Source organism: Schistocerca cancellata, chromosome 2, assembly GCF_023864275.1.
Source record: "Schistocerca cancellata isolate TAMUIC-IGC-003103 chromosome 2, iqSchCanc2.1, whole genome shotgun sequence".
In the NCBI taxonomy this organism is placed as follows: domain Eukaryota; kingdom Metazoa; phylum Arthropoda; class Insecta; order Orthoptera; family Acrididae; genus Schistocerca; species Schistocerca cancellata.
The window spans coordinates 963,324,309-963,845,166 of NC_064627.1; the positions used below are offsets into that span (position 1 = coordinate 963,324,309).

Genomic DNA, 520,858 nt, shown 5'->3' on the forward strand with positions numbered 1-520,858 from the left:
AGTAGTCCTTTAGAAATTTCTTGAATGTACTTGCAGTCACACTGTCCCGTACACTCTTTGGAAGATGTTTTATCACCTGTACATTTGAGTACTGAGGGACATTATCAGCAGTTCTTAGTCTGTGAGTTGTACTTCTCATCTTGCTTTATTACTTGTACCATATGACTGAACATCTGCATTTTTTCTAGTAATGTATTGTTATTCATTGATGAAATTATTGTTTTATGTATGTAAATTGTTAAGAAAGTCAATATTTTTAGATTGTGGAAGGAAGGACTCCACGAGACAGTTTTTTTAAATCAGAATGGTTCCAACGGCAATTTTTTGCAATACAAAATTTCTTTTTGTGTTATTGCTGTTGGTGTTTCACCAGTGAGTAATTCCATACAGTAAGTATGTATCACATGGAGCACGAAACACTGTACACAGTTTTAGTTTAGTTTAGTTTAGTTTTAGTTATGTCATGTTCCATAGTTGATTTTTCCAATTATTTTATCGATATGATGTGGAACAGGTCAGATTACAAGATATATATACACACATGAATAATGCTAATATTAATATTACTGAAATTTTTAGTTCTACACATGCAACTACATCTTTTTTTTACAATTTCTGAAACAGAAACTCGTCCATGGAGTAGAAGGAGTTGTCCAAACGAAATTATTTTAAGCTAGATTTAAAACTTGATCTGCTACCTGCCAGACACCAGGTTGTTGGGCAAATGATCAAAGATTTTTGTCGATGAATAATGTACTCCTTTTTGAGCAACTGAGACCTTCAATAACGGAATGGAAAGGTCATTTTTCCTTCTAGTGTTGTACGTATTAACATCACTGTTCTTTGCAAACTGGGATGGATTATTAGTAATGAACTTCATTAGAGAATATATGTACTCTGATGGTGCAGTTAAAATTCCTAACTCCTTGAAAAGGTGCCTACATGACGTTCTTGGGTGAACACCACTAATGATTCTCACTGCTCTCTTTTGTGCAATCAATACTTTATGTCTCAGTGGTGAGTTACCCCAGGAAACTATTCCATAAGACATTATTGAGTGAAAGATGCAAAGTACGTTAGGAGGCTGATCTATTTATTACCAAGACTAGCGATTGTACGAAGAGTGAAAGAAGCTGAACTTAGTTGTTTGAGAAGCTCAGTAATATCCTTCTTCCAGTTCAAGTTGTCATCAAAGTGAACACCCAAAAATTTGGAGAAATCTAACCTGTTAACTGAGCCCTGATCATATGCTACATCAATTTTCAGTATGACTCTATTCAGTGTACAGAACTGGATATAGTGAGTTTTTTGCAAAATTAAGGGTGAGTCCATTTTCTGGGAACCACTTAATATTTCATTGAAAGACATCCTTAACAACATCTTCAGCTGCTTCTTCTGGAATGGGATTTATTATAACACTTGTGTCATCTGCAAAAAGTACTAGTTCTGCTTGTTGAACGTTAAGTGGGAGGTCATTCACATGAATAAGGAACAGCAGAGGATCTAAAATTGAACCCTGTGGGACTTACTTTGTGATAACTCCCCATTCACTAGAATTTTCCACCCTCCAAACGTTATTTGTGCTATTCAGCACAACTTTTTTGCTTTCTGTTCATTCAGTATGATTCAAACCAGCTGTGTGTATAGCCTTAAATTCCATAAAAACTGAGTTTTCTAAGAGTGTGACATGATCCACACAGTCAAATGCCTTGGAGAGAACACAAAAAATACCAACTGGCGATAATTTGTTATTTAGGGCTTGTACTATTTGACGGCTAAATGTATAGATAGCATTCTCAGTCGAGTAACCCTTCCAGAATCCGAACTGTGATATGCTGAGTAAATTATTTTCACTTAAACGTGAGACTACTCTTGAATACATAACTTTTTCGAATATTTAGAAAATGAAGTCAGCAATGAGATTGGTCCATAATTATTTAAGTCACCCTTGTTCTCTTTCTTATGAAGAGGTTTTACAGTTGTGTATTTCAATCTGTCTGGAAAAATTCCCTGTGCCAGCGAAGCATTACATATATCGCCAAGGACTCCACTTATTAAATTAGAACAACACTTCAAAATTCTGTTAGAGACTCCATCAACACCACATGAGCTCTTGTTTTTCAGTATATTTATAATTCCCTTAATTTGAGTGGAGGATGTTGGTACTATTTCTAAAGGCCTAAAGTCCTGGGAAATGACATTTTTAACATTTTTTTTTTGTTTCTTCAAGTGAATTCTTTAACCCTATTTTTGCTGTTACATTCAGAAACTGATTGTTAAAAATACTTGCAACTTTTGAATTATCCCTCACAACATCATCATTAGCTTTATTGCTATGGTATGCTGTGCACTGTCAGGTTGCCCCATCTCCTGTTTGACAATATTCCATATAGTTTTAATCTTATTATCCGCATTATTAATTTCTGTCAGAACACATAAGCTTCTCGACTTCTGAATGACTTTCCTTAAAATATTACAGTATCACTTGTAGTAAGCAAGTAACGTCAGATCCTGACTTATTCTGACCTGTCCATATATTTCCCTCTTCCTCTTACATGATATCTTAATTACCTTAGTAGTCCATGACTTACTTGACTTTGTCATGGCGTTTTTGGATAACGTTTCCGGAAAGCAACTCTCAAATATTGAGAAAAATTTACGGTGGAATAGATTAAATTTGGCATCAGCATCATTTTTTGTGTGTACCTCATCCCATTCTTCCTCGTCTAGGCTGCACTTAAAGCTCTGTATCCTGTTCGCATTAATAAGCCTTCCTGCCTTGTATGAACCCACCTGAATCCTGTAAGGTACTATATGTGTTATTTCCATTAACTGTGAATCATCATTAGATAGCCCATTAACAACTGGGTACACATTAATTGTTTCTGTCTGAGCACTGTCTATGAAAATGTTATTGGTAAGTGACCTATTATCCTACTGCACACAAGTTGGAAAATTTACAACAGATACTAGATTGTAATCACCAAACAAAGATTCTAGCTGATTTTTCCTATCTGTATCGTTTAAGAAATCTACACTAAAATCACCACAAACCACTAACTGCTTCTTTTTGCCTGACAGGTAGCCCAATAATGCATCAAGGTTTTTCATGAATAGCTGAAAGTTACCTTGAGGGGACCTGTAGATTGTTACAATTACTATAGAAGTATATTGCAGTAGCAACTCACAAGCACATGCTTCAAGGATCTGATCTACACAAAAACTATTTGTTTCAATATTTTTGACTTTGTGTCCAGTTTTTATGTAAGTAGCAACTCCTCCTTTTTCCATGTTGACTCTACTGAATAAGATGCTAATCTGTAATCCCTTAAATTTAACTTCTCTATCCCTGCAGTTACATGGTTTTCAGAGAGACACAAAACATCTATACCTTCCGAATTTACCCCCATTTTCTAGGCATACAAGGAGCTCATCTATCTTACATTTCAGTCCACTAATGTTCTGATGAAACACACAAAGTTTATTTCTTTGGATACTGCTACAGACATTATGGCACTGTTCTGTTTTAATCTCTTTCAGCACTCTCTGTCTGTACATTCAGAAAGTGATTGTTAAAAATACTTGCAACTTGTGAATTATCACTCACAACATCATCATTTAGCTAACAACATCATCATTTAGCTAACCTAAAAAATGTTTCCCTCTGACTCCAGTAATCACATTTATTTTGTCTTGAGTGCATGTGGCTCCCCCTTACATTTTCTGCCAGAAGATCAACTAATCTATCCTTCCCCCTCCTATTCAGGTGCAGGCTATGACTAGCGTAACCCCACCTCCCAATTGCATCAACAGGCACAGCACAGATATGAGATTTAGTTTCTGCCAACAGTAACCCCCCTTCCCCCCCCCCCCTCAGCTCCCTGTTAACACGGTTGACAGCCGTATTACCCCAGGGCTTGTCATGGTGCTGCAAAACATCCACATACCCCACACGAGTGTGAGCTATTGCTGCACCTATTACATTCAGGTCACACCTAATACTATACTCCGAATTGCTAGCCAGGCTGTTTCCTGCTCCTTCTACTATAAGAACGTGGTCCTCGCCATCAAAATCTTTGCACAAGACCCCTAGCTTTTGTGTACACTGGCTAAGCTTAGAACTAGGTTTCACAATGCTTGTGACATGGTACTCCACTCCTAGCCTATCCCGTAGCAACTGACCTACATCTCTCCCGTGACTGCTACCTAACAGCAGGACTCTTTTCTTTCTGCTTGACTTTACTCCCGACCTAACATTACAGTTTTTACTACGAGTCTGCTGCACCCTGATTTGCTCAAAAACTGTTTGAGGCTCTTCTACTTCAGGTAATATATCAAACTGATTTCTCACTGGAATCTGAATAGTGATTTCTGAGGTTTTCTCGTTGTGACTACGACTCGTTACCTGTTCCCAGCTCCCATTGTCTCTTTCCCACTTCAAACTGTCTAATTCAAAGTACACCATTTCTAGTTCAGCCCGAAGGGCACAAATCTTTTTTCCCTGTTCCACGATTTTCTTGTCATGGCTACGTAATCTACAACTCCATTTGCGAGCCTCATCTGGAACTATAACAGCTTCCCCACTACAATCTCCCCAGTAAAACACCAACCCATAATCCTGCAAATTTACTCCCATGCTCACGAATCTACGAAAACATCCACATTTGTCACACATGAGGGCAGATTAAATAATGCTAATTACAATACAAACAAACAACACAAATACAAACAATACAAATTACACTACAAACAATTCCCCTACACCAATTAATAATTAGCAGAAAGTAACTTAGCCTGTGGTGAGATGAGCAAAGAACTTCTGGACGTCAGGCGAATGTAGCAGCTGGCGTAGGTTATAGTGGCGGAAATCACAAAACGAGTAAGAAACTGAAGAGGCTTGATATTTTATAACGACCAATTTGAACAGGCGCTATCACTGAATTATGTATAATACTGCAATGGAAACAGAACAACCGCTTAACGACTTTATTGCACAATATGGAAAAGTAACTGTACAGAAGTAAAGAAACACAGAAAGCACGAACTGAATGCAAACTATACACGTACGTTACTCTTCACAATAAAGCTACACAGACACTACTCGGAAATTATTGAATAGTCACATAACTTACTGCGGTCAACAACGAAAACAAGACCACGCCAAAGGCTTGCACTTTAGAACAGTTATCTTTTCACGAAAACCACACAAGTAAAAGCGAAACCTTCAATATATAGATCACAATACATACTAATTTACTAATTTAAGCTAAAATATTGCTTTAATAATTTGTTTTTCCACGAGTAAACACCTATATTTACGAGCGCACTGAGTAAACACACACGCCAACGGCTTGCACTTTAGAAAAGTTAACCTTTTACGAAAACTTCGCAAGTAAAAGCGACACCTTCACTGTATAGATCACAATAAATACTAATTACTTATTTAAGCTATAATATTGCTTTAATAAATTGTTATTAGCATAGCATGCAAGCTGTTTCATAATAAATATTACAGTGCTTAATTTGCAACAGACATTGCCAACATGTTTTCTCCATTGGAGCTTACTGTCAACAGCAAAAAATTTATGGAGGTAACTTCTCCAATCTTGTTTCATCTATGTGTATATCTATCTATATACATCAAAAACAGTTTTGCATCACCTCGATTCTGAGAGCTCCGGAACCTGTACAGAAAATTGGAATAGATATCAACATAAACATAATTTCCGCCCTTTTTATTGCTCATGAAAACCACACATTGCATGTTGTACCACCATACAGCGAGACCTCCAGAGGTGGTGGTCCAGATTGCTGTACACACCGGTACCTCTGATACCTAGTAACACTTCCTCTTGCATTGATGTATGCCTGTATTCGTCGTGGCATACTATCCACAAGTTCATCAAGGCACTGTTGGTCCAGATTGTCCCACTCCTCAATGGCGATTCGGCGTAGATCCCTCAGAGGGGGTTGGTGGGTCCCGTCGTCCATAAACAGCCCTTTTCAATCTACCAAGGCATGTTCGATAGGGTTCATGTTTGGAGAACATGCTGGCCACTTTAGTCGAGCGATGTCATTATCATGAAGGAAGTCATTCAGAAGATGTGCCCGATGGGAGAGCGTATGGTTGTCCATGAAGACGAACGCCTCGCCAATATGCTGCCGATATGGTTGCACTATCAGTCGGAGGATGGCATTCATGTACCGTACAGCCTTCCATGACCACCAGCGGCGTGCGTCGGCCTCACATAATGCCACCCCAAAATAGAAGCGAACCTCCACCTTCCTACACTCGCTGGACAGTGTGTCTAAGGAATTCAGCCTGACCGGGTTGCCTCCAAACACGTCTCCAACGATTATCTGATTGAAGGCATATGTGAGACTCATCAGTGAAGAGAACGTGATGCCAGTCCTGAGCATTCTATTCGGCATGTTGTTGGGCCCATCTGTACCATGCTGTATGGTATTGTGGTTGCAAAGATGGACCTCGCCATGGCGGTCGGAAGAGAAAATGAACATCAAGCAGCCTATTGTGCACAGTTTGAGCCATAACACGACATCCTGTGGCTGCACGAAAAGCATTATTGAACATGGTGGCGTTGCTGTCAGGTTCTCCCAAGCCATATTCCGTAGGTAGTGGTCATCCACTGCAGTAGTAGCCATTGGGCGGCCTGAGCGAGGCACGTCATTGGCAGCTCTTGTCTCTCTGTTTCTCCTTCATGTCCCATCAACATCGCTTTGGTTCACTCTGAGATGCCTGGACACTTCCCTTTGTGAGAGCCTTTCCTGGCACAAAGTTATAATACAGACGCGATCGAACAGCGGTACTGACTGTCTAGGCATGGTTGAACTACAGACAACATGAACCATGTACCTCCTTACTGGTGGAATGACTGGAACTGATCGGCTGTTGGACCCCCTGCCCCAATAGGCGCTGCTCATGCATGGTTGTTTACATCTTTGTGTGGGTTTAGTGACATCTCTGAACAGTCAAAGGGACCTTGCCTGTAATACAGTATCCACAGTCAATGTCAGGAGTTCTGGGAACTGGGCTGATGCAAAACTTTTTTTGGTGTGTATACATGATCTCCCTTTTCTCTGTTCATAAATACCATGAAAATGGTCTTTTTTAGATTTACAGTTATGTCGTTCTGTATGTGTTATTTGTGGACATAAATGCACTTCTCTGAAGTGTTTCCGGATTTTTGTCTGTATATATTACATCATCAGCAATACAGTAGGGGAGATTTAGTTTAACTGGGCCAATTTTTCTTTAAGAAAAAGGTCTGAATCATTATCTATGGTACTTACAACTAAATTTTATAGAAAGTCTGAGTAACATTTTCTTTCCAATGAGGTGTTCACAGACTTTGTATTACTTTCAGTTTTCGTGAAATATGAACTAATTAACTCATTTGCAAGTGGTCACTTAACCTAACCAATTAGGTTAACTGGTCTGTACTAGTAAAGCTAACTGATCCACCTATTAAATTAAGTGGAAATGCACGTAAATTAAATTGTAACTTCAAAACATTGTAAAGGTGAAATGTAAAAAGATTTAGTTGTTAGTTGTTGATGCAACAAATGTAACTGACTGGAATTTGAAATAAGAGCAGTATTGGCGATGGCTATATTCATACAAATCAACACTGCAATAAATCATATCTTCTTATCTTTGATGTGAGCCGTTAAGTGAATGAGGAAGTTTTGTAATAATATCAGCAGTAGTAACAAATGCATTTTCATCCATTGTGGAAAATCTACTGCAAAGATGTGCTGTTTATAGAAATTCACTTAAATACCAAAATGAAGAAACTTCTCCACAGAAGCTATAAAATTGCAACCCAAGTCTTTTTTTGCTCTATTTTCTTTAACAATTATGAAGTCACCAGCTTTTGTTTCTGGAAAATCCCAATCTTCTCCCTTGTCTTTGTTCCAAGAACAGTCTGATTCTTCTAATACCAAGTGAGCAGTTTCATCTAATGATGAATCTGATTCTTGTAGGATAAGCAACTTATTTTTATTTTTCTCTGATTCTCTGACACAGGCTTTTTCTTTCAGGCAGGTTTTCACATGTGAACTTGTAAGAATAAGAGATTCTCCTTTCCTTCAGGCATGGCTATCTCTGTTTCTGGGACTAAATCTACATCTACATCTACATCCATACTCCGTAAGCCACCTGACGGTGTGTGGCGGAGGGTACCTTCACTACCTCTATCGGTTCTCCCTTCTATTCCAGTCTCGTATTGTTCGTGGAAAGAAGGATTGTCGGTATGCCTCTGTGTGGGCTCTAATCTCTCTGATTTTATCCTCATGGTCTCTTCGCGAGATATACGTAGGAGGGAGCAATATACTGCTTGACTCTTCGGTGAAGGTATGTTCTCGAAACTTTGACAAAAGCCCGTACCGAGCTACTGAGCGTCTCTCCTGCAGAGTCTTCCACTGGAGTTTATCTATCATCTCCGTAACGCTTTCGCGATTACTAAATAATCCTGTAACGAAGCGTGCTGCTCTCCGTTGGATCTTCTCTATGTCTTGTATCAACCCAATCTGGTACGGATCCCACACTGCTGAGCAGTATTCAAGCAGTGGGCGAACAAGCGTACTGTAACCTACTTCCTTTGTTTTCGGATTGCATTTCCTTAGGATTCTTCCTTAGGATTCACTACATGTGGGGATGCAAGCAAGGGTTCAGGAGGCACAAATAATTCTATTTGGAGTTCATCAGGATAAGAAGGAATGAGATTACCAGCAGAGGTACCAGAAGTCGAAAGAACTGGATCAGTAGCAGACTCCAGAGACAGTGGAGGAGTGTGATCTGAACATGTAGTAGGGACATTAGTACTTCCTGACAGCTCTTGCAGGCTCAGATGGCTCACAAAGCCGGTCTATCACAGACGAACTTAGAAAATCTGCTTCCCCAAAAGCTTCGTGAATGGAAGCCATTATTCCCGTAGCTTCGAAACATTTGCTGTTATCAGAAAGAGTGAAAGCAGTTGGAAATACTTCACCCACTAAGCCAGCAGTATCACAGATACGAAGTGTCTGGCCTTGATGATTTAATAGCCACCTATCACAAGCTTTGTTGTGATAGGACTTGTAAAGCCCATAAACGATAACATCCAAAGGCTATAGTTTATGACTGCAGTGTGGCGATATCCTTAATAGAATTATACCATTTTCTTTAGCAAACGTTATTGGCCTTATTGACATGTGGTTTCCAAGACTGTCAATGATAAGCAGTTTAGGATTTTCTTTGCTTGGTCATTCATGTTTGACCTATGGCATTTGAACACAAAAACTTATACTCCAACTAAAATAGGTCTAACGTACACTTTATCAGCATTTGTGCAATTTATATGATGTAAAATGCTTCTGAAATTAAAAAGATCTATTAATTACAAAATTGAATAATTATATTGGGATTAACTGGACTGGCCCACATAACCTAGCTGGTTTGGTGCCCTGTTAACCTAACCAAACTTCTTTTCTAAGACACTAAAACAATTGTTTAACTAGGGTTAATCGAAAACAAAGTAATCTGCTATAAAGAGTAAAAACTAAAATTTGTTGTGATGTATATGGCTTCTTCGATGCTCCTCTTGAGATAACAAATACGCAAACAATAAAAAATGGGTGGGATAAAAACTGCTGACCACTGGAAACAAACAAAGCCACTCAAAACTAATGCTTGCTGCTTTTCAAATGGTTCTAGTAGCTGAAGTTGTTTGATCTGAGGGATTTATTGAACCATCTGGTGGAAGACACAGGAAACAACTTTCACTATAATTTTCAAGCAAGGATTAGTTAATCTGACCTGTCCAGCTAACTTAACCCTACCCTACTTTTTGATCTTTCTCACTGACTTCAATATTGCTTACAAACAGATTGAACAGAAGTGGACCATCTGTATCCACATTCTATTGTCACATACTGCTTTCTGTTACTGATGTATGATTTTATCTGTTCTGCTTACTTCTGCCATATCTGTCTGGGACTTCGTCAGGAGATGGTTAGTTGGGGCCTTAGAAATGAAGGAAAAAAATTATTTAACTTAATTACTTTTATTTAGAACACAATTACGTGGGACTTGTTGCAGCTGAAGTAGCTGGTGCACCATATTTTTAGGAAGATTTCGCCTTCTTCAGTGAGTCTTTTTTCCATTTCATGTATTTCAGCTTGTAGTTAAAGTGGCACTGTAAAACTGATTCCACAGCCTCTGGCAATAGTCGATGTCTTTCATCAGTCCACTGAGCTGACACTAGCGAAAATACTCTTTCCACAGTGGCATTGTGTGCAGGATAGAAAACAAATACTCACATAATTTTAGCAGTTGACATCTCCGGTCTGAGTTTTCGGTTTCTTAATCAAAGTAAATCCACCTTTCTTCCAAGAAGCGTTTAGACATGCTTCAAAGTCATACTCAGTTTCTAAAAATCTTCTCAGATACATATATTCCTGTTAAAATTATCACCTGAAATCTTCACACCATTTTTAGTCAGGTATATATTGGTGTTTTCAAGCATCACCCAAACTGGGGTTTCAGATAGCGTTATCCCATCAAATACTTCATGTCTATTAAAAGAAATAACCTATTTCTCCAAGTAATCAAATACTATGATATAGAAAACCATTGAGTCTTCCTCATATTTCGAAATCAAATTAATTATTTCTTGGTTAGGGTTCTCAATCTTTAATTTGTTGAAATTCATCTTGGATTGTATGCCAATAAAATTGACAGTCTTCCTTTCATACAGACATATTTGAGTGTTGATCAATATATTTTTTATTCCAATTATCGACACTTTGTTCTTCTTCACGCTTTTTATGTTTTTTCAAACAGCACCAAGTTTGACTGCAGAAATTTCACTGATTGGACTACTGAAAAAATCTGAAATTAATTTACTTGGCCAGTCTATGGCGTTAAAAAATTATTTTAATGGAATCCAAAACTTAATGATTCTCTCAACTGCAGGCATTAACGAGAGCCACGTTGCTTTTGACAAGAGCCTGATGATTGACATCAACACGTAACCAGAATAATTTCAGTTGCTCTCTCCTTCTTGTGTATACTGAAAAATAATTAAATATTTTCATGGCGATTATTCAAAGTCGACAGTTAAGTCTCCAGTAGAGCTTGATATCCTACTGTGGAGAATATGGGTAGGGCATCCAATTCGTTCTACATTTTATCCTAGTTATTCTTTAATTTGGTGAAACACATTTCATTGGCGGCGTCGATGAAGCCCTCTGAAGTTGGTATTGTCTCCATCAAAAAGGGAATTATTTATCTATTGGAATTTGCAGCTGTCTTAAAGTATCTCGACAAAACTCTGCAATCGTCTCCAATGTTTCGTTATTCAGCAAATCAAACTTCAACAGCTTCTGTTGGATTCTGTTAGTTTCATTAAAGTATTGAACAACTAAAGGAAACACCTTACCATTCTTGTGGTTCGATGTGTTGGTGCTTATGCAGTAAAATGAAACTTCTTGCAATTATCTTAATGCTTTTTGACATGGACTGTGAGCGAGAATGTTTTTAACGATCGATGAAGCTGTGGTCCTGGCAGTAGATTGCTTTTTGGTGACTTTGGAGTCAGCAAACACTGCAGCATTCAATTTTACGACACAGTCAAGAGAAATGAAGGACTGAAGAATCTTGATAACTTTATGACCTGTTGTTAGTTCTGCAGCAGCAACCAGCAATTCTTCCTGGGTATCTTATTTAATCAAAAATGTAGAAATAGACGTTGATGTCGATGCTACTGCGGATTTCTTTGTATGATTGTTTGTAGAAATGTGATGCCTCACATCTGCCTTGCCTCCGTGAGTTACTGAGATGAAACAGCTGCAAATTTCACGCAACGCTTCCTGAACCGTAAGTCTTTTCTTGGCAAAATACCACTCTTTTGTGTAATCATCCGAAAAGAGACACTTTTTATTTCTATCCTTGGGCATTTTCATCAACTATGATAAATTAGTTTGTTGAACGGTAGATAGTCGACAACAACACTTAGTCATCGAAGTGCACGTCACTATATATTTCACGCCCTTTATACCCATTGTAAACATTTCCAACATTACTAATCTGCACTCGTTGTTCGTTTTACGTTTAGAAAGAATCTTCCAATTAGATCGTTATCCATATGGATTACTAATCTGCACTCGTTGTTCGTTTTACGTTTAGAAATAATCTTCTAATTAGATCGTTATCCATATGGATACTGTCCGATTCTTCCGCATTAAGTTCGTTAAATATTTTCTCGATGATTACGCTAAATCTAGAAGGTGCTTGCATCGTCGATACAGGACACGCAACATGCAATCCCAACTGTGAGGCGACTTTATCAACATAAACTTGTCGACATAAATAAAAGTAATTGAGGATGCACTTATATGTTGTGCTAATAGATGGCGTTACTTCAGTACTTCAGCCAAGTTCGCGACAGTATTTTGTAAAATCGGAACAAAATTCCGTCTTGTTGGGATGTCAGGACAAGATGGTCCTTAACGGTGACGCCCCAACATATCGGGACGGATGACAACCCTAGATCCTCTGCATGGCCACAACTGATATCAGCTGGATGAAAGTCTGTTTTCTTTGAACTTTGTTTGAAGGTTGTACTTAGGATACCCATTAGAGCGGCAGGGTATTTTATTTTACAATTTAATGACTGTGTTTCTTACTACTGTAACAACTACTAGATACAGAAATGTGGTAGCTTGCTTTTGGAAAACTTTCACATTTTGTTTTATTGTTCTGAATTTTTATTAACCTTTGTGCGTCGTGATTTTGTTGTGGCTTCCGTAGTTTTTATTATATTTGGTTAAAAGTGTACACACATTCATAATAACCGATTTGTATTTGAGATGAGGACAGAAGCTTTTAACTGTTTAAAAGTACCAACTAGATATTAGATTTTTTTTTTTAATGGAGTGAAATTGAATCGATATAGTTAACGCCTACCAGTGCAAGTAGGGGTAAAGTGATGGCATTGCGTCTTTTATTTACGAAGTTCCAAGTGTTTATAAACGTTGTTGTCATGTTTTAGTTTCGGCAAAGATCATAGTTAGGTGACCGTGTGACTGCAACAGAACAGCTGAGCGTAGTTACAAAAGTAGAGAGCAGTGGAGCATTATGTCAAAACATAAAATCATTGTAAGCCTCTTCGAATTCTGAAGGAATAAAACACATAGGAATTAACGTATTTTTCAATCCGATATTACAAAACTGTGTATAAATCTGTCTTATTCTCCCATATTCACTAAAAGCATTGTTGCTTCGTCACTGTTAGGTTATTTTAGCATTGCTCAGTACCCTGCAGGGTCCCTATAAGGTTTCTAATTCTGGAATTATTTTATGATTTCATTGTATTTCCAAATGCAAGCATACCACTGCTGCGTAATGTTATAGCATTAGTCGCGAGAAATATGATGAAATGATTTCGTAGTTGAAATGTTTTTGTTTACATGTTTAACCTCAGTTAATTTTCATATGCGTATAATTGTTAAAAAAATAAAAATAAAACTGTTTTGTTTCCATCTCGTCAGACCCTTCGTGTTCAGTCGTCGGAAGGAACAAAACGCGTGGAAGTTGAACCAAGTGACTCTATATTACACTTATTTGAGAAGGTACGTACCGTTCTTTTATTTTTTTGTTATTACTTTTATCCATTTTAGAGTTATAGTGTCGAGAGTAATGACCTGCAAGACTAGCACAGGACTAGAAAATAAAATGAAATGCGAAGTAGCCTGTTTTTGTGGTACGTAAAATTCTGCAGTGTGTTAACGTTCCAAGTGACTTTAGCATGTTTCGATGAATGTTTTCATGTATCCGAGAAGACAATAACTCTCATATTTCGCAGCACTTTTTGGTTCAAATACTTCCACGTAATCAGCTTAGGTGCCATACATACTACATGTGACGCTGTCGGTGAGGTGTTCGAAAAATGAACGAACAGTGCCGTATGTGCTGTTTACTGGCTTTTCTGTTTGTTTGTTTCGAACATTAAAAAATATGTTTGCCAACAGTAATGTGTTCGACGGAGCTGATACGTAGCTTTTTCTATTTTAATTTGTTCTTCACCGCGTATCTTTCTTTAAATCGCCTTTAACAGCACCAAGTTATTTTTATTACAACCGTGACTGATAATCTAGGTGCTAGTTCCTTAGATCAGAAACCAGCCCAACGTGAATAATACGTCTTCTAATGTGATATCAGTCTTGTGATCTTTTGGAGAGTCATCTAGTTGAGACAAAAGATTTTTATGTTGCATTTTAGTTGCAACTACAATTACTTCCTTTATGATGTGGAAACCAAGTCATCATTAATGTAGTGTGAAAGTGGTAATTTGTACTGCTGCATGAGTGATTGCAAATTGGTGTTAGATTGGTTTACTTAGTATCATTATTATATTGATCTAGTTCGTCAGTCATTGGGTATGCAATATGTAATCAATTTTTAACACATTCTCAACATTATATTGTATGTTTTCATTGCAGTGCATATATGTCACTCTCCCCAAGAGCTTATTGATAAATTCCATATACAGTCATTAGGGTTTTTTTGTCCACTGAATTCTGTAAATTACCACTGTTAATGATTTAAAATTACAGTGGAACAGAGTAAAAGGAAAGAGAAAAGTTCTTCATAGTGGATGTTTCCCATGAATTAATATGTTTTTTTACGGGTGACTTACATCTGCAAAATTAAACAGACTAACTAACTTGAGGATGGGAACGTTAAATTCCTACCTTCTACATGTGACACAAGAGTCATTCTTACGGATGTTGGCTCCATTTCAGTAGAAACAGAAGTATTGTCGATAATTTTTTTTTCTCTAGGCAGATATAAAAACAAATTATGAGTAATGCACACATGATCATTCTATTATAATACGATTTCTCCTGTTGTATCAGTTTTGAAACAATTTTCATATACACATCAGTTAAATGTATCAGTTCCTAGTGACTCATGGGTTATACGACATTTCATTTAGGTATAAAAAATTACCACTACTGCACCAAGTCAGATACTTTAGTCCCAGCCAAATTCATTGACACAGTTGCCACAAGTTCTGGAAATCAGGCAATTTCAACCATGTCAGGGAAATATCAAGGAAATTTGAAAAAAAAAAAAAAACACTGGAAAAATCTTATTATTGTCTCAGCAGATGACCGAGCGAGGTGGCGCAGTGGTTAGCACACTGGACTCGCATTCGGGAGGACGACGGTTCAATCCCGTCTCCGGCCATCCTGATTTAGGTTTTCCGTGATTTCCCTAAATCGCTTCAGGCAAATGCCGGGATGGTTCCTTTGAAAGGGCACGGCCGATTTCCTTCCCCATCCTTCCCTCACCCGAGCTTGCGCTCCGTCTCTAATGACCTCGTTGTCAACGGGACGTTAAACACTAATATCCTCCTCCTCCTCTCAGCAGATGGCATTGTTTGTTTACTGAGATGTCATACATCATTGCTGGCTGGGTGCAGCTGAGATCATGTGCCACTTCCGTATTCACTCATTCGTACTGCTTCTCCCCTTCCTACCACTCCATTCAGCTTACAGTCAATGCTGCCACCACTTCTCGCTGCTAGCCTAGCAGCTGCTGGCAAGAGACAGGGAATTGTGGGGAGTAGTTTGTTTTGATGTGAGATGGCAGTCGAGTGATTGTGTGAATGTGTGGATGCTCTCATTTTCTGACAAAGGCTATGGCTGAAAATTTAGTTGTGAGAGTGTGATTGTCTTTTCCATGTGTCTGTCTGTGGCTCAGTGATCATCTTTACAGTGAGCTGCTACCTGTCGTCATTAGTATCGATTCTCAGAGAAATGCGCAAGTTATCTGTGGCATTGATTGATCACCACAGTCTCATTTTATCAACATGCTGTCTGTGACACTTTAATAGCTGCCCACACAAGTGGATTCCCACGATCGGCCAGAACTGCAGGCCATTTCTGCGGGTATCTGTAATGGATCGGGCCTACCCATCTGAAGCCCATCGTTTCCCACTAATCTGTAGGATCTAGACTCACCAATCTATGGAGTTGGTTTACGCAACTCTTCCCTGCCTTATACACTTTTTTCAAGAAACCTACTTTTTTCTGAGGTTATTTCTGAAATTAGTGAACATATATTTTAAACCTGTCTTGCAACTCCAAGGAAATGCATATTTACCAAATATGTTTTGCTTTATTAAATTAAAATAACAACAGTGGTCTTAATGTAACATATATACCATTCAACTTATCTCTTTACTTACCCTTGAGCTCTCAAAATTTGTTGGGGAAAAATGCTAAAACTTGTCTAGAAATCAGGGAATTTCACTTGGGGAAACTTGTGGCAACCCTGATTGAACTCCCAACTGGTTTGAGTCACTTCATATAGTCTGGTTGTATGGATTTAGAGTTTCAGTTGTTTTTCTTAATCACAGAAGATTAGTACTGGGATAGTACCATTAGGAAGATCATATATGACATGCTCATATCACAATTGACTTACGGTACATCTAACCAAACAGATACAGAAGGATGTAGGTTGCAGTAGGTGCTGGGAGATGAAGAAGCTTGCACAGGATAGAGTAGCATGGAGAGCTGTATCAAACCAGTCTCAGGACTGAAGACCACAACAACAACAACATCTACATCTAGTCATATGTTTACAGTAACAGATCACAGTGGGAATTAACACCACCTTAAATCATCCATGCTAATTTTGTTTCCTAAATGAAATAAAAGCAAGTGTGAGTTTGTTGCTGCATTGTATTGTAAAATGTAGTCGGTAGTAAAAGATTTGCCGAGTATTGTCCTCTTGCTTAGCTGGGTGGTAACATGCTCACCTCCCATGTAAATGGGCCTGGGTTCGATTCCCGGCTGGGTTGGAGATTTTCTCCACTTGGGGACTGGGTGTTGTGTAGTCCTCATCATCATTTCAACCTCATTACCGGCGCACAAGTTGCCCAATGTGGCATCAACTGAAATAAGACTTGCACTTGGCGGCCAAACTTCTCTAGATGGGGCCTCCCGGCCAACGATGCCATACACTCATTTCATTTTATTTATTTATTTATTTTTTCTGAGTATTGCAGACTTGTGAATGAATATTGTAATGCTTTTCTTGTTAACCATCATAGTGAGCTCTTCCGCAAAAGTACTGCTGTCAACTCCAGTGCTTGGTGTGATGAGTGGGAGATGGACCTTTATGTAACTGAGTTTCTCACTACATTGGCTTGTGTGTGTGTGTGTGTGTGTGTGTGTGTGTGTGTGTGTGGTTATTGTTGTTGTTGTTCTTCTTCTTCTTCTCAGGCTTTCCATGAAATAGGCCAATATTGATAAGATGGCAATACGGAAGTGACAGATTCCACCCGTCTGCTTTGAGCTGTGATGTCATCAAGATGGCGGACACTCCAATTCCTAGTGTATACAATATGGCAACCCTAAAAGTCACTAAATACATCCATGAACTAAGATATTTAACCATGTGAAATATTTCACTTCAGCAGTAAAATGAAACTAATGGTGTGGAAAGGAGAGTGGGAGAGTGTCTTGGGCAAGGACAAGCTAAATATACAATAAGAATGTCTCCGTTCCAAAACAGACATTAACAAAAAATAACATACACAAAATCCTTGAGAGAAAAAAAAAATAGCGAAAAATCTGGACCCAGATATTTAGTTTCACCTATGTAACTCGAAGGAAAACAACGATAACAGGCACCTCCCCCTCACACACACACACACACACACACACACACACACACACACACACACACTCCAAAAAAGCCAAAATAACCATTACTGAAAACCACAGAAAAGAATGCTACATACACTTGTACCTGGTTTCAGAAGCACAGACTTTTCTCAGTTTCATAATTTCTGCACACTGCTGACATTTCACTCATTCCACCAAGCAGCCTTATAACTGGAGAACTTGGTTGTATGACCATATCATCGCCCATAGCAGCAACCAGCTGATGACTAGTAAAGTTTGTTGAACATCCATAGGTAGTAATTTAAAAAGAAAAAAAAAAGGAAAAAAAAAACAGAGAGAGAGAGGCGCTTTCAAACCATTAACAATTAAAAAACTGAAAATAAATCGGTAGCCAATAACCAATGACACTGAAATAACATATTGCTAATGCATGAGTAATGTGCAGCACTAAGGTCAGTACTACACTAACATCACTCCCAAACAGTGTAGAAACAAACACCACACACTACAGTATGTTGCTGTTTACTCCAACACGCCCTTTGCAACCACAATCAATTTCTAACATACTGCTCCTCAGTGACGTCACACAACAGTTACATCATGGGTCAAAGCAGGTAGATGCAATCGGATCCTTCCATTGACCCGATAACATTTCAAAGTGGTGCAAAGGTTGGCAACTTGCTTTAAATGTTCAGAATTGTATAACTCTGCACTTCAAAAACGTTGTACCCTATTATAGTACCAGTGAGTCACTGTTGGAATCGGCCAACTCATATAAATCACTCGTGCAACTGGTTCTAATTGCTTCAAGTGTGTGGGACCCTTACCAAATAGCACTATTAGGAGATATTGAACATATACAGAGAAGGACAGCATGAATGGTCACAGGTTTGCACTCACTGTTAGCACACCACATCTTGTACTTGTCCACCGCAGTTCTCGTGGTCATAGCACCAAGTTACAACAGCTGAAGATGGGCATATAAGAGCCTGAAGCTGGTCATGCTCTAAATAAAAGAACCTTACAATTGTAGCAGTATTTTCAACCTCTGATTGGTTGTGGCAGTTGAAATGCTTAAAGAAATGATTCACAGTGAAAGTGATACATTTCTCTTGAAATTACATTAATTGATGTGTAATCATTGCATCAGTTGTCACATAGTCTTCTGCCATCTCCATTTTGCACATACATTTATACTCTGCAAGCCACCTTATGGTGTTTTTCAGGTATCTGATTCATTTCTTCGCTTGTGTATTTCATTTGTGAATGGTGCGTGGGAAGTACAACTATCGATAAGCCTGTGTAAGCACTTGAATTTCTCAGATTTTTCCACCAAAGCCAGTTCATGAGCTGTATGTAGAAGAAAATAATATGTTTACTGAGTCTTATGGAAACATACATTCTTGAACAGTAAACACCTCCACAATGTACAATTCCTGTCTTGTTGCATCTGCCTCTGGAGTTTGATGAGCATTTTTGTGATGTTCTTGCACTTTTGTAATAGAACCCAGGCTGAAACGTGCTGTTTTTCTTATGACCTTCTCAATCAGGCTTAGTTGTTGATGGTCACAAACAGACAGACAAGCTCAGGAATGGATCAAATAAGGGTTGTGAAGGGTACATCTTCAGTTGATCTATACTTTCAGCAGGATTTGATTGATGGTGCCTTTGGTGGTAAGTATTACGAATTGGGACCCTGTTGAAACATAAGGATTTAACAAAGCAGTGGTGGCAACTGTTGCTGTGAAATGTGATGAAGATGCAAGAAGTGTCAACAACTGGTTTTAGGTAGCAAATTAAGAAGTAGCAAGCAGGTGACTTGTTTTCTGAAGATGAATTGAAGCCAGTCTGTAACATCGTGATTTCAGTACAAACATGGAACATATTCAACTCTGTAACTGTTCACAATTTAAACCAAGCCCTTGTGTCCTAACCTAGTCATAATTTGGAGAGGGGGGGGGGGGGGGGGGCAGCCAAGGAGCAAACCCAGAACGAGTTCAAAAACTGTAAATTCCATTGCTTGAAACATGTCAGCTGTTTCCTCTCTTCCACATAACACTGTCCTCCAATTGGCTACACAAAACTGAATGTTGGCAATCTATATGCAGTTGTTTGATTTTACCCACCTGTGTTTTTTAATAGGTTCTTGGATTAGGTATTGCAACCTACATAATTCTGACATTGAGTGGGTGGCGTACCAATCTTGAGACAGCAGGAATAATAGTAGCAGTAATAAGGTTGTACCATAGAAATGTACATCTGTGCTCTTCACGCTACCTTATGGTGTCCAGATTCAGCAGATAGTACTTCTGGTACCACTGTTGTTGTTGTCCCCCTCCCTGCCCTTGCCTTCTCCTCTTATATTTATCTGTGAAGAGTGGGAAGAGTGATTATCAGTAAACTTCTGTACATATGATCTCTAATGTCTCTGGTTTTCCCACCATGCTCATTTTATAACATGTATATGGGAGGAAACTATATGTTCCCTGACTCATCTTGGAATGTATACATTCAAAATTTTAATAGTAAACTTCTCTGTGCTGGCAGCAGTTATCTTATAGCATCTCCCACTGGAGTTTGATGAGCACCTCCGTAATGCCCTTACATTCACTAAGGTAAGCAGTCCTTTTGTAAATGTGCTGGATCTTTGGATCTTCTCCATTTCTCCATCAATTCTACTAATTGTAGCTTGCAATGGTCCCAGGCAAACAGGAGTGCGCTAGAATTGATTTTTGTATTGCTAGTTTTATGTTGTTGTTCCACTTAAGGTCACCCTGGGTGGTTGCTCTTAGATATGTTAAGGTTGTTGTTGCTTTCAGTGGCTTGTCACTACTGGTGTAATCAAACAGAATGTTAACGAACCTTTCAATTTATTTATGTACAATGGATCACATGTATTTATGTTGAGGGTGTCCCACCACCAAGCATCAGTCCTCTGGCGATCTTACTGCACTTCACTAAATTTTTCTGGCTTTTCAAATTTCCTATAGAGAACAGCATGTCTACAAACATTCTCACAGTTTCCAACACTACCCACTAAGTCGTTTATTGATATTGTAAATAGTAAGGGCACTATACCACTCTCTTGGGATATTCTGAGAATTACTCTCATATCTGTCAGGCCTACAATTATATGTGTATGTCCAAGAACCTTTTTTGAAAGTGAGAATGATTCATGCTTTTTTTCTAATCATTTGGTACCGTTCCATGCTCCAGTGATCGACACTAAATTGCTTCTAGAAAAGGAACTACTTCTTTTACTTAATCATAGAGGTATCTTTCCTCAGTCAGATGATTTTAGTTGATGTTCTGTTCTGTGATCACATATTTCAATATCTGCCATTTTGGTATTTCTGCAGTGATTGAAAGTAGGAACCTTGCTGTGATGTTCCTTAGTGAAATAATCTTTAAAGTATTTCATCATCTGTCTGCCATCTTCTGTTACAGTGCTGATGTGGCCACTAAGTTACTGAATAGATTCGCTGACCAAAGTTTCTTAAGATTTTTCATAAGATCAATCAACAAAATTTTACTTTTGAAATCGGAGAATACTGTTCACATTCTTGTTCTACAAGCTGATTAATTTTGGCTTTAGTTGTCTTTTGTTTATCAATGAACATGAACTTCATTGAAACCCATAATGAAGCTCTCTTTATTGTCATAGCAGTTTTCCATTGTGGTCATTGAATTGCAGTGGGTCTTTCCCATCCCTCACAATCTTACACAGCACCTAGGCGTCCAAGGTATTCTGTACAGTTCATTTAGACTTGAGCCATTTGTGCTCTAATATCTGTCTGCATGAGTGAATTCTTTATACTACACAGACTCTCTGTAATTTGTTTCCTGTCACATTCCATAAGTAAAATTATTTTTGAACCTTTATTAACTTCCCCTTTAACACTTGCAGTCATTGAGTCTATAGTAGCCTTGTCGTCACTGACTCCCTCCTCAGCGTTATTTGATTCCATGTTTCATTTTATCAATTTATATTGACCTTACTAATTTGTTCTCTACCTATCTGCTCAAAGTGATTTACAAAAAGATGTCCAGAATCCCTGTCACTGGCACCAGATTCTACTAGACTTTCCCTTTCCATTATCGCAAAATGAAGTCTCCCTCGATTGCAGTAGTGTGATTAGCAGACACATCTACAACATTCTCCAGTTCTGTCTGAAGTTTTGTGCCATGCAGCTCATAAAATATGGTTTATAAAGGCATCTGATAATTATGTTTGAACCACATTTGATTCTTATCTTCACCCAGCTAATTTCTCATATGGTGTCTGTAATAATGTAACTACGTTTTAACAGATTTTTAAAGGCAATACATATATAACCATCATTGGCACCCAGCCTGTCTTTGAGTTATACATTGCAGTCGGAATTTAAGATTTCATTGTTTTTCAGTTCCAGTGTCAGCCCATTCTTTTGTTCCCAGAATTATGTGGTCATTATTACTTTTGGTAGGCATGACTATTTCTGACACCTTACTGCGGATTCTACAGCAGTTAATTAATAACAGATTGACATTTACTTCTTCTGAACTGCAAAGAAGAATGTTTCCTCTGTGATTTAACATGCCTTATCTGCAGAGTAGGTGAAGTCTGTCGAATAAATGTTTTCTTGGATGAAACACATTTTCCTAAGGATTCTTCCAATCAGTGTCACCTATGCTTCCAATTTTCCTTCAACTGGTTTTATGTTGTTCCATTTCATCTATTATACTACTATATAAAGACAAGTAATTGTTTAACGTTGTTATCAAAAATCTTGACAAGTTCTTGTCCATTTTATTTAAGATTTTTAAACAATGCTCTAACAAATGTGCAGAAAGATATAGGCTTCACAGTTTTAATATACATGGTGTATAAATATCTATGTACTATATACAAGGAAAAATGTTAGCGAAAGTCTCGGAAAGTTCTTCACCGATTTAACTCACATTTTTACATGATACTGTAATAAATATTTGGATGGACATAGGCTACACATTTTATTAATGTACATGATATATACTGGGTTTTCATTTTAACTGAAGACATTGAAATATCTTGAAAACTACACAGTGGATAAAAAAAAGTTATAATTCTAAATTGTTTCCCTCAGAGAGGGACATCCAATGATACTGCACTCAACCCACCACCCCACCCCGTACATGGGTGGTAGGAGGCAACTTTGGGAAATATTCAGTAGTAACCCTGTTTTTTTTAATTGCAGATTACAATTCTACAGCAAAATCTATATATGTTTCATGTAAAGCATTTTCTTAGTTTAGACACAGATGGTGCTGTAATCAGAGGGATAGAGATGGGTACCCAATTGTAAAAATGAATGGGTAAATCAGTTAGGATCACTGGTATGTGGGGTATGAGGTCCTCTCTCCTGTTGCTGGATCTATGAGAACAGTAGCTTCATTGTCAGTGTTTTGCATAGTTTTAACCTGCAAACGGATAAGATACAAATTTTCTGATGATTCATATGCTGCAGCAGTATTCTAATCACAAGCTGATAAGCCTTAAATACAACTCTCCTGTTAAAACTGACTGTGGTGGAGAAAACAAAACAGCACATTGTTGGTTTAAATCCCACGGTATTGTAGCTAAACTTGACTGCCAGAAAGAAAATGATACTGCATATTTTCACAGCATAGCAACTTCTTTCTCGCAGTCAGTTTTAACAGAAAACCTGTTAATGCCACTCAATTGCCCCTGAATATCCAGTGGCACATGGGAACCCACCTCCATATTGCAAGCGTAGGACAGACCTTTCAATTGGAAACACCAATTAACAACATTGTGATTCTCCGATATATCAATCTGGGGCCTACTCGGCAGGCTACCATGGCTGGTTGGCTAGTTTGTGGGATTGAAGGGACCAGACTACAAGGGCCATCGGTCCTGCTACCGTGGCCATGTAGCGAACTACGACATATCGTAACAGGCAGTACACTGCTACTAGAGCTCATATATCATGCAGACATAGAACAGATAGCGGCTCTAAACATTATAGTGCTTGTGCAATATTTATTGCCTGCACACATAACTATCATTTGAAGAACAGATGTGCAAGTTGATAATAAATATTGCAACCACAGAAGAAAAAACTGTAATGAACCTGGTTTATGAAGAATGTAGGAGAAATGACGACGCGGCTGTTGCCTTGGAAAAGCACTCTCTCTCTCATTCATTCTTTTACAAAGTTGCGAATATCTGTGTCTTATGGGAGCGTACAGACTGGCAAAAGGAAATGAAACAAACATGTTACAGGAAAAACTAATGAAATAGCAGCAGTGCATCTCAACCCACGGATAAGCGTGTGACAATTAATTAGTGATTCTGGTATTTTCATAGGTAGATGCATCGTCATTTGTATCATCCACACCGTGTGTCACTGCATCAAGAACTTCATGCTGCTGATTTCCATAACCAGATAGTGTTTTGTGAATTGGCATGGCAGCGAATGCAAATGACCCCTCATTCTTTGCTGAGGTACTATTTTCTGATGAGTCCGCATTCGTGCACTATGGCAGTGTTAACCGGCGTAACATGCGTTACTGGAGTGTAGACTATCCCCACTGGTTATGGCATGTTGACCATCACCGTCCTTGGGTGGTTAATGGAACAAACTCATTGGTCCATATTTTATCAATAGCACATTGAATGGACATAAACATAAAATGTTATCGGAACAGAAACTAATGCCACTACTGCATGGCACATTGAATGGACATAAATATAAAATGTTTTCGGAACAGGAACTAATGCCACTATTGCAGAATGTTGCCCTGGACTTTCTACAGCAAATGTGGTTTCAGCATGGTTTGCCAGCGCATTATGCAATCGAAGCACAGGAAGTACTAAACCATGGTTAGATTGGACTGTGGATTTGAAGAGGTGGCTGTATTAATTGGCCCACTAGGTTGTTGAATTTGATGTTGCTGGATTTCTTTCTGTGCAGATATTTAAAAGATAACAGTGCCAGCAAGTGCCAATAGGCCATGAAGACATGGTTGACTGCATCACGAACACCTGTGCTGACATTCCTACAGATATGCTTGTGCCCTGTGAACAGTCCTTTGAAAAGCAGATCACTAAGTGCATTGAAGTTGGCGGTACTATTTTGAACACTTACACTCCTGGAAATGGAAAAAATAACACATTGACACCGGTGTGTCAGACCCACCATACTTGCTCCGGACACTGCGAGAGGGCTGTACAAGCAATGATCACACGCACGGCACAGCGGACACACCAGGAACCGCGGTGTTGGCCGTCGAATGGCGCTAGCTGCGCAGCATTTGTGCACCGCCGCCGTCAGTGTCAGCCAGTTTGCCGTGGCATACGGAGCTCCATCACAGTCTTTAACACTGGTAGCATGCCGCGACAGTGTGGACGTGAACCGTATGTGCAGTTGACGGACTTTGAGCGAGGGCGTATAGTGGGCATGCGGGAGGCCGGGTGGACGTACCGCCGAATTGCTCAACACGTGGGGCGTGAGGTCTCCACAGTACATCGATGTTGTCGCCAGTGGTCGGCGGAAGGTGCACGTGCCCGTCGACCTGGGACCGGACCGCAGCGACGCACGGATGCACGCCAAGACCGTAGGATCCTACGCAGTGCCGTAGGGGACCGCACCGCCACTTCCCAGCAAATTAGGGAACTGTTGCTCCTGGGGTATCGGCGAGGACCATTCGCAACCGTCTCCATGAAGCTGGGCTACGGCCTTGCACACCGTTAGGCCGTCTTCCGCTCACGCCCCAACATCGTGCAGCCCGCCTCCAGTGGTGTCGCGACAGGCGTGAATGGAGGGACGAATGGAGACGTGTCGTCTTCAGCGATGAGAGTCGCTTCTGCCTTGGTGCCAATGATGGTCGTATGCGTGTTTGGCGCCGTGCAGGTGAGCGCCACAATCAGGACTGCATACGACCGAGGCACACAGGGCCAACACCCGGCATCATGGTGTGGGGAGCGATCTCCTACACTGGCCGTACACCACTGGTGATCGTCGAGGGGACACTGAATAGTGCACGGTACATCCAAACCGTCATCGAACCCATCGTTCTACCATTCCTAGACCGGCAAGGGAACTTGCTGTTCCAACAGGACAATGCACGTCCGCATGTATCCCGTGCCACCCAACGTGCTCTAGAAGGTGTAAGTCAACTACCCTGGCCAGCAAGATCTCCAGATCTGTCCCCCATTGAGCATGTTTGGGACTGGATGAAGCGTCGTCTCACGCGGTCTGCACGTCCAGCACGAACGCTGGTCCAACTGAGGCACCAGGTGGAAATGGCATGGTAAGCCGTTCCACAGGACTACATCCAGCATCTCTACGATCGTCTCCATGGGAGAATAGCAGCCTGCATTGCTGGGAAAGGTGGATATACACTGTACTAGTGCCGACATTGTGCATGCTCTGTTGCCTGTGTCTATGTGCCTGTGGTTCTGTCAGTGTGATCATGTGATGTATCTGACCCCAGGAATGTGTCAATAAAGTTTCCCCTTCCTGGGACAATGAATTCACGGTGTTCTTATTTCAATTTCCAGGAGTGTATTCTAATTTGAAAAGTAGAGTAGCTTTTGCCTTGAGACTCAATCATGGCCACAGTGGTGCATCACGTAGTCCCCTGTTCAGTATGTTGGAGGAATACAATGTTGTGAATGGGTGAATAGGGTTTCCAATTAGAAGTTATGAAACACTGTTACATTCAAGGGGCGTTGAGTAGCATGTCATAAATTATGGATTGTGTACCCATTTCTGTTCATCCAATTACAGTGCCATCAGTGCCGAACTGAAGAAAATGCTTCAGACAAGAGTATGCAGTTTTTGTCATAGAATCGTAATCTGCAATGAAAAACAGGGATTCCCACTGAAGGTTTCAGTTTGCCCCTTGCAACCATACACGGGGCGGGGTGGCAGGTTGAGTGAGGTATCATTAGACGTTCAGTTTTCGAGATATTTCTATATCTCAAGTTAAAATGAACACTTTGTATAATACATGAAGGGGAAATATTGTTACCAAATGCATCGAAAAGTTCTTGATTGCTTTACTACAGACTCTTACGTGATACTCTATTAAACATTTGGATGGACATAGGCTATATGTTTTTTTAAATATATGTTTAGCATGGTTCTCTAAAACTTCTTGACCAGTTTCATTCAAATTTTTGCATAATACTCTAATGTTGTCACCAGAAATCTTGAAACAACAATGAACAGGTTTTCTGTTAAAACTGACTGCGAGAAAGAAGTTTCTATGCTGTGAAAATATGCAGTATCATTTTCTTTCTGGCAGTCAGGTTCAGCTACAATACCGTGGGATTTAAACCAACAATGTGCTGTTTTGTTTTCTCCACCACAGTCAGTTTTAACAGGAGAGTTGTATTTAAGGCTTATCAGCTTGTGATTAGAATACTGCTGCAGCATATGAATCATCAGAAAATTTGTATCTTATCCGTTTGCAGGTTAAAACTATGCAAAACACTGACAATGAAGCTACTGTTCTCCTAGATCCAGCAGCAGGAGATAGGACACTCATACCCCACATACCAGTGATCCTAACTGATTTACCCATTCATTTTAAGTGACTTCAGTGCCCAGTCAGGGATTCGTTGTCAATAACAATAAAGAAGGCGCAAGATGGGGGGGGGGGGGATGACATAGAGAGTGGGGAAGGAGGAGATGAACAGAGAGAGTTAATAGGAGATGGTGAAGAGAGATATGGGAAGGAGGAGATGAACAGGGAGTCAGTTGGAGGCAGTGGAGAGAGAGATGGGAAGGAGAAGATGGACAGAGAGAGGAGAGAGGATGTATGGACAAGAGAGGGGGGGGAGAGGATATGGACAAAGAGATGGGGTCAGGGGAGATGGAGAGAAGGAGAGGGGAGAAAAGGAGATGTGTGTGTGTGTGTGTGTGTGTGTGTGTGTGTGTGTGTGTGTGTGTGTGTGTACCAATAGAATAAATAGGAAGTGCAGAATTCCATAGTCTTTTGATGCATAGGTCATTGTTTTTCGCAATTCAAGAAATGAAAGTTGCTCATGTGAGTACCGTAGAAGAAAAACGTCACTAACTTCAGATCTATTATACCAGAAAGTTGAAATTGATCTCATTGTAAGGATCTTGGTTTAACTTTAATATGAGAACTAACACAACAATGTTGGATTATACGATTGATTTTAGGGAAAAAATGTGTTTTTGAATAGCTCAAAAACACATTTTCTTTCTAAAAAATGTGGTGGTTTTTATTTATGTGTGTGTGAGCAATAGTTTAAACTCCAAGATGGAGAAATAACGAGTTATTGAAATTTAAAATTAAGAACATAATATTACATAAAAGAAGTAACATGCTTGAATAACAAACTGTGAAATCAGTACTTTCCTCCAAAAATCTGTTATTAAGAAATCAGTTACTAAGAATTGAATTAAATAAAAATAAATAAAAAAGTTGCACAATACAAACTTTTGAACTATGATACTTGGTATCTTACTTGTATTACATCTTTCAGTAGATTTTTTAAAGTGATGATTATAATATTTTACCCAAGTACTCTTCCAGTAGGCATCCTGAACTCAATCTTTTGTAGGATATACTCAGTTAGCACATCTAAGATTTCAGGTTTTAAATAAGGACAAAAAATGAAGCAATGAGTCTCTTTGGAAGAAAAATATTAAATTTGAGTTTCTTAAATTGAAGATTAAAAATGGAAAGTCCAGGTTGTAATATCAACAGTGTTATAAAAATGATAGATGGCTACTCACCATAAAGATGACTCTTTGATTTGCAGACGGGCACAATGAAAAGTGTGTTATGCATTGCGCTTTCAGCCAAAGCCTTCTTCAGAAAAGAAAACTCTCACAAACATTCATACAAGGAAGCACACTTTATGCACACATGATTGCTGTTGCTGGCTGCCCTGACCACAAAGCAACTGTCATGTTGAACAAAGCAGCAATCCGAAATGAAAGGGGGAGGTATAGCAGTGTACTGGTGGGGTGAGTGCCATCTGGTGGAGCATTTGCAGGGTACCCAAAGACAATACAGTTGCTACCAGTGCCTTCATCTTGACCTTTGAGTGTGAGTCATTACCTGAAAAGGTTAAGGTGATGGTGTACCAATTTGATGTCAAACTCTTACTCAAATAATGGAGTACAAGACCCTGGACAGGCTGTCTTGGCTAAACTCAAATATGAAAGACTAGACCCTGTTCCCATGCTATCTTCCTACGCTACCAACACAACGGCGTTGCCATCGATGACGCCATTACACCCATCATCTAAGGATACTCCAGTGTGCCCTCAGGGCTGCCCATCTTCCTCCTCCCTTCAGTTGCCTGGGGGCACGTCTTCTTCTCCCTTTAGGAGCATTGCCCACTAAAATGCCAGAGAAGCAAAGGCCTCCTCTGGCTTCCCTTGAGTGGAAGGGGTCCCTCGGGACTCTTACCTTTCACAGTGCTCCCAGTAAGCCCCTAAGGAGCGGCGAGAGGGCAAAACTTCAAAGAAGAAGTCCGCTAAGAAACTGGAGCCTCCAGTGCCCTCCACAACAGCACTCCCCGACAGCTCTGCATCTGAGGATGAGGTAGAGATTCTGGCATCCCCTGAGGAACTAGATCTCGCTAAATTTGCCTCCTTGGTCACTCCATACCACCCCAGACGACAGAAAGTGTCATTCTCCATTGGGGCTGCAGTGGTTTTTTCTCCCATCTGGGTGAGTTACATCAACTTCTAAGCAGTACGTGTGCTTTTTGCATTGTCCTTCAGGAGACCTGGTTTCCCGCAATGCGGACCCCACCCTTCATGGCTGTCAGGGGTACTACAAAAGCTGTCCTGCCTGTGACAGACTGTCAGGTGGAGTATGCATCTTTGTCCTTACCTCTGTCTGTAGTGAACCTGTGCCCCTTCAAACACCTTTAGAAGCTGTGGCAGTCAGGGTGAGGACAAAGCAGGAAATTACCACCTGTAACATCTACTTCCCTCCAGATGGTGAAGCACCACCCCATGTTTCGGCTGCTCTCATTTCGCAACTCCCCCCCACCTTTTCTCCTTCTGGGTGATTTTAATGCCCATAACACTTTGTGGGGTGGAGCCAAGGTTACTGGCCATGGCAAAGATGTTAAAGACCAACTAACGCAACTCGACCTTTGCCTCCAAAATACAGGTGTGCCCACACATTTCTGTGTGGCACATGGCACATATTTGGCCATTGATCTCTTGTTTTGTAGTCCTGGCCTTCTCCCGTCTGCCCACTGGAGAGCACATGACGACTTGTGTGGTAGTGACCACTTTCCACTCTTCCTGTCCTTAGCCCAGTGTGCCTCCTCTCGACACTTCCTTAGGTGGGTTCTCCCCAAGGCTGACTGGGACACTTTCACATCCGCTACCAACATTGAGTATCCTTTGCATGCCACCATCGATGAAGTGATCCATGTCGTCACTAATACCATTGTTGCTGCAGCTGAATCGTAAATCCCTTGTTCTTCCAGTTGCCCCCGGCAGAAGTCAGTGCTTTGGTGGTCGCCGTACATTGCTGCAGCCATTGGAGACCATAGGCTGGCCCTCCAACATCATAAGTGCCACCCTCCCTGGAGAGCCTTATTGCCTTCAAACAGCTCCGTGCCCAGGTTCGCCTCCTCATCAAATGAAGGAAGCAGGAATGTTGGGAATGCTATGTCTCCACCATTGGAAGATGAACCCCCCCCCCCACACCAGGTTTGGACCAAGCTCTGCCAACTTTACGGCTATCAGAACCCTGCAGGTGTACCTGGAATTTCCACAAATGGAGCTATATCGGCCGATCCGGATGTAATCGCAGAGCATCTTGCTGAGCATTATGCTCGCATCTCTGGGTCTCAGAATTACCACCTCACCTTTTGTCTCCTCAAAAAGAGTGTGGAATGACAACACCTATTGTTTGCTCCACACCACCCTGAACCTTATAATGCTCCCCTCAGTCAGTGAGAATTTCTCAGTGCCCTTGCCGACTGTCCTGGCACATCCCTGGCCCAGACTGCATCCGTTTGCAAATGCTGAAACATCTGTCAGCGGATTCCCAACGCTGCCTCCTTGCCATCTTAAACCGCACCTGGAGCGATGGCAATTTCCCATCGCAATGGTGGGAAAGTATCATCATTCCTGTCCTAAAGCCCAGGAAGAACCCACTAGATGTTGACAGCTATTGTTCCATCAGCCTCACCAAAGTTCTGTGCAAGCTGCTTCAACGTATGGTGAGCCGACGGTTTTGTTGGTTCCTTCTAGCACCATCCAAGGGCGGTTTTCCCCAAGAATGTTCCACCATCGACAACTTGGTGTACCTGGAGTCTGCCATTTGATCGGCCTTTTCTCATGACATCATCTTATTGCCATCTTTTCCAACCTCGTGAAGGCCTACGATATCTCTTGGCGACAGCACATCCTTGCTCCTCTGCATGAGTGGGGTCTACGGGACCCGCTCCCAATTTTTATACAGAACTTTTTGCCGCACTACACTTTCAGAGTTTGCACCAGTGCTTCCCACAGTACACCCCATATACAAGAGAATGGGTCCCGCAGGGCTCTGTCCTGAGTGTCCCATTTTTTTTAAATTGCTGACAATGGTCTTGCGTTAACAGTAGGATCATCAGTATCTTCCCTTCTATACGCTGATGATTTTTGTATTTCCTTCTGTTCCTCTTCTACTGTTCTGGCTGAACACCACCTGCAGGGGGCTATATGGAAGGCGCAGTCATGGGGCCCCCAGTCACAGCTTTCAGTTTTCGGCTGCCAAAACTTGTGTCATGTCGTCATCATACCACCCATCCCCATCCAGAACTTTACCTTGATGACCAGCTACTAGATGTAGTGGAGCCTTACCGCTGTTAGGGACTGGTCTTTGACACCCACTTAAGTTGACTTCCCCATCTTTGTCAGCTTAAGGACAAGTGCCAGCAGCACCTTAAACTTATTCAATGCCTGAGCCACATAAACTGGGGTACTGATCGTCCTACACTGCTGCAGCTGTCCCAAGCCTCGTACAGTTCCATATTGATTATGGGAGTGCGGTGTATGGTTCAGCAGCACCCTCTACACTGAGCATGCTGGACCCTATCCACCACTGTGGAGTTCAGCTTTCAGTGGGAGCCTTCCGATTGAGCCCCGTGAACAGCCTCCTTTTGGAAGCTGGCTTTCCTCCATTGCAGCTCCGGCGGCAACTATTGCTCGCAAATTATACCGCCACATACACAGTTTGCCTCGCCATCCAAATTATTGTCTCCTTTTCCCCAACGTGGCAATACATCTCCCGCAGTGGTGGCCTGGAACTGGGAATCTCTTCGCTGTCCGTGTCCGGTCTCTTCTTCATGAAATCAACTCTTTCCCCTTACCACCTTTCCTGTAGGCCCACTTCTGTCCACCTCCATGATCCATACCTCGGCCATACCTCAGCCATAGCTTCAGCTGGATCTATTGCAAGGCCCCAAAGGCTCAATCCCCCCTGAGGCCCTCCGCAGCATTTTTTCTCTTTTCTCAGCGAGTTTGAGGGCTCAGAAATAATCTACACAGATAGATCACTGGTCAGTGGTCTTGTTGGCTTCGCTTACACTCACGTTGGCCATACTGAACAATGCTCCTTGTTGGATGGCTGCAGAGTTGGTTGCCATCTATCATGCTCTTGATCATATCCGCTCCTGTTCTGGTGAGTCCTTCATCATTTGTAGTGACTCCTTAAGTAGCCTTCAAGCTCCTTGACCAGTGCTTCCCTAGACATCCTTTGGTACTGTTAATCCAGGAGTCTCTTTATGCCCTCTGCAACAGTGGATGCTGTTTGACCTTTATTTGGACCCCAGGACATGTCAGGATACCGAGCAATGAACTTGCTCACCACCTGGCCAAACAGGCCACCAGTAAACCATCTCTGGAGATTGGCCTGCCATCTCTGGAGATTGGCCTGCCGGAGACTGATTTGTGATCGGTCTTCTGCCGCAAAGTTTTCATGATCTGGGATATCGAATGGCACAGCCTGAGTACACCAAATAAACTCTGTGCAATGAAGGAGACGACAAATGTGTGGTGGATATCCATGCAGGCCACTTACAGGGAATCTGTTGTCCTTTGCCGGCTCCACATTGGCCATACTTGGCTAACACATGGTTACCTCCTCCGTTGCGAGAACCTACCTTGGTGTCGCTGTGGCTCCCATATGACTGTCGTCAACATCTTGCTGGACTGCCCAACTGTAGCTGCTTGCGGCGGACTTTTGAACTTCCCAGCACCCTACCTTCGATGTTGGGCAACAATGCCTCAACAGATTATTTAGATTTACGTTTTATTCTTTGGGGGGGGGGGGGGGGTTTATCGTACTATCTAAGGGTGGGCATTTGGCCTTCTCTCCGAGGCCTCCACCCACCCTCCATTTTAACTCTCTGTCACCCTTTCTTTGCATTTGTCTTGGTGTTCATCTTTTCTTTACATGTGTTCATCTCACCATGTTGTCTTTTTGGGGTGGACATTTTAGTGTGTTACAGAGTGGTTGGCTCATCCTCTTTTTATTCTTGTGATCAGCCAGCCCAGACCATCTGCTCTATGCTTTTAATACCTTCTTCTACTTTTCCTTGTGGTGTATGTTTATCCTGTTTTTTGTTCGTTCCATTCATTTTCTTTTTATGTGTGGTTCCCCATTCCTTTTCCCCTTTTGTTTTCCCAAATGTACTTTGGGTGTTGTTTTACCTTGAGCCTTGTTTGCATCAGAAAAAAGGGACCGATGACCCTGTAGTTTGGTCGCTTTATACTCCAAACCAGCCAACATCCACACCTCTGTCGGCTCCATCCACACCTCTGTCCACATTAAACCCACTGACCACCAACAGTACCTGCGTTTTGACAGCTTTTCTCTTTTCGACACCAAAAAACTGCTCCATACAACCTGGCCAATTAGGCACGGTGTATCTGCAGTGACAAGAACTCCCTTGCCAGTATGCTGAAGATCTCACAAAGAGCTTCACAGGCAGGCACTCTGCCCCAGATCTAGTGTGCAAACAGATTTCCTGTGCAATATCCCCACACACTCTCAATCCTCCCACCACCTCCAAGAACCAGCTACAAAGGAGTGCTCCCTTCATCACCCAATGCCTCCTTGGACTGTGTCCTGAAATGAGAGACATCCTAACCTAAGATCTTTCCTGCCCCACCTAAAGTGGTGTCCTGTCATCAACCCAACCTCCACAGCATCCTAGTCCATCCCTGTGCCATTCCCCATCTCAGTCCCAGGTGCAAGAAGTGCCTAATCTAATCACCCAGCACTTCCTTTTCCAATCCTGTCAGAGAGCTGTTGTACCCCATTAGAGGCCGGACCCCAGTGAAAGCAGCCATGTCATACATCATCTCTGCTGCAATCAGTGCACAGGTTGTTATATTAGTATGAATACCAACCAGCTGTCCACCAAGATGAATAGCCACCATTAAACTATGACCAAGGGCCAACAGGACCACCTTGTGGCACAACATGCAGCTCAACATAACATGCTTGATTTCAATGGCTGCTTCAAAACCCAAACCATCTGGATCCTCCATCCACTACCAGCTTTTCTGAACTGCACAGATGGGAGCTATTCTTACAAAACATTATCAACTCCCAAAATTATCCTGTCCTCAAGATATGGTAACCTACTGTTCTCACACCCTCCACGCAATATTTCTGGTCCATTTTTTCTGTCAACTCGTCGCAATTTGTTTTCCTTCTCCCTCATTGTGCGGCGCTTTCTGCCAGTGCACCCACCAGTCTTTTCCATACTCTGGTGCTCACCTTTTCCGTCTTATCCCCCCCCCCCCCTCCTTCCTTCCCCACAGCACTCATCTCTCCCATCTTCTCCATCCCACTCCAGATTGCTGCTTTCAGTCAATGCAACAGTTGCATTCTGGCCAGAGATAGTGATCACGTATGTGTGAGGTGTGGTTGCGTGAGTGAATATGGGTATGTTTTCTTCTCTTTCCTGGCTAAAAGCTCAGTATGTAAGTTTTGCCACACCTGCAACTCACTGTGTCATTTTCACAGAGAGTAGCAATCTATCTTTTTCATACTACTGTTAAATTGATTATTCTTTTCACTACCATTGACTTTATAAACTGGCACTGTTGGTTAAGGCAACAGTAACCAATCTAGCTCCAGTGGCACTCAACTCTGTCAAGAAACGGGTTGTTCAGAAATGGTTTGCATGCTTGATTTGCCATTCAGGGAGTATGGCTTAATCCAAGGCTGGAAGTTGGACATTGGTATGTGAGAGAGTAATTTGAGTCACTTAGGTGACTGGATTTCTGAATCTGTATAGTAACTGCACTTCATATCTCTGTTGTACATAATTTGAAGTAGACACCAGGAATGGCTCCTTGACAGTATCATTCAGCTGCTTGAGTTTCCTGATTTCATTTTCAGGTTGCCTCCTTAAACTTGCTTTAGTAGGACATCTTTAGACAGTACCCACCAAGTCCACTGAAAGCACTCGTAATGAGGCAAAATAGTGACGTTGTGTATCAGTATTGTAGTCAGCCTTGTAATGGCATCTCTCAAGAATTTTTCAATCTTTTTATATTGTATACCTCTGCCTTCATAAAAGTAGATCATCTTTTTTATCTTGGACTATTTTTTGTTTGATTCTGACTGTATCTGTGACTGGAAAACATTAAATTCCATTACCTTGTTTTCTTAGCAGTCAAAAACAAAGGCATAATGTAGACAATTGGGTCCCGTAGTTTCCTCATTGCAATACACAATAAAAGGATGCAGCATTGCTTTTTTTCCTGGTGGTCTATTGGTAGGACTGAATTTAATCTTGAGTTCAATACTCATTTTTTCTGAAAAAAGTGAGAGAGATGTTTTTCATATTTTGAAAAAACAAACTTTTTTTTTTTTGCAAGATTATGTTAGTTTCACAGTAGTATTGTGATGCTTATCAAGAGCTTTAAAATGACTAGTTATTTCTATAGCTACAATAGTTTTGGTGGGTGTTATATTCAATTGTATTTCCCAAAATGTTTGGAAACTTTGACAGTTTTTTATATTTTTAAACTCAAAAACAAAAGAATGGCATTCCCAAAAACTGTTATAATTTGCAGTGTTTGTTAACTGTGTGGTTATTGTCAAATATTAAAAAGTTAGAGAAAGCTTGAACACAAAGATCCAAAATTGACGAAAGTAGCTGATTTGATATGGACTTAATCTCCTCAGTATTGTATAGATGTTCCTGTGTTTTAATTTTTGAATCTTATTTCACTATTTCTATTAGGTCCAAGGAGCCATGCTGTTTTTTTTTCTCATATAGGCTAGTATTTTCACTGTCTGTAGCTCATCATTCTGCATTTTTCATTTTTTCTGCATATTATACGAAAAGTATTACATTTGTTATGTCAGTTCCAAGGCATATTTGTGAAGATTTGTGATGTGCAAGTTGTCTGCAGAGATCTCAATAAGCCAATTACTGTGCTGAGGCACAAGCTTATTGAAATTTCCTCACGTAATTGGCATTTCAGTAATTGTAATTTTTGTTGATTGTAGTTATACTGTGCTCCTCAATTAATTTGAGGCTGGCTGCTAGTAGCAAGTTTGTTCTTTGGTGGATTCTGTGTGGTCTCAAAAGCCCGTTGTATTGTTCCTTTCTTATAATCAAGAGCAAATGCAAGAAGTCATATCAGCATTTTTATGTTTTTCTAATATAATGCACTGAAAGTTCTGGTTGAAAATTAAGAATTATTTAGGAATAAAGGAGATGACTCTCCAAAAGGCAGAAGCACTGTGTCATCGATAGGCACACAAACAGAAGTTATGGATCTTAGCTAGTTTTCGGAATGCACTTCCTTTCTCTAGCTGAAGGAAAAAACATGCACATGAACACACACACACACGCTCACTCACATCCACACACCTGGCCCATGGCGAGTGTGCTGGGCTGAGTTGGGACTGTGGAGTGGGGTGGGGTGAGGGATGGATGCAGAAGTACGGGAAACAGGGAGGAGGCATGCAAATAGAGGGGGTGGGTGGCAGAGGCTGGGCACACGATGTCATGTGTTTTAATGATTATAAAGAATCCGCCTCAGTTGCAAATAGAAACCGGATGTTGACCTAGGTTTTGGTGCGGATAACCACGCCTTCTTTGGAACACACTAAAACTACAAACTGCCTAAAGAGGCATGGTTCAACATTAATACAGAACACCCAAAAGGGCAAAAGACTCACATAAAGTGGAAAATAAATGGTTCGTGTGTACCATGTCAATAGCTGTACTTAGCTCAAATGTCAGAAGCGTGCTTCCTCACCCCAGCCAATGTTCGGTGGGCCGCGGGCTCTCAGGTAAACTGAGGTGGCTCTGCCAGCTAGGCTGTGAGAATGTCAGAAAGGAACATGTATGTGCAAATTGAGAAATCGTCTTCTTCCATGTGATTGGCTTAAAATGTGTTACGAAAGTGATCCGATGACCGGGTCAAAGGTGCAGGAAGTTAATGCGTGTTTATGTATAATGTCCTAGTGCTAGGACAATTTATAGAACTATAGAATGTGGATAGGCTGAAACTATATATATGGGAGATAGCAAATTCCACGGACGGTCAAAACGCATGCACACAGGGCAGACAAAATACCATCAGCTAGAAGCAGGCTAAAAATATGGGGGATGAATAAGCCATTTTTGAATTACTTGGGGTCGGTGATAATATTTTATGACTACGCATGGATAAGCGTGTAAAGTTACTGTATTAAATTCTAAGCACTATTGACCAGTAAAGGGTCAAATTAGTCTGACAGACTTAATGTAATTGCGTGAAAGGACGTACAATCCAGTCCCAAAATTGAACCCTCCATAACCCAGTTCAGATCACCATTCAACTGAGACCTTCGTATACTCCCACCTAACTACCCCCTAGTTACCTTCCAGGCATTGATAACTTCCAACCCTGCCTCACCATCCTTCCCCAGCTCCCTTTGTAAGAACAACCACCTTTCAGCAGAAGATAGGACTGCCCTACAAACCTAAAAATGAATACTGACCTTGTCATCCTCCCAGCAGACGAGGTATTACCACTGATTTGATGAACTTTAGTGACTACCTGGGAGAAGGCCTCCGCCAATTGTCCAACACCTCCACCTACAAGCTCTGGCAGAGTGACCCCATCCCAAAGTCCAACATAACTTCCAATCCCTGCTAAAATCTTTAGGCCCTTCCCAGAACCTCTCCCCTCAATCCATCTCCCTACTAACTCCAACATCAGATTGCACACCAACCTTCTGTGCACTCCCCAAAATCCACAAACCTAACAATCTTGGGTGCCCCATTTGTAGCTGGTTACAGTGCCCCCACCAAAAGAATCTCAGCTATTGTTAATCAACATCCCCAACCAATTGTCCAAAACCTAGCCTCCCATATCAAACATACCGACCACTTTTTGCATCAGCTCTCCACAATCCCCACACCCTCACTTCCCGGATCCCTACTCGTCACTGTTGATGCAACCTTCCTATACACCAACATTCCTCATGCCCTAGAGCGTGACTGAACGAATTGACCATCCCTGACACCAAGCGACCGCATGAATGCATCAGCTATCTTCTATGTCAAATGGTAGAATGTGAAGCAATGAGCAAGGGAACAAAATCTTTGAAAAATTTTTGTTTTTTAACTGTAGTTGGTCATTAAGGATGCAGTCTTTGTCGTACCATAGATGTTTAAAAATCTCCATTTCTTATAATATGTCTAATTTCATACACTTAACTTCAGAATGAAGCAGCTCGGTACTGGCCAGGGGATTAGGCGTGTGAGCTATTTGTACAAGATGTTTAACAAAGGTGGAACCTCGTGTACTGTCACCACTTCTGGTGGGAATATGTTCCTTATATCTAGATCTATGATCACCACCCCCAACCAATTGTCCAAAACCTAGCCTCCCACATTAAACATACCAACCGCTTTCTGCACCAACTCTCCACTGTCCCCACACCCTTACCTCCCAGGATCCCTACCTGTCACTGTTGATGCAACCTACCTATACACCAACATCCCTTATGCTCATGGCCTTGCTGCAATTGAACACTACTTCTCCCAATGCTCTGCAGACTCCAAACTCACCACATCATTCCTTGTACACCTAAACAACTACATCCTAACCCATAACCACTTCCCATTTGAAGGGAAGGTATACAAACAAATTCATGGCCCAGCCGTGGCCACCTGCATGGCACCCTCCAAAGCCAACCTCTTGATGGAGGGAGATTCCAAGTGTCCCAAAACCCCTAACCCCCGATCTGGTTCAGTTTACTCTTAGTATCTTTATACTCTCAACCCATGGCCCAGACACCTTATCCTCAGTCCTCTGCAGTCTCAACACATTCTCTTCCATCCACTTCACCTGCTCTCCTACATCCATTGTGCCACCTTCACTTTGATGTCGATTTCCTCCTGTCAGATGGCTTCATCCATGCCTTCGTCCACATCAGACCCACCAATGAGCAACAGTGCCTGCACTTTGACAGCTGCCAACCATCCCACACCAAAAAATCGCTCCCATGTAGCCTGACCACCCACGGTAGGTGCATTTGCAGTGATGTGAACTCCCTCGTCCAGTATGCTGAAGGCCTCCCAAAGGCCTTCGCAGACATACAATACCCTCCAGACCCATGCCATATCCTCACACACACCTGATCCTCACATCCATCCCAAGAGCCAACCACAAAGAAGCAACCTCCCCCTTGTCACCCAATATCATCGCGACTGGAACAACTGAACCACGTCCATTGTCAGGGCTTTGATTATCTATCATCATGCCTTGAAATGAGGCAATTTTACTCATGATACCTCCAATCCCTCCGAAAGTGTTGTTCCGCTGCCTACCCAACCTCCACAACATCCTAGTCGATCCCTAGGCCACTCCCACCTTCATTCCCCTTCCACAGGGATCATTCCCTTGTGAAATACCCAGAAGCAAGACCTGTTCAATCCACGTGCCCAGCAGTGCCTACTCCAGTCCCATCACAGTTTCCTGTGAAAGCAGCAATGTTATATTACAGCTTTGCTGCAACCACTGCACAGAGTTTTACATTGGTATGTCAACCAACCAGTTGTCAACTAGAATGAATGGCCACCGCTAAAATGTTGCCTAAAACAAAATAGACCACCCAGTGGCACAACATGCAGCAGATTACAAAATTGCGGTATTCAGGTGGGAGCTATCCCATAACCATATCCCACACCATCCCTTGCCCCAGCATCCCCACCCAATTTGTGTCCCCAAGACAGCTAGTTGTGTGCTTTTATCTCATGCCCTATTCTATGAAATTGCGTGCCCAGCAGTATGCCATCTGCCCCCTCTAGCAACTAGTGCACAGACAGCTCCCCACTCTCCCACAACCCCCTCCCTGCCTCCCACCTCTCTCCATCCCTCAACCCACTCCATCCCACACACCTACCCTATAACAGTACACTCATCGTGGGCCAGTAAAGAGCTGGCAGTCGACTGATCACAATGTAAGGAGACATGCGTGTGCATGTGAGTGAGTGTGTATGTGTTTCTGTGTGTATGTGTTTGTGTTTATCGGTGTTTGTGTACATTTTTCTCCTATAGCTAGAAAAGGGAAGAAAGCTAACCAAGCTCCATACATTTTGTTTGTGCGCCTCTTGATGATGCAGGGTGTCTGCTTTTATGTTAGGAAAGTATATATACAGCCATCCTGGTCTGATTAAAATACTTGTTAGTTGAAATTTCACAATCTGTAATTAAGTTTTTCCTATCAGAGCTCTCAATGCTATGCACAAAATGTTTGCCAGAATAAAACATCATTACACTGTTCGAGCAATGTACATCACCTGACACACAAAGTAGTATTAGTCCTGTTTAATTGTCACTAGCCATAGAGGCAATTACATGTTATGTTTTGTGGAAGCTGTAGTGTGGTGGTTGAATCTGAAGTACTTGATACATTGCAGATTTAATATTATTCTGCTTTTCTATTATTTTCTGTTATTTGAACATTACCTTGGCTGCAATGATAAAATATTTCTCCTTCTCCTTGTTGATCAGTTTTTGCTGGAAGGAAATGTGATGTAGCAACTTCTCCTTTCCTTAAATAATAATGCGGACAGCTTTTGTATATACAGTGTGTCGCTCCTCAGGGTCTCAGCATTCGTTTGTTGAGTATGGGCTTGGCGACCCTGGGGATCCTGAGCTGGGGACTGGTAAGCGCCACCAGTCCTCTGTCACTGTAAGCTCTGATCATACTTCAGCGACCACCATGCGGCGCAGTGGTGGAATGTTGTGTGTTTCAGAGAACGGGGTCTTGGCTTCACCACCTTGACCGCGAGAATTGTACGCACCTCTATAAAAAAAAGCTCAACCTCAAGGTGTGCTATGTGCTGAGGAGGTGAATGGCTATTGAGGTAAAAGAGTCTTTAGCGGACAACCTCTGGGGCACCTGCCCCCCCCCCCCCCCCCCCCCCCCCCTCCGTTGTATAATGCTTGCTCAAGCATGCATGGCTCCGCCTGGGTCGACGGTTGTTTCCCTAGCATCTCGTGGGATCCCTATGGAACTGACTCATGAAACTACTAATCCTGACGGGATGGGAGTACCATCAGGCAGCACCTACACCCACTCTTCAAAGAGAGCTCAGTTGGCGAGTCCTCCCAAAAAGAAGCCTCAGAGTAAGAGTAACGGGGCATTATTGTGCCATAACACTTTCATTGTAGTCAAGCAAAACAGGGGAAACTTACTACATTCACAAGGCATTCGAAGGTATTTCTGGGTCTCTGAAAAGTTTCAAACGACTTCGTAATGAAACAGTTTTAGTTGAAACTGCTAATTCCAACCAAATATCTAATCTTCTGGGATGTAAGACCTTAGATGACTACCCAGTCGAGGCTGAGTTACATAACACACTTAACTTTAGTAAGGGCATGGTTACCTGCTCCAATATAATGGAAGTGGACCCCAAGGAGTTAGGTGAAGAGTGGAAGAATGTGGGCATCACGGAGATGCAGAATTATATGAGGAGAGTCAATGGCAAACTGGAAAAATCAGCAACGTTTATTCTAACGTTTAGTACTCCAGTGTTACTGGAACATATCCTTGCAAGCTATATCTGCCATAAGGTTCACCCTTTTGTTCCTAACCCCATGCGATGCTATAAATGTCAAAGATTTGGCCATACCACTGTGGGATGTAACGGGAAGGCTACGTGTGGCAATTGTGGAGGCTCCGCTCATGAGTCGGGGACTTCTTGTACACTTTCTCTGAAATGTGTAAACTGCTCTGGGGATCGCCCAGTGTGGATTAGAAAGTGTGGGATTTACAATAAGGAAAGGAAAATTCAAGAGTTGAAAGTAAAGAGATGCATACCCTGTGGTGAAGCTAAAAAGGCTTTGAAAGCCATTCAACGATCGGTTTTTGATACTTTTTTTGCATCAGCTCTTAAGACACCGATCATCAAGTGTTATTCTTCCACACAAACTCAGACTGCGGATTCAAGTACGAGCACATGCACTTGTTGATGTACCTGTGGGAGGAAACACTCCACTTGCAACTGATGTTGTTCGGAAGCTGTCAGCAGTAGGCTCACCACCTAAACCACATCCCACTCCCCAACATCAGAAGCCAACTAAGTCATCCTTGCAACCCAGGCAACTGCCTCCTCCTGTCAGTAAAGAAAAACATCCTTCGAAAAGTAGTTCTAAGTCCAAGCAAGTGGTAGGTAAACCTTCGGACCAACGAGCTCTCTCACTTTCTGGTGGAGACTATGCTCTTCAGGATATGAACTTCCAAATGAAGGGACTAGAGAGCACAGAACAGGCTAACATTCCCCCTGACTTCCCTGGTAAATCACTGCCTCCGAGGGAGAAAGAAAAGAACCACCATCACTAACCAATGGCTTCCACAGGGAATTCTGTGTTGCAGTGGAATTTGAATGGATATTGCTTACATTTGGAAGAATTGCAGCCGCTGGTCCAGGATAAACCTTTCTGCATCTGCATACAAGAAACACATCTTGAAGTCACCAACACACCTGCATTATGAGGCTGCCACATATACAGGAAGGATGACACTACTGGAGACAGGGCTAAAGGTGGAGTGGCTAGTTTCCTTGATGACAGATGCCACTGCTCTCCTGTCCCTCTTATCACGACCCTGCAAGCAATTGCTGTGAAAGTTCTCGCACCCTTTTCTATCACAGTGTGTTCTTTGTACCTGCCCCTAATGACACTTTGGATGCAGACGCACTGGCAGATGTCTTCCAGGCACTCCCACATCTATTCCTCCTTGTGGGGGACTTCAATGCCCACAATGTGCTGTGGGTCTCAACTACTACTTGCGCCAGGGGTCGGATGATCGAGTGACTCATCCATTCTGAGAATATCTGCTTTCTGAATGGGAGTCAGATGACTCACTTTTCCACAGCCACAGGGTCTTCTTCAGTTATTGACCTTTGTTTTTGTTCCCCAGCTATTGCAGACTCGGTTCAGTGGGAAGTGCCTCCAGATTACAATCTAGTGACCACTTCCCAGTGTAGATCCTTCTGCTGACTAGGACGGTGGCCAACAGGAGACCACACAGGTGGATGATACAAAGGGCAAATTGGTTACAATACAGTCGACAGGCTATTTTTGAACAAAAGAATTGTGCACAGGAGGCGGTGACCCATATCACTCATGAGATCCAAAGGGCTGCCGCATAGTCCATCCTCAGGTCTAGTAACCACCTCAACAATGGCCTGTACCTTGGTGGAATGATGGCTGTCGATTGGCCGTCAGGGCCAGACAGGCAGCTCTGTGGAACTTCAAACAGTGTCCAACTACAGACAATCTTCAAGCTTTCATGTCTGTGAGAGCATATGCAAGGCGAGTGAGCAAAGAACGGAAGAGGGTTTCCTGGAGGGAATTCACGACTTCCATTAATCGGTCCACTTCCACTGCGCACATTTGGGAATCACTAAGATGGATTTCAGGCAAGGGTAATCGTCATCCCCCTATGGTCTTGTCAAATAGTGGGGTCTTGGTGGACATGCCAGAAGACATGACTCATGTTTTAGCTGAACACTTCTTTACTGTTGCTAAGTCATCCAGACAAGCTCCTGCTGTTCAGGTATTCCATCGGACTGCAGAGATGAGGAAGCTCAATTTCTTCTCATGTAATGAGGAAGTCTACAACCTTCCATTCTCCATGTGGGAACTGGAATCGGCTTTATCTGCAGCCAGAGACACTGCTCCCGGACCTGATGAGATCCATTATACCATGCTTCGTCATCTGTGCCGTGAAGCGAAAGGTCAGCTGCTCTCGTGTTTTAATCAGATCTGGTCTGATTGACAGTACCCCACAACTAGGAAGGAGGCAATATTAATTCCATTCTGGAAACCAGACAAGGACCGTCGCGCCCCTAACAGTTATCGGAGTGTCGCCCTTACCAGTTGTATGGATATGACTCTTGAACGCATGGCCAACCGCTGCCTCATCTGGCTGCTTGAGTCCCGAGGGCACCAGAGCCGCTACCAGTGCAGTTTCAGGCGCTACCATTCCACTCTTGGCAACTTAATTGTACTGGACATGGCGATACAGGAGTCCTTCTTATGCTGAAACCATTTAGTTTGTGTGTTTTTTGACCTCAAAAAAGCATATGATACTACTTGGAGGTACAACACCCTTCGCAAACTTCATGAATGGGAACTACATGGGCACCTGCCGCTTCTGATCCAATCCTTTCTCTAGGACCAGCATTTTCGTTATCGCATTGGTCATGCCATGTCTGATTGCTATGTTCTGGAGAATGGTGTGCCCCAGGGCAGTGTCCTCAGTGTCACATTGTTTGCCATCACTATCAATGGTATTTTCTCTGCAGTCAGGAGCCCTGTCAAATGCTCTTTATTTGTTGATGACTTTACAATCTTCTACTCTTCCTCTGATCTCAATCGACGACGAGGCAGCTACAGCTGAACATTAGGAGGCTGGAAACCTGGGCCCAGACAACTGGTTTTCAGTTCTCACCTGAGAAGACTATGCGCGTCAATTTTAATTGTGCTCATCAGAGTTTTAACCAACCAGAGCTTAGAACGGGGGACCATATTTTACGTTTTCAAGACACTGTGCACTTTTTGGGTTTATTATTTGACTCAAAATTAACATGGCTTCCACACCTGAAAGACCTACGAACAAAGGGCTTCTGGTTGTTGAACATTTTGAAATGCCTTGGCAGAAAAACATGGGGAGCTGACAGGTCTTGCCTCCTGGAGTTTTATAGGGCATTTGTTCTATCATACTTGACTATGGCTGCGTGATTTACGGATCGGCCCATCCTTCCTACTTCCGGATGTTATATGCTGTCCACCATGAGGGCATTCGTATATCGACTGGAGCCTTTCGGACCAGCCCAGTTCAGAGTCTGTGTGCAAAGGCTGGTGAACCACCACTCTGGATTTGGCAACATATCCTTTTGGCTTGACAGGCGCTGAAAATCTCAGCGTCACCTCAGTCATTGGCATTTAATTCAGTGATGCAACCCACCTTCGAACAACTGTTCAGGAATTGGCCCCAAGTGACTCAGACATTTGGTGTACGTGCCACAGACTGTCTCAAAGATCTGGATCTCTTGGGTGTGAAAATACACACCCAGGGATGGAACACACTGCCACCTTGGTGTCTTCAAAGGCCCAAACTGATTTTAAGTTTGACACAGTACACTAAAAGTTGTACTCAAGGTTGTTTCAACTTTGTTTACGTCTGTTTTTAGTATGGTCCATACTTTTATCATTATTTATATAGATGGATCCCAGCAGTGGAATGCTCTCAGTTGTTCTGTGGTTTTCCCTGATTGAGTTTTTAAAGTGTGTCTTCCAGAACAATTTACAATTTATGATGCAGAGTTATATAGCATTCTGATGGTACCGGAGAGGATTCACAGACATCACCGTACAAGTTTTCTTGTCTGTTCCAACCCTCTTAGTGTGTTGCAGGCACTTCACCAAATGTATCCGGTAGACCTGCTGATTCAGCTCATCCATGACTCCTTACTGTGGCTCCAACTCCGCGGCAAGGTGGTGATCTTTTGCTGGAAGGAGGTTTTGCTTACCAGACTGCACATCAGACATGGCCCTTTCACAGAATGCACATTAAATGTATTCTATCTCGGTAACTATTCAGAATAGGGCGTATGTCCATATGAAATATTTGCTTTAAATGAGTGCTCCTCTCACACCCTTGAATACTGGCCATTCCTCCTGTGACACCCTGTATAACAATCACTTTATAGTTTTTCGTTCGTGAGTATCTTTTGTCAGTAAAAATACATATACACATTGCTCTTCTGGAGTGATATGTAACAACACATATCCTCCAACTTATAAGAATGATCTTGTGATAAATACAACTACTTTGATTAATTAATATGTGAAGCTACTGCAAGTTAACAATGCTTTATACATTATCAATAAATTCCTTATATAAATCTCTGATTACTGTTGCTTTATAAAATTAATAACTTCTACATAGTGAAAATAATACTAATTGTACAAGGCTCCTCAGTTTTCCTTAAAGGATGTCTGGTTATGGTTTCTAATACAGCACCCCCCTGTGGATCCAGGGGTTAGAATAGGCCCGCGGTATTCCTGCCTCTCATAAGAGGTGACTAAAAGGAGTCTCCAACGTTTCGGCTTTTTTGTGATGGTCCCCTTTTGGGTTTGACCTCCACCTTTTCCAAATTTCTGTTGATAGTGTGTGCCAATTGGGGAGGATGCCTTATGTGGTGTTTTTTGTTTGTCCATCGAGCCCCAAGACCTTGCATGCTACTTATTGTCATGTAGCGGGCTTTGCACCCAACGTCTTACGGGGTGCCTACTTCTTATCTCCTGCACTGCACCATCCTTCATGCCCACGGCAATTCTGGACCATTTCGGCACCCAAAATCCAGCGCGGTAGCCAGTCCGTCATGGTGGGGCTGCCAAGTACCCTCTTGGTGATAGCCCCCTGACAACGCAGGGATCGCACTGCCTTGGTGCCATCCTTTCTGGGGCACCATGATTCCCAGCAATGGCCATCCCTCCAGGTGGCCCTTGCTGAGGCTGGGTGGCGTCCATGGGGAGAGCCGCTGGTCGAAGTGGGTGGCATCAAGGTGGATGACCCGCAATGAAACGGGTTAAATTGAATCCAGCTGGTGGGACTGAGACTGCTGTGTTCGGATCCGGGCTGAGTCGGCATCCCTTTGCTCCCAGCTTTAGGCAGTGTTGGCTTTGGTCACACAGCTTGTGGCTGTTGCCAATGGGCATCACTGTGGGGGTACTTGGCCAGCTCGTCCCACGCATCCCCCGATCGGGCTACACCTGTGGCTGCCCAGGATACTGCCCACATTGAGGCTGACCCCTCCCCCATGATAGAGTGGGAGGTGTGGCAGGGGGCGAAAGACGTTCTGGAGGGCTGAACAGAAGGCCTCTCCAGTTTGTCTAACGAACCGGTTTCAGGCTCTGTCTCCGGCTGATACTGATCTTCAGCGGGACATGGTGGCTTGTCCTGTTCCAGAGGTTGCCCCTCAATCTGCAAGATCCGGGCGGTCGCAGAGGATGTTGGGAGCTCCAACATCAGGTGTATAATGGGGCCTTTAGGGATATGGCTGCAAGGGAGGGGAAGAAAAACAATGTGTACTCCATGTGCATACTGGGGAGAGTCATTCCAGATGTGGAAAGGGTCCTTCCGAATGCCATGAAGGGTACAGGGTGCACCCATCTGCAGGTGGTCGCTCATGTCGGCACCAATGATGTGTGTCGCTATGGATCAGAGGAAATCCTCTCTGGCTTCCGGCGGCTATCTGATTTGGTGAAGACTGCCAGTCTCGCTAGCGGGATGATAGCAGAGCTCACCATCTGCAGCATCGTCGACAGGACTGACTGCGGACCTTTGGTACAGAGCCGAGTGGAGGGTCTGAATCAGAGGCTGAGACGGTTCTGCGACCGTGTGGGCTGCAGATTCCTCAATTTGCGCCATAGGGTGGTGGGGTTTTGGGTTCTGCTGGATAGGTCAGGAGTCCACTACACCCAGCTGGCGGCTACACGGGTAGCAGGGGTTGTGTGGTGTGGACTGGGCAGTTTTTTAGGTTAGATGGCCTCGGGCAAATACAGAAAGGGCGACAGCCTCAAAGGGTGCGGGGCAAAGTCAGGACATGTGGGGACCAAGCAGCAATCGGTATTGTAATTGTAAACTGTTGACACTGCGTTGGTAAAGTACCGGAACTTCAAGGCGCTGACAGAAAGCACCGAAGCTGAAATCGTTATAGGTATGGAAAGCTGGCTGAAGCCAGAGATAAATTCTGCCGAAATTTTTACAAAGGCACAGACGGTGTTTAGAAAGGGTAGATTGCATGCAACCAGTGGTGGCGTGTTTGTCACTGTTAGTAGTAGTTTATCCTGTAGTGAAATAGAAGTGGATAGTTCCTGTGAATTATTATGGGTGGAGGTTATACTCAACAACCAAGCTAGGTTAATAATTGGCTCCTTTTACTGACCTCCCGACTCAGCAGCATTAGTGGCAGAACAACTGAGAGAAAATCTGGAATACATTTCACATAAATTTCCTCAGCATGTTATAGTCTTAGGTGGGGATTTCAATTTACCAGATATAGACTGGGACACTCAGATGTTTAGGACGGGTGGTAGGGACAGAACATCAAGTGACATTATACTGAGTGCACTATCCAAAAATTACCTCGAGCAATTAAACAGAGAGCCGACTCGTGGAGATAACATCTTGGACCTACTGATAACAAACAGACCCGAACTTTTCCACTCTGTAAGGGCAGAACAGGGAATCAGTGATCATAAGGCCGTTGCAGTATCCCTGAATATGGAAGCAAATAGGAATATAAAAAAGGGAGGAAGGTTCATCTGTTTAGCAAGAGGCAGATTTCAGACTACCTAACAGATCAAAACGAAAATTTCTGTTCCGACACTGACAATGTTGAGTGTTTATGGAAAAAGTTCATGGCAATCGTAAACTATGAGGGATGGGAAAAACCCACCGTGGTTCAACAACAAAGTTAGGAAACTACTGCGAAAGCAAAGAGAGCTTCACTGCAAGTTCAAACACAGCCAAAACCTCTCAGACAAACAGAAGCTAAATGATGTCAAAGTAGCATAAGGAGAGCTATGCGTGAAGCGTTCAGTGAATTTGAAAGTAAAATTCTATGTACCGACTTGACAGAAAATCCTAGGAAGTTCTGGTCTTACGTTAAATCAGTACGTGGATCGAAACAGCATATCCAGACACCCTGGGATGATGATGGCATTGAAACAAAGGATGACACGTGTAAAGCTGGAATACTAAACACCTTTTTCCAAAGCTGTTTCACAGAGGAAGACCGCACTGCAGTTCCTTATCTAAATCCTTGCACAAACGAAAAAATGGCTGACATTGAAATAAGTGTCCAAGGAATAGAAAAGCAACTGAAATCACTCAACAGAGGAAAGTCCACTGGACCTGACGGGATACCAGTTTGATTCTTCACAGAGTACGCGAAAGAACTTGCCCCTCTTCTAACAGCCATGTACCGCAAGTCTCTAGAGGAACGGAAGGTTCCAAATGATTGGAAAAGAGCACAGGTAGTCTCAGTTTTCAAAAAGGGTCATCGAGCAGATGCACAAAACTATAGGCCTATATCTCTGACATCAATCTGTTGTAGAATTTTAGAACATGTTTTTTGCTCATGTGTCATGTCATTATGGAAACCCAGAATCTACCCTGTAGGAATCAACATGGATTCTGGAAACAGCGATCGTGTGGGACCCAACTCACTTAATTTGTTCATGAGACCCAGAAAATATTAGATACATGCTCCCAGGTAGATGCCATTTTCCTTCCGGAAGGCGTTCGATACAGTTCCACACTGTTGCCTGATAAACAAAGTAAGAGCCTACGGAATATCAGACCAGCTGCGTGGCTGGATTGAAGAGTTTTTAGCAAACAGAACACAGCATGTTGTTTTCAGTGGAGAGACGTCTACAGACAATAAAGTAACCTCTGGGGTGCCACAAGGGAGTGTTATGGGACCATTGCTTTTCACAATATATATAAATGACCTAGTAGATAGTGTCGGAAGTTCCATGTGGCTTTTTGCAGATGATGCTGTAGTATACAGAGAAGTTGCAGAATTAGAAAATTGCAGCAAAATGCAGGAAGATCTGCAGCAGATAGACACTTGGTGCAGGGAGTGGCAACTGACCCTTAACATAGACAAATGTAATGTATTGCGAATACATAGAAAGAAGGATCCTTTATTGTATGATTATATGATAGCAGAACAAACACTGGTAACAGTTACTTCTGTAAAATATCTGGGAGTATGCGTGCGGAACGATTTGAAGTGGAATGATCATTTAAAATTAATTGTTGGTAAGGCGAGTGCCAGGTTGAGATTCATTGGGAGAGTCCTTAGAAAATGTAGTCCATCAACAAAGGAGGTGGCTTACAAAACACTCGTTCGACCTATACTTGAGTATTGCTCATCATTGTGGGATCCGTACCAGGTCGGGTTGACAGAGGAGATAGAGAAGCTCCAAAGAAGAGCAGCACGTTTCATCACAGGGTTATTTGGTAAGCGTGATAGCGTTACGGAGATGTTTAGCAAACTCAAGTGGCAGACTCTGCAAGAGAGGTGCTCTGCATCGTGGTGTAGGTTGCTGTCCAGGTTTCGAGAGGGTGCATTTCTGAATGAGCTATCGAATATTTTGCTTCCCCCTACTTATATGTCCCGAGGAGATCACGAATGTAAAATTAGAGAGATTCGAGCAAGCACAGAGGCTTTCCGGCAGTCGTTCTTCCCGCGAACCATAGGCGAGTGGAACAGGAAAGGGAGGTAATGACAGTGGCATGTAAAGTGCCCTCCGCCACACACCGTTGGGTGCCTTGCGGAGTATAAATGTAGTTGTAGGTGTAGATTGTCGCTCGCCAGCAGTCTCAAAGCGTGTACGGAATGATTTTGATGCTGCGATCTATGACTCCTGATCATTCCCCTCCCTGACCACACCTTGGGAGGACTGTAGGGCAACCCAGTCTCGAGAGCCGTATTCACCTCAATACCTAGTTTGCAGCAGGACTGATGAAGGGACCTTTCAGGCAACGAAGCCCCAGCTTTTTGTCGACGATCTTGAAGATAGGTTTAGGGAAGTGGCGGTGTTGTCCAAAATGCGCAGTGGGTCGATTTTGATCCAAACGGTCTCCCCAGCCCAGTTGCAGATGTTGCTCACCTGTGAAAAGTTGGGTGACATCCCTGTCTCGATTACACCCCATAAAAGCCTTAACATGGTCCAGGGTATTATTTTCCATCACGACCTCCTTTTGCGATCGGATGAGGAGCTATGCACCAGCTTAGAGCGACTGGGTGTCCACTTCATCCTGCATGTGCATAGGGGACCCAAAGACAACAGGATTGCTACTGGTGCCTTCATCTTGGCTTTTGAGGGTGACTCGTTACCTGAAAAGATCAAGGTGATGGTTTACCGTTGTGACAGGAAACCATACGTCCCCCCTCCTTTGCGGTGCTTCAAGTGTTGGAAGTCATCTCGCTGTAACTCCAGCACCATATGCAGGGATTCCGGTAGTCCTCTGCAACCGCCCCCCCCCCCCCTTGCTCACCTGACTGCCCTGTTCTCCATTAAGAGCAGTGAATAATGGAAATCAAAACCCTGGACAGGATCACCTACCAAGATGCAAAGAGGAAATACAAACGACTTCATCCTGTTCAAATGATTACATCATATGCTGCAACTGCGACTTTGTTGCCCCTGTTGGCGATGGCTGTCCCTGCATTTGTTTAACCTCCAGTGGGCCCTCAGGGCTGCCCCAACTCTTCCCCTGTGTCCGTGATGGGGGACACTGCTTCTTCTGGTGCTCCCAAGGTACCTTCTTTGGGAGCCCAAACCCCCAAATTGACGGGTATATCAGAACCCCGCCCCTCCCCGCCGGATTTGATTCCGCCTCTCCTTAGGTGGCGGTTGATGACCCAGTGGCTAATCTGCCTCCTCAGTCCCTCCACACCTTTTTCGGCCACGGACAACATCATTCTCCAGTGGAATTGCAGCGTTTTTTTTTTTTTTTTTTTTCACCACCTTGCTGAGCTCCGACAACTTACCAGCCTTCACCCTTTCTTGTGCGTTTCTCTCCAGCAAACTTGCTTTCCGGTGATGCAAACCCCTGCCCTCCATGGCTATCTTGGTTATCATAAGAATTGGACAGCTTATGAGAGGATATCTGGTGGAGTCTGTGCCTATGTCCTTAACTCTCTTTACAGCGAGTGTGTACCTTGTCAAACACCTTTAGAGGCTATTGCTGTTGGGGTGAGGATGCCACAGGCTGTTACTGTTTGCAGTATCTATTTTCCACCGGATCGTGATATACCACAGCATGGATTGGCTGCACTGATAGCCCAACTGCCGCCACCTTTTCTGTTACTGGGCGACGCCCATAACCCATTGTGGAGTAGATTGGTGGCTACAGGCCGAGGCACTGTCATTGAGCAAGTGTTGGCTCAGCTCGACCTTTCTCTCTTAAATACTGGTGCCTCCATACATTTCAGTGTGGCACATGGCACGTACTCAGCCATTGACATTTTGGTCTGTAGCCCTGGCCTTCTACCATCTGTCCAATGGAGTGTGCATGACGACTTGTGTGATAGTGACCACTTTCCGATCTTTCTGTTACTGCCACAGCGTCGCTCTTCGGGGCGCCTCCCCCGATGGGCTTTGACTAAGGCTGACTGAGCCTCATTTGCCTCCATTGCCACTATTGAGCCTCTTGCTCATGGTGCCATTGATGTGGTGGTTCACAGGATCACCACCGGCATTGTTTCTGCAGCAGAATCTGCAACTCCCTGTTCTTCCGGGTCCCCTTGGCAGAGGACTGTGCCTTAGTGGTCTTCAGAGTTCGCTGAGGCGATTAGAGATCGCAAGTGGGCCCTCCAGTGTCATAAGCGGCACCCATCACTGTAACACCTCATTGCCTTTAAGCGGCTCTGTGCCCGAACCCGCCGCCTTATTCGCCGACGGAAGCAGGAGTTCTGAGGAAGGTATGTCTCCACCATTGGCATTTGTACCTCTCCATCACAGGTTTGGACCAAGATTAGGTGACTCTATGGATATCAGACTCCCGTCAGCGTACCTGGGCCTTCTCTGAATGGAGCAGTTTTACTGAATCAGACATGATTGCAGAGCATTATGCTCAGAGTTCTGCTTCTATGAATTACCCGCTGGCCTTCCGCTGCCTGAAAGAGCGGCTGGAATGTTGGAGCCTTTCATTCCATACGCACCACCCCGGATCGTACAGTGCTCCATTCAGTGAGTGGGAATTTCAAAGTGCCCTAGCCGCTTGCCCTGATATGGCTCCCGGGCCAGATCGAATCCACTATCAGATGATCAAACACCTCTCGGTGGACTGCCAGTGACACCTCCTAAACATTTTCAACCGTATCTGGGCTGAGGGTGAATTCCCTTCACAGTGGCGGGGAAGCATTGTCATACCAGTGTTGAAATCTGTCAAGAACCCACTGGAGGTAGACAGCTACTGCCCCATTAGCCTCACCAGTATTCTGTGCAAGTTTCTTGAATGCATGGTGAGCCGGAGGTTGAATTGGCTACTTTAGTCTCGGGGCCTTCTGGCTCCATCTCAGGGTGGATTCCGTAAGGGCTGCTCTGCCACCGATAATCTGGTCTGCCTGGAGTCTGCCATCCATACGCCGTTTGCCCGCCGTCAGCATCTGGTTGCCGTGTTTTTTGACTTGCGGAAGGCATACAATACAACATGGCCTTCATTCCTTCCATGTGCAAGTTGGTCCCTCCCATAGTTCCTCCTGAGTCCAGGAGAATGGGGTCCCACAAGGCTCTGTCTTGAGTGTGTGCCTCTTTTTAGTTGCTAACAGTGGGCTAGCTGCAGCTGTGGGAATGTCCGTGTCAGCTTCTTTGTATGCTGATGACTTTTGCCTGTACTACATCTCCACTGGAATTGCAGTTGCTGAACAGCAGCTGCAGGGCGCTATCCGCAAAGCGCAGTCTTGAGCCGTAATGCGTGGCTTCCAGTTTTTGGCCGCCAAGACTTGCGTCATGCATTTCTGCCGGCATCGCACTGTTCATCCCGAGCCACGGCTTTATCTTGACGGCGAACCTCTTGTTGTGGTGGAGACTTTTTGATACCTGGTGGACTTGGCTCTCTCATATTCGGCTGCTTAAACAAACATGCTGGCAGCATCTTAACGCTCTTCGTTGTTTGAGTCACACCAGGAGGGGGAACCGCTCGGTGTACGCTTCTACGACTGTATCAGGTGCTGATTCAGTCCCATCTCAATTATGGGAGCCAGACTTACAGTTTGGCATCGCCTTCTGCATTGTGATTGCTTGACCCCATACTGCACTGCGGGATCAGACTCACAGCTGGAGCTTTCCACACAAGCCCTGTAAGCAGCCTACTTGTGGAGGCTGGTGACCCTCCATTGCGGATCCAGCACCAACAACTACTGGCCGCTTATGCTGCACAAATTTTTTGTGGCTTGCCCGGGCATCCAAATTACCATCTCCCGTTCCCCAACTCGGCCATCCAGCTTCTAGAATGACGTCCCCAGTCAGGGTGTACGATTGCTGTTCATATCCAGTCTCTTCTCTCTGGGCTTGAGGTTTTCCCTCTCCCACCTCTTTCCCGGGCCCAGATACGTATACCCCCGTGGTGTGTGCCTCGCCCATGCCTTCAGCTGGATTTGGCACTAGGCCCGAAAGACTCATTCCCTCCTGAAGCCCTCCGCGGATGCCTTCTTTCCATCCTTGCCGCATTTCACAGTTCTGACGTAGTCTGTACTGACAGTTTGATGGTTGCTGGTCGAGTTGGTTATGCTTTTACTGTTGGGGATCGATCTGATCAACACTCATTGCTGGATGGCTGCAGTGTTTTCACTGCAGAGCTGGTAGCCATCTCTTGCGCCCTAGAGCATATCCGCTCCTGCTCAGGTGAGTCCTTAATCATCTGTAGTGACTCCCTGAGCAGCTTACGAGCTATTGACCAGTGTTTTCCTCACTCTCGTCTGGTGATGGATATCCAGGAGTCCATCCACACTCTTGCCTGTTGTGGTCGCTCTATGGTTTTTCTGTGGACCCTGGGTCATGTCGGCATCCCGGGTAATGAACTTATTGACAGGCTGACCAAACAGGCTATCAGTAAACTGGCCCTGGAGATTGGCCTTTCAGAATGTGATCTCCAGTCAATATTGCAGCAGAAAGTCCTTAGTACCTGGGATGATGAGTAGCGCTCCCTACCTTCACCCAACAAACTTCGTGTCATCAGGGAGACTACAGGTGTGTGACGCTCCTCCATGCGAGCCTCTTGCAAGGACTCTGTTGTTCTCTGTTGTGTTGGCCACACCTGGCTGACGCACGGTCATTTATTGCACTGCGAGAACCCACCTCTATGTCACTGTGGATCAGAATTGACAGTGATCCACATCTTGTTGGACTGTTCTCTTTTAACTGCACTCAGACAGACGTTTGCGCAGCCTGATACGCTCCCTGCACCTTTTTAACAGATGGTGCTGCAGTGGCAGGCCTAGTTTTGAGTTGTATTCGAGCAGAGGGCTTTTATCACTCAATCTGAGGGTTTGTCTCTTTTGTGTGTTGAGTCTGGTGTTTGGCCTATGGTTTTAGATTGGGGTTTCTAGTGTGTTTCTTGGTGGTTGGCGTTTCCTTTTTTTTTTTTTTTTTCCATGGTCGACCAACCAATGTAACACTATGTGAGCTTTTATTTCCTTTTTTCTGGTCTTTGTCTGTGTCTTTCTTGTTCTGTGTCGTCCCTTATACTCTCTGTTTCTTGTTTTTATTCCTTGTGAATGTTTCATGGTCGTGGCAAAAGGGATCGATGACCTTTGCAGTCTGGTCCCTTCAACCCCACAAACCAACCAACCAACTGTTTATAATACAGCAGTATAACAGTAGTCATGTCTCACTTCAAATTAAAGGAATATGCCTTTATTTTTGCACACAATATTTTCTTAACATGACAGATATTTGACCTTTATGTCAGCTATAGCATACGTGTTTTAATGTGCCTCTTAATACCGCAGCAGTAAAGTTGTAATGGTGTTGTTTCAGGACAAAATTTCAACACATTTTTTTTAAAGAACATTGAGTTTTCATGAAAGCATAGAGATTCTGGCTGCCTTAACTTTCTATAATAATTTTACAGTTTCATCTTGAAAACCATGTACAAGGTGTATTGTAATGTGTGATAGTTTACCTTCTTTATATATTCGTTTGTTGTCCTTGGTGTTGACGTACTGCATTGCTACACTGAATGAAAAATGGGTTGTGGAAGTACAACACTGATGACTTTAAAAGATGTAGCCGACAGGTGCACGTTTGCGTTTCACACTACTTTACTTTCATTGCTCATAACCCCCCAATAATACACAGTTATATGGCCAGTGCTCTGTTGTTTAACTCTTGATAAGCCTCATCAATAGGTTGCAGGCGAACTCCACATATTGCTTCAATAGTTTACTGTCGTACATCTGTGAGCAGTAAAAACCTAACTACAAAGTTCACAGTTCTTGGAGAATAGAAAGGTACATATGGAGCAGACATTGTCATTCCTTTAACACATGGCCTAATTGTGTAACACTTATTTCACAGTTAATTTGATGCTTTGTTATTGTTCTAACCAACACACTTTTCTCATCTGAAACTCGGCCATGGACTGACTGTCTCTGGACCAAAAATTGGGCCCTTGTATATATTCACAATAATAAGTATTCAAACTTCACATTGTTCGATGTTTAACTTGCAGAAATTGCAATTAAAACTTGTTGTTGGTGTTGTGGTCTTCAGTCCTGAGACTGGTTTGATGCAGCTCTCCATGCTACTCTATCCTGTGCAAGCTTCTTCATCTCCCTGTACTTACTGCAACCTACATCCTTCCGAATCTGCTTAGTGTATTCATCTCTTGGTCTCCCACTACGATTTTTACCCTCCACGCTGCCCTCTAATGCTAAATTTGTGACCCCTTGATGCCTCAGAACATGTCCTACCAATCGATCCTTCTTCTTGTCAAGTTGTGCCACAAACTCCTCTTCTCCCCAATTCTATTCAATACCTTCTCATTAGTTATGTGATCTACCCATCTAATCTTCAGCATTCTTCTGTAGCACCACATTTCGAAAGCTTCTATTCTCTTCTTGTCCAAACTAATTATCGTCCATGTTTCACTTTCATACATGGCTACACTCCATACAAATACTTTCAGAAACGACTTCCTGACACTTAAATCTACACTCGATCTTAACAAATTTCTCTTCTTCAGAAACGCTTTCCTTGCCATTGCCAGTCTACATTTTATATCCTCTCTACTTCAACCATCATCAGTTATTTTGCTCCCCAAATAGCAAAACTCCTTTACTACTTTAAGTGTCTCATTTCCTAATCTAATTCCCTCAGCATCACCGACTTAATTCGACTACATTCCATTATCCTCGTTTTGCTTTTGTTGATGTTCATCTTATATATTCCTTTCAAGACATTGTCCATTCTGTTCAACAGCTCTTCCAAGTCCTTTGCTGTCTCTGACAGAATTACAATGTCATCGGCGAACCTCAACGTTTTTATTTCTTCTCCATGGACTTCAATGCCTACTCCGAATTTTTCTTTTGTTTCCTTTACTGCTTGCTCAATATACAGATTGAATAACATCAGGGGCAGGCTACAACCCTGTCTCACTCCCTTCCCAACCGCTGCTTCCCTTTCGTGCCCCTCGACTCTTATAACTGCCATCTGGTTTCTGTACAAATTGTAAATAGCCTTTCACTCCCTGTATTTTACCCCTGCCACCTTTAGAATTTGAAAGAGAGTATTCTAGTCAACATTGTCAAAAGCTTTCTCTAAGTCTACAAATGCTAGAAACATAGGTTTGCCTTTCCTTAATCTATTTTCTAAGATAAGTCGTAGGGTCAGTATTGCCTCACGTGTTCCAACATTTCTACGGAATCCAAACTGATCTTCCCCGAGGTCGGCTTCTACCAGTTTTTCCATTCACCTGTAAAGAATTCGTGTTAGTATTTTGCAGCTGTGACTTATTAAACTGATAGTTCAGTAATTTTCACACCTGTCAACACCTGCTTTCTTTGGGATTGGAATTATTATATTCTTCTTGAAGTCTGAGGGAATTTCGCCTGTCTCATACATCTTGCTGACCAGATGGTAGAGTTTTGTCAGGACTGGCTCTCCCAAGGCCGTCAGTAGTTCCAATGGAATGCTGTCTACTCCCGGGGCCTTGTTTCGACTCAGGTCTTTCAGAGCTCTGTCAAACTCTTCACGCAGTATTGTATCTCCCATTTCATCTTCATCTACATCCTCTTCCATTTCCATAATATTGTCCTCAAGTACATCACCCTTGTATAGACCCTCTATATACTCCTTCCACCTTTCTGCTTTCCCTTCTTTGCTTAGAACTGGGTTTCCATCTGAGCTCTTGATATTCATACAAGTGGTTCTCTTTTCTCCAAAGGTCTCTTTAATTTTACTGTAGGCAGTGTCTATCTTACCCCTAGTGAGGTATGCCTATACATCCTTACATTTGTCCTCTAGCCGTCCCTGCTTAGCCTTTTGCACTTCCTGTCAATCTCATTTTTGAGACGTTGGTATTCCTTTTTGCCTGCTTCATTTACTGGGTTTTTATATTTTCTCGTTTCATCAGTTAAATTCAATATTTCTTCTGTTATCCAAGGATTTCTACTAGCCCTCGTCTTTTTACCTACTTGATCCTCTGCTGCCTTCACTATTTCATCCATCAAAGCTACCCATTCTTCTTCTACTGTATTTCTTTCCCCCATTCCTGTCAATGGTTCCCTTATGCTCTCCCTGAAACTCTGTACAACCTCTGGTTTAGTCAGTTTATCCAGGTCCCATCTCCTTAATTTCCTACCTTTTTGCAGTTTCTTCAGTTTTCATCTACAATTAAAACTTAACTCATTAAATTAACTGAGTACATTAAAAAAATTGGTCCTTTTTAACAGTTTCTTCTACTACAAGAGTTAAGACGAATTATTTATTAAATCATGACATTAACAAATATCATTACTCAAACAATAATTTTGACTAAACTGTTAATTACTATGTAATTAATTAAGATCTGGCTTTGCCAGCATGTTTTCAAATAAATCAAAACAGATCCCTTAATAATACTATTAGTTGTTCCTCCAAATGTTTATCATTAGTACAGAATTTATATTTGTTTATAAGTCAATAGTAGCATTTAAGTTTCAAAACAATTATTGATTTTGCCCTATAATGAAAGATACTAACTAGGAATAGTCAAAATAAATTAGAAAATCAATTATATACATAAAACTAAGTACAAAATTAGCTCTGGTGTTATATTCTTTAGAGCTGAGGGTCAATCTTTCCGTTTTATGAAAATGCAGATTATACTCTCTTATGTTAATAGTAATTAGTCAAAAATGAAAGAACAAATTTAAGGAGACAGATAGCAAAACAAGAGGAGAAGTAAAAATATCCCAGCTTGCTTCGTCACATCACCACCTTCACTGGATTGACCAGATAGATATTGCAAATAGCTAATTGGGCAATTCAACGATCACAAATGACCCCAGACAGTGGGTTAAAAATCTACACACAAAAAAGTATTACGTACAAAATCTTATCTAAACTACAGTATACATTGGCCTTTACAAATGTCTGCTTGTGTCTGTGTATGTGAGGATGGATATGCGTGTGTGTGCGAGTGTATACCTGTCCTTTTTTCCCCCTAAGGTAAGTCTTTCCGTTCCCAGGATTGGAATTACTCCTTACCCTCTCCCTTAAAACCACCCATCCTTTCGTCTTTCCCTCTCCTTCCCTCTTTTCCTCTCCTTCCCTCTTTCCTGATGAAGCAACCGTTGGTTGCGAAAGATTGAATTTTGTGTGTATGTTTGTGTTTGTTTGTGTATCTATCAACCTGCCAGCGCTTTCGTTTGGTAAGTCACATCATCTTTGTTTTTAGATATATTTTTCCCACGTGGAATGTTTCCCTCCATTATATTCTACAGTATATAAGTTTTTTTCAAATTATATTGTTTAAAATTGAGGGCCAACCTTTCTCTTTTAGAGAAATGCAGATTTATATTCACGTGTTAATAGTAATTAGTCAAAATGGAAAAATGAATTTAAGGAGGCAGATGGCAAAATAATAGGGGAAGTAAAAATATCCTAGCTTGCTTCATCACAAATGGTTCAGTTATCACACTTTAAAAAATGTGATAGAGTATGTTTGTGTTTAATTGTTGTTGTTATTTCTCACCGTAGTCACCATCCAGATTTATCCATTTTCCCCAGCATTTTTTGACATCCCGAATGCCTGGATTGTAGAAGTCTGCAGACTTTGCTTCAAATCACTCTTTCACTTTGTTAATGTTGCCATCTGCATTGTCAAATTGGCAACCATATGAAGAATTCTTCTTTTCTGGGAACAAGAAAAGTCATTGGGTGCAAGTTTGGGAGAATAAGGTGGAAGCTAAAAGATCTCCATCATTTTGTCATCTGCAATTTGTGATGAATAAGCTGGTGGATTATCAGCTGGAAGATGAATGACTCTGGAGAGCATCTGCGGTGTTTCTTATTCAGAGCTTCTTGTAACTTGTCTAGAAGATTCCTGTAGTGTAGTGTCTTCCACTGATGGTTTGGCTCTTGGCAAGGTAAGCTCAAAACATGACCTTCCCTGCTGGCTTAACTGCACTTGGCTTATCAGTCAGGGACATGTGACCAACTTGGAAATTCTTTTTTCACCTCAATGGGCAGTCATTTTCATAAACAGCTGACATTTCATCATGGATTTCTTGGACACTGTTACCCCTCAAAAGCAAGAGTTTTATCACACTACGAGCTTAATTTTCTCTGTCTTATGCCTAAGGACACAATGAACTTGAACATTGGATTTACACTGTCACAGAATAATCTCTAAACACCAAGAGTTGCTGACCTTCGCACAGCCATCATCGGCATCTCACTCACATGTTCCATATTAGGAGTCTTTTTTTTTTCCCCTTAAGTTTCTAAAAAGCAGTCCATGTTCTTCCTCAGGGTTCATGTTGAATGTTTCATAAGCATTGCATTCATTATGTTGAATCATATTATGTGGAACATATCAACCATTAAAAGCATATTCTTGCATGTGATGAAGTTGAAAAGTCAAAGAATAGATAACTTTCTCAAAGAGTAATGATGTTTTCCCTGATGTGTTTAATATTTTTTAAACAATGAATATTTTGTGCTACACACTTTCTAAAGTAATAATATTACTGTGGATTCTTGCCTCTCCTCTATGCAAGTATAGTTCCCTCTTCCTTGGTTTGCCTACCCTGTTTCCCCTTGTATTACGTGTAGTAGGGAACAGCATCGTATTTACAAATCGTACCTCTCTCTTCTGTGATTATTATTATTATTATTTGTGTTATTCCCTTGAAGAGCACATTTTGACTAAACTTCATGTCCATTTCCCTGTTGTTTTCTCTTTATGTTCTGTCCAAACTTCCCTCATTCGTGTGCTGTGTTTCTGCTTCCATTCTTCAGTTCACGTTAGAGCCTATGTTCTCTTTGGCTTCTGTTTATTCCTGTTTGCCCAGTGTTCCTTCATCCTCTTGATGTGTTCTTGTCGTATCTGTTTGGTCCATTGTGTTCGTTTGTTGTATGGTGTGTCTTGTATTTTGTTTCTTCTGATCAGGTTCCTAAGGAGTGTTTTGTTTTGTATTGTTTCATGTATGATGCTGAGTTGTTCCATGTCATTTCTTACTTCATTCAATTCATCCATTTGTTGTTTTTCCTGTGTGATGGTTCGCCTTCTTTATTTCTTTGTTTGTTGACCTCAGTGTCGACATACTGCATTGCTACACAGGATGAAAAATGGGTTGTGGAAGTACAACACTGACTACTTTTAGATGATGTAGCCGACAGGTGCACATTTGTGTTTCACAGTACTTTACTTTCACTGTTCACAACCGCCCCTCCCCAATAATACACAGTTATATGGCCAGTGCTCTATTGGTTAAATTTAGATAAGCCTCATTAATAGGTTGCAGGTGAACATCCACATACTGCTACAGTAGTTTCCTGATAACATCTACCAGCAGTAAAAGTCTAACTGTATAGTTCACATTTCTTGAAGAATAAAAAAGTATGTATGGAAATAGACACTGTAATTCAGAATGAGATTTTCACTCTGCAGCGGAGTGTGCGCTGATATGAAACTTCCTGACAGATTAAAACTATGTGCCCGACCGAGACTCGAACTCGGGACCTTTGCCTTTCGCGGGCAAGTGCTCTACCATCTGAGCTACCGAAGCACAACTCCCATCCGGTACTCACAGCTTTATTTCTGCCAGTATCTCATCTCCTACCTTCCAAACTTTACAGAAGCTCTCCTGCGAACCTTGCAGAACTAGCACTCCTGAAAGAAAGGATATAGCGGAGACATGGCTTAGCCACAGCCTGGGGGATGTTCCCAGAATGAGATTTTCACTCTGCAGCGGAGTGTGCGCTGATATGAAACTTCCTGGCAGACTAAAACTGTGTGCCTGACCGAGACTCGAATTCGGGACCTTTGCCTTTCGCGGGCAAGTGCTCTACCATCTGAGCTACCGAAGCACGACTCACATCCGGTACTCACAGCTTTACTTCTGCCAGGCTGTGGCTAAGCCATGTCTCCGCTATATCCTTTCTTTCAGGAGTGCTAGTTCTGCAAGGTTCGCAGGAGAGCTTCTGTAAAGTTTGGAAGGTAGGAGACGAGATACTGGCAGAAGTAAAGCTGTGAGTACCGGACGTGAGTCGTGCTTCGGTAGCTGAGATGGTAGAGCACTTGCCCGCAAAGGCAAAGATCCCGAGTTTGAGTCTCGGTCGGGCACACAGTTTTAATCTGCCAGGAAGTTTCGTTTTAGACACTGTCATTGTTTTAACACACAGCCTAATTGTGTTAAACTTATTTCACAGTTAAGTTGATGCATTGTTGTTTGTCTAACCAACACAGGTTTCTCGTCTGAAACTTGGCCGTGGACTGACTGTCTCGGTACCAAAAATTGGGCCCTTATATATCATCACAATAATAGATACTGAAATTACACATTGTTCGAAGTTAAATTTACAGAAATTACTGTTAAAACTTAAATTATTAAATTAACTGATTGTTGTTGTTGTCTTCAGTCCTGAGACTGGTTTGATGCAGCTCTCCATGCTACTCTATCCTGTGCAAGCTTCTTCATCTCCCAGTACTTACTGCAACCTACATCCTTCTGAATCTGCTTGGTGTATTCATCTCTTGGTCTCCCTCTGCGATTTTTACCCTCCACGCTGCCCTCCTATGCTAAATTTGTGATCCCTTGATGCCTCAGAACATGTCCTACCAACCGGTCCCTTCTTGTTGTCAAGTTGTGCCACAAACTACTCTTCTCCCCAATTCTATTCAATACCTCCTCATTAGTTATGTGATCTACCCATCTAATTTTCAGCATTCTTCTATAGCACCACATTTCGAAAGCTTCTATTCTCTTCTTGTCCAAACTATTTATCGTCCATGTTTCACTTCCATACATGGCTACACTCCATACAAATACTTTCAGAAACGACTTCCTCACACGTAAATCTATACTTGATGTTAACAAATTTCTCTTCTTCAGAAACCCTTTCCTTGCCATTGCCAGTCTACATTTTATATCCTCTCTACTTCGACCATCATCAGTTATTTTGCTCCCCAAATAGCAAAACTCCTTTACTACTTTAAGTGTCTCATTTCCTAATCTAATACCCTCAACATCACCCGACTTAATTCGACTACATTCCATTATCCTCGTTTTGCTTTTGTTGATGTTCATCTTATATCGTCCCTTCAAGACACCATCCATTCCATTCAACTGCTGTTCCAAGTCCTTTGCTGTCTCTGACAGAATTACAATGTCATCAGGGAACCTTAAAGTTTTTATTTCTTCTCCATGGATTTTATACCTACTTCGAATTTTTCTTTTGTTTCCTTTACTACTTGCTCAATATACAGACTGAATAACATCGGAGAGAGGCTACAACTCTGTTTCACTCCCTTCCCAACCACTGCTTCCCTTTCATGCCTCTCGACTCTTATAACTGCCATCTGGTTTCTGTACAAATTGTAAATAGCTTTTCGCTCCCTGTATTTTACCCCTGCCACCTTTAGAATTTGAAAGAGAGTATTCCAGTCAACATTGTCAAAAGCTTTCTCTAAGTCTACAAATGCCAGAAATGTAGGTTTGCCTTTACTTAATCTATTTTCTAAGATAAGTCGTAGGGTCAGCATTGCCTCACGTGTTCAAACATTTCTGTGGAATCCAAACTGATCTTCCCCGAGGTCAGCTTCTACCATTTTTTCCATTCGTCTGTAAAGAATTTGCGTTAGTATTTTGCAGCTGTGACTTATTAAACTGATAGTTCAGTAATTTTCACATCTGTCAACACCTGCTTTCTTTGGAATTGGAATTATTATATTCTTCTTGAAGTCTGAGGGTATTTCGCCTGTCTCATACATCTTGCTGACCAGATGGTAGAGTTTTGTCAGGACTGGCTCTCCCAAGGCCGGCAGTAGTTCTAATGGAATGTTGTCTACTCCTGGGGCCTTGTTTCGACTGATTACATAAAAATTTTTTTTTTTTTTTTCTTTTTTTTTTTTTTTTTTAGCAGTTTGTTCTACTATAAGGGTTCAGCCAAATTATTTGTTTAAATGATGATATTAACTTATATCATTATGCTAACAATACTTTTGACAAAACTGTTAATTACTTTGGAATTAATTTAGGGCTGGCTTTGCTAACATGTTTTCGGATAGAGCCAAATAGATCCTTTAAGAATACTATTAGTTGTTCCTCCAAATGTTTATAATTAGTACAGAATTCATATTTGTTTATACGTCAACAATAGAATTTAAGTTATGAAACCATCACTGATTTCACCCTATAACAAAAGATACTAACTAGGAATAGTGAAAATCAATTATATACATAAAATTAAACACAAAATTAGATCTGGTGTTGTTCTTTAAAACTGAGGGCCAAATTTTCTCTTTTATGGAAATGCAGATTATACTCATGTATGTTAATGGTAGTTAATTCAAAAATGGAAAAAATGGATTTTAAGGAGGCAGATGGTAAAACAAGAGGGGAAGTAAAAATATCCCAGCTTGCTTTGTCACACCTTGTACTAACCCAGTCCAAGATCTGTCTTGGTATCCTATGTGGTTCCATGCTGATGAGGTGTCCATAAAACTGTAGTCTTCGTTTCCTGATTTGGTCTGGTATTTGCTCTCCCTCTCCCCCCCCCTCTCTCTCTCTCTCTCTCTCTCTCTCTCTCTCTGTGTGTGTGTGTGTGTGTGTGTGTGTGTGTGTGTGTGTGTGTGTGTGTAGTTCTTCAGCGTGTCTCTTTATCCATACCCCAGCTTTTTGCGTCACCTTGAATGTTTTCCTGAGTACTTTTCGTTCCGTCTTGTAATGAGTGCTGTCGACAAGGCATCTCAGATCGATTCCATATTCCTATATTTCCAGAAGGCTTTTGAAACCATTCCTCACAAGCGACTATTAATCAAATTGCATGCAGATGGAGTATCGTTTCAGTTGTGTGACTGGATTCATGATTTCCTCTCAGAGAGGTCACAGGTCATAGTGATAGACAGTAAATCATCGAGTAGAACAGAAGTGATATCTAGCATTCCACAAAGTAGTGTCATAGGCCCTCCGCTCTTCCTGATTTATATAAATGATCTAGGTGATGATCTGAGCAGCCCCCTTAGACTGTTTGTAGATGATGCTGTAATTTAGCATCTAGTAAAATCATCAGACAATCAATTCCAATTACAAGTGATCTAGAGAGAATTTCTGTATGGTGCAAAAAGTGACAATTAGCACTAAACAAAGAAAAGTGCGAGGTCGTCCACATGGATACTAAAAGAAATCCGATAAATTTTGGTTATACGATAAATCGCACAAATCTAAGGGCTGTCAGTTCGACTAAATACCTAGGAATTACAATTACGAGCAACTTAAATTGGAAAGACCACATAGATAATATTGTGGGGAAGGCAAAATAAAGACTGCACTTTGCTGGCAGAACACTTAGAAGATGCAACAAACCCACTAAAGAGACAGCCTCCATTGCACTTGTCCGTCCTCTTCTGGAATATTGCTGCGCGGTATGGGATCCTTACCAGGTAGGATTGATGGAGGACATCAAAAAAGTGCAAAGAAGGGCAGGTCGTTTCGTGTTATCGCGCAATAGGGGTGAGAGTGTCACTGATATGATACGCGAGTTGGGGTGGCAGTCACTGAAACAAAGGTGGTTTTGTTTGTGGTGAGATCTATTTACGAAATTTCAATCACCAACTTTCTCTTCCGAATGCATAATTATTTTGTTGACGCCCATCTACATAGGGAGGAATGATCATCATAATAAAATAAGAGAAATCAGAGCTCGATCGGAAAGATTTAGGTGTTCCTTTTTCCCATGCGCCATTAGAGAGTGGAATGGTAGAGAAGTAGTACGAAAATGGTTCGCTGAACCCTCTGCCAGGCAGAGTAACCATGTAGATGTATATGTCTTCTCTATCTGTTAGATTCGTGTCTGTCCTTGTACTACTGTGGTATCAGTTGCGTATAGTGCTTCTGGTAGCACCACTGCCTCGTAGTGTTGTAGCTTGGCCTTTCGTGAGATAGCTTTCTTATTGTTGTGATTCCAAGTCAGTTTGTAGGCCTTCTCTAGTTTCTCTCCTCTCTTTTCGTTAGATATCTTATTTCTTCCTGTAATGTGCACTGTTTCTTGTAGGTACTTAAAATTTTCTGCTCTGTGTATTTTCCCATATTTTGTGTGTTGTGATGGGTGTTTTTGGGTGCTCATGAAGTGTGTTTTCTCGTATGATATCTGTAGTCCGGTCTGGGCTGCAATTTCGTGTAAATCCTCTATGGCTCTTATTGTTTCTGTTTCTCGTACCATTATGATGGCTAAATCGTGTGCAAATGCTAGGCACTTGAATCTTACTTTTCCTCACAGGACTCCTTTCTGTGTCTTTTTTCCCATTCCTTCACTAGTTTGTCCAGTACTGTGTTGAACAGCAATGGCGAGATGCTGTCACCCTGCCTGACTCCTCTTCTGATTTTGAATTGTTCTGAGAGCTCTCCACAGAACTTCACTAAGAGATGTCGTGTTTGTCAGTGTTTGCTGAATTATCGTTAGTGTCTTCCTATCTACTTTATATTCTTTCAGGGTTTTAAAGAGGGTTTCTCTGTCTATTGTGTTGTATGTCCTCTCTCTTCTGTACGTATATTTATTACATTGAGACATCCTTACTCCTGCTTTAGAAGCAAACACACCTGGTTGCATGGTTTTATTGTATCTCCATCTCCTAAGTACCCATTTATAACACCTCAGCGAGCAATCCTTATCCTATAATTAATTGCCTTACATGTATATTATTTTAGTTAGCACTCACTGTCATTATGTTACCTGTTTGTTCTCTGTCAAGCACCTTGACTCTTCTTTTATTTTTATTTATTTATTGTTCCGTGGGACCAAATTAAGGAGAAGTCTCCATGGTCATGGAACGAGTCAATACATGAAATTATAAAACGATAGTAGAAACAGATAAAATGAAATATAAGAAACGTATTCAGGCGACAATTCGTAAGTTTAAATAAAGAAAATCAACAAGGTAACATTGGAATTTGCTTAATTTTTCAGCTCTTCCAGGAGCTCCTCGACAGAATAGAAGGAGTGAGCCGTGAGGAAACTCTTCAGTTTAGACTTAAAAGTATTTGGGCTTCTGCTAAGATTTTTGAGTTCTTGTGGTAGCTTATTGAAAATGGTGCAGGAGAATAGTGCACTCCTCTCTGCACAAGAGTCAAGGAAGTGCATTCCACATGCAGATTTGATTTCTGCCTAGTATTAACTGAGTGAAAGCTGCTAACTTTTGGGAATAAGCTAATATTGCTAACAACAAACGACATTAAAGAAAATATATACTGTGAGGGCAATGTCAGAATTCCCAGACTATTGAACAGGGGTCAACAAGAGGTTCTCGAACTTACACCACATATAGCTCGAACAGTCCGTTTTTGAGCCAAAAATACCCTTTTTGAATCAGAAGAATTACCCAAAAAAATAATACCATGTGACATAAGCGTATGAAAATATGTGAAGTAGACTACTTTTCGTGTTGAATTGTCACTTATTTCAGATACTGTTCTAATGGTAAATAAAGCAGCATTTAGTTTCTGAACAAGATCCTGGACATGGGCTTTCTACAACAGCTTACTATCTATCCGAACGCCTAGGAACTTGAACTGTCCCGTCTCACTTATAATATGCCCATTCTGTCTTATCAAAATATCGGTTCTTGTTGAATTGTGAGTTAGAAACTGTAAAAACTGAGTCTTACTGTGATTTAGCATCAAATTATTTTCCACAAGCCATGAACTTATTTCATGAACTACGTTATTGGATAATCTTTCAGTATTACACTCAAGATCCTTCACTACCAAGCTGGTGTCATCAGCAAACAGAAATATTTTTGAATCACCTGTAATATTAGAAGGCATACCATTTATATAAATAAGAAACGGCAGTGGCCCCAGCACCGACCCTTGGGGAACGCCCCACTTAACAGTGCCCCATTGGGACTGAACATCACTACCACTCTCAGTATTGCGGAGAATTACCTTCTGCTTTCTGTTCTTAAAGTAAGAGATGAACCAATTGTAAGCTACTCCCCTTACTCCATAATGGTCCAATTTCTGGAGTAATATTTTGTGGTCAACACAGTCAAAAGCCTTTGTTAAATCAAAGAAAACACCTAGCCTTCGCAACCTTTTATTTAATCTGTCCAAAACCTCACAGAGAAAAGAGAATATAGCATTTTCAGTTCTTAAACCATTTCTAAAACCAAATTTGACAGCAAATTATGTGAATTTAAATGCTCCACTAACCTTGTATATACAACCTTCTTGATAACTTTAGCAAACACCGATGGCATAGAAATAGGTCTATAATTGTCAACATTATCCCTGTCTCCCTTTTTATAAAGTGACTTCACTACCGAGTACTTCAATAGGTCAGGAAACTGACCACTCCTAAAGGAAAAGTTATAGATATGGCTAAGTACTGGGCTAAGATACATAGAACAAGACTTCATTATTCTGCTAGATACCCCGTCGTATCCATGAGAGTTCTTGGTCTTTAGTGATTTAATTATTAACTCAATCTCCCTCTTGTCTGTATCATGGAGGAGAATTTCAGGTAACAATCTCGGAACACTTTTTTCTACAAGTGCTATATGATTCCCTGTTGGGACTAGGTTTCTATTTAGTTCACCTGCTATATTCAGAAAGTGATTATTAATACTGTACATATATGCGACTTATCAGTAACATGGACATTCCCACTACGCACTAATTGTATATCCTCGACCTGTCTCTGCAGACTAGCCACTTCCTTTGTGACTGACCATATGGTTTTAATTTTATCCTGAGACTTAGCTATTCAATCTGCATACCACATACTTTTTGCCTTCCTAATAACTTTTTTAAGGACCTTACAATACTGTTTGTAATGGGCTGCTGCATTTAGATTTTGACTGTTTCTAACATTTTGATATAACTGCCACTTTGTTCTACAGGATATTCTTATCCCTCTAGTCAGCCACCCAGGCTGCCTGTTTGTGCTAGTACGCTGTTTTGAACGTTCTAGCGGAAAGCAACTTTCAAAGAGCACGAGAAAAGTCTTGAGGAAAGCATTATATTTATTGTCTACTGTATCAGCACTATAAACATCTTGCCACTCTTGTTCCTTGATAAGGTTTACATAGGTCTCTACAGCAACTGGATCAGCTTTCCTAAAAAGTTGATAACTATATTTAACATGTGTTGCAGCACAAAAATCTTTTAGAGTTAAAATTTGTGCATCATGATCTGAAAAGCCATTCACCTTTTTGCTAACAGAATGCCCTTCTAGTAATGAGGAATGACCAAAAATGTTGTCTATTGTTGTTCTACTGTTTCCTTGCACTCTCGTTGGAAAGAATACGGTTTGCGTAAGATTATATGAATTAAGGAGGTGTACCAGCATCCTTTTCCTTGCACAATCACTTATACAATTAATATTGAAGTCACCACATATAACTAACTTTTTGTATTTCCTCTAGCTTTAGCAAAGATGTTGTGAAATCGGAGTCTGGGGATCTATAAATAACAATAGTTAGAAGGTTAACTCCACTGAATTTAACTACACATGCACAACATTCAAACACCTTTTCAGTGCAGTACTTCAAAACATCAATTGACTCAAATGGGATATCGTTTTTCACATACATGGCTACTCCCCCACACCGCAAAGAGCTCCTAGGAAAGCTGCCAGCCAACCTGTATCCTGGTAAAGGAAGCCTCTGAATTATCTCCTTATTTAAGAAGTGTTCAGATATGCCAATAATTTCAGAGTCAACATCTATAAGCAGTTCATTAACTTTATCTCTAATACCTTGTATATTTTGATGAAATATACTAATTCCCTCATTACTCAGATACTTAAGCTTTGTTGAAAGCGGTTTCTTTGTTAGAGAGACTTCCCTTAAGCAGGAATACCTATCAGCTGACTTCAATTTAAAAAAGGTGCAGCTCTAACACCCACTAGTACAAGAATTTTCCCATGAGTGATCCCACCACCCCCACCTATGCTGTCACGTATAAGCTTTGCCAACCTCCCCTTTCCATACCTGTTGAGGTGCAGGCCATGTCTAGTGAAACCCGTCCTGCTGATAGACTCCACCGACACCACTAAAATGTGACTCATGCCTTCTGTCATCAGCGCACCCCCAAGTCCCATGTTATTACGCTTGACAGCTGTATTAAGATGAGGCTGATCGTGACGCTGAAACAGTTCCACGAAATGCACGTTCGTGTTGCCAGTCTGAGTGGCTATCTTTTCCAGGTCACCATCTATGTCATACTCCCCATCCCTATCAATACTATTACCAGCCCCACCCACAATCACTACCTGATCCTCTTTAGTAAAATCCATACATAACCCCCCTATGTTAACAGTCACCTGAGCCAATCCTGCATTAGGCTTCACAATGCTGGTGACCTGTGACAAGTGGCATGGCTAACATTCTCAAAAATAACTTCTACTGTAGTGTTCAACAAAAGATACTAATTATTTCCACAATATTAAAATGTAATTTAGTGGTACAGTGCTGATATAAACCTGTGAATAATAATGGAATGAGTGATGAAGGAAATGTTCCTTCTAACGAATATGTAATCCTGGCTAATTCCAAAAAACTAGAAAATAAAATTGTAATGGAAATAAGAAGAGTCGTTGTGCGTGTGTGTGAACATTGAAAGAGATGATGATGGAACCAGTACCAAAATGAGGGAAGTAAGTAAGAAATGAAGAAAAAAATAAAGAATGTTGAAAGAGAATAAGTAAAGATAGCCCCCAAGATACCTCCCCCATTCACTCCAGGACCCTTGGTGTACGTCACTGGTGTTTTGGAGGACAGAGAGTATTGTCAATCCTGCAGAATGGATACCACGAGCTTCATCCCCGCAGGCTCCAAAAAGCAATCTCAATACCCTGCTGTAACGGGCCAGTGTGGATTACTCATTGTCTAAGGGAGATATTCCTAAAATAACCAAAAAACTACAGTACCACGCTTGAAATACAATAATTACAGGTACTTCAATACTGAGTTTATGTAAATCCTTGTATACCCTGTCAGACATTTTTATAGCTAAAGTGTTCATCATATTTGAAGGAATATCGGCTGACAAATTCCCATAAAAATCCTCTAGATACAAGGCATGTTCATAAAGTAAGTGTACTAGATTTTTTTATATTTTTTTAGTAAAATGTATTTTAAAAATTTAAAGGCTATTGTAGGTACACTTGTGGACTATTTTTCCACATAATCACCATACTATTCAGTGCATGTGATGAGCCATGGCTCAAGTTTCTTTATGCGCTACTTGAAGAACTTGCCCACCAGGTCCTTGCACCACCTGACAATCTCTTTCTGCAACTGCTCATTGGTTGAAAATTTTGATTCCATTCACGTGTGACTTTTAACAAGTGGAAAGATGATGATCTGGAGATGGCAAGTCAGGGAAATATTGAGGGAGGGATGTGGGTGTTCAAAACATCCCAAGCAAATGAGTCCAAGACTTGCTTTGGTGCCTAAGGCTGTTTGAGGACAAACTTTGTCATGCATAAGCACACTCATCAGCATTCTCCTTCTTTTCTTTTGAAAGCTCATTTTTTGCATTTTTTTATGGTCTCACAATATTGTTGTGTGCCTGAGGCAGACATTTTAGCAGAATGTTGCCTTTTGGTCCCAAAACATTGAGGCCGTGATTTTTTATCTGAAATTGTGGTTTTGAACTTGTTGGGAGATCGAGAATTGGTGTGACACCACAGTGACAACTGTCTTTGCGTCTCAGGCATATAATGAACCACCCACATTTTATCTTCAGACACAATAGATCTCAGAAAATCCTCACCTTCCAATTCAAGTCACTTAAGAAACTTTTGGGCACCATTTATGCATTTTTTCATGGACTGCTCTGTCAACTTTTTTGGGACACATCTTGTGCACAGTATCAGATATCCCAGCATTTTTGTGGGTGTCTCATATAAGAGTTCTGGAGAGTTGTGGAAACATTGCAGAAATTTCATCCACTGCCAATTGGCGGTCTCATGATCAGTTTCCTTGATTTTTTCCACAAACTCATCAATCAAAATGGAAAGTCTTCATCTCCTCTGTTCACCATGAGCATATGTCCTGTCTCCATTAAACTGCCTACACCACTTAAACACACTCATTCTGTTCATGACACCTTCGCTGTAAGCCATTTCGATATGGAAAAAATTTGGTAAATGTTTATTCCTTCCACAAACAGGAAACGGATCACAGCACACAACTTGCACTTAGTGGAATTTCTTACTGAAATCATTCATGCACCTGGACACAACAACATGAATTTACATACTACCATGTTCCTGCAATGCTCATTCTGGTCAGGGGATCGATCTCTACCGCCCAGTGTGGCCAGCCCTCAAAACTAAAAAACCACACTACGTTATGGTCACAGTACACTTACTTTATGAACATGCCTCGTACTTAATAAATAAAAGCACACACTGAGATGATGAAAGTCATGGTAAACCTCCAGGAATCATGTTGAACCTCCTTTGCCTGGCATAGTGCAGAAACTCAATGTGACATGGACTCAATAAGTCGTTGGAAGCCGCCTGCAGAAACATTGAGCAATATTGCCTCTGTAGCCGTCCATAGTTGTGAAAGTGTTGCTGATGCAGGATGTTGTGCACAAACAGACCTCTCGACTATGTCCCCTTAATGTTCATGTTTGACAGGATTCATGTTGGGCAATCTGGGTGGCCAACTCACTTTCTTAAATTGTCCAGAATGTTCAAACCAGTTGTGAACAGTTGTATCATCCGTAAAACTCCATCATCGTTTGGTAACATGAAGTCCATCAATGGCTGCAAATGGTCTCCAGGTAGCCAAAAATAACCATTTCTAATCAGTGATCGATTCAGTTGCACCAGAGGTCACAGTCCATTCCATGTAAGCACAGCCCACACCATTATGGAGCCTCCACCAGCTTGCAAGTGCCTTGTTGACAAATTAGGTCTATGACTTTGTGGCATCTGCATTGCACTCAAACCCTACCATCAGCTCTTACCAATTGAAATTGGGACCCATCTGCCCGGGTCACGGTTTTCCAGTCGTCTAGGGCCCAACCAGTATGGTCACGAGCCCATGAGAGGCGCTGCAGGCAATGTCGTGCTGTTAGCAAAGACATTTGTGTCAGTCATCTGCTACCATAACCTGTTAATGCCAAATTTTACTGGAGCGTGTGAATGGAAACTTTTGTTGATGGCCCATGTTGATTTATGTGGTTATTTCACACAGTTTTGCTTGTCTGTTAACATTGACAACTCAATATAAATGCTGCTGCTCTCAGTCATTAAGTGAAGGCCATCGGCCACTGTGTTATCCATGGTGAGAAGTAATGCCTGAAATTTGATGACAGTTGACACTGTGCATGGAATGTTGGATTCCGTAATGATTCCCAAACTGGAATGTCCAACACGTCTAGCTCCAACTAGCATTCTGCATTCAGACTCTGTTATATCCCGCGTTGTGGCAATAATCACATTGGAAAGCTTTTCACGTGAATCACCCGAGTACAAATGACAGCTCCACCAATGCATTGCCTTTTATACAGGGTGTTTCAAAAATGACCGGTATATTTGAAACGGCAATAAAAACTAAACGAGCAGCGATAGAAATACACCGTTTGTTGCAATATGCTTGGGACAACAGTACATTTTCAGGCAGACAAACTTTCGAAATTACAGTAGTTACAATTTTCAACAACAGATGGCGCTGCGGTCTGGAAAACTCTATAGTACGATATTTTCCACATATCCACCATGCGTAGCAATAATATGGCGTAGTCTCTGAATGAAATTACCCGAAACCTTTGACGTGTCTGGCGGAATGGCTTCACATGCAGATGAGATGTACTGCTTCAGCTTTTCAATTGTTTCTGGATTCTGGCGGTACACCTGGTCTTTCAAGTGTCCCCACAGAAAGAAGTCACAGGGGTTCATGTCTGGCGAATAGGGAGGCCAATCCACGCCGCCTCCTGTATGTTTCGGATAGCCCAAAGCAATCACACGATCATCGAAATATTCATTCAGGAAATTAAAGACGTCGGCCGTGCGATGTGGCCGGGCACCATCTTGCATAAACCACGAGGTGTTCGCAGTGTCGTCTAAGGCAGTTTGTACCGCCACAAATTCACGAAGAATGTCCAGATAGCGTGATGCAGTAATCGTTTCGGATCTGAAAAATGGGCCAATGATTCCTTTGGAACAAATGGCGGCCCAGACCAGTACTTTTTGAGGATGCAGGGACGATGGGACTGCAACATGGGGCTTTTCAGTTCCCCATATGCGCCAGTTCTGTTTATTGACGAAGCCGTCCAGGTAAAAATAAGCTTCGTCAGTAAACCAAATGCTGCCCACATGCATATCGCCGTCATCAATCCTGTGCACTATATCGTTAGCAAATGTCTCTCGTGCAGCAATGGTAGCGGTGCTGAGGGGTTGCCGCGTTTGAATTTTGTATGGATAGAGGTGTAAACTCTGGCGCATGAGACGATACGTGGACGTTGGCGTCATTTGGACCGCAGCTGCAACACGGCGAACGGAAACCCGAGGCCGCTGTTGGATCACCTGCTGCACTAGCTGCGTGTTGCCCTCTGTGGTTGCCGTACACGGTCGCCCTACCTTTCCAGCACGTTCATCCGTCACGTTCCCAGTCCGTTGACTTTTTCAAACAGATCCTTTATTGTATCGCTTTTCGGTCCTTTGGTCACATTAAACCTCCGTTGAAAACTTCGTCTTGTTGCAACAACACTGTGTTCTAGGTGGTGGAATACCAACACCAGAAAAATCCTGTGTTCTAAAGAATAAACCATGTTGTCTACAGCACACTTGCACGTTGTGAACAGCACACGCTTACAGCAGAAAGACGACGTACAGAATGGCGCACCCACAGACTGCGTTGTCTTCTATATCTTTCACATCACTTGCGGCGCCATCTGTTGTTGAAAATTGTAACTACTGTAATTTCGAAAGTTTGTCCGCCTGAAAATGTACTGTTGTCCCAAGCATATTGCAACAAACGGTGTATTTCTATCGCTGCTCGTTTAGTTTTTATTGCCGTTTCAAATATACCGGTCATTTTTGAAACACCCTGTACCTCGTGTAAGTGATACTGCCACCATCTGTATATATGCGTACTGCTATTCAATGACTTTTGTCAACTCAGTGTATGTTAGTTGTTATTTCATGCAAGAATAATTAACATTTTCATTTCAGTTGTGAGGGTTCCCATAATGTCCCCAAATAAGAACCATAACTGACAGTTTAAATGCGCTCAGATTGGACCCCCCCCCCTCCCCGCTGTAAAGTACAAGATGATAAGTATGAAAGTTAGTGTTGTAGTGTTTCTGTTGTTGCCCCTCTGGGTGTTTAAAGAACAAAACCTTCAATCACTGAAATTTAAACTGCAACTGAAGTTGACCCTTTTTTAGAGAAAGGCAGTGTCTACAAAGTGAGTGCAGATAACTCCTATATAAAGAGGTAATAGGGAAGCTTCCTTAAATTGAATAACAGTTAATAAGCAAACTTCCTTAAAGTGTGTAATACGGAACAAGAATAATTGTGAGATGTGACTAATGGAGTTTGAATCAACAGTTATTAGGCATGAAGATAAATTTTATATTAAGTAACCAAAAAGGTGATCATCCACACATATGTAATAGATTTATTCCTCTACTGTATAATGAAGTACAGAAATCTTATTTCTTTGCTCTTCATAAGAACATCAGGCTTAATATAGTGACTCTTCCCATATTGTCATGTAGAAGCATGTGTAATTAGATGAATGACGAACACTAACTTCACTTAATGAAGGTTTATTTAGCACTTTTACATACAAGAGCGTGGAGCGAACTGCCTCCAGACAAAACATATACAGTATGTATACAGGGCTTCATTCAAAGGACGTGGACTGTATCTCTGATCTTTCGTTGTCGTGTGTCGGGGTTGAAATCTTCAACTTCATAAGTAACGTCAGACAGCTATCTTAACCTTATAAGGTCCAAAGTAGCACCTGAGGAGCTTCTCAGAGAGACCACCCTTCCGAACAGGAGTGAAGATCCAGACGATGTCACTAGGCTGGTAGACAACAGAGCAGTGGCTCGCGTCGTACCTTCAGCGATCGTTTTCTTGAACCTGCAACGTGCGGGGTCGAGCTAACTGCCGAGCTTCCTCAGCTCTGGTTAACACCTGGCCGATGTAGTCATCGTCCACATCATCAGGATGCAACGGAAACACAGTGTTCATCATTGTAGTCGCCTCACGCCCATGATGCACCAGGAAAAATGGCATATACCCATGGTGTCTTGTTTGATGGTATCGTAGGCAAACGTCACGAAAGGTATCATCTCATCCCGGTTGCTCTGCTCAACATTGTTGAACATTGATAGCATGTCGGCCGAAGTATTATTCAGGTGTTCAGTAAGCCCATTAGTTTGCGGGTGGTAGGCAGTTGTCAAATGATTGAAAAACTTTACCTTGATCCGTAATTAATTACCTTGGGGCACCGTGTTTCAATACAATGTCTTCCACAATAAATTTTAGCTGCCTTGAATGCTTTGGCTGTTTTCATGACTTTTGTAATGGTATAGCATGTCAGATAATCAGTGCAAACAATAATCCATCTATTGGCACTAGCAGACGTTGGAAATCATCCAAGGAGGTCAATCCCAACACACTGGAAAGGCGTTTCGGCTGCTGGAATTGGTATGAGTCGGCCAGGTGGTTTCTGAGGAACTCCCTTTCTCCTCTGGCACTCTCGACAGTGTGACACATAGTGACAGACACTCCTAAATAAACCTGGCCAGAAAAATCTCTTGCGGATTCTATCATGTCTTAATAAATCCTAAATGTATTTCTGTAGAACATCTAAGCACATGTGTTTAGGAATCACGGGTAGCCACCTCTTTCCAAACAGATCAGAGTTTTTCTTGCAAAGTAATCCATTAACTACCTTAAATTGTCCTTTCACATCCTCTGACCGATTTAAGGCAAGCATAATTTGAGATATCTCGGCGTCCTTCTTCTGCTCACCAGAGAGATCCTGGAGTACAGTGAGACAGTCACTATCTTCATCAAAGTCTTGATGGTCTTGCACAGGGTGTCTTGAGAGACAGTCGGCATTTTGGTGTTTTCTTCCACTTTTGTACACTATGGTAATGTCGTACTCTTTAAGATGTAGTGCCCACCTGGCGAGTCGTCCTGTTGGATCCTTAAGACCTGTCAGCCAACAAAGTGAATGATGGTCTGTAACAACTGTGAATGGCCTTCCATAGAGATACTGTCGAAATTTGCACATGGCCCAGATCACAGCAAGAAATTCTCTTTCAGTAGTTGAGTAGTTTCTGTTGGATTTTGTAAGTGTTCTTGAAGCATAAGCTATAACTTTTACATCCAGAATTTGCATCAGAACAGCACCGATCCCGTACCCGCTGGCATATGTGTGTAGTTCTGTAGGTGCTCTCTCATCATACAGGCCAAGTATGGGGTCAGTCGTCAGAGCTTTTCGCGGCACATCGAAAGAATCTTGTTGAGCACCATCCCAGATAAATTTATAGCATCAGCTTTTAACAACTCTTGGAGTGGCCTGGCTTTGATACAAAAGTCTTTGATAAAACTACGGTAATGAAAACATAATCCTAGGAAGCTTCTCACATCTCTAATACTTTTAGGAATAGGAAATTCTGTTATAGATCTCACATTTTCTGGGTCTCTTGTTGCCTGGCCACCAAGAGCTGTTGCATAGTGATTTGATTCATGGATCCAGTTATATGGCTCCTTCCGTGTATAGTGATTTTAGGACTATGACGTGTGGGGCCTGAAGATGGCATCAGTGTAATGCCAAAACTGGTAGCACATAAGAAGTTCATAAAATAAATTTATACAATACATACGGCTGTTGGTAAATCATTGCATCAAGAAACACATGCCAGCCGTTGTCCCACAGTCCATAATGGATCAACAAAGATTTTCTGGGTCTGGCTGCACACCTTTGTTTGACACAAGGTGTCCAAGTATTTTGATTTCTTTTGCTCCAAAGAGACACTTTTTTGGATTAAGTTTCAGTCTGCCTTGTTGGTGACACTTAGGAAAAACCCTCAGTCGTTTTAGATGTTCATCAAATGTCTCTGAGAACACTATTATGTCTTCTAAATAACAAAGACACATTGTCCACTTCACATGCCTTAGATGATTATCTATCATCCGTTCAAAAGTTGCTGGTGCATTACACAAACCAAATGACATTACCTTAAACTCATACAGGCCCTCAGGGGTGATGAATGCACAATCAGCCTCACCTACTTCGATTTGCTAGTATCCTCAGTAGATGTCCATGGTTGACAAAAACTTAGCCCCCTTCAGACAATCTAGTGTATCGTCAGTTCTTGGTAGAGGATAAATGTCTTTTTTAGTTATTAAGCTTCCTGTAACCAGCACAAAAACAGCAACTGCCATCCTTCTTCCTGACAAGGACCACTGATGACGACCATGGGCTCTGCGAAGGCTGAATGATGTCATTCTTCATCATTTTCTCTACCTCTTCGTGACTTATTTGACATTCTCTTGCTGACACATGGTATGCTATCTGGCTTATTGGTTGATGGTCTCCAGTGCTAATCCAGTGCTTCACTGTCGATTTGTCTGATTTGCTCTTCACCTGTGGATTGAAGCATTCAGAGAACTCTTGAAGAATGGCAAGTAGCTTCTTCTGTTGTTCCTTAGTGAGATCTGGTGATAATCGAGCTAGAAGATCTTGTCTCTTAGTGGTAGCGCTAATTTCGCCCACAGACTTGGCATGGGGAGGTTTCTATGACACTCAGCTGTTCTTCAATTAACGGCTCAGCGTTTGCTACGTACGTTCATCTTGGAAGGATCTGCGGTTCTTGGTGACAGTTAACTATACACAATTCACCGAATCCGTTCTTAAACGAGACAACAGAGGCTGGGATGACCAAGTTATTCTTCAGTGGTATGCTTCTCTTACATTACACTTCAAGATCCATGGGTTTATGCAGGGCTGACATGTGACAGTTACCTTTCTAGCGCTGACTGCAGGAATGATCATTTCGTCCAGCACACATAGTCTCCACACACTCGGATGCGCATCTTCCTGTCCACAGTAGCTCACCTCATCTTGCATAATCTTCGAGCGACCACAATCAATAATTGCCTGAGAAGCTTTTAAAAAGTCCCATCCGAGAATGACATCATGACTACACTCTTGTAAGACAATGAATTCTAAGGGCTGTGTATGGCCACTTATACCCACACGAATGGTACATCTTCCTGTAGGTTTTACATATTTCCCATTAGCCACCTTCAGCAGAGATGTTTTGATGTCAACGAATATGGTTTTCTCCAACTGGCAATGGTACTTCTCCCAAATGTCTGAATATGATGCTCCAGAGTCCACAAGAGCTTGGGCTGGTCGGCCATCCATGAGGATATTGATGTAGTTTCCTATCATTTTTGTAGTGATCGACAGCGGAGGATTTTTTTCTTCAGCGGCCTAACCTCCAAGGAAAGTCACACCCTTTAGTTTTCCAGGTTGCGGTGGCTGGAGCTTCTAAATGGCAATGGAGACCTTGATTGGCATGTTGGGGAGTGTCCTGTCCAGTGGCTAGCTTGTGGTGAGGGTGACCTACGTCATCCTGCACCTACATCTTTTTGTCCATCTTTGTCATCCCGAAGTTGGCGTCAGCTAAGATCGGTCTGCTGTCTTCTGCCGTGGGCGTTATCAAATATCTGCTGCCTTTCTCGACAGTAGTGTACCACATGTCCCCGTTGTCCGCAGTGGAAACATACTGGTTGGTTATCCTGGGTCCTCCAGACATCAGTCTTCCTTAGTGCCCAAACAGGTTCCTCATACGGCATTGTAGGGTCTTGACTTTTTCGCCATTTTAAAGGGAAATAAAGGATGAGAGATTGGGTTCAATGTCTGTTTCACTTTCTCCCTTATGACCTTTTGAAGTGCCTCAGTTTTTTGCTTGCCGTGCAATCCAAGTGCCTTTTGAAATTCCTCTCTCACTATCTGACGAAGAACACCTGTGAAATCAGTTGCTTCCTCCATCACAGACATCGATACGATGTTTGGAAGCCGCTCAAACTTCTTGCATATAATTATTTTTTGATGCATTGTCTCGATACACTGACACCGTTTTATGAAGTCGTCTGCTGTCGAAACCTCCTTCAGGAGTAGGGCTTGATACATGTCCTCAGCAACACCCTTCACAAGATGTGCACCCTTATCTTCCTCCTTCATTCTAGGATCAACTATTTTACACAGCTCCAAGACATCTTGAATGTAGGATGCTGTAGTATCTCCCAGACGTAGTGCCCTCCACTTTAATTTATCTTCAGCCTTGCACTTCTGTCGTCGTGTGTTGCCAAAATACTTGCGCAGTTCCACCTGGAATACTTCCCAGCTTGTGAACTTCTCCTCGTTGTTCTCATACCATTGCTTGGCAGTGCCCTCCAAGTAGAAAAATACGTTAGCCAAACACACGGTGTCATCCCGTTTGTTAAATTTGGCTGTACGCTCATATACCTTCAATCACTTGTTTGGATCTTGGCCACTGTCACCAGGGAACCCAGAAGGATGTCTCATGTGGCGGCACACGATTGCTGTCATCGTAATGTCCTCTTCTTCTTGTGTCGCCAATAGATTGCGATCTGTTGAATATGGCTCGAACTCGGGTTTCTCGCCACGTAAATTGCGGCTCTGTCGTGGCCTGATGGGAGCCACTGTGTTGTCGATAATGTGTGCTCTCACAAGTTCCAATACCCAGCATCTCCACCAGAATAATGTCACGTAGAAGAAGATGTAATTAGATGAATGACAAACAGTAACTTCACTTAACGAAGGTTTATTCAGCACTTGCACATACAAGAGCGCGGAGCGAACTGCCTTCGGCCAGAACACGTATAGTATATATACAGCTACAGAACATTCCAGTACAATGATTCTTGACATTTGTGGATACTTCTAGAATACACTTGAACCGAATGTAGAAATTAAAATTGTACAGTCCAGGTGAGTTTTGAACTCGTGACCCTCCATGCAACAGTTTAGTATCATAACCACTACACCACAGTGCTACTCAGCTTCTTCTGTGACAATATATCATCTTGGCCCATTGTTGCAATATTTAAAGAAACAGTTGTACTCTTATTTGTGATACAGTAAAATTGCGGAAAGTAATAGTACTGTGAGTTTTCCAAATCCCACTTGGATAATTTTTTGCTTACTGGAATCAGTTCATATCAGAATGTATGTTGAAAGTATATATATTCAAGAAATATGGTGTAACAACTGATTACATTACATTTGGCAGGTCGCCATATGATTATTCCCTCCGATCAAGATATTTATAGAAAACATAATTAAGGTGTACAGGACAGCAGGAGAGGAGGCTCATTGTGCAGAAAGTGAAAAAAAAAAAAACTCATGACCTTTTAGGTGTCAATCCACATGTTCACAAAGAGTGTGCACCGCCAGAGGACTTGTAGCACATTACTATAACCACGTCGTGCCGTTGTTGTCAAATGTATATCCCAGTGTTCATCTCTGGATACACATATCAACCCATCTATTATCAAATCATATTTCCTCACTCTTTGTAGGAACATTAAGCTTAATATATAACTGGAAATTGCAAATGCAAGAAAAACCTCCTTATGCTCAATACAGGTCCGAGATATCCTACCTGTTCCTTTTCTTTTTATTTGTCTTCAAAAGGTATCTGCTCTTCTCTTTGTTCATACCATAGCACCTGGAATTAAATAGATAAGTGAGCCTTACTCTTCTGCTCTCATCAGCAGTTCTGCCACTCATTGCTATGTTAATTTCTTACTACGTAAATTCTAAAATAAAACATTACTTATAAGTCAGTGTCAAACACTGTTAGACTGTCAAAAAAGTATTCCATTTAGTTCTGAACTATCCACAAAAATCATTTAGATATTTTTCCTACCAGTTCAGCTGTAGAGTGTACTAAATTTAAATATTTTTTCCCCAAATAGACGGTACACAGATAATACCTGACAAAATATTTTGCTGAAATTTGTGTGTAGTTAAACCACTATCACATTTCCCCATTGTTGCTCTAAGTCCAACATGAAGTTTCTGCTTCGTCTGAATCTTTACTTTTACTTTAACATTAAGCCTGACAGTTGTTTATGAATCTCTATAAATTCTTGTTTAGTAAGTTCTTTAATGTGCCTTATATCTGTATTTATTCTCTACGTTGTAGTTGTTCAGTTACTTCAGTTTCAATAAATCACACTGTTTATCTATATCTGATTGTAATTCCCCTCTTAAATTTAGTATAATGGATTGAAATTTTGATATTTTCTTATTTATTTCAATTTTTCCCTGTGGTAATCCCTGACATGTTGTCCTAGTTTACTAACTTGTTGGTATATTTTAGCATTTGTTTTATGTGGCTTGTCATTTGCTGTAGCAGTTGTTTGAGAATTTTTCTCAGCAAGAGGCTTTTCAAACCTAACCTCTTGAGCATCCATCTGTACATTTAATTCAGCGTTTTTGTACTAACTGTTCAATCTTAGTCTTTAGCTCCAATGTAGTTTTTATAATTTTGTTGATCTTTCTAGTTAGTACTGGCATACACTCAAATAATGTAAGAGGAAAGCCAAAAGGTTCCATTCAAAGGCCATATAGTCCAGAATCAGTATTCCCATCAGGCAAAATCACTGTGGGCATTGAGGCAATCATCCCGCTGACGCACCAGCTTGAAGATACCTCTTTGCTAAAAAACCATGACCTGCTGCATGAAAAAGTCTGTACCTGCCTGCTGCACATCCTTGTCCAACTGGGATCAACCCTCTAAGACTTTCTTTAAGGGACTGAAGGTGTGATAACTGCATGTGGAGAGAACAGGACTATAGAGTGAGTGCTCGAGTGTCTCCCACTAGAGTTGGCCTAACTTCTGGCCTTCCAGATCGACCACCATCTTTTGTTGAACTGCGACCAGCGAGAACTTGGTGTACCATTCTACAATGGTGGTTTTTGACGTACATGCTGCCCCATACACATTCTTCATTCTCCAGTGGATATCTACCAGTGTTTGTCCTTTAGCAGCCAAGAAAAGAATAGCACCACATTGATCATGTTTGGATGCATTTGGTGATCACATCGCCTTAGTTCACAACTCCAAATTTACCGCATGCAGATTGGAAAGACATGAATGCCATATTAATCCCTTGTCTACATGATAGAGCTTATATATCTGCATTGGAGTCGCACTACATTGCATATATACTGCAACAATGCCCTCAATCTAAAACCTTTGATTGCCCCTTATAATATTGCTTGAACAACACTTCCTTATTGACAACAGCCAGCAACAGTTTCCTATAAAATTCTATAAAAACCCATCTTGCTCTTCACTGAACACATAATGTAAAAAAAAAAAAAAAAAAAGGTACCATAAATGCAGTTCACCAGACTCTCTCGTGCAGCACATACCTTCATAATGCAGAATACAGTGCACCACCAGTACTCTGCAAAGTTGTGAAGCTATAGAATGTAGAGCAAGTGCCACACACACTGCTAGCTGCTGCAGAGCCATTGATCGCCTGTCAAAAACAGTCATCATCAGTAAAACCAATCTTTTGATAAGACATCTTAATGATCTTCTTTCTCATATATAATGCTGCAATTTTAACTGCCATTCATCGGCATGAAATATATTGGGGCTGCTTCTGGGTGTAACATTTAATAGAAAATACTCAACTTCAGTTTTCAGCGATCTCCAATGCTGCAGTGGCTATAAAAGAATTAGAGTACCAATTCTACACTGAAATGCCAAAGAAACTGGTACAGGCCTGTGTATTCAAATACTGTGATATATATAAACAGGCAGAATATGGCACTGCGGTCGGCAACACCTATGTAAGACAACAAGTGTCTGGCGCAGTTGTTAGTTTGGTTACTGCTGCTACAAGAGCAGGTTATCAAGGTGTGAGTGAGTTTGAATGTGGTGTTATAGTAGGTGCATGAGCGATGGGACACAGCATCTCCGAGGTAGCGATGAAGTGGGAATTTTGCTGTATGGCCATTTCACGAGTGTTCTGTGAGTGTTAGGAATCTGGTAAAACATCAGATCTCCGACATTGCTGCGGCCAGAAAAAGATTCTGCAAGAAGGGGACCAATTATGACTGAAGAGAATTGTTCAGTGTGATAGAAGTGCAACACTTCTGCAAATTGCTGCATATTTCAATGTTGGGCCATCAACAAGTGCCAGTGTTGAACTGTTGGTTGAAACATCATCATGTGGGGCATTTGCAGAGAGGTGTGGAACCCCAAATACATCTAGATATGACTCCGAAAGGTGACTTGTACGTAAGCATCCTGTGTGACCACCTGCATGCATTCATGTCCATTGTGCTCGACACCCCACGTGTCCAGAATTGCTGTAGAGTGGCTCCAGGAACACTCGTCTGAGTTTAAACACTTCCACTGGCCACCAAACTCCCCAGACATGAACATTATTGAGCATATCTGGGATGCCTTGTAACATGCTGTTTAGAAGACATCTCCTCACCATCGTACTCTTTCAGATTTATGGACAGCCCTTTAGGACTCATGGTGTCAGTTCTCTCAAGTGACTGGAAGTTTCACTTTCACAATTACATTTTTACTATGCATAATTAATACAAAACTGTAATAGAACTGAGTACCAGAAACTGTCACAAAACTGGCACACTTAAGACTGATTCACCACTGCTTATATATCATTCCCATTGTGCCATCCATTATCACAGAAAGAAAATCGAAGGATTACAATCAAAAGCTTTACAGACTGCCATTACAGAATTAAATATTAACTTGTTCCTCCCATGCTGTGGTAGTAAGTTTTACTTGGGTCGTAGTTTTTAGCATTGAAATTCGTAAAATATGTTCAGTGACAATGCTTTTTACAGAGATGCTTATATCATGAAAATTATTGTTAGGAACATCTTCCTAATACATGCTAAAATTGAAATGAAATTAATGACCGCATAATAATTGAGTTTTAAAATGACCAGATAAATTAAATATGTGTGCCTGTAAATGTGGCAGCCTGACACCTGAGGTCAAAACTTCATGTTGTACTTATCCTAATGATCATCAACCTGCCCTCCCCCCACCTCCAGAGTATCTTAGATGAGAATCAGATACAGTACTCTGCCAAAATTTTAACTTCAGTCGATTGCTAGGAATAGTTTAAAAGTCCCCAAACGTTACATTTCACCACAACTTAAAGTAGACTTCAGAGATCAGTGAACATAAAATGTAACATTGAGTGTAGCAGATCAAATATGCAATAAATGTGAGTACATGCTCAAAGCATAGCTTAGCAAAAAGATTAAAATTTGAGCATAGTCTATTTAAAAATAATAAGAAATAAAAGAATCAACTACACAAAATTATAAAAAATGTTTGGTGTTACATGCTTTTTTTCACTGCTTGAGAAGATTCCAGTCCATTTGTAGTAACACCTTCTTCCAGTCTCTTTATATTCCTCTGGTGCTCCCAGGCACACAGTCTCTGTGTTCAGTGATATCTGCAAGTACATACAATTGAGTTTTAGTCACATTTTTAGTCACTCCACCATACACAACATAGTGTACAAAGAAACAGAACAGGGAGCAGTTATATAAGGTTCATGCTCAAGTACCCAGGTGTAGTGTTTAATATAAACAGTCTCAAATTACATTATCATTACACCAATATCATATCACAAACAGTAGCTTTCTAGTTACATAAGGTTTTTCAGTTTTACCAGTATGGCTGCATAACTTCTAAAAATGGCATTTGTGGGTAATATGTACATTCTCAATCATCACCTCCAGAACAGAAAAAGTTTAAGTAGCACGTAGGCAGCATGGTAATTAGTTGGTGTTTTCATTGACATAAGTTATTTTCAGTTTCTTTACACGATTGTATATTCAAACAATGGAAAAACTGGGCAGGAATATCAGTGATGTAGGAAAAGATAGATTGCTATTTACCATAGAGAAGACAGTTTAAGTTGCAGACAGACACAGTTAAAAGACACTTACACAAAGCTCTAGACCACAGACTTCTTCAGCAAAAGAGAAACATACACCATTCATACACACAAGGAAGCACACCTCACGCACTCATGACCACTAACTCTAGCAGCTAGGGTGAGAATGCAACTATCACATGGGATGGAAGCAGCAATCTGGAGGGGGGAGGTAAAGGAAAGGGATAATAGTGTAAGGGGGGGGGACACAAAGAGACTCAGAGTCAGGAGGCTGTGTGGCACGTAGGTGGGGAAAAAAGAGTGGGGAAATATGGGCAGGTGTGTTCGCAGAGAGCAGAATTGCCCTCATTGCCTACTCGTCACATTGATGCCACCTCCCCATGTGCCAACATCCCTTATGCCCATTGTCTTATCACTATTGAACACTATCAACACTATCTTTCCCAATGTCATTCAGACTCCAAACCCACTACCTCATTCCTGACACACCTTACTTACTTTATCCTGACCTACAACTACTTCTCCTTTGAAGGGGAGATATACATACAGCCATGGGCACCCGCATGGCAACCTCCTATGCCAACCTGTTTATGAGCTATCTACACGAGACCTTCCTAGCCTCCCACAACGCCAAGGCCTACTCTGGTTCAGGTTCATTGACAATATCATCATGATCTGGGCTCAGGGCAAAGACACCCTACCTTCATTCCTTCAAAACCTCGACACCTTCTTCCTGTCTGCTTCACCTGGTCCTCCTTAAACAGGCATGTCACATTCCTAGACGTTGACACGTCCTCTCTGATGACTCCATGTGCACCTCTGTCCACATTAAACTCACCACCCACCCGCATTTTGACAGCCGTCATCCTTTTCACAACAAAAAATCCCTCCCATACATCCTGGCCACTGGGGGATTGCTTGTTTACACTGACAAGAACTCTTTTACTCAGTATGCTGAGGGTCTTACCAAAACCTTCACAGACAGGCACAATCCCCCAGACCTAGTCCTCAAACAGATCTTCCCAGTCATTTCCCACACACCCCCAAGAAACAGCTGCAAAGAAGTGTGCCCCCTTCATCATCCACTACCACCCTAGACTGGATCAGCTAAACCACATTCTTCTCCAGAGCTTTGATTAAATATCATCATGCCCTGAAATGAGGGACATCCTACCTGAGATCCTTTCCACTCCTCCTAAGGCAGTGCTCTATAATCCACCCAACCTCCATAACAACCTAGTCCATCCCTGTGCCACCCACAATTCCAAACCCTTGCCACAAGAATGATATCACTGTGGAAGACCCAAGTGTTAGACCTGCCCAGTCCGCTCACCCAGCACTTCCTGTTCCAGTCCTATCACAGGTTTATCCTACCCATTAGGGGCTTGGCCACCTGTGAAAGCAGCCATGTCATTTACCACCTCTGCTGCAATCATTTCTCATTATTTTATATTGTCTTGACTACCAACAATCTGTCCACTGTGATGAATAGCCACTGCCAAACTGTGGCTAAGAGCAATGTAGACCATCCTATGGCACAACATGCTTGATTTCAATGACCCCTTTACTTCTCAATCTTTCCAACCACCACCAGCTTTTCTAAACTGCACAGATGGCAGTGTTTCTTACAACACATTCTCCACTCCTGTAATTGTTCCATCCTCAACCTACGGTAACATACTATTCCTGCAGCCTCCACTCAACAGTTTCCTCCCTCTCTGTCTTGTCATCTCCTCCCCATCCTTGTCTCGCACCGTCTTTATTAGCCACCCTCTGCCAATGCACCTGTCCATATTTCCCACTCCTCTCTCTTTTTGCCCCCTTTTTCCCCACCTACCCGCCACACAACCTCAGCCTCTTGGCATTCTAGTCCCTGCGTGCTCCACCAGACAGCATTCCTGTCTTCCTCTAGCCGTACACTATTATCCCTTCCCCTTCTCTGCCCCCTCCAGATTGCTGTTTCCATCTCACATGATCGTCGCATTCTGGTATGAGCTGTTGGAGTTGGCGGTCCCTCTTCATTTGCCACCCTCTGCCAATACACCTGCGCATTTCCCCACTCCTCTCCTTTGTCCCCCACCTCCTTGCCACGCAACTCCTGACATTGTGCCTCTTGGCATTCTAGTCCTTGCTCACTCTTAATAGGCAGTGTTCCTCTTTCCCTTCACCTGTATACTACTATCCATTTCCCTTCCCTCCCACCTCCCGGTTGCTGCTTCCATCCCTTGCAATAGTTGCATTCTCGCATGAGCTGCCGGAGTTGGTGGTCATGTGTGCATGAGGTGTGTTTGCGTGTGTGTATGAATGGTGTGTATTTATCTTTTGCTGATGAAGGCTGTGGCCTGAACCTTTGTGTAAGTGTCTTTTAATTGGGTCTGTCTGCAACTTAATGTGTTTTCTTTACGGTAAGTAGCAATCTTTCTTTTCGTACGTTGTTGATTGGAAATTCCTTTTGACATTACACATACTCTTTCTGCAAGGTAATGCAGAACTGGTACATCAAAATATTGATTAATAATTGTTTTTGCTCAGTAGAAGGAAACACTGTGCAAGCATATGCTTGTGTGCAAATATTCCTCGCATTGATATGACCAAAACATAACATAAAGACAAATTAATATGTTCAATGTAGAAATTATATGATTAACAATTGAAGACCTTGGTGCAAGTAGGGAATAGCTCCATTCTTATCAGTAAACCAATTTTTTAATGCTATGTAAAAGGAAAAAGTTATGCTTCTTGCTTTGGTGCCTGTAAAGTAACCTTCAGACATTTACTCACCCTGTATAAATGATAGCATGAAATACTATGTCTAGAATTTTTAAAATTAATTGTTTGTGCCTCCTGAAAAATGAGAGTTATCCCCTTCTTGCACCAAGGTCTTCAATTATTAAACCAGTTAGAAGTGTCTCTACAAGTGATAGCTTATATGCAAATTCTGTTCAGCAATTTACAGTAAGCAAACAACTATCCTTTACCACAGCTCATCCAGAGTGACCCCCTTTCAAATTATTTTAAATGTTCTGTGCAAGCAGCTGTCATTGTGTGTGTAATACAAATATTCTTTTGACATAAAATGCTGAAAGTGTAAACATCATGACTCAGTAGTAAATTTTCATTTCAACAGCTCTGTGATCTCCTATAAATCATTCACACAAGTTTTGCAATTACACATCTTGCAGAATGCAATGAAAATGAAATTCGTGTATACAAATGTGTCTCTCAACAAACCTATGAACTCAAGTGTAAGTTTACAAGTACGAGGTGCTATCCAAAATTTTCAGCACTGGTGCTGCCATGTGCTGAAAACCTTACCTTTGGACTAATGGTCACCATCACCCTCAAAGTAGTTCCCATCTGCACGTACACACCGGTCCCAGTGCTTCTGCCACTGGTCAAACGTTTTCTGGAAGTCCTGTTCTTTGAGGGTGTTTATCACTGCCAGTGATGCTTCTTGAATCCTCTCTAGAGTGTCGAACCAAAGGCCTTTCAACTTGAGTTTCTGTTTTGGGAATAGCACAAAGTCACAAGGTGCCAAATCTGGCAAGTATGGTGGGTTGTTTTTTGCCAAAAAGATCCTGGTGAGCAAGTACGTGTGACAGGGCAAGTTGTCGTGATGCAGCAGCCAGTTCCCTTGATGCCAAAGTTCGGGCCGTCGTCGCCGCACATTTTCATGGAGCCGTTGCAAAACGTCACAGTAGTACGCAGAATTCACTGTTTGGTTGGGTGGGACGAATTCTTTGTGCACAATTCCGTTTGTAGCAAAGAAAAGTTTGATCGTGCTCTTCACTTTGCTCTTCACCTGTCTCACTTTTTTGGGTCGTGGAGAGCCCGGGCTCTTCCACTGGAACGATTGTTACCTTGTCTCTGGGTCATAACCGTAAATCCAGCTCTTGTCGCCGGTGATAACCCGTGACAAGAAGGTTGGAGATTCGCGCAGAATTTGATACACAGGCGCTGTTCTGTTTGCGGAGCCATCATAAAATCGCCACACACCAAACACAGAGTATTATGGAAGTCACTGTGGACATGCAACACGTCCTCCCAACTGAATGCCACTCCGCACACTGACTCATCAGATATGCAGCTCTCGCCACCTAGCTGTGCAAAGATCTACTACTCCTACTTTCCAGGTGGCAGCACCAGTCCCGAAAATTTTGGATTCCACCTCGTATACCACTGAGGCCTTATGGCTATTCCATAATAAAATGTAAAATGCAAATGTAACAAAATACTGTAATACACAACAAAACTCTCTAATCATCTTGCTCTTTGATCATTGATCTTACAATACCTGAACAGCAACAATTCATAAATACAAGAAAGTAAAAATGTGTGTGTGTGTGTGTGACAAGAGTATTGGCTAAATGGCTGCACAAACTCCTGTGACTCACATTACTCAGACAACCTTTTCTGTGTATTACTCAATATGTCATTGAATAGATTGTGTGTGTGCACCATAAAACATAGATAATTCATTTTTTATCAGTGAGATATTTTCAGTAACATAATAGGGTATATATATGTTCAGTATACATGTTCACTTTTAGTAGGGTGTGTAGCAGAAACAATGTAGAACTCATTCATGTGAGCATGTTTGAGACTCTGTTGACAAACCCTAATGACTTCTTCCTAATGGTATGTCAAGACACTCAGTAGCTTGATGGCAAGAACAGTAGTGTAAAGTAATATTCATCACAATCATAGTTTGTATCATTAACTCCATTTTCCCTTTACTAGTAGCATAGAATCAATAGTAATTCATGTGTGTGGCTTCTTTCTTAAGATTGCTAGTGCAACTGACTGATTTCAAATATGAAATTCTGTGTGCGTAGTTAAGTGTTCATTCCAAAATAACTCATCACAGTTTAGTTTTAAACCGTGTGTAAATATAGGTTATTGTGTACAGTCCACTCCTTCAACAAACTCTTCCAGTGCCAAACAAAATGCATCGCATACATGTAACGTAACCTGTGACATAACTTCCAGTATCTGGTTGTGTAGGTGATGAACTCACAGAACACAAATATCGTGAAATTAATTAATACAGAAAGAAAGTAGTGTTTCAGTACACAGATTGAGACCTTCTGTAAGGTTAACATTTCATCATTTGTCACTGAAAGACTTTTCTATGTGACGTCAACTTTTTCCTTCCAAATACGCAAAATGCCCGTAATTCCACAGTATTAGTAAAAAGATAATTGATGCTCGCTAGTCAGACATCAGCATAAGGATAAAGTAAAAGAATAGTTTGAGAATAGCTGTACCATCAGAAGGCTAAATTAAAAAGCAAATGGTACAGGGCTGGGCCTGTAGAGATTTCCATACTCTTAATGTGCAAAGAAAACATATTTCCTTAAGGGTACAATGACGTTGTTATAAAATAAAAATCATTTATCACACTTTATGTATTCAGGAAATAGTATGTCAAAGACTTGTAACTTTTCTTTTTCACATCATATTACAACTTACTTTCTGTTTCCGTATCTGTAAGCTTTTGGGCTTGTAACCTGATATACGATCGGGAGAGCGGTGTACTGACCACATGCCCCTCCATATCCACATCCAGTGATGCTTGTGGGCTGAGGATGACACGGCGGCCAGTTGGTACTGTTGGGCCTTCATAGCCTGTTTGGTTGGAGTTTAGTTTAGTTTAGTTTTATCCCTAAGCTTTAAGTTGTACTACATTCCTTAACCCAAATATTTTTCTTGTTTTAGAATAAACTAATTAGTAAGCTTTTGGATGAGGATTCGAATTCACTACAAATGGCCCAATGTAAATGTCAAATAACTTATTGATTTCTTTACTAATTGCTCTAGATCTTTCATTAATCTTTACAAGAACTAGGTCCCCAATTCTGAATTGTGTCACTTTTACTTTTGTTTCAAGTCTCTGTTTTCTTAAATTGCACTCTTGTTCGACGGTCATCCTAACAATTTCTTCCCTTTGTTTAGTACAACCCCTTTCTGTGACCCCACCTCCCCCCAACTGTTTATTTTTTGTAATCTCCTCTGAACAACTTCTCTTGTGATCAATGGATTGTTGTACACAGCAGTCCCTTTCTGTGATCCTGCAACAAATTTCCATTCGATCAGTTTTTTGTTCTCCTGAAACAAACGTGGGACCCATCTTGCACAGACTTGGCAATAACCAAGATATTTCAACATTGTTTCCAAGGCATTACAGCCAACATTCAACTTTGCACACAATTCTCTATCGTTATCCACCAATCAGCGTGGATGAGTTGATCAAGACACTCTTCATTGTGAGGGATGACAGCTGTGCAGGGTCGACTGGGCCACTCGTGCACAGCTGTTTCATCACCTTGAAAAGGCCGTACCCACCACCTCATATTGCTTATGTCTGTTGTGTCATTTCCATACACCTTTAGCAACCATCAGTGGATTTTAATTGGCACAATATCTTAAGCAGTGGTGAATTCAATCACACATCGTGTCCATATCAAACTCCATTTTGGGACACTCCTCCGCTGGTGCCAACTATCGCAGAACAACAGAACCACCTGCAAATGAAAGAGGAAGGTTCAAGCATTAGCACTACACCAATGATATCTGGCTCGGACATCCGGAGTCCCCACAAAAAAATAGGAGGCATTACTTTTGGAATGACCCACATATTTATATGCCCACTTCTTGTCGTTCAATTATTTATTGGGGTTTCAAGGGTCACCTTATTATGTCACAATACATGTTTACTCAAAACAATTTATTTCTCTCAAATAATTCCACTTACTAATTGTTCTTACCACTGTTTTTAAGTTCTGACTTCCCTCCAGTAATACTTCTGCATCCTGCACTAGATCGCCATAATGTTGGGGTTTCAAGGGTCACCTTATTATGTCACAATACATGTTTACTCAAAACAATTTATTTCTCTCAAATAATTCCACTTACTAATTGTTCTTACCACTGTTTTTAAGTTCTGACTTCCCTCCAGTAATACTTCTGCATCCTGCACTAGATCGCCATAATGTAGTGTTCTGGCTTTGTTTTGATGTACCTGATTTAGTGGAGATTTAATATTATCCTGCTTTTATTGTTGTTTTGCTTTATGTGGCCGTTACCTTGCATGTGGCAATAAAAGACTTCGTCTCCTCATTAACCAGCTCTTGCTAGAAGGAAATGTAATACAATAACTATTACCTTCTGTGAGTAATCATGTGGCTGTCTTTCCTATATATACCTCATCAGTCACAAAACTTTTGTAACTGATTTAATAAAAAGAGAGAGAAATGTTAACATGGTGGTTTTAATGCCTCGGGTGTTTGACAAAGTCTTCCCCAACCAGAGTGCAATGTGCAAAACATTCATGCAACCATATGAAAGTGTCAAAAAGTCTGTCTTTGGGACATTATTAAACTCACGTGTCACATTCTCATCTTCTTCAGTCTTGCTGACTCATGAGAGACCCATTCTGTATTTCATCATTTTGTGCTACATTTGTATTGATAGCACCAAGTCACATCGTCTTTGATGCTTTTTACCAGAGAAGAGTTGTCCATGTTTTTCATTTCATTCAAGTTGTGGCAGCCATCCATACAGTGTTTTTTGTTTGAGAGTCAAGGTATGTGGGCAAACTTCACACACACGTTTCTCTTCTTCAAAATGTTTGGGAGAATGTCTTGGACGCTTGGTTTCGAGATGCTTGGTTCGTTACTGCACTGTGATTTGTGACACACTATGGCCACACCTCCACTACTCAACACTACTGCTCACAGTTGGCTAGTCAAATGCACATATTTTGTTTGCAGTTGTTATTTCAAGCTACCACCATAGTTAGTGCACTAGTGCATAGTGCATAGTTAGTGCACCCTCCGCCACACACCGTCAGGTGGCTTTCGGAGTATGGATGTAGATGTAGAGCATTGCTTATAATGCAGAAATACAATCAGCCTCAGAACTTTTTGAACAGACTGTGTATTCCGTATATATTGTCCACAATAAAGTACAATAATCTTCAAATAACAGCATACTTCCACTCAGAACATCCAACTCGAAACCAGTACATACAAGTTTTTACAAAGATCAAAAAATTTAGAATAACTGTCCGATCAAAAGTTCATTTGTTTGAGTCACATTACATCCTCTGTCATTGTTCCATGTATTTATTCCAAGAACAACATGCTTCTCCAATACAGGCTGGTGATTCAGACTCCTCCTCTTGCAAAGTTACTGCAATCGCCATGCCATCTTGTAGACATGCATTGTCCCTTGGTATGTTTCCCCACGTGTAGGTGCAGTCTCCCTTAGTACGGTTCTCCATATGCGGATAAAAAAATAAATGCGAAATAGTTATGCTGTCCTGTATAACTCATATGTAGTTTTTTGTTTGCAAAGTATCATTTGTCGTTAAGGAGACATAGTGATATACATCCTCTTCCAGAGTGATATGTAACACAACAAAGCCTTCTCACCGTAACCAAAGGGGCAGCTGACAGATGATGTAGCAATGCTGCAGTGTGTGACAGGTGCTACATTTTTGTTAAGATAATACGTGGTAGAGGAAACAGGAGCTTTCAGCTCAAATGCCACACTTAGAGGAACTATGGTCTGAATTAGAACATACCTCGGATGACTGTGTACCAAATAATGTAGTAATAACTTCTAAAAGTAGCGTTAATAAAAATGTTCAGGAAACTGAGATTGTTTCACCATTATTTTAAAAGAGAAATTAGAGAAGATTATAGACAAAAAGTAATTGCAATTCTTGCATCTACAAAGAGTGCTATGGCTTGTTACAAAGTTCGTAACACTATTAAAGAAAAATGATTGTTGTATGGCATATTTTCATATCTGCAGTGAAAAAGCTATGGCGCATTTCAGGGTTGTATTGTGGCAGATTTCTTGTTGTCTCAAGTTCTGATATTAAATGCTGTTCTTCATTCATGTGGACTATAGGACAATATTGTTATTGCTGCAGTTGGCATAAGTTCTCCCTTTGCCTTGTATTAGAACTTTACATTAGCACAAAAGCTCCATCAGCAGTAGTAAATCTTTAAAACTCTTTTTTGGAATTTTTTTCAGATGTGTTCACAGGAAATTTACTTTTTCCTGAAAATTCTTGCACGAAAACATCATGAATGTCTCACCATTCTGTTACTGATGAAATAATTTGTATTAAAAAAATACACATTAGTCTTTCTAGCCCCAAAAGAGTTCCAACTTGTATGTGTGGTTGGACAGGAATGTTACATATTTATAGTTCTTAACTGAATGCCATGTGCTGATGTAAATGAACCTTCTGTAATGTCACACAGACCTTTACAAGTTGTGTGTGTATCAACTTTTCAGTTCAATGCACCAGAGGGCTGGTATGTAGGATGAAAGCCACATATGGTTCTAGGATAAATCAAACTCAGATCTCTTACTGTTGGCAGGTTATATGCTATGTTGAACATTTGTGATCAGTTGTCCTTTGCTCTTCTATCATTCCACATGTGAAATCACTAACATATCCATTCTCTAGAGATCTCGCAGTGTCTTGTGAGTGTCCCTGTTGACCTTTTTTTGTAGATTAAAGCTTAGGCAGTTGCAGGTTGAAACTTGTAGTCAGTCAATGAGTAGTACATGGGTGGCTGAATAGGAAGAGAACTTCGTGCAGAGGAATCGGGGTTTGGGGTTTCACTCTTGCACACAGATTTAACTCGTCACAATGATCTGTGCTAGGGGAACTCCCTGTATTCCCCTTTGTCCACTGCTCTTCTGTCACTCCACACGGCCGGCCGGAGTGGCCGTGCAGTTCTGGGCACTACAGTCTGGAGCCGAGCAACCGCTATGGTCGCAGGTTCGAATCCTGCCTCAGGCATGGATGTGTGTGATGTCCTTAGGTTAGTTAGGTTTAATTAGTTCTAAGTTCTAGGCGACTAATGACCTCAGAAGTTGACTCGCATAGTGCTCAGAGCCAGTCACTCCACACGAGAAATCACTGTTGCCCATGAGCACTGTTTGTTTATCTGTGTTTAACAGGTACACCATTAATTGTAAGATCCTTTTTTAATGTGATGCATGTCTATTGTCATAGCTTGGTATTCACCATTCCAGTAGTGTACAAAATGCCATGAAAGCCTTTAAATACGTAAAGCAGTCATCAATCCAAAGATTATTTTGAACACCACAGTGATTTACTAGGTATGGTCCTGTTGGAGGTGGCATGATGTCTTTTTCCAACCCTTGAACTGACTAACCCAGCCAGGTATATGGAGAACAACAATTTAATGTGGATTCCAAACCATGATGCAGCACACCATTTTTCAGACCAACGAACATTGCCAGAGGTGAAAGAAGTGATAAGTGACAGATAAAAATCCTAGGATTGAGCAGTGCAGTCTAGCACTTTACCTCCAAACTACTTAAGTGGTTTTATGTTGTACTAAATGCACAGAACTACTGCTTGGCTACTATGGGACAGTTCTCTCTCTCTCTCTGTGTGTGTGTGTGTGTGTGTGTGTGTGTGTGTGTGTGTGTGTGTGTGTGGGCGCGCGCACATGTTTGCAGTATTGTTCAGGGCATTCACATAAAACATTTGTGTTTGTGTATCAAATAAATGTAATTATCATGATGTGATCCTGCAGTTTAACATTAATTTTATAATTGACAAAGTGTTTTGAATGTTTAAGCACTTTTATGCCTTCATGCATAATTTCATGCTTCTCTCTGAACAGAGTGCAAGTTGTTACAAACATAATATTCTTTTCTTTTAGGTGCATGATGCTTTTGGTTTGAGTGGATACACATTTGCTCTTTATCGTGAACGTGGGAGGAAGGATGAACTTATTTCTTCCCGTTCAAGAACCATTCGCTCAAGTGGATTGCGCCATGGTGATATGGTTTATATGTGTCCTCTTAATGGAGCACTGCTTTGGTCAGAGCCGTCACCTGGCAGCAGCAACAGTATGGCCCACGATGAACCGATTGATGACTATCCCGAGAAATCTTCATCCGCTCCCAGTCAAAATATTGCACTCTTGACAACACCAGTGGTGCCACTGCAAGAAGATGAAGTTGATCAGCAGCTGTGGAAACTAGATGGGAAGGTGCAACGTAAACGGGATGATAAACTGTGAGTAGTGTGTAATGTTGACAGGTGCTTGAAAATTTTGATACTTAGTTCAGTGATTAAATACATTTCTTATGTAAGGCTGTGATATGATAGAGGATTCTAAAAGTGTGTTCATGGCAAATCACACATTATTCACAACTTAGTTTACAGTTACTTCCAGGCTATAAATTTTTTCTCACAGAATCTTCTATCCTTGTTTATGATAGTACAGATTGAAAGAAACTGTTGTTCGTAGCCAGTTACTGTGGGCTCACAAATAGTTAGCAGAATTCTTACAAATCATTTTGCTGGCATTACAAGGGTTGTATTTTTAAGTTCTTTTAAGATGGCACTGCTGAGATGTGATGTTATTGTTGTTTTAAAATTTATCATTTTTTTAAAACAATGGTAGCTCAGAAATTCGCCACATAGTTTGTTTACAATGAGGGGGGAGAAAACAGAGCTGTGAGAAAACGAAAATCTTACATGAAGCCCTTCATTGAATAATTTTTATGATTTTCGTAAAGGCCAACTGACTAGTGTAATCTCACATTGCTTTGTTCAATTTTTAGGAACCAATTGCCTTTAGAGAAGACTTTCTACATTTGGTTTTTCAGAATTTTGTTGTGGTGCTTAAGTAGGTGATGAACTGTGTGCAGGTCGACCAAAATCAGTTGTTACAAAAAACATTGTTGCATTCTGTAAGATAGAAGTGCGTTAAGCACATCAAAGACTGCATTGCATTTAATTTTGCATAAAAATTTAGCTGTGAAAAATCTGTTCCAGATGCATTCTGCATAATGTGACTGGCGTCTGAGACAGGTTTGTTAACCAGTGTAAGGAGATGCTCAAAAAACTTGACATAAGAAATGCAAAAACCTTATAAAACTTTGTAACAAGGGTTGAATTGTGGATATATTTGTTTTAGCTGGAAACAAAGTATCAATCAACTGTTCTGCATGTTTTCACCCACTGATGACAGTGTATATCGCTTTGCTTGTTTTACTGTTGAGCTTTATTAATACAGCACCAAATGTCACTAAATGATTCTCATCACTGAAGACAACATATCAGACGATGTGAATACACAGTGAGATATGTTTGCCACCGTTGTGAATGGAGAGGCTGTTAGTGAACAATCACAAACATGTTGTAAACACAAAGAATATTTTGGGACTCAGAGCATATGAGACCTATTTATAGAATTAGTTTTTCTAATTACAGATTTCTCTAGTAATGCAAAGTAATGTTTTCAAGTAACTTGCATTACGTAAACTGTCTCCTAAAGTTTAGTGTACTAATAAGAAGTTTAAATGTATTATTTTATGAGGATTATTTTCATAAATTAGTGACAACACATGCACCAGTATGCCAGTATATTTATGATCTCTTAATGGCAAATGTACTGACTTTTAGATTATGCAACATGTGAGAAGAAAATAGTAAAATGTTTTACAGGTGTCCTTTCGTATCATTGTTCTGACCCCTCAGAATTTGTCAACACTCTTACCTTTAAATAGAGAATCACTCACCATGCTTCTTCTTCTGTTCACTGTTTTATGCTGTTTTAAATTAGTATAATTTCTTAAATGTATCTTTTCTGTAATTGCAACTGATGTTGAGTGAAAATTTGTCCACCATCAAGTCATCAGTTATTTATTCCTATTCTTAGGGAATTTTTCATTGGATGTATTTTGCGCTATGAAATTTTGTAGGTTTTAATTTGTGCTGATCTTGTGCCATTCATGACCAGTGGGTTATTAATGCCTTTGCACAGTTATAGTGTGCTTTTCATTTCACTGCAATCTGTTCTAAAATCACAATAACAACATTGAAAGTTGTAAACTTTTCATTATTGTGTAGCCACAAATGATGTTTCCAGTATTTTTGTATCAGCCGCTATGAATTTTATTAAGTACTTTTCTTATTCTTTCAATCTGCACCTATTCCTGCCCAAATCACAACGGGGAATTAGTTTAGCATACTTTTTTGACTGTTACTGTTTGTATTATTTGCTGTTTTTGGTACCTGAGTGTTGTACATCACATTTAAATGAACAATGTAGTAACGATTCATTTTTCATGGCTCCCGATCCTGTCTCTCCGTCCTTTTTGTGCACCTGGTCTTGCATGTATGTGTGTTTGGGGAGGAGGATAATATGACTCTCTGTTGTCATTACTGGGTGTGCGGTCTGCCATTCGCATTAGAATTTGATGGCATTTTTATATTAGCTATATTTTCTTACATCATCTGATGCCTATGTTTTACAAAAAGTACTGTTCTAGACTCTTGCCATCTCTTAAGACAAGAACATCTTTCACTTGGAGATTACTTTTGTTCATTATTTATTTCCATTTTAGTTGCATATCTTGAACCCTTCATTTATTGTGTTCCATTAATTTTTTTTAGTTTCATTAAATTCTTAAGATTCATGAGTTCACTCATGAGCATAACATTCCACAATGGTAAATCATCGTGAAATTTACTACTGAAGATGCTTGCTAACTAATAAAGTATTAGATATGCTCTGATATTAAATTTATACATTTTTACAGTTGTCGCCATGGTCCAAAAGCTTGCTGTGTGCATTGCTCACCACTGGAACCATTTGATGAGGCTTATCTTAAAGAGCAGAATGTTAAACACATGTCATTTCATTCATATCTCAGAAAACTTACAGCAGGTGTTGACAGGTTAGTATTTAGAAATATAGTAAGTGCTATGTAATATCCTTTTTGTGAATGAACACCTAGTCATTTATATCTGATGATACTGTTTAGTTTCATTTGTAATTTATTTGTAGGAGAAGAGAAGAATGTTAAAGAAAGAATACCAATAATTTCCTTAATGTTACTTACTGTTAATATTGTCTTTTTAGGTGTAATGTCTCTCTCTGACACATGAAAGAGGGGCTGGAGATATCGAACCTTTTCCTTGTTGTTAATATTATATTGTGGTTTAGGACTGTGTGAGGTGACCCGGTCACATGCGTCATTTCCACAATGCCTCATGCCCATTGGATAGGTTAAGTTGAAACACTGGATCTGGTCCTATAAGGGAGACGATATTTACTGTATTTTATGCAGAATGGATAACTAGGTGGGCACCTTTTGAATACTTGATAGGCCTGTTGAGGGAAGAAGCTGATGTCATGACCAGCGCCACATTTTCTGTTTCATCATCAAATTTTACACACAACCACAGTTTCCGTAATGAAGGCAAACTTTTACTTTGGAGTACTATTCTAATCTGATTCTTTAATGAATGATTGTTTATGAAATACTAAGAATACAGTGAAATTAAGAATAATAAGAATCATGAAACATTTCTATGTCTTCTGGAAAAAACAACAACAACAACAAACACAATTTAAACTAAATTAATCAAATACTTGTTGGTACCAGCATGGGCTTGACAAAACTGTGGAGAGTTGCTGTTGACATACTATACTAGCCAACGGTGGGCCGCCTACATGCTGAACAACTCCATAGAGATAAAAGTATGGAGGAAAACACAACACGCAACCAATGCGAGCAACTGACAATTGAGCACACAGAACTGAAGCACTGCAAGAGGTGAAGGTTGAGTCTGCAGGGCATTGAAATCAGCACTGGAACTCTCAGGCCAGGTATATTGCTGCTGACACGTAAAGACCTAAAAGGTGGCTCTGCCCATGCCAAGCTTCGCAAGCCCTCTTTACTATTGTGCTGCAATAAGAATGCCAGCTCCTCTGTATCCATCTCTATGTCCATTGGTAGGAATACTAAATCATTCCTCCTTGAAAAGGCCACATAGGGCTGAAAATGGCCCAGTTTGTACCTTTACATCTGTTGCTAGGCCAAAGAGGGCATGAGATTCCTGACCAGGGGATTGAACACTGAAGCATTGGCAAGCAAGGGAAAGAGGGTACCAGTTCAAACTCCTTGGGCTCCACTGCAGCAGACTTAGGACCTAGCTCCGGTGTCAGCCTATTCTGCGGCCGAAGGTAGGACACAGTCTTGAAATGTGCGATGGAGGTTGCAGTGGGTGAGCATGCTGCTGTTGGGAGCCCCGTACCAGAGCAGCGCCACAACCAAACCCATTGTCTGACTATCTTGGAGATGACTGTGTTGAAGGCCAACAGGTTGCAGCCACTGCTGGTTTGAATGATGGATCAGCTGCTACCATCCAATATCCACAAGTGCTACTGCCGACCCAGCACTACACCTAGCCCCATGCGGAAAACACGGTGGGCCGCAATGCTCCAGACATGTGACTTACAGTGCACAAATTCAAAGAACCCTGCACCTGGGACCCATGCAAAGTTCGGCCCGACTACATGTATTAACTGGTGTTGTCCAGTACGTAGTCAGAAAACATGACTTGCACCATCTTGGGATGAGGCAGACATAGATTTGTTTCATTAGAGTCTTGAACATACACAAGAAGCATTCCACCTTTGAGTTAGATGCCGGGTGAAATGGAACAATAGTAAGATGCCATAACAATAGTAAGATGCCATATACCAGTGCGAATGCAAAAGTCTTCAGACTAGTGCAACACAAATTGCTGGTCGTTATCGAATACCAGAGTTCGATGGGGTGGGAGGGGGGGGGGGGGTTGCAGCAGCCCTTGTTAGCAAAAATGACTGACAATGTGCGAGCAATCACCATCAGTATCATGAAAAACAGCTTGACAACATATGGGGAAATTTGAAAATTTGAAAATTTGACGATGCTTTGATCACCAACCACCGTGTGCTTCCCAAAAAAGGGGTTGCAAAGTCAACGTGCACCATGCCCCAGGGATGCTTCGAAACTGGCCAAGAAGAACAAATGACATGGCAGCACAACTTGGTTTTGTGTACAGGCGGTGCAAGCCCCCACAAGGTGTTCAGAATCACGATCAGTCATGACCAGTCGATGTGACGATGTGGCAAAGCCTTCGTATGAGTCAGGTGCACAGTGCTATTTGGCTTCTGAGTCACCACTAAAGGGGTGGCCTACCAACTCGACAAAATACAAAATAAGAGAAACCATGGTGAGTTCCTGCCTACACTGCATCTTGGCCTTGACCTCTTTGTGCATGGCTAAGGGGATGGTTGGGAGTAGCAAAATTTTAGTATTACTGACAGCTCGAGAGTTATGTGTACCTTGAAATTTTCTGCCTGACCCAACATATTCTCAAACAGCTGGTTGTATGACCATAGTGAGGAGCCCAAATCTTGAAAGGTGACTGATTGACATACTACATGTACTGTCTGGAAGCCAAAGGTAGAAAAGGCATCTAACCAAAAATATATTGTACCAGTGGTGAATTTACCACTAACAACAAAGTTCTCTGTATGCATTCTTGTAATTTGCAGAGACGTTGAATTGCCCCCTCAGAGGAATACACTGTTTACTATAAGATACAACTTGATGTAGTGCCCATTGCAACGCAGTCCAGCCAAAGAGTCTGTCCAGTGGCAGCAAAAGAGCGTGTATGCATCTAAGTCAGTTAGGCTGACCTTGACTCTTATCAAGTCACCCATCCACCATCGACAGTTGAATATGCTGGGGCAGTGCTTGCAGGCTATCCGAGACAGCCTCTTAATAAGGAACCCCTTGATTGCAAGTTCGCAAAGGGTCAGTGATGTTTACAACATTCGTCATACCACATATTGTCCACCAAGCAACCACATTATTGGCTGCTAATGGCAACAGGGAGTGGGACTGGAGATATCCAATGGTGAGCACAGCATGATACTGTGCAGCATAGTTGAACAGCTTAGTCCATGAGTAAATCACAACAGTGATACAATATTAATGATGTTTATACCAAGCAGAGCAATGGTAACAATAAGCAATGCAAACATTCCATTATATTGACGACAACAGTTGTCGAAGTTAACATTTCATCAAAAAGGAAGGGTGAGAAAGAAGTGGCAGATGAAATATTAGCATTTCTACTAGATGAGTCAATGGAAAGTGTGGTGTTGTGTTGTGTATGTTTGACTGTTTGGCAATGTACATGAAGAGTATAGTGATGATGATAAATGATTAACAAGTGAAAGTGATATTGAAACAGGTGTTGAGCCATGTTATTCATCATCATTGTCAGACAGGAAGCCACAAATCCCATCTCCAGTGAAACATAGTAAAGGAAAATCATTGTCCGAGGTGTGGATACTAAACATAATTACTTACCTACGTGGAATACCATCCACTACATAGTAAAGAGAGAGAGAGAGAGAGAGAGAGAGAGAGAGAGACCTCATGTAAGTAGTCTGCTGCAATATGACCAGGTAGTGCATAGGAAAAACTATGGATTTTCCAAGGAGGACAGGGCACACTTGTTACAAAAACTGATGTTTGTGCATTTCAAGGATGTTCGATACAATTTATAGGATATGCGTGATAGTGATCTACTGCATTATGCACATCAAATTCCTCATGGCAGAGATTAGTAATTTGTAGGGAAGCATTGGATGGTTGCATAACTTCAAATAGTACTACAGAATTGGAAGATACAACAAAATGAAATTTCAAATAAAGCATCAACTTGACGAAGCACTGTAAACTGTAGAATTGGTCTGAAAAGTGGTAGGTGAGATAGGCGACCTTATCCCATCATTCACTAAGGAATTTGTTTTCAGCAATTTGGGCATGCCTCACTTGGATGTAAGGGAGAACCCACTTGTGGCAAATGCGGTAAGGCTGCCCACGGAGGAGTCAGATGTCCGTCTCCTCCAGAGTGTGTGAATTGCTCTGGGGCTCACCCTATGTGTAGTAGGGACTGTGTCTTCCTTAAAGAACGAAAGATACAGGTGATTAAAACATGACAGGTCCTCTATGGTCAGGCCAAGAAGACTTAACAGCCTACACTTCCTCCCAAAACATTGGAAAAGTGTGTTGTTGCTAACATTGTGGAGATTCCTCCTCCCCCCCCCCCCCCCCCCTCCCCTGCCTCAATCCAAGGTTTAAGGTTTACTCTGGTCCACCATCTAGTGCTGCTGCGTTGTGGCTCTGAAGCCTACCCAGGACAAAAAATCAAAGCCCAAGCATCCCCCACTGATGGAGTCAGGAAGTAAACAGTCCGATGGTGTCGAAGTCATACTATCTGGTGTCTCTGTCAACTCTTCGGTAGAGCTAATGGAGCTTGATGTCAGACTGGGGCAATCATCTCGTCCCAAGACTGAGCACCCACCCATTACAGGCTCCCCTCTCCAGCGGAAAGACAGACTGAAAGTGCAACCCTAATCATAGTTGGCTCCCATACTACAGTGAACATTAATGGGTTCAGGACACATGTGGAGGAACTGAAACTGCTGGTGCAAGAATGCCCCATGTGCCCAAGTTTACAAGAAACACATTGTAAAGCCACTGACAGTCCTGTGCTACAGAGCTACACTCTTCACCGAAAGGATGATCTGACTGGGGACAGAGCCAAGGGAAAGGTTGCTGTGTTTGTCAGTAACATGCATCTCTCCTCTGCTCTCCCCCTGGCTACTGGCCTGCAGGCAGTTGCTGTCAGTATTCATGGGTGATGGAGGATCACTGTTTCTACATCGACATCTATACTCTGCAAACCACTGTGAGATGCATGACAGAGGGTACATCCCGTTGTACCAGTTATTAGGGTTTCTTTGTGTTCCATCCATGTATGGTGTGTGGGAAGAATGATCCTTTGAATGCTCCTCTGCCCGCAGTAATTATTGTAATCTTATTCTCACAATCCTTGCATGAGTGACACTTAGTGGGTTGTACTATATCCCACTCACTGTATCTACCTCTGCCAGATACAATAGACTCTGAGGCTCTCATAGATAATGTAGAACGAATTCCGCAATCATTTCTAACACTGGAAGACTTCAGTGCCCATCATGTCTTGTGGGGATCGACCTCTGCTGGCCCTCAGGGTTGGGTTTTGGAGAGCCTCGTGACATCTCACGAGCTGTGCATCCTCATTACAGGTACCCATACCGTATTTACTCGAATCTAAGCCGCACCTGAAAAATGAGACTTGAAATAAAGGGGGAAAAAAATCCCAAATCTAAGCTGCACCTGAAATTTGAGACTCAAAATTCAAGGGGAGAGAAAAGTTTTAGGCCACACCTCCAAATCGAAACAAAGTTGATCCATTGTAATATGAGACACAATTTAGGTCGAACGAGTGACGATACAGCTACAGTAGTTTGGTTCGAGTCGTAAGCTTAGCAGTTAAGCTTTACCAGGTAGCCATTGCTATGCGTCAGGCGCTCCGTCCGTATTTATACGGATACCCTTCCTTATTCACGTGCTTCGTCTCGTTTGAATCGATTGCTTATTTTGCTTTGATCTGATAAGTGCCATTTTCTATGTTATAGGTGTTTACGTCAGTCACTCTAAGCTGAAAATGCATTACTATACTGTGTCATGCATTGTTTGTCACATTCTGATAGTGCGTGTTTACGGCCTGTTGCTGCTCACGGCATGGCTTGCCTTTGTGCGCGCTACCGCCGCCTACAATTAAAAAAAGAGAGGAATCGTCTCATTAGCGAAACAATGGCAAGAGACTGCTATTTGTTGTTACTTACACTGCTGCTTTATTTGATAATGATCAACAAGAACCAAATAATAGACTGCATATGATAGAACATGTTCTGAACGAGAGTTTGGCGAAAATTTTTCTCCGTTTGAAAATCTTTGCGGCCGCTTCTTTAGTACATCAAATTCTGCACAGAAATTAGTCATCTTAGATTTAAAAATCTAGTCAGTTGCCGTGCTTCATTTCTGACTGTATCACTATTAGGCATAAGAGTAATACAAATATAAACATGACACGATACGTATATTCTTCCGCGGTTGCTGTTGTCTCACTCTAGTTTCGTAGTTTATTAGGCAGACAGGATTTAAATGAGATAGAAGCAAACACGAAAGAATACATGGCAAAATGTTTATATTCGTATTATTCTTATGGTGAAAAGAATACTGCATGTGATTCACATTTCATCAGGTTCCTATTAGCAACCATCTCTTCTCATAGGTAGGAAAAAATTCAGAACGTAGAGTTGGCCATATTGACAAAAATCCCAGTCTTGCCAGTCGGATTTTCGTAGTAAATTGAAATTCTGCTACATTCGAAGATGAACAATACGGAATTTGTATTTACTTCGTTGGATAATGTATGAAATGCAGTGGTCGAAACTCGGGTGGAGAAAAAAAGCTTGTCTTTCAATTTTTTAATTTTTTTTTTTAATTTTATTTACTGACACAGAGGTTTTGGCGCCAGTATTTATCTTTGTGCCTACAAAGGATGCCTGTGTAGCGCTACATATATTCGACGGCAGAAGTTAGTTGTGGCGGCACCTACCAACATTTTTCAGAACTTCCGCTTGCTTTGCACTCGATTCTAAGCCGCAGGCGGTTTTTTGGATTACAAAAACCGGAAAAAAAGTGCGGCTTAGATTCGAGTAAATATGGTACTCATTTCTGCACTGCTATTGGGTCATTCTCACCCATCAACCTCTCTTGTGCTCTTCAGTCCTTGCAGACTCTGTTCAGTGGGAGGTCATTGACAACCTTCATTCCAGTGATCACTGCCCACTCCATTTTCACTTACTGGATGGAGCACTACTTGAAGAGAAGCCACTAACATGAATGGCCATCAGAGCTAGCTGGAAGTTGTTCAGCCAGATGGCTGTGTTTGAACACCACAACAGCATCCAGGAATGGATGAACCACATAATGGGAGTGATCCATCGTGCTGCTGACTTATCCATCCCAAAATCCTCAGGTCATCTGTACGTTGATGAACCGATCAGTGCCGTTCAGCCATCTGGGACAGGCGTATAGCTCTTCGATGATTTAAATGTCACCCTACAGCAGACAACCTCACAGCCTTTCAAGTTACAAGAGCCAAGGCTTGACACGTAATTAAGGAGAGCAAGAAAATTTTATGGCAAGCATTCGTGGACTCTATCAATTGTTCCACTTGTTCCACGAAAGTACAGGAAGCCATCAGGAGGATTTCTGGTAAATGCGGTCATTTACCCATGGGAGCAGTATGGAAACAGGGATGTCTCCTAAACAGTGCCCGAAGACATCACTCAGATGCTGGCGGAGAATTATGCACAAACTACTGCCAATGGCAGTCAGGATCTGATGTTTCGCCGCTGCTGTGTGACTGTAGAGAGGGGAAAATTGGACTTCAGATCCAACAATTTTGAGACTTACAACTATCCTTTCTCCATGTGGGAGCTGCAATCAGCCCGGTTTGAGACTCACCCAGTATTGACCAAATCTGGTACTGCATACTTTGACATTTGACAGCAGCATCAAAGGAAATCCTCCTGGAATGTTTTAATCTTATATGACAGACAGGTAACTTCCCCAGCCCATGGAGAGAGGCACTTTTGATACCTCTTCTCAAACCAGGAAAGGGCCACATACAGGGTGTCCAGAAAAGGACTCCCTGATTTCAAAATTAAAGATCTCAAAAACAAAGATCGATAGAGGAATGCAGTAAACGGTATGTTTATTGTGAAAGCTGTAAGAAGTTTATACAGCAGTTTGAAATAATAGTTACAAAAGCTGCTAACAGATGGCACTGTAATCGCCATACATAATGCCCTAGTATAAATAGTGATCCGAAGCCCAGAGCGATCAGTTCCACTATCGAAACGTGAAAGGAGGTTAGCATACCGAAGGAAGAGATTAAAATCATGTACTCCATTGAACAACGTATTTTTTTCTTTTTCTAGAGTAGGTTAGAAGAGAGTCCTACGGCAACAAGGCGAAGTTTTCAAGCACGATTTAATGTTCCAAAAGGACCCAATGCGAAAACCATTCGTACGCTCTTCGCAAAATTTCAACGAACAAGCAGCGTAACTGATGATCTAATGGGGCATGTTGGCCGCAAGCAAACCACAGTTACGCCTGAAAATATCGCCACAGTTTCTGGCATTATTCAGCAAAATCCAATGTCATCCGTTCATAGAATTGCATCTGAGACTGGTTTGAAGTGTTCCAGCATGCAGAAAATACTGAGAAAGAGCCTACACATGTTTCCATTCAAAATTCAAACTCACCAGACCATACCCGTACGAGCTGTGCAACAAAGGGTTGCCCTTGCTAATCAGATGTTCACAATGATTGATAGTGAAGGATTTGATGTTGGCTGCATCTGGTTTACAGATGAAGCACACTTCCATGTGAATGGATACGTGAATAAGCAGAACTGGCGATTTTGGGGTTCCGAAAAGCCATATTGGTGTGAAGCGAAACCCCTGTATTCTCCTAAAGTTACTGGGTGGGCTGCAGTATGCAGCAGAGGCATTATTGGCCCTTTTTTTCATTCGAGAAACGGTCACTGGTGCACGTTATGTTGCAATTTTGGAACAATTTGTGGTCACGCAGCAAGCATTAGAGGATCGACCAGGTACTGAATGGTTTATGCAAGATGGAGCCCGACCACATCGGACCGAACAAGTGTTTTGCTTTCTTGAGGAATACTTTGGGAATCGAGTCATTGCTTTGGAATATCCCAAATTTACTGGTGCAGGCATGGATTGTCCTCCATATTCGCCAGATTTGACTCCCTATGACTTTTTTTTGTGGGGCACAGTGAAAGACATGGTCTACCCGAAGCATCCCGTCATGCTGGACGAGCTTGAATCGGCGATCTCTGTGGCATGTGAATCCATTTTGGTTGAGACACTACGAAATGTGATGGCGAATTTCATTCTTCGTTTGCACCACCTCTGTAGTGCCGTGCCAATGGTGAATATTTTGAAAACATTGTGATGTGATTGTTTGCAAAGATTGTTTTCATATGATTATTTCACTTATGTATGCTGATATGAGCTGTACAGCGCCATCTGTTAGCAGCTTTTGTAACTATTATTTCAAACTGCTGTATAAACTTCTTACAGCTTTCACAATAAACATACCGTTTACTGCATTCCTCTATCGATCTTGGTTTTCGAGATATGTAATTTTGAAATCAGGGAGCACTTTTCTGGACACCCTGTATGTACCAGTAGCTGTTGCAGTATTGCCTTAACAAGTTATGTAGGAAAGATCCTGGAGTGAATGATTAACTGTTGTGTGATCTGGTTGTTAGAGGCCAGGCAAATCCTTAGCCACTCTTAGTGTGGATTCTGGAGATTTCGGTCCACGGTTGACAACCTGACCCTGCTAGAGGCAGCTGTTCAGCAGGCTTTGCTAAGTAAGCATCACTGTACTGGTATATGCTTTGATATCAGTAAGGCATACAATACTACTTGCAGACACTGTATTCTCTCTCAACTCCATCAGTGGGGATTTTGTGGCCACCTTCCCATCTTCGTATGGTCTTTCTTGTCTCAGTGGCATTTTAGAATCCAAGTTGGTGACTCGCTGTCAGATCGTTTTGAGCAGGAGAATGATGTCCTTCAGGGTAGTATTTTTAGGGTTACCCTTTTTTCCACTGCCATAAACAGTATCACATCGACTATAAAGAGTCCTTTACAGTACTCCTTATTTGTGGATCTGTTTTCTGTTCCTCCTCCAGTGTTGCAACAGTGAGCCATTAGTTACATCTTATATTGTGGAGGCTAGAGCAGTGGGCTCCCAAGATGGGTTTTCAGTTTTATGCAGGTAAGTGTGTGGTGTGTGTGTGTGTGTGTGTGTGTGTGTGTGTGTGTGTTCATTGGAATTGTTCTCGCTGTATTGTTAATTTACCTGACTTGCATATAATGGACACCATTCTACATTTTAGAGACTCAGTGAAGTTTCTGAGCATCATTTTTTACTCCAAATTATCATGGTTGCCACACCTGAGAGACGTGAAAGCCAGAATTCTCAAGGCACTGAACATCATAAAGTGTCTTAGCCATTGGTCTTGGGAAGCAGACAGGGAACGTCTTCTCCTGTTTTATCAGGCTTTTATGCATTCTTGGCTGGGCTGTGAGTGCACAGTGTATGGATGGGCGAGGCCTTCTTATTTGAAGATCATTGACACTGTTAACTATGAGGATATTCGGCTGGCCGAGGGTGTATATAGGACCAGTCCCATACCCAGCCTCTGTGCTGAGGCTGGGGAACCTCCACTCACCATCCAACGGCAGTTCCTCGAGGTGCATCAGGCGTGAAGTTCTTTGCAGCTCCGACTTCACCCGCATACGATACATACCGTTGCTCATCTGCGTCTGAGATGCCTTTTCTCCAACTGTCCATGAGCGAAAAATTCCATTTGGGACCCACATGCAGCATGTAATGGAGTCACTCAGTGTGGAGCAAGTACAACCCCAAATCCTGGGCTTTAACTGTCTGCCACCCTGTTTATTACAGAGGTCCAGCGTAATTTTAGATTTAGTGCAGTACAGGAGAGATTGCACTTGTACTTTTGTTTTTAATGTAATATTTTCTGACATTTTATAGGACCACCACAACTAGGTAGCTGTCTTTCCAAATGGGTCTAAGCAGGGAGACTCCATTGGTTGTTCCGTTGCTTTCCCGAATCGTATCTTTGAAGTCCAACTGCATCAAGAATTTACTGTCTTCATCGCAGAATCATATGCAATCTTGTGGCACTGGAGCAGATGAGACATTCTTCCAGCACTAAATTTCTTGTGTGTTCCAATTCTGTGAGTGGCCTTCACCCTCTCCAACGTTTCTACACAGCAGATAAAGTAATTCAGAATATCCAGGATGCCCTCCTCCAACCACAAAGACTGGGGAAGGAGATGTCTTTCTGCTAGGTAGCAGGGCACATGGGTACTGCGGGGAAAAAATGGGCGGATCTAGCAGCCAAAGAGGCATGTTGTGACACTCAGTTTGTGTCAGTGTGCCATCCCCATCCCCCTACTTGCCCTCACTATTTGAGGTACAAATTCATGCATCGATGGGAAGATGAGTGGCCCGAATTGACTGACAATAAGCTCCATGTAGTGAAGTGCACAACTTAGCTGTGGCATACATCCTCCCAGCTACACCAATGGGACAAGGTCTTTCATACTCATCTTCACATTGGCCACAGCTCTATAATGCATGGCTTCGTGCTCCGGCTAGAGAACCCTCCAATGTGTGGTGCTTGTGGCATACAGATCACAGTGTGCCACATGTTTTGGACTATGTTTTATTTTCCAATCAGCGGGCAGCGGCAGATTTGCCACCGGATGTGCCCCCTGTTTTAAGTAATGTTCAAATGAATGTGGTTCGAGTTTTAAAGTTTTGTGAATTGTCCAGTATTTTTCCCAAGATTTTAGGGGAATAGTTTTAATGTGTTCACAGAATGACTGGCTCACCTGTGTATTTTTTAAGTGGTCAGCCAGTCGCATTTCTCCAATGCGTATAAGCTGATAACCTTACCATTGATTGCCTGTAAACACCAAAAAAACTCACACACACACACACACACACACACACATACACTGCTGGAGACTGGGAATATTTGAGTGATAAGCTCAAGGGAGCCATTCGGGACACTTGGCGGCAAGTTCTGGAAGAAGGCAGACCTGCATAGAGTAATGTGCATCGTTCAGTATTATAGTTCATTGTTTCTGGAAGGGGACGGCTGCTATAATATTCTGATTTTTGAAGGGACTTTTATATTTCGAGGGGTCTGAATGTGCTCCACAGTAGGACTTGAACTTTTACCACTTGATTTACAGAAATGATAATGGACAGAATATGAGTAACTATTCTGTGTATCACATGTGTTAATTTGTGAATCATCATTTTGAGCTGGACAATCTTTCGTGTATTGTGATCATGAAATGGACTTAGATTTCATGAGTCTTTGATGCCTATTTAGTTTGGAGACTTTCCTATCATTCCCATAATGCTCTCAATGTAACTTTACTGCATTTGATAAGATTATTTTCTGACTATTTTCATTGAATATCGTAGGACCACTTCCCATTTATTTGAGGTGTTTTTTCTTGAATTAACATTATTAAGCTTAGTTCTCTGTCATCTACATCATTTACAGACATTAGAGTAGAACCCTTTTTATTAAATTATTCATTTGTCTTTTGTTTTATATTTCTGTGTATTTTATTAACTTGCAGTTCTAGCCAATGCATAGACTATTTGACTGCAGGGTCACAGCTACAGGTTACTATGTGCAGTGAATTAGTTGTGAAGAATGAGAGCAGACGTGTGGCTCTACCCTTTGACTACATCGAGCTATTCTTTTTTATATAAAGCTGTGCATAGCCCAAGAACCTAAGGTATGAGCAACCACATGTAGACATGCAACTGGTTTGCTTGTGTTGGGTGCTGTTTCGAAGAGGAACCACTCAGTAGTAACTGTTGGGTACCATTGCAACCAGTTACTGTACCTGCTCCTGCTGCAGTTTTTGTTGCTGCTTCTGGAGCTACCTGCTCTTCCAGCATTGAAAAAAATGCTAGATCCATGGTGGCTACAATTTTTAAAAAGAATGTTGCACATGTAAGAACATCTGTAATTGCCACTTTAGTATCAGAGTGGCTGTGACAAAGTCGCAGTGTGGTCAGTGTCAGCATGAATGATGTAACTATACTAGCTGATGGTGGGCGACTACATGCCAGGGAGCTGAACCACAGAATAGGGAACGAATCTTGATGTGTGAATCAATCTACAATGGAGCAAAGAGTCTGAACACAGTGTAGAGATCAAGCGTGAAGAAAAAAAACAACACGCGACCAGTGTGAGCGACTGATAGCTGAGCACGTGGAAATAAAGAGAGCACTGTGCGAGGCAAAGTCTTCGTCTGCGGGCATTGAAATCAGTGTTAGAATTGCTAAGCCATCCCTATTACTGCCAGCAGGTAAACACCTGGGTCTGTGGTTCTGCCCATGCCATGGTTCAGGCGCAGCGTTTTGTCCTGTTCTGCTGCAATAACCATTTCATATCCTTTGCACCCATCTCAGTGTCTGTGATGGGGATACTAAAACCTTGGTCCATGGTTTCAGAGGAGCACCTTAAAAATGCATCGACAACTTACCAGGTGCAATGGAAGAGTAACCTGTAGTTCTCTTGTCCAAGAGTGTCCACTCCACACACAGGCTAGGGGGAGATACCCATTACTATTACCAACTGTCCACCTGTGCTGTGCAGAAGCAGACTGCCACCCCTTGGCTGCTGACAAAGCTCTCTGGTTTCAGCAGTGCCCATCTATAAGTTAAGTTGGCACTGAGACATCAGTGGTCTGTGAAAACTCTGGACATACCAAAGGGACCTCCAAAATACATTCGCCCATATACTCATTCACACAGTGTAAGTTGGGAAACAAAACAGACTGTGCAGGGGAAAATAAACAAACACAGATGCTCTTCTCCAAAGGCTACTTGTTGCTGTGGTACATCTACATCTACATCTACATAGGTACTCCGCAAGCCACCGTATGGTGCATGGCAGAGGGTACCCTGTACCACTACTTGTCATTTCCTTTCCTGCTCCATTTGTAAATAGAGTGAGGGAAAAAATGACTGTCTTTATGCCTCAGTATGAGCCCTAATTTCTCATGTCTTATCTTTGTGGTTCTTGCGTGCAATATATGTTGGTGGCAGTAGAATCATTTGGCAGTCAGCTTCAAATGCCGGTTTTCTAAATTTTCTCAATAGTGTTTCTCGAAAAGAATGTCGCCTTTCCTCCATGGATTCCCATTTGAGTTCCTGAAGCATCTCCATATCACTTACGTGTTGTTTAAACCTACCAGTAACAAATCTAGCAGCCTGCCTCTTGAGTTGCCTTGATGTCCTCCTGCAGAAATAGCTGAAAGACTAGACACTGCGAGTATGCTATGGTGCCAGACACAGTTTCCGTTTATGAAATTGATTCTATTGATCCATTAACTTGCTTTTCCCAAAAACTTTTCCACAACCAGAAATATTTTTGGAAATCTCCTGTTGGTGTGTTACTGATGATCAGCCCCCCCCCCCCCCCCCCCTTTCATTGTGATCAGCAAAACTACAACTTTTCAATTGCTTATTCAAATGTAGTTGTAACAAAAAGTATGTTTAAGTCGTTAGGGAGAGTGAGGAACAACTGCCCCGTTGTTTTCTGCCAAGAACTATTGAACTTGCAGAGTGGTGTGGACAGTGGCTTTATCGTGATGCTTCAGCCATTTCTGCCCGCCGTTGTATATGCATTTGCATAACAGTTTCCATGTAGCCTCTTCAGAACATTCTGGTGAAAATTTGATCAACAATTTGTGCTGATGGAACAAATTCATTGTGTACAATCCATTTACCAAAGAAGCTAGTGAATATCTTCACTAATGTTCTTACATGACATGTATTTTTTGGCCCCATTGACATTGTTTTCCACATGAGTGACAGTTGTTTGATTGCTTGGTTATAAGTGAAGCACCATGTCTCATTATTAACCACAAATTTTTGGAGGGGGGGGGGGGGGCAGATCACCATCACGTACCACGTTTTTTAATTGATCCTCCAATTCACAGGACAGAATCATGTAGGTTTTTTTCCTTAGGTCTGCAGCACAAATTTCACAAGAAAGTATTTCATACTCATTCATTCTGATAAAATGGACCGACATGTGCTCTGCAACAAAGAAATTATCTCTCATCTCTCAAAATTCAACAGTTAGCTGATGAATGCCTTTGTAGACAGGACTTTTGACTTGTATCCTTGCATTTGATTTTGATGGTCTCCTTCAAATACCTCTTTCACCATTGTTAATTTCAATTATGGATTCTCTTTAAAAGAAAAAAATACCTCTTCTTACATATTGCCTGTTCTTTATGATCTGCTGTAGCAAAAGTACGTGAACATTTTAATCAATACAAAGGAAGAACATTAAGCCCCTTTGCAAATTGAAGCATGAACTTGTAGACTAACTTCCCTTAGTGATGGAACTTGCAGCTACATTTTTTTTACCGGTTGAATATGTTCCCCCCCCCCCTTCCAGGCCACCTCATATTTCAGTATGATAAATTAACTTGAAGTAGATGCTAAATAGAACTAGGTCTGTTGTTCTTGGATATTGCTAAGTGGCTGTAACAACTTGTCTGTATCAAACAACTGAGAACTCAGAATGAATTTTCACTCTGCAGCAGTGTGTGCACTGATATAAAACTTCCTGGCAGATTAAAACTATGTGCCAGACCGGGACTCAGACCATAGAGCTTTGCCTTTCATGGGCAAGTTTTTTACCAAATTCTTAGGTTTCAGTCCCAGTCTGGCACACAGTTTTAATCTCCAGGAAATTTAATGCCTGCGCACTCCATTGCAGTTCGAAAATTCATTGTAGGAACAATCCTTCATGTTATGGCTACACCTAGCTATACACATGAGTTTTTCACTCTCAGCTTTTGGGAGCAATTAGTATTGTGTAAACAGCGCAGAGTCAGTTTGCCAGCAGTGTCGGAGAGTGGGGCAAGATCTCCCATAGTCACTCCTGCGAGTGTAGACCTCTCATGTAGACAGCAACCTTCATCTCTCAAGAGCTGCTCACCATAGCTCTCGGACAAGGAAAACTACATGGACATTGTGAGGAGAACAGAGAGTACTCAGTGGGTACTGAGCGGCCATATTGTGTCCCAGATTAGTGCTGTATTTCGCATTTTGTCCACTGTCACATCTGGGTAATATATTTGGCCACACTCAAATATGCATTAAATAAAAGTACCCATGAAGCAGCATGTTTTGAGCCATTAGAAAAAATATATATATATTGGTCAAGGCATGTTTCTCAGCAAAGAAATCGGCCATTTTACCTCTTAAATGAACAGCATGAGCAGTTAACCTGTTTCAAAAGTTCTAGACTTAAACAGTACTACTCAGCAAATAACATATAAAAATATCATACACATATTATATAAAATTAACAAATGAAAATAAAATTGTAACCAAAGAGACTAAACCCCATGTTAATGTGAAAATATGAATGAAAGACTAGCACACTACCTGCTGTGTGTATCGACACTGGAACGAGTTGCTCTATAAATGTGTACTGGCATTGTTGACACAGTTGACACTTCTGTCACTATTGATACACATTGTGTGTGAATGTCAGTGATGTGAGGCAAAAAAAGTAATGAAGAAAGCTGCCAGGAAGTGGACTTAGGACGAAGCTGGGCATTTGATTAGTTTGTACGAGGAAAGGTCAGCATTATAGAATGTATAGTTACTGGACTACAGGAACTGACATAAGAAGTAAGTATATGTACACTGAAGAAGCTTGCCAGAATAAGCACACTCCAAGGAATCAGGAAAAGTAGTTTTATAGCATAGATTTATTAAGGTAGAGGAACAAGTGAAGTTGTGTTTGAAAGTAGTTGTTTTGAAACTTGAAAAATTGCCATTTAATTTCAAAAAATACTGCTGTACCATTTCTGTAAATTTTTATCATGTATTATTTTTTATTATATTATTATATTGGGTGTTGAGGGAACAGACCTTCAGGAATTTACAAGTGGCTCCTTATAATGGTACAATTAAAAATATTGAAGTAAATATATGTCCAGAAATGCCTCATATATCAGGCATCTGCCCTATTCGGCTTTTGAGCATCTATGGATATCAAGATGAAATTGGTGTAAGGTTATTTAATTGTAACTGTTATTTTACCAAATATTAAAGAGAATAAACATAGTTGATGCTAGAAATATCAGTGTCACAAGCAACCTGTCCTTAACACTAACGGATTTATGCTTAATAGTATGTAGATTGGCAATTTTGTGTCCAATAGTAATGAGTATTTCTTCCATCTCGTTCGCTGTCATTCTTGTAAAATTTTTGTATTGTCGATTTTACATCACAAGCTCTACAACGAGGTTCTTGCATGCTCCAAAATCACCCTGCACCTAATCTACTATCATATCCAACATGAAGGTGATCATATACATTTTTTCTTTGCCACTAAAAGTATTAAAACTGCAGGTGCACCGTGATGCTCCTCCATCACAACCTCTTCCTTCACACCGAAAACTACGACAGAAAAATCTCACAGGGTGTGATCTCTCTGCTCTCACAGACACTCTCAACCTGCTGTGTGTAAACACTTCTGGCATCTGTCCTCACAAGACTCTTAGACGCTTACAGAAAGTACTCGTAAGGAACATTTAGACAGTAACTATCAACTGATGACCATAGATGTTAAGTCCCATAGTGCTCAGAGCCAGTAACTATCAACAAAAATTCACCCCTCATATAATCAATTCTGAGAATACAAAACTGCCTGAGAGCAGAAAACAATCCATGTCTCCGCAGTATCATTTCTTCGAGGAGTGCTTGTCCTGCAAGTTACACAGGTGAACTTGTTTGAAGTTTGGTAGGTAGGAGATGAGGTGCAGGCAGAAGTGAAACTTTAGGGATGGGTTGTGAGATGTGCTTAGGTAACTCATTTGGTAGAGCACTCGCCTGCCAAAGTTAGATGCCTGGGGTTTGAGTCCCGCTCCAGCACACAGTTTTAATCTGCCAGGAAGTTTCAGTGAAGAACCTATCAGAAAAAACATGATCATTCACCTTCTTTAAAATTCAAAGTATGGGTAAGCATAGAAATGGTAACAAATGATAACATACAACTAAGTCTTTCTTTTTTCCTAAAAAAAAAAAAAAAAAATAGGAGCAAATAATCGCTTAAAATTCAGAGCTATTCACAGGGTTCAATATTATTGATTGTTGTAAAGGGAACATCCAAGATGCTGATGTTACTGTTGAATTAGTTCATTGAAGAGTACAAAAATGTACTGCAGTAATTTGTCGCATTGTGCTGTATGTTTATGCACAGCAACATTGTATTTAAATTTAATATTAAAATATGTTAATATTCCGGCTGCTCACTATAAAACTTTTCTGTCACACCATCATAACTTAATACATGTGTATTCTACACCTACCCCCTACCCCCCTGTGCCCCATCCCCTTCCCCCACTTCACATGAATTATTGTGGAAGTTTATTTATTTATTTTTTCATAAATCTGGGTAAACATTAATTGAAACATTAAAACAATCTTGAAAAATTATTTTGAGACTTAGAAGATTATTTAAGATTGCTCTACATTGTGGAAAGAAGATATTTTCCTTCTCAGAACTGACAGAACAGACTTATAAAGACAGGCTTTACCATAGCTTCATAATGCATGCCATTTGAATATTCCCCCAAAATAGAACTTCCCTAAATTTTAGGGGTGATAAGTTTTGATTTAACACATCTTTTAATCCTATAACCTGCTTGACCTCTATCTTTAATACACCTCCTACCTGTGCCCTCCTCTTCTGTCTTTTGCCTCTCCACCCCTCTTTCCCACTCCTCTTTCTATTAACGTAATACTTTTCATTTTTAATTTAATTATATTTTTAGTCTCTGTATCATTACTCTGTTGGACCTCCACCTCAATTGTGAACCTGTATCCTTCGTCGGACTGTTTTCATTGCGCCCCTCAACTCCACACAGTCTCATCCCTGCCTCTCCCAGCACTTTCCTTTTCTCTTGCTATCACCTCTTTGACATTCACTCAGCCATGTCATTTAAGACTACTACTCTCCCTACTGGGCACACTGTGTAACTGACCCATTATCAACAACTGATTTATGTATCTGTGCACCTCAGTGATTCCTCTGTATGGTGATTGTTTGTCTTTCCTCATACCATTGTTTTAGGTTCACCTATGATTTTCAGTTACTGTGTTAACATAAAGCAGTTTGACTTTAAAGTACATTGACATGCATTAGCCTTCCTCATATTTCCCATTAATGTTTGTACCTCTGCTGACAAATGGATTCAGTTTACTGTGGTATAACAGAATGAAATATATCATTAGTTAAATTTTCACAATTATCTTCATTCTATAAGTGGATCTACATTTTGAAAACAAATTAAAGATGCTGTTCCTTGAGGTACATCTTAATCTTTACAAACTTAAAATAGACTGGATTGGTTAAATCTAAAGAATAAGAAATGAAAGATAAATCAATAAAGCATTTTGTGAAGACTTTGCTTTGTAACAGTTGTGTTAAGCTAGGTGCATTACACGTGGAACAACTGTAAGACAGTTTCTTTCCACACACTCATATCTTTAGATTAGATTAGATTCAGTTTTTGTTCCATAAACCCAAAAATGAGATGGTTCTTGTGGGTGTGGAACATGTCAGAAAGTATAACATAAAAACGTAAAACATTTGAATATAATACTTACTACCCTGATCATTTGTCTGGAGATTGTCGAAAGGTGAATACAATGCAGTAAACTGGAACAGCTAATATTTACAGAATTAACACACTGTCAGAATGAAACATTGTTATGCACTATTAATAAATCTATCATACACAAAACACCTAATCTTGACTTGTGACCAAGTGTTATCTCATCCCCTAAAATAAAAAGTAAATATAAACCAGTCAGAGATATCATATTATATCTTTTGATAATATAATAGAGGGAAACATTCCACGTGGGAAAAATATATCTACAAACAAAGATGATGTGACTTACCAAACGAAAGCGCTGGCAGGTTGATAGACACACAAACAAACACACACACACACACACACCAAATTCAAGCTTTTGCAACCAACGGTTGCTTCATCAGGAAAGAGGGAAGGAGAGGGAAAGACGAAAGGATCTGGGTTTTAAGGGAGAGGGTAAGGAGTCATTCCAATCCGGGGAATGGAAAGACTTACCTTAGGGGGAAAAAAGGATAGGTATACACTCCCGCGCGCGCGCACACACACACACATATCCATCCGCACATACACAGACACAAGCAGACATTTGTAAAGGCAAAGAGTTTGGCCATTACAAATGTCTGCTTGTGTGTGCGTGCGTGCGTGCGTGCGTGCGTGCGCGCGCGCGCGAGTGTATACCTGTCCTTTTTTCCCCCTAAGGTAAGTCTTTCCGCTCCCGGGATTGGAATGACTCCTTACCCTCTCCCTTAAAACCCAGATCCATTCGTCTTTCCCTCTCCTTCCTTCTTTCCTGATGAAGCAACCGTTGGTTGCGAAAGCTTGAATTTGGTGTGTATGTTTGTGTTTGTTTGTGTGTCTATCAACCTGCCAGCGCTTTCGTTTGGTAAGTCACATCATCTTTGTTTTTAGATATATTATATCTTTCCATTCTTTTGTTATTTGTACCTGTAATTGTTGATAAATAAAGGGGAGATCATACTGCCTCTTTTTATTTTATAAATCTGTTGCCTTAACCTAAATAGAGATTAACAGTTTGAAACATGTGAAAATAATTTTGTGTTACAGAGACACTTGTAGGCGGTGACCACCCAAGATGTTGCTAACTTTCATGTTCCTGTGGCTAATAACTTTCACTGTCTCCTTCAAGCATGTCTAATCACATCCAACAATTTTTTACCTCTTGTATTAAAAACCCAGCTTTGCAGAGCACATAATGTGGTTTAATTGGAAGACGTCAGATATATGCATGTCAGTAGTACAATTTGCTTTGCCAGGAACTTCTTACATCATGTCTTGTTAAGGTCTCATGAAACACAAGGTCAGCTCACAGTACAATCTATTTTGTATCACACTTAGTGTGCAATAGTTAGAAATACCATAGCAGAAACACAGTGAGTTTGTGTCATTAATGTCCATAATAATTATTTATTACTTCAAGATCAATTTGTAATTACAACATTCACATTACCGGTTTCAGCAGTTTATTGCCATTTACAGATGTGGTTAAACCACTAACAATTTTGTCATGCTGTGTACATTCCAGAACATCTTAAAAGTGGTATAAAATGTGTCCATTCATTAAACACTGTGCCATTGTGTAGTAAAGAGTCTTTCGACACTATGTCAATTCTTAAAAAACTCGAAGTCCAGCTTACAAGACACATAGTATCAACATCACTGCACATTACACACTGCAAAAGAGAGGATGTATGTTTTCTCACATGGTTGTTTTGTGGAGTTCGTTCTGATCACTATCTCCCACTGCCCACAATATTGCCTAAATACAGTTATGTCTACCACTGAAACTTGTGCCAGTACTTTGTAAAGTCTTTAACTGGTGACCTAAAGTTGTATTTATGTTGTGCTGTAATAATAACAGCCAACTGATGTGCTTGTACTGTTGTTGTCACACAACCATGTTTAAAATTGTATTATTATTATTATTATTAATCACATGATATTATTTCTTAGAGACATATTAAGTCTCAACTTTGTATTCATTATTATTAATATTATTGTTGTTTTTGTTTTAAGATCATTCACACCATCTAAATGGTTGTCCTTTGTTTTTGTAGGGGTAAATTTGTAAACCTGGAGGATATTAGCTGTCGAATCAGGGCTGGTTGCAAAGATCATCCACCTTGGCCTAAGGGTATTTGCTCAAAATGTCAGCCAAATGCCATTACCTTGAATCGACAGGTTAGTATCATTGAAAGTTTATAATTATATATCAGATGTTTATCATATATTTTTTTATTCTTACATTGTTTTAATGTGTTAGCTGGGTTGTGTTTCATTTCATTCCAGTTTTATTCTTATAAACAAGAAGAAAGTGAATTTTACGTTTTTTGTTTTCTCTGTTTTTATTGTTTTCTTGTATAATTTGTTTGTAATAACTGTGGAAACCATTATATGAGGTAACAGTCTTGCTTTCTTGCCTAAGCAGAGAACAGTAAAGAGGCAAGAAAGCAAGATGGTCACCTCATGTGAGGCAGCGGCTTCCCTATCCTACATATTTTTCTGTATGGCTGCTCGTGGGTTGTTGTCCAAACTTGAATTGCTGAGTGAATTATTACATTTGCCTTTGTCCATCATTAAGACTTGTGAATTAAAGTCAATTCTTCTGCTGTTTGCTTATTCTTTTTATTGTCTACTCATGAGGCCTGATTCAGATCACATAAAGTCATGTTGCATTTGCCAGTGAGCTTTGTTTGATTCTGCATTCAAACTTACTTCATTCTTTGGGCATGTTTATGCTCTTCTGTTCAGTTGTATTTGGTTGCTAATCTTGATTTATACCTACTGTCTGTAAACGAATTTGATCAACTTTTGGTATTATTTTTGTGTAGCTGTATGACCCATCCATCTTCACTTCATTTTCATTGTAGTAATGGCATTGCATTTTGAAGGATGGAGGTTCAAATCCCTGTATGACCGACCATATACAGGTGTTCTTTAGTTTCTCTGTGTCACTAAAGGCAAATGCTGAGATAGTTCCTTTCTAAGTTCATGAATGATTTCTTTCTTCATCCTTCCCTAATCTGAGCTTGTGCTCCATATCTCTTGATACCATCATCATTGGACTTTCTAACATAAATATTCCTTCCCTCATGAGAGCCATAGTTGAGAAGTCCACTCCAGTCTGTTCCTCAGTTTATTTCTTTGTTTTCCTTTTTCTCGTAGCTATTTCCAACAAGCATCATGCTCTTTGCTTGCTGAGCAGCCGTTAGCATTTCAGTAGTTTCTCGTTAAGTCTCACTGCAGTAAGTCAAAACTGATAATATACATGTAATGACCTCTCCATTTCAGGCACATCAGAAGCTTAGTTTGGAAAACTATTTAACTTCACAAAGACAAAACATGTCGTTTTTTACTCTTCTGTTAATTTTCCTGTTCATCCATTAATTGTTGCCAATTACACTAAACACAAAAATTTGTCAACTGGTTGAATGACTTCAGTGTTGATTTGTGCTATCTTCTTTTCAATATATAACTTACTAGCTGAGTATCCTGCATTGCTGAGGTATGTATCTATTCCAAATTTTTATTAGTCCATCTCTTAACCCTCCCCCCACTCCCCCTCTGTAAATCTGCTACTCTGCCCCCTACGTCCATCTGCTCCTCCCCCCTTTGTCCAATTCCTCTCTCCCAGTTCCATCTCCTCCTCCTCCCCCTTCTCCCTGTTCATCTCCTCCTCCTTCCTTTCTCTGTCCATGTCCTCCTCTTCCTTTTTCTGTCTATTTCCTCGTCCCCCTCTGTCTGTTCATCTCCTCTTCCTCCCCTCTCTCTGTTTCTTTCTTCCTTCCCCCTGTCTCTGCTGTGTCCATCTCTGTATTTGATCTCGTTTCTCCTGATCTGTATGTTGTACAATGCTATAATTTTTCTGGTACATTAAGTGATGTATGTGAATACAGTCTGCAAAATGTGTCATGAATACAATTAGTAATGAAAAAGTAATAAATTAAAACTTCATGCCCCATGCGGCAGTTTTACTACATGAACAATGTAAGTGTAGTAAACGATAAACAATTTTCCTTTCATTATTTTGTGGGGGTAATCAGCAAGAAAATGTTTCGTTAGTGTTTTAAACCATATATAAAGTTTGTTATAAGTCTCTAAGTGCCCTCATTCTCAAATACTTGATGACTAAAGTGTAAGGTATTCATGCATGTTGGGATAGACTCCTTTTTCCCTCCCACCCCCATCCCTTTATAGGTAGGTGGTTCTTGCCCATACAATAGTTTAGGAAGAGATGTGGAAAAAATTATGTATATTCTATCATGAAATATGTTGAAAGTGCTAAACAACAAACTTAGTTGTTGGTTGTTACCATGAAAGACAAAAAGTATGTCACTGACGTAGTGAGTGTACAATTATTTCATTTAGGATTCTGAATTGGCACCATGCCACCAGCCACATAATTCCATGTACATTTTAATATGAAGACTTTTATGCTTAGTCCATCTCCAGTGTGAATATTTTTTAATTGATTTTATTTGGTTTTACTGATGGCCACACATACCATGTTGCTTGACATGAACTTATTTGCTCTGAAATTCGTTGTCACCAATATGTGATTTTATGTGCAAGTAATTTCTGTTTATTATATCTTTACTCAGTGGTTTTGTACATCCTTTACACCTTATAATTCATTTTAATTATGATGTAAAGATTTCCTCAATAGATTCATGTACTTCTGCAGAAGAAAATTTTACAAGTGTTGAAACCATGCTCAAGGTTTGTTAATAAACCATGATACCTGCAACTGTTTGACTGATTTGATACTGGTTTTCAGGTCTACTCTGAAACTTAGTCTATTGAGTTCTTCCATTAGTTGTTGAAGTCTTATCTGTACCAGATACAAATGATACAATTTTATCATCAGAATTAAGACGATTCAGATATGTTTCGTTAACACATACTGAGTTTAAGAATCTACAAGATGCTGAAATAGTTTTGGCGATATGGATTCTTTTCTACTGTCTCCTCTTTCTATTTTGAATTTTGCACTGCCATAAGGAAGTGTAATGGAAATAATAGCATTGACCTATAAATTGTGCAAAAACGTTTTGGACATCCTGCATATCTACTAATGTCTGGGGTTTGGGTTCAGAACTTGGAGATAATGATGTAATAAGCAGAAAAGAAACTTATAGTTGGAAATAAACACAGAACAGTAACCAAATTACAGGCAATCTTTTGAAAAGAGCACAGACATACACACCTGTGAAAGCAAAGTCAGCTACTTGATGACATTTTGTGCCATATTGCTCCAGTCAGTGCATTGTAACGTGCTTGTATCCTCCTTGACATGCTGTCCACAAGATGGTCAAGACATTGTAGCTCAGGCATGTCCCACTCTTCTCTTCTGGAAATCTACTGATAAGTAACCCGTGCCTGAAAGAGCCCAGTGTGCAGGCCTCAGGGCCGTTCACTCCTCAGTTCCTGCCCTTACAGCAAATAAGCCTCTTGACATAGTAAAGAAGAAAAAGAAGAAATCTCAGCGGAAGGCCTGGTGATCTTCGAGGTGCCAGATCCCTTCACACCATCAGACTCAGAACCTAATTTTGTCAACATTGTTTTACCCCTCGGTGGTCCTGGAGTGTGACTTGTTCTCTTGGCCCCTTCATGCCTAATCAGGACATGCCTAATTTGATAATTCAGCAGAACTACAATGGATATTACTGTCATCAGCCAGAACTGCAGTAACTAATGTCCTGTGTTGCTGCCTGTGTTATTCTCCAAGAACCACATTCACTGAAGACCATTCTCCAACCCTACGCTGTTACTTTGCCTTCTTTTGGAACCATACACCATGAGAAAGCATCTGGAGGGGTCTGTACATTGTTCCCACATATGTCTGTGAGTGGATCCCCCCATTTGCGACAATGGTTTTGATGGCATTGCAAATATGAATGACCCAAGAGATTACCATTTGCAATGTCTGTTTACTCCCAAGTGGGGCACACATGTATCTTGAAATGACCACCTTAATCTGTCAGCCCACCTCCCCCTCCACCCCATATTTCCCCGACCCCCAGATCCCAGGGACTTCAACGCACATCACCATGTTGTCTGATAGAGGCCTTCTAATTTACCAACTTCTTTCTGATTTTGATCTGTGTCTTCCCATTGACAGTTCTTTTACCCACTATTGTACTGCCCACAGTGTCCTGCAGCACTTGGTACAAGACATCTAACCATGTTCAATAACTTAATGACCAATTTCATTCTACCATTTGAAACAGCTTATTTTCTGAAATGTGTAAGAATAATATTACCTAGTTTGAAATATTTGTAGCTGCTATGGTGATTTTTGTCACTTGGAGTTCTCCATTTGTTGCAATAAATGAGGAAGCAAATATATTTTAAACCAGTTATTTAAATTACGTTGGGGTTGGGTTTTGGGTTCTGCTGAAAAGGTAAGGTGTCCACTATATGCAGGAGGCAGCTACACAGGTAGCAGGGGCTGTGTGGCATGGACTGGGCAGCTTTTTTTTAGGTTAGAGGCTCCCAAGAAAACACAAGAAGGACTTCAGTCACAAAGGGTGCAGGCCGAACACAGGAAGAACGTAGATTCAGGAACCATCAGTATAACAATTGTAAATTGTTGTACCTGTGTTGGGAAATTGCTAGAGCTCCAAATGCTAACAGAAATCACTGATGCTCAAATTGTAATAGGCACTGAAAGCTGGCTAAAGCCAGAGGTAAGCTCAGCCAAACTTTTTGAGAACAACCTAATGGTGTTCCGAAAGGTAGGCTAAACACGATTGGCGGTGGCGTGTCTGTTACTGTTAGAAGTAGTTTATATTGTCACAAAAGTTAAGTAGATAGTTCCTGTGAGTTAGTATGGGCAGAGGTCATTGTTGGCAACTGGAATAAAATAATAATTGGATCCTTTTACTGACCTCCCAATTCAGGTGATACAGTTGCTGAAAGGTTCAAAGAAAACTTGAGTTTGATTTCAAACACGTACCCGACTCGTACAAATATAGTAGGTGGTGACTTATATTTAACCTCGAGATGTTGGCAAAAATACATGTTTAATTCCGGAGATACACACCATCCGAAATTGTGCTAAACACATTCTCTGAAAATTATTTCGAGCAGTTAGTTCATGAGCCCACACGAATAGTAAACAGTTGTGAAAACACACTTGACCTCTTACCAACAAATAATCCTGAGTTGATAACGAGCATCAAAATGGATACAGGCATTAGTGAACACAGGGTTGTCGTAGCGAGATTGAATATTGTAACCCCCAAATCCTCCAAAAATAAACAAAAAATATACCTATTCAAAAAAGCAGATAAAAATTCACTTGACGCCTTCCTGAGAGACAGTCTCCACTCCTTCCAGGTATAAGTGTAGACCAGATATGGCTTCAATTCAAAGAAATAGTATCAGCAGCAATTGAGAGATTTATACCAAATAAATTAACAAACGATGGAGCTGACCCTCCTTGGTACACAAAACGGGTCAGAACACTGTTACAGAAACAACGAAACAAACATGCCAAATGTAAACAGACACAAAATCCCCAAGATTGGCAATCTTTTAGAGAAGCTTGAAATTTAGTGCGGACTTCAATGCGAGGTGCTTATAATACTTTCCACAATGAAACTTTGTCTCGAAACCTGGCAGAAAATCCAAAGAGATTCTGGTTGTATGTTAGCGGCAGAAACAATCAATGCCTTCTCTGCATGATAGCAGTGGAGATACTATCGAAGACAGTGCTGCCAAAGTAGAGTTACTAAACACAGCCTTCCAAAATCCCTTCACAAAAGAAGATGAAGTAAATATTCCGGAATTTGAATCAAGAACAGCCTGGTCCAGACTATATACCAATTAGGTTCCTTTCAGAGTATGCTGATGCATTAGGTACATACTTAACAATCATATACAACCGTTTGCTCGACGAAAGATCCGTACCCAAAGATAGATCACACCAATATTCAAGAAAGGCAATACGAGTAATCTACTAAATTACAGACCCACATCATTAATGTCGATATGCAGCAGGATTTTGGAACATATATTGTGTTCGAGCGTTATGAATTACCTCAAAGAAAATGGTCTATTGACACACAGTCAACAAGGATTTAGAAAACATGGTTCTTGTGAAACACAACTAGCTCTTTATTCACATGAAGTGGTGAGTGCTATTGAAAAGGGATTTCATATTGATTCCATATTTCTGGATTTCCGGAAGGCTTTTGATACTGTACCACACAAGCAGCTTGTGTGCCTATGGAATATCATCTCACTTATGTGACTGGATTTGTAATGTCCTGTCAGGGAGGTCACAGTTCATAGTAATTGATGGAAAGTCATTATGTAAAACAGAAGTGATTTCTGGCATTCACCAGGGGAGTGTTGTAGGCCCTTTGCTGTTTCTTATCTATATAAACAATTTGAGAGACAATCTGAGCAGCAGTCTTAGGTTGTTTCCAGATGACACTGTCATTTATTAACTAATAAAGTCATCAGAAGACCAAAACAAATTGCAAACAGATTTAGAAAAGATATCTGAATGGTGCGAAAATTGTCAGTTGACCCTAAATAACAAAAAGTGTGAGGTCATCCATATGAGTGCTAAAAGGAATCTTTGGTTACACAATAAATCAGTCAAATCCAAAGGCTGTAATTAAACTAAATATCTAGGAATTACAATTATGGATAACTTAAGTTGGAAGGAACACATAGAAAATATTGTGGGGAAGGCTAACCAAAGACTGCGTTTCATTGGCAGGACACTTAAAAAATGTAACAGATCTACTAAGGAGACTGTCTACACTACGCTTGTCTGTCCTCTTTTGGAATTCTGCTTCGCAGTGTGGGATCCTTACCAGATAGGATTGATGGAGTACATCAAAAAAATTCAAAGAAGGGCAGCATGTTTTGTTTTATTGTGAAATGTGGGAGAGAGTGTCATTGAAATGATACAGGACTCCTTCGAATGCAAAAATATTTTGTTGACACCGACCTACACAGGGAGAAACAATCACCACGATAAAACAAGGGAAATCAGAGCTCATACAGAAAGAATCGGTATTTGTTCTTTCCATGCACTATACGAGATTGGAATAATAGAGAATTGTGAAGGTGGTTCGATGAACCCTCTGCCAGGCATTTAAATGTGATTTGCGGAGTATCCATGTAGATGTAGCTGTACATGTAGGTGTAGAATTAATGAATGATAGTATTTTGAGTGCACTAGATGTAATTTACTTTAAAGTAGATGTATGTGTCTTGAGCGCACTATTACACGGACAAATGCATTGTTACCATACACAAACCTAAACCACTGAATATTAACTTTATGGCTAAGTGTTAAAAATAGTGTCCTAAGTTCATACAAACAAGAATACATTACATCTTACAAAAGATGCTATTCACTTTTCAGTCATCCTATCTCCTTCTGTGATAGTCCACGGCTTTGGCTGATTATAAAAGGCTAGATACTGTTTGAACTGTAATATACTCAGTAGTTTCTCAATATCCTATTTCCTGTTGTGTTTACGGGAACTTTCTCATCGTATGCCTCTGTTTGAGGAAGCCCAGTGCTTTTACTACGAAAATATGTCATGGCTTTCATTAATGTAAATGTAAGATCTTTGAGTTTTCCAATAAACTACCTGCCCTTTATTTTCTGAACAGTGCTCATAGTGCAGGAACTGCTGGGCAGAAAATGATACTTTGTTCTCTTTTCTATGCCTCTTCCCATTCTTTCAACTGAGATAACAACCTTTTGTATAAAGAGACCTACCATGTTTTAAAGTCCACTATTTCACTTGTTTTTGCTGCGTTAACCACGACCAGTGGACCATGCTGTTGGTTGGGAGGCTTGCTTGCCTCACCGATACAGGTAGCCATACTGTAGAGAGCAACCCCAACGGAGGGGTATCTGTTGAGAGGCCAGACAAACATGTATGAAGATAGTAACTGTTCTCGAAAGAAAAGATACCATTGATGACCGTGCAACTTCTCCAGAGTAAATGATAATTAATTGAAACCCTCAGCTGCCGACAGGTGTTGTTGATATACCTCGATGGGGACAGCGGAAAATGTGTGCCCCGACCGGGACTCGAACTTGGGATCTCCTGCTTACATGGCAGACGTTCTGTCCATCTGAGCCACAGAGGACACAGATGAATAACGTGACTGTTTGGACTTACCCTTGCACACTTCCCATGAGACCCACATTCCCAATTGTCCACAATCTACATACATAATGTACCTAATAGGTATTTGTCCATCCACTCATTACTCACGCACACTAAGGTGATGAATCCCATAAGAGTATAGTTTAACTATATATAGTTAAAGGTTACCCAGCCATTGACCTTCACCTGTGCGAATACGCACAGGTTGCCCGAACTTTTGCGGGAATAGTCACCTTAGTGGGCAGATACCTATTAGGTACATTACGTATGTAGATTGTGGACAGTTGGGAATGTTGTCTCATGGGAAGCATGCAAGGGATAAGTCCCTGCAGTCGCGCTATTCGTCTGTGTCCTCGGTGGCTCAGATGGTCGGGGCACACATTTCAGCTGTCCCCCTCGAGGTATACCAACAACACCTCTTTGCAACTGAGGATTTCAATTAATTATCATTTAGACAAACATGTGGTTCCTGAAGAGGGGTAGCAGCCATTTCAGTAGTTGTAGGGGCAACGGTCTGGATGATTGACTGATCTGGCCTTGTAACATTAACCACTATAGCCTGGCTGTGCTGGTACCTTGAACGGCTGAAATCAAGGAGAAACTAAAGCCGTAATTTTTCCCAAGGGTAAGCAGCTTTACTTATGGTTAAATGATGATGGCGTCTCTTGGGTAAAACATTCTAGAGGTAAAATAGTTCCCCATTCAGATCTGTGGGCAAGGGCTACTGTGGAGGATGTCATTATCAGGAGAAAGAAAACTGGCATTCTGTGGATCAGAGAGAATGTCAGATTCCTTAATCAGGAAGGTATGCTAGAAAATTTAAAAAGGGGAAATGGGTAGGTTAAATTTAGATATAGTGGGAATTAGTGAAGTTTAGTGGCAGAAGGAACAGGACTTCTGGTCACGTGAATACAGGGTTGTAAATACGAAATCAAATAAGGGTAATGCTGGAGTAGGTTTAATGATGAATAAATAAGTAGGAGCGCCGATAAGCTACTATGAACAGCATAGTGAACACATTATTGTAGCCAAGATAGGCACGAAGCCCATGCCTACCACAGTAGTACAGGTTTATGTGCCAACTATATCCGCAGATGATGAAGAGATTGAAGAAATGTATGATGTGATAAAAGAAATTATTCGGATGGTTAAGGGAGACAAAAATTTAATAGTCATGGGGGACTGGAATTCGAGTGTAGGAAAAGGAAAAGAAGGAAAAGTAGTAGGTGAATATGGATTGGGGCTAAGGAATTAAAGAGGAAGCCACCTGGTAGAATTTTTTCACAAAGCAAAACTTAATCATAGGTGACACTTGGTTTAAGAATCATGAAAGGAGGTTATATACATGGAAGAAGCCTGGAGATACTGAAAGGTTTCAGATAGATTATATAATGGTAAGGCAGAGATTTAGAAACCAGGTTTTAAATTGTAAGATATGTACTCTGACCACAATTTATTGGTTATGAACTGCAGATTAAAACTGAAGAATCTGCAGAAAGGTAGGAATTTAAGGAGACTGACTCTAGATAAACTGAAAGAACCAGAGGTTCTAGAGAGTTTCAGAGAAAGCATTAGGGAATGATTGACAAGAACAGGGAAACAAATACAATAGAAGAAGAATGGCTAGCTTTGAGAGATGAAATAGTGAAGACAGCAGAGGATCAAGTAGGTAAAAAGACAAGGGCTAGTAGAAATCCTTGGGTAACAGAAGAGATATTGAATTTAATTGATAAAATAAGAAGATATAAAAATGCAATAACTGAAGCAGGCAAAAAGGAACACGAGCGTCTCAAAAATGAAATTGACTGGAAGTGCAAAATGGCTAAGCAGAAACAGCTAGAGGACAAATTTAAGGATGTGGAAGCATATAACACTAGGAGTAAGATAGATGCTGTTGACTGGAAAATTAAGTAAACTTTTGGAGAAAAGAGAACCACTTGTATGAATATCAAGAGGTCAGATGGAAAACCACTTCTAAGCAAAGAAGGGAAAGCAGAAAGGTGAAGGAGTATATAGAGGATCTATACAAGGGCAATGTACTTGAGGGCAGTGTTATGAAATGGAAGAGGGCATAGATGAAGATGAAATGGGAGATGTGATACTGCATGAAGAACTTGACAGAGCATTGAGACAACATTCCAGTAGAACTATGATAGTCTTGGGAGAGCCAGCCATGACAAAACTCTACCATCTGGTGAGCAAGATGTATCAGACTGGCAAAATACCCTCAGACTTCAAGAATAACAACTTAATTCCAATCCCAAAGAAAGCAAGTGTTGACAAGTGTGAAAATTACTGAACTATCAGTTTAATAAGTCACGGCCACAAAATACTAACAAGAATTCTTTACAGACAAGTCGAAAAACTGGTAGATGCCAACCTCGGGGAAGGTCACTTTGGATTCTGTAGAAATGTTGGAACACGTGAGGCAATATTGACCCTATGACTTATCTTAGAAGATAAATTAAGGAAAAGCCAACCTATGTTTTTATCATTTGTAGACTTGGAGAAAGCTGTGACATGAAGATGGCAGGGGTTAAATACAGGGAGCAAAAGGTAGTTATAAGAATCAAGGGGCATGAAAGGGAAACAGTGTTGTGAAGGGAGTGAGACAGGGTTGTAGTCTATACCTGGTGTTACTCAATCTGTATATTGAGCAAGCAGTAAAGGAAACAAACGAAAAATTTGAAGTAGAAATTAAAATCCATGGAGAAGAAATAAAAACTGTTTGAAACTTCCTGGCTGATTAAAACTGTGTGCCGGACTGAGACTCGAACTCGAGACCTTTGCCTTTCGTGGGCAAGTGCAAGTGGAAGGTAGGAGATGAGATACTGGCAGAAGTAAAGCTGTGAGGACGAGGCGTGAGTCGTGCTTGGGTAGCTCAGATGGTAGAGCACTTGCCCGCGAAAGGCAAAGGTCCCGAGTTCGAGTCTTGGTCCGGCACACAGATTTAATCTGCCAGGAAGTTTCATATCAGCGCACACTCCGCTGCAGAGTGAAAATCTCATTCTAAAAACTGTTTGGTTTGCCAGTGACATTGTAATTCTGTCGGACACAGCAAAGGACCTGGAAGAGCAGTTGAACAGAATGTATTGAAAGGAGGATATATGATGAACATCAACAGAAGCAAAATGAGAATAATGGAATGTAGTCGAATTAAATCAGGTGATACTGAGGGAATTAGGTTAGGAAAGCAGACACTTAAAGTAGTAGATGACTTACACTCTTTGGGGAGCAAAATAACTGATGATTGTCGAAGTAGAGGGGATATAAAATTGTAGACTAGCTATGGCAAGGAAAGCATTTTTGAAGAAGAGAAATTTGTAAACATGGAGTGTAGATTGAAGTGTCAGGAAGCCTCTTCTGAAAGTAAGAGGGTTGACTGAAAAATAATGCCTCCACCTTCGTAACTCTTCAACAGTTTGCAGCATTGGTATGCGGCAGGTACTGGCTTGTTCTGTAGCCTCTTCTCTACAGCTCCAGTTGGCGGGAAGCTTTAGCATTGAATGGTTGTGTTGTTACAGTGTGAAGTATGTAACCCTGCGCAGACGATCAGTCAATGCAATTTAAGCAACGTGCAGTCATTGAATTCTTGACAGCAGAAGGTGTCACCCCAAAGAAGATTAATCAGAGAATGAAAGCAGTTTATGGTGATTGTGTTGATGTGAGTACTGCGCATTATTGGACGAGTAAGTTTAAAGACATTGAGGCGGGAACATCTGACCTGTGTGACAAACGAAAAGTTGGACGGCCTGTGACAGCAACCACCGAGTTCCACAAGCAAAATGTTGACAGATTGATTCAGGACAATCGTCTTATCACTCAGAGAGAAATTGCAAGCACAATCGGCATTTCACAAGAACGTGTGGGTCACATTATTGCTTTGCTTGACTATCGGAAGATCTGTGCACAATGGGTACCCTGGATTGCACAGACTTGAAATTTGCCAGGAACTCCTCTTGTTTTATGAGAATGAAGGTGACGCCTTTTCCCATTCAATTATGACAGAAGGCGAAATGTGGGTACACCATTATGACCCAGAGCCGAAATGTCAGTCTATGGAATATAGACACAAAGACTCAACCCAGAAAAAGAAATTCAAGACGCAGATCTGGAAAAATCATGGCCACAGTGTTCTGAGACACAGATGGTGTTATCCATGTTGATTTCCCTGATTGTGGAACAACAATAAATTCAGAGCATTACATCATAACGCTGCAAACTCTGAAATGATGGCTAAGAAGGGTCCGAAATGAAAAGGGAAATGTTTTCCTGCAGCATGACAATTCCAAACCACACACTTCAGAGACTGAATCTCACCACCGTACAGCATCCTCCATACAGTCCAGATTTAGCACTCTCTGACTTCCATCTGTTCCCGGTAATGAAAGACGATCTGCGGGGACATAATTATGCTTCTAATGAAGACATTGAGAGAACTGTGGAGAACTGTGAGACTGTGGTTGCAGAAACAGGGTGTCGACTTCTTCCGTGACGGCTTCAAAAAACTTGTTCATCGTTGGCAGAAATGTATCCAATTGGCTGGTGATTATGTGGAAAACTGAATATTGACAATTAAAGATCACATTCTAAGGATTGTTTCTGTGTTTGATTTATTAAAATATTCCCATCCAAACCCAATTAACAAAGGTGGAGACATTACTTTTCATTCAACCTCACAATTTGTCTGGAGTTTAGCCACATGAGGAAGTGACACATGGATGATAAATAGTTTAGACGAGACGAGAAAAGAAGCTTTCGAAATGTGGAGCTACAGAAGAATGCTGAACATTAGATGGATAGATCACGTAATTAATGAGGAGGTACTGAATAGAATTGGGGAGAAGAGGAATTTGTGGCACAACCTGACTAGAAGAAGGGTTCGGTTGGTAGGACACGTTCTGAGGCAGCAAGGGATCATCAATTTAGTATTGGAGGGCAGTGCAGAGGGTAAAAATCATAGAGGGAGACTAAGAGATGAATACACTTGGCAGATTCAGAAAGATGTAGGTTGCAGTACTTAGTCGGAGATGAAGAAGTTTGCACAGGGTAGAGTAGCATAGAGAGCTGCATAAAACCAGTCTTTGAACTGAAGACTAGAATAATTACAACAACAACAACAACAACTTTAAAGCAATCCTGATGGTTGGATTCAGTGGTATGTGGCATACCCTGATCTGAAATAAGCACTCAGCTGCACATTTGTAATTTTTATTTTCACAACACCTAAGCCATGCTCAGATGGTAGATAATAGTGCCCTCTGATGGGGAAATAGTGGTAGATTTTGTCAAATTTGCTACAGTCTGTGTTAAGACCAATAACATTCTTATAGCCACATGATAGCAATTTTGGCCTCTGCGTGCATCGCTGAACGAGTAGTTACGTTTTAGGGTACAAGGAATAGGTATAGAATGTGGCACACTTCATTAGTACCTTTCGTATCTTAGCCCTCATGATAACAATGAAATATACTTTCATCAGTTTTCACATGATTCCAGGCCTACCACACATTGCAGCTCCTGGAGTTGTCTCCTGTTAGAAACAATTGAACAATTAAATCTGCTCTCTATAAGTGCAAGACAAAGGCAGCACCCAGTTGTAGCTCTAATAGATGCATCTATTTTTCAGGAAACTCAAAACAACAAATTCTGCACTACCAATTTTTGAGGTGTTATCTCCTTTTAGTAATAAGCAATTCAGTTGTCACTTTGAGCCCTTCAAAGTATCAACTGTCAGTGACCTCTCCACTTTGATCACCTGTATTTCGGGTAGTGCTATACCACTTTACATGGACCCCTTTCATTAGTGGCTGGTACTATGGCTGGATCAAAGATATTACAACAGCTATTCAGAACCGATGAAGGGTCCTGCAATGTTTCAAGTAACATCCTTCACAAACTCATCTTATCATTTTTAAGTGGTTATGAGCAAAGGCTCACTACCCAATTAAATTCAGGAAGAATGAATTCTGAGAGTGCTACATCTCCCACTTTTGGAACATAAGTTTCTTCATCACAAGCCAAGGTCTGTAGTCTACTGGGTAGCCAAAGATCAACAATTCTTCTAGGTCTCTCCTCTTTCATGGGGTATTTCTAATGATGCATCAGTTCTTACTGAACACGTCACTACTCACTTTGTGATATCAGCTTCCTCTCCTTACTTGCATTCGGAAGGACGACGGTTCAATCCCGCGTCCGGCCATCCTGATTTAGGTTTTCCGTGATTTCCCTAAATCACTCCAGGCAAATGCCGGGATGGTTCCTATGAAAGGGCACGGCCGACTTCCTTCCCCATCCTTCCCTAATCCGATGAGACCGATGACCACGCTGTCTGGTCTCCTTCCCCAAACCAACCAACCAACCAATCTCCTTACGTGGCTACCTTCTAAACCTGCAAAAGACTGGTTGAAGACATCCCTCTGTCCTTTCCTCCCCATAACCTTGAATAATATAACTTCCTCCTCCCCTCCCCATTTCTCCTCCTCCTCCTCCTCCTACACAATTTGACCCTAGGCCTCAATTTGATTCATAATCAGATGATACAGCATCAGAATGTGACTTAGTCTCCATGTACTTAGGGTCTTCAGCCATATTTGGCCAGAAGGTGTCTTACCTTCATAAAGTAGGGTTAGTGCCTCATCCCAATTCTTATGCCAGGCAAAAGCCCAATTTCATTGACAGCTACTGTTTGATTAGCCTTGCCAATGAGCTCTGAAAACTGCTTCATCAGATGGTAGCCCGATCATTATAGTGGATTCTCAACTCACAGGGCCTTTTGTATCACAATCACTTTGGTTTCCAGGAGAGACAATCCACAGTTGACCATCTTATTAGGTTGAAATCATCAATCTGACTGGAATTTCTGTAAATGACATCATCTTATTGCAGTGTGTGTATTTCTGACATACCAGGGTTCATCCCAACCCAGAACTCTTTTGGTTACCAAATACTGGTATGTTGTGCAGTCCTGATTTTTGGGACTGACTCCTCTTTGATAAAAAGTTTACATGTATGCTTCCAATTCATCAATGTAAGACTAGTTGCATGTGAAATGCTCTCTGCTTCCTCACCCACACCTCTTGGAGAGAACATATTGCTACTTTACTTTGTATTTACGGGGTCCTGTCTTGTCCTTACTTGACTAAATTGCTAGATTTATTGCTTGTACTATATGGGACAATGTCAAACAGGAAACAGGACAGTTTCGGTATACAAGATTATACAACAATTAAACTAAATGACAATGTTGTGACTGATGATTCAAAAGTTCCAAGTACTTTTAACAATCATGTTCTAAATGTAGCAGCAAATACAAGATTAAATGGTTCAGTTGAAGAAGAAAGAGAATATATTAAAAGTGTCATTCCACAAAACTGTAAACAACTGTAAGCAGTAAACAATTTTAAGCAGCTAGAATGGCTCCAACATCAGTCACTGAAATTAATACAGTTATAAAAATTCTAAAAAATGGAAGCTCTTGTGGGGTTGATGGTATTTAAAACAGAATTCATAAATGTTGTTCTAATTTAATAAGGAATATCCTTAATGATATATGCAGTGCATCACTGGCACAGGGAATTTTTTCAGGCAGGCAAAAATATGCAGTTATTAAACCATTTCATGAGAAAGGCGACAACACAGATTTATCTTCTAGTTTCTTTACTTCCAAAATACTCAAAGTACTGAAGAATACTTGCACATAGTGGAAACAATTAACTTAATATATCATAGTTCGAATACCAGAAAGGCTGCTCGACTCAGAGTGCTATTTGCTATTTATACATTCACTTATTAAATAGTACAAGCCTTAAATAATAATATAATGCCTGTTGGTATTTTTGGTGATGTCTCCAAGGCCTCCAATTGTGTAGATCATGACACGCTCTTAAAAAAAACTCACATTCTGTGGAACTGAAGGCTTTACACACACATTGTTTGAATCATAATTGACGGACAGAATGCAAAAGGTTATGCTAAATAATTCAGACAATGTTGGGAAGGTAGAATCCTAGTTTATGTAATCCCTTTTTACAAACACTTTTAAAAGTCCTAAGTCCACCCATACAGTAAACCTCATTGTGGCTGGTTGCTGCATCCCCACTGAAAAAACCTTTCTGCACTTTGGGCACTTCTTGACCAACAACTGCAATCCATTGCCCACAGTCTACCCTCTTACATCAAACACATGAATCATTGCTTGCATTGTCTCTTCACAGTGCGTGTTCCATTGCCACAAGGCATCTGCTTGTCATTGTTAATGCCTCTATGAACCTGTTGGCCACAGTCTTCTTACTAATAAATCGTACTGGCTCAAACCTTAACTGATTCCACACCCCCACCTCCTTCCTGATAAGTCTTTGCATGCAGAATCGACAAACAAATCCATGGCATCGGTTAGGACACTTAACTAGTGCAGTCCAATATGTCTTTCCTCCTAGTAGGTCATTTAGATGTCTCCTTTCTAGCCAATCAGAATTCTAAAACCCTCACTTGGATCAGATTAATTGATGACATACACTCCTGGAAATTGAAATAAGAACACCGTGAATTCATTGTCCCAGGAAGGGGAAACTTTATTGACACATTCCTGGGGTCAGATACATCACATGATCACACTGACAGAACCACAGGCACATAGACACAGTCAACAGAGCATGCACAATGTCGGCACTAGTACAGTGTATATCCACCTTTCGCAGCAATGCAGGCTGCTAGTCTCCCATGGAGACGATCATAGAGATGCTGGATGTAGTCCTGTGGAACGGCTTGCCATGCCATTTCCACCTGGCGCCTCAGTTGGACCAGCGTTCGTGCTGGACGTGCAGACCGCGTGAGACGACGCTTCATCCAGTCCCAAACATGCTCAGTGGGGGATAGATCCGGAGATCTTGCTGGCCAGGGTAGTTGACTTACACCTTCTAGAGCACGTTGGGTGGCACGGGATACATACGGACGTGCATTGTCCTGTTGGAACAGCATGTTCCCTTGCCGGTCTAGGAATGGTAGAACGATGGGTTCGATGACGGTTTGGATGTACCGTGCACTATTCAGTGTCCCCTCGACGATCACCAGTGGTGTACGGCCAGTGTAGGAGATCGCTCCCCACACCATGATGCCGGGTGTTGGCCCTGTGTGCCTCGGTCGTATGCAGTCCTGATTGTGGCGCTCTCCTGCACGGCGCCAAACACGCATACGACCATCATTGGCACCAAGGCAGAAGCGACTCTCATCGCTGAAGACGACACGTCTCCATTCGTCCCTCCATTCACGCCAGTCGCGACACCACTGGAGGCGGGCTGCACGATGTTGGGGCGTGAGCGGAAGACGGCCTAACGGTGTGCGGGACCGTAGCCCAGCTTCATGGAGACGGTTGCGAATGGTCCTCGCCGATACCCCAGGAGCAACAGTGTCCCTAATTTGCTGGGAAGTGGCGGTGCGGTCCCCTACGGCACTGCGTAGGATCCTACGGTCTTGGCGTGCATCCGTGCGTCGCTGCGTTCCGGTCCCAGGTCGACGGGCACGTGCACCTTCCGCCGACCACTGGCGACAACATCGATGTACTGTGGAGACCTCATGCCCGACGTGTTGAGCAATTCGGCGGTACGTCCACCCGGCCTCCCGCATGCCCACTATACGCCCTCGCTCAAAGTCCGTCAACTGCACATACGGTTCACGTCCACACTGTCGCGGTATGCTACCAGTGTTAAAGACTGCGATGGAGCTCCGTATGCCACGGCAAACTGGCTGACACTGACGGCGGCGGTGCACAAATGCTGCGCAGCTAGCGCCATTCGACGGCCAACACCGCGGTTCCTGGTGTGTCCGCTGTGCCGTGCGTGTGATCATTGCTTGTACAGCCCTCTCGCAGTGTCCGGAGTAAGTATGGTGGGTCTGACACACCGGTGTCAATGTGTTCTTTTTTCCATTTCCAGGAGTGTATTTATGATCTTGATCCAGAGCAAGAACATCCTATCTGTATTCCACCAAAATCTCAACAGTTTCTCTACCATTCAGTTCACCAGGTCCTCCTTGGCTCAGTGGTCTTACCCACGTTGTGTGAGACAGGTATTCTGCCACTAGCTGAAGCTATGTAATTATACTTGTCGATCCAAATGCAACTTCAGCTTAAGGGAAAAAATTTGATAACGAACTTTCTCATAGAAAATAATACTGCTAATAATAATAATAATAATAATAATAATAATAATAATAACAACAATGCACCATTAGAATTCACTTTGTTTACATAAATTAATACAGGGTGTTTATAAATTAATTACACATAAGTAATCTTTAATTGTGAAAAAGGTAAATAACTTACAGAAATGTTTGATACAGCACTGAGTGCTTTACATCTTAAAAGTTCTAATTACAGATAATCGTGTGAGTACCTTTTGTAAAATGGCAATTGCCCCCTCTATAATCAGTTTCGTGACAAATCTTATGAAGCAAGTCTTGATATACAGTGGCAACTGCTTGTGTTATCCATTTAAACAGTTGTACCAATTTATAACAGTTTGTCTTTGAGGTGGTAGCTTGCAATATTTAATCCTGAATTGTCTGTGAGCTGTAGTAATGGATTCGGTTTCATGAAACCATGAACAACACTTTGTGTGCTCTGCACCATTACAAGACTCCACGATGACTATTCGCACATGCCACATTGAGGGAACGTTGGAAACCAACAGTGTTAGGTGTGAATAAAAATTGACATTACTGCATTCATTGCTGTATCAAACATTTCTGTAAGTTATTTACCCTTTTCACAATTAATGGTTACTTTTGCATAACTAATTTATAAACACCCCATAATGATTGCTGTTACTAGTGAAATATTTTTCTAGCTGCAGTAAAATATACTTATAACATTTGACTTGTCAATGTATTATCAATGCTGAAGACTGAACAAATTGTGCCACATAAGTTTCTCTCTCTCTCTCTCTCTCTCTCTCTCTCTCTCTCTCTTTTTGTGATTAATCATGACAGTAGAAACAGCATCAAATTACTGAACTACAGTAACTTTTTTAAATTGTTGGTTTCAGGTGTATCGCCATGTGGACAACGTCATGTTTGAGAATGCCCATCTTGTTGAACGTTTCATTAATTACTGGCGCAGTACAGGTCATCAACGCCTTGGATTTCTTTATGGGCGTTATGAAATTCATGGAGATGTTCCTTTAGGTATACGTGGTACAGTGGCTGCTATATATGAACCACCACAAACAAGTACACGAGATAGCATTACATTACTTGAATCAGACAAGGACAGAAAGCATGTGGATGATCTGGCTGGGCAGCTTGGCTTAAGGCGTATTGGTTGGATATTCACCGATCTTGTTACAGATGATGTGAAGAAAGGCACAGTAAGTGAAGCAGTATGTTATTATTATTATTATTATTATTATTATTATTATTATTATTTCAGCATGTCTAAGGTACTTTTAAATTAACTGTCTCGGGAATTATTTTTGGATCTTTATCTAATGTTGTATTCAACTGGTAGTACTTTGCTCCTTGTACCAGACAGGAAGTGCAGGCAGCAGCCCTGCCAGGAGGACATGGGTAAACAGCTCTCATCAAAATAGAGATATTTTCCTTGTATAATCTGGGCTGTTCACCACAGAGTTACACATCGTCTCCACAGTGTTTGGGAACACAAACTTCGCTGACAGGCAGTGTGCCCATCACAGGAGAAAATGCTATCGGCAGGGCACTATTTTGCTATGCAAGTTCACGTTCCCTTGCAGCGCCATGTGGGTATCCACCCACTTTCGACTATTTAGGCCACGGGCTGACTGTAATAAGTTAGTTATGCCCTATGCCTCAAGTTGGCTGTACAAGCAGTTCCATCTGGCCATATCAGCAGTTCAGTTCCAGCACTACCAGTTGGCAGTACCAGCCATTTTATCTTAGGGCCTCATGCCAGGAGACCCGGCCCAGTTCATCCTAGTCTGCACGAGCAGCACATCAGCCATCACTCACTGTCAGTACCGGCCCAGTAATAGTGTAGGTCTTCACTCTGCCACCTGCCATGACTGTGGGGCTTATTGTGTAGGCACATCACAGACAGCATCGCAGGAGAGATATGCCTATTGTATGTAGTTGTGTGGACATTCATCTAAGGACATTGTAATTTAGTTTCATTTCATTAATTAAGTTATTATTTTACAATTGTCTTCGATCACTCATCAGGACGAGGCTACTTCAGTGGTTAAAAGTCTGTTTCCATGAGTAAATGTAAATTGCTGTTGTTGTTGTTCACTTCTCTCCTCTAGTCTGCCATAACTGGCAACAAGGTACAAGTGCATTTTGATGTTGTTGTCTCTCACAGGTTTCATGATTCATTGTTCTATGAGATTAGTTTTAGAGTTTTCCTGTTTATTAGTTTGCTTGCTGGAGCAAGTTTTGTTTTCACATTGCTCATCATGTGATAATTGGGTTTGCCGTGGCAGCGTTGTTTCGCTTGTTCTGTTCCCTCAGCCAGAGGGCAGTGTTCTTTGCATTCATGATTCTTACTCCTTGGTATGATTTTCAGCCTATTTCAAAAGTTTCTTAGTAGTTGTCTTTTCTGCTTAGTTCAGGCTGTTCGTTAAAATGCATACCACTGTGCAGTTTCATTCATGCTGCTGGTCTAAGTTGTTTTCAGTGTTGCAAGATTTGAGTTGCTCATTCGCTATTCTGATGCACAGTTTGCCTGTTCAAGCGTATCATAATGTCTGTCTTGTCATAAGAGCGCTATTGTCTCGAATCATTCACTTGCAGGAGCAGCAACTTCAGAAGTTGTTACAGGGAGTAACTCAGCTCACTCAGGTTTTGGCTACTACAGCCACGTCTCGGCATTCTTCTCCCTCATCTGCACCTCTTTTTTTGTGTGTTCGATGGTTGGAAAGACATCTGGGTCTTGTACCATCAACAATTGGAGTTGCATTTCATGACCTATAGCATCAAAGATAGCAACATCATGCTCATTTTCTTGCCAGTAGAGGAGCAGATTTTTTGTTGGTGTTATCAGTTTTTCCCTGAGTCATGCCCAGAGAACTTAGACTATGATTTGTTAGGGAACAGTTATATGTACATTTTAATTCTGTCAGTCACCTCTGGCACAATTAATAAAATGTGCTGGGCTATTATGCCGTGTTCGAATGGATTTCCCTTTAAAACCGGATGTTTTGTCTCCATCTGTGTAGGACATTTTCAAGGGGGATCGTAGCTTTGTTGAATGTCCGATTCACACCCTGGCTCTCTATTGACTACAGAAAAATTCCCCTTCCGCGAGCTTATGCGCAGTGTTGTGTCACATGTTTTGAATACGCGAGCGCAATTGGCCATTGTCTGCCTCGTCTGCTGTTGCTATCATCCCATGGTGAAAGACTGGTACACATCTTCTTTGGTACCAGAATCCAAATGTCGTTCAGTTTCACACCCTCCTCCCTTCTGTTGAAATTCCTGGGGTGTTTTGCATTCTCTTTGGCCTCTCTGTATAGCCTTTCATGGTATCTGCTTGTTACTGTCAGTACTTGTATTCTATCGAAATAAATGTGGTGGTCTCTTGGCTGTAATGTATGTTCCCCAACAGCTGATGTGCCAGTCTCCCTCTTCTGCAATTGCCCCGTGTGCTCTTCCAGTTGTTTTTTGACAGTTCTTTTTGTAGTACCCACTTACACCTCCCCACAACTACAGGGAAGCCTATAAGTTCTAGCTTTTTCCAGCAGTTAGTGAGCAGCCTTGGTCAGTTTTGGATCACCTAAAATCGCCCAAGGATGCTTGCACACCAATGGTAAAAGCTGGAATGTATAGGATTCCATGTAGTTGTTGGAGGTGTATGTGGGTACTACAAGAACAGCTGTCAAAAAACAACTTGAAGAGCACACGAGCAATAGCAGAAGAGGGGAAATTGACAGATCAGCTGTTGCAGAACATGCTTTACAGCCAGGAGACCACCACATTCATTTTGACAGGACTCAAGTACTGGCAGCTACAAGTGAAGACCATCAAAGGCTATACGGAGAGACCATAGAGATTGCAAAACACCCCAGGAATTTCAGTAGGAAGGAGGAGGGTGTGAAATTGAATGACATTTGGATTCCGGTGCTGAAGAAGATGTGTGGGAGCAGGTTGCTCTTCCATATGGTGTTTTGGGGTGTTAGTGAGTGTTTTGACATCAATAAGGTTGGATTCAGAGATACATGTTCTGTGATGTCACTTATTGTTGCCTAAGTAACACACCGACTCATGTCTTATAAAATTATATAATAAAGAAGTTATAAGTTCTTATTTGTGTGTGTTTGCCTTAGTTAGACACCACCAATAAGTTGTGACCCTGATGTGATTTAAAAAAAAAAAAAAAAAAAAAAAAAACCTGCAGTGTAATTATTGGCTATCTGTCCAATGTGGAATCTGCTGGAATTCATCGCAGACAGTGTTTAATAAAATTACTCAAAATGCCCAACAGGAAGAGGACTTGATGGGGGCAATCTTGTGAATACTCCGGAAATCAATAAGGTAAGCGTAAAGCTTCCTCCCTTTTGGGTAGAAAAGCCTGATATTTGGTTTTGCCAAAACGAAGCTCAGTTTATAATCACTGTTGTAGCAACGGAAGCAACTAATTTCAATTACTTGCTGGCCCAGCTTGAACCGAAAATGTCGAAAATATCTGGGATCTGGTAACCAGTGATGAAAATAATAAATATTCACTGGCAAAAGAACGACTCGTAACAATTTTCAATTGTGAGGAACGTAAAATAAAAAAAAAACTTGAGTGGGTTGGGTGATATGAAACCTAGCCTGTTATTTCAAAAAATCCGAAACTATGCTGGGACCAACTTGTCGTAAAATGCTTTAAAAACATTGTGGCTCGATAAACTTCCTAGTAATAGTTGGAAGTATATTAGTGCTATTGGAACAAATGACGGACAAAATCGCGCAGATGGCCAATTGTATAGTGGTGATGCAATATGCTGAGGAGCTTCAAATTACCTTGGCCCAATCACTTCCTTCCACATCCTTATCAGTCCAAGATCTTCTTGTAAAAATTAAAGACTTAGAAAATGAAGTTAAGACGCTCCGAGAATCAAAGAGATCCTGATCGCACAGCAGAAGTAGAAACAGAACACAGTTCAAAACAAATGGTAAATATTGTTATTATCAATTCATGGTGTAAACCTGAAAAGTGTGTACCATCTTGCCCACGGAAAAATAAGTAAAACAAGGAAGGGTAGGGTCAAAAGCGGCTGAATGTTCTACCCTAGTTCCTACAATAAATTGCCAATATGGATTATTTGTTAAAGATAGAACTTGTGGACGATCTTATCTGGTAGATAGCAGTGCAGATTTGTCTGTTATACCAGTGTCAAAAACTAAGAAACTTGAACTCTCTGACTTTAGTCTCTATGCCGCAAACGGTTCTGAAATAAAAACTTATGGGTCAAAGCTGTTAACCATTGATTTAGTTCTTAAACATAAGTTTGAATGGCCATTTATAGTAGTAGATGTATCAAAAGGAATATTGGGAGCCGATTTTCTTCCATTTTGGTTTATTCGTAGATCTGAAAAATAAAAAGCTGATGGATAACATTACTTAAGTTAAAAATTTCCGCTAACGATTCAGGAAGCTCACGCTATGCAAAATGTCAGTATTCAAAGCTGTTGGAGAAGTTTTCTCCACTGTGAATCCTAACGATCCAGGAAGCTCACGCTATGCAAAATGTCAGTATTCAAAGCTGTTGGAGAAGTTTCCTCCACTGTGAATGCTAACGATTCAGGAAGCTCACGCTATGCAAAATGTCAGTATTCAAAGCTGTTGGAGAAGTTTCCTCCACTGTGAATGCCAACGATCCAGGAAGCTCACGCTATGCAAAATGACAGTATTCAAAGCTGTTGGAGAAGTTTCCTGAGCTAACAAAAACCATCTATAATACCAAAGGTGTTAAAGCATAAAGTACAGCATTATATCACTACATCTAGTGGGCCACTGGTGTATAGTAAAGCTCGTAGGTTGGACGCACATAAATTGCAAGTAGCTAAGAAAGAATTTCAGTTTCTGTTGAATAGTGGTATTATATGTCCATCACAATCACAATGGGCCAGTCCACTGTACCTTGTTGTTATGAAGTCGAATGGTGAGTGGCGAGTTTGTTGGGATTATCGCCGTCTTAATGACAGGACTCTCCCAGATCGGTATCCAGTCCCTCGAGTAGATGACGTAAATTTTATGCTGCAGAATAAGAAGATATTCTCCAAGATTGACCTACTAAAAGCGTAGTATCAAATTCCGTTAGTCGAAGAAGACAAACCAAAGTCAGCGGTTATTACTCCTTTTGGTCTGTATGAATTTAATTATATGCCCTTCGGACTTCAAAATGCACCTAGCACATTTCAGAGGTTTACACACGAAGTTGTGAGAGAGCTGGATTTCTGCTTTCCATATCTGGATGATATTTTAATTGCATCAGAATCTCCAGAACAACATATTGAGCACTCGAAAGTCTCTTCGGGTTTGCTGCCGGACCCTAAAATCAACTTGACTCGATATTTTGGCGATCCAACTGGTCGCCATCTTCAGGAGAATGCTGCTGCTGATGATGGGTCCTGCTGAGAACTGACGCCAGGTTGCAAATCGATGTCCTATATAGGCCACTGTTCAGTGCACGGCGCATGCGCCGCCCATCACGGTTGCTGCCCTCCAAGACAGGGAGGTGGCGCCACCCTTAGTAGAACACTGCTGGCTACGATATATCGCACTCAGGACCGCACCAAAAAACATTCAGTTTTGATGTGAGATAATACAGGATTCCACATCTTGCTAAGACGAAACCCATTGTCTCTGTTGATTAAATTATCCACCAACCTAATTTCAATTGCCTCTTTATAGACACTGTTCCAAAAACCGGAAATGTTGGCAACTACCACAGTTTCATAAAATTTCATACTGTGTCCCCCATTTAAGCAGTGTTCTGCTACTGCCGATTTTTCTGGCTGTTGTAGCCTCGTGTGATGGCAATGTTCCACACACCTATCATGAACTGTGAGAATCAAACAGCCAATGTAAGCCTTCCCACATTGACACTGAATTTTGTATACACTGGGTTTCCTAAGCCCCAAATCATCTTTCACTGAGCCAAATAGTGCCCTAATCTTAGAAGGTGGACGGAACACACTCCTAATGTTAAAATTCCTTAAAATTCATCCAGTCTTAAACTATATGCCTCCAGCATACGTAGTCACAACATATTGAGCATCTAAATTTATTCTTTAAACAATTGAATCAATAGGGTCTGGTAATAAATGTTGGAAAATCATATTTGGAATACAAGAACTGATATTCTTAGGACAATTAATCACACCTGCAGGAACGAAGCCTGATCCAGAAAAAGTGTCTGTGCTGATGAAGTACAAGTGAGCTGAAACTGTTCGTGAACTTCGAAATTTTTTAGGAATAATCAATTTTTATCGTAGGCATTTAGAACATGCTGCAGAAATACAAGCCTTGTTGAATGCTTACCTAAAAGGAACAACTAAAAATGACAGAAGACATATTGACTGGACAGAAGCAATTGCTCAGTTCCAAAAATGTTAAGGACATCTCGCAAATTCAATGCTTGTAACATTTCTGGGTTTGCACAGCCAACTCGCATTATTTGTGGATGCATCAGATTTTGGAGCTGGTGCTGTGTTGCAACAGTGGCAAGATGAACAATAGAAACTTATTGGATTCTTTTCAAAAAAGTTCACGATGGCACAGAAGAAGTGTTCCACATATGACAGAGAACTACATAGTATATATATGGCTGTCAAGTATTTCAAATATCTGGTAGAAGGTAGAGACTTTGTTATTTATACTGATAATGCCCCTCTAACATATGCATTCAAGCAGAAGAATGAGAAAGCAACGTCAATCCAATTACGTTATCTCTAATATATTTCACTGTTTACAACAGATTTGTGACGTACTTGTGGTAAAGCAAATGTTGCTGATAGCTTTTCAAGGCTTGAAGAATTGGTTCCCACTAACTATGAAGACATAGACCAAGCACAAGAAAAGGATGAAGAGCCTTATCAACTGCAATCTGGCAATAATACTTCACTTGAACTAAAATACTATTTGACTCAGATGGGAAAGCAATTGTGGTGTGATGTCTTGACACAAAGTATTCGAACTTATATTCCTGAACAATTCCGTTATGCTATTTTTCAATATTATCATAATTTGGCTCATCCAGGTGTCAAGACAACTGTAAAAATGGTTACATCAAGATGTGTTTGGATGAATATGAAAAAGTACTTTGCAAATTGGTCACGAGCATGTAATGCTTTACAAAAAAACAAGGTATTATGACGTGCATTCACCAATACGACACTTTCCCGACACTGATGAATGTTTTAAAGTAATTCATCTCGATTTGATAGGGCCAATGCCTCCTTCTGATGAATATACGTATTGCTTAACATGCATCGATAGAGTTATGAATTGGACACAAGGTAATACGACTTCGAGATAAACAAGCAGAAGCTGTAGCTAAAGATTTATCCAATTGTTGGATTATTAGATTTAGCACACCTCATCAAATAGTAACCGATCGTGGAAGACAATTTAATACAGAGCTATTTCAAGCACTATCAAAAATATGTGGCTGTAATCAAACTCAAACTACCACATATCATCCTCAATTCAATGGAACAATAGAAAGATTTCATCTCACACTTAAAGCAGCAATCTATTCACATTAAACTACGAAATGCACTCAAACAATACCTGTAATCCTTCTTGGTCTTTGTTGCTCAGTCAGAAAAACACGAATGCTACGACAGCAGAAATGGTTTATGGTTCATTCATCGGGATACCTGGTAATTTTTTTCAAGAAGATGGAACAAAATGGGATTCAGACTTACCCCAAGTTAATTTTGATTTTAAAAACAAACATCCTCAGTTGCAAAGTTTACCTAGATTTAGCTAGGTTTCAGTCGGGATAACCCAACCTTCTTCAGAATAAAAGTAACTACCATTTGTCCATAGTGGACATCGTCAAGCTAAAACTACAAATCAATAAATTATCGTCAGACTGTAAAAAATTATCTGAAACTGCTTCGGCCCCACTTCGCGATCACGATGTGGCAGCCACGAGTGCTGTACTGGAACAAACCGTAGCGTCATGAGGCCCGCCTAGGCGGACACAATACCTTGCGCCTGCGCATAAACTGTGATGGGTACTGATTTTGTAGACTTTCCCAGCGTAATAACTGCTGATATTCTTCACGGGTTTGCAGCCGGATCGTGTCGTCATCCAGACACAATATTTCAGTGGACCAGCTGGCCGCCATCTTCAGGTGAGTTAATGCTCGTGCACTGCCTCGCCGGAACTGAATTCCAGCCACAACAACAGAAACCTTTATACACCAACGGACAGAGCACCGTGCATGCACGAGATGATGGGCAGCGCCTCCTGGCGGCAAGTAGACACGCAGCGTGCAGGTGGGAGAAGATGGCAGAAATGATAAATCGCAACAGCACTAGTTAGAAGAATCGAATGATCGAAAAGAAAACTGTTGTTGTTTAATGTCCGACAAAAGCAGATTCCATATATTACTTAGAGGAAAACCTTTATCCCTGTTAATAATATTACTTGATAATATAATTTCAATGGATTCTTTAAGAACACATTCCCAATAGCAAGAAGCAGAAGAGAGAAATTGTGTCTTGTCATACATCATCCTGTGTCCTTCGTCAAGGCAATGTTCTGCCACTGCCGACTTCTCAGGCTGGAACAACCGAGTGTGTCGATGATGTTCAATACACGGGCCCTGAATAGCTTGAAAGGTTTGACCAATATACTCCTTTCCACAGTGACACAGAATTTCATAAACCCCAGGCTTCCTCAAGCCCAAATTATCTTTGACTGAACCAAGAAGGGCTCTAGTCTTGGTCACCAGCATAAAAACACTTTTAATATCATATTTTCTTAAAATTCTTGAAATTTTGGGTGATATTCTTCTCACAAAGGGTAAATAAGCAACAGCTTCAAAAGTATCCTCTATTGGCTCGCGTGATGGACCAAACTGGAAAGCACAGCATATTTGTTGTTCCATATATCCATTCTGTTTAAAAACAATCTTCAAATGATCAAGTTCTTTTTTCAAATGTTCCTCGTCAGAAGAAGCATAAGCTCTTTTCACCAGAGTCCGCAAAACTCCACTACGTTGGTGTAGTGGATGACAGCTGGTCGCATGAAGATAGCGGTCAGTATGTGCAGGCTTCCGATACACACTGGGTCCAAAAGTCCCATAGTCCTTTCTTTTAACTAAAACATCAAGAAATGGAAGTTTACCATCATTTTCAATTTCCATAGTAAATTGAATACTTAGATGTAGACAATTAAAATGATCTAAAAAGTTATTCAAAGCATCAATTCCATGTGGCCAAACCATAAAAATGTCATCAACGTATCTCAAAAAACACTTTGGTTTAAGAAACAAAGTTTTGAGTGCCATGTCCTCAAAGTCTTCCATAGAAAGGTTGGCAACTATGGGGGAGAGTGGACTCCCCATAGCCACTCCGTCAGTTTGCTCAAAATATACATCATTCAAAAGAAAATACGTTGAATTGAACACATGACAAAACAAGTTGGTGGTTTCTTCATCTAATTTCTCACCGCTTAGTAACAGGGACTCTTCAAGAGGAACTCGAGTAAAGAGAGAAATAACATCAAAGCTGACGAGCAAGCCAGAAGGACCACAGTACAAAGATTTTAATCATTGAATAAAGTCGAACGAATTTGATATGTGATGTTCACATTTTCCCCACATATGGCCTGAGGACTGAAGGTAAATATTTGGCCAAATTATAGGTAGGGGCACTCAAATTGCTGACAATAGGATGCAGAGGAATACCGCTCTTGTGAATCTTGGGTAAACCATACAATCTTGGAGGAACCACCGTACTAGGATGGAGTTTCTTGATGACATCACTAGTTAAGGAGCTCTTCTTTAAAAGTGAGAGAGTCTTCCATTTTATACAATCCGCGGGATCATTTTTGATTTTCCGATAGGCCGATTCCTCTAACAAAAGATCCATTTTGGCAACTTAATCCTCATGTGAGAGAATAACTGTGGCATTACCTTTATCAGCTGGAAGAATTATTAGATTCCAATTTTCTCTGAGACCGAATAGCAGCCCTTTCACAAGATGGAATATTATTCCATGGAGCGGGATCTCGACGAAGTTTATAGGCAGCCTCCTGCCTGATCTCTTTTGCCCTGTTCTCAGGAAGGTGGGCCACAGCTTGTTCTACATCATCATCATCATCATCATCATCATCATTTAAGACTGATTATGCCTTTCAGCGTTCAGTCTGGAGCATAGCCCCCCTTATACAGTTCCTCCATGATCCCCTATTCAGTGCTAACATTGGTGCCTCTTCTGATGTTAAACCTATTACTTCCAGCCCCATCTTACTTGCAGCCTCTGCCAGCTCTACCTTCTTCCCAGAGTAGCCCCCATTGATATTAATAGCTCCCCATCTCATTACCATTTGTTTGCCAAGTCGTATCTTAGGAGTCCCTGGTTTGTCAGTTAGAGGTGGGACTCCGTCACCTCCAAAGGTCCGAGGCATTTTGCTCTGATTGTTGCCAGCATCATTCTACAGCACAAATAAAATCCGTAATAGGAGTCCTCTTAGGAATACGTGAAAATTTAAACCTTTTTCCTAAACAGATAATGTAGCATCATCAAATTTCTGATTCGTAAGATTAATAACCACCCGTTGGCGGGTGTCGTCACCAGACATAACAGGAGAAACACAGAGACATTGGAACTTAGATGACTGTTTACTAGTAGCAATTTTCTGCACTGAGTCCGAAAAAGCCCATGAAGCGCTATCCACCCATTCCCACGATGTGGCAGATAGTCTGGAAAAAATTACCAAATGCAAATAATATAAATCTTTGAATACAAAATCCAATTGTCGCCGCGTAAAACAAATATGTTCCTGTACCAATGCAAGACTGGACCGCTTCTTGATTTTATTGGCCGATTTTGTGTCAACATAATGATTAATTCTGGCAAATTTAGGGATAATACCCTCATCCTGACATCTCAATAAAAACACAAGTGCACTCAGTAACTTCCCTTTCTTCTTGCAAAAATTATCCAACTTTCTAACAAGACTCACCATCTCCTCCCTGTAGAGGCTTTGGATGTGATTTCGTAGACTTTCCCGGCGTAATAACTGCTGGTATTCTTCCCGGGTTTGCAGCCGGATCATGTTGTCGTCTAGACACAAGAAAGGGAAGTTTCAGAGTGCACTTGTGTTTTTATTGAGATGTCGGGATGAGGGTACTATCCCTAAATTTGCCAGAATTAATCATTATATTGACACAAAAGCGCCCAATAAAATCAAGAAGCGGGCCAGTCTTGCATTGGTACGGGAATGTATTCGTTTTACGCGGTGACGCGACAATTGGATTTTGTATTCAAAGATTTATATTATTTGCATTTGGAAATTTTTTCAAGACTGTCTGTCACATCAGTTCTGGCGAGGCAATGCACGGGCATTAACTCACCTGAAGATGGCGGCCAGCTGGTCCGCCAAAATATTTTGTCTGGACAACGACGTGAGCTGGCTGCAAACCCGTGCAGAATATCATCTGTGATGGGTACTTGTTGGGACAAGACGCGAACCTAACTCCTGACCTTGAATTTACTAGTAATGTGAAATAAAAGAAAGGTACAGGTGAGGAAAAGGGCATATATGTTATCCTGTGCAGAACATACTTAGATTGACTGTCAACATTTATGAAGTATTTGTTGGTCATGATATGAGGAAGACATCATGTGGTTACAACGTATGGCCTGTCTAGGAAAATTTTGTGCTTAAGCACAAAGTTTAATCACCTAAAAAGAATTTAGGTGTGGGAATGATAATATATAGCCAACATTGTCATTATTATGATTAGGTCTAAAAAAATTTTTTTTGAGAAGTAAATGTTAAGCATTTGCTTAGCTATGGTTACAACATATGATCATCCTGTTGACTTAGCACACAATTGGTCATGAATGAACTTGTGAACAAGTCTACAAATAAAATAGATGTTCATTATTCAAGATTAGTATATTTGACCAGAAATGGTTTGGAATCAAGTCAAAATAAACTAATGCACGTGCCTGATTGATCTTCATGACGAAGTTATGGTTATGAGTTACAGAAAACACTAAATTAGGAGATAATGTGGCAGCAATGGGGTACTCAGTTTGACTTAATGGAGGCAATTCACACTCATAGTGTAAAAACAGTGTGTGGAACACTGCCATTGAATTTAGGGAATGACAGTGGAATTATATTTAAAGCTAAAGTGTGACTTGGCGCATATCGCTCCAGTCAACACACTTAAAACTATTGATTGACAGAGGTCAATATGTACTTAAAGAACTAGTCTAAACTATGGGAGGATGACGGGAAAATGGTTAAATTATGATGTGGTTTGGCAAACAACGCTTCAAAGGACATCTTTAAACGTCATTGAGTAAGATAAATTCAAACTGATCTGGTTAGTCTGAACCAAAACTTCGTATCCAGTAGATCATGGCTAGGTGACGTTACCCTCCCGTGATACTTATATGGATATGACTGCCACTAATTATGTTAATAAAAAGTTGTGTATGACTAGGTGATGGCATCACTGCTATCATATACACATAATATTGGCCATAGTCGGTCATATTGAAGGATTATGTGGTAGCATCTATATTCTATAATGAGGTAGTGAATTGGTGATCGTCATTCTGGTTACTCCATGTACATGCTATTGACTGATGAAGTTATTATCCACTAATTAAATCAAGTATTGAAACCATTCTTAACTCTAGAACATGCATACCGAATATCGGTTGACCATCAGTGTGCTTGTTCAACGTGTTCAATACGCCAAATATTAACTGTTTATGCTGATACCCTATAAAATAATGAAATATTAATTAGGTAACTGAATATTCCTATATAACAATAGACACCGAGGCAGTTTCCGATAACTTTTTACAGTCTGACGATAATTTATGGATTTGTAGTTTTAGCAAAACGATGTCCACTATGGACAAATAGTAGTTACTTTTATTCTGAAGAAGGTTGGGCTATCCTTACAGAAACCTAGGTAAATCTAGGTAAACTTTGCAACTGAGGCTGTTGGTTTTTAAAATATTTATACAGTCGCTGACAGGGCCGCGAAATGTTGAAAATATTTTTACCCCAATTTGTTTCACAACTAAAACAATATATGAACCTGCTGAAACTGGTTTTTCCATTGTTAAGAAGTTATAAGTTCTTATTTGTGCGTGTTACCTTACTTAGACACCACCAATAGATGTGTACCAGTTTTCCACCATGGGACTATACCAATAGATGACGAAGGCAGTCGACAATGGCCAATTGCACTCACATATTCGAAACATGTGATGTCAAGCCACTGCACAGAAGTGAAATTTTGCTGTAGTCAGTAATGAGCCAGGGTGTGAATTGGGCATTCAACAAAACTACAATCCCCCCTTGAAAATGTCCTCTGCAGATGGGGATGAAACATTGGGTTTTAAAGTGAAATCTATTTGACCGTGGCATAATAGCCTGGAACATTTTATTAATCATGACAATTTCATCCATGAAAGTTTACATTTTACAGTTACCTCTGGCTGAACATTGCACCTCCCATGCCATTGGTTAAGGTTAGACAGTCTTTTCACAGTGTTTGAATGAGCTTGTTTATGAACTGAGGCCAGACAGGACATCCATCTATTCACAGTGTTCGAGTGAGCTTTTTCATGAACAGAGACCAGACAGGACATCCAAGTTTGTGTGACTGGCAAGCTTAGCCCCCTTCAGTCAGATAGTTTACAGTGTTGTTGTCATGCCATGTGACACTCCACACCTTGCTGTCAGAGTTCTACAGCAGCGGTACCATCACTCTTAACCCATCCCTTTCCTGCAACGCCATTGTATGCTGCCTCTCTCGTCATTGGTGTTGGTCCTATGGGCACTGGCCCTGTTATGGCCAGCCTTCCTCCCAGCATCAGTCCTGTCAGCGTCATCCCTGTCATGAGAAGCCCTCCCATCATTGCCAAGTCTGTCTGTGATTATTTTGGTCTTATTGTCAGTTTGTCTGTCATTGTTCCTGTCCCAGCCTGCATATGTATCGTCAACTATCCTGTCGACACCACTGCCAGCCATGTCATCTGTCCTGCCACCAGTGGCCCTGTCTAGGGCGGCTTCCCATCACAACCACATCTATCTGTGATGACTTCAATTCAGTTTTAAGTCTGCTTTTGCCTGTCTGGTTCTGTTTGGCCCTCCAGTTGTTGCAAGGCATGGCAGTATCCATCCATTCATCAATATTCTTGGCATTGCCCCTGTTCCAGCTGGCCTTCTTGACAACACCAGCTGTATCAATGCTGACACCAGCTGTCTTGTCATTACGTTCACTCTGATCCTGCTGCAGCTGGTCCTCTTGCCGCCATCGTCATCCTTGCGGCCAGACCAGTCACTCTTGCTAATGTTGCTGCAGCCACTCCTATTATTTTTGTTACAAGCGCAGTTGACAGTTTCATCATTTGCACTAGAGCCGCTGATCCCGTCGTGTGTTTTTCTGGGCAACGGGTTGCGCCTTCATGGAAATTTCACCACAAGCCCCACAGATGCCTGGTCATGCCCCTTCACTTCCTGCGATGGATGCGTCGTAGTTCCCCTGCGCAGGTGTGGCAGGCTTGTTTTGTTGGGATTGTTTTCCTGTGTTAATAAGTGGTTGATTTCTGTGTTTCCATGTGTCTGGTGCTGAGCTTAGCAACATTTCTGTACTTTTCTCCTGTATCAAAAGTCCTACAGCCAGTTGCTCAGCAGTTTCACTACTTGTTTTACGGTGTCCCATATGTGCATCATGTTTTTATTCATTTCAAATACATGGAATGCAAGGTTTCGTTATTTTATTTTTCATGCTAATTCCCAGGCATATTTCCCGTTTGATGACTGTATTGTATATCATTCCAGTTCCCTGGACATTCAGTGGTAGCAGTGGGTGGCCTCCCCCTGTGAAGCATCTTTGAGATGGCAATACAATCTCTTTTGAAGAGGGAAGGGATTTTGTATCTTCCTGGTAGTAGTTTCCTTTGCACACCAGCAGGCCATGCAGGCAGGAGGTTGTGGATAAACGGCTCTTATCAAAACAGAGATAGATATTTTCCTTGTATGGTCTGGGCTGCTTACCGTGGAGTTACACATCGATTCCACAGCATCTAGCAGTGTCAGCCTCACCTACAGGCAGTGTGCTTGTTGCAGCAGAGTGTTGTCGGCATGGCACTATTTTGCTACGCCAGCTCACGTGCCCTCACAGCGCCACGTGGACACATGGGTATCAATCCATTCCTGACTGTGTAATGAGGTGTGGCCGCCCAGCACCACGACATCTGGATGTGGTTTCACCACATGCTGAAGACACTCACCACAGCTCTCCTCAGATACTCGACAAGTCGTACAGTTTCCAAAATGCTGATGTTGAGCCTCCAAGCCATTGCAATCTGCCCTTGGTCAAACTCTGAAAGTTCAGGTCCCTTTCCCATTCTACATACTGACAGCATGCTCACTGATACTACATGCACTGAGCGGGTGTCTGACTAGCAGTCATTCCTCACCAGGTGATACTGCTATTGCCTGGACAGGTTTATATCTGTAGTAGGTCACTGGTCATAATGTTCTGGCTAATCAGTGTATATTTCCCCATCTCCAATGAGATTGCAGATTGAGGCTCTCATATATCGATTGTATTGGTTTCTTCATTGTAACCAAACCTATTGTATCTTTGACAGACATCACAAAAACAGATTAGTGTTACAGTCAGGTGGCTGGAGTGGCACCCTAGGGTGAATGCTTCACATAGGAATTTAGAGATACCATTCCTTGAAGCTAAATGCAGGGCAGTCTGTCACTTGTTTGATTTAATTGCCAAGATAACACTTCCTATGGCATGGAATCCTGTTTGGTCTGGGTATACTTATGTTTAATATCACTTTACCGGACTTTTACTTGACTTCACAAAGTATCATCTGTATAAATGTGTCAAACATCATTTTCTGGTCTTATTAAGGGGGCAATATGTCAAGCAAATGCACATTGTAGGGAAGCAATGGTATCTGTCTTTCTTCTAATCGGCTTGTAATTTCCTCACAGCATGTTGCTGAATGTTGTCCTGCAGCTAAATGTGACACATGGAGTTGCCTAAATGAGGGGCAATATTTAAGCCTCTAAGATTGGCAGGATGTAATTGTTGATTTTCAAACTGCTCTTGATAATTATGAGTTGAGATCAGATATTTCATTTGATGGTCTCTTCAAGCCATCAGACTTAGCATTTGTTCAATATACTACTCAATAATAGAAGCTCCCAGATTGCCTTACCACAGTAGTGTGTAACATGTTTGTGGATATCGCTTTTGGACAAACTGAAGCAGGACTCACATAGAAACACTACATTGTACTACTTATTACACCAACAAAGGTGTTCCTGTGCTTACTGCTGTCTGAGGTATCATTGTGCCAGCAGCCATGCCATAGTGGTAACATTTTTTCCTGTCAGATCACCGAAGTTAAGCACGGGCTTGTATAGTACTTGGACAGGTCATCCACCATCTGGGTCTGCCGAGTGCTGTTGGCAAGCAGGGTGCACTGAATCCATGTGAAGCCAATTGAGGAGCTACTTGATTCTGAAGGAGCAGCACCGGTCACGAAAACTGACAATGGCTGGGAGAGCAGTATGCTGTCCATATGCCTGTTCGTACCCACATCCAGTGACGCATAAAGGCTGAGGATGAAGCAGCAGCTGATCGGCATCGTTGGGCCTTCATGGCCTGTTCAGGTGGTATTTGTAATTTTTTGAGTTGCCGTTGTAGATATATTCACATCTGTGGCAGTTCTCCAGCACTGAGCCAATGCTAGAAGTAGCAGTGCAACCCACCATGGCCATGCAAACAAGGTAGCATTCATCCAGTACCATAATGACATTAATTGCTTGTCACTGTATTCCATGGAGTTTTGTATACTGGTTCTCTACTTAAATTATTATCTTAAGAGCAAGCCATTTATGAGCCAAAATGAAAACGTATAGAAAACATAACTAATCCAAACTGATATCACAGAAACAAATATCCAAATATCCCTGACTCACTTCTGTTACCTATTGCAGCAATGTCTTATCCATGGTTTGAAAATAAATAGTTTGCTTTCCATGACACATCAAACAATGTAAAATCCAGGGTGGAATGTAACACCACCAAACCCAGTCTTTTTATTTCTCTCCTTTTCCACTACTCCCCCTCCCCCCCCCCCTCCCCACCTCTCCCCTACCCTCAGTCTAACCTGCAGCACTTTACTGTCCGCCACTCCCATCATGCACTGATGCTGATGCTCACTGTGTGGTTTCAGTTGCCTGAGACTGCAGTCATGTGTGTGTGTGTGTGTGTGTGTGTGTGTGTGTGTGTGTGTGTGTGAGAGAGAGAGAGAGAGAGAGAGAGAGAGAGAGAGAGAGAGAGAGTGAGAGTGAGTGAGTGAGTGAGTGCACGTGTGCACACATATGTCTGTCTGTTGTTAACTATAGACTTATAATATCCAAAGAAATGTGGAGAAAAACATAAAAACTGCCAGGGTAGCTGAGAGCGCTAAGGCGCTGCTTCCTGGACTCGGGTAGGCGCACCGGCCCCGGATCGAATCCGTCCGGCAGATTAACGACGAGGGACGGTGTGCTGGCCAGTCTGGATGTGGTTTTTAGGCGGTTTTCCACATCCCACTAGGTGAATACCTGTCTGGTCCCCACGTTCTGCCTCAGTTACACGCGTTGCAGACATTTGAAACACATTCGCACTATTTCACGATTTACACTAGATGCAGACAGCTAGGGTACACTGATTCCATCCCTGGGGGTACGGGGTGGCGGCAGGAAGGGCATCTGGCCACCCCTAAAACTTACCTTGCCAAATCCGTTCTAACCACACCGACCCTGCGATCGCTGCGAGAATATGGCATAAGTGAAAGAAAGAAAGTGGAGAAAAACATAAAAAGAAAATTTGTTTTGAGCATGATTTGAAAGTTGAAGCTAATGTGGAATCACAATGAAGTTATTTGCCAAAACTACAGCAAAATTGATGATTCGTAATTTTTGTACAATAAGATTTTGATCTCAGTTTTTGAATAAGAAGATTTTTATTTGAAAGTTTTAAATTGTTATCCTGAAATAAAGATGATTCTATGAAATATAACACACCGATATTCTCTTTGAATATGTGAAATGTATTTTCTGTAGTGTGTCACAATGGCAAATCTTCAAAATGAAATAAACTTTCTAATGAAATGTTTGAAAAAAGAGTTGTTACAAAAACTAATTTAAAATCACCAAAATGAGCGTTTATGTAATAAAGATGAAGAACAAGAGCAATGAATGTCATTGGAATTCAGATTTATCTATCATTCATAATGTTTTATATTCACAGATGACAGATAAATTTTTTTGTTCATGTAAATGAACAATGTTCTGAATAAATATTGTTAATTGTTATTCACAAATAATATGTATTAATTTTTACTTGTCTTCCTTATTCATCATTCAAATAAATATTGCCTAACTTTGGTGGTGAGGGAAGCACATTGTGCATGTACACAATACAAATTCGCAGCCTTTGTCCGAGTGAAGGTGAGCGCTTGATATCCGTGTGGCTGTGGACAAGCATGTAACCCCTGCATGGTCGCTGACAGGCACTCGCCCGCTTCTGTGATTAGGCGAGACAGCATTGGTCATCTTCAGCAACTTCCACTGTGTGCAGAGTATATTCTTACTCTCTCTTGCACACCGCAAGGGTGTACAGACCACATTGGTGGGTCATGTGCTTTCAGGGCTTTACTCGAGACACCACCTACGAAAAATAGCAATTATTGGCATCCTATTCCCTCCTCAGACACCACTACCCTTCAACACTTATCCTACCCTCATAGCTCCCAGACACAGCCTTTCCAGCTTCTTCCGTCTAATTCACCTCCCCAAAACTCCCTCTCAGTTTCCCACACAGCCCAGAACCTAAACAAACTGACAACATTGCTGTCTTCCTATACACTGAAACCCTTGCAGCCTGGCCACCTGTGGATAGCGTATCTGCAATGACAAGAATTCCCTCGCTCAATATGCTGAAGATCTCATGAGGTTCTTCATAGACAGGGGCTACCTCCCAAAACTAGTCTGCCAAGTTTTCTCAGGCCATATCTTCCAGCATGCTCAGTCCTCCCACCAGTCTCAAGACTCTACTACAACAGAGCAACTTCCTCATCACCCAGTATCGCACTGGACTGGAACAGTTGAACCACGTCGTTTACCATGGCTTTTATTATGTATCCTCATGTCCGGAAATCAGTGGTGCCCTACCAAAATCCATTGCCCACTTAAGCTGTACAACATTCTGGTCCATCTGTTGCCATAGGGGTCATATACCTATGGATGACCTAGGTGCAAGACCTGTCAGACACACCCGTCCAGTACATTCTGTTCCAGACTTGTCTCAGGCTTATCCTATTCCATCATAGGCAAGACCATCTGTGAAAGTAGCCATGTCAAATATCATCTCTGCTGCAATTTTTGCATAGCATTTATTGTGGGTAGGAACTCCAACCATCTGTCCACCTGAATGAATGGCCATGTCAAACGTGGCCAAAAGTAGAGTTGGTCACTCAGTGGTGGAACATACTGCTCAAATTCAATAGCTGCTTCACAGTCCATGCCATCTGGACCCTTCCCCTCAATACAAGGCTGTTTTGAACAACATGTGTGATAATTTTCCTTACAACACGTTTCATTCTCATAATCCTTCTGGCCACAGTCTCTGCTAAGTCCCAGCTTCACCTGCTCTGCCTTTACCCTGACTTCACTGATCTTACCCCTGCAACCTCTTCCCTACTGTCTTCCCTTCCTCTTTTCTGTTCATCCTCTTCCATTCCAATCCTCCATGCCATCATCATTGTGTACATACTGGTATTGATGTCCATGTTATGCTCCTAACCCTCCACCTTCAGACTCAGCTGTTTAACCTGGGTTTACAATGAATTCAACTTAGTTCTGTGTTCATCATTGATGAAGGTGTGCATGCACACATATGTACATAAGTGTGTGTGTGTGTGTGTGTGTGTGTGTGTAGATTGGTTTTATTATTTAATTTTTGAAATTATTGTTAAGCTACCAACAGGAAGCTATTACCAAAATTTATTCTATCTGTATTTTCTGTGTGTTTGTAATTGTCATTCAATTAATCTACTTTGTTGTGCTCCCTTGATGGGAGTTTACATTCTTGAACACTTTTTTGTTGGGGTGAATCTTTTCCATGTACAGTATAGTAATCAGTGCTGATATGTTGTTACAGGTGAAACATGTTCGTAACATAGAGAGCCATTTCTTGTCTGCAGAGGAGTGTATAATGGCAGGATACTTTCAAAATCAGCATCCAAATCCCTGTCGTTTCTCACCTGTTGGGTACTTTGGCTCAAAGTTTGTGACTGTGTGTGTCACAGGTAAATACATTTCATTTTTTTTTTTTAAATAAGTATCTCTGTGAATTTCATTTCTGTTCCTAGCAGGTAAGTAAAAGACCAGTTGAATACGGATAATCAGAACTCAATGAAACTTTATTTAATAGTTGTCTTTCTTTCTTTATTTTTGTAACTAACCCATTGTAGATAGATTTTGAAGTGAACACAGTATCATTGAGATTGGACCATGGATCTGTGGGAATACGTCGTTTGATTGAGTGAATCGCATTTCTTGTTGCAGTATATTAAGTATATTGATGTTTTTGTCTGGACACCCCCTCATTTAGGTGAACACCTGCTTGAAACGTGCACTGCATCATGGGTGCAAGTTGTTTGGGGGGGGGGGGGGCAGTATTATGCTGTGAGGGTATTCACTTGGGCTTCCATAGGACCTGTGATAGTAACCAAAGGTACCATGAAATACGTGAACATTAATGAGGATCCTCTGCATTCCTTCATGCTGTAGTCTTCCCCAACGGCAATAACATCTTCCAGCAGAATATCTGTCTGTGTCACAAGGCCAGATTCATGCTACAGTATAGAATGGAATAGAAGTTTATTGTTTCTTGACATACAATTTCAAGCCATTGACTTAAAGTACTGGAGACTCTTCAAAACACAAAAACTGGTTAACAGTTTTCCTTTTAATACCAGGAATATAATGCACAGTACTGAATAATTGCTTAATTAAGCAATTAATAATTCTTCTTCAAAAGTAACAACCTTTCAAAGATTAATAGTCAAAGTACTTGCTCTCTCCTGCTCAAATTTTCAGGTTGTCATTTATGAATTCTTCTACTGAATAGTAGCATTTTTGCACTAGTTTCTCATATAAGAATTTTTTCAGTGGTTCTAAATTTATGCCAATGAATTCTCTTCCTTTCACTTTGTTGTAAATTTTCATACACATATAATGTGTGAGCATAAAGTTTTAAACAGTGGGTGGGCAGCATAAAACTATTTTGATTCCTGGTGTAGGAAGCATGTTTGAAACGATTTGCTACAAATAAATCAGGGCTACTGTGTACAAAGATAATCAGGTCATATATGTATTGTGAAGGAATACTTAATATACTTAGATTTTGTAGGAGTGGGCGACATGATTTTCTTCGCCCTACATTGTGCACATTTCTAATGGTGGTTTCTGAAGTTTTAGTATTCGACATATACGGTTTGAGTTACCCCAATATACAATTCCATACCTTATTACTGACTCAAAGTAGCTGTGATATACTACTTTTCTTATGCCATACTGGTAGCATTGTACAATATTCTCATTGCAAATGCTAGGCGGTTTAATTTATTAGCATGGTACTAGGTTTTTATGTAGTTGCATTTCTAGGAATTTCACACAGCTAGCTTCCTTGCAAATCCTGGTTTCTGTGACTGACCTGAATATCATTTAATTTTGCTTGTTTTGTTTTAAACTGCGTTAACTGAGTCTTTTCCAGGTTTAATTTTAACCCATTAAAATCAAACCAGGTATCTAATTTTTCTAAAGTATTTAATACAGTTTGTGGAATTTGATCGGTACTGTTACTTTCAGTGATTAAAGATGTTTCATCTGCAAATAAAACTGAGTGACACTCAAAAAATATAGAACCTTGGGGTACTCCATGTGAAATGGTTTTCCATTTTGAAATGTAAGTTCCTCTCTCTGATGTTAATACCACTCTTTGTCTTTGGTTGGTTGGATAGGACTTAAACCATTCTAATACCGTGCCCCTAATTCCATATTTTTCCAGTTTACAGAGTATGAAGGGGTGATTCACACTATCAGAGGCCTTTGATAGGTCACAAAAAATTCCTGTGGCATGCAGTGAGTTGTCTAGAGATGAGCTAATTTTGTCAACAAAATTATTTGTAGTAGATACTGTAGTTTTGCCTTTTTGAAATCCATATTGATTTTTTGTGATTATTGCGTCTGGAAAATAACCTTGTCGAAGGGACTATTGTAGTTAGTGGCTGCGCAATTATTTTAGAGACTCTATTTAACACTTTTGTTGGTATCCCATCCCATCCTGCTGATGTTTTACTTTTTAGTGATAATATCACATTTTCTGTATCTTTTGCAGTAATTTTGGTAAATGTAATGAAAAATTTGCCATCAAATAAAAAATTCACCCTCAAATTGCTCACTGTTGCAGAAATTTACCTTGTCTCGGTAATCGGCTACATTGACATTAGATTTGTTTATTTTATAAAGAATTCATTAAATAATTCAAAAATTTGAGCAGAATTTACAATAGTTTTATCCTCTTATCTTGAGTTCAGAAATATCATAGCCTTTAGCTGTTGCACCTGTTTCAACTTTGATCACTTACCATAATGCCTTTGATTTATTTTCACTATTTTCACTATATGTGTATTATTTGCCAGTTCTTTGGCTGCCTTTACAACTTTTCTGAAAATATTTTTGTAATCTTTTACACAGGCAACAAAATCAGAACTATTGTTACGCTTTAGTTCCCTATGTAGCCGTCGTCTTCTTGCACTAGAGATTTTTATTCCTTCAGTAATCCACTTTAATTAATTTCCTACTTTTTTTATTATGTACAGTAAGGGGAGAAGTTTCATTAAAAATGTGTAGGAAGTTTTCCAAGAAAGCAGCAAAATTTTCAGAGCATGAAATACTGTGATCTATAGCTAACTCCACCTTATTTAATCTATGATAGAATAAGTTCGTTCGATTGTTTTTGGTAACTCCATGAACACAATGATCAGAAAGTCCTAAATCTAAACAAAACTTATTTGCCTCATTTAAATGTAATTGGATAAATAGTATCTATACCTGTTGCAGATATTTCATTTACTTGAGTAAAACCAGTGAAATTTGAGCTGAAACCCAATGTTTGAATCATATCAATGAATTTTGTTGAGTTATTGGCTTCATTGGCTAGATGTATGTTGAAATCAGCAGTTGTTATGACTCTCGTACCCCTCCCCCCTACCCCCCCCCCCTCTTCCCACAATTGGCATGATATTTTATATACACCTGAATTTAAATACCTATTATTGCTTTTGCCAGTTATGTGCCTCGGTTTAGTTTGTAATAGACTGTTAGTAGCGAAAGCAGTGGTCACTTCAGGGCTTTCAGATAACCTACTGTTCTGCCTGAAATAGTTTCCATATAAGATATTTTAGAAAATTTTCTATCGGAAGCTACAGGAGTACTATTGGGCTGCTGTGTTCTGATCACACATGATGGTCACAGGAGCAGCAATATGTTGCTTATACAGGGTGATTCATGAGGTTTTCCCCTGGTTTCTGGTGGATATTACTATTTGGAACAAAAAATGTAAATAAAGTAATTGGTTCAGATCCATAATTAAGGAGCTACATTAATTTGAAAAACTCTGGAAAATGGCAGAAAAAACTGTTATTGTAGAATTCCACTACCAAAAATGCACGTAATAATTATTTTAAACAATTTTGTAGCAGTCTCTTGCATTCAGAGTGGATTTAGAGTAAGTGTTCAAAATTTCCTCCCTGCATTTGAAGGCAAAGGCTCACACAGGAGTGAACCGCGTGAGCAGCATTTCGTATTTTCACATGCTCGTTTGTTATTGACATTGCGGCATCGAAAATGTGTTGTATTAATTCTTCTCGTGTTTCCACCTTAACTTTGTACACAATGTCTTTCATCCACCCCCAGATGTAGTAATCTAGGGGTGTTAAATCTGGGGATCTGGCAGGCCAGTTGATAGGGCCCCCCACGACCTGTTCATCAGTGTGGGAATTGCTGATTAAGATAAGCTGTTACCACATGGTGGAAGTGTGCAGGTGCCTCGTCATGTTGGGCGTACATGTGGCATCTCGTTTCCAGAGGAACATCTTCAGGAAGCTGCAGTAAGTCTTCTCGTAAAAAGTTACTGTACATCTGACCATTTAAATTCCCCAGGAGAATAAATGGCCCCAGTACCTGGTCACACACAACACCACAGCAGACATTGACACTGAATCTGCATTGAAATTGAGATACTACCATGGCATGGGGATTTTCGTCTGCCCAGACATGCATGTTATGCATGTTGTTGATAGAGATGGGGGATCCGCTCTTGAACTGATTCATAGAGTTGAATCTTTCAAAGGAGTGAACAATCAGTGATTCAGAAAAAAAGAACGGTAGCTCCAAACGTTTCCCACGGCAGAGAGAGAGAGAGAGAGAGAGAGAGAGAGAGAGAGAGAGAGAGACGGAGCATATCAGCAGCGCCTCTGCTGGTCACAGCAGAGTGCACGCCACACAACACAGCCAGAGCCGGCCTCTGCCCTGCTTCTTCCTTGGCTGCCTGCATTGTGCAGTGCCCCATTGGATTTTGTGTTTCACATATGCTGTGCCGTCTCTGTGCGTCGTCTGCCGCGTGCAGTGTCTGGCGCAGCTTAACTTCACATCGCACTCTGTCGGCGATCGTTTCAGTCGCACGTCCTGCCCTCTGGGCAGTTGATGCGAGCAACAGGACAGAGAGCCACCTAGCGGATAACATACGAACTACTTGCAACAAAAAAAAATTGCTCTGAGCACTATGGGACTTAACATCTGAGGTCATCAGTCCCCTAGAACTTAGAACTACTTAAACCTAACTAACCTAAGGACATCACACACATCCATGCCCGAGGCAGGATTCGAACCTGCGACCGTAGCGGCCGCGCGGTTCCAGACTGAAGCGCCTTTAACCGCGTGGCCACACTGGCCGGCTACTTGCAACAACCTGCTCGCAAGGGAACGGACGATTTGTCTCGGAGCAGGTGAGTTCACCGCTCCCCCCACCCTCGGAACTCGCCCGCTCAACGCTCACCCCACCGTTCTCGACTCTAGCCAGAGCGTTGAGCAAAGCAACTCAGGTGTCACTCTGGTCTCTGCGGTCTTAGCTCACGCAGTAATACAGCTGGCGGCTCGACCTGCTCGACTCAGTGCTTCTGCATCGGAGTTCGTCTCTACTCGATATTGTTCTTCGTAGTAATACCGCTATGTATATTACATTATTATGTTATGTATACATCATTTGTTTTTATTTTATTTTTATTTGTTTAAACTGATCAGATTAGGTTCCTGATGACTCCTCTTACTATACGATTTTTATTATGGACACTCGAATTTACGCTTTAATTACGAGTGAACCGATAAACGTATCGCAAAATGTGATACACCAATATTTTCCTTGTTTTATTCTGCGTAAGGCTATATGCAGCACTTTCGTTTTACAGTCAAATTTATATTCTTTTTTCTTATTCTGGTACGGATTTTGCGATTTTAGGCGTCTTTGGAAGGAAACATTCACTTTAAAAATATATGGCTTGCGATGTATTTGTATGAGGTTAATGAAATTTTAATACATTATAGCAAATATATTGTTAATGTAAATCTCAAGTTACAACATTTTCCGATCACCCAAAAAACCACGATAGTGCAAAATAAATCAATAATCAAAAACTTTGTCATATCGTGGAAATTTCAATAAACAATACAAAATTCTTACTCATTATCTGTGTTACTTCAAAATAGGATCAAATAAGATCAAAATACAGGTATAGTACTGGAATAAACCAAGTTTAAAGGGCAATGTGCCTTCCATTTATTTTCTATTGTAAATGAGTGGTGAGTCATGAAAAAGAGCTAATTCATTTCAGGGAGTGAACAGTTCTGATCCAATCTCTGAAAAGAACAGTTTTGCCCATCTCTAGTTGTTGATGCCATCTCTTGTAAAGGTTGTCTCATCACTGAACATTATGAAGCGATAGAATGCTGATTTCCATTTAACCAGTTACGAAAGTGCAAACGGTTGGCACAATCATGTGGTTCTAAATGGTGAACTTTCTGCACGTGAAAAGGATACAGTCCATTCTCATGAAGATTCCTACATACCTTAGATTGTGAAACATTCAGTCGGGTGGCTAGGCATCTTGTACTTGAATGGGTACTGCGCTCTACTGAATTAAAAATGTTTTCCTCTTCTTGAATGTCATGATGGCTTTCAGAGTGAATACAAATACTGGGAAGAGTACCAGTTTCTAGCAATGTTCGATATGTTCCACTAAATGTTTTGGCACTCAGAATCCTACTATTAAGGTACTGACAGTGATATTTGGCAACAGCAGCTTTCGCATTACCATCACAGAAGCCCAAAATGTACACCATCTCTGCATACTCCTGCGATGAAAACTTGTTGGGCATTGCAAAGTGTACTGTACACTGGATACAATAACAGTAAACAGTGACTGCAGTATCAACAACATGGTTGTTATGCAAAACTACCACCCGGTGCCCTTATCTACCTAATACTGTTCGTGTGTAGCTCCTTAATTATGGATCTGATCACATTACTGTATTTATATTTTTTGTTCCAAATAACCTTAGGAATAACCTCCAGCAACTGGGGAAAACCTTGTGACTCAATCTGGATTTTTGTAATCAGCATCACTGAAATCCCACAAACATTTGCAGAAAGCACAGATAGCCAAAAAGTGAAATTATTCTCTATTCCTCACTTCATATTTCAGTTTGTCTGCACTCTATGAACACACGTAACCTCAAAACTCTTGCAACTAGTGTCGCCAAAGTTTGAACATGCTGAAAGTGTTTAGTTTCACCAACGCAGTGCGCATGCACAGTGGCCGGTAGCGCAGTTGCATGTACACTAGGCTTTACTTTCAAAGTAAATTTCCTTTTACGCCAGATGAACTATGTGCGAGGATGTACGATATATGTCTTAAATCACAGACCATTTTACTCTCATATAAAAATCAACTCTTTGGAGACGAGCCATTTAGAAGAAGTTTGAGCCCAGAAGATCAGACATTTATGTCGTTATTAAACATTTTACTGGAATGTTTGTGCGATGTATCTTAAAGTGTAACACACGCATAAAAGATCAACATTATATGTGAAAGCTTAGCTTCTCTTGCAGCTTATTAATCTATAGGTAGTGGGGAGTCACTGTGGTAATCACAACAATAAATAATCACTCGCACTCCCGTCACTTACTGTGAATACTTTTATTCTCGCAACATATACACAATGCGTGTAGCATAGAGCTCGTGCTACAGAGAACTCATCTGGCAAAGATACTGTTCTCGCTGCTGCAGGGTAGCAATATTATTGGGGGTTGAGCCAGTGGTTCTACATCCCCACAAATCATCAAGACCAGTATTATATGTGAAAGCTTTGCTTATCTTGTAGCGACACAGTGTTTACTAACTTAAACCATTAACTTTTCGTATTTGTGTTTTTGCGCTACTTAAAAGTGATGTTGCTGTTGGCTGACTACATCACGTGTCATATACTCTGAATATCTGCTGTCATCAGCTGGTGAGATCACATGACATGAGCTGTGACTGGCTTACAAAAGTGCATTGCAATCTCAATTTCAATGCTTCAGAAACTAACATGCGGTGTTTGGTGGAATTCACATTTATACTTTCGTAATACGAAAATGTACATGTTGCTCCACATCAAAGATCTTTCCAAAATGTGTTTTTTTTTCCTTCCTGAGTTTCCTTTTCTAAAGTGCTGAAAATTCTACGCCGGTGTGTTAAACTATAGCCATTCAAAGGATTGATAACTTTTACATTTCAGAGGGAAAGTATACTGTCACTTAACAAGGAAAATGTGTATTTTCACCCAGGAGAAAATGTATTTTTAACTGGAAAATGGGATTTTTTTTTCCGTTATCCACGTATACACCCTGACAAACCATGGACCCATGATTTAAAGCAGTTGCATGACTTGTGCAAAGACATCTGGAACTACACCTCCAGATACCTACCTAGGACTTATCGAATCCATGCCATGCAGAGTTGCTGCTGTATTGCATTCCAAAAGTGGAACAACACACTATTAAGCAAGTGTTCATAATATTTTGACTGATCGGCATATGTAACCCAGTAGAGGTAACATTTTGGATTGCAAAAGGTAGAGTAATTTTGATTTTCAGGTATGAGTGTAATCCCAAAAGTAAGGTCTCCTATGTTTTTGTAAGTACAGAACTCTGTTTGTGTGTCAGTTGCTCACACTATTATGAAGAGTGCTTCATGTGCTGTGTGTAAAAATACACAAACACCGCACTTAGGCACTCAGTCTTGGCTTGGCAGCCGTTGAGAATGGAGCTCCCATTGGTGTTACCGCCAAGTGTGAATTGCGCGCATTTATTCAGATTTTGAACGCAAAGGGCACTGCGCCGATTGCAATCCATTGCCGATTGATGGAAGTGTATGATGAGTCGCGCATGGCTGTCAAAAATGTTCGTAAGTGGTGTAAAGAGTTTGCAGCTGATCACACTGCAATTCACGAGGAACAAAGGAGCGGGAGACTGTCAATTTCTGAGAAGACAGTGTTGAAGGTTGAGCAAAGCATGCATGAAGATTGGTGGATCACCCTGGATGATCTCTGCACGTTGGTTCCTGAGGTTTCCTGAAGCACCGTTCACAGAATTTTAACAGAAAAATTGAACTACTGGAAGGTGTGCGCAAGATGGTTGCCACGCATGCTGACTGAGGACCACACGCGACAACAAGTTGATGCCTCCTGCGCATTTCTTTACTGCCTTGCAGCCAAACAGGACAACTTTCTGGACTCAGTTGTCATGCGTGATGAAACCTGGGCATACCGCTTTACACCTGAGACCATGCAACAATCACGGCAGTGGTGGCACCCTTCGTCGTCAAAGCCACGGAAATTCAAACACACAGTCTGCCGGTAAAGTCATGACAGCCATTTTTTGGGGTTGGAAAGGGGTATTGTTGGTCTACTTTATGCCCACTGGGACCACAATTAATGCTGGCAGGTACTGTAAGACTCTGAAAAAACTCAAACGGACTATTCAGAACTGGAGAAGAGGAATGTTGAGCAAGGGCATACACATTCTCCATGACAACGCTCACCCCCACATCGCTCAGCAAACCGTTGCTCTCCTGCAACAGTTTCAGTGGAACACAATCACCCATTCACCCTATAGTCCTGACTTGGCGCCCAGTGACTATCACCTGTTCCTTAGGTTAAAAGAACATTTGGCCCAAAAGCGATTTAGCTCCGACGTCGAGGTGAAAGAAGAGGTTCATAACTTTCTGAACAGCATGGCGGCGAGCTGGTTTGACATGGGCAAACAAAAACTGCCACAGCGTCTACAAAAGTGCCTCAACAGAACTGTTGATTATGTCGAAAAAGTCGAAAAACAGCTAATTGTTCAAGCTGTAAACTGATGTAAACCATTGTAGAAATGAGCAGGTCTATGTACTTATAAAAAAAAATAGGAGACCTTACTTTTGGGGTTACCCTCGTATGTTGTGTATATTACCCCTCTTGTGGAAAATCCAAGTTTTGTGCGTTTTGCCATCTTGAAAAAACCACTAAGAAATGGCTTTTGTTCAGTTTTTCCTCAGTAACTTGCTTCCAGTGCTTTTCAGGCAAAAATATACCATTATCAGCTTTAAAGAGCACTGAATTTCCTGCAAGTTTTGTATATAACATGTTGGAAAGTTCAGAACAGATACGAGGCTTTGAAAACTAGCAAAAAGCCAAGAAATCACAACTATTAGATATGTCATTGATTTTGCCACAGCGAAATTTTCAGTTGCTTCCATGATCAACTCTTTTTTAGTAGCCAGGTCTTTGAAAATAAACACTTGTATTGTGGGAGACACCACTCTTAAGTGTGATGCAAAATTTTATTTTGCGCTATCCAAACAGAGTGGAAGTGGTGTCACAATTACTTATTGCATGGAGAAATAAAATGTTTTTGACAATACCTTTATATTTGAGGCGTTTTTGGAATACAGCGCATCCCCTGTGTTACACCTTCCAAATTTGCAAAAGAACGTGTCATCTGGTGTTAAAGTTGTCACGAAAACCAAAAGATCAATATTTTCTCCAATAACAAGAAAACAGAATCCTGTTTATAAGACAACGAAATGGCAGTTTTCACAATTAACACATCTGTGTCTTCTATTTCCTGATTGGTGACCATTTGTGCTTACTGTAATTCCTTCTGAAGCAATGAGATGAAGCAGGATTATTATTATTATTATTGTTATTATTTTAACTTCTGCACGTGACTGTAGCCTGGAACGATGAGCTCTTTTGGTGCTTTTTATGTTTCTTTTATTTTCTTTTGTGGGACATCCATCAAAGACTACCACAGCATTTCAAACATGATGTCCCTGCACCTAGGTCACAAATCTTTTAAAAATTGCAGAAAAACATTCATTCCAATTCCAGTGAAGTCTGTGGAGGAGGTAGCCACTACCTACTAAATAAGCTTCTCTTTTTCCCATTTCTATTTCACTTCGTAAGGTAGTGAGGGCAGAGTAAATTGCGGACTTTCTCCTTTTGCAAATGCCTTACCCAGAAAACACGTATCTCGTGAATTACATATGTTCTGCATTCATAATGGCTTAAAGATCATATTACATTCAGCAACACTACACCAAAGAAACTGGTATAGGCATACATATTCAAATAGAGAGATATGTAAACAGGCAGAATTCACCGCTGCTGTCAGCAACACCTATATAAAATGGGTATCAAGATTTAAGACAGTTTGAGCATGGTGCTATATCTGCACACGAGCGATGGGGACACAGCATCTCTGAGGTAGTGATGAAGTGGGGATTTTCCCATACGACTATTTCGTTAGTGTACCGTGAACATCAGGAATCCGGTAAAACATCAAATCTTCGACATCGCTGAGGGTGGAAAAAGATCCTGCAAGAAAGGGACCAATGACAAGTGAAGAGAATTGCTGCAGATTTCAATGCTGGGCCATCAATAAGTGTCAGCGAGCAAACCATTTAACGAAACATCGTCAGTATGGGTTTTTGGAGCTGAAGACCCATTCGTGTACCCTTGATGACTGCACGACACAAAGCTTCATGTCTTGCCTGGGCTCGTCAACACACATATTGGACTGTTGATGACTGGAAACATGTTGCCTGGTTGGACAAGTCTTGTTTCAAATTGTAGTGAGTGGATGGACATGTAAGGTATGGAGACAGCCTCATTAATAAACGGTCACAATGCCCACATAGTACTAGGGACAGAAAGTTGGCTGAAACCAGATGTAAAGAGTAATGAAATTCTAAACTCAGATTGAAATGTATACCCCAGAGACAGGCTGGACAGTGAACGGGGAGGCATGTTTATAGCGATAAAAAGTGCAATAGTATCGAAGGAAATTGATGGAGATCCGAAATGTGAAATAATTTGGGTGAAGGTCACAGTTAAAGAAGGCTCGAACATGGTAATTGGATGTCTCTATAGGCCCCTTGGCTCAGCAGCTGTTGTGGCAGAGCACCTGAAGGAAAATTTGGAAAGTATTTCGAGTAGATTTCCTGACCATGTTATGGTTCTGGGTGGAGATTTTAATTTGCTGGATATAGACTGGGAGACTCAAAACGTTTATAACAGGAGGCAGGGACAAAGAATCCATTGAAATTTTTTTAAGTGCATTATCTGAAAACTACCTTGAGCAGTTAAACAGAGAACCGACTTGTGGTGATAACATATTAGACCTTCTGGTGACAAACAGACCCGAATTACTTGAAACAGTTAACCAGGGTGTATACGACTTGGGACAACCGGGAGATCCGGGAAGAACCCAGGAATTTTTTCGGCCGGGAGAAAACTGGGATAAACCCGGGAATTTTCTTAGAATTCCTGGAATTTTTCATTGTTTTAGTTTTCAGTTAAATTTTTGTAATTTTGACTGGTAAGAATCGATACTCTAACAAAGGATATTACTGTATCACGTTACTGCAGAATAATACTGCAACAATGAAACATGAACGATAAAAAATATGAAAGTAAAACACAGTGCTCACACAAGCGTTTGCCAACAGCAAAATGTGTCAAAGGCGTTAGGAATACTATGCAATGCTTCATACCGACAAATTGCCTCTGATGAGTGTGACGTCACAATTGTTTATATTAGATTCGTTTTAGCAGTTACGAGCAGCCTCCTGCACATGCGCAGTTGAGTGGTGTATGAGTTGTATCTTCTCCCTCTTCTGGCTACAGAAATGTGGCTGTTGGCTGTGTAAGCAGTCGCAGCAAGCAGCTAGATGCAACCGGGAAAAAATTTACTGCTGCACCCATCTTGCCAGATTCACGCATGCGCAGCAGGCCCCGATCTGGGGGGGGTGCCGAATTCGTATCCTTGAGGAGAAAAAAACATTGTTTCACAAAGCGCCTAGCATCCAGTGCACATTGGTCTCTCGATTATTCATATGATTTTGAAACGCATCCTTGTTGCTTTTTGAACACACTCTGTAAGTTGATTTCTGAATGAATCATAACTTGATTTTTGAATGTGTGCATAGTGTTCGTGATGTCTATCAGGGGAATCCTAGTCGCATCTAGAAATAGACTTTCCTGCAGGCAAAAGGGGACCGGGCTATATGAGCTGAGCGGAGTAAAGCCGAACAAGTGAATGCCGATCGCTGTATGATTAAGTTGTTTATTGGGTTTGCGAATGATCGGTGTTGTTATAATTACTAGGGAAATCCACAGAGACAGACAACCAGAGTGGAAATAAACGACTAACAGGAATAACAGGTAAGAAAGATTACGTATTATCTTCTCGGTGTATCCAAGAAAATGAAATTTTGTCAGAAAATCTTTGGCCAGATCGCTACACTAGTAAGGGCCAGTTGTACAGTCTGTGTCTAGCGGCCACTTAAGTTCTGTTCTGGAAGTAGTGCGGAAAATGGTTTGTACGAACATAACAACACCTAACCGGAGAATAATTAGGGATAAGTAAACCAGTGATTCTGGCAGGGTTAGTGAAGTTACCTGGCGAATAAGTTATTATGAAGGCAGGAATAATTGCAGAATTAGTCATGACAAGATTGTTTGTTAGAACGAGAAAGGAGAAGAAACTGTGACATCACAGAAATTAGCGAAGAATGTGATGATTCCAAGTACCGTATTTACTCGAATCTAAGCCGCACTTTTTTCCGGTTTTTGTAATCCAAAAAACCGCCTGCGGCTTAGAATCGAGTGCAAAGCAAGCGGAAGTTCTGAAAAATGTTGGTGGGTGCCGCCACAACTTACTTCTGCCATCGAATATATGTAGCGCTACACAGGCATGCTTTGTAGGCACAAAGATAAATACTGGCGCCAAAACCTCTGCGTCAGGAAATAAATTTAAAAAAAAAAGGTGGAAGACGAGCTTTTTTCTCCGCCCCGAGTTTCGACCACTGCATTTTCATACATTATCCAACGAAGTAAATACAAATTCCGTATTGTTCATCTTCGAATGTAGCAGCATTTCAATGTACTACGAAAATCCGACTGGCAAGACTGTTTGGGATGTTTGTCAATATTCTGTCAATATTCTACGTTCTGAATTTTTTTCCTATCTGTGAGACGAGTTGGTTGCTAATAGGAACTTTTACAAATTGTGAATCACATGCAGTATTCTCGTCACCATAAGAATAATACGAATATAAACATTTTGCCATGTATTGTTTCATGTTGGCTGCTATCTCATTTAAGTCCTGTCTGCCTAATAAACTACGAAGCTAGAGTGAGACAACAGCAAACGCGGAGGAATATACATATCATGTCATGTTTATATTCGTATTATTCTTATGCTTAATAGTGATACAGTCAGAAATGAAGCACGGCAATTGACTATATTAGTATTGCCCCGGTTTGGAAATATCGTAGATCCTGGGCTGATGCGCAGAGCAGTCTCAGTTATAGTGGAGAAGTGTGTAGTCTCCACGTGACCCGTGTTTACATTTAGTGATTTTGCTGTTTCCTCCAAGTTTACTGCTCTCACTTCACGGATTTCTGTGGCCGGGAACCATCAAGTGAATTAAAATACATTCACATAATTACAGAAGACTAATATATGTTATTAGTTTCAGATTTTATTTTATTTCCACTTTTCTGACAGTCATGCATTAATCGCCTTGTAGAACAATGAAGTTATTTTTGCCAGTTTGCTAAGACCAATTGTCTGTGCTGGGTTTCATCTTTTGCATTGTAACAATGCAGTCATTCTCCACTAATGTTTCCTGCCAACTGAAGTTGTAGAGGAAAGTCTACTGAACAGTCGAGTACCTCTCATTTTAACCTGTGCTGCCATCTGCTGAGGTGTTGCAAAGGCGATGGCATTACTTTCATTCAACATTCATACTTATTGAGATCAGTGCTATTGATTGTCACGTATTTAGTTTGTTGTTGGTGTATCTCTCTGTTGCCATTAGTATTTATTTCAATTTTCCATCATTAAATTTTCTAGTAAATGGGCAGAAAAACAGTCGATAACCTCTTGAGTTACCCTGAATTTTTGTTAATTTTATTGTCACGGTCATATAGAAAGCTGTATTTTGGAGGTAGAGAGATATTTTTTTACTTGTTTCAGAACTTTGCTTTTCAGAATTTTGAGAGTAAGGCTACATACAATTCATCTTTCAATAGTCTGTGTTTCTTGTATTTATCTAACTTGATTAGTCTCTGAGACCATGGACCAGTACTTGATAAGATTTTGAAGGAGGGTTTTATGGTTGACATTATATGTGTGTGTGTGTGTGTGTGTGTGTGTGTGTGTGTGTGTGTGTGTTTTCTCCTGCCATAGGATTCTTGTGATAAATCTGAGTCTGATAGCACTTCCCCACAGCTAAAAATTAAATGGCTGTTTGGTTATTAATAGACATTAAATCATGGGCTGTCCGTGACTGTAACTTCTAGGTTATGGATTGTTTTTTATTGTGGTCTTCAGTCCTAAGACTTGTTTGATGCAGCTCTCCATGCTACTCTATCCTGTGCAAGCCTCTTCATCTCCGAATAACAACTACAACCTACATACTTCTGAATCTGCTTACTGTATTCATCTCTTGGTCTCCCTCTGTGATTTTTACCATCCACACTTCCCTCCAGTACTAAATTGGTGAGCCCTTGATGCCTCAGAATGTGTCCTGTAAACCGATCCCTTCTTTTGGTCATGTTGTGCCACAAATTTCATGTCTCCCCAGTTCTATTCAATACCTCCTCATTAGTTACGTGATTGACCCATCTAACCTTCAGCATTCTTCTGCAGCACCACATTTCGAAAGCTTCCATTCTCTTTTTGTCTAAACTGTTTATTGTCCATGTTCCGCTTCCATACATGGCAACAACCCATACAAATACTTTCAGAAAAGGCTTTCTAATACTTAAATCTGTACTTGATGTTAACAAACTTCTCTCATTCAGAAATGCTTTTACTGCCATTACCAGTCCAAATATTATATCCTCTGTACTTCGGCCATCATCACTTATTTTGCTGCGCATCTAGGAAAACTCTCCGACTAATTAAGTGTCTGATTTCCTAATCTAATTCCCTTAGCGTCCCCTGATTTAATTCAACTACTTTCTATTATACTTGTTTTGCGTTTGTTGATGTTCCTCTTGTATTTTCATTTCAAGGCACTGTCCATTCCATTCAACTGCTCTTTCAAGTCTGTTTCTGCCTCTGAAAGAATTGCAATGCAATTGGCACATCTTCAAGTCTTTATTTCTTCTCCATGAACTTTAATTCCTATTCTTTCACTGCTTGTTCCATGTACAGACTGAATAACACCAGGGATAGGCTACAACCCTGTCTCAATCCCTTCTCAACCACTGCTTCCCTTTTGTGCCCCTCGACTCTTATAACAGCCATCTAGTATCTGTACAAGTTGTAAATAGCCTTTCACTCCCTGTATTTTATTCCTGCTACCTTCACAATTTCAATGAGAGTATTCCAGTCAACATTATCAAAAGCTTTCTCTAAGTCTGCAAATGCTATAAATGTAGATTTGTCTTTCCTTAACCTACCGTATTTACTCGAATATAAGCCGCACTCGAATCTAAGCCGCACCTGAAAAATGAGATTCGAAATCAAGGAAAAAAAATTTTTTCGAATCTAAGCCGCACCTGAAATTTGAGACTCGAAATTCAACGGAAAGAAAAGTTTTAGGCCGCACCTCCAAATCGAAACAAAGTTGGTCCATTGTAATATGAGACACAATTTAGGTCGAATGAATGACGATACAGCTACATTAGTCTGGTTCGAGTCGTAAGCTAAGCAGTTAAGCTTTACCAGGTAGCCATTGCTTTGCGTCAGGCACTCCGTCTGTATTTATACGGGTACCCTTGCTTTTTCACGTGCTTCGTCTGGTTTGAATAGATTGCTTATTTTTCTTTATAAGTGCCGTTTTCTATGTTATACGTGTTTACGTCAGTCACTCTAAGCTGAAAATGCATTATTGTACTGTGTCGTGCATTGTTTGTCGCATTCTGATAATGAGTGTTTACGACCTGTTGCCGCTCGCAGCATGACTTGCTTTTGTGCACGCAACCGCAGCTAACAATTAAAAAAAAGGGAGGAATCGACTCATTAGCAAAACAGTGGCAAGAGACTGCTATTAGTTGTTACTTACACTGCTGCTTTCATTGATAATGATCTACAAGAACCAAATAATACACTGCATATGATAGATGATGTTCTAAACAAGAGTTTAGTGAAAATTTTTCTCCCTTTGAAAATCATTGCAGACGCCTCTTTAGTACATTACATTCTGCACAGAAATTAGTCGTATTAGATTTAAAAATCTAGTCAATGTCCGTGCTTCGTTTCTGACTGTATCACTATTAGGCATAAGAATAATACGAATATAAAAATGACATGATATGTATATTCTTCCGCGTTTACTGTTGTCTCACTCTAGTTTCGTAGTTTATTAGGCAGACAGGATTTAAATGAGATATCGGCGAACACGAAAGAATAAATGGCAAAATGTTTATATTCATATTATTCTTATGATGAAGAGAATAGTGCATGTGATTCACAATTCATAAAAGTTCCTATTAGCAACCATATCTTCTCACAGGTAGGAAAAAATTCAGAACGTAGAGTTGGCCATATTGACAAACATCCCAAACAGTCTTGCCTGTCGGATTTTCGTAGTACATTGAAATGCTGCTACATTCGAAGATGAACAATACGGAATTTGTATTTACTTCTCTTTTTTTTTTTTACTGGCGCAGAGGTTTTGGTGCTAGTATTTATCTTTGTGCCTGCAAAGCATGCATGTGTAGCGCTACATATATTCGACGGCAGAAGTTAGTTGTGGCGGCACCTACCAACATTTTTCAGAACTTCCGCTTACTTTGCACTCGATTCTAAGCCGCAGGCGGTTTTTTGGATTACGAAAACCGGAAAAAAAGTGCAGCTTAGATTCAAGTAAATACGGTATCTTATAAGATAAGTCATAGTATTGGCTTGTGCGTTCCTACATTTCTCAGGAATCCAACCTGATCTTCTCCAAGATCAGCTTCCACCAGTTTTTTCATTCTTCAGTAAAAAATTTGTGTTAGTATTTCGCAACCATGGCTTATAAAACTGATAGTTCAGTAATATTTACACTTGTCAGCATCTGCTTTCATTGGAATTGGAATTAATATATTCTTATTGAAGTGTGAGGGTGTTTCACCTGTCTCATACCTCTTGCACACCAGAAGGAAGAGTTTTGTCATGTCTGGCTCTGCCAAGGCTATGAGTAGTTCTGACAGGGTATCATCTACCCCCCTGGGGCCTTGTTTCAACTTAAGATCGTTCAGAGCTCTGTCAAATTCTTCTCTCAGTATCATATCTCCTATCTCATCTTCATCCACATCCACATCCACTTCCCCTTCTATAATATTGTCTTCAAGTTCATCTCCCTTGTATGGAGTCTCTATATACTCAGTACACCTTTCAGCTTTCCCTTCTTTGCTTAGGACTGGTTTTCCATTTGAGCTCTTGATATTCATACAGTTGCTTCTCTTTCCCCTAAATGCCTGTTTAATTTTCCTGTAGACACCATCTATCGTTCCCCTTAGTGAAACATGCTTCTGAATCCTTAGACCTGTCCTCTGTCCATTCCTGCTTAGCCATTTTGTACTTGCTGTCAGTCTTATTTTTTAAATGTTTGTGTTCACTTTCGCCTGCTTCATTTGCTGCATTTTTAAATTTTCTCCTTTCATTGGTTAAATTGAATACGTCTTGTGTTATCCAGGGATTTCTACTAAACCTTGTCTTTTTACTAATTTGATCGTCTACTGTATTCTTTTTTCCTGATCTTGCAGCTGTTGCCTAATGCTCCTTCTGAAACTATCTTTCAGCTTATCCAGGTCCCATCTCCATAATTTCCTACCTTTTTCCAATTTCTTCACTTTTGATCTACAGCTCTTAACCAATAAATTGTTGTCCGAGTCCATATCCACCCCTGAAAATTCCTACATCTGTGTCTAATCATTACATAATCAGTCTGAAACCTTCCAGTGTCTCCAGCTCTGTTCCACATATACAACCTTGTTTTATGATTCTTAAACCACGTGTCTGCGATGATAAAATTATGTTTCACCTACTACTATTTTTCCTTCTCTTCCTTTTCCTGCTATCAAATTCCAATCCCCCATCACAATTAAATTTTCATCTCCTTTAAATACCTGAATAATTTATTTTATTTCCTCATATCTGCCTTCAGTCTCTTCATCATCGGCAGAGCTAGTTTTCATGGATTATTAATTAATAATATTCCATCACTAGTCACAAATTTTATTTTCTAATTGCTGTCCAACATGCTGCTGAACTACAACCCGTATTTTCAAGTATTTTATGGATATACTGGATGTTATTATCTGCTTCAGTTTTACAGCTAACAGTGCCACTGTGAAAAGTGGAAACAGATGTAACACCTAATATATCCATATAGTCCTTGAAAATGGAGTGTAACACATTGCACAGCAATTAGAAAATAAAATGTGTTACTGATGATGGAGTATAATTAATTAATAATGCCTTACTTTAGGTATACACTCGCGCACACACACACATATCCATCCGCATATACACAGACACAAGCAGACAGTTGTAAAGCTTCTATTGACCTGCCAGCGCTTTTGTTTGGTAAGTCTCATCATCTTTCTTTTTAAATATATTTGTCTGCTTGTGTCTGTGTATATGCGGATGGATATGTGTGTGTGTGTGCGCGCGCGAGTGTATACCTGTCCTTTTTTCCCCCTAAGGTAAGTCTTTCCGCTCCCGGGATTGGAATGACTCCTTACCCTCTCCCTTAAAACCCATATCCTTTTGTCTTTCCTTCACCTTCCCTCTTTCCTGACGAGGCAACCGTTGGTTGCGAAAGCTAGAATTTTGTGTGTATGTTTGTGTTTGTTTGTGTGTCTATCGACCTGCCAGCGCTTTTGTTTGGTAAGTCTCATCATCTTTCTTTTTAAATATATATATATCATTACATAATCAGTCTGAAACCTTCCAGTGTCTCCAGCTCTGTTCTACAGTTTGTTGCGAAAGCTTGAATTTTGTGTGTATGTTTGTGTTCGTTTGTGTGTCTGTCGACCTGCCAGCACTTTCATTTGGTAAGTCACATCATCCTTGTTTTTTTATATATATATATATATATATATATATATATATATATATATATATATATATATATATATATAAAAAGAAAGATGATGAGACTTACCAAACAAAAGCGCTGGCAGGTCGATAGACACACAAACAAACACAAACATACACACAAAAATCTAGCTTTCGCAACCAACGGTTGCCTCGTCAGGAAAGAGGGAAGGAGAAGGAAACACAAAAGGATATGGGTTTTAAGGGAGAGGGTAAGGAGTCATTCCAATCCCGGGAGCGGAAAGACTTACCTTAGGGGGAAAAAAGGACAGGTATACACTCGCACACACACACATATCCATCCGCATATACACAGACACAAGCAGACATTTGTAAAGGCAAAGAGTTTGGGCAGAGATGTCAGTCGGGACGGAAGTACAGAGGCAAAGATGATGTTGAAAGACAGGTGAGATATGAGCGGCGGCAGATTGAAATTAGAAATTAGCGGAGATTGAGGCCTGGCGGATAGCGAGAGGAGAGGATATGCTGAAGGGCAAGTTCCCATCTCCGGAGTTCAGACAGGTTGGTGTTAGTGGGAAGTATCCAGATAACCCGGACGGTGTAACACTGTGCCAAGATGTGCTGGCCGTGCACCAAGGCATGTTTAGCCACAGGGTGATCCTCATTACCAACAAACACTGTCTGCCTGTGTCCATTCATGCGAATGGACAGTTTGTTGCTGGTCATTCCCACATAGAACGCTTCACAGTGTAGGCAGGTCAGTTGGTAAATCACGTGGGTGCTTTCACACGTGGCTCTGCCTTTGATCGTGTACACCTTCCGGGTTACAGGACTGGAATAGGTGGTGGTGGGAGGGTGCATGGGACAGGTTTTACACCGGGGGCGGTTACAGGGGTAGGAGCCAGAGGGTAGGGAAGGTGGTTTGGGGATTTCATGGGGATGAACTAAGAGGTTACGAAGGTTAGGTGGACGGCGGAAAGACACTCTTGGTGGAGTGGGGAGGATTTCATGAAGGATGGATCTCATTTCAGGGCAGGATTTGAGGAAGTCGTATCCCTGCTGGAGAGTCACATTCAGAATCTGATCCAGTCCCGGAAAGTATCCTGTCACAAGTGGGGCACTTTTGGGGTTCTTCTGTGGAAGGTTCCGGGTTTGAGGAGATGAGGAAGTGGCTCTGGTTATTTGCTTCTGTACCAGGTCGGGAGGGTAGTTACGGGATGCAAAAGCTGTTTTCAGGTTGTTGGTGTAATGATTCAAGGATTCCGGACTGGAGCAGATTCGTTTGCCACGAAGACCTAGGCTGTAGGGAAGGGACCGTTTGATGTGGAATGGGTGGCAGCTGTCATAATGGAGGTACTGTTGCTTGTTGGTGGGTTTGATGTGGACGGACGTGTGAAGCTGGCCATTGGACAGGTGGAGGTCAACGTCAAGGAAAGTGGCATGGGATTTAGAGTAGGACCAGGTGAATCTGATGGAACCAAAGGAGTTGAGGTTGGAGAGGAAATTCTGGAGTTTTTCTTCACTGTGAGTCCAGATCATGAAAATGTCATCAATAAATCTGTACCAAACTTTGGGTTGGCAGGCCTGGGTAACCAAGAAGGCTTCCTCTAAGCGACCCATTAATAGGTTGGCGTACGAGGGGGCCATCCTGGTACCCATGGCTGTTCCCTTTAATTGTTGGTATGTCTGGCCTTCAAAAGTGAAGAAGTTGTGGGTCAGGATGAAGCTGGCTAAGGTAATGAGGAAAGAGGTTTTAGGTAGGGCGGCAGGTGATCGGCGTGAAAGGAAGTGCTCCATCGCAGCGAGGCCCTGGACATGCGGAATATTTGTGTATAAGGAAGTGGCATCAATGGTTACAAGGATGGTTTCCGGGGGTAACAGACTGGGTAGGGATTCCAGGCGTTCGAGAAAGTGGTTGGTGTCTTTGATGAAGGATGGGAGACTGCATGTAATGGGTTGAAGGTGTTGATCTACGTAGGCAGAGATGCGTTCTGTGGGGGCTTGGTAACCAGCCACAATGGGACGGCCGGGATGATTGGGTTTGTGAATTTTGGGAAGAAGGTAGAAGGTAGGGGTGCGGGGTGTTGGTGGGGTCAGGAGGTTGATGGAGTCAGGTGAAAGGTTTTGTAGGGGGCCTAAGGTTCTGAGGATTCCTTGAAGCTCCGCCTGGACATCAGGAATGGGATTACCATGGCAAACTCTGTAAGTAGTGTTGTCTGAAAGCTGACGCAGTCCCTCAGCCACGTACTCCCGACGATCAAGTACCACAGTCGTGGAACCCTTGTCTGCCGGAAGAATGACGATGGATTGGTCAGCCTTCAGACCACGGATAGCCTGGGCTTCAGCAGTGGTGATGTTGGGAGTAGGATTAAGGTTTTTTAAGAAGGATTGAGAGGCAAGGCTGGAAGTCAGAAATTCCTGGAAGGTTAGGAGAGGGTGATTTTGAGGAAGAGGAGGTGGGTCCCGCTGTGACGGAGGACGGAACTGTTCCAGGCATGGTTCAATTTGGATAGTATCTTGGGGAGTTGGATCATTAGGAGTAGGATTAGGATCATTTTTCTTCGTGGCAAAGTGATATTTCCAGCAGAGAGTACGGGTGTAGGACAGTAAATCTTTGACAAGGGCTGTTTGGTTAAATCTGGGAGTGGGGCTGAAGGTGAGGCCTTTGGATAGGACAGAGGTTTCGGATTGGGAGAGAGGTTTGGAGGAGAGGTTAACTACTGAGTTGGGGTGTTGTGGTTCCAGATTGTGTTGATTGGAATTTTGAGGTTTTGGAGGGAGTGGAGCTGGAAGTGGGAGATTGAGTAGATGGGAGAGACTAGGTTTGTGTGCAATGAGAGGAGGTTGAGGTTTGCTGGAATGGTTGTGAAGGGTGAGTGAGTTGCCTTTCCGGAGGTGGGAAACCAGGAGATTGGATAGTTTTTTAAGGTGGAGGGTGGCATGCTGTTCTAATTTGCGGTTGGCCTGTAGGAGGATGCTCTGAACAACCGGTGTGGATGTGGGAGAGGAAAGATTGAGGACTTTTATTAGGGACAGGAGTTGATGGGTGTGTTGATTGGCTGAGTGGATGTGTAGGTGAAGGATTAGGTGGGTGAGGGCAATGGATTGTTCGGTATATATATGGGGGAAAAATATATTTAAAAAGAAAGATGATGAGACTTACCAAACAAAAGCGCTGGCAGGTCTGTTGGTTCTGTGAGCTCAGCTGTGGTTGAATCTTCTGAAACTCAAAACTCCAGTCAAAATTATGTGAGATCCTTTGGTATTTTACTAACAAAACTTCAATACAAACCAATAATCATGTCAGAACAATGGGAAAGAATCCACTACCCTGGGCCTCAGTCAATAAGACATGGTAATAGACCTTATCATTGGATTCCAGGGGTCAGGTATGTCATGATGAGAAGAATCAGAGCTTCTAAAAAACTCCTCAAAACTAAGAAAATAGTTTACATGGGAACACTCAGCACGAACACACTATGAAACCAGGTAAATTGAAACAAATGACTGACACCATGGATAAATTAAATATCAAAATTCTGGCAATACAGGAAACACAATTCTCAATTCTCAAGTGAGAACCACTCTGACTCGGAAAACTACAGAATATACAAGAGGAAACCAGCCATAACTATTCCAGGAAGAAATCTCAAACTCTTTGGAACAGGATTTGTAGTAAACAAATCAATACTGGACTCTGTAATAGATGGCACAAAATCAGAAAAAATATCAACACTCATGATATGATCTGGAAAGAAAGCCTATACACTAATCAATGCACATGCCTCCACAAACAACTACAACAAGAAAAACCCGCAAATGATAGAAGGTTTTTGGGAAGATCTGGGAGAAACCATCCATAAAGTCCCCATGAAGCACGTGAAGGTTTTACTAGGAGATTTTAATGCCGAATTAGGTGGGGAAAGAAAATTCAAAGACACAACAGGAAAACACACGGCCTACGAGCGGACAAACAAGAATGGACAGAACTTGATAAACTTTTGCAGGAATTTTTCCAATCGATCACCACCTACTCCAAACTAAAGAGAAATTTATACCCAGTAGACAAATTAACAGAACCAACAGAAATTTCCGAACAGAGCCAGAGTATCTATGATTAAATAAGAAAGAAATAAAAGAAAAAATGAAAATTGACAGTAACAACTGGACAGAACTATCAGAAGGGGCAACTACTGAGATAAAGAAAAAACAAATGGTGGAACTTGACATGAGAGAGAGCCACAGAAGACAGAATACAAGCCTGGAGAAAATTTGACAGTCATAGCACTTCCGAGAAATGGGAAGAATTCCAACGGGATACAGAAGACCCTTCGAAAATAATCCGTAGAGAAAAAAGAGGTTATGAAAACAACATATTGAAAGAGATAGAAGAGGACTCCAACAAAAACCACATGAAAATTTTACAGAACATTCAGAGGAAATATGACAGGATAGTGACCACCAAGCTTATGCTTCAAAAGACAAGATGGAACACTGGAGACAAACCCGAAAAAGGACTGTGAAATACTAGTGCAGTACTTTTGACACACTACTGAACTATGATAAACCAATGCAGATCCTACAGTTTGAGAAACAGAACGTAACCTTGTTTCCAAACCAACACTTGTGGAGATCGTGAAAATAATAAAATCGCTGAAAAATAACAGGGCACCTTGAGGAAATGGATTGATTGCAGAAATCTGGAAATTAGATCACAAATACATCACACCCAAAATACACAGAATCATCAAAAACCTCTTGGAAACAGAAAAGGTATCAGAAGAATATAAGTCAGCAATAATACACCTCCTCCATAAGAAAGGAGACAAAACAGACCCTAGTAACTACAGAGGAATTTCACTGTTGCCTGTGGCACGCAAAATTCTATCAAAAGCCCAGTTAAATCAGCTAGTGAGAACAATATTGACAACAAGAGAGTCCAGGTACACCACAATAACATACGTCGACTTCGAGAAGGCTTATGATTCCATAGATGGAAGCAATGAAGGTGGACAATGAAACCAGGTTGCTAATACAGGAAACATTAACAAATACAACATCCAAAGTGAAGTTTATGGGAGAGATCTCAGAACCATTCGAAATCAAATGCAGAGAGATTGGTTGTCACTCATTCTATCTAATTCAGTTTTCAAGAAAATAATCAGGACATGGGACAAAACAGTCAGTGTGGTAAAGATGGGGAGACACAAGGATAGAACTGTCATCATGTAATGATGGTCTTTGCGATGATGCAGCCATCATAACAAATAACAGAGAAGAAGTCAAGGAAGCTATAGAGAGACTACATGAAATCTCAGTCAAAGCAGGATTACAAAACTCGTATGAAAATATGCAAAATCCAGACACATGTCCACTGGTAACAAAGTATGGAAAGATAACACAAGTAAATAGTTTCAAATACCTGGGAGAGATTATGCAGAAACCAGGACTGAATGCAACATCCAGTGAAGAAAGGATGACAAAACTACAAAAAGCATACAAGCCTACATGGAACCATTACAACAAAAGAAGTGTTTCCATCAATGCCAAATTACAACACTCCAGTACAGTAGTCTTATCAGAGGCCTTGTGTGTGTCAGAAACAACAGTAATCAAGGGAAGAATGAAAGTTAAGGAGATGGAAAAATGAGAGAGGAAAATACTGAGAAAGATAAAACAACTGTACAGACAGAGAAAATTACAGGCAACATCAGGAAAAGAAGGGCAAAGTTCTACAGACTCAGATATATGTAGAATGAACAAAAATAGATTGACCAAGAAAATTTTTAACATACTGACAACAAATACAGTGAAAATAACTGGGTAAAGGAAACCATGGAAGACCTCAAGAAACTGAATATCTCCATAGAAGACATGAACAAACACAGAAAAGTGCAGAGAAAAAATCAGAAAACAGAAATTTCAGCAAACATCCAAAGAGAAGAAAACAGGAAAGAAATGTACAGAAGAGAGGAAGAAGAAGAAGTGCAGTGAATATGTGAGAGCTTCTTCTTCTTCTTCTTCCATCATGAATTAGGCTTTCCCTCAGCCTGTTGTAGCTACACCTGGTCCTTTCATCATTTTGCGGGTCTTCCAATGCATCTTTTACCTTGCAGAGTACATTACCAAATATGTATTGGTAATGCTGTTTTGTCCATTCGTAACACATGGGATATCCATTTTTGTTGGTATTCGCCAACCTTACTGTTTATATCGAAAATATTTAATTCCTTCCTGATATTTTTTTTTTTTTTCTAATGTAGCTTTGTGTATCCTGCTATGTACCTGAGGAATTTCATTTCACTGGCTTGTAATCTTATTTTATCTTTCTTTATCATTACCCAAGATTCACTTCCATATAATAATGTTGGTACTGACATAACTTCATAAAATTTTAGATATGTTTCAGTTCTTACTTTACATTGGAGGGCCCTTCTGATAGTGTCATTCAAGTAGCTGAATTTCTCAATTTTGTCTTTTTGATGTAGGTCTCCCCTGTATGACAGCATGGTTCTTAGAAATTTGAATCTGTCTACTTGCTCTATAATCTTGATGTCTATAATTATTTTTGTTCTTACTGGATGTTTTCCACAGAAAGCCATGACTTTTGTTTTTTGTATTGATATTTTCATATTATATATCTGGCATGTTTGGTATAGCTCGTAGGCAGCTCTCTGCAGTCCATATTCATTATTCAAAATTAACACTTGGTCATCTGCGAATAACAAAGTCATAATGTAATCTTTTTGGCTGAACTTATATGTATAGATCTTCAGTTTCATTCTCCATTGCCATATAATGTCGTCAATGTATAATGTATATATTAAAAATCACTGGAGAGAGGCTGCAACATTGTCGAACTCCTAAATCAATAACCTTTGTTTTTTCTTCATCATCCCCAATTATTTGCATTCTTGTATTAGCATAGATCTTTTGAACTACCTGTACAATGTGCATTGGTACATCTCTTCTTATTAAAATTTTCCACTGTAGCTGTCTATTTACTTTTTTTTGTCAAAAGCCTGTAAATAATCGACAAAAAGGATGTGTGTTTCTTTATTGAATTCCTTATGATTTTCTGTAATTTGTTGTAACATAAATGTGTTGTCTGTGCAGCTTCTCCCCTTTCTGAATCCAAAAATCTGAGGAACCTTTTTTTAAATGCTACTGAAGAATATTTTATTAGTTCACTGTTAATGCCATCACTTCCTACTGCCTTTTCGTTCTTTGCATATCTGAGAGCATGTTCTAATTATTGGAATTCAAGATGATCTGGATTTGTTTCAAGATTTTCATCATTTCCTGTGTTCATTTCATCAGTCCACATTTCCTCGTAAAAATGCAGTCATTCTTTGTTCTTTATTACATTGATATCTGCCACATCCTTTTCACTGTTATTCAAGTGTCTTACATTTTATATGCAAATGTTTGTCTCCCATGGACAGTACTTTCGATCCCAGCAACAAAGTTATCCCAACTGTCTTGATGGAGCTTCCTGCTTAGTTTTTTCATTTCTGCTGTCTGCTTCTTGTATGCTTCATTATTCCCCTGAGTTGAGTGTTGTAGATATTTTTTATATAGTTTTCTCTTTATTTTAACAGCCTCCTCAATTTCTTTTCTCCAAATCATGTGGCCTTTTCTTCTTCTTCCTGTGTTTCATTTTACCTAAAGCTTCACTGGCTGCAATTCTTAATATGTTCTTAATCTCTCCCCACTCGTTTTCAATACTCTGTGATTGTGCTCATTATTGTGTCTTTGATAAAGATTCTTGATTGACTCCTGTTCTAGTAAGTAGACTTTATATACCTCCCTTGATTGTTCTGGGGACTTTTTACGTATTTTATGCCCTCTATGCTTTAGGGCCCCCCCATGAACCATGGACCTTGCCGTTGGTGGGGAGGCTTGCGAGCCTCAGCGATACAGATAGCCGTACCGTAGGTACAATCACAACGGAGGGGTATCTGTTGAGAGGCCAGACAAACGTGTGGTTCCTGAAGAGGGGGGCAGCAGCCTTTTCAGTAGTTGCAAGGGCAACAGTCTGGATGATTGACTGATCTGGCCTTGTAACAATAACCAAAACGGCCTTGCTGTGCTGGTACTGCGAACGGCTGAAAGCAAGGGGAAACTATGGCCGTAATTTTTCCCGAGGGCATGCAGCTTTACTGTATGATTAAATGATGATGGCGTCCTCTTGGGTAAAATATTCCGGAGGTAAAATAGTCCTCCATTCGGATCTCCGGGCGGGGACTACTCAAGAGGATGTCATTATCAGAAGAAAGAAAACTGGCGTTCTACAGATCGGAGCGTGGAATGTCAGATCCCTTAATCGGGCAGGTAGGTTAGAAAATTTAAAACGGGAAATGGATAGGTTAAAGTTAGATATAGTGGGAATTAGTAAAGTTTGGTGGCAGGAGGAACAAGATTTTAGGTCAGGTGAATACAGGGTTATAAATACAAAATCAAATAGGGGTAGTGCAGGAGTAGGTTTAATAATGAATAGGAAAATAGGAATGCGGGTAAGCTACTACAAACAGCATAGTGAACGCATTATTGTGGCCAAGATAGATACTAAGCCCACACCTACTACAGTAGTACAAGTTTATATGCCAACTAGCTCTGCAGATGACGAAGAAATTGAAGAAATGTATGATGAGATAAAAGAAATTATTCAGATAGTGAAGGGAGACGAAAATTTAATAGTCATGGGTGACTGGAATTCGAGTGTAGGAAAAGGGAGAGAAGGAAACGTAGCAGGTGAATATGGATTGGGGGTAAGAAATGAAAGAGGAAGCCGCCTGGTAGAATTTTGCACAGAGCACAACTTAATCATAGCTAACACTTGCTTTAAGAATCATGATAGAAGGTTGTATACATGGAAGAACCCTGGAGATACTAAAAGGTATCAGATAGATTATATAATGGTAAGACAGAGATTTAGGAACCAGGTTTTAAATTGTAAGACATTTCCAGGGGCAGATGTGGACTCTGACCACAATCTATTGGTTATGACCTGTAGATTAAAACTGAAGAAACTGCAAAAAGCTGGGAATTTAAGGAGATGGGACCTGGATAAACTGAAAGAACCAGAGGTTTTACAGAGTTTCAGGGAGAGCATAAGGGAACAATTGACAGGAAAGGGGGAAAGAAATACAGTAGAAGAAGAATGGGCAGCTTTGAGGGATGAAGTAGTGAAGGCAGCAGAGGATCAAGTAGGTAAAAAGACGAGGACTAGTAGAAATCCTTGGGTAACAGAAGAAATATTGAATTTAATTGATGAAAGGAGAAAATATAAAAATGCAGTAAATGAAACAGGCAAAAAGGAATACAAACGTCTCAAAAATGAGATCAACAGGAAGTGCAAAATGGCTAATCAGGGATGGCTAGAGGACAAATGTAAGGATGTAGAGGCTTATCTCACTAGGGGTAAGATCGATACTGCCTACAGGAAAATTAAAGAGACCTTTGGAGATAAGAGAACCACTTGTATGAACATCAAGAGCTCAGATGGAAACCCAGTTCTAAGCAAAGAAGGGAAAGCAGAAAGGTGGAAGGAGTATATAGAGGGTCTATACAAGGGCGATGTCCTTGAGGACAATATTATGGAAATGGAAGAGGATGTAGATGAAGATGAAATGGGAGATACAATACTGCGTGAAGAGTTTGACAGAGCACTGAAAGACCTGAGTCGAAACAAGGCCCCCGGAGTAGACAATATTCCATTGGAACTACTGATGGCCTTGGGAGAGCCAGTCCTGACAAAACTCTACCATCTGGCGAGCAAGATGTATGAAACAGGCGAAATACCCTCAGACTTCAAGAAGAATATAATAATTCCAATCCCAAAGAAAGCAGGTGTTGACAGATGTGAAAATTACCGAACTATCAGTTTAATAAGGCACAGCTGCAAAATACTGACGCAAATTCTTTACAGACAAATGGAAAAACTAGTAGAAGCCGACCTCGGGGAAGATCAGTTTGGATTCCGTAGAAATACTGGAACAGGTGAGGCAATACTGACCTTACGACTTATCTTAGAAGAAAGATTAAGGAAAGGCAAACCTACGTTTCTAGCATTTGTAGACTTAGAGAAAGCTTTTGACAATGTTGACTGGAATACTCTCTTTCAAATTCTAAAGGTGGCAGGGGTAAAATACAGGGAGCGAAAGGCTATTTACAACTTGTACAGAAACCAGATGGCAGTTATAAGAGTCGACGAACATAAAAGGGAAACAGTGGTTGGGAAGAGAGTGAGACAGGGATGTAACCCCTCCCCGATGTTATTCAATCTGTATATTGAGCAAGCAGTAAAGGAAACAAAAGAAAAATTCGGAGGAGGTATTAAAATCCATGGAGAAGAAATAAAAACTTTGAGGTTCGCCGATGACATTGTAATTCTGTCAGAGACAGCAAAGGACTTGGAAGAGCAGTTGAATGGAATGGATGGTGTCTTGAAGGGAGGATATAAGATGAACATCAACAAAAGCAAAACGAGGATAATGGAATGTAGTTGAATTAAGTCGGGTGATGCTGAGGGAATTAGATTAGGAAATGAGACACTTAAAGTAGTAAAGGAGTTTTGCTATTTGGGGAGCAAAATAACTGATGATGGTCGAAGTAGAGAGGATATAAAATGTAGACTGGCAATGGCAAGGAAAGGGTTTCTGAAGAAGAGAAATTTGTTAACATCGAGTATAGATTTAAGTGTCAGGAAGTCATTTCTGAAAATATTTGTATGGAATGTAGCCTTGTATGGAAGTGAAACATGGACGGTAAATAGTTTGGACAAGAAGAGAATAGAAGCTTTCGAAATGTGGTGCTACAGGAGAATGCTGAAGATTAGATGGGTAGATCACATAACTAATGAGGAAGTATTGAATAGGATTGGGGAGAAGAGAAGTTTGTGGCACAACTTGACCAGAAGAAGGGATCGGTTGGTAGGACATGTTCTGAGGCATCACGGGATCACCAATTTAGTATTTGAGGGCAGCGTGGAGGGTAAAAATCGTAGGGGGAGACCAAGAGATGAATACACTAAGCAGATTCAGAAGGATGTAGGTTGCAGTAGGTACTGGGAGATGAAGAAACTTGCGCAGGATAGAGTAGCATGGAGAGCTGCATCAAACCAGCCTCAGGACTGAAGACCACAACAACAACAACATGCTTTAGGGCAACTTTTGCTTGTAGCAGGAAGTGTGTTAATGTCGTACCCTCTATATACACGCACGTCCTGAAACAGAACAGCTGTTTTTGGGTTGGCTACAAAGTAGTCAATTATGGTTCTAAATCCTCTGGGGGGCCCATGTGTATTTGTGTTTGTGTTTAAAGAAAGAATTTAATATTCTGAAGTTGTTGAAAGTTGCAAAATCTCTTAACATGGTTCCATTGCTGTTGACTGTAGTCTCTCCGGCATAGCCAACTATATTATCTATTCTTTCCCTTCCTATTCTTGCACTGCAGTCTCCTCCAATTACAATATAGTCATTCTTATTTATCCTATCTAGTATTTTCTGTAGATCTTCATAGAACGTCTTCGTTTCCTTCGTTCTCCCTTCATATGGGGCATACACTGCTACATAGGTTAGACATCCTCTAGAAATCATAATCTTACGCTACATACACTCCTGGAAATTGAAATAAGAACACCGTGAATTCATTGTCCCAGGAAGGGGAAACTTTATTGACATCACATGATCACACTGACAGAACCACAGGCACATAGACACAGGCAACAGAGCATGCACAATGTCGGCACTAGTACAGTGTATATCCACCTTTCGCAGCAATGCAGGCTGCTATTCTCCCATGGAGACGATCGTAGAGATGCTGGATGTAGTCCTGTGGAATGGCTTGCCATGCCATTTCCACCTGGCGCCTCAGTTTGACCAGCGTTCGTGCTGGACGTGCAGACCGCGTGAGACGACGCTTCATCCAGTCCCAAACATGCTCAATGGGGGACAGATCCGGAGATCTTGCTGGCCAGGGCAGTTGACTTACATCTTCTAGAGCATGTTGGATGGCACGGGATACATGCGGACGTGCATTGTCCTGTTGGAACAGCAAGTTCCCTTGCCGGTCTAGGAATGGTAGAACGATGGGTTCGATGACGGTTTGGATGTACCGTGCACTATTCAGTGTCCCCTCGACAATCACCAGTGGTGTACGGCCAGTGTAGGAGATCGCTCCCCACACCATGATGCCGGGTGTTGGCCCTGTGTGCCTCGGTCGTATGCAGTCCTGATTGTGGCGCTCACCTGCACGGCGCCAAACACGCATACGACCATCATTGGCACCAAGGCAGAAGCGACTCCCATCGCTGAAGACGACACGTCTCCATTCGTCCCTCCATTCACGCCTGTCGCGACACCACTGGAGGCGGGCTGCACGATGTTGGGGCGTGAGCGGAAGACGGCCTAACGGTGTGCGGGACCGTAGCCCAGCTTCATGGAGACGGTTGCGAATGGTCCTCGCCAATACCCCAGGAGCAACAGTGTCCCTAATTTGCTGGGACGTGGCGGTGCGGTCCCCTAGGGCACTGCGTAGGATCCTACGGTCTTGGCGTGCATTCGTGCGTCGCTGCGGTCCGGTCCCAGGTCGACGGGCACCCGCACCTTCCGCCGACCACTGGCGACAACATCGATGTACTGTGGAGACCTCACGCCCCATGTGTTGAGCAATTCGGCGGTACGTCCACCCGGCCTCCCGCATGCCCACTATACGCCCTCGCTCAAAGTCCGTCAACTGCACATACGGTTCACGTCCACGCTGTCGCGGCATGCTACCAGTGTTAAAGACTGCGATGGAGCTCCGTATGCCACGGCAAACTGGCTGACACTGACGGCGACGGTGCACAAATGCTGCGCAGCTAGCGCCATTCGACGGCCAACACCGCGGTTCCTGGTGTGTCCGCTGTGCCGTGCGTGTGATCATTGCTTGTACAGCCCTCTCGCAGTGTCCGGAGCAAGTATGGTGGGTCTGACACACCGGTGTCAATGTGTTCTTTTTTCCATTTCCAGGAGTGTATATGCTCATTTATCCATGCATAGCTTATCAGTCTGTTTGTCCATTTTTTATTTATTATTAGGCAACCCCAGCTTGTGCTCTTTTGCTTTGTTCTACTCCACTGTATATCATAGTATAATTTCCTATATCTTTAGTTCCATTCATTTTCTTGGGAAGAAAAAAGAAACAGGCTGAAAAAAGAGCCATGAAAATTGATTGTGATTTAGTGCTCTCATTAACGGAGAATTAACGTTAATAATAATACTATATCTCAGCTGAGGACAGCTACCAATTCTTGCACCAAGCTATGATCATCTGCAAGTCTCTAAACATTGCCTAGCAGTTTTCTAATGGTGTCACCTCCTTATGCAGTTTTTCAGTTTGCAGACAAGTAACCATGTGTGAAGCACAAAATATGTTTTGTAATTCTCCAATACATTAAGTATTCCATATATTGGCAGGTTCCTGACTGCATCTGAACCTGTTACAGACCAACTGCTCTGTAGTCTGCTGTTTTTCTCTTTCCACTTCATCCAGCAGTTTTATTTTTCTGCTTCCTATTCTCTTCTGTCCTTTCATTGCACCTTTGGTAGCTCTTGCCAGAATTCCATTTCCTCACAATATATGTCCCATACGGTCTGCTTTCGTTTGCTTAACAAAGGTCATAGGAGAGTTCTTTGCTTCTTTTTCCTTTCCAGTATTCACTTAGTTCAACCATTTTATTTTCTCCATTCTCCACCAGAGCTGCATCTCAAAGGCTCAAATTGTGTCTCTTTCTCTCTTCTGCAACACCCAGCTTTCACTGACATACAGAAAAACACTCCACATGAAGCATGTATCCAACCTTTTTCTTAACTCCAACTCCCATTTGCTATATAATAAGCATTTCCGTTTCTGAAAAGCAAGCTTTTCCATTGCAGTTCCTGATTTTTCCCTCCCTTTCTCTCCACTCATTCTGTTATGTGTTAGCATGCTCCCCTAATATCTGTACTGTGCATCCTCTTCAGTTTGACTTTCTGGTGTTCCCACTTTCATGTCTTCTTTGTCATGTACTCCCATCACATTAGTTGTCTTTTTATTTATTTTAATTCCGTACTCTAGCTGTCCTTCAATTGTGGATAGTGTTTTTTATAAAGATACTGTTTTATGTCCAAGCAGTACCATCATCAACAGATCTGATGAGTTGATCTTTCAGCCTTCTATGCTTATACCTTCCTTCTCCGCTTTTGGTGTCTACATTGCCAAGTCTTCAATATATATGGTAAACAGAGTTGGTGAAAGAGAGCAACCCTTTCTTACTCTTGTCCAATTTCAAACCATTCTGTCACACCACTTCTCAGCTTTATGATTGCTTTCTGCCTTATGTGTAACTGCTTAATTAGTCTCCTGTCCTTCCATTTAACCTTTTTTAGTTTTAGAATCTCCGTCATCTTGTCCCATTTCATTCAGTCAAAGATCTGTTAATCACAAACTCATTCCTTTTTCTCTTTCTATTTGTTGTGACTTGGCAAGACAGCCATGCCACTAAGATTGATAGCCGAAAAGCACGCGTTTAAGCTCACGCAGGCTGGCGTGAGGTCTGGAACAGGACAATGTAATTAATATAGCCAATAAGGTACGTTGCTGCTGGAATACTTAACTTTAATTCATAATTGGTGAACATCGGTCTTGACGGTACATGCATCACAAGATAAATAGCAAATGATAAAGGCGCCTTGCTAGGTCGTAGCAAATGACTTAGCTGAAGGCTATGCTAACTATCATCTCGGCAAATGAGAGCGTAATTTGTCAGTGAACCATTGCTAGCAACGTCGGCTGTACAAATGGGGCGAGTGCTAGGAAGTGTCTCTAGACCTGCCGTGTGGCGGCGCTCGGTCTGCAATCACAGACAGTGGCGATACGCGGGTCCGACGTATACTAACGGACCGCGGCCGATTTAAAGGCTACCACCTAGCAAGTGTGGTGTCTGGCGGTGACACCACACTATTTATCTTTCACCAATCATTCTAATTACTGCACTAGCATCTCTTGTACATCTTCCTTTTCTGAAACCAAATTGCTTTTCCCCTACATTCTCATCCATTATACATACCTGTCTACCATTCATTACCCTCAGCATAACTTAGACAACATGAGAGGTTGTGCTTATTCTTCTACATCCTGTTCATTTCATGGTACATGATTTTTTGGAGATTGGAACCATCACAGTCTTCACGAAGTCTTCTGGCCACATACCACTTTTGTATACCACATTACACAAATCTGTCATTTCTGCTTTTTTCATCCATAAGCTGAAATAATTCCTTAGGAGGACCATCCAATCCAGACGATTTACCTCTCTGCATTTCCTTTGTGTCAGTGAGAGTGAGATCTGTTCATTGTGTATTGTATGAGGACCAATCAAAAAGTTTATGTTCGAGGGTGTTGCTGCAGTATATACTGTAGTGCAACTTTGATGCAGGTATGTAAGTACTGCCATGTGGGCAAGGGAAAAGTTTGACATTCATGTCTTTCCAGCATGCGTGCGGTAAACATGGATATGTGGATTTAGTAACATTATTTCCAAATTCATCCAGATAGGATCAACATGCTGTTATTCTTTTCTTGACTGCCAAAGAACAACACCAATAGACATCCATTGGAGTATGAAGAATGTGTATGGGGTAGCATGTCTGTTGAAAACTACCGTTGTGTTTTGGTATGCCAAGTTCTGTGCTGGTTGCAGTTCGAAACAGGATGCCAATTGAATTGTGAGGCCAGTCTTACTCAAGTGGGAAACACTCAAGCACTCGCCCTACAGTCCTGCTCTCTCCCCATGCAATTACCATGCCTTCAGTACCTTCAAAGAGGCCTTGAATGGTCGACAATTCCTGTTGGATGAGAATGTACAGCAGGCAGTTACAGAGTTCTTCACTCAGCAGTACATATTGTTTTACCAAACGGGTATCTTCAGCCTGGTCCATCTGTGGGATAATTGCCTCAGTGTTCACAGCAATTTTGCCTGATTGGCATACCGATTCCCAACTGTACGGTCTTTGAACAGAACCTCCGGATCACCCCTTTAATTGACATTAATTCAAGCCTCATACAATAATGTAGATTGGAGCTGATCGTTTAACTTCATTAATGTAAATTAAACCTCCAGTAATCCTGGTTTATAATTGTTCTGTGCATAAACGACGACATGAGATTAATGCACTGAGCAACTCAAATATCTTGCTGCCTCAGTGGGTCAGTGTTCCCACGTTCATCTTGGGCAAAAACAATGCATTGCCATCTTTGAACTATATTGTCTGGTAAAAGTCAGCCAAAGAGTCTCACCCTAACAGTTGTCCACACAATTGCTACTGCAGAGGATGCTGTTTTTATTCTAGTGGCTAGTGGCATTATTCTCATGGTGTCAGATGAGTCCTGTGTCAGGATTACGAAGTGATCTTGTACCTCAGATTAAGTATTGTGTAAATTTAAGCTATGTTGTTGGCTAGTAACACAGATCACTACACCAAAATGACTTTGAGAATCCACTACAGATCGCTGGTTCTGGTTGCACGCAAATTGTATATAATTAAACTGATAGGTTTCAGAGTGCTGCAGGGCAGGCTGTATACATCACAGGACACTGAAACTTCATAGGTATGTTCACTAATCGGTGCACTTGTGGAGTATGCTGAAAAAATAATAGTTCCACTTTCTACCATCAGGTGAAAATATGGTGTTGTAAGCAGTCAGAATGTGATGTGGTTGCAGGAAAAGAGGAAGAATGATCAAACATGGTAACAGTGGTTCTGGCATGTCTCTGAGGATATGGTCACAAATTACAACATGTGTTCAGTATGGTCTTCTAACTCAGCAACATGCTGCTTTCATAACGCAGCATGGTCGAAAATTTCTCGCAGCATGTCCGGTGTAATCAGAGAGGTATGTTGTACGCAAGCCTTCAGATCAGGAAGAGTCCAAATACATTCTTGATAGACACAATCTTTCAGATATCCCCTTAATCAGAAGTCACATGGCTTTAGGTCGGAGCATCTGGCAGGCTACACATCGTGAAATTGCCTAGAGATGATACAGTCACTACTTGAAGGCTTCTCAAAGTAAATCTTTCACCTGGAAAGAGGCATGTGATGTTGCCCCATGCATGAAAATAATGGTGTTGACACAGTTGCGTGCCTGCAAAGCTGGAATCACATGTTGCACAAGAAGGTCCTGATAACGTGCAGATGTCATGGTACAAATAACAGGCCCACAAGGTGTCATCTTCTTGAAGAAAAGGACCAAGAATGATAGAGCTTGTGAAACCACACCACACAGTTGTATAAGCTGAGTGCAGTAGATATTCCTGCACAACATATTGCAAAGTAGGACCCCATATCAAACAGTTCTATGCATTCATGACATCATGCAGAGTAAAATGTGCCTTGTCCGCCCAACGTATGTTCCCATGCATGCCAAAAAACTGAGGGTGAAGTCACAGCATTGTAGCCTATCTTGTGGCTTCATTTGGTGCTCATTGTGAATGGGGATACCAGTGCAAAACGCACGGCAAAATCTTTTGAGCTATTGACTTTCGGGAGGGGGGGGGGGGGGGGTGGATTGCATGACGAGCTGAGTTGCAGACAGCGCTGTTCATTGAGATGCTGCATTGTTCATAAAAATTATCTCAGAGCTGAATGCAACCCAGACAAAAAAATTCCTGAAATTTCATTACTATATATTAATTTTTTGCTGGTGTTGGGATTTTTTTCTGTCTGAGCATAATGGTCACAGCAATTAGTTCTGATTTGAGATTAATTGTAGTAAGGTTTCTGGAAGGTTGCTATCATTACTGAATGCAGCTTTCACACTCTGTATTGAGTGGTGGTCATGTGCTAACTGCAAGTGGAATGAACTAGTTTGAACAGGTTGAGGGCCAGGAAACTGCTAATGGTCTTGGTGGAGCAACTACACAGTCTTCAACATCACTGCGTAGTGGAGGACAGACTGGAGTGCCGACAACTTGATGATTCACTGGCTTGACATGTTGCTGCTGCAGAATTTGAGGCTTGTGCTGCATGATCGGCTATAGCTACAGCAACCTCAACAACAACTGCAGTGGGAATGGGCTGCCTCCCTCTCTTTACAGCACCACCTAATTCACTTGTTTCTCCAGGTTTCATGATCATATTCTATAACCCATTTATTGACAAGGAGCCTCTTCACAGCTGTTTATGTTGGCGATATTCCCATAATGCAGTTTTGCTGTTCTAATAAAACAACTGTACCAGTTGTGTGTGGTCTTTCTTCTCAATAGCCATTGTGTTCCATACAGAAGACTTCAACCTTCTTAACCTTTTACATCAACACTTCATTCACAAAAGAAATCAACATACATCATGGAGCAATAAACAGCATACTGAGATCAGAACAGAAAGCATTTCACATTGTAACTGCTTAGAGCACCATATTTTCACCTGGTGGCAGAATATGGAACTATTATTATTATTATTATTATTATTATTATTATTATTTAGCCTGCTCCATTAAGGAATGTACCTACCACGTTTCAGCATCCTATGATGTGTACAGCCCACACTGCAGCACTTGGGACACCCTCAGTTATGTTTCAACTGAACCAGCTTGAAAGTGGTAGAAGTGGCTAAAATCATACCAAAGAAAATCAGAAGAAAAATGTCACAGTGAAAATATAACAGAAAGCTGTCATGATACACATCAAACAATTCCGTTTGGGTAGAGAATTACAAAACAATGGTAGAATTTTGTCTAGGCAAAGTATTGTGAAAGTTATTGTTGTTTCTTCATCAGTGTTTTTGTTAATAAATTGTAATGAAAATGTTGCCTTTAAGTGAAACTAGTTGTCAGAAGTGAGGCATTCTGACCTCATACTTTGATGGAAATACGTCAGTTGCTTCAAAAGGTATTTTCAAAAACAAAAAAAATTAAGATGAGCAGTGTTCTCTTATCAGGCTTTGTAGCATTTAATTGATGGAAGCCATTGCCCACAAAAGGTATTATGTCACAGCAAGTAAGACATGGTTTGACTTCCAGTACATATTAGTGAACATTAGGGTGATTTCTGAAAGGGAAACCAAATATGAAAACTTTAACTACACAAAGAAGGGCGATACAGTAACTATAAGTAAAAGAATCAGTATGGGAAAGCTTGGATGATTTCAAGTAGTGACTGCAAGTGTTATGTTATATCAGAAACAACTATTATCCTGTTGAATGTAGGTTGTAATAGACAAAGCACATTTCATCAAAGCAATCAATTTTGAATAGAATGATTGGTCACAATTGATCTTGATTTATGAAAAACACATCTTGTTGAATCGAATTATATCACAAGATAGACCTATAGTTCTGTGTATCTATCTTGTGGTGTTTCTTGGGGATTGGAATGCCCTACGACTTTTCCATCCACTTGGCACACTTTGTTGTTTTGGTGTCTAGTGATAAACTGCCATTATGATCCTTTTTTTTCCCTACATGTTTGATATAAAATATAACGGGCATCACAGCAGCTAATGTGACCTTTACACTATCAAGCAATTAAAATAAATTTTCATTTTCATGCTCACTCATTTATGTAGTGGTAACTTTTGCATCTGTTGAATGTAGGAACTATTTTGTGATGTATTTTGGTGAAACCACTTTGAAAGACAATATAAAATGTTAGCCTCCATTTTATGTGTTCCATTTCAGTGTCAACGTGCTCAGTGAGCATCTAGAAAAATGACTTCTGTTTCATTGACTGATGATGGAGGAGTAAAACTTCTTGAGAATTTGCTTATCAGCAAGCATTCAGTTTAATTTGAATCTGCTGTGCACCTCTCCCTGCTTTGATTGTAACTTTGTAATAGTGTTAGGGAATCATGCCAAATTGTTCTCATCCCTCACTAACGAGCACAGCATAAACTTATCTAGCACATGGCCCATAGTATGTCTGAATTTTTACTAGAGATCTTCCACATGGCCCTCCCCAGAGCTGAAAATACTCGTATGTTGCTGACTCTTTGGCTAGTTTCTAAACATTTTCGCACAGAAATATCTTTCCAGCATTTTTAAACAATGGAAAGTCCAAGTTGGAAATCAACAGTTATGAGAAGAATAGATTGCTACTCACCATAAAGATGACACATTGAGTTGCAAAATGAAAACAGTCTCTTCATTGAGCCTTTTTGCAGCTCAACATGTCATCTTCTTAGTGAGTTCATTTCATATTTGGCATCTGTGATTCGTCTCTCTGTGTTCACTGATTGAAAATTGTGAATATGTTTGTTGCCCGCCGATCAAGTGTGCTTCCTACATAAATGGGTTGCCTCATCACTTTCTATAGCTAATTTTCAGAAAATAATTTTATTACAGTGTTGCAAGATTCTTTGTATTTCCTCTCTACTCTAAATTTGTGTGATTAGATGGCACATTAAAATCTCGTATTACTACTTTGATATGAATTCAGAGTTTATGCACAATACTATCCAAGCTTTCTCTGAAGCATTCAACAGCTTCAGTGCTTGAAGTGGGTGGACATTACAAAAACACCGTTGTTATTTTGGCCCCCCGTGGATGCTTTTCCTCACTCAGATTATCTCATATTCTGACTGTACTTTTACACAAGACATTATGCAGCTTTTTATATCAATAAATACTCCTACGCCACTGGTGTCCAGTATATCACTGTGCATGCATTCCATTTGGAATTTCGTATTTCACTGCTATTTACAGACTGGTCAAAGAAATACTAAATTTTGAAAGGTGTGTTGGTAGCCATGGGCGATTGGTAGCACTGAATAACGTACACCAGCCTGACAATGACACCTTGCCATTTAATTGTCGTGAATACTTTGAGTGGTGTGCAATGTGCATTTGCAGTCAAAGTGTATTACAGGAACAATTTAGGTTGCCACAATAATGTTCTATCAGCACATATAATTATAACTTGGATACTTATTTCAAGCCCCCTGCGGGTTCGGGGGTTAGAATAGGCCCGCGGTATTCCTGCCTGTCGTAAGAGGCGACTAAAAGGAGTCTCACATGTTTCGGCCTTATGTGATGGTCCCCTCTCGGGTTTGACCTCCATCTTTCTAAATTATTCCGAAGAGCGAGCCAATTGGGGAAGGGCGCCTTACATGGTGCACTGTATCCGTCGTGCAATTAGACCTTTAGCCGTCTTTCTCGTCGTTGCAATGATGTCCCGCTCGTTTTCGATCTCTTGGGCGATTACCACACTGCACTCTGCAGTGTTTCTTTTAACTGCGACGACGACCTTGGCCATTTTTGCACCTAAGATCCAGCACGGTAGCCAGCCCGTTGTGGTGGGGCCGCCATGTACCCTCTTGGTTGTAGCCCCCTGACAACACAGGGATCGCTCTACTGATGCCTGCGCCGTTCACTCCCCACGTATGCCAAGGAGTAGATGCCCATCTCCCTGGGGCATCAGGACTCCCAGCAATGGCCATCCTGCCAGGTGGCTATTGCTGCGGCTGGGTGGCGCCCGTGGGGAGGGCCCTTGGTCGGAGTAGGTGGCATCAGGGCGGATGACCCGCAATGAAGCGTGGTACATCATCTCTCGCTGGTGGGCCACCACCAGCAGTCTCTAAGTGATCGAGGTCTAACCTCAACGGCAGGAAATACGATCCACGATCATTTCCCTCCCTGGCCACTCCATGGGAGGAACGTATGGCAAAAGAAGGCAGTGGAGACTATTCACCCCGGTTCCTTGTGTGTACGCGAGTTGATGGGGAATCGTTTATGTCAACCAAGCCCCAGTTTTTTGTGGAGCATTTAGAGGACAAGTTCGGGGAGGTGGAGGGCTTGTCCAAGATGCGCTCTGGTTCTGTGCTCATCAAAACGGCATCCTCTGCCCAGTCACGGAGGTTGCTCAATTGTGACAAGTTGGGGGATGTTTCAGTTAACATCACGCCGCATAAGAGTCTGAACATGGTCCAGGGTATTATATTCCACAGGGATCTTCTTCTGCAGTCCGACGATGAATTACGCGCCAACCTCGAACGACGAGGTGTTCACTTCGTCCGGCGCGTCCATCGGGGTCCGAGGGATAATCAGGTAGCCACCGGAGCCTTCATCTTGGCCTTTGAGGGTGATGTCTTACCCGAAAAGGTTAAGGTGATGGTTTACCGTTGTGATGTGAAGCCATATATCCCTCCTCCGATGCGGTGTTTTAAATGCTGGAAGTTCGGGCACATGTCATCCCGCTGTACTTCCAGCATCACGTGTCGGGATTGTGGACGTCCTTCGCATCCTGATACTCCATGTGCCCCGCCTCCTATCTGTGTTAACTGCGGAGAACACCATTCCCCCTGCTCGCCGGACTGTAGGATCTTCCAGAAAGAAAGGAAGATAATGGAATATAAGACCCTGGACCGCCTGTCCTACACCGAGGCAAGGCGGAAATTTGAGCGGCTACATCCTGTGCCAATGCCAACTAGTTATGCCGCTGCTGCAACACCAGTTCGATCTCAGCTCGGTCAGCATTCACCGGCCCCCTTGGTTGTGGGGGGCACTTCACTCCCTGTTGCTCCTGCTCCATCTACTTCAGGAGCAACACTACCCCAACCACCGGGGACATCTGTTCCCCCTTCACAGCCGGAGAAGCGTGAGCCTTCTTCGGCTCCTCTCGCTCGGAAGGGGTCCCTTGGGGCCCTCCCATCCCAGGCTTTGCCCAGTGCCAAAGTGGACACCCGCAAGGTTGTCAAACAACCACCGGTCGCTGGTCGTAGGGCGTCACGGTCGTCTTCAGTCCCAGAGACTGACCCAGTGAGGCCCTCCCAGCCAGAACCACCTAAGGCTCAGCGCGCAAAGCAGTCAAAGAAAAAGGCTCCCAAGCATCCTGAAATTGCGGTGGCACCTGTCCCACCGCAACCTTCTCCCTCTGCGTCCGAGGATGAGGTGGAGATCCTGGCGTCCGCTGAGGACATGGATCTCGCCAGTCCCTCGGATGCAGTGGATAGCTGTTGTCCAGGTGGCGACTCAGTAGCAGCAGGGGCCCCGGAGGCGTAATCTGCCCCCCCAGTCCCTTCACGCCTTTCCCATCCATGGCTAATACCATCCTTCAGTGGAACTGCAGCGGTTTCTTCCACCATCTAGCTGAGCTCCGCCAACTTCTCAGCCGTCATCCTTTCCTTTGCATTGCTCTGCAGGAAACCTGGTTTCCAGCAATGCGAACCCCCGCCCTCCGTGGCTATCGGGGTTATTTTAAGAACCGAGCAGCTTATGAAAGGGTGTCTGGTGGCGTCTGCATCTATGTCCTTAACTCTCTTCACAGCGAGTTTGTACCTCTACAAACAGCTTTAGAGGCTGTCGCTGTTCGGGTGTGGACGCCACAGGCTATCACCGTCTGCAGTATTTACCTTCCACCTGATGGTGTTGTCGCACAGCATGTCCTGGCTGCTCTGATAGCCGAACTGCCGCCACCTTTTTTGCTGCTGGGTGATTTCAATGCCCACAACCCTCTATGGGGTGGGACTGTCTCCGATGTTCGCGGTCGGGCCGTGGAGCATGTGTTGGCTCAGCTCGACCTTAGCCTCTTGAACACCGGTGCTCCCACGCATTCAGTGTGGCCCATGGCTCGTTCTCGGCCATCGATCTCTCTATTTGCAGCCCTGGCCTTGTCCCATCCCTCCACTGGCGAGTGCACCCTGACCTGTGTGGTAGTGACCATTTTCCCATCTATTTGTCACTGCCCCAGTGTCATTCTTCTGGGCGCTTGCCCCGCTGGGCTCTCCACAGGGCTGACTGGCCAGCTTTTACTTCCGCTGCAACCATTGAGTCTCCCCCACAGGGTGACATTGACGAGGTGGTTCGTGTTTTAACCACGGCCATCATTTCAGCGGCCGAGGCTTCCATCCCCCGTTCTTCTGGCCTCCCTCGGAGGACGACTGTCCCCTGGTGGTCGCCGGAGATTGCTGAAGCTATTCGCGACCGTAGGCGGGCTCTCCAGCGTCATAGGCGGCACCCGTCTCTGGAGACCCTCATCGCCTTTAAGAGGCTCCGTGCCTTCGCCCGCCGTCTTATTGCACGGCGTAAGCAGGAGTGCTGGGAGAGGTACGTCTCCTCCCTGGGCTCCCGTGTCTCGTCCTCGCACGTGTGGTCCCGGATCCGGCGGATTTATGGCTCCCAGACCCCTATGGGTGTCCCTGGGCTCTCCTTGGACGGCGCTGTCTGCACGGACGCTGCCGCCATTGCTGAACGGCTAGCCGCGCACTTTGCTCAGAGCTCTGCGACTGCTTCCTATCCCCCCGCCTTTCGCTCTCTAAAGGAGCGAGCCGAGCGGACGCCGTTCTCATTCCACACGCGTCATTATGAAACATACAATGCTCCTTTCAGCGAGACGGAATTCCTCGCTGCCCTCGCCGATTGCCCTGATACAGCACCAGGACCGGACTGCATCCACGCACAGATGCTGAAGCATCTCTCCAGGGAGTGCCAGAGACACATTCTCGCGATATTTAATCGCATTTGGAGCGAAGGCGTGTTCCCGTCGCAATGGCGAGAGGGTGTTATTGTCCCCATCTTGAAGCCCGGTGCAGACCCACTGGCGGTGGACAGCTATCGTCCCATTACCCTCACCAACGTTTTGTGTAAATTACTCGAACGTATGGTGGGGCGGCGTTTGTGTTGGGTCCTTGAGTCGCGCGGTCTCCTCGCTCCATCCCAGGGTGGCTTCCGCCGGGGCCGGTCTGCAGTGGACAATTTGGTACGGCTGGAATCTGCTGTCCGTACGGCCTTTGCCCGACGTCAGCATCTCGTTGCCGTGTTTTTCGATCTGCGGAAGGCGTATGACACCACATGGAGGCATCACATCCTCGCCACATTGCATGAGTGGGGTCTTCGTGGTCGGCTCCCGGCTTTTCTTCAAAGCTTTCTATTGCACCGCTCTTTCCGGGTGCAAGTCGGTGCCACCTCTAGTTCCTCTTACATACAGGAAAATGGGGTCCCGCAGGGCTCGGTGTTGAGCGTCTCCTTATTTTTAGTGGCCATTAATGGTCTGGCAGCAGCAGTGGGGTCGTCGGTGTCTCCTTCTTTGTATGCCGACGACTTCTGCATCTCATTTAGCTCCACGACTACGGGAGTCGCCGAACGCAGGCTGCAAGTCGCCGTTCGCAAGGCAGCATCATGGGCTCTGACTCACGGTTTTCAGTTCTCTGCACCCAAGACTCGAGTTATGCACTTCTGCAGGCGTCGGACGGTCCACCCTCATCCTGAACTTTACCTCGACGGCCACCTGCTTGAAGTGGTGGACACTTGCCGCTTCTTGGGACTCGTGTTTGATGCCCGGCTCACATGGGTTCCTCATGTTACTCAGCTGAAGCAAAAATGCTGGCGGCACCTCAACGCCCTCCGCTGCCTTAGCCACACGTCTTGGGGTGCAGATCGCTGCACGCTGCTGCGGTTGTACCGAGCCCTAGTGCAGTCCCGGCTTGATTATGGGAGCCTGGCCTATGGGTCTGCGTCCCCCTCAGTGTTGAAGTTGTTAGACCCCATACACCACTGTGGGGTTAGGCTTGCCACTGGCGCTTTTCGCACCAGCCCCGTGGATAGTCTACTGGTGGAGGCCGGGGTTCCCCCGCTGCGGATTCGCCGCCATCCTCTGCTCGTCGACTATGCTGTCCACGTTCATTGCTCGCCAGATCATCCCAATCGTCGCCTGCTTTTCCCTGCTATGGTCCTCCATCTGCCCGAACGGCGACCTAGGTCTGGGCTTTCCGTCGCTGTCCGCGTTCAGTCCCTGCTGTCGGAATTGGGTTCATTCCCTCTTCCGCCTCCCTTCCGGGTCCGTGCACCTACGCCTCCCTGGTGTTTGTCCCGGCCGTCCGTCCGTCTGGACTTGGCACAGGGACCCAAGGACTCGGTTCCGCCTGTGGCCCTCCGTCGCCGTTTTCTTGCTCTCCTCGCCTCATTTTCGGACAGTGAGACTGTCTACACTGATGGTTCCCTGGTTGATGGTCGCACTGCCTACTCTTTTGCTCATGCTGCTCATGTTGAGCAGCGCTCCTTGCCGGCTGGCTGCAGTGTTTTTACTGCAGAGCTGGTGGCCATATTGCGCGCTCTTGAGCATATGCGTTTCTGCTCAGGTAGGTCTGTCGTCATCTGCAGTGACTCCCTGAGCAGCCTTCAGGCCATCGACCGCTGTTATCCCTCCTCTCCTCTGGTGTCCTCCATTCAGGAGAGTGTTTCCGCCATTGCCCGTTCTGGTCATTCGGTGGTCCTGGTTTGGACGCCCGGTCATGTTGGCATCCCAGGGAACGAACGTGTAGACAGGCTGGCCAAAGGGGCGATCGACGCCCCGGCTTTGGAGGTCGGCCTTACGGCTCGCGACCAGCAGATGGTGTTGCGCCGTAAGGTGCTTGGGGTGTGGGCTGCTGAGTGGCGTGGCATGACAGCCCCGAATAAACTGCGGGCTGTCAAGGGGACGACCGATGTGTGGCGTTCCTCCCTGCGGGCTTCTCGCAGGGACTCGGTAGTCCTGTGTCGGCTGCGCATCGGCCATACATACCTGACGCACGGCCATCTGTTGCGTCAGGAGGATCCCCCCTTGTGTCGGTGTGGGTCCCGGCTGACGGTCGGCCACATTTTGCTGGAGTGTCCTCGACTGCGCACACTCCGGCAATCTTTTAATCTCCCGGGCACTTTGGCTTTGATTTTATCTGACGATGCCTCCATGGCTGATGCCGTTTTAAATTTTATCCGTGGTAGTCCGTTTTATGGTTCGATTTAGGGAGGTCTTGCACCTTTCCTTTTCTGTGTCTTTTGTCCTTGTGTCTGTTGCTGTTCTGGTGCGCCGTGAGATGGTTGGCTCTTTCCCTTTTTTGTTCTCGTGGTCAGTCAACCAGTCTCCGGCCGTCTTCCTTTCTTCTGTTTCTTTCTGTCTGGTGTTCCTCTGTCCTGTTCTTATCTGTAATGTTTGTTGCTCCATTTGTGTTCTTTTAGCGCCTGGGGGGACGTCTCCTCCCCCTTTGGTTTTTACCTGCTCCGTGGATTTTCGGCTCGCCTGATTTTGGAATGGGGGACTGATGACCTTCGCTGTTTAGTCCCCCTTAAACATCCCAACAACCACCACCACTTATTTCAAGGAAACTGGTTTGCAATGGAAACCTCCAAGCCGCTTGCAAACCATTCGTACATGCCAATCCATTGTCACTCAGCATCTTTACAGTTACATAGTTCAAGTATTTGAAGAATTTTAGTAAAGAACTTGCAATACGATGGTGAGAGCTGCAGGAGAGGTGGGGATACAGTGACTGTATCAAGTAATGAAAATTGTGTGGAGACAGAAGATGATCCCATAAGGTTGGAAGAAGGGAATAGAAAAGAGTGCAAGAACTGTCTGAGGATAACATTGATGAGTCATTGTGCAAAGATTTTTGAAAAAATTTAGGAAGTACAAATTCAGGCAAAATTAGGAGGAGGGATGAGAGAAGAGCAACATGGCTTCAGAACAGGAAGGTCCATGGTGGCTCTAATTTTTGCTGTAAAACAATTGCAGGAACAGCTTTGTGAATATGGAATAGATCTACTAATGACCTTCCTGGACATTGAAAAAACGTATGATATTGTACATAATAGCAAAGTGTGGAAAGTCCTGGAGAACAGAGGAGTAGCAAAACAGATTATTTGGAGGATAAGGGAAATGTACCATGGAAGTGTGAGCTGTGTGAAAGTGGGAGCAGAGAGATCAGCTTTGATTGAACACAAGAATGGCTTGAGGCAGGGAAGTGCACTTTCACCATTACTCTTCATTGTAGTGATGGATGATATAACATGGACAGTAGCACAAGTAATTGGTGAAGGAAAAATGAAAACTACGGTGTTTGCAAATGATCTGATGATTTGGGGGAATAAGGAGGAAGTAGTACAAGAGCAGTTGGATGTATGGGAATGAACAGTACAAGAATATGGGATGAAATTTAGTATAAGTAAGAGTGAGATGATTATCACAGCAAGTACAAAGGAGAGAGGAACAACTGGAATAATGATTGGTGGGGAACAATTGATGAGAGTGGAGAGTATCAAGTACCTAGGAAGCCTGGTACAGGAAGATGAAAAAAAACGACAGAGAAATAAACAAGAGGGGGGGGGGGGGGGGGGAGAAAAGCAGAAGCATTTCGGAAGAGTATCAGAAGCCTGATATGGAGAAAGGATGTACCCCAAATCAGTAAAAGATTATATACTGGTCATACTATGTCCCGATACTGATATATGCATCAGAAACCTGGGTTATGAAAGGCAGAGAGAAAAGCAAAGCACAAGCTAGTGAGATGAAATTCTTGAGGAACAGTATTGGAGTGACAAAGATAGACAGGTTAAGAAAGGAGAGGATCAGGGAGTTAATGAAGGTGGAACCATTACAGGCTGAGATGGTATGGGCATGTTAAGTGAATGGAGGAGAAGAGGATACCCAGGAGGATATGCAAAATGAAACTGGAAGGAAAGAGACCAAGAGGAAGTCCGGGAGACAGATGGCTGAAAGGAGTGGAGGAATGTGTCCAGAAGAAAGGAGAAGACTGGGCCAAGGTGAAGATGAAGAGATGGTGGCAAGACAGAAGACAATGGAGAGGTTTATGTTCCAAACAGACACGGCCATAGGCTGGAAACTGTCCAAGATGATGATGACGACGACTTGCAATGACATCCATACAAGTTCTAGATCATCCAGGAACTGAACCTCAATAATCATGTTATGCAACATCAATTTGTGAATTAATGCTTCAAAAGATAAACAAGGATGAGGAGTTTATTAACCAGCTGTGGATATCATACAAAGTGTTATGTCACCATGCCTGAAACCTTTGTTCTGCAACAACTACAGAGATTTCCACAAATTACTGATACAGCCTACTTTCAACTAAATGGATCAACGTCACACAAACCGTGGATATCAGTGGCTGATGTACACCAGTTGTTTGGGGAATGTGTAATTTCAATGGGCTCCCAGATGTCCTGATTTATTAGTTTGTAATTTCTTTTTGTGGGTTCATGTTAAAAGCAAAGTATTCCTTAGTCGACCTGTGACAACAGAAGAATTGGGAGTCAAGATCCAAGAAGCATTTGCTGAAATTCCAGTTAAGATGTTATATCAAACCATGGGTAATGTGACTAAGAGTCTGCAGGAATATTTGCTTAGAGAAGCAGCTCACCTGCCAGATGTTATCTTCAAAAAATAAACTGTACTGTATGTTTTCTGAAATGAAGTTATTTTTACTATTAAATGATATAAATAAATATTTAAAAAATGTTTTTGTAAAAATTATTTAATTTTCCAAATTTCCTGTTCTTTGAATCATTTTGTTTTTTTGGCTACAGCTGTCTTTCTGTTTATTACCTACTTGTTGTTATCATTAGGAATGAGAGTAATGCTAGAACCTTGCCCTCAGTGCTGCTGCAGTTAATGAATATTAAATTTAAATTTTGTTTTCTGGACTTGCAGTTGTGCATAGTCCCCTCCATAACAAATGTGACTGTGTGCTGTAATACTCCCAGTAACTCATCCGTCATACAGAACTGTTTATTTAACAAAGAAACCTCACCTGCATGCCACGGGTGCTCTGCAAAATGAGGAGCTGTTTGCATAACGTATTGCATACCTGACCAGAGAAGTGGGATCTTACAATTCTTCACCCTATAATGCAAGCCAAGAAATCCCCATAACTATTACAGAATTGATAGTGTGACTGAATTTATTCTTTCACTCTGCTCCAGGCAGAGGGTCACAGTCCGTTTTGGGGGCAGTATAAAGTGTTAAAAGCTATGTTTTCACTCTGCAAGGTAGGCTAGTGCTCTTCAGAACATCAACCAGCTTCCGAAATAAGCAGGATGGTTTTTGAACCAAGGCACTAGGCGTATTGGGGCTGACACGAGCCATGTCTTGCAACCAGCTACATCAAGTGCATTTCCATTGTACTCTCTATTTTGGGCTTTCCAATGACAGGCAATTCCTCCTGATTCATAAATCGTGATCTGTCAGGGTGCCAGTCTCACAAGGTGAGGTGATTTGTGTCAGTTCAGTTTTATTTTCAGGACAGTTTCTGTTGTCATGGCTATAAAACTAAGTAAGCATGATAATTCATTTAAAGAGATGTGCTTCAGTTACTCTAATATTTATTCAAACCACGATTAGTTTTGAGATTTTAAAATTCCAGCTTCAGATGTATGAAATGATATATTTGATAATACAAGGAGCAGTCAAAAAGTTTCTAGCCTGAGATAGTTACCATAATGTCTCACACAAACACCACCACCTACTTTTGTGGTGACCCTTTGTGGGTATGCAAGTCAAATTTTGTGGCTCCAGCTTCATTAGTTTTGCCGCTAGAATGCATTGTATACCGTAGTGTAAGCAAAATGGCAAATACTGAGAGAATCAAGAACCGAGCTGTGATTGAATATTTTCATTTGAAGGGAATGACACACAAGGAAATTGCAGAGGACATGCAGAATACGCTTATGGACAGTGCTCCATCTTATTCAACAGTGAAAAACTGGGTGTCCGACTTCAAATGTGAAGAACAAGTGTGGAAGATGCGCCAAGCAGTAGAAGGACTGTCATCTTGCCACTGATGAAACAGTGACTGCAATTCACGATATGATTTTGCAGGATCGTCGAAATGTTGCAGCACATTGTAACTACTTTTGGAATCTCCCATGGGTGTGCTCATGGTATTGTTGTAGATATTTTGGGAATGCGGAAAGTTTCATCTTGGTAGGTGCCAAAAGACTTGTATGCTTATTAGAGACGGGAGCATATGCGGTGTTGTGTAGAACGTTCGCCAATTTTAAGTGGATGAAGAAGGCTTTCTTGCAAGATACGTGACAATGGACAAAACATGGGTTCACCACATTGATCCTGAGATAAAGCAACAGTCACAACAATGGAAACATCATTCATCCCCTACCCCAAAAAAATTCTAGGTGCAAAAATCAGCCAGTAAGGTGATGGCTTTGGTCTTCTGGGATGCAGAAGGGGTAATCATAATGGATTACTTTCAATAGGGCATAACTATCAGTGCATCATACTATTGCACCCTCCTATGCTGTTTGAGAAAAGAGATAAAAAAGGCACGGAAAATTGGCACGCAGAGTTCTTCTGCATCAAGACAATGCACAGACACGCAAAGGCGTTGCAAAACTGGAAACTCTGCATGACTGCGGGTTGAAAATTGTTGCATCATCTGCCATATTCTCAAGGTTTGTCTCCATCAGACATTTTTCTTTTCCCAAACCTAAAAAAAGACCTCAAAGGACGAATATTTGACAATGATGATGCAGTGATTGATGCTGTGAATGCTTTGTTGGACTCGAAATTGAAGTCCTTTTATTTTAATAGTTTGCAGAAGTTGTCTGAGTGTGCCAGCAAGTGTATTAGTGTACATGGGTATTATATTGAAAAATAAATTGGTATTATGAAACTTCTGTCATTCTTTATTTGTTAGGCTAGAAGCTTTTTGACACCCCCCCCCCCCCCCCTTTGTTATGTATTACCAAATACTATAATTTCATAGAACTGAAAATGAGATTTTAAAATCTCGAAACTGATCATGGTTTGAATAAATTATCGTGCCACTCAGCTGCAGATTCCCATACACCAAATCTTGTGCTAATTAAGCAACGAAGAATTGAAAAGATCTAAAGCTTTTAAATTTTAATGAAAGTGACTGAACTACCAAGGTATCTCACATTAACATAGTCCTTTTAAAATACACAGACTTAAAAACCACTGTTGAACGAAGGGTAAAAGGAAAGCTAGTGTTAGCTTTCGCACAGTAGTGTGTAATAAGATGATTAAACTAAACTCTCTGTATGAACTAAATACTGCTCCTACTAATTATTGCTCACAGTTTGGGAGCTGACACATTACATTTCTGTAGCAGTTCAGACACTTCATTGCCATGGAAACATTCAGTTATTCGTGTTTTGTACAGGGATAGAAATTTCGTTGCATAAAGTATACATGTTGAAGTTTACCTTTTGTCACCAGTTACAGTACTTCTTTGTTTACTTTTTAAATTTCATTCTTTCTACAGGTGATGCAAGCAATCAAGTCCATATGGAAGGATATAGTGTTTCTAATCAGTGCATGGCTCTTGTGAGAGACAACTGTCTTGTCCCAACAAAAGATGCACCAGAACTTGGTTATGTTCGTGAATCAACGGATAAACAGTACGTGCCAGATGTCTACTACAAGGTAGGTGTTCACTCAATCTCACTTCCTCGTACTGTTACAAATGATTGTACATGTTAAAAAAATTAATTTGTAAGCCTGCAAATACAAGGCATTTAAATTAGTATCTAAATAAGCAGTTTGGTGCTCCAGATAAAATTGTTTTCTGTTTCAGCTAGCTTACTTTACTTCAGAATTGTTTATTTACCTTTGATTGCCATGCAGAAGAAATATTACATGCCTTTAATTAATAAAGTTCTGTGGTGCCATGTGTGCCAAAAATACTCTGTCATTGAATGAGTTTGTACTTTCCACAGGAGGCTAACAACAAACTTTGAAACCAAAAAAAAGAGGACTAAAAAATTTAAAAAAGTGAAACACCTAACAAATATTTATAACACTGTGTACAATAAATAATATATTAATGAGATAAATTAAATGTTTCAGAGTCATATTAAGTATCAGCTTTATCTGTGATAATGAAAACAGGCCAAAGCAATGAATTAAAATTTGTATCGAGGCTGGATTTCCTGCTCACTAAGTAGATGCACGAACTGTTGTGCCGCCTTGCTCTGTGGCTGACATAGCTACACGGAATATCACAGTATGTTTCCCTCTGTAATACAAACTTCGGTTCACACCTCATTGGCTTGGTGTTCTCCTTCTTGACTCATATCAGCATTGCAGAAGCAGACTTCTTTACATCTGAGGAAATTACACCTTCTCATGCATGTCACGTACTTGGTGGTATTGCGTTATTATGACTAGTTTTCCAAAGGTTTCAGTGATTCTGAGGGAATGTCATCTACCCCAAGTGGCTCTAACACTTCTGTGTAATCCAAATTCTATATATCCGACCTTTCAGCCTTCCCTTTTGCTTCCTTAGTACCAGCTTACCATCTGAGATTTTTCATTCATGCAACTGCTTCTCTGTTCTTCAAAGGTTTCTCTAATTTTCTATATGCTGCGTGTTTGTATGTTTTGTTTTCTTCAAATAAATACAGTAGATCATGTATTAGCCAAGGACATATAACGGGTGTTGTCTTGTTTTCTGTTTGATCCACTGTTGATTGCACTGTTCCATCTGTCAGATATACCCAGCCAACACTGGAGGAAAAGATAGATTGCCACTTACCATAAAGATGAGACGGCCACAGCACTCCTCAGCAAAAGAGAAATGCACACCATTCAGACACACAAGCAGGCACACCTCATGTTTCTTCTGCTGAAAGGTTGGTTTTGTGAAGAAGGGACCTGGGGAAGGATAGTGAGGCCAAACTGAAGGTAAAGAACTCCAGGAAGGTGACCAGTGGGTGGTTAGGTGGCATGGAGGGATAATCACAGTTGGATGGTTGTATGAACTGGGAGAGGCAGGGTACAGTGTTGGAATTAGGTTGGTTTTGGTTGGAGGGATTGGCGATAAAGAAGTGCTCCCATCGCTGGGATCGGGAGAAGGAGAGTAGGTCTTTGACAAGTCCAGCATGGTTAAACTTGGGTTTAGGGTGAAGGTGAGACCTCTGAATAGGACTGAAACTTCAGTGGAACTGAAGGTTGTGGTGGAAAGATTGACAACAGTGCTACTAGGGATTTTTGGGGGATATGGCAAGTTGAAAAGGTGAGCTAGGCAGGGGTTTAGGTGCAATGAGGGGTGGAAAGGAGGAACAGTATGGGGAGGATAGGGCTTTGATACTTGTGGCCCAAGGCGGCAGTATGATGTCATTTTTTTATTGTATTTTTTCTCCTCTCCCAGTCATTAGTTGCCTAATACTCCAGTAGAAAATCTTGTGACCTCTGGTTCTTTCACCTTATTCAGGTCCCATCTCCTTAATTTCCTACTTTTGCATGATTTCTTCAGTGTTAATCTCTAATTCATGATCAATAAATTATGGACAGGTTCAAAATCTGCTCTTTGAATTATTTTGCTGCTCAATATCTGGTTTTCAATCTCTGTTTTACTATTTATAAAACAGTGATTATAAACCTTTCTTCGTAATTCTTAAACCAAGTGTTTGCAGTGAGTAGACTGTGCTCTTTGTAAAATTCTACCAGACAGCTTCCATCTTTCATCCTTTTCCCCCAGTCTTTGTTCTCCTATTATTTTTCCTTATCTCCAGTTTCCTTCTGTGGAATTCCTGTCCTCTATCATAATTAAATTTTTGTCTCCATTAATGGACTGTATAATTTATTTTATCTCATCACACGCTATTTCAATATCTTCTTCATCAGTGGACCTACTTGGCATACAAACTTGTACTACTGTGGTGACTCTTGGTTTTGTATCTGCCTTGAATATGATAATGTGTTTTTTATGCTGTTTGTAGTACTCCTCTGCATTCTTATTTTCTTATCAGTTGACAGCCCTACTCCTACATTATTTCTATTTAACTTTGCATTAATTATGACAGCCCTACTCCTACATTATTTCTATTTGACTTTGCATTAATTACCCTGTATTCACCTAACCAGAAATTCCATTCTTGTTGCCACCACACTTTATTAATTCCTATTATATGTAATTTCAGCCCATCCGTTTGTCTTTTCAACTTCTCTAACCTGCCTACATACTTAAAGGATATAACATTCCACTGTTCTTCTCATAGAATGTCAAATTTATTTTTTCTTATGACAACATCCTTCTGAGTAGCCCCCATGCAGAGATTCAAATGGAGGACTGTTATGCCTTCAGAATATTTTACCCAAGAGAATGCCATCATCATTAAACCATACCATAAAGCTGCATGTTCTTGGAAAATGTAATGACTGTAATTTTCCTTTGCTCTCAGCTGTTCATTGTGCCAACATAACAAAACCATGTTGACTAATATTACAAGGTCAGGTCAAACATCAGGACTGCTGTCATTGCAAAGGCAGCTGCCCCTCTTCAGGAACCATGTATTAGTCTGCTTTCCCCATGTATAATATCTGATTTGGTTGCACCAGCAGTATTGGTATCTGTCTTGTTGAGGTACACACATCACCGCAAAATGGCAAGGTTCACAGATCAGGAGTCAGTTACACTAGTTTCTGTTTCATTATGTGGACTGTAGAGAGGTTAAAGAAATCTCAGAGCACTTTAATGTGGCCCCTGTGTTGGCCATATTTGTACCATGTGACTAATAAAATGTGAAAAAGTTCACCATTATAATGAACTAAGCATCTTATAGTGACAAAAAGAGACTTACAATATTGAGTAATTGCTACAAATAAGGATAGCTTTTATCTTTGTGATAAGAAAGATAAAATTATATGAATAGGTGCCATAGGGCAAGGAGAAGTGTGTGTGTGTGTGGGGGGGGGGGGGGGGGGTCAAGAAGGTAATTTCAGAGTAGAGGAATATGAAAGAGCTCAGTGTGGGTTATTTAAAAAAGGCCATCCAAGTGCTGACAGAAAGAGGTAATTGAAGCCAATGCTAAAAGATGAAATGGGTGAGTAAAACCTAACAGTGGAAAATCCAGTATGGAATGTAACAATATTATGATCCTTCTCATAACATTGAGAAAAACCTAGTGAGACAGAGGATCTTGAGGTGAAAAGGGGTAAGAAAAGTACGAGGTGAAGAACAAAGAATTTAGGCTTCCCACATCAACAGCTATACAGACATGTCGTACTGAAGGATGTGTTGGAAGAACAACCGTCACTTTACTGGTACGGTGGACCTGGGACTCAGAAAGAAGCAGGAAACAGTGAAACCATGGTGGTTTTTTTTTTACATAGATATTGGAATTGTAAATTTTTAACACTACAGACAAACAGCATAGTCTTTTCAAAGGGATTCACTTCACCAGAAAAATAGCTTCAGTAGTAACATTGTATGTGTTACAGGTCTGTTGCTTATTGCCTTATTAAGATATTTCTACTGCTTCTTGTAATCACTGTTTGTCTCACTGAAAACAGACTTCTCATTAATGGATCTCTTCAATGAAGTTGAGAGGATGACATATATAAGTCACTCAGCATATTTTTAAGTTCTCCCATGTGACTATCATTCTTTCTTAAATTATTTGTGCTCTGATCTGAGACATAAGCCGCTTTCTGATCTGACTGAATGGTTTGATAGTGTATTGCATCATCTCTGGGACATCAGAACCAAAGGAGATTTACAGATAGGAGTCTGTATGAGATTAGCACCAATATATGTAGATTGTGGTTAAAGGTACTAGAGTGAAAATCTACTGACTGTGACTGTAGGGTGTATTCATTGCATGTAGACACAGAATTTTGTCAGTGTAAGAGAATGGTCAAAGCTATAGAAACTGGAGAAATTAGTTGTGAAATAGTGTAAATATGGATATGGAAGGAATAGAATTATATTATGGTTTAGGATTCACTGTAATCATACTTGAACATACAATTGAGTGAGGAGTAACAGAAACTACAAAATTTGAAACTTGTTCTGGTAGATGATGGTCTTCTATCACATACAAGAACACAAGGTACACTAATCCCCCTACCCCTCTCTGAGGATATCCGTTTCTAAATTACTCATGTTGAAAGCTGTTCTTGATCCAAATTCTGGAGTATTTAATGCATGTTTGTTGGTAAAGAAATTTCAGAATAAGTAACTCCACTTTAATGGCAGAGTCGTCAGTAACAATACCATCGTTATCACGCAGTGGAGGTATTGATTGTGCTTTGCAATTGGTACACACAGCCACAATCTCTTTGGACTTTATACCAGATTTTGAGATAGAGTTTCATTGTGGAAACTATTAAAAACTTCTCTTTTTGATGTCCATACTAAATTTTGAGCTTCTGTAAAACATTATCAATCTTTGAGATTTTGTGTTCTTTTAAATCTGGCATCCTTTTTTCATTGCTTATGCGACATTGTACCAACCTGTTTTGTGTACCAAGGGGGATCTGTACTGTCTCTTTTTAATTGCTGTCAATACTATTTCTTTGAATGTAAGTCACATCTGGTCTATGCTTACTTTGCAAGGAGTGGACACTGTCAGAAAGGTGCTATTAAACTTTTACCTTCTACTTCAAACACCGTGTTACATGAGACATAAAGATTGTATCGTGCAGATTTAACAAATAGAATATACACTTTATTGTTTCTGTGTGAAGATTTTGCGGATGTTAATGATACTTGCAGGATGCAGTGACCAGTAAGTTTGTGACATCTGGATTAATGACAGATATTTTTACCCTGGAATATGGCAGAAATAGTCAAGTGTGACAAGACAGGGCTCTTGTAGTCTTGCTTGTTCAGATAAGTAATATGATATTCTTGAAAAATAATCAATATTGGGAAATATAATATACTTGGATTAATAAAAAAATCTACTCACCAAGTAACAGCAAAAGAAAAAATACATAAAAGATTTAGAAATATGTAAGCTTTAGGAGCCAGTGGCTCCTTCTTGTGAAGAAGGATCGAAGGGATGAAGGAAAAGGACTGGAGAGGTTTAAGGAATGGTGAGAGTTATGGAAAAGTCGCCCAGAATCCCAGGTCAGGGGAGACTTGCCGGATGGAATGAGACGGAAAGACTGATTGTTGGTGCCTGTGTTGGACAAGATTTGCAAACCTGAGGACTTAAGGCAGAAGATAGGGTTATAAACGAGACAGGGATTGCTGAAGAAACATAGTGCAAGAATCAATAACAGCAGTAAGTATATGCTTTTACATGGTAGGCAGGATGGGTGAATAAACAGGTCAGAAAGTAGAAGTCATAGTAAAATAAAAGGAGGCAGAGAAATGGAATAGTTACTGAAAATAATTGCTGAGATCACAGAAATTAACATAAACATAGGCCAGGTGGGTGATACGAACCAAGCAAATGTGTTGTAATACCAGTTTCCACTTGCTTTTCAAATGTGGTTCTCCCCTTGATAGTACCCTGTGAAATGAAACATTCCGTGTACCGGCAGTTACATAAACACTGGTCAGCCTTCTAAATTGGTATGACTACCACCAAGTTATCAGTTAGGATGAGTGGGCTTAGACAGAGGGTGTATGCTGGCAACCCAGCACTTCGTAGATGGGAACTGGCGTTACAACAAGTGCTTGATTCTCGTCACCCAATTGACCTAAATTTACATTAATTTTTGTGGTCTCGGCATTTGTTTTCAGTAACTATTAGTTTTGTTCACTCGCTTTTATTTTACTGTATCATTTATTTTCCGACCTGTCTATTGCCCACGTCACCCTCATGTCTGACATGTATAATACACCTAGCTTTCCACTGTTTGTAGTTGGCTCTTGCACAAAACTTTTCAGTAATCTCTGTCTTGCTTATCACTCTATCTTTTACCTTCTGGTTTTCAAATCTCATCTGTGGCAGGCACCAACAATCAGTCTTTCCTTTTCGTCCTGTCTGGTAAGTCTGCTCTGACCTGGGGTTTTGGACAACTTTTCTGTAACACTCTTCATTTCCTAAACCTCACTAGTCATTTCCCTTCATCCCTCCTCCTTCCGTTTCAGCCCTTCTTCTAGAATGAGGAGCCACTGACTCTGAAAGGTTGATTATTTCTAAATCTTTTATATGTATTTTGTCCTGCCACTTCTTGGTGAGTAGATTTTTTTATCATTCCAACTATATTATATAATATGATATTCTGTATAGATTGGGTAAAACGTGTATGGATTTTATAACAAGTGTGTCAATTCTATACATAAACGTGAAGCTAATCATAGCAGCCCACATAACAATTTTGCATTTGTCGAATCAAATACTCCAGCACTGCAGTCCAACTGGGGTGAGTTGTTAATTTTGAGGGAGCAGGTTGAGTGAACCTGGAAGAGGTGAGAAGGGAGGAACAACAGCAGATAAGAACACAATGCCATAGGAAACATAGTAATAGTAGCTGCAGTTGTGACATGTTGGACATGGAGATTCATGGGAGGTGTGGAAGGGATACATTCTTTGGTCCTGCAACCCTTCTCCCATTTCTAGTTGGGTCATCTCAGTGGCTAAACTCTTCCCTGTATCTACAAGTGCAATATGTTTCTGTCAGTCTCTGCACCACAGCAACCTTTCTCTGACTCTCTTCTCTGCTGTTCCTCCATATCACATACCTTCCCCCTTCCTTCTCCTCACTGATGGGAATGGCAGCATGGTTAAGAAATTAAACTCTTGGAGGGATGACATTTCGAATCCTTGGCTGCCCATCCAGGGTTTGGTTATCTGTGCTTTTGTTAAATCACTGAAGGTGAATGCCTGGATGGTTCCTTTGAAAGAGCACAGCCAATTTGATTCTCCATCCAAGCTTGTGCTCCATTTATAAAGACCAAATAATAGTCAGGATGTTAAGTGGTAATCTGCTTGTGAGACCCCAGTTTCTCCCAACATGTACAATGTTCAAATAACTTGTGGGAATGCAGAGGAAGATACCCCCCCCCCCCCCCCACACACACACACACCATAAACACTAGTGCTATCACAAAACCAAAGATGACCAACTTCAAAAGTTATCAGTAGTGAAAGTTAATGGCCACCGGGTGAGGTGGAATTAACTCTGCCCCCCCCCCCCCTCCCCCAACCCCCCCCCCCCCACCCCTCTTTTTTTTTTTTTTTTTTTGCAAGGGAAAGAGCAGGATTCCACACAGAGTTCAAACAGAAATCTGCATCCCTATTTATAAGGTTAATCACTAATGTAATTTCAACTGCTTCCTCAGTAACACTGGCCCAGTAGCTGGAAGTATATGGCAGAATCTGTGTGTTCTTATATTCCACAGGTTGACAGCTGCCAAGACAATGTTCTGCAATAACATAGTGACTCAGCTGTTGTAAGCTGTGTAATGCTTGTGCTCAGGACACTGATCCTTCACAGTCCTGATAGTCTGATTGCTTTACAACATGCCACAACTGCAAGGAATACAGTAGACTGATTCCTTATGCAAGCCAAGATCATCTTTTATGGTACCCTGATCTTAGATGGCGGTCAAAAAACGCATTCCACATCTTATTTCCACAAAATATGACAAATCCTGTTGGGAATGCTCCCTGTGTAAAGTAAAATGGCCATATACTTTGATGTCACCTCGGCATTATCACCACTCACCAGGTGCACGGTTGGTCGATAGTGCAACATATGTCTGATCTGTCTTTCACTATTACCATTCCAATGGGAGGTGACCTAAAAATGGGCTAACTCAGCTAAACAACTTTGAGGATCCAAGGTGACATGGACCCAGTTAATCTAGGTAGGATATTCTCCTTCATGCTGAGCCAGATGATGACAACTATCAGCCTATAGATACAAGTTGGTGAGAGTAGGCTTCCTGTGAATGGCATGTCCCAATATACTATCAGCCTTCCTCCCGAACAATATATCAAGGAATGGAAGACAGCCATCGTTTCCCGCCTCCATTCATGAAGCAAATATTTGAGTGGATTGATTTCAGGTGATCCAAAAAGTTCTCACTGCCATGAGGTCAAATGACAAAGGTATCTTTTACAAACCTGGAAAAACACACATTTCAAAGCTACCCACTCCAAGGCACATTCCTTGAAATCTTCCACAAACAAATTGGCAATAATAGCTGACAACGGGTTTCCTATTTCAATTCAATCTTGTCTGCTCACAGTATGGTCATTAAACATAATTAAGTGGAAGTCAACAAATGTCAAAATAGGTTTGTTAATTCAACACCAAACATAATCTCAGTCACAGTCAATTGCAGTGAATCAGTCTGTGGAATAAAGTAAAGCGAGAGAGCACACAAAAACTTACTAGAATATCAGTCATTCAAATGTGTTCTCTCTAATCATCATCAGAAATCCACCATATCCTTAATTAGATATTCACACTGACCTACTAGTGAGCTCAACAGTGTAGTGAGATGCTTTGTTAAATGATATGTCACAGCACCAGTGTTACTGACATTTGCCTAAGAGGAACCCTTTCCTTGTGGACCTTCAGAAGGGCGTGTAATTGAAAGGAACAGCACAATAAGAATTAAGACTTTGGTCTTTTGTCACAAGGTACTTTTCTACAGGATGCCATATCTCTCTCTCTCTCTCTCTCTCTCTCTCTCTCTCTCTCTCTCTCTCTCTCTCTCTCTCCCTCCCCCTCTCCCCCCCTCCCCCCCTCTCAACACTTTTTGTGGGGTCAGTACCGATCCTGCAGTACGCTGAATCGGATCATTAATGCTGTGTCTTTTGAACATAATCCTGCTTGTCTGAAACAACTATAACACTGCCCTTGTCCACAGGTAAAACAACAATATCTGGATCAACTCTAAGTGAATAAAAACAGCCCTCTCAGCAGCTGTTATATTACCAGGGCTGCCACAAGTTCTGGAAATCAGGGAATATCACAGAATTTCAAACATTTTGGGGAAATATCAGGGAAATTTGGAAAAAAAAAGACAAGAAAAATCTCGTTTTTGTCTCAGTAGATGTCATGCAGTGTCACTGGCTGGGTGCAGCTGAGTATGTGCACCGCTTCCCTGCTCCCTCATTCTTACTGCTTCTCCCCATTCTACCACTCCCTCAGCTTGCAGTCACTGCTACCACCGCTTCTTGCCACTAGCCTAGCAGCTGCCAAGGAGAGGTAGGGAAGCACGAGGAATGGTCTGATTCACAGAGATTGTTGACGCAACAGCCGGAGACGGTGGTCATGTATACATAAGATGTGTCTTAGTGATTTTGTGAATGTCTGTGTGCTCTCATTTTCTGACAAAGGCTATGGCCAAGAAATTAGTTTCCAGAGTGTGATTGTCTTTTCTATGTGCCTGTCCGCAACTCAGCAATCATCTTTACGGTGAGTTGCTACCTATCTTCATTAATATTGATTCTCAGAGTACTGGCACAAGTTAATGTGTTGCATGGATCGATTATCACAGCCTCCTTTCATAAACATCATATGTGTGACATGTGAAAAGCTGGCTACACAAGTGGACTTCCATGACGGGCCAAAACTGCAGGCCATTTCTGTGGGTATCTCTAATGGATCAAGACTGTCAATCTGAAGCCCATTGTTTCACACTAATGTGCAGGCCCTGCCTATCAGATCTAGTCTCACCAAAATGATGGGCCAAACTGAAGGCCATGCCTGTGGGTATCTCTAACAGATTGAGCCTGCCGATCTGAAGCCCATTGTTTCCCACTAATGTGCAGGCCCTGCTCATCGAATCTAGTCTCACCAATCTGTCCACAGACTGTATCTGTTTGTGGAAGTGTAATGCAGTGGATATTTGTGGTTTATCGATGGACCCAGGACTGTGGTGCTCCTCAGCAGGCCAGAGGCCTGGGTGATGGATTTCAGGAATTGCGATTGTCTCGTCACAAGTACATTGTACAGTGCGGCATTTTATAGACGTAGTTTATTTATTAGTAAGTATGGGTGATAAGAAGAAGAAAATTGTGGCAGTCACTGGCAGTGCTCTGTACTCTTGTATTTCTTAAAGAAAAATCACACAATACCGAAAAATCATACAGTACCAGAAAGTAATAGACATAACACAGTGGGTAATAACTGACACTAACAAACATAGTGAAACCAATATTTTATTGGTGGTCACCTACAGTGTTGGTTTACACTACTCTTCCCCACCTTATATACTTCTTTCAGGAGGCTTACTTTTTCCTCAGGCTATTTCTGGAATCAGTGAAGACATTTTAAATCTGTCTTGTGACTTCAAAGAAATGTGTATTTTTGTCACCAAATGTGTATCGTTTTATTGAAATAAAATAACATAACTGGGCTTAATGTGACATATATACCATTTGGCTTGCTTTCTCCATCTAAAAAAGTTCGTTACAAAAGGTGTTAATGTTAGTACTAAAGGTTTTTGCTCATACGTTTAGAAATACAAAAGTCCTTACATTTTTTTGTCAGCTTGTGTTTACCTACCCTTGCGATCTCAAAATTTGTCAGGGAATAATTCTAAAAGTTGCCTGGAAAAGACGGAAATATCAGGAAATTTCACTTGGGGTAATTTGTGGCAACCCCGATTACTCTTGGGTGGAAGTGTCCCACAACACACAACATGCATGCCTCCCTCCTAGCACCTCTGCAACATCAGTAATAGTAGTAGAGTGTGTGTGTGTGTGTGTGTGTGTGTGTGTGTGTGTGTGTGTGTGTGTGTGTGTGTGCGGGCGCACGTGCGCATGTATGGTGTGTGAAAGAGAGAGAGAGTTTTATCTTTCTGGAATTGCTCTGCAAACCAAGGTTTTAAATTTGCTTGCAGAGCTCTTACTTGCTGCAGTTTTGCCTTGAAAGTGATAGGTATGCTCCTGGAAAAGTAATAGTTATCATTGACAATGTCACCAGGCTGCATTCCTGTAAGTTATTTGTTAATCTTCGCCACCTTCTCCTTGCAACTTCTATGTTCACCCCATCTTCCTCACCCAAGGCAGCCACTCGCTCCAGTCAGGTCTCAATGCTAGGTAATGCAGACATGTTCTCAATTATTTGTGTAACCATCACTTCACCATACAGAGGGTATTTGGCTTTACAGAAATGATTACTTGTAATGAAATTGAAAAATTTACCAAGCAGTAGGAAAAGACTTGTAGTTGAACCTGCTGGGGATTGCTTGGCTAGGACGACTTGAGAATAGATCGAGTTTGTGTGTTGATAAATGGACTTCAAGTTCAATGACATCTCATGACTCTCCTAGTGATTCTCAATTGGCTGGCATTTGGTTGCAGGTGGCCTTGCTATGTCATGGCAGAAGATTAAAACTGTCCGAGACCATGAGTCTCATCTGTATGGCAAGCATCTCCAATGTTCTCAAATCATGCCATTTGCTGCCAATAGTGTCTGGGGCAGAAAGTCCCAGACTGCCTCAGTTAGTATCAGAACATTCATGTATCAGAAATTTCCCGTCAATCCTGTGCATGAGCATACAAAAGTCTGGTGCCTCCAGTTCTCCCTTCTCCCAAAGCTCCAAATCAGCAAGGGTCAACACCTGTCAAGTCAGCTCACCAGGTGATCTTTTGCTCCTGCGTGGTGAAGGCTGGTGGTCAGGTTTATCTGGCTGTTATTGACTTCAATCTGGCTTTCAGTCCCTTTGAATTTTGCAAATTTTGGTGTCGACAAACTTGTGCCAACTGATTGATGTCTTGGAAGCTATTCCTCAAAACTGCTCCTCCGTTAATGGGCAAACCATCCATTAATATTGTAAATTGTCCATTTCTAGTGTGAGACCTTCTGGATTGACCATAGCCAGGGCCAGGCAGACAACTCTTCTTGTTAGTGGCTGGTGGTTTGTAAAGTTGATCACTGACGACAGATTGTGGGGAGGGGAACCTTGGTCATTAGTAGTAGCTTCCACTTCACTGGGGCCTTCACTAAATTACATATTCCATTATCCAAATAAGTGATGTTTTCATTGTTGTTGTGATTAGAGCCAAGATTTTACATAATATCAGATCAAAAAATCTGTAATCAAAATTCATGAAATATGTGAATTAATATCTAATGGAGCAGTTGTATGTAAAATCCATTTTTTTATTTTCTAGAAAACATAAGTTCAGAAGTAGGCTAGTCAAATATCTGTGTTAATTCTTAATCAGTTCACTTCTGCTACAAAGTGCTGAAGTACAAATGTCTCCTATTCAGGCATTTAAGTCATACTGAAGTAGGATGCACAGTTTATTGTAATATACTTTTCTAAATGTTGTATTGTCATGCTCAGTCTTCTGTCCGACAATATGCTTTTGTAAATAGAGAAAGATCACTCAACTTCACAAGAAGTCAGCAATGGATATTTATACAGAGGAATTGTTCTAGGAATAATATTCTCAGGGGGTTCTACAATTTCAACATTAAATAAGTCAAATAAAATTAGATGATTTGAGTATCTGAGGTTCTTATTCAGCACAGATTGCAGTTGACTGGAAACTACCCCACCCACCTCACCTGGTACAACACTGACCTTCGGAACTGCATCTTCCATTATTCACACAGTCTCTTGAGCAGGCGCACTTGAAGACTCCAGTTTCTTGATAGTGTTTGGGGGAAGCCAGCTGAAGTGATTTGCATTGTATGAAAATGAACTGAGCACTTTAGAACTGTTGAACGTTGGTAAGGATTCATTCACGAACACTGCAGGATCAGAAGAAAAGTTCTCCATCAGTGATATCGCAGCTTTACAGTGTTTTCTGTAGAAAATCGCAGCTTCAGTCCATGTTGCCCGCTTTATTGCTACTGGCTCCGGAGGAAGAGGTTCATCAGGTAGCTGCTGCATGTAGCGTTGTACACAGTAAGGATATTTCAAGAAAACCTTCTTCATTGCTGATATCAATGTATTTACTTCTGAGAATTGATGTGTAACTGTCTCTGTCACTTGTTGCATTGCACGAGTCGTACATGTAACATGCACTAAGTTTGGTTAAAATACACTGTGTGATCAAAAGTATCCAGGTACCTGGCTGAAAATTACTTACAAGTTCGTGGTGCCCTCCATCAGCAATGCTGGAATTCAATATGGTGTTGGCCCACCCTTACCCTTGATGACAGCTTCCACTCTCGCAGGCGTATGTTCAGTCAGGTGCTGGATGGTTTCTTGGGGAATGGAAACCCATTGTTCACGGAGTTCTGCCCTGAGGAAAGGTATCAATGTTGGTCGGTGAGGCCTGGCACCAAGTCAGCATTCCAAAACGTCCTATAGGTATTCTATAGGATTCAAGTCAGAACTCTGTGCAAGCCAGTCCATTACAGGGATGTTATTGTCATGTAACCACTCTGCCACAGGCTGTGCGTTATGAACAGGTGCTAGATTGTGTTGAGATGCATTCGCCATCCCTGAATTGCTCTTCAGCAGTGGGAAGCAAGAAGGTGCTAAAAACATAAATGTAGGCCTGTGCTATGATAGTGCCATGCAAAACAACAAGGGTTGAAAGTCCCCTACATGAAAATCACGACCACACCATAACACCACCGCCTCCGAATTTGACTGTTGGCACTACACACGCTGACAGATGACATTCACCAGTCATTCACCATACCCACATCCTGCCATCGGATCGCCACATTGTGTACCATGATTCGTCGCTCCAAACAATATTTTTCCACTGTTCAATGTCCAGTGTTTACCGTATTTACTCGAATCTAAGCCGCACTCGAATCTAAGCCGCACCTGAAAAATGAGACTCGAAATCAAGGAAAAAAAATTTTCCCGAATCTAAGCCGCACCTGAAATTTGAGACTCGAAATTCAAGGGGAGAAACAAAGTTGGTCCGTTGTAATATGAGACACAATTTAGGTCGAATGAATGACGATACTGCTACAGTAGTGTGGTTTGAGTCGCGTAAGTTTAGCAGTTAAGCTTTACCTGGTAGCCATTGCTATGCGTCAGGCTCTCCTTCCATATTTATACGGGTACCGGTACCCTTCCTTTTTCACGTGCTTCATCTGGTTTGAATTGATTGCTTATTTTTCTTTGATGTTATAACTGCTGTTCTCTTTGTTATAGGTGTTTATGTCACTCTAAGCTGAAAACACATTACTGTACTGTGTCATGCATTGTTTGGCGCATTCTGATAATGAGTGTTTACCGCCTGTCGCCACTCGCGGCATGCCTTGCTGCTTTTGTGCGTGCTACAGCCACTTTTTTCTTTTTTTTTTTTTTTAAAAAAAAGAAGAGGATCAACAAGAACCAAATAATAGACTGTGTATGATAGATGATGTTCTGAACGAGAGTTTAGCGAAAATTTTTCTCCGTTTGAAAACCTTTGCACACGCCTCTTTAGTACATAACATTCTGCACAGAAATTAGTCATCTTAGATTTAAAAATCTAGTCAATTGCCGTGCTTTATTTCTGACTGTATCACTATTAGGCATAAGAATAATACGAATATGAACATGACATGATATGTACATTCTTCCGCGTTTGCTGTTGTCTCATCTAGTTTCGTAGTTTATTAGGCAAACAGGATTTAAATGAGATAGCAGCAAACACGAAACAATACATGGCAAAATGTTTATATTCGTATTATTCTTATGGTGAAGAGAATACTGCATGTGATTCACAATTCATAAAAGTTACTATTAGCAACCATATCTTCTCACAGGTAGGAAATAATTCAGAACGTAGAGTTGGCCATATTGACAAACATCCCGAACAGTCTTGCCAGTCGGATTTTCGTAGTACATTGAAATGCTGCTACATTCGAAGATGAACAATACGGAATTTGTATTTACTTCATTGGATAATGTATGAAAATGCAGTGGTTGAAACTCGTGGCGGAGAAAAAAGCTCGTTTTCCACCTTTTTTTTTTTTTTAATGGCGCAGAGGTTTTGGCGCCAGTATTTATCTTTGTGCCTGCAAAGCATGCCTGTGTAGTGCTACATATATTCGACGGCAGAAGTTAGTTGTGGCAGCACCTACCAACATTTTTCAGAACTTCCTCTTACTTTGCACTCGATTCTAAGCCGCAGGCAGTTTTTTGGATTTAAAAAATCGGAAAAAAAGTGTGGCTTAGATTCGAGTAAATACGGTATGCTCCTTACACCAAGCAAGGTGTTGTTTGGCATATACCAGCATGAGCAGCCACTCAAGCATGAAATTCAAGTTTTCTCACCTCCCTTCTAACTGTCAGAGTATTTGAAGTGGATCCTCATGCTGTTTGGAATTTCTGTGTGACGATCTAGATGTATATCTGCCTACTACACATACGACCCTCATCAACTGTCAGCAGTCTCTGTCGGTCAACAGTCGAGGTTGGCCTGTATGCTTTTGTGCTTTAGTCCCTTCACATTTCTACTTCACTGTGACATCAGAAAAGTGGATCTAGGGATGTTTAGGAGTGTGGAAATCTAATGTACAGACGTATGACACAAGTGGCACTCAATCACGTGACCACGTTCGAAGTCAGTGAGTTCCACGAAGTGCCGCAGTCTGTTCTCTCACGATGTCTAATGACTACTGAGGTTGCTGATATGGAGTACCTGGCAGTAGGTGGCAGCACAATGCACCTAATATGAAAAACATATGTTTCTGGAGGTTTCCAGATATGTTTGATCTCATAGTGTATATTAAGCGATTTTCCTGCTTTCGTCATGTATGGAGCTGTAGCAGCTGTGTACATCAGTAGGTCTCTCTCATCTTTTCTGCCATCTGGCCATAGTATCATAAGTCCATCATTAATGAATCTATCAATGATTGTTTTTGCCTCCAAAAATTTATAATAAATTAAATAGGGTTTAGACGCGTCCTCAGAGTCTAACTTACCCATAGTTAAATTATCAGTGAAACAGCATATAGTATCTGTCATCTCATCAGCAGAAATCCATACAAATGATTTGTCAGTGTCATCCCTCACCTTTTTATTCCCACTGTAGTAAGTATCCTTGTAACTCTTCCTAAGAGTGGACTTGTTGGGAACGTTGCAGTTGCAGTATTTCTGTAAGAAATGTTTAAATTCATGTACCTGCAGTTCGCTGTTAGATGATGTAGGCTAACCCTGCAACTGTGTAAGTAGCACCCGTTTCTTTGAAGAAACCCATTGTGTATTCCTACTGTGTAGATGGCTTTGTAAATGTTGTTCAATTTGAAATTTCATCGTACGTCCTGTACCCTACATGTTTATCACAAGTTTGGCAGAGGACTATTTTACCATCAATGGTTAAAGTATTGTCAATAGAAATCCACATTGTCAGTTTTGTTGACACTGGAGATGCAACTGGTGTCATGGTTAACTTAAGGGTATACGGAACGCCCTATGCTTACAATGTTAAATTGAGCTAAAAGTTAGGAACATTTTCTCATTTGTTATTTGGACGATACTCTTGATTTTTTCACAGAACGCAGAGATATGTTCTGCTTTTATGTTGAATTATTAATTCTGAAAAAATAATGTATAGTTTTTCAGATATTTTATTTTTTGAAAATGTTAAAAAAAGTTATACATTTTAACAAGTTTAAAATTTACATCCATTAATACAAAATAATTCCACATATATTTTAATTCAGATATGTTAGAAGGCCTTAAGGAACAACTACAGAAAATTCATCTTTCTACTATAAATAGGTCCTGAGAAAATGTACCTTATACACAAAAAAACTAAAGTTACGGGAAATTAGCTTCAAAGTTTTTACTTCAGTACAAGCCTGCTCCATAGCTTGTATCATCAGAATCGTCCAACAGCTTCCTCTTGATGGCTCTGCTATGTTGTCTAGCCGTCTTTGAATATACTTTTATGGCATTATCTGAAGACCTGAGCCATTCCTTGTCCAAACAAAGCATAGCTGCGGCAGTTCGTAGTCCTACACAGAGCCCCAACTTCTGCAGAACTTTGCACTTTGTTATATTGCCCTGCTTGAATGATGAAACAGCATCATAAACGCCAAAGTGAAGTGTGTTTATACCCACAAACACAGTTTTAGGTAGTCTATTCCATATCACATGGTTCACACACTCATTTGGATTTTGAGTCCGGCCATGAAGACATTTCTTTAGTAGACTAATATCTGCGAGGTTTCGGAATATTGGTTTTATTTCATCCATTATGGCAGGTGGCAGGTGTTGAGGGTGATTGTATTGTTTCTTAGTTACCTTGCCTCTGTTGTACTTGCACCAACTATCGTCTCCTTTTGGACATAGCCCATGTTGGGGATTCTCATTGTTTGAAGCTGTATGAAAAAACAGAGCCCAGACTGCTCTTCTCATTAATTCTGCATCTGCTGTATTCTGTCTTATTGCTACACCATAGCACTTCTGAATATGATATATTGTAGCATCTGTCAGTCTATTTTTCCCATATAAAGTTTTTCCATCGCTCAATTTCTTGCCTTTCATGCTAGCCTTGAGCCGTCGAAGTCTTGATTCCATCCTTTTCTGAACATGGCCAACACACTCCAGTTTGGAAATTTTCACATTGTTACCATAGGGTCTCAGTTCCTCAATTTCTTTGAAAGCCATTGAGTCACCATCTCCAAGATAATTTATGTATCTAACGCTGTACCATTTTACTGAGCGTTGATAAATACTTCTTACACCAGCAACTTCCATACCACCACTTGACCCATAGTAATTTGCCATGCACTCCTCTTCATGTTTATTTTTCATTTTCTCCTGGCATCTGCAATGCTTGGAAAGTATTGCCACATCAACTACCTTACCAGTGTCCACACTTGTAGCTGTTACTACACCATTCAGAGATGTGTGGCCTCTCTTCTGCCAGCTTCCATCAAAAGCTATGGACAAGTCTCTGCTATTATTATTTTCAACAACTGCTTCCTCAACAGCATCTTTCATGTTTTCCTGTGCCACATCTTCTACAGCAGAGCCTATTGCAATTATGTGTTTGTTAAATTTTGAAGCTGGAGGAGGGAGGTTCATCACACCACACAACATGGCACCTGCAGCCCTGCCCTTTCCTATACACCGTAATCCATGAAACAGTCTAATGTTTATATCGTATAGTTTACCTGTATCTGCAGTAACATGTGAGGAATTGAAGAAAGTAACACTGTGTTTGCAATAACTGCACATCAACTCTAATTCACAAGCAAGTCCTACATGTAAGTTTGTTTTCAATGAAACACCACATTTTCCACATTGTTTGCAGCATACATTGTTCTCCAAAACGTCTGATAATAAAGAGACGTTAATTACCTCATATTTTGTAGTCCCAGCATTTACTTTCTTGTATTCTTCGTCAATTCCAGCTAGTTTTCTTCTTGAAGCACTTTCCGGTGTAGTGACAGCAGCATCACTCAATGTATCACTACCAGTGTTGAGGTTAGTCGCTACTGAGACATCAGATACTGATGAAGATGAATCAGACGAATTTTTAGTACACTTTACTTTTTTGCGCCAATGTATATGCTTTCTAAATACCTTCAGACTAGGTCTTGGCATGTTGAAGGAAAGCAAACTCAGTGACTTCTCTACATACGACTTTCACAACAATGACAAGGATGTACTCACAAAGGAAACAATACAAATGGTGCAGAATCTATTGTCAACTGTCTAGCAGTGTAGGCAACAGAAAAGCTAACTGTTGTGCTCAATTATATCTCTGGCAAGGCTGTCTATATCAGGTATATTTCGCGTCTCATATACAAGGTGTGGAACATCGTGTGTCGAAATTATTTTAAAAAATTATTTAAAATAGTTCTATTCACATCATCCAAATATTTTATACATGGTATTAAACGGGAGAGTCTAAATTTTTCGAAAATGCATTTACCCAAAAATCGATTTTTTCATCGTAAAACTCATTCCGTATACCCTTAAATGTAACTCACTGTTACACATTGTAAAGTGTTTGAGAACAAGTAATGAAAGTGTTTAAAACAAGTCATTGCTGTCTACATCGAACTTCTGCAGTTTACCTTTGAGTGTAATGGGATTGATGGCAGTATGCGACTCAATTTTTTTTCCCTTTCTTGCTACATAATAAAAATATATGGAACTTACAGAAATGTATAGTAATAACTACATATAGAGGAACAGAATATGTAATTGCATAAAATTGAGGGTCTAGTTATGATGAAAAATAATTGTTGAATTAATACAATTATAATATTTTCTAACTTCTTTCTCCTCATGTTGCATAGCTGATTTTCTTGCACCACTTTTGTCTGTCTTGACAAGAAACATATATTCAGACTTACTTCTCCCTCCCGGTATACATTCATATATCCACAATACAAACATAGGCATTCCTGTGACAGCCTCCTATGCTATCTTGTTTAAAGGACACATTGAACAAAAACCAGACAAATGTGAGTAGGACCAATGCTCTGAGGGTTCCATACATACTTAATTATATACATAAATAGTTCATGTGTAGCTTTTGATGAATGATTTGCAAATTCCAAAATCTATATTTTTCTATTGCATTTACTTTTACATAACCATTAAATTGTACATATTAATATTTGACAAAAATTTCAACCCAATACCTAGAACCAATTGTGAGAAAAAGAGGTCTTAACAGATGGCCAGATAGACGGCAAAAAATGTGTCTGTAAGGTGTGCTTGCTTGTGTAAATGTATGGTGTATTTTTTTTTTTTTTTTCTTCCTTTTTCTGACAAAGGCTGTGGCTGAAAGCTTACTTGTAAGTGTCATTTAATTGTGCCTGTCTGCAACTTAACATTCATCTTTACAGTAAGTAGCAATCTATCTTTTACTACATTATTGATATTCCAACATGGAGTTTCCATTGCCTGACAAAAAAATTGCCATATCTTTCAATTGCACTTACTTAGAAGCTTATATTTTTTACATTGTCAAGAGCTGCAGACTTTGGTATTAGACAGATTTCAGCTAGATGCCTCTCCCCAATCCTGAAGAAAAGGAATCTTAACAGACGGGTGTACAGACAACAGAGTCATCTTATAAGTGTTCTGTTTTTGCGGATCGTGGTATGGAACTCTAATAAGTTTATTTATTTATGTGTAAGGGGCAGTCGAATGAAAATGAGACAGATGGAAAAAACTAAGTAAACTGTTTATTATTTCAAAAATAATTGTTACAACTGTTAGTGCATTTATTTCACTGTGAGACAAGACAGTCACTATCTTCATCAAAAAAATTTTGCTGTTCCCTATGGAACCCCGATTGTACGCAGGCATGCACCTCTTCATCCAAAGCAAATCAACGGTCATGAATGTCTTTTTTCAGGGCTTCAAAAAATAGGGAAATCACTTGGGGAGAGATTGGGACAGTGTGGAGGCTGTACATCTACATCTACATGATTACTCTGCAATTCACATTTAAGTGCTTGGCAGAGGGTTCATCGAACCACAATCATACTATCTCTCTACCATTCCACTCCCGAACAGCGCGCTGGAAAAACAAGCACCTAAACCTTTCTGTTCGAGCTCTGATTTCTCTTATTTTATTTTGATGATCATTCCTACCTATGTAGGTTGGGCTCAACAAAATATTTTCGCATTCAGAAGAGAAAGTTGCTGACTGAAATTTCGTAATTAGATCTCGCCGCGACGAAAAACGTCTTTGCTTTAATTACTTCCATCCCAGCTCGCGTATCATATCTGCCACACTCTCTCCCCTATTACGTGATAATACAAAACGAGCTGCCCTTTTTTGCACCCTTTCGATGTCCTCCGTCAGTCCCACCTGGTAAGGATCCCACACCATGCAGCAATATTCTAACAGAGGATGAACGAGTGTAGTGTAAGCTGTCTCTTTAGTGGACGTGTTGCATCTTCTAAGTGTCCTGCCAATGAAACGCAACCTTTGGCTCGCCTTCCCCACAATATTATCTATGTGGTCTTTCCAACTGAAGTTGTTCGTAATTTTAACACCCACGTACTTCGTTGAATTGACAGCCTGTATACGGACTTTCCAGTGAAACTTCTGCAACGTACTTGATCCAACTTTGGCAACATGTGGGCGGGCCTATAGGTACACTGCTACACACCCTCCATACAGTCCCGCTCTCTCTCCATGTGATTTCCATATCTTCAGAGGCATGTACAATGAAATTTATAGCTGTAGAATTTCTTTCGATAAGGAGGTGGACACCTGGGTACCCCAATTACTTTTGAAGTAATAATCAGTTTTGCTTAGTTTATCCATCTGCTTCATTTTCATTGCCTGCCTCGAATAGTTAATTTGTATGAAAAGATTAAGTTCATGAGAGGTCTTACATCAACTATCCTCATGAGGGTCAATCAGTAATGACAAGATGTGAGTTTTGGATTGGTCAGTACTAGCTTTCTTTCCTTTACTGTAAACTCAGAGCATACCTCAGTAAACACAATTGAGCCTTATAATGTAAAGTGGTGTGTTTTGGTTCACAGTGGAGGAGGGGACTGAACTACCTGGGTCTCAAGGACAATAGAAAGTTAATTTAAAAAATAACTATAGCTCAAGGTGTGCTGGATGCCGATGGTATGGATTGAAATGAAATAATCAATAGGAGACAACTGCTGGAACATCACCCATATCCTAGTTGCTTACCTAGACATTTGGTGCTCTGCTTGGATTGGTTGTATAGTGCCATAGAATTTTGTGAGATCTGATTGAATCAAAACACTGCTTCCCAAACACCTTTGGATTTGGTGGGCTGTTTGTGAAAACAAAAACCAAAACCATCAAGAGAGAGAATGATTAGGAAGTTCTCCCAGTGAAATTTCATCTGTTATGGAAATTGTAATGAGTAACATGCCATGGTTACTATGTGAAAATTCCACCTCTCTTGGCCAGAATGCTCTACATCTGCATATATACCCACAAGATACTGAGCATTGTAAGTGTGAGGGTATACTGTACCAGTATTATCAAATTTTTCCCCTACTCCATTCCAGTATTGAGTGAGAGGAAAACTCCTGTTTATGTGTACCTTAGCATGTACTATAATCTTTCTTTTTGCTGATTTTTGATAATCTCTCTTATCTTACTGTTATGAGTCCTGTTTGAGATATACAATGGCAGCAGCGTAATCATCCCCCAGTCTTCTTCAAATAGAATTTCTCTAAATTTACCAAACATCATTTTGTGAGAACTATATATACTTTCTTCCAAGGATTCCCATTTCATATGGTCTGTACCGTTCTTTTACAATCCTAGCTGCCCATCTCCGAATTCATTTGGTATCTGTTGTGTAGATTTGATCCAACTTGCCTTGCCAGTGACAGCATTTGATCCACTGATTCAACTGAAAATAAGTGGGCTAGATTGTATTGTAGGCTGTTACAGGGGCGTCTGTGTACAACTGCAGAATGGGCTGAGATAAAGGACAGTACTGAAAGTGATGGTGATCATTGCTGGTGCATACTGTTATGATATGCCAGTGTGGTCCATGCAGGTTGTGCTATGATATGATTAGTACAGGATTGATTGATTTGCTGTGGAGGCACTTTTAATGCATGTGCAGTTGCCAGGACTTTGTCTGCTGTAGGATCTTGTACTTTCAGTGTCCCACAGTGGACTTCCTGACAAGTAGCAAGATGGATGACAGAATATTCATGGAAGAGCGTGGTTAGAACTGTTGATTTTCACAATCTAAAAATGTTAAATGGCCCTCACAGCTCTAACTGTGAACGTCTCAGCCCATGCCTTAGGAGATTGTCCTGACTGCTTCAACTGCTTAAGGAATTCTAGTGTGGCTTCAATGATCTGAAATATGCTTTCTCATAATCTAACATGAATTTAGAAGGACACAGATATTACTAATAGACAACAAGAATGGATTAGGTAATATGATCAACTGTCTCAACAATAAGTCTGTTTCCATTTCTATAGATGACAAGATACTTAAATCCTATACCTATAAAGTTTCGAAGCACTGCTGTAGCATTGACACAGATGAGTTCAAGCCGTGATGGAACAACAACATGATTAGACATCATGAAGGGACAACTGGTGTTGCTTTTATTGCTGCTGTGGATATTGACACCATAATATTATTTGTTTTCATTGTTTCTCTTGATCCACCAGTTGCTGTTGTTGTGTTTTCTATTGTGATTGTATTTGCTGTAGCAACTGTTGCTGTCACTGATTGAGGAGCTTTAATATTGCCAAATCAATTGCAATTTTCTAGAATGTGTGGGATATGAATGTTCTTACCATCATGAAACGGTCATATTTGTTGTAACCGCGAGTGTTCCGATCGCGGGGTTGCTGAGAATAAAGCATGATGGGACCAAACAGAATAAAAGCATGGCAGGACCAAACAGGAGTGGCCTGTGAACAAACAAACGAATGGGAAAGGATGAACACAAACAACGTCGGACGACCAAGCAAGGCCTTACAATCAACAACACGCAACAAGCAATGGTCACAAGCGACAACCTAACGAATCTACAATGTCCACTTTTACACAGAAATAAAGTAATGTAAACATGCTGTCTGTAGGCGAGATGTCAATAGACGCACACAAATATCAGACTGCCCAGCTGAGCAAGAAGCAAGTGCTTAAATACAGGATAGGGTACGTTGCTATTGGCTGCTGGGACCACGTGCTTCACTGTGGCACCCTCAGAGTTATACGTGGGCCACAAACACGCACAGGTATGGCTTATGGCGCGATGGCTGCAGAGACCTCTAGTGGTAATCGAGGTCCACGCCATCTGGCATGGATTCAAAACCCGCGGCGCTCAGTACCAGAATATTGACAGTTCTATATTGCACTTTCATGTATACAATAAGGCGCTTGAATGAATGCAGTCATTAGATATTGTCCAAACTCACAGGCAATATTTATCATGAGCATAGTCAGTACCATCTGAACACACGCCTTAGACATTATTGCCTATCAAGACTGTTCTCAGTCAGTGCGTTTTTTGCTTAATATGGAGTTGAAGACACACTACACATGTAGACATTGCAGATCTGTGATACTGACACTGAGAGATGAGTTGTAAGTTTCATCTGGTTATAATAATACTAATAATAACAATAATAATAATGTAACATCTAAGTCTTAATCCTTCACAGTTCTACTAAAATAAAATGTGGCACTAAGTATTGCTTAACACAAATATGATGTACAGTTGGATTAAATGCTGTCACAAAATTGTTAGGAAAGTGAATGAAATATTTTTTGTGTCAATAGAAATTCATATTTTACAATGCACGCGGGTTCTGTACTTTCAATGTTGTCAGAATTTATGGTAGTAAAATAATTAGGTTTCCTCATAAATTTATTCTTGTTGGTGCACGTGGTACATTGAAAGTCTGTTTATAGTATATTATTGTCTTCTGGGAAAAAATCTGTTCTTTTTTTGCAGTCTCTCTTTTAGCATAAAATTTTTGATAAATTGTTCAGTATTGTCAGTTGTTTTATTCATTTCAGCATTTGAGGAGCATCTTAATAGCTACATATATATTCATTATGCTCCAAATTTCTGGAGACAGGAACTGTACTGTTGACTATTGTGTTGGATTGGTAGTTGTTATTTACATCAGTGTGCTATCTTTTGAGCAATGAACATCATCCAGATTTCTTCATCTGTCAGTGTCATCATTGTACATGTTTCATCATCAACTAAGACAAATTCCTTCATTGATATTGTTTACCAATATAATACCATACAAACTTTACAGATATTTTATTAAATGTTTTCTCAGTTTCAATATATAATGATTGTTAAGGAACCAAAATATCTGTTACTTTGGAAAATTCCATGAGGTAAAATACTATTTTCAACTGTCTTTGGCATCACCAAATTCCAAGCAGAATCCAGCATGTCTAATGCATCGAATAAACTGATGGAGAAATCTTCTTTTAATTTCTTGTAATATGGGTCCACAGTTTGTGTAAGTGGTTTTTTTTTCCTTTCTTTCTTTCTTTCTTTCTTTCTTTTTATGTCATATTCACTTTTAGTTGTTACTAGTGGTCTATTCCACTATTGTAGTTTTGGCAGTTGTGCCATTTTCAGGCATAAGATTTGATATTGTAATATGTCGCAGAAATAGGTTAAAAATAACTTTGTTGTAGGATTTTGGTACTCTTGATTGTAGTAGTCATTGGGTGTTGTTAATGACTATGTTACTGTCAAGAGTAACACAGATGTACAACATTGTTTCTTTTAACCTATTTCTATGACATAATATAACATTAGATCTTATGCTTGAAAATGGCATAAATGCCAAAATTGCAATAGTAAAATAAAAACAGTAGCATCTAAAAGTGAATATGCCACCATGCAAGAATCTTCGTTTGCTTTGATTGTGCCTAAATATTTTCTAGGACATTGCTTTTGATCGTGGGATTTCAAGTTTTGTATAATGCTGTGATCGTATAGCTGTAAAATTGTGTTCATTGACAAAGAAAGGTTTATTTTTCAGGCCCATCTGAAATTGCATTCCACCCGTACCATAATTCTTTCCTTAGATATTTCTTACCTTTACTCAAAGTTGGTGATAGTTTTATTGGGTGAAGAATTAAAAACAGTTTATAACACTAATACCGGCATTCGCGTACATGTGCTACACTGTTTCCCAATAACAGAACTTCTGACCTGTCACAAGGAAGCCAGGTATAACACAACTGCAGACTAATAAATACCAATTATGGTTTAAAATGCTCCTTATAATGATACCCTCTAGGGGGAATTTTGAATTTGACCATGTGTTACCTAATAGACATGAATTTCTTAATGGTAGTAGTTGGTAGATAACAGAAAGACTAAACTTTTGTAAGAAATAACAGTGGCAGAGTTCTTGTAAATGAAACAAAATACGGTCACCAGCCTAATTAGGCATAATAATGTGAAAACATTATTCCCAATAGATTTGTCTTTACTCTTGCAAAAGGGAACTTTCATAAATACTTTCTTTGTAAAGTGCAATGAACACCTATTACAACCAGACGAATTACACAGTGGGTAGCAGTAGTTATCAACAGTCTAGTTAAGCAATCACAGAAATGAAAGAAAGGCTTTATCCCTGTTAACTATAATCATTACCTCAAACTTTAACTAACTCAGTAAAAAAAAAAAAAAAAAACCCAAAGACAACACAAAACTAAGTATCACCTGACAAGAGTTAAAGTTTAACTAACACACATATACATATCACAAATGCAATAAGCTAACACTGTACACATACCTTTTTCTTCTTCTTCTGCTTTTACGGCCTCATTGGACCACTTCAGTCAATCATTTCTGGTCCTCTTCTTTGGTATTTTCCCCTTCCGAGTGGCCCAGTATCTCTTCATTCGTTCCTATGCTTTTCGCCGTTCCTCATCTGTAAATACCCTTTTCATTGTATGTCGTTTGTCAATTTTTGGTTTAAATCTTATTTCTGTGTCCCTCAACTTCTTTAAATTTGGCGTTTTGTTCTGCAAATCATCCAGAGTTATTTCCAGTTCTTCCATATCCTCTCTTATTTCCTTAAGCCATCCTCCTTGTTGTTTCAAATTCCAGAGTTTCTCAATAATTTTCCTTGATACTCTGGTTTCTGGTGTCCTCAGAATGTGACCACAAAAAGAGATCCTTTTCTTTCGTATAGTATCGGTGATGGGCTCCAGTTCTCTGTATACCACTTCATTTGGAACTATCCGCCATTGCCCAGCTTTTTGATATTTCTTATTTATGCATGTTCTAGCAATTCTTCTCTCTACTTTTAAAATTTTGTCAATTCTGTTTTTCTGGGTGACTTTAAAAAGAGTTTCACTTCCGTATGTAACCTCTGGTTGAACCACCGTCTTGTAATGTTTTAATTTTGTTTTAATTGATAGACATTTTTTATTGTACGTAGACCATGTTAGTTTTTGAGCTTTTATCATTTTATTAGTTCTTGCTCGCCATGCAGGTTTCTCGTCCAATTTATGTGTTATAATTTCACCCAGGTATTTAAATTGTTTCACTATTTTAATTTCCCTATTGTTCACTGTGATGTGATCTATTACAGGTGGATCCATTACCATTATTTCAGTCTTTTCAAATGATATCTGGAGTCCTAATTTTTGTGCTATATTTTGTAAGCATGTTATTTGTTTCGTGGCTTCCTGAATATTATTAGCTAGTAATGCTAGGTCATCAGCAAATACCAAGCAATTTAGGTTTATTTTATCTTTCTTAGTTCCAATTTTAATATTCATAGGATTTTCCTTGTACCATTCTCTCATTACATATTCAAGAGCACAATTGAATAGCAATGGTGATAAACAATCTCCCTGTCTCAACCCTGTTTTAATCGTAAATGGTTCAGATATTTCTCCTCTAAATTTTACTTTGGATTTGGTGTTTGTTAAGGTTAACTGTATCATTTTTATTAATTTAGGATGAAGTCCAAAATTCCTTAATATTTTCATCATTGAAGATCTATGGATGCAATCATACGCCTTTTTGAAATCTACAAAGGTTATGACTAGTTGTTTTTGCCTTCTTTTGTAGATATCCATAACTAACTTCAAGATGATTATCTGTTCTGGGCAGCTTCTCCAGGATCTAAATCCTCCTTGATATTCTCTCAGTTCCAGTTCTAGTTGATCTTTACAGCGGTTGTATAGTATTCTTGCCATGATCTTATACGTGCAGTCCAAAAGGGAAATTCCTCTATAGTTGTCTGGATTTGATTTTTCTCCTTTCTTATGTAATGGATGTATTATAGCAGTAGTCCAATTTTCTGGTAATTTCTCTTCATTCCAGATTTTTACTATGCATTGGTGTAATGCTATCTTTACTGGTTCTGCTGCATATTTCCAAAGTTCAGCAAACGTTTGATCTTCTCCACTTGCTTTGTAGTTTTTGAGTTCTTTCAAAGCTCTGTAGACCTCATTAATTGTAGGTGGATTTATATTTTCTGCTGGTGTTTTAATTGGGGTTTCTGTGTTTATCTGAAGAAGTTCTGGGGGATCTTCACAATTTAGTAACTTGTTAAATGTTTCTGCTAGAATTTCTGTATTTTTACTATTGCTATGGGCTAGGTTATTATCTTTATCTTTTAACATTAATGTTGGAGGATCTTATCTTTGTAATTGTCTGCCAAATATTTTGTAATAGTCTCTTGAGTTTGTTTTTTCACTATTTGTTTCTATCATTAGAAGTATATCTTTTTGGTACTGATGTTTAACTCTCCTTATTATTTTTTGTGTTGTCTTCCTTTGTTTTGTGAGTTCCAAATATGATTTTTCTGTTTTTTCATTTTGATGCCTTAACCAGGCTTGGTGTCGATCCAACACTGCTTCATCACATTCATCGTTCCACCACTGGTGTTTTTTCCTTGGATTTATAGGGGCAACTTGTTCAGCTATTTGTTTCAATTTGGGGATTAATTCTTCCAGATCATCTGTTATTTTTATATCCCTGGTTTGTGCTTCATAATCCTCATTTTGTATCAGTTTATGAGGGTCATAGGTTCTCTTCTTCTTCTGGTGGGATTTTTTCTTTGCTAATGGGGTTAATTTAATTTTAATTTTTATCATGTAATGATCTGATCCAGTATCTGTCCCTCTCAGTACTTTCACATTGTAAATTTCCTTGTGGTAATTCTTGTCCATGCAGACATGGTCCAGTTGCCATTCTCCTTTTTTCCAGTCTGGATGTTTCCAAGTTTTTAGTTTACTTGGTCTTCTCTTAAAATACGTCGACTTTGATATCATGTCATGGTTTCTGCAAAATTCCACTAGTCTTATGCCATTTTTGTTTGTTCTTCTTTGTGCTGTCCATTTCCCTATTATGTCTCTGTATCTCTTTTCCCTTCCTAACTGGGCATTGAAGTCTCCAATTAAAATTTTGATGTGATTTTTATTAATGTTATTCGTCGTTTGATCTAAGAGCTCCCAAAATTTTTCTACCTCTTCTCTGTGTTCTTTTTTATTATTTTTATCATTTGTCGGGGCATGGGCATTTATTATTGTGTACATTTTATTTGCAGCTTTTAGAGTTAATGTTGAGAGCCTGGGAGATTGTGCTTTAAATTCTATTATGGACTCTATTATTTTCAGACTCACCACGAATCCTGTTCCAAATTGTGGACACTGTTTCATGACTCTTTTCCCTGGTATTCCCTTATAAATCCTATATCCTTGTGATTCTATCGGCTCCTGATCAGTATTTCTCATTTCTTGAAGTCCGGTTATGAGAATCCCCTTGCGATCCATTTCATCCATCAGAATTTTGAGTTTGCCTGGTTGTATGAGGGAATTTGTATTGTGTGTCGCAATGTAGTTTATTTGTCCTGTCTTGAGTTTTGGTCGTCTGTCCATTTTGGGTATTTTCAGATGCTCCGACTCATCCAAGTTATCTTTCAGGTGACTGCCAACTGCACACATACCTTTTATATAGACTCTTTTCTATAAATACTTCAGATTTCTGTAGTTAGAAAAACTCTATCCAGTTTGGCTTTTTCCTGATACGAAAGATTGAAATTGGGGGGGGGGGGGGAGAGATTATGCACACTTTTCAGAAATCATTTTCATTATAATAACACCTGGATTACTTCCCCACTTCAGATCATTTATCACGTAATACTTTAAAACAATTTACACTGAAACTATTTTCCACAAACTTCAGAAATGACTTCAAGTTAAAGTCAAATTGCAATTAGCATAAAAAACCAGTGCTTTATAACACCACCTGTGAAGCAAGAGGTTTTAAATTAACCTCAATTTTTTTTCATCAATACTATAACTTCGGCACTTTCCATCTGTAGCAATTCATAACAAATCAGTGCTTTTTATCAGTTATATGATATGTCACATTTACTACTTGTGAAGCAAAATCTGGTTCATACTGTTATCAGTTCTAACCTCTTGAATCTGGTGAAGTGGCGCAATAGTGGTAGCGAGCACATGGCGGCTACCTGGTCTCTCCTTTGGCAGTAATATGCTCTATTTAGTTGTTCTTGGTGATGTGAATATCATTTTTAGAGTCATTTCCAATGCAAGAGCACCATTTTGCAGCCACTGTCACACCCAAGGCCATTCCATCTCAAATTGGTTACTGGATGCCTCACTCAACACCTTCACTGTTGACTATATGACTGCTGGTTGCTGACTGCCTATGGTGTTCTCTCACTTCACTCTCAGCCTGACTTTCTTTGTGCGCCAAACCACTTTCATAGCGGAAGGGAATTACTATGTCTTTTATATTATAGAATACAAAATCCCTAAGTATGAACCAGTTTTTACAGTACATTTTCTCATACATAAACAAACATATTTAATAAAGTTTCATTATTTAAACACACGGTTATAATTCCACTAAGCATATTTTGCTGAACTCCACCTCCTTACAGTAATGCAGAGACATTAAGCAGAAAAGAGTAAACACTTTATTCTTCACATAATAAACTGCTTACTATCAATTATGGTGTTACAAGTTTTGCAAGCATTGAAGACACCTTTCATGGCAAATTTTTGAAGTACTGAAGGCCACGTAGACTGCAATCAATCTGTAACCATAGTTGTAAAATACAGTTAGCTTCTCCACGAACATTTTTAAAGCTGCGCTGTTCAGCATGGGCTGATGAATGGACATCCAATGAGAGTAAGTTCTTAAGTGTAAGAAAATGTTGCTAAGCAATGATCTGATTTTATTCAGTGATAGGAAGTACATAGAGTGCATCCAAGGAAAATGCCAGGTGTTTAAATTTTTTAATCGGAATAGCTCCCTTCAGAGATCAGGGGTGTGAAGGAAGATGTGTGTTTGCTAAAGATGTGTGTTTGCTAGGTTGGGAGGTGGTTGCAGAGAGAGTGAGCCTGTCTTGGCCCAGCAATCAGCCTCCATCTACCAAGGCCTCATGAGATCATCCTCCCATGCTAACATTGACCAAAGGTTGTAGACAAACATTTGTTAGATGTCTGTCTGTCAGCAGTCCTCAACTGTGAGAACTCTGACAGGTCAGCAACATGGGCCTATACTGAGCAAAGAGCCATGGGAGTGGTCTCCTAGCAAGCAATAACTATTGAGCAGAGAAAGTAAAATTTTCCAAGCCAAAAAAATTGTAATAACCTACTCCTGACTGCCTTCAAACAGTGACCATCTGCATAAGATCATTATTTTTCTTGAAATTTTCCAACCAATATGGATTTCCAGAAAATTCAGTACCTACTGTTTTGCAAGTTCATCAGCTCTTTCTAGCAGTAAATGCCTTCAGCTGGAGGCCTTCCGGGACCTAACTTGTGTGAACCAAACGAGAAACACAGTGTGCCCATCTTTGAGTCAAGCTGTTACACTTTTCACTGTGTTGAACTGTGCTTAAACGTTACTGAACTTTGATTTCTGTTTTTATTTAACATACATGTGGTAAAGTTAGCAATGCCAGACTCTTTACAGGTTTCCATTTTTGAACTCCATTTTTCAACTTCATTAAGCAGCTGCACCTCATTTTAAGTGAAACAGCATCTACATCTACATCCATACTCCACAAGCCACCTGACGGTGTGTGGCGGAGGGTACCTTGAGTACCTCTATCGGTTCTCCCTTCTATTCCAGTCTCGTATTGTTCGTGGAAAGAAAGATTTTTGATATGCCTCTGTGTGGGCTCTAATCTCTCTGATTTCATTGTCATGGTCTCTTCACAAGATATACGTAGGAGGGAGCAATATACTGCTTGACTCCTCGGTCAAGGTATGTTCTCAAAACTTCAACAAAAGCCCATACCAAGCTACTGAGCGTGTCTCTTTCAGAGTCTTCCACTGAAGTTTCTCTGTCATCTCCGTAATGCTTTCATGATTACTAAATGATCCTGTAACGAAGCGCGCTGCTCCCCGTTGGATCTTCTCTATCTCTTCTATCAACCCTATCTGATACGGATCCCACACCGGTGAGCAGTATTCAAGCAGTGGGCGAACAAGTGTACTGTAACCTGCTTCCTTTGTTTTTAGACTGCATTTCCTTAGGATTCTTCTAATGAATCTCATTCTGGCACCTGCTTTACTGATGATTAATTTTATATGGGCATTTCATTTTAAATCACTCCTAATACCTACTCCCAGATAATTTATGGAATTAACTGCTTTCAGTTGCTGACCTGCTATATTGTAGCTAAATGATAAAGGACATTTCTTTCTATGTATTCGCAGCACATTACACTTGTCTACATTGAGATTCAATTGCCATTCCCTGCACCATGCGTCAATTCATTGCAGATCCTCCTTTTCCATTGTTACAACCTCTCGATATACTACAGCATCATCCGCAAGAAGCCTTAGTGAACTTCTGATGTTATCCACAAGGTCATTTATATATATTGTGAATAGCAACGGTCCTATGACACTCCCCTGCGGCACACCTGAAATTACTCTTACTTCGGAAGACTTCTCTCCATTGAGAATGACATGCTGCGTTCTGTTATTTAGGAACTCTTCAATCCAATCACACAATTGGTCTGATCGTCCATATTTTCTTACTTTGTTAATTAAACGACTGTGGGGAACTGTATCAAACGCCTTGCGGAAGTCAAGAAACACGGCATCTACCTGGGAACCCGTGTCTATGGCCCTCTGAGTCTCGTGGACGAATAGCGTTAGCTGGGTTTCACACGATTGTCTTTTTCAAAACCCGTGCTAATTCCTACAGAGTAGATTTCTAGTCTCCAGAAAAGTCATTGTATTCGAACATAATAGGTGTTCCAAAATTCTACAACTGATCAATGTTAGAGATATAGGTCTATAGTTCTGCACATCTGTTCGATGTCCCTTCTTGAAAACGGGAATGACCTGTGCCCTTTTCCAATCTTTTGGAACACCACGTTCTTCTAGAGACCTACGGTACACCGCTGCAAGAAGGGGGGCAAGTTCCTTCGCGTACTCTGTATAAAATCAAACTGGTATCCCATCAGGTCCAGCGGCCTTTCCTCTTTTGAGCGATTTTAATTGTTTTTCTATCCCTCTGTCATCTATTTCGATATCTAACATTTTGTCATCTGGGTGACAATCTAGAGAAGGAACTAAAGTGCAGTCTTCCTCTGTGGAACAGCTTTGGAAAAAGACATTTAGTATTTCGGCCTTTAGTCTGTCATCCTCTGTTTCAGTACCATTTTGGTCATAGAGTGTCTGAACATTTTGTTTTGATCCACCTACCGCTTTGACATAAGATCAATTTTTTTTAGGATTTTCTACCAAGTCAGTCCATAGAACTTTACTTTGGAATTCGTTGAACGCCTCTCGCATAGCCCTCCTCACACTACATTTCGCTTCATGTAATTTTTGTTTGTCTGCAAGGCTTTGGCTATGTTTATGTTTGCTGTGAAGTTCCCTTTGATTCCGTAGCAGTTTTCTAACTCGCTTGTTGTACCATGGTGGCTCTTTTCCATCTCTTACGATCTTGCTTGACACATACTTATCTAATGCATATTGTACAGTGGTTTTGAACTTTGTCCGCTGATTCTAAACACTATCTGTACTTGAGATAAAACTTTTGTGTTTAGCCGTCAAGTACTCTGAAATCTGCTTTTTGTCACTTTTGCTAAACAGGAAAATCTTCCTATATTTTTTAATATTTCTATTTATGGCTGAAATCACCGATGCTGTAACCGCTTTATGATTGCTGATTCCCTGTTTTGCGTTAACTGTTTCAAATAGTTCGGGTCTTTTGTCACCAGAAGGTCTAATATGTTATCGCCACGAGTCAGTTCTCTGTTTAACTGCTCAGATAATGCACTTAAAAAAATTTCACTGGATTCTTTGTCCCTGCCACCTGTTATAAATGTTTGAGTCTCCCAGTTTATATCTGGTAAATTAAAATCTCCACCCAAAACTATAACATGGTCAGGAAATCTACTCGAAATATTTTCCAAATTTTCCTTCAGGTGTTCTGCCACAACAGCTTCTAAGCCAGGGGACCTATAGAGACATCCAATTACCATGTTTGAGCCTGCTTTAACCGTGACCTTCACCCAAATTATTTCACATTTCGGATCTCCACCAATTTCCTTCAATACTATTACCCTTTTTATCGCTATAAACAGGCCTCCCCCTTCATTGTCCAGCCTGTCTCTGGGGTATACATTCCAATCTGAGTTTAGAATTTCATTACTGTTTACATCTGGTTTCAGATTGATGATTTTTATTCCAGTGTACATTAAAAAAATTATTGCATCTGTATTTTAAAACAAAACAGTTCTGACACAAAATTACTGATTTTTTATACACAGTTCACCAGCAGCAGCATACATTACACCAGATCTGAAAACAAGTGTTTTGTTAATGGCAGTACCCAAAAACAAACAGTAACTTAGTAACACTAGCATCCATTGTATACTTTGTTAACTCAAAAGAAAAGAGTGTGGTGTTTTATGTTAAAATAGAAAAGTATGAAATTGCAGTGACAGCATTATGAAGCATTTTCTTCCTAGGTTTTGCAATTCTCATATGATTGTCACATACTGACTTACCATGAAACCAAACAGCGATAGGTGGTGGTAACAATGGGCTGTATGGGGGAGATGGGAAGTACAAGAGGTATAACTGCAGACTTGTTTGTAAAAGTGTAAATAACTATCATTTTCTGTTCACTCCTTTGGTGTCTTGCTAATTATACATAGTCATTAAACATCAGCATACTCAATTCTAAAGTATATAAAACATCGTGTGAATGTAAACTTTTCCAGCATGTACAGTTTACGAAAAGCTTTCGGATCTCTAGCTGGGTGGCGGTATTATAAAACTGGAACGTTTCAACGAACGACATACTTATCATCTTTTAGCAAAATGTCAAGATTTTGTTGATACTGTCATCCTTATATCTGTGGTGTGCCCCCCTCCACCTGGCTCTGGGAGGCTAGGTAAAGAGAGTCGGCAGGTGGGGTGGAGGGTGAAGCCACATTGGCAAGTATAGTAGGCACACTGCTCACATCTCTGTCAGAGTGCTCCACCCCTGTTTCACTAGGAGGACAGTGGTGGTCATGCTCGTGATGGACATATTACATCATTACTGCAAGTTTCCAAGTGCAGTCTCTAAATATCATTTTGTTATTTCAAACAGTGCAAAATCCAGCATGTAATGTAATAATATTAAGAAAAGGAAAGTTGAAACTCGCCATATAGCGGAGGGATGGGGGAGAGTGAAGTGCTGCTGGGCAGCTTGCAGGATGAGGTGAAGAGAGAGTAGGGCAGCTAGATGCAGTTGGGAGGTTAGAAGGAGGGCAGGGAAAGATGGGGTAGGGGGAGGGGGTTATAGCGGAAAAGGAGAAAGGGCTGAGGGCTGTGTGGTGCTGGACTGTGCACAGGGAAGCGGCTGGATGGTTGAGGACAATGACTAACGAAGGTTGAGTCAAGGAGGGTTACGGGAAAATAGGATATTTTGCAGGGAGAGTTCCCATCTGCACAATTCAGAAAAGCTGGTGTTGGTGGGAAGGACCCATATGGCACTGTGAAACAATCATTGAAATGGAGGAAGTCTTGTTGGGCAGCGTGCTCAGCAACAGGGAGATACACTTCTTTCTTGGCCACAGTTTGCCGGTGGCCATTCATGTGGACAGACAGCTTGCTGGTTGTCATACCCACATAGAATGCAGCACAGTGGTTGCAGCTTAGCTTTTAGATCGCATGACTCGTTTCAGAGTTAGCCATGTCTTTGATGAGACAGGTGATGAAACTTCCTGGCAGATTAAAACTGTGTGCCGGACCGAGACTCGAACTCAGGACCTTTGCCTTTCACGAGCAAGTGCTCTACCAACTGAGCTACCCAAGCACGACTCACGACCCGTCCTCACAGCTTTGCTTCTGCCAGTACCTCGTCTCCTACCTTCCAAACTTTACAGCTCTCCTGCGAACCTTGCAGAACTAGCACTCCTGAAAGAAAGGATATTGCGGAGACATGGCTTAGCCACAGTCTGGGGGATGTTTCCAGAATGAGTGCCAAAGGTTCCGAGTTCGAGTCTCGGTCCGGCACACAGTTTTAATCTGCCAGGAAGTTTCATATCAGCGCACACTCCACTGCAGAGTGAAAATCTCATTCTGGAGATAGGTGATGTTTGTGACTGGACTGGAGTAGGTGGTGGTGGGAGGATGTATGAGACAGATCTTGCATCTAGGTCTGTTACAGTAGTATGAGCCATGAGGTAAGGGGTTGGGGGCAGGTCTTGTGTAGGGATGGACGTGTATATTGTTTATGTTTGGTGGACGGAGGAATATCACTGTGGGAGGGGTTGGATGGATAGTAGGCAGGACATTTCTCATTTCAGGGCACAATGAGAGATGGTCAAAACCCTGGCGGAGAATGTAATTCAGTTGCTCCAGTCTTGGGTGTTACTGAGTTACGAGGGGAATGCTTCTCTGTTGCCAGATGGTGAGACTTTGGGAGGTGGTAGTAGACTGAAAGATAAGGCACGATAGATTCACTTTTGTACAAGGCTGGGAAGCTACTTACGTTCTGTGAAGACTTCAGTGAGACCCTTGGTATATTTCGAGAGGGATCGCTCGTCACTGCAGATACAATGACAATGGGTGGCTAGTATATTTGGAAGTGACTTCTTGGTATGTAACGGGTGGCAGCTATTGAAATAGAGGTATTGCTGGTGGTTAGTAGGTTTGATATGGACAGAGATACTGATGTAGCCATCTTTGAGGTGGAGATCAACATCTCGGAAGGTGTCTCGTTGGGACAGGTGGAACCAGATGAAGCACATTGGGGAGAAGTTGTCGATGTTCTGGAGGAATGTGGATAGGGTGTCCACATCATCAATCCAGATCGCAAATATGTCATCAGTGAATCTGAACCAGGTGAGGTGATTAGGATTCTTAGTGTTTTGGAAGGATTCCTGTAGATAGTCCATGAGTAGGTTGGCATAGGATGGTGTCGTGTGGGTGCCCATAGCATACCCTGTATTTGTTTGTAGTTAATGTGTTCAAAGGAGAAGTAATTGTGGGTGAGGATATAGTAGGTCATGGTGACTAGGAAGGAGGTTGTTGGTTTGTAACCTGTCAGGTACTGGGAAAGGTAATGTTCAATAGTGGTAAGGCCTTGTGCATTGGGATGTTAGCGTAAATGGAGGTGGCATCAGTAGGGTTGAGCAGGGCCCCATGTGGTAAAGGGACTGGAACTGAGGAGAGTCGGTTGAGAAAATGGTTGGTATCTTTTAAAGAGGAGGGTTGTTCTGGGTAATAGCTTGAAGGTGTTGGTCAGTGGGAGCATAGATTCTCCCAGTGGCGATACAGTAACCAGCCATATTGGGGAAACCTGGGTGGTTGGGATTATGGACTTTAGGAAGCATGTAGAAGGTAGGAGTGAGCAGAGAGGTGTACTCTGTGGAGAGATTCTGGGATGGGCCTAAGAATTTGAGGAGTGACTGGAGATCCTGCTGGATATTTGGAATGGGGACATTGTGGCAAGCTTTGTAGGCAGATGTATCTGACAGCTGGCAGAGTCCTTCCACCAGGTAATCCTTGCAGTTCAAAACAACAGTGGTGCAGCCTTTGTCCATATGTAGGATTATAATGTCAGGATCAGTTTTTAGATGGTGGACTGTGGTTCTTTCTGCGGACATAAGGTTGGTTTGCATGTTGAGGGATTTGGGGAATGATAGTGCCCTCCAGGAGCTAGAGCAACTGGCACAACATCACCTAAAAAAACTTTCACCCTGCTCACTTCATACTCCCACTTTGGAGTACCACTGTCCACCATCTCTACAACAACCTCCAAACCTCCCCAAAATCCCCTCATAGCTCACAAACCCTGTCTCACAGACCTACTACATTTACCTCACCTTCCAAGACTCCCTCCCATCGCCACACTGAACCCAGAACCCAAACAGACCCAAAGCACAGTCATGAACCTTTCCACCAGAAACCTTAGCCCCACAGAAATATCAGTCCTTTCCTAAGGCCTCACCTTTTACCCCACTCTCAAATTCAGTCATGCAGGACTTGTTAAAGACCTTCTCCCGGTCCCTAGAGTGGAAACACTTTTTCACCACCAACCCTACCAATCAGACTCAACCAAAGACCAATGTTGAACTTTGCCTGACCTAATCCACTCCTCCATCCAACCCTGATCCACCCCCACTACCTCCAATTCGCCCCTGCTTAACTTTCCAGAATTCCTTAACTTCGAACCTCACCTCACCATCATTCCCCAAATCCCTCAATGTGCAAACCAACCTTACATCCACAGAAAGAACTACAGTCCACCATCTAAAAACTGATCCCGACCTTATAATCCACCATATAAAAACTGATCCCGACCTTATAATCCTACCTATGGACAAAGGCTCCACCACTGTTGTTTTGAAATGCAATGATTACCTGGCAGAAGGACTGCACCAGCTGTCAGATACATCCACCTAAAACCTTGCCACAATGACTCCATTCCAAATATCCAGCAAGATCTCCAGTTGCTCCTCAAATCCTTAGCCCCCATCGCCGAACCCCTTCCCAGAGTCCACCTCTCTGCTCACTCCTACAACGCCTCACACTCCTACCGTCTACATACCTCCTAAAGTCCATAAAACCGACCACCAAGCATGCCCCGTTGCCACCGGTTACTGTGCCCCCACTGAGAGAATCTCTGCTCTCGCAGGCCAACACCTTCAATGTGTTACCCACATCCCACCGTCCTCTTATAACCATTTCCACCACCGACCCTCCAGAGTTCCTGTCCCTTTACCACAAGGTGCCATGCTCATCATTATTGATGCCAACTTCCTTTGCACTAACATCCCTAACACCCAGGGCCTTACTGCCTGACGGATTCCAAACCAACAACCTCCTTCCTAGTCACCATGACCAACTATATCCTTGCCCACAATTATTTCTCCTTTGAAGGCATTACCTACAAACAAATGCAGGTATGGCTATGGGCACCCACGTGGCACCGTCCGATGCCAATCTATGCATGCGTCATCCTGAGGAATCCTTCCAAAACACCAAGAATCCTAATCCCCTCACCTGGTTCAGATTCACTGATGACATGTTTGCAATCTGGATTGAGGATGTGGACACCCTATCCACAGTCCTCCAGAACCTCGACAACTTCTCCCCAATGTGCTTCATCTGTTTCTACCCATCCCAAGGAGACACCTTCCTAGATGTTGATCTCCACCTCAAAGATGGCTACATCAGTATCTCTGTCCATATCAAACCTACTAACCACCAGCAATACCTCTATTTCGATAGCTGCCATCCGTTCCATACCAAGAAGTCTCTTCCAAACAGCCTAACCACCTGTGGTTGTTGACTCTGCAGTAACGAGCTTCCCTCTCAAAATATACTGAGGGTCCCAACCTTGTACAAAAACAAATCTTCCGTGCCTTATCTTTCAGTCTCCAACCACCTCCCAAAGTCTCACCGTCTGGCCACAGAGAAGCATTCCCCTCGTAACTCAGTACCATCGGGGACTGGAGCAACTGAATTACATTCTCCGCCGGGGTTTCAATTACCTCTTGTCGTGCCATGAAATGAGAAATGTCCTGCCCACTATCCTTCCCACCCCACCTACCGTGGCATTCCACCGTCCACTGAACCCACACAATATGCTCGTCCATTCTTACACAACCCCTGCTCCCAATCCCTTACCTCATGGCTCATACCCCTGTAATAGACCTAGATGCAAGACCTGTCCCATACATCCTCCTACCACCACCTACTCCAGTCCGGTCACTAACATCACCTATCCCATCAAATGCAGAGCTACCTGTGAAACCAGTCATGCGGTTTACAAGCTGTAACCACTGTACTGCATTCTGTGTGTGCGAGACAACCAACAAGCTGTCTGTCCACATGAATGTCACTGAAGAACTGTGGCCAAGAAACAAGTGGACCATCTTGTTGCTAAGGATGCTGCCCAATATGACTTACTTCATTTCAATGATTGCTTCACAGCCTGTGCCATGTTGATCCTTTCCACCAACACCAGCTTTTGTGAAATGTACAGGAGGGAACTCCCCTGCAATATTCCCATAACCCTCCTGGACTCAACCTTTCTTTCGTTAAGTCATTGTCCTCACCCATCCTGCCCCTTGCCTGTTCCCATTCCAGCACTATATAGCCCTCATTCCACCAACGCACCCAGTCTTTTTACTTCCCTCCTTTTCTGCTACAACCCTCACCCCCACCCCCACCCCCCGAATCTTTGCCCTGCCCTCCTCCTAACCTCCCGACTGCATCTAGCTGCCCTCCTCTCTCTCCACCTCGCCCTGCACATTCCACAGCAGCACTTTGCTCTCCCCCACCCCTATCCTACTACCCTCCCGGTCTCCGCCCAGCCTCCACATTACCCCTACCCAGTTTTCACTCTCATCATGCACTGCTGCTGCTGGCAGTGCGGCTTCAGCTGCCAGAGACTGCAGTCATGTGTGTGAGTTGCATTTGTGTGTGTGTGTGTGTGTGTGTGTGTGTGTGTGTGAGAGAGAGAGAGAGAGAGAGAGAGAGAGAGAGAGAGTGTGCGTACCAGTATTGTCTATTTTCAACAAAGGCCCCATTGGCCGAAAGCATATTAGTGACAGTCTTTTTGTCGTGCCTATCTGTGACGTGAGACTCAACGTCTCTGCCGAATGGTGAGTAGCAACATTCGTTTTCACAATTCTGTTATTTCAAATCTAGAGTGGATGAGAACCTTGAAAAGGATGTATGAACAGATTGGCCTGTACTTACCTCCAAGAGGTTAAATTCCAAACACTGCCAAGAGAGACATTAGAAAAAAACAGTATGTAGGCTTTGAAACTGTTAGTTTCTTCCTCTGTTAGGGAAGAGTATGTTGGGAAAGGATGGAAAGGAGAGGCACAGAGCTGCGTCCCTCTCAACCTGGAGTGTGAATGATTTGCCCTTCCATTCCATACTTTACCCAACATATTCCTTGTATACCCTTTAGGAAGAATCTAAGTTCCAGAAGATAGGTATACGTTTTTCTCTCTTTTTCTCTCCCCCCCTCCTCCCCCCATCACACACACACACACACACACACACACACACACACACACACACACACACCACGACCACCACCATCACCTACCACCACCACCTACTCTTAATTATAGTTTTCTAGGCAGTGCTTGGAATTTTCATCTTCTGAAGATAAATAGTGGCCATTCATTCAGTCTCCTTGTAATTTTACAGTTTTCTCGAGTGAATTTTCCTTATGGTTAAATATTTAAGTTGAGTCAGCCCTCACTTGTTGCCTAGTCTATGACTGCATCATGCTGAAAACTGAAGCATCTGTTCCACTGACTTATCAGAAATTCATTGTCATCAAAGACAGTCTATTGTGACATGTGAGCATGTAAGAAGAGATGTAATCTGCTCAGAGTGAAAGAATAGAAGACAGAATGTATCAAAGTTTTAATACATACCCATAAAAGGGCAGAATTACCTTTAAAAAATTGAAGCTGTAGAAGATTTAATGTTAGGTGATAAATATATGCATAGAGTCACTTAGAGAATAAGAAATGACCTATTGGGAGAATTCCACATGTGAGAGCAGATTACTAAATCGTCACCCACTAGGATAATTACATAACTGCAAAAAAATAGAACTTATCAGGAGGGCAGGAAAATGGGAAACAGAGGTAAGGAAGATTTCTATTTCAAGAACAACAACATATTTATACCAGTTTATAGGGTAAAAGGCAGGCTGAAAAATCCATGATCTGACCAACATTCGATCCCACAATCTTCAGTTTCCAGACATGCTCTTTATTGCTAGACTACCATTGCTGACATTAGAGTCTGGTCAGGCTTTGCTACTCTCTGGACTTGTGGTGTCTGATTACTACTTTTCCCACCAGCTAGTAGTTTCCATCATTGCCCCGAGGTGGTGTTCCAAATGCCAGTTAAATATGAAGCAGACGACAATACATACAGGGTGTTACAAAAAGGTATGGCCAAACTTTCAGGAAACATTCCTCACACACAAAGAAAGAAAATATGTTATGTGGACATGTGTCCGGAAACGCTTACTTTCCATGTTAGAGCTCATTTTATTACTTCTCTTCAAATCACATTAATCATGGAATGGAAACACACAGCAACAGAACGTACCAGTGTGACTTCAGACACTTTGTTACAGGAAATGCTCAAAATGTCCTCCATTGGTGAGGATACATGCATCCACCCTCTGTCGCATGGAATCCCTGATGCGCTGATGCAGCCCTGGAGAATGGCATATTGTATCACAGCCGTCCACAATACGAGCACGAAGAGTCTCTACATTTAATACCAGGCTTGCGTAGATAAGAGCTTTCAAATGCCCCCATAAATGAAAGTCAAGAGGGTTGAGGTCAGGAGAGCATGGAGGCCATGGAATTGGTCCGCCTCGACCAATCCATCGGTCACCGAATCTGTTGTTGAGAAACGTACGAACACTTTGACTGAAATGTGCAGGAGCTCCATCTTGCATGAACCACATGTTGTGTCGTACTCTACCTGCTCTAGCAGCACAGGTAGAGTATCCCGTATTAAAGCATGATAATGTGCTCCATTGAGTGTAGGTGGAAGAACATGGGGCCCAATCAAGACATCACCAACAATGCCTGCCCAAACGTTCCCAGAAAATCTGTGTTGATGACGTGATTGCACAATTGCGTGCGGATTCTCGTCAGCCCACACATGTTGATTGTGAAAATTTACAATTTGATCACGTTGGAATGAAGCCTCATCCGTAAAGAGAACATTTGCACTGAAATGAGGATTGACACATTGTTGGATGAACCATTTGCAGAAGTGTACCCTTGGAGGCCAATCAGCTGCTAATAGTGCCTGCACACGCTGTACATGGTACGGAAACAACTGGTTCTCCCGTAGCACTCTCCATACTGTGACATGGTCAACATTACCTTGTACAGCAGCAACTTCTCTGACGCTGACATTAGGGTTATCGTCAACTGCACGAATCATTGCCTCGTCCATTGCAGGTGTCCTCGTCGTTCTAGGTCATCCCCAGCCGCAAATCATAGGCTGGAATGTTGCGTGCTCCCTAAGACACCGATCAATTGCTTCGAACGTCTTCCTGTTGGGACACCTTCGTTCTGGAAATCTGTCTCGATACAAACGTACCGCACCACGGCTATTGCCCCGTGCTAATCCATACATCAAATGGGCATCTGCCAGCTCCGCATTTGTAAACATTGCACTGACTGCAAAACCACGTTCATGATGAACACTAACCTTTTGATGCTACGTACTGATGTGCTTGAAGCTAGTACTGTAGAGCAATGAGTCCCATGTCAACACTAGCACCGAAGTCAACATTACCTTCCTTCAATTGGGCCAACTGGTGGTGAATCGAGGAAGTACAGTACATACTGACGAAACTAAAATGAGCTCTAACATGGAAATTAAGCGTTTCCGGACACATGTCCACATAACATCTTTTCTTTATTTGTGTGTGAGGAATGTTTCCTGAAAGTTTGGCCGTACCTTTTTGTAACACCCTGTATATTACACACTCGATCATTACTTACGTTTATGCATATAATTTATTAATGCTTTCTCATAAATCAGTATACAGTAGTTCCTGAGATTAGCCCAAACATTAGACAGAAACTACAATGGGGGACTTTAATTTAGAATACGATTAGATATACATGCAGAGGATCAAGTATGTAAAAAGACAAGGGCTAGTAGAAATCCTTGGGTAACAGAAGAAATATTGAATTTAATTGATGAAAGGAGAAAATATAAAAATGCAGTAAATGAAGCAGGCAAAAAGGAATACAAACATCTCAAAAATGAGATCGACAGGAAGTGCAAAATGGCTAAGCAGAGATGGCTAGCGGACAAATGTAAGGATGTAGAGGCGTGTAGGGGTAAGATAGATACTGCCTACAGGAAAATTAAAGAGACCATTGGAGAAAGGAGAACCACTTATATGAATATCAAAAGCTCAGATGGAAACCCAGTTCTAAGCAAAGAAGGGAAAGCAGAAAGGTGGAAGGAGTATATAGAGGGTCTATACAAGGGCGATGTTCTTGAGGACAATATTATGGAAATGGAAGAGGATATAGATGAAATGGGAGATACGATACTGCGTGAAGAGTTTGACAGAGCACTGAAAGACCTGAATCAAAATAAGGCCCCGTAAGTAGACAACATTCCATTAGAACTACTGACGGCCTTGGGAGAGCCAGTCCTGACAAAACTCTACCATCTGGTCAGCAAGATGTATGAGACAGGCGAAATACCGTCAGACTTCAAGAAAAATATAATAATTCCAATCCCAAAGTTAGCAGGTACTGACAGATGTGAAAATTACCGAACTATCAGTTTAATAAGTCACAGCTGCAAAATGCTAATGCATATTCTTTACAGACGAATGGAAAAACTGGTAGAAGCCGACCTCGGGGAAGATCAGTTTGGATTCCGTAGAAATGTTGGAACACGTGAGGCAATACTGACCTTACGACTTATCTTAGAAGAAAGATTAAGGAAGGCAAACCTATGTTTCTAGCATTTGTAGACTTAGAGTAAGCTTTTGACAATGTTGACGGGAATACTCTCTTTCAAATTCTAAAGGTGGCAGGGGTAAAATTCAGGGAACAAAAGGCCATTTACAATTTGTACAGAAACCAGATGGCAGTTATAAGAGTCGAGGGACATGAAAAGGAAGCAGTGGTTGGGAAGGGAGTGAGACAGTGTTGTAGCCTGTCCCCAATGTTATTCAATCTGTATATTAAGTAAGCAGTAAAGGAAACAAAAGAAAAGTTCGGAGTAGGTATTAAAATCCATGGAGAAGAAATAAAAACTTTGATGTTTGCCGATGACATTGTAATTCTGCCAGAGACAGCAAAGGACTTGGAAGAGCAGCTGAATGGAATGGACAGTGTCTTGAAGGGAGGATATAAGATGAACATCAACAAAAGCAAAATGAGGATAATGGAATGTAGTTGAATTAAGTCGGGCGATGCTGAGGGAATTAGATTAGGAAATGAGACACTTAAAGTAGTAAAGGAGTTTTGCTATTTGGGGAGCAAAATAACTGATGGTGGTCAAAGTAGAGAGGATATAAAATGTAGACTGGCAATGGCAAGGAAAGCGTTTCTGAAGAAGAGAAATTTGTTAACATCGAGTATAGATGTAAGTGTGAGGAAGTCGTTTCTGAAAGTATTTGTATGGAGTGTAGCCATGTATGGAAGTGAGACATGGACGATAAATAGTTTGGACAAGAAGAGAATAGAAGCTTTCGAAATGTGGTGCTACAGAAGAATGCTGAAGATTAGATGGGTAGATCACATAACTAATGAGGAGGTATTGAATAGAATTGGGGAGAAGAGGAGTTTGTGGCACAACTTGACTAGAAGAAGGGATCGGTTGGTAGGACATGTTCTGAGGCATCAAGGGATCACAAATTTAGCATTGGAGGGCAGCGTGGAAGGTAAATATTGTAGAGGGAGACCAAGAGATGAATACACTAAGCAGATTCACAAGGATGTAGGTTGCAGTAGGTACTGGGAGATGAAGAAGCTTGCACAGGATAGAGTAGCATGGAGAGCTGCATCAAACCAGTCTCAGAACTGAGACCATAACAACAACAATACATGGAACTGATAATCATTGGCTTATTAAACTGATAGTTGACACCTGTCATCATCCGCATTCTTTGGAATTGAAATTATTATGTTCATCTTGAAGTGCGAGGGTATTTTGCCTGTCTCATACATCTTGCACACCAGATAGAAGAGTCTCATCAAAGCTGGCTCTCCCAAGGCTATCAGTAGTTCTGACAGAATGTTGTCTTTTCCTGAGGCCTCATTTCAACTCGGGTCTTTCAGTGCTCTCCCACTTCATCTTCAAGTACGTCCTCTTCCCTTTCTATAATATTGCGTTCTAGTACACTTCCCTTGCATATACCCTCCGTATACTCATTCCACCTTTCAGCTTTCCCTTCTTTGATTGGGATTGGTTTCCCATCTGAGCCCTTGATATACAGTTGCTTTTCTTTTCTCCAAAGCCCTCTTTAATTTTCCTGTAGGTAGCTATCTTTTCCCCTAGTGATATATGCTTTTAAATACTTACATTTGTCCTGTAGCCATTCCTGCTTAAACATTTTGCACATCCTATCAGTCTCATTTTTTTAGATGTTTGTATTCCTTTGTGCCTATTTCATTTACTACATTTTTATATTTTCTCCTTTTATCAGTTAAATTAATATCTGCTGTGCTCTACTAGGCCTTGTCTTTTCACCTATTTGATTCTCCACTGTCTTCGGTATTTCATCTATCAAAGCTATCCATTTGTCTTATCTCTCAAAGCTATCCATTCGTCTTCTACTGTCTTCCTTTCCCCAGTTCCTGTCAATTGTTGTCTAATGCTCTCTCTGAAACTCTCAGCTACCCCTGGTTTTTTCAACTTGTGCAGATACCACCTCCTTAATTGTCTACCTTTTTGCAAGTGAGGTATAGACTAATTTGAATAAAACATTCTATACGACATGCATCCCATTTTTATAGGTTACGGAGATACAACTGTTAAGAGTGTAATCCCAACAAATACTCACAGAATGTGTTAAACAAAAGCAAGTGAGTAAGTTCAGAACGGGTTTTAATAAATTCCACCCCCAACTTCAGAGCATTTTCAGATTCTCTTGACAGCTTCTGGTGTATCTATCCTGAGGTCATCTTGGCATTCTTTTATGAGGGCAGCACCATTCATAATACAAATGATGAGTTAGTCTCTTGTGTTTACTTTTTTCTTGCTAGACTTCCTTTCAGCCATCCCCACAGGCAAAAATCTTGAGGGGTAAGGCATGGGGTGCTTAACAGCCAAGAAATGTGACTGTTTGTGACAATCCAGCTTCCAGGGAATTTTAGATTTAAATGATGTTTTACCTGCACCTAGAATGTGCAGGGTCCCCATCATGCTGGAAGAACGTACCCTTCCTTGTAGTCAAAGGAACCTCTTCCAATAGTAGTAGGAGGTTGTTTGCAACAAAGTCTAAAGAAAAGGACCCTGTAAGATGATGCAGTAACACAGTATGTCTTAACATGTGATTATCATGCACATCATACATTTACAGAGAAGCTTTTTTGAAAATGTCTCTCCGAAAAAGCATTTGGAATTTTGTAGAACTACCAGCATGAGCTACTTTGGTTTCTGATACTATCAGATATTAAAAAGGGCTTTATAAGTAAATGGTATTGATAGGATTACTTGGCAGTCTGCTATTTGTAATTGAGTTGAAATTGTCTGCCTTCATCTCCTTCTCAAAAGTATTGAATCTGCTGTAAATCATAAGGATATAAGCCATGCGTGTGTAAAGTCTGCCATATTGTTGTATGCTCAGAAATTCTGCATACATTGCTGAAGGAGTACTTTCTACCACCCGAATAATGTCTTCTACTTTATCTAGACACTGTTCATTTGCATGTTCAGATGAAATATGACTGCTGAGCAGTCTCACAGGTAGACACTCGTGAATCTGCAACTCTGCAGTTAGCAAATCATCTTCCATATTCTCTACAAGCAGCAGTGTTTCTGTTACAAAACCTGTACACAAAAACAATATCAACATTGTCGGCACTTGTAATTTTGTGTTTTTTTTTTTTTTTTGTTTTTTTTTTTAATTAGTCTATACTATCACCACCTTAAACATTTACTATTCTTCCTGAAACAACCTGTACGTGCACTTAAATTGGTACTTCATATTGGGTGCCGGGAACAAATGGAAAGGATTTTACCTAGTCCTCAGTTCCCAGGATTCTCCGCAGCAATACCAAGCTGCAGTGCACATATGATGCATAGTGAGAAACTTATTATCAAAAGAGAGGTCAGGCACAAGGAGACTGCATGTGGTCACCATAACTGATCTCAGCTGTTGTACAGAACAATTTTCCTGTCATTAAACTGGGGTAAATGAAAATGACTGCTTATTGATAGGACTATGTAAACGACCTTCAGTTTACTGATGACATTGCATGTTTTGCTTCTAGTGCAGTAAACTTCAATACAAATGGAAGAATGTGTCATACAACAAGTCTGAAAGTAGACTGGAAAATCAATTATAATAAGACTAAAATAATATATAACTAACATATATTACAATACCAGAGATGGAAAGTTGCTACTCACCATATAGCCGAGATGCTGAGTCGCGATAGGCACAACAAAAAGATTCACACAATTAAAGCTTTCGGCCATTAAGGCCTTTGTCAGCAGTAGACACACATACACACACCCATACACACACACACTCACATAAACGCAACTTGCACACATGTCTGCAGTCTCAGAGAGCTGAAACCACACTGCGAACAGCAGCACCAGCGCATGATGGGAGTGGCGATTGGGTGGGGGTAAGGGGGAGGCTGGGGCGGGGAGGGGGAGGGATGGTATGGTGGGAGTGGCGGACAGTGAAGTGTTGCAGTTTAGACGGAGGGCAGCAGAGAAAGTGCGGAGGCGGGAGGGGGTAAGTAGCAGAAAGGAGAGAAATACAAAGAAATTAAAAGACTCGGTGTGGCAGTGAAATGACGGCTGTGTGCAGATGGGAACTTTCCCTGCGATACATCCTACGTTCCCATAACCCTTCTGGCCTCAACCTTCGTTAGTCACTGTCCTCACCCATCAAGCTCCCTCCCTGTTACCATTCCAGCACTACACAGCCGTCCTTTCACCGCCACACCCAGTCTTTTAATTTCTTTTTATTTTTCTCCTTTCCGCTCTCTGGAAAAATACCTAAAATAATGTATGATAATTGGGTTTGTATGTTGTCTACACTACTGGCCATTAAAATTGCTACACCACGAAGAAATGCAGATGTTAAATGGGTATTCATTGGACAAATATATTTACTAGAACTGACGTGATTACATTTTCACGCAATTTGGGTGCATAGATCCTGAGAAATCAGTACCCAGAACAACCACCTCTGGCCATAATAACGGCCTTGATACACCTGGGCATTGAGTCAAACAGAGCTTGGATGGCATGTACAGGTACAGCTGCCCATGCAGCTTCAACACGATGCCACAGTTCATCAAGAGTAGTGACTGGCGTAGTGTGACGAGCCAGTTGCTCGGCCACCGTTTTCAATTGATGAGAGATCTGGAGAATGTGCTGGCCAGGGAAGCTGTCGAACATTTTCTGTATCCGGAAAGGCCCTTACAGGACCTGCAACATGCGGTCATGCATTATCCTACTGAAATGTAGGGTTTCGCAGGGATCAAATGAAGGGTCGAGCCACGGGTCATTACACATCTGAAATATAACGTCCACTGTTCAAAGTGCCGTCAATGCGAACAAAAGGTGACCGAGACGTGTAACCAATGGCACTCCATACCATCACGCCGGGTGATACACCAGTATGGCGATGACGAATACACGCTTCCAATGTGCGTTCACCGCGATGTCACCAAACACGGATGCGACCTTTATGATGCTGTAAACAGAACCTGGATTCATCCGAAAAAATTACGTTTTGCCATTCGTGCACCCAGGTTCATCATTGAGTACACCATCGCAGGCACTCCTGTCTGTGATGCAGCGTCAAGGGTAACCGCAGCCATGGTCTCCGAGCTGATAGTCCATGCTGCTGCAAACGGCGTTCCGTGTTACCCTCCTTAACCCACCGATTCCATATTCTGCTAACAGTCATTGGATCTCGACCAACGCGAGCAGCAATGTCACGATACGATAAACCGCAGTTGCTATAGGCTACAATCCGACGTTTATCAAAGTCGGAAACGTGATGGTACTCATTTCTCCTCCTTACAAGAGGCATCACAACAACGTTTCACCAGGCAACGCCGGTCAACTGCTGTTTGTGTATAAGAAATCGGTTGGAAACTTTCCTCATGTCAACACGTTGTAGGTGTCGCCACCAGTGCCAATCTTGTGTGAATGCTCTGAAAAGCTAATCATTTGCATATCACAGCATCTTCTTCCCGTTGGTTAAATTTTGCGTCTGTAGCATGTCATCTTCGTGGTGTAGCAATTTTAATGGCCAGTAGTGTATATGCACCTCCAGAACAGACTAGAATCCCATCTATGCCTGCAGACTTCTTTTTTAATTTTTGTATTACATTTGTAGCTTGAAACACTCTTGTGAGAAACAACAATATTGTGCTTGCTGTGTAATTCATTGTGGGTGTTACCTGTGTTTTAGAAAGATTTCTCTACACCTCCGGAACCCCAAAAGAATAGTTATTTACCAAATTCACCAATTCCTGTGGATTTTCTTTTAGATCAGAAGTATGTTAGATTCCATGTTTAGACAGAGATTTACAGAATGTATTGGAAGTAGCTTGCCCTTGCATGGCAGAGTTCTACAGGCAAAATTTTAACAATTGTAGCAGTGAACAGGATTGAGGATGTTGAGTCATTCTCTCAGATGGAGTTATCATACCTTGCTAAATTGTGACAGCATCAGGAAACTGAATACAACTACATGTGAAGCAGCTCTAAGCAGCTAGCATTCACACATTCAGCTATGATTCTCTAGTTTGTAAGTCATTCTTTGAGATTGCTGTTATCAACCTCAACCACCAGTAAGTCTCATTAACTAAGCCCTTACTAAAATTGAACATTGTATACATAACAAATTTTATGTTATGTTCCCCATGTCAGTTTGCATTGAGGAAGTGTGTGGCCCAATTAGTTGCCACTATTTCATTGAGGAGGCGTTCCACAGTTTTTTTGAGAAATTTAAAAATCTCTGGTATTTGTTCAAGCCCTTCTATAGATATAAAACGGATATATCTTTAACACTACTCTCCCTCTCCCTCTTCCTCTCTCTCTCTCTCTCTCTCTCTCTCTCTCTCGCACACACACACACACACACACACACACACACACACACACATTGCTATTAGAAATGTGTTGTACAAGGGACATTTCATGAATATTGCACACTAAATTTTGTTTTACTTACATTCCCCCATATCTCTTCACCGTCCTTCAGTATGATCTCCCTGCTTCTTCATGACTCAATCCCAACGTCCCAAAAGCTCTATTATTCCATCAGGGCACCACTTCTGTTTATCTGTCTAATGGCTTGGGTAACAGTGGTAGAAAGTTCTTCCAGTGAAAGATAATGACATCCACACATAGGCTTTTTCAACTTCAGGAACAAGTCGAAGTCCTTTGGACTCACGTCTGGGCTGTAAGGAGGATGCAACAACACTCCCCATCCAGGTTTGTGCAGTTTTTGGGCTACAACATTTCTGATATGCAGGCAAACATCGTTGTGGATAAAGAGTGGCCCAGCCTCTAGCAGCAGAGGTGGGGTTTCTCGCATTCTCGGCACAGATTTTATATGAAGTTATGATAATACACTACTGTGACACTTTTTTCACATGGAACTCTGTCATAATGATTCTTTGGTGATTATAAGCAAAAACCATTATTCTGCTTGAGCTTTGATTGAGTGCATTGAAATTTTTTTGGATGTGTCCACTCATTGGACTGTGATTTCAACTCCAGTTCAGAGTCTCTAATCCACGATTCATCAGTAGTGACAATTCGACAGAAGAATCCTTGACTCTCACAGTTAAATCATTGTTTGAGCAAGGTTAATGCCAAGGTGATTCTGCTTCTCTTCATCAGTCAAACAGTTTGGGAGCTATATTGCAAAAAATTTTCTCTGTTTCAAATCATTTGTCAGAATAAGGAATCCTAATGTTGGGATATTCCCATAGCTTCACAGAGTTCCTCACAAGTCGTACTGTGATCTTCTTCAAGAGCATCTGCCACAAGTTTTGATGAACAATCTCTGGTCTTCAACAGTCAAAGTACCCAGTACCCCTGCAGTGCCCATATCTCCCTCTCATCAATTTTCTGTTGAGGTACACAGCAAAAAAACAAAAGTGTGTGCTTCTTCCTAAAGCTCCCAACTACATCTGATGTGATTTTCATTGTTGTTGCATCAAATAATCCACAGTTATACCGACCTGTGCATTATTCCCGAAATTTCCATGGTATAACAAGGTTTATGCTATTACTCTAATTATTTTCAGACAGTGTAGTCTCATAAGGATACTACTTATTTTATGAGTGGCATTTTTCCTCATCTCTGTGTTCAGACTGCCCAGAATTCAATTATTAATGCAGTGAACCTCACTTTGGCCCCACACAGGGAACAATTGATCAAACCAGACATAGTCACACAAGTTTGAGCAAGCATACCATAGCTAAGGTTCAGCAAGTACCCCAGATGTTGTTCAGCTCACAAGCCACCTACCTCTTTGTTGAATATCTCATCATGACATTGTGGAGGTCTTCTTGGAGTCTTCGCTGCTTGTAATGTATGATGTTCCACCATCATACCTGTTAGTGGCTGCTTTAGAATTCACAGAGCTACAATACAAAGCACAAGATGTTCTGTGAATTTTTTTGATAGCAGTTCAAAGTTCTGTAGACGAAAATAGGTTTAAGCATTAACACCTGCTTGTTGCAAAATGCACAGGTTTCTGCTTTAATATATTAACAGTTTATTACTTAATTAGGAAATAAACATAAATATTTTAATGGTTTTACAAAGGTTATATATTTACAGAACGTTTTGGCTCTGTAAAACCAGAAATTTCTCCATTTCAGAATTGTTTGTAAAACACTTCATAAACAGTAATCCAATTGGCAGGAAGCTATCTTGCTTTTTGGTACAGGCTCTTACAGTTAGTCCATTCTGTTTAATTCCTGTATACTATGCCTCGTAGCATACACTAAAGAGATCATTTGCATGAAACTTCAGATATATCATGTTTGTGTATGACACTTCGACTGAACTGAAGTGTTATTAATTGTGTGTGGTAGTCAAAAAAGTGGATGCTCTTTATCTGAATGACTTGATACAGAGATGCAAGGCAGAAGAATTCTTATTAGAGATATTGGAGTTTGCAATGATGCTCTATATTGGAGTAAATGTTGTCAACTTTTTGATTACATGAATGTTCTGGTGCTGTATTAAAACAATTTTCCTTATATGATTATTTTGATGAACAAAGCAACAAAAAGCATGAAGAAATTTAGAGTTCGTGTGTTGAGAAGCACAGCAATCACCTCAAAAAATATATTCTTTCATTTCTGGGTAAATAACTTCAGCACTTTATCTATAGAACTAACAGTGACATTTCCAGACTTGCAACAGAACAGCTAATGTCAAAACAGCACAGTATCCCACTTTTATCTTTTGAAACATGTGCAGTTTCGTTTTATAAAAGCAGTATTTAACATTTGTGTGAGGTAAGGCTATATGTTTTGGTGGTTATAGGATACCATGTCACTTGTTTGATCTTAGTGCAAAGAGTCCAAATTGTATTTCCTGACGAACATTGCATTGACAGTTTTACAAGTTCATAACCCATTAGTATTATTTTTTCTTTACATATCTCTTACATACAAGTTATGTGGAAAGCAGAACTTAAATACTCTTTTTGTGTATTGAGACTCTGTCTGTGGATATGATTCAGTGTGTTTTCCCACAAAATCCTAACAATTTTTGGAAATAGTGTCTGAAGTCTTCCTATGTCTCTCATCAGACTTTGTTATGCCAAAAGTCTAATCTTTGTTCAGATATTGTATTTATTTTTTTGACTAACTACCAATGTGCCTAAAAAACTGCGTAGTAGTACACTCTTACTTTGTTGGCCTTCATGTATGAAAGAAAATAAGTTAATGTGTTTCTCTCTCAAGAATCTATCATCAGCGTCTTCTTGAGAAGGATTACAAATAGAAATTTAAGGGATTTAATAATCTTTTTCATTTTGTAGGAATCAATAAAAAGTCATCATAATGCAGTTTATCAACTTTAGACATAAAAATTTTTCATTATTAGACAATGGAAAATCCAGGACAGAATGTGACAATATTATGAAAAGGAAAGTTGCCACTCACCATATAGTGGAGATGCTTAGCTGTAGATAGGCACAACAAAAAGACTTTCACACTTAAAGCTTTTGGCCAATGGCCTTAGTCAACAATAGACACATGTACACGCGTGCGTGTGCACACACACACACACACACACACACACACACACACACACACACACACACACGACTGCAGTCTCAGGCAACTGAAACCACACTGCGAGCAGCGCACAATCGAGGGAAACACAGTCACATGTGAGCAAGCGGTCTAATGTGACGATATCACTATGTTTTCGAAACAGTTGGATCAAGATTGAATGTGCCAGAGGTCGTACAGCACGATAGTGTCATCAAGGTCTTCAAGAGGCATTTGGGGAATCGGCGTTGCCGTACAGAACAGTGGCACATTGGATAAAAGCCTTCAACGAAGGTTGGCAAACTGTGGCAGACATGCATCGAGCAGGTCGTCCTAGCATCTCTGAAGAAGTAGTGCATGCTGTTGCCGCATTAGTGGACAGTGGTCAATGCCATAAGATTTGTGAGCTTGCCCACGAAACTGGATTAGCGCAAATGACTGTGCTTCACATCCTTGGCATGCGAAAAATTGCATCAAGATAGGTTCCGCATGACGATGGAAATGCAGAATTGGATACGTTAAGAGGCTATTAGACACACTTTGAGCGCTATGAGTGCAAAGGAGAGGCTGTCTTACGCCTTATCGTAACAGTGGATGAGACATGGGCGACATTATACAAGCAAAAACCGAAACATCAATCCAACGAATGGCGTCATTATGGGTCGCCACGAAAGTTGAAAGTGCGTCAGAGCCCCAGTATGGTGAAAGCTATGGTGATTCTCGCATACGACTGTGATGGTGTTATCCTAACGCATTACATTCCTCCATGGTAGTCCATCAATGCACAGTATTACTGTTTGTTTTTGGAGCATCACCTGCGACCAGCTTTGCAAAAGAAGGAGCGACACTTTCTGTGCAATCCACCGATCGTTTTGCATGACAATGCGTGGGCACATACAGCGCAAGTTGTGGCTGCTCTGTTCGATCGATGGGACTGGGAAGTACTGTACCATCCATCGTACTCCCTGACTTAAGTCCTTGTGACTTTGATTTGATTCTGAAGATGAAGCAACCACTTCGTGGCATTCGCTTCAGAACTATTCCAGAGATTCGACAGGCAGTAGACTGCTCCATTCACACCATCAACAGAACAGGCTCTGCTAACGGTATACTATGACCTCCACATTACTGGCAACGGGTTCTACACAATGCTGGCAACTACATTGAAGGACACTTAACAGGTGCAAACTTGTAACCCTTTTGTATCGGTTGTGAATAAATAGTTGCCTCTATTTAAGTTCCAACCCTCATAGATAGAACCCTCTGGTTCTCACATTGCAAATGACATAGGTCACTGACGAGCTGTCAGCTTTGGAATGTCTTCTTAACAACACCAGAACCTGTAAAGGACTGGCTGAGCTCTCTGATGTCCTTGCCATTTAATACAACCCAGGGGACACATGGAGTCTATGAAACTCTATGGATGTAAATGGTTGTATGTGCACGCCTTCCCCAATCTTTGAACTGACTTATCCAGCCAGTTATAAAGGGACATTCAATGTATTGTATTCTCTGTGAATGATAGACCAACCTTACATTTTTCGTGAATAAAAATCAGTTGCAAGAAGTGATAAGTGAGAGAAAAAGTTCTATTGTGGACTGATCCCTAACCTTTGAATTTGTAGTCTGACACTTACCCACCAGATATGCAGATTTTATGAAGGATAACATAAGAAAGTTATGCAAGACCATGGCTCAAGAGAAATTGGTTCTGAAGAGTAGATATTCAGTTCCTATTTTAAGCTTAATTGTCTATGTGCTACTTTGTTTCAAGTTGTTAAGAATATATAGCTTTTTGTTCCAAAACATTTTCTACTTTAGTACATCTACATGGATGTTCAACAAGCCACTGCATGGCACGCGGCAGAGGGTACCCTGTACCACTACTAGGCATTTCCTTTCGTGTTCCACTCGCAGTTAGAGCAACGGAAAAACGACTGTCTATGTGCCTCCGTCTGAGCCCTAATTTCTCGTATGTTATCTTTGTGGTCTATACACGCAATGTATGTTGGCAGCAGTAGAATCATTTGGCAGACAGCTTCAAATGCCTGTTCTCTAAATTTTCTCAGTAGTGTTCCTCGAAAAGAATGTCGACTTCCCTCCAGGGATTCCCATTTGAGTACCCGAAGCATTTACATAACATTTGTGTTGTTCAAATCTACTGGTGACAAATCTAGCAGCCCGCCTCTGTTTTGTCCAACATGGTACACATCTCAAACATTCAAGCAGTACTCAAGAATAGGTCATACCAGTATCCTACATGAGGTCTCCTGATGTCCTACATGCAGTCTCCTTTACAGATGAACAACACATTCCTAAAATTCTCGCAGTAACCCAAGTTGACCATTTGCCTTCCCTGTCACAGACCTCAAATGGTTGTTGCATTTCATATCACTTTCCAATGTTACACCGAGATATTTCAAAGATGTGACTGTGTCAAACAGCACACTACTAATACTGTATATGAACTTATGGGTTTGGCTTTCCTATTCATCCACATTAACTTACATTTTTCCACATTTAGAGCTAGCTGCCATTCATCACACCAACTAGAAATTTTGTCCAAGTCATGTTTTATCCTCATACAGTCACACAACTTCCACCTTACCATACACCACAGCATCACCCGCAAGCAACTGCAGATTGCTGCCCACCCTGCCCGCCAAATCATTTATGCACGTAGAGAACAACAATGGTACTATCACATTTCTCTGAACAATACCCTTGTCTCTGATGAACACTCGCTGTCAAGGGCAACATACTAGCTTTTATAACTTAAAAAGTCTTCAAGCCACGCACATATCTGTGAACCTGTTCTATATGCTCATACCTTGTTTATCAGCCTGCAGTGGGGCACTGTGTCAAATGCTTTTGTGGAAATCTAGAAATATAGAATCTGCCTGTTGCCCTTCATCCATAGTTAGCAGTGTATCTGCACCAATCTGAGTTTCACATGAGCAATACTTCTAAATCCATCCTGATTTTTGCTTCCATATCTCAAGAAAATTTATTATGTTCAGAGTGAGAATATGTTCAAGGATTCTCCTGCAAACCAAAGTTAGGGTTATTGTTCTGTAATTTTGCAGGTTTGTTCTTTTACCCTTTATATATACAAGTGTCACCTGGTTGGAGGCTATTTCATACATAAGAAAGAACCATACAGTCAGTTATGTGTTGTTACATCCACTATACCTAAAATTCTCTATTTGCTCTGCAAGAAAAAGAAGAAAATGCGGCAACAATGGCCAGAAAATTTAACTGCAATGAGGAAAATGATAGGAAAGTGGTCACATGATAAGCTGTGGTGTAAGTGAGAGTATGTGTTGGAGTATGTGTAGTATAAATTGTCATCCACAGTCACTTCTTGTTGCAATCACAGACATTACGTAATTCATTCCATAGACTCACAATGAGAATATGCTCAGGGGTATGAAAACTATCAGAAAAAAAGAAGACATGTTTTACACAAGAATTGAAGTACTTGGGTTTAGTATTAAATCCAATCCTAAATTAAGCAGTCCTCAAAGATGTGGCCGCACTATTTGTTTCATTTACAAACTAATACAATGTAAACATATGAAATTAATTCACTGCTACATTCCTGTTGGAGCATGAAAAGGTCAGAAGAGCAGCGAATTGTTCTGTAGCCTTAAAAAAAAAAATGGAGAATGTTGTTTGAGAAACACTGGTGAAAAAAAAAAAAATAAGATTGTTCCATAATGATCCTGGATTTAATGGGCACAGTTTGGCTGGTACTTTCAGGTGAATTATATTGATGAAAATGAAATGAATGCTATCAGTAGGAATCAAATTGATGACATATGGCACCAGTTCAGTAATGTTGAATATGCAATATATTGGACTTGTGAATATTAAAAATTTGTGCCCACAGGTTGGGAGAAATTTTGACTGTAAGAGTTCAGAAGTAAATGAAAAAAATATTAATGACACTGAAAATTTGGAGTCATATTCAGATGACCTAAATGATTAGGCAGCTGCTTGCAATAAGAAGAGATCTTGGTCTGGATCTAGGTCAGACACACATTTTCATTTGTCATTAAGTGTTCCATTAGTATACAAAGTTACCAGAGCAAACCTTAATATCAAAGGAAGAGCGAGGAAGTAGTGTTGTTATGTCCATTTAGTTCATGTGATGTAGTCTTCATGACTTTTCCTTTTTTCTACAGTAGGAAACACAACAACGTAGTGCATCCTTTTGACCCAATAAAAGTGTTATTGTAACATACCAAATTTGTTGTAAGCGACTGCTAGGATAAACTTTGGTTATATTACTTTTGAAGTGTGAAAGTTGTAGTAAAGAATTCCCCAAAAAATTGAAGATGTTGATCTCACGAGAAAATGTTTTTATTCAGCCTACTCCCAATTGTTACAATGACATTCATAGAATGTAATTTTGGTCTTTTTAGAGCTCTTGCTCTTGTGTAGGATTTAAGATAGTGTTACATTACAGTACACACATTATTTCCGTCCAGTGCCATTTACACACTTAGTTACTTCCTACCAGTGCCATTTACACACTTAGCTAACTTAAAAAAAACTCTAGTGTTGTAGGAAAGTTTGAATGAATATTGAATTATCAAATAAGATGTGTCTTTTGATGCCAAGCATCAGGTCCATCATTACTTAATTACTCTTCCTGGTCTGGTAGTCACTAGATTATTGAACTCTCAAGATGTGCCCGGTGCCCGATGAATTTATCACACCAGTGTTAAGAATTTCATTGGAATTAGGTGATTTGTCAAGACTGCCAGTGTCCACAGATTTCCAGGATTGGATTGAATTTCAGTCAGTGTCCTAAACTCAGTTAAACACCATGAAACTGAAAACATTCATTGCAATTTGCTGACACAAATGGGAAGTGTGGAACACAAAGCTTGTGTTTCTTCTTCTGATTGTTATTCTAGCCATTATATTTGTTGCATCTTGCAGTCTTTCTTCCCTTGCAGGTGTAATATGCACACTGCTGTTCGTGGTAGGACAAGGATTTGAAGTATGCAGAGTACATTATTGGAATAAGGTAGTGAGATCTCCTTCAGACAATGACAGAGATAACTCTGCTACCTAAAGTGTTGTGCAGAAATGATCTTTGAAATGCCAGAGTTCAGTTATAGATTCCCACATCAGTGTCATCTTAATTGTGATTTGTTTGTTTACAAAAGTGAAAAATTACGTATTTATTCTTTCTTGTCCTTCCTGTCACACCCATTTTCCACTTCGGGTGAAATTTGTGTACCCCAACTGTGTGCATGTAGTGCTGTCCCAAGTGAAAGTGTGCAAACATTTTTGTAAATGTTAGCATATCTTGTAACTGAGGTGAGACATGGGTAAAAGCCTAGTTTTCACTAAGTTAGATATGGGAAACTGCCTAAAAACCATATCCAGACTGACCAGCACATGGGCCCTGGTCGTTAATCCACTGGATAGATTTGATTTGGAACTGGCGTGCCTCCCTAGAAGCAGTATGATAACTCGTGTGGCTATCCGGGGAGGTCAAAATTATGTGTTCATTGATCTGGCTTAATCCTAAGTCTTAGTATGGATACAAAATATCAGACATTGTGTTATAGCCATAAGATTATGTGCACATTTAATGTTGATAGTAATAGAAAATTAAAGACTGGATATGGGTGAAAAGAGAACTACCACAAGAAACTTTTGAACAGCTAACAGATGTAATAAACGACGTGTTGAACACTGTAATTCACCTAACAAACTTGTGTTCTTCCCGAGACTACAATGTGCCGAGCCACTGCCTAAGCATTGCTCAGTGTTTGTTCTACACATTGTTCTCATACCACTGTCTTCACTTAAGCTATTCTTACTAACAGTAAGTTAAGGTTAATGTCTTGTGCATATACTCGGTGACCCATATAAACCTGACCTACTTTAATTGGTCATAATTTCCCCACCAAAAGCTCATACAAATAGGGAAGTTGTTTTACTGATCTCAGCTGTGGGAGAATCAGAATACCTCCCATTATTGGCAAGCTGATTGCTGTTTCTGCATTTGAGGTCCTTCGTCCAGTATAATGCCATGCTTGCTTGCCTCATACTAGTTCATTTGTGCCTCATTAGTCGCAATTTGTGGGATGGGGAGGGGGGGGAGAGAGATTGTATTTGTAGTTTGGGCCGCATAACAATAACAAACAAATTAATGATCTATTTGCAGTCTTTAGCTGACAGAAACATGTAGTATACACTTCGAGAGCAAGTTTTTATTGTGAAAACATATTGGAAGAAAGACTCATTTGTTACAACGCAACAGGTATTCCTGGGAGAGTTCAGTGTGTGTGGTGTTCCAGCAAAGACAACAGTTTTATCACTTGTAAGGAAACTGGAAGCAACTGGTGCACTAAGCAGTGACAGTGATGAACATAGACCATCATTGACAGCAGAGGGCAGAGGTTATTAATAATGTTCAGGGATGTTTGGAGAACTCTCCAAGGAAATCGTTTCGATTGAACCAGGAGACAGGCATCCTATATGACTCACGTGAGAGTGCTGCAAAGAAATCGACACTGCGACCTTACAGAGCGCACATGACACAAGCAGACGCAAGCATTGCAAGAAATGGATGATGACAAAAGAATGTGATAATGTTGATGGTTTCAGGGGCTTGTTATTCAACATCCAGACTTTTTCTCCATAATTTGGTTTGCAGATGAGGCATGGTTCCGTCTGCCACATTCCATCAACACACAAAACAGCAGATACTGAGCTGTTGTAAACCCACATATCATCCACAAAACATAACAGCTTTCAGGATTGTTAAGCCTATGTTCTTTCTACATCTACATCTACGTGATTACTCTGCTATTCACAATAAAGTGCCTGGCAGAGGGTTCAATGAACCACCTTCATGCTGTCTCTCTACCGTTCCAACGGCACACGGGAAAAACGAGCACTTAAATTTTTCTGTGTTAGCCCTGATTTCTCTTATTTTATCGTGATGATCATTTCTCTCTATGTTGATCATTTCTCCCTATGTATGTGGGTGCCAACAGAATGTTTTCGCAATCAGAGGAGAAAACTGGTGATTGAAATATCATGAGAATATCCCGTCGCAACGAAAAACACCTTCGTTTTAATGATACGCAAAATAATTTTATTTAAAAAAGCGGATAAAGTGTCACTAGAAGCCTTCCTAAGAGACAATCTCCATTCCTTCCGAACTGACAATGCAAATATAGATAAGATGTGGCTCGAATTCAAAGATATAATAGCAACAGCAATTGAGAGATTCATACCTCATAAACTGGTAAGAGATGGAACTGATCCCCCATGGTACGCAAAACAGGTCCGAACACTGTTGCAGAGAAAATGGAAAAAGAATGCGAAGTTCAGAAGAACGCGAAATCCCGAAGATTGGCTAAAATTTACAGACACACGAAATTTGGCACGGACTTCAATGCGAGATGCCTTTTATAGGTTCCACAATGAAACATTGTCTCGAAATTTGGTAGAAAATCCAAAGAATTTCTGGTCGTATGTTAAGTACACAAGCGGCAAGGCGCAGTCAATACCTTCGCTGCGCAGTGCCGATGGTACTGTTACTGACGACTGTGCCGCTAAAGCGGAGTTATTGAACGCAATTTTCCGAAATTCCTTCACCAGGGAAGACGAATGGAATATTCCAGAATTTGAAACACGAACAGCTGCTAGCATGAGCTTCTTAGAAGTAGATACCTTAGAGGTTGCGAAGCAACTCAAATCGCTTGATACAGGCAAGTCTTCAGGTCCAGATGGTATAACGATTAGGTTCCTTTCAGATTATGCTGATACAATAGCTCCCTACTTAGCAATCATATACAACCGCTTGCTCACCGATAGATCTGTACCTACAGATTGGAAAATTGCGCAGGTCGCACCAGTGTTTAAGAAGAGTAGTAGGAGTAATCCATCGAACTACAGACCTATATCATTGACGTCGGTTTGCAGTAGGGTTTTGGAGCATATACTGTATTCAAACATTATGAGTCACCTCGAAGGGAACGATCGATTGATATGTAATCAGCATGGTTTCAGAAAACATCGTTCTTGTGCAACGCAGCTAGCTCTTTATTCACACGAAGTAATGGCCGCTATTGACAAGGAATCTCAAGTTGATTCCGTATTTCTAGATTTCCGGAAAGCTTTTGACACCGTTCCTCACAAGCGGCTTCTAATCAAGCTGCAGGCCTGTGGGGTATCGTCTCAGTTGTGCGACTGGATTCGTGATTTCCTATCAGGAAGGTCACAGTTCGTAATAATAGACGGCAAATCATCGAGTAAAACTGAAGTGATATCAGGCGTTCCCCAGGGAAGTGTCCTGGGACCTCTGCTGTTCCTGATCTATATAAATGACCTGGGTGACAATCTGAGCAGTTCTCTTAGGTTGTTCGCAGATGATGCTGTAATTTACCGTATAGTAAGGTCATCCGAAGACCAGTATCAGTTGCAAAGCAATTTAGAAAAGATTACTGTATGGTGTGGCAGGTGGCAGTTGACGCTAAATAACGAAAAGTGTGAGGTGATCCACATGAGGTCCAAAAGAAATCCATAGGAATTCGATTACTCGATAAATAGTACAATTCTCAAGGCTGTCAATTCAACTAAGTACATGGGTGTTAAAATTGCGAACAACTTCAGTTGGAAAGACCACATAGATAATATTGTGGGGAAGGCGAGCCAAAGGTTGCGTTTCATTGGCAGGACACTAAAGAGACAGCTTACACTACACTCATGCGTCCTCTGTTAGAATATTGCTGCGCGGTGTGGGATCCTTACCAGGTGGGATTGACGGAGGACATTGAAAGGGTGCAAAAAAGGGCAGCTCGTTTTGTATTATCACGTAATAGGGGAGAGAGTGTGGCAGATATGATACGTGAGTTGGGATGGAAGTCATTAAAGCAAAGACGTTTTTCGTCGCGGCGAGATCTATTTATGAAATTTCAGTCACCAACTTTCTCTTCCGAATGCGAAAATATTTTGTTGAGCCCAACCTACATAGGTAGGAATGATCATCGAAATAAAATAAGAGAAATCAGAGCTCGAACAGAAAGGTTTAGGTGTTCGTTTTTCCCACATGCTGTTCGGGAGTGGAATGGTAGAGAGACAGTATGATTGTGGTTCGATGAACCCTCTGCCAAGCACTTAAATGTGAATTGCAGAGTAATCATGTAGATGTAGATGTAGAATGATTGCCACTCCAATTCACGTATCATGTCTGTGACACTATCTCCCCTATTTCACATTAATACAAAACGAGCTGCCCTTCTTTGTACTTTTTTGATGTCATGCATCAGTCCCACCTGATGCGGATCCCACACTGCACAGCAGTACTCCAGAATAGGGCGGACAAGCGTAGTGTAAGCAGGCTCTTTGGTAGACCTGTTGCACCTTCTAAGTGTTCTGCCAATGAATTGCAGTCTTTCTTTTGCTCTATCCACAATATTATCTATGTGATCATTCCAATTTAGGTTATTTGTAATTGTAATCCCTAAGTATTTAGTTGAATTTACAGCCCTCAGATTTGTGTGACTTATCGCGTAATCGAAATTTAGCTGATTTCTTTTAGAACTCATGTGAATAACTTCACACTTTTCTTTATTCGGGGTCAATTGGCACTTTTCGCACCATACTGCTATCTTTTCTAAATCTTTTGCAAGTCGTTTTGATCATCTGACGACTTTACAAGATGGTAAATGAGAGCATCATCTGCAAACAATCTAAGACGGCTACTCAAATTGTGTCCTATGTCATTAATATTGATCAGGAACAATAGAGGGCCTATAACACTTCCTTGGGGATGCCGGATATTACTTCTGTTTTACTAGTTGACTTTCCGTCTATTACTACGAACTGTGACCTTTCTGACAGGAAATCACAAATCCAGTCACACAACCGAGGCGATACCCCATAGGCACACAGTTTGATTAGAAGACACTTGTGAGGAACGTTGTCAAAAGCCTTCTGGAAATCTAAAAATATGGAATCAATTTGACGTCCTCTGTTGAAAGCATTTATTACCTCATGAGTATAAAGAACTAGTTGTGTTTCACAGGAACGATATTTTCTGAATCCATGCTGACTATATGTCAATAAATCGTTTTCCTCAAGGTACTTCATAATGTTCGAATACATTATATGTTCTAAAACCCTACTGCAAATCGACGTTAGTGATATAGGCCTGTAATTCAGCGGATTACTCCTACTTCCCTTTTTGGGTATTGGTGTGACTTGAGCAATTTTCCAGTCTTTAGGTATGTATCTTTCTGTGAGCGAGTGGTTGTATATAATTGCTAAATATGGAGCTATTTTATCAGCATACTCTGAGAGGAACCTGACTGGTATACAATCTGGACCGGAGGCCTTGCCTTTATTAAGTGATTTAAGCTGCTTTGTTACACCGAGGATATCTACTTCTATGTTTCTCATCTTGGCAGTTGTTCGTGATTGGAATTCAGCAATATTTACTTTGTATTCTTTGGTGAAGGAGTTTCGGAAAACCGTGTTTAATAACTCTGCTTTAGTGGCACTTTCATCAGTGACTTCACTGTTGTTATCGCGCAGTGAAGGTATTGATTGTGTCTTGCCACTGGTGTGCTTTATGTATGATTAGAATCTCTTCGGGTTTTCTGCCAAATTTCGAGACAGAATTTCGTTGTGGATATTATTGAAAGCATCTCGCATTGAAGTAAGCGCCATATTTCGAACTTCTGTAAAACTTTGCCAATCTTGGGGATTTTGCATTCTTTTAAATTTGGCATGCTTTTTTCGTTGCTTCTGCAACAACAATCTGACCCATTTTGTGTACCATGGGGGATCAGTACCATCACTTTTTAATTTATGTGGTGTATATCTCTCAATTGCTGTTGATACTATCTCTTTGAAAACATTCCACAATTTTTCTACACTTACATGATCAGATCGGAAGGAGTGAAGACTGTCTCTTAAAAAGGCAGTAAGAGAATTTTTATCAGCTTTTTTAAATAGCCTAGCAGCAACTGCCTTGTGGTCGCCAATCCCTGTATTCGTCACGACACTCACTATTTGTCCAGGATTATTTGTTGCTAAAAGGTCAAGTATGCTTTCGCAACCATTTATGATTTGAGTGGGCTCATGAACTAATTGTTCAAAATAATTTTCTGAGAAAGCATTCAGTACAATTTCAAATGACGTTTTATGCCTGTCACCTGCTTTAAACATATAATTTTTCCAGCATATCGAGGGTAGATTGAAGTCACCACCGACTATAATTGTATGAGCGGGGTACTTATTTGAAATGAGATTCAAGTTTTCTTTGAACTGTTCAGCAACTATGTCTTCCGTGTCGGGGGGGGGGGGGGGGGGGGGGGGTGGTCAGTAAAATGATCCAATTAATAGTTTAGTCTGATATTTTCAGGTATAACCTCTACCCATACTATTTCACCTGAACTATCTACTTCAATTTCGCTACAAGGCAAACTACCTCTGACAGCAATAAATACTCCACCACCAACTGTATTTAATCTATCCTTTCTGAACACTGTTAGATCGTTTGAAAAAATTTCGGCTGAACTTATTTCTGGCTTTATCCAGCTCTCTGTACCTACAACTATTTGAGCTTCAGTGCCTTCTGTTAGAGCTTGGAGCTCTGGTTCTTTCCCAACACAGCTATGACAATTTACAACTACAATACCAATCATTTCTACAACTACCTTACTGTGTTTTACCTGCCCACTTTCTGACGGACGCCCCTTCTGTGATTCCCTGAGACCCTCTAACCTAAAAACCCGCACAGTCCCTTCCACAGAGCCCCCGGTACCCATGCAGCCACCTCCTTTGTGTAGTGGACTCCTGACTTATTAAGCGGAACCCAGAAACCCACCATCTGATGGCGCAAGTCAAGGAATCTCAGCCTACACTATCACAGAACCGCCTGAGCCTCTGATTCAGACCCCCATTCGGCTCTGCACCAAAGGACCACAGTCGGTTCTATCGACGATGCTGCAGATGGTGAGCTCCGCCTTAATCTCGGAAGCAAGACTGGCAGTCTTTACCATTTCCGCTAGCCACCCGAAACCAGACAGAACCTGCTCCTATTCAAAACGACACACGTCATTGGTACCGACATGAGCCACCACCTGCAGTTGGCTGCACCCTGTACTCTTCATGGCATCCAGAAGCACCCTTTCCACATCCGGAATGAGTCCCCCGGAATGCACACAGAGTGCACACTGGCTTCCTTCCCCTCCTTGCCATGTTCCTAATGGGCCCCATTACGCACCTAACGTTGGAGCTCCCAACTACCAGCAAACCCACCCTCTGTGAATGCCCAGACCTTGTGGGCCAAGAAGCTTCCTCTGGAATGGGGTGGACGGCTGCATCCGGCTCAGAGACATCATCAGCCACAGATAGTGCCCGAAACCTGTTCGTCAAACAAACTGGAGAGGCCCTATGATCGGCCCCACGGAAAGTTTTTCGCTGCCGGCCAGGCTTTGGAGTGATCTCCCACTCGACCACAGGTGAGGGGTCAACCTCAGTGCAGGCAGTACACAGGGAGATCACAGCAGTGGACCGATCGGAGGACACGTGGGATGTGCTCGACGTCCCTCGCATCCCCGCGTCCGATCCCTCACAGTGACGCCCCTTGGCAGCAGCATCAAGCTGTGTGACTGACGCCCCTTGGCAGCAGCATCAAGCTGTGTGACTGATGCCAACGCAGCCTGAAGCTGTGAGTAAGGGTCGCCAGCTCAGCTCGCATCTGTACACAACAATCACAGTTCCTATCCATTACTGCACTATTCCTGTTTGAAGCTCATAAAAACATGACGGTGTACTCGCCTTAGTAGTAGCAGGAACTAGTGATGCACTGTCTCTGACGGTCTAACTGACACTTGATACAACTGTAGACACTACAGTTTACATTGGCATCTTCAGTACACTTGTGGAGTAGATGGATGTTGTCGAACTTACAGAAAATTATATCCAACAAGATGGAGAAATGTGTCACACGTCTTAATGCTTACATGAAAGTTGTAACCAGTTGTTATTCTAGGTTATCAGTCTTGAGCTGACTGCAATATAATTAAAAATAATTACACTAGACGTGTTCGCTTTTATTTACAAAGCATCTTCTGTGGTCATTGGTGTTTCGTTACATAATCTGCTCCTTTCCCCTTGCTAGCAGTGGTTGGTATCGACAGGCTTCATTCCACACCTGTACTTGGCAGTTTTTGGCATTCTGCATTATTTCCTGTGCTGCACTATTTACAATTGACCTTCATTCATAACAAACAAACCTGTTATTGTAGCCAGTTCTTTGGTGACTAAATAATCTCAAAAAATTTGTAGCCGCTTGATCATCTGACCTAACCCTCCTGCACCACAGTTTTTCTTGTGGAAGTATCTTAAAAGCCCAGTGTACAAGATTAGACAATGGACAACTGCACAACTCCATGACGCCATTACACACAAAATAAACAACATTGGTGAGGAGACACTTCACAGAATACTGTTGTACATCAGTGCTCATGTAGGGCACTGCGAACTTTTGCTGTGAAGATTTTGTATGTATGTAAGTTGTACGTATGAATGTAATCTCCCAGTTGTGTTTTATCATCTCCCAAAACTGCAAATGTGTTTCCCATTATTGGTTCAGATGTTATGATTCATTAAAGTAGTTCAGGTTTATATTGATAACTGTGTAGTTCAAAACTCTAATGTTTTACTCATTTCTTGATTTTTATAATACTCTTTTTCTCTCTCTCTGAAGATAGCAATAAAATTTCAAAAGTTCTTTGAGCACCTGTTTCTCGGTGCTGTGGCAAAAAGGTTGAGACGCTGGTATCAAATCCTCCTTTGGACACCCTGCTTTGCATTTACTTTAGTTTCCTTTAGTTGATGCAGGCAAATAATGAGTGAATGGTGTGACATGGTGATTAAATCACTTCACTCTCATTCAGGAAGATGAGACCCCATCCAGCCATCCACAATCATGCTCTTGCCATTCGTGTAGTGTTTATCCACCTTCACTATCTAATCCTAAATACACTAATATGAGGGATGTCCAACCTTTGCCTTCATGATGGCTTGAACTCTGCTGGGAACACATTCATTTCAGTGAGTCGAGGAAGGGCAGGTCATTCTTCCTCGAGAGCTGAAATCAGAGAAGGTCTGGTCTGGAGTGAAGTTGCCATTCTATGTCATCCCAAAGAAGTTCCAGTTGGTTCGGGTCAGGATTCTGAGCAGGGCAGTCCGTTTCATGAATGTTATTGTCCACAAATAAGTGCCTTCTCACTGTTCCTCTACTGTATGCAGGACACAAAATATTTTCATACCTTTCTGCATTTATCTTTTTCTTAAGCACAATATGAGAACGCAACCTAACCATGAAAAAAACACCCCTATACCATAACACCGCCTCCTCCATGCTTCACTGTTGAAACTACACATGATGATATGTAACATTCTCCAGGTGTTTGCCAAACCCAAACCCTTCCATCAAATTGCCACAAGGTTTATCACTCTAAATCATTCATTTCTAGTCATCCGCTGTTCAGTGGTGACAGTCTTTACACTATCTCAAGCATCACTTAGCACTGACTACAGAAACGTGTGGCTTATGAAGAGCTGCTCAAGCATTATGGCATAATCTTTTTAACTCACAAATGATTCCTTCTGTTGATTTCATGTGACTTCTTACAGCCACCCTCCACAGTGCTCAAGGGTGCCTGTCCATCAGTACATGAGTTCTGCCTGGTCTTGGTTTAGCTGTGGTTGTTCCTTTGTATTTCCACTTCACAGTCGCATCACCAACAATTGACTTGTGCAGCTTCAGAAGTGTTGAAATGTCCCTGATAGATTTGTTACTCAGGTGACACCCAATGGCTAGTCCACATTCAAAGTCACTGAGCTCTCCTGACTGACCTGTTTTGCTGTACTGCTTCTCTACTGACCACACAATACTCCTCGTCTCATTTTATTCATACAGGTGTACGTCTCATGACATCTAGCGGTCAACTCCATACTCCTTAGGAGTGTTTGGATACTTTTGATCAGATAGTGCAATTCTCCCACAGTTAGGTAGAGGTGGGTCATGATCCATAAATCATATTACATCAAATATTCAGTGCTGAGGACGAATGTGTGGAGCACAAATGGAAAAAATTCAAAAGCATCAACCAATATGTCTTAGACAAGTATGTTCCGAGCAAGGCCTTAACATGTGCGAAAGAAAAACCATGATTTAATAGCCCTTGTTAGTGCGACTTAAAGAAATACAGTTTCATCACAGCTTCAAAAGAAGTCAAACCCCAGCTGACAAACGAAAGCTGAACAAAAAAATGAACTTTAGGATAGCAATGAGAGGGTGTATTCAACGAATTTGAAAGTAAAATTTTTCCAACCAATCTGAGTAAAAACCTAAGAGGTTATGGTCTTATGTAAAAGCAGTAAGCAATTCAAAATCCTCTGTTTATTTAATCAGTGACCATACTGGCACTAAAATGGAAGATAACAGATAGCAGGCCGAAACACTAAATTTTGTCTTGCAAAATTTTTTCATTGCTTAAGATGATAACGTGGTCTTTCCTTTCAATGATTGTATGCACTTTGAAATGGCAGCTATTGAAATAACCAATAGCAGAATAGAAAATCAACTGCAATCGCTTAGTTATGGAAAGGCATGAGAATCAGATGAGATACTTATAATATTCTACAGAAATTGTGCAAAAGAACTTACCTGCTTTCTAGCAGCAATCTGTCGTAGATCACTGGAGCAGCAGAAGGTACCTAGCGACTGGAAAAAAGCGCAGGTCATTCCCGTTTTCAAGAAAGGCCATAAGAGAAATGCACCAAATTATAGATCTATGTTGTTTATGTCAGTCTGTTGTTGAATTATGGAATATGTTTTACACTCAAGAATTATGATGTTTTTTAAAAATGAAAATCTCCTCTACAAAAATCAACATTTATTTTGCAAACAGGAATCTTACGAAACTCTGTTCCTCCATGGAATTGATAGTGATGTAGACAATGGTGTTCACATTGATGCCTTGTTCCTTGACTTCAGGAAGGTATTTGACAGAAAAAAATACAAGCTTATTGAGTATCAGACCAGATTTGCGACTGGATTCAAGACTCCCCTGTAGACAGAATGCAACACATCGCTCTTAACAGAACAAAATCGACAGATGTACAAGTTATTTTGGGGGTGCCCTGGGAAGTGTGAAAGGACCATCACTGAATACAATGTATGTAAATGATTTAGTAAAATGTGTCACAAGCTCTTTAAGACCGTTCGCAGATTATGCAGGTGCTATAAAAAAAGTAGCAACACAAGACGACAGTAATGATTTACAGGACGACCTACAGGGGATTGATAAATGGTGCAGGGACTAGCACTTGAGTCTGAACATAAATAAATGTAAGATATCATCGTATGTAGGAAAAGCAATCCACTACTGAACAATTACACAATTTATGTCGAACTGCTGGAAACAGTAACCACCATAATTATCTAATCAATCTGGAACATTTACCAGGTCAGACTGATAGAGAAGATCGATCAAGTCATCAAGGGATCGTTTGGTCAGCAAGACTGTGTTGCAGAGATGCTCAACAAACTTGAGTGGCAGACATTACGAAGAGGCATTGTTCATCGTAGAGAGGTTTACTGTTGAAATTTCAAGAGAGTGCTTTCGGGAACAATCAGACAACATATTACTTCGTGCCACACATATTTCGTGGAAGGACCACAATAAGAAAATTTGAGAAATTGGAGGTAATGTAGAGGCTACTGACAGTCATTCTTCTCATGAGCCATTTCCAAATGGAACAGGGAAGGGTTTGCAAATGGAACAGGGAAGGGGGGCATCAGTTAGTGATACCAGAAGTACGCTTCACTATACACTGTTTGGTGGCTTGCGGAGTATGGTGTAGATGTAAATATTATGAAGGGCAGCTTTCATGAATATGGAATGTGTCAAGTTATACATTAACAGGCAGAAGTAGCCACTCCCGGGTACTTCTGTAAAGTATTCTAACAACAAATTGTAAGTGGTGGAAACAATTATGGGAATTACTTCTATATTTTTTATAAGGGTGATTCAGTTATGTTGTTCATCTTTAATATTTCCAGAACCATTTAAGATATCATAATTTCACCTAGATGAATTGCAAAAAATTTCTCACCAAACAACGTATAATCTGTCACAGCTATATCAATAACAGAGATATCAATATCAAATTTGCTTTTTCAAGTGGGTCTATAGTAATTTCTGCTGTGAGTATTGTATGTCTGAAAGAGACAAATTCAAAAGCATATCACTCTTCAAAATCTGATTTCTAGTTCCGGGACTATTACAATATTTAGAACTTAGGTTTATCTGTTTTGAACATGAAATTAATTTCTGTCTTATGCAGACGTTCATGATTTCATAGTGCAATAGGGAAAATGTCGTTTTGGTTAAGGAGGAAACAGAATGTGGCAGTGCCACAATATTGGTGAAAAAGGGGCTGAGAGGAAATCTTATCTTTCATTCTGTCTGTGACGTGTTGAGTGGTGGTCAGTTTGGAAAAAAAAAATAAATAAATAAATAAATAAATTATCTTTCACAAACCAAGAGAAACTGCGAATAAGAAATGTGAAGAGAACAATGTAGTTATACACAAAAAGATATCCTGACAACAATGAAAATTTAGCAAATTTGCAAAAAAATTATTATTGGTAGGGCACTGGAATACAACACAGAGGATAAATAGCAACTCATAAATGAGAGGAGCAAATGAAATTGATTTTCTGGTTCTGACAGCTGTTACTCATAATCTACATGTTTGCTCCAGAGAAATTACAAGTGCCTCTGGAATAAGTCAGCCCAGCATTTTTCACATTTTACACACAAACAGCTTCCATCCATAGCATTTACCACTTAACCAGCAGATTAACTGGCACGATTACAGAAGACACATGGAGTTGTGTTGCTCGGTTCTGATACAACATTTTTTCTTCAGATTAGTCTCTTTACTGAATGAAGTTACTTTTTACAAATAATGGAAAGCTGAAAGTAAAAAATATGCGTTATTAGACATTGAGGATCCACACTAGCTGAGGTACATCACCATCAGAGGGGGTGGAATGAGAACGTTCGATGTGGGATTATTGGAGACTATGTTATTGGTCCTTATTTCATTGAAGAAACCTTAATGGGTAAAAGAAATGCACAAGTTCTTACCAAAGTGCTACCCCTCTCCTAGAGAAAGATGTGCATGGTACCAGTATGATGGGTGTCCAAGACTACATGCTTGTGGCCAGGAAAGTGCTCAGCCAACTTTTTCCTGTGTGCTGGACAGGACATGAAGGCGTTGTCAGTTCTCCTGAAAGTTCACCAAAATTGATGTCACTGGTCTTTCTTCTGTGGGGTAAATTCAAAGATGAAATTCAAGCACAAATTCCGACAACCCAAAAGGATATAAAATGTTACATCATTGTAGTATGTGGAATGATATTAAAGGAATCTTGTAAATAAATCCTGGAGTTCTTTCACAAGCAACTGTAAATGTGTACTCTAGTAGACTGTGGGCATTTCAAACACTTGATGTAAATGGGATTTTAAGGACATGTTTATGACCACAGTATTTTGTGATTTCTTTTTTATTGGTGTTGCTGATGTAATTTTTCAATGCAGGTATATATCTTGACATTAAACTCGTAACACAAAGCTATTATTTAAAAATCTTCATACCTTAATTCCCTGTTATGCAGGCAGATCCATTCAGTTTTTGATGTGCACCTTTCTTTCAAGTCTCTCAGCGAAACGAGCAGAACTGTTATGGTAGTTAACTAGTGACTCAGCATTAAATACAACATTCTTTGCCTTCCAGTAGGTGTGTTGGTCCAACCATCTGTAGCCAAGTGTGATTGGTATCACATTTAAATTAAACTTTTCTCCCTTATTCCGTTGCAAATAGATCCCCTAGCTGCGTCAATCTGGTGCACCCCATCAGCCTGGTGTGGCAGTTCCGTATAACAGTACAAACTTCTACATATGAAAGTAATTGGTTTCAAGTTCAAAACAGGTAAAGTGTAAGATCTAAATATCGTAATTTCACTGAAACTGTTAATCATATTTTGAGTAGTGAAACACCATTGAATTTGGCTCTTCTAGAACTATGTTACTAATGACAGAAATCATTATAGATCCATTGGAAAAAAATGAAGGTGGTACCAACCCCTCCATAATTATTGTAACTATGAAAAGAGACTATATGTCATTTAGTGAGGACTTTTTCACGATTCATGTGGGTGAAAACAGAATTATGATACCTTAAACGATTAAGTAAATATCTAGGTGAGCACTTCGCAGAATCGCCCAGCATTTGTGGATTAGGATAAAAACAGCTACTTTGAAAATAGAGATTGCTATTCAGCTGATGGTTTTATCTAATACTGCAAACAAAGCATTTGCTTGACTTTACATAGACCACTGTCAGCTTTCTGTATATTGGCAAAGTCATGATCTGTTTAATGCAGACATTAGAATTATGCAGAGCTTACGTCCCTGAGACCAATTACTTTGAAAAATTGTAAGTTGCCAATGAGGTATGACATATTTTACTTGGTTTTTAAATATTTGAGGATTTTGTTTTATGTTACATGTCTACAGGCATCCTATTATAGACTTTTGTGCCATAATATAATTGTGGTCATTAAAATTGCAGCACTGGGAAGTGTAGCAAATGATGAAATTTTGCTTATTGTGCATATACAGAATAGTGGGAAGAATACATGATTAAATTTGTTGGTGATTCAGTGGTAGGCAGAGTGCGAAATTTAGTGCACAGAGCTGCCACCTCAGAAAGCAACAATGATTCTCACCTGGCTGAGCTTCAATTCAAACTGAACTTAGATGACAGATTTGGGTATGTCAATTCCCTGCTGCTTCAAATCCATGTCAATAGTACAACAATTGTAATGGTCAATGATTGGTGGTGTCCCAGTCTCTCAGCAACTGACGATCAAATATTTTTATAGTGGATAACAGATCTTGAGAGTGAGAATGTGGTGGCTAGGAAAAGTGAAAAAGCCTCTCTATCATAATAGTATGATCGGCATGTGGTCTTGCATTATTGTGCTGAAAGACAATGTAATGGAGACTGTGAAGAGAAAACAGCAACTGGCCATAAAACACCATAAATATAATGCCTGCTTTCCAAGTTGTGCAAATGAGAGCCAATGGCACCTCACAGCATTACATCAGGTGCAGGTGCTGTATCCTTACGATGACAACGAATGCTATCGAGCAACATTTGTTTTCCTGAGCCTGCACACTGGGATATGTTCCTTATGATGCTATACGCAGAGCCAAGAATCATCTGAAAAGGCAACTTCAGTGTTGGCATTATGTGCACTACTGTGAGAGTATCTCTGCTGTCGTGTCGAGGGAAGCCATCACAATGCTGACAGCTTGTGATGCTCCAGATGCTGTGCACTGTCCATATGAATACTTGTCTTGCTGCAAACAATTCCATTTCTGTACTCAGCGCATGGGAAGTGGCTGTAGGATCCTCTATGGCCCACCAAACAATAACTCTCTCCTCTGGCAGTAGTTGTACAGGGCAGTTGATATATGGCATTAAGTTGAATGTGGTCCTCCTGAACCCACCAGTTCCATATTTGAATCACATTCATAGTATGCCAACCAACATGAGCATCAATATGGTGGAATGATAAACAGCAGTCTCAATACGCCACAGTCCTAATGCTGTCAGATTCTGATACAAGCTGTACCTGAATCGGAGTAACAAATTGACTGACAGCTCAATGTTTATGGGACAGTTACCATATCAACAACCAATTAGGGCATGAGGTTGTTCACTCCTCCTGTTGTGTGCACCGGTGCAGACGACAGTCGCAGTCTTGTACCATAATTGTTGAGATATATTCTTATATGCTTTGTCTCTCAGTGTGGTATGTTTCTTTTATGAAGTGTGTGAAGTTAACTGTGAAATTGCTTAGGAAAGTGATGAACCTAATTTGATCCTGCAAAGAAAACTCAATACTGTACATTTACGGGGAACTTATGAATGTGTTCAGTACGGAATTGCATAGCTGCTGCTACTGGAGCCATATTGTGCGTGCACGTAATGGCTAACTGATATTATCCATCCCCCTCCTTTACCATGCTCACCTGCTAATCAATTTGTTATTCCGATCTGTTGTTGTTGTGATCTTCAGCTCAAAGACTGGTTTGATGCAGCTCTCCATGCTACTCTATCCTGTGCAAGCCTCATCATCTCCAGGTAAATAACACAACCTACATCCTTCTGAATCTGCTTAGTGTATTCAGCTCTTGGCCTCCCTCTACAATTTTTGCCCTTCACACTTTCCTCCAATACTAAATTGGTGATCCCTTGAAGCCTCGGAACATGTCCTACTAACTGATCCTTTGTTCTAGTCACATTGTGCCACAAATTCCTCTTCTCTGCAGTTTTATTCAGTACGTCCTCATTAGTTACGTGATCTACCCATCTAATCTGCAGCATTCTTTTGTAGCATCACATTTCAAAAGCTTCTATCCTCTTCTTGTCTAAACTATTTATCATCCATGTTTCACTTCCATACATGGCTACACTCCATACAAATACTTTCAGGAGATACTTCTCGATACTTGAATCTATACTGGATGTTAAGAAAATTTCTCTTCTTCAGAAACGCTTTCCTTGCCATCGCCAGTCTACATTTTATACCCTCTCTGCTTCAACAGTCATTAGTTATTTTGCTGCCCAAATAGCAAAACTCATGTACAACTTTAAGTTTATCATTTTGTAATCTCAGTCCCTCTGCTTCACCTGATTTATTTCGACTACATTCCAGTATCCTTGTTTTCCTTCTGTTTATGTTCATCTTATATCCTCCTTTCAAGACACTGTCCGTTCTGGTCAACTGTTCTTCCGAGTCCTTTGCCTTCTCTGACAGAATCACAATGTCATCGGCAAACCTCATGGTTTTTATTTCTTCTCCCTGCATTTTAATTCCTACTCCAATTTTTTCTTTTGTTTCCATTACTGCTTGCTCAGTATACAGATTGAATAACATCGGGGATAGGCTGCAACCCTGTCTCATTCCCTTCTCAACCACTGCTTCCCTATCATGCCACTTGACTCATAACTGCCATCTGCTTTCTGTACAAATTGTAAAGAGCCTTTCACCTCCTGATTTTAAGCCTTGCCACCTTCAGAATTTGAAAGAGAGTATTCCTGCCAACAATGTCAAAAGCTTTCTCTAAGTCTACAAATGCTATAAACATAGGTTTGCCTTTCCCTAACCTACCTTCTAAGATAAGTCATAGGGTCGGTATTGCCTTGCATGTTCTTATATTTCTATAGAATCCAAACTAATCTTCCGTGAGGTCGGCTTCCACCAGTTTTTCCATTCACCAGTAAAGAATTCATTGTAGTATTTAAACCATGGCTTATAACTGATAATTCAGTAATTTTCACACCTGTTAACACCTGCTTTCTTTGAAATTGAATTATTATATTCTTCCTGAAGTCTGAGGGTATTTCACCTGTCCCAAACATCTTGCTCACCAGATGGAAGAGTTTTGTCATGGTTGGCTCTCCCAAGGCTATCAGTAGTTGTAACAGAATGTTGTTTATTCCTGGGGCCGCATTTCAACTTAGGGTTTTCAAGTGCGCTTTCGAATCCTTGACCCAGTATCATATATCGCATCTCATCTTCATCTACATCATCTTCCCTTTCCAAAATATTGCCCTCAAGTACATCAGCCTTCCTTTCTTTGCTTAGGCCTGGTTTTCCATCTGAGCTCTTGATATTCATACAGGTGGTTCTCTTTTCTCCAAAGGTCTCTTCAATTTTCTTGTATACGCAGTATCTATCTTACCCCTAGTGAGATAAGCCTCTACATCCTTACATTTGTCCTCTAGCCATGCCTGCTTAGCCATTTTGCACTTCCTGTCGATCTCATTTTTGAGACGTTTGTATTCCTTTTTGCCCGCTTCATTTACTGCATTTTTATATTTTCTCCTTTCAGCAATTAAATTCAATATTTCTTCTGTTACCCAAGGATTTCTAATAGCCCTCGTCTTTTTACCTACTTGATCCTCTGCTGCCTTCACTACTTCATCCCTCAAAGCTATCCATTCTTCTTCTACTGTATTTCTTTCCCCCATTCCTGTCAATTGTTCCCTTATGCTCTCCCTGAAACTCTGTACAACCTCTGGTTTAGTCAGTTTATCCAGGTCCCATCTCCTTAAATTCCCACCTTTTTGCAATTTCTTCAGTTTTCATCTACAGTTCATAACCAATAGATTGTGGTCAGAGTCCACATCTGCCCCTGGAAATGTCCTACAATTTAAAACCTGGTTCCTAAATCTCTGTCTTACCATTATATAATCAATCTGAAATATTCCGGTGTCTCCAGTTCTCTCCACGTATACAACTTTCTTTCATAATGTATGTTTAGGCATTTCTCTGTCACACACGAGCTTCTCGCAAACAAACAACATCCAAATGTGATTTCTGAATTATAAATGTGCTAATCTTTCCCTATACACAAAATGTAGGTGGCATTACTCCTGTCTACTTTCTGTGCTTGCGCTGAAATTCTAGTTGTTATATATGAAAGGATGTAGTGCACTTGATGCAAATTTGACATTTGTAGCATGTTGTCTTTATAGTGCTACAATTTTAATGGCAATCAGTGTATAAAACTTCATTCTGAACCTTAGATAGAAATTCATAGTCTATGTGGAAATTATTTTAACTCTTTAATGAATGAGCACACTGTAAGGAGACAGGAGTGCGTGCACGTACGTACGTGTGTGTGTGTGTGTGTGTGTGTGTGTGTGTGTGTGCACGCGCGCACATGTTTCTCCTACAGCTTAAGAAAGGAATTCCATTCTGAAAGGTAGCAAGGTAAAGCTCTTTCCCTTTTGTGTGTGTATCTGTCGACGGCATAGCGCTTCTGCCTTTTGGTGAGTCGTCTCTTTTATTTGTTATTCTCAACCAGAACTTTCCGTACATTTTGTAACCCTGTTATTGTATTTGTGAACTGCACGGTCATCATAAATTGAGTCACGTTATTAGCCACAAATACCATAAGGGCTTCTTCATTATGTTCAATTACTAACTTAACAGAATTTTTTTTTTCTGTAAACCGCTGTAGAATAAATACTTTTCTGACTTATCCATCTGGATGTCTAGGAACTAAACACACGTACCTTTGACGTGGCATTCGGCAGGCACAATACATAATGAGACCTAAATGTGTGTGTACAGTAGTCAGTGTTGCAGTCTATTGTTAGATATCTTCTTGATCCTTTTTGATGACACACGGAGCAATCTACCGTCACTTCTTTTACAGTATCTCTTCTTCATTATGTCACTGTTGCTGGACATACAGAGCACCCATCAGTTTGATAGATTACCTTGCTGTACAAAGCAGTTTTCAGCTGTTACCCTGACAGTGAAACACTGTTCAAAAGCATTTGGCAAAGAAAACTGGCTGTCTCCAAGACCCAAGTATTTTTTATATCCATACAAAAGCAGAAAATTAAAATAAATTGCAAGCAGTTCATCTCAGACTGAGGCTTGTTTGCAATATGCTTTATCATCCTAATCATCCTACTGTTACCTTCAGGTTTTGCTTCTCACAACAAAGTTATACTGGCAATATTCTGGACATCAACTGTAGGTCGTGTATTCTAACTCATCACACTTCACCGCGTCGGACACGATGTTCAGGACTTTGTGGGCAACAATATGAACTTGAGTACGCAGGACTCATGTTTGACTCTTGCAGAGCTCACATTTGTTGCCTGTTTATACTTGTTTTCTTTTTCATTGCTATTACACAAATCTCTTTGAAATTACAGAAATTTTCAATTGTCACCTTCACTTTCTGAAGACATTAACTTTTGGTAACTTTTTGCACTGCCTAATTCTTGAAGACAACTGATAGTGAGAAATATTCATGTGCTAATGCAGTAAGAAATTCAAATTTCACACTATACTACTACTTTCTTTTCACGGAATTTTCACTTTCTTTTCTAACAAAACACATTTTTATCTTCATTGTTACTCTTATTTTCATTAATTGCAACACACCTGTTTTGTTGCCATTTCAAGTAATGAAGAACTATGACAGATACAGTGAAAATAAAACACGTATTGCAGATAGTGTAAAGGCTCACTTCTATTCAGTCATGCCAGTATGTAGTTGCTTCATCACGTTTTGTATATACATGTAGAAGTGTAGCTGAAATGAACGTAAGCTAGAACACTCTCTCTCTCTCTCTCTCTCTCTCTCTCTCTCTCTCTCTCTCTTATACACTGTGTTTCCAGGTACTGGATCCGACTGTCAGGTGCTTGTGTGTTTTCTACTTCTGAAAAAGGATTTTGTCCAGAAGTGAGCAGCACTGCATCCTTCCCTTATTGCAGTTTATTATACTGTAGAGTTTATTAAGACCAAATGCGAATGTACAATAACATGAACTGCTTAATTTACCATAATACTCAGAGAAAATAAATATATGTGCATTGTCTGGCATTTTTAGTTCAAGATTTTGAGTATTGAAATTTTTGTATCAGTGAGGTTTTAGAAATACCCATATCTGTTTGCTGACAGTCATTTTCAAATCTGTTCTCAAGAACTCCTAAATGTTATATGATGAGACTTACCAAACAAAAGCGCTGGCAGGTCGATAGACACACAAACAAACATAAACATACACACAAAATTCTAGCTTTCGCAACCAACGGTTGCCTCGCCAGGAAAGAGGGAAGGAGAGGGAAAGACAAAAGGATTTGGGTTTTAAGGGAGAGGGTAAGGAGTCATTCCAATCCCGGGAGCGGAAAGACTTACCTTAGGGGGAAAAAAGGACAGGTATACACTCGCGCGCGCACACACACACGTATCCATCCGCATATACACAGACACAAGCAGACATTTGTAAAGGCCCACGTGGAATGTTTCCTTCTATTTTATATATATATATATATATATATATATATATATATTAAGTAAAGTTTCCCCCTTTGCCTTTTCCAGTTTAGGAAAACTGCTTATAAAAATGAAATTTCCTCAAAATGCAGTTTCACATGTCACTATAAAATCTATATTAGGAAATCCTCAAAAATGCTCAATTTTTGAAAATGTAATTGGATTGAAAAAAATCTTCTTAATCCATCGTGCTTGATGGTATATTTTTTATGTGCCTGATTACATTATATTAGTAATTCCTGTGTGACTGTTCACTTTTCTACTTGTAGTGTAGAGCAATTAAAAATATTTATGTCCACAGCTAAATTTGCAAGGGAAACTAAAATACAAGCATGCTGAGTCATTGTGAGATTTATCAACTGACCCCTCTGTAATTAAGCACAAGTTCCCCCCCCCCCCCCCCCAACACCCAGTATCTCTGTTACCTTTGGAATCATAAAAACTTGTCATCTGTGCAAGTAACAAGCAATGTCATTTTGTGACAACTGGGCAAACCGATGTAACAAAAGTACGTATGAAAATTGCATTTGTGGTTTTTATGTCTTAGAGAGGAGAAAAATGAAATTGCATCTACATATACCTATTGTGTGGGGTCTACTAACACATTGATATTAAAAAGAATACACCATCAGTGATGTACACATTCTGGCAGTAAAAAAGTGTTCTGTATGAAATACAACTTTGTATGAGTTAGTCATCCCGCACTGCCTTTGGAGACAACTTGTAACAACACATTTTCAAATGTGTTATAAATATTAGTTGTTCTCTTAAACTGACACTATATTTGTGTAGCAAAAAAAAAAAGCAATTTTTTCAGTCACTTACATTTTTCTTCCTTTAACATGCTTTTCACACCAGTTACATACAAGTTTAAGTAGAATGTGCCATGATGTTCTGTATTGTTGAAGTGGGAAGGAGAGGAAACAGGAATGTGGGTGGTAACAAATATTTTCAAAAAAAAGTAACAAGCAGTTTTCCCATTATGCTTGTATTTCCATCGAACGGAGCTACACGAGATTTATCACAAAATTTTTAAGGCACTTTCTCAGTGCAACAATGAATGATATCGCAAGATGATCAATGACGTTCCTCATAGGGAGTTTCCTTTAACAATGTAATTGGCACAGTGCTGCCTTTTTCTTGCACAGTTACTTGATATGGCATAGTGTTGCCTTGACATGACAGCTTGGTCTGGAATGTGTTCTTTCCTTCCATGCCTTCATGGCACAGTATGGCACTAAAAGCTCATGCCCACATAGATTTTGCAAAGAATACACACAGAGAAAGAGGAAAAAAAAATAATAATTGAGGAGATGAGCTACATTTAAGTACTACGACAGTGCCAGGAACACGTTCTGTATACTTTGATTTCACTTAGGTACACAGACTTATAATACTTTGTTAATTATATTTTTGGACGTTTAACAAGGATGTTTCTTATGACATTTTAACAATACATATTGTTACCTTCTTTGTTACTCATCTATCTATGAGCTACAAAGTTAACACCACTGTCATAAAACTAGGGAAGCATTCTGCAGCTAAGATTATAAGGCACAAATAAGGATGGTTTTCTGATGGTAATTTTTGGATAATTTTATCCTGACAACCAGTTACCAAAACAAACATCACTTGCATAAATGAAATTCCTGTCACATGTAACTTACGCATTATGCAACCTTCGTGCAGTGACAGACAGCATTGGCATTATTGTGCACAATTTACACTTGATAAATGGTTGTCAACAGTCAACATGGACTTTAAATATAATGTAACTTTTAAACATACAAATATATTTTCTAATTTAACAGAAAACTGACAGGTGGTATCGTATTGCAACACCACAAATTGTAAAAAAGGAGAAAAAATAACTTTTCAATTTGTAGATCTCAGCTTACAAATGTCTCACTATAACTAAAACAAATTGTTGGAGAAAAACTTGAGGATAAAGTTGTTCATCCAATTACAGGGCAATGCTTATCTTTACATCCCCAGAGGACATTCTATACATCTGCAGTTATGCATTCCATCTAAAAGAAACGACGTTGTTACAATTGTTCTGAAATAGAGGTATAATACACACGTAATACGAAATGGATCCATCGTACATTTTCTCTGTTCATCTAAAAAATAAACTAATGCTTACGATAACGATTTCGAAACGACGATTACCAGGCAACGATTAAAAAGATGCACCTGATGTAATATATTCATCTATTCTACATTCGAAATTCAACAGACACCGGTAAAGTGATTGCGGGTGGACGAACAGTTATTCGGCAGAATCACGATTACTGAGAAGGAATGAATGCGAGTACATTTACGCTTCGATAGTTTCGAACTTCCAAAAATCTTCGAAGAATCGGAGGGAAGAATACGACTCAAAAAAGAAATCAAATCAAAAAAAGAAAAGAAAAGCCTTCTTTCAAACGCACGCGCCCACACACACACACACACACACACACACACACACACACACACACACACACTCCCCTATCACTCCCTTTAGTTAGCCGTTAAGTTTTCTACCTATTTAGGCCCTTATAATTCCACACTTGAGATCAACCATACGAAGTCTGAAGAGTCCTTCCCCCTTTCCTTTCAAAGGAAAAAACAGAACAAAAACAAACAACAAAAAAAAACTCTAGTGTATGGCAAACATAAGCAAAGCTTCTATACACAAAAAAGGAAAAGATTCAACAGAAATACTCTTCCCCAAAATAAGAATAGTCTTGCCACTTCTACTTTTTGTACATTCACCTACTGTGGATGTATCTCTAAAGAATAACTAATTCAGCTTTAGATAGCTGAGATTTTTTTCTTTTTTTTTTTAACAACTTGCTGCAAAATGTGTAGCGATTGGATTTTGAGACGTATATATATGTGTGTGTGTGTGTATACATATATATGGATATATTTATATTCGTTCATCACGGATAAAACCCCCCACCCTGCGTCAGCTTTATGTAAACTACACACGTAAGACAGACTACCCCATATATGTTTTTCGATCTTCTTTGCATATAATTGGCAATATGCTTTAGACTCCGGTCAACTCAAAATAGCGTAATATTTGCGAGTATTTTTTTTCTTCTTACAACTTTCCACACTTGGTAATCACGATGGTTTTAGTCGGCTTTCCCGTCTGATCGCCAAATGTGGAAATTTTTTCAACAAGTTCAAGACCTTCAATAACATGCCCAAAGATTCCCGTGAAGCCTCTCATCTCCTGCAAGATGATCCGGAACTGTGATCCAACCATCCCGAGGTTGTCATGACGCTTTTGCGTACGGCGCATTCCCACAGCACCCCGCACAGCTGGGAATTTCGTATCATCAGGCATAAAATAACCGTCCTCAAAAATAGAACGCCCTCCTCTGCCATTGTTGAGCTCAAAATCTCCAGTAATTACAGACTCTCCTTCCCAGCACTGGAAAACAGCACAACCTTTGTAACTCACACCCATTTCCCCTGTACAAAGTACCCCAAAATTTTTCGCCATTTTTGGAGCAGCATCAGGACGAACCTCAATTACAATCCGCCCTTGCGGAGTCCCGTTGACATCAATGTTAAAGTAGTAAAGAGGGTACGGTCCAGTCGGGTTACGAACGTTGAGCGGAACAACGGGTTGTGGCGGTGACTGGACCTGGACAGCTACCACTCCCCCATCCTGAGCATATGGAGGTGGTGGCGGAGGTTGCGCATGTGGGGGAAGAGCAGGTGGTGGTTTCCCTGGCCCGGCCTGCTGGGGCGGAGGTGCAGCTACCATAACGTGTTGCGGAGGAGCTGCAACTAGGTGATGCGGTGGGGGCATGGCAGTAGCATTTGGCGGGTGATGTGGGTGGTACTCAACAGTTCCATTCTGCTGTAAATGGTGCTGTTGCTGCTGCTGCTGTTGTTGTTGCTGCTGCTGCTGTTGCTGCTGCTGTTGTTGTTGCTGCTGCTGCTGTTTTGTTAACACATGGCGAGAGTACAGCTGCGACATACAATAATTAGCAAGGAATAGGATAGGGTTATTCTGAGCAGTTGTGGCATGGTGTGCTTGTGGTGGGAGTCGTCCTGACTGTCCTCCAGCTACAACAGCAGGCGGTTCGCCAGAGTGAATGCCTGCCAAGGCCTGCTTCAGCAACCCAAAATCGAACACAACACCTGAATTCCCAATGAGGTCGTCGAGCTGACATTGTAGGTACATTTCGTGGTACTTGCCCTGCAGTCGTTGCTTCTCGAGTGCAAGCGAGGCGTACAGTGCGTGGGCTGCAGCAGGACCGTCTACAGCAGCTAGGCCTCCTCTTGCCTTTGCTAAAGCTTCACGTGCTTCAGCCACCTCTGGTACATGGCTCCAACCTGACTGTAGATCTGTTTCCACATGTGTCTTCAGCGTTACACATGCTTCCAAAACCTTGAGCAAGAAGTCACGCTGTTGCATTGCCAAACGCTGTATTTCACCCAGCATCTTGCTCATAGCATGAAGTTCATTGTGCACCTACATACAAGAGACCATTTCAGTCACACACATACAAACACCAGTAAAGTCTACTTATTGAGATTTCAAAGAATTACTGTACCTCAGTAACAAGCTGATCCTTCGCTTCAGCCTGTGATTTTATTTGATGGCCAGGATGTTCCTGCTGTGTGGCACACGCGCGACACATAGCAGCACAACATGTGTGGCACCAGAGAGCAAGAGGCATTCCATGAGTGTGACAGTTTTCACTTGGAAGAACCTATATTTTGAAAGACAAAACCCATGAAACCTATGGCTGATGACAACTTACTTGTGCAGCATAATTATGAGAGACATGTTGATTTATGTAAGCTTACTTCATAAAGTCTCCTTACCTTGCGATCCTTGTCTGGGGGCTTGTTGCCACCCACAGCATTACTGCCACTACCAGGTCCAATCTTAAGGGCAGTTAAATTCTTTGTTAGTGTCAAGACTGCACCATATGTCTGCAGAGTATCCGCACCCTGCTCGCCAAGTTCAGTTCGTTTCCAGCAGTGAACACAGTAAACCTCACGCCCCTTCATCAGTGCTGTTTGGATACATTTGAGGCAGAAGTAGTGTTTGCAACTTAGGAACTTCGGGCACAAGTCAGAATCATTAAATTTCTGCTTGCAGAACGTGCATAGCGTCAGTTCCTCGAGTTCTGGCACAGCTCCTGGTTCCATCATCTGCAAGTACAAGTTTTATATCAGAATTGGCAATCAGTTTAAGTAATTGAAAACCGATGACAACCATATTTTCATTTGAACTAAATAATATTTCCATCAAATAGCTGATTTGTTAAATATTGTAACGTATATTAAGCAAAGTTTAGTAATTTTGTGCACAGTGTCACGTAAGTTTTGAATGGTTTAAAAACTTTATCGTGATTCTCATATCGCGAAGTAACTTATATTTTCAACAGTTCAACTAACAAATTTCTTTATTTGGCATAAAGGCATCAAATGCTAAATTTGAATGACAAAAACAACTATTGGTTCTCTGTTGTTATCAGATGGAAAAAGTCTGCAAGTAAGAAGCCAGCAAAATATAGTTGTTTCGATATATTCTGAAAGATATGTAAACCTGTAAACGTTAATTTCATTTACCAGCCACGGAAAATTCAAATCATGGAACGTCGTAAGAGGGTACATAAAAAGACAAGACATTGTTTCTGTGCGTCACTCGTGTAAACACAACATGTCAGTAAGTGCTTTAACTATTATTATCATGTCTTAACGATGTGTAAACCTCAACAGATTTTTAACAATGAAATCAACTAAAGATTCTATTTAAGCTGATGTTTGGTGATGTATCATACCGTGTTTATCGTTTTGCTGCTTCAGCAAAAAACTAGGATCCGTGAGATGGAAAATACGTGAAGTAGCGACCGAGCTACAACGAACAAACGCACTAATCGATGCGTTTTGAGCGACTACGCAATGCTTCCGAAGAACGATAGAGAGGCATTTATAATTTACATTACGAAAAATAGCCGTCACCGGCTTCTATACGTCTCTAACTTCCAACATTATGCCACATCATGATGTTTGCACTGAACCACTTGGCATGGCGGCCGATGTTACTGCTTGAAACGTTCAGCGAATCGTGCGCCATCTATCGACGAATTTCTGTATTATCTTTCCGTTGCCATCTTGCTATTCGAGTTAAAATTGGCGGTTGTTTGAATGTTGTCATTTAACTTAATGTCTATGTTTTACAGGAGAAAGATGGTTATGGTAATGAGGTATCAAGATTGGCTCGTCCTCTTCCGGTCGAATATCTTCTAGTGGATGTGCCAGCGTCCACTCCATTAATTCCTCTGTATACGTTCTACGCCAGTGATACCATACAAGCTTTTCCCGTTGAAAACAGGTGAGTACTAATACTGGAATTTATTCGCTTTGCGTTCAGACATCTTCGTACCTGCAAATTTCAGTACATTGTAAAAAAAAATCATTCATTATCCTATGACACTTTCTTGGTTCAGTCTTGGCAGTATTACTTAAAAATTGTGCGCGTGCTTACACACACATATGAGGAGCTAGTTTCAAATCACGATACGTTCATTCGAATATTGAGTGGTTAGCTTATTACATTCTAACACTAATTGCGTATATACCATAACGTTGATGGACTCGACACGCTTTGAAATCACAACGACCCCTCCTTCAAATGAACTATCAGTTGGCAAATTTAAGTTCGTGAAACCGATTGTTTCTTTTCAATGTAAGGTTAAAACGTACTTGCCCGGCGAATAAATAGAAGACAATTTTCTGGATTGAGATAAGTGTAGGCACAGATTTTGTAGAAGGCGACAGCAACACTGATTTGCGTGTCAATATTCAATAGTCAGATTCTTGAAAGTGTGACCAATATGCCATTAACTTTTGTTGTAAGTACTACACCGGATCTTCATTACACCTGCCGGCAGGTTGTATGAGACTTGTAAATAAGATATATATTTAAAATTTAAGAAAGATTGGAGAACTGTTATCTTCATTCGAATCGTCCATACGTTGAATTTCTCTTTACACCACCATCCATCTCCCCTCCTTTTATCCCCAGGCATCGACTCGTGAGAATATTGAAGATTACACACATTAGCAAGCAGGAGAGACATGCATAACGTTTAGATATGAATGTACGGTTTGTAAACATTGACTGTACTGTGTCAGAAATAAGCATAACAGTGTAACAAATGTGTGTGTGTGTGTTTGTGTATTACATTAGTTGTAGTGATTAAATATAAGAGTTTTGTGAAGATACTCTTCAATATAGGAGTTTTTGCGTAAGCATTTACATCATTTTGAGTAAGAATAGTCATAAAGCCATGATGTACATACATACATGCAGGCTGTCATTAGTGTCATAGTTTTTAACTTTCCTCTCAGTATTCTGTAAGCTTCACAGTCATTATACTTGTACCTGGTAAGATAATATGAAAAAAATCTCCATGGAAGTTTCCACATTTAGCAGTCAGATGTGTTTTTTTTTATGTAAGGGAACATGTAATATTTTAAAGCTAAAAATAAATTGATCTGCTTAAAGTGCACATAAATTCTAAAATTTATTATCAAGCTAGGTGGCAAAATGGTTATACGGGATGTGAATTCTGTAGGACGTTGATTCAAATACCTACCCAGGCATCCTGATTTGAGTTTTGCATGCTGCTTAAGGAAAATGTGTGGATAGTTCCTTTGAAAAAGATGGGACTGATTTCCTTCTGCTATCCAAATTGTTTCTCCTTGCCCCCCACCCCCCACCCCACCCCCTCGCCAAACGACTTCATCGTCGACAGGGCATTAAATCATAATCTATCTTTCAACATTGATTACTTTTTTAAAAGATTATCGAATAAACAAGGAAGCACAAGGTATATCACCAGTGGGATACTTTTTTTTTTTAGACCAATAATGCTTTTTTGAGGATTTTTGAAAATTCCATGATTACCAAAAAGCTCAAGGCAGGGCCCAGAAGGTGACAGCACACACACATATTACCTCTGTTTTAGACATTAAGTTAGCCTAATTATTTGAGCTTCCTGCCTTTCTTTTTGGCAGTTTGCTATTCTGTTGTGGGGGCACCCGCCTGGGTAGCAGAGAGCGCTGATGCGCTGCTTCCTGGACACGGGTAGGAGCGCCGGCCCTAGATCGCAGCCACCCGGCGGATTAACGACGAGGGCCGGTATGCTGGCCAGCCTGGGTGGTTTTCAGGCAGTTTTCCACGTCCTGCTTGGTGAATACCGGGCTAGTCCCCATGTTCCACCTCAGTTACACGGCTCACAGGCATTTGCAAACATTCACTTTCTACCATGAATTACACTAAATGCAGACAGCTAGGGTACTCTAATTCTGTCCTGGGTGGTGGTGGCAGGAAGGCATCTGGCCATCATCTGCAAGTAACACTGCCAAATGCGTACTAACATGGCTGACTCCGCATTGAAGTGGGGTATGAGCGTGTCATAAAAAAAGAACTATTTTTATTTAAAATAAGCCATTTACATTTATTCTGCTGCAGTTGTAAGAGCTTTTTACTATAATAAGGAGAAGTTATGAAAGTTACTAAGACCAATTTGGTCTCTAACGAGTGTAACTTCTCTTGGGTTTGCAAGTCATGATTTTAGAATTTCATATCCACGAACTAAAGTAGACTTATAATTAGAAAACCAGGATGATACAAGTTGTAAGCATTCAGTACCAAAATCAGCCAACTTAACTTCAAGCTCTCGTTGTATAACTTTGTGTAATTATTCACCATGAAATGCATTTAATTGTTGTTGTGATACAACAGCTTTCCTGTGTGCAACAAACGTGTAATCATCTATGTTGTTGTCTTACCAGTGAACTGATGTGAAGAACGCTATCGTCTCTCTCTCTCTCTCTCTCTCTCTCTCTCTCTCTCTCTCTCTCTATATATATATATATATATATATATATATATATATATATATATATATATATATATTAGTGTATATTTACCGAAATCGAGTTTAATTTATTATTGTTTTCCTTCCATAGACTGGTTGATGGTCACATCCAGGATTTCAACACATTAAGCAACTACCTACAACAGTTCTCACCAGATCAGTTTCTAAATGCAGTCTCTGATTTTCACTTCTTGTTGTACATTTCAACAATGGATATGCTGCCAATGAAGGTAATATCTTCCTACAATATTTAGTAAAATCAGGTGTGATTTTTTAATGTAATGTAGCATGTGTGATAGTCAAGTTTTCAAATTAAAAAAGAAATTAATAACTTTATTATTTGAGATATTTTCAAAATGCTTTGCACACACATACAAAAACTCAAAAAGTTTTTTTTAGGCATTCACAAATGTTCGATATGTGCCCCTTTAGTGATTCGGTAGACATCAAGCCGATAATCAAGTTCCTCCCACACTCGGCGCAGCATGTCCCCATCAATGAGTTCGAAAGACCGTTGATGCGAGCTCGCAGTTCTGGCATGTTTCTTGGTAGAGGAGGTTTAAACACTGAATCTTTCACATAACCCCACAGAAAGAAATCGCAAGGGGTTAAGTCGGGAGAGCGTGGAGGCCATGACATGAATTGCTGATCATGATCTCCACCACGACCGATCCATCTGTTTTCCAATCTCCTGCCGAACATCATGATGGAAGTGCGGTGGAGCACCGTCATGTTGAAAGATGAAGTCGGCGCTGTCGGTCTCCAGTTGTGGCATGAGCCAATTTTCCGCGGGCTACACGTGAAACTTGCCCACACACGTTCAACCGTTTCTTCGCTCACTGCAGACCGACCCATTGATTTCCCCTTACAGGGGCATCCAGAAGCTTTAAACTGCGCATACCATCGCCGAATGGAGTTAGCAGTTGGTGGATCTTTGTTGAACTTCTTCCTGAAGTGTCGTTGCACTGTTATGACTGACTGATGTGAGTGCATTTCAAGCATGAAATATGCTTTCTCGGCTCCTGTCGCCATTTTGTCTCACTGCGCTCTCGAGCGCTCTGACGGCAGAAACCTGAAGTGCGGCTTCAACCGAACAAAACTTTATGAGTTTTTCTACGTATCTGTAGTGTGTCGTGACCATATGTCAATGAATGGAGCTACAGTGAATGTATGAAATCCCTTCAATCATTTGTAATAACCCTGTGTGTGTGTGTGTGTGTGTGTGTGTGTGTGTGTGTGTGAAGTTTGGAACTGATTTAGAGTCTGCAGCTTGTGGTCTAGTGGCTAGCGTTGCTGCCTCTGGATCATGGGGTCCCGGGTTCGAACACACACACACACACACACACACACACACACACACACACACACACACACACACACACACACGCGCGCGTATACCCCTCTGCTTGTGTCTGTATATGTGTGGATGGATATGTGTGTGTGTGCGCGAGTGTATACCCGTCCTTTTTTCCCCCTAAGGTAAGTCTTTCCGCTCCCGGGACTGGAATGACTCCTTACCCTCTCCCTTAAAACCCACATCCTTTGGTCTTTCCCTCTCCTTCCCTCTTTCCTGATGAGGCAACAGTTTGTTGCGAAAGCTTGAATTTTGTGTGTATGTTTGTGTTTGTTTGTGTGTCTATCGACCTGCCAGCCCTTTTTTAGATGTATATATACAGCAGTACTTTTCTGTGTGTAATTAGCTGAAGTTCAAAGAACTCTGATAGGCTCTCATGCTAGATTATAAACTGTATGCTGAGGGTTGGCTCTGCTGTAGCTGATAGACATGTTTATACATTTCAGTATAATGGTATATGTCATACGCCCTGGTAACATGTACATTTTAATCTAATCCTAAGTGCCTCCTCCCACCCCCACCCCTCCACCAGGCATTTGGGATTACAAAAGAGCATTACTTCATACAATATAGTTTTGGATCTTATTTGTATTCCACTTTATTCTTCTGCTGTAGGATTCCTATTCAGACTCTAGTCATCCTACTAAGATAATTTAAAGAATGAGCTTTATCTAGAAAACAAGCACACACTTCACAAATAAATGGGATGTTTGTCCTGTCAAAAACTATTATTTCTCCAGCATTGTGCTTCAATTACACGTTTGGAACTGATTTAGAGTCTGCAGCTTGTGGTCTAGTGGCTAGCGTTGCTGCCTCTGGATCATGGGGTCCCGGGTTCGATTCCCTGGCGGGTTGAGGATTTTCTCTGCCCAAGGATTGGGTGTTTGTGTTATCATCATCATTCCTGACAGTGACTAGATTGGACTGTGAAAAAATTGGGACTTTGTACAGGCGCTGATGACTGGACAGTTGAGTGCCCCACAAACCAATCATCATCATCATCATCATCATCACTGTTTTAGAGTCAGAGAAAATATATGTTTTAGTCTGTAGTTTTATTATTATCTTGCCTATACTGGCAACCAATTTCAGTACATAGTACTATCCTCAGGCCGTCGTATGATCAGAAAATTCCTGTATATAGTTAGAATAATAATGCAAGAAAAATATGCAAAATATTTGTTCTCTATAGTAGTAAACATAAGGTTTACAGTGCAGTCTTAAAATATGCAGGTAGGTCCTTACCCCTGGTGTAAAGTTGTCATGCTTGCTTCCAAAGTGGGTGTGTCAAATATTAAAGAGTAAAGGCCAAAGTTGAGTTTCAAACAGATGCAGATTGTGGCCAGCAGTGATAAGAGTGTCCCTTACGTACAGTTTCAGAACATTTGCATAAAATATGAAATTAATAAATTACATAATAAAACAGCCTCCAAGTAATAAAATGTTGAAGTGAAAATAATATATTATCTATTTAGCCATTTGTACATTTACCATTTGTATACAGTTTATGTCACTACAAAACATCAATGTGACAATGAATCTTTTAATTGATGACGTATGACATGGTGTGGAGAAGGTGCAATGCAGTGTCACCGAGAGCCCCAGTGTACACATAGACGCTGCTTGGATAAACTTGAAACTGGAGATGCAGCCAATGATTGTCAGCTGATGGTTGCAGAGTAATACATAACAACACTGTCCCACTATTTCCTGTTAATGCTTGAATCTTCTCAATAAGAATAATTATGGTTTCTAATATTATTATAATGACGACACTTACTTGATTTAAAGATTCGTGGTCAGTTCAGTGTTTTATAATGATGTAAAGTATATACAAATTATAAATGTGAGCATGGTTACATAAGTTTGCTATTTTGATTTTAATGTTTTATTACAATGAGGACTGCTTTATTCTTTGTTTTATTAAGTATTTTCTTAATTTTATATTTTACGCCAATTTCATTTTTTACGTATCTATTACCTCGTGACTATTTCTCAAGAAGTAAAAATTGATACTCTGTACTCAAGGGGCTCTCTTATCATTGCTGGCTGCAATCTGCATCTATTTGGAGCTCGACTTTCACCTTTACTTGTAGTATTTGACACACTAACTTGGGAAGTAAGCATATCAGCTAGGAGTAAGGGGCTAACCATACATTTTATGATTGCACCCTGTACCACGTGTTTGCTGCCATAGAGAACAAATATTTTGTCATTTTTTTCTGACTATTTACTGGAATTTTCTGATCATACAATGGCTTAAGGATGGTACTGTTTGCGACAAGTGGTTGCCCATATGGGAAAAAAAGGTGATCTTTTTTCTAACCATGTTGGTGCTGTTCCAACCAACATTATAATGGAAATATGTTTTACAGTGACAACTTGTTAATTAAATAGTGTCATAGAGCTGTCAATAGTTCTTTTGGTACTTATATGCTTATTTGAAGCAGGAGTAACTGTAAAGATGATCCCAGTTTAAAATTACCTTCTGTTAAAGATCAACTAGCACCTTTCTGCAAGCATGACCACTCTCTCGTTATTGTAAAGGAATTGTGCCCATTTTTCAGTCATACTTTTGAGTGAAGGTTCAAATTGTGTTAGCACATGCAGCATGCCCCCAGCATTATACATCCCACCACCACCACCACCACCAAAAGGGCTCACTCCTCCTTGGCAAGTACATGCTTGGCTAGGGTGCATGGGGTGCCAGCCTTTGCAGCACTACTTCCTTTTTCTGTGCTGCAAATCTACACTTGGTCTCTCTCTTACCTCCACTGACATTACATAGGATGGTCCTTTTCGTGCAGACTCTGCCTGGACTTGGTTCACAATTTTGGTCTTGAGATTTCGTTTCACTCCCGGTGCTATCTTCACCTTCCATTAATGATTATATGGTCGTCCGTTATTGGGTGTGACCTGCCATCTTTTCCAAATTTTACAGAAGTGTGCATTACACGCAGGGAAAGTCATCCACTATGATGTATACTCTGCCGCTGTGCCCTGGCATCCTTCCTTCCTGTTGTCATAGTACGCCCAAAATCCAGCACCATAGCCATCCTGTTTTTGTGTGTGTGTGTGTGTGGGGGGGGGGGGGGGGGGGGGTGAGTACTTGCGCAGTGGTAGCCCCCGACCATGCAGGGATCGCACTCTTGGTGTCTACACTGCACAGTCCCCATGTATGTCGTGCAGTATTTGCCTGTGATGACTGGGGCATAGAGACTCCCGGCAATGGATTACTGACCAGGTAGCTGTAGCTGTAGCTGGGTGGCTCCCACAGAGAGAGTCCCTGTTCAGAATGGGTGACAGTATGGCAGATAATTCCCACATGAAGTGACTTAAACTTTCTCCAGCTGGTGACCACGTGGCCTCGGCAGTCTCTTCAAATGGCAGTGCATCATATGGTGCAACAAAGTACGATCCCTTCCCTGGCCACACTGTGGGAGGACCAAGGGAAATTAAGATTGCTTCTGGCGGCCTTCATCTTGACTTTCGAGACCTTAGGAGGTCAAGGTGGCCTATCGGTGTGATGTGGAACCGTGTATTCCTCCTCCTATGAGATGCTTCAGGTGTATGAAGCTCAGTCATACGTTTTCCTGTTGCAGGGATTGTGGACATCCACAGCACGCAGATGTTCCTTGTGCCCCTCCCCCCACCTGTGTAAACTGTGGTGAGCTCCACTCTCCCAGCTCACCAGATTGCTCCATTTTTAAGTGTGAGAAGAAAATCCATGAGTATTAGGCCTTAGACAAGCTCACATATCAAGAGGCCAGAAAAAAAGTATGAGCATCTTAATACTGTAGAAATGACACACTCACGCTACAGCCACAATGTCATTGCCTTCTCTGTCAGCGGTGCTTTCCTCTGTTGCACCTCTTACAGTAGGCTCTCAGAGCAGTCTGCTAATAGCTACCACCCAGGCAGTTGGGGCCCTTCTGCTACTTCCACTGCACCCACTTCAAGAGCATTGGCTCTCCACCTGCTGGTTACTCCAGTCCCTATCCCCCAGCCAGAGGCGCCTTGCCCTCCTCCGATTTCCCTAGCTAGGAAGAGGTCTCTCGGTACTCTTCCTTCCACAGTTCCTGCTGGTTCACAGCCAGATGCCTGCCAGTCGCTGAAGGAACCACAGGCTGCTGGCTATCGGACTTCTTGTTCTTCCTCTGTACCCGAAACCAATTCAGAGAAACCTTCCCCAGTCCTCGTCGCCTAAGGAGAAGGACAGAAAGAAGTCCCCTAAGATGAAGGAAACTCCAGTCACCCCCACACCATCAGACACTGCATGTACTCTTTCTGTGCCCGAGGTGGAAAATCTGGTGGCACCAGATCTCCCCAGGCAGTGTGCAGTAGAAGCACTTGACCCTGGGTCATAACCTCCCCTGGTCGCTTCATGCACCCACAATATTCAGTCAGTCTGATCCTCCAGCAGAATTTGAATGCATTTTTCAACCACCTGGCTGAGCTACGGCAGCTTTTAAGCACTTACTCTGCATTCTGTATTGCCATCCAGGAAACGTGGTTGTTTCCACCAATTCTGACCACTGCCTTTTGTGTTTACTGAGGTTATTTTAAGAATCACACCAACTGTGAGAGGCTATCAGGTGGAGTTTTTATGTATGTATGTTTGTGCTGGACTCTATATTATAGTGGCCCTGTACCCCTTGGTACACCTTTGGAGGCCTTGCTGTTTGGGTAAGGGCACTTCAAGATTTTACCATATGTAATGTGTATCTCCCTCCCAGTGATGTCATGTCCCAGAATGTATTGTCTGCATTACTCTCTCAGCTCCCCCGACCTTTCCTAGTCTTGGGGGACTTCAACGCCCCTAACCCTTTGTGGTGAGAGACAATGATCACTGGCCTTGGTAAAGACATCGAAACTTTGCTGGCATAGCTCAATCTTTGCCTCTTGAACTCTGGTGCCCCCACTTACTTTATTGTGGCACATTGAACTCATTTGGCCATTGATCTCTCCTTTTGAGGCCTGGTCATCTACCATCTATGGCCATTCTTACACTATCATATTCCTTTGACAAAGAACTTTGTCATGGCACTAAAAAGGGTTATTACACTGTCGTCAGATTTAAAGATGATGGACAACAACTTGTTGTTACGCAGTGCAGTGCCACAATTGCGTTGTGTGTGCATTTGGTAGAAAGCAGTGGGGAAAAACGGAAACATACATGGGTGAAGCCATGGGTGTTATGTCAAGATAATAAAAGTGTTCAGCAAAATTTGTTATGAGAGCTGCAACTGGAAGACATCAACTCTTATATAAACTACTTAGAAATGGATGAGAGTGCATTTCAGTATTTGCTTCAGTAAAGTGACTTCTCACATTACAAAACAGAATTCTCAATGGAGAATTACTATATATACAGAAGACAGGCTCACTGTGACACTGCAATTTATCGATACAGGAGTGAGCTACTCTAGTTTACAATAAAGCACTCCAATCCACGGTGCACATAAACCAAAGTAATTCCAGAAATGTATGAAGTGATCTATAAAGCACTGAAGGGGGAATATTTGAAGGTATATAATTGTTTGGTACACTATATTGGCAATAAGAACTATTTTTAATTTTTGAGTAATTTAAGTAATAGAATTAGTGTTTCATCACAGGTGTGGGCAAAGATCCGACACCCCTATGGCTTCCATCCCCTGCAGGTGTATCAAGTATTTCCTTAGATGGTGCTGTTTATACTGATCAAGATGCTGTCACTGAACATTTTACTGAGCATTATGTTCGCGCATCTATGTCTTTGAACTACCACCCTGCCTTTGAGCTCATAAAACAGCAGGTGGACTGAATGCACCTATCTTTTAGCACCCACCACCTGCATCCATGCAATGCTCGATTCAGTGAATAGAACCCTCCAGTGCCCTAGCCCATCGCCCTGATACACCCCCAGGGTCAAACCACATCCACAACCAAATGCTGAAACATCGCTCGGTGAATAGTCAGTGACACATCCTTGCCCTCTTTAATCAGATCTGGAACGAGGATGAGTTCGCATGTCAGTGGTAAGAAAGCATGATAGTTCCAGTACTGAAACCAGATAAGAACCGTCTAGAGATGGGCAGTTATCACCAAATGAGCCCTACCGACTTTCTCTATAAGTTGTCCGAATAATGGTGAGTAAGCAGCTGTGTTGGCTCCTTGAGTCTCTGGGCCTTTCGGCCGCATCTCAGTTTGGTTTTTGCAAAGGTCGCTCCACTGCTGATAATTTGGTTCACCTGGAATTCACCATCCAGAGGGCCTTTGCATGACCCCCTTATCATGACATGGCGTCACCACATCCTTATTGCATCACATGAGTGGGGTCTCCAGGGTCCATTCCCAAAATTTGTGCAAAACTTCCTGTCGTACTGTATGTTCTGGGTTCAAGTGGGTGCTACCTCAGTACTTCCAGATCAAAGAGAACGGGGTCCCACAGGGCTCTGTCCTGAGCAACTCCCTTATTCTGGTGGCCATCAGTGGTCTAGTGGTGGTGGTGGTGGTGGTGGTGGTGGTGGTGGGGCTTTGGCATCACCCTCCTTATATGCCAATGAGTTTTGGTTTTATTATTGCTCCTCTAGTATGGGTGTTAGTGAGCATCACCTACAAGGTGCCTTAAGAAAGGCACAATCATGGGTTCTCCCCTGTGGCTCTTGGTTTTCAGCTGCCAAGACTTGTGACTTGCATGTCTGTCACCATTGTACAGCCCACCCATACTCAGGGCTTTACCTAGACAATCAATTACTTCTTATATTTGAGATGTAGTGCTTTTTGGGACTGGTCCTCAGTTCCCAGTTGATGTTCCTTCCCCACCTCCGCCAACTGAAGTGAAAATGCTGATGACACCTCAATACACTTGGCTTCGTCAGCAAAACTAGCTGGGGTGCAGATTGCTATATCCTTTTGTGGGTCTATAAAGCACTGATTCTGTCCCGCCTTGATTATGAGAGTCTTGCACATGGTTCAGCATCACCTTCAGCATTGCGAATACTGACCCCATTTATCATTGTGGGGTCTGACTTGCGGCAGGAGCCTTCTGAAATAGCCCTGCGAACAGCCTGCTAGTTGAGGCTGGAGTACCTCCATTACCTATCAGGTGCCAACAATAGCTGCTGCATTAAGCTGTGTGTGTTCATAGCTTCCCTGAACATCCCAACTACTATGTCATTTTCCCTGGAAGGGAGCTTCATCTCCTACAAAAGCGACCCAGAAGTGGGTTTACAATTGCTGTACACCTCCAGTGTCTCTGCTCGGAACTGCAGCTTCCTTCCTTGTCGCCTCTGGTCAGGGAGAAATGGCATCTGTCCCCATGGCTTGTGCCCCCACCACAGATTTGTCTCAATCTTTTCACTGCCTGGTCTTGGCTGACCTTGAGACATATCCGGGTTCAGAAGTGTTATTCACCAGTGGCTCAACAGTCAATGGATGAACAGGCTTTGCATACACACATGCATTGTGAAGGGAACTCCACACTCTGCCAGGCTGCTGCAGTGTCTTCATTGCTGAATTGATGGCCATTAGACGAGCCCTTAGCTCTGTTTGTTCTTGTACCAGCAAGAGTATCCTAATCTGTATTGACTTCCCTTAGTAGCCATCTGGCTGTAGACAGTGCAACTCTCCTCTCCCACTGGTTATCGCTATCCAGGACCTTGTCTCTGACCTCCATGAAGCTGGACAGCCAGTCGTATTTGTTTGGTCTCCCAGTGGTGTTGGGATTTCAGGAAATTAATGAACTGGCCGGTTGGCAAAGCTGGCTACCAGGATGCTGATTCTGGAAATGGGGGTCCAGAATTGGACCTTAGGTCTTGTATATGCCATAGATTTCTTTAAGTCTGGGACTCATAATGGTCTGCCCTGAGCTCCTCAAACAGAGGGCAATTAAGGAGACCACAACCACATGTGCTCTTCTCACAAGGAATCCACAATCCTCTTATCAAATCTGCATTGGCCACATTTGGCTGACCCATGGTCTTGTTCTCTGACATGAGGATCCTCCTCACTGCAAATGTGGGGCCTGCCTGATGGTGGCCCTAATTTGGCTGCTTTTAGGCGGTATCTTCATCTTCCTGACACGCAACCTCTGATGCTGGCACACAATGCCAAAGTGGCTGATCTGTTGTTTCGTTTTGCCCATGAAAGTGGTTTCTATTAATCTCCGTAAAGTAGGGCCTCATTGACCGTGTGGGGGCTTGGTGTGGCACCCCTCCCCTGCTCCTGCCCCCGCCCCTCCTCTCCCCTCCCCCCACCCCCAGGGGCCCTTGGTGGCCCTTGCTCAGTGGCCCACCATGACCTTTACCTTTGCCACCTTTCTATTCTCTTTATTCTGTTTCATTTCTTGGTTTTAATGCCTTGTCTTGACTGATCTTTTAACGACTTGTCTGTGCTGTCTTTTTTTTTCCTGGCGTTTTATCTCTGGATCTTTTTTTAGTTACACGTATGCTTTCAAGGATTCACCTCCTTTGACAACCACTCCTGGTTGGCCACTTAATGGCTGAAGGGACACGTGACCTTGCAGTTTAATCCCTTTCACCGCAAACCAACTAGTACCACATTCAGACCAAAAGTAGTATTGTAGTAAAATTCTAGTGAATGCAAATTAAAATTTGTATATATATCCTCACTCCTTTGTGCAGTATTGATGAATATACAAATTTTACCATGAGTGACCATAACTCAAGAGTGCAGTATTGCCTTGAATTAGTAGAAAGCGCAACAAAACTTGCATCGGGTTTGATGGTCTAGTGGTAGTGTTTGGCAAGGAACTGAAAGGAAGCAGGATCAGTTCCTGGCTGGATCAAATTTTTGCACTCTGCCTTTTAACGTAGCATTTGCCTCTCAATGGTGTGGAGATCCACTAGAAATGAAACTTGGTTCGGATTCCACATTGCACTGCATATCCTCTTTTTCTGGTTTGATAACAGGTTTGCTAACCAGGTGCCTAAGTGACATAGATTGCAGCTGTTTCAGAACAACTGCCTAGCAAAAAAATGCAAATCAAGAATATATGTGTGGGTTCCCAAAATAACTCAGTTTTAAAATTGCAAACACGGAAGAACAAGAACAGGAGCTCCAAACTGTAGTAAAATTAGTATTAGTAGATTTACAATTGGATAAAAATCCTCTGTGAAGCTTGCCATTTACATTTTCCAGTTCTTTATAATTTTTCAGTATTTTGAGGTGCTTGTTCTCTTGTTTTACTAAAATTTTTCCGTATTTTGAGGTGCTTGTTTTCTTGTTTTACTAAGTCTTCAGCACAGGCTTCTGTTTTAATACACTTATTCTAACAGTTAAAAAAAAACAATGGTTTGCTTTGGATGTGAACCTCTGATTAATTTTGTTGTTGTTGTTGTTGTTGTAGGAGTATATGGGACCATTGCTTGAAGCAGTGCGGACACAGAATAGTGAAATGGCACGGGACTGGGCTAGGTCAGAACACTGGGCAACAGTAGAACAACTTATTGCTGCAAGTTCCTTATCACCGCCTTCATCACGACCTCAAAGTAGCACATTTACATCTCCATTAACAGCTCCTGCTGCCTCTGCAGCAGCAACAGCAGCAATGCCATCATCACCACCAATGCACGAGGATGCAGGCTGGACCTGCAGTCATTGCACATTTTTAAACCCAACTGAACTATCAAGTTGTGAAATGTGTCAACTTCCAAGATAAATTTGTTTTTACATAAAGAAAAAAAAAGAATTGTGGACGGAAAGAATCTTACATAAAACAGGAGCAGACATTTCTTCTGGCATGGAAAAGACAAGAAATCACATTTAATTTTATGGAATAATTATTTGAGGACAGTAATTGGTTGCATATGTAGAAATAAATAGACAAAGTGTCAGTTTGTATTTGAAATTAAATGTACATCATATTTAACTGGATAATGAAAATGGCTGTGCCTCATTTAGAAAATACAAATTTATTTAATAAGAATGGAAAAATGAAGTCTGTGAAGTTTTTGCAATAATTTCGAGTGTTTTGGGAAATTAGAACTGAAATTCAGTATTAAATTTCTACATCATAAGTAACACGTGCTCACCATATTCAGTGCCTCTTACACAGTTGTAATATTTAAATAAACACTTCTGTATTTTAATGTATTTGTTTGATGTTGTGCCATTCTGTTCATCAGTCAGAAATAATTTACAAGTCATTCTGTTTCAGTAAGTATCCACAGACTAAGTGAAATGGAGATCTCAGATAGTGTTTAATATCTTCTGTTGGAATGTTTTCACTTTACAAATTTGGTTTGTCTATATTTCCTAAAAATGTACTTTCCTATTTTCATTGTAGATTAGTTTCATATTTATTAAAAAGAATTTGATGTCCAGAACTTACAATTTCAGTTTATTAATAGGGGTAGTGTAACGTAGTGACAGTGAATTTTTCAGATATTTAATAAAATTTTAAAAAATACTGCTACAGTTATTTCATTTCCTTTCAAATGGCACACATAATTTTACATTAAGGGAGGAGTGTGTATCTGTGCATGCAAAATGTGCATATACAAGGCTGTGGTTACTTCCTAATTGTTTAAATAGATTCCTGGAAGACATGTATGTAAACTCAGCACACAGTTCTAATTACTTTCTTTTGTACAATGGATACTTTCTGCCTAAGTGAGTTACTCCTGAATGTTCATTAGAACATCAGTGAATCAAATATGTTAACTTACTGTTGTTTATGCCCCCAGAGTTTGTAGTTTTACACAGGTAATGTGCGGAAAAGGATAAATGCAAAATCGTTAGTAGAATGTTCCACTCCCAAATAACACCTCAAGTGATGGCTGCTGGGGAAGTTCCCTAGCTGTGTGTGACAAATATTTAGTTCTGTATAAGGTATAAAGATACTTCTGGCATTGAGCAGGCCAGTGAAATATCTTGTCATAAATACTTTTACTGCCAACTCACGATAAACAACTACATTCGTCATATTTAGCTATTACTTCCTTTAATTGTAGTTTTCTGTAGTTATATCAGACTTTGTCTCCAAATAATTTCATAGAAATGGAAAATGTATTGAAATAAACATCCTCTTGAGCCACAACTCATGTGTTTCGCAAATTATTCTCAAATCTGAGGGAATACATCTTCTAAATTCATGTGTTTCAACAACGTAGAGGTAAGTAAAGGTGCTACAGAAAAATGAAAATCATCTAATTCAACTGTTTTCCCAGATAGTGCCTCCTTTGTGTTCAGAAATGTCTATGGGAATTCTTTGAATAATAAGACAAGTATATTCCTTGACATTTAATATATGGAAAAGAATTCTAAATTATTATTAATCTAATGTGCAAGATACAGTCAGTTGTACGATACCAGCACTTTTTTTTTCTTTTTTTTTAATGTGATTGGTGTCAAACATTCAAAGCACAAATGCAAAAAATCACCAACGCTTAGTGCTTGTAAATTTCTTCAGCATTGTAACAGAATATTTGCATAGAATACACAGCTTCTGCAATTGTATGAGGTATACCTTTAAGGAAATTTGCATACATGAACTGCAAGTCAGTAAAACATGGATTAAAAGATTTATATACAATCCACACTCTTTATAGACTTAGAGCAAGTATTTACTTTATTTGTGGTTTAATTAAGTCTCAAATGAAATGAGGATGTCAGGTGTTTGTTACTTTACAATTCACGATAAAAACATTTAACTTCAACAAAATATACGAAAAGTGTATAGAAAAGCTGGGGAAAGAAAAGAAATGCAACTATACAGTATGATTACCATCTTCACATGAATTCAATTAAGAAAGATTCTCTTTATTCATTTTTATTTTACAGAGCAGACAGTGACTGAATTTCATGAGGTTCATCTTTATTTTGGTGAAGTCACTTTTACTTTTATTATTAAATGACAGTGTTCTAACTTTGTTATGTTATTGATATAGTTTTATAATCATGTAGTCAAGTGGAATTGTTGCTTCCCGATGGTGTCACGTGGGGAATTGCTGCCTGTGGTAGCAGGAATGAGAGCAAGTGTCTGAACATAGTGGCATGTCCAACAGTGATCTGCCTTGTGCCACCTAACTCATCTCTTCTGAGATTACAATGACTTACAAGTTTATAGTGTAGGGTAAAGAGAGACAGGACACAAAACACACTACTTCCATCTCAGTCAGGTAAGATTGTATGTACTTAGTTTTTTGTTGCTGTCAGAAATCTTAAGAAGCAACCACAAATTTGTCACTCATCAGTTCCATTGCATGCTTTCCAATATACACAGCAAGGTTTACATGTCTCACTTAATCCATTACCGTGCATCACATTTATTTTGCATCACTAACATTTTTATTTATACAAACAACTTTCTGGGGAGAGCAGTCAGAGCTCAAAGACATTGTGAATAACAATAAAAAAAACACTCGATAACTATTTAAATTATCGTACAAATTATGTTGGTGTGTGTGTGTGTGGTGGTGGTGGTGGTGGTGGTGGTGGTGGTCTTCAGTCTTGAACACTGGTTTGCTGCAGCTCTACACGCTTCTCTCTCCTGTAAAAGCCTCTTCATCTCTGAATAACTACTGCAACTTACATCTTTCTGAATCTGCTAACTGTATTCATCCATTGGTCTCCCTCTGCAATTTTTACCTCCCAACTCTTCCCTTCAACTCTTAACTAAATTGGTTGTCACTTGATATTTCAGAGTGTGTCCTGTCAATCAATCACGTCTTCTATTTAGGTTTTGTCACAGATTTATTTTCCTCCCAATTATATTCATTACTTCATTAGTTATGTGATCTACCCATCTAATCAGCATTCTTCTGTAGCTCCATGTTTCAAAAGCTTCACTTCTCTTACTGTCCGAACAGTTTATCATCCATGTTTCACTTCCGTACATGTCTACGTGGTATTTGTATACCTACAGAAAAGAGTTCCCAACACTTAACTCTGTATTTGATGTTAACAAAAATCTCTTCTTCATAAAAGCTTTTCTTTCTGTTGCCAGTCTTCATTTTAAATCCTCTGTACTTCAGTCATTGTCAGCTACTTTGCTGCCCAAATAACAAAACTCATATTTCTTTAAGTGTCTCTTTTCCTAATCTAATTCCCTCAGCATTAGGTTGTATTAATTTGACTACATTCTATTATCTTTGTTTTGCTTTTGTTGATGTTTGTCTTAGATCCTCCTTTCAGGACACTGTCCATTCTGTGCAACTGCTCTTCCTTGTCCTTTGCTGTCTCTGACAGAATTACAATGTCATCGGCAGACCACAAAGTTTCTATTTCTTGTCCCTGAATTTTAGTTCTTACTCCAAATTTTTCTTTGCTTTCCTTTACTCCCGAGTGACAGGCTAGAACCCTGCCTTACTCCACACTCCCTTGTCAACCACAGCTTCCCTTTCATGTCCCTTGAATCTTGTAACTGCAGTCTGATTTCTGTACAAGTTGTAAATAGCCATTCACTCCCTGTATTTACTCCTGCTACCTTCAGAATTTCGAAATGAGTGTTCCAATCAACATTGTCAAAAGCTTACTCTAAGTCTACGAAAGTTACAGATGTAGATTTGCCTTTCCCAGACTCTCTACGAAGAGAATTCACACCTTCTGTATTGCCTTGTGTGTTCCTGCATTTCTTTGAAACCCAAACATCTTCCCCAAGTTCGGCTTCTGCCTTTTTTTCCCATACTTCTATAAGGAATCAATGTTAGTATTTTGCAACCATAACTTGTTAGACTGTTAGTTTGGTAATATCTGTCAGCACCTGATTTCTTTGGAATTGGAGTTATTACATTCTGCATTAAGTCTGAGGTATTTCACCTGTCTCATACAAATTGCACACCAGGTGGAAGGGTTTTGTCATGGCTGGCTCTTGCAAGGCTATCGAAATTATATTCTAACAGAATATTCTGTACTTGTGGAGCTGTATTTAGACTTGGGTCTTTCACTGCTCTATCAAATTCTTCTCGCATTATCATATCTCTCATGTTGCCTTCATTTATATCCTTTTCCTTTTCTATATTATGGCCTTCAAGTTTGTCTTCTTTGTATGGACCCTCTATATACCGCTTCCATCTTTCAGTTTTCCTGTCTTGGCTTAGGAATGATTTTCCATATGAGCTGTTGATATTCATACAGTTGCTTCTCTATTCTTCAAAGTAGACGTCCTCTATCTTTCTCCTAGTGATATATACTTCTAAATCCTTTCTTTTGTCTTCTACCCTTCTTACTTATCCATTTTGCACATCTTGTCAGTCATTTTTTAAACATTTGTGTTCCCTTTCAGATGCTTCATTTGCTTGATTTTTATATTTTCTCCTTTCATCACTTAAATCAGTATCTCCAGTCTTATCCAAGGATTTTTACCAGACCTTGTCTTTTGATCTATTTGAACTTCTGCTGCCTTAAGTATTTCCCCTCTTAAAGCTACCCATTCCCTCTGAAACTCTAAACTACCTCGAGTGTGGGTTCCCACTCCACCCCCCCCCCCCCTCCCTCTCCCCAACTTACCCATATCCCATCTCATTCATTTTGTACCTTTTTACCATTTCGTTAGTTGTAGTCTGCAATCAATAAATTGTGATCTGAGTTCGCATATGCCCTTGGAAATATCTTAAGATTTAAAATCTGATTCCAAAATCTCTTTCTTACTATTATATAATTAATCTAAAACCTTCTGGTGCCTCAAGGTCTCTTCAACATGTACACCTCCTTTCATGATTCTCGAACCAGGTGTTAGCGATGATTAAATGATACTCTGTGCAAAATTGTACCAGGTGGTGTCCTGTATTCCTTTCCCCAGTCCATATTCACCTAATCCCCCCCCCCTTTTCCTACTGTCAAATTGCAGTCTCCCATCACAGTTAAATGTTTGTCTCCCTTAACAAGATACATAACTAAAGAGGAGGTACTGAATAGGATTGGGGAGAAGAGAAGTTCGTGGCACAACTTGACTAAAAGAAGGGATCGGTTGGTAGGACATGTTCCGAGGCATCAAGGGATCACCAATTTAGTATTGGAGGGCAGCGTGGATGGTAAAAATCGTAGAGGGAGACCAAGAAATGAATACATTAAGCAGATTCAGAAGAATGTAGGTTGCAGTAGGTACTGGGAGATGAAGAAGTTTGCACAGGATAGAGTAGCATGGAGAGCTGCATCAAACCAGTCTCAGGACTGAAGACCACACCACCACCACCACCACCAACAACAACAACAACAACAACAACAACAACACAACAACAAGATACATTTCTCCAATCTCTTCATCTGTGGAGCCAGCTGTGTACTTTTGTGGTGAATGTTGGCTTTTAGTATATCTTGGCTACGATAATGCATTTGCGGTGCTGTTCATAGTAGCTTGCCCACATACCTATTTTCTTTTTCCTTATTAAACCTGCTCCCGCACTATTTGGTTTTATATTTATAACCCTGTAGTCACCCCACGGCATTCTCCTGAGTAGTCTCCGCCCAGAGATCTGAATGGAGGACTATTTTACCCAAGAGGATGCTGCCATCATTTAATAATGTAGTAGATCTGCATGCCATTGGGAAAGTTAAGACTAGTTTCCCCTTGCTTTTGGCCATTTGCAGTTCTAGCACAGCAACGCAGTCAATCGTCCAACTGTTGCCCCTGCAACTACAAAAATGGAAATGAGCATACGGCATTGTGGGCTGGGAGTCCTCCATTCGGGGAAGTTCGGCTGCCGAGGGCAAGTACTTATTGCATTCGGTTTCGACGCCACATTGGGCGACTGCAAGTACAGAAAAAGCTTTACACACTTTTGACAAACATCTATCGGGTGTACTCAGTGTTGTTATGAGAACCCACCATGTGGTTGGACTCTTAATGTGGATAACAGTCTCTGTAACTGCCCATCTACATGAAAATATAACAATTGTGACTACTTTTGTTGAATCCCAACACTATCTGTGGTTCTGTATTTCTGCCATTTCATAAAATTTCACACAGTGATGTGTGTTCTTGGCAGATAAACCTGAAGATGTGTCTATACTGACACAAAACTGGCAGTTGCAAATAAAGCACCTTCATACAGTTATTCGGCTTTTCCTGACATTTTTAATTGCTACAATTTTTGTGATAATTTAAATGGTTATTGAGTGTTATTTATTTCGTTCTGAGATTATTATTCTGGTACAGTACCAGAAACACCCTTTTGCGTCTAGTTCCTCGTGCCTATTTATTCCTGAAATGTCAATACACATAGGTTAATGTGATCTTGTGATATATAGTTTTACATTTCGATAAAATTGTTTCAACGAACACATATTTTGTTCACTACACTCTGCTAACACACTTGCTTTAATTATTCTTGTATTGTAATACAGTTTTACTTGGGGTTAAGGTGTGTCTAGCTCTTCTCATATTTAGTCTTCTTGCTAATGTGAAAACCACCCTCACACACCAAATAAGGCAAATGAAATATTGAAGCCTCACTCTGTTTTTTGCAGTAAGGAGTTGCAGTTCACACTCAGTTCAAGTCATGTGCAACACAGCATAATCTCAACTCTCGTGTACAGTCACAAGTAGTTTGCAACTATATCCAACAGACTTGTAGGAGAGAATCTAGACTATACTCGGTGACAAGGTTTCAGCTACAAAAATACAAACAAGAAAAATGTATATTGTACAAGTAAAGTGTGTGTACATAGCTAACTACAACAGAAAGATGCATTAAGTTAAATATACATGGAACCTATGGCAAAAGCATAGTCTTCGCCATCTCCTCACATAGAACTGTTTTTTAACTTGTGTGCTCTTATCTTTACTCAAAATGTGTGTATTACATCCACTTTTGTATTCTCCACAAGTGGTCATTCAAAATTACTTCTTACTTACTTCCCACATTCGCTACTAAGAACAGGCACATATTTACATACAAAGTTCTATCCACAATGACATAATTCATAGATCATGTGTGCTAAAAGGTGACGGCCAGATTTGAGTTATGTCTGTCAGTTTATATTTTAACATTCTCCGATTTTTGTGTGTGTGTGTGTGTGTGTGTGTGTGTGGAATAATTTGTCCCAGTTTTTTTCTCGTATTTTATAACTAAAAATGTTTACATTACTTTAGGTGTATTACATGTGTAGAAAGGAAAGTCATTTAAATTCTCCTTATATATGTGCACCTGTAGGGGAAAACATATGAATATACTTATCTTAATAACAGTATGCATTCAGCCATTTTCCTTGCAACATCGTGTAACCAATTCCACGTTATCATTTGCACGCTTCGCACTGAGTTATTGTATAATGACCATGCTTGAATTGTGTTTTGCATCATGGTTTTCATTTATCATACAAATTCATGCCTTGTGTAACAAAATTGTGTAGTCTACATCAGTGTACTATACAGTTATTCTTTTAAGTAAGAATGTTAGAAGTCACACTTCCAAGTGTATGTGAGAGAATCAATCTTCCTCAGTGCTGGAGTCCTATGACAGTCGACTGAAGCATAAACTAATGAGTGGTTCATAGCTCTATCTTTAGGTCATAACTTTTTTTTCTTTTTTTATCTTAATGTATAATTCAATTTGACTCCTTAGAGAAAACATAGGAGTACTGCTCATCATATTTTCTGTATTTGATACTTGTGCCTCTTTACTCCTCATGACTTCTATCCTCAACACATTAGAATAGTAGGGTCCGACCTTGCTTCCGACCACTGCCTTCAATAAATAATCCTCCATATTGTAAAAGGATGTGCATTTGTGTCATTCCCACTGCATAATACATGAATTACTAAGTGCTGGGCTCCCTGTAGGTCAAACCAGACTGCACACACTGTCGGCAGAGCAGTATGATAAAACATTATTCTCCAGTGCTTACTGTATGTGGTATTTATGATGCAATTCATTTTTATTGTAGTATAGATATAAATATTGTGTAGAATTTCTTATAGTCTAGGTTTCTCTTCATAATCTCTTTACAGTGTATATCACTAGAAAATAAATTTCTCTCGACCACTTCCTCATATGTCCTCAATGTTACTATCTACATTGTCTAAATTGGGTACATTCATCATATTTTTCATGTAAATTTCAACTAAAATAATGATTACATTCCATTGGTGCTCAGTGTACAAATTTTTTAAAGTCTTTCTGCAGGACTAAACCTCATATCTTTCCTGAATTTAAATATGCTGGATGTGGAAAAATTGGCAATCACATTCGGACCTGAATACAGTAACTGCCATTTACGGTTAAAAGAGAACTTTCCATCCAATCTGACATTCACTTGAGTGTTTTAGCATTTTGTCATAGAACACCTCCTTCCATTTTACGTTTTCACTTAAGGTTATCAGGGCTTTTCCCCTCGATGAAATTTTGGGTAGTGGTTTAATCCACTCCACCGCTTACATACACAACATCAATTCTGTTGGAGTAAATCTTTCGGATGAATGTGAAAGATTTTTGCTCAAATGGAGCTAAATATTCTACCCACTTAGTCTGTTTTGTAGGGTGCAGATAAACTTACTGAATTCCTAGAAAATCCTGTCCATATGATTTGCTTCCATATGGAAACAGGAAACTAGAATGTGCTTCACTTGTTTGTCTTTCAAGAAGGTTTCCACTTGTCACGTATGAAATTCGAAGCATTGTCTGTTACGAAAATGGCAGGTTTCCACCTCTAGGCAAGTATACTTCGGAGAATCCTTTTCATGCTAGTGGCTGATCTTAAGTTCTTGATAGCATACAGCCAAACCAACAGCCTTGCCACAGTGGTAACACTGGTTCCTGTCAGATCACTGAAGTTAAGCACTGTGGGGCTGGGCTAGCACTTGAATTGGTGACTGTCCAGTCTGCTGAGTGCTGTTGGCAAGTGGGGTGCACTCAGCCCTTCTGAGGCAAACTGAAGAGCTACTTGATTGAGAAGTAGTGGCTCTGGCCTTGTGTGCTTACACACGGCTGGGAGAGCGGTGTGCTGACCACATGACCCTCCATATCTGCATCAAGCGATGCCTGTGGGTTGAAGATGACCTCGTAGCCGTTCAGTACTGGTGGGCCTTCATGGTTGATTTGGACAGTTTTAGTTTTTTTTAGTATCCAGCCAAAAATATTTTGTAAAGATGTCAGTGACACCACATCTAGCCTGGGGAAAAGGTCCCTTGACATCCAGTGATACTAATTCTAAAGGCTTTGTAGGAATGACCAGATGTAATTCAATCAGACAAGATTGGTTCAAGTGTTTTGCTTTCTGCCAAACAGTGCATGATTTCAGAACCTACCGAACTGTACACCACACATTAGGAAAATGACAATAGACTACAGTTTTGTTAATGCACTTGGAAACTCTGCAGTGTCCCCAAACATGATGCGCTTAATGAATGAAATCATTTACACAAGTTTTGGGTACTCATACTCACCACCGAGAAGATTCAGGTGTGCATGGTGAAACAATATTCCATTTTATTAGATGTAGTATTTACATAGTCAGTCAGGACTATTTTGTTGTAGTTTCTGCTTTACACGTTTCTACAGGGGATCAGCATCCTGTAGAAGACTTGTGACAGTAAACATCTTTAAATAATAGGAATGGAAGGTGTCATCATGTGTAAGTAAAAACCAAAAGTCAGATGTTTGCTCAATGAGCTTCACAAACTCATTAAGACCTCACAGGAGATATGAAAGAATGTCTACAACAATATTCTGTTCCCCATCTACAAATACAATTTCAAAACTAAACTCTTGAAGAAAGAGAGATGATGGGCTAATTGTGCATGAAGCAGCTTGCAAGTTGAAAGAAATGACTACGCTTAGTGGTCACAGAGAACTTTGGTGTGTTTACCCCACAGATAATACTGAAATTTCCTAAAAAGCCCAAACAGCTGCTAATGCTTCTAACTCTTTCACTGAATTTGGTCATTAACACTCCGTGAGAATCCTGCTCACAAAACGTATTGCAAAAGTGGTAGGTCTTCCATTAACATCTTTAATTTGAAACAGAAATTCTGCCATTCCATCTACTGACATGCCCATGACTTAACAAAATATTTTATTCATGTCCAGGTGGTGCCATAGGCTTACACTGACTAAGGCTTCCTTTATTCCCTCATAGTCCTTTTCATATTGGATTGACCAAAACCAAGTGGAATTCTTATGCAGTAAGGCACCATTTACATAAAAATTACTCCATACCAAGGGATGGTTTTAGTTGTTTTCTCATTTGAGGTACAAGAAAATGTGTAATTACTTCAATCTTTCCTTTGCAAGTATTTTAGATGAAGAAATAACATGTCCTTTATATGTATATATATATAAAATTCACATTAACTCCAAAATTTAAAAATTTATTCAACACTTCATCTAATAGTTCCAAGAGTTCCTTTCAGGACATGGTCACAATTAAAAGTTCATCTACATGTGCTGTTAGTCAGCTTAACACTTTTGGGCCCAAAACAGTATTGTCTTTGCAGCTGTAAGTAGTGCACAGCAGTACAGAAATTGTGAAGGTTCCATTATTTTCCATGTTATCATTCTTCCAGTTTCCCTTCCAACAGCTTCCGTCTTTGGCAAGGTATAGCATAAGATGTGTGACAAAAGGTCCAATGAGAAAACACTTCCATCTTGACATGCATTCACGAATAATCCCAGGTCTCATGCCTAATGCTGGCAAATATTGTGACAATAACTCAAATAATTCATCTTCATATGCTGCAGTTAGACAGGAAGATACCATTATTTTCTCTTTTATGGCCTGAATGTCAATCTGCAAATCCACTAATGTGTCTGGGTATCTCATGGGTGAATAATACTTCTGGATAAATGAGCTACAAAATCACTTTCTGACAAAACTTACTATGGTTCAGTCGAGGCCTGACCAAATCCAAAGAAATTTCTTGTTTACCAACATAGAATTTGCACTTGCCATTGTACAGATCTATTTTCACTCCGTGTTGCTGGAAAAACTCCATTCCCACTATACAGCTGACAACTAATTTATCTACCACTAGAAAATAACATTTCACTGTTATACAATCAAATGTAATAGGTATGTGAGCTTGTAGTAACACCTTGTGGTCATACTGTCCACTGTATCAGTGCATGACAGTTTTGTGCAGGAAAAGTGGGTCTGCAAATCATTTTACTGATTTCAGTAAATAAAACTGGAGATATGAAATTTGGGGTGGCACCCAAGTCAAGAATGATCACAGGAATGTTCTCTGTGTGAGCCTTGACAATCACTTCTACTATTTCTTCAGTTACTTCTTGACTTTGTGCCTCCTTGAAGCACAGTTTATCATGAATATCTTGTTCATGGTCATATTGTAAAAACAGCATATGCTCCTATTGTCTGTCCCCATTCTGTCCTTCAATTCGCTGGAGGGCATAACAAGCCCAATTCAGGTTTTCTGCTGACAGCAGAATAGCATACCTACTTTCCATTACTTTGACTATGTTGACATTGTCTACTCTGCTCTGCCAATTCGTGTTGTTGTTATGAACATTTTGACTACCCATCTGCAAGCTCTTAATTTGTATTTGTTTTGTATTTGATCTACCACTAGAAAAGAACATTTCACTGTTATACAATCAAATGTGATAGGTATGTGAGCTTGTAGTAACACCTTGTGCGTTTCTGAAGAAGAGAAATTTGTTAACATCGAGTATAGATTTAAGTGTCAGGAAGTCGTTTCTGAAAGTATTTGTATGGAGTGTAGCCATGTATGGAAGTGAAACATGGACAATAAATAGTTTAGACAAGAAGAGAATAGAAGCTTTCGAAATGTGGTGCTACAGAAGAATGCTGAAGATTAGATGGGTAGATCACATAACTAATGAGGAGGTATTGAATAGGATTGGGGAGAAGAGAAGTTTGTGGCACAACTTGACTAGAAGAAGGGATCAATTGGTAGGACATGTTCTGAGGCATCAAGGGATCACCTATTTAGTATTGGAGGACAGCGTGGAGGGTAAAAATCGTAGAAGGAGACCAAGAGATGAATACACCAAGCAAATTCAGAAGGATGTAGGTTGCAGTAGGTACTGGGATATGAAGAAGCTTGCACAGGATAGAGTAGCATAGAGAGCTGCATCAAACCAGTCTCAGGACTGAAGACCACAACAACAACAATTGATCTCCTACCATGACTACACATATTATTGTTTCCCTTCTATTGTCTGAAACACTTTACCTGTTATTAAAGGGTCATTGTTATTGTTATGATATCCAGGTTTGTATTGGTGTTCTCTCCTTCAAGAACTACTGTTGTTTACATGGTAATTCATGTTTTGTTGACTGTTATTGTGATGCAAAATAGGCGTGTGCCTGCTGTCAGAATCATTATTATTATTATTATTGCTATTATTCAAATGACCATTACTTAAAGAACCAGAATGTAAATTTGTAGTATTACTGTGTTCTTTCTCTTCCTCATCAATTGAATCGAGTACAGAAAGGAAATATTCTAAATCTGTTTCTGGCATAGTAACTAGTTTTTCACGAATGTTAGGTGGTAACTTTCCTTTCAGAATTTTCAGGACATCAATATGTGAAATTCGTGTAGTCCAGTATCCTTTTTTGTTTATGTAATGCTCTAAGTACTTTTGTAAGCCCCCTTGCTTACTCTTAAAAAGTTAGGACTTAAATACCTCTCTACTAAGATGCTCTTGGACAGAACTAGACCAGAATTTGTCCAAGAAAAGTTTGTTCAAATTGTATGTAAGTGTGACATCACTCAGCTATGTCTGCTGGCCACAGTAAAGCATTACCTAGTATAAAGCCTAATACATAATGTATCTTCTGTGCATCTGTCCAGCTATGGGGTAATACATTATTAAAAGATCTTATAAAAACCACAGGGTGTACTTTCATTGAGCAACACTGAAGAAGTCAAGGGTCCTGCCGCCAGCGATTGTGGCAGTATTTGGTAAATCTATATGACTAACTGGCGGCATGCATAAATAATTACACTTGCCATTGTCTCCTTCTCTACTGTAGTATATTGGTGAAGTTGAACGAAGACTTTCCTGCATAAGAGATAAATCTTTGTGCATATTCCCAGGTTCAACTGCATTTGATCTGGGTAAATTGATTTCACACAAGTCTTAACTTTGTACAAATGAGATCTGTCCAAAAAAATCCGAACATTTGTAATTTCACGCCAGAGTTGTGTTGGAGCAAAATGCGGTTGGTGTCCATGCACACACCTGTGTTTAATGTGTAACTGCCAGAAGTTTCATTGTTATATGTTTGTTAGTAATGGTTCGTAGCTGTATTGAGAAGAACATTGTATCACACAGTTTCCGGATTTCAAGATGGTAGAGTTAGAGGAACAATGCATCTTCATTAAATTATGCATGAAAACCAAGAAAACATTTACAGAGACACACCAAATGATGCAGGAAACCTACAATGATGAATGCTTAAGCCATACTCAGTGTTACGAGTGGTTCACACGGTTTAAAAATGGTAGGATGGAAGTTAAAGATGACCTTCATTCAGGATGCCCTTCAACGTCTACTGACTGTGCTCGTGTCAGGAACGTAAGCGAAATTCATGCCACAGGGACAAACTGTTAATCAATGGTACTATCGAGGCATGTTGTGATGGCTGCGAGAAAATGTGAGAAGGAAACGGCCTGAAATGTGTCGAGATAATTCATGGCTCTTACATCACAATTACATAACCGTACATTCATCCCTGTGATGTGTGATTATTGCACAAAAAACTAACTAACTGTGCTGCCTCATCCTCCATACTCTCCAGACCTGGCCCCTGCAGACTTTTTTTTATTTCTAAAGTTAAAAACTCAGTTGAGAGGATGAAAATTTGCAACGATAGACAAGGTAAAAGAAAATTTGTAGATGATGTTTCACATGATCCAGCAATAGGCATCCAAGGCTTCTGGATGTGGAACTGGATGTGGAAACGGTGTTGGGAGCTGTGTATCAATTGTGGAGGAGAGTATTTTGAAGGAGACCATGCACAATAAGTAAAAGGCAAGCATAGAAAAGTTCTGAGGGACAAGGTCCAAAATTTTTTAAACAGATCTTGTATCTGTTCTTAATATTGTTATCCACTTCATAATAATTCTACTTTCTCTGTCAGTTATTGAGTTTTCATCCTCTTTCATATAAGTTCAGTGTAGTTGTAGTATCTTTTCAGTGAGAGTAGTATTACTATAAAAAGCCCAACTCAGTCCAGTCATTAAGTTTCTGTAAAATACTTTGTTGTTTTGTAAGACTGCATAATCTGTTCCAAACCTTCTGCTGTTCATCAGCATTTATTTAAGTTATCCATTTGTTCAAACTGCTTACCTATAATGCCTTGTTGACTTAGCATTGTTTGTATATATTTAAGCAGCAAATTTATGTTGCTTGCTTGCTTCACTTAGGGATGCATCATCCTGCATTGGTGATGTGGTATTATTATTGGCTGTTGCTTGGTTCTCAATCATCGAACTAACAGGAACCTTCAACCGCAGTACTGCCTCTTTGACAAGACTGTTCAGAAAAAGAAAGAAACTTTCACTCAGTAATTGTGACAATGTGTCACCTGTCGTATGAATCTCCTGAAACGTTTGCTCCAAGAGAATTTTCTGCCAAATTTGGCTCATCAATTCTTTGTGAAATATTATCGCACTGCTCGAATGTGGATTCACTTTTGCTGTCTGCAACATTTCTCTGATTGATCATTTTGTTCGTGTTAGCAGAGTCGAATATTCTTTGCCCTGTGTCAGATATAATGTTAATATTAGCCATTTTTCAAAAGATATAACTATAATTTATCATTAAAGATTTTATGAAAATTGAGTGGAAAAGGGTGAATACAACAAGGCAATTGCAAGGCAACAAGTTCTCAACAACGTAACCACATGCCATAGAACATTCTACGGGGTGTATAAGTCTTGGGACATCCAGGAAATACCTGGGAATTTTTTCATCTGGAGTAATGGGAATTTTCTAAAATTCCAGGAATTTTTTATTGTTACAGTTTTCAGTTAAATTTTTGTAATTTTGACTGATAAAAACTGATACTCAAACAAAGAATTTTACTTTAGCCTTGTAACATCTTGTTCTGTCCCTGCAAACGTGAGTATGTAGTGGCATATAAACATTTTGTGTGACTAGTATTTGTGATTATAGTTACTATTTGACTTTAGATATATAGACTAGTCCGTGCCACTCTTTTTAGTAACTTAAACTTTCCATGTTTGTAAGCTATCTTTTAAAGGCATGTTTTATTTGGAAATAAATGTTCAATTCTATCAGATCCCAGATATGTGGTGATATTGACATGATAACACAATAATACAACCTCATCAGCTTCAGCGTTCCACACTGCATCATAAAGTGAGCGTTCGCTACTTCTGCTCGTTTTCACATGAAAATGGACAATCTGCCTGTCACCCTTCAGCCAGCTATGAGCAGCATGATTAATAGGGTTACAATTAAACCCCAGCCCTTCTGGTAACACACATATTGTTGCAGTTTGCACAGCTTGAAAGCCAGCTTGCCCTTGCACAGATATCAGCAGACAAAATGAGGTATAGTTATGTAGTCACAGCACTAAAAGAAGATGCAGCTGCTAAGGTGCAAGACATCGTTGCTGCACCACCCAACGCTGAATGGTATACGTCAATGAAGAAGGTGCTAGTGTCACGCCTGTCACAGTTGGAACCAAAGCGACTGGAGAAGCCTTTTACGGACTGAGGAGCTCGACGATCAAACTCCATCACAACTTTTACATCGTTTGCACATAATGGCAAGCAATATTTGGTTGTCCCAATTACCCTCAGACACTGAAAAAATTCTGGCAGTGTGCATGGGTGATTTAAATGCACTAGCGGACAGGATTGTCAAGCTGTATTCCACAACAAACGTGTCAGCACTGACACTGTGGCAAGGGAATACATCTGCAGTGACACTAGCATCACTCTAGTCGCAATTAGCAGAGCTTACCATGCAGATAGCTACATTAAAAATGGGACATACATGTCAGCAACCAAGCCACCTATTGTCAAGAAGTCGTAACCACTCACCATCGGCACAGAATGTATGCTGGTACCACAAGAAATTCCCCAGTGAAGCGTGAAAGTGTACACCATCACACAAGAGGAAACATGAAGTGCAAACTGCACCAGCAACAGCTGCTCATACTAGTAATTCATGTCGACTTTGTGTCACAGAGACCGCAACATGAAAGTACTTTAACTAGAGAACATGGGCAGAAGTGTACCCGGTAACTTGTGTTTCATGCCACAACTGTGATGATTCTTGTCTGTTTGCTGCTAACAGCTCTAAGATTAAAACATATGGTCAGGTCACATTGTTACTTAACATTGGACTACGCCATACATGTGAGTGATGCTTCACAGTAGCAGATATATCGCAGCATATCATAGGAGCCGATTTCTTATGCTTTTATGACGCAAGCAGTGGACCGATTCCACTACGAATCTGAATACTCCAGGGAAGCTGCGTAGCATTACTCCGATGACAGCACATACGGTTGCAAGAGATGCACCATACACAATATTACTAAAAGAATTTCCCGAAGTCATGCATCAGTTTCCTACTCTCCTGCTGGTTAAACACGCAGCAGTGCATCACATTTTTGACCATGCCAGGCCCAGCATCTCTCACTAGACCTAGACATTTGACACCAGAGAAATTGTGAATGGTGAAGCAGAAATTCCAAAGCATGCTGTAAATAATCATTTGCAGAGTTTTGAGGAGCAGCTGCACAGCCCCAGTCCATGTGGTACCTGTGAAGAAGAATGGATGGCACCATGTGATGATTAATGGCAACTCAGTGTGAGGACCATCCCGGATTGGTACCCTGTGCCATATATAGAAGACTCCTCTGCCAACATTCATAGTAAGACTATATTTTCCACTACTGCTCTAGTCCGGGCATATTATCAGCTCCCCATTGCCGTAGAAGTTATTCCTGAGACAACAGTCACAACACGTTTTGGTCTATTCGAGTTCACTAGGATACCTTTTGGTCTGTACAGTGTGGCACAGATGTTTCAGTGTTTCATGGATGAGATCACTTCTCTTATATGACGTCTACTGACATTTTGACCAATGTAATAGTGGCTTGTACTCCTGCATGTGCCAGATTGTGTACTGATGACATTTTGGTGATGTCTGTAACAAGAAGAACACTTACGTCGTCTGGCTCAGATATTTAATTGTTTGAGCGCACAAGGCTTAGTAATTAATCTTTCAAAGTGTACTTTTGTTGTGGGGGAAGAGCAATTTCTGGGTTACATGGTAGATGTGCATGGTGTTTGACCGCCACAAGATAAAGTGGAAGCCTGAAACAAGTACTTTCACCCCATTACAATCAGAGAGCCATGCTGATTTGTAGAGGTCATAAATTTTTACCAAAGATTTGTATATGATTATGCATTGATAATTTATTAAGGTCACACCAAAGCCAAATGACAGGTTGCATTGGACAAGCGAGGAAGACAATGCTTTTCAAGCCATAAAAACAGCACTTACAGAGGCTGAACAATTAGCACACCCCATGGCGCAGGCTCCACTTGCACTTATAGATGATGCCTCATCTGCCACTATTGGAACTGCACTGTAACAATGGGTTGAGCATTGTTGGCAGCCATAGCATTCTTCAGTCACAAGTTGTCAGCTTCACAGCAATGATGGGCAACCTATGACCCCGAACTGTATGCAGCTTTCGCTGCAGACAAGAAATTCAGGGATTTACTAGAGGGCCAACAGTTCACTATTTATACAGATCACAAGCCTCTAACTACACTTTTGCTGTAAAACCAGAGAAAGCATTTTCAAGGCAACTACACCATTTAGATTACATTAGCCAACTCACCAGCTGCATTGTTTATATACAAGAGAAGCTGAACATACCAACAGATGCACTATCACGTGTAGAGGTTGTGAATGCGCCAGCAGACACATGCTCACATGTTGAAGCATAGCAGCTACCATTGATTTTGATGCCCTCGCACAGGCCCAACAATGTGATAAAGAGTTACAAGATATGTTGCAACAACCAGGACAACTGAAGTTGTCACGATCCCTGAAGAAAATGTTGAATCGTATTATGACCTGTATGGACTGAAAGCACATCCATTTGTGCCACAACACTTTCGAGCACAAGCAGCTGCATCAGTACACAATCTGGCACATCCAGGAGTACAAGCCACTATTAGATCGGTCAAAAAAAGTTTTGTCTGACTTGTAATGCACACAGATTGCAAGATATTTGTCAAGCAAAGTATTGTATGTCAGAGGAACAAGATCACGCAGTGTGTCAGAGCGCCACCAGGTGCATTTCTGCCACCAAATCAATGTTCCGAACATGTTCACGTCAATATTGTAGGACTGCTCACAGTCTCAGAAGGCTATATCTATCTTACAGTTGTGCACTGATTTACCAGGTGGCCTGAAGCATTCCCCATGAAGGATATCACTGTTGAAACCATGGCACAGACATTTTTTCATAATTGGGTTGCCCAATTCAGTGTACCACTATGAATTACCACAGATCAGGGATGACAATAAGTGAAAGCTGCTCCGCGATGCCACACGACACAGAAATGGATGGAGGCAATACCTATTGTAACCCTTGGACTATGGACGTCATTCAAAAGTGATCTAAAGCATATGGCAGCAGAGCTAGTGTATGGGCAAACATTACATTTGCCAGGAGCATGGCAGATGATACATTCGATGCATCAGACTTTGCTGCTAGTTTACGAGGGCACATACAGCAGCTTAGACCAACAGCACCCAGAAGTCAGACTGGGAGACACTCATTTGTGTTCACAAATCCCGAAAATTTTGGACATGTTTTCTTACGCAATGCAGCAGTGTGCAAGCCGTTGCAACCACCGTATGATGGACTGTATCTGGTGATTAGCAGAAGTGGCCACACAGTCCAGACTAGAATAAATGGTATGCCTCCCACCATTGCACTGGATCAACTCAAGCCAGTGTTTTTTGGCGCACCAGACGTAGCAAGGACTGCAGGAGGCAAACAAGAAGATGAGAATATAGCACCAGAAAACATACCCGTACCCTACAGCCACCATGAGACACTACGGATGCCACGAGCCTCAGAGAAGAAAATGATGCTGAAGACTTGTACCTCACATCCCTCTGGAACGACCGACTCCAGTGCACAGTGCCAGGTTTCACAAAAGCGTTGCTACTGTGCAGGATGACATGTGTAGTTTAATCTCCAATATCATTAACACTGGGGGGGGGGGGGGAGTCATGTAGCATCTCATTGTGTCACTGCAAATGCGAGTGTACAGTGGTGTTTAAACATTCTGTGTGACTAGTATTTGTCATTATAGATACTCTTTGACGCTAGAGATAAAGACCATTCCATGCTACTCTTTACAATAACTGTTAAACCCTACACATTTGTAAGTTATCTTGCAGAGACATGTTTTATGTGGAAATAGATGTTCAATTCTATTAGATTGTACAGTCTGATACTGCAGCAATGAAACACAAAAGAGAGAAAAACACCAAAATGAAACTTCAGTTGCAAAGAAAGTGTGCCATTTACAACAAAACAGTGCACACACAAGTGTCTACCAACAGCAAAATGTATCAAAGGCTTTTGGGAGAAAACTATGCAGTACTTCATAACAACGAACTGCTTTCAATAAGCGTGACATGACAGCTGTTTACATTAGTTTCGTTTGATCAGTTGCCAGCAGATCACGTGCTTGCACAGAGCTGAAGTCACAGATAAGCAGCACCTTCTCCCACTTCTGGCTACTTCAAATGTGGCTGTTAGCTGTATAAGCAATAGCAGCAAACAGCCAAATGCTATCCACAAAAATTTTTCTAGCATGCCCAAGCTGGAACCTCCCCCAGGCTTGACGTGCTTTTTAATTTGTGTTGTTTATATCTTAAATTTACAGAATGCCATTCTTTGGTAAATTATAGATTGGCAGCACACTGTGTTTTGCCATTGTAACACTCCACAAGGGTTTACATTTACTTCTGAAGTAGAATATAAACTGCCAGTTACACAGTTTCCTGGGTTCACAGGTAATGATGTTAATTTTTTATACCATTTGAAAAAGTCATGAAAAACTTATTGTCCTTAGTTCTGGCATATACCAACAACTGCGGTGTTTTTTCAAGAAATTTGTATTTCTTCTTACTAGTTTTTGCAGTGCTGTGTGGATGGGGTAAACCTGATTGAAATGCGAGATAACAGTATTGCAGAGTTCAAATGTAAAGAAAATCTTTAACATAGTCACCACAAAGTAAAATGCTAGGGTACTTTGATTTGTAGGCCAAGGACTGCTTTCTTACTTTGTATTCCTTACCTGAATAGGATATGATAAAACAATTGCCCTAAATACAATAACTCTGTATGTCATCACCGAAAAACATGCTGCAGTGCTGCACATGTTCATTTGATGCCCCACTACACACAAAATTCCAAATAGAAATGTGATGAAAGGTTTATGAGCAGAGAAAACGTCAAGCACGGGCTTCCTATGTCATCACAGCTGCGCATGTGCAGTAACACTTGTTCTTTGGTGCTCTGTGGCAACTGTTCAAACAAACCTATTTCTAACAGGTTGTGGGAAAATTTTGTGACTGGTGGTTTGAGAAACATTACTTTCAAATTAAATTTCCTTTTATGGAAAATGAAATATATTATGTGTGAGAATGTGTGATTAATTTCTTAAATGACAGAGCGTTTGATCCCAAACTTAACACCTTGAGGACCAGCCACTTAGAAAACTTTTAGACCCAGAAGATGAGCTATTTATGTCATTATTTAAAATTTTGGTGGCACATTTGTGTGTGATAAAATCTTAAAGGGTAACACACTAATGTTATATGTGAAAGCTGAACTTTGCTTGTAGTTATATTATATGTACATTAATTTAACCCATTAACTTCTCCTATTTGTGTGTTTGTGCTACTTAACAGAGATGTTGCTATTAGCTGACTACATCACATGTCCTATGCTCTGAAAGCTGCTGTCATTGGCCGACGAAATCAAATGACATGAACTACGATTGGCTGACAAAAGCACGTCGCAATCTCGATTTCAGTGCCTCGGAAACTAATGTGCGGTATTTGGTGGAATTCATATTTATACTTTCGTAATAAGAAAATATGCAGTATACATGTTGCTGTGCGTCAGAGAGCTTTCCAAAACATGTTTGTTTGCTTTGTTTCCTAAAGTGCTGAGGAGCTCAATGCCGGTGTATAAAACCTTTACCATTCAAAAGATTTGTAAGTTTTACAACTCCAAGGAAAAGTACACTGTCACTTAACATGGAAAAGATGTATTTTCACCCATGAAAAGTGTATTTTCACCCAGGAGAAGGTACATGAATTTTTATTTTATTTATTTATTCATTGTGTGCACTCTGGTTCTGGGAATGAACCATTCTGCATTAGAGAATGCTATGCAAGTGTGAGAAACCTTTTTACTGATTTTAACTACACAGCAAGACGTCTACCTCATTTGGGATGTGTGTGGTTATTTTCATGTTTCTGACATTTCTGTCAGTATTAGTTTTTCACAATATGTCATTATTATGTCTGTTTTGTTATATAATCTCATTTATCATTGTAGCTTTTTAAGTCATAAGTAGAAACAAAAAATAATTATTATCATACATGAAATTGTTTCTTCATAAATTTAAATCTCATACAACATAACAAATTCAATTACCACAATTGAGATTGTCCAGGCATGGTCGCCATTTATAGTGTTACAAGGGTTACGTGTGGAAAAGGATAAATGCAAAATTGTTTTTGGGATGCTCCACTTGTAAATAACACCACAAGTGATGCCTGATGGGGAAGTTCCCTAGTTGTGCACAACAAATATTTAGTTCTATATAAGGTATGAAGACACTTTTCATGCTGAGCAGGCCAGTGAAATATCTTATTATAAATACTTTACCACCAGCTTATAATAAACAACTACATTCATTATATTTAACTATTACTTCCTTTAATTATAGTTTTCTGTTGTTATATCAGACTTTGTCTCCAAGTAATACAAGGTCCTGCAGAAAAACCTCCCCTTTAAGGAAAGCTAATAAAAACAAAACCAAATAAGGTAGAACAATTTTATTTATACTAAATAAAAGTACATATTATGCCATTTTAGAAAATACTCTTATGGTCTTACTTTTTAAATAAAACGTCCCTTAAATGGCTTCCTGCACTGTCGACACACTGATTGAGTCTTTCCCTGAAGTTATTCATTACTCTTTGAGTCATTTCAGGTGGAATAGCTTCAACCTCTTGTGTAATTGCTTCTTTCAGGGCTCGTAAAGATTGTGGACGTTGTTCATAAACTTTTGCTTTTAAATAGCCCCAAAGAAAGAAATCACAGGGCGTTAAGTCCGGCGATCGTGGGGGCCAGCCAATGTCTCCACGCAACGAGATCACATGTCCAGGAAACATTTCCTTCACCAATGCCAGTGACTGCCGCGCTGTGTGGGCTGTAGCACCATCTTGCTGGAACCACACGTTCTCTATTTCACCAAAAAGCTCCCTTAGTTGTGGTTGGAGAAAGTCGCGGAGCATGGCACAATAGCGTTCACTGTTAACGGTTAAATTCCTGTCATTTTCTTCGAAAAAGTAAGGACCGATCACTCCAGAATTGTAAACAGCACACCATACTGTTACTTTAGGGCTATGAAGTGGTCGTTTATGAAGTTCTTGGGGATTGTGTTCACACCAGTACCTGCAATTTTGGCTGTTCACTGTTCCGGCAAGGTGAAAGTGTGCTTCATCAGAAAAAATCACAATATCGTTGGGACGAATGTTCCGAAGAAGGTCTTGGCACAAACTTACATGGACACCACAGTCTCGTTCACTCAGTTCCTGCGTAGTTACAAGTTTGTAAGGATGCATTTTAAGATCTCGATGCAAGATTCTTCTCACACTTCGATCAGATATCCGTAATGCTGCCGCATGCTTTTTAGCGGATCGTCGAGGAGATTGTTGAACTGAAGCTCTAACTGCATCAACATTTCCGGGGCCTGTTGCAGTCCGTGGTCGTCCAGGTGGTTTCCTTTTTAATGCGGAACCTGTCTCACGAAAGTTAGCAACCCAAGAATAAATTGTTTTCTTATCGGGAACAGGGTCCCGTCGTCCGAACACAAAGCGAACGCGAAAAGCACGTTGAGTATTAATAGGCGATTCGCCATTTTGAATAAAATTTTCCACTACGAAGGCACGATGTTCACCAGACCACGCCATGGCGTACACTAAAAACGGCACGTAGGCAGCTACTTAACGACGCGCCCCCCACCACTCTGCTCCTTCTACTGTCCGCTGCACGTTACTTTGTAATCGAGGAGATTTTTATGCCGGACCCTGTACATTTCATAGGAATGGAAAATGTATTGAAATAAATATTCTCATTAAGCACAATTCTTGTTTCACAAATTATTCTCAATTCTAAAGGAATACATCTTACTTCAACAACACAGAGGTAAGAAAAAGATGATAAAGAAAAGTGAAAATCATTAATTTCAACTGCTTTCCCACATAGTGCCTCGTTTGCGTTCAGAGGCGTACATGCAAATTATTTAAACAAAAAGATAAATATACACTCCTGGAAATTGAAATAAGAACACCGTGAATTCATTGTCCCAGGAAGGGGAAACTTTATTGACACATTCCTGGGGTCAGATACATCACATGATCACACTGACAGAACCACAGGCACATAGACACAGGCAACAGAGCATGCACAATGTCGGCACTAGTACAGTGTATATCCACCTTTCGCAGCAATGCAGGCTGCTATTCTCCCATGGAGACAATCGTAGAGATGCTGGATGTAGTCCTGTGGAACGGCTTGCCATGCCATTTCCACCTGGCGCCTCAGTTGGACCAGCGTTCGTGCTGGACGTGCAGACCGCGTGAGACGACGCTTCATCCAGTCCCAAACATGCTCAATGGGGGACAGATCCGGAGATCTTGCTGGCCAAGGTAGTTGACTTACACCTTCTAGAGCACATTGGGTGGCACGGGATACATGCGGACGTGCATTGTCCTGTTGGAACAGCAAGTTCCCTTGCCGGTCTAGGAATGGTAGAACGATGGGTTCGATGACGGTTTGGATGTACCGTGCACTATTCAGTGTCCCCTCGACGATCACCAGTGGTGTACGGCCAGTGTAGGAGATCGCTCCCCACACCATGATGCCGGGTGTTGGCCCTGTGTGCCTCGGTCGTATGCAGTCCTGATTGTGGCGCTCACCTGCACGGTGCCAAACATGCATACGACCATCATTGGCACCAAGGCAGAAGCGACTCTCATCGCTGAAGACGACACGTCTCCATTCGTCCCTCCATTCACGCCTGTCGTGACACCACTGGAGGCGGGCTGCACGATGTTGGGGCGTGAGCGGAAGACGGCCTAACGGTGTGCGGGACCGTAGCCCAGCTTCATGGAGACGGTTGCGAATGGTCCTCGCCAATACCCCAGGAGCAACAGTGTCCCTAATTTGCTGGGAAGTGGCGGTGCGGTCCCCTACGGCACTGCGTAGGATCCTACGGTCTTGCCGTGCATCCGTGCGTCGCTGCGGTCCGGTCCCAGGTCGACGGGCACGTGCACCTTCCGCCGACCACTGGCGACAACATCGATGTACTGTGGAGACCTCATGCCCCACGTGTTGAGCAATTCGGCGGTACGTCCACCCGGCCTTTCGCATGCCCACTATACACCCTCGCTCAAAGTCCGTCAACTGCACATACGGTTCACGTCCACGCTGTCGCGGCATGCTACCAGTGTTAAAGACTGCGATGGAGCTCCGTATGCCACGGCAAACTGGCTGACACTGATGGCGGCGGTGCACAAATGCTGCGCAGCTAGCGCCATTCGACGGCCAACACCGCGGTTCCTGGTGTGTCCGCTGTGCCGTGCGTGTGATCATTGCTTGTACAGCCCTCTCGCAGTGTCCGGAGCAAGTATGGTGGGTCTGACACACTGGTGTCAATGTGTTCTTTTTTCCATTTCCAGGAGTGTATTTCTTGACATTTAGTGTATGAACAAGAATTCTAAACTATTACTTGTGTGGTGTGTAAGATACAGCACAAGTTGGCATTATTTTTATAGACAAAAGTAGCCAAACCTAAATGTTTAAGCAGGTCTACTATATAGTCTTACGAATTTTTCATCAGTGAGCACTCCCAAGAATTTAGAACTTTATATCTCATTTACTATTTTTTGTTGGTAAGCTACATTTATAGTAGGTGGGGAATTTTTTATGGTACCAAACTTTTTTCTGTCCCCTTTCAAATTTTAAAGTTAGTCCATTTGTGCAAAATTAGTTAACACCCTTACCAAAGACATCATTTACTATTTTCTCTGTGGATGCTTCTTTGATTTACTTCACAACAATGGTTGTATCATCTACAACTAAACCAGGCACATGCTGAGTCATGCTTTCCATAAAAATTTATTTTCATTACTATTAAAACATTATAATCTACACAATCATATGCCTTTGATAAGCTGCAGAAGATTGCAACAGGTGATATTTTATCATTTAAAATTTTTGTTATGTACTGAGAGAAGGTATTTACAGACTCCTCGGTTGAACAGACCCTTTGTAATGCAAACTAGGACTATCTTAAGTATCTGACTACTCAGATAGTTGAAAACTTTTAAGAATATTACCTTTTCAAACATTTTGTGAAATCATGTAAGAAGTGAGATTGATTGGTTGTTACTGACACCTGTGGAGTCACCTTTCTTATAAGGAGATCTAACAATGACACACTTTAATCTGTGTGAGAAAATATCTTGAACTGATTATGTATTACACTTGTGACAGAACATAACAAATTATAGGTCCAACTTCTTACTGGAGATTTCATCAACTTCACACAAACTTTTATTTTCAAGCATCATGAATGAACTTCTTTATTTCAGACATGGAATTGTCACAAATTTTTATTTCACTAAATATCTTCTGTACTAATTGTCTAGTGTACAGTTGTGCTTTAATGTCTTGCACATTTCCTGACCTACTTCTAAAAAGCAGTTAATAAAAGTATACGCTACACATGAACAGGATTTTATAATGCTTCTCTTCTCCTTAGTAGAAATAATGTCAATTTCTAAGGCTTCTTTACCTGTCTCTCTTGTTACATTATCCAGAATAATTTGCTTTTGTTGTCTGATCTGCCAATCTTTGACAAGATGAGCATACTCTTGGGTTTCTTTTTTCAGCTTTTCTTAAAATGTAACAGAACTGTTTATAATGTGAAAGTACTTCTTGTTGTCATTATTTTGGAGATCCCACTTTCTATTTCTGAAGGTACTTTAATACCTGCAGTGATTCATGGTTTCTCTAAAGACTTCGCAATACTGGACCTAATTTTAAACTGCTTTGAAAAATGGTTACAAATGTACGAAGAACTGGCTTAGAGCCCGTTGCTTTGCTTTCATTGACTGCGTGGGCTGCATGTAATCCTCTTTTCTTTTTTTTTTTTAACTGAATGTTTATGTTGTTCACAAATGCATCATCTTCTAAACTTCACACATAAATTAAGGCCATAGAAGCATGGACTTTTAAGAATGTATGAAAAAGAGATTCTGGAAGCTAGAGTCAGAGTTTTTTTAATCCTGTCTTTTTGAGTTCTTGTGGTGACATTTCCAAAGAAACTTTTATCCCCTAAAATACAACTTCATGAATCAAATCTAAATTTTCATACATTTAGCTTTAAAAATATTTTAATATAATGAAATATTTTCATAAAAACTTTCACACCATATTTCACCCCCTTAGGAGTTGAATTTCCAAAAACTCTGAAATGCTTTTTTTCCTGTCTGAGAAGCGTAATACAAATTTTCTTAGATATAGTTAAAAAAAAATGTTTCCATAGTGACATATTTTCATAAATAATTTCATCCCCTGTTTCACCCCCTTAGAAGTTGAATGTCCAAAAACACTGAAAAATGTATTTTTTTAATAACTAACTGAGAAGTCAAATACCAGTTTTCATTGGTGTAGTTTTAAATATAGTTTATTAGTACTTTAATAATGATTTATTTTCAAAAACATTTTTCATCCACTTAGTGATTGAATTTCCAAAAATGCTGAGGCATGAATCTTTTTTATATCTGACCAAGAAACCAAACACCATTTTTTGCACTTCTAGCTTCAAAATTGTCTTGATAGAGACATATTTTCAAAAATTCTCTCATCCCCTACTTCAGTAGAAGATCAACACTCCCTCCAAATTTCAAGATTCCATCCCTAGTGGTTGGGGCTGGGCACTGATGTGTCAATGAATCAGTCAAGCTCTATTTCACGCCCTTCCAATAACACTGCACATGTGTTTTTTATTTCTAACCCCAAAATCAAACACCTATTTCACAGCTGTAGCTTTAAAAATGCTTTATTAGGGCTTTAATAATGATTTATTTTCCAAAAAACCTTTCACCCACTATTTTACCCCTTAGCAGATGAGTTTTTCCAAGAATGCTGAAGCACATACTTTAATTTCTGACAGAGAAACCAAATACCAATTTTTGCAGTTCTAACTTCAAAAATGCCTTAATAGTAACATATTTTCAAAACACGTTTCATCCACTACTTTGCCCCTGTAGGCATGGAATTTTGAACAATCCCTGACTAAACAATCACTTCAGTATAAGATTAGCACCATCACCAAATTTCAAGTTCTCGTCCTTAGCAGTTTGGCAGTGTCTGATGAGTCAATGAATCAGTCAGGCCCTATTCTGCCCACTTGAATTCCCAAAAGCACTGAAATGCATTTTTTAAATTTTTAAAAGAGAAGTCAAGTTTCGATTTTCATAGATGTAGCTTTAAAATGCTTTACTAGTTCTTTAATAATGATTTGCTTTCAAAAAAAATTTGCACATCATTTCACCCCCATTGGGGTTAAATTTCCAAAAATTCTGAAACATATTTCTTTACTTCTGACTGAAAAACCAAATACCAATTTTTGTTGTTCTAGCTTCAAAATTGCTTAATAGTGTTGTAATCCATTCCTTCTGTATAACAGACTGCACAGTAAGGTACCAAAATATTTAACAAATGTTTCCCAATGTTTTATTGTTCAATATCAACTCACAAGTGCATGCTTATTCATAAAATATACCTATTTGTCTATTTTTTACTTTACATTCGTTTTTTATGGAAGTTATCACTCCTCCTCCATCTATATTTGGTCTGCATGAATATGCAGCTAAATTGTAACCACTTACTGTAAGATTATCTATTCCGGTGATTATATGATATTTGGACAGACAAATCTCATCACTTTCTTTAAAGTTACTGACATCTTCCACACTAACAGTACCTACTACACTAACTACTTCACATTTACCTCATAATATTCTGATGAGACAAGTTAATTTCCCAGTTAAAAAAGTTAATTTCCATCTACTCTGGTATGGTAATGTGGGAATCTGTCCATTTAATTTCATTTAATATTGTCTTATCTGAATTCAAACAACAGGAGTTTTTCTCCTACTCAGTCAATTATCACTTCCTTCTGTAGTGATACTTTGTGTCCCCATATGTATACTTAAAACATAATTATTTATAGCTGCAGAGTTAATGTTGATTTATACTTATTTTATGGTGTTGGGTTTCTCTGTATAAGTAAAACAAAGTTGATTCTGTATTAGCCTGAAACTGAGGCAGAAATCCTTATTCCTCACTGTTGTACAGTATCAGTTATTACACTGCTCTTATTTTCACTCAATAGTGCTTGCATAAGCAATGGGAACAAGCTGAGAAAAAATCACACTGTTACGACAATGGTTTCACAACTTTTTAAACTTGGGCTCAAATCCTGCTGAGGTATCCATAGTCATCAGATGAGTGTCGGTAGTTAGTTGCTTTGATAGAGTGATTTTTTCTCTACTCTTCAATATTACTAATGCTATTTCCTAAGCACCTAACAGGCACTGGGTCAGTAACCTTGAATATAACAAAATTATGTCATTTATTTGATGAATATGGAAGGAACTCACCGCTACCTTTGAGAAACTGTAAATCATTCTGCAAAAGGAATAGAAATTTTGAAAAAGGAAATCAGGTATCAATTCCATCAAGTCTTTTTTTACTCAACAATACCTGCTTACTAGGGAACTGTAGTAGGTCATAGCTACATATGACATTAATTTTGTCATTATACAAAAAAATTAATTACACAATGCAGCATACACTAGAATAAATGTAGAGAACAAAGAAACAAATAAAGGCAGAACATGATAGAAAACTAAAACCTGCAACTATTCTACATCTGGCTTGAACTCTATTAAGCCACTGACTGCCCTAGAATGTCTGTCAAGTCTCGCCATTTCCATAGCTGCTGACTAAACCACTTTTGACACCACAGTTTCTACTATGAACCCTTCTGGATTTGGGTCCTGGCAGGGCTAAAGCCACCACAAGGTCTTTCAAGCCCATATGCATGTCTACAACTATTTCCCACAGTCACTACATAGGACAATATATACAGATATTTTCACAGTATGCTTTATGGACTGTCTGTATCTTTGGGAATGTCTAAGTCACTGGCTCTCTCTTTAAGTTCCAGGACCGGATCGGCATCCTGGAGAGTACCAGTGACTGTAAAACATGATATTCCTCTGAGTGAGAACCAGAGGAAGCATCTGCTGTTCATATCCATTGACACATGTGGTCCTGGAACTGCAGGAGGCTGCTGCGATGGCTCAGTCCTATTGGCAGATTTTGTTCTAACAGTATATGGTTTCATTACACTACCTCTTCCCCCTGTTAGAACTCTTCTGGCATTGCTCCTCCCATACTGCATTGACTTAAATCTACTTTTAAACTCCCAGGACTTTAGTGGTATCTTTTCATTTCACTTGTATGTATATTATTTGATATTCTGTCAACTGCACTCCATAGGTTTGTGTTTACCACCACTTCTTCCATGGTAATGTTAGATCTTATTGCGTTTTTACCAACACTGTAGTTTGGACACTGCAGCACAATGTGACCTGAGGTTCCCTCATGACCACAATCACAAAGATTTGTGGTGTGCTTTTGAATTCTTTTCAGGTAAACAGCATGTGGACCATGCCCTGTTAAAAATTGTATCATTCCTCTACTGGGGTTAATGTGCCTCAATTTTAGTCTATTCCTGATGTACAGAAATAAAGCATGAACTCTTCACACTGTATTCAATGAGTTCCATTTATGCTGCAACTCCGGCACCTTCCACTTCTGCAGGGCTAGCTTGTTATCAATAGTTGTACTGAATCAATAGTTCTACTGAAGGTACCAATCAGCCAAAGTAGGATACTTCTGTAACATTTGTAACAGAGCTGGTGCACCCACCCACTTGCGGCAAAGCCCACTATGGTAGGTTCCCACAGCATCCAATGGAAGTTTGTTCTGAGCTGCGCATTGTGTGCCATGCTCTTTGTGTGACTGTTGCTATATGCACCATTAATATTACTTCTATTATGTTCTATTAAGACTGTTGCTGTTAATCGCTCCCAAAATTGCCCCTGCCTCAACCCACAGTAACCTACTATCTCCACACCATCCACCCAGCAGCCTCTGCCCCCTCTGTTCTGTCACCTTTTGCCAACTCACTCCCCTCTCCCTGACCCCCTCCTCTCAATTGTGCACTGCACTCTGCCAATGCATCCATCAATCTATTGCCCTTCTCTGCTCCTCTCCTTTCTGCTCTCTTTTCTCCCCTTCCCTCCCTCCCTCACAGCCTCCAGGGCAAAAGATTAATGTGTAACTTTCTTTTTCCTGTGCCTGTCTGCAACTCAGTGCATCATTTTTACGGTGGATAGCAATCTGTTCTTTCCATAGTTGTTGATATTCCAGCCTGGACTTTCCACTGTTTGAAAATATTTCCTCTTTCATCCAATAGCACACTGAGACATCGGGTTGTGTTACTACAGTGAAGTGGAGCACTCTCCAGTCTTATCACTGGATTTCTAGTAGATGACAAATTTCCCATTAGTAGTTCATATGCTGTCTTATAGGCAGCAATAGTTCAATGCAGGTGCAGCATGCCTGCATCTCAGAAGCGCACAATTTGCTTCCTCTTGAGTTTGTCCCTGGAACTTCCAGATATTGCCACAAAAACATCATTAGCATACACCACCATGCCATCTTCCTTTTCATCATTTTTTTAGTACCTGTAGAAGTGGTACAATAGTCAGCTCCCAAGTATGAGGCTGCTGACTGACTCCTGTGGCCAGCCTTTGTAATCTTCTTCAATATTTTGGTCTTCCCTGTGGTCCAATCAATTGTATGGCCCCTACAATAGCTCAAAATGCTATAGTAGAGGTATTTAGTGATCTGGATGTCTCTCATTCTTTGGAAGATTGCTGCCCATCATAGATTGTCACAAGCCCCAGATAAATCAATTAATATGCTGCCATGTGCTTCTGGTGGGTCAAGTCCACTGTTCTAAAGAGTGTGGTTGATGGCGTTTTCTATTGATCTCACTTTTCGAGAGCCAAACTGTCACTGGCTAAGACCAACAAGCTCCCTGTGTAACTGTATTCTATCACACAAAAGACGCTCCTGCATCTTAGTCAGTGTATTAAGCAGACATATTGGTTTATAGCTCTTTGGTTTGAGAGAGCTCTTGCTTTCTCCTTTTTTATTATTACAACTTCATCCATTTTCCAAAATTATGGAACTCTCCCCAGAAGAAATGCTTCATTCAATAATGTTAGGACTGGAGCAGTATAGGTTGTGATATTATGTAGTACTTCCAGATGGAGCCCATTGGGCCTGGTGCTTTGTTTCTCTTAAGCTCATATACTGCCTTAATCATCTCTTCTTGTGTGAGGGGCAGTACTTGTGTATTGTTCTCATAGTCTTCTGACAGAAAGTCCCTAAGATTTTTTCATTCATGAGTATCAGCAATTGGTGTGTCATTGGGTAAAGTGATTTTCAGCAGATGCTGATGTGGATGAGCCACTCTGTTAGTGGATCATGGTATCAATTTTTTTCTGCACCATTTATTGGGCTACTGTAGTCTTCTCTGTTAGAAGTTCATATGTCTTCCCTCATACATTCAGTTCAATGTACATCCTCACATACAGATCCCAATGCTATTGTTTATTTCCGAAGAATCTGGTTTTGTACTCACTCTTGACATTCCTACATACACTACGTATCTGGGCACCTGGCTGACAATGACTTAAAAGTTCATGATGCCCTCCATTGGTAACACTGGAATTCAATATGGTGTTGGCTCACCCTTAGCCTTGATGACAACTTCCACTCTCACAGGCATACATTCAATCAGGTGATGGAAGGTTTTTTGGGGAATGGCAGCCCATTCTTCACAGAGTGCTGCAATGAGGAGAGATATCAATGTCATTGAGTGAGGCCTGGCACGTAGTTGATGTTCCAAAACATCCCAGAGGTGTTCTATAGGATTCAGGTCAGGATTCTGCGTAGGCCAGTCCATTACATGGATGTTATTGTCATGTAACAACTCCGACATAGGCTGTGCATTATGAACAGGTGATCCATCGTGTTGAAAGATGCAATCGCCATCCACAAATTGCTCCCCAGCAGTGGGAAGCAAGAATGTGCTTAAAACATCAATGTAGGTCTGTGCTGTGATTGTTCTTTGCAAAACAACAAGGAGTGCAAGCACCATCCATGAAAACAATGACCGCGCCATAACACCACCACCTCTGTATTTTACTATTGGCCATACATACACTGGCAAGTGATGTTCACCAGTCATTCGCTGCACCCACACCCTGTCATCAGATCGCCATGTTGTGTACTGTGATTTGTCACTCCACACAATGTTTTTCCACTGTTCAGTCATCCAATGTTTACGCTCCTTACACCAAGCAAGGTGTCGTTTGGCATTTACTGGTGTGATGTGTGGCTCATGTGCAGCCACTGACCATTAAATCCAAGTTTTCTCACTTCCTGCCTAACTGTCATAGTACTTGCAGTGGATCCTGATGCAGTGTGGAATTCTTGTGTGATGGTCTGTATAGATGTCTGCCTATTACACATTACAACCCTCTTCAACTGTTGGCAGTTTCTGTCAATGAGAAGATGTGGTCATCCTATACGCTTTTGTGCTGTAAGTGTCCCTTCACATTTCAACTTCACTATCACATTGGAAACAGTGGACCTAGGGTTGTTTAGGAGTGTGGAAATATCACATACAGACGTATGATACAAATGACACCAAAACACCATACAGACGTATGACACAAGTGACACCCAAACACCAGACCACATTTGAAGTCTGTGACTTCCGCGGAGTGCCCCATTCTGCTCTCTCACAATGTCTAATGACTACTGAAGTTGCTGATATGGAGTAGCTGGCAGTAGGTTGCAGCATAATGCACCTAACCGTGCGGAGTTAATTTAGGGGCGACTAGACACTTCAACAAGAACAACAAACAATAGGATTAGTGTTGCCTCAACTTAACAAATAGCTTCTACTCCCCTAATGTTACACCAATGCCCATTCCCAACTGGCCACGGTTGATTGGCTAATGGAGATGGGTGCCTTCAATAACTGCTCACACAACATTACTGATTTATGTAATTTGTTAATAATAGTTCTCTGAAAAATAAGTCTAAAAACGCTTCATTCATAGAAACACTGGTTAAATAACCGTTCCTTTGATAAATCGGGTAATAAATTCTCAACCAATAACAGTAGCACACAACATCACTTCAAAATAAAAACTTACATAATCCTAATGGTAGAAAGGTACCTTACAAACTTCAAAATTCACTTTCATTTATCAGGCAGATATAAAAACGTATCCAAAACTCACACTTAGCATATTTGTCAAATTCCAGTATTTATAACCTGCTGAACTACAGCACACAACTGATAATTTCAAATCTGTCCAATGAGCAATCCTGATAACAGAAAATTATGTTCACAAATAAGACATATAATAACTTTATGACAACGCCCATCGGTCATTGGCCACACTTTTACACAATCATAAATTCTGTTGAAAAGTGAGAGTTACTGCTCAATCTCCACACAGTTAAGTAAACTAACACCACAGAAGTCACTGAAGGTTAATACACTTATCGTATTCCACTTCTTTCTTATCCAGTATCATGACATCCTTATTGTGGGCAAACATGCTACAGCATAGTGTGTTCAAGTTGGGCCCACGCTGTCTTGTTTATCTGCCATGGCAAAACACTCACACATAACATCGGCCACAGCTCGCCGTAAATTGTGTCCTTACAAATGCAGAGCCCACGGCTTATCGTTCCACAGCACCATTGAATTCCCAAGCATCTCGGTTTCACCATCAGTTCATTACCACAGAGTGCCAAAATTATTAATGCACAATTCGGACCATCCGGACCCCAACACTCTTCCGTTCTGTCTTCGCTTGGTACTCTCTAACCCTCCACTCCTCGTTGCCAGGGGGCCACTAGCCACCAACGCGGCACCCCAGTATCTCTGGTGAGGCCAATATCCACCTTAACACTCGCGGCCAGAAAACAGTCGTGCTGAAAATTGGCACATACTCCCCACCCCCCTTAATTGCCAATCACGGATCCCTTAAGTTCCCAGAATGAATAAGTGATGGACCCGGCTTTATCTGAGAGAGATGAGCTGTTATTGTCTTTCCTTGCTGAGGATCCATAAGCATAAAGGTGACCAGTGTTATAAAATGTCTAATAACGTATGGCCTGATGAAACGCGGGAGGAGTTTTTCAGTAACCTTAACCACCTTGCTGCTTATGGCCTCGAAATTTATTATATACACTGATTCTCCAACTTACACGGGTTTGGCCGCCACCACTCGTTGTAACACTTTGCGTGAATCTGGTGAGCCTTAAGAATATTGCACTTTGCCCTTTTCCGCTGATTCATCAGCTGCTGGGGCTCAATGTGCTCAGGTAGCAGATCCCTAATGGACCATAGGTTACTCAGAGGAGTGGAAATCTTGAAGTTCAATATGAGTTCCGCAGGAGTCAACAAATGCGTTTCATGCTTGGCCATGTTAAACGCCATCATAAGCCAAGGTAGCTTGCGATCTCAGTTCTCCTGGTGTTTACTGTGATAGGCAATTAATGCCACCCTGAGATTGCGATTTACCCTTTCAGCGTACAATGGGTTCAGGTAATAGGGAGTTGTGGTCCCATGGGTAATGCCCGTTCCCATGCGAAACTACTTAAACCCTCCTGAAGTAAAACATGAAGCACTGTCACTAATCAAATACTGTGGCAGTCCAAACATGCCAAATATATTTTTCAAATTCTGTATCACAATTTTAGTCATTGCTGCCCTAGTGGGATACATCCAAGTAAACCTTGTGAAGGCATCAATACATACTAGGATATACTTGTTACCTTTCTCAGATCAAGGTAAAGGCCCTACAAAGTCGATGTACATTTTCTGAAGGGGATAGTCCGCAGGTACAGATTCCAGCCACCCAACTCTACCATCCTGTGCTGGTTTGGCAGCAGCACGCATCTGACATGTACTAACATTGTGCTTAATATCTTTATCCATTTCCTTCCATATGAAATGCTGACAAATTTTTGCATGAGTTTTAAATATTACCAAATGTCCACCCACTGGTGATTCATGAAAACATTTAAAATTGAAAGGCACCAAATCCCCAGGAACCACAATTTTGTAACCTTTATTGTACCGAGCCATGCAACACAATACACTATCTCTAAGCAGGTATGGTGTCACCACCTTTCCTTCTTCAATTTTTTGTTTTATCTCCCGCCCTTCGTCATCCTTCTCGTGATATTCCCAAATGTCTTTAAACAGCTGTGGAAAATCAGTGAGAATCGAACTAAGTCTCCCTATGGAAGCACTACCTTCATCCAATTCATGACTATCATGTTGTATGTCAGGTTCCTGAAAAAGGCGGCTGAGACTATCGGCTAGATGGTTTTCCGGTTCTTTAATGTTCTTGACCTGGAACTTAATCGCCAAGATCTTTGTTGCCCACCTGGCTATCCTTCTGGTCTTACGAGGACGTGCAAGGACCCAGCTGAGCACCCGGTTATCGTTCTCTAAGAAAAACTGTGTCTGTTCCAGGTAATACCGAAATTTCTCCATGCCAAATAATACTGCGAGCACCTCCAGCTTGTAAATAGAATAGTTCTTTTCTAAATGGTTCAAAGCATGCAAAGTGTAAGCAGTAGGCCTCCTTCCTTTGACCCCTTCCTGAAGAAGGACCGCCCCCACCCCCGAATTTGAGGCGTCAGTCTCAAGTACAAACGGAGCACTGAAATCAGGAAGCATGAGTACTGGTGCTGACGCTAAGGACTGTTTCAGGGATTCCCACATGGCTTCCTGTGAAGGACCCTACTCAAATTTTTGCCCCTTCTTACGTAAGGCATTCAATGGGGCTGCCTTCTCTGTGAACTCCAGAATGAACTTACGGAAGAAATTAGCTACCCTGACACACTTCGCAACCTCCTTCACATTTCTAGGAATGGGCAACTTCTTTATAGCTTGCACCCATTCCTCAGCAATGGTTATCCCCTCCGTAGAGACCACATGACCAAGGAAGAGCATAGATTCACAAGCACACTTTACCTTGGCTGGATTCACCGTAAGACCCGCCTTTCTTATTCTCACTAAAACCTCCCTTAAGCGTTGATAATGTTTCTGCATGGAATTACTATAAACTACCAAGTCTTCCAAGAAGTGGTATATAAACTTAAACTTAATGTCCGAGAATATTTTGTCTAGGAGCTGAGACAGAACTGCAGCACCCATAGATAATCTGAATGGAACCCTATTGAATTAATAAATATTCCAATTGGTCGTAATCGCTTTGGAAGTTTCTGTGAATGGAATTTGATTATAAGCCTGGTTTAAATCTAAGGTGGTAAATACACTCCTGGAAATTGAAATAAGAACACCATGAATTCATTGTCCCAGGAAGGGGAAACTTTATTGACACATTCCTGGGGTCAGATACATCACATGATCACACTGACAGAACCACAGGCACATAGACACAGGCAACAGAGCATGCACAATGTCGGCACTAGTACAGTGTATATCCACCTTTCGCAGCAATGCAGGCTGCTATTCTCCCATGGAGACAATCGTAGAGATGCTGGATGTAGTCCTGTGGAACGGCTTGCCATGCCATTTCCACCTGGCGCCTCAGTTGGACCAGCGTTCGTGCTGGACGTGCAGACCGCGTGAGACGACGCTTTATCCAGTCCCAAACATGCTCAATGGGGGACAGATCCGGAGATCTTGCTGGCCAGGGTAGTTGACTTACACCTTCTAGAGCACGTTGGGTGACACGGGATACATGCGGACGTGCATTGTCCTGTTGGAACAGCAAGTTCCCTTGCCGGTCTAGGAATGGTAGAACGATGGGTCCGATGACGGTTTGGATGTACCGTGCACTATTCAGTGTCCCCTCGACGATCACCAGTGGTGTACGGCCAGTGTAGGAGATCGCTCCCCACACCATGATGCCGGGTGTTGGCCCTGTGTGCCTCGGTCATATGCAGTCCTGATTGTGGCGCTCACCTGCACGGCGCCAAACACGCATACGACCATCATTGGCACCAAGGCAGAAGCGACTCTCATCGCTGAAGACGACATGTCTCCATTCGTCCCTCCATTCACGCCTGTCGCAACACCACTGGAGGCGGGCTGCACGATGTTGGGGCGTGAGCGGAAGACGGCCTAACGGTGTGCGGGACCATAGCCCAGCTTCATGGAGACGGTTGCGAATGGTCCTCGCCGATACCCCAGGAGCAACAGTGTCCCTAATTTGCTGGGAAGTGGCGGTGCGGTCCCCTACGGCACTGCGTAGGATCCTACGGTCTTGGCGTGCATCCGTACGTCGCTGCGGTCCGGTCCCAGGTTGACGGGCACGTGCACCTTCCGCCGACCACTGGCGACAACATCGATGTACTGTGGAGACCTCACACCCCACGTGTTGAGCAATTCGGCGGTACGTCCACCCGGCCTCCCGCATGCCCACTATATGCCCTCACTCAAAGTCCGTCAACTGCACATACGGTTCACGTTCACGCTGTCGCGGCATGCTACCAGTGTTAAAGACTGCGATGGAGCTCCGTATGCCACGGCAAACTGGCTGACATGACGGCGGCGGTGCACAAATGCTGCGCAGCTAGCGCCATTCGACGGCCAACACCGTGGTACCTGGTGTGTCCGCTGTGCCGTGCGTGTGATCATTGCTTGTACAGCCCTCTCGCAGTGTCCGGAGCAAGTATGGTGGGTCTGACATGCCGGTGTCAATGTGTTCTTTTTTCCATTTCCAGGAGTGTATCTTTGCACTGCAAAACCATCCAAAACAAGGATGCAGGTCGGGAAGAGGTACTGACCGCAATACCACTTTTTTATTGAAATCCCTACGTATTCCAGCCCCTAGACAATGAACCCAGTGAAAACTTCTAATATTTCAACTCTGAGTCAGAGAGTACGTAGTTGAGGGCACACACCACATCATTTCATGTACATTTTTGAAAGCCCGCAGTGTGAGTTGCATTTGAATGAGTGTGCTTGTATGTGTCTGTTGTCTATTTTTGATGAAGGCCTTACTGGACGAAAGCTTTTTTTATTTGTGAAGGTCTTTTTGTTGTGCCTATCTGCGACTCAGCATCTCTGCTATATGGTGAGTGGCAACTTTCCTTTTCATAATGTTGTTACATCACATCCTGGATTTTCCATTGTTTGATTAGCGTTGATTTAGCTTTTTCACGCCTTGTTATGAATGCAGACATTGAAGCAAGATGCAGAGCTTTGCCACCTGTAATGTACAGCTCCTGTGTGTGTACAATATCAATCCTGAGCTCTTCCCACACCTTACATGCCTCAGCCATGACTAATGCACTTCTCACTGCACTGACTTTCAAAATTATGGGTGTCATACATGCACAAAGCACTTAGGGGACAGCAACTTGGCCAATTGGTTAAAACTGAGAATACTTGCAACATGTTTACACTAAAGGGGCTTTACACTGCTCTTACTCAAATATATATTGACATATATACTTGTACAATGAAGAAGTTGTCTTAAATTTGTAATAAAACTGGTTATGGTGAGATAAATCAACTAACTGATCTTGGATCATACAAAATGACCGATTCCAAATTGAAGACACAAAACCCGGAAGTCTACTACCACATAGCTATATGGAAAAGTATAAATGTCAACACATATAAACACTTGATGTAATAACGATGATGATTATGCACTTCTTTAAAAAAACAATTACTTGTATTTTATTTATGAAATCTATGTTCCAATGATGATTTTGCACAATTAGATCAATATATGCATGTTATTAGAGATATATATTTGTCTTTGAGTAGTTTGAGTAGTAGTTTGAAGTATGAGGATAGAGTACAAGTTGTGTGTGTTTTAGTGAAATATATTGTGAAGTGAAGTGACTGAAAATATAAATGCTCAGTTCCAGAAAGTCCTCCAGTGTTCATATTATTTCATATAATGGACCCAAGCAACCTCTAGATCAGTATAAGAACGTATATTTTAGAATGAACTATGAGCCTACAATTTACAAGAAAGAAGAAGAATACAAGATGAGTATTACAAAAACTGTTTATTCAATTTCTACCATTGCTATCTCTCTCTCTCTCTCTTTCTCTCTCTCTCTCTCTCTCTCTCTCTCTCTCTCTCTCTCTCTACAGCCTCCCCCCCCCCCCCCCAGCTTAGTAACTTACTTCAAAATTAACATGTCAACTTTGGGCAACTAGAGGGTGGTGATGGTCAGAATATGGTGGTGTTGTCCAGGGTTTTCTGAAAGTGAAATGAGAATCCTGTGTTGGGCTATTTTCTCTTGTTCCAGATTAAAAGATATTATGGAACTTTTATGTAAATGATCAGACAGATATGAACAACAGCAACAATAGCAGCAAAAGGAGTTCACATATAAGAAGAAAGGATGAAAAATAAAAAGTGAGGTGAACAATTAACAACAAGATAAGTACTGCACATACGTTACTTATTTTTTTATTAAAAATGACAAGTCATTGAAGAATCTGGAACAGTAGGGAGTAGTACAGATGAGGGAGACTTAAGTAGTGTCATGAAACAAGAACAACAGAGCTTTATTGATGAAACGGTAAAACAAAGAAAACAAACTGATAAATTAAAATGAGATAATAATAATGACATAAGTACCATGTTGGCATTGTTAATAAAAATGAGCAATGACCAGTTTGCAAAAACCAATGAGCAACTTGAAAGTCATAAACAAGAAATTAAGAGGCACTACACAAAATCTACTTGCTCAATAGGAGCATTACTTCACTGCATAGGTAAAAATACAGCTCAGCTAAATGATATTGTGGGAACAAGGGAGTAGCCAGTGATGCATGCTTTGTTTATTCCATGCAAGTGCATCGGATGTTAGATAGGGTTTTTACTCTTTGACTGTTAGTTCAGTTAGATTTTCTTTTCCAAGTTGGAAAAATAAAGTATTTTGTGCAACACTGTATGTGGGTTTAATTCATTGCCTACATAATTGGTGACCCCGGGAAAAATAATAAAAGCTCTCACAACTTAATATTGTGTTGCAGTTTTGCCAAAGATGCAAGAAGCTAACAAAATACAATACAAATTATGAGATATAACAGCTAAAGCAAGAGATTGGGTTTTTGGAGCTTGCAACACCGAAGAATCCATGAATTTGCAAATGCCGGTAGTAGCACCCACACCATGAGCATTCTCACATGCTGAAGATTTTTCACACAAAAATGTGCCATTATCAACAGTGCCACAGTTGCAATTAAGAGCACCTCCATTCATGCCCACGCAACCAAATGTATGGTTTGTGATAATAGAGAATATATTCAAACAACAACGCATAACCAAAGACCACAAAAAATTCGCTCTTGCAATTAGCAACCTGGATCAGAGGGTAACAGCAATAGTCTCTGATATGATCATACATCTGCCACTCCAGCAATCGTACACCACACTTAAAATGGTGTTGATCACTCGCTGCATGAAATTATCTGAACAGTGACTTTCCCAGGTGATGCATCAGGAGAAATGCAGGGACAGAAGTCCACCTGAATTTTGGAGACATCTACGCACTGTAGTCGATGCAAGCATGATATCCAATGAATTGTTACTGCATGTCTGGCGACAGCAGCTTCCTCATCAGGTTCAGCTGATGTTGATTGCAAATGAAGGACAGTCTCTCGGCAAGCAACTGCAAATAGCTGACAGAGCTTTCGCTACTCTACAGTCGATGCTCGTAGCATCCATAGCAACATCATCTGGCACCTCTGCAATGGAACCCAATGATGACTCATCAGAATGGATAGAAGAATCAAAGAAAAGCTGTGCAGCCACAGGTTACAAACAAAAACAGACATTGCTGAGGGGATCAGGAAACTGCAGGACACAATGGAAAATATGGCTACTCAGCTGCATAACTTGGAGCTGCAGATGTCCACCAGGTCCACCAGTAACGAGATGAGTTCACACTCCAAGCAGGATCAGGCCCACACCGACAATTTTTGCTGGTATCACAGACAATTCGGGCCACAAGCTATAAGATGCACAAAACCTTGTGGATACCCAAATGGTGAGGGCAGCCCGCTCTGGGCGCCATGGACTGCGGCGCTCACGAACAGCGCCATATACGAACGAGGAACCAGGTGAGAGTTGCAGGCAGCAACACACAGAGTCAAGGTAAGGCACTTGAAGGCTTCCTGTATGCTATACCTTTATGCCAATCTACATCACTCTGGGAGTGTAAGCTGACATTGCACAGATTACAAGTGGTTAATAGGCTCTCAGGCCTCAACTTCCTGATAGACATCGGCTCAGAAGTGATTACCTTGCCGGTCCCGAGGTTTGCTAAGTAGGAAATGTGGGAGCCTTTGAAATTGATATCAGTTAACAATTCAAGTATAAACACATATAGTTATAAAGAGCTCATGATAGATATTGGTTTATCTACCCGTTACAAGTGGAATTTTGTAATGGCAGATATTTTACAGCCAATCGTAAGTACAGATTTGTTGTCTCATTTTGCACTTCATTTTGCACTTCACCTATTGTTTTGCCATCTGCCTCCTTAAATTCATTTTTTTTTTTTTTTTACTTTTTACAATTCACCATTAACATATGGTACGTGAATATAATCTGTATTTTCATAAAAGAGAAAGGTTGGCCCTGAGTTCTAAAGGATTTAACACTAGATCTAACTTTGTGCTTAGTTTTAAGTACGTATTTGATTTTCTAATTTATTTTGGTTATTCCTAGTTATTATCTTTTGTTATAGGGCAAAATCAGTAATTGTTTCGTAACTTGAATTCTATTGTTGACAATAAACAAATATCAATTCTGTAATAATTATAAACATTTGGAAGATGAAATACTAGTAATCTTAAAGTACCTATTTGGCTCTATTCAAAAACAGGTTAGCGAAGCTGGTTCTTAATTAATTCCAAAACAATTAACAGTTTTGTCCAAAGTATTGTTTGTGTAACTATATTTGTTAATTTCATGATTTAAACAAATTATTCAGCCTAACTCTTGCAGTAAAAGAAACTGTTAAAAAGAACCAATTTTTGATGTATTCAGTTAATTTAATGAGTTAAGTTTTAATGGTAATTTCTGTACATTTAACTTTAAAAAATGTGTAGTTTCAGCATCTGTTATAGTGATGATATATAAGGGCCTGATTTTTGGTCATGAGGCAGTCAGTCCATGGCCGAGTTTCTGATGACTAACCTGTGCTGGTTAGAACAACAACAAAGCTTCAAATGATGTGTGGAATAAATGTTAAGCAATTAGGCTGTGTGTAAAAACAGTGACAGTGTCTGCCCCATACGTGCCTTATTATCCTTCAAGGACTGTGGACTTTGTGGTTAGGTCTTACTATTTGTAGATGTTCAACAAGAAACTATAGTAGCAGTATGTGTAGTTTCACCTGCTAACTATTAATGAGGCCTATCAAAGGTTAAGTAATAGTGCACTGGCCATATAACTGTGTATAATTAGGGGGTTGTGAACAGTGAAATTAAAGTACTGTAAAACGTGTGTATATGTCAGCTACATCATTAAAAGTAGTCAGTGCCGGAATCCACACAACCCATTTTTCAGCCAGTATGTTGACACCAAGGACAACAAATGAAGAAATAAAAGCAGATGGAACTGCCACACCTGGACTTACTTACTACCAGATCAAATAGGGGCATGATAAAAGTTTTTTGGTGCAGTGCGACAGAGACTGTTTTAGGAGTAGTCAGTAGCTCAGCTATACAGTCTCCCCAAGAAGAAGCCATAAAGACTCCAGTAGTTAAACATAATACAGTGCATGATATACGCACCACTCCAGGTCAGCCAGTATCAAGATGAGTCCACAGATTAGCTCCAGAGCGATTAGCAGAGACAAAAGTGATAGTTGAGGAGATGCTCCAGGCTGGAGTAATTCGAAGGTCTGACAGTTCTTGGGCATCACTTCTCCACCTAGTACACAAGAAAGACAGCATATGGCATCCCTGTGGTGACCACAGCTGTCTGAACATGAGAACAATCCTGGATAAGTACCCCATACCAAACATTCAAGAGTTTACCTACGCTTTAGTGGATGTGAAAGTATTCTCAGTACCGGATTGTCATAAGGCATACAATCAGAATCCTGTGGCTCTGGCCAATGTGGCAAAGACGGCACTGATCACACCCTTTGGGCTATTCAAATTTCTGTTTGTGCCATTTGGACTCAAAATTTTGCCCAATTCTGGCAAAGATTCATTGATGAAGTGCTTCAGGGATTACCTTTCTGTTATGCATATCTGGATGATATTTTGGTATTCTCAGAGGATATGCAGTCACATGATAGACATATTCAGGAGATATGAAAGAGGCTCGATACATATTGAGTAGTATTAAATGAATGCAAATGCATCATGGGCAAGAGTTGAGTAACTTTTCTTGGCTATATAGTCTCAGCCAACAAAATACAGTCATTACCAGAGAAGATCAACATGTTGCACAACCTACCCAAAGCTACGGACTACAAACGACTTAGGTGTTATCTCGGTACGGTAAATTTTTACCAGCATCATTTACCAATTACCGCCGAAACACAGGCACCTTTTACGAATGCACTGGCTGGCAAGAATACCACAGGAAAGCGAAAGCTGCAATGGATACCAATGACCAAAGCTTTTGGCAACTTACAAGAAAGCTTAGAGGAGGCAGTGCTACTGGCACACCCCATACCTGCAGCACCCTTGAGTATTGTAGTAGATGCCAGCCAGGTCACAATTGGTGCAGCCTTGCAACAACAGGTCAATGGATACTGGCAACCTCTTAGTTTCTTCTAAAAGAAGCTACAACTTTGACAGACAAAATGGAGTGCATATGACAGATAGTTGTTGGCAATATATGAAAGCATCAAACATTTCTGCCTGTATATTGAAGCCAGGCCAGTAACAATTTTCACTGATCATAAACCTATAGTGTCAGTTTTCAGCAACATCAGTGATAAGTGCTTGCCAAGGCAGTTCCGGCACATAGTTTATCAGTCAATTCACTACGGATATAAGGCAAATTAGAGGTACAGAGAATCTGGTTGCAGATTACTTTTCTTGTGTTTATGGTGTGACCAGCACAATAAACTACAAAGAACTTGCCACATTGCAGAAAGCAAATCTGGACCTACAGAAGTTATTGATGGACCACACAACAGGGTTACACTTACTGCCAACACTCAAGCCAGGAAGAAGGCTTAAGTTATGCCATATATGATGGCAGAAGCCACACCCATAAAGTTTTGTCTGGCCGTCAATTAAAAAGGACACCATGGAATGGACTTGCACATGCCTGCAATGTCAGCGCTGCAAAGTAGGACAACATGTTCATGCGGAAATTGGGAATTTCACAGGATCACCTGCAAGATTTGCCCATGTCCCTCTGTCTTAGTGGATCCACTCCCAGTTTTGAATGGCTATTAATACTTGTTAATAGCGATAGACAGATGCACGAGATGTGTCTAGGCCATTCCGATCACTGACATAGTGACAGAACTGGTTGCAAAGGGATTTGTCTCTCAGTGGCTAGCTTGCTTTGGGTGCCCCCTTCATATCACAACAGATCAAGGCTGCCAGTTCGGGTCTAGTCTGTTCAATGTACTAGGTAATTTATATGGGTTCCAGCACCACCATACAACAAGCTGCCATCCAGTGAGTAATGGTATTATGGAGAGATGGCACAGGACATTGAAGGCAGCTTTCATGTGTCATCAGAGAAGCTGGACAGAAGCATTACCATTGGTTCTCCTTGTATTATGGACCACATATAAAACAGACATCGGTGCCTCAGTGGCAGAATTGGGGTATGGGGAACCACTGAGAATCCCGGCAGATTACCTAACCACCATGGCATCGCCAATGCCAACGCACCTCTCATCACTGATACGTGAAATATGTGAGCATGTGGAAACAGTGAGAAGCCCTCCGGTATCTATACATGGTCAGTTTTCATGCATAAGCCATTGGCAGATTGTACACATGTCATGCTCCACACAGATTCACTCAGAGCACCACTACAACCTCCATATACTGGACCTTATCAAATAGTATGATGCAGCATCCATACTATGGACATCTCACAGAACAACAAAACTGTTAGTGTGTCCATAGAGAGGGGTAAAACCAGCATGGGTCTTACCAGAACTGGAGTATGATAACACTCATCAGGATGAGAAGGACCAAAGTTTGGAACTCACTATGCATGATATGGCAGAAGAACCCACGACAAGAGTACATGGAAGCATAATGCAACAGCCCACACCAGTTCCCACATCCTCGCAGCAACAAGTCATCAATACGAGAGCAGGGAGACAAGTCAAGTTTAAGTACCCATTGGTCCCTGGTGCTCCGCACTTTAAGGGGGGGGGGAGGGGGGGAGGGGAAGCTGTGTGGGAATGTGGGACTAGGGAATAGCCAGTGATGCATGCTTTGTTTACTCCATGCAAGTGCACAAGTGCAACGGACATTAGATATAAGTTTTTATTCTTTGACTGTTAGTTCAGTTAGTTTTTCTTTTCCAAGTTGGAAAAATAAAGTATTTTGTGCAAAGCTATATGTGGGTTTAATTTGTTGCCTACAATATCAGTCAAAAAATTGAGAGGTTAGATGGTTGAGTAGAATCTGTTGAGTCTAAAATGAAAGAAATTAAACTTAAATTTAACACTGAAGTCAAAAAATATCAAATATGAGATCACAGAAGATAGAAAAAAAACTGATTTCGAAAATGTGCATGAGCAAGTAAGAACTGTTGACAAAAATGTAAATAGTCGAATTCTGACACTGCAAACTAATGTTGAAACCAAACTAGCACTGGTTGAAAGCAGTTTTGTTGAACAGGTGGAAAAAGTAGACAGCAAATTTATTATTAAATAACAACAAAACCAGCATCCTAGAAAGTACTGTTTATGATCTGTGCAAAAAAGTTGATGAATTGTCCAATGATGTAGTTAATAGAAATCTTGTTAACAACTTTGGTTCCACGTTTTGCAACATTCCAGCGAAAAACTTTTCAGGTGAATGTAGTTTACAACCTGTAGATTTTCTGCAGCATTGCAGAGAGAATTTTGTGTCTAATATGACTGATATTATGAAAAATCAAGTTTGTTAAGAAGTTTTTAGAAGGTGAAGCATTAAGTTGGGCTAATTGGTATACTAATGATGACACATCCTAAGCAGATTTTTAGGAAGATTTTGGTCAGAGACTGAACAAGTACAATGGGCCAAATTACAGGGTAGGACATATTAGGATGAAACAGTTTTGCAAAAATAAACTTAAAAAATTAGCTCATTTAAGCAAACCTTTTGATGAAGTCACCCACACTGATGCTTAAAAAGGATGTTACCAGCTGAGGAACATTGGGACCCAGTCTATGGGCCAGATGACACAGTAGACCAGTTTTTGAAATATGTAGGTAAATTAGATAGTTTTGGGAAAAAAAGGAGATACAACCACACTAGGCACACACATTTTGAAAGAGGTAGTAATAAAAATTGGCATGGTAATAACCACAACACGAGGGAACATAGTAACCACAATAGTAGCAATTATCATCAGACGGATCATTTATTTGTACTTGTGCTGTGTTACTTTTCTACAGATTATAAATAAGCCACGATTTGTATTTTATTATATTTTTTTCATGAGAAGCAATTAGTTTTTTTCAGTGTTATTTGACAAAGTTTAGAGAAATATTTTAACTAACTAACCATTTGAAAGCTGAAGCTTTGTGTACAAATTTCAGGCAATTCGTGAGCATTTATTCAGTTTTTAATATAACTTTCTTTGTGGTATATAATAGAAGGAAACATTCCACGAAGGAAAAATATATCTAAAAACAAAGATGATGTGTGGTCACATCATCTTTGTTTTTAGATATATTTCTTTGTGGTATGTAATGAATTAGTACTTGTGTCATTTCCATGTTGTTTTTAGTCATGATATTTGTGTAAAAAGACTTTGGACTCTGAAAATGACCGTTAGAGCATTTCCTTTTGCTGCCCAGAATTATTAGTCATCCAGTGAAACTTTAACATTTCTTGTGTGCTAGTTTTTGCAGAGATGTGTGGAAAGCACCACAATATAACTGCAGTTTCTTTTGCTGTAGATAATTTACTTGTGTTTTCTATGATAGATATTTTTTCTGAAGTTTAATATTATTTTTGTATATGTATTGAGCTTTCATGTTGCCCTGTTGAATCAGTGTACTTTAAGTACATGTGGAAGAAGAATTTAAATATGAAAGTGAAAGATACTTAATGAACAGCACTTTAAAGTAAATTTCAGCATTATTGATATTTTTCGCATAACTTATGGCTATTTCTTTTTTTTTTTTTTTTTTTTTTACATAAGTAACTAAATAATTCAGTTTTTCAGGAAAAAATGTAAGAATTGTCTAGTTATCTAATCCCGTAACGTATTTAGGAAAGCAATTTTTCTTATGAAGAGGTGCATAAAGTTGACAACTCCTGACTAGCTCCTTCCCCAGTGCTCTCCACATGTATGTGGTAGGTGAGGGTGCAGTCAGGCCTGAGTGGAATTGGAATGTCTTGAGAGGAGAGTAATGTACTTTGAGCTTTACACCTGTATGGATATGCATCAGGTGATACCACTGTAAATAATAAAGTGTTTTTTATCCACAACCATGCAATTATTAATCGTTGACTTTATCCTTTCCCAGGGTAAAACTCACATTGGTGGATTTCTGGCCTGAGAAGAGGAAATAGAAATGAAGGAAGCCGAGAGACTGGCCAACATAAGTTCAAATTAAGATCTGTGTTGTGACATATCTGGTCACAAATCACCCTGTAGTTCTTCAGCAGAAGTGACCACAATGAAAAATTAGCTGAAAATATGGGTGGGTACAGTGCTCTCTACACTGGTGTCCAAAATTAAAGTAACAAACAGGAATTTTGCAAGGTTGCTTTTATTGTACCACAAAACAGTGTAAACAGGTGATAGTAAAGTAAAAACAATGCAAAGAATTCAGAACATAAAAACTGCAACATGCATAATCACAGACAAAAATGTTCTTCATTTTTTCCAACTTAATGGATTTTCACACACATTCCAACAACTGGTTAATGTGCTCGCTGTGGGGTGTGACCCCCTCTGACTGCAATACAGGTCTGATAACATTGGGGTATGCTGTGAATGATGTTGTCAGTCTCATGTTGTGGCAATAACACCCATTCTTCCTGCAGAGCTGCTCGCAGTCTTGGAGAGTGGTTGGTGGATGCTGACATGATGCAAGCCATCTCCCTAGTGCATCCCAGACATAAATGGGATTCGAATCAGGAGAGTGAACGGGTCACACCAAGCGTGCAATATCTTCCATTCACGAGAAACATCAAACAGCTGTGCTCTATAAAATCGAGCAAGGATGTAGAGGCATTTGCTGACCAAATCTGCACTGTGGCTTGCCACACATACACACTGGGTTTGGACCCCGTCCATAACGAGGTGTTAATTGAGCAGGTGGAAGCCTGCTCAATTGATGTATTTATATGTGGAATCAACCCTTATGTTGGAGGAGAGATAAAAATAGCATCACCCGCCTCGTTGCATGATGCCACACAACTTGCGATGTTGCGAGAGGGGGTAGCACATTTTATTGCCAGTTCAGTGTGTCCAAACGAACAACCACATCCGATTTTTAAATATAAGCAGACATGACAATGCTACCGAAAGGCAGGCCATGCTGACGTGCAGTGCTGCATACCTTATTGTTCTCAGTGTGGAACCGTAGGGCATATGAGTAAAATCTGCCCACAGAACCCGGGAAATGAGGACCCCTCGTACAACCAGCACAGGGAACAATTCACCAACAATCCACCCCAACCCCAAAGACAGCCGGGAAATGGTTGAGGGGCAAGTCATGCCTCCAGACCATGTCCCCTGTAAAATTTATGCATCCAGTCCACCATGGTGTCATAAATGAGGCAGCAAGAGTTCTTGTCAATGGTGAAATTTGAGGAAAGAAGGTAAGAGTACTTATGAACATGGGAGCACAAACTAGCATCTTATTCACAGGACATGGGGATAGACAAGTGTTAAAACCATCCTGTCACCACATTAACTGTCTGAGCAATGAGATAATCATATGCGCTGGGTATCACCAAGTTAAGTTGAAACTCAGAACCAGCCACTACCCTTTCGAAATTTATGTAATTCAAAAATGAAGGCAAGATTTTGATGTTATCCTTGGGAGTGATTTCCTCCACCACTATCAGAGTGTAGTAGATTACAGAACGCAAACCGTCTGTCTTGGTGAGGAAACCCACCGTTTTGGCAGCTCCCACAACATTCCATCGCAAGGTACTTGTGAAACACGGCCTCTTGCACAGGTTCCTTCCAAGCAAACGTGAGCATTACATACAACTACCTCTGTTAGACTCAGCGGTGGCATGGGACGCATTTTCTGGCTTGGGGTCAAATCTCGTGAACTGCCAAGAACAGTCTTATTGGTGGATCCTCTCCATCAAAACGATGTCCTTGACAGATTACAGGCCCATATTAAATGTGGTTTAACAACATCAGAAGTGTAAGGAAAAAAATTTTGTGTTCCCATCTGTTTGGACAATTTTGGAATGAAAGAAGGAGAGACTCCTAGTGGCACCATTAAAGCTAGCAGCCACGAGATTGGAGAAAACCACCCTGCACAAGAGAAGCCAAAATCTAACCAAAAACACCAGCTTCCAGAACATAACATATGTCATATTGCTCCCGTGCTCAAAGACAAATTTAAGGATAAGTCAGCTCATCTGCCTGCAGCTGACCAAAACAAATTGTACTCCATCTTGGAATGGAAGAACACTCCTGGTCATTCGAGGAAAGGTGTTATTTCCCAGCTACTGACCTTGTTTGCCATGAAATTATTACCAGAGAGGCAAGGCCCATTGTGCAGAAACCATATAGAATACCGTATCACCTCCAGCCTGTTGTGGAGAAAACTATCCAACAGCAGCTAGAGGCAGGGATAATACAACCCTCCGCCAGTCCTTGGTCATCCCGAGTTGTTGTGGTCCACAAGAAATCAATCAATGGAGAGAAGACCTATCGTCTTTGCATCAATATGAGAGCAGTAAATAAGGTAACCACTCCTGATACGTACCCTCTCCCCCGTATCGACAAAACACTGGACAGGTTAGGAAATTGCAAATACTTCACTACCCTTGATATGAAGAGTGGGTACCACCAAATACTGATTGCACCACTAGACAGGCCAAAAACAGTGTTTGTAGTTCGCTCCGGTCTATATGAATTTCTAAGAATGTCATTCGGGCTGTGCAATGTTCCAGTCACTTTCCAACGATTTGCCGACTTACTGTTCAGAGGGCTGAAACCTACAATGTGCCTAGTTTATCTAGATGATATCAGTGTTTTTTTCCAGGACCATAGATGAGCATGTTACCAGATTAAGAAATGTTTTGTGTAGCCTAAGAAGTGCTAATCTAAGTTTAAAAATATAAAAATGTGCCTTTGCTGAGAGCCAAGTACAGTATCTAGGGCACATTATTACTGCTGTTGGAGTAACTCCAGACCCACGTCTAATTGAAGCATTTAGAATATTCCCTTCTCCTAAGCATGTAAAAGAATTGCAAAGCTTTTTGGGCTCAGCAATTATTATAGGCATTTGGTAAAAGACTACCACAATAGCTAGACCCCTTACCCATCTGTCGAATAAAGATGTACCCTATCAAATAGACCCCCAAGTGTGAAGCTGCTGTGCAGCATATCAGAGATGCTCTGATTAGTTCCCCCTTATTGAACTGTCCTGATTTTGAAAAACCATTCATTCTCTCATGTGATGCATCCGACTTTGCAGTAGGAGCTATTCTGAGTCAAAGTATTGATGGTGAGGAAAGACCAATTGGTTATGCATACCGTCAGCTGAACAATTACTTACAGCAGTACAGAGAAAGAATTATTGCATTATTGTTTGGAGTTAACTACTTTAGGTGCTATCTTTAAGGGAGAAAATTGACAATAGTAACAGATCATGCAGCACTTCAGTGGCTATTAAGTTTAAAAGACCCTAGCAGCCATCTCACCTGCTTGGCCCTGAAACTGAGTGATTATGACTACCAAGTGCAACACAGAGCTGGAAGATTGCACCAGAATGCTGATACCCTTAGTAGAAAAGTGAGAGTAGCTCAAATAGATGATGTGCTAATTGACGAATTAAAAGACTCCCAGAAAAACCATTCAAAATGCTACCAGTATCACTCCCATCTGGATTTTGTTACAGTGGATGGAATTCTATACCACAAGACCGCCGTGGGTAAGCATACACCTAAAACTTGCAACCAAGAATTATTGCCCAGTGACACAACAACATCCAAGCTTGCCTTAGCGGATGAAGAGCCACAAATGCCCACATTTCCACGAAGTATTGGTGGGACAACAGCTGGCGAGATGTTGCCAAGTATATAAAAAACAACTTACCATGTGCCCAAAGAGCACCACCCCGACGAATCAAAATTCCCTTACAACCTCTTCCCGAGGCATCAAAACCTTTTCAGTTTGTAGCTTTGGATGTAGTTGGGTCACTTCCCATAAGTACACAAGGAAGTAAACATATTCTATCTATTATTGATCACTTTTCCCAATACCTTATTTTGGTACCAATCGCTGACATATCAGCTGCAATCGTAACACAAGCTTTTGTAGATCTTCTTGTCCTTCGTTTCGGAAGCCCTGAAGCCATTACAACCAATCAAGGAACCAATTTTATTTTCACCTTATTTGTCCAAGTTTGCAAATTGCTGAGAATTAAAAAATGGAGAACCACCCCTTTTCACTCGACGGCAAATGGCTGCATTGAACGTGTCCATCGCACTGTGAAACGAATGCTTTCCTATTACATCAACTCAACTCACGGTGAATAGAAAAGATACATTCCATACATGGCAAGTGCGTACAACAGCTGTTTCCATGAAGCCACTGAACATACCCCTTATGAGATAGTGTTTGGCTGCCCTATGGAGTCCCCCCTTTCAGATCAATAAATTACCTCCGGGGATTGATCACACAGCCGTTAAGGAGCTAGTCCACTGCCTTAAGGCCATTTGGAAGAAGGTACAAGGGAACAACCACAAGGCAACCAGGAAGCAGATAGAAAGAAGCAATAAAAATGCCATCCTCCCCCCCCCCCCTCCCCCTTAATGCAGAATTACTACTGCCCGACCACAAAGTGATCATCCATATTGATAGGCTAAAACCCTATTCAGGAACTATGCCTCTCCCCCCCCCCCCCCCCCCCACCTTCTGAGACAAGCGCCGGACCTTCAGCAGGTTCTGTTCTCCCTTTGAAGCAGAGAAAACGGAAAGTTCCATCACCCCCAGATTGCCCTAGATAAGCTCAGAGATCTAAATACCCATAAGCCCTTAGATCCAGAGACTAAACACTATGGTTGGTACTGTTTTGTACTTAAGAGATTCCCAGTTTTACCAACCAAAATAAAATGTAACAAGGCTCAAGTAACCACCTTATTATTTTTCTTTGCAGATGAACCTACTACACATACAATGTGTATTTTATGCTCCCATGCTATGATAACTAAGATGTCACCCTAGCCTACCTCTCTCAAAGAGATTATCAGAATTTTATCAACCCAGCCTGTTGTTCAATGCTGGCCTAGCCTAATTAATTCCTAGTTCTAACCAGCATTTTACTTATGACCCACCTAGTGGTCAGGCTGCAGCTCTATATTCAGTACCAATACAGATAATTCTAAATAAGAATATTGTATAAAGAAGTGATTGCAATAAGTAATATTACCGTTTGAACACTGATACTGTGAAGTTGTAAGCACGTGCTCTCCACCTGTCAACCGTGAGTCGCACATACGGCGGCCATTTTGCACGGGATTGAGTCATTTCAATTACCTGGCACCTCCTGTCTAGTATGACACACCTTAATAACCAACTACCTGCTCCTTTTCAAATTCATAAATGGCTTCACTATAATGTGCCCATCACGGCCCATTCAACTCATATTTATTGATTCATTTGTGAAAGGAGTTGGAATACTCTTTGCAAAAATCACTAAATCCACTCTAATATTACTAATTTACGTAGACTGCATTTTGTAAATGGTTCATTCCAATGCCCCAAGGTGTCACTCACTCAGGACATGCACTGCTGCCCAGCAATCTCAGTGTTACACGTGCCGCACAGCTGTTCCACTATCTCAGTGCTCCACACACCACATTGCTGCTCTGCAATCTCAGCACTAACTTTAAACCTGCCTCTGACCATTTCTGCCTCTCGCCATTTTCATAACACTACCAGCCTCACCAAGTACCGAGTTTGATAAATTTTTTACCACTCAGTATTATGTGCATCTTGTATGATTAGAAGTGTTGAGTGATGTCCGACCCACTATGCATTGCCAGTTGATGTTGTTGTTGTTGTTGTGGTCTTTAGTCCTGAGACTGGTTTGATGCAGCTCTCCATGCTACTCAATCCTGTGCAAGCTGCTTCATCTCCCAGTACGTACTGCAGCCTACATCCTTCTGAATCTGCTTAGTGTATTCATCTCTTGGTCTCCCTCTACAATTTTTACCCTCCATGCTGCCCTCCAATACTAAATTGGTGATCCCTTGATGCCTCAGAACATGTCCTACCAATCGATCCCTTCTTTTAGTCAAGTTGTGCCACAAACTCCTCTTCTCCCCAATTCTATTCAGTACCTCCTCATTAGTTACGTGATCTACCCATCTAATCTTCAGCATTCTTCTGTAGCACCACATTTCAAAAGCTTCTATTTTCTTCTTGTCCAAACTATTTATCGTCCATGCTTCACTTCCGTACATGGCTACACTCCATACAAATACTTTCAGAAATGACTTCCTGACACTTAAATCTATACTCGATGTTAACAAATTTCTCTTCTTCAGAAACGCTTTCTTTGCCATTGCCAGTCTACATTGTATATCCTCCCTACTTCAACCATCATCAGTTATTTTGCTCCCCAAATAGCAAAACTCCTTTACTGCTTTAAGTTAACTCGACTACATTCCATTATCCTCATTTTGCTTTTGTTGATGTTCATCTTATATCCTCCTTTCAAGACACTGTCCATTCCATTCAGCTGCTCTTCCAAGTCCTTTGCTGTCTCTGGCAGAATTACAATGTCATTGGCGAACCTTAAAGTTTTTATTTCTTCTCCATGGATTTTAATACCTACTCCAAATTTTTCTTTTGTTTCCTTTATTGCTTGCTCAATATACTGATTGAATAACATCAGGGAGAGGCTACAACCCTGTCTCACTCCCTTCTCAACCACTGCTTTCCTTTCATGTCCCTCGACTCTTATAACTACCATCTGATTTCTGTTCAAATTGTAAATAGCCTTTTGCTCCCTGTATTTTACCCCTGCCACCTCTAAATTTGAAAGAGAGTATTCTAGTCAACATTGTCAAAAGCTTTCTCTAAGTCTACAAATGCTAGAATCGTAGGTTTGCCTTTTCTTAATCTAGCTTCTAAGAGAAGCCGTAGGGTCAGTATTACCTCACGTGTTCCAACATTTCTACGGAATCCAAACTGATCTTCCCTGGCTTCTACCAGTTTTTCCATTCGCCTGTAAAGAATTCACGTTAGTATTTTGCAGTCGTGACTTATTAAACTGATAGTTCAGTAATTTTCATATCTGTCAACACTTGCTTTCTTTGGGTTTGGAATTATTATATTCTTCTTGAATTCAGAGGGTATTTCACCTGTCTCATACATTTTGCTCACCAGATGGTAGAGTTTTGTCAGGACTGGCTCTCCCAAGGCTGTCAGTAGTTCTAATGGAATGTTGTCTTCTCCCGGGGCCTTGTTTTGACTTAGGTCTTTCAGTGCTCTGTCAAACTCTTCATGTGGTATCATATCTCCCATTTCATCTTCATCTGCATCCTCTTCCATTTCCATAATATTGCCCTCAAGTATGTCGCCCTTGTATAGATCCTCTATATACTCCTTCCACTTTTCTGCTTTCCCATCTTTGCTTAGAACTGGGTTTCCACCTGAGCTGTTGCTATTCGTACAAGTGGCTCTCTTTTCTTCAAAGGTCTCTTTAATTTTCCTGTAGGCAGTATCTATCTTACCCCTAGTGAGATGAGCCTCCACATCCTTACATTTGTCCTCTAGCCATGCCTGGTTAGCCATTTTGCACTTCCTATCGATCTTATTTTTGAGACGTTTGTATTCCTTTTTGCCTGCTTCATTTACTGCATTTTTATATTTTCTCCTTTCATCAATTAAATTCAATATTTCTTCTGTTACCCAAGGATTTCTACTAGCCCTCGTCTTTTTACCTACTTGATCCTCTGCTACCTTCACTATTTCATCCCTCCAAGCTACCCATTCTTCTTCTACTGTATTTCTTTCCCCCATTTTTTTCAATTGTTCCCTTGTGCTCTCCCTGAAACTCTGTACAACATCTGGTTTAGTCAGTTTATCCAGGTCCCATCTCCTTAAATTCCCACCTTTTTGCAGTTTCTTCAGTTTTAATCTACAGTTCATAACCAATATATTGTGGTCAGAGTCCACATCTGCCCCTGGAAATGTCTTACAATTTAAAACCTGGTTCCTAAATCTCTGTCTTACTATTATACAATCTATCTGAAACCTGTCAGTATCTCCAGGCGTCTTCCAAGTATACAACCTTCTTTTATGACTCTTGAACCAAGTGTTAGCTATGATTAAGTTATGCTCTGCGCAAAATTCTACCAGGTGGCTTCCTCTTTCATTTCTTACCCCCAATCCACATTCACCTACTACGTTTCCTTCTCTTCCTTTCCCTACTATCAAATTCCACTCACCCATGACTATTAAATTTTCGTCTCCCTTCACTATCTGAATAATTTCTTTTATCTCATCATCATACATTTCTTCAATTTCTTCGTCATCTGCAGAGTTAGTTGGCATATAAACTTGTAGTACTGTAGTAGGCGTGGGCTTCATGTCTATCTTGGCCATAATAATTCATCGACTATGCTGTTTGTAGTAGCTTCCCCACTCTCCTATTTTTTTTATTAATTATTAATCCTACTCCTGCATTATCCCTATTTGATTTTGTATTTATAACCCTGTATTCACCTGACCAAAAGTCTTGTTCCTCCTGCCACCGAACTTCGATAATTCCCACTATATCTAACTTTAACCTATCCATTTCCCTTTTTAAAATTTTTAACCTACCTGCCCGATTAAGGGATCTGACATTCCACATTCTGATCCGTAGAACGCCAGTTTTCTTTCTCCTGATAACGACGTCCTTCTGAGTAGTCCCCGCCTGGAGATCCGAATGGGAGACTATTTTACCTCCGGAATATTTTACCAAAGAGGACGCCATCATCATTTAACCATACAGTAAAGCAGCATGCCCTTGGGAAAAATTATGACTGTAATTTCCCCTTGCTTTCAGTCAATTGCAGTACCAGCACAGCAAGGCCGTTTTGGTTAGTGTTACAAGGCCAGATCAGTCAGTCATCCAGACTGTTGCCCCTGCAACTACTGAAAAGGCTGCTGCCCCTCTTCAGGAACCACATGTTTGTCTGGCCTCTCAACAGATACCCCTCCATTGTGGTTGCACCTATGGTACAGCTATCTGTATCGCTGAGGCACGCAAGCATCCCCACCAACTGTGAGGGCTATGGTTCATGGGGGATGCCAGTTGATAGCTAATTAATAATTGGTACCAATAACTTGTATTTTTCTCCCCTTATGGTTTTATGTTATGTTTAAGCATTTCATAATCATTTTTCTGTGCAGCAACGCCCTTGCTATATCATATATGTTATTTTATGCGTGTATTTTTATAATTTATGCCATTGGTGTTGTATGATATGCATTTATATTTTATATTTACGACTCCAGTATGTAAAGGCCCACCACAGCCCTGGATTTTGGATATGTTGCACTACAGCAACACTCCTATTATATAAGATTCCCCCTCTGTTGTGATATACGACTTTATGAGTTAGCGATTCCGGAATCCTATTATGCGCCATGTTCATGCCCAGAGCCAGACTGGTATGTTTAGAAGAGAGTGAAGCACCTGAGTTATATAAAGTACCCAATAGAGAAGAGTTGAATGTGACCCTGAAGTTGAGAAGAAGTGCGCTACCCTCTCACTGTAGAGCGATAAGCGAGATAGATTTTGTGGTAGGATGGAAGTAATTAAATTTTACCCAAGTAAATGGAGAATACAGGGCTATTACAAATGATTGAAGCGATTTCATAAATTCACTGTAGCTCCATTCATTGACATATGGTCACGACACACTACAGATACGTAGAAAAACTCATAAAGTTTTGTTCGGCTGAAGCCACACTTCAGGTTTCTGCCGCCAGAGTGCTCGAGAGCGCAGTGAGACAAAATGGCGACAGGAGCCGAGAAAGCGTATGTCGTGCTTGAAATCCACTCACATCAGTCAGTCATAACAGTGCAACGACACTTCAGGACAAAGTTCAACAAACATCCACCAACTGCTAATGCCATTCGGCGATGGTATGCGCAGTTTGAAGCTTCTGGATGCCTCTGTAAGGGGAAATCAATGGGTCGGCCTGCAGTGAGCGAAGAAACGGTTGAACGCTTGTGGCCAAGTTTCACGCGTAGCCCGCGGAAGTCGACGAATAAAGCAAGCAGGGAGCTAAACGTACCACAGCCGACGGTTTAGAAAATCTTACGGAAAAGGCTAAAGCAGAAGCCTTACCGTTTAAAATTGCTACAAGCCCTGACACCCGATGACCAAGTCAAACGCTTTGAATTTTCGGCGCGGTTGCAACAGCTCATGGAAGAGGATGCGTTCAGTGCGAAACTTGTTTTCAGTGATGAAGCAATATTTTTTCTTAATGGTGAAGTGAACACAATGTGCGAATCTGGGCGGTAGAGAATCCTCACGCATTCGTGCAGCAAATTCGCAATTCTCCAAAAGTTAACGTGTTTTGTGCAATCTCGTGGTTTAAAGTTTACGGCCCCTTTTTCTTCTGCGAAAAAAACGTTACAGGACACGTGTATCTGGACATGCTGTAAAATTGGCTCATGCCACAACTGGAGACCGACAGCGCCGACTTCATCTTTCAACAGGATGGTGCTCCACCGCACTTCCATCATGATGTTCGGCATTTCTTAAACAGGAGATTGGAAAACCGATGGATCGGTCGTGGTGGAGATCATGATCAGCAATTCATGTCATGGCCTCCACGCTCTCCCAACTTAACCCCATGCGATTTCTTTCCGTGGGGTTATGTGAAAGATTCAGTGTATAAACCTCCTCTACTAAGAAACATTCCAGAACAGCGAGCTCGCATCAACGATGCTTTCGAACTCATTGATGGGGACATGCTGCACTGACTGTGGGAGGAACTTGATTATCGGCTTGATGTCTGCCGAATCACTAAACGGGCACATATCGAACATTTGTGAATGCCTAAAAAAACTTTTTGAGTTTTTGTATGTGTGTGCAAAGCATTGTGAAAATATCTCAAATAATAAAGTTATTGTAGAGCTGTGAAATCGCTTCAATCATTTGTAATAACCCTGTAGTAGTTGGCACCCCCATGTGCTTATTGCACATTTAAGAGTTCAACCAGATGAATACAGGTTTCATTGTTGTTCACCCTACTTCTTACGAAGAAATTTATTGACAAAGTGAAGATGTTGCGAGTGAGCACGGAAATCAAAACTGCTAACTTTTGGGTACGTGCCCCACCGTGCATTTAGGGAGTGAAAGACACCTGTTTGTTTTTTCAAACAAACACACCCATAATGTAACAAGATTGAAGCACCCACTGAAGTAAGCACTAGATTGTTGATGATTAGCGCCCAAGACGTGACGTCATCTCCCAAGCGCAGTAACATGTTATCTTGTTAGAAATATAGTTAGCAAGAGATTTCCACCCTAATGAATAAAAGTTTTATGGTACAATGTTGCAGTAGTTGTGCCCCTTTTCTTTATAGCTCCCCCTGTTACTTCAGGAATTTTGGGAATTTTGTAGCAGTTAATCCCCACAAGACGCAATTGCCCTATGTCTTCCTTGCCCATGCATTGCACTAGGTTACTACCATTGCTCTCAGTTGCTCTTCTATTCATTCCAACCTTGACCATTACTTTGTACCACCCTCCCTCTGGGCCGTGTGCCTTACGCGATGTGGTTAGTGCCCGCAGAGTGCCCAACTAATCGGTTTATTCTTTCAGTTTTACGTTTTCATAAATTAGTCACCTACCTATCTCTTTCTCTATACTTCATTGACACATCTCGATGAGGCTGACCTTCATCTGCACCCTGGTCAGTAGCCAGTGCTACTCAGACATATTGGCCTCCCCCCCCCCCCCCAGATGGAGGGGGAAGAAAAAACCCTGTGACTAGTGGATATGTCACTGCTGAATCAATCTTATTCTGAAACCCGTTACCTGAACTGTAACATTCTAGGCTTATGATTGCCACCCCTGCAATTTGTATTACTAGATCAATACTCATCTATCTCCAGCTATAATTAAATTCAATTACTTTTTGATTGTAGGAAAAAGCTTTTAGAAGAATAATAGCAATCCCAAACAATAGTAGTTACAATACCCTTTGTACCATAAACAATCAAAATCAGATTCAGGAAATTAATATATGGAAAATGTTTAGATAAAAGAATAATATGGTTCATTCTCATCATCTGTAATTGGTAGGAATTAATTAACAAAATATTGATAATTGATCATTTAGCATTGTTAGAATGCTTATTTCTGCAATTTCAATATTAATATGATTTTTATGTGTTTAGAAAATGTCTTAAACTTGTTCTAGCAAAGTAGGGAATATTACAGAGTGTTTGATAATGTTGTTAAACTATTTCATATTATAAATTATGTTTTGCATTATTATAACCAATAGTACATTGTTGGAAGAGTATAAATACTTGGCCTTGAGTATAGTTTATGTTAGACCCACTAGAGGACAGATCTGTGCAGACAGTTGAGATAAGTTCTTTGTGCATGATTCAGGTTTGGATTTACAATAGAGTAACTCGTGTGTTGGACATTGTCTAAAACAGCATACAAGAACACTGCAGTGACGGATTATTTTGGTGTGTTAAACAGTTTGATTTAATATCACAAAAGGCAGAATGATGTGTAACTTTATATTCATACTTTGTTGAGTATTGTTGAACAATGCAATGGACCTCACACATGCATTTCCATCAAATTACTGCATTCGGACTACTTAATATTTCCAGTGTAGTATGTGCTACCATCAGTTAGCTGGAGTAGTAACAACGAGGCTTATTACACTGTAGATTGATCATGAGCTCATAAGATACAGGTTTTGAAGTGAATAAATCTACGTACTTACTCTACTTCAGTTGTGGCCTACATCATTGTAGCGAAATCCATTATGGTCTCCTGTATTTAATGAACAAGCATATTGTAGCTCATGTAGGCAGTCGTCGAGGGACACTGAAACCGAGATATTCACAGGTATTCAAACCATTTTCAACTACTCATTAACCGGTGGGACATTGCAGAACTTTTTCCCAATTATACCCAATTCCTTATTCTTTAATGTGAGCACCCTTCTGGTTCACCGTGGGTGGGCTGTTCAGCATAAATGACCAATATATCAGGTTACCCTGGCATCGTGATCGCGGATGGCTGTCTGCGATTCCCCTCTCACCTCTGGTATTTACCAGAGCAACCAATGCTACTACCATCACCTGACAATTGGCCATCTCTCCCCAATCACTCACATTCCCAGCTGGTCCAGTCTTTAACTGACCTGGTAAACAAAGAGTTAGGGCAGATTACTCTAAACCATGCCACTGTACACATCACAGATTGGCACCACCACCAATATCTCAGTCATATCGTTATTCCTAGTTCTGTATGCACCCCTTTAATAATTATCCTAATTGGTTTATCCGTATGGGTAGCCTTTAAAAAAGGACTGTTTGCATGACTTTGGTCGCCACCTCCTGCTGTCCCTGAACAACCTCCTCCTGGGGAATACCATGCTTAAGTTGTGAAATGGGAGCAAGAGTGTTCCTTGCTGCCCCCATACTGTAGTAATCCATTAGGAAATAGTAGTGAGTAGAAAGGAATAGTATACAAGTAAAATACACTCAAAAGAAAAGGCACAGCCCTCCTTTAGGTGTAAGCAATGAAGTATGCATGTGAAGTGATTCAAAAGTGTCAACCCTCTTCCCCCCCCCCCCCCCCCCTTGGGATCTGTGCCTTTACCCTTCTAGAACCCCCCACTTATACACTCCAACAGAAGTTGCAGTGCATCACTGCGCACCACTGCCCACCGCGACCAGCGACCTCCTCTGCTGCCAGCACCAACAGCTTATCACCACTCCTTGCGCCACCACTCACTGTGTCTCACACCACCACCGCACCATCCACTGTTGACCAAATTCTGTCACGCAAGCCTTCATTACCCAACACAAACATTGTCACACTTACTTAAAAAAATGCAAATTTTAAAAAAGAAATCAAAGTGTATTGTCAAAATTATGTAAGGCCGTCCTTCGCAGGAGCCCTATAGTAACTGTCAATTTACCCCCCCCCCCCCCGCCCACCCCCCCACCCCCCGTGCTTCACTCCTGCGGAGGGGAGAAGGGCATACAGTGGGGGCTGTTACTCAATGGATTTAATAGTATAAAATTTGGTTTTTATTTTTCACTTGATGTTCACCAGCGCCTTCTGCCTGGCGACTAGTTGCAGCAGATCAGTCACATTGCAAGAAACCAGACAGAACCACTTTGAAACTCATGTGTTGAGCCATCAGCAGATACACTCATGTGTTGCTGATGAGGTAAAACTACTGAAATGCACGTCTATGATTTGGCCGACCAATAGGGAGGTTTTGAGGCATTTATGTGAGGGTGGAACCGCGGCCAGCTGCTGGGAGCGGACATGCTGTCTGCTCTCTTCTGCTGGCAGCTTCCAATCCGACCAGATGCTCTCCTCTCGTGCTCTCTTGGGCGGCAGCCCATCCAGTCTCGGTGGCTTCTCTAGGCCTGCCTTTCCTTTTTACGTCATTAAACATTCATGCAGTTAAAAATATGTTTGATTTTTCACCTCAATGGATGCCTATGGCTTTCCCCTCCTGGCCAATCATGATGCATTAACAATAACTTCACTTCCAGTTCACATTACACTATCACTTTACACCACCTCACCTTTCACACTACACATCACTTAGCTTCATCAGTGGTTCCATGCCTTTGTTGTAAGGTCCAAGTGGTAGTGGATGTGGGACTAATTGCTGTCATGTCCTTGGAGGTGTTTCCCCTCTGCCACAATACATGAAAAACAAACAAAATACCCTACTTTAGTGCAATAGTGTTTGCTCCAATTACAAGAAAAAATGATTTCATTCATGTAATAAACAATGATTATTGCATAATATGAAACAAACTTATGTACAATATATATTTCTCACAATGTTAAAATAATTATTCCTTGTCTGAATATACTAAGAAAATGAAATCTCTTGCACGGTAAGAAAAAAGAAAAATAGAATTTGGTTTGCATTATTTTACTCTTGACCTTAAATCTGTCTCAGACTAATTATAATTGAAAGCCAGAGCTCTCAGTTTTATTTGCAAAATTACCAAACAGTACATCTTCAAATTACATGTTTTCAACAGTGTCAAATTTGTGAAACATTTCTGTTTATCCATTCCAGCAATTAATACTTCAATTATGAATTCCATCCTTTCAACACTTAATATGTAGACAAAGACACAGTACAAACTCATCATTCATTACCTTACCAAAAGTAATAAAATTCTGATCAGAATAGCATTGCCCAGTTAGTAATCAAATTAAATTAAGGGAATGGAAGCTGTTCCAAATTACTTCACTCAAACCTGAGTACTACTTTCATCTTCAACGAGAAATTTAGATCCTCATAAAATTCCCAATTCACATTATTTTACAATTAATGTTACCAGTTAATTAACAAAAATATTTTATTCAGCTCATCATCACTACCTTAAGCCAGTCATTACCCAGAACACAAATTGAACTTAGCACAGCATGTAAAACCCAAATTTGCAGCAATATATAACCAGTACTTCACTAAAATATTGCTCTTTCAATTAACCTTCCAGTCACAGTGTCACAAATTTCACACATAAATACCACCAAATGATCCCCAGCTCAAATAAATTTTCACTATAACCAAACCACTCATACCTGTATATAGTTAGCACTACATTTCTCGATCACATTTGTTAGTTCCATCATTTACTTCCAATTCTTACCTTGTTATCTAGAGGAACGCATTCTCAAAATTTAATACTACTGCAAAAACAGGCTCCCTAATCATTAATAGTTTAGCACATTTCTCATTATTTTGTCAATGCATCATCATGCTTTATTACTCCATAAACTAAGACATAAACACCTGCTGTGCTTCCCAAATGCAAATAAATGAAGGAATAAATAAATAAATGAGTTAACAGAATAACACTCCACAGTTAACACATCCTAACAGCATATGGAAACTTCACTCTCATTACGTAACAGAAAAAACACCAATTGCAAAAATCATTACTTCACTGTATTCCATAAAATTACTTGAAATTCTGACCATAAGGGCACTACACACATAAACTTTCATTCCACACACTACTGTAGGCAACTGTATCTTAACTTTATTCCATTGTATTAAAAGCTAGAAAGGCTATACCGTGAAATTTTCACACAGGTGGACAGTTATCTCCAATACTAATTGCACTGAACCCAATTTTTTAAATGTTACCAGTAATAATATCAAATCATGTGTTTAAGATGTTTTCTATATGTTGCCTCTGCTGCTGCACCAATTCCTAATGATTCCACACATGAGCTGATTACTTGAGATCTTAAATATGACTTTCAAATACTTGCACATATCCTTAGTTTAGTTTAGATTCAGTTTTCATTCCACAGACCCAAAAATGAGACAATTATCATAGGTGTGGAACATATCACAAAGTACAACATAAAACATTTGAATATAATACTCACTATCCTGATCATTTGTCAGGAGATTCTCAAAACAGGTGAACACATTACAGTAAACCGGAACTACTGATATTTACAGAATTAATACACTGTCAGAATGAAACATAGTTATGCACTTTTAATAAATTTATCATACACAAAATACGTAATCTTGACTGTTGTGACCAGGTGCTGTCAAAACTGAAATCTAACAGACATTTTTACTTAAGCTGGTCTAACAGTCCCTGAGAAGATATTCATCTATAGAGTAGAAGGAGTTGCCTATAAAAAAGTCTTTCAAGCTCTGTTTAAACTGTGTTTTATCCAAAACTAAGTTTTTAATGGTTGCTGCCAATTAATTGAAAATGTATGTTCCTGAATATTGGATGCCTCTTTGGGCCAAGTCTGCAGCTTATGGTCTGGTGGTTAGCGTTGCTGCCTCTGGATCATAGGGTACTGGGTTCAATTCCCAGCTGGGCTGGGGATTTTCTATGCCCAGGGACCGGGTGTTTATGTTGTCCTCATCATTTCATCATCATCATTTGTAACAGTGACTACATTGGCTTGTGAAAAGAAAATTGGACTGTGTAAAAATTGGGACGTTGTATGGGCACTGATGACCAAGCTGTTGATCGTCCCAGAAACCAAACATCATAATCATTATCTTTGGGCCAAGGTAAGTGATTTTTGGTCTTCATGTAGATTGTTTTGTGCCTAGTATTGATACTATGTATTGAGATCTTGGATGGAAATAGAGACACACTTTTCATTTTTCATTCATCTTACCTTTTGGCTGATAGAAATTTACTAATGACGAAGCAACATAATTCTCATGATCACTCTCAAAACCAAAATAAATACAACATCCCATCAACTTTACCAAATCCCATAGTTATCTTATATATTGTCCTAGTTTACATCCTCTTATAGCTCCATTATTTATAATCACTAATCCAACATAAATTAATGGCATTGAAAAAACTTTGCTGAAATGTATTACTGTACAAAGGATCACACAAAAGTCAAAGAAAATTATTGATCCACTTAAAAGCCACAGGCAGGAGAATAGAAGAGGTTGAGTATCTCAGGAAACAGGAGGGATAAGACAGCTGGCATGGGGAAGCATTATCGTCACATCATGAATTCAATGCAGATCATTGAACCCCTTCCTTTCTAAGTCTCAATCTTGGTTTAAACACACTCCATCATTTTTGCAGTAATTGTTACCCAGACTCTGAAATATTTCAAAGTTCTACCCTGCTAATTCAACAGTCAACAGCACTACCTGTTTAACTCTCTTTGACAGCTTGCCTGTAGTAACTATCTTACTTATTCCTGAGACATGTATCACTACTATATCCCTTGTATTTTCAGTATTCTCAAAAATGCTTGAAAAATGCCATTTGAATCACTACCACTGTCCAATAAATACTTAACAGGTATAGTTTGTACATTTGTTATTATTACAGGGTGTCACACCTCCTTTATACTTACCATGTTATCTTCTACATACAACAAATCCTCATTAATCCTCTCCCTAGAAAAACTATCATCCTGTTTGCCAAAATAATTTTCAGTTATAGTTAAATGCTGTATAGCATGATCCTCCTCCTCCTCCTCCTCCTCCTCCTCACTGCCACTTTCATTAAGCCCTAACTCTTCACTAACACTCTGCTCATTTATTTTCTCTTTACTTAACACATTCCCATCATCATCAAAAATAAATTAATACCTCTTCCTCATCACTTCTAGATTCATCACTACTGTCACACTATCAGAATCAGAACTAGTACAAAGACTCCCCTCCTACATCAAAGATACAAACAATTTCCTAGATCATCTGAAATCTGTGTCCAACAAAGTTTAGACACATTGATGACATCTTTACCATATGGACTCATGGTGAGGCTGACCAGCTAAAATTCCTGGAATCTCTGAATACCTTCTCCCAATTAAATTTCACATGGTCCTATTCCAAATCCCATGCCACTTTCCCCGATGCTAATCTCATTCTCACCAAAGACCAGCTACTCACTTTCCTCCACATTAAGGGGGCATTGTACCGTATGTGAAATTCGTTGAAATTTGACATTTTCTGTTTTCTACTCCATAATATACTTTGGACTTTTCTGAACATTTTGTTATATAATACATTAAACTCAGACAATTGTGAGACCTTGAAATAATATTTTGAATGTTGACATATGACTGTCAAAGTTCGCGGTTACGTATATACTGCCACAGGTGAGCAGTCATATCTTGGGAACTACACAGTCTAGAAGGCTGTGAATTGCTAAAGTGCTTTGTTTTGTGCCTACTGCTACATCTCAGAAGTTGGCATAATGAATAAACGAATCAGTCCTTTGTTTCTGATACTAGTTTTTGTTGAAAGTAGTGTGATTATTGGCTATTTTTGTAGTAAGCTAACTTGTATTGCTTTTTATACATAAATAAAACGACTAAGCATAAAAGTAACTTCAAGAAATGTGAGTAACAGATATGTGAGACCTGCATTTTCTTCTGAAGTACTTGAAAACATGTGTGCTAGCAGTGAAGAAAACCATGATAATGTTTCTGAAATGACCACATCCCCTAGTGCATCAAAAAGGAAAGTAACTTTAGAATGGGTGACAGTGGTAAAAGTAATGATATTATGGACAATGTCATTATTGATCTGCAAATCCTTGCACAAGTTCTTTCTGAAACCTCTCTTGTTGTCTTTGTGGTGGTGAAGTTAAACTTTATGATGATGTTGGAGCTAGAATAGGTGTTGTGTCTAAATGAATTATTAAATGTCAGAAGTGCAAAAATGAAAAAGCATTTCATACTTCATCAAAGTGTTCAGGTAATGAATTGTATGAAACTAATGTCAGACTGCTCTATGGCCTTAGATGCATTGGTAAAAGTGCAAGGGCTGATAATGTTCTCTGCACTGTGTTGAATTTGCCAAACCCACCTTTTAATGAAATTAAATGAAAAAAAAAAAGTTACCATTTTTTAAAAAATTGTTTTTATTATTATTTTTTCTTTCTTTCAGTACGAACTTTGTTGTAGAACCCCTTATTTACGTGTGATAATAAAAATTCATTTAGACAGAATTAAGCACATTTAAAATTATGTGAACTTAGTCAACCCTCTCATGCTGATAAATTCATATTAACTAATTAAGAATATTTTGTTGAGAATTAAATCTTTTACATAATTCGGCCTTGGCACACATTTTCTAAATGCAGTGGTTTTTTTTTTTAAATATTTACTGAATTCTTTCCCGGCGTTAGCTATGGAACACAAGACTGTCTCTATTAGCAGAAAATGGTTAAATATTGCCAAGCCGACGTTTAATTATCATTGATAAAACACACTTCACTATACATTTAAGTTATTTGAAAGAACCAACAAATTGTTAAATTTCAACGTTAACTATCCGCCTATGAATGCACAAATGTGAAACTAGTAATAAATTCTGTCAGTCTCAGGATCGCTGTAAAAGAAAAACATTTTCTTAATTCACTGCTAATTTTTATCTGCTCCCGATTTACGGGTTTGGTTAAATTTTTCTTAGTGGAACAATTTTTTTTTAAAATGTGCCACCACTGCAAATCGTTCGGTCGCGGCACAGCCCAGCAACACCAGCAATAATTGCTAAAAATGCTGAAAATTCTTTAAAGAAATATTATAGATGACATGGGCAAGCTAATTTACATTAGTAATACACACTTCTGATAAATTATAATGTATTTAGACCACAAAAATAATTCAACTTACATTAGTTTGTAATTTCTCCTCTAATGGCGGCTAAATCTAGATACAGACAAATGAAGTCTACCCATTCATAAAATGCTACGTCACAGGTTCCTCTCTCTCTCGGCTCTTGAGGAAGACGACAAAGAATGCACACTATGTATTCCTATTTATACCACTCTCAACCGTTAATGTCTCTTTGCAATCTGCGGCTGTATTTTACATTTTTGTTATCGCAGATATTGACACATTTCGTAATTACATTATGAGTATAGAAATATTACAATCATAAATACATCGAGAATATAATTACAGAAAATATTACAATAATAACGAATGTCCTTCACACAAAATTAAATAATATTTTTTGTTAAATAATTACAGTATATACAAATTACTTCATAGTTACGTATATAGTACAATTAAATTTTAGTTTATTAATAGTGTGTGTGTTGCCAGGGAACGTTACAACCTTCTAGGTATATGAAATTTGTAAAGGCAACTGGGGACTCTGTAAATGTTGTTGCTGAAGATTCAATGGTTGCTGCTACATCAGATGCTGTTGAACAAAATGAGGGTGACATAGACATCAGCATTCTTGTGGATGGATCCTGGCAAAATTGTGGGTTTAGTCCTAAAAATGGTTTTACATCTGCAATAAGTATTGACACTGGAAAACTTTTGGATTTTGAAGTTCTCAGTAAGTACTGCCAAGGTTGTACAGTGAACCAAAAAAACAGATTACTTCATAAGCAGCAGTGTATAAAAAAAATATGATTGCACAAGTGGAGGAATGGAAGTAAAAGGAGCAGTTAACATTTTCCAGCATTCGCAGAAGGAGAGAGGTGTTAGATATGTGACAGCAAGGCTTTCATAGCAGTACAAAACAGTAAGCCATATGATGTTCCTACACAAAAACTTGAGTGTGTAGGGCATGTCAAAAAGAGGACGAGAACATGCCTGTGTAACCTAAAAACCAATCTGGGTAACACAAAACTGTCTGATGGTGAGACAATAAAATGTGCTGGAAGACTAACGGTCCAAGTAATTGATGAATTACAGGAATATTATGGGAAGGCCATTAGAGATAACTGTGACAATTTAGAGAAGATGAAAAGAGCTGTGTGGAGCACTTTCTTTCACAGAATATCAACCAATGAAAAGCCATCTCATGCTTTGTGTCCACCTCCACTAATCACTAGGTGTAAATATAGACAGGCTGAATTTTCTGGCACCTTGCATGAATTTACACAGAAACGTTCTCTTCCTTTGGCAGTAAAGGAGACAATCAAACCTATTTACAGAGATATGAAAAATCCTGAGCTACTAAAGAAGTGTTTACATGGGAAGACCCAGAATGTGAATGAGTCCTTCAATAATGTTGTGTGGTGCCATGTGCCTAAAAATGTATTTGTTGTCCTTATGACTCTAAAGTTAGTAGTGTCTGATACTGTAATAACTTTTAATGGTGCGAACTATGAAAGACTTAAGGTTCTGGAGAAGTTATGGGTAAGATTTGCACAGAATACAGCTAAAGGACTGTGGGAACTGGATGAGCTTCGTGTATGTGAAGCAGAGTTAGCTGCTCAGAAAATGACAAAAGAAGCAAGAAAGAAAAGGAGGAGGCAAGCACTGGGCTGTTGTGACACTGAAGAAGACACAGACTATGGGCCAGGGCAGTTCTAGTGTAATAAATGATGCAGAAATGTAAGACTGTATAATAATTTGTAATAAAATAAGTTTTAAACCTCAATATCTCTGAACTACACTTTTTGCAATAAATGACCCGTTTTCTATAAAAGTGCTGATGGTAGAGACATGAAATTTTCACAGCATGCCAAGTGTGAGATTCAACACATAAGGAACTAGAGTAATTGAAATATCCTGAGTTGTTTTGTTTTTATGTTCATTTATTTACAAAATCCTGTCAAAAAATTGAATGTTTGAGAAAAAAAAGATAACATGCCCCACAATACAATTTTGGTAATAATTTTAGTTCAGTGTATCTAGAAAGGTGCATTCAATAATTATGGAAAATTGGAAGTTGGTGTCATAAAAAGTTTCCAAGATAATGAGTCACAAAATTTGATAATTTAACATTGGCGGCATTGGACATACAATGTCCCCTTAAACCTACTAACAAACAACAGCACTTACATTTTGACAGTTGCCATCCTTTCCATGCCAAATGTTCCCTCCCATACAGCCTTGGCATCTGAGACAGATGTATTTGTTTGGATGCAGACTCTTTACAGCAATACACTACCTTTCTCACCTCAGCCTTCACTGCACTTAATTACCCACCAGCCTAGTTAAAAGCATATTTCCAAGGCCATCACATCCAATCCTGATACTGCTGATCCCTCCAAAAAACAACTTCAGACACTCTGTTGGTGACTCAGTATTATCCTGGTCTAGAATGTGTTAATCAGCTACTTCGACAGGGCCATGTCTTCCTAAAATCATGCCCTGAAATGAGATCAATTCTGTCTGAAATTTTGCCCACCACACGTAGAATAGTTTTCTGTCACCCTCCCAGTCTCTGCAATATTCTTGTCACACCCTATGCTCCTTTTGCACCCATCACCGTACCCTATGGCTCCTACCCCGTGCAAGACTTACCCTATGCACCCTCCTACCACCATCTATAACATCCCTGTAACTGGCAAAACATATGCTATCAAAGGGAGAGCCACCTGCAAAATGACACCTGTTATGTAATACATCGGCATGACTACCACCAAATTATCAATTAGGATGAAAGGGCATAGGCAGAGGCTGAATTGTGGCAACTTGCAATATCCTGCTGCAGAGCATGCTGTACAACATGACATTCATGATCTCGGTACTTGTTTCACCACAAACACCATCTGTTTTCTTCCCCCAGATACCAGTTTCTCAGAACTCCTCAGGTGGGAACTAGCACTACAACATGTCCTTGGTTCTCGCTACCCACCTGGCCTTAATTTACGTTAATTTCTCCTGTCTTAGTATTTCTTCACTGTGACTACTCTTTGCTTCAATTCGTTTTAATATTCTACATCTTTCATTGGCTTTCCCGCCTGTTTTTCACCCCCCCCCCCCCCCCATCCCACCTCTGTTACATACAATGCACATAGCTTTTCACTCTTATTAATTCATGCATGATGTTCAAACAGTAATCTGGGCCTGCATATTACCCTGTCTTCCACCTTTAAGCTCTCAGGTTTTCAAATCCTCATCTGTTGCAGTCCCCAACAATCAGTCTTTCCTTCTCATCTCATATGGTAAATCTCCCCTGACCCACGGTTCTGGGCGACTTTCCCAAAATGTACCCCTTTTCCTAGACCTCTCCAGTCATTTTCCTTCAACCCTCTTCCTTCCCCTTCTATCTTTCTGCCTGAAGGAGGAGCCACTGGCTCCAAAAGCTTGCCAGTCACAACCATCTTTTATGAGTGTGTTCTGCTGTCATTTGGTGAGTAGATATTTTTATATAACCAATTAAATAATTTTGTCAATAATTGAAGTATTATGATACACACAACCAATGTAGATTTTACTCCAGGAAAAGATAAAGCCAATGAATAATGTGGTTGCAGATAACATGCACTTTATTATTTATGGTGGTACAACCTGATATGCATCCATATAAGCATAAAGCTCGAAGCACACTGATGTATGGCTGTGCTAGTGGTCGTGTCACTGTCAGGGGAGACACAGTGGAAAAGCTGTCAATCTCCAGATACAGTGTGGTTGTAAATACAGTGGGATGTCCCTAAATTGTCCAACCAGTTGGACCATATGGTGTATTACAAATTTATCACACCCATACACAGAATTGTGAGCATGGTGAAGTTGGAGCACATTCCATAATTTGCATTTACAGCAGTCTGCCACCCTGTGTCATCTACATCTATAGTTACTCCTTGTGAAACACTGTGAAGTACCTGACACAGGGTGTGTCCCACTGTTCTGGTTATTAGAGCTTTAAATCCCTCTATGTGAGCTGTAATTAAATTAATTGTATGCTCATAATTCATATGGGAGCAATAGCTAGGGGGTTGTAGTATACTCCTAGAGTCACCATTTAAAGCTCGTTCTTGAAACTCTGTTATTAGACTTTCTTGACATAGTTTCTTCATGTCTTCAAGAGTCTGTTAGTTCAGTTCTTTCAAGTGACACTCTTCCAAAAAACCAGTGACCAAACACGCTGCTCTTCTCTGTATGCATTCAATATCCACTGTCAGTACTACACTGGTGCCCAGAATTAAAGCAAGAAACTACTATTTCCCCATGCTGTGTCTAATTCATGGTATAAGCATACTAACTGTCAACCAAATGTCTGTACTACCTTGTTCTGCATGGAAGATGGCACTCCAGTCAATGGACAATCATGCCAACAGTGGCATCAGGGTACCTATGAAATGAGGTAGTGTTTGCCGCATAGCCCCACATCCACAATCACTGTGCACACAGACATAGATGGTACAGTACAGCACAGAGAAGATGCCTACCAGGTTCTCTGCAGTGGAAGGTCTTAGAATGGAAGCAGGACAGTCGCAAACTGGTGTGGTCCAATGGCTTAGTGTGAATTGCTCTGTTGTTTCTCGGATGTGTCAACAGTTTATAGGGACTGAAACTATATCTCAAAGACCAGGGCAGGGCTGACCATGTGTTACTTCAGAAGAGCGGACCATCATTTGTCTGTTAGGGGGTGATAATACTGCCTTAATACTGCATGGCAACTGGCATGTGAACTCGCTGCATCCAATGGACCTGTTGTATCTAGGCAAATGGTGTGCGGAAGGCTTCATCACAGTGGTCTTTATTGTCAGAGACCTGCTGTATGTCTACCTCTGATGTGTCTTCACAGAATGGAACATGTACAGTGGAATCATCAATGAGCCACGTTGGTGGTCGAACAGTGGGCCAATGTTGTTTTCACAGATGAGTCCCAATTTAGACTGGAGAGTGATTATCAATGGATTTGCATCTGAAGGGAACACTGTAATGGGACACCCTCCTGTAACACTACATTTTTTTATACAAGTAACAGATAGCTGGATTAAACTCGAATTTCATATAGGTGAACATTATCTCAGCTGTTTAACTACAAGAAATTCATATGATTCTGTATATGACATATTATATTTCACACTAAAATGCATAAAAACGAAATTAATTTGTTACAATTGTTACTCACTAATCTGTAAGTGCGGTTAAAATTACTCTTCTTAAATTATAAAATTTCTGGTATACTTAAAATTCGTATTATTAATTGCACAATCTGACAATAATTAAAAAATTTATTTCTGTACTCATTTGTTAAACAATGATATAACTTGAAGATTCTTCTTTTATCAAGAAAGTTTATAAAATCTTTTTGCTTTGTAAACTCTTTGGAATATTGTGAGTACCGCAGAATGTAGGGAGTGATGGGCATGCCTCTGATGGAAGTAGACATTTTTATAAGTTTGTGAACAACAATGTAATTATTGTCTTTTTTGTTTTAATGTGGAAAATGTAAAGACGGTGTAATATTTAATAACGTGTCAAAGAATAAAATTCAAGAAATATACAGGCAAATCTTCAACAGTTATTTAGTCATCAGGAACCTACAATGTTAAATTAAATTTCAGTCGCAAGAATGTACCCCTAAACACAAGACTTGGAGCCAACAGCAAGAGGAGAAAATGAAGATAAATAAAAAGTTTTTCTTGTGTATATCTTATGCCTCTCGAAGCTTTTGAAAATAATTAAGAGACTAATAGAATTTTAATAGTGATGTATCGGAGGGTAAGATTACAAGTGGGAGCCTGTCCAGGATCTGTTTGACTGATAACAACGTTTAGTTTGTTTCAGAAGAAGGAAGGACAATTACTTATGTATTTTTACATAAAGATGTAAATGAACTTCAATCACTTGATGAAAGAAGACCCGAGATCTGACCAACAAAGATGTATCAACAGTGATGAGATAATATCAACAATGACAGACAGTATGAATTGAAAGGGGATGTTTCAAGTACGATGAAGGACATCGGAAAAGATAAGTACAAACCATTTGTGAAATTAATTTTTCTTGGTGGACTTGTGTGATTGCTAGGAAAATGAGGATTAAGGTAGTACTGATGAAATAAAAGCTGTAGGATGTAGCCTAGACATGTTTGAACCAACTGAAAGTTTAGTCAGCAAAGAAACAGTGAAAACAATAGTTTGCAGTTGATTTTAGCAAAATTAGAGGAGATGAAGATGGACAACAATAGCAAATTAAGTGCAATCAATGATCAGTTAATGGAAATATGAACTGATAACATTGTTAAAATGAACAGGGTACAATGCCAAATAGAACAACTTGATGATAATGATGAAGTCTCATGCTTCTTGACAGAGTGTAGGGGAATGATGCGGGAGACCGGCACCGCTATACCAGGCGAGGTCCTAATCGAGGTGGTTTGGTGTTGCCTTCCTCCGACTGTAATGTTGATGAATGATGGTGATGTTGAAGATGACACAACAACACCCAGCAATCTCAGGGCAGGTGAAAATCCCTGACCTCACTGGGAATCAAACCCAGAACCCCATGCTCAGGAAGCGAGAATGCTGCCGTGAGACTAAGAGCTGTAGTAATCAGATTTTGGAGCTAAAAAATGAGTTGTCAGATGGATTAAAAAGTGTGAATGAAAACGTTGATATAATAGAAGATAAATTTATTGTTTTGGAAAATGTGTTAGTCGCACAATCTGCAAATCAGGAGAAGAAAGTGAATGATGTGAGAATTCAACAGAAGGCTGTAGAGGAAGAAATGGAACAGAACTTTAATAGTTTAGATCAAAAGAATTTAAATGTTGAAAACATTTTTAGATCAAAAAATTTCAGTAGTTCAGGAAAATTGAATTCACAACAATCTGTATTCAAATAATAGTACTGCATGGTCCAACATTCCAATCAAAAGTTTTCCATCAGACAATTTACATCCAGTGGATTTTCTACACCACTGTAGAAAGTTTTGTGTCGAGCGTGACTAATGATCAAAACATTAAATTTGTTGAAAGATGTCTTGAGGGCAAAGCTCTGTCTTGGGTAAATCTAAATTTAAGTCAGTGGGAAACATAACAAAGATACAAGAAAAGATTTTTTAAAATAAATTTTGGTCAGAAGCCAAATGAGGGAGAATTAAAAGTGAATTTCTGAATGGTCCCAATTATAGGAATAGGGGAGGTACACTGAAAGAGTTTTGTAAGAATCAACTTAAGAAGTTAGCACACCTTGATAGGCCATTTGACAAAATGACACATTGATTGATGTTCTAAAAAGGAGACAACCAGAGGGGTTGCATTGGGATTTAGTACACGGACCAGACGATTGCCTTGAAAATTATTACGATACGTTGGCAAGCTGGATAGAACAGTAGAAAGAAGCATGTACCATAACAATCAAAATGATAGAGATCACAATGGTAACAACTCCAGAAACAAAGATAATGCTAATTTTTATCAGGGTCAGAATAGTAGTAGACAGACAGAAATTTTGAACATCAAAAGAATAGGGATAATGGGGATAACCATGGTCAGTTTAATATAAGAAATAATCATAGAGGTAGCCATTCAGGAAATGGCAGTCTGCCTTAGTGAAGGTCCACAGTTTTGGTGCAAGGAAACACAACAACTACAAGACCCCCAATTTACACTTACAGTTAGACAATATAACAGTATCAATAATGTGGCACAGGTATCTGAAGTTGAATAGAAGGAATATCAGATTTCTCATTTACTTTTTAATCAAAAGTTTTGGAATAGTATGTTTAATTACAGTAATGTAGATACTAATCACAAACCAGAATGTGTGAGTAATGAGAATTTTGATGTTGTGTGTACTAATGATTTCTTCTCTTGGTCAGAAAACAGTGTTATTGATATATGTAAAACAGACGATGACTGGATTGGATCTGAATTAGGTGGTATTTTTGATGTAGACATGAATGAGAGCTGTGAAATAACTGAGGTTGGTAAGTCTGAGACTGGTAGCTTATTGCAAATGAATGTAGGTGAGGTGTGTTACTTTGAGGGCGATAAGACTTGTGTTGATGATGATGTTGCTGATGAAGTAATTTTTGTAGAATATGATGATAATAATGATGATTATGAGTGTCAAGTTTTTGTAGAGTTTAAGATAATGAAGTTTCAGAGTTATTTGTGAATACACATAAGGTAAGTATTGATATGAATATAATAGAAGGAAACATTCCACGTGGGAAAAATATATCTAAAAAGAAAGATGATGAGACTTACCAAACAAAAGCGCTGGCAGGTCGATAGACACACAAACAAACACAAACATACACACAAAATTCAAGCTTTCGCAACCAATGGTTGCCTCATCAGGAAAGAGGGAAGGAGAGGGAAAGACGAAAGGATTTGGGCTTTAAGGGAGAGGGTAAGGAGTCATTCCAACCCCGGGAGCGGAAAGACTTACCTTAGGGGGAAAAAAGGACAGATATACACTCGCACACACACACATATCCCTCCACACATCTTTCCGCTCCCACACGCTTCCACACATCTTTACAAATGTCTGCTTGTGTCTGTGTATATGCGGATGGATATGTGTGTGTGTGTGCGAGTGTATACCTGTCCTTTTTTCCCCCCTAAGGTAAGTCTTTCCGCTCCCGGGATTGGAATGACTCCTTACCCTCTCCCTTAAAACCCAAATCCTCTCGTCTTTCCCTCTCCTTCCCTCTTTCCTGATGAGGCAACCGTTGGTTGCGAAAGCTTGAATTTTGTGTGTATGTTTGTGTTTGTTTGTGTGTCTATCGACCTGCCAGCGCTTTTGTTTGGTAAGTCTCATCATCTTTCTTTTTAGACACATAAGGTAAGTGATGTATGTGATGATGTAAGTGAGAGTCATGAGATACCAGTGCAGTATAAGCAGTTTTTCATTAATGTCATGCAGAGTAATGATCCAAAAAGTAAAGGTGAGTTATCTGTAAGCCTAGAGAATAACGGTGAAAAATTTTTGAAATTTGTTTGGAACCAGATTGATGATAACATAGATAAATGTGGATTCTGGAATAAGTTAGCTGCAGTTAGTCAAAATTTGTACCCAAATTGGGAGAATGAAGTGAAAGAAGATCTAAGTAGGAAATGTAATTTTGGCAGTAATATATTTTTTGTTCTTTCTGTAATAAGTGATGTTAGCTGTGCTATGGAACCCATTCAGTATATTCAGTATTTTTACCTGACCACATGTGTTACCAAAGTAATGAAATGATGCCAGTACAGCTGATAAAACCCTGAAAAAAGAGTGTGGATGTAGCATTTGATGAAATTGAAAGTGACCTTTTACACAAAGTGTCTAAGAACAGAGAAGATGATTTAGGTTTTGGATGTCCTTACATTAAGATTGAGATTGATCATTGGCAAGGGAACTGTTTGAATGATACAGGTAGTTTGATTTATGGTATATCTGAACAGTTTAGAGATGAGATTAAATATAGTAAGCATTTTGTGGAAATGCCCATTGTAGGTGTAAAGATAAGAGGAGCTACAGGTAAGAAAAGCAAATTGGAAAAATCTCAGGTACTTTTAATGTAAACCTTTGAACGTGGATGCCTAGTGATCCCTAGTCTGGAAGAAAATATAATTCTTGGTATGGATTGGATAGTGAAAGCTGAGGCTTGTTTAGGATGGAATGCTAAAGAATTGTTTATTTTAGAACCTAAAAGTAATATTTAGTGAAAACTAATTTCTGTATTTTAAACTGTGGGAAAAGTTGTAACTATTTGCAAAACATTGTGAACCAAGGTGAGTAAAAGATGTTTGATGTTGATATAGATTTTGAGGAGACTGAGGATCAGGATTTTGAAAGTGTTGTAGATCCTAAAGTAAGGGAAGCTACAACTCTTAATGACCTACAAAAGGAACAAATTAGCAATTTGTTATTGGAGTTTAGAAATTTGTTTAGTGAAAAGCCAGGGAAAGTGAAAGGCTATCAGTGCATACTTCACCTTAAAGATCATCAACCTAAATCTAATCTAATCTTCTCGAGTTGTATAGTATACCATTTTCAAAAAGAAAAATGCAGAGATAGAAATTCAGAAAATGGAAACATGGGCTGCAATAGAGGGAAGTGGGAATGCTTACAATAATCCTTTAGTTGTGGTAAGTAAGAGAAATAGTGGAATAAGAATTGTTTTGGACTCTAGACATCTTAATAAGTTTCTTATCAGAGAGAATAATCATCCTGAGAACATGGACGAGTTGTCACACAAATTTGATTATGTAAAATGCATAAGTAGTTTGGACGTGACCTAAGGATTTCACCAGATCCCACGTGAAACTAATTCTAGAAAGTATACAGAATTTGTGTATGGAGGTAAGTGTTTTCGGTATTGTGTGGTACCATTTGGGTTAAATGTATCTGTAGTTGAATTCATAAGAACTCTGGATTCTGTCTTAGGAAGTGAAATGAGTTCAAAATTAATTATGTATGTTGATGACATTCTGGTCAGTGAAAAGACTTTGGAACAGCATTTATATCTGTTAAGAGATGTGTTTTCAAAATTAGAATCAGGAGGCATGACTTTGAAAATAGGTAAGTATAAATTTGGTGTGGAAGAAGTTAAATTTTTAGGACATGTTATATCTGAAAAAGGAATTGCACCTGATGAATAGAAACTTGATGCTATTGCTAATTTTCCTCCACCTCACAATATAAAAATACTTAAACGATTTTTTGGATTAACTGGAATTTATAGAAATTTTTTTAGCAGCCAGGCTTTGAATGCTCCATGCTTGTATGAACTTTTGAAGAAGAATACCATTTGAGATTGGAATCAGGAGTGTCAGAATGCTTTCAATCAGATCAAACGACAGTTGTGTCAAAGCCAGATGCTATTCAGACCAAATCTGTCTCTTCCTTTTTGTATTATGACAGGCAGTAGTGATGTTGGATTGGATGCTAATTTGTTTCAAGAGGTTGAAGTTGATGGTGTTATTGAACATAAATCTCTTGTATTTGTTAGTAGAGTATTGCAGAAACATGAAACAATATACACTGTAACTGTGAAATCAGATACCTTAAGGGCACAAATAATGTAGTAGCTGATGCTTTGTCTAGGCTGCATCTAGGAAGTGAACCATCTAACAACATTGGAGAAGGAGAGAAAGAGTTTAAAATTATGTACTCAAGAGATGTGAAAGAGGAAAAAGATATCTTGAAAATTTGCAAAGACATCCACAGGTGTCAAAATCATGATGAAAATTGGAAATTGGTTAGAGCATGTTGGGTACAAAAGGCGGAGAAAAGACAGAACAGTATTACAAGGTACACAAGGAGGAGATATGAGACTGACTCCGAGGATTGGAAACTATGTTGCCCAGAATAGTGTATTGATACTTTAATTATTTGTACACATGAGAGTATTGGTCATCATGGATCAATGAAATGCACACAAAAGATTCAGGAACATATCTATTTTTATAATGTAGGAAGGAGACTCAAGGAAAAGATTGCCAGCTATGACAGATATCAGAGAGTGAAGGTAAGTAACCAAACAAGTAGAGGCCAAATGCAAAACATACTTCCCAATAGTAACCTAGATCTCATGTCTGAGGATGTTTGTGGACCTTTACTTAAGGCTAAGAATGGATTTTGTTAGGTATTTATGGTGGCTGATGTATTTTTGAAGTCCATAAAGTTGTTTCCTCATAAGAAAGCTACCAGTAAGCAAATCATCTCAAAGTTTGAAACCACATATTTTCATCATGTGAGTATTCCTAGAACAATTTTATCTGATAATGGTTTACATCACAAGCTTGGAAGGATTTTGTTGCTCATGGAAAAATAAGGATATTCTAGCCTCGGTGTATCACCCTTCTAGTAACCCTGCAGAAAGATGTATGAGATAGATTGGAAGACTGTCTAGAACTTATTGTAGTAAGAATCATACCAGTCGGATAGATTACGTAGTGGTTTTGAGGATATTATAACAGCTTACAGCACTCTTCAGTGAGTTTTTCACCATCTGAAATCATGTTTAATCACAGACCAGCTAACTTTATTTCTGAAAATGTTGAGTTTCCACCATGTAAAATTCTGTTTCCACAAGAGAGGGAAGAGTTTGTTAGGGAGATGGTGAAGAAACAGGGGGTAGGAGAAAGCAGAGACATGATGGTGAAGGTAGATTTTCTAAGTTTGAAGTAGGAGATCTTGTGTTGGTGAAAGCCAAAGAGAGATCTAATGTGTTGACATCTGAGATACAGAAATTTTTTGGTATTTATATTGGACCATTCAGTATTCATGAAAATCCACATCATAATGCATACTGACTTGTGAATCCTAAATCTAAGAACTTGTTTGCATTACACAAAGCGTATAGATATGATCCATAAGTATCTAACTTTTATTTGTTTGTTCTTTTTCCATTGTCAAGAATTTAGAATGTAAGATGATGTGATTTCTAGAGTTCTATCTTATCCACTGACTGGGTTTTAATCTATTTGTAGATTCATAAAACTACATAATTGTGTCTTGTTTGTCTGGAATGTAGTATGTAAGATGTGATTTTTAAACTTTTGTCTTATCTATTGATTGAGTTAAAATCTATGGTACACCATATAGTTGTGTACAGTTATAGATTTGTGTTTCAAAATTTGATACATATATGGCATGAGACTAAATAAGTACTTTTTGCAACTTTGAAATGTGACAATGTTCATAATTTGTACTGCAAAAATTAGGAATCATTCATTCATTTCCATGTCCAGTCAGCATTCCCAAAAAATAGCAGCTGCAAAAGCTTTGTCATTTTCTTCATAAACATCTTGTATGTTGCAGGGGTTTTCCAGGAGGGGCACACAAGTAGGTGGCTTGGATCTTCTTCAGCCCCACAGTCACAAATGGTGTCTGTGCTCGCTGGAAGGATTCCCCATTTCTTCAGGATGGTCTTGCATTGGGGGATGCCCACTCTTAGGTGGCTGAGAGACCTCCATACAGGGTATTGCAGGTTTGCACCAGGAGCTAGTTCTTCTTTTGGTGATACGTCTACGGGCAGTGAGTTCTTCCATGTTGGAAGATGAATTGCCTCTGGTGCTCTCTCCAGTTATGCAGTCCTAGCAAGGAAACTCTTGCAGGATTTAAGGCAGGATCTTGCTGTCTCATGACCATACAGAGGATGTCAGTGGTCATTCTCCTGCTTTGTTCTCTCATTGTCTGCAGCAGTGGCCCTCTGGATATTGGGTGGTGCTATTCCAACAATCATATACAATTTCTGCACTGGTATTGGCTTCAGACATCCTGAGATGATCCTTACAGTATCATTGACCTCAATATTGACTTGCTTAGCATGAGCTGAAGTGTTCCACACAGGAGCAGCATACTCAGCGGCTGATACACAAAGTGCAAGTGCAGAAGTCCTTAGGAGGTGTGGGTTGGCTCCCCAGCTGCTGCCAATCAGATTCTTGAGTATCCCGTTGCAAGCAATGACTACCTGTTTCATGTTTAGACATTGCTGCCTGTGCGTTAGAACCCTGTCCAGTATGACACCTAGGTAGACTGGTGTTGGGCAATGTTGCAGTTGCTCTCCTTGCTATGTGATATCCAGCTTTTGCTGCGGTTCCCTGTGAGGGGAAGGCGCTCACTTGAGTTTTACTGGGATTGGGCGTCAGGTGGTTGGCATCATAGTGCTTGGAGAGTTCATCCATTGCTAGAGACAGTTTTCCCTCTACTTCTTTAAAGTTTGGCCCTGGAACAGTTACTGCTGTGTCATCAGCATAGATGAAAAGCCTAGTACTTGCTGGTATTAGCTGATCATTTGTGTTGGTAGATTTTGTACAGTGCAGGAGCAAGCACACTGCCTTGGAGGAGACCTTTCTTCTGCGTTTGCCATCTACCTCTCTTACCCTGTAATGAAATTTGGAATCTTCTGTTCTGAAGAAATATACTAATAAGGGATGTTAGTTGGTAGTCCTTAGTAAGGTCATACACTTTCTTTAACAGTTCCCTATGGTTCACAGTGTTGTACGCAGCTGTTAGATCAACAAAAGCGAGTCCAGTAATCTCATCATGCTCAAAACAGTCCTCGATGTGCTGGGTTATGATTTGCCAGCATGAAAGCCTACTTGTTGTGGGATGAACTTCACTTTGAGGATGGCACTGATTTGGTTAAGTACAAGCCATTCTAATATATTGATGGTGTGGCATAAAAGGAAGGTAGGTCAAAAATTTTATGGATCTTTTGGTGTTGCAATGACTGAAGACTTTCGCCACATTTTGGGGATGTGTAACTCGGCAACACATGTTCATTAGGCTTAGTAGCCACTCTACCATTTTATAGCTGAAGTTATTTATCTTTTCAATTCTAAAGTCATTGACACCTGCAGCCTTATGCATCTTCAAACTGGAGATGGCAGCTTCAAGTTCAGCCATGGAGAAGCGATCCCTAAGAAAATAGTGCTCTGTCTCTGGGTCATGCTGAAGAGCTTCTTCAGGCGTCCTTCCTTTTATTTTGCTGTTCTGCAGGAGCTGAGTTGCCACTTTATCAGGAGTCACCCCCATAAAATTGTCTTGTGATTTTACAGGGTCACCGCTTAGGTTTTTAAGCACTTTCCAGGCTTGTTTAGTGTTCTGCTTCATATCAAGGTTCTCTACCAGGCTAATCCACTTGGCCTTGCAAGTTGCTGAAATGGCTTGCAGCAATATTTCATGAGCTTGAATCATTTCTTCCACAAATGGATCCTCTTCATAGAGAGTTTGGTATCTTTCTAACAACTGTGTTTCATCACTGGACATTCCTGGAACATAATGAGTTCAGTATCCTCTTAGAATAGTTTTCCTCGAAACTTGTTAGACGCATTTGATGAAGGTTTCATTCATTTCATGTTGCAGTGGAATGTTTATCACTTTTGAGTCAAGCTCTTCACTGAACTTCAAACAGTCAGCTTTCTTGGAGTTAAGCCCCCTCATGAATGGTACCTCTTCAGGAGCTACTATGGGATTCGCAGTGCGTATGACAGGTCTATGTTGGGAACGGATGATGGGCTCTCCTACAGTCTTCGTACGTTGTACAGCTACCTTTGAAGAAACAAAGATGTTGTCTGGGTTGTACCCTCTTTTCCACCTGACACTGTTAAAAGAAGGCAGGACCTATGGATTATGAATCAGATGTCATGAGCATCAGCCCATGTTTATAGACTAATTCAGTTTGTGTCGGTATCTGGGTATGCCCATCATGTGCTTCTGCAATTGAAATCACCTATGACAAAGTTCACACCCTGATCATTGAAGTTTGCTGGTGTTTTAATACTGAAATTGGCATCGTGTGCTTTGCAGACCAATGTTACTCAGAAGAATGGAGTTTGCACTGTGAGGAGCTCAATGTTGTTGCCTTCGGTCAGTGAGGCTGATGTGATATTCACATTAAGTCTGGTAAAGATGTCACTGTCATATTTGTCATGAGGCCTTTCCAATATTAATTCCATACCAGCAATTCTTGGACGGTTTTTAGTACTTCCCCTGTGTGTTTCCTGGACTAACAGAATGTCACATGTATATTTTTGACATAAATTTGCTACTAAAACTTTTTTATCTTGGGAAAATCCCTCGATGTTTATAGAAATAAAAACAAATGCTCTGGAGAAAGACTGGTTGGAATGTAGTCCATCTGAATGGAGACTGGCTGTGAAAGGATCTGCCATCAGCGCACTTCATAGCGTCTTCCAATGTTGCCCAGGGTACACCCAATTGCTATTCACAGCTTGTTCTTCTCTTATTGCAATCTTTATGGAGCTTCCTTTCATGTACCCCAAATTAGGATTAGTATCTGAGCATATCTGTGTGTATTACCTTGTTAGTCCATTTTTTATTGCATTAAACTCTGTATAAATAAATAAATTAATGTTTCATATGTGAACACTTTAATTTCACTTGACATAAATCCCATATAATTGACTTTGAAAAGTTACTAAGGAGAACATATCTCATGTGATGTGAAGAAGGTATTGTGCAGCATATTTAGTACACAAACCGATGTTTCAGGATTTGGTATGATTGGCCTGCTGAGACATTACCTATCCATGTGATGAGAACTCTAAGGAGGAAACTGAAAGATGGGGGCAGCTCCACACGTTGCCGTATGGTTGTACCCTGCTGGACCAGTCAACTTGCAAGAGATCATGGGTGCTGGGTAACATACTTGACCATCTGTCCACTGGATCTATGTTGTGACTGATATTTGTGAATTGTTAGCCAAGACCGCTAAAGACAGTGTTATTCTGCATAAATGCATGTTTTCTCAAGTACAATACATTATGTAACTTTAAATCAGTATGTATTTTTTTATCATTTGTAAGAGGTCTTTCCATACAAGGTTAGTTTATATGGACAATTAGAAAATAGTCGGGAAAACATTTACTAGTATGGACAATATAACAACATGTCTGCTTTCATACCCTGATTTTGGTTCTCAAGCTACTGGATTGTGTCATCATTCAAAGCTCTTTATAACTAAGGTTAACTGTATTTATCCTGAATATTGCAATATTATATCCGATTGGATCTTGAGCTGTGGACAGACTTGTGCTTAGCTCTATTTTGGGCACTACCAGTCATCGCGACTGTGTGTGTATGTGTGTGTGTGTGTGTGTGTGTGTGTGTGTGTGTGGGCGCGCGCGCGCGCGCGCGCGTGCGCAAGGAGAGCATACAATCATTGACTGAGGCCAGATGCTTCTTACAATTACTCTTTGCATGTAATTGAACTATTTTTTGCTGGTTTGTAGCCAGTGTTGTTTGGATTCTTGGGTCAGTCCCCACATCGTAAACTTAGGCCCTAATACTTTTCAATTATTTTGTTCTTTTATGATTCAACATATCCTTGAAAACTCTGGTTTACGTGGCTGACTGATTCCTACTCATGTTTGAGTATATTCTTCTGATCTGTACCCGTCGTCGTGAGTTTTTTGAGTCGGCTCACTCAACACCCTCCTCTAAAACTACCAAACTACCTTTCCTTATATAGAAGTAGCTGATACCCGGATTAATCTCGTATCTCATATAGGTGAACATTATCTCGCCTGTTTAACTAAAAGAAATTCATATGATTCTGTATATTATATATTATATTTCACACTAAAATGTATAAAAAAGAAATTAATTTGCTGCAATCATTACACACTAATCTGTAAGTGCGGTTAAAATTACTCTTCTTAAATTATGAAATTCCTGGTATACTTAAAATTCGTATTATTAATTGCACAATCTGACAATAATTAAAAAATTTATTTCTGTACTCATTTATAAAATAATGATATAACTTGAAGATTCTTCTTTTGTCAAGAAAGTTTATAAAATCTTTTTGCTTTGTAAACTCTTTGGAATATTGTGAGTACCACAGAGTGTAGGGAGTAGTGGGCATGCCTCTGATGGAAGTAGACATTTTTATAAGTTTGTGAACAACAATGTAATTATTGTCTTTTTTGTTTTAATGTGGAAAATGTAAAGATGGTGTAATATTTAATAACGTGTCAAAGAATAAAATTCAAGTAATATACAGGCAAATCTTCATCAGTTATTTAGTCATCAGGAACCTACAATGTTAAATTAAATTTCAGCTGCAAGAATGTACCCCTAGACACAAAACTTGGAGCCAACAGCAAGAAGAGAAAATGAAGATAAATAAAAAGTTTTTCTTTTGTATATCATATGCCTCTCAAAGCTTTTGAAAATAATTAAGAGACTAATAGAATTGTAATAGTGATGTATGGGAGGGTAAGATTACAACATGGAACATGATTTCAAGACCCAAATGTTGTGGAAAGAAACCAATATTGAGGAGCATTCCTAATGATTAGACTGGAATTATATTTACCGCTTGATTCCCTCCTCATGAAATTGTATGGGTGTATCAACAAGGTTTAACTGCTGTCAGGTACCATGACAAGATCTTGGGACTTCATTTGTGGTTGTTGCAAAGTCCTGTAGGCTCAGACTTTGTATTGATGGATGATAATGCTGACCTTATAGAGCACAAGTAGTTGATGTTTTCTTGGGAACAGAAGATACTGCACACTTGGCATGGTCTGCCCACTCTGCCAATTTTAATCCCAGATAGCATGTCTGGGATGCACTAGCGAGATTATGATGAAGCAAGTTGGGATATTTTTACTTCCTCTCTTGTTTTGCCATCTTCTTCCTTAAAATTCATTTTTTCACTTTTAACTAATTACCATTAATAAATGTGAGTATAATCTGCATTTTCATAAATGAGAAAGGTTGGCCCTCAGTTTTAAAGAACATAACACCAGATCTAATAATAATATTAGTAGTTAGCATCTTTTGTTATAGGATAAAACCAGTAATTGTTTTGTAACTTAAATTCTATTGTTGACTTATAAACAAATATAAATTATGTACTAATTGTAAACATTTGGAGGAACAACTAATACTATTCTTAAAGGATCTATTTGGCTCTATTTGAAAACATGTTAGCAAAGCCAGCTCTTACTTAATTCCAAAGTAATTTCCAGTTTCATCAAAAGTATTGTTTGCTTAACTATGTTTGTTAATTTTATCATTTAAACAAATAATTTGGCCTAACTCTTGTAGTAGAAGAAACTGTTAAAAAAGATGGAATTTTTTGATGTATTCAGTTAATTTAATGAGTTAAGTTTTAATTGTAATTTCTGTCAATTAAACATCAAACAATGTATAGTTACTATGCCTATTATTGTGAGAATATATAAGGGCATAATTTTTGGTCCTGAGACAGTCAGTCCACAGCCGAGTTTCAGACAAGAAACCTGTGTTGGTTAGAACAACAACAATGCATCAACTTAACCATGAAATAAGTGTTAAAACAATGACACTGTCTGTTCAATTTATTTGAAAGACTGTGAACTGTGTGGTTAGGTTTTTACTGCTCGTAGATGTTCAACAGTAAACTATTGTAGCAGTAAGTGGATGTTTGCCTGCAACCTATTAATGAGGGTTATTGAAAGTTAAGCAATAGTTAACTGGCCATATAACTGTGTATTATTGGGGGGTTGTGAACAGTGAAAGGAAAGAACTGTGAAACACAAATGTGCACCTGTTGGCTCCATCATTTAAGGTAGTCAATGATGAACTTCCACCCCCATTTTTCAGCCAGTATAGCAATGCAGTACATTGACACCAAGGACAATCAACAATGAAATAAAGCAGGTGAACATTACAAGATGGCTTGCATCATGTCAGCATCCACCAACCGCTCTCCAAGACTGCAAGCAGCTCTGCATGATCAATGGGTCTTATTACCTCAACACAAAAATGATGACATCATTCGCAGCATGCCTTGACATTGTCAGGCCTGTATTGCTGCCAGAGGGCTCATGCCCCATAGTGAGCACATTAACCAGCTGTTGGAATGTGTGCAAATTTGTTAAGTTGGCAAAAATGAAGAACATTTTTGTCTAGTGTTATGCATGTTGCAGTTGTCTATGTTCTGATTTTTTTGGTGACATTTCTACTTTACTACCACCTGTTTATACTGTCTTGTGGTAAAATAAAAGCAACCTTGCAAAATTCCCATTTGTTGCTTTAATTTTGGACAGCAGTGTATTTGGTATGTATCCCACACACTTGAGCTAGGATGGGTCATACGATTGGCTTAGAAGCAACTCCTTTGTAATCCAATTGCTCTTCTCTAGCAGTCTACCAATAAACCAAAGTTTGCTACCTGTATTACTCACAATTGAACCTATGTGATCATTCCACTTCATGTCCCTACTGAGTGTTAGACCCATGTACTTGTATGAGTTTACAGATTCCAACTGTCACTCTTTACTTTTATATTCATAGAATACTATTTTTTTTATTTTGTAAAGTGCACAATTTTATATTTTTGAACATTTAAAGCAAGCTGCCAACCACTGCACCATTTTGAAATTTAATCAAGGTCTGACTGAATATTTGTGCAGCTTTGTTCAGGCTGTATTTCATTGTAGATAACTGCATCATCTGCAAAAAGTCTGAGATCACTGTTAATATTGCACATAAAATCATTAATATTCAACATGAACACCAAAGGACCCAACAGGCTTCCCTGTGATACACCCAAAGTTACTTCTACATCTCTCAGTGACTCTCCATCTAAGATAATATGCTGTGTCCTCCCTAACAAGAAATCCTCATTCTAGTCACACATTTCTTCTAATACTCCATATGATCATACCTTTGTTAGTAAGTGTGGGTGTAGTACTGAATAAAATGCTTTTTGGAAATCAAGAAAGTCTGAATCTATGCAACTACCTTGATCCAAGGCTTTCAGGATGTCATGAGAGAAAAGTGCGAATTGGGTTACATATGACCTATGTTTTCAAAATCCATGCTGGTTGGCATGGAGGAGAACATTCTGTTGAGCTGTTTTAGCTTAGAATATGTTCTAAGATTCTACAACAAACTGATTTCAAGGATAATGGATGATAGTTTTGTCGATTGCTTCTGCTATCCTTCTTGCAGACAGGAGTGACCTATGGTTTTTTTCCAGCTACATCAATGTCTACATAGATACTCCATAAGCCACTGTACAGTGTGTGGCCGAGGGTACCTTGTACCTCTACTAGTCATCATATTTCCTGTTCCATTTGAGGACAGAGCATGTCTATATGTGCTCATATGAACCCAAATTTCTCATATCTTGTCTTCATGGCCCTTACCTGAAATGTATGTTGGCAGCAGTAGGATTGTCCTGCAGTCAGTTTCAGATGCTTGATCTCTAAATTTTGTCAATAGTATTCCTCAAGAAGGATGTTACTTTCCCTCCAGGAATTCGCATTTGAGTTCCTGTAGCATCTCTGTAACACTTGTGTGTTGTTCAAACCTACCAATAACAAATCTAGCAGCCTGCCTCTGAACTGCTTCAATGTCTTCCTTAATCTGAACTAGTGTGGATCCCAAGCACTTGAGCAGCACTCAGCAATAGGTCAAACTAACGCCCTACACACTGATGAGCCAAAGCATTATGACCACCTGCTTAATAGCTTGTTTGTGCACCTGTGGAATGAAATACATCACTGATTCTGTGTATCAAGAATCTGACAGTTTGTTGCTATTTTTGTGGAGTTATGCAATTTTAGATGCCTAGGCACAGTTCGTGTAATTTGTGTAAATAACAGGTTGCTGATATGCATACTCGCTGATGGTGCCCAAAAGCAACCCAGATGGGGTTCATAGGATTTACATCAGGTGAATTTGTTCAATGAGATATCAACATGAGTTCAGCATAATGCTCCTTGAACCACTGTAACTTGGTTCTGGCTCCGTGACATGAACAATTATATTTATTTATTTACACATCTATTTCCTAGGACCAAATTGAGGAGCAAATCTCCAAGGTCATAGAATGTATCAGTACATGAAATTACAACATAAAAGCAATAACAGATAAAATTAAATGTTCATGAATCCAAAAAAGTCAAGGTATAAGTTTAGGTTAATGCCGTCAATAATATAACATAAAAACCAGCTAAATTTTTCAAGGAACTCCTCAACAGAATAGAAGGAGTGGCCCATGAGGAAGTTCTTCAGTTTTGGTTTGAAAGTGAGTGGATTACTGCTAAGATTTTTGAATTCTTGTGGTAGCTTACTGAAAATGCATGCAGGAGTATACTGCACACCTTTCTGCACAATAATTAAGGAAGTTTGTGATGAAGCAAACTGGATCTTGTTATTTCTTCTCTTGTTTTGCCATCTGCCTCATTAAATTCATTTTTTCATTTTAACTAATTACCATTAATGTGCATTTTCATAAAAGAGAAAGGCTGGCCCTCAGTTTTAAAGAATGAAGCACCATATCTAATTTTATGCTTAGTTTTGTGTATGTAATTAATTTAATACGAATATAATAGAGGGAAACATTCCACGTGGGAAAAATATATCTAAAAGCAAAGATGAGGAGACTTACCAAACAAAAGCGCTGGCAGGTCGATAGACACACAAACAAACACAAACATACACACAAAATTCTAGCTTTCGCAACCAACGGCTGCCTCATCAGGAAAGAGGGAAGGAGAGGGAAAGACAAAAGGATATGGGTTTTAAGGGAGAGGGTAAGGAGTCATTTCAATCCCGGGAGCGGAAAGACTTACCTTAGGGGGAAAAAAGGACAGGTATACACTCGCACACACACACAAATCCATCCGCATATACACAGACACAAGCAGACATTTGTAAAGGCAAAGAATTTGGGCAGAGATGTCAGTCGGGGCGGAAGTACAGAGGCAAAGATGATGTTGAAAGACAGGTGAGGTATGAGCGGCAGCAAATTGAAATTAGAAATTAGTGGAGATTGAGGCCTGGCGGAGAGCAAGAAGAGAGGATATGCTGAAGGGCAAGTTCCCATCTCTGGAGTTCTGACAGGTTGGTGTTAGTGGGAAGTATCCAGATAACCTGGACGGTGTAACACTGTGCCAAGATGTGCTGGCCATGCACCAAGGCATGTTTAGCCACAGGGTGATCCTCATTACCAACAAACACTGTCTGCCTGTGTCCATTCATGCATAATGCGAATGGACAGTTTGTTGCTGGTCATTCCCACATAGAACACTTCACAGTGTAGGCAGGTCAGATGGTAAATCACGTGGGTGCTTTCACATGTGGCTCTGCCTTTGATCGTGTACACCTTCCGGGTTACAGGACTGGAGTAGGTGGTGGTGGGAGGGTGCATGGGACAGGTTTTACACCAGGGGCGGTTACAAGGTAGGAGCCAGAGGGTAGGGAAGGTGGTTTGGGGATTTCATAGGGATGAACTACGAGGTTACGAAGGTTAGGTGGACGGCGGAAAGACACTCTTGGTGGAGTGGGGAGGATGTCATGAAGGATGGATCTCATTTCAGGGCAGGATTTGAGGAAGTCGTATCCCTGCAGGAGAGCCACATTCAGAGTCTGATCCAGTCCCGGAAAGTATCCTGTCACAAGTGGGGCACTTTTGGGGTTCTTCTGTGGGAGGTTCCGGGTTTGAGGAAATGGCTCTGGTTATTTGCTTCTGTACCAGGTCGGGAGGGTGGTTGCGGGATGTGAAAGCTGTTTTCAGGTTGTTTGTGTAATGGTTCAAGGATTCCGGACTGGAGCAGATTCGTTTGACACGAAGACCTAGGCTGTAGGGAAGGGACCGTTTGATGTGGAATGGGTGGCAGCTGTCATAATGGAGGTACTGTTGCTTGTTGGTGGGTTTGATGTGGACAGACGTGTGAAGCTGGCCATTGGACAGGTGGAGGTCAACGTCAAGGAAAGTGGCATGGGATTTAGAGTAGGACCAGGTGAATCTGATGGAACCAAAGGAGTTGAGGTTGGAGAGGAAATTCTGGAGTTCTTCTTCACTGTGAGTCCAGATCATGAAAATATCATCAATAAATCTGTACCAAACTTTGGGTTGGCAGGCCTGGGTAACCAAGAAGGCTTCCTCTAAGCGACCCATGAATAGGTTGGCGTACGAGGGGGGCATCTTGGTACCCATGGCTGTTCCCTTTAATTGTTGGTATGTCTCACCTTCGAAAGTGAAGAAGTTGTGGGTCAGGAAGGTAGGGTGGCAGGTGATCGGCGTGAAAGGAAGTGCTCCATCGCAGCGAGCAGCTGGACATGCGGAATATTTGTGTATAAGGAAGTGGCATCAATGGTTACAAGGATGGTTTCCAGGGGTAACAAACTGGGTAGGGATTCCGGGCGTTCGAGAAAGTGGTTGGTGTCTTTGATGAAGGATGGGAGACTGCATGTAATGGGTTGAAGGTGTTGATCTACGTAGGCAGAGATGCGTTCTGTGGGGCTTGGTAACCAGCTACAATGGGACGGCCGGGATGATTGGGTTTGTGTATTTTAGGAAGAAGGTAGAAGGTAGGGGTGCAGGGTGTTGGTGGGGTCAGGAGGTTGATGGAGTCAGGTGAAAGGTTTTGTAGGGGGCCTAAGGTTCTGAGGATTCCTTGAATCCCCACCTGGACTTCAGGAATGGGATTACCTTGGCAAACTTTGAAGTAGTGTTATCTGAAAGCTGACGCAGTCCCGCAGCCACATACTCCCGACGATCAAGTACCACGGTTGTGGAACCCTTGTCCGCCGGAAGAATGACGATGGATCAGTCAGCCTTAAGATCACGGATATCCTGGGCTTCAGCAGTGGTGATGTTGGGAGTAGGATTAAGGTTTTTTAAGAAGGATTGTGAGGCAAGGCTGGAAGTCAGAAATTCCTGGAAGGCTTGGAGAGGGTGATTTTGAGGAAGCGGAGGTGGGTCCCGCTGTGACGGAGTACGGAACTGTTCCAGGCAGGGTTCAATTTGGATAGTGTCTTGGGGAGCTGGATCATTAGGAGTAGGATTAGGATCATTTTTCTTTGTGGCAAAGTGATATTTCCAGCAGAGAGTATGGGTGTAGGAAACCTCCTCTTCCTCAAAATCACCCTCTCCAAACCTTCCAGGAATTTCTGACTTCCAGCCTTGCCTCTCAATCCTTCTTAAAAAACCTTAATCCTACTCCCAACATCACCACTGCTGAAGCCCAGGCTATCTGTGATCTGAAGGCTGACCGATCCATCGTCATTCTTCCGGCGGACAAGGGTTCCACAACCGTGGTACTTGATCATTGGGAGTATGTGGCTGAGGGACTGCGTCAGCTTTCAGACAACACTACTTACAAAGTTTGCCAAGGTAATCCCATTCCTGATGTCCAGGCGGAGCTTCAAGGAATCCTCAGAACCTTAGGCCCCCTACAAAACCTTTCACCTGACTCCATCAACCTCCTGACCCCACCAACACCTCGCACCCCTACCTTCTACCTTCTTCCTAAAATTCACAAACCCAATCATCCCGGCCATCCCATTGTAGCTGGTTACCAAGCCCCCACAGAATGCATCTCTGCCTACGTAGATCAACACCTTCAACCCATTACATGCAATCTCCCATCCTTAATCAAAGACACCAACCACTTTCTCAAATGCCTGGAATCCCTACCCAGTCTGTTACCCCTGGAAACCATCCTTGTAACCATTGATGCCACTTCCTTATACACAAATATTCTGCATGTCCAGGGCCTCGCTGTGATGCAGCACTTCCTTTCACGCCGATCACCTGCCACCCCACCTAAAACCTCTTTCCTCATTACCTTAGCTAGCTTCATCCTGACCCACAACTTCTTCACTTTTGAAGGCCAGACATACCAACATTTAAAGGGAACAGCTATGGGTACCAGGATGGCCCCCTCATATGTCAACCTATTCATGGGTCGCTTAGAGGAAGCCTTCTTGGTTACCCAGGCCTGCCAACCCAAAGTTTGGTACAGATTTATTGATGACATTTTCATGATCTGGACTCACAGTGAAGAAGAACTCCAGAATTTCCTCTCCAACCTCAAGTCCTTTGGTTCCATCAGATTCACTGGGTCCTACTCTAAATCCCATGCCACTGTCCTTGACATTGGCCTCCACCTGTCCAATGGCCAGCTTCACACGTCTGTCCACATCAAACCCACCAACAAGCAACAGTACCTCCATTATGACAGCTGCCACCCATTCCACATCAAACGGTCCCCTCCCTACAGCCTAGGTCTTCGTGTCAAACGAATCTGCTCCAGTCCGGAATCCTTGAACCATTACACCAACAACCTGAAAACAGCTTTCGCATCCCGCAACCACCCTCCCGACCTGGTACAGAAGCAAATAACCAGAGCCACTTCCTCATCTCCTCAAACCCGGAACCTCCCACAGAAGAACCTTAAAAGTGCCCCACTTGTGACAGGATACTTTCTGGGACTGGACCAGACTCTGAATGTGGCTCTCCAGCAGGGATACGACTTCCTCAAATTCTGCCCTGAAATGAGATCCATCCTTCATGAAATCCTCCCCACTCCACCACGAGTGTCTTTCCGCCATCCACCTAACCTTCGTAACCTCGTAGTTCATCCCTATGAAATCCCCAAACCACCTTCCCTACCCTCTGGTTCCTACCTTGTAACCGCCCCCCGGTGTAAAACCTGTCCCATGCACCCTCCCACCACCACTACTCCAGTCCTGTAACCTGGAAGGCGTACATGATCAAAGGCAGAGCCACGTGTGAAAGCACCCACGTGATTTACCATCTGACCTGCCTACACTGTGAAGCCTTCTATGTGGGAATGACCAGCAACAAACTGTCCATTCGCATTACACATGAATGGACACAGGCAGACAGTGTTTGTTGGTAATGAGGATCACCCTGTGGCTAAACATGCCTTGGTGCACGGCCAGCACATCTTGGCACAGTGTTACACCGTCCGGGTTATCTGGATACTTCCCACTAACACCAACCTGTCAGAACTCCGGAGATCGGAACTTGCCCTTCAGCATATCCTCTCTTCTCACTCTCTGCCAGGTCTCAATCTCTGCTAATTTCTAATTTCAATTTGCCGCTGCTCATACTTCACCTGTCTTTCAACAACATCTTTGCCTCTGTACTTCCGCCTCGACTGACATCTCTGCCCAAACTCTTTGCCTTTACAAATGTCTGCTTGTGTCTGTGTATGTGTGGATGGATATGTGTGTGTTTGCGAGTGTATACCTGTCCTTTTTTCCCCCTAAGGTAAGTCTTTCCACTCCCGGGATTGGAATGACTCCTTACCCTCTCCCTTAAAACCCACATCCTTTCGTCTTTCCCTCGCCTTCCCTCTTTCCTGACGAAGCAACCGTTTGTTGCGAAAGCTTGAATTTTGTGTACATGTTTGTGTTTGTTTGTGTGTCTATCGACCTGCCAGCGCTTTTGTTTGGTAAGTCTCATCATCTTTGTTTTTAGACATAATTAATTTAATATTTATTTTGACTATTCCTAGTTAATATCTTTTGTTATAGGTTGAAATAAGTAATTGTTTCATGACTTAGATTCTATAATTGACTTACAAACAAATATAAATTCTGTACTAATTGTAAACATTTGGAAGAAGTAGTACTAGTTTTCTTAAAGTATCTATTTGGCTCTATTCAAAAATATATTAGCAAAGCCAGCCCTTCATTAATTCCAAAGTAATTACCAGGCTTGTCAAAAGTATTGTTTGTATAACTATATCTGTTAATTTCATCATTTAAACAAATAATTCAGTCTAATCCTTTTAGTAGAAGAAACTGTTAAGAAGAAGGAATTTTTCCATATACTCAGTTAATTGGATGAGTTATGTTTTAGTTGTAATTTCTGCAACTTAAACATTGAACAATGTGTAGTTTCAATGCCTATTATTCTGATGATATATTAAGACCTGATTTTTGGTCCCAAGACAGTCAGTCCACAATTGATTTTCGGACAAGGAACCTGTGTTGGTTAGGTCAACAACAATGCACCTACTTAACTGTGAAAGAAGTGTAACTCAAATAGGCCATGTGTTAAAACAATGAGTGTCTGTTCAATACGTACTGTATTATTCGGCAAGAGCTGTGTCATTAGGTTTTGCCTCCTCACAGATATTCAACAGTAAACTATTGTAGCAGTATGCTGCTGATGTTTGCCTGCGAACTATTAGCGAGGCTTACAGAGGTCAACCAATAATGAACTGGCCGTATTAACTGTGTAGTATTGGGGGGGGTGGGGGTGGGGGGGGGGGGTGGGGGCTGTGAACAGGGAAAGTAAAGAACAGTGAAATGCAAATGTGCACCTGTCAGCTACATCATTTACAGTCATCTTCCATCCCCCCCCCCCCCTTGCCACAGTATATCAACGCAGTATGTCGACACTGAGGACTATCAATGAAGAAATAAAGCAGGCGAATATCACAAGTTCCATCCAAATGCAGACTGGATTTCTGCTCAGTATCAACTGAGTGAAAGCTGCTAATTCCTGGGAATAACCTGATATTGTTAACAAGAAACAACAGTAACGAATATATCCATTGAGGCTGCAATGTCAAAATACTCAGACTTGTGAACGGGTCGACAAGAGGTTCATGAACTTACACCACTTATTGCCTGAACAGCCTGTTTCTGAGCCATAAATATTCATTTAGAATGGGAGTGGTTACCCCAAAATATAATACCATAAGACATAAGCAAATAAAGTAAGCAAACTAGACTAATTTTTCTGTTGAATGATCACTTACTTCCGATACTGTGCAAATAGTAAAAATGGCAGCATTAAATCTTTGAACAAGATCCTGAAAGTGGGCTTTCCACGAAAGTTTACCATCTATCTGAACACCTAGAAATTTGAACTGTTCAGTTTCACTAATCATATGCCCATTCTGTGAAATTAAAATGTCGTTTTTTTTTCTTTTTTTTTTTTTAATTATGTCTTAGAAACTATAAAAACTGAGGCTTACTGTGATTCAGGGTTAGCTTATTTTCTACAAGCCATTAACTTACGTCATATGCTGGACTATTTGAGCTAGTTCCTGTATTCCGTAATGGTCCAACTTCTGGAGCAAAAGTTTGTGATCAACACAATCAAATGCCTTAGTTAAATAAAAAAAATATGCCTAGCATTTGAAACCCTTTGTTTAATCCATCCAGTACCTCACAGAAAAAGAGAATATAGCATTTTTAGTTGTCAAATGACTTCTAAAGCTGAACTGTATATTTGATAGCAAATTATATGATCTATTATCCTTACGTATGCAGCCTTTTCAATAACTTTAGCAAACACTGAAGGCACAGAAATAGGTCTAAAAATATCTAGATTATACCTTTCTCCCTTTGTATAAACAGCTTTACTACTTAGTACCTTAATCATTCAGGAAACTGACCATTTTAAAGGAAATATTACAAACATGCCTAAGTACAGGGTTGACATGTGCACCACAGTAATTTAATATTCTGCTAGGCACTCTATCATATTCATGAGAGTCCTTAGTCTTCAGTGATTTAATTATTGACTAAATCTCCTCCTTGTCAGTATCACAGAGGAGTAGTTCAGACATCAGTCATGAAGAGCCATTTTCCAAGAGAGTTATATGATTCCCTGCAGAAACTAAGTTCTTTATGAAATTACAATGAAATGAACACCCTTAGCTGCTTACAGGCATTGACATACGTCAATGAGGACAGATGAAAATGTGTGCCCCGACTGGGACTCGAACCTGGGATCTCCTGCTTACATGGCAGACCCTCTATCCATCTGAGCCACCGAGGAGACAGAGGATAGCGTGACTGCAGGGATTTATTTCTGGCACACTTCCCATGAAACCCACAGTCTCAACGTATTGTCCTGCACTACATTCTTAGTGCCCGCGCCCATTATACTCATTACTCGCGGCGCGTTACTGATTCCCGTAAGGGTTCGGGCACTGTTTCTGCATCCGCACAGAAGAAGAAGATGGTCAAGTGGCCGGTGAGCCTTAACTATATATATACTAAGATGCTATCTGTACTTTCGGACATGTCTGAGCCCAGGATCTCCTGCTTACATGGGCCTGCTTATAATGGGTGGGGGCACTACGAATGTAGTGCGGGACAATACATTGAGAATGTGGGTTTCGCAGGAGGTGTGCCAGAGATAAATCCCTGCAGTCGCGCTATCCTCTGTGTCCTCGGTGGCTCAGATGGATAGAGCACCTGCCATGTAAACAGGAGATCCCGGCTTCGAGTCCCGGTCGAGGCACACATTTTCGTCTGTCCCCGTTGACATATGTCAATGCCTGTAAGCAGCTAAGGGTGTTCATTTCATTGTAATTTCATTCTAACGATCTGCACAGTCACCGATGGTATCTGTTCTTTCAGACATGTCCGAAAGAACAGATACCATCTTAGTATGTATATAGTTAAGACCCACCAGCCACTTGACCATCTTCTTCTTCTGTGCGAATGCACAAACAGTGCTCGAACTATTACAGGAATCGGCAACGCACTGCAAGTAATGAGAATAATGGGTGGGGGCACTACGAATGTAGTATGGGACAATATGTTGAGAATTATGTTGAGAATGTGGGTTTCACGGGAGGCGTGCCAGAAATAAATCCCTGCAGTCACGCTATCCTCTGTGTCCTCGATGGCTCAGATGGATAGAGGGTCTGCCATGTAAGCAGGAGATTCCGGGTTCGCGTCCCGGTTGGGGTACACATTTTCATCTGTCCCCGTTGACATATGTCAACGCCTGTAAGCAGCTAAGGGTGTTCATTTCATTGTAATTTCATTCTAATGAGCTGCATGGTCACCGATAGTATCTGTTCTTTCGGACATCTCCAAAAGAACAGATACATCTTAGTATATATAAATATTTTTATTTATTTATTTATTTCCCCACCAGCAATGCTCAGAAAATGGTTGCCAAATACTGTACAGATAGCTGACTTATCAGTAACAGAAATCTTTTTACAATGAAATGACTTTATATTCCAGAATGAGATTTTCACTCTGCAGTGGATTGTTGCTGATATGAAACTTCCTGGCAGATTAAAACTGAGTGCCGGACCGAGACTCGAACTCGGGACCTTTGCCTTTCGCGGGCAAGTGCTCTACCAACTGAGCTACCCAAGCACGACTCATGCCCCGTCCTCACAGCTGCCAGGAAGTTTCATATCAGCACACAGTCCACTGCAGAGTGAAAATCTCATTCTAGAAACATCCCCCAGGCTGTGGCTAAGCCATGTCTCCGCAATATCTTTTCTTTCAGGAGTGCTAGTTCTGCAAGGTTCGCAGGAGAGCTTCTGTAAAGTTTGAAAGGTAGGAGGCGAGGTACTGGCAGAAGTAAAGCTGTGAGGACAGGGTGTGCATTGTGCTTGGGCAGCTCAGTTGGTAAAGCACTTGCCCGCAAAACGCAAAGTTCCCGAGTTCGAGTCTTGACTTTATATTGTAGACCTTGTGCTGCTGACCAGATACTTCCTTCACAACTGACCATATGGTTTCAATTTTATCCTATGAATTAGCTATTCTATTTGTGTACCACATACTCTTTGCCTTATTAACAACATTTGCAACCACCTTACAATACTTTTTGTAATGGGCTACTCTAGCTTGATTGTGACTACTTCTAACATTGTGATATAATTCCCACTTTCTTCTACATGATATCCTTATTCAACTAGTCAGCCACCCTAACTGTCTTTTACTATTAGTAACCCATTTAGAACATTATAATGAAAAGCAACTCTCAAAGGGCATGAGAAATGTGTTAAGAAAAATATTATATTTGTCATCTAGTTATCAGTACTATAAACACCCTGCCACTCTTGGTCCTTAACAAGGTTTAAAAAACTCTCTATTGCCATTGGATTGGCTTTCCTACATATTTTGTAATTGTACGTGACATTTGTTTGAGTATGGAAGCCTTTTAGTGACAAAATTTGTGCATCATGATCTGAAAGGCCATTCACTCTTTTACTACCAGAATACCCATCTAGTATTGAAGAATGAATAAAAATATTGTCTATGACTGTGCTACTGCTCTCCTGCACCCCATCTGGAAAAAACACAGTCTGTGTCAGATCATATGAGTTCAGGAGATCTGACAACATCCTTTTTCTTGCACAATCATATACAAAATTAATATTGAAGTCCCCACATATAACTGATTTCTGGTACTTCCTATAAATGAAATGATAATTAAATGGACACCTTAGCTGCAAACAGGCGTTGATGTACTTCATTGGGAACATGTTGAAAATGTGTGCCCCAACCGGGACTCGAACCCGGGATCTCCTGCTTACATGGCAGACGCTCTATCCATCTGAGCCACCACGGGCACAGAGGATAGTGCGTCTGCAGGGACTTCTCCCTTGCACCCCCCCCTTGATATCCACATTCCTAACATGTCCTCTATTAGGCGCACTACGAATGTAGTGGTGTGGACATGTTGGGAATGTGGATCTCACGGGGAGCGTGCAAGGGATAAGTCCCTGCAGGTGCATTATCCTCTGTGCCCGCGGTGGCTCAGATGGATAGAGCGTCTGCCATGTAAGCAGGAGATCCCGGGTTCGAGTCCCGGTCGGGGCACACATTTTCAACATGTCCCCAATGAAGTACATCAACGCCTGTTTGCAGCTAGGGTGTCCATTTAATTATCATTTCATTTCTAGCAAAGCTGCATGGTAATACACGGTAACTGTTCTTTCAGGAACAGATACTACCGTCATATACAGTTAAAATAGGGCTTCCCGGCCATTGACCTTCTTGTGCGAACGCACACGCTATGCCCGAAATCGTACGGGACTTGGTAGATTAATCTGCCATGAGTAATGAGTATGATGGGCAAACATCTATTAGGCGCACTATGAATGTAGTGGTGTGGACATGTTTGGAATGTGGATCTCACGGGGAGCGTGCTAGGGACAAGTCCCTGCAGACGCACTATCCTCTGTGCCTGCAGTGGCTCAGATGGATAGAGTGTCTGCCATGTAAGCAGGAGATCCCGGATTCGAGTCCCGGTCGGGGCACACCTTTTGAACATGTCCCCAATGAAGTACATCAACGCCTGTTTGCAGCTAGGGTGTCCATTTAATTATCATTTCATTTCTAGCAAAGCTGCATGGTCATCCACGGTAACTGTTCTTTCGGGAACAGATACTACCATCATATATACTTCCTATAAAGTTAACCAAGAACCCTCTCTTGCTTGAACAGAAATGCTCTGAAGTCAGAGTTAGGGGACCCATAAACAGCAACAATTAGAAGTTTAGTTTCACTAAATTCCAGTGTCCCTGCACAACATTCAATTATCTCTCCAGTGCAGTGACATGATACATCTAGGACTCAAGCAAAATACTGTTTTTTACGTACATGGCCACTTCCCCACTCCCTGAGGAACTCCTTGAAAAACAGCCAACTAATCTGTATCCTGGTAAAGGAAGCCTTTGAATTGTCAAATTATTTAAGTGGTGATCTGATATACCAGTAATGTCTGAGTCAATATCTATAAGCAATTCATTAACTTTATCTCTAATACCTCTTGCATTTTGAAGAAATATGCTAATTTCTTCTCTACTTGGATATCTGACCTCCTCTGAAGGTGATTCCTTAGAGGGACTTCCTTAAGCAGGTCTATCTATCAGCTGACTTTAATCTAAAAATGTGCAGCTCCAACACCAACTACTACAGGAATTTTTCTATGAGTGACCTCACCTCCACCCACTACACTGTCACCTATAAGCTTTGCCAGCCCCCCCTTCCCGTGCCTATTGAGATGCATGCCATGCCTAGTGAAACCCAATCTATTGACAGATTCAGCTGGCACCACTGTAATGTGACCCATGTCCTCTGCCATCACTGCGTTCTCCAGTCCCATGTTAACATACCTAACAGCCACATTAAGATGAGGCCAATCATGATGCTGAAACAGTTGCATGAAGTGCACATTAGTGCCACCAGTTTGAGCAGCTATCTTTACCAAGTCACAACCTACATCATATTCCCCATTCCTGCTCCACCATCACTACCTGATCCTCTTCCCGTATGCTGTCAGTCACCTGAGCCAACTTTGCACTAGGCTTCACAATGCTGGTGACCTGATACTCACTCCCCAACACTTCCTGCAGTTGCTGGCCCACACCTCTACTGTGCGAATTACCTAGCAGCAGAACCTTCTTCTTTCTGATGGACTTTGCAACTAGCTGTGGCCTCCTAAGTGCTGAGGACTGCTGCATGTTTCCTGCACCTACAGCTACAAGAGACTCATCTCCACTCAACTCTGACAGTTGGTCAAATCAGTTGCGTATATGCAAAGCAAAACTGTCTGAACACCTCCTCCTCCTAGCTGTCTTCTTGCCAACTGCCAGTTCCCATTCCCCATCATCCTTTACCCTCCTCAACCTATCTAGCTCCTCCTTTGGTAACTGCACCTTAAGGACACAGATCTTATGCTCCTTCTTCTCTATCAACTTATTTCTACTACAGATGCTGCATTCCCAAAAGAGGATCTCACTAGAATGCCCACTGGCTTCCCCACTGCATTCCCCCCAATGAAATACTTTGAACAAATCCCACACTGTAACCCACTACTCACAATCCTACAACAAAGCCCACACTTCTCACTCAGGTTAAATTTTTCCGTTACTGAAGTAAGTTCCATTACACCAATAGAACTATTTATAGAACTCACAATAGTGGTCTCAAAATTCTCTCTATACTAAGAAAGCAACATCTTTTATTAATACTACTAAACCATAACTAATACAAATACCAAAGAATCTTCACACAATTTATTAGCTACAACAAAAAATTCAACTGGCCCCTGGAACACTCAACAAAGTTCAAACAGTGAATGAAAATTTTACTGAAGTATTTCAGTAGAAACAAAGAAACATCAGCTGAAAATTACAGCATGAAATTTACTAAATGACTTCAATGCACAGAAAACTCTGAAAAACAAAGTGAGGAAACGTTTCCAAAAGTTTATTACACTGTTATTTTGCCACAAACAGTACAAGATACCATTGAAAACTACTAAATTTAATAAATGTACAACAGTGCACAAACAACTTTGTCAGAACTTAAGAATTGCTACAGCTGCAACTCCACACCATAAAATGTAAACACTACTGATATTTGGATGAATGATTGAAAGCTACTAAATTTAATATCTGAATAAAGTGCACAAGAAAGATGACATTGCCTCTGGGGAAGACATCAAGTTTGAAGGATGCAGGTTGCGATGTAATGCGCTCTTTCACACATCGACAGCGGTTCTGGAACATAAATTGTCCACCTACCTCAATACTGCTGCAGATCTGCACACATAACTCCTGACTGCAGCTACTTAAGAGATCTCAGAAAAGCAGTGTTGAAGAAACTGAGATTTCATAACTGCACATCAGAGCCCGCTATAAGTACAAAAAGCTGAAAATAGTCTTGTGAATTCTAAAGAATAAATTGGAAATGGGTTGCTATTCAAATTTATAAGTTCAGAGGTCCTTTTAAACTTGCATTAGGATTTTTTTATTGCTATTAAGCAAGATCATCAGCCCACATGTGTTCAAATCATTAAAGTTCCTGTTCGCAGTCCTCGTCACACTCAAACAGCCAGAACTTTTCCTATCCAATTCCGAAATCATTTACGAGAGTAACACAGTCAATAAACTGCTATTTACTTTTCCACTTGGCATTCAGTGGTTGCCTTTAAATAAAGCTTTTGCTCACTATAAATACTCAGTAAAAAAATTTACTTAGTACCTCCATGCTTTTAGTTCAAAGTTTACACATCCAATTTTCTCCAGAACAAAATATCTCTCAATTCTTAAAATTTTGCAAATAGTTAATGGTAAACACCAGCTACCTTTATCACTGTACCAAATTACAGAAGTCATAACATCACTTCATTTTACATATAATGGGATCAGACACGTCCAGCATGACCATGCTTTTAGTTCAAAGTTTACACATCCAATTTTCTCCAGAACAAAATATCTCTCGATTCTTAAAATTTTGCAAATAGTTAATGGTAAACATCAGCTACCTTTATCACTGTACCGAATTGCAGAAGTCACAACATCACTTCATTTTACATATAATGCGATCAGACACGTCCAGCTCCTTCAAAAGCTAGTCCACCACTTCCTTCTTCTCTCTGTCTCTACAAGCACCTCTATCTCATGCGTTTGGTGGCAAACCATCTCACTTCTTATTGGTTGTACAGAATTACAGCTAATCAGAACTGACTTTCAGGGCGCGGCTCACACCAAAACCTAGCTAGAACCAACCACTGCTCTCAGCCCACTGACATCATTAAAATAAGCAACTCAAAACTCTCTTGTTAAACAAATAAAATGAAATAAACTTTAAGCTGTACTTCACACCTAGAATTTAACTATATAGTCATGAACGTTCTGGCTATCTCTTACATACAAGAAAGCTTTAATAGACAAATTGGTGATGGCACCCTAGCTGTGACACCTCATACCTACTGAGGAACTAAAAATTTTTAACCTCTTAAAATGTTTTTGTATCTTACAAATTTATCTATAAAGCTTTTACCCTAACTAATCTGATACTTTCAACCTTGAGTTCGATTAAACTTTCCTAAGTATTAATATATGACATTCTTATTTATTTATGTATATACATCATTCATTATTATCTAGGGCTGATGACATACAATCAATTAATTGTAAACATACTTATTATAACATCATTCGATGTAAAGAAAAACAAATACAATCTTCACAAAATTTTACAAATTACTGAAAAAGAAACAACACCTACAATCTTCATATTTTATAACATCGCTTTTTCTTCTTTACACATCGCTATGGTGAGCGTTTGTGTAATATTTTCCTCTTTGTACGTCACATGCACACTAACATCGCTTTGGGGAGCATCTATCTATGAACACTTACACCTTTCACTTTGCTAGCTCTCATTGTCCAACTCAATCCTGCTTTGGAGGTGTCTATGAGTCTCGTGTTATCTCTATATCGTGTCAGTGCACCTGAAAAATTCAGCTGGCTTCAGATTACATCATTAATTGCTACTTCTTAACCTAACATGAATATACATCTCAAAATTCTTTTAATCCTTCTTTAAATGACTTTTTCTGAATAAATCTACTTTCTCATGTCAATGTGTAATTTTTTTTCAATACTTGCATTTATTGATAATCTTTTTAGCAAAAAGTGAACTAACTTTCCATCAAGCAGTACCAAAGTGGCACATTGACTATTAATCTTTTCTTCAAAATCTCGCTGCAATCAATCAAACAAGTTACTGTTACAATTTTATCTATGAACTACTTCTGAAAATCATTACACAAATAAACATCAAATTCCAGCCAATGCTTGTGGCTCTCCAATCCTGCATAACACGTTACCTAAAAAAACACAATATTATTAATTAAACAAATTTGCTCCAGGCCCTCTCCTTAGTCCTGTAAACCTGACATATATACCTACTTAACACACAGAATTACAAATTATTAATGAATCCACTCTGAATCATTGCAACCTCTGTGGCTTCAACACCTTCTCCACACATTTAGTTCTTGCCAACTACCGTGACCCTTGTAAGAGTCATCATCATAACCAAATATTGAAACCATCTTCCAATCAACTGTGTGGTTTTCATTATTTATACTCTATATGTACAAGAAAAACAAAAGCTGAAAACACTTATATACAAAACATTTCTTAAAACCAATAATCTTGAAAATAGTTCTGCTGACTTCTGTGGCACTTCAACATGTCAGATTCACATACATTTTACTATTTACTAAAGTCCACTTAGGGTTTCTGAAGCCAGCCATTTGCTGCTCTGTTACAATAACATCCACATCAGGTTTCACAAACCAGCTCTTTTACTGCTCAACTTCAATGCCTCACAACTACAACATCAGATTCCTTCAGTCACATTCAGTATTATTACATAGTCATATCCATACTACATTCACTCAGATTAGTGATGGTTAATTACGTACGTATTTATTCTTGGTTACTTCAGGTCCTTTCTTATGCCTCTTGTTTGTAATTCCACCTGTTTCTAAACTTTGATCCCTTTTGTTCAACCATATTACATCTTTTTGTTTACTACAATTAGCAGGCAACACCTTGCCACTCACTCATCTGTTTATTCATTACCACTGTCTTACAGTCAGCCTTGCTGCTTTGTAAATACTTCCTTACATGAAATATAACCCCTTCTGAGGGTACCCAGTACCTCCAAGTCTAAATTTACTTAAATAATTCATCTCTTCCTGGACAATATTACCATTGTCTTACAGCCAGCCTTGCTGTTCTGTAATTATTTTTGTTTCTTCTTACAATAACAATCTTCTGACATTTCCACAGCACTTAGCTCTCTTACTTAATATTACTATAGTGAAGAAGGAAAGATCACAGTCAAAAGTTCTTAATGATGAAGAGGAAGAATTACAACACGTAATGAAAATTAAGTAGCACTGTCGTTCACTCGAGTCCTAGTGTTCATCAAACACTTAGCCTTGCAAAGAGTGCAAAGCCCTCTGAGGTTTTTAGTTACTCCTGGCTATGTCTCTTTTTTGTACATATCTCTTTAGATCAATAATATTTCGTAAGCCTAGCAGCTTATGAGACTTTACAAATTCAACTCGGTAAGCATTAGGGTGAGGTTTCTCTATTATCCTAAATGGACCCTCATATTTGTCAATAAACTTTTTGGTTTCTGAGGTAAGCTTTTTTGATTTCTGCCTGGTCTTTATTAAAACTGGATCACCTATCTGGAAGCTAGTATGATTAGCTCTAGCATCGTCTCCTCTTTCTTTCCAGTGCCTTCTTCCTTATAGTAGCACATGCTAGTTTCTTCTTTTCTTCCATAGCTAAATCAGTAAGACTAGAGAATTCTACAAGATCAAACAAGATGTTATTTGGCCTAATTCCACACATTAGTTCTACAGGTGCAAATCCAGTGGCTTCATGTTTAAGATAGTTAATGACCTCCTCAAAATATTCTATGTAGTTGGCCCACGCAGAATGTTTCTTGTGGCAGTAAGTCCTACATAATCGGTTTAGTTCCTTCATGATCCTCTCACACATATTACATTAAGGAAAATATGCCGAGATCTTAATATGCCCTACCCCATGTTGTTTTAGGCACTCCTCAAACCTCTTAGAAATAAATTGTGGCCCATTGTCAGATAAGATTGCTTTAGGCACTCCTATATTTACAAAGTAATTCTTTTCCAATTTTCTTACTATTACCTTACAGTTAGCTTTCTTGATAGGGTAAAATCTAACATACTTGGAAAAACCATCTACCATTACAAAAACACTCACAGCCACCTCGTGGCACTGGTAGCGGGCCGAGTAAATCCACTGCTACCAGATCCAATCGATTCTCTGGTTCTACAGAATACATTGGACCTTGAATAATTTTATTGTTGGCTCTGACTTTCTGACACTGATCACATGACTCTAACTGCTGTTGAACCCTTCTCCAAATGTTGTTAAATATCACCACTTCACTCAACTTAGCTATGCACTTACGAGCTCTGTAGTGTACATACTTACATTGTACACTCCTGGAAATTGAAATAAGAACACCGTGAATTCATTGTCCCAGGAAGGGGAAACTTTATTGACACATTCCTGGGGTCAGATACATCACATGATCACACTGACAGAACCACAGGCACATAGACACAGGCAACAGAGCATGCACAATGTCGGCACTAGTACAGCGTATATCCACCTTTCGCAGCAATGCAGGCTGCTATTCTCCCATGGAGACGATCGTAGAGATGCTGGATGTAGTCCTGTGGAATGGCTTGCCATGCCATTTCCACCTGGCGCCTCAGTTGGACCAGCGTTCGTGCTGGACGTGCAGACCGCGTGAGACGACGCTTCATCCAGTCCCAAACATGCTCAATGGGGGACAGATCCGTAGATCTTGCTGGCCAGGGTAGTTGACTTACACCTTCTAGAGCACGTTGGGTGGCACGGGATACATGCGGACGTGCATTGTCCTGTTGGAACAGCAAGTTCCCTTGCCGGTCTAGGAATGGTAGAACGATGGGTTCGATGACGGTTTGGATGTACCGTGCACTATTCAGTGTCCTCTCGACGATCACCAGTGGTGTACGGCCAGTGTAGGAGATCGCTCCCCACACCATGATGCCGGGTGTTGGCCCTGTGTGCCTCGGTCATATGCAGTCCTGATTGTGGCGCTCACCTGCATGGCGCCAAACACGCATACGACCATCATTGGCACCAAGGCAGAAGCGACTCTCATCGCTGAAGACGACACGTCTCCATTCGTCCCTCCATTCACGCCTGTCGCGACACCACTGGAGGCGGGCTGCACGATGTTGGGGCATGAGCGGAAGACGGCCTAACAGTGTGCGGGACCGTAGCCCAGCTTCATGGAGACGGTTGCGAATGGTCCTCGCCAAACCCCAGGAGCAACAGTGTCCCTAATTTGCTGGGAAGTGGCGGTGCGGTCCCCTACAGCACTGCGTAGGATCCTACGGTCTTGGCGTGCATCCGTGCGTCGCTGCGGTCCGGTCCCAGGTTGACGGGCACGTGCACCTTCCGCCGACCACTGGCGACAACATCGATGTACTGTGGAGACCTCACGCCCCACGTGTTGAGCAATTCGGCGGTACGTCCACCCGGCCTCCCGCATGCCCACTATACGCCCTCGCTCAAAGTCCGTCAACTGCACATACGGTTCACGTCCACGCTGTCGCGGCATGCTACCAGTGTTAAAGACTGCGATGGAGCTCCGTATGCCACGGCAAACTGGCTGACACTGACGGCGGCGGTGCACAAATGCTGCGCAGCTAGCGCCATTCGACGGCCAACACCGTGGTTCCTGGTGTGTCCGCTGTGCCGTGCGCGTGATCATTGCTTGTACAGCCCTCTCGCAGTGTCCGGAGCAAGTATGGTGGGTCTGACACACCAGTGTCAATGTGTTCTTTTTTCCATTTCCAGGAGTGTACATAGTCAATTAATGCATCTACATGCTGTTCCGGGAAACATATTTTCCAGTCCTACTCCCTATTTTTCCTACACCTAAATAAGACATCTTTATGCAACTTATAGTATACAGATAGTTTTGGAAAATCAGGATGACCTATTCTGCTTTTTACTAGTTTGATATCGTCATCTTGGTTTCTTTTCCTTCGCAGATTCTTACAAATATGTTTGATCAAGCCTTCATCCTGCAACTGCATAACTGCCAACAACACTTCATTACATTCTCTATTACAGATGGAATGCACTCCCTGTCCATTGTCTTTTACACTTCTTGATAAGGTGTCCGCCACAATGTTCTCTGAACCCTTAAAATAGATCATCTTATACTTAAACTGTTGTAGATACAGGGACCATCTCCTTAATCTACCATGCTTAAATTGACAGGTATCTAGATAGGTGAGTGTACTATGGTCAGTGAAAATTAAAATCTCATGTCCTAAAAGGTACTTCTCGAATTTTTGTAAGCCAAAAATTACAGCTAAAGCTTCTAATTCAGATATACTGTAGTTCTTTTCTGCTTGTTGAAGGGACTTACTTGCAAAAGCAATGGTTTTGTGTACTTCTTCTTCTCCTTCTTTCTCAATCTGAAACAGTTCAACTCCTAATCCATATCCACAGGCATCAGATCCAAGGCAGAACGGTTTTGAAAAATCTGGGTGGTTTAAAACTCGACTATTAACTAAGGCTTCTTTTAGATTTTCGAATGCCTTCTGACATTCAATAGTCCACTTATATACTACAGTTTTTTTAACAATTCTCTTAAGCAAGGTGAATTAAACAATTGACCAGACACAAATTTCTGTAAAAATCAAACAGACCAAACATCCCCTTCAGTGCTTTGCGTGTTGCTGGTGCAGCATAGTCTCGGATAGCTTTAATTTTCTCTGGATCAGGCATAATACCTTCTCCACTTACTACATGCCCCAAGAATTTGGTCTCCTTCTTGACAAATTCTGTCTTGTCTAACCTTAACTTCATTTCTCCCATTTTAATTGCTTTCAATACCTCATCTAATAATAAACAATGTTCTTCCCAAGTAGGAGTCAATATTAAAATGTCATCTACATACAAAGTTACTCTTCTTAACAACTGGTCCCCTAAGACCTGTGACATAGCTCTTGCAAATGCACATACACTTATATTTAGCCCAAACGGCACCACCTTATATTGATAACATCTACCTTCAAATAGAAATGCCATATACTTTCTTGATTCCTCAGCTAAAGGAAGATTCCAGTAACCACAGTTTATATCCATTGACGTGAAGAATTTTGCCCCTTTAAACTTCCGTAACAGTTCTTCTATATTTTCAGGTCTGTCACTCTCGGGTAATACTATCTTATTCAAGGCTCTAGCATCTAACACTAATCTGATCAAGCCATCCTTCTTTTTTTGGTACTATAACCAATGGGTTGTTATAAACACTTATTGCTCTGTCAATGATCCCCCACTCTAACATATTCTGAATCAGGTCACATACTGATTCCTTGTGCACTTCAGGAAATGCAAATGGTTTTTTGAAAAAATGGGCATCCTTTTCCACTGTCAAAAAACACTCATAATCTTTAACTAGACCTGGCTGATCAGAAAATACTCCTATATGCTTAGTCAAAATTTGTCGTAAGTCATTTCCTTGTCCCTCATCTAGGTCACTTAATTCTAGCAATTTATCATTAAAACTGTGTGCCCGACAAAGACTCGAATTCGAGTCCTTTTGCCTTTCGCGGGAAAGTGCTCTACCATCTGAGCTACCAAAGCACGACTCATACCCGGTCCTCACAGCTTTACTTCTGCCAGTATCTCGCCTCCTACCTTCCAAACTTTACAGAAGCTCTTCTGCGAACCTTGCAGAACTAGCACTCCTGAAAGAAAGGATACTGTGGAGACATGGCTTAGCCACAGCCTGGGGGATGTTTCCAGAATGAGATTTTTACTCTGCAGTGGAGTGTGCACTGATATGAAACTTCCTGGCAGATTAAAACTGTGTGCCCGACCGAGACTCGAACTCGGGTCCTTTTGCCTTTCGCGGGCAAGTGATCTACCATCTGAGCTACCGAAGCACAACTCACACCTGGTCCTCACAGCTTTACTTCTGCCAGTATCTTGTCTCCTACCTTCCAAACTTTACAGAAGCTCTCCTGCGAACCTTGCAGAACTAGCACTCCTGAAAGAAAGGTTACTGCGGAGACATGGCTTAGCCACAGCCTGGGGGATGTTTCCAGCACTTGCCCGTGAAAGGCAAAAGGACCCGAGTTTGAGTCTCGGTCAGGCACACAGTTTTAATCTGCCAGGAAGTTTCATATCAGTGCACACTCTACTGCAGAGTGAAAATCTCATTCTGGAAACATTCCCCAGGCTGTGGCTAAGCCATGTCTCCACAGTATCCTTTCTTTCAGGAGTGCTAGTTCTGCAAGGTTTGCAGAAGAGCTTCTGTAAAGTTTGGAAGGTAGGAGACGAGATACTGGCAGAAGTAAAGCTGTGAGTACCGGGCGTGAGTCGTGCTTCGGTAGCTCAGATGGTAGAGCACTTTCCCGCGAAAGGCCAAAGGACCCGAGTTCGAGTCTCGGTCGGGCACACAGTTTTAATCTGCCAGGAAGTTTCATATCAGCGCACACTCCGCTGCAGAGTGAAAATCTCATTCTGAATTTATCATTGATCCTAACTCTGACACTATCCAGCTCAGACAGATCCAGTTCTTCACTTCCACCATACTCATTATAACCATCCATTAGTTTTGTTGTCCTGCAAATATGGATTGGCAAGTCGTTTAGTTCTTCATCCTCACTTGGTCTCTTACCTATGAATGGTATAGTGATAAGGTTGCCATTAATTCTTATCATTACATCATTGGTCCTGAAATTTACCCATCCTTCGTGTTTACTAAGAAAATCGGCACCCAACCGCATATCAACACTTAGTCCACTAATTATTAAGAAATTCTGCTTAATTTCTACCCCCTTTACCACTATGAGTAGAAATATTTCTTGCTTCACCACATTTTTGGTTTTTCCCTTTGCTACAATTATATTTAGGCCACTTACTGGCATCCTTACTACTTGCTTATTTGCTGGGAGTTCATTAACAAAATTTTGGGACACAGCACACACCTCTGATCCTGTATCAATTGAACACTTTACATTTTCATCAAAAACACTTATCTCTATTATAGGCTGTCCTACGTACTCTCTTTTATTTGCAGGTTCTACCTCGTCTAGTAAATCCTGCACCATTTCCCTTCTGTCAAAACCTATGTTCTGTGTGGATATCATATTTATGTTTACTGGGTCTTCCTCATGCTTAATATTATTACTACTAGTGGTAGCTCCTACCAGTCTGTCCACTATCACTAAATTGAAACATCTTTCTAGTTTTTTCCCTTTCTGTATTTACCTCTGTTTCTGTGACCCTATACCAAGTGTCATCAGCATTATACATATCCTCCTCTTCACTACTCTCAATTACTTCAAATAACCTATCAAGCATCCCTTCGACCTCTGCTCCTTTATTGATTCCACAACTGTCAGACAGTTCCTCCTCTGTTTCGCCATGCAGATTTACCTCCACCTCCTGATTCAAAACCTTATTATTAGTACTTATCGCCTCTACAAATGTGTTCTTATTGCAGGTGTTACTACTACTGTGCTCCCTTAACTCTACATTGGTTAATTCTCTTGCCTCTTGCTGCTCCCAGTTATTCTCCTCTTCTTTCTTAGTGACTAATTAATACTAGGTGGTTGTACTCGCGCTGTTCTTACAAATGGTTTTGCCAGCGGGTTCAACTGGTAATGTAGTTGTCTATGAGTGCCAGTTTTCTCGTAGACTCTTAGCAGTTTTCCTGTCAAGGTATGTCTCCACTAACTGGCATCCTCCGCCAACTGGTAGCGTCATCTCCTGGCAGGTGTCTACAGTCGCCATACTGACCTTGGTCACTGACCCGATTATCATATGTCCGGCCTCTCCCTCGTGATCGACCTCGGTATCTGCTTCCTCTCTGTACACTCATTCTGTTTATGTTTACCTCTGCTCAATTTTCATTCCGCCTAACAGGATGTCGATACTCTGTCCTTGTGCTGTCCTCCTCTATTGGTACAGATTCTACACGTTCAAGATATTGCACAAATTTATCTACATTATCTCTAGGTGCAGATATAATCTTGTTCTTCCAAAACCAAGGTAGCTTATTTTCTACCCCCATAACTATTTGTTCAGTTTATACCTTAGTACTAATATAGGATAGAGTAGTTACCCACCTCTGTATGAATATTTTTATCCCTTCTTTCTTGGGGTCGTATTTTTCCCCAGACGAAAACTGATTTAGCACATCCATTTGTTTATGCTTTCCCCAGTACTCTTAAAAGAAAGCTGCTTAAATTCCTGTAACTTATTATATTTATCTGTGGCCAACTTTCCCCAGATTCTTGCCTCCACGATTAAGTTAGAAGTAATAAACCCGATCTTCTGCTTATCACTTCACATTTTAGGCAAGATACCCTCAAAGTCATTGCAAAATTCACAAGGATGTACACTTTATTTGGATCAAACTTCAGAAACTGACGATGTGTGCCATAAGCAATCTCAGTGGATTCTATTATTCCACTAGAAATAATGCTACCACTACTGTTAGTAACACATTGTTCTAATTTTGTTATTCGACAGTCATGCTCACACAGTTGCTCATTCACACTGTTACTGAATTAATTAAGATGGGCTTCCAAGCCAGTAACTTTATTTATTATCTGTACCCTAAGTTTTTATCACACTTATCTTTACTTTCTTTCAATTTACATTCTAATGCTGCATGATTTATTTCACCATAGTTTTCCACCCCTTGGATACGTTCACGAGCCTTGACTATCTCTCATTTAACATGCACTTTAAACTGTTGGTGGTCATCAGTAACTTGTTTGATCTGTGTTGTTAATTCACTTTTTACTTTAACAATAGATTGTGTACATTCCTCTTTAACCTGATTGATTTCAATTTTTACATTATTGTTAAGCACTGCCATGTTGTGCTTCCAAAATTCTCTTAGATCTGAATTTTTTTTATCCAGTTTAGATTCTATTTCAACACCCATATTATTCGTTTTTGAATCTAACACACTTATTTTTGTATCAATATAAGACCGCATTTTAATTATTTTATATTCCATCTCATTACTTAATAATGTAACCATTTTTGTCAAATTAGAATCTAACCCACTCATTTCTGTCAGTAGATTCATTAACATTCCTGCTACACTATCTTTCACCCCATGATTGACTGACACAATTTCCTGATCAATATTAGCTACTGCAACAGGTAGGTCTGAAACACTGGGGTCCGATACATTTTGTTCCCCCTCCGATCCATAATTACCATATAATGAATCTGACAAACTACTACTAAAACTTGGTTGTGATACATCCAAACTAAAGCTCTGGAGTCATTAACTTCTTCCCATATTTCTTTCCCCAAATCTACCTTCAGCTTGTCCTTTACACTTGTCTGCTTACTTTCAGCCATTTTATTCAATTTCTGTGCACTCACATGCAAAGTTTTAAAGAGCACACTACTTAACTTTGTGCTTCTGATGTCTCCAACACAGCTAGCTGTAACTGCAGGTCCGACCACTATGCACCGGCCGTTATACCAGTTTATGGGCCACCACTCTGATCAGAGCTGCCAACTGCTTTCATTGCCAGTGTCACGTCGTCTCTTGTAGCTTGTGGTCTGTGTCAAGTTGTTGCTATCCGCTACTCCAGTTGGTGAGATATAACTGCAAATCCATACGTGAAGCACAGCAAATGCAATCACAATTCATGGGCTATCACTTTCTTTCTATCTGTGTGGCGATAGTTCACTCATAATATTTATCCTTTCACAGTTCCTCTTTATTTGTGAGCACTTTTTCACAGTCCGGTTATCCCAACACTACTGCTTTTCTAGAAAGTCATCTACCTCTGCGAACTTTACTAATGTTTTTCCTGGCCGATCCCGCACCAATTGTGACGTAACACGCTCTTTTGCACATTGACGGCGGTTCTGCAACATAAATTGTCCACTTACCTCGATACTGCTACAGATCAGTACACATAACTCCTGACTGCAGCTACTTAAGAGATCTCAGAAAAGCAGAGTTGAAGAAATTGAGATTTCATAACTCCACATCAGAGGCCGCTATAAGTACAAAAAGCTGAAAATAGCCTTGTGAACTCTAGAGAATAAATCTGAAATGGGTTGCTGTCCAAATTTCTAAGTTCAAAGGTCCTTATAAACATGCATTAGGATATTTTATTGCTATTAAGCAAGATCATTAGCCCACATGTGTTCAAATCATTAAAGTTCCTGTTCACAGTCCTCGTCACACTCAAACAGCCAGAACTTTTCCTATCCAATTCCGAAATCATTTACGGGAGTAACACAGTCAATAAACTGCTATTTACTTTTCCACTTGGCATTCAGTGGTTGTCTTTAAATAAAGTTTTTGGTCTCCATAAATACTCAGTAAAAAAAATGTACTTAGTACCGCCACACCTTTAGTTCAAAGTTTACAGATGCGATTTTCTCCAGAACAAAATATCTCTTGACTCTTAAAATTTCGCAAATAGTTAATGGTAAACACCAGCTACCTTTATCACTGTACCAAAATGCAGAAGTCACAATATCACTTCATTATACATATAATGCATTCGGACATTTTCAGCATGACCGGCTCCTTCGAAAGCTAGTCCACCAATTCCTTCTTCTCTCTGCCTCTACAAGCACCTCTATCTCATGCGTTAGGGGGCAAACCATCTCACTTCTTATTGGCTGTACAGAATTACGGCCAATCAGAACTGACTTTCAGGGCACGGCTCGTGCCAGAATCTAGCAAGGACCAACCACTGCTCTCAACTCACTGACGTCATTAAAATAATCAACTCAAAACTCTTTTGTTAAACAAATAAAATGAAATAAACTTTAAGCTGTACTTTACGTCTGGAATTTAACTATATAGTCACGAACATTCCGGCTGTCTCTTACATATTCAAACATGCTTGGACATCCGTCATCCACTAGTAGGGGAACCACTGGTGGATTCGTTCCCACGATACAAAGCTGGAACACTTGCAAGTTCCTGTAGAGAATTACAAACTGAAAATTTAATATTGGCAAATGTCCCACATACACTCACACAAGTAATCTCTTTCACACTTATCCTAACATAAAACATAAATATCTACTTGAAATTCTTAGTGTTATTACTACAGCAAAATTTCGAAAGGTTTTATAAAGTGAGAACTTTTCAAATTTGAATCTAAACATTGAAGGTGTTATCATATCTTTTCAAATAGTCACAGTTGGTAAACTATTAACATATATATATATATATATATATATATATATATATATATATATATATATATATATATATATATCTCTAAAAACAAAGATGATGTGACTTACCAAATGAAAGTGCTGGCAGGTCGACAGACACACAAACGAACACAAACATACACACAAAATTCAAGCTTTCGCAACAAACTGTTGCCTCATCAGGAAAGAGGGAAGGAGAGGGAAAGACGAAAGGATGTGGGTTTTAAGGGAGAGGGTAAGGAGTCATTCCAGTCCCAGGAGCGGAAAGACTTACCTTAGGGGGAAAAAAGGACGGGTACACACTCGCACACACACACATATTCATCCACACATATACAGACACAAGCAGACATATTTAAAGACAAAGAGTTTGGGCAGAGATGTCAGTCGAGGCAGAAGTGCAGAGGCAAAGATGTTGTTGAATGACAGGTGAGGTATGAGTGGCGGCAACTTGAAATTAGCGGAGATTGAGGCCTGGTGGATAACGGGAAGAGAGGATATATTGAAGAGCAAGTTCCCATCTCCGGAGTTCGGATAGGTTGGTATTAGTAGGAAGTATCCAGATAACCCGGACGGTGTAACACTGCGCCAAGATGTGCTGGTCGTGCACCAAGGCATGTTTAGCCACAGGGCGATCCTCATTACCAACAAACACTGTCTGCCTGTGTCCATTCATGCGAATGGACAGTTTGTTGCTGGTCATTCCCACATAGAATGCATCACAGTGTAGGCAGGTCAGTTGGTAGATCACGTGGGTGCTTTCACACGTGGCTCTGCCTTTGATTGTGTACACCTTCCGGGTTACAGGACTGGAGTAGGTGGTGGTGGGAGGGTGCATGGGACAGGTTTTACACCGGGGGCGGTTACAAGGGTAGGAGCCAGAGGGTAGGGAAGGTGGTTTGGGGATTTCATAGGGATGAACTAAGAGGTTACGAAGGTTAGGTGGACGGCGGAAAGACACTCTTGGTGGAGTGGGGAGGATTTCATGAAGGATGGATCTCATTTCAGGGCAGGATTTGAGGAAGTCGTATCCCTGCTGGAGAGCCACATTCAGAATCTGATCCAGTCCCGGAAAGTATCCTGTCACAAGTGGGGCACTTTTGGGGTTCTTCTGTGGGAGGTTCTGGGTTTGAGAGGATGAGGAAGTGGCTCTGGTTATTTGCTTCTGTACCAGGTCGGGAGGGTAGTTGCGGGATGCGAAAGCTGTTGTCAGGTTGTTGGTGTAATGCTTCAGGGATTCCGGACTGGAGCAGATTCGTTTGCCACGAAGACCTAGGCTGTAGGGAAGGGACCGTTTGATGTGGAATGGGTGGCAGCTGTCGTAATGGAGGTACTGTTGCTTGTTGGTGGGTTTGATGTGGACGGACGTGTGAAGCTGGCCATTGGACAGGTGAAGGTCAACATCAAGGAAAGTGGCATGGGATTTGGAGTAGGACCAGGTGAATGTGATGGAACCAAAGGAGTTGAGGTTGGAGAGGAAATTCTGGAGTTCTTCTTCACTGTGAGTCCAGATCATGAAGATGTCATCAATAAATCTGTACCAAACTTTGGGTTGGCAGGCCTGGGTAACCAAGAAGGCTTCCTCTAAGCGACCCATGAATAGGTTGGCGTACGAGGGGGCCATCCTGGTACCCATGGCTGTTCCCTTTAATTGTTGGTATGTCTGGTTTACAAAAGTGAAGAAGTTGTGGGTCAGGATGAAGCTGGCTAAGGTAATGAGGAAAGAGGTTTTAGGTAGGGTGGCAGGTGATCGGCGTGAAAGGAAGTGCTCCATCGCAGTGAGGCCCTGGACGTGCGGGATATTTGTGTATAAGGAAGTGGCATCAATGGTGACAAGGATGGTTTCTGGGGGTAACGGACTGGGTAAGGATTCCAGGCGTTCGAGAAAGTGGTTGGTGTCTTTGATGAAGGATGGGAGACTGCATGTAATGGGTTGAAGGTGTTGATCCACGTAGGCAGAGATACGTTCTGTGGGGGCTTGGTAACCAGCTACAATGGGGCGGCTGGGATGATTGGGTTTGTGAATTTTAGGAAGAAGGTAGAAGGTAGGGGTGCGGGGTGTCGGTGGGGTCAGGAGGTTGATGGAGTCAGGTGAAAGGTTTTGTAGGGGGCCTAAGGTTCTGAGGATTCCTTGAAGCTCTGCCTGGACATCAGGAATGGGATTACCTTGGCAAACTTTGTATGTGGTGTTGTCTGAAAGATGACGCAGTCCCTCAGCCACATACTCCCGACGATCAAGTACCACGGTCGTGGAACCCTTGTCCGCCGGAAGAATGACGATGGACCGGTCAGCCTTCAGATCACGGATAGCCTGGGCTTCAGCAGTGGTGATGTTTGGAGTAGGATTAAGGTTTTTTTAAGAAGGATTGAGAGGCAAGGCTGGAAGTCAGAAATTCCTGGAAGGTTTGGAGAGGGTGATTTTGAGGAAGAGGAGGTGGGTCCCGCTGTGACGGAGGACGGAACTGTTCCAGGCAGGGTTCAATTTGGATAGTGTCTTGGGGAGTTGGATCATTAGGGGTAGGATTAGGATCATTTTTCTTCGTGGCAAAGTGATACTTCCAGCAGAGAGTACGAGTGTAGGACAGTAAATCTTTGACGAGGGCTGTTTGGTTGAATCTGGGAGTGGGGCTGAAGGTGAGGCCTTTGGATAGGACAGAGGTTTCGGATTGGGAGAGAGGTTTGGAGGAAAGGTTAACTACTGAATTAGGGTGTTGTGGTGCCAGATTGTGTTGATCGGAATTTTGAGGTTTTGGAGGGAGTGGAGCTGGAAGTGGGAGATTGAGTAGATGGGAGAGACTGGGTTTGTGTGCAATGAGAGGTGGTTGAGGTTTGCTGGAAAGGTTGTGAAAGGTGATTGAGTTGCCTTTCCGGAGGTGGGAAACCAGGAGATTGGATAGTCCGTTACCCCCAGAAACCATCCTTGTCACCATTGATGCCACTTCCTTATACACAAATATCCTGCACGTCCAGGGCCTTGCTGCGATGGAGCACTTCCTTTCACGCCGATCACCTGCCACCCTACCTAAAACCTCTTTCCTCATTACCTTAGCCAGCTTCATCCTGACCCACAACTTCTTCACTTTTGAAAACCAGACATACCAACAATTAAAGGGAACAGCCATGGGTACCAGGATGGCCCCCTCGTACGCCAACCTATTCATGGGTCGCTTAGAGGAAGCCTTCTTGGTTACCCAGGCCTGCCAACCCAAAGTTTGGTACAGATTTATTGATGACATTTTCATGATCTGGACTCACAGTGAAGAAGAACTCCAGAATTTCCTCTCCAACCTCAACTCCTTTGGTTCCATCACATTCACCTGGTCCTACTCCAAATCCCATGCCACTTTCCTTGATGTTGACCTTCACCTGTCCAATGGCCAGCTTCACACGTCCGTCCACATCAAACCCACCAACAAGCAACAGTACCTCCATTACGACAGCTGCCACCCATTCCACATCAAACGGTCCCTTCCCTACAGCCTAGGTCTTCGTGGCAAACGAATCTGCTCCAGTCCAGAATCCCTGAAGCATTACACCAACAACCTGACAACAGCTTTCGCATCCCGCAACTACCCTCCCGACCTGGTACAGAAGCAAATAACCAGAGCCACTTCCTCATCCTCTCAAACCCAGAACCTCCCACAGAAGAACCACAAAAGTGCCCCACTTGTGACAGGATACTTTCCGGGACTGGATCAGATTCTGAATGTGGCTCTCCAGCAGGGATACGACTTCCTCAAATCCTGCCCTGAAATGAGATCCATCCTTCATGAAATCCTCCCCACTCCACCAAGAGTGTCTTTCCGCCGTCCACCTAACCTTCGTAACCTCTTAGTTCATCCCTATGAAATCCCCAAACCACCTTCCCTACCCTCTGGCTCCTACCCTTGTAACCACCCCCGGTGTAAAACCTGTCCCATGCACCCTCCCACCACCACCTACTCCAGTCCTGTAACCCGGAAGGTGTACACAATCAAAGGCAGAGCCACGTGTGAAAGCACCCACGTGATCTACCAACTGACCTGCCTACACTGTGATGCATTCTATGTGGGAATGACCAGCAACAAACTGTCCATTCGCATGAATGGACACAGGCAGACAGTGTTTGTTGGTAATGAGGATCACCCTGTGGCTAAACATGCCTTGGTGCACGACCAGCACATCTTGGCGCAGTGTTACACCGTCCGGGTTATCTGGATACTTCCTACTAATACCAACCTATCCGAACTCCGGAGATGGGAACTTGCTCTTCAATATATCCTCTCTTCCCGTTATCCACCAGGCCTCAATCTCCGCTAATTTCAAGTTCTCGCCACTCATACCTCACCTGTCATTCAACAACATCTTTGCCTCTGCACTTCTGCCTCGACTGACATCTCTGCCCAAACTCTTTGTCTTTAAATATGTCTGCTTGTGTCTGTATATGTGTGGATGAATATGTGTGTGTGTGCGAGTGTGTACCCGTCCTTTTTTCCCCCTAAGGTAAGTCTTTCCGCTCCCGGGACTGGAATGACTCCTTACCCTCTCCCTTAAAACCCACATCCTTTCGTCTTTCCCTCTCCTTCCCTCTTTCCTGATGAGGCAACAGTTTGTTGCGAAAGCTTGAATTTTGTGTGTATGTTTGTGTTCGTTTGTGTGTCTGTCGACCTGCCAGCACTTTCATTAATATGAATTTGGTCAGGCTATTTCTAGATCAGTTATTAATTTGTTATAGTTCCAGAGAATGTAACTACTCCGTAAGTGCCTCTCCGCTACTTTCACAAGCTGCAGTCACACCATGTGGTCATGATGCACATCTGCAGGACACAGCTCGCCAATTGCAGATCGTACAAGATTCTGACTGCTTACACTGGAGCCCACATACATTCATACAAGAAAGCTTTAATAGACAAATTGGTGATCGCGCCCTAGCTGCGATGCTTCAAGGTGGTTTGCAGCTATCAGCATGTCTTCAATTACTACCACAGGTCCCATGCAATCACAGGAGAATGTCTCCCACAGCATAATACTGCACCCACCAGCCTGCACCCATGGAACTCCACATGTTTTGAGCTGCTATTCACCTTGATGACGGCGTTTGTAGAGATGACCATCAACATAGTGTAGCAAAAATGTAATTCACCTGAAGAACCAATATGTTTCCATCAATCAACAGCTGAATCCCAATGGTTCCATGCCACTGCAGTCATAATTGATGGTGTCATTGGGCCAACATGTGTTCAGGTGGTCTGTGCAGAGCTCCATGTTCAACAAAGTATGGTGAATGATGTGCTCTAAATTCTTGTGCATGCACCAGCATTGTGCTCTTTCAGCAGAGATGCCACTGATTACCATCTATCCTACTTTACAGAGCAGACAAACCTCCAAACCCAACATTCCATGGTAGTTTCAGTGTTGTTCTACTTGTTTCCATACATGCTCACAGCAGTAGCAAGTGAAAAATTCAACCAGCTTCACCATTTTCGAGATATTCATTCACAGGTTCTGTGCAATAGTAATCTGCTCTTTGTCAAAGCCATATATCTCTATGGATTCCCTCATTTGCAGCTCATATCTTTGCTAGGATGATCTCCTGTCCAGGTGTGTTCCATTTACATCCTTTTGTTATCACCTCATGTGCCTGCAATGCCACCAGGCAGCATCCAGTGTCCAGTGGTTGTAATGTGTTGGCTGATCAGTGTATGCAGTCTCCTTTACCGATGAGCTACACTTTCCCAAAATTCTCCAAATAAACCAGTCTACCATTCACCTTCCCTATCACAAGATTCATATGCTCCTTCCATTTCATACTGCTTTGCAACATTACACCCATATATTTAAATGACATGACAGTGTACTCAAGAATGGGTTGCAATGACATCCTACATGCAGACTCCTTTACCAACACACTACACTTTCCCAAAATTCTCCCAATAAACCAAAGTCTCCCATTCACCTTCCCTATTAAAATCCTCATACACTTGTTTCATTTCATATTGCTTTGGAATTACTGTGTCCAGCAGGACACTACTAATGCTGTATCCAAATATTACTGGTTTGTTTTTCCTACTCATCCACATTAACTTTTATTTTTCTACATTTAGAGCCAGCTGCCATTCATCACATTAACTAAAAATTTTATCTAAGTCATCTGTATCAGTCTGCAGTCACTCATTTTTGACACCTTCCTGTACACCATTGCTTCATCAGCAAACAAACACAGATTGCTGCCCATCCTTCCTGCCAGATTATTTATTTACATAGCTGCTATCAACTGAAGCAGATTTTTTATTCTATAAATTTGAAATTTTTTTGCTTTGCTACTCTCAACTTCAGTTGTGTCTTGTCCATAAGTGACTGGACACTAACATTATTGCCACTAACAGCTTTTACATATGACCAGAATCTCTTCGTGTTTTGACAATATTCTGCTACTGTAGGCATTGAAGGATTCACACATTGCTCTCTGGGCTGCCAAACATGCATGATGGCACAACATCTCTGGCTCTGTAAATGAGGGTTACTGCCCCATCAGGCAGTGGGATTAAGTATGCTCTGTGTGCTCATAATGTTTCACACATGTTACGTATATGTGCTTACTAATAAACAGTGTGGAAATTGTATCTCTATACTGTGTCACTATTCCTCTATCACAGCACCAGTAACCCACTACCCCCAGAGATGATACTGAATTCAATGATCCAGAATTTCCATGTCATGGTGTGATTTTGCTGTTCAGTTGAAAATCTGTCACACCAGTTACACTATCAAGAATGCTAATATTGTAAATGGTACAAATTCACCCTTTCTTCGGCAATGTCAACAACATCTCTCAACAAGTACTAATGAATTCCATGAACATCTCATGTGCAAAATCACTAAATATCTGCCAAGACTGGGATAATACTACAGTTCTGAATGACATAGTGACAATGTCTTCATTGTTCACCACATATTCAGATCAACCTCGCATATCCACCAATGCCAAGCAGTGAACTGTGACATGATCAGTGTTGAATTTATCAAGAGACATCATGATAAACGTTGCAACTTGACACCAAGTGACTCTGTACCTGGTATTTCATGCAAAAGTGCAGCAGAGAGGCACAATATACAAAGGCCGCCCACTCCATAACAAACATTCATCATCTAAGTGCCTTCAAATTTCGTATAGGACAAAACATCACGTATTCCACTCGCATTAATAACCTGAACCATATCAATGCCTCCCACAGTGCTGTTACAGTTGAACAACAATGGCCTATGGTATGGCCATACCACTTGTAATCTTTCCCTCCTTCATAAAATTGTTGACTGTCACTCACTTCATAATTAACTCTTTCAATAAGCTTCGAGAGGAGTAAGATTTACAATAAGCTTTTTACTTATTTTCTTTTCTCATAGTTGGCTCCAGTTCTTCACATCTATGGGATGATTCTTCACGCTGAAATTTTTGGCTTTGTAGGTTCCAAATGACATGGTAATGCTGAAGTAAGCCTGCCCCATAATTTTTGTTTCTGTAATTCTTTATTCTATCACATTTTTCTACATCACACTGTCTTTACAATTTGCACTTCTAAACCAAAAATTGCATTGTTATTGTCAAACATAGAAACATGTCAAATCACATCAGAGGCATCCCCTCTACAAATCCAGTATGTGGCACTAACAATATTACAAAGAGTTTAAAAATTATCTTGGCAGATGACTTCTTCTTAATTTCTATTATTGTTTTATAAATGAATCCAGAAGTAAATTTAATAATTGGTGTCATACTGTGCAATTAAAATAGGAATTTTAAATGTGCTGAATATTTTGTAATTTCACATGTCTCTCAAAAAGTAATTTTAATTGTACATACAGAGTTAGTGCACATTATTTGGAACAAAAATAAAGTAATTTCTCCTAATACATTTTAACCTGAAATATACCACATCATACATAAAATCATATGAAACTCTTTTAGAAAATAGCTGAGATAATATTAACATGTTTAAAAATTTGTAATAATTTTTGGTATCAGTGACTTCTGTTGAAGAAAAGTGATGCTTCTTAGTGTCTTCATTTGTTTCAAAAGCTTCAAGAGGAATGAATTTACAAAAGAAAAACTTTTTACTTATCTTCATTTTCTCTTCTTGTTGTTGGCTGCAGTTCTTGCATCGAGGGATACATTCTTGCTGAAATTTTGACTTAGTGGGTTCCAGATGACTAAGTAACTGATGAAAATTTGCTTGTCTTACACTTGAATTTTATTCTTTGTCACATTTTTCAACATCACACCATCTTTACAATCTCCACTTCAGAACTCAAATTCACATTGTCATGCCATACCATAGAAATCCGACCAATTCCCTCAGAGGCATGCCCACTACTCCCAACATTCTGCGGTACTCACAATATTCCAAAGAGTTCGCAAAGCAAAAGAGTTTACAAACTTTCTTGACAAAACAAGAATCTTTACTAAGTTATATCATTATTTTTAAATGAATCCAGAAATATGTGTTAAATTTTGAAATTAATAATATAAATTTTAAGTATGCCACAAATTACATAATTTCAAATATTTCTAAAAGAATAATTTTAACCAATAGTACATATCGATTGTAACAAATTAATTTCTTTTTATACATTTTAGCCTGAAACATAGTACATCATATAGAAAATCGTATGAAATTCCTTTAGTGAAGCAGCTGAGGTAATTTTAACCTATACAAGATTAAAAGTATCCTTTTAGTATCACCATTACTATAAAGAAAGGTGAGGTTAGAAGAGGGTGTCCCATTACAATATCCCCTCACAAAATTAGGAAACAGTGTGTTCACAATATAACACTTTTGCTAATAAAGTGCTTACCTTATTTGAACACTGTTTTCCCCCAAAACATACCAAAGTTAGAGCAAAGTCTACAAAGAAGCCACGGATTACTCAAGGAATAGGGGTTTCTTGGAAAACAAAAAGAAAACTGTATCTGTCAATCCGAAACAGCTCCAATGTTGATGCTACTGCACATTACATGAAAAGCTGCAAAATATTAAAGACTGTAATACGGACGTCAAAGCAAATATATTACAAGGAAAAGATAGTCATATCAGATAACTAAATAAACACAATATGGGATATAGTGAAGGAACCAGACATGAAGAGGAATAAATAGCATTAAGAGTAAATGATACATTGGTGACATATGCGTATAGTGTTGCAGAACTTTTTAACGAACATTTTATACTGTTACTGAAAAGATGGGGTTGTCAGGTTCGGTAGATGCTGCTATGGAATACCTCAGACCAGACATTTCAAGTAACTTCCAAAATATGAATTCGACCCTCACTATCCCAACAGAAATAATGTCCATCATAAAATCTTTAAAATCAAAAACATCTAGTGGGTATGACGAAATACCAACAAAGTTAATTAAAAAATGTGATTCTGAACTAAGTAACATATTAAGCTATCTGTGTAACCAGTCGTTTATCAGTGGAATATTTCCTGAATGGTTGAAATATGCTGAAGTTAAGCCACTGTTTAAGAAGGGAGATAAAGAAATAGGATCAAATTTCTGTCCAATTTCACTGTTGCCATCATTCTCAAAAAATTTTGAAAAAGTAATGTACAATTGGCTTTATAACCATCTTATCTCAAATAACATACTGTCAAAGTCACAGTTTGGATTTCTGAAAGGTTCTGATATTGAGAAGGCTATCTACACTTACAGTGAAAATGTGCTTAATTCATTAGACAAAAAATTGCAGGCAACTGGTATATTTTGTGATCTGTCAAAGGCATTTGACTGTGTAAATCACAATATCCTTTTAAGTAAATTAGAATATTATAGTGTAACAGGAAATGCTGCAAAATGGTTCAAATCTTATATCTCTGGCAGGAAACAAAGGGTGTTATTAGGAAAGAGACACGTATCAAGCTATCAGGCATCATCCAACTGGGAACTAATTACATGTGGGGTCCCACAAGGTTCCATTTTGGGGCCCTTACTTTTTCTTGTGTATATCAATGACGTTTCATCAGTAACATTACCAGATGCCAAGTTCATTTTGTTTGCTGATGATAGAAACATTGCAATAAATAGCAAATCAAGTGTAGTCTTAGAAAGATCAACTAATAAAATATTTGTGGACTTTAATCACTGGTTCCTAGCCAATTCTTTGTCACTAAACTTTGAAAAAACACACTACATGCAGTTCAGAACTTGCAAGGGGTGTCCCACGAGTATATGTCTAACATATGATGACAAGAAGATAGAAGAAGTGGACAGTGTTAAATTCTTGGGATTACAGCTTGATAATAAATTAAACTGGGAGGAGCACACCACAGAACTGCTGAAGCGTCTTAATAAATCTCTGTTTGCAATACGAATTTTGTCAGACATAGGGGATATAAAAATGAAAAAGCTGGCATACTATGCTTACTTTTATTCCATAATGTCATATGGGATTATTTTGTGGGGTAATTCATCAAGCCAAGCTAAAGTTTTCCAGGCACAAAAACGTGCAGTAAGAGTTATATGTGGTGTGAACTCAAGAACATCGTGCAGAAGCCTGTTTAGGGAACTGGGGATACTAACTACTGCTTCCCAATATATTTATTCCGTAATGACATTTGTCATTAAAAATATATCACTTTTTCAAATCAACAGCTCAATTCATGAAATCAGTACTAGAAATAAGAATAATTTTCACAAGGATTTAAAGTCACTTAGTTTTGTACAAAAAGGTGTGCATTATTCAGGAACACACATTTTCAATAAGAAGCCTTGAGGTTTATATATATATATATATATATATATATCTAATCTAGCTTTCGCAACCAACGGTTGCCTCGTCAGGAAAGAGGGAAGGAGAAGGAAAGACAAAAGGATATGGGTTTTAAGGGAGAGGGTAAGGAGTCATTCCAATCCCGGGAGCGGAAAGACTTACCTTAGGGGGAAAAAAGGACAGGTATACACTCGCACACACACACATATCCATCCACACATACACAGACACAAGCAGAAATGTCTGCTTGTGTCTGTGTATGTGTGGATGGATATGTGTGTGTGTGCGAGTGTATACCTGTCCTTTTTTCCCCCTATGGTAAGTCTTTCCGCTCCCAGGATTGGAATGACTCCTTACCCTCTCCCTTAAAACCCATATCCTTTTGTCTTTCCTTCTCCTTCCCTCTTTCCTGACGAGGCAACCGTTGGTTGCGAAAGCTAGATTTTTGTGTGTATGTTTGTGTTTGTTTGTATATATATATATATATATATATATATATATATATATATATATATATATATATATATATATATATATTGTGTCTGTATATGTGTGGATGGATATGTATGTGTGTGCGAGTGTATACCCGTCCTTTTTTCCCCCTAAGGTAAGTCTTTCCGCTCCCGGGACTGGAATGACTCCTTACTCTCTCCCTTAAAACCCACATCCTTTCGTCTTTCCCTCTCCTTCCCTCTTTCCTGATGAGGCAACAGTTTGTTGCGAAAGCTTGAATTTTGTGTGTATGTTTGTGTTCGTTTCTGTGTCTGTCGACCTGGCAGCACCTTCATTTGGTAAGTCACATCATCTTTGTTTTTAGGTGTGTGTATATATAAACAAAGATGATGTGACTTACCAAATGAAAGTGCAGGCAGGTCGACAGACACAGAAACGAACACAAACATACACACAAAATTCAAGCTTTCGCAACAAACTGTTGCCTCATCAGGAAAGAGGGAAGGAGAGGGAAAGACGAAAGGATGTGGGTTTTAAGGGAGAGGGTAAGGAGTCATTCCAGTCCCGGGAGCGGAAAGACTTACCTTAGGGGGAAAAAAGGACGGGTATACACTCACACACACACACATATCCATCCACACATATACAGACACAAGCAGATATATATATATCAGATTGATAGACACACAAACAAACACAAACATACACACAAAATTCTAGCTTTCGCAACCAACAGTTGCCTCATCAGGAAAGAGGGAAGGAGAGGGAAAGACGAAAGGATTTATGTTTTAAGGGAGAGGGTAAGGAGTCATTCCAATCCCGGGAGCGGAAAGACTTACCTTAGGGGGAAAAAAGGACACGTATACACTCGCACACACACACATATCCATCCGCATATACACAGACACATATATACACTCCTGGAAATTGAAATAAGAACACCGTGAATTAATCGTCCCAGGAAGGGGAAACTTTATTGACACATTCCTGGGGTCAGATACATCACATGATCACACTGACAGAACCACAGGCACATAGACACAGGCAACAGAGCATGCACAATGTCGGCACTAGTACAGTGTATATCCACCTTTCGCAGCAATGCAGGCTGCTATTCTCCCATGGAGACGATCGTAGAGATGCTGGATGTAGTCCTGTGGAACGGCTTGCCATGCCATTTCCACCTGGCACCTCAGTTGGACCAGCGTTCGTGCTGGACGTGCAGACCGCGTGAGACGACGCTTCATCCAGTCCCAAACATGCTCAATGGGGGACAGATCCGGAGATCTTGCTGGCCAGGGTAGTTGACTTACACCTTCTAGAGCACGTTGGGTGGCACGGGATACATGCGGACGTGCATTGTCCTGTTGGAACAGCAAGTTCCCTTGCCGGTCTAGGAATGGTAGAACGATGGGTTCGATGATGGTTTGGATGTACCGTGCACTATTCAGTGTCCCCTCGACGATCACCAGTGGCGAACGGCCAGTGTAAGAGATCACTCCCCACACCATGATGCCGGGTGTTGGCCCTGTGTGCCTCGGTCGCATGCAGTCCTGATTGTGGCGCTCACCTGCACGGCGCCAAACACGCATACGACCATCATTGGCACCAAGGCAGAAGCGACTCTCATCGCTGAAGACGACACGTCTCCATTCATCCCTCCATTCACGCCTGTCGCGACACCACTGGAGGCGGGCTGCACGTTGTTGGGGCGTGAGCGGAAGACGGCCTAACGGTGTGCGGGACCGTAGCCCAGCTTCATGGAAACTGTTGCGAATGGTCCTCGCCGATACCCCAGGAGCAACAGTGTCCCTAATTTGCTGGGAAGTGGCGGTGTGGTCCCCTACAGCACTGCGTAGGATCCTACGGTCTTGGCGTGCATCCGTGCGTCTCTGCGGTCCGGTCCCAGATCGACGGGCACGTGCACCTTTCGCTGACCACTGGCGACAACATCGATGTACTGTGGAGACCTCACGCCCCACGTGTTGAGCAATTCGGCGGTACGTCCACCCGGCCTCCCGCATGCCCACTATATGCCCTCGCTCAAAGTCCGTCAACTGCACATACGGTTCACGTCCACGCTGTCGCGGCATGCTACCAGTATTAAAGATTGCAATGGAGCTCCGTATGCCACGGAAAACTGGCTGACACTGAGGGCGGCGGTGCACAAATGCTGCGCAGCTAGCGCCATTCGACAGCCAACACCGCGGTTCCTGGTGTGTCCGCTGTGCCGTGCGTGTGATCATTGCTTGTACAGCCCTCTCGCAGTGTCCGGAGCAAGTATGGTGGGTCTGACACACCAGTGTCAATGTGTTCTTTTTTCCATTTCCAGGAGTGTATATAATAGAGGGAAGCATTCCACATGGATAAAATATATATGTCTGCTTGAAGAATGTTGTAAGCTGTTATAATATCCTCAAAACCACAACATAATCTATCCAGCTGGTATGCTTCATACTACAATAAGTTCTAAACAATCTTCAAACCTCTCTAATACATCTTTCTGCAGGGATAATCGAAGGATGGTACACTGAGGTTAGAATATGCCTTATTTTTGTGAGATCAATAAAATCTTTCGAAGCCTGTGATGTAAACTGAGAACCACTATCAGATAAAATTATTTTTGGAATATCCACCTGATTTTGGAATACCCACCTGATGAAAATGTGTATTTTCAAACTTAGAGATAATTTGCTTACTGTAGCTTTCTTAATGCGAAACAGCTTTATGAACTTCAAAAATACATCAACTACCACAAAAACATAACAGAATCCATACTTTGACTTAGGTAAAGGTCCATAAACACCCACAGACACAAAGTCTAGGTTACTATTGGCCAGTATGTTTTGCATTTGGCCTCTACTTGTTTGGTTACTTACCTTCACTCTTGGACATCTGTCACAGCTGGCAATCTTCTTCTTGACTCTCCTTCCTACATTATAAAAATAGATGTTTTCCTGAATCTTTTGTGTGCATTTGGTTAATCCACAATGACCAAACCTCACATGTATATTGTTATAACGTCAAGTTGAATACATATATTTCGAAACGATATAACATATATAAGTCACTGAGCAAGTTGACAAAGCAATACATGTGAACATGGTAACATTCGAATGAGCACTGAGTCCAAGTCTAGTGGCCGCTGGCTGGCTGGCCGCTTAGGTGGCATGGCTGCTGCATGGCTGGCAGACAGCACCGCATGTAGACGACGCGCATAATTGTGCAGCGGCACTTTGAATGATCGGCGAGTCACAACACTTTTCCCCCCTTCGAAATTTTTGCACTGGTCTTGACGGAGGTGGTCTGTAGAGTGCTAACATCCATAGGTGGTGTTTGACTGGCCGTAAAGTCTCGAGGAGGAGGCTTCCCGTACGGACAGAAGTGACCCTGATGATACCGGGTCGAGATGACAGGAGACGTAGTGGTCGAATCGGCTGGGGCCCCGTGCACCAATCTGCCCATTGCAGCAAGTCCATTTGATATAACAGGAGACATGGGCGATGTGTCGGCGTCTGTAGGAGAAGGAGGCGAGTAGATTGGCTCCGACAGATGATGGTCATCCGGTTCCTGCATGGGCACGTCTCCTGGTGGCGTCCGTTCTTGTACTGGCACCAAGATGATGGTGAGAGGGCTGTGTTGTGAGTAATGAGAGATGCCAAGATCCCGAGCATCAGGTAGAGCTGAAGGTGGTGTAGCGGCATTCAGAACAGGCGTTGCTGGCACACGAGGCAGAAGCTGGTCCGAATGACGCACTGCAACACCCTTGTCTGTCTGGATTTCATACAGGCATCGGCCATGGTGTTGTAAGATGTGGCCCAGACTCCATTTTGGCTGCCTGCCATATCCCCGTACCCAGACAAGGTCGTTGGCGGTGAACCGGCCAAGTGAAGGCACCCGCGGCCGTGGGGTTGAAGGCCGCAGAGGATGAAGTAGCGTGCGGGACTGTCAGCCATGTAAGAGCTCAGCTGGACTGTGGTCACCCATGGGGGTGAAACGGTAAGAAGCCAGAAACTGGAGAAGCGCATCATCAGCAGCAGAAGAAGTCAGGAGTTTCTGCATCTGAGCCTTAAATGTGCGGACCAGACTTTCAGCCTCACCGTTTGATTGTGAATGGAATGGAGGGGCCGTGACATGTGTAACGCCGTGACGAACACAAAAATCCGCAAATTCGGAAGAGGCAAATTGCTGACCATTATCAGTAACAAGAGTAGAGGGAAGGCCTTCCAAAGAAAAAATGCGGGCAAGAGCACTTGTGGTTGCCGCTGTGGTAGGCGACGTGCAACGGACAATGAAAGGAAAGTTAGAGTAGGCGTCAATTACGAGGAGCCAATAAGTACCTAAAAAAGGTCCCGTGAAGTCAGCATGAATACGCTCCCAGGGCATCTCAGGTGAAGGCCACGGTGACAAAGATGACTTCGGGGCGGTTGTCTGTGATGCACAAGGGCCGCAGGCAGCGACCATGTGTGCTATTTCAGAGTCTGTGCCAAGCCAGTACACATGACGGCGCGCCAGAGATTTTGTGCGAGAGACATCCCAGTGCCCTTGGTGAAGGAGCCGCAAGACCAAAGCACGCAAGGTACCACAACACGCGGTGAAGCATTGTCGGTGGAAAGGAGGATAACACCATCCCAAGGCGTGAGGCGGTAGCACAAAGCGTAGTAGTTCTGCAACGGGTCAGAAGTCTTAGTGGATGGTCGATCTGGCCAACCCTTCTGAATACAGCGTAAAACCCAGGAGAGAGTAGGATCAGAACCCGTAGCAGCTGCCAGGAGGTCCCCGGTGATGGGGAATCCATCCACAACCCGCTGCGCAGCAACATCCAGGTGGAAACACAAAAGTTCGTCCCTATCGAATGCCAGATCAGGACCCATGGGAAGGCGAGACAGTGCATCAGCATTCACATTTTGAGCCATCGGCCTGAAATGACTCTCATAATTGAAACGAGACAAGTAAAGAGCCCAACGCTGGAGGCGGTTGTCAGCCTTGTCGGGAAGTAACGATGATGTATGAAACAAGGAAAAAAGTGGTTTGTGATCCATAACAAGATGAAATTTGGATCCATAGAGGAAAACACCAAACTTATGAAGAGCATAAATAATGGCCAAAGCTTCTTTTTCAATTTGAGAATGCTTTTGTTGGCCATCCGTAAGTGTTTTGGAGGCGTAAGCAATGGGTTGTTCAGAGCCGTCAGAAAAACGGTGCGCAAGGACTGCACCGACCCCGTATTGAGAGGCGTCTGTGGCAAGAACAAGATGTTGGCCAGGTCGATAAGTAGCCAGGCATGGAGCCTGTTTCAGCATAGTCTTCAATTTCTGGAAAGCCGCATCGCATGACGCGGACCAGTGAAAAGGCACGTTTTTATGCAACAGGCGATGCAACGGCTGACCCACCGAAGCAGCAGACGGTAAAAACTTGTGATAGTGTGCTATTTTTCCCAAGAAGGCCTGCAGCTCCTTAACAGATGTAGGTTGAGGAAGGGCATCAATCGCAGCAACAGTTTGCTGAAGCGTACGAATACCATCCCGAGAGAGTTGAAACCCCAAATATGTGATAGATGCCTGAAAAAATTGTGACTTCTGAAGATTACACTTAAGATCGGCAGTCTGTAAGACATGAAAAAGTGTGTGGAGGTTCTGAAGATGTTCTTCAGTGGTGGAGCCAGTGACAACAATGTCGTTCATGTAATTTATACACCCAGGGACAGGGACCAATAATTGTTCCAAGAATCGCTGAAAGAGAGCAGGGGTGCTGGCAACCCCGAAGGGCAATCGTTTGTATTGATAGAGGCCGAAAGGCATGTTAAGGACCAGAAACTGCCGGGAAGCAGCGTCAAGAGAAAGTTGATGATAACCTTCAGACAGGTCAATTTTAGGAAAATACTAGCCTCCTGCAGGTTTAGTGAACAATTCTTCAGGTTGGGGCATAGGGTAAGTGTCGATGAGGCATTGCACATTTACAGTGGCTTTAAAATCACCACAGAGATGAATATCACCATTTGGCTTAGCAACAATGATGACAGAAGAGGACCACTCACTTGAAGTGACAGGAAGCAAGACCTCTGAAGTAGTGAGACAATCCAGCTCCCGTTTTACCCGCTCACGAAGGGCCACAGGAATGGGCCGAGCCCAAAAAAACTTAGGCCGAGCAGTGGGTTTGAGCATTATATGAGCTTCAAAGTCGTTTGCACAGAGAAAAAAGGGACGAAAATGTCATCGACAAGGAATCCAATTGAGCATAAGGAATAGCATCAGAGATGATATTGACAGAGTCATCTATGGAGAACCCAAAAACGCGAAAGGCATCGAAACCAAAAAGATTCTCTGCGTTACTCTGGTCGACCACAAATATGGGAACAGTGCGGACAATGGATTTGTAAGATACCTCAGCATCAAATTGTCCCAAGATAGAAATCTTCTGTTTATTGTACGTCCGTAATTGCCGAGTGACAGGTGATAGGAGTGGAGAACCCAACTGAAGATACCTCTGAGAATTAATTATAGTGGCAGCAGAACTGGTATCAACCTGCATGCAAACATCTCGACCAAGTATTTGGACAGTGAGGAATAACTTCCCTGAAAGGGAAGAAGTGCAATTGACAGACAACACAGAAGCAGAATCAGCGTCACGGTCATGAACATCATGTATGCAGTCGGATTTGCAAACACCAGACACATGACCCTTCTTTTTGCAATTGTGACACACGGGCCAATATTGGGGACAGTCCTCCCATGAATGTTTCGTAAAACACCATGGACGTGAAGGAAGTTGCCAGGGGTTTTGCTGCTGTTTCTTAGAGTATTGTTTACGGTTAGGCCGAGGTTGTGTGCGGGAGTGTACTGCGGCCACGTCGGCCAGCAGGGACGCACCGCACGCGTCGTCAACAGCACCCAGAGGTTGTATTTCCCCGATGTTGCCCCATGCCTCTATTTGTGCCCCAGCAGCACGAGAAATTTCAAAAGACTGCGTGATGGATAGGACTTCATCGAGAGTTGGATTTGCCAACTGAAGGGCACGTTGCCGAACTTCTTTGTCGGGCACCGACCGGATAATAGCATTCCGTACCTAGGAATTGGCATAGGATTCTTTGTGAATGTCAGTAACAAATTGACACTTTCTACTGAGGCCGTGGAGTTCAGCAGCCCAAGCGCGATAGGATTGATGCGGTTGTTTTTGACAACGATAAAAGGCAACATGAGAGGCTACCACATGCGTTTGCTTATGAAACTGTACGGACAGAAGTGAGCACATTTTAGCAAAAGACAAAGACGCAGGATCTTTCAAAGGAGCCAATTGTGACAACAACCGATACATTTGAGGTGAAATCCATGAAAGGAACAGAGACTTACATGTTTGTTCATCCGTGACATGAAAGGCCAAGAAGTGTTGTCGAAGACGTTTTTCGTAATCCGACCAGTCTTCCGCTGTCTCGTCGTAAGGAGGAAAAGGAGGTATAGACAACGATGAGAAACACCCCTCATTTGATGCCGTGATGAAATCGCAAATCGACGATGTGAGAAGCGTTTGCTGTTCAATGAGACCTTGCAAGAATTGCTCAACAGTAGCCATGGAAACCTGTAGGTCAACGATGAAAAGGAAAAATCCACTACCTCGTCGCCAATTGTTATAATGTCAAGTTGAACACATATATTTCGAAATGATACAACATATATAAGTCACTGAGCAAGTTGACAAAGCAATACATGTGAACACGGTAATATTCGAATGAGCACTGAGTCCAAGTCTAGTGGCCGCTGGTTGGCTGGCCGCTTAGGTGGCGTGGCTGCTGCATGGCTGGCAGACAGCGCTGCATGTAGACGGCGTGCGTAATTGCGCGGCGGCTCTTTGAATGATCGGCGAGTCACAACATATATAAGTAATTAAAGTATCAGTACACAGTTCCAGCCAACATAATTTCTAATCCCCTAAGTCAGTCTTATGTCTCCTCAATAAAATACCCTTGTGATTCATATATTACTGTTCTGTTTTTTCTCCTCCTTTCATACCCAATATGCTCTTAACCAGCTTCCAATTTTGATCATGATTTTGATACCTGTGGATGTCTTTACAAATTTTCAAGGTCTCTTTTTCGTCTTTCACAGCCCTCCTTCTCCAAAGATGTTAGATGATTTTCTCCCTAAAGGTAGCCTAGACAAATCATCAGCAACTACATTGTCTGTGCCCTTAATGTATCTGATTTCATAATTGAACTGCTGTAAAAACAAAACCCAGTGAGTAATTCTGTTATGGTATAGCTTACACACCTGAATATAGCATAATACTTTGTGATCAATATAGATGATGACTTTGTGAACTAGCAAATAATTTTTAAATTTGTTGAATGCCAATGTACTACCAAAAGTTCTTTCTCAGCCACAGTGTATGTCTTTTCATGTTACTGCAATACTCTAATAGCAAATAAAAGAGCTCTATGTTCAATAACACTATCAACTTCAACCTCTTGAAATAAATGAGCACCCAATCCAACATCACAACTGTCAGTTATAATACAAAAAGGAAAAGACAAATCTGGCTTTGGTGCAATTGTCATTTGATCTCATTGAAAGCATCCTGATACTCCTGATTCCAATCCTTCTTCAAAAGTTCACATAAGCATGGAGCATTCATAGCTTGGCTGCTAAATTTTTTTTATAAAATCCAATTAATCCAAAAACTGGTTTAAGCGTTTTTATATTGTGAGGAGGAGGAAAATTAGTAATAGCATCAAGTTTCTCTTTATCAGGTGCATTTCCTTTTTCAGGTATAACAAGTCCTAAAAATTTAACTTTCAGATATAACATGTCCTAAAAATTTAACTGATTCCACACCAAATTTACACTTACCTATTTTCAAAGTGATACCTCCTGATCACAATTTTAAAAACAAATCTCTTAACAGAGAGCAACCAGAATGTCATCAACATACACAATTAGTTTTGAACTTACTTGACTTACTAAGACAGATCCAAAGCTCTTATGAATTCAATTACAGATACATTTAGCAAAAATGGCACCATACAGTACTGTAAACACTTACCTCCATACAAAAATGCTGTATTCTTTCTAGAATTAATTTCAGGTGGGATCTGGTGAAATCCAGAGGTCAAGTCCAAACTACTCATGTATTTTACTTAATCAAATTTGTGTAACAGCTCGTCCATGTTCTCAGGATGATCATTCTGTCTGATAAGAAATTTATTAAGATATCTAGAGTCCAAAACAATTCTTACTCCACCATTTCTCTTACTTACCACAACTAATGGATTATTGTAAGCACTCCTACTTCTCTCTATTACACCTAATGTTTCCATTTTCTGAATTTCTTTCTCTGTATCTTTACTTTTTGAAAATGGTATATTAGATGACTTTAGAAAGAAAGGTTGATGATCTTTAACATGAAGTATGCACCGATAGCCTTTCACTTTCCCTGATTTTTCACTAAACACATTTCTAAACTCCAATAACAAATTGCTAATTTGTTCCTTTTGTAGGTCATTAAGAGTTGTAGCTTCCCTTCCTTTATAATCTATAACATTTTCAAAGTTCTGATCCTCAGTCTCATCAAAATCTGTAACATCATCAAAAATCTGGTACTCACCTTAGTTCACAATGTTTTGCAAATAGTTACAACTTTTCCCACAGTTTAAAATACAGAAATTAGTTTTAACTAAGTATTACTTTTAGGTTCCAAAATAAACAATTCTTTAGCATTCCACCCAAAACAAGCCTCAACTTTCACTATCCAATCCATACCGAGAATTATACTTTCTTCCAGACTATGGGTCACTAAGCATCCATGTTCAAAGGTTTTGCCTTCTATACTAAACATTAAAAGTACCTGAGATTTTACCAATTTGCTTTGCTTATCTGTAGCTCCTCTTACCTTTACACCTACAGTGGGCACATGGTTATCACAGAAGTTTAGTCGAGAATCAGCTGAAGTTAGGACGGCTGCACCGGGAATTGGGTTGTTGTTGAGGGACCATGCCACTTTAAGTCTATTAACTAAGACGGTCTGCAGCTGTCGTGGAGATGGACAATGAACATGGTGGTACCGTGATGTAGCACATGGTGAGGGCCCAATACTGCCTGCACAGTGTTGTCCCGCAGCATACCAAAGTCACACGTGGCTAGGTCCTTCTGGATGAAATGGGGAGTGAGGGGAGAGGGGGGGGGCAGGGGAGTGTGGAGGTGTGCAACGTGAGTGTGGACATGCTCAACCAGGGCAGGAAGATCCTCAGATGTGGCAAAAGGTGACTTCTCAACGCACTCAGCGGGGAGAAGGAGAGGCTCTTGGTACAGAAGCTTGGCAAATGAGGCTTTAAGATCTTAATGAGTTGAGCGAATAGCCAGGAGGACCCACGGGAGGGCTTCCGACCATAGGCCTCTGTGGCACATTAGGGTGGCCTTGAGTGTGTGGTGCTATTGCTCGATGAGGCCATTCATCTGCGGGTGGTAAGCTGTGGTATGAAATTTGGCGACGCCACAGAGTTTGCAGAGTTGTGTGAAGATGGTGGACTCAAATTGGCATCCCTGATTGGTGGTGAGAGATCGGGGACAGCCGAAGCAAGCAACCCACACTGAGATAAAGGAATGGGCGACGGTCTTGGCTGTGATGTCAGTAAGAGGGACTACCTCAACTCAGCGGGTCACACAGTTGATGACCAATAAGATATATCTGTAGCCCTCAGAAAGAGGAGGGAGACCAACAACATCGATATGGAAGTGCCAGAAATGCCCCTTCAGGATGTCAAACTTGGGCAGAGGGGGTTGAGTGTGCCTGCTGACATTGCTGTGCTGGCACAGAACACATTCACAGCCCCAAGTGCGACAGTTGTGCTTCATGCCAAGCCAGATGAAGCGTTCATAACCAGCCACATCGTGGCCCGCGTCCCAGGGTGAACTAAGCCATGCAAAGTGGTAAAGACCCTATGGCAAAGGGCGGCAGTGACCAGAGGGTGAAGTGTGCCCATAGAGGTGTCACAAAGGACAGGGATTGCCAAACCAAGTAGTATATGGGGCTAGACAGAGAGTGATGAGCCATCGTCTGATTTTATTCACAGTATGTCAGTGTAGTCAGCTTGTAGTCGGGTGAGTTCCTCAAGATCCAGCGGTGCGGTTAGCATGCAGGTGCGGAAAAGGTAATCTGCCACAATGTTCTCTGTGCCACAGATATAGCATGCATTGGAAGAGTGCTGACAGATGTAGTCCATATGGCAGAAATGCCTGGGTGGAAGGTCCTTAGCCGGATTACGAATAGCGTCCACGAGTAGCTAGTGATCAGTATAGGTCGTGAAGGATTGCCCCTCAAGGTCACTACAAAAATGCTTAATCACCTTGTACACAGCGAGTAGCTCATGGTGAAATGCTGACCACTTGCACTGGCTCTTAGTTTCTTGGGAAAGAAGCAGAGGAGCTAGCTGGTGTGCTGCTGTAAAACAGGGCCTACAGCTGAGTCACTGGCATCAGTTGTGATCGAGACATGGGCCTCAGGGTCAGGTTGGGCGAGTGTGACAGCTTTGGCAAGGGCAGTTTTAAGGTTACTAAAAGTGTCGAGCATCATTTGAGTCAACTCCAACTTCTGTTTTCCATCGGTGTTTTTGCCAGAAAGAGTGTTAGTGAGGGCCATTTGGACGGAGGCAGCTTGAAGAATATGGCAGCAGTAAAAGTTTGCCATACCCAGAAAATGACAGAGCTGAGCATAATCCTAGGGGAGAGGAAGTTTAAGTATGATTTTAACATGAGAACTCATTGGTCAGAGGCCATTGGCAGAGATGGAATGGCCGAGGAAGGTAATGGATGTGGAACACAGTTGAGATTTTTCATGTTTGATCACCATACTGTTGGCAGTGAGGGCCGAATGGACTGCATTGAAGTGAACTTGGTGCTCCTCAGCAGAGGAAGAAAAGTAAGGATATCGTCTAAGTAAGCATAGGCAAAAGGCAGAGGGAGCAAAATGGAATCAATGAACCACTGCTATGTATGCGCAGCATTTTTCAATCCATAAGGCATGTAACAGTATTCAAATAGGCTGAAGGGTGTGATGATGGTCATCTTCAGAGTATCTGGTGGATGCATACGAATCTAGTGATACACTTTGTAACAATCTAATACGGAGAAAAAGCATGAAGCAACTGCGTGAAATCTTGGATATGTGGAATGGGGTATTTATCGATAATGGTGTGGGCATTAAGGAACCTGTAGACCCCGCACGTGTAAGGCGCCATCCTTTTGGGAACAAGTTGAACAGGGGAAGACCCATTGCTTTTGGAAGGGTGAAGGATGCCCGAAGCCAACAGGTCCTGAATGATCTGCTTGGCGCGCAGAAGTTTGGAAGCGTTAAGGCACCTGGCCTTATAACGAACAAGTGGGCTGTCAGTGGTGTGAATCTTATGGCAAGTGCCATTATGATGGCCAATAATTGTGCAGAGAAGTCTGCGTGAGTGGTCAATAAGGTATCCACAGGCAACGTCAGTTCACTGACCTTGATGAACTGGTATGATGTAGACAGGGCATCGGCTGCAGTCGGTGACAGAAGGCATGATACAGGAGTGAAGTGGTGTGAAGAACCAGAAGAGGCACATGCAGTTGCATCTTGGAAATTTGGCCATGGGGATGTGAGAAAAACAGCAGGCAGTGGAATGTTCAACAATGTAGCAGGTTGCCGAGAAGACGCTGTAAAGGCATGTGCTGGGCTGCTTCGCTTCAGGGCTGCAGATAGGCAATGTATGGCACGCCATGTAGGTGACAATTCGGTGGAGGCAGAGGCAATGCGGGTGCATAAGTCATCGTTCTGGGTGTGGAGTTCGTTGATCTGGGAGCACACGTACGATACCTCAGAGAGCTGTGTGGTTATGTGCTCGTAAAGATGGGTGTGTGGCACAGCCCAGTGGCCTGCTGGTCTGGTGTGGTAAAAGTTCGTAATGGTTTAGAAAATCCAAACCAATCACAGGTTCATCCATACGAGCAGCATGGAAGATCCAAGGGAAGGTGTGAATCGGTGAGAGGTGAACCAACATCTTGATGGAAATGTGGACCGCAGTGGGAGAATGGGAGAACGGTTGGTGGCAATCAAGGTGAGGGTAGAGCGGGATAGTGCATCAACAGTGTGCTTGGCCAGGATGACGTGAACGTCGGCACCAGTGTCAACAAGAAAGCAGATGCTAGTCGAGATATCTGTGACATAGAGGCAATGCATTGTTGAAGTGGGTGATGCAGCTTCAGAAGATAGGTGCCATGAAGGTACGTGGTGGGACATGGTGCACAAACATGCCTGCCAGTCTCATTTGGGTAGGTGCAGGGTGTGCGGCAGTTGCGGGCAGCATCCCTGTAAGTAGCGTGGAACCAGTGCAGTGGGTAGGCTGGTTGGTGGGCCAGTGCTTTGTGGACAGGAGTTGCAACTGTCTGCAGCAGGACCGGCAGCCAATCGAGCTGCTGCTCAGGCAAGGTCAGTGGCTGTCAGGAGCCCACTGGCAGTACATCCTGTAGGCTGCTAGGTGGAAGCTCCTGACAGGCAGCTGAGGTGCCGAGGCAAGTGCGCTGGCCTCTGCCAGCAGGGCACAGAACCAGATGCCCAGGCATGCTAACTGAGGATGGTGGAGATGTTGTATGTGACAGGCAGTGTTGGTGATGAATGATGGCATAAGCCTGATCTGCCATGCATAGTGAAACCTCGAGTGGGTCAGCGACATGTGACATTAGATGAAGCTGCAGATCCGAAGGCATTTTGACCTTCCACAACATCCAAAGGGCAGCATCAGGCAATGATTGGTCATCAATTAATGCACTTAGTGGCTGCCAAAGATGTGAACGGGTGCTGTCATCTAGATGCTCCTTGTGAATAATGTGATGGATAGCCTCCACTGGAGGGGAAAAAAGGCACTCAAGAAGCAGTGATTTGGTTGTCGAATAATTGTGTGTGAGGCAGGTGGTGAGAGGAGCAAGTCGCTGATGAGGGGTGCGTGTGTGTGGAGATGGCTCACCAGGCAGACAAAATGGGCGCTACCATCATAAATGCCGTGGATGTCCCAGGAGGGGGTCCACTAAGGCAAATTGAGTTTTTGGGTTGTCTTTTTGCAATGCAGGTAGCTTAGGGGACCTGGCTGGTAACACATGTTGAGGCAGCACCAGCAGATGGAGATTGGTGTGAGCAGAGCAGGATGCCTCCAACGCAGGAAGTGCAGTAGCGGTGAACAGTGCATTGTCCGAGGTCTGGGTGGGGCGGTGAGTGCATGCTGCACATGATACAGAGGGGGCAGGCATATAAGCCGGCAAGCTTTGTCCAATTGGCAAGCCTGATGAAGAACTTGGTGTGGGTGTAACAACCGGTGCCATTGCAACAGCGGGTGGGGGGCAGTTGTGGTGGAGACACAGGGCGGTGGACCTGGTAACTATCCTGGGTGGAATGGATGGCACAATTACCAAAGTGATCAGAAGGCAGTTGTGGTGCAACAGTAGTGGAAACTGGCACAGTCGAGGCAACCAGCGGCACCAAAATGGCGTCTGCTGCATTTCAATCCATCCTGAAGGTAACACTGTACATGAAGGATAAACTACATCTTTAACTGGTGGAAGGCCCTCCATGTTATGGTTAGGTGGTGTGCACTGTCCATGTTGTGGCTGTTATTGTGCTGCCATGCTATGCGGCAGCCATGTTGAACCAGGTAAGGTTAGGTGGCTGCCGGCGTGGCCAGGCATAAACAACTATTCACTTTTAACAAAGTTCGAAGGAGATACACTTGTCCACTCATGGTCGCCAGTGGCAAAGTTGATGGGGCCTGTTACATTTGCACCAAAAGACACTGGTAGATCCATTCTGGCAGAAACAATGCAGTCTGGCTCACAACGTTCATGAATGACGAAAACAAGCACAAATAATACTCATTGAGATGACGACAGTTTCAGGGTTACCACTGTGGTTATCATGGAAGATAAGTTGAGAGGTAATACACACAATATTGAATACACATTTGTTGGTCACTCATACATATAACAAAGAATGGCTGTTACACATCTACATGTTGAACACTTCACATAAGAACACTAGTTCAAAGAAGGAAGGTGCCAAAGACAGTGCTCTCTGCATCAGAGACACCACAGGCATTTCCACAAAATTCTTACTATATTTAAACTTGTCTCTAACTTGTTCAAATATACACAAATCGGGCTACCATATCAGTCAAACAGTTTCCTTCCCACTGATCAGTCTCAATCTTGATGTAAGGATATCCAAAATCTAAACATCATCTCTGTCATTAGACACTTCATGTAAAGGGTCACTTTCAATTTCATCAAATGCTAGATCCACACTACTTTATCAACTTTGCTGGTATCATATCACTACTTTGGTTACTCATGTCATCAGGTAAAGACTGAAAACATGAAATGGTTCCATAGCACAACCAACATCACTTACTACAGAAGGAACACAAAATATATTACTGTCTAAATTACCTTTCCTGCTTAGATCTTTGTTCACTTCATTCCACCAGTTTGGATACAAATTTTGACTAACCACAGCTAACTTACTCCACAATGCACATTTATCTACGTTTCATTAATTTGGTCCCAAACAAATTTCAAAAATTTTTCACCTTTATTCTCTAGGCTTACAGATAACTCACCTTTACTGTTTGGATCATTACTCTGCATGACATTAATGAAAAACTGCTTTGACTGGACTGGTATTCCATGACTCTCACTGACATCATCACATACATCACTTACCTTCTTAAATTCCACAAAAACCTGATAGTCATAAACATCATCAATATTGTCATCATATCCTTCCAAAATTACTTCATCAGCAACATCATTATCAACTCAAGTCTCATCTCCCTCAAAGTCATATGCCTCACCTACATTCATTTGCACTTAGCTACTAGTCCCAGGCTTACTATCCTCAGTCATTTCACAGCTCTCATTCACATCTACATCAAAAATACCACCTAATTCAGATCCAATACATTCATCACCTGCTTTATATATATCACTAACACTGTTTTCCAATCAAGAGGAGAAATCACTACATCAAAATTCTCATTACTCTCATATTCTGATTTGTGATTATTACCTACATCAGCATAATTAAACATGTGATCAAAACATAAATGAGAAATCTGATATTCTTTCTGTTCCACTTCCGATACCTGTACCACATTATTAATACTGTTGTTGTTGTGGTCTTCAGTCCTGAGACTGGTTTTATGCAGCTCTCCATGCTACTCTATCCTGTGCAAGCTGCTTCATTTCCCAGTACCTACTGCAACCTACATCCTTCTGAATCTGCTTAGTGTATTCATCTCTTGGTCTCCCTCTACGATTTTTACCCTACAAGCTGCCCTCCAATACTAAACTGGTGATCCCTTGATGCCTCAGAACATGTCCTACCAACCGATCCCTTCTTCTAGTCAAGTTGTGCCACAAACTTCTCTTCTCCCCAATCCTATTCAACACCTCCTCATTAGTTATATGATCTACCCATCTAATCTTCAGCATTCTTCTGTAGCACCACATTTCAAAAGCTTCTATTCTCTTCTTGTCTAAACTATTTATCGTCCATGTTTCACTTCCATACATGGCTACACTCCATACAAATACTTTCAGAAACGACTTCCTGACACTTAAATCTATACTCAATGTTAACAAATTTCTCTTCTTCAGAAACGCTTTCCTTGCCATTGCCAGTCTACATTTTATATCCTCTCTACTTCGACCATCATCAGTTATTTTGCTCCCCAAATAGCAAAACTCCTTTACTACTTTAAGTGTCTCATTTCCTAATCTAATACCCTCAGCATCACCCGACTTAATTCGACTACATTCCGTTATCCTCGTTTTGCTTTGTTGATGTTCATCTTATATCCTCCTTTCAAGACACTATCCATTCCGTTCAACTGCTCTTCCAAGTCCTTTGCTGTCCCTGACACAATTACAATGTCATCGGCGAATCTCAAAGTTTTTATTTCTTCTCCATGGATTTTAATACCTACTTCAAATTTTTCTTTTGTTTCCTTCACTGCTTGCTCAATAAACAGATTGAATAACATCGGGGAGAGGCTACAACCCTGTCTCACTCCCTTCCCAACCACTGCATCCCTTTCATGCCCCTCAACTCTTATAACTGCCATTTGGTTTCTATCATCATCATCATCATCATCATCATCATTTAAGACTGATTATGCCTTTCAGTGTTCAGTCTGGAGCATAGCCCCCCCTATACAGTTCCTCCATGATCCCCTATTCAGTGCTAACATTGGTGCCTCTTCTGATGTTAAACCTATCACTTCAAAATCATTCTTAACCGAATCCAGGTACCTTCTCCTCGGTCTGCCCCGACTCCTCCTATCCTCTACTGCTGAATCCATGAGTCTCTTGGGTAACCTTGCTTCTCCCATGCGTGTAACATGACCCCATCATCTAAGCCTGTTCGCCCTGACTGCTACATCTATAGAGTTCATTCCCAGATTTTCTTTGATTTCCTCATTGTGGACACCCTCCTGCCATTGTTCCCATCTACTAGTACCTGCAATCATCCTAGCTACTTTCATATCCATAACCTCAACCTTGTTGATAAGGTAACCTGAATCCACCCAGCTTTCGCTCCCATACAACAAAGTTGGTCGAAAGATTGAACAGTGCACAGATAACTTAGTCTTGGTACTGACTTCCTTCTTGCAGAAGAGAGTAGATCGTAGCTGAGTGCTCACTGCATTAGCTTTGCTACACCTCGCTTCCAGTTCTTTCACTATGTTGCCCTCCTGTGAGAATATGCATCCTAAGTACTTGAAACTGTCCACCTGTTCTAACTTTGTTCCTCCTATTTGGCACTCAATCCGTTTATATTTCTTTCCCACTGACATTACTTTCGTTTTGGAGATGCTAATCTTCATACCATAGTCCTTACATTTCTGATCTAGCTCTGAAATATTACTTTGCAAACTTTCAATCGAATCTGCCATCACAACTAAGTCATCCGCATATGCGAGACTGCTTATTTTGTGTTCACATATCTTAATCTCACCCAGCCAGTCTATTGTTTTCAACATATGATCCATAAATAATATGAACAGTGGAGACAGGTTGCAGCCTTGTCTTACCCCTGAAACTACTCTGAACCATGAACTCAATTTACTGTCAACTCTAACTGCTGCCTGACTATCCATGTAAAGACCTTTAATTGCTTGCAAAAGTTTGCCTCCTATTCCATAATCTTGTAGAACAGACAATAACTTCCTCCTAGGAACCCGGTTGGTTTCTATACAAATTGTAAATAGCCTTTCGCTCCCTACATTTTACCCCTGCCACCTTCAGAATTTGAAAGAGAGTATTCCAGTCAACATTGTCAAAAGCTTTCTCTAAGTCTAGAAATGTAGGTTTGACTTTCATTAATCTATTTTCTAAGATAAGTCATAGGGTCAGTATTACCTCACGTGTTCCAATATTTCTACGGAATCCAAACTGATCTTCCCCTAGGTCAGCTTCTACTAGTTTTTCCATTCATCTGTAAAGAACTTGTGTTATTATTTTGCAGCCGTGAATTATTAAACTGATAGTTCAGTAATTTTCACATCTGTCAACACCTGCTTTCGTTGGGATTGGAATTATTATATTCTTCTTGAAGTCTGAGGGAATTTTGCCTGTCTCATACAGCTTGCTCACCAGATGGTAGAGTTTTGTCAGGACTGGCTCTCCCAAGGCCGTCAGTTGTTCTAATGGGATGTTGTCTACTCCCGAGGTCTTGTTTCGACTCAGGTCTTTCAGTGCTCTGTCAAACTCTTCACGCAGTATCATATCTCCCATTTCATCTTCATCTATATTCTCTTCCATTTCCATAATATTGTCCTCAAGTACATTGCCCTTGTATAGACCCTCTATATACTCCTTCCACCTTTCTGCTTTCCCTTCTTTGCTTAGAACTGGGTTTCCATCTGAGCTCTTAATATTCATACAAGTGGTTCTCTTTTCTCCAAAGGTCTCTCTAATTTTCCTGTAGGCAGTATCTATCTTACACCTAGTGAGATAAGCCTCTACATCCTTACATGTATCCTCTAGCCATCCCTGCTTAGCCATTTTGCACTTCCTGTCAATCTCATTTTTGAGATGTTTGTATTCCTTTTTGCCTGCTTCATTTTTATATTTTCTCCTTTCATCAATTAAATTCAATATTTCTTCTGTTACCCAAGGATTTCTACTAGCCCTCGTCTTTTTACCTACTTGATCTTCTGCTGCCTTCACTACTTCATCCCTCAAAGCTACCCATTCTTCTTCTACTGTATTTCGTTCCCCCATTCCTGCCATTTGTTCCCTTATGCTCTTCCTGAAACTCTGTACAACCTCTGGTTTAGTCAGTTTATCCAGGTCCCATCTCCTTAAATTCCCACATTTTTGCAGTTTCTTCAGTTTTAATCTACAGTTCATAACCAATAGATTGTGGTCAGAGTCCACATCTGCCCCTGGAAATGTCTTACAATATAAATCCTGGTTCCTAAATCTCTGTCTTACCATTATATAATCTATCTGAAATCTGTCAGTATCTCCAGGCTTCTTCCATCTATACAATCTTCTTTTAAGATTCTTGAACCAAGTGTTAGCTATGATTAATACTGTTATTGTTGTCTAATTGTAAGTGTAAATTGGGGGTCCTCTACTTGTTGTGTTCCCTCACACCAAAACTGTTGACCTTCATTGAGGCAGACTGCCGTTTCCTATATGATTGTTTCTCCTATTAAATTGCCCATGGTTAGCCCCATTGTTCCTGTTCTGCTGAGGTTCAAAATTTCTATCTGTCTACCATTTTGACCCTGATAAAAATTACCATTATCCTTATTTCTGTAGTTGTTACCATTGTGATCTCTATCATTTTGATTGTTATGGTACATGCTTCTTTCTACTGCCCTATCCAGCCTGTCAACATACCATAAAAATTGTCCAAGGCAATAGGCAGGTCCATCTACTAAATCACACTGCAATCTTTCTGCTAATCTCCTTTTAAGTGCATCAATCAAGGTCATTTCATCAAATGGTTTGTCAAGAAGTGCTAATTTTTTGAGCTGGTTCTTACAAAACTCTATCAAAGTGTCATCCCTATTCCTATAATTAGGACCATTCAAAAATTCGCTTTTGATTATCCCCTGTTCAGCTTCTAACCAAATTTAGTTAATAAAACTTTTTCAGAACTTTAGTACGCATCCCAATGACTTAAATTTAGATTTACCCAAGACAGAGCTTCACCTTCAAGAAATCTCTAAACAAATTTAATTTTTTGATTATGATTCATGCCTGACACAAAACTATCTCTGCAGTGGTGCAGAAAATCCACTGGATGTAAATTATCTGATGGAAAACTTTTTATAGGGGTGCTGGACCATGCAATACTATTGTTTGCAGATAGACTTTGATTCAGACAACTTTCTTGAACTACTGAAATTTTTTGATGTAATACAGTTACATTATTTTTCATATTGTTTACAACATTTAAAATATTTTGATCTGAACTGCTTAGTTTTGTTCCATTTTTTCCACTACAGCCTTCTGTTCAACTCTGACATCATGAACATATTTCGGCTGTCTTGCAGATTCAACAATTAACTCATTATCCAAAACAATAAATTAATTTTCTACAACATCGACTTTTTGATTCACATTTTTTAAAACCCTCTGACAACCCATTTTTTAGCTCTGAAATCCGATTACTAAGTTGGTCTATTTGGTAGTGTACATTGTCCATTTTACTTTTGTTTTCAGTTCTTTTTTCAGTTAACTGATCATTAACTGCACTAAATTTGCCATTGTTATCTGCCTTCATTTTCTCTAGTTTTGCTAAAATCAATTGCAACATATCAGTTTTTACTATTTTTTTGCTGATTATGACTTCACTCAGTTCAAAGACATCCTGGCTAGGTCCTACAGCTTTCATTTTTACATCACTACTACCTTCATCTCTATTCATTTTGTTAACAAGCACACAAGCTCACAAACAAATTAATGTCACAAATAGTTTGTACTTATCTTTCTTTTTTGACTTTGTAGGTTCCAAATGACATGATAATGCTGAAGTATGCTTACTCCATAATTTCTGTTTCTGTAATTTTTTATTCTATCACATTTTTCTATACCACACTGTCTTTGCAATTTGCACTTCAAACCCAAAAATTACATTGCTATTGCCAAACATAGAAACACGTCATATCACATCAGAGGCATGCCGACTAGTAAGCCATTCTGCAGTACTAACAATATTGCAAAGAGTTTACAAACTTTCTTGACAAATGACTTTCTGTTAATTTTTGTTATTATCTTATAAATGAATCCAGAAGTAAAATTAATAATTAGCTTCAGATTGAGCAACTAATTATAGGAATTTTAAGTGTGCCAAATATTTCATAATTTCAACTGTTTCTAAAAGAAAAGTATTTTTAACTGTACATAAAGAGATAGTGCATATCGATTGTAACAATGAAAATAAGGTAAATTCTTCTTATATGTTATAACCTGAAATATACCAAATCATATGAAATTGTTTTAGAAATACAGCCAAGATAATATTAATCTCTTTAAAAAGTTGTACTTATTTTTGGTATTGATAACTTCTGTTGAAAAAGAGTGATGCTAGAGGAGTGTGTCCCTTTACAGACTCCATCATTCCATTTCATCATCCATCTGTCAACAGACCACAGAATCAATATTTACATCACCTTTCAGTACCTGATTTTCCAAATCTTGTTCTGACTTTTGTGACTAAATCTGAGTTCTGCAAGACACTGTAAGACATTACTCATATCCCAGCCATGTCAGGCATCACAATGAACTCCCTTCCACGTCAGCACTGTGCTTCACATTTGCATCACCTGCGCCCAGCACCAAAACCAACTATGGACTCCAAGAATGCATTTTTCATGACCTCAGCTCAGCAGGGCCATATACCACTGCCCCCCTGGTCTGAATGACATCATACCTGTGTCAGCTGTGCTACAAATGACTGCACATCTATACAAACTCCATGAAACACAAACAGTGCTGGCGGATAACAAATGGACTACACCTTCCTTCTTTATTGTGCCAGGACCTCACGCATTTTTTGCTGTCTCAGATGACTGACATTGGGGAAGTTGCACCTACCGCACTGGGCCTGGAACTTCACTCACAAGCACAGCCATCCTTTGAACAGCCATGTGAGTCCTTTCCACATCACTGCATAACACCAATGCCACCCATGCTACAACATGACCTGCCTCATCAAGCACCTCCCTATGTCAAGTCGCATTTCCTGCCCGTCTTTTGCACTGACACTCACACACCTCCTGCATCTCCCATGTCATACCACACATAGCCCTTGATTGTGCCTTACAATCAAAACACTGACAGCCATCATACCACCCACCAACTATTTGAAACTACTGTTGTTTTGTGCAGTTTTTACTGCCACGTGGTTTACCCTCAGCGAGTGTTTAATGTCAGCCAGTGGCATCATTTGGGACAGTGAGAAGTTTGCCAGTCTTCTTAACCACCTTGGAGACAGTGTGGGCCTTATTAGCAACTTGCTTTCAGATGTTGCTGCTTCTCACAAATACAAAACTGCCAAGACACTACTGCTACAATGACTAGCATGATTGCCTGAGCACATCTACATTTTGTCATTAATGAGACTACTTTGGGCAATGGCATGCCATCTTCACTGTGGCACCACCTACAAGTTCTAATTGACCCAACGCTCCTGCCTGATTGCACACTGCAGACACTTCAGCTCCTAAAACTTCCAGAGAATATCCAAAAGGTGATGCTAGCACATGAGGAGGCACCACTGGAGTTTAAACTTTGAGTCAGTGACAGAATTCAGGCATTATCACAACATCATATTCTAATCAAAAACCGACAGCACTGCAGCTGATGCCCAGTATGCCTGCACCAAAATCAATTTTGCACCATGTCAGGAAAGCTGCTCTGACATTCCGTCTAGCCACAGACTGCCCATGACAGCCAGATCGACCTGAACTGGGCCATACTTCCTGGCTCTACCACCCCGAGTGCCTTTCATGGCTCCAGCAGATAACTGTCACCTACCACTACAGCTAAGGGTTTTTTACACTACCCCTCCCCCCCCCCCCCCCCCAAATACACAGCAATGCTGCTGCTGGTTTCACAACATATTTTGGCAGGATGCACAGCACTGCAAGCAACCCTGTGTCTATACCAACTCGTATGGCAATCAGGTGCACCAGTCCACTCTTTACTAACAAAATGCCTCTGCACACCACAACAAAACATCACTGTTGCAGCATCTCAATGGGCACACAGTCACTGGCTATTCAGCCATGACATGTGCCTGTACATGTATTTCCTTGTTGATACCAGGGCCAATGTGAGCACTCTTCCACCTGCTCTCATACCTGCTAAACTGTCACAGTCACCACTGCAACTGCACTCAGCCAGTGAGTCTATAATCACAGTTTCTGGAACTGCACACACCACAGTCTTTACAAATAACTTCGGTAAAATGGAAATGACTCTCACGTCTCCCAAGGAAGTAACATCCAAAGTATTCTAGTGGTTATGATAACATATCAATGAAGTTAATCAAAATGTGCTCATGTGAGTTGAGTTGTTTCTTAAGTTACTTGTGTAATCAATCTCTTATGAGTGGAACATTTCCAGATTGGCTGAAGTTAAGTCTTTTTACAAGAAGGGGTTAAAGAGTTACTGTCAAACTATCAACAAATTTCACTTTTGTGACCTTTTCCAAAAACAATGAAACGGTTGTGTTCAAGCATCTTCTTAAGCTCCTGACTTCAAATAGTGTATTGTCAAAGTCACAGTTTTGATTCCTTAAGTCTTCTCATATAGAGAAGACTATTTACATATTTAGTGGGAATGTACTCAATTCATTAATAACAGATTAGAGGCTACTGGTATTTCCTGTGGCCTGTCAAAAGCCTTTGACTGTGTGAATCACAGCATTCTCTCAAGTAAGGCAGTGCTGCAGAATGGTTTGAGTCTTGCCTAACTAACAGGAAACAAAGAATGTCATTGTGAACCTTTGGACTTAACCATTGATCTTCATTTCATTGGGAATTAATTACAAGGGATGTTCCACAAGGTTCCATCTTGGGTCTGTTGCTTTTTCTTGTGTATATTAATGTTTTGTTTGCAGATCATACAAACATTGCAATAAGTAGCAAGTTAAGTACAGATTTAGAAATGGTTACTAATCACACGTTCACTGACATCAATAAAGTGTTTAAAGCTAATTCACTTCCATTAAACTCTGAAAAGACCTGTGACGAAGCAAGTTGGGATCTCTTTAGTTCCTCTCCTGTTTTGCCATCTGCTTCCTTAAATTCATAAATTCGAAAATATATTAACAAAGTCAACCCTTAATTAATTCCAAAGTAATTATCAGTTTTGTCAAAAGTATGATTTGTATAACTATATCTGTTAATTTCATCATTTAAACAAATGATTTGGCTTAACCCCTGTAGTAGAAGACACTGTTAAAAAGAAGGAATTTTTGAGGTATTCGGTTAATTGAGTGAGTTATGTTTTAATTGTAACTTCTGTAACATAAACATCAAATAATGTATAGTTTCAGTACCTATTATTGTGAGGCTATATAAAAGCCTGATTTTTGGTCCCAAGGCAGTCGGCCCATGGCCAGTTTTCAGACAGGAAGTCTGTATCAGTTATAGTAATGTGTCAACTGAACAGTGGAATTAGTATAGCATAAATAGGCTGTGTTTTAAAACAATGACAGTGTCTGTTCAATTTATATGAGAAATAGTGAACTGTGTGGTTAGGTATTTAAGTCTCATAGAAGTTCAACAGCAAACTATTGTAGCAGTATGCTGATGTTTGCCTGCAAACTATTAATGAGGCTCACCAAAAGTTAACCAATACTGAACTGTCCATATAACTGTGTAATATTGGGGATTGTAAGCAGAAAGTGAAGAACTGTGAGATGCAACTGTACAACTGTTGGCTGCATCATTTACAGTAGTCAGTGTTGAGCTTCCACCCCTCGTTTTTCAACTGGTATAACAATGCAGAACGCCAGCACTTAGGACTATCAATGAAGAAATAAAGCAGGCAAATGTCACAGACCAACTAAATGCAGTTCAGAACCAGTAAGACATACAGATTGAAGAGATTGACAGTGTTAAATTTCTGCTATTACAACTCAACAATAAATTCTGTTGGGAAAGGCATACCACAGAATTGCTGAAGTGCCTAAACGAGCCTGTATTTGCAGTGAAAATGATGTCAGATGTAGGGGATATAAATATAAAAAAACTTATATACTTTGCTTACTTTCATTCTATTGTGTCATATGGGATCATATTCCGGGGTAACTCATCAAACTGAGCAAAAGTTTTTAGTGTGCAAAAGCATGTAAAACCCATTTGTGATGTAAATTCAAGAACTTCATGTGGAAACCTGTTCAAAGAACTGTGTATTCAAACCACTGCTTCTCAGTGTATTTATTCCTTAATGAAATTTGTTGCAAGTATTATGTCTCTATTTCCAGCCAGTAGCTCAATACATACTATCAAAACTAACAATAAGAACAAACTAGATAAAGACCTAAAATCACTTACCTTGATCCAAAAAAGGGTCCAATATTCAGGAAAAAAATTGCCAGTAATCATTAATAATTTGGTTTCAGGTAAAGCACATTTTAAACAGAGTTTGGAAGGCTTTTCGATAGGCAACTCCTTCTACTCTGTAGATGAATGTATTAGCAGGCACTGTTGGACCAACTTCAGTAAAAATGTCTGTTAGATTTCAGCACTGACATCACTTGCTCACAACAGTCAAGATTAGGTATTTTATGTATGATAAATTCATTAAAAGTGCATAATTATGTTTCATTCAGACAGTGTGTTAGTTCTGTAAATATTAGCAGTTCCAGTTTACTATAATGTATTGCCATATTTTGACAATCTCCTGACAAATGATAAAGGATGTGGGTAATATATTCAAATGTTTTATGCTTTTTATTTTAGATTTTCTGACTTGTTCCACACCCATGAGGATCATCTCATTTTTAGGTCTGTGGAATGAAAACTCAATCCAATCAGCACAGATATGCAAATACTTTGGACATTCCTAGTGGCAGAGACAGTTGAACCATTCCTGGGAGCTGACTTCCTTTGGCACTATGAACTACTGCTTGATTTAAATCATGTACTTGTGTTTTATGATGGGATGGTCAGCATTCGAGCCATGGTGTGGTCAGCCTGCTGGCACACACCACTTCATCTGAAGCTATGAAGCAACACACTTTTCAACCAGGTACGCTTAAAGGCAGCCAAGTACACAGCATTACATCACAACAACAAGATCATGCACCCCACCAAGGAGCAACCATGGAGACGAATCATGGATGCCACCACATCAGTACATGTAGCTCACTACTGTGGACCTGCTACTATGGACACTTATCATGTTAGTGAAGTGTCAAAACCCCACTCAAGTGTGCTCCTGAGACAATGCCGTGTATGTTAACTGTGACAGCGAATCACATCACACCCCACTTCCTGGACTTGCTCCACACACACTCCGTTAGACCAAACACAATTTGTGCCATTCAGGACAGTACAGTCCACCACATTACAGCCACAACAGGTCCCCTGTCTGTCACCATCCCCCTTGTCTAGTTCCCCCAAATTTACAGCAGCTAAAGCTGTGGTGGATGAACTTTACCAAGATGGTATAGCCGGACCATCAGACAGTGCTTTGGCGTCTGCAATTAAACTAATTCCTAAAAGAACAGTGCTTGGCACCCACATGGCAACTACCACTACCTCAATGCCTGTACAATCATTGACAGCTTCACTTTTCCAAACTTGCATGATTTTTCCCACGTCTTGGCCAGGGCAAAAATTTTCATTGTCAAAATTGCAAAAGACCATACCTGAAATTCCAATTGGCAGATAAAGGTGTACCAAAAACTGTGATTGCCATTCGGTCTCTTTGAGTTCCCATACTTGCTGTATGGGCTAAAAAATGTGGCAGAGACATGGCAAAGATTTATTGATAGCATACTGATCAATTTACCTTTTTGTTATGCCTATCTATATGAGGTTATAATCTTTTTGCAAAACGAGCAAGACAATGATGACCACTTGCACATCCTTCTAGATAAGCTGGCCTTTCGTGAGGCCATGATAAATGATGACAAATGCCAACTTTGGCAATCCCATGTGACCTTTGTCAGACACCACATTGATGCATCTGGGGTGCAGCCTACTCCTGAGAAAACTGACCAGATATGCCTCCTCCCACCTCCCAACAACTGCCAAGAGAACTGTAGGTTTTTGGAGGTCATAAATTTCCATGGGAACCAATAGCCACATGCCACTGTGACTTTGCTACCACACACACAAACACTGTGCAGCACAAATATGTCTGGTAAATGATATCTCACCTGAATACAGCAAATACAGGTGGCCTTTGACAAAGTAGAAGAACACTTGTTACATGCCATGGTCCTCTCCCACCCATCGCCCAATTCACTTCTAATTATCACATCTGATGCTAGCGATCACGTGACCAGGGCTGATTTACAGCAAGAGGTTGGTGAAATTACTCAGCCACTCAGGTTTTTCTTGTGAAAACTTACTGACACCCAGAAAAAATTGACCACATTTGACCATGAACAATTAGCCATATATGAACCAATTCGTCACTTTCAAGGTGATGCTGAGAGGAGATCCCTTACCAAATATAGACTATGGGCCATTGGCTGACACATTCCACAACCTGTTGGCAGATTCTGCACCCAGAAGATTGTGCCACCTAGATTTTGTACTACAGTTCACTATCTACCTGCGACATATTATAGGTGTGCCGATAATATTGTGGTGAATTATCTTTCCTGTATCACAGCTACCTCCACCCAGTTAGTCTTTTGTAGAATCATAGAATCACAGATGCACAAGTGACAGGTGCTGATCTCCACAGCTTGTTTAACAAACCAGACACCGGACTCCAATTGCAACAATGCAACCAAACAATTTTGATGTGATGTTTCGAACAGATGAGTCCAATCAGCCATCCCAGTGCAATATCACAGGACAATTTTTGACCTGCTGCACAACCTTGCACATCTAGGCATGTGCCCTATCATACAGTCATCGTAGAACAATTTGTCTGGCCTAACGTTAAAAAGGATTGTGCCACATTGACCAGTACTTGCATTCTGTGTCAGCAGGTGAAAACTGACAGCCATCCACCTGCCCCCCTCCATCCCTCCCTTTGGTACATTACAAATTCAAAATGGCTGGTTCCAGCAGATCCATGCTGACATCATAGGGCCACTTCCTGAATTGCATGGTTACCATTATATTCTTTCAATAACAGAATGCATGACATGACGGGTGGAGGCCACACCCATTTTTGATGCATCAGCAGAGACAGTAGCAAAAACTTTCATAACAGTTGGATTGCCAGATTTGGCTGCCCAGCCTCCTTAATGTCAGATCAAGGTCAGAAGTTTGAATCCCAACTGTTCTATGACTTATGTCACCAATGTGAAAGCCACCAGTTCCCCACAACCACTTACCACCCCCAATCAAATGGTGTCGTGGAACAGTGGCATCAGATGATGAAAGCTGCTCTCCTGTGACACTCAGAATTGCGAGTGGAGGCCCTTACTTGGGTACTCCTGGGCATTTGAATGGCACATAAAGATGACCTTGATGCTTCACTTGCCCCTCACAGCAAGCCCCTCACTCTACTTGCTGAATTTGTAGCACAGGTCCCCACAGGCCAAGACTTACCAGATTCAGTCACACCTGTGCGCACACATATACAAAATATCCATGTCCCCTCTCTCATCACTGGAAACAATGAATTTTTATTCATAAAGACCTAGCCACATGTTATAATGTGATGCTAAGTACAGATGCAGCGAAACCTACCCTAAAACTATCATTTATACGACTGTACCGGCTGTTGAAATATAACACAAACACTTTTGATATCATAATTGCTGGAAAACAAACAACAGTGTCAGCAAATTGGCTTAAACTAGTGTGGACTGTAGCAGGCCTATCACAACAGACACTAACCATCCCACTATATCCTATGCACCTGTTAGGAAATTTTCAAGTGTGTTTGAATCCCTGCAATTTACTGTTTGACAACATACGTCACATTACATCATAGCAACTTCGTGATCACCACTACCTACATGCAAGCACTGTCACACACAATTTTGTGCACACCACTTCTGTCCCAGCAGAAGTTGACATGACAGGACTCACCTATTTTTCAGCAGGCGTACACCCACCGTCACTGCCTTGGCTTACACTCCCCCTGCTCCACGGTGCCTCCTGTGGACCCAACAATGCAAGGCAATGCTGCCAGCATACTTCCCTCTTCAAACACTGCTGCTGGGCCAGCAACAATTAAAGACATCACTGAGACTGCTTTGTTATCTCCTAACGCTGCTGCCAGCATTAAGAAGAATTGGGCCACATGGACCAGTGCTTGCATTCTGTGCCAGCACGTGAAAACTGGCTGATTATGTCTGCTGATTATGTCATCACACAGCTGCCTACTACATCACTTCAGACAGACTACATCCTGCCGCAGCCTCTCCTCACATCATGTGATCCATGCTATGGGGCTTACTCAGCTCTGGTTAACACCTGAGTTGACCCCGACACAAGATGACAAAAGATCAGAAATACAGTCCACATCCTTCAAATGATGCACTATAAGGATTCTGCAGCCCAGGGTACATTTGAAGCTCCAGCAACAGGCAACAAGTGGAAAGGTGATGAAGAGCATAGTGGCAAAAGAAGTTCTAAGAAGATCACTGCCAGGGCAAGAATCAGGCATCGGGAGTCGGAGAATGCAGGACCGATGACTCGTTCCTGGGCTAGGGGGACATAACACTGAGACGCTGTTCTCTTAAGGAGGGAGAAATGTCACAGAAGAAGCTGAGTAGCACCATGGTGTAGTGGTTATGGTACTAAAATGGAGCATGGAGTGTCATGAGTTCAAAGCTCACCTGGACTGTACAATTTTAATTTCTATATTCGGTTTGAGTACATTCTAGAAGTATCCGCAAATGTAATGAATCACTGTACTGGAATGTTCTGTAGCTGTATATATACTGCATATGTTCTGGCTGGATTCAGTTCACTTCGTGCTCTTGTATGTGCTAGTGCTGAATAAACCATTGTTAAATGAAGTTAGTGTTCGTCATTCATTTAATTACACCTTCTTCTAGGTGACATTATTTTAGCTGAATTCAGCAGTGAATTCAGTGCTGCCTTAGACATATTATATGATCAGTTAAGGAACATTGAAAACATTGCAACCATACCAGTTAATGGAATCCGCACTATAGTGCCACAGGCAACAAAAGTAATCTTATAAAGAGGCAAGCTTTAATATAAGATTTAGGATTAGAGAAACATAATTCAAAAAGAATATATTAATTATTCAAGGGTTATGCAATAATTCTGCATATGGAGTGAAATACCTCAGGGAGAAATATGCCAGGCTGGATTTTAGTAAAGTGAAGTTATTCATCAAAGACAGCAAAGAAGAATGGAATTGTAGTTTTGAGGGTTTTGTAGAAAGAGATAAAGAGATTGCTGTATGTATAGAGTTGAAATTAATATATGTGGGAAGAGAGATAAGTGTCAGAGATAATATGGAAAGGAAAGAAGATAATGATAAGCATGCCACTAGGGAAGTTAATATGCTTAATCTAATTGAGCATATGGTTGCAAAGTTTTCCGAATTGTCTGTATGCAACAGTGTGACTTGACAGAAGTTTTGAAAAGAAATCAGTTGATTTCCTGCAAGAGAATAAGTGAAATACACAGACATGTATGCAAATTCCTTGTCAGAGTACATGAATTATTTTATACAAAGCCATATCCGACACTGTTAATGAAGAGACCAGCAGTAGAAGCAAAATATATTGTAACAGAAGAAGCTGAGTAGCACAGTCACTGTAGTGTAGTGGTTATGATACTGGACTGTTGCATGGAGGGTCATGAGTTCAAAACTCACCTGAACTGTAAAATCTTAATTTCTATATTCGGTTCAAGTACATTCTACAATTATGCACAAATGTCAAGAATCATTGTATGGAATGTTCTCTAACTGGATGTATACCACTGAATAAACCTTCATTAAGTGAAGTTAGTGTTTGTCATTCATCTAATCACACCTTCTTCTAAGTGACATTATTCTGGTGGAATGCCAGGTATTGGAACTTGTGACAGCACACATTATCAATGTGGCTCCCATCAGGCAAAGACATAGCCGCCGTTTACGTGGTGCCCGAGTTCAAGCCATATTCAACAGATTGCAATCTATCAGAGACTGAAGAAGAAGAGGACATTACAATGACAGCAACTGCGTGCCACCACGTTCTCTGGTGACGATGGCCAAGATCCAAACAAGTGGCTGAAGGCATATGAGCATAAAGCCAAATTTACAAATGGGATGAGGCTGTGTGTTTGGCTAATGTATTTTTCTACTTGGAGGGCACTGCCAAGCAATGGTATGAAAACAACAAGGAGAAGTTCATAAGCTGGGAAGTATTCCAGGTGGAACTGCACAAGTATTTCGGCGACACACAACAACAGAAGTGCAAGGCTGAAGATAAACTAAAGTGCAGGGCACAGCGACCAGGAGAAATGAGAGCATCCTACATTCAAGATGTCTTGGAGCTGTGTAAAACACTGTACCCTAGAATGAAAGAGGAAGACAAGGTTGCACATCTCATGAAGGGTGTTGCCAGTATATTGAGACAATGCATCAAAAAAGAATTACTTGCAAGATGTTTGATTAGCTTCAAGTGTCATATTGATTTCTGTGAAGGAAGTAGGGACTGATATCACAAATGTTCTTCATCAGATAGTGAGAGAGGAAGTTCAGAAGGCACTGGGATTGCACGGCCAGCGAGAAGCCGAGATGCTTCAAGAGGTCATAAGAGAGGAACTGGAACAGGCGTTGAACCCAATCTCTCATCTTTCATTTCCCTTTAAAATGGTGAAAAAGTCGAGACCCAGGTGAAGTTATGTTCATACAATGCAGCATGAGGAACTTGTTTGGGCACCAAGGAAGACTGATGTCTGGAGGACCCAGGATAACCAACCAGTATGTTTCCATTGCGGTCGACCAGGACACATGGTGCGCTATTGTCAAGAAAGGTGGCAGATAATTGATGATACCTACACCAGGAGACAGCAGACCGATCTTAACCAATGCCAACTCTGGGATGACTAAGATTAACAAGAAGATGTGGGTGCAAGACGACATATGTCACCCTCGCCGGAAGCTAGCCTGTGGACAGGACACTCCCCGACACACTGATCAAGGTCTCCATCACCATTTAGAAGCTCCAGCAATCACCCAGCCACTGCAACCTGGAAAACTAAAGGGTGCAACTTTCCTTGGAGGTGAGGCCGCCAAAGTGAAAAATCCTCCACTGTTGATCACTACAAAAATGATAGGAAACTACGTCAATATCCTCATGGATGGTCAACTTGCCCAAGCTCTCATGAACTCTGGAGCATCATATTCAGTCATTTTGGAGAAGTTCAATTGCCAGTTGCGCAAAATTGTATTCGTCGACAGCAAAATATCTCTGCTGAAAGTGGCTAGTGGGAAATATGTAAAACCTACAGGAAGATGTACCATTTGTGTGGGTATAAGTGGCCAAACACAGCCCTTAGAATTCATCATCTTACAAGAGTGAAGTCATGACATTGTTCTTGGATGGGACATTTTGAAAACTTCTCAGGCAGTTATAGATTGTGGTTGCTCAAAGATTATGCTAGATGAGATGAAATACTGTGGACAGGAAGATGTGAATCCGAGTGTGTGGAGACTATGTATGCTTGATGAAGTGATCATTCCTGCAGTCAGAACTAGGAAGGTAACTGTCACATTTCATGCCATGCATCAACCATGGATCTTGTAGTGGAATGTAAGAGAAGCATACCATTGAAGAATAACTTGGTCATCCCAGTCTCTGTTGTCTCGTGTAAGAACAGATTCAGTGAATTGTGGATAGTTAACTGTCGCCGAGAACTACAGAGCCTTCCAAGGTGCATGTGCATAACAAACGCTGAGCTGTTAATTGAAGAACAGCTGAGTGTCATAGAAACCTCCCATGCTGAGTCTGTGGGATGAAATTAGTGCTAACACTATGAGACAAGATCTTCCAGCTTAGCTATCATCAGATCTCACTAAGGAACAACAGAAGAAGCTACTTGTCATTCTTCAAGGGTTCTCTGAATGCTTCAATCCACAGGTGAAGAGAAAATTAGACAAATCCTCAATGAAGTACTGGATTAGCACTGGAGACCATCAACTAATAAGACAGAGGCATACTGTGTAATTCACGATGAAGTAGAGAAAATGATGAAGAATGACATCATTCAGCCTTAGCAGAGCCCATGTTCATCACCAGTGGTTCTCGTCAGGAAGAAGAATGACAGTTGGCACTTTTGTGTTGATTACAGGAAGCTTAATAAGATAACAAAAGGACATTTACCCTCTTCCACGAATTGATGATACATTAGGTTGTCTGAAGAGGCTAAGTTTTTCTCAACCATGGACATGTATTCGGGATACTGGCAAATCAAAGTAGATGAGGCTGATCATGACAAAACTGCATTCATCACCCCTGAGGGTCTGTATGAGTTTAAGGTAATGCTGTTTGGTTTGTGTAATGCACCAGCAGCTTTCGAACAGATGATGGATAACCTTCTAAGGCACCTGAAATGGACAGTGTGTCTTTGTTATTTAGATGACATTATATTGTTCTCAGAGACATTTGATGAACATATAAAATGACTGAGGGTTGTTCCTAAGTGTCACCAACAAGGCAGACTGAAACTTAATCCAAGAAAGTGTCTCTTTTGAGCAAAAGAAATCAAAATACTTGGACACCTTGTGTCAAACAAAGGTGTGCGGCCAGACCCAGAAAAGATGAGATCTATAACAGAATTTCCTATTCCTAAAAGTATTAGAGATGTGAGAAGCTACCTCAGATTATGTTCTTATTACCATAATTTTATCAAAGACGTTTGTATCAAAGCCGGGCCACTCCAAGAGTTGTTAAAAGCTGACATTAAATTTATCTGGGGTGGTGCTCAACAAGATTCTTTTGATGTGCTACAAAAAGCTCTGACTACTGACCCTGTACTTGGTCTGTATGATGAGAGAGCACCTACAGAACTACACACATATGCCAGCAGGTATGGTATCGGTGCTGTTCTAATTCAAATTTTGGATGGAAAAGAGAAGTTTATAGTCTATTCTACTAGGACACTTACAAAAGCCAAGAGATACTACACAACTGCAGCAAGAGAATGTCTTGCTGTGATCTGGGCCATGTACAGATTTCAATAGTATCTCTATGGAAGGCCATGCACAGTTGTTACAGACCATCATTCACTTTGTTGGTTGACAGATCTTAAGGATCGAACAGGATGACTCACCAGGTGGGCACTATGTCTTCAAAAGTATGACATTACCATAGTGTATAAAAGTGGAAGAAAACACCAAGATGCCTACTGTCTCTCAAGAAACCCTGTGCAAGACCATCAAGACTTTGATGAAGATAGTGACTGTCTCACTGCATTCCAGGATCTCTCTGCTGAGCAGAAGAAGGATGCCAAGAAATCTCAAATTATGCTTGCCTTAAATTGGTCACAAGATGGGAAAGGACAATTTAAGGTAGTTAATGGATTACTTTGCAAGAAAAACTTTGATCTGTTTGGAAAGAAGTGGCTACACATGAATCCTAAACACATGCACTTAGATGTTCTACAGAAATTCCATGACACACCTGAGGCCGGACATTTAGGATTTATTGAGACATACGATAAGATCCACAAGAGGTTTTTTGGCCAGGTTTACTTAGGAGCGTCCGTCACTATGTGTCATACTGTCAAGAGTGCCAGAGGACAAAGGCAGTTCCTCAGAAACCATCTGGATGACTCATACCAATTCCACCGGCCAAAACACCTTTCCAGCGGACGATTTCCAACGTCTGCTAGTGGCAATAAATGGATTATTGTTTGCACTGATTATCTGACATACTATGCCACTGCAAAAGCTGTGAAAACATCCAAAGCATTCAAGGTAGCCAAATTCATTGTAGAAGACGTTGTATTAAAACACAGTGCTCCAGGATCATTAATTACAGATCAAGGGAAAGTTTTTCAATCAAATCTTGTGACAGACATAAACCCTTGGTGCAACATTACTCATCACAAGATGACTGCCTACCATCACATGCTAATAGGCTTAATGAACCCCTTAATAAGACCTTGGCCAACATACTATCAATGTTCGTCAATGTTGAGCAGAGCAACTGGGATGAGGTGCTACCTTTCGTGACATTTGCCTACAACATTGCCAAACAAGACAACACAGGATTTATGCCATTTTTCCTGGTACATGGACGTGAGGTGACTATGATGATGGACACTGTGTTTCTGTTACATCCTGATGATGTGTACGATGACTACATTGACCAGGTGTTAACCAGAGCTGAGGAAGCTCGACAGTTAGCTCGAGTCTGCATGCTGCAGTCTCAAGAAAATGATCTCCAAAGGCACGATGCAAGCCACCGCCCTATTGTCTGCCAGCCTGGTGACCTCGTCTGGATCTTCACTCCTGTTCAGAAGGTTGGTATCTCTGAGAAACTCCTCAGGCGCTACTTTGGACCTTATAAAGTTGTAAGACAATTATCTGATGTTTCTTATAAAGTTGAAGATTTCGACCACGACACAAGAAGATGAAAGATAGAGATACAGTTCACATCCTTTAACTGAAGCCCTATAAGGATCCTGCAACCCAGAGTAAATTTGAAGCTCCAGCAGCAGGCAAGAAGCGGAAAGGTAATGAAGAGCGTAGCGGCAAGGTAAGTTCTAAGAAGATCACCGCCAGGGCGAACATCTGTAATCATGAGTCAGAGGAACCAGGAGGACGTAACACCAAAACGCTGTTCTCTTAAGGAGGGAGCAATGTTGCAGAAGAAGCTGAGTAACACAGTCACAGTAGTGTAGTGGTTATAATACTAGACTGTTGCATGGAGGGTCGTGAGTTCAAAACTCACCTGAACTGAAAAATCTTAATTTCTATATTCAGTTCGAGTACATACTAGAAGTATCCACAAATGTCAAGAGTCATTGTACTGGAATGTTCTGTAACTGGATATATATCATATGTGTTCTGGCCGGAGGCAGTTCGCTCTGCACTCTTGTATGTGCAAGTGCTGAATAAAGCTTCATTAAATGAAGTTAGTGTTCGACATTCATCTAATTACACCTTCTTCTACATGACAATATTGCATGAAAGAAGCCATTTGGCTCTCATCATGTACAGAATCACTGAAGTGAAGACAATGATATGAGAAATACAGGGTGTTTCAAAAATGACCGGTATATTTGAAACGGCAATAAAAACTAAACGAGTAGCAATAGAAATACACCGTTTGTTGCAATATGCTTTGGACAACAGTACATTTTCAGGCGGACAAACTTTCAAAATTACAGTAGTTACAATTTTCAACAACAGATGGCGCTGCAAGTGATGTGAAAGATATAGAAGACAACACAGTCTGTGGGTGCGCCATTCTGTACGTCGTCTCTCTGCTGTAAGCGTGTGCTGTTCACAACGTGCAAGTGTGCTGTGGACAACATGGTTTATTCCTTAGAACAGAGGATTTTTCTGGTGTTGGAATTCCACCACCTAGAACACAGTGTTGTTGCAACAAGATGAAGTTTTCAACAAAGGTTTAATGTAACCAAAGGACCGAAAAGCGATACAATAAAGGATCTGTTTGAAAAATTTCAACGGACTGGGAATGTGACGGATGAACGTGCTGGAAAGGTAGGGCGACCGTGTACGGCAACCACAGAGGGCAACGCGCAGCTAGTGCAGCAGGTGATCCAACAGCGGCCTCAGGTTTCCGTTTGCCGTGTTGCAGCTGCGGTCCAAATGACGCCAACGTCCACATATCGTCTCATGCGTCAGAGTTTACACCTCTATCCATACAAAATTCAAACGCGGCAACCCCTCAGCACCGCTACCATTGCTGCACGAGAGACATTCGCTAACGATATAGTGCACAGGATTGATGACGGCGATATGCATGTGGGCAGCATTTGGTTTACTGACGAAGCTTATTTTTACCTGGACGGCTTCGTCAATAAACAGAACTGGCGCATATGGGGAACCGAAAAGCCCCATGTTGCAGTCCCATCGTCCCTGCATCCTCAAAAAGTACTGGTCTGGGCCACCATTTCTTCCAAAGGAATCATTGGCCCATTTTTCAGATCCGAAATGATTACTGCATCACGCTATCTGGACATTCTTCGTGAATTTGTGGCGGTACAAACTGCCTTAGACGACATTGCGAACACCTTGTGGTTTATGCAAGATGGTGCCCGGCCACATCGCACGGCCGACGTCTTTAATTTCCTGAATGAATATTTCCATGATCGTGTGATTGCTTTGGGCTATCCGAAACATACAGGAGGCGGCGTGGATTGGCCTCCCTATTCGCCAGACATGAACCCCTGTGACTTCTTTCTGTGGGGACACTTGAAAGACCAGGTGTACTGCTAGAATCCAGAAACAATTGAACAGCTGAAGCAGTACATCTCATCTGCATGTGAAGCCATTCTGCGAGACACGTTGTCAAAGGTTTCGGGTAATTTCATTCAGAGACTACGCCATATTATTGCTACGCATGGTGGACATGTGGAAAATGTCGTACTATAGAGTTTCCCAGACCGCAGCGCCATCTGTTGTTGACAATTGTAACTACTGTAAATTCGAAAGTTTGTCTGCCTGAAAATGTACTGTTGTCCCAAGCATATTGCAACAAACGGTGTATTTCTATCACTGCTCGTTTAGTTTGTATTGCCGTTTCAAATATACCGGTCATTTTTTAAACACCCTGTACAAATGGGATACTGAAGAAATTAGTCAGATGTAAATTTGTTTACAGAAGGTGAATTATTACCAAAAATAATCTGTGTAATTTACAGGCAAGGGGTGTGAATTCTACTGTGGTGGTGGAAATGGCTACGTGAAAATCAGGAAATAATTTTGCCTCCTTTGCCAGGAGTTAGGCAAAAAATGGTGGTGGTGACTGGAAGCAAGCAGTGGACTGCTATTAAGACATAGATGGTTGAATCAGATTTTTACCTGTGTTAGGTTCAGGGGTGTAGTGACCTTTGGAAGGGAGGCCATTGACTCCAGCATGATGCTGTGGGCCACAAAAATAAGCAACTCATCATCTGCATGTACATCTTGCCAGTGGCAACCACATGCAGTTTCACCCACTGGTATCAGCAGGGTAGCTCTAGCTGGCAGGACCATGTGCCATGGCTGATGTATGACATTCATGTCCAGACTGCTGGTCCACCTCATGCCACAGGATACAGCACAGTGTACAGTGGTACTCAAATAGTAGCCCCCAGCATGATCGATGTCAAAGGCACGTGCCCACAGTGGATGATGATCAGTGTCAATGGAAGCATCCAGGAACCAGTGCACAATGATAGAGGGACTGTGCCACCTCCTCCCTGGGCTCAAACAGGTTTCCCACTAGAGAGGTGGCCACCAGATGGGGGTAGTCATCCAGAGGGAGACCCAGAGGTAAGAGGGTGCTAAGCCATGCATATGGTAACCAGCACAGATGGTTGCCTGCTGCTACTGGAAACAAAGTCCTTAGTAGATGGCTGCCCTTCATCTGGCACTGCAGCGTCTTGTAATCTATCCCTCCCTCACATCATTTGTTGATTGTCACTGTCTTTGTGGTAAACTCTTTTAATAAGTTTTGAGAGGAATAAGATTTACAACAAACTTTTTACTTATCTTCTTTTCTCATAGTTGGCTCCAGTTCTTCACACCTAGAGGCTGATTCTTGAAGCTGAAATTTTTGACATTGTAGGTTCTCATAGTTCCAATTGACATAATTAATTTAGAAGTAGGCCTGTTCAGATTTTTTGTCCTCTTCACGGTCATTTATTCTCTCAAATTTTTCTATATCACACTGTCTTTTGAATTTTCACATTAACAAAGCCGAAAATTACATTGTTCTTCCAAAATATAAAACACTTCTGATCATATCAGAGGCATGCCCACTAATACCTCACTCTGCAGTAATAACAATATTTCAAAGGCTTTGCAAATTCTATTGACAAATGAATTTCTATTAATTTATGTTATTATCTTATAAATGAATCCAGAAATAAACATAATAATAATAATAAAAATTTTAACTGTGCTAAATATTCCGTAATTTCAAATGTTTCTAAAAGAAAATAACCCCAACTGTACATTCAGAGTTAGTGCATATCAAATGTGAAAAAGAAAATAAAGTAATTTCTTTTTTACAGATTTTAGCCTGTAATATAACACATCAAGTACAAAATGATAAAAGTTTTTTTTTAGAAAAACAGCTGAGATAACATTAACCTATTCAAAATTCATAAATATTTCCAGTATTGACTTCTTCTGTTATGGAAAAGTAATGCTAGAAGAGAATGTCCATTTACAATATCCCCATCACAAAATTTGGAAACAATGAGTTTACAAAATTTTGTGAGTTACTATAAAGTTTTCCAAATGGTGTACAAAATGATGCCAAAAGATTGAATACAGATGTGTGGATGTATCTGATACATATTACAGAAAACATAAGAAAAATATCTACTACGCAAGTCAAAATTTATACATATCTCAGGACATGGCATTCAGATTTTCAGTTCTGTGAATCATTTTGTTGCAAGACAATTGATACAAAGTCAAAGCTCTAGAATGTAGAATGTAGTTTATTCATCTCATAATGTACAGCTACAAATCAAAGATTTTTGTACTGCAGACATGTCAAATTACTTTAAAAAATAAGGTTATAATAATTAACATATTTGAGCAGGCATTTCTGAAATTCTAGACATGAGGAATTAATAAGAACATATATAACACTTATGGTCATTTTTCAGCTTTCAATACAATTTATACAATATATTAATAATTTATTGTACAATACGTAATCTTTATTGTTTCTTTTCTTTGCAAATTGTCAAACTGTCCTGCATGAATTCTTCAATTATTCAATAACATTTTTCCACTAGTGTATTAAATAACAATCTTTTTAGTGGGTCAAACTCCCTATTTAACAGACCTGTGTTATTTAATTTATTGTAAATTTTTAATCCCATGTACAATGGTGTATGAGCACAAAGTTTTAAATTATGAGAGAGAAGTTTGAAACTGTTTCTGTGATGAGTACTGTAATTGTGGTTGAAATGAAAATTGTCAAGTGAGTTTTGATTTTTATACATGAAAATAATAATTTCATAGATGTACAGAGAAGGTATGATGAGTATTTTTAATTTTTTAAATAAAGGGCAACTTGATGTTCTTTTTTGGACTAAGCACATGTTTATTATGATTCTCTTTTGAAGAGTAAGTAATCTCAAGCTGTTTGTTGAGTTTCCCAAGAAAATTATTCCATATCGAATTGTAGTCTCAAAGTAGCTATGGTAGACTATCTTTCTGGTGTCCATAAGGGTGGAACCAGATACGACATTCATTCCATAAGCTTGGCTGTTTAGTTTGTTTGCTAATTAGTCTACATGTGTCTTCCAATTTAAATTTTTGTCAAGATTTAGACCTAGAAATTTTACGTAACTTCCTTCAGTCATTTCCTGATCACCGTACAGTATTTTTATGGGAGATGCTGATGTTTTAGCACTGAACTGCACATTGTGTTTTTGTGACATTGAGTTTTAATCCATTATGCTGAAACTATAATTCTAGGTTTCCCATTATATTTACCACAGTACCATGAATTTGTTCTAAATTCTCATTTTCAATTAAAACCAAGATGTTATCTGCAAATAAAATGGAGTGAACATCAGTGTTTAAAGGTAAATCATTTATTTACAGTGGAAAAAGATAAGGCCCTAAAATTTAGCCCTGTGGGACCCCTGTACAAATCTTTTTCCAGTCTGAGAATGATTTGTTTCCATTTGAACTTATAATAAGTCTCTGTTTTCTTTCTGACAAATAAGATTTGAACCACTGCTGTGTGCTGTCCACAATCCCATATCTCTCTAACTTGTGTAGAAGTAGTAAGTGACTGACCAAGTCAAAAGTTTTAATCAAATCACAAAAACACCTGTGACCTTTTTACCATTGTCTAAAGCAGAGCTTATCTTTTCAGCAAATTCCCTGATAGCATTTATTGTACATTTCCCCTTTTGAAATGCAATTTGATTTAAAACTATAATATCATTTTCTTTAAGAAAATTTTCAAGATGTTTTGCAACAATCCTTTCTATCACCTTAGCAAAAACTGGCAGCAGGAAAATAGGGAGGTAATTTCCCATGTCATCTGGTGAGCCTTTCTTGAGCATGTTTTAACACATCCAAGAAATGTGCTTCCTCAAATGACTGATTAATAATTTTAGCGAATGGAGGAGAAATGATGTTATAAACAGCCTTGACTACAGTGGTTGGAATTTCATCCTACCCAGCTGATTTATTGTTTTCTAAAGACACTATAGCATCTTCTGCATCTTTTGGGATAATTCTTTTGAATGCTTTAAGGCTTGCATTTTGTTTTGTATTTACAAAGTTGACATTTACCTTGTCCTGGTGGGCTGTGATATTTCTCCTGATTTTGCCACATTCATAAAGAAATCATTGAAACAGTTTGACATTTGAAAAGGATCTATAATTATATCATTTTTAATTTTTACACTCCTGGAAATGGAGAAAAGAACACATTGACACCGGTGTGTCAGACCCACCATACTTGCTCCAGACACTGCGAGAGGGCTGTACAAGCAATGATCACACGCACGGCACAGCGGAACCGCGGTGTTGGCCGTCGAATGGCGCTAGCTGCGCAGCATTTGTGCACCGCCGCCGTCAGTGTCAGCCAGTTTGCCGTGGCATACGGAGCTCCATCGCAGTCTTTAACACTGGTAGCATGCCGCGACAGCGTGGACGTGAACCGTATGTGCAGTTGACGGACTTTGAGCGAGGGCGTATAGTGGGCATGCGGGAGGCCGGGTGGACGTACCGCCGAATTGCTCAACACATGGGGCGTGAGGTCTCCACAGTACATCAATGTTGTCGCCAGTGGTCGGCGGAAGGTGCACGTGCCCGTCGACCTGGGACCGGACCGCAGCGACGCATGGATGCACGCCAGGACCGTAGGATCCTACGCAGTGCCGTAGGGGACCGCACCGCCACTTCCCAGCAAATTAGGGACACTGTTGCTCCTGGGGTATCGGCGAGGACCATTCGCAACCGTCTCCATGAAGCTGGGCTACGGTCCCGCACACCGTTAGGCCATCTTCCGCTCACGCCCCAACATCGTGCAGCCCGCCTCCAGTGGTGTCGCGACAGGCGTGAATGGAGGGACAAATGGAGACGTGTCGTCTTCAGCGATGAGAGTCGCTTCTGCCTTGGTGCCAATGATGGTCGTATGCGTGTTTGGCGCCGTGCAGGTGAGCGCCACTATCAGGACTGCATATGACCGAGGCACACAGGGCCAACACCCGGCATCATGGTGTGGGGAGCAATCTCCTACACTGGCCGTACACCACTGGTGATCATCGAGGGGACACTGAATAGTGCACGGTACATCCAAACTGTCATCGAACCCATCGTTCTACCATTCCTAGACTGGCAAGGGAACTTGCTGTTCCAACAGGACAATGCACGTCCGCATGTATCCCGTGCCACCCAACGTGCTCTAGAAGGTGTAAGTCAACTACCCTGGCCAGCAAGATCTCCGGATCTGTCCCCCATTGAGCATGTTTGGGACTGGATGAAGCGTCATCTCACGCGGTCTGCACGTCCAGCACGAACGCTGGTCCAACTGAGGCGCCAGGTGGAAATGGCATGGCAAGCCATTCCACAGGACTACATCCAGCATCTCTATGATCGTCTCCATGGGAGAATAGCAGTCTGCATTGCTGCGAAAGGTGGATATACACTGTACTAGTGCTGACATTGTGCATGCTCTGTTGCCTGTGTCTATGTGCCTGTGGTTCTGTCAGTGTGATCATGTGATGTATCTGACCCCAGGAATGTGTCAATAAAGTTTCCCCTTCCTGGGACAATGAATTCACAGTGTTCTTATTTCAATTTCCAGGAGTGTATTTGGACAATTTCTTGGCAATTTTTTTTTTTACTCCCAACTCAGATTTGATGACACAGCAAATTGCCTTTAATTTATTTGCATGTTTACTAATATACAGGTCGTTAGCCAATTATTTTACTGCCTGTACAACTTTTTTGAATGTATTCTTATGTCTCTTTACATACACCACGAAGTCAGATTTTTTTTCTAAAAAAAAAAGTTTGACGGTATTCCGACATTGGATATAATGCAGCGAAAATTACTTATAACTGAAGCATGGGATACAACCCGTCTGCTTTTAGCCATGAAGTCATCAACATGTAGAACTACAAAAAAAATGGTATCAATCACAGCTTTGAAATGCCTGAAGCAGTCACTAACATCACTTTTCCCACCAAAAACTGCACTGATATCATTCACATTGCAATTACCAATATGCAAAAATGAAATAAAAAATTTATGTCCGTGAAATAAATCCTTGGCACTCTTCCAAGTTCTCAACATAGTAAAAAAATTACTTTATCGTCAAAAAAGTTTTGGGGTACATATCCCCCAGTGTTCCCCAGAAAAACAGCACTAGTTTTAACTTATTGTGAAGCTGTCTTTTCCTGGCACTAGAAACTTTTATTGCTGGTGTAGTCCAATTAATTTTTCAGGCACTCTTTGTCGCCAAGCTTGACGGGGAAAAGTTTTGTTGAAAACATCTAAGAAACAATTTAGGAATGTTTTAGGAATATAACACAAAATCAATCAGACACATTAACCAGAGTATATTAGGATATGTTGACAAAATAAAGGTGAAAATAATGAAAAAAATGTTAGGGCCTAAGCTTATGATGTGGGGACCAACTCACGAATTCAAACCACACCGGGTCCAGACCAGCAAAAAGTGTTTCAACAGAACATAATGAATAAAGTTCAAATCATATCAATAAGTTCAGTCATATGCAAAGAGTAATTATAGGAAGCATATAGCTTCTCTTTGAGTACACACATACGGTTGTGATGACCAGGGGTATCCAAAGCAGAGTTAAGCATGGGTTTGCCCACAACTCAAGTTTCAATTACATACAATATTTAAGTAGTCAAGTTAAATACAGATAATCAGAGTCATAAATAGCTTTGAACAATGACATAATTGGGTAGCTTGAGGACTAAATTCAGTGTATGAAATCAAACATGTATACATCTTGTTATAATATCTATACTAGTAAATGTCTTCCACACTATTTGCTAATTGTGCATACAAATGAACCTACATACATAGAGGCCTAGAGTTTCAGTTACAATTGATAAAAAAGGTAAGCCATACTGTATTGGGAAGTTAATCCCCCTACTTGAAAAAAACATACATTTATGTGGAATAACATTGTCCATACCAGTGATGGTTTTTCTAAACAAATAGTTCAATAAATTCTTCATGTAGGATAATTTCTTGGTTAACAATTTACAAATATCAGTCACAATACCGATGTAGTTGACAGAAGCTTGAGTGCATTATCCAGCACCTGTGATCTCTTGTAAGCTGACTGGACCAGAAGGATACAGCCATACACCAGTGTGGATGTGGATTCACCCACATATTTAGGTTACCGCCCTAGGTTTCTCATCACATTCCAACAGATAGGTTACTTCCTGTCTAGCATTCGTATCAAATCATGCAACATTGTTTTGTGTACTAAATATGCTGTTCAATACCTTCCTCACATTATATGGCATATGCTCTTCCTATTTATATTCCAAAAGCAAGTAAATAGGATTTACATCAGATAGGATTAAAAAGTGTTCACATATGAAACTTTAATAAACAGAGCTAAATGCAATGAAAAAATGAACTAGAAATGTGATAAAGCACAAATCTATTACAAAATGTAATTGTTGTATAAACATAATAGTTGTATAAACCTGTAAATGTAGTGTGCCATAGATTTAAACTCAGTCAATAGGTACAACAGAACTTTAGAAATCACATGCTCTTACATACTACATTCCTGACAAACAAAACACAATTATATAGTTGTATGAATCTGCAAACATAGTGTATCTCTTCTTCCAGACTAGGTAGCATTATGTATCCATGTTCATAGGACTTTTTTTCTATATTACAAGTTAACAGTACTTGACATTTTACCAATTTGCTGTGCTTACCTGTAGCTCATCTTATCTTTACACCTACAATTGGTGTTTCCACAAAATTCTTACTGTACTGGATCTTGTCTCTAAATTGTTCAGATATACCCACTTCATGCAAAAGATCACTTTCAGTTTCATCAAATGCTACATCCATAATGCTTTTACAAGGTTTTATCAATTTTACTGGGATCATAGCATTACTTTGGTTATTCATGTTGTCAGGTAAAGATTGCACACAATGAATGGATTCCATGATACAACTAACATCACTTGTTACAGAAGGAACACAAAATACACACATCAAAAAAAATTTTTGCATACCTCGGTTCCAAGAGTTCCGAAACCTGTACAGAAAATTGGAATTGAGATCAGCATAAACATCATTTCTGCCCTTTTTATTGCTCATGAGAACCACACATTGCATGATGTACCACCATACAACAAGATCTTCAGAGGTGGTGGTCCAGATTGCTGTTCCTCTAATACCCAGTAGCACGTCCTCTTGCATTGATGCATGCCTGTATTCGTCGTGGTGTACTATCCACAAGTTCATCAGGGCACTGTTGGTCCAGATTGTCCCACTGCTCAATGAGCAATTCAGTGTAGATCCCTCAGAGTGGTTGGTGGGTCATATTGTCCATAAACAGCCCTCTTCAATCTATCCCAGGCATGTTTGGTAGGGTTCATGTCTGAAGAACATGCTGCACTCTAGCTGAGTGATGTCGTTATCCTGTAGGAAGTCATTCACAAGATATGCATGATGGGGGATGCAAAATGTTGTCCATGAACAAATGCCTCACCAATATGCTGCCGATATGGTTGCACTATTGGTCGGAGGATGCCATTTACGTATTGTATAGCCGTTACTGCACCTTCCATGACCATCAGCGGCATACATCATCTCAGCATAATGCCACCCCAAAACAGCAGGAAACCTCTACCTTGCTGCACTCACTGAACAGTGTGTCTAAGGCATTTGGCCTGACCAGGTTGCCTCCAAACATGTCTCCGACGATTGTCTGGGTGAAGGCGTATGCGACACACATCAGTGAAGAGAGTGGTCCATTTGGCATGTTATTGCTCATGAGAACCACACATTGCCATCTGTACTGCATTGCATGGTGTCATGGCTGCAAAGATTAACCTTACCATGGATGTCGGGAGTGAAGTTGCATATCATGCAGCCTATTGCACACAGTTTGAGTCGTAACATGATATCCTGTGGCTGCACAAAAAGCATTATTCAACACGGTGACATTGCTGTCAGGTTTCCTCCAAGCCATAATCCTTAGGTAGCAGTCATCCACTGCAGTAGTAGCCCTTGGGTGGGCTGAGTGAGATATGTCATCGACAGTTACTATCTCTCAGCATCTCCTCCATGTCCGAGCAACATCACTTTGCTTCACTCCGAGACACTGGGACACTTCCCTTTTTGAGTGCAATTCCTGGCAGAAAGTAACAATGCGGATGTGATCAAACTGCAGTTTTGACCATCTAGGCATGGTTGAACTACAGACAACATGAGCCGTGTACCTTGTAATGGAACATATTTAAGGCTTTACTGTACCGAAGTATGCGATACCCTCCAAATTCAACCAGTTTAATGAGTATTTATGATTATTGAAAAGTTATTGTGTATGTTAACAATGATTGCATAACATGTCTGCATAAACAGTCAACCTATTAAATTATACTGAATAACTGACCCACACAAAAGTTTTATCACTTGATCACTGATACAGCAAATGTCATCATGTAAAAACACTAAGTTCATCGTAAATAATTAATATGAAGTACGAAAAATAGTGCCCAACTTAGGTATTTTGGATCTCCTTAAATAAAATTCACCCAGTGAAACCTATTTGTTCACTAGGAGCGGTTTCACTCAGTATTCACGAAGTCAATCCTATTTTAGATGAAAACCAATATAATTCTTAATAATTCATGTTATTTACTTATTTATGCAAATTAGAGAAGTCAATTGTCAAACTTCTAAAAAACGGCCTTTTTGTAACAAAGAATTATTCTGTCAAGTCAACATATCTGTCTGTCATTTTAATAACATGTTAAATTATGTCACTAGATGCAAATTAATAACTTTTCTGCACAAATTATGATAACAGATGTACATGTGACTTGTAAACTATATCTCTTTTTAGTAGTTCTTTAACAATGTTATAAATACAAGCAGCAAGAACGGTCGGGAGGCAGTCGGAATGTCACTTTGGTAAAGTGTGTTTGTGTGTTATTGTTTGAGGTGGATAAACAATGCAAAGAACATGTAACGGAAGTACTACTTTGTGTTGAGTCATGGTCTTTGGTGGACAGTGGAATTAAGATGGCCACCAGAGTAATAAATATTTGAAGTTTACATATTTGTTGGTTTCGCTCGTTCTTTATCATCAAAAGCACATAAAAAACACGGGACCTCATGTTTTTAACCCTAGACAACCAGATGTAGAGCCAGCATCAGCATCGAGAGACAGCAGCGATCCAGCAAGTAGCAGCGATTACCACAACACAATGCATTTTAATGGCACCAACCTAACATCAAGTGCTAACAAGCTCCATAAATGGGAGTGAAATAGTGCGATTATAGCAATTAGCAATATCTACGACCAGGCGACCATTACAACCTCCTTCCTGGTGGAATGACTGGAACTGATCGGTTGTCAGACCCCCTCCGTCTAATAGGCACTGCTCATGCATGGTTGTTTACATCTTTGGGTGGGTTTAGTGACATCTCTGGACAGTCAAAGGGACTGTGTATGTGATACAATGTCCACAGTCAATGCCTGTCTTCAGGAGTTCTGGAAATCGTGGTGAAGCAAAACTTTTTTTGATGTGTGTATATTACTGTCAAAATTACACTTCCTGCTCAGATCTTCTTTCACCAATTAGGATACAAATTTTGACTAACCTCAGCTAACTTATACCAGAAAACAGATTTATCTATTTTATCATCAATCTGGTCCCAAAAACTTCAAAAAGTTTTCGCCTTTATTCTCTAGGCTCACAGATAACTCACCTTTACTGTTTGGATCATTACATTAATGAAAAACTGTTTTGACTGGACTGGTATTCCATGACTCTCACTTACAGTAGCGCATACATCACTTACCTTACCTGTATTGTCAACATCATTCACAAATAACTCTGAAACTTCATTGTTTTTAAACTCCGCAAATTCCTGATACTCATCATCATCATCATCATCATCATCATCATCATCATATTCCTCCAAAACTACTTCATCTACAACGTTATCAACAATGTAAGTCTCATCTCCATCAAAGCCACTTACCTCACCTACATTCATTTGCAATAAGCCAGACTACAACCCTCAGTTATTTCACAGTTCTCATTCATATCTACATCAAAAACACCACCTATTTCAGATAGTCATCACCTGATTTACCTACATCAATAACACTGTTTTCTGACCAAGAGATGAAATCATTAGTACATACTACATCAAAGTTCTCACTGCTCTCACATTCTGGTTTGTGATTAGTACCTACATCACCATAATTAAATAAGTCTCAGAGACTTATTATAACCCAAAACTTTTGACAAAACATAAATGAGAAATTTGATATTCCTTCTGTTCAATTTCAGATACATGTGCCATATCATTACCACTGTTATTACTGTCTAACTGCTACTGTAACTTGGGGGTCCTGTGCTTGTTTTGTTTCCTCACCCCAAAACTATGGATCTTCATTGAGACAAACTGCTGTTTTCTGAGTAGTTACTTCTATGATTGTTTCTTCTATTAAATTGCCCATGGTTACTCCCTTTATTCCTATCCTGCTGATGTTCAAAATTTCTTTCTCTATTGACACTGAACCTGAAAAAAGTTACCATTATCTCTGTTTCTGTAATTACTCCTATTGTGATTTCTACCATTCCAATTAATATGGTATATATTTCTTTCTACTGCCCTATCCAGTCTGTCAACATATCATAAAAATTGTTCAAGACAATCATCAGGTCCATGTACTAAAGCCCACTGCTACATTTGTGGTAATCTCCTTTTAAGTGCATCAATCAAGGTCATTTCATTAAATGGTTTGTTGAGGCATATTAATTTTTTAAGTTGATTCTTACAAAACTCTTTCAAAGTACTGTCCCTATCCCTACAATTAGGACCATTCAAAAATTCACTTTTAATTCTCCCCTGTTAAGCTTCTGACCAAAATTTATTTAATTTTTTTTCTTAGAAATTCTGATATGTTTCCCACTGACTTAAATTTAAATCTGCCCATGATAGAGCTTCACTTTCAAGAAATCTTTTAACAAATTTAATTTTTTGATCGTCATTTATGCCTCACACAAAACTCTCTCTGCAATGGTGCAAAAAATCCCCTGGATGTAAATTATCTGATGGAAAACTTTTCATTGGAGTGTTGGACAACACAATACTGTTGTTTGTACGTTGACTTTGGTTCACACATGTTTCCTGATCTACTGAATTTTTTTTATCTAAAAGAGTTACATTAGTTTGCATATTGTTTTCAACAATTAAAATTTTTTGGTCTAAACTGGTGATGTTTTGTTCCATTTTTCCTGCTGTTCAACTTTGATGTAATCAACATTCTTCAATTGTCTTTCTGGCTCAACTATGAACTCATTTTCCAAAACAATAAATTTATTTTCAAAAACATCAACTTTTTCATTCACACTTTTTAACCCCTCTGACAACCTGTTTTTTAGCTCTGAAACCTGACTACTAAGCTGATCCATTTGGTCTTGCACCCTGTCCATTTTACTATTGTTTTCAAGAAAGATGATGAGACTTACCAAACAAAAGCGCTGGCAGGTCGATTGACACACAAACATACACACAAAATTCTAGCTTTCGCAACCAACGGCTGCCTCGTCAGGAAAGAGGGAAGGAGAGGGAAAGACAAAAGGATATGGGTTTTAAGGGAGAGGGTAAGGAGTCATTCCAATCCCGGGAGTGGAAAGACTTACCTTAGGGGGAAAAAAGGACAGGTATACACTCGCACACACACACGACAAATGTCTGCTTGTGTCTGTGTATATGCGGATGGATATGTGTGTGTGTGCGAGTGTATACCTGTCGTTTTTTCCCCCTAAGGTAAGTCTTTCCGCTCCCGGGATTGGAATGACTCCTTACCCTCTCCCTTAAAACCCAAATCCTTTCGTCTTTCCTTCTCCTTCCCTCTTTCCTGATGAGGCAGCCGTTGGTTGCGAAAGCTAGAATTTTGTGTGTATGTTTGTGTTTGTTTGTGTGTCTATCGACCTGTCAGCACTTTTGTTTGGTAAGTCTCATCATCTTTCTTGTTAAATATATTTTTCCCACGTGGAATGTTTCCCTCTATTATATTACTATTGTTTTCAGTTTTCACGTCATTTAATTGTTCTTGTAGTGAAGTGAAATTTTCAATTAACTGATCATTAATTGTGCTAAATTTCCAATTGTTATCTGTCTTCATTTCCTCTAGTTTGGCCAAAATTAACTGCAACATATCAGTTTTTACTGTTTCTTTGCTGACTACGATTTCACTCAGCTCAAACATGTCCTGATTGGATCCTACAGCTTTCACTTCTGTTTCACTCCTACCCTCGTCTCTATTCATTTTCTTAACAGGCACATGAATCCACAAACAAATGAAGTTCACAAATAGTTCATGCTTATCTTTCCTTTTTGAGGTCCCTGTTTGTAGTTGTAAAGTCCTCTTTTATTTGATCCAGCCTATCGTTATTGGTAATACATCATCACTGTTGATTTACTTTGTTGGGCAGCCCTGTCTTCTTTCTTCATGTGATTGGAAATCCATTCATACATAAACTGCAAATGACACGAGTCACTCTCCCTTCTTCTGCAACAGACAAAACTTCATTATTAGTCAATTGATCCCAGATGATGCCACACTTGTCATCTATTCCTCCCTTACATCATTCTCTGATTATCACTGTCTTTATGATTAAGTCTTTTAATAAGTCTCAAGAGGAGTAAGATTTACAACAAACTCTTTGACTCAGGTGCTTGACAAATAAATTTCTATTTTATAAATGAATCCAGAAATGAACATACTAAATTGTATAGTTAATAATAGAAATTTTAAGTGTCCAAATATTTCATAATTTCAAATGTTTCTAAAGAGAAATAATTTTAACTGAACACTCAGAGCTAGTACTTATTGACTGTAACAAAGAAAATAAAGCAATTTCTTCTTACAGACTTTAGCCTGAAATATAATATGTGTAAAAAATCATATGAAATTCTTTTAGGAAAACAGCTGAGATAATATTAACCTTTCCAAAACTCATAAATATTTCTGGTATCGACTACTTCTGTCAAGGAAAAGTAATGCTAGAGGAAGGTGTCCCTTTACAGTCTCCAGCTCAAAGTCAGCAACTGATGAAGCCGGAGGTGGTTGGTATCACTTATGCACCCTGATGTGGTCATGTACAGAGAATATCGGTGATCCTCTGAGAACATCTGAGAGTGAGAATTTGATTTTAGATATCAACAATGTAGGGAAAGACTAATTGCTATTAACCATAAAGAAGTCATATCAAGTTGCAGACAGGCACTATTAAAAGACACTCACATAAAGCTTTAGGCCATGACCTTCTCTTCAGTAAAACAGACAGACACACACACACACACACACACACACACACACACACACACACAAAAGCAAGCCAGCACACCTCACCAAATTCTCAGGCCAGAATTCTGTGGCTGAAGCTTTATGTGAGTGTCTTTTAATTGTGCCTGTCTGCAACCTGACATGTCTTCTTTACCTGTCTTTTCGTACATTGTTGATATTCCTAGCTGGAGTTTCCATTGTTTAGTTTGATTTGGGGTGTATTTATGAGAGTCTGCTGGGCAGTACTTTTCCAATAGCAGCACCCTCATCCCAGAGGAGGAAACAGGCTGTAGCAGCTGAGTGTCGCCATTGGGTGCTGACTTCATTCATTCTGATCTTGTTTAGTCAGCTCCTGAAGGAGCCTAGCTGGAGTCGTAGTACTGCTAACTTCACCATCCAGAGGTTCTGGATAGGTTTTTCAACTTCTTCAGCTTCCTGGATAAGTACTCTTGCACTCTGAATACATCTTCTTACTTCATAGTGTGTGGTCACTACAATGACGGCATCTCTCTCCCTACGGTGTTGTTTTGCTGCATTGGCTCCAGGCAGTTCAATAATTCAGACTAGAGCATGGTATAACACTCCTCCCTTCTCTGAAGAAATCCAGTCTGCTGATTTGTACCTGTTTACATACCTGGACAAAAACATCTGACCACATTTTTGGCATTCTGGTCTAAGCTGCAGGAGATGATGGTCATATCTGTGTGAGATGTGCTTCTTGTGTGAATGAATGTGTGTGTGTTTCCTTTTCTGAAGAAGGCTCTGGCTGAAATCTAATGTATAAGTGTCTTTTCATTGTGCCTGTCTGCAACTCAACATGTTACATTTATGGTGAGTAGCAATCTATCTTTTCCTTCTATGAGGGTTGTTTCAAAAATAAGTTTCCCACATTTTTTTTAGATACAAGGAATTTTTTATTAAAAAAAAACGATTACACCATTGGAAACATTGATCTTTAAGCTATTTTTCCACATAGCCCCCATTTTTTTCCATGCATTTTTTCTGTTGAGTAATCCACTTTTGCATTCCCACCTCAAAGAAGTCCACCATCAACCCGTTGAGAAACTTGGAAACTTCTTCTTGCAACTCCTCGTCCGTCTGGAATCATAGACTGCCTAGGTGCTCCTTCAGTTTTGGAAACAGATGGGAATCACTGGGTGCCAAATTTGGGCTGTAACTGGGGTGGTCAATGACATCCCAGCCTAATTTGTCGATTAACTCCTTCGTTTGTTGCGACACATGTGGACGGGCATTGTCGTGGTGCAGCCTTATTACGTCTTTACTGAGTTTTCCCCTACAACAATTTTGGATTGTCCGTCTGAGCTTTTCAAGGTCTTGCAATATCTATCGAGTTTATGGTGGTCCCTCTAGGAATAAAATCAATGAGCAGTACACCATACTGGTCCCAAAACACCATTGCCATGATTTTTCCTGCTGACCTCTGTTGCTTAAACTTCTTTGGTGGTGGCGATCCAGTGTGTTTCCATCAGAGTGATTGTTGTTTTGTTTCCAGAGTAATGTAATGACACCATGATCCATCCCGCATAGCATTGGAATCAAGAAAGTCTTCCTTATTCTCGTCGCATCCACTACAGAACTTCCGAGCACAGTCGTGTATGTGGACTTCTGAAAGCAATTGCGGCACCCTGCGAGCACACACCTTGTGGTAGCCTAGCTTTTCTGTCAATTGAAGCTTCAGAAGCCTCAGGAATTTGAGCAGCCAGTTGTCGGATGGTGATTCACCAATCTTCAAGCAGGATTTTCTCAACTTTCACCACAACTTCATCGGAGATCGATGGCCTCCTGCTTCGTTGTTCATCGTGGATGTCTGTACGGTCATTGGCAAACTCCCTACACCATTTGTGGACATGTTGAATGCTTATACATGTTTACCCATACACTTCACTCAATTTCTGATTAATTTCTACAGATGGTAACTTTCTTGCGTGCAAAAATCGGATGACCACACGAATTTCACACCTGGAGGTGACAGCGATGATGGGCTCCATTGCTTAAAGCTGTCAAGCCAGTACTGACCATTGCAGAGCCACACTGGTTGTTGGAATCAGTGGTGGGGGATCCAGCGAACACAGTGGTGTTGCCAGATTTCACATTGCACCATGCACAGTAATGGTACAGAGTTGGGAACCTTACTTTTGAAACAACCCTCATATTATTGATATTCCAACCTGGAGTTTCAATTGTTTGATCACATGTTTTACAAGTTGACATAATACTACAGAATGAATACAATGAATATTACTCTTCTCTTCCACTCTTACTTTAATATAGCATAAACTACCCCATTAATTGGCTATTATTCTGTGTAACACATTAGTACAATAAAATTACCAAAACTCTTTCTCAGAGAATTTCTTTAGCAAATCATTCAACAGAAAAAGTTTTACTCTATTGTTGCTTGTACTTGGTATCCTTACTTGTTTATCAATTGGAAACTTACTTAATTCTTATCTAATTACTCATTATATGCTATGGTTCACCCAGTCCATTGATAGCTGATGAACTGGGAATTCAAGAGGTTGGGAGGCTGGGTGACACTGCCATATATGCTGAAACATTTGCTTAGCAGTAATACGTCCCTTCTGCAGAGCTATAAACTCATCTAACAAGTGTAGGAGATTTGGTTTCAGGGTGTCAGGTTTATTATGATTGTTCAAGTGATGTTGGCTGGGAGATAGAATGGCATACCTACAGTGTCACAGGTCATACTATTAACTAATATTCCACTATTTTTTACTATAACCTTGCCATTCCTTTGGGTTGGCCATGTTTGTAACAGGTTTTTGCCATTACTTCTGGAGTAAACACAGAGTAAACTCAGTGTTCACCAATCCTTTGAAAGTGTAGATGTAGAATCAACACATCTGTCTGACATCCTACTGCTCCTGTTTTACATAAGAATAACTGCATTTCACATGCCCATGTGCTGGTATGGACCATCCTACTTTGATGTACCATTATTCTCTCTCTGGCATAAGTATAGCTCATCTGTTGACATCAATATAGTATCCCTTCTCCTTGGAGACTAACAACATTTCCTTATAAAGAAAGAAGCCCTTACAACATCTTCTTTTACAATTAATGAAGAGATCAATACGACACCATTTTCTTCCCATTATGACTGTATTTCCACATTTAGAACGAATCAAGTATACAAATATTAACAACTTCATCAGTGCTAGGAGAAATAATCCATATGACAAGTAATAATGCATGAAGACAGTTGCAAAAGTAAACAAGTCATTGTCGTAAGTCCCTATATGCAGGAAAACTAGTGAAAGAGGTCAGTTCCAATCGGATTTGGTCCAACAATACAAAAAAAGTACTCAATACACAGATGAAAGTTCCTTTACCATATAAACAAACTAGTTTTAAATATGCTTTACCTCATAATGTATACAGTAGTAATTTCATTATGCATTTGAACAATGGAGGTCTGTCTGAAGGGATGATCAGCAAGCTTTATGATATGCAAATTCTGTTATAAAGTAAGAAACTGTCAGTAAAGGTAAAATGTCTAAATGAACACTGGCTTAAAACTGAAAATATCAGTCTTCTCAACAAACTTCCAGGCTACAAACCAGCCACCAGTTTGTACATCTAATGGGCATGGAGGCTCTTGCATATTATTTCATTCCTCGGTAAACTATAAAATCAGACAGGATTTTAGCCATCTAAATGAAGAACTTACTTTTGAAAGTAGTTGCATAGAATTTAAAGAATATAATATCTTAATCATCAGTATATACCAGATCCCTGGGTATCATACGAGCCCTGTGTTCTTGGATAAATTTGAAACTCTGTTACAATGAAAAATTGAAAAACTGTGTGTGAAACTAGTTATATGTGCTGATTTCAACATAGATGTGGAATGATGACAAACTTGCTTCACTTTTAAAGAATCTCATAGCCACAAATGGGCTAAATCTAAATTTTGACCAATAAGTAGTTATAATTACTGCATCAAAGAAAAATTGTATTTTAGATTTAGGAGTATCAGACAATGCAGCACTATTTGTATCATTATCAAAATTAAATTCAGGCTTCACAACAAACAGATGTAGGAACTTCAAACTGAAAAAAATGTGGAAGTATTTATTTAAAAAACTAAGTCTCACCATATGGTCAGTCAGCAAACACACTTCAATAAATGACAACTACAATACCTTTTTTACCAAATTCATGAGCATATTCAATAAACCTCTCCCTTTTGTAACAGTATGAACTGAGTCTCATAAAAATAGATCAAGGGTAACAAAAGGAATTAGAGCATCTAGCATTAAGAAGGAGAAACTATATGGAGGCAAAAGTTAATCAAAATCCTGAATTTACTAGATATGTAAGCACATAAAAAAACATTTGACAAAGTAGTTAAACTAGCAAATTACTGCAAACAATACATCCATATTAAATGCAAAAAACAAATCCAAACCCTATTGGTCTGTTATAAGGAGTGAGGTCAGCAATGAAGTGCAAAACAAATGGCCCTCCAAACAACAATAAATGGTAGGACACTTACAAATCCCAGTGCCATGTGTGAATCCTTCAGTAATTTTTTAATTAGTTGTAACAAAATTGGTGACTGCTAACCACCAAGTACTATTGTTAGTATGGTAGAGAAAAATTGCTTGGGTTTCAAGTTTTCACCTGTTTCAAGTTCTGATGTCATTAAAATCATAACGTCCCTAAAAAATTTAAACCCAGTGAGCTGACCTGAAGTTCCCAATAGAATAATAAAATTAGTACATCATAGTACTGCACATCCACTCTCCTCCATAATCAACTGGTCTTTTGAAGGGAGATTTTTCCCAAATCAGTTAAAATGTACTGAAGTTCTGCCACTTCATAAAAAGGGCAAACAAGATGAAATGGAAAACTATAGGCTTATCTTATTGTTACCAATTTTTTTATCAATATTTGAAAGAGCTGCATGTGACCAGTCAGAATGTTCATCCCACAATATTATTTTACCTAATCAGTATGGTTTCAGGAAAGGCTGCAGCACAGCCAATGCAGTAAATGCATTGGCCACAAAAGTTAGCAGATGTCTCGATAATAGAATGTGTGTATCAGTAATATTTTGTGATCTTACCAAAGCCTTCACACTGTAAACCATGACTGACTTCTTCAAAAACTGACTAGCTATAGTTTTCGAAGAAAATCTCTTAGTTGTCATCATACTTGGCAAACACAAAACAATAACAGTGGCAAGAAATTATTTTCTGGTTGGAAACACATACAATTAGGTGCCCCAGTACTATTTTTGTATAAAATCAATGATATTCCATACCATGTTGAGTCAGATATCGTCCTTTATGCAGATGACTCAACAGTGATAGTCTGCTGTAAAACTGATGAAGACTTAATTTGATGTACTGAAAAGACACTTGGAGAAGTGGAGTCATGGGTGAAAAAGAATAACTTGTAGTTAAACCTTGCAAAAACAGAAATTGTTCATTTCACCACGAAACAGTCAGCATAATGTATAAGTGAATATATAGACAAAAAAATGGACACTGCAAGGTATGTCAAATTCCTTGGTGTGTTAATAAGTAAAAATTTTCTGTGGAGCGATCATGTAGACAGCATTCTTTGTTGACTAAACAGTCTTGTGTATGTCATGAATGTCTCGTCTAGTATCACTGATTTAGCGGTTAAAAAAAACTGTATATTACGCATATTTTGTTACAATAGTCAAGTGAAGCATAACTTTCTGGGCAGTCCAAGAAAACTAGTCTGCTCAAAGCTTCAGCCTATAAGAAAAGGTCATCTGAGTCATGGTGGGAGCTAAAAAGAACCAACACTGCAAACCTCTATTTGAGATCCTAGATCTAATGTCCATACCAAGCAGATTCTTATCCTCACCAAGCGAAATCCACAACTTTTTGATGAAAACTGCTTCTGCCATCATTATGAGACTAGACATAGGGCAAATTACATGCTACCTACCCACAGACTCAAACTATACGAAAAACTCCCACACAACATTGGCATGAACTTTGTATATAAAATCTGTAAGGGGAAAAGTGACCCACATCTAAAAACTACTGAAGAGGCCCTGGAAAAATATTTTAAAAGTAAATGCTTCTATAGAATACAAGATTACTTGAATGATTAGCATCTCTCTGAAAAGTAACACCATACATAGTGTAACCATAGATTTAAAAAAAAAAGTTATAACCATGTAAAGAAATACATATGTATTGTCACCTTAGACTAGTTTATTAGTCTTTATGTTAGTCCTAAAACTGACAAGTCCCCTATGTCACACTTTTTGATTTTATGAGACATATTATATGATAATAAAAATTTGATTTGCTCAATTTAATCTACCACCTGCTTTACCCACAACTGAACCTATGTGATCATTCCATTCCATATCCCTACAAAGTATTACACCCAGGTACTTCTATGACTTGGCCAATTCCAACAGTGACTCATTGATATTATAGTCATAAGATACTAAGTTTTTTCATTTTGTGAAATGCAAAATTTTACATTTCTGAACATATAAAGCAAGTCGCCAGTCTCTGACCACTTTGAAGTGTTATCAAGATCCGATTGAATATTTATGCAGCTTCTCTCAAATAGATAGATAGATAACTGCATCATCTGCAAAAAGCCTGATCCTACTATTAATATTGTATGCAAGGCCATTGACATACAATATGAAGAGCGAGAATCCCAACAGATTTCCTTGGGGCACACACAAAGTTACTTCTACATCTGATGATGACTCTCTGTCCAAGATAACATGCTGTGCCCTCCCTTCCAAAAAGTCCTCAACTCAGTCACAAATTTCACTTGATGTCTCATATGATCATACTTTTGACAATAAATGTAGGTGTTGTATTGAGTTAAATGCTTTATGAAAATCAAGGAATACGTCATCTACCTGATTACTTTTGTGGGAATCAAGATGTTACATATGGTAATATCGAACCCAACATTAAGTATTCACTCATTTATAATGAATTAACTTTATTTTGATCATGTCAGTACAAACACATCTGCTTGAATACAGAGTTCGGAACACACTTAGATCAACAGTTTTCAAAGAAGTTCGTTCTCAAAGATGAGGCGGTCGACTCTTGCAGTCAATAACTGCCACAGAGCCCCCGCCGGTAGTGCGGAGCATGGTAAGGATAATAAGAGGTGTGTGCGCACCCGGCCGGCTGATGACGTAGGTGCGCGTGACCAATCATGTCATGGCAGGTGCTAGTGCGAGGCGCGATCAGACTGTTTCTCGATGTCTCGGTAGGCATGACCAGTGGAGGGAAGGAGGTGCGGAAGGTGTCCACAGGTTGACCGTGCCATGCTGCTGATGTCACCGTGGAAGCAGAAGGTGGCAGCGTGTCGGTGGGGAGAACATTGTCGTGCCGAGGCCATGTGGCACAGCGGGATTTTGATCCGATCGAAGGCGCGGAGTGCATCGAAGATGCGATGCAATGTATTGCCAAAGTATTTGCCAACGAGCGCCGCGGTAAGTGCAACATGTTCAGTAACAGTTTGTTATCAGCCGTATGACATAAAGGAGCAAGCATGCTGTGCCTTAACAGTTTGTGTAAGAGTTGCCGGATGAGCAACACTCGCAGTAATGACGGAGTTATAGAGGCGCTTGATGTCGCAGCAGGGGAGAAAACAGCAAGCTGCACATGACTGACCTTGCGGCGGATGACTTTGCTGTAGACAGAAACGTCACCTCAGAGTCTGTGGACAGTGAGTGTGTTACAGCCATAGATGGCAGGATGTTCCAAGCAGAGTTGACAGTGTCGGTGTTTTGATGTGTGAAACAGCCATGATCAAAGGTTGGGGGGTGTGGCCGTGAGCCCTGTGTATGAGGCATGGCGACGACGAGAGGGGTGGAAGGCGGACATGGTTGGTGAAACCATGGTGGAAGCAGGAAGGCAATGAGACGTAATGTGAACGTGAAGAAGTCGAATCAGCGGATGAACTACTGGTCCATGGCAGAGAGGGGACACAGTTAGATGGAACTGGAGCTGCGTGTGTGCTGTCACTGTCGGCGCTGCGGTTGAGTTGTAAGGCTGCAAGCTGCTAGCGTGAAACTGTTGCACGGTTGTGTGTCGAAGCGGAAAGATGCTCACTCATTGAAGCAGAAATGGCAGATGTGTTGGTCGTACATTGCGGAGGTAGTGAAGAGGGTGGCAAAGCAAGCGGCACTGGAATGCGGCTGCTTATGCCGTGCTACAGAAACGAAGTGTCTGGAACTACCAAGGAAAGGTGGCAGCGGTGTAAATAAGTTGCTTGTATGACATCAGTAATGTAGAATTTCCACTTGAGGCGGCCTGATGATGACAGTTGTGACATCTGGGACACAGATCCATGTAGCGTGATCGTCAGGGTATTAGTTGTAGCTGCTAGTAACAGCAAAGGATCGTCAGCAGTTGGAGGCGGAACAATGACAGGAGCATCTCGTTGCATGTCGTGCTCGGTTGGTGTTGGCTGCAGCATGTGTAACTGATCTTGTACCAACAAGTTGTATGTCGCAATTTGCTCAGGTAGCTGTCACAGTTGTTCAGGCAAAAATGTATGTCGTGAAGCAGTCTGCTGTGTATCACTGAGTAAGATGGGGTCAAAATCGGAATCTGTCTCTATCAAAGGGTAACCTGGTGTACAAGACAAGATCAGCAGCACAGTATTGACGTAACAGTTCGAGTAGAATGATCGTGTGTGTGATCACAAATGTGAAACTCAGTACTCGGTGATGGCGGAGTGAGAACATGTTCACTGCTGTATGAAGCATTGATACAGCTGAAATCGTCTTCTGGGGTGGGTGAACAAGTTGTAGGCGTGATCGAGTAATGAACGGCTGGGCAGTAAGTGCATGTAGTGTTGGTGAGTTGATGACCGGGTGCGGTAGCCGTGGCGGGATCGTATGTCACGCAGCTGTTTGTTTTGACTGGGTTGAGGTCAGTGAGCCAGTAGGTGGCGGCCGTGACGTCGCTGTTGGTAGTGGTCGAGCAGAGTTGGTGTGACTCGAGTGCTGCATAGAGGGAGGCATGGCACTTCCAGTGTTGCACTGAGGAACAACTGGCATTGTCGTCAGTGTAATTGGTGCATTGTCGTTGATCGGTAGGATGTCCTTGATGAAATTGTTCCTGTGATGTTGGTGACAGGCATAGAATTAAAGCAGCTTTCACTCTGGTGTACTTGTCACCCAAATTGTCACAGATAATGTCAGTAATCATATAATGATAGTCCTTTAGGTGCCTGAAGAGTGCAAGGTATTTTTCACTCTCATCAGTGATGCCATAAGAGGAGAATATATACTCCGTGACCATGAACCACATTGGAAGTTGGTCTGAGAGAAATGTTGGTAGTTGAATGCTGCAAATGAGGGACAAGTACAGAGAAGCGGCGGAAAAGTTGGCGCGAACATTTGAACTCTGGGAGACGGGCTGTGCGGAAATTGGGTCAAACGAATTTGCACGCGGTGTGGAAGACGTGGTAGCCGTGATGGGTGTTTGTGAATTCGACCAGGCATATGATTTAGCCATAGTTGAGAGTTTGTGTGAACTGAGATTTGCAACATAGTCCCTGTTTGTTGCAGTCCATTGTTTGACATGATTGTCCAGTGTCGAAGACTGCACTGACGAATGTCACTGTAATAACTATCACACAAAATCAAGTCAAAATTGTCCAAATTAATTGGCGAAGGAGCACTGCACTGTTCGGAAGTTAAATTACCAACGCGTTGAGCAGGTTTCGACGGATGACGTGTGCGCCATGGTTGCATTGTCGATGTGTGAGAAGGTGATGAAAGTTACCAAAAAGCACGATTCACACAAGAGTCAGAATTTACACACTAATTACACTTTCTGTACACTGCATCCAAATGTGGCGCAATGCGAAGTCGATGCACGTAGAAATCTGACAAAAGGTTGCTGCATTGTTTGTCCATGGTGATGTTCCAGTACACATTTCTGGCATCTTAAGTTGCGTTTGTGAGCATCAGGGTCACCAGTGTGGGGATTGAGATGTTACATACGGTAATATTCAACCCAACATTAAGTATTCGCTCGTTTATAATTTTAATCATGTCGGTACAAACACATCCGCTCAAATACAGAGTTCAGAACACACTGAGATCAATAGTTCTCAAAGAAGTTTGTTCTCAAAAATGAGGTGGTCGACTCTTGCAGTTGATAACCACCATGCCTTTATCCAAAGTTTTCAATATTTCATGTAAGAAAAGTGTGAGTTGGGTTTCACATGACTGATGTTTTCTAAATCCATTCTGGTTGGCATTCAGGAAGACATTCTCTTCAAGATGCCTTGTTATGTTTGAGCTCAGAATATGTTCTAAGATTCTACAACAAATCTGTGTCAATGATGTTGGATGGTAGTTTTGTGGATCACTTCTGTTACCCTTCTTGTAGACAGGGGTGACCTCTGCTTTTTTCCAAGAACTGGGCATGGTTTTTTGTTTGAGGGATCTATGACAGATTACAGTGAGAAGAAGGGCTGACTCAGCTGCAAATTTGGTATAGAATCTGACATGTATTCTATCATACCCAGGAGCTTTGTTCAATGTTAATGATTTCAGTTGTTTCTCAACACCAATACACCACGTTAATACAAGTGCCACAGCAATGCCTTGGCGACGTGCATGGCGACGTTGCTTGCGGCACAGCGTTCCTGTGTATCGTGCTTTGAAGGCAATTGATATTGACTTGGCTGGACAGTTCAATAAACAACAACTGATTGGAGGTCCGAATGTGTTTCGAGGCCTCCGCCTGAACTTCACTTGTGATGTACAAGCTCTGTTTGGAGGTAGTACATGGCTGACACTTGCTGTAGTGTGGGCCAACCATTGTGACTATGGTGGCCTTGAAGCATTTCCAGATGCTAACATATTGACTTGGAAAACTTGGAGTATAGCTGAGACAACAGGACTCTTAGCTAAAGTTCCATATGGTACACTTGTTCCATTTATGCCATTTGTGCTGAGTACCAGAAGAAAGAAGAAATTAAATGCAGACGAGTATCTGTTTATATGGGCCAAAGTGGGGAATGGAAACTGTAAAATAAAGATTACTGGTGCCTGTATGTTGTATTATACACAATAAAGATTGATCCACTTACCCGAGAACCATCCTTATCTATCCTGTGAGATTTTTTTTTAAAAAAAATTAAAAACAATATTCATTTATAACTTGGTGGCCATGGCGCTCTTGGATGCTGGCTAGGCGGGTGACCTTGAAGTGGACTTAGCCGCTGCGCTGGCTGCCGCGCGCCTTCTGATTGGCTGGGTAGCCTGTGGCGCGCGACTCAAATCATGGCGGGCATTCAAATCTTCTCTTAGAAGATAGGTTAAGGAAAGGCAAACCTAAAGATTAAATTTACTTTCATTATTACTGAAATCATTAACATTGAACAAAGCTTTCATTATTACTGAAATCATTAACATTGAACAAAGCTCCTGGGTATGATGGAATTCATTTACTTTCATTCCAATTCATCCATAGTGAGGAGGTCCTCCAGGATGTAGAACATGTCAGAAAAACAACAATACATGACAAATATTTACAACTCAAACAAATAAGCTAATGTACCACTCCACAGGTCCCAAGTGGAATGATCATCATTTTTTAATGAACACTATATGAAAGAATTGTTTTACAAATACTAATGCACTGAATTTAAAATAAAAAAAGTTTTTTTTATTTATTTATTTATAAGGTAATAAACATGTAATACAACTACTATAAAACTTATTTACAATGAACACATTACTGCACTGAAATGGTGCAGAAGTTAGATTGTACTTACACACACACACACACACACACACACACACACACACACACACACTTATTTACAATGAAATTACTGCACAGAAATTGTGCAGAAGTTATATATATACACACACAAATCAGTTGGTTCTACTGAGAAATTCATCAATGGAGTAGAAGGAGTTGGCCACCAATAAATCCTTTAGGCTTCTCTTAAACTGAATTTAATTGGTTGTTAAGCTTTTTATGGCTGCTGCCAAGATATTGAAAATGTGTGTTCCTGAATAATGCATACCTTTTTATACAAGACTAAGTGACTTTAAACCCTTGTGAAGATTATTCTTATTTCTAGTATTGATTCCATGAATTGAGCTGTTGGTTTGAAAAAGTGATATATTTTTAATGACAAATTTCATTAAAGAATAAATATATTGGGAAGCAGTAGTTAATCCCTAGTTCCCTAAACAGGCTTCTGGAGGATGTTCTTGAGTTCACACCACATATAACACTTACTGCACGTTTTTGTGCCCGGAAAACCTTAGCTTGGCTTGATGAATTACCCCAAAAAATAATCCCATATGACATTATGGAATGAAAGTAAGCATAGTATGCCAGCTTTTTCATTTTTATATCCCCTATGTCTGACACAATTTGCATTGCAAATAGAGATTTGTTAAGACACCTCAGCAGTTCTGTGGTGTGCTTTTCCCAGTTGAATTTATTATCAAGCTTTAATCCCAACAATTTAACACTGTCCACTTCTTCTATCTGCTTGTCATCATAGGTTAAGAATATACTTGTGGGACACCCCTTACAAGTTCTGAACTGCATGTAGTGTGTTTTTTCAAAGTTTAGTGACAAGGAATTGGCTAGGAACCAGTGAATAATGTCCACAAATATTTTATTAGCTGATCTTTCTAAGACAACACTTGATTTGCTATTTATTGCAATGTTTGTATCATCAGCAAACAAAATGAATTTGGCATCTGGTAATGTTACTGATGAAAGTTCATTGATATACATAAGAAAAAGTAAGGGCCCTAAAATTTCAACTGTGACCTGCACCAGTACGATACAAGGCAAAAGTTCAGATACCTTGTAAATAGCCACAGAACAGCTTTATATGAAAAAAATGCACTTCATGCTGGGCTGAAGCTAGCCAATGCCCTACCAAAAAGTCTCACAACCCTTCCCACTAACAAATTAAAAGATCAGCTAAAAAGAATTCTAATTGAAAACCCCTTTTTATTCCCTATACGAGTATTATATCTGTATGAAAAGTGCTTCATAAGTATGTCAAGCTCATAGTTTTAAGTAACGTACAACTAATATAATGTTGATAAAAATTTTGTAATATTGTGATTGTATACTACCAAATGTAAAATCCATCAAAATGTAAAATTTATTAATACAAACAAATCTTTAGTTTGTAATTTATAAACTGATGTATTCAGAAGAATAATCTGTATGATGTCCTCAAACTGTATTATTTCTAGGGAATGTATTTGATTATTCAATGTTGAATAAATATTATTATTATTATTATTATTATTAAATGGAACCTTGTGGGACCTCACATGTATTTAGTTCCCAGTTGGATGATGCCTGATAGCTTGATACATGTCTCTTTCCTAATAACACCCTTTGTTTCCTGCCAGAGATATAAGATTTGAACCATTTTGCAGCATTTCCTGTTACACTATAATATTCTAATTTACTTAAAAGGATATTGTGATTTACACAATCAAATGCCTTTGACAGATCACAAAATATACCAGTTGCCTGCAATTTTTTATCTAATGAATTAAGGACACTTTCACTGTAAGTGTAGATAGCCTTCTCAATATCAGAATTCTTTAGAAATCCGAACTGTGACTTTGACAGTATGTTATTTGAGATAAGATGCTTATAAAGCCAATTGTACATTACTTTCTCTAAAATTTTTGAGAATGCTGGCAAAAGTGAAATTGGACGGAAATTTGATGCTATTTCTTTATCTCCCTTCTTAAACAGTGGCTTAACTTCAGCATATTTCAACCATTCAGGAAATATTCCACTGATAAATGACTGGTTACACAGATAGCTTAATATGTTACTTAACTCAGAATCACATTCTTTAATTAGCTTTGTTGATATTTCATCATACCCACTAGATGTTTTTGATTTTAAAGATTTTATGGTGGACATTATTTCTGCTGGGGTAGTGAGGGTCAAATTCATATTACGGAAGTTTCTTGAAATGTCTGGTCTGAGATATTCCATAGCAGCATCTACAGAACCTGACAACTCTATCTTTTCAGTAACAGTTATGAAATGTTTGTTAAAAATTTCTGCAACACTACACACATCTGTCAACAATGTATCATTTACTCTTAATGCTATTTGTCCCTCTTCATGTCTGGTTCTACCGGTCTCCTCCTTCACTATATCCCATATTGTCTTTATTTTGTTATCTGATATGACTATCTTTTCGTTGCTTTTTTTTTTTTTTTTTTTTTTTTTTTTTTTTTTTTTTTTTTTTTTTTTTTTTTTTTCTCCATGGAGACACCAACTGGTGTCTTTTGCAAACATTGATGTCCGTATTTGCTTTGATGTTCGTATTACAGTCTTTAATATTTTGCAGTATTTCTTGTAATGTGCTATAGCATCAACATCGGAACTGTTTCAGATTAATAGATACAGTTTTCTTTTTGTTTTACAAGATACCCCTATTCCTTGAGTAAACCATGGCTTCTTTGTAGACTTTGCTCTAACCTTGATAAGTTTTTGGGGAAAACAGTGTTCATACAAGGTAAGCACTTTATTAGCCAAAGTGTTATATTTTTCATTCATGCCATGAGCACTGTAAACATCACTCCAGTGAATGTCTCTGAGGAGTGTCCTAAAATAATAAATTTTTGGCTTATTGATTACCCTCTTGAGCTCAGATTTAACAGATTTAATATCCTGTTCAGTGTTAACATTTAACAGAAGGAACCGCATGTCATGATCTGAGAGGCCATTGACTATTGGTTTTGTAATAGAATTTTGTTCATTGGACCTTTCTATAAAGATATTATCAATGGCTGTTTGTGAGCAATTGGCTAACCTAGTGGGGAACTTTAGAGTGGGAATGTAGTTGAATGATAGTGTTACTAACTCAAATAAGTTCTTATTGGTAGAGTCTTTAAGGAAATCTACATTGAAATCACCAGCAACCACTATTTCTTTGTTTTTGGTTGCTAAATGGGCCAGTACAGCTTCAAGGTGGTTTACAAACAGATTAAAGTTACCTGCAGGTGCTCGATATTCACTTAATATTATGAAAGATGTTTTGTGAAATTCTACTTCTGTTGCACATGCTTCCATATGCTGTTCTAGGCAAAATTTATGAATGTCTATGTTCTTAAATTTATGACAGTTCCTGATGAATGTGGCAACTCCTCCTTTCTCCATTTCTGATCTACAAAAGTGAGATGCTAACCTAAACCTTGTAACACTTGAAAGTTCTATACCAATGGTCACATGACGTTCAGAGAGGCAGATTGTGTCAGCTGGGTTTGAAGACTCTAATTCATCTATGCAGATAATTAATTCATTAATTTTATTTCTTAGTCCTCTAATATTTTGATGCAATAAAGATAGCTGACATTTCACATTGACTGAGTTAAAATTGGATAGAGTTAAAATATCTGCTGATTGTTGAAAATTGTTAACCAATGGCTGTTTATGCTGATGCAATAAGCTAGAATTATGTTTTTTGATTTCTTTCTCAAACTGAAGGTTTGTCTCAGTCCGAAACTCTCTTAAAATTTGGTTTCTTTCTGTCCTCACTATCCTAAAAAAGGGTCTTTTCTGAACCTTATAACCACTGGTATTTTATCACTCATGACAGTGCCTCCCCCCTTTAACTTTCCTGCTATTTTCCCAGCCAGTTTACCCTTCCCCTTCCTGTTGAGGTGAAGGCCATGCCTAGTATAATCCCACCTATTGAGAGAATCAACAGGAACCACACCAATGTGTGACCCTGCACCCGACATAAGCAGCAGTTCCAACTCCAAATTAACTCTCTTGGCAGAAGAGTTCACATGGGGTCGGTCATGGCACCCAAGAACAGATACAAACTCAACACTAGTATGCTTCAACGCTGATGCAATCTTTGCCAGGTCACACTCTATACTGTACCCAGGACCTCTGTCAATACTATTACCTGCCCCACCCACTATAACCACAGTGTCTTCCTTAGTGAAATCTTTGCAAAGTGATTCTAAATCCTCTGTCACCTGCTGCATACCAGCACTAGGTTTAAAAAAATTGGTGACCTGGTATTCTGATCCTAGTTCATCCTGCAAAAGTTGGCCAACACCTCTTCCATGGGAACAACCTAACAACAACACTTTCTTTCTCTTTACTGATTTCCCTATTTTCTTACTTCTCAATTTGCTGCTGAAAGTTTGTTGTGCCCTGCCTACACCTGCAACTGCTTGAGGCTCACCAATTTCTAACTGAAGCAACAGGTCAAATCTATTTTCCACATTCACCACAAAGCTGTCAGATAAAGTTCTAGGCCTGTTCCTCCTGTTGCCTGTTGCCACTTCCCACCTCTCTTTACCCTTCTCCCTCCTTAACCTGTCAAGAACTCCCCTGGCCTTATCTAACTTAGCCTGAAGGGTGGCAATTTTCCCCTCCTGTTCTAGTATCTTCCTATCTCTACTACAAATCCTACAAAACCACTGATGAGTTTAATTTACTTCCCCTATTCCCACACCACTACAGTCACCCACATGGAAGAAACTACAGCACCCATCACACCAAAGCCCCGACCTAACAATTCTATGGCAAGTCAAGCACTTTTCTCTCATGATAAACGCAATAGTTTATTATGAATAAATCAGTTAAATTACAGATAAACACGAAAATATGGTTCCACAAATTTGGCCTATACGCAACTGTGTGTAAACAAAAACAACAGTGCAAAGTTTCTGAAACAACAACTTAAACTTTACGCTACTTTCCGGAAATGATAGTTAAATAATGAAGAGGTATGCTACAGTTAAATTGCTGCAGAGAGCAGAGAACAACTAAACAAAATTCTATAGATTTGCTGCGGCAAAACGTAAATAGAAAATCTGACTTTTTCTTTTCGAATTTTCTGCTGTATTACATAAAGAAAAATGAAACCTTTAATGGTACACTTAAAAGGCACACTAACACGCCTATTTACAATGTAATCAGTAGTAAACTATTATGGTGTCTGTAGACTTAGAGAAAGCTTTTGACAATGTTGACTGGAAAACCCTCTTTGAATTTCTGAAGGTAGCTGAGATAAAATACAGGGAGCAAAAGGCTGTTAATGACTTGTACAGAAGCCAAAGGGCAGCTCTAAGAGTCAGGGTGCACGAAAGGGAACTAGTGGTTGAGGAGGAAGTGAGACAGGGTCGTAGATTATCCCAAATGTTATTCAGTCTGTACACTGAGTCAGCAGTAAAGGAAACCAAAGAAAAATTTGGAGTGGGAATTGATGTCCAGGGAGAATAAATAAAAGCTTGGAGATTTGCTGATGACACTGTAATTCCGTCAGAGACAGAAAAGGACTTGGAAGAATAGCTGAAGGGAATGGATAGGTCTTGAAAGGAGGATATAAAATGAACATAAACAAAATCAAAACAAAGATAATGGAATATAGTTAAATTAAATCAAATGGTGCTGTGGAAATTAGATTAGGAAACAAGACACTTAAAGTAGTAGATGAGTTTCGTTATCCAGACAGCAAAATAACTAATGATGGCCAAAGTAGAGAGGATATAAAATGTAGACTGGCAATGGAAAGAAAAGTGTTTCTCCAGAAGACAAATTTGTTAATGTGGTGCTACAGAAGAATGCTGAAGATTAGATGGGTAGAGCACATAACTAATGAGGAGGTAGTGACTAGAATTGGGAAGAAAAGAAATTTGGGGCCCAACCTGGCTAGAATAATGGATATGTTGATAGGACAATCCTGAGATATCAATGGATACCAATTTAGTACTGAACAGAAGTGTGTGGGTGGGGGGGGGGGGGGGGGGGGCTAAAAATCATAGAGCAAGACCAAGAGATGAATACAATAAGCAGATTCAGAAGAATGTAGGTTACAGGAGTTATTTGGAGATGAAGAGGCTAAATAAGGTAGAGTAGCACAGAGAGCAGGCTTCAAACCAGTCTTTGGACTGAAGACCACAATAACATGTCATAGCTTAGTCTTAATGTCCACTGACAGCTAGTTACCATGATGCCTTCCACTTAGAAAATAGCACTCCTGATTTGATTTGCTGGTTCCTTAGTGCATCCACCACTTCTCAGCCAAAGAGGTGCAGTAGCATCAGAATTATCATGTTCATTCTAAACGTTCTTGGTTGGTAACACCACCTGGGGAAGAGACATTCACATCATTCTCCTTTCCCCTCTTGAAAAGCTGGGCTTACATGACTCATTACTACACTAACAGTGTATTACAACAGGACATTCCTGTTTGCTTATAAACTAAGCACCTACTTAACAAAATGCAACATAAATCCAGAATTTTAACAAAAATGCAATTTAAACCCTCTGCAATAATACAATGACACAATTATCATATATATTACTTGTAAAACTAGTGGAGTGCATAAGGCACTTGTGTACTTTTCACCCGTCAGTTTACATTTCCTTTCTTACCTTCACAGTTTTAACTTTTCTTGCTGGTAGTAATACTGGTACTTGTGTCAAAGTGTCTAAAGTACCATTAAAAGGCTTAACTGGTCCTACATGGACAATGGTCCTACACAGACATTGGCAACTGTAACTTTACATTCACAGATGACGTCATTTCCATGATTTGATATGGTCCTTCAGACCCCATAAGGAATATTTTTGTCTTACCCTTTAATGTGTAGGGATTTGCTAGCATAACCTGTTAACTAATTCCTTTCTCAGGATGCTTACCAATGCCTCATCCTACTTGCTCTTGTCACCTGAATGCCTTTGTATTTGTTATTTTCACCCTTCCACACACCCTGTAACATCTTTACAAACTTCTTCACTGGCTCCGCATTTTTCTGAACTTTAGGCCTAATTGATTCAAAAGACAATGGCATCCTTAACCATATTTCATTTGGTGAAAGCCCAATGCTGTCAAGTACTTTAGGTTTGTAGAGAGCTATAACATAGGGTAGGTAAATGTCCCAAGAGTTGTGGTGGCTCTTCACATAATAAATTAACATTTTGCATACAGTATGATGGATGTATTCCATTCTTCCATTTGATTGGGATGAAAGGGACTAGTTTTTAGCTTTCAGATTTACAGTAGATGAATAGCTGCAGGTGCCCTTATCTGTAATTATTGTGTAAGAAATGAAGAAATGACAGACTTTAACAACCAGTTGTTTACCATGGCACAAGCCACCATACTCACATGTTGATTAAGGATTGCAATAATCACAACATAACGTGAAAAGTGGTCTATGGTGGTTCATACATAGTGTGTACCCAGTATTATTAAGTTAAATGGGCCCAAAATGTCCACTCCCATCTTTTCAGGTGCATTGGATGCCTCTGGTAACCTTTGCTGCAGTACTAGTTGATAACTGAGATTGGCACATTGTGCATACGGTGTGTAATTCCTTACATACTGGTCAACATCATGCCTCCTCATCCTCCAACAGTATTGCTCAGCTACTTGACAGTCACCAGTCCTTCACCCACCATGACCTGCTAACACATGATCCTGGACCTCCTTTATGACTTCATTCTTCAAAGGTGCAGGTATCACAATGCTGGCCTGCACTTTATCATCCTCCACAACAGTGTATCATGAATAGTGATCTGTGGCTGTGTCCTAAATGACTGGCAGTCTGCATCAGTAGCTGTGCTTCTTGCCACTCTGCAAAAACTTCTTCCAAGCACTCATACAACCCTAGTTTTTCTGCTTAAGTCATCAGAATTGCTGTTTCTTACTGGTTTTATATACTATCTCATAATCAAATTCACTCAACTTTAAAGACCAACAGAATAATCTAGTGGAATGGACTTTCAGCTGTAATAACCACTTTAATGCCACATGGGCCCTTAAAACTTTGAATTTCCTACTGTACAGGTAACAACGGAAATATGGAAATAGGTAATACCAGTACAATAACTGGTACCGGATATACCACTCAGCATCCCTTTCTCCATGGCTGAGTAATTCTGTTCTGCTTTACTCAACTGTCTCAGTGTATATTTTCCACAGATTGTTCCTTCCCATTCATATCCTGATTCAGAGCACATCCAGTCATCTGGTTACTTGTGTCACAGGATAGGATGAATTCTTTTTTGTAATCTGGAAATATTAGTACTGGGTTAACTTGTTAACACTTCTCTCAATTTCTTGAATGAGGTATGATAGTCAGTTGACCACTGAAATTTCACACCCTTTTCTAACAGACAAGTCAACAGTCTAGTGATCTCAGCAAAATCTTTGACAAAGTTTCTGTAGTAATTACACAGGCTTAAAAATGACTGAAGGTGTTTCTTTGCTTGTGGCTGCAAGAAATCACAGACAGCATGTATCAACCTTTGGTCAGTCTTGATGCCATCTTGGTTAATCATATGACCTAGATAGCTTACCTCCATAAACGTAAAGTGACACTTTGCAGTACTTTAAGTTAAATGTGCCAAACACTTCCTCCAGTCATTGTGTGTGTTCCTCTAGATCTGTAGAAAAGACAGTAAAATTGTCTAAATATATCATACACAGACATGGTTTTAATCTCCTTAGCACTCTATTCAATAACCTCTGGAACATTGGTGGCACATTCTTAAGCCCAGACAACTTTAGATATTGGTGATGTCCCCATAGAATGGTGAATGTAGTCTCCATTCCATTTACCAAGCCCATCAAGCAGCACTCTGCCTCTGCATATGCTTTTGCAGCAATCTATTTTACTGGGAATGCTGAGTGGTGGTTGAGGAATTCCCAGTGGTGTTTGATGAACCCTTACCTTGAAAACGTCCACTTTGCTTTCTGTTTCTCCTTCCCACATATATGTGGCCCGTATACCCACACCAGTAATATTTTGCTTAGGAGGAAAATACATTCCACTTATCCTCCAACCACATTGCTATATCCACCTCCTCTAGCTGTGTAGCAACATTAATCCTTTGAATATTCCATCTGCACTCTCCTCAATATATCAGGTGGAATCCCTCTCAAAAATACATCTAATGGCCTGTACTCTGCCTCCAGTTCTTCATACTGCATTAACTCATAGCTTGGCCCACTGATTTTCCTGATCCTAACTTCTGCTTGTGGTAATGCTGATAGTCCTTAATATGTTCAAATGTAAGCTTCATATTCTGCTCCTCATGATACATGACATATGTCTTTGCATCACCCATTAATCATAACTTAGCCATATACAAACATAAGTTTCCTGGTCAATTACCCAGAGCAACAGCAGCTTCCATATTGTCAATAAACGCTGACACATCCTCAACTGGCTTACCTGAAAAAGGAGCCACTAGACTAGCTGCAATAGGATCCACTGAAAGAAAAGGTGTATTGACTGAAGTTTTTTTCTCCACCATTCCAGCTTGTCTATACAGACTAGCTGCTGTTAAAGTCTCTATCTGCCTTTGTAATATATCCTTCTCCAGCAGTCTGATCATCCATTTTATAAACACTTCGTGCATCATCATTTCTAATGTTTCTGGAATTTGTGCTACCTCTATCTAACAATGTGATACAAGATAATTCAAGTACACCAAAAAGCAAGAACATCTACTACAGCCACTCAGACAGTGCTACAAGAAAAATGACACTAATCCTTACAGGAGAAGAAATACACTTGGATGTAATACTTTACAATGTGTGTAACACGTGTTTCTAAGTTCATTCTGCTTGCCAGTATGCCAGTAGTTTGTAAGCATGTGTCCCTTAATTAATTTGTAGTCACTGATTGTATCACTCTGATTTACTATGGTTTTTATGCAGTACATCCAAATGTAGTGGGCATGTGGTTATCATTAAGAGCAAGTGTAGTGAACACTACAGATACTTCTTACTTATTCACAACAGAGACTGGAAGTATATGGAATAAGTTTATTTGCTTTCATTAAGTTTAAATGGTAGCTTAAAATCAGTAGATGTTATTGAAGGACATAATGTGTAAGTTTGAACACTGTGTGAAGAAATGCTTCCTTAATGTGTTTGCTGTATTGAGTATAGTGAATAGATATAGATATTATGTGCCATCTGAGGATAATATAAACTTAATTATTGCTTTTGTCTACGATATTTGCATAAGATGAAAGTAACGTTTTTCATGTGAAATTATGCTGGCTGCATGTAAATAGAAGTACAAACATCCGATTACATGAGAAGAGTTGCATATATAAAAGAAATGAAGGCAGCCTGGACACACAATGCTTTTGCCATTGTACTATACTTACTTGCGATTATTTCAGTAACTTCATCTACACTAGATGAAGTGCAAATATCGAGAGTAATTCTTGATATCCTCATTAATTTAGTTTATGTATTTATTGATTAGAATTTTGTATGATGTATTGGAGATATTTTGCTTTGTTTTTCGACTATGAATAGTTATCTCTCCTAAGGTTTTGAAAACTGTTAAGCAATAGCCATGAATATTTAAAAATTATGTACTATACCATTTTAGCAGAACTTTTTGAATTATTATTTTTGCAAATATGTTTCATACTAGGAACGATCACATAAAATTAAATTTTCTGGGGAGATGTAGGATGAGACATACAAAAAGGATATTAATGGAAAGACTGCCATGACTGTCATGGAATGGGAAGCATCAGGAAGAAAGATAAGAGTGAGGTCATCAGCCACATGGATACAAGGTATTCACATATTAGTTAGTAGACGAAATATTGACAAAAATTTATGGAAATATAGGCATGCATATTGAATGAAAATTAAATTTGATGTGTAATCTTGGGTTACTAGAAAATTTAAATACACTATAAAACTGAAACACAATAAAAGTTATTTATATAGCATTTTACACTAAGCTGATCAAAGCAAGTTTTCTGGCTACTACAAGGTGCATTCATTAAGTAATGAAACATACTTTCTTCTGAAAGTAAGTTGATTTTATATAGGATTCCATTATATCACATTATTCCCCACTCTTTTGGCTACAAAATCTTATTTTTCAGCATACTCCCTATTCAGTGTGACAGCCTTACACCACCTTAGCAAGAGGGCCTGCATGCACACATGGCACCACTCTGCTGGATGACGTCGGAGTCACTGATAAAGCAGTTTATCCTGGGTGACTTGAAGTTTTCTTGTGTCTTTAATTACCTAGATGATGTTGTCATTTATAGTCAGTCATTTAAGAATCACATTTCCCATCTTCAGGAGGTCCTCTCCAAATTTTCGGATGCAGGGTTGACTATTAAGCCATCCAGGATTACATTTTCTAGGAAACAGGTGTTCTTTCTGAGCCATTTAATTTCCGGGGTTAGCGTTAGGATTGACCAGGAATGAACTAAGGTGTTGAAGAAATTTCATCAGCTTCGAAATACGAAGTAGATAGCCAGATTTATTGGGAAGGTGAATTATTTTCACTGTTTTGTCCCTGATTTTGCCCAGATGGCCACTCCCCTGAATAAACTACATAGGAAGGGGGAGAAATTTGTCTGGGGTGAGAGTCATCAGGCAGCTTTTGAAACTATCAAGACTGCTGTCACCAATCTGCCGCTCTTAACCATCTTGGATTTCGGCGAAAGATTTATGAAACTGATGCCTCCAATGCTGGTATTGTTGCATGAGGATCAAGGTATAAGATGCCAATTAGCTTTCGCATCTAGAAAGTTGTATGGTCCTGAGATAAGTTACTCCATTTATAAGTGCAAGGTGCTGGCTGTGCTTTTCACTTTAGAGAAGTTCCAGTTCTACCTTGAGCATAAAGAATTTGATTTCAAGACAGACAATCAGGTTCTAAGTTGGGTGTTGGCTCAAGCCAGGAAAACTGGTAGGATTGCCAGGTGGGTGGTCTGCATCTCCACATCTCATTTCAAGGTGTGACACATAAAAGGATCTGACAACCAAGTCACTGACGCCCTGTTGCATATTTCAGGAGGGGGGGCTGTCCATTTTAGCTGAAGTTCCTCATTTATATGTGGACCTTAAAACTGAACAAGATCAAGATCTGTTGTGGGGTCCATTAACAAAGCAACTCTTATCTGGTGGTGAGGTTAGTGACTACTCAATCAGGAATGGCTTATTGTGTAAAGCCATTAATGAAGCGGGGGACTTTAAAATTTGTCTGCCTCAGGAGCTGATGCCTCTTATTTTCCATTACTTTCATAACTCTCTAGTGGGAGGACATTTGGGCCTCTGTAAAATCTTGGAAAAGGTTAAGGCTGACCTCACTTGACCCTCATTGTACTAGGATATCAGGCAATTAGTGGGTGAGAGTGAAGCCTGTAAGAAGGCTAAGCCCAGTAATAGGCCTCCGAAGGAGTTGTTATAATCCAAGTGCGAGGAGAACCCTATGGAAAAACTCTTTATTGATTATGTAGGGCCTCTTCCTCCTACCTAGAAGGGGAACTGCTATTTCTGGTGGTTGTTGACACATTTTCTAGATTTATATAGTTAATCCATAGTCGTGGGGTAATGGTGTCTATTACCACTGCACATGTGACCAACATCTTCAGCTGGTTTGGACCCCCTAAGGCTCATGTTAGTGATAAAGCTCTAGCATTTGTTTCTGAACAGTTTAAGCAGTTTTGCTTTCATAACACTGTTAAGTACTTAACTGCCATGCCATATTATCCCCAGGCATTGTTTGAGAGAGTGAATCACATCCTTAAGTCAACTTTGATCATTTACCATCATAAGTCTCCGAGTAAGTGGAATACCACCTTGCCTTGGCTCAATTTTGCATTTAACACTGCGCAGCATAAGCCATCCAAGGCAGTTCTTGTCACTCTCTTGTTTGCGCATCCCATCAGTTCCCCTCTATCCAACTTGTGGGATATCAGTGAGCTCCTGGCTCTGCCCGTTACTCCTGAAGATCTAAGGGAAAATTGGGAATGGGTGAGGAATAACATTAGGTAAGCCCTCCTCCACGAGGCATGGTAATATAACAGGAGCAGACGCCACTTTCAAGGCAAGGTAGGAGATGAGATTTTCGTGAAGAACTGTGCTGGTCAGGTGAGGGTTTTTGTCAAGCTCAGAAAGTTCACTCCTCATCAAAATTATGGGTTCAGTTAACTTGCTAGTTAGGCATCTGGCCACTTGTAAGGTCCTCTGGGTACATCTTAATAAACTTAAACCCATTAATTAACCTTCCCCTTCTTCTTCTGTAGGCTGGACTGGGGTCCTTGGGTTGAAGGGGGGCAGGTTGAGCTGTGGTGTGGTTGCTGGCATCGCCTTTAGAATTCCTGGCACCACCAGCTCAATCTGTCATGTGATGTCCCTCTGGTTTGAAGCCAGATCTTTGCTCAAGGTTGTTGATGGGGGACAGGGTGTGCTGTGGTGTGGCGAGTTGGGGTGAGGTAATGGAGCAAGGAGGACATGGTGAGAGGTCCATCTGGCAACTAAAGCAAGCACCTGCGCCAGCATCTTGGGCACGAAGCCTGGTGAGTGGTTGATGGGCATTTTTGTGGGTTGATTTGAATCCATGGCTGACATCGAGTGCTGTCTTCTTGCAGAGCTTGGCCAGACAGCTCTGGAACATGGCACACCAATGACAGAGTTGAAGCCAGTTTTGCTGTGCTGAATTGTGGGCGCCCTTTGGAACCGGCAAGCTTCAATTTCGGTTCATGGACTCCAGTTAAGTTTTGGATTTTGAAGTTTGTTAACAGGATATCTTAAACTGTGTGAGCCGATGGTGTTTCCTGAGCCAGAGCAATAATGTGTTTCTTGTACACTGTGACCAGACCCCTCATCATCAAGCAGTACCTAGATGGCTGGGTTTTAGCTGACCTCCATGCCAAATGTCTTCGAACACCAGATAAATACCTTTCTCTTGTAATACAGCCGGATGCCAGTTTCGAGATACTTTCAGGCAGTGCAGACATCATCATTCTGTTAATTATATTGGGTTATGAGGTACCTGCATCTCCAAATTTGCAATTGCTGAGGCTATGTAATTGGGTTTGGCAGCCTAGTTTTCTTTCGGGTGTTTTGTCATTGTTGTAGAGGTGGTATCTTGCAGTGACACGGGTATACCATTTGGCTAGTTTTTGTTGCTTTCAAGTAATTAACCTTGATGTGTTAATGTTTCTTTTGTTGGTCTGTACCTTGGAAGGCCGGTCCTCTCATTGTAACCTTTCTCTGCCTTCCTATTTGGTGTATTCTAGTGCTCCTGCGCATAAGCCTTCTGGTTCACCCCACGTGAGGAGGCAATTCAAACTCTTAGTTAATTAACTGAAGCAGTTATTCATGAAGGCCTACCTGTTTTCTATTAAGGTAGTCTTACTTAACTGAAGCTGTTATTAAATAAGGCCTGCCTGTTTTCTATTTGGTAATTTCACTTAACTGAAGCTATTACCACTGCAGGCCTGCCTGTTCTCCATTTAGTAACCTTACTTCTTCAGTTATCATTGAAGGCCTGCCTGTTTTCTATTTGGTAATTTTGCTTCACTGAAGTTATTATTATTGAAGGTCTGTCTGTTTTCTACTTGGTAAGTTTACTTAACTGAAGCTGCTATTATTGAAGGCCTGCCTGTTCCCTTTTAATTAAATTGAGAACTATTTCATAATTTGGGTTAGCTGAAACTCTCATGAATCAAGGCCTCCCTGTTTTTATTGCCCTATTACTCAGATATGATATCTTACTCAATCTTTACTGTAATTGACTGAAATTGTGATTGCCAAAGGCCTACCTGTTTTAGAGGTATTTATGTCAATAATGTAGTTACAGCAAATGAAATGTGATGGAACACGGGCCCTAACCTTTCACCTTACATCCCTTTATCCATAATTGTAGGTTTCACCAACATCTTGTTGCATCAATATCCTCCTCATCATCCATCTACTGCTCCCCATCCTCCTATGGGCTAAACAGGTGGACATCGGAAGGTGGGAGATCTGGGCTGTAGGATGGACAAAGAAGAACAGACTAATGAAGTTTTGTGACCTGTTCTTGGGTGTGCAGACTTGTGTGAGGCCTCACATTATCAAGTAGAAGGAGAAATTCATTTGCATTTTTGTGATGATGAACCCGCTGAATTCATTTCTTCAGTTTCCTAAGGGTACCAAAATACACAACGGAGTTGCTTGTTTCACCATGAGGGAGGATATCAAACAGAATAACCCCTTTCAGAGTCTCAGAAGATCATTTCCATGACTTTACCAGCTGAAGGTGCAGCTTTGAACTCTTCCTTCAGAGGAGAAGTGGCATGGCATCACTCCACGATTTGCCATTTTGTTTCCGGTTCAAAGTGATGAACCCACGTTTCATCACCTGGGGGTGATGTTCAACAAAAATGTGCCTAATAACACGCAAACAGTTCCATACAGATTGCCCTTTGCTGCTCTTTTGGTCTTCTGTCAGGCAATGAGGAACCCATACCGAACACACCTTTGGGAACCCCAACAGTTGGAGGAGTGTGTCAGCATTACCAACTTAGATGTACAGATGTGCATCAAGGTGTTTGAGTCTGAATGAGAGTGTCCAAACATTCCAACATTACAAGAGTTACAGCTGTGTGCAGCTGATAGGCATGCGGGAGATCAGTCAGGTTTACGCGACTTTGTTGCGATGATGACAGATGCCTTGCCCAATAACTCACCAAGCTTTTGTTTGCTGCAGGATCTCTGTAGACATTCTGCAAGTGCCTATGAATATCCGCATTGCTCTGGTTTTCTGACAAAAGAAACTTAATGACAACTCTGTGGTTGGAACGCAACACTGTTACAGATGCTATTTCAAAGAATACATATAGTGCAGCCACCTACTGGAATTTCATGAAATTACAGGAGCTGAAGCAGGAATATTCCACAACATTCCACAGTAAATGTCACATTTTTTCCATCTGAAATTGGCCAAGAAAAAAATGTGTAGCAATACTTGTTGAATGCCCCTTGTACATTGTGCACAGCTGATTGGCATAATAATCTGGAGTTATCATTGGTGTCCCATGTTCCAATTTGGAAGTTAGCAACACTACTCAACACTTACACATCTAAAACAATTGCATAATACTCTTTAATCCTCTTTGCAACTTCAAATTTTCATCCCCATCAATGAATGTCTGATACTAAATACTCAGCTGATCTTCAGTCTGTTTCATTGTGCACTTGCTAAGCAGAAAGATTTTACCACTTGTCTTAACATTTCTTTAATACCTGTAGTAACTGATACTATAACAGCCATATTGTCACTGATTCGCTTTCAATTAGTAGTATCCAAAAGTTTGGTTCTGTTTGTCATCAGGAACCATTAGACATTATTATCTGAGTTGTTTCTCTAACCAACTGCTGAAGGCAAATTTTGGATAAAACATTCAGTATAACAGTCATGAATGTGTATATGGTACGTGTTCTAATTACAGTTCTTCCTGACTACAGCTGGTAAGTTGAAATATTCTCCTATTATCACAGAGCTTTCAAGTTTTATTGGTTTATTCAGCCATTACATCTCTCTGTAATAGCTTCTGATTACCATGTTTGTCTCACCTTTGACACTTACCTTCTCTCAGATTATTTCACATTCAGATCCGTAATAGCCTCCCTGGGCATTATGAAGTTTTTTAGGGCAATAAATAACCTTTTACCATTAGCATCCAGACTATCCTCACAGTATACACACTGATGAGCCAAAGCATCAAGACTGCCTGCTTAATACACTACTGGCATTAAAATTGCTACACCACGAAGACGACATTCTACA

At 40.8% G+C, this 520,858-nt stretch overlaps 2 protein-coding genes and 2 non-coding genes across 4 annotated transcripts; 2 read left to right on the top strand and 2 right to left on the bottom strand.

The window, feature by feature from the left end:
* The first annotated feature begins 13,023 nt into the window (after nt 1-13,023).
* Nucleotides 13,024-314,329, top strand: LOC126162925 (nuclear protein localization protein 4 homolog). Its single transcript, XM_049919743.1, has 11 exons — nt 13,024-13,159; nt 13,552-13,632; nt 97,169-97,527; nt 100,062-100,199; nt 121,642-121,765; nt 140,775-141,095; nt 161,149-161,296; nt 212,739-212,899; nt 299,226-299,377; nt 302,023-302,161; nt 312,638-314,329. The coding sequence occupies exons 1-11, from the start codon at nt 13,139-13,141 to the stop codon at nt 312,947-312,949; spliced, it is 1,956 nt and encodes a 651-aa protein (XP_049775700.1). The 5' UTR covers nt 13,024-13,138; the 3' UTR covers nt 312,950-314,329.
* Nucleotides 296,033-299,105, bottom strand: LOC126162927 (uncharacterized). Its single transcript, XM_049919744.1, has 4 exons — nt 298,824-299,105; nt 297,859-298,191; nt 297,585-297,743; nt 296,033-297,502 (listed from the first exon to the last, which is right to left on the bottom strand). Exons 2-4 carry the CDS (start codon nt 298,189-298,191, stop codon nt 296,114-296,116), a joined length of 1,881 nt encoding a protein of 626 aa, XP_049775701.1. The 5' UTR covers nt 298,824-299,105; the 3' UTR covers nt 296,033-296,113.
* A 98,674-nt stretch (nt 314,330-413,003) lies between the features above and the next one.
* Trnat-ugu (transfer RNA threonine (anticodon UGU)) lies at nt 413,004-413,078 on the bottom strand. The gene has a single exon. It is a non-coding gene; the product is annotated as a tRNA-Thr (tRNA).
* A 175-nt stretch (nt 413,079-413,253) lies between these two features.
* Nucleotides 413,254-413,328, top strand: Trnat-ugu (transfer RNA threonine (anticodon UGU)). The gene has a single exon. It is a non-coding gene; the product is annotated as a tRNA-Thr (tRNA).
* The last annotated feature ends 107,530 nt before the right edge of the window (nt 413,329-520,858 follow it).

Coding starts and splice junctions, on each gene's coding strand:
- LOC126162925 (XM_049919743.1), top strand. CDS start 13,139: ATGTCAAAACATAAAATCATT. Junction 212,900..299,225: donor TGCCAGATGTCTACTACAAG/GTAGGTGTTCAC, acceptor TATGTTTTACAG/GAGAAAGATGGTTATGGTAA. Junction 299,378..302,022: donor GCTTTTCCCGTTGAAAACAG/GTGAGTACTAAT, acceptor TTCCTTCCATAG/ACTGGTTGATGGTCACATCC.
- LOC126162927 (XM_049919744.1), bottom strand. CDS start 298,191: ATGATGGAACCAGGAGCTGTGCCAGAACTCGAGGAACTGACGCTATGC. Junction 297,744..297,858: donor CCCCAGACAAGGATCGCAAG/GTAAGGAGACTT, acceptor TTCAAAATATAG/GTTCTTCCAAGTGAAAACTG. Junction 297,503..297,584: donor AGGATCAGCTTGTTACTGAG/GTACAGTAATTC, acceptor TCTTGTATGTAG/GTGCACAATGAACTTCATGC.